The sequence below is a fragment of the Erinaceus europaeus genome, chromosome 8, assembly GCF_950295315.1.
Source record: "Erinaceus europaeus chromosome 8, mEriEur2.1, whole genome shotgun sequence".
NCBI classification, from domain to species: Eukaryota; Metazoa; Chordata; class Mammalia; order Eulipotyphla; family Erinaceidae; genus Erinaceus; species Erinaceus europaeus.
The window spans coordinates 64,050,677-64,627,392 of NC_080169.1; the positions used below are offsets into that span (position 1 = coordinate 64,050,677).

General features: G+C 36.6%; 2 protein-coding genes across 2 annotated transcripts; one reads left to right on the top strand and one right to left on the bottom strand.

Moving 5' to 3' along the window:
* The first annotated feature begins 203,385 nt into the window (after window positions 1–203,385).
* Window positions 203,386–457,824, top strand: SEMA3E (semaphorin 3E). Its single transcript, XM_007528465.3, has 17 exons — window positions 203,386–204,141; window positions 354,353–354,513; window positions 365,791–365,850; window positions 372,470–372,589; window positions 410,956–411,049; window positions 417,388–417,507; window positions 419,009–419,151; window positions 420,491–420,605; window positions 422,745–422,814; window positions 426,487–426,631; window positions 428,880–429,102; window positions 430,661–430,752; window positions 432,125–432,166; window positions 432,738–432,904; window positions 437,560–437,627; window positions 439,730–439,869; window positions 456,682–457,824. The coding sequence occupies exons 1-17, from the start codon at window positions 204,027–204,029 to the stop codon at window positions 457,132–457,134; spliced, it is 2,328 nt and encodes a 775-aa protein (XP_007528527.1). The 5' UTR covers window positions 203,386–204,026; the 3' UTR covers window positions 457,135–457,824.
* Window positions 457,825–555,566: 97,742 nt separating this feature from the next.
* LOC103118269 (platelet-activating factor acetylhydrolase-like) lies at window positions 555,567–560,499 on the bottom strand. Its single transcript, XM_060195657.1, is given in 3 exon segments — window positions 555,567–555,696; window positions 559,330–560,113; window positions 560,116–560,499. Coding segments are annotated over 3 exon segments (1,068 nt in total). The 5' UTR covers window positions 560,270–560,499.
* Between the last annotated feature and the right edge of the window lie 16,217 nt (window positions 560,500–576,716).

A 576,716-nucleotide genomic window follows, 5' to 3' on the forward strand; every position in this document is an offset into this window, starting at 1 on the left:
AAATAGACCGGTATGCAAATGAGGTATCCTTGAATAACTACTTGCCTCTGGCCAATCACAGCATCCAATAGCTGAGGAGATAACCTCCTCCTATTTAGGTCTGCCTACAGTATAAAAGTGTTTGGTGCTGGGAAGCCTGGGTTCTGTCCATGGTGTCCAGAATGAATGTGAATCTCTCCTATTTTCTTGCCTGTGAATAAATATTGTCTTGCCTGGCTCACAGGGTTTCACTAATTTTTTTGCAGCTTAGTCCTCTATTTGTTATCCTCTGTTCTGCATTGCGAGTATACAGGTTTATTTTCATTTGACTTTGCTTGTTACTGTGTTTTTCTTGTTTATTTACCACAGATAAATGAAATTTGGTGAGTGACATCTTTCATTATTTTCTCTCTATATTAGTACCTTCAATATTCCTTTGATGGCCACTATAATAGTAGTGACTCCTTTAACAACAGCCTCTGAAAAGCTCATCATTACTTTTTCAGATCTGACAGATAACTTTGCTGGATGGCATTTTCTTAAATAAATGTCTTCTATACTCAAAATAGTGAATATCCTATGCCAGAACTTTCTGTTATAGTTCATGCTGAGAATTCAGCCAGTTGCCATGTGAAAGTTCACTTATAAACTTTCTTGTTTTGCTTTTACTTTAAGATTTTTAAAAATCTTTTATTTTTACTATGTTAATTATTTTTTGTTTTGGTGTGCTTCAGTTTGGGTTAATTTACTCTTAGAGCTTCCTGGATTAAAAAAAAAACCTTAGTTTGCAGGAAACTTTCAACTATTATTTCTTCAAATAAGAAACCTGTCCTTTTTTTTTTTCTACTCCTTTTATCACCCATATGATGAAAAATATCTTTGCTCTTGATGTTTTGCCATACCTCCCTTATATTTCTTTCATAAGTTTTAGGTCTTTTTTTTAATTTGTGCTAGATTCCCTTGATAGTTTCTTCTACCCTGTCTTCCCCACTTAAATTCTGAACTTATTTCTACTGATATACCCCTATAATTTTTTTAACACATTTGCTTTATTTTATCTAGATTTATTAGTTTTTTTTCCACTGAGTTTTTATTTTGGTAAGTGTTCTTAAGATCATAATTTTTATGTTTTTTTTAAGAAGTTCACAGAATTTTTAAAGTTTAAGATACTCCTTTGGTCAAATAGTGAAGGTCATTTTCTCTATCTTCTCATTATTTTTCATGTTTTATGAGGTCCTAGACTAGAGGTATATGGTTGAGCTTGAGAAGTAACCAGAAGTGCAAGGCTTCTTCTAGTGCTTGGCAAGTCCAAAGATGTAGGTGGGGCTAAATGTCTGGTATGAGACTGAGTCCTCTCTTACGATAATGACAGCTTTGCCTACTCTGTACGTTTGTTGGGGAACAGCGTCTGGCAAATGGTTGACAAAAGAATGCTCTTCCCTGAATTTAGCCTATGATTTGTTACTGTGGAAACTGTATTCCAATATGGCATCTTCCAAAGCTGCTCTCAGTTCCAGGCAAATTACTAAGTTGACTGGGAATGTTATCATTGTGGCACTTCTCCTCTGCTTTTAGAGGTTTTAATTTCATTTTTTTATATTGTTGTAGAGTTGGAGGGAAAAGGCCAGGGTGCTGAGATTTTAGTACAGCCTGCCTCCTGCTTCTTAGGATATAGTACAGAACCATTTTGTTTGGGGATTGGTTTTTGCATGGTGGGACTTTTTGCATCTTGAAAGGACGGTGTTGTTCTGTATCTCTGACATCTGGATGCTGAACTTTTGTCCCTTGCTATGAAAGTTCTGTTTATTTCCCTCCTTCTGCTGCTATGCAAGTATTTCCTTGTATTTTTGTGACTTTGCTGCTGATGTAGACATACAGAAAAACAAGTCCTCTCTATGTGAATGCTTCATCCCCATTTCCAAGATGTTTTATTTTCTTAGTTTTACTTTATATTAGAAATAGAGAAGTAGAGAGCAAGGAGAGAAATAGAGATAGAAAGAAAAAAATGAAGACTAAAATCATAAAGGCTAATATAACTGTAGCACCCTGAATGAGGCAGAAAAATGTAAAAAAATACAGTAGATAGATTAATGAGTCAGAGAATACATTGTAGTATTGTAGGTCATGTTAAGATCTTTGACTTTATTTCTAAGTAAAGGTGGAAGATAGTTTGGACAAAAGAGTGAGTATAATAGTTTAGAAAGAATTAGATGATGATTGTATAAAAGATAGGAATAAGATGTAACTTGAAATCTTCCCTTTTTTTTCACCCCCCTTTTTTGTTGCCCTTTTTGTTGTAGCCTTGTTGTGGTTATTATTATTGTTATTGTTACTGTCGCTCGTTGTTGGATGGACAGAGAGAAATTGAGAGAGATGGGGAAGACAGAGAGGGGGAGAGAAAGATAGACACCTGCAGACCTGCTTCACCACCTGTGATGTGACTCCCCTGCAGGTGCGGAGCCAGGGGCTGGAACCTGATCCTTATGCCGATCCATGCCTTTGTGCGACATGTGCTTAACCCACTGTGCTACCGCCCAACCTCCAAAATTTTCCTCTTTAATTTTCCTTTAACTAAGAACTGAAAGGGAAAGTTCTAGAGTTACCTTACATCCAAATTTACTACATTTCAATTTATGTCTGTATAATCCGTATATATTACACCTCTTAATTTAAAAGTACCTAGTTATTTTGAAAGTACATGGTTGTCTTATGCTCAGTGAAATGAGGGATGCCATCAGGAAGCAGAATTTAGAGGGGAAATAGTAATTAAGTTTTAGAGTTATTTAGTTTATTTTCGTCCATGTGGAATATAGTTTGAGTAGACAAATATAAAAGCTTTGTGTTATTTTAGCCTCAAAACATAGATTATGTGACCATATTTATTATCAGAAAGGGGAAATATAGGTAGAAAAGGAAACGAAATCATAAACTGAATCCAGGTATAATGGTATTAACGAGTTGTCAAGAGGGCCTGGCGGTGGTGAACCTGGTTAAGAGCACAGAGTACAAATCTCAAGGACCCACACAAGGATCTCTGTTAGACACCCTGGCTCCCCAGCTGCAAAGGGAGTTGCTCACAAGAATCCCAGTCTGACATCCTGGCTCCCCACCTGCAAGGGGAGTCACTTCTCAAGTGGTGAAGTAGATCGGCAGGTGTCTTTCTCTACCCCTCTCAATATTCCCCTCCCCTCTCAATTTCTCTCCCTATCCAACAACAACAACAATGGAAAAAACGGCCTCCAGGACCAATGAATTCATAGTGCAGGCACCAAGTCCCAAAGATAACCCAGGAGGAAAAGAAAAAAGTTGAATCAGCAACGTAAAGAAAATGAGTAATTGATATAGTAGGAAGGAAATAAAGAAAATAGTTTCGTTTTAGAAATACTGTGAATAAATTATAAGAAAAGTCAGACAGTGTAATCCAGTTGTCTGTTATTGAAAGATGTTACTTGGACTGTTAGCTGGTTAAGATGGCAATTATTTAATTATCTATCACAAGATTTTTAGTGAGGAATTTTAATGTGACTCATCTGAATGATCACTTAACTCTTACTAGCACTGCTTAAGTCCTTTGGAAAGGTTTTTTTTTGTTTTTTTTTTTGGTGGAAGGCTGAGTGTAGGATTCAACACAATTTATCTAATGTTTGATTTTGTTGCAGTAGAAGGCTGAGATCATATGTAGAAGGCAGAGGTCAACTGAGATGGTCTATAAGAACAATAAAAATCACATCTCCATTTACAATTTTAATGTAGTCAGACTTATTACATGGTGATTCAGAAGGAAAATGCTTTTTGGGGGGGGGAGTTTTTTTTCTTTTTTCTTTATTTCCTTTTGTTGCCCTTGTTTTATTGTTGTAGCTATTTTTGATGTTGTTGTATAAGACAGAGAGGGCCCAGACTATTACATGGGGAAAGCAGAGTCTCTTCAACAAATGGTGTTGGAAACAATGGGTTGAAACATGCAGAAGAATGAAACTGAATCACTGTATTTCACCAAATACAAAAGTAAATTCCAAGTGGATCAAGGACTTGGATGTTAGACCAGAAACTATCAGATACTTAGAGGAAAATATTGGCAGAACTTTTTTTCGCATAAATTTTAAAGACATTTTCAATGAAACGAATCCAATTACAAGGAAGACTAAGGCAAGTATAAACCTATGGGACTACATCAAATTAAAAAGCTTCTTCACAGCAAAAGAAACCACTACCCAAACCAAGAGACCCCTCACAGAATGGGAGAAGATCTTTACATGCCATACATCAGATAAGAGTTTAATAACCAACATATATAAAGAGCTTGCCAGACTCAACAACAAGACAACAAACCCCATCCAAAAATGGGGGGAGGACTTGGACAGAATATTCACCACAGAAGAGATCCAAAAGGCTGAGAAACACATGAAAAAAATGCTCCAAGTCTCTGATTGTCAGAGAAATGCAAATAAAGACAACAATGAGATATCACTTCACTCCTGTGAGAATGTCATACATCAGAAAAGGTAACAGCAGCAAATTCTGGAGAGGGTGTGGGGTCAAAGGAACCCTCCTGCACTGCTGGTGGGAATGTAAATTGGTCCAACCTCTGTGGAGAACAGTCTGGAGAACTCTCAGAAGGCTAGAAATGGACCTACCCTATGACCCTGCAATTCCCCTCCTGGGGATATATCCTAAGGAAACCAACACATCCATCCAGAAAGATCTGTGTACACATATGTTCTTGGCAGCACAATTTGTAATAGCCAAAACCTGGAAGCAACCCAGGTGTCCAACAACAGATGAGTGGCTGAGCAAGTTGTGGTATATATACACAATGGAATACTACTCAGCTGTTAAAAATGGTGACTTCACCGTTTTCAGCCAATCTTGGATGGACCTTGAAAAAATCATGTTGAGTGAAATAAGTCAGAAACTGAAGGATGAAAATGGGATGATCTCACTCTCAGGCCGAAGTTGAAAGACAAGATTAGAAAAGAAAACACAAGTCAAACCTGAAATGGAATTGGAGTATTACACCAAAGTAAAAGACTCTGGGGTGGGTGGGTTGGTGGGGAGAATACAGGTCCATGAAAGATGATGAATGACATAGTGGGGGTTGTATTGTTAAATGGGAATCTGGGGAATGTTATGCATTTACAAACTATTGTATTTACTGTTGAATGTAAAGCATTAATTCCCCAATAAAGAAATAAATTATTTAAAAAAAAAGACAGAGAGAAATGGAGAGAGGAAGGGAAGACAGAAAGGGAGAAAGACAGACACCTGTAGACCTGCTTCACCGCTTGTGAAGTGACTCCTCTGTAGATGGGGAGCGGGGGCTTGAACGGAGATCCTTATGCTGGTCCTTGTGCTTTGCAACACCTGAGCTTAACCTGATACAATACTGCCCGACTCCCGGAAAATGCTTTTTTAAGACTAGAGCCAGCAGGGGCCAGCAGTAATGGCACACCTGCTTAAGCACATGCATTACCGTGCTCAAGGTCCAAGGTTCAAGCCCCTAGTCCCCAACTACAGTGGGACAACTTCATGAGTGGTGAAGCAGGACTGCAAATTTCTCTCTGTTTCCCTATTTCCCCCTCTCAATTTCTGTCTTTATACAATAATAATTACACATACACACACACACACACACACACACACACACGTATGCCAGGCGGTGGTGCACTAGGTTAAGCACACATAGTACAAAGTGCAAGAAACTGTACAAGGCTCCAGTTTGAGCCCCCGGCTTTTCATCTGTAGGGAGGTCACTTCACAGGTGGTGAAACAGGACTGAAATTCTCTAGCTTTCTTTCTCCCTATCTTCCTCTCTCAATTTCTCTCTCTATCCTATACAATAAAAAGTGGAGGTCGGGGTGGCTTCCAGGAGCAGTGGATTAGCAGTGCCAGCACAGAGCCCCAGCAATAATCCCAGAGACAGAGAAAAAAAAAAAATATATATATATATGTATATATATTTAGAACTAGCAACTCCTGTGTCTTGCTGAGTCCAAAAATGGGAACTGAGTGACCTCCAGATAAGGAGGGGGGCATATACCTCAATTTTCACTGAGAGAAAAGTAAAACAATTCAAGGTCACTCTTTGCACTACATTTACTAAATATCAGTTTTGGATACTATTAAAATAATATGGAAATAGACAGTTGACAACTGGACATAATAAAATGAAAGACATTAGTGTCCTGGTGTTCTGGTATTATTATGGATATAAAAACTTAGAGTAGTTTTAAAACAGAATAAAGGAGAAAAATGTATTGAATGGGTCCCCCTTTGACGCTACACATTAAAAGGACTCCCTTTTGTCCTTATTAAGATTGAACAATTTTGAAAATAACATTGCAATTTAAATCACTCAGGGGGCAGAGTGAGTAAAAATGGTAAAAGGAGTTAATTATATATTGAAGTAAATAAGTGGACTTTTAGTGGTGAACCCAATACAGTATATACAGATGTTGATTTTTAATGATGCCCACCTGAAACTTACATGTTATAATGAAGTGTGACTTTAATAAAAAAAAATTACTCAGAACATTTTCCTTGTGCAAGAAAATTAGACTTTTCAAAGAAGCAAATAATGTTCATGCTATCAAAATAAAAGTCCCCTGAAGGGTTTGTTTTTCAGTTCCTTTTTTTCAGCTTTATCACTGAAGTGACAACAGTGGAAATATTCCAATATAATCAAATATTATATTTTTTTCAGAAATTAAGTATAAGTCATCTTTTCCCACATTTTCAGTGGAATCTTGCTTAAACCAGATATTATAGAGTAAATATATTAAAACACAATCCATCATTTCCTTGTCTCATTAAAGCATAAATATTTGACAAGTTTTATTACCATTAAAATTTAATTAATATATATCTTAGAGAATCAGGGAAAAAAATCAGAACTAGAAAGAGAAAGCAAGCCATTTGGTGAAAGATAAAGGTTTGTTCAATTCAAAGAGCAACATGAGTGTTGTGTACATTGGAAAATAAACATACGTCTTAGTTTTTAAAAATTTGCATATTTGCCATTTATGAGACAGACCAGAACAACATTTGGTTATATAAGTAATGTCAGTGATTAGGCCTGGTCACCGACAAGTCTGCAAGACCTGTGCTCTAACATACTGAGCAATCTCTCCAAACGCTCATCATTACTATTCTGATACTAAAATTTCCTTTGATATTATAATTCATTCAAATATGAATACTTGACCAAAAGATGGAATATCAACCAAAACTACAGCATACTTCTCATCTTATTTTGTTTTTAATTTTCACAATAAATGTTTAATATTAAATATGAATATTAACTTCATTGATTTCCCAATGACATCATCGCAAAACTGATCTGAATTAAAAAAATTTTAATTGCTTGAGTTTTTTGAAATAAATATTTAAATAAAGAAAATGTTAATATATCCTGTAATTCAAATGAAAGCTAAATAAGGTGTTTTCTGTGGGCCAACAAAATACATTTCCAAAATTTTAAGCATTACAATGATCACTTTTAACTTCAGGTACACCTTTTTTTTTTCCTGTTATTTGTTTTTATCATTTTTATTTAGTGTATGCCTTCAACACATATGATCTATTGGGGTTAAATTATGATGTAAAATTGGTTTGAAAGCAGTTAGGCAGTTCACACTTTCCCTGCTAGTTGCATCACTGACTTCGCGAATTTGAAGTTATCCTACAGCTCTAAATATGGCTTTATTTTAAAGACAGGGATATTGAGAATATGGATTTTTATTTTCTTTTCCTGAATGTTTTATTTATTTATTTTCTTTCTTTTTGTTGACAGAGACATACATTAAGAGGGAAGGGAGTAATAGAGGGGTGGGGGGAGAGAGAGAACTTGTTCATTGCTCCAGAGGTTTCCCCAATTGCAAGTGTGCTAGAGTCAAAGTCCTTGTGCATGGTAATGTGTACACTCGACCCAGTACAGCACCACACAAACCCTCTCTAAGTATTTTCAAATAAAAAGCAGTTCTTTTATTTTTTATCATTTTCTTTTTAATGTCTCAATTCAGTTCCTTTCTTTATTCCTCTTTTTTTTCTTATGAACAGAATACTCTTTAGTCTGTTTGGAGACTCCATAATGAAAATCAAACCTATATTGTAAATATAAGCATGAAAAAAAAAATCCTATGTTAATAGCAGGTGGCTCAAAGTTCAAGGACCTGTGTAGGGATCCCGGTTGGAACCCCAAGCTCCCCACCTACAGGGGAGTCGCTTCACAGGTGGTGAAGCAGGTCTGCAGGTGTCTGTCCCTCTTTCCCCTCTCTATCTTCCTCTCCTCTCTCCATTTCTCTCTATCCTATCCAACAATGACGACATCAACAACAATGACAGTAATAGCTACAACAATTAAAAAAAAGGCAACAAAAGGGAATCAATAAATAATTTAAAAAAAAACTTTTTTAAAAAAGGTCTATTTTATGACCACCTATGCAGTGTCTTGTCTATTTAAATTTTGTTTTCTTTCCCTAAAAGCTAAATAATGAAGAGGCACTATTGAAGAGTGGTAAAGAGCATGAACTCTGAACCAAATAGTATCTGCCGGGCTAGCTTCGCAGGAGCTGGGCAGGAGACAGACGACCAGGAACTCATGGCTGAGCTGGGAATGCAGTTCAGTCTTTATTGATGAGCGGGGATGCTGTGCAATCTATCCAATCTCTAATTATTAGAAAATCCTGTCCATTATATATCTCCTGAGGTGGAAATGTCAAGAAGAGGAAGTACATAGAATAGGGGGTGGAGTGGAAAAAGAGTGCAAACCAGTGGGGATTAAATGGTGGAAAACAGGGTGTGACTAGGAGAAGGGGCGGAGCGAAAAGAGAATGTGAACCAGTGGAATTAAACCAGTACCCTGCAGGCAGGGTGGGTCTCAGGTAAAACAGTGATTATGTAAATAGACCACAGTGTTAACCTAACATGATGATCAAAACAGAAGGTTAGATTTACTCCTAGATATGTTATTGTTTTTGTTGCTATAGTAAAAGGAATTGATTTCTGGATTTCAATTTCTTCTAACTTAGTGTTTGCATAGAGGAATGCCACTGACTTTTGAATGTTAATTTTATAGCCTGACACCTTACTGTATTGCCTGATGATTTCCAAAAGCTTCTTGCTGGGTTCTTTAGTTTTTTCTGTGTATACTATCATTTCATCTGCAGATAGGGAGTTTGACTTCTTCTCTTCCAATCGGTATCCCATTAATTCCTTGCTCCTGCCTGATTGCTATGGCAAGAACTTCCAACACTATGTTGAATAGTAATGGTGATAGTGGGCAGCCCTGTCTAGTACCTTATCTGAGTGGAAATGCTTCCAGTTTTTCATCATTGAGTATGATGTTGGCTGTAGGTTTACTATATATAGACTCCACTATCTTCAGGAATTTTCCATCTATTCCCATTTTTTGTAGTGTTTTGATCATAAAGGGATGTTATATTTTGTCAAAGGCTTTCTCTGCATCTATTGATATGACCATGTGGTTTTTGGTCTTGCTTTTGTTGATGTGGTGGATCACATTGATTGATTTACATATATTAAACCAACCTTGCATGCCTGGGATAAAACTCACTTGGTCATGATGAACAATCACTTAAATATACTGCTGTATCCAGTTGGCTAGAATTTTGTTCAATATTTTAGCATCTATGTTCATCAGAGATATTGGTCTTTAGTTTTCTTTTTTGGTTTACTATAGCAACAAAAACAATAAAATATCTAGGAGTAAATCTAACCAAAGAAGTGAAAGACTTGTATACTGAAAATTATGAGTCACTACTCAAATAAATTGAAAAAGACACAAAGAAGTGGAAATATATTCCATGTTCATGGGTTGGAAGAATTAACATCATCAAAATGAATATACTACCCAGAGCCATCTACAAATTTAATGCTATCCCCATCAAGATCCCAAGCACATTTTTTTGGAGAATAGAAAAAATGCTACAAATGTTTCTCTGGAACCAGAAAAGACCTAGAATTGCCAAAACAATCTTGAGAAAAAAGAAGAGAACCAGAGGCATCACACTCCCAGATTTCAAATGGTATTATAGGGCCATTGTCATCAAAACTGCTTGGTACTGGAACATGAATAGACACACTGACCAGTGGAATAGAATTGAGAGCCCAGAAGTGAGGCCCTCACACCTATGTATATCTAATCTTTGACAAAGGTGCCCAGACTATTAAATGGGGAAAGCAGAGTCTCTTCAACAAATGGTGTTGGAAACAATGGATTGAAACATGCAGAAGAATGAAACTGAACCACTCTATTTCACCAAATACAAAAGTAAATTCCAAGTGGATCAAGGACTTGGATGTTAGACCACAAACTATCAGATACATAGAGGAAAATACTGGCAGAACTCTTTTCCACATAAATTTTAAAGACATCTTCAATGAAATGAATCCAATTACAAAGAAGACTAAGGCAAGTATAAACCTGTGGGACTACATCAAATTGAAAAGCTTCTGTACAGCAAAAGAAACCACTACCCAAACCAAGAGACCCCTCACATAATGGGAGATCTTTACATGCCATATATCAGATAAGAGTTTATTAACCAACATATATAAAGAGCTTGCCAAACTCAACAACAAGACAACAAATAACTCCATCCAAAAATGGGGGGAGGACTTAGGCAGAATATTCACCATAGAAGAGATCCAAAAGGCTGAGAAACACATGAAAAAATGCTTCAAGTCTCTGATTATCAGAGAAATGCAAATAAAGACAACAATGAGATATCACTTCACTCCTGTGAGAATGTCATACATCAGAAAAGGTAACAGCAGCAAATGCTGGAGAGGGTGTGGGGTCAAAGGACCCTCCTATACTGCTGGTGGGAATGTCAGTTGGTCCAGCCTCTGTGAAGAACAGTCTGGAGAACTCTCAGAAGGCTAGAAATGGACCTACCCTATGATCCTGCAATTCCTCTCCTGGGGATATTTCCTAAGGAACCCAACACATCCATCCAGAAAGATCTGTGTACACATATGTTCTTGGCAGCACAATTTGTAACAGCCAAAACCTGGAAGCAACCCAGGTGTCCAACAACAGATGAGTGGCTGAGCAAGTTGTGGTCTATATACACAATGGAATACTACTCAGCTGTTAAAAATGGTGACTTCACCGTTTTCAGCCGATCTTGGACGGACCTTGAAAAATTCATGTTAAGTGAAATAAGTCAGAAACAGAAGCATGAATATGGGATGGTCTCACTCTCAGGCTGAAGTTGAAAAACAAGATCAGAAAAGGAAACACAAGTAGAACTTGAAATGGAATTGGCGTATCTCACCAAAGTAAAAGACTCTGGGTTGGGGGCGGGTGGATGGGGAGAATACAGGTCCAAGGAGGATGGCAGAGGACCTAGTTGGGGTTGTATTGTTATATGGGAAACTGGGGAATATTATGCATGTTCCAACTATTGTATTTACTGTTGAATATTAGACATTAATTCCCCAATAAAGAAATTTAAAACAAACAAACAAAAAAACCCAGAAGGGGTCTCAAAAGCAGAATTGGAAGCAGACCAACAAGTATTCTCCTTCACAACCATCAGAAAACTTTTTCTGTGTTTCATCTTGGAGGTCAATATATCTATGTTCTCTGCCAAATAAAATTGATTTTTATAGGAATTAACTATACTTCATAATTAAATTTTGATGAACCTATAGCTTTACTCCATCAGAAGTAAATATTGTCACTTTAGAAATCTAATTATAAGTACATCTCAACTCCAGAAGAAATACTTAGGTTTCTTTGTTTTGTTTTTGTTTTGAGCCAGTCATTTTATTTGTTTGTTTATTTGTTTTGCAATTCAGAAACTTACAGTCTGTGCAGAGATATTCTTTCCTTTACGTAATTCTTTTTTATATTTATTTATTTATTCCCTCTTGTTGCCCTTGTTATTTTATTGTTGTAATTATCATTGTTGTTGATGCCGTCATTGTTGGATATGATAGAGAGAAATGGAGAGAGCTGGGGAAGATGGGGCGGGGGAGAGACACCTACAGACCTGCTTCACAGCTTGTGAAGTGACTCCTCTGCAGGTGGGAAGCTGGGGCCTCCAACCAGGATCCCTACACTGGTCCTTGTGCATTGTGCCATGTGTGCTTAACCTGCGGAGCTACCACTTGACTCCAGCCTTTACATAATTCTTTCAATTCTTCAACCAATCCCAGATTTCAATCATTGTTTCCACTGTTTTCTGTCAGTGTAGGGAGGGTAATCATGGATCATTGCAGATTAAAATTAAAATCTTTAACATCTTCCTATCTTCATAAGATCAGAATGTGTTATTCGGTTGGTTAATTAAAATAGTTTGCTTAAGCAGAGACTTAGGACAAATTCAAGTAAAAAAATACATCTTGTTTTAATATAAAGCATAAGCATGTGTGTTTACTCATCAGTTTTGTGATGTAGAGCCAGGCCTTGTCTTTGAATACAGGCCCATTAAATAAAAATTTTCATGGCATTTTGTATAAAGCATACCCATAATCATCTATGATTTTAACTTCAAATTTTGTTAAGGAAAATGCAAACCAAAATATATTTACAAAGCTATCTAAGTGGAAAATAATTGTAGAATTTAAAGCATTTTCTTCCAATCTTTACAAGTTTGTCTCACTCTTACTAGATATGACTTTTTTTTTATTGATTTATCCTTATGAAAATTTTCCAAAGAATTCCATTAGTGAAAATCACTTCTCTTGAAGTTCTGTTTACTGTGACTCCAGAAATGAGGTTACCAAAGGGGGAGGAAAGCTCAGTGGTTTTAAAGTGTAGATGGGATCTAACAGACGTTGGTCAAGGGTAATTGGTGCTTTGATGCTGGGTGTGATATGGTAATAAGCATCTGGAAGAGTTACGGGTCTCATCAGGAAACTTCCAGATTTGTATGGCACAGGGTATATAATTTGCACACACACTTCTCCAGTGGGTTTCATAAAGAGATCTTTTTAAGCATATAAGTTATAAAGAGATAGAAATAAATGGAGGTAAATATGAGTTAGAAACACACTCATCAAGAGCATTCTGATCTTTAAGAAGAACTGTGGAGTGGTATGTTTTACATCCACATTTTAAGGTCCATTTATCCCATACCCTCACTGATGCTAGTTGGTCAGATTATGACTATACTGGATAACTCTTTTCTGTAATTGACTTGTCTGGTCTGGTGAATTGTGGGTGGGTACTTTTTTTTTTTTTTTTTTGCTGGTGCAGAAGTTCTGGAGTTCTCAGGTGATCTTATCTTGTGACTTGTCACAAGTCATGAACTGGTGATGAATCCTGACTTCTCAAATGACACTGCCACAGGTGCATGCCAGTTACATGTCTCAATTTACATTTCTCTTCTTACTCAATACATGTGATCCCACCACCCAGTGTTCATGTCTCCATTCATTATTACCCTAACAGTATGGTACTGCACACTTAAAACAGGCAATCTTAAATCAACCGTAACTTAAGAAAAATATAAAACAAAATTATTTTGCTTTCATATTTATTGGTTTTGCATAATTACAACTGAACTCTATAATTACATTAATAAGCAAAGTTGTCATACATGAACCTGAGAAAAAAATGAACAACAGATTCCTGGTAGAAACACAGATCTACAGGTAGAAATGGTCAAGTGTTACAACAAATAGTCTAATACCCTTGGAAGTTCAATGTATTATGAAACTCAGTATAAATAAAATGCAGGATGTGTAAATATATCATATGAATTGCTAAAATGTGGTTTAAACTACAATATCTTTTACTGTAATTTTAATGGGTCATGATACTACTACTGTCTTTTTCATCTTACCAAATTTCTTCTGGTAAGGAGTTGCCATAGAAAGAAGGGACAGGATGAAATAATTTTATCCTATAACATCTAAGTTGTTTGCCTAAAGTCTTGGGATGAACTAACATATCTTTAACATAGATAAAATAATATATATATTTAAATATTTTATTTATTTATTCCCTTTTGTTGCCTGTTGGGAAATTGTGCAGACGTGGTCGAGCTTGGCAGGGCACACAAACCAACCTATTTCCATGCTAGTATGGCCCGCCCCTTTGTCTGCATTCCAGTCTTCTGCTTTGTCTTATAAGTGACTGGGGGTCTCCCTCCTGGGTCCCCGCAAGGTGTTGCTGGTTCCATCCAACTGGGTTTCTGGCCATGGTTGCTAGGGAAGCCCCTACCATTTCCAGCCCCTCCCACTTATGGTATTATAAAAGCCACTTCCGTTTATGGTTTCTGTCTCTTCTGGTCCAGACCTAGAGGAGGTCAGGCATGCAGACCACCGGGAGGGGGACACTGAGGCTGGTTCCACGTGGATTAACCTGATGCACTCACTCCGGACTCTGGGGCTCCCGCTGAATAAAGATTTGTATTGCTACCGCCACTAACTTGGTTCCTGGATCATCCCTCCCACCCCCCACAATATTATTGTAGTTATTATTGTTGTTGTTGTTGTCATTGTTGGATAGGACAGAAAAAAAATAGAGAGAGGAGGAGAAGATAGAGAGGGGGAAAGAAAGACAACTGCAGATCCACTTCACCACCTGTGAAGTGACTTCTCTGCAGATGGGGAGACAGGAGCTTGAAACTAGATCCTTACTCTGGTCCTTGCACTTAGCGCCACTTGTGCTTACCGCTGCGCTACAGCCCGACTCCCCCAAAATAATATTTTAAGCAAAATATTTTATTGCCAGAAAATAAGGTTATCGGATACAAATGGGTAGGTTGTCTGATACAGATAGATAGTAAATTACAAAAGAACTGAAGAACTATGTAATAGCAGAACGTTAATCCATATTTGTACAATCAATGGAATTTTAATTATGTACAAAAGGGAAATATTTGTCCTCAGTTTATATATGTTGTTACTTAGTTTTGTTTTGCAAATTGGTAAATATTAATTTTACTTGTTTAAATTTTACTAAACTCATCATCGCAATCTAAATCTTTTGTATATGTCTCTTCAGATGATTTTTTTTCACAAAAACATTAGCTATAGGAATTAAAATCTACCCTTACTTCATTATTTTGTTGTTTGCCTATCTATCATCTTTTTGTATTACCACTAAGATTATATCTGGGACTTAGTGGCTGAACAATGAATCCCAGTGCTCCAGGTAAACACCACACACACACAAACCCACACACACTTTTTTTTTTAAAGAGACATAGTGAAATGGAGAGGAGAGAGGGTAGAGAGACACTTGCAGCTCTGCCTCACCACTTGTGGTGCCACCCCCACCCATCCAAGGGCTTCATCTTGAGCCAAGGTGCTTGCTAATGTGTGTGTTCTGCCTGGCCCCACATCTTAACTTCATTTCAATATGACCTCAGTTTAAATAATTGCATCTGCAAAAACTCTATTTCTAAATCAGGTAATTTCCTGAAGTACTGCTGGTATAAATTTCAACATGTATTGGTAGTACATAATTCAGTCCATATGACATTGAATTTGTAGATACATTAAATAAGTGTGTAAATTGAACAAAAAGAAACTTTCATGTACTACTCTAACATCTTCATTGTAAAAGAGACAAATTTGGAAAGGATCTTAATTACTAAGACATACAAAAAGTTAAAATTGAAATATTTCCACAATCATTTTACTACAAGATCTAGACTTTTTAAAACCAACCCTCTGTTTTCATGTCTCCATTTTGATTTGTTGTTTTTTTTATTATATTTACTTATACATTTCAATGAAAATATTCTACTTTTCTTCAATGTCTTCAAGTTCCATACTCTTTAAAAATTCTACTTTTATTTTTTAAATCACTTTCTTTGCAATCTTATATTTTTTTTTTTTTTTTTTTACATTTACTAGGGGAATAAGTATGTACCAGGCTGCTGATACAGTTCTTCTTTTCTCTGCTAGGTTTCAGCACACCCCTCCTACTAGCAACTTAACACATTTTCTATAGTCCCTTCCTGTGCTGTTTCACTAGTATCCTTTGAACTTCTTCCCACCTCTCCCACCACCTTAGAATCTTTAGCTTTGCTGAAACAGACCAGACTAAGTCTATGTTTCACCCTGTTTTTCTTTTTTTTCATTGTTTCTCAAGGTCTACCTATAAATGGGATCATCTAGTATTTATCCCTCTCCTTTTGCTTCTTCTCACTTAACTTAATTCTTTCCCATTCAAGATGAGGCAAAAGGAGGTGATCTCATCAATTCTTAAATCTGTAACTGAGTAGTTATAGATATATGTGTATATATATATATATATATATATTACTCAGGAAATTAATGGTTAACAGTCAGTAGTAAATACAGTTAATGGTATGTGTGTGACTGCTCTCAGTTTTCTGCAAAACACTCTCACCTCCAGCCTACGTCCGGTTCTACTATCATGCACTAGAACTTGAAAGTCCCCTCTACCCCACCCCAGAGTCCTTTACTGTGTTGGAATATACCAAAGCCAGTTCAAGTTCTGCTTTGTGTTTCCCCTTCTGTTCTTATTTCTCAATGTATGTCTGTGAATGAGATCATCCCATATTCATCCTTCTTTTTTTCTGATTTATCTCACTTAACATGACTCCTTCAAGCCCATCCAAGATGAAATGAAGTAGATGAATTCATAATTTTTAATAGCTGAGTAGTATTCCATTTTGTATATATACCATTACTTTCTCATCCACTCATCTGTTGTTGAACACCTGGGTTGCTTCCAGAGTTTGGCTATTAAAAATTGTGCTGCTGTCAGGGATAGATAGCATGATGGTTATGCAAAGGAACTCTCATGCCTCAGGCTCTAAAGTATGAGGTTAAATCCCCTACACCACCAAAAAGCCAGAGCCCATTAGTGCTCAGGTTAAAAAAAAAAAAAAGTGCTAGCAACACAGGTATACACAAATCTTTTTGGATGGGTGTGTTTGATACCTTAGGATATTTACCCAGGAGAGGAATTGCAAGATCATAGGGTAGGTCCATTTCTAGCTTTCTGAGCACTCTCCAGACTGCTCTCCACAGGGGTTGAACCCATTTACATTTCCACCAGTAATGCAGGAAGATTCCTTTGCCCCATAACCTCTCCAACATTAGTTGTTTCTACCCTTTCTGATGTATGACAGTCTCACCTGGATGAAATGGTTATCTCATTGTCTTAATTTGCATTTCTCTGACAATTGGTAACTAGAAAAAAATTTAATATTTTTTTAGATTTTTTAAATGTATGTATTTATTCCCTTTTGTTGTCCTTGTTGTTTTATTGTTATGGTTATTGATGTCATTGTTGTTGGATAGGACAGAAAGAAATGGAGAGAGGAGGTGAAGATAGAGAGGGGAAGAGAAAGACACCTCCAGACCTGCTTCACCACCTGTGAAGTGACTCCCCTTTAGGTGGGGAGCTGGGGGCTCGAACTGGGATCCTTAAGCCAGTCCTTGAGCTTCCTGCCACCTGCGCTTAACTGACTACGCTACTGCCCAACTCCTGAAAATTTTTTTCATATGCCTGTTGGGCTTCTGAATATTCTCTCCCCTTTTTAGGAGGATTTTTTTTTCGGTTTGTTTCTTTTTTGTTACTAGCTTTGGTGACTCTTCATATAACATGGTTATTAACCTTTTGTCTTATTGCATAGCATATAAAGATCACCCATTCTGCAAGGAGTTTCTTTGTTTGGGTGGTGGTTTATTTTGCTGTGCAACTCATATGACTTTTATCCTCTCACCTGTTATTAGGCATCTGGGTTGCTTCCAAGACTGAATGGTTACCAATTGCGTTATAAGTAGAGGTATATCTTTATATAAATGTTTTTGTGTTCTTTGGATAAATCCTTAGGGGAAGAATTTCTGGGTCATAGACTAAGTCCATGTCTAATGTTCTGTGGAATCTTCAGACTGCTTTCCATAAGGGTTGAACCAACTTATATTTCCACCAGCAATGTTAATTACTCACTTTTAGAATCTTTGCTCTCTTAATATGCATATATACACAAATATTACACTACAAAATGATTGTTTTTATTATCATCTATGTTTTTTTTTCACAGAAAACTGCTCAATTATGGTTTGTGGTGGTGCTGGGGATTAAATCTGGGACCTCTAAGCATGAAGCATAAAAGTCTCTTTGCATTACCATTATACTATCTCCCCAGCCCTTAAAATTATTGTTTAATTAAATAAGTGCATCTATATTAAAAAATGTCATTTTCCCCTTTCACAATGTTACTTAAAACTGGCATTGCCATTTATAGCATTGAATACTATGGTGAACACTTTAGTTGCTTATATTTATCATCAATCATATTTTTATTGTTCTTCCATATTTTAACCTACATTCCACATTTGATTTCTTTCTCTGATATTTGCATTTCAAACTCTATAAGAGATTCATTGTACAGCTACTAATTTTGATGAATTCACTTTCTTCATCTCATCTTGAATGGAGCTTGAAGGAATCATGTTAAGTGAGATAAGCCAGGAAGAGAAAGATGAATATGGGATGATCTCACTCATGGACAAAAACTGAAAAATAAGAGCAGAAAGTAGAAACACAAAGCAGAACTTGGACTGGGTTTAGTGTATTGGACCAAAGTAAAGGACTGTAGCAGGGGAGTAGGGTTTAGAGGGAGGGCTTTCAGATCTTGGTGCATGATGGTGGAGAAGGACCTAAGCTCAGGGTGAGAATATTTTATAGAAAACTGAGAAATCTTGCACATATACCACAACTGCATTTACTGTAAAGAGTCAATCCCCCCTGATTAAAAAATAGAATAAAAAACAATTCATTTGTCATTTATTCAAGTATTGCTATGACTTTTCTACAGTTCATTTTAGAAAGTGTACATTTTTCTTACACTTCTACTAAATTATAATGTATAAGGATTTTACCTCTTAAAGTTAATCTTTTAGATTTCATGTGTAGAATTTAAAAGTAAATAGTCAATGATTAGAGGTAATATAAAAACAAAACTCATTAGATTTTATAATTTACAGTTCTATGCATGTCAATTGTATTTTTCCACAATTGCCTAAATCTAAATCATTTGATAAGTGTAATTTTAAATGTATCTTTTTAGATTAGCTGAATTATTGCTAATAATCTAAAGTCCTAAGAAGTGCTGATTTGCATCTGCAACCCCCTCCAGAGATCAGCTTGTGTCATTACAAGTCAATCAAAAATCAACTTAAGCCTCTTGACATAATTGGAAGTTTCTAAGTGATCAGCAGAGCACAATTTTCTGTTACATGTGTCAAAACTAGATGGGAAAAATACCATGGGAACAGAAAGGTCAAGGGCTAATCCACTCCAAAGTCATTAAAGATCATATTTAAATTGCTTTGGAAACTTCAAGGTATTTAAAGTCATCATCAAATTCCCCACCATAACAAGGTGCCTCTGACATGACAGCTGCTCTCTTTGGGAATGAAAGAAAGTTGCTTTTTCTAACTGAAATGTTTCTCTGGTTTTCGAAGTTTATTTTGTCATGTGCATATTTATTATAAAAAATAGGCAAATCAAAAAGTAGGGATTCGTTGTGATGCTACAGACATTTTAAAGACTAAATTAACTTATCTCAGTTAACATTTTCCAAAACCATACTTGAAAAACAAATTGTACAATGCCATTATATTAAATATTGAAAACAAAGAGCCCCCCCATGCATCCTGAGTGAATCTTAACTGTCAAACACCTAAAACATCAATATAATTACTTAGAATTAAGGTTGTAGCGTGAGCATATTTTTAATATATCAACTAGCTAAGACAATTACTTTTTCACTTTACTTTAGCAGTTGAAATCTTTTATTATTATTATATGGTGCTGAATTATAATTGTTAAAGTTCTCTATAAAACTACAGTATTAAGACAGTATTGAATATATACACATATGTGCTTATTCACATTGCTACAAATAAATTGATTAGACAAGTAAAATAGATATATGTACTCAAATATGTTTATATATATTTACTACATAAAATTACATGTAAAGTCAGGTTTATAACAAATTACTTTAGAGAAAGATAGAGGTGAAACTGAAAATTTAGAAATTTATTTACAGCATGAAAAAATGAAAATGCTGACATGACTATATACTACACTTTATCCATGAGATGGATAAATTTTAAAAAAATATTTATTTATTCATTTATTCCCTTTTTGTTGCTCTTGTTGTTTTGCTTTTTTAAAATATTTATTTATTTATTCCCTTTTGTTGTCCTTGTTGTTTTTTATTGTTGTAGTTCTTATTACTGTTGTTACTGATGTCGTTGTTTGATAGGACAGAGAGAAATGGAGAGAGGAAGGGAAAACAGAGTGGGGGTGGAAGATAGACACCTGCAGACCTGCTTCACCGCTTGTGAAACGACTCCCCTACAGGTGGGGAGCTGGGCTAGAACCAGGATCCTTATGCCCTTAACCCGCCATGTGTGCTTAACCCGCTGTGCTACCGCCCGCTCTCCGAGATGGATACATCTTATTAAAACAATTTATAACTGCAGTATCATTCATATTAACCAACAAATGGAAACAACCTTCGTGTCCATAAACAAATGAATTAATAAGAATCCAATATGTGTAGTTATGCACCACTTGAATGATGGAATATATTCTGAGAAATGTTTTATAAGTTGTTACTTCATCATAATGCTAATGTTATAGAATATAATTACACAATCCTAGGTGATACAGCCTACTAAAGAATTAGGCTATGTGCTATACTGGGATCATTGTTGTACCTGAATAGCCAAAACTTTGTTAAACAATACATAATCATACTCACCGAGATATTATTCAACCAGAAGAATTCCTGCCTTTCACACCATGGTTGAACCTTGATGATATCATGTTAAGTGAAATAAGTCCAGCAGAAAAAATAGAAATACTGAGAGGGGAATCATTAAGATGTGAAATCTGAAAAAAAAAAAAAAAAAAGATAGTTGAGTCCACAGCAAGATAAGGTAGAATGATGATTATCAGTAAGAAGGATACAGGAAAGATGAGAAAATATTGATCAAAGGGTAAAAATTTGTAATAAAAATAAATTCTGGTAATTCAACATGCACCATGGTGACTACCCAATATAACTGCATTATATAGTTGAAAATAAGTAGTACAGATTAAATGTTATTATCTCAAAAATTAATAGTACATTTATTTTGTGATATGAATGTGACATAATACTTTTGGTAATCATATTGTAATATATATGTGATGTCAATACATTGTACATCTTAAATTTATACAGTTGCCTTGCAAGTCATATCAAAACAAATATGGAAAAAAAACAAATATAATGTAACATAAATCAAAAGACTAAAAACATATTATCCTCTATAATGCAGGTAAACCTCCTCCAAATGGCTGAGAATCCCAAAAGATCAAAAATGTTGACTTCCCCTTACATAAGAAGGAATTTAATTCTACCACCCCAACCCCCAGGACCTTTATACAAGAACACTAGCTTTTACCCTTCTTTGGATTCAGACTGAAACATGGATTCTTCCTTAGTCTCAAGCTGTTAGCCTACAATTACACCATCAGCCTTTCTAGTTTTCAGGTCTTTGCACTAGACTGGAACTTTACCACCTGCTCCCCTAGGTCTCCAGCTTTCAAAATCACTCTTTGTATCTGTGAAAAAGTAAAATATTTTGAAAAATAAAGCAAGAATGGCTAAAAAGAAAATGCACTGGTCACGTCTATTAGGAAGAAAGAGAAGGAAATCTTCAGGACAGGAAATACTACTCATGACAATATTCTATTATTTCATCTGTGTGGCAACCTTCATGGCTATGCATCCTAAAATGTGTATCTATGCATATTTGTTTTATTGCTGTACTATTTGGCAGTACATTTTTTTAAATTTTAAAAGTACAATGCTGATAATGATAAAATATGTGAACAGGTTATTAGTAATATCATGTATTGGTAAGGTAGGCAAAACTGATACTCTCAAGGATTACTGGTGTAAGCATACATAAACTTTGCTAAAGTATTTTGGGAAGGTTATTTAGAAGAACTAGTAAGATGTAAAATATGTATATAATTGATACAACAATACTGAAATAAATGCAACAGTAAACAAAAGTAAATTTTAATGACACTTATTGAATCATTTAGATCGACAAAAACAAGAAATAGCAATGACCATTTGAGAAAAACTGAATAGGGGGGTCTGGTGGTGACACACCTGGTTGAGTGTACATGTCACAATGTGCAAGGATCCAGGTTCGAGCCCCCAATTCCCACCTTCAGGAGGAAAGCTTTGCGAGTGGTAAAGCAGTGTGACAAGTATCTCTCTGTATCTCTCCCTCCCTATCATCCCTGTCCCTCTCAATTTCTGACTTCTCCTGTTCAATAAGTAAGACCTGTATTATGCAGCTATTAAATTTTAAAACATCTGCAACATGATGGCAGAGGAGGATCTAGATGGAGTTTAACTGTTACGTGGAAAACTGAGAAATGTTACACATGTACAAGCTACCGTATTTCACTGTCAGCTATAAGCCATAATCCCCCAATAAAGAAATTTAAAAGAATTAAATTTGAGCGCAAGGAAAAAATTATATTTTGGAAAAAAAAACCTTAAAATATGAGTTTGAACTCTTGATAGTGATTTGAAAAGCAAGAAGTTTCTAGAGGATAAAAACTTGTATGTTTTTAAAAGACTTATTTTGTTACTTACATATGAGAATATTTTTCATGAGACAGAGTTAAAAAAAAAAAAAAAGAAAAGAAAAGGAGCCCGATCAGGCTCTTCTATAAGTGGTAATGGAGACAGAGCTGGGATCCGAAGCATACAAGCACAACTCTCTACCAGTAGAGGCCATTTCTCCAGTTGTAGTACACTGATTTTTAATGAGTATAGTGTGATGCTATATTTATAAGCTAATATTGGGGGAGGGTGATAATATATATGGTATATATGTCTAATATTTTAGACAAACAAAATAAAAAGTTGCCTCAAAATTTAGGCAACTAAAATACAAATCTAAATATCTGGATCAGTCAAAAACTCATGAGATATAATAGTATATAATGAGGTATAACTATAGTCAAATTGATAAAGAAAGATAATGTTCTGGATTGAAGTGTGTCCCCCTTCAAAATGAATATTTTGAAGTATTAAGCTTCAATATACTTGCATTTGACAATACTAATTTTGAAATGGTGGTTAATTGTAAATTAATGTATTAAGAGTTGGTTCTAAAGCAATGTAAAGGTGCTCTATAGGAAGAGAAACAGGAAGAATGTATTCTCACTGAAAAAAAAAAGCCATGTAGGGGCCGTGGTGCTAATATCCACTTTTGTAAGTGAAGGAGAGAGACCTGTGTACAAAAAAGTATCAATGCTTTTGCCCTAGGCTTCTAGCCTTCAAAACTGTGGGAAAATTAATTTCTAATGTTAAAAACTACCTATTCTGTGGTATTTTTTATGGAAATGTAGGAAAACACACACACACACAATACAAATACACATCTGCTAGGGCTGCTTAAATGTAAGTGATACAACATATGACAAAGTATATACAATAGTAATATAAATCATATAATATATGCTGATATATACCACTTATACAGAACAGAAAACTCAGAAATGGGAAAGAATACAAAAAATCATCTCATGGTCTAGTTAAGGTAAAGGTATATTGTGATGTTCAAGTACAATTTCTACCCTAACCTGTTTACATATGATTTGGAAATTCAAGTTGGGGTAAAGGCCAACACTATATAATTATACTTCCTTAAGTTCACTTCATTCTTGCTAATCCTATTCTTACTTCCACATTTAGTGTGAATAGAGAATTTCTGCTACAAATGATTATAGATTTATAGGCCTAGAAAATGTGTACCAGAAGGTCAAGTCATTTGTCCAGCTGTTCCTGGATCATGTTTTATTATTTAGGATTATACAAAATCATTAAACATATCCCTAGGTCTCTAAGGAAAGTGAAAACTTGCTTAAGCATTCATGAATCAATCATACAGATAAAGAATTTGATTGTTCTAGGAAAATCTGCTAGAAAGTTCCCACTGGAAATAGTTATGAAGAAAAAAGTCAGAGGATAAGAAAGTGTTTGTAACAGGGATATATGTCAGATCATTTCCCACAAAGAACTCTTCCTAGAAAGCAGTAATATTACCTGAAGAAAAGAAAAACTGGTTTAATAAAAAGCACATTAAACAGCAATTAAAATATGGAAATGTATCTATCTCAATCATACAAACTCAATAAGGTTGCTGTCACTCACATGGGAGCAAATTGTTTTTCTGATAAATATTTCAGTAGTTAACAGCCCTCCAAAGAGCTTCAGTATACAAGAAGAGGTGCACGTATGCTCAAGCATGAGTCTGTGTGTGTGTGTGTGTGTGTGTGTGTGTGTGTGTGTGTGTTTGAAATAGCAATGATGTTATAATTTTATAGGAAAGGGTGGGACAATTAGGAAAATATTGTGACAAAGTTTATTTAAAAAGTATGAGATAAAGTTTTGTTACATAGAACAAGACAGCAATGGTACAAAATTGTTTCCCTGAACTGTCACTAAATGAGCCCTACAAGGAAATACTACAAGGACTTATACAAAAGGAAAATACTAACTGTTATCTCTCATCTGGGGTAAAGAAGAGAAAGAGAGAGAGAGAGAGAGAAAGAGAGAGAGAGAGAGAGAGAGAGAGAGAGAGGGAGAGAGAGGAAAGAAGAAGAGGAAGGAGGAGGAGGAGGAGAAGGAGGAGAAGAAGAAAGAAGAAGAAAGAAGAAGAAAGAAGAAGAAGAAGAAGAAGAAGAAGAAGAAGAAGAAGAAGAAGAAGAAGAAGAAGAAGAAGAAGAAGAAGAAGAAGAAGAAGAAGAAGAAGAAGAAGAAGAAGAAAGGGAGGGAGGGAGAGAGGAAGGAAGGGAGGAAGGGAGGAAGGGAGGAAGAGGAAGGAAGGAAGGAAGGAAGGAAGGAAGGAAGGAAGGAAGGAAGGAAGGAAGGAAGGGAGAAGAAAGGTAAAATTGCTGAAGTGAGATTATCATGGATGACTGGGATAAGTTCCTAGGGTGGAGGAATTTGGTGGAGAGATATTGGTGCTTTGGTCAGAGGTGATTTGTAATAACACCATTTGAAGTGGTATGAAATCATGCTTCTAAAACATGGATAGGCCTCCAACGTAAATAAAACTATTAACAACTTCAAAAAAATGAAGATATTTGTACCTATCTGCTCCAAGTTTCTTCATAAAGAAATTTAAATAATATATTCTGTTGTCGTAGTGCAGCAAATTTCTTCTAACCTAAGAATCTCCAAAGCACTCCCCAAACTCCTCAAGTACTATCAAAAAATTGATAGGCTGCTTACATTCTCTTGACCTTCTCTATAGTTTTTCTTTTCCCTCTTTGACTTGAGGTATGATCTTATAAACTAAAATGTTGAGCAGGGTCTCTTCACAAGAGTCTATAAAATAATATTAATATTTCAAAGTGTGTAAAGCATAAGTGAGTCTGGTAGAGTTGACACTAGAAGTGAGCATACTAGAAAACATCACAAAGTTTAGTGGACAAGTCACATTGCAATACATGTCAGACATACATGCTTTTAAAATCCCAGTTAAGGAACTCATAGTTGAGATATCCTTCTTAATTTTTCCATCATTAAGAACCAAACCTTTATCCTCCCTCTTTTTATCACATATATGTTGAATCCCTTTCTCTCTGACCTCATTCACCAAAGTTCCCTTTCATATAAATCAAACTATTATTAAATTTATACAAGGATGCATTGATATATCAATAATTTTCTAGTGAAATTTGAGGAAAAAATTATTCAAACTTCCTCTCCCTTTCACATAAAAGCACTTAGACATCCCTAGAAAATTTTAAAATACAACATTTCATGACATTTTATCACTAATTCTTTGAATATTTTAACTCCTAGTTTATCCTCTTTTATATTTAATTTTACATGTCAATCCAACAGAGCTAAGGGATATCCAGATAGCAGCTAAAACATTACTTCTAGTTCTGTCTGTAAGATGATCTCAGAGAGAAAATAGACTGAATCATAGACTGAAGAAAGATTACATTTATTCTGTTTCTTAAAAATACAAACAAAAACACTTAGAAAAGACAAATTGTTCTCTGAGCTAGGACGTGCATCCACTTTTGGATGCCACTGTTCTTGGTTTTCAGATATTAGAGCACAAATTAGTCATTACACCTTTGGGTCCTCTTGTCCTCAGGTCTTTGGATTTGGACTGAAATGACACCACTAATTTTTCTGGATTTCCAAATTACTTGTGGTAGATTACAGAACTTTCAGTTTTCATAATGAAACAGAATTTAAAAATTAATAAAATAATTTTTAAAAATATTTAATTCCTTTTTTTTTCAGTCACTCAAAATTACTTTTTCTAAACATTACTTGTATTCTATTTGCTGTGTTTATCTGGTCGAATGCCAACACTTATACCAAAATGACTCCTGATATATTTCAACGCTTCAGTGCTTTCACAGATTGTGTTTTTAAATCTATTACTTCTTATCCCTTCACCTCGTTCCCCTTAATTATCCCTCAACATTTGATTTGCTCCAATGAAATAAGTTGAAGCTTGTTTTTCCAGTATTGATCCTTTTATAAGAATGTTCTTTCCAGATATTCAAAATACTGGCCATTTTATACTTCTCTCCTTAATACCTCAGCTTCAAAAACATGGACTACTCCCACTCTTTGAAACAGCTACCATTTTATATTACCTCATTTTCCTTTAATGCCTTCTCTAACCTTCGAATCCAGTTTGTATTCCACAGAGATTTCTGTAATTGTTCCCTTACAAATACCCTTAACTCTTTTATATCTCATGTCTTCTTTAGAACAAGAAGATTCACAAGCCTTATTAACTATAACTTTATTATTTTGCCAAGCCTTCCACAATTAAACACAACTTTAGAAAAACACATAATCAATAATGAATTATCTCATTTTACCACTCATTGGTGACCACTTATCTGAAAGAATTATTTTCCTGTCTCATACTTGAACTTTATTGTTTAACTTCAATGAAATCATCCATTTTCTTATTCTTTTTCATTCTTTTTTAAAATTTTTATTTATAAAAAGGAAACACTGACAAAAAAATATAGGATAAGAGGGGTACAACTCCACACAATTTCCACCACCAACACTCCATATCCCATCCCCTCCCCTGATAGCTTTCCTATTCTTTATATCCCTGGAGTATGGACCCAGTATCATTATGGGGTGCAGAAGGTGGAAGGTCTGGCTTCTGTTATTGCTTCCCTGCTGAACATGGGCATTGACAGATTGATACATACTTCCAGCCTGTCTCTATTTCCCTAGTGGGGCAGGGTTCTGGGGAAGCAGGGCCCCAGGATACATTCATTAGTCGGGTCATCTATCCAGGGAAGTCCGTTTGGCATCATGTTAGCATCAAGAACCTGTTGGCTGACAAAAAGAGTTAACATACAGAGCCAAACAAATTGTTGACTAATCATGGACCTAAAGGCTGGAATAGTGCAGATGAAAATAATGATCCTATTTTAGTTATATTCCAAAGAGCACACGACTATACTAGTTTTTTTTTTTTCTCTGAGTCTGATACCTGATATGCAGGTGGATCTAAGTTATTGTCTGGGGAGGTGATGTCATGGCTGGCAGAAGGACCAGAAAGCTGGATCAGGGAAGAGAGTAGCTCCCAAATATGGAAAAGTTGTATAAATATTGTTGACTGTAAACTCCACTGGACTAATGTGATCTGGGGCTCATATTCAGCTTAGGAGCCTATGTGACAGCTGCATCCCTGTAGATCTGAGCTCACATTCTGTCATCATGAGTAGGAATGTTACAAGCTGCCCCAATTAAGGCGAAACATATACATGAAAGCAAAAGTGCACAATAGCCTGCAGTGAATCAGTATATGCAGCAAGCAAGTAGAAAGGCCTAAAAAGACACCATAAAGTTCATAATGAAATAGTGTCTACATAGACTTAGATACCCTCCTCATCTACTTCCATTATACTCCCCTCACTCACTCCAAAGCTAACCTTATCAAAGCAAGGACTGTAAAAGCTGAATAAGGGCAAGAGACTGGAATACGTTAATGATAACTCTTTAGTCACTATCGGGCCACCCCATTAGCTAGGGCCCTAGTCGAGGAGTCCTGAAATTCCCAGACATGAAAGGCCTAGACCTTGAATAGATCCCTCTCTCCATTGTTACTGGTCATCTCTATTAGGAACAACACAATAGACCCCTTTGTGGGCCTCCATAAGACCTTGCCCTCAACGTGAATCAACAAGGGTAGAGAATGTTCCATCCTCTGAAAGGAAGCTGGACAGCATACTCTATCTTCCACCTGAAATAATCCATCTCTTATGTTCCATCTCTTCTGCACTTTTTTTTTTATCAGATGACAATTTTACTTCCTTCTCTGCAAAGGTTGTTATCAGGAAGTTCCATAGATCTTCACCCAAATTCATCATTTTTCTACCTTTGTGTCCTCACATTTTACATTTCTGACATCATTACAGAAGAAAAAAACTTATTCTCTTCCCTTTATAAGAACGTGTCTCCAATATTCTGTTCCTAAAAACCAACATTATCAATTTTCCTTTTTCTTCTGGGTCTATATTTTTTAATGGCTATAAGGGTTATTGCTAGGACCCAGTGCCTGCACTATGAATCCACTACTCTCAACATTACTTCTCTCCTTTTCTCTCCTATCTCTCTTCTCTTCTCCTATCTCCTTTTGCTACCTTTTTGGATTAAAGGAAAATCATCTATGCTTCGGAATTGTGACAATAGCCTATAAACTGTTCTTTGTTTCATACTCCCTCTTGCCTACCAATTCCTTTGCCAAGTATGTTCTCTGCCTAGCAGCCAAATTAGCATGCTAAAATGTAAATCCATCATGTCCCCTCAACAGCTTGCCAAAGCTTGCAAGGCTTGACTTGGAGTGTAAAATTAAGTATTACCAATGATGAGTTTCCTGTCTGTGCCCCGCCTTACTTCCTCAAGTTTGCCTGATTTTTTTTTTCTTTTTCCTATTTTATCCCCACTCACTGATCATTTTTATTATCCTCTCTGTCATTTACCATTTTTTCTGCCTATAATATACTTCTTTTGTTGAAAGATAACAATGAGGCTTTCTTAAAGACTTCAAAGTTTACATTCTCAGTAACATTTCTCTGATTACTGTATTTAAAACATGACTGTCTAGCACTTCCCTTATCCCTTCAAATCTTTGTTTCCTTCTTTTATAAATTTTTCTCCTTGAGATATTTTTCTATCTACCAAATCATATGCATATATGTAGCTTGGTTAACTTTTTTAACTGCCACTATTAGAGATTCACATAGTAGAACATGTAGTTCTTGTCTGTACTGTCTCCTATTAGTACCACTAAAGTCTAGAAAACAATGTAAATATTGTTTCTAAATCTAAACATACCTAAATATTAATATGTGGCATAAATATTACATATACTTCCATGTATTTAATGTACTAATAAATGCTATTAGTGCTAACCCTTTTTTGCCAGTTACCAAGACTTTTAATAATGATTAACAGGTTACTAGTTACAGTCACTATTATATGTTTCCTTTATAAGATACTTAATATATATATATATGTATGCATGTATGTATATACATATATATTTACTTTAAAATTGAATAACATTCTTTATGGTTAAATTGTAGTACCAATAATGGCAATTATCCATATATTGCCAAAATTAACTGTTTTCACCCAGGATCAGTTGACCATAAATCACATCATATGCTAAATCTGCTAATAATAGAGACCAACATAGCACACTCAATATAGTGCCATTCTCTTGGGTCATCTGTCAAGTACTTTTTGTAGTTTTACTACATTAGAAGACTTTCATCATTGAATGACTTCATTTTGTGTTTAGGGATATATATATATATATATATATATATATATATATGATTCTGAATATAGAATTCCCTAAGAATTGTAACAAAATCTTCAGTCCTGAGAGGTTTAATTCACTGGCAATTCTTTTTCTATGAGATTCTTATAGTTTTCTATCAACCTTAATCACAGAGTATGGTAATACTAGGAGATACGCTAACTATTGGCCTGTGTTGTATACGAAAATCTTTCTTAGTTGCACATAACATAGTATTCCAAATAACATCAATTCAACTGATTTTCCCTCTGGGTAGAATAGTCAGAAAACCTTAATAACTTTTTAAAGGAGAGAACCTTCATGGAAGGAGTATCACAGTTACATTGTGAGAATAGTAATGACAAGAAATAATGCTAGAATCATTTAGAGGAGCATAATTATCCATATTTGGTTGTCTAGTGCCAAGAATTTTTCCATTTTCTACTTTTTAATTGATTAATTCAATTAAGTGTTATTTTCTTTTTATAATTCAGGCGAAGGCCTGCCACATTTTAAACATTATGCCAGTCTAACAACAAACCGTGTGTGTGTGTGTGTGTATGTGTGTGTGTGTGTGTGTGTGTGTGTGCGCGCGTGTGTGTGTAGGTGTGTGTGTAGGTCTGGTAGTTCCTGACACAGGGCTCTCTTTACAACTTCCTGAATGGTGGGAGGAATTTTTTTGTTCTAATAAAGTGATTCCTGAGAGGTTCAAAGACAACTTTAGAATAGGATTTGGTGTCTAGGAAGACAGTTAGAAATCTGAAGCTTTCATCTTCATCTCCTCATACAATCTTGGGGAAGAAAGAGAACTGGGGATTGAGTTGACAGTTTATCATACCAAATGATGAAGTTTTCACAAAAGTCTATGAAAGACTGTTTGGTGAACTCCAAGTTATTAAATGTATAAAAGTGTTGGGAGGGTGGCATGATGAGAAAGATCACGAAACTTCTATACCCCTTCTTTACTTAACATCTCGTTTGTTTGATGTGTACTTGCAGTCTTTATAACAAACTTTTAACAGTAAAATGCTTTCTTGAGTTCTGTGAGTCATTATATAAAATTACTGAACCTGAGAAATGGGTCAGGGAAATATCATTTTGCAATCAGTTAATAAAATGTGCCAGTGGAGTAGGGTGGACTCTATACTGTTTCTTGATATTTTAGCAATCTTGTAAAATGTCCTTAACCCATGGAAAAATGCATTAGCTCTAGTTAGTAACCAATTTGAATTGATTATTTATATACTTAACTGTGTTTGTAGAATTGAATTTATACATTAAAAAGTATTTCAGAGTAAGAAAACACTGTCTTAGAATATATATATATATATATATATATATATATATATGTATATATATAATTTTAGGACACATTTCCAATCTACTGCTTTTGAATTATCCCTAGTGGTTAAAGCCTTACTTATGGAGCAATATTTTGAGACAGTAAGTTATTATAACAGTATTTCTCAGAATGAAGATATATTGACCAGAATTAGAAGATGCTCAAATGAAAGTTATTACATTATCTTTATGCAATTTTTAAAACTAAGATGAAGATTCCTTCTTCCCTAATTTATAACTGATATTGTATTATGATTATCCTCCATTATTTTTTCTGGAACTATACTACTTGAACTCAGAATTTTTTTCATCTCCAGGTCTTCATCTCTCAGGGTCAATTTTTTCAGATAACACAGAAAGACAGGCAAAGGGGTGGATGGGAAGATGCCACAATATCAAAGCTTACCTGATTGCAGCGGGGACCAGACTCAAAATTGGGTTGTGTACATAGCAAAGTGGGTACTTACCCAGGTGAGCACTCTTGTCAGCTTGTTTGTATTTAACCAATAGCTTTTCAAAATGTTCCAGAGGTGATTTGAGCTGAATCAGTCTGGTGACAGAATCATAGTTAAATGGATTGAATAAATGTCATGTCATGTAATCCTAGCAGTACAATTTTGGTATATTTATGGTTATCATTTTAGAAATGAAAAGTTGAACATATTAATCCTGGTACATGGTTTGATTACTAAGTGAAAGTCAAATTAACTCCCAGAAAACTCTCATTGAACTAAGATGTCTCTCTGGTGTTGTTTCTGCACATGTTCTCAGTTTTCATGACAGAAAACTAATCATTGCTCATCAATGAGACATAAGGATTCTATTTCCCTCCTGAGATAGCACTTTTTTCTTTTCTTTGTCCAGTGACACATAACCATGGACAAAACTGCTAGGATAAACATGCAAATAACCTTAGATTATGAACAGTAGGGTATGAATAAGGTCACTGTCATGTTTAGAAGCATAATATCAGTGATGGGACATAAATTTTCGTAGGAACTTAGATCATGTTGTGTTTTCAAATTGTTAAGTTTAAAGTTAGAGAATCAGGCAATATGTGACAAGAAAAAGGAAAATAATAGAACATTCCATTCAGAATTTTTTTGTTTGTTTTTAATTTTTTTTATTTAAGAAAGGATTTTTTTTATTTAAGAAAGGATTAATTAACAAAACCATAGGGTAGGAGGGGTACAACTCCACACAATTCCCACCACCCAATCTCCATATCCCACCCCCTCCCCAGTAGTTTTCCCATTCTCTATCCCACTGGGAGCATGGACTCAGGGTCATTGAGGGTTGCAGAAGGTAGAAGGTCTGGCTTCTGTAATTGCTTCCCCGCTGAACATGGGCGTTGACTGGTCGGTCCATACTCCCAGTCTGCCTCTCTCTTTCCCTAGTAGGGTGAGTCTCTGGGGAAGCTGAGCTCCAGGACACATTGGTGGGGTCTTCAATCCAGGGAAGCCTGGCTAGCATCCTGATGGCATCTGGAACCTGGTGACTGAAAAGAGAGTTAACATACAAAGCCAAACAAATTGTTGAGCAATCATGGACCCAAAGCTTGGAATAGTGGAGAGGAAGTGTTAGGGAGGGTACTCACTGCAAACTCTAGTATACTTCTGCTTTCTTACTTTGGTGCCATACTCCAAACTCAGTCAATTTCTGCTTTGCGTTTCTACTTCTTTTTTTTTTTTACATGCATAACATTGCCCAGATTCCCATTTAACAATACAACCCCCACTATTTCATTCATCACTTTTCATGAACCTGTATTCTCCTCACCCACCCACCCACCCACCCCCGAGTCTTTTACTTTGGTGTAATACTCCAATTCCTTTTCAGGTTCGACTTGTGTTTTCTTTTCTAATCTTGTTTTTCAACTTCGGCCTGAGAGTGAGATCAGAATTTTTAAAAAGAATAAATTTCCCAGCTGATTTCTAAAATTGGGCTCACACACTGAAACACGAATCAAACAAAAATCACAGTTCATGCTGTTGGAAGGGTATAAAAATGATAGACATGTTCTGGTACTTCTCTATGATTATGTTTTTTTTAAAAGAATCATTCTGTGTTTCCTTAGTTAAATTCTCCACTGAGGTAAAGTTAAGAGAAAGTATAGAGGGTTAATATTAAGTTCTAATATATATATTAATTTTAAATATTAATTCTAATATATACATATATTCCATTTTATTGAGGGTGGGGTTTAATGGTTTACAGTACAATTGTCTACATATGAGCACAATTTCCCAGCTTCACATGCCAAGTGACTGTAAATACTGTCACCCGCGACCTAGGACCCCAAGCTCCCACCAAATCTTCCTGTTCCTGTCCTTCCCTAGAGTCCTTTGTTTTGGTGCAGCATACTACTACCAGCCCAAGATTCACCCCATGCTTTCCCTTTCTAACTCTGTCTCTCAAGTCCTACCTACATGGGAAGTCATCCAGTACTCATCTGTCTCTTCTTGACTCATCCTACCCAACACTTCATATTCTATCCAAGGTGAGGAAAAGCTTGGAATTTTAGAGTTATTGGTCTAATATCTAAGTCTTTGATAGTTTCCTTAGTTCACTTGCCAGCACTGGTTATGTAGAGATATGACAGAGTGATGGTTATAACACTTAATGCTTCTCGAAAGTAAGTTCAAATAAGACAAAATGAATTACGTGCTGTAAAAGAGACATAAGTGCTGTAGAAAGTTGAAAAAAGAAAAAAAAAGTTTAATGCCAAGAAAATCACAGCATAGAAAGTAGAAGAAAATAATATAGGAGGAATGTTGTTAACCTAAGAGCAGATATTTCTTTCAGTCTCTAAAGGAATTTCTCACTGGTAGGGTGACCTTCAAGAGCCGCATAAATGCTAAACAGAACCAAGGAAAACATTAAGTGATTTTGATGGTTGTAGCATTTTTTTTATCCTAGGCCTGTAATTTAAAGTTATTATTAGGCTTTTGAGGCTAATCCCAGTTGAACAAGTCTAGAGGCTATAGGCATAAGTAGAGTGGAGATGAAGCTGCAGCAACAACTTCTGATAAAAAAAATAAAATAAAATAAAATAAAATAAAATAAAATAAAATAGCATTTAGGTAACCAAATTCCAACCATCAGAGCTACTTTATGACTGCAATATATTAAATTTCCTTTTATAAGTAACAGCACAGGTGTGTTTTCAACTATAAAAAATGAAAAACTTCTTAATAAACAAGAAAGGGTAGAAAATGCTATTTTGTTGTTAAATAATGGAAATGCATGTTAGACCCGGATACCTTTAGAAATCTGAATAAAGTAATAGCATCAACAAATTGGCCTTTATGATTTTATCTGTAGTTTACATTTTGTGAGTATGTATACTTTCTTCTGCATACAATGTACTTTATTCTACAACTAATTAAGCAACTAATCTGATCTCAGAAATATTTCACTCTATACACCTTAGTTAACTAAATATTATTTTGAGGAAGGAGACTAGTATTTAACATTTTTAAGATAGATAGACTCTTTTAGTTATAAAGTTTTAATAAATACAACCTCCATTTATTTTCCTAGTTAAGTAATAAGGTAGTCCCATCAAATTTTCTAGTCATATTGAGATTGATCCTGATTATGTTTATCTAAGAAAAGATGAAAGCCTGGTCACTCCAGGCTTATGACACTGTCGACAGCCTTTTCAGCACTTCTAATAATTTATGATTACTCAGTGGGAACTGAAAAATACTTAGGTGGTTAATGGTAGACATCCCAATGATTTACTCACAACATCTGCTATCTGACTACATAGACTCTATTCATCAGTCAGTTTCTCATAAAAATGGTGTTCCTCCTGTGTTCTTTTTCTTATACAAGTCAGTATCAAGTGACACTGCTTCTCAGATTGGTATTGAAAGAGTTTGTCTCCCAAGAGAAATATCGTGACTAATTTTACTTTTCTAAATCTTATCATATGTAGCCATGAAACTAATAAAAAAGAGGGGAAAATAATAAAAAATATCTTAAAATTGCAAGAACAGTAATGCTTAACAGTTTCATATCCTCACATACAAATCTCTAGTACATTTTAACTGTTATGAGCAGACTTCCAGGATAAATATCTGTGAGTATTTTTTTTGTGTGTGTGAGAGAGATGATTATAGAGAACTTAATGCAATTATTTAAAAAATACCTACAGGGAAATACAAAATTATACATAAGCACATGTATGTAAACTAAGTTCAGCAAGCTAATTATTATTTAATAATAAGAGAAAAACAGTCATATTTCTACCTATCATGGGATTAAAATTAAAGGTAACAGATCATAAATAAACATTTTACCAATTACTATATACTATGTACAATTAGTTACAAATACTTTTATGATCTACTTAAGTTTGTTTAATAATAAAAGCTAATATAATAGGAGGATCAGGTTTCAACTGTACATTAAAATGGAGTGTCTCTTAAAACTATGTTCAGATATGCATGTGCTTCAGACATCTCGTGAATTTCTCAGACATAGCACAATAAAGCCAAAAACAAGTTTAGAGATGTTTAGAAGAAACAATGTCTTTATTGTTTTTGAAGTTACAGCAAACCATTGGCATGGAATTAAAATTCTTAAACAAATGAAATACAAAGAGCTCCTCTATAAATCTTTCCATTGTATGATGATGCACTTGATGCCAAGGTCTACCTGGGCTGGAAGAGCAACTTTTACTCCTATAATGTTCCAAACTCTGAGAAAGACATGACAATGTTCTTCTTTTTCCAAATGAAAACACAATGCAACTTTAAGACCAGGACCACCAACTGGAGAACCTTGATTAGTATTCTGGTTTTGCAACATGTTTGCTAAGTGACATTTGCTAAATAACTTAACCTTGTAGCCTTCAGTTTCCTCATCTGCAAAATGGAAATGATTGACTCACTTCATAGATTTATCGTGACCAATCAATAATGACTAAATACATGTTGTATATGTGATATTTTTGGATTGAGTCAGGCATATAATTAATCCCATATAAACATTAGCTGTTATTATCATAATATTTGGAAATAAGAGAGAAATGTATCTTTACATAAAGCTCACACATGTATGTTTTTTCTTCTTTAAGCATCTCATAGTATCTCTCTGGACTCTTCTCTTGTATCCTTCCTTGGAGTACCCCACTACACTTTGTTCCTCTGTCCTTACTAGGTTCACAGACTCTAGCCTTTTATATTCAGAATCACACTCTTTCCCAATAACCTCTGTTCATGAGTCAATTGCTACATCACTCATTTTATTTTATATCATTGGGGCTAAGGATCTAGCACAGGAAATCACATACAGAACGTGTGCTTTCTCACTCAGCTGCATCCCCAGACCCATCCTCAATTTCTCACATAAAATAGATTAACTTTGTCTCTGCTTCCCCAAGTTTCGTTCTTCTCACTTTCATTTGTAAGAAACTATGTTTGTTGTGAATAATGAATTTGTTTTCTTTTGCCAGACAAAAAAAAAAACTTTTATAACCAGTACCTAGTATGCTAAGAAAAAAAATTAGTGAATTATTATTTTGTAGTTACACAACATGTACTACAATTCATGTGATGCATGATTTATTTTATTAAATATATTTTCCCTCAAGAGACTTAACACCAATGAGATGAAAAATCAAGTATGTTAATGCATAAATAAGTTTTTTTTAATGTAGTGATTTGGCATAAATCAGTAAATGGTATAATTTACTTGCTGAGACAGTGCAATAAAGACAACGATTATAATCCCAAATTAAGTTTTAACTATAAGTATTCATAAGTACAAATGTAGGAATAGGTATTCATTAATGAGGAATTTAGAAAACACTGATAAATATATATATATGCACAAAAATATTCATAGACTGGTCTTTGGTGTAGTTGTTTTTGTTTCTCATGTAGATAACTCTATGTGCACATATCTGAGATTTCCTGTTTCCATTAGAACTTAGAAAATGCCTGTATATATATATATTTTTTTTTTTAATTTCTAGGATAAATACAGAATGTGGTGACATAAGGAACTATCTTAAAAGTTCACTTTCTGAAAATGTGTCCTATTTTTGTTTGTGTTTACTGAAAGATTATAGGCTACACATAGGAAAATGCTTTTTTTCCCCTGAAAGATGAGAATAATACTCAAATTGAGTCAAAACTGAAAAGGCCTCTCATTGAATTTTCTGGAACCATCTGTTCCACCCCGGTTCCATGGCTGCCAGTTCTTAGCAACATCGCCCCGCCAGATATTCGTCGGGATGCGGCATCATCTAAGTTCATTTCCCACGTCTACGCTCGACCGGACCTGCCAATATATGTGGATATCTTCGCCCACCCTGTCCAACGCTTGGCATCTCGTCACCCAATCTGGTCCCCTACGCCTACACTGAACTTCTCTGTTCCAGACTCTTGGAAACAGAGCTGGCAGTCAGCTGAGGTAAAGAACAAACACCTCATCACAGACCCCTGCAAGGGTCAACCCAGCTTTGACCTAGCACGTTATGATTGGGCCCTCCTCAATCGCTATCGAACAGGCCATGGCCGGTGCGCCGCTATGTTCCATCGCTGGGGAGCCAGAGATGACCCGAACTGCCCCTGTGGCTCCAGACAGACTATGACCCACATAGTCAACGACTGTCACCTCTCCAGATTCAAAGGAGGTCTCGAAACTTTACATCAGGCTCAACCTAACGCTGTTGACTGGCTACGGAAGAAGGGCAAACGCTAGAAGAAGAATTGAATTTATAGTATTATTAAGTCATGATATATTTTTGCATAGAAAAAGACAAAAAAAGTGTGTCATGATGTTTCTGACAGCCCCATAGTTTATAACATATGCAGACACTATGCTCTTTTACTTTCAAGGTTTTAACTTGTAGTGGTCTAACTTATGGTAGGAGTCACAGCTTGGCAGACAAATCTAGCTGTCACAGGTGTCAGAGGTAGCATTCCTTAGAAGGATTATTTTAGGATTCAGTTTGCATGAAGGAATGTGGGGCTTCCATTGAAGTTCTATGTAACTCACAGGAAGGAAGTACTCTGCCCCCAACAGAGAGCCATAGATACAAGCTGATGAGGATGGGAGAATTATATATGCTGTTTATAATTTCTTATGGGCTAGCCTTTAAGCTGCATTCCATATTTGTGGTTAAACATGCATTATTTAAAAGAAAAACATTGGAAGTTTATTTACTTAATTTTCTGCATAAATATATAAAGCACAAGGTTGTGTAACTAATCTCTTGTGGTTTAATGATGGAATGTAGCAAGGATGACTCTGAGATGGTGTCTCTGGAGTTTAACTATGGCTCATGGGGACAGCTGCAGTCTCTGATGACAATATTACCACATGCAGCCAGACAGGTGGATTAGAAATTCTCAGATGTTACAATGCTTATAAGCACAAGGGAAAAGACAGGGAAAATAAAAGAAAGAACAAATACTCTCAAGAACAAGAAGGGAATATTTTGTGAAAAATCACTTAATATTGCCACTTATAAGAAGAGATTCTATTACCTTTTTAAAGGATTTTGATAGTAATTTCCTGCTACTATGTTTGCTTTTTTTTTTTTGCAATAACTTGCTCTAAAGGTTAAATATGAAAGTTACCATAAAGGAAAAAACAATAGAAATTCAAAAACCTTTTAATGTCAATTCAAAACAATGCGGCAATTCTTGCCTTTTTCCACACATTAATTAATTAATGTGTGGAAAACATTAGTTAATGTTCCTTTAAACTCACTGCTAGTTTTTGAAGGGGAAGTAAACAATAAAAATATCAGAGAAAGCTGTCTTGTTTTGCTTATTTCCTCTCTTTCCAAAAATGAATTACTGTTTTCAGGCACATTTTCCTGTGCAAGTCAGGTATCACTCTAGCCTGTATAAAAGGAGAAATTAATGACATTCCTTATGCAACAGCAATTATATTATGAATATTTGTTGTCAAAATAATTATACAAACTAATTTAGCAACCTGAAGTTCTTCCAGTTCCATTCATTCATAGCTTGATGATTTTATTTATGTATTTATTTATTTATTTAATTTTTTTTCTTTTATTTAAGAAAGGATTAATTAACAAAACCATAGGGTAGGAGGGGTACAACTCCACACAATTCCCACCACCCAATCTCCATATCCCACCGCCTCCCCTGATAGGTTTCCCACTCTCTATCCCTCTGGGAGCCTGGACCCAGGGTCATTGTGGGTTATAGAAGGTGGAAGGTCTGGCTTCTGTAATTGCTTCCTTGATAAACATGGGCGTTGACTGGTCGGTCCATACTCCCAGTCTGCCTCTCTCTTTCCCTAGTATGGTGGGTCTCTGGGGAAGTGGAGCTCCAGGACACATTGGTGGGGTCTTCAGTCCAAGGAAGCCTGGCCAGCATCCTGATGACATCTGGAACCTGGTGGCTGAAAGGAGAGTTAACATACAAAGCCAAACAAATTGTTGAGCAATCATGGACCCAAAGCTTGGAATAGTGGAGAGGAAGTGTTAGGGGAATACTCACTGCATACTCTAGTGTACTTCTGCTTTCAAGTATATATTTTGCAGTAGTTTACGGATACGTGTGAACATATGCTCTCTCTCACAGAAACTGGTCTATATCTAGGTTTTGGGACTTTGTTAGAAAGTGAACCACCTGGGATGGAATTAGAGTATACTATGAAAGGAAAGGTTTCCCCGAGTAATGAAGCTGAAGGGTTGTCATTCCACATGTGAAGTCTCTGGACATAGTCTGAAGTGAAGCATGTTGAGATGGCAATCGTTGTGTTGATTAGGTTGTGATCGGCAGATGCAATATTATTTGATATGGATTGGGAGAGGCATGCGGGAAAGTGGGCCCTATCCAAGGGTTCCAGGACTGGGGGACGTAGAGGCTCTATAGTGGAGATGTGAGATTCCTGCTGTCTTAGGGTTCAAAAGGACAATGGATAGTTAATGTTATCATCACATTAATTGGTAATTGGGTTAACTTTGAAAAGTCCTTTTGTTATGGTTTGCTGTACAGTACCCAGTATCTTGTATATAGCTGTGCTATTGGTTGCTTCTGATCTACTTGGTCTAGGCTTTTGAGAGAGTCTGCATATCAATTACACAGCCTATATATTAAAAAGATTCATTTTGTGTTTTGAAAAACTTCGAGACATACAGTTAATTTCCCCCTCTCATATTAATTAACTAGTGATTTATATGACTACATTTTACTAGGAGTGTACATAAACACCATTCCCACCACCAAAAGACTGTGACCCATCCCTCCCACCCACTCCCACCCCCCACTGGCCCAGGAAGCTGCATGTCTACCCCTCACCACAGGGTTTTTACTTTGGTGCCCTACTTACAATTTGGTCAGGTCCTGCTTTTGGTTTCCCTTTCAGATCTTCTTTCTCAACTTCTGTTGATGAGTGGGATCATCCCATACTCATCTTTATCTTTCTGACTTAGCTCACTTAACATAATTCCTTCTAGCTCTGTCCAAGATGGGTCAGAGAAGGTGGGTTCATTGTTCTTGATAGCTGCATAGTATTCCATTGTGTATATATACCACAGCTTTCTCAGCCACTCATCTGTTGTTGGGCACCTGGTTGCTTCCAGGTTTTAGCTATTATGAATTGTGCAGCTATGAACATAGGAGTATGTATTTATTTTTAACCAGATCACTGGTCAGCTCTAGCTTATGGAGGTGAGGGGGATTGAACTTGAGACTTCAGAGCCTCAGGCATGAAGTTTGCATAACTATTATGTTATCTAGCCCCACCCACTTGATGATTTTATAATCTTATTTGAATATAACTTAAATATATTGTATTTAGAAAATTCAAACAAATTCTTAAGAAGAAGGGACAAGATTAAGTACATAATTTTAAATTTACTAGATATAAAATTAAAAAACCTAAGTTATCATTTTCCTATAAATGATAATAGTATAAATTTAAAAAATCATTGCAAAATATGCATATAGCTAATTAAACTATAAAATTAGGTTCAGCATTATTCAGCAAGTAACGAAAGCTTTTTGAATAAAAAGTGTTAAATAAAAATCCATTTTACTAGTATCAAAATAAACAACTTAGATATTTTGAGTCTGATTAAGTTTTAATTTTAAGTTTAAATTTTAATATCACAGTTATTACTTAAATATGTATATAAAATTTCCTTTAATAAATTATTTACACAACAGGACAGTAGTGTATTATATATGATACCTAGAAAGTTTACTGATGAAAAGTCATATACATGGGACTTATTTTAAACATAAAGTAAAATCTCCAAAATATTTTACTTCTTTTATACTAACTCATCACTTTACAGAACAGGTGTTTTTAATTTCTTGACTGTTAATTGATTTAACATGTATTCTTAATAATAAAAATTAACTTCAGATTATAAATTAATAAGAAAATATATATAAAATAACAGTAGAGACTCATATGCACACATATAAACACATATACATGAAAGTTTATTTTTTAACTTTATTTTTCCTCATTGGAAGGATTAATGGTTTACAGTCAACAGTAAAATACAGTAGTTGGTACATATGTAACATTTCTCAGTTTTCCACATAATACTCTAACCCTCCCACCTAAATCCTCCTCCAAGTTCATTTTTTATTCACCATAGCCAACAAAAAGTTCCGGTGTTATTACACCAAAGAGATGCCTTCATTTGTCTCTTTACTTCACTCTCATTTTCTCCAATGACCACTGTAGTTTTCAGTCTAAAAGTCAAGTTAGTTAATAGTATTTCTGCAAGTTTGTTTTTTTTTTAACTTTTTAAAATATTTATTTATTTATTCCCTTTTGTTCCCCTTGTTGTTTTTTTAATTGTTATAGTTAGTATTGTTGTTGTTATTGATGTTGTAGTTGTTGGATAGGACAGAGAGAAATGGAGAGAGAAGGGGAAGACAGAGAGGGGGAGAGAAATATAGACACCTGCAGAACTGCTTCACCACTTATGAAGGGACTCCCCAGCAGGTACAGAGCCTGGGGCTCAAATCTGGATCCTTAGGCTGGTCCTTGGGCTTTGCGCCACCTGCTGAGCTACCACCCCACTCCCAAGTTTGTTTGTTTTAATTTTTTATAGTTCACATATGAATTAAACCATCTATAGATTTCCTTAAATGTTTACTTAGCATAATCACTTCTATTTGTACAATTTTATCATCTTTTTTTAAAAAATTTTTTATTTAAGAAAGGATCAATGAACAAAACCATAAGGTAGGAGGGGTACAACTCCACACAATTCCCACCACCCAATCTCCATAACCCACCCCCTCCCCTGATAGCTTTCCCATTCTCTAGCCCTCTGGGAGCATGGACCCAGGGTCATTGAGGGTTGCAGAAGGTAGAAGGTCTGGCTTCTGTAATTGCTTCCCCGCTGAACATGGGCATTGACTGGTCGGTCCACACTCCCAGTCTGCCTCTCTCTTTCCCCAGTAGGGTGGGTCTCTGGGGAAGCTGAGCTCCAGGACACATTGGTGGGGTCTTCAATCCAGGGAAGCCTGGCTAGCATCCTAGTGGCATCTGGAACCTTGGAGATGGAGTGGTACATGGAAGACTCAGAAGCTTTATCATAGAATCTTACTGAGTATACAAGCCAGTTTCTTTATTCTAGCAAATACTGAAAATATATATATACACCTCTGTTTATAGTAGCACTATTCATAATATCCAAAATATAGAACCAACTTAAGCATCCATTCACAAGTGTTCTTTTTTTTTTTTTGCTTTATTTTATTTTAATTTATTTCTTTATTGGGGAATTAATGTTTTACATTCAACAGTTAATACAACAGTTTGTACATGCATAACATTCCCCAGTTTCCCATTTAACAATACAACTCCCACTATGTCATTTATCATCCTTCATGGACCTGTATTCTCCCCACCCACCCACCCCAGAGTCTTTTACTTTGGTGCAAGTGTTCTTTTTTTTAACAATGAGAGTTGAATATCCCCTTAATTAAAGGAGTTAAGTTTGAATCCAAGCCCCACCACACTAGAGGAAACTTTGGTACAGTGGTTTTTAATTCACTTTTTCTCTATCATTCTGTCTTTTCTTTTTTTCTTTCTATCTGAAAAACACAGTCCAGCAATGAAAAAACCAAACAAATCTAATACAAATAACTTGAAGGAATGAATAGAGTCTCATTCTATGTCCTTAGGCAATATGATAAGCAGATAACCAGAGTTGTTTCACAAGTTCAGATTTGCAATGTGCCTAAACCAGGTTTTATAGAAATAGTCTTGAGAAGCATCTTTGTACTAAGGGAAGTACTATATAATACAGGGGTAAAAATACCAATATTATTAATCTCTAACAAAAATGTATGGGGGTTCCTTTCTATCACATCTTCACCAGTAACTATTGTCTCTTGTTAATAGTCATTCTAATGTGTATAAAGTAAAATCTCATTATGACTTTAAACTTCATTATTGTTTCATTATCTTTGATTGAATTTCTTTTCACCAAGCAGCTTTCTTGGATCAATATTTTTAGACTATATATTTAGAGAGAGGGAGAAAAAAACACAGAGTGAGAGGAGAAAAGAGAGACACCAACACACTACTCAAACATTCACTGAGTTATTTTGATTCTGTTTCATGGTGCTCCCATGTGGACTCAAAGATAGAAATCAGTCTTAGACATGGTAAGGCATATACTATGACAGTAAGTGTCAGCTTTCTGGCGGGGTGATCTCCAGCAGGATGGTCACCTACCGGTTCTCTCTCTCTTGCTCAAGGGACAAAATGAAACAAAGACACCGGGGAGACTGAAGTGTGCTCAGATCTCGTTTATTAGCAGGTAGGGAAGAGTTTAAATAGAAAACCAAACTAAAAACATATTTCAAACATGTCAGAAATTACAGGCTTCTTAAAGGTCAGCTTGCCCCTATGGTAGGGGGCTGGTATGACAGGAATTGATGAGATACAAGACAGTTATTCTCCATGACTGATTCAAGCAACTTAATTATCCAAAGGTATTTGAGAGAAGCATAAGGGTTAAACCAGTAGGGTGAGACAGAGAGAAGATGGATATCAAAAGCCATATAGTTTGGAATTTCTCTTGTCTGGGGTCTGAGGCGTATGATGGAGTGTGTGATAAGGTGTGCTCTCCTCTGTGATCAGAAGGTACGGTGAACTTTGAGTAAATGAATCTTAAAGTAGGCGGCCATGTGGCCTGCAGTTAATGGAAAGGGGTATTGAGGTTTCTGTGGGCTTGAGAGTTAAGAAGGGAAGAACTTAGTCTGAGAGACGGTTTCTTCCCTTTGCTCACCTCGGTTGAGAGAGACTAACAAGAGGGTATCTTCTTAGATCTCCATCCAAGGATGGTGGGAGTTCTCCCTAAGCTATATTAAGCTTACACATAGCCCCACAAGTAAGCTATCTTCCTGCTGAAGGATTCCAGTTCAAGCCCCTGGCTCCCCACATGCAGTGGGGTCACTTCACAAGCAGTGAAACAGGTCTGCAAGTGTCTATCTTTCTCTCCTCTTCTCTGTCTTCCCCTTCTCTCTCCATTTCTCTCTGTCCTATCTAGCAATGACAACATCAATAAAATAAACAATAATAACTACAACAACAACAACAAAAAAGTAAACAAAAGGGAAAATTAATAAATATTAAAAAAAGACTCAGTTCTGCTACAATTCTTGGATTGTTTTTATGCAATTGTTGTCTGTTTTTTCTGTCCCCTTTCTTTCTTTTTTTTTTAATTTCACTAAGACTAAGGTTTTCACCAGTTCCATCTGTGCCACAACAAAACGTACTATCACATCTATTCTGATACAAAAATGAGGACTTCAGGGCCACTCCTTAACACACCTGGTTAAGCACTCTTATTACATTGCACAAGGAACCAGGTTCAAGGCTCTGGTCCCCACCTGCAGGGGGGGAAAGCTTCACAAGTCTTGAAGCAGGGCTGCAGGTGTCTTTCTGTATCCCCCCTTCTCAACCTCCCCTTTTCTTCTCAATCTTTCTTTCTCTACTAAATAATAAATAAATAAAATAAAATAAAATAAAATATTAAAAATGCTGGATCTATGTACCTGTGAAATATTTAACAGAATGCATTTTGTGAAAACTGACATTCATGTTCTGAAACTCAGGAAAGAAGTCTGGGCTTGCAATAATACACCCATTTGAGAAAAATACTACATAAATGATTAGTGAAGGCCCCAAAGTGGATAAGATTGTACAAGGAATGACATAATGGCTGTATAATGCTGTATAATCATTTATTAGAACAGAAATTGACAGGGAGAATAGTGATAAGAGGCAGAAAAAAAAAAAAAAAACCAAAAACAGTTGTATTGTGAAAGTCCAGCACCAATGAGGAAATTTAGAAAAGCAAATAATATAATTCTGAAGAACCATAACAGACATGCTTAAATTCTCTACATTCTAATTAATATTACCCCCAATTTTTTATAACACAACACACATTGCAAATGACATTGTTAATGTAGCACACTTTGATAAAGAAAGCATAGGGAGTCGGGCAGTAGCACAGCAGGTTAAGTGCATACGGCACAAAGCGCAAGGACCAGAGTAAGGATCCTGGTTCAAGCCTCCGGCTCCCCACCTGCAGGGGAGTCATTTCACAAGCAGTGAAGCAGGTCTGCAGGTGTCTATCTTTCTCTCCCCGCTCTGTCTTCCCCTCCTCTCTCCATTTCTCTCTGTCCTATCCAATAACCAACGACAACAAACTGAATAGGGAAAAGGAGGCCGTAGTTAGTTCAGCAAGATGTTGTCCTTCATTGGTGAGGCATGAAAAGAAAAATAAGAAGTCTAGTAGGAGGGCTGGCAAAATAGATATTAGATATTTAGATATTGTGCTGCTTTGCCATATGTGCAACTCCGGTTCAAGCCCAATCTCCACTAAAGTAAATAAAACTTCAGATCTGAGCAGTACTCCAGAACGGGGAAAAAAACAAAGTGAAACTTGGACTGGCTGTGGTGTATTGCACCATAACAGTGAAAAAGCGGGCAGATGAGTTGGGGGGATGCTGCAGTCCTGGTGTGTGATTGTGGAAAAGGACCTGTGTTGGAAAAAGAGTGCTTTGCAGACACCTATCATAGGGAGGGAGGTGAAATTATAACTACATGTCATTAAATGTACTTGAAACTGCTAATCCCACATCAAAGTTGTAAAAACAAACAAACAAAAACTACTAGAAGTGAAATCATGAAACTCCAGTGGCAAAAAATATATTTATTATGAAGTACTCAATTAAATATACATGTCTGCACATATTGAACAGCCCTTAAATATGCCTGTGAAATATGATGTAAATTTAGGCACCAAATTGACCTAATCTGACTCTCTGCTTATGGTTCTAAAATATCTAAATTTCAGTGAAAGGCAACTGATACTCTGATATGTGTCCTTCCCCTCCCTGTAATCAGGCCAGTCTCCTTAGCCTCATTTTGGTGGTTGTTCTTCTGTCCCCTTTTACTGTCAGTTGAATATGTATGTATGTATTACTGTACTGTGGATTCCAATTACAATAAATCATATTGCAATATATGATTGGTTTAAGTTGTAAGTAAAATATGTTCAAATAGGTGGACACTATTGAGATGCAAGCACAAACACCCATAATATTACAGTTACGGATACTAAGTATCTCTGAATATTCTGAACTCCAGTAAATATGAAACTCTGTCTCACTCCTTTTTCCTTCGTCAGTCTCCATGACAACTTTCCTACAAGAACAGAAAGCCTTAAATTCAACTGTTTTCCATAATACGGAAGAATGTTTTTAAGTCCTTCAGGCTTGGTTCCTCAAATGTTAAAATACAAAAGGAAGGATTTAGAAAATCCACTCCAAAGACAGAAGTCTAACTTAAAGACTATTTTTGTCTAGTCAGAAAGGTCAAGTACCCATCAGTTCTTGCCTTAGGGAAGTAAGGATTAGAGTTTGTATTGGAGAGAATATTTGAAAAAAAAAAAACAGACTTTTTTTTGGGGGGGTTTAAATTGTATCCATTTAATCTCTCTCTCTTTCCCCCTCCCTTTCCCATTCTCTCATATGTACTCTTTGAATCTCTGTGCTACATATATTTTCAACACACTACACATGATATGTCCTTATTATCTAACAAAAAGTCATTTAAAAATTCTACAATATTAAATAATTTTCTTCTTGAATTTATACTTGAATGACTATATAGAAAGCTGCATAGCCCCCAGGGTTAGAGATCTGGGTATGGAAGAAAGCTGAAAGCTAGAGAGTGGGAGAGCAGTCGGTGAGAAATAAAGTTGAGAACCAGAAATTCAGTGATTTTGAGGTTCTGTGAGAGATCAAGGGAAAATCCAAGTCTGGAAATCAAAAAAAGGAGTTACTTTTGAATGAAAATTTGAATGCCGTAAGATTTTTTTGTGACATTAAAAATCACATGCCTGAGTAAGATTTCTTGGGATTTTGTGATCTGAACAGAGAAGAGAGTTTGAGCATCAAGAGCATGAGATGTAGGTTCTTTAAGTCTGTGGTTCTGAGAAAGGATACTTTTCATATTTTCAATAACTTTGAGCAAAGTCTCTATCTCAAGAGTCAAGTTGGTTATATACTCTTGCCCTTGCTGTTTTAATATTTCATATCAATCACCATCTGTCCGCATTTTTCAAAGGAAACTTATTATGTTATTATGTGTTCTTTTATACAGCTGTCAGAATATGCTTGCAAATTCTCCAAAGTTTTATGTATGGTCCACATAATCTACATTTTTCCAGCCTCTCACCCATAAGCCTACTTTGATATTGGATCATAATGACAGTAGTGATATATTTTGAGAATATTATTTTAAAGTATGCACATTCAGTACTATTACCTAATATTCCGAGAATGTAACTTGCTCTCAGATATTCATGATACGTCTATATGGTGGTTTTGTTCTCAGTTGAATATTTTTTAATTTCTTGATGAAATAAGGAAAGCATGGTCTTGATTATAAATTTAAAATCATAGTATAAATATGTTCCATTTCAGGATCTTGAGAAACTTTCTCTGCCAATTAGATATTAAAAAAATAATTTTCCATGTTTCTCTTTGCTACACACTTGTGAGATTTGCACAGAATTTCTAACAGAATGTATTTCTAGAATCTAGTTTATAATGTACTGAAGGAGTTTATTGATAATCCCAAATGACTCATAAGAAAAAGAGTGGTCATTGGGCTTCCGGGCACGGCAGGGGATGGGGGGTAGGGGGGTGGGGGGGATGGGTCACAATCTTTTGGTGGTGGGAGTGGTGTTTATGTACAATTCTATTAAAGTGTAAACATAAAAACCACTATTTAAAAAAAAAGAAAAAGGAAACAAGAAATAGTATCACTACATCCTTTGTTTTTAAACAAGTTAACTAAACATTACAAAAGCAGATTAGAAAAAGAAATCGCTTTACATAGTAGAGTAATTGCCCACTTGAATCCTTTGAGATCAATTATTATAACACGAACTGTAAGATGTCTAGTAAGAGTCATAAATAAGTCAATAAACGGTCATGTTTATATATGTTAAAAATACTTGAAAGAATAATATTAACATTGACTCTCAGGCCATGCCAAACTTGCCCAGTGAAAGGTATTTTTCTGCATACTATGCTACTTCTGACATTAGTATTCTTTTAAAAGTACAGCAGATGTGATTATTGAAGTTCAATTTCAAGTATCCTTTGATTTAATACTAACATTAGCCAATGTTAAGTTCATTTGTGTGGGAGAAGGTCTTATTTAATGGTATACTGTTAATAATGCTGATTTTACTACTCAACTAGTAGATATGGAAAACCTTCAAAGTCTTTAATTAATGTGTTACTCTAGCAATGACATTTTATATCTGGCAAGTTATTCAACAGATTATAATAAGATAAAGGGGTTATCCTGTTCTTTTCAGTACATATAGTATTTACAGAAAGGGCTACATATACTTTTAGTATAAAGTAATATTAATTATTAAGGAAAATTCTAGATCACTAAGTCTGTAATGATGCATAATAAAACCTGACTTATATTTTTATAGTATCAGAATGCACTTCTCATTTATTTGCACTATAAAATGATGTAATGGAATATGTCACATGAGTTAAGAGTTACAAATGTCAAAGTGGAAACATAAAAATAAAAATGAATAACTCTGATTTAAAACATGACAATAAAAGCTCTATAATATTTCACTTCTTATGAGCATCTAACCAGCTACTCAAAAATTCAGTGTGTCATCTTGGACCCAAGTTTATATGTGTTTCCTTTTTGTTTATTTATACTTCAAAGAATGATAGTAAAGAATTTAGCTATTTGAGTACAGTAAGATAGCTCACCTAAACAGTGCACCTGATTTGTCATGTTCATAACACAGTTCAAGCTTGGACCCCACTTCATTAAAGGAAGCTGCTATTCTGTGATATTGATCTCTCTGTGTCTCTTCCTATCAGAAAAAATAGTCAGCTCAAAGCAACAAAACACTAATGATGACAAAAAAAATTATAAGGAAGCATTTCACTATTTGAAATTTTTGTTTGAAGCCAAGATGGCTGCATGAAACAAGCCTAGGGAAACTGCTCAAGAAATTTCTTCAGATCCTGATTTTCTAAACAAGAAGAAGATTATAGAGAACACATGGAGTTTCCAAGAAAGAGATGCAAAGAAATCACACAGGAAACTTGCAACAGATGTGAATATACAATTTAAAGCTAAGAACAACAGAAGAGTTAAGAAATCTAAACAGGACAAAGGAAACCTGTGAATTTTTTTGTGGTGATTCAAGTCTTCAGGAGATTGCATACCAGAGCATGTACATAACCTGTTAGTCTATTTATTTCTTCTCGGTGTGTTCCTTTTACTGTTGTAGTTTTCCTTTTCTTTTTGCTTGTTTGTTTTTGTAGTTGTTCTGTTTGTTTCTTTCTACAAGTCTAACACACAAAACCTCACCTGGCTTTGTAGCAACTGCATCCACCCTAACTCTTATCTCCCAAAAGCAGGAGTCCCACCTTCCACAGTAACAGCTCTACTCACTTCTGAGACACACCACAAAGTGGCTGACTTCCAGCATCCTGGAACAAGCAGCCCAGAGGTCACCTTGCTTCATACCTGACAACAGCATCATTCTCTAAGGCCTACTACCCCTATAGAGAACCACAGTGCCCCTTTCCTGATTTTTCTGGAGTTTCACTACTAGCCTACAAGAACCTTTTGCAAGAAATTCAGCCATACCCAGCAGCTATATCCTGAAGTGGTCAACATTTTCAGTAGAAGCTAGAAGACTATTGAAGGTATGCCACAGCCATTACTCCTATATATAGATGATAAAAACCTGGACTAGGCTTTAAAGGCAACTCCCCACATGATGGGTACATTGCTGTCAGAGAAACACAAGGAGTGTGGTTTATTGTTTTGTTACTTCAGTGTCGATCCCTTGGACTGACCTACCTCTACAGAGAGACTCTGGTTTACCATACTTTTATCTCAAGTAAATCACAGTCCTAGCTAGAGTATTTCTGTTGCTTTCCTACACTTAGTTGTGTCCGCAGAGGAAACAGGCTACACACATCCTATACAATGATAAATACATTGCAGGGAATATCTGCGCAAACTTACATAGGTAAATACCTAGGCCATAAATTTTAAAACATACAAAATATAATGTTTTGACAAGAAATATATTTGTAGCAATGAAGCAGGACAGAAACCTACCACCAAAACAACAACAACAACAACAACAAAGTCAGAAGCAAATCAATAAGAATGATGAAAACATCCAAACATTAACTGATGCAATAATCACAGGAGTGAGGAAAGCCTCTAATGAAAATAATAACAGAAATAAGAAAACAACAGGTCAGAATGTGAGAAAAAGCAGGAGCAATCTTGAGGTAACTAGAGAGTTAGACAATGAAGTAGCTGAGTTAAGAGCCCAGCTAGCTGAACAAGCTAATACAATAACTGAGAAAGGTAACACAATAGTTGAACTAAATAATGGAGCTAAGAGAGTGAGAGAAGAACAACTGAAACGGAGCAAAACTGAAGATAAATTAGAGAAAACTATGAAAAAAGTAAGTGAACTAGAAATGAGATTAAAAGACACTGAAAACAACAGAGACATTTTGAGATGACCTAGAAAATTAATATATGTATCACTGGTCTGCCAGAGGAAGAAAGAGAGGGAATGAATGTATACTAGATTAGATAATAACAGAAAATTCTCCTGTATTAAACAACAAAGTCCTAAAAATTCAAGAAGCTCAGAGTCTCAAACATAATTGACCTAGATTTACATATACCAAGACACATCATAATCAAAATGCAAAGATTAAAGATATAGGATTTTGCAGGCTTCAAGAGAAAAAGAGTCACATACAGAGGAAAACTTGTAAGATTAACGGCAGATTTCTCCAAATAAACTCTAAAATCTTAGAGATTCTTCCAGTGGAGGGGATGGGATACAAAATTCTGGTGGTGAGAATTGATTTCTATGGAATCATACTCCTTCTCACTACCTTGTCAATCATTATTAAATCACCAATAAAAGAAACGTGACCTGGGGACCTGGCAGTGGCATACCTAGTTAAGCACACATAGTACAAAGCACAAGGTCCCATACAAGAATCTGGGATACTTCATGGGGGAATACTTCACAAGCAGTGAAGCAGGTCTTCTTTCCCTCTCTATCTCCCCTCTCCTCTCTCGATTTCTCTCTGTCCTATCCTCAAAATGGAAAAAATGGCCACCAGGAGCAGTGGATTTGTAGTGTTGGTACCAAATCTCAGTAACAACCCTGGAGGCAAAAAAAAAAAAAAAAAAGAGTGATCTGCCACATCAGCAAAAAGAGACAACAAAAGCCTCATCATTATTTCAATGGATGCAGAGAAAGTCTGTGACAAGATTCAGCACATATTCACAATCAAAACACTATAAAAAATGGGAAGAGATGAAAAATTCCTGGATCTAGTGGATTCCATATATAGTAAGTCTACAGCCAACTTCATTATCAATGGTGAAAAACTGAAAGCATTCCCACTCAGAACAGGTACTAGACAAGGGTGCCTACAGTTACCTTTACTATTAAACATAGAGTTGGAAATAATAGCCATAGAGATTAGATAAAAGAAAGGAATTAAATGGATACAGGTTAAAAGAGAAGTTAAACTGTCAGTATTTATGGATAACAAGATAGTTTATGGGAATCGGGCAGTAGTGCAGTGGGTTAAGCGCAGGTGGCGCAAAGTGCAAGGACCAGCCTAAGGATCCCAATTCAAGCCCCTGGCTCCCCACCTGCAGGAGAGTCACTTCACAGGCAGTAAAACAGGTCTGCAGGTGTCTATCTTTCTCTCCTCCTCTCTGTCTTCCTCTCCTCTCTCCATTTCTCTCTGTCCTATCCAACAACAATGACATGGAGAGTCTGGAGTTTTAATTCTTGCTTGGTTATAGTCAGATTCTTTGTAAGACAAGAGTTCAGTACAACTACAATTTGGACTACTTCATGTTTTCTGACCTTTATCAAAAGTGATGAACTGATGCCTGGTGATCTGCCAAGGACCTGATATTGCTACACAGACAAATACTACTAGAAAAATGTGAAATTCTTGAGAAGGGAAATCTAGGAATGTAAATATAGAACCTGAAAATTAGTAGAAGGATAAAGAAATAGAAACTGAAATGGGTTGAGCAAATTTAGAGTCAGAATGATAACTATATTTCTATGACTATATCAAGTTCTTGTACTAGAACTATTTTTACAGTCTTATGAAGATTCAAACACTATACAGGTCACTATTGCTTTCTTACGGAAATTACAAGGATTCGTTCTGGTCTCAAAGTCACAATTATGACTAATTTATTTATTATTTTTTATTTTTATTTTTTTAATATGTATTTATTCCCTTTTGTTGCCCTTTACTGTTTTATTGTTGTAGTTATTGTTGTTGTCGTTGTTGGATAGGACAGAGAGAAATGGAGAGAGAAGGGGAAGACAGAGAGGGGAGAGAAAGATAAACAACTGCAGACCTGCTTCACTGCTTATGAAGCGATTCCCCTGCAGGTGGGGAGCCAGGGGATCAAACTGGGATCCTCATTTTGATACTTTGGCTTTTCGTCACATGCGCTTAACCCACTGTCCAACTCCCAGTTACGACTTATTTAACAATTCACTCCCTTATTTCTCAGCTGCCAGAGTCCTTTAAGGATGAAGTAAAGCAAAGATTTCCCAGAATACTGCATATTCTTCAAACAAATTTGGGTCTTAAATGTACCCTAATGTTTGCTTTGGCTTTGACAAATCAGTATAGAGAAAGCCAGGGAGTCAGAATAATGATTATGCAAAGGACCTGCATGCCTGATGTCCTAGGTTTAATCCCCAGTACCACCATAAGCCAGAATTGAGAGGTGCTCTGGTCAAAAAGAAAAGAAATCTTAAAAACAAAAACAAACAAACAAAAACCTTTAATATCTCAGTATACAGATCACTGCTACCATAAAATAATGTAGTGCTGGACTGAGGTAGGTAGCATAATGGTTATGCAGAGATTCATTCCTGTGGCTCTAAAGGCCCAGGTTCAATTCCTCACACCTGGAGTCCTGCTTCACCACTTGTGAAGCTTTCTCCCTGCAGGTGGGGACCAGGGGCTTGAACATGGGTGCTCTTTTTTTTTTTTAATTTATTTATACAATGGAAACACTGACAAGATCATAGGATAAGATGGATACAGTTTCCACCACCAGAGCTCTGTATCCCCTCCCCTCCCCTGAAAGCTTTCCTATTCTTTAACCCTCTGGGAGTATGGACCCAGGGTCACCATGAGGTGCAGAAGGTGGAAAGGCTGGCTTCGGTAATTGCTTTCCCATTAAATATGGGCGTTGACAGGTCGATTCATACTCCCAGCCTGTCTCTCTCTTTCCCTAGTGGGGCAGGGTTCTGAGGAAGCAGAGCTCCAGGACACATTAGTGGGGTCATCTGCCCAGGGAAGTCCTCGCACCACCGTAAAACCAGAGCTGAGGAGTGCTCTGGTTTAAAAACAACACCAAAAAAATATGTAGTGCTCTTAATGAGGGAAAAATGACCAAGATAGTTCTACTGTTAGGAAGGTGTATTTTATCCCTGGGAAATGTCCCACTTTTAAATGCTTAAGTTTTATAGAAGGGAAAATGGTGGGATTTCCCTTTCTCAAATTCAAAGGAATGAGCTAAACAGTAAGGCCAAGTAAATATATTTATGCCAAAAGGGAGGGACAAATTAAAAATGATATTATAATAGGAAAGTTTTATTTTTAAGAAATTAGAAAAGAAGGAATCAGGTGGTAGCACAGCCAGTTAAACGCAGGTGGTGCAAAGTGCTAGGACCACCTAAGACACCTGGTTCGAGCCTCGGGCTCCTCACCTGCTGGGGAGTCACTTCACAAATGGTGAAGCAGGTCTGTTGGTATCTGTTGGAGGTAGTGCTGACATCGAGCCCCAGCAATAATCCTGGAGAAAATAAAATACAAAATAAAATAAAATAAAATAAAATGGCCTAAAAGAAAAAGACAATGCTTCTCTCCTTGGCAATCATGCCTGAATTTTATAATGTTACTTTAATATTAAATTGCATTGAAATGTTCACTTGCAAATTTGTCTTCTGTTAAAGATGTTAATGTTCTTAAACCCTGAGCAGCCAAAATCCAATAGAAGCTATTGGGTAATAGATTTGATAATTCCCTAGTGATATGCAGCATATGAGAAGCTATATACAACTGTCAACAATTGTCCGGTAAACCATTTCCTCCTCTATTCTCCCATGGTAGTGTATATATCACCAAGCCTTTAATGTCATTATTATCAAAGAGAAGGTGTATTATGAAATGGATAAAAAATAATGTTTCTGGAGCTAAAGATATCTAAATATAAATCTTAAGCCAACATCTATTAATTTTGTATTTTTGAAAATTATTAACTGTACTAATACTTGGTTTTCTGAAAAGAGATTTTTATCTTAGTGAATAAATTCACAAATTATCTTACCTGTGTTGTGCTTATTATGATGCCTAACTTTTATCAAGTGTTTCACAAAATACCAGAAATTATCAAGTGCTCAGTGAATGTTAAAATTTACTAAATGTTGTGTGCGCCTTTCAGGAAAGATTAAGGGAAATGCAGAAGTGACATAAAATAGTTCTTCAACAATCTGAAATAATTTCCCAAGGTATCATGACTACCTGGTGAAGCATGTGAAATAGTGATTCCTAACCTGTTTTCCTTTAAACTCTACTCTTCTTCATGTAGAAAAATTTAAAGGGAAACAAGTTAGGAATCATTACTTCACATTTAAGGCATCTGAAAGTCAAGAACACTATTTTAGTTATCTCTCACCTTCATAAGTAGAGAATTTTTTTTTCTGCATTAGAAAACTCTCAAAATATTTTTATGGATGTGAATTAGAAATTTTAATTTAGATCTCAATACAATTGTTCACTAAAAAACAACAAAACTAGGTTGCATGCTAATCCAAGGAACTTGCGTTTTTTTTTTGTTGTTGTTGTTGTTTTAAGAAAGATATCACTTGACTAATAAGGAAAGGTTTTCAACTGACATTCTGAAATAATGACATCCTATGAAAGAGTCTAATGGACAATGAATGGAATGTGAGCTTTTGATCACAGAGGGCAATATTTGGAGCAGCATGATTGTTCTGCATGGGTGGTAGTATTTGAAAAAAAAACATTCATGATAATTCCTGGGTCATTAGTTGGGTCAAGCCAATTCCTTCCTAGAAGCAAAGAGTAGAAAAATAACTTAATCCATTTCCTCCTGATAATTCGAAAAGTAACAACATACCCAATACTTGCATCTAAAGCTAACATCTATTACTTTAATAAAGTCACACAGGAAAAAAAAAATTCTCACAACCACCTTTTCTTTTTATTTAATGATAACCTAGTATCCAATACACAGATTGGAGAAATTGATTACTTTTTAGCAATTAGTTTCATTTCACTTTTGCTTAAAATTCACATGAAGATATCATGACCTCCTAGAGATGGTGGGAATTATTTCTCTGTTTCAAGAAAAAAATATTTCATCACCATCTTATGGTCATTTTGATGGAAAAATTAATAGAATAAAATTACTTAATATAAAATAATACTTATTTAATTTTTAAAAATAATTTACTTTACAAAGGCATATGTTTTTCATTTTAAATATTTTGGAACTTTGTATATATTTGTTTTTACTTGTATTAGTTGACTGATTACTCTGTGATTAAGCTGCCATAAATCTATCATTTTTATGCAAAATGAACCATTAAGTAGTATTTACATAATTGCATGGGTTTATTAGATGTGTCTTCCCATAATTGCTATTAATGTAAGTTACATTTGCCTTTTAATATATTGGAAGAAAAAAAAAGTATTGAGGATTGGGATAAAGGTACCAAATAACACATATAAACTACATTGGGTAATATATGAGTTTAATTAAAATATATATAATTTCAGCTCTATGTGGACCAAAATATCAATTATATTTTCAACATCACCTCATAAATCTATAAAAGCAGAATTTGTTATTTTATCCAGATGGTCTATATAAAATCACTAACAATATATTTTTGCAAGTATACATATTACAAATTTTTGACCATGTAGCTTGTCTCAAAACTAATGATGTGCATTTACTTCAACCTAAGAAAACTCAAAGCTCTACTAGAAAATATCTACTTGTGAAGATAATCAGTGTGTGTGGGAGGAGGTATTCTCCAAACTGAACTCTTAATATTGATGATGAAAATTTGATATACAGAGATTCAAATTAAGAAAATGAGAGCATATATGAAATGAAATTAATTAAGTGATAATATACCTGTATTCAAAATTTTTAATATTTATTTATTCCCTTTTGTTGCCCTTGTTGTTTTATTGTTCTAGTTATTCTTGTTGTTGTCGTTGTTGGATAGGACAGAGAGAAATGGAGAAAGGAGGGGAAGACAGAGAGGTGGAGAAAAAGAGAGACGCCTGCAGACCTGCTTCACCACCTATGAAGCGACTCCCCTGCAGGTGGGGAGCCAGGGCTTGAACCGGGATCCTTACACCGGTCCTAGGGCTTTGCACCACCTGTGCTTAACCCGTTGTGCTACCACCTGATTCCCTGTATTTAAATTTTTTATCAGTTACTAGAGTATCATATATTTAAACCATGTACACCACATGTATATTTTTTCTAAAATATAGCTTTTCCAAGAGCAAAGAATGATATTTTAATAAAACAAATGTTAGTATTTTATGAAAGAAATACTTTTTAAAAGTTAGATAAATGATTATCAGGTTGCTTTATAGAAATAACACTTTGAAATATTTTGAAGATTATATTATTCACTTCTTCCCACCCTTGACCTATTTGAACAGCATAAAGCTATAAATCATTGCTAATTTTGTAATTTAAGCACTAATTCAATGTTTCACCAATTTATGACATTCCTAATTATACTGTATCTATAAATAGTCAGAAACATGAAAAATCAAAGTAGAATACTTAACCATTTTTTCATCCCTGAAACCTCTCATATTTTGTAAGACTGAAAAACAATGGTAGAATGCTCCTCTCTATTATGGAGAAATTCAACTTCTGACCTTTCTGTCTTCTAGCGTTTGCCCTTCTTCCGTAGCCAGTCAACAGCATCAGGTTGAGCCTGATGTAAAGTTTCGAGACCTCCTTTGAATCTGGAGAGGTGGCAGTCGTTGACTATGTGGGTCATAGTCTGTCTGGAGCCGCAGGGGCAGTTCGCGTCGTCTCTGGCTCCCCAGCGATGGAACATAGCAGCGCACCAGCCATGGCCTGTTCGATAGCGATTGAGGGCCCAGTCATAACGTGCTAGGTCAAAGCCGGGTTGACGCTTGCAGGGGTCTGTGATGAGGTGTTTGTTCTTTACCTCAGCTGACTGCCAGCTCTGTTTCCAAGAGTCTGGAACAGAGAAGTTCAGTGTAGGCGTAGGGGATCAGATTGGGTGATGAGACGTCAAGCGTTGGACAGGGTGGGCGAAGATATCCGCGTATATTGGCAGGTCCGGTCGAGCGTAGACGTGGGAAATGAACTTAGATGATGCCGCATCCCGATGAATATCTGGCGGGGCGATGTTGCTAAGAACTGGCAGCCATGGAACCGGGGTGGAACGGATGGTTCCAGAAATTATCCTCATGGAGGAATATAATTTGGAATCGACCAAGTGGACATGGGGGCTACGGAACCATACTGGGGCACAGTATTCTGCAGTGGAATAGCATAATGCCAGAGATGATGATCGTAGTGTGGAAGCGCTCGCGCCCCATGAGGAGCTGGCCAGTCTTGCAATGATGTTGTTTCTCGTGCCCACCTTTGCTGCAGTTTTTTTTTTAATTTAATTTATTTATTCCCTTTTGTTGCCCTTGTTGTTTTATTGTTGTAGTTATTATTGTTGTTGTCGTTGTTGGATAGGACAGAGAGAAATGGAGAGAGGAGGGGAAGACAGAGAGGGGGAGAGAAAGATGGACATCTGCAGACCTGCTTCACCGCCTGTGAAGCGACTCCCCTGCAGGTGGGGAGCCGGGGTTCAAACCGGGATCCTTATGCCGGTCCCTGCGCTTCGCGCCACCTGCGCTTAACCTGCTGCGCTACAGCCCGACTCCCTTTGCTGCAGTTTTTATGAGATGTTCGTGAAATAACAGAGTGCGATCGAGAGTAATGCCAAGATAGACTGGCTGGGCTTCATGCCGGATTCTCATATCGCCAAGCTGCACATTAAGCTCACGCGAGGCCGAGGCTGTATTATCCTATAAATGTGTCTGCAACCTGGATCATATCCAAATTTCTTAATCTTAAGTGGCCAAAATCCCATATTAAACTGTTTTGTAATATCATATATAAGGCTTTCTATGACCAAAGTATGACCAGAATGAATAGCTGGCTGACCCAAACGGAGCAAATTAGCACTTATTTCACTGTTAATATTGGGGTTGGGTGCCAGCACTATGGATCTACTGCTCCTGGGGACATTTGCCCCTCTTTTTGACAGAGGCAGAAAGAAATTGATAGGGAAGTGGAAGCATGGAGAGAGAGAGAGACAGAGTAAGAGAGAGAGAGAGACCTTCAGCACTGCTTCACTGCTCCTAAAGTTTCACCTCTGCAGATGGAAACTGGGGTTTTGAGGCCAGGTTGCTTCACATGGCGATACATGTGTGTATTCTACTGTGTGCACCACCACCCTGTCCCCCCAGATAGTCTTATTAAATTAGCAATCACGGTTTTTGTTTGTTTTGCTGTAAGTCCAAGACTTTCTTCATTTGTCCTACTGTGAAGTCACTTCATTGCTTCACTTTTTATTTTCTATTTCCTAAAAGGAAAGGGCAAGAAAGGGAGAAACACTGCACCACCATCAATGAAATTCCACTTAATAAATTTTTTATTGAAGTGATTAAAGGTTTACAGTAAACAGTAAATACAGTTGTTGGTACATGTATAAAATTTCTCAGTTTTCTGCAAAATACTCTGGTCCCCTACCTAGGTCCTCTTCCACTATTGTGCACCAGGATTTGAAACCGCCACCCCCAGCATCCTGCCCAGAGTCCTTTACTATCATGCAATACACCAAACTCAGTTCAAATTCTGCTTTGTGTTTCCACTTTTGTTCTTATTTTTTAACTTCTGTCTACAAGAATTCTTTAGTCTTCTGACTTGATTCCAGTTTTTCATGCTTGGAAGGCACAGGCTGAATACACAGAACCAGCTCCAGGACTCCTACTATCAGTTTATATGACACAAACATTTGTTAATATAGAAGGGTAGATAAGACTACACTACAATAATAGATAAATGAAAAATTATAATTACACCATATTTTATACATTACAGGAAATTTCACTGAAAAAAGCTATACTGCATGTCTGCTACATGTGTTATTTATTTCAAGCTGACTGAGTTTCAGCCAAGCAAAGACAAAGGGGCAAATCGCTCAGAAGTTTTTAAAGTCAAAATTATTCAGTAGCTTTCCATATGCCAAAACAATGACACAGTCAATACTAATGTCTATCAAGGTTGAATAGTCTAATGCATCCTCGGAATGGGGCAGAGAATAATTACTAATCCAATTTACACTGAGTAATTCATACAGTATATGAATATGAAGTGAGATAAGTAAAACTCAGGTATGTCAGGTTTGACCTGAGGGACACCATCTTACAAAATGTAGTTAGGTTCTGAATTCTAAAATGCAGTTCTAAAGTCCTATGATTGAGGTTTTTAAATCACTGAACCAGAAAATCAAAATCAAACAAACTTCATCAATTCATTACCTGTTAACATTTCTTGTTAACTGTTCAGCAGATGTTGCCAAGGTTTGTTTTATCCATATTCAGTAACTACTGATATAGGAGTACATCTTATCAGCTTTACTATACAGGCAAAATAATACACAATTTTGAACTAATTAGAACAACTTTCACATATTAGCTTCATATCACCTGTATGAATAGTCAAGACACCTGGCTAGACACACAGCCTCTCCTGCCCAATTTAACCATCCCTTCACTTCTTCCTTTTTGGTTACAGATGCTCCCTGCTTCTTTTGGTGTGTTCTTGCCTGTATTTCAGAAGGCTACTGCCCCTGAGGTCACGGATTAAATGTTAAACAGGTTCCCTCTGTTCACTGCTAGCACTGTGTGTTGTTGCGACTACTATTACAAGTACAGAGAAAAGGTGTGATGTGTTGTCGGAGCTGTAAGTTCTTTGTGTTTGGTTTCCTGTGCCCCTTCGCACCTCAGTCATGCATGCGAGCACTCATGTGAAGCTACAGTGCTTTTGCAGATTTCTCACTCAGCTGTAGTTGGCCAGGCTTTCATTCTGTTCTGTTACTCTATGGCCACACCTCTTCTGGGAGAGGGCCTGCTTTGCTATGAACAAGACTTAGTTCCAGTGCCCAGTGTGCTACATAGGAGAACTGTAAGACTGAGGGAAGCTTGGGTAAAATACTGAGGACCTCTCCCTCCCTCTCCCCTTCTTGGACCAAAATCCTCTACCACCCGAGAAAGATGGGTCTGGCAACCGGTGCAGCCTACAATGTTCCTAGCTAGGACCACAGAAGGTGAGCTCAGACCTACAGGGATGCAGAGGTTACACAGGCTCCTGCACTGAATATAGGCCCCAGATCAAATCAATGGGGTTTAGATATTTAGATACTTTTCCCAGATTTGGGAGCTACTCTCTTCCCTGATCCAGCTTTCTAATCCTCTAACTGCAACCCTGACACAATCTCTACAGATAATACATGGGTCCACCTGTATGTTAGCTGTCAGGCTCAGCCAAAAATTAGTAAAGTCCTGGGACCCTTGGAATATACCTAAAATAGACCTACTAACTTTTTCCAAAATGGAAACCACAAATCTCATGTGCTATAGTCTTGCCTTTAAGTTCCTGATTACTAAACAATTTGTTCTTCTTTATATATTAATGCTTTTTCAGACACCAAGTTGCAGGTGCTACCATGATGCCAACCTGACTCTCCTGGGCAGAAAACCCCACCAATATAACCGGGAACCCCATCTCTCCAGAGCCCTGCCCCACTAGGGAAAGATATAAGCAGACTGGGGGTATGGATCAACCTGCCAACATCCATGTCTGCCGGGATAGCCTGAGGGTACTTCTTCCCGAGCTAGTGCTCTCTGGGTTGGAGAGAACTCAACTGGAGCTGATCTAGGCTGCTGTGTGGGAGAGGGATCAGGAACGCGTGCTGCACCAACTTCCGCAGGAGATACACTCTGGAACTCTCGGAGCCGGAAAGCAATTTCCAAGTGTCTTTAATCAGAAGAGCAGCTGTTTTTATACTCTCCAAGTAGGGTGGAAACAGGATGTGATATAGAGAGGGTGGAGAGAAAAGTGACTGGTGAAAATCAGAGTGTGACAAGGAGGGGGCGGAACAGGCGAGAATCCTATAACTGAACCACCAATGCCCTGGAGTGCTTTATGTAAAAGTGATTTATGTAAATAGACCAAACCTTTGGATCAGTAAATCCCTATATAGCCATATGGATAAGAAGAAGCCAGGGGGAGATGGCAACTACCCAACATCTCCCCCTTTCTTTTTAACTTTTTGCCATAGTATCAGGAGTGTGGGGCACTTTGTGAGGCAGGGAGACTGATAAGAGGCACACCTTTTTTGGGGTTCTACTGTCCCTCCTTGCTCAACCTCTCCGTGGAGAGAGAGACTAACAGGATTGACACACCCCTCAGGCTCAAGCCCTTCCAAGCTCAACCATATCCTCACAATTCCCCAACATCTTCCTCTTACTTAATGGCCATATATAACTGGGTCAATGTCTGTAAAAGGCTTCATCTCTGTCAGGGGAATAGCAGTGTAGGGGTGAACGGAAATCTGTTGGGAAGAAAGCAGAATGATAGTGTGTAAGTGTCTTCAAAAATAACTAGCACAAGACAGGGAGGGATAAGTAAGAGTAGCAAGAGACAGAGTGAGCCTGATGGGTGGAGGAGTGGGGGCCTGATAAGCCGAGGGGCTAGAGGGGTGATCTGGCATTGCAAAATCCCGAGTCAGCCTGCTACAGTCATTCTTCAAGAAGTCCAGGAGTATAAAAGGAGTGTCCAGCAAGTTCTATAGAAGCATCAGTCCAATGTCAACGGCCAGGAAATAAATGCCACACGTCTATCTTGATGGAGGAGGACGGCCACCGGAACTTTTCTTCTCTGTAGAGAGTGACCTGGAACCGCCAAAACATGATGGGCGAAACAGAAGCAGGAAGAGCAGACACCGATGGTTGAGAGAAAGGCAGTAGGAAAGTCTTGTCCTTCGGAGTCTGTGAATCAGGTTCTCCAGATCGTGTCAGGTCACATCATGGGTTTCTGGGGATGGCTGTAATTGTGGGTGATGTCAGAGGTCAGGGGTCCAAGATGGATTTCTAGGGATTCTATATGAGCAGATGCTTCTTTATGCGAAGGCTTGTCATAGCTGTAGTCAATTACTTATGAAAAAACTTTGTAACAAATTAGAAGTTTACTACAATTGATAACTCAATGATTATAACTGGTTTAGGTATCTTTATAATTTTGTGTAAAGGTCATCTTACGTGACCTCATGTAGCAGTCTTTATATAGCAAAGTTTTCATACTGAGTTTAAGTTACATATATTGATTCTTAACTATTTTTACATTGGGTTTTTAAGCAAACTCAGGTTACTAGAGTTAACACATTTTAGTGACAATTTTTTTTTTTTTGGTACATTTACAATATCAGATTGATGCCAAATTTGTTGTGGATTAATTTCCACAAGATAGCTTACAGGACATTTTTGGGGGCCCTCCAAAAATGTCCTGTATAGAGAATTTGTATTTTAACTTAGGAGATGATGAATTGTCACATTGAATATTTAGAGTTTTACCTTAAACACTCAGTTACTTAAATGAATTGATTTTACCTCTTCTCGTAAAAATGTAACTTCGAAGTTACGATTTAACTGTCAAGTTAATGTTTACCAAACTTGAAACATGCATATTAAACATATAGTTTATAACACACAGGAGGAGAAAAACTTGTAAATAAGATATATCATTTCAAATGTGAATTTAGAACTACTGTCATAGTTGAACCATCTTTACTCACACAGTTTAAGACTAAACATTTCATATTGATATCAAGACTTAAAAAAGAAATCAAAAGGGGGAATGAACAATTTTTGGACTGTTTCTGGACGTCTCCAGAAACCATGGCTGCGTCCAGCCGTTTGATATAAAGTCAGTTAACTTTCAGAGTACTCTCAGCACAATGGGTCATACAAAAATTTTGGTCACTCAACTCACTCAATTTTTTTTTTTTTTCACTCACTCACTCACAAAACACAACTGGCCAGTCATAGCATAAGACATTCATTCGGGGGGGGGGAGAGTTCTGTGAATCAGATTTTTTTTTTTTTGATTCTGCCATGCTGTATTATGGATCCTGGGGTGCATCCTGTAGCCAGTCCTCTTGCAGCCAGTCTTCTTGCAGTGTTTCTTGTTCTTCAGGGATATCAGCACCATCATGTGGGTATTGCCGGACATGGCGGGCAGGAACCCAAACAGGCTTGGAGTAATTTTGTGGAAAAATACATGCGAAACCCCTCCCCATAGTCAACAGGGGGTCAGGTCCTTTCCAAATTTTATCAAGTGGGTCTTTCCATTTGACTTTAATAGCTGGGAGGGTGGGTGGTGTTTGCCAATGAAGAATTATAGGAGGTTGGTCGGAGTTTTTGTAAATATTAAAGAGATTTAATGTAGTTAAGGCTTTTGCCAGCTGGATATTAGGGGGGTACATTTCCCCTTTTTCTTTATTTAATTGAGCCTTAAGAGTTTGATGGGCCCTCTCAACAATGCCTTGTCCCTGTGGATTATACGGAATGCCTGTAGTATGAGTAATGTTCCAGAGGGAACAAAAATCTTTAAATTGTTTGCTGGTAAAAGCAGGTCCATTATCCGTTTTAAGTTGAAGAGGTAAGCCCATTACAGCAAAACAGGAGAGCATATGGTTTATAAGCTTTTTTGAGTTTTCTCCAGTTTGAGCTGTAGCCCACATAAACTTAGAGAAGGTATCAATTGAGACGAACACATATTTTTGTTTGCCAAAGTTAGGTATGTGGGTAACATCAATTTGCCAAAGAGCGTTGGCTTTTAAACCTCGAGGATTAACCCCCAGAGTCTGAATAGCAGGTGTTTTGATTAGACCTGCACAGGAGGAACATGTAGCAAGAATACGTTTTAACTGTGGCAGAGGAATATCAGGAAATCGAGCTCGAAGACCTTTAAGATTAACATGGGTTAGGGAATGAAAGTCAGCAGGATTAGAGACAGAGGCTAGGAGAATTCCTGTGGAGGCAAGGCAGTCAGCTGCAGCATTCCCTTCGGACAGGGGACCAGGAAGAGGGCTGTGGGAACGTAGGTGCTGAACATACACTGGATGGGTTCGAGAACAGAGCATAGAGGCAATTTGAATTAAAAGAGGAGAAAGTGGGTTGTCATCAATTCTTACATAAGATCGAGCAAGCCATGGAAGTAAGTTAACAGTATACACACTGTCAGAAAAAAGGTTGAAGGATTCTGGTACAGCTTTTAATGCAAGGAAAACAGCATAAAGTTCTTTGTACTGAGGGGAATTATCAGGAAGTTCAGTAAAGAGAGGTTTGGGGTATTGCTGGTCTGGATAATATATAAGGGCAGCAGCTCCCTTTTTTCCACCATCAGTGAACACTGTAGGAGCAGAGGGGATGGGATCTCGAGAGAAAAGTTTAGGTACTAGTAGAGGCAACAGAGGTAAAGAAGCTATCAAATTATTAGAGGGAAAATGATTATCTAATTGTCCTGGAAAACCCATTAAACTTATGGCAAAACGAGAATGGTGGCGTATGAGCCATTCTGTATCAGTGAGAGAAAAGGGAAGAATGATTGAATCTGGTTCCCTTCCTAAGACCTGAACTGATCTGTTTCTTCCTTGGCGAACCATAAATGCTAAGGCATCAATCTCGGTAAGGAGTCTTGGAGCTCCGCCTACTGGCGTATGAAGCCATTCGAGAACGCCATGTTTCTGCCACAATGCCTCCACTACCGTGGGGGTGGAGTTAAAGATTAGAAGATTTACTGGAGAGGAGGGGGAGAATCGAATGAGGTGCATGTCCTGGAGAGCCTGGTTAACTTTTTCCAGAGCCAAGGATGCTTCGGGGGTTAACATACGCTTTGAGGAGGGCTGTTTGTTTCCTTTTAACAGATCGAACAGTGGTTGCAGGCAGCTCGTAGGCAGATAAAGATACTGCCTAAGCCAATTCAAATTTCCAAGAAAACTTTGTAAAGAAGCAAGAGTGAGATTAGAAGGAAAAGTAACACAAGGTTTTAAAGGACAAATCTGCGTTAGGGAAATCTCTGAGCCTAAGAAAGATATTGGAGGGATTAGTTGTATCTTCTCAGGAGCTACATTAAGTCCACTTCTCTTTAAGGCAGGGATTAGAAAATCACGTAGGGCGGAGAGATCTGTATCTAATTCTCCCCATATTAACACGTCATCCATATAATGAAAAACCTTAAGGCCCTTATGAATATATGGAAAAAGGGCAGATTTAACAACCTCTTGACAAATAGTAGGACTATTAGCCATGCCCTGGGGCAGTACCACCCATTCAAATCTATCGGCAGGGCTGGCATTATTAATAGAAGGAACAGAGAAAGCAAAACGTTTACAATCTTGTGGGTGTAAGGGAATAGAGAAAAAACAATCCTGTATATCAATAGCTATGATTGGAATTCCTGTGGGAATTGCGGAAGCAAGAGGCAAACCCCTTTGGGGGGAGCCCCAAACCTGCATGGTTTTATTAACTGCACGAAGATCTTGGAGGAGGCGCCATTTTCCTGAGCGCTTTTTAATTACAAAGACTGGAGTATTCCATGGGCTCCGAGAATGACGAATGTGTCCCAAAGATAACTGCTCTTGGACGAGTTTTTTAAAAATTTCTAGCTTCTCCCTAGGCAAAGGCCACTGTTCCACCCAGACAGGCTCATTAGAAAGCCAATCTAAGCGGGGAGTTCTGTTACGAACAGTGGCAGTTAGTATTGGGGGTGCTGGTTGGGTCTAGCAGTCTCACAGGAGTGAGTGTGGTGTCCTGCAGAGGTGTCTGAGGATATCACTACATCTAAAGATTCCAGCAAGTCTCTTCCCAATAAATTGGTGCTTATATCAGCTATTAAAGGCTGAAAGTGTCCGGTAGTCCCTTCTGGATCTTCCCACACAAGGGAATCTCGTGTGCGGAATGCCTGAGTCAATCCTCCAACACCATGTAAGCGTGGTCCTGGGAGGAGTTCCCAACTCTGGGGAACCTCTGCTTGTCTTAATATTGTCTTATCTGCTCCCGTGTCAATCAAACACTTAAAAGGAATATTACCAATCTTTACTGTCATAGTTGGGTGACCCCTTTCTAAAACAAGGGTGGTCCATAAAATCTCAGGCTCTGAATTCGAGCTGTTCTCTTGCTCCAGCCGGTTATTTCTATGCTGGAAGTTCCCACATACCACGGGTTCCTCCTTCTGCTCACCCTCTGTTATTGTTACTTGGCGTGGTGGGTATAGCGACGGATTGGGTCCCAAGCTGGGCTTCTGTTTGTGGAAGAAGGGCACAGCACCAAGCGGGCGACCTGCTTCCTTCCCTCTTGGGGGCGGGGCTAAGGGAAGCCCCATACCTAGTTTAAATCCCTGTTTACATTTGGCAGAGGCGTGCCGTTCCTATGGAACCTTGACCAACAATCTCTCCTCCAGTGAAATCCTTTCTGGCATCTGGGACAAGGCATTCGTGGTCTCTGATTCCCTGTCTGGAGGCGGGGTTGCCCTGATTGGAGGTGGGGTCGCCCTGACTGGAGGCGGGGTCGCGGTCTATTTTCTGGACATTGGTTACGCCAATGCCCTTGGCGACCGCACTGAAAGCAAGCTCCTTTTTGCTTATGTAAGGTAGCTGCATAGGCCTGTAACATAGGTCCTTGAAAAGAGCTTGATCTGAGATCCTGTGTAGCTAGAATCCAAGTATCTGGGTGTTCATTTTTAAGAGTGATACAGGCCTGTCGAAAATGCGGAAGCATTCCATCCCAGACTATGGATCGCAGAAGGAGAAAACGAGCGTCAGGATTATAAATCTTCCTTTCCAAACTCGACTGGACCCTGGCAATGAATTTAGCAAGGGATTCATCAGGTTCTTGTTGCAGGGAGAGAATGGGGGCTGAGGCTGCTCCCATGGGTGGTGTTAATCGCTCCCATGCTTTTAATGCACACAGGCGTACTTGATCAAAATACCCCGCTGGAAACTTGGCTTCCGCCTGTTGAATCCCTGTTTCTAATTGGCCTGTTCCAAACAATGCATCAAAATTACCCTCTGGCTGATTTTGAATATTTTTCCGCGATTGTTGTAAACATTCATCACGAAAGAATGCCTCCCATTGCAGGAAGAGGGGGCCTGGGAGCGTAGCACGAGTCACATCTCTCCAATCTTGAGGGGTATTAAGGTTCTGAAGCAGGCCTTGTAAAATGGACCTGGTCCATGGGGCATGAACACCGTCATCTTTGATAGCCTGGCGTAGTTCCTTCAGGTCTGTGGCGGAATATGGATACCAGGCCTGAGGTTTTTGTCTATTGGGGGCAACATTAACCGGAAATGTGTGGACTTCCTCTGATAAGTGTGTAGTGGTAGGAGGAGTCACTGAAGTGGAAGCTTCTGGACAAGTGGCCGAAGAAGTGGTTTTGGAGGCTACAGGAGAATTCGGACATGTGTCTATCAAAACAGGGTGGGGTGAAGAAGCAGCCGTGGAGGCAGCAGGAGGTTCCGGACACGTTTCTGCCAAAATGGGGGTGGCCGAAGAAGTGGCTGTGGAGTCCAAAGGAGAATTCGGACACGTGTCTGCCAAAATAGGGGCCTCAGGGCAAGATGCCAAAATAGGGGCCTCAGGGCAAGATGCAGAGGAATTAGGGTGGGTCAAGATCACAACAGGCCTTTGCTTCTTCTTGTTTTTAAGGTGCTGGTTAAGTTCTATGATTACTTCCTTTATCTCTTGGACCTCAGCCTCTAGTTTCTTAAGCCTTTTGAGAGGTTGCCCTATATATCCCTTAAAAGCTGCTATGATGATCAACAGGATATAAGGTGAAGCCCCGAGAAAAATGTCCCAGATATATAAAAATTGTATACTGGAAAAAGAATGCAGGATTTGGAAAAGATTTTCCATGGTGGAAAGATCTCCGGAAAACAATAAAAAAGAAAAAAAATCACAGTGCCTTAACACAATATTGCAGATACCCAAAAGGTGTGTACTTATCTAAGATGTCTTCTTGTAAATCTGCTGCTTACGGGTCCCTGTTCAGGCGCCAGATGCCGGGATAGCCTGAGGGTACTTCTTCCCGAGCTAGTGCTCTCTGGGTTGGAGAGAACTCAACTGGAGCTGATCTAGGCTGCTGTGTGGGAGAGGGATCAGGAACGCGTGCTGCACCAACTTCCGCAGGAGATACACTCTGGAACTCTCGGAGCCGGAAAGCAATTTCCAAGTGTCTTTAATCAGAAGAGCAGCTGTTTTTATACTCTCCAAGTAGGGTGGAAACAGGATGTGATATAGAGAGGGTGGAGAGAAAAGTGACTGGTGAAAATCAGAGTGTGACAAGGAGGGGGCGGAACAGGCGAGAATCCTATAACTGAACCACCAATGCCCTGGAGTGCTTTATGTAAATGTGATTTATGTAAATAGACCAAACCTTTGGATCAGTAAATCCCTATATAGCCATATGGATAAGAAGAACCCAGGGGGAGATGGCAACTACCCAACACATGTCCAGCAGAGATGCATTACAGAAGCCAGACCTTCCACCTTCTATACCTCGTAATGATCCTGGATCTATGCTCCCAGAGAGATAAAGAATAGGAAAGCTTCCATGGAGAGGATGGGATATGGAACTCTGGTGGTGGGAAATGTGTGGAATTTTACCCCTCTTATCCTATGGTTTTGTCAATATTTTCTAGTTTTTATTTTATAAATAAATTAAATTTTTTAAGAAGCCCAGAAGACAAGCACACAAAGTCATGGCTGCTGGCCCTTCTTTGCCTGGGGTGTCACATTTCATTGTGTGGTCAGCAGTGTTGAAAGTCAGGACGGGCACTCAGAAGGTAGCAGAGACCAGTGTGGTTCACCTTGACTCTGGGAAGGTCTCTGCAGAGTGGGGTCTTGAGCTGAGGATGAACTAGGATCTGGTGCAGCGACAGGATGGGTCACCACCCAGTCAGACAACAGAAGGGATTCTGCACATGTGTCTTTATGTGTGGATTCCCATTACAGACTTCTGTGCTTTCCTCCTCCGTGAAGAATATTATTGGGAAGGGGAGAGAGGACCCCCTTTATTGCTTAATAATTTTCATTTAAATCTCCTCTTTTTTCCTTCTTTGGTGTTAAAATAGATCCCATCATTATTTTTGCCACAGTTTATTTTTGCACCTACTGAAATATTCATTTGTTGCTCCCCAGTTTTAGTGATTATAGATATTTGCCACAAACACTCATGTGGAGATATTTTGGTGGTCAAATTATTTCAGCCCTTTTAGGTAAATACTACACAACATGACTGCTAAATAATATAGTAAAAGTATGTGTTTAGTCAGTAAAAATCTTCCAAACAATTGTATACTTGATACCAGGTAAATATCTAAATATAGAAAGCACTCATAAATCCCAATAATAAAAAGTCGAAAGCAAGCAACCTGATTGAAAAAGGATGGAGAGTCAGAATAGACATTTATCCAAAGAAAACTTTAGATAAGCAATAGACATATGGAAAGATGCTCAGCATATATCCTTACTAAAGAAATCTAAATCAAATCAATGACAAAATATCACTTCAAAACTGTAAGAATTGTTATTTTCTAAAAGACAAAAAAAAAGAAGTATTGGAGAAGATGTGGATGGAAGAGAAATATTACACATTGTTCATTGTATAAGTTGGTGCTGCACTGTAGAAGACAGGGTGAGAGTCCTCAAAAAAATCAGAAACAGAAATTTAATATGACCCAGTTTTCCCACTTCTTAAATAAATAAAATTCAAATAAATGCATTTACTCCCATGCTTGTTGTAGCAATGTTTACAATAGCTAAATAAAATAAGAAGAAATATGCCATTCACAGCAGCATGGATGGACCTAGAGATAATTATGCTTAATGAAATATGTCAGATGAGAAAGAGAAATGCCTTATCACTCATATACTACATATAGAGAAAAATTCAAATAAATAAAAAAAAGACAGACTTGTAGACTATTTGACAAATTAGCAGCTACCAAAAGAGAAGGAGGTGAGTAAGTTGGGATAAATGATTATTGAAAGACAGGTTGGTGACAGACAGTGGTGAATTTATTATACATGCAAGTGTTCACGTAGAGTGATGCACACCTGAAACATACACGTTGTTATAAAAGTAACCATACAATTATGGTATTTATTCTCTTACCCTTGTTTCTATTTGTTTGTATATACCTATATAAAGAATACTTTACAATATTTCTATTTTTTTAAGTTTATTATATTCTTTTCCAATAATAAATTCCCCCTTGTGACTTCATCTACTCACTTTAACGTCTTGGAATTCATAAAGATAAACTCAGTGAGTAATCTTTAATACACTATCTTTATGTAGAAGTAGCACTTTTCATTTTAATATTTGCCAGTTAGGGGAGGAAGAGTTAGCTCATCAGGCTGACCCTACGCTATGTATTGTTTAGGTACAGGTTAGATCCCTTGTACCACATGTGAGAGAGAGAGTGCCTCAGACTGTGAAAGCTCAGGTATAATGGTATCACTCCCTCTGTCTTTCTATATCTGAATGAAAAACCCTCGACATGAAATTATTTTACAAAATGTGCTAATCTTGAAAAGGTATACCTTAAACTCTATTTTGTAGCCCCAGTCTATCATTTAACACATAGCTAGTAAGTTGAGACGAAATAAATCTATATTGGTAAATTTAATAGTCCACCTTATAGTTTTTGGCTAATATTTGTAATCTCATATTCTGTGCTCATATTTAACCAGTTTTTTGATTTGTTTGTTTTTTCCTGTAAAAGTTTTCTACACTTCAGAGACATTAGGCCTATCCAATGATATCTTGATTTACTTCTAGGAGCAATTAAAACAAAAAGAACTACTTTTTCCCCCCTTAACACTGTCTTGCCTTTTCAGACATCTTGCATTATGTATAATTCAAATCCAATATTTAATTTCAGAGGACATAGATTTTCCCGCTGTATTCAAGAAAAGCTTACATGAGTATATTTTCATGTTGGGTCAATATTTGAAAGAGTTACCATTGTGAAGGATTCTGTAATAAAGAACTCCAATTCGGGAGTTGGGCGGTGGCGCAGTGGGTTAAGCGCACGTGGCGCAAAGCGCAGGGACTGGTGTAAGGATCCCGGTTCGAGCCCCCGGCTCCCCACCTGCAGGGGAGTCGCTTCACAGGCGGTGAAGCAGGTCTGCAGGTGTCTGTCTTTCTCTCCCCTTCTCTCTCTGTCTTCCCCTCCTCTCTCCATTTCTCTCTGTCCTATCCAACAACAAAGCAACGTCAACAATGGCAACAATAACCGCAACGAGGCTGCAACAACTAGGGCAACAAAAAGGGAAAAAAATGGCCTCCAGGAGCGGTGGATTCATGGTGCAGGCACCGAGCCCAGCAATAACCCTGGAGGAAAAAAAAAAAAAAAAAAAAGAACTCCAATTCCTGGCTTTTCTTGCTTCTAAAATTTTATTTTCCCCTTTCTTATAGTTGCAAAATTGCACACACACCCCTCATTAAAGAAAAAAATACTTTCAGGTTAAATACCACTTTTAAATCTACTATTAGCCTCTAGAAACCTCAATTATGTATTTTAGAGGTCTATTTTCTACTTTTTAAAGCAAGTCTTTAGACATTCTATACCATAGCATACACCTGAAAATGGTTTATTCCAAGAGGTTCTCTGGGATATTTATCTTACAGGCAAAAAATAAAAGTAAATTGTAAATTGAGTAGGTTGTACTTCTGCTGATAACTCCGAGCAGTATGAAGGAACATGGGCTCATCTGAGGTTTATGTTTTCTATAATATAGACTCAATAAATGTGTACCTCTCACAATACTGGATGGACTCTCTCTCTCAGACTATGAACAGTACCTTAGTAATTGAAATGAACTACAGATGAGGATAGTAACTGCACCAGCTGAAACTTTTTGAAAGCAGAGAAACTAGTTTGCAGTATGAACACAAACTCTGTCATATAGAGTCACTCAATACTTACACTTTAAAAAATACCAAAACTTCTTATAAAAGAACTACATTTGATTTTGAAGCATACAAGACACTATTAACAGTAGAAGAGTGTGAGTATATTTCTTTTTGTTTTCCTCTGAGTATATTTCATTAAGAGAAAAATCTATAAACCTGAATGAACATCTTATTCATGGACAAAAGCAGATGAATAGATATGGGACAGTGACAGTAGCCTCCAGGAGCAGTGGATTCATGGTGCAAGCACCCAACCCCAGTAATTTTCTCTTCCCCCCCTTCCTCCTCTCTTCCCCCTCTCTTCTCCCTGTCTTCCCCCCTCTCTCCCCTAGCTTACCTTCATTGAGGCTTACCTTTGAGTAGAGACATCTGACTCCAGGGTTTCAATCACAGGCCTCTAGTTTCAAATCCAGTGACTTAACCTCTCAACCACAGCCATTAGCCATGCCAGGGTAAGGTTCCTAGTAATCTTAGCTTCTATCCATGATCATGAAAACCTGCAAGGACCCACTTCCTGCTTCTAATCACACCTTTCAGGTGTTTTCCCTTCTTCATCTCACTCTGGCCCTCTTTCTTCCCTTTTCATGCCATATCTCCACAAACACCAAACCATCCCTACATACTCCATCATTTCTCCTCTTTTTCCTTATTAATGCATTTGCTATTTTGGGGGGGGGGGATGTGGAACTCCTGTGATGGGAATTCTGTGAAATTGTATCCCTCTTGTCTTATGGTCTAGTCGATCATTATTAAATCAATAAAAAATAAACAAAGAAAGAGAGCTAACAGGATAGCTAATATGGATTGCATCATATACCCCCCACTAAATATGATGAAATCTTATTTTCTGATGTGACTCTTAGAGGATGGTTATAATCAAATACTTTGACAAAAGTGGAGACTTAATATGCTAGGGTCAGTGACCTATTAAGAAAAGACACCTTTTTTTTCTTCTGTCTTTTCTCTTCTCTCAGAAAGAAGGTGACCTCTATAAGCAAAGAAAAGTCTCACCAGAACCCAGTCAGGCAGGCACACACATCTCAGGCTTTCTAGGCTTCAGAGATGTGTGTATGTGATGCGTGTGTGTAGTTGATAGAAGAGAGGAAAAGAAGGAATAATATTAAAAATACTGCTAATTTTTCTGAACACAATAATTGATGATTTTGTGTGGCACTGAGCCTCTATAGATGTTTGATTCTACTGCTTTTTTATCTTATTTTTTAAACTTCTGATAGAGAAATAAACAGACAGAGATAGAAAAAGAGAGAGAGAGGAGACATCACAGCAAGGTTCACCATCTATAGCTCTTCCCCACAGCCATCCATGATAATCTCATGTGATGCTGAGGCTCAAACACAGACACTCTTTCAGGTAAGGCATTGCCAGACATTCAATTAACATTTAATGTTTATAAATATAAATACATTATAAATTATCAATACACCTGAAAGGTGTGATTGGAAGCAGGAAGTGGATCCTTGCAGGTTTTTATGATTATGGATAGAAACTAAGATTACCAGAAACCTTCCCCCAGCATGGCTGACAGCTTTAGTCGAAAGGTTAAGTCACTGGTTATGAAGCTATAGACCTGTGATCAAATCCTTGTAGTTAGATGTCTTTACTCGAAGGTAAGCCTGAACCTGAGGGGGATGAGGGGGTATTCAATTTATATTTAATGTTTATAAATATCCAGTTGTTAAGAGTATTCTTACCACAGACTGAGTCACTAGCACCTAGGTTATCAAAGGGAAGTACATAACCAAAAGTGCTCATCAAAGAAATGAATCAGAAAACATCTCAGTCTTTAAAGTTTAACATATCTAATTAGAATCTAATGTTTTTAAATGTGCTAAATAGAGAGAAAGGAGGCCAAGCTCAGTGAAATAATTATGTTGCAAGCATTAGCTGTGTCCTACCTATAAGTGATTCATTTTCTCCTCTCTAATTATAGAAGAGGGAGCCCTTCCCACTATGGGATTCAAACTCCTATATGTCCTCTACAAACCCTCACATAGACTGCATTCACAACCCTTCCCACTATGGGATTCAAGACTCTATATGTCCTCTACAAATCCTCACATAGACTGCAACACTTTGATATTGGGCCCTGTACTAGCACTGGCTGCATCAAGATCCTGCCTACGTCAATCATTAACTGTTCACAAAAAACTCCAAACCAAATGATGATATATTTGGAATGGCAGGGCAAGGGTACAAACATTTGCTGACCACCAAATACCTGTTCTAATAAGGCCTTTAATTAAGTAGGTTACTCTAAAATTTCTCCTAAATGTTTTCATTATTAAGTAAGAATATACTTAAACATACATAAATACATGTATATGGACCCATAGGCACAGAAAACATCTTAGGAGCAGGTGGCACACAGGAAACAGTGTTTACATAACAGATGTTATACATACATACCACACATAACAAGAAGAAACCAGAACAGAATGTGAAGATGAAAAAAGTGGATGAAATTAATATTGTGGCACACGAGTGTCTTATATACAGAATGATACACAAGTTCATAGATTCCGAGCTAGGAGATTTAAATTAAAAGCAATTATATTGAGAAAACAAAAATGATTAGCTTATATTGCAGATAGTAAAACTAAAGATAAACCATGACTATTTCTAGGTAGTTAATTGTATGTATGTATGTATGTATGTATGTATATATATATATATTTGGAGTTATTCTGTTTCATTTCTGTCTTCTTTGGGATGTTTGGCCGTTTCTGCAACATTTCTCTTTATGCATTTATTTGCTGGTTACTGGTTACTGGTGCTATTGTTGTGGTTCACTTTGTTTATATGTTGTGTGGCAGAATTGTGGGGCGTTTTTTTTATGTTTGTTTCCTTGAGCTGTTCTGTGCTCTGTGCAGTGCATATATATGGTTTCTCTGTATGATTTCAAACTGAAACCAAATCCTCAGGGATCTGCTGCTACGCTGTGTCTGTGTTCATAGAAGCAGGGCTTTACTGTTCAGCTACCACCAGCTGTCACAAATTACCTTCTTTTTCTTCTAGCGTTTGCCCTTCTTCCGTAGCCAGTCAACAGCAAAAAGATGGAAATTCTTTTGATGGAACTTCTTTTGATCACAAATACTCCTTGCTTTTTTCTTTTTCTTTTTTTGGTGTGTCATTGCCTATAATTTAGTAGGGTAACAACCCTGACGCCATGGATTAAAAGGTCATAAATTTCCTTTTCTTGCTGCTAACATTGTGTGTTCCCTTGACTGCTTCTGTGTGTAGAGGGGAAATTGGCTTCAGTCCCACACTTCATCTCACTCCAGCCACATTCATGAGCACCCACCTGAAGTTGTGGTATTTCTTTTTTTTTTTTAATTTTTTATTTAAGAAAGGATTAATGAACAAAAACATAAGGTAGGAGGGGTACAACTCCACACAATTCCCACCACCCAATCTCCATAACCCACCCCCTCCCATGATAGCTTTCCCATTCTCTAGCCCTCTGGGAGCATGGACCCAGGGTCATTGAGGGTAGCAGAAGGTAGTAGGTCTGGCTTCTGTAATTGCTTCCCCGCTGAACATGGGCGTTGACTGGTCGGTCCATACTCCCAGTCTGCCTCTCTCTTTCCCTAGTAGGAAACGACAGCTGATCTCTTGATACTTCCGGCCTCCAGAACTTCTGCATGTACAGAGTCAGCCACTGTCTCCTGCGAGGAATCCAAACATCTTGTGACCAGCAAGAGGAAATCTGTTCTTTCAGATACTGGTTTTTAGGGTCTTGGATCTTGCTTGGCTTCAATGTGAGCTCTGTACTTTTCTATATAAAAATGTGTCTTGAGGTCAAGACAACACAGTATTTCCCTCCAGTACAGGCTCAAGTTCTATTAAATTTTAATAGCTATGGTCACTTGTAGTCCACATTTGTGGTTTTTTTCTGGCTTCAAGATCCACTAGTTTTTAAGCCCGATTCTACCTTGAGACCACTTAAAAGAATATAATTGGGTGGGAAAACAACATACTTGATCTGATCTTCACTGCTGGCTTGCCTGATATTGTCTGGCAGAGAACTATTAATGGAAAGCATTTTTAAAGGCTCCATTTTTAATAAGCATTTTTAAGGCATTTAAAAAAAAAGCATTTAAAAGCATTTTTAAAAGCCTTTAGTTTCTATCACTTCCTAAAAGTAATCTCATGATCATAATCTTAATGATCCAGAATTATTAACAATCTAGAATGTATGTTGCATCTTCTTGCCTGCCTATAGCTGTGACTCCTTAGACACATTAAGCACTTAAATTTCCAATTGAATTTATTATAGGTCATAGCCTATTCTTAGTGGTTGAAAGAAAGGGCAAGGCAAACAGGATGTGACTAGTACTGGTCAATTTCTCTGTAGGGATTTTTTTTTCCCCAGAGGACTGCCTCAGCTTTAGCATATGGTAGTGCTGGAGACTGAACCTGGGACTTTTAGTTCCTCAAGCATAAGAGGCTTTTTTCATTCTAAAAGGTTTTTAAAACATAATTTTAACTTATAAAGTGAGTCTCCCCAAAGACAAATTAGAAACTAATGGAAAATATAAATAGAAGACCACTCATGTTCTAAATATTCATGCACTTTTGTTAGTTTTCTTTTCAATAATGTCTATTTTTTATTAGTTGATAGTACAGAGGGGAATTGAGAGAGAAGTTGGATATAGAAAGGCAGAGAGGGGAGTCGGGCTGTAGCACAGCGGGTTAAGCGCAGGTGGCGCAAAGCACAAGGACTGGCATAAGGATCCCTGTTCGAACCCCGGCTCCCCACCTGCAGGGGAGTCGCTTCACAGGCGGTGAAGCGGGTCTGCAGGTGTCTATCTTTCTCTCCTCCTCTCTGTCTTCCCCTCCTCTCTCCATTTCTCTCTGTCCTATCCAACAATGACAACAACAATAGTAACTACAACAATAAAAACAACAAGGGCAATAAAAGGGAATAAATAAAATAAATATAAAAAAAAAAGAAAGGCAGAGAGACACCTGCAGCTCTGCCTCACCATCTATGAAGCTTCCGCTCTGATGGTGGAAACTGGGGCCTCAAGCCTAGGCCCTTGAGCATGAGAATGTTAGTGCTCAGCTAGCTGTACTGCAACCCAGTCCCTTCTTCACTTTTTAAAATAATTTTAATATTAAAATCTTATTTTATAACCATCTTGAGGAAAAGAAATGGAAATGGAGGCTTCACACTCCCAGATCTCAAACTATATTATAAAGCCATCATCATCAAAACAGCATGGTACTGGAACAAAAATAGGCACACAGACCAGAAGAACAGAATTGAAAGCCCAGAACTAAATCCCCACACCTATGGACATCTAATCTTTGATAATGGGGCCCAAAGCATTAAATGGAAGAAGGAGGCTCTCTTCAATAAATGGTACTGAGAAAACTGGATTGTAACATGCAGAAGAATGAAATTGAACCACTTTATCTTGCCAGGAACAAAAATCAACTCCAAATGGATCAAAGAACTGGATGTTAGACCAGAAACAGTCAAATACTTAGAGGAAAACATTTTTAAAACACTTTCCCACCTACACCTCAAGGACATCTTTGATAAAATAAGCCCAATTGCAAGAAAGACTGAAGCAGAAACAAGCCAATAGGACTACATCAAATTGAAAAGCTTTTGCACATCCAAAGAAACTATTAAACAAACAAAGAGACCCCTCACAGAATGGGAGAAGATCTTCCCATGCCATGCATGAGATAAGAAACTAATCACCAAAATATATAAAGAGCTCAGCAAACTTAGCAACAACAAAAAAAAATGATCCCATCCAAAAATGGGCAGAGGATATGAACAAAACATTCACCTCAGATGAGATCCAAAAGGCTAACAAACATATGAAAAACTGCTCTAGGTCACTGATTGTCAGAGAAATGCAAATTAAGACAACATTGAGATACCACCTCACTCCTGTAAGAATGGCATACATCAAAAAGGACAGCAGCAACAAATGCTGGAGAGGATGTGGGGACAGAAGAACCCTTTTGCATTGCTGGTGGGAATGTAAATTGGTACAGCTTCTGTGGAGAGCAGTCTGGAAAACTCTCAACAAGGCTAGACATGGACCTTCCATAGGATCCAGTAATTCCTCTCCTGGGGTTATACCCCAAGGACTCCATAACACCCAACCAAAAAGAGGTGTGTACTCCTATGTTGATAACAGCATAATTCATAATAGCTAAAACCTGGAAGCAACCCAGGTGCCCAACAACAGATGAGTGGCTGAGAAAGCTGTGGTATATATACACAATGGAATACTATGCAGCTATCAAGAACAATGAACCTACCTTCTCTGACCCATCTTGGACAGAGCTAGAAGGAATTATGTTAAGTGAGCTAAGTCAGAAAGATAAAGATGAGTATGGGATGATCCCACTCATCAACAGAAGTTGAGAAAGAAGATCTGAAAGGGAAACTAAAAGCAGGACCTCACCAAATTGTAAGTAGGGCACCAAAGTAAAAACCCTGTGGTGAGAGGTAGACATGAAGCTTCCTGGGCCAGTGGGGGGTGGGAGTGGGTGGGTGGGATGGGACACAGTCTTTTGGTGGTGGGAATGGTGTTTATGTACTCTCCTAGTAAAGTGTAGTCATATAAATCACAAGTTAATTTATATGAGAGAGGAAAAATTAATTGTATGTCTCGAAGTTTTTAAAACACAGACTGAGTCTTCTTAATATATAGGCTGTGTATATGATATGCAGACTCTCTCAAAAGCCCAGATCAAGTAGATCAGACACACAGCTATTTACAAGATACTGGGTACTATACAGCAAACCCTAACAAAAGGACTTTTCAAAGCTAACCCAATTACCAATTAATGTGATGATAACATTAACTATCCATTGTCTTTTTTAACACTAAGACAGCAGGAACCTCACATTTCCACTATAGAACCTATATCTCTCCCAGTCCTGGGACCTTAGGATAGGGCCCACTTTCCCACATGACTCTCCCAATCCATATCAAATAATATTGCATCTGCCGATTGTAACCTAATCAACGCAACGATTGCCACCTCAACATGCTTCACTTCAGACTGTGTCCAGAGACTTCACGTGTGTAATGACAACCCTTCAGCTTCATTACTCGGGTGAGACCTTTCCTTTAATAGCATTCTCTAACTCCATCCCAGGTGGATCACTTTCTAACAAAGTCCCAAAATAGATATACACCAGATTCTGTGAGAGAGAGCATATATTCACATGTATCCATAAACAAGTGCAAAATATATACCTGAAAGCAGAAGTACACTAGAGTTTGCAGTGAGTAGCTCCCAACACTTCTTCTCCACTATTCCAAGCTTTGGGTCCATGATTGCTCAACAATATGTTTGGCTTTGTATGTTAACTCTCTTTTCAGCCACCAGGTTCCAGATACCATCAGGACGCCTACCAGGCTTCCCTGGACTGAAGACCCCACTAATGTGTCCTGGAGCTCAGCTTCCCCAGAGACCCACCCTACTAGGGAAAGAGAGAGGCAGACTGGGAGTATGGACCGACCAGTCAACGTCTATGTTCAGTGGGGAAGCAATTACAGAAGCCAGACCTTCCACCTTCTGCAACCCACAACGACCCTGGGTCCATGCTCCTAAAGGGATAGAGTATGGGAAAGCTATCATCAGAGGGGATGGGATATGGAGATTGGCTTGTGGAAATTGTGTGGAGTTGTACCCCTTCTACCTTATGGTTTTGTTAATTTATCCTTTCTTAAATAAAAAATAAATTTAAAAAAATCTTATATTATTTTCAGAATTCAAAATAAATTTACTTATTTAATTCAGATAATCAACACAATAGAAAATGAAGTGGTAGAGATATCACATGCTAATTATAACTAAAGTTTTTATTAGCTTTACTGATAATTCACAGGTATTGCATATATTTAAGGTTCACGTAATATGCATATTTGATATGCATATTATCATTGTGAAATGATTACATATTATCTACATCAAATGGTTGTTGTATCTGGAGTAAATATATTTTCTAACATGCAGTACACACTAAGTGAATATTACTAATTGGATACTGCTTTATTTTTGTTGTTCTACGTGGCTCTGCTTCAGCCATTTGGAATTCTTTCAGTTGATGTTTTACTCTATTGACAGAATTTCACTGATACAGATTGTCCTGTTTTATTTTGAGAATTTTTCTTGCCTTCTGGCATTTTAAGATAGTCCATTTTCATCTTACATATTTCCTGATCTAATCCCAGAATCACTAATTTTTTCAAGAATACCTGCTCCTTTTGCTGGGAAATGGTATTGGGACATCAAACTAAAAAGCTTCTACACACATGTCGGTGTTCACACAGTGTTGCGGCATTGCATCCAGCAGGAAGGCAAAACCGACCAGCTCTCTCTCGCTCATTAAAGGGACAACACAAAGCAGAGACACCGGGGAGAAAATGATGTGTTCTCAAATCTCGTTTATTGGCAGGTAGACATAAGTTTAAATAGAAAACCAAACAAAGAACATATTTCAAACATGTCAGAAATTACAGGTTTCTTAAAGGTCAGCTTGCCCCTATGGTAGGGGGCTGGTATGACAGGAATTGATGAGATACAAGACAGTTATTCTCCATGACTGATGTAAGCAACTTTATTATCCAAAGGTATTTGAGAGAAGCATAGCAGTTAAACCAGTAGGGTGAGACAGAGAGAAGATGGATATCAAAAGGCCATATAGTTTGGAATTTCTCTTGTCTGGGGTCTGAGGTGTATGATGGAGTGTGTGATAAGGTGTGTTCTCCTCTGTGATCAGAAGGTGAGGTGAACTTTGAGTAAATGAACCTTAAGGTAGGCAGCCATGTGGCCTGCAGTTAGTGGAGAGAGGCAGTGAGGTGTCTGTGGGCTTGAGAGTCTGGAAGGAAAGAACTAAGTCTGAGAGATGTGGTTTCTCCCCTTGCTCACCTCAGCAAGGGAGACTTACAAGGGGGTGTCTTTCCCAGACCTCCATCCAAGGATGGGGGGAGTTCTCCCTAAGCTCTATCAAGCTTACACATATCCCAACACACACACACAAAGAAACCACTACCCAAACAAAAAATTCATTACAGAATGGGAGAAGATTTTCTCATGCCATACATCAGACAAAAGGCTAATAGCCAAAAAAATTCACCAAATTCAGTGGCAACGACAGCAACAAAAATAAACCGATCCAAAAATGGGAGAGGATATGAACAGGATATTCACCTAACAAAAGATCCAAAAGTCCAACAGACATGAAAAAAGGCTCCCAATCATTGATTGCCAGAGAAATACAAATAAAGACAACAATGAAATACCAATTCACCCCTTGTGAAAATGCCATATATCAGAAATGGAATACTACTCAGCTATTAAGAATGATAAAGGGGATTGAGTGGTAGCCCAGTGGATTAGGCTTACATGGCACAAAGCACAAGGACTGCATAAGGATCCCAGTTCGAGCCCAGGCTTACCACCTACAGGGGAGTCGCTTCACAATCGGAGAAGCAGGTCTGCAGGTGTCTATCTTTCTCTGTCCCTATCTTCCCCTTCTCTCTCCATTTCTTTCTGTCCTATATAACAATGACAACAATAATAATTACAACAACAATAAAAAAGGGAAAATAGGGGGTGGAGTGGTAGGGCAGCTGATTAAGAGCACATGGTGCAAAGCACAAGGACTGGCATAAGGATACCGGTTCGAGCCCCGGCTCCCCACCTGCAGGGGAGTCACTTTACAGGCAGTAAAGCAGGTCTTCAGGTGTGTATCTTTCTCTCCCCCACTCTGTCTTCCCCTCCTATCTCCATTTCTCTCTGACCTATCCAACAACGAATAACATCAACAACAACAATTATAACCACAACAAGGCTACAACAACAAGGGCAACAAAAAGGGGGAAAAGGGCCTCCAGGAGCAGTGAATTCATGGTGCAAGAACTGAGCCCCATCAATAACCCTGGAGGCAAAAAAAGAAAAAAAAGGTAAAATTAAAAAAATAAGATATGATTTTTTATAAAAAAGAATAATAAATTCACTTTCTGCACCTTATCTTGGGCGGAGCTTGAAAGAGTCATGTTATATGAGATAAGCCAGAAAGAGAAAGAGAAGGATGAATATGGAATAATCTCATAAAGAAGTTGATAAATAAGAACAGAAAGGGAAACACAAAGCAGAACTTGCACTGGGTTTGGTGTAGTTCACCAAAGTAAAGGACTCTGGGGATGGGGATCTGGTCCTGGAGCATGTGGTGGAGGGGAAGCTATAGAGTGTGATAGAGTGTTCTGCAGAAAACTTAACAATTTTACACAACCACTGTATTTACTAACCACTGTACTTACTGTATGTACCAACCACTGTATGTACCAACCTCTGTATTTACTGTTGACTCTAAACCATTAATCCTCCCAATAAAAAAGAAAAAAAGAAAACTATACCGTGTGGAAGCTGTGATCATTATTATGAGAGTATCATTTCTTTAAAGCTCAACTAACTTAAAGCAAATATATATATATTTAAATAAAAAGTGTATTTCACATATCTATGAATTTGCCTACATTTAATCATCTATATGAAGCTAAATTAGTTCTTCATGATATCTCCAACTCTAATCCATGACAATAAGAATAGTTCTAGTCTTCTACCATTTTGATTTGTAATTTTTTTATTGATTTAATAATTATTGACAAGACTGTGTGGGTCTATTAAGTTCCCACCACCAGAGTTCCAGATAGTTTCCCTCACATCAGAAGCCTTCCTATTTTTTTTTATCCCTCTGGGAATATGGACCTAGGATCATTATGGGGTGCAGAAGGTGGAAAGTCTGGCTTCTGTAATTGCTTCTCTGCTGAACATGGACATTGGCAGGTTGATCCATACTCCCAGCCTCTTTATATCTTTTCCTAGTGGGTTAGGGCTCTGGAGAGATGGGGTTCAAGGACACATTAGTGAGGTCTTCTGACTAGAAAAGTCAGTTTGGTGTGATGGTAGCAAGTGCAACTTGGTGGCAGAGTAGTGGAGCTTCTGAAGTGTTAATCTCCCATGTCTAAAATCTGGGCACAGTCTAAAGTGAAGCATGTTGAAGTGGCACTGGTTGCATTGATTTGGTTGAGATTAGCAGACACAGTATCAAATGGTATGGATTAAGAGAAGCATGAAGGAAAATAAGCCAAGCTCCAGAAGTTCCAGGACTGAGAGAAATAAAGGTTTTATAGAAAATGAAGATGGCTCTTTGGTGTCTTAGAGTTTAAGAAGGCAATAGGTAGCTATTATTATAACAAGGTTATTTGGGAATTTGCTTTACTTTGAAAATCCCATGGAGTTACCTACAGAGGAAAACCCACAAGATTAGCAGCAGACTTCTCCATATAAACAATACAGGCCAGAAGAGAATGGCAAGATATCTATCAAGTGCTCAATGAGAAAGCCTTTCAACCAAGACTACTGTATCCTGATAGACTGTCATTCAGACTACATGGAGGAATAAAAACCTTCTCAGACAAGCAACAGTTGAAAGAATCAACTATCACCAAGCTGCCCTGAAAGAAATTCTGAAAGGTCTCCTATAAACAATCAGACTACCATAAATATGCCATGTATCAGAACACTCTAAAAATCTACAAGAATGGTGTTAAAATATCTTCAGTCTATATCAGTAAATATCAGTGGTCTGAATTCACCTATTAAAAGGCACAGAGTATAAAGAAGGATCAGAAAACACAACTCAACAATATGCTGTCTACAGGAAACCCACCTAACTCAACAAGTAAACACAGACTCAAAGTGAAAGAATAGAAACAGCTATTCTCATATCTGACATGATAGATTTAAAATATATAAACTTAAAAAAGATAGGGATGTAAACTAATTAATGCTCAGAGGATCTGTCAGTCAAGAGGACTTAACAATTATTAACATCTATGTACCCTATGAGAAGTCATCTAAATACATCAAAAATCTACTGAAAGAGCTATAGCAACACAGTCATAGTAGGGGATGTCAACACCCCACTCTCTCAACTTGACAGATCATCCAGGCAGAAAATCAATAAAGACAGAGGGAGCTAAATGAGGAGACAGATAAACTAGAATTATTGGACAATTTCAAAGCCATTCACCCCAAGAAACTGATATAAACATTTTACTCAAGTCCACATGGGTCATTCCCAAGGATAGACCATATGTTAGGCCACAAAGACAGCATCAGCAAATTCAAGAGCATTGAAATCATCCCAAACAACTTCTCAGACCACAGTGGAATTAAACTAACACTTAACAATCAACAAAAGATTAGTAATAGATCCAAAATGTCGAAGCTTAACAGTACACTACTTAACAAATACCAGGTCAAAGAAAAAATCAAGGAAGAAATCAAAATGTTTCAAGAGTTCGGTGAAAATGAAGACACAAGCTATCAAAATAACTGGGACACAACTAAGGCAGTACCGAGAAGGAAGATATAATGATACAAGCACACATTAGGAAACAAGAAAAAGCACAAACAGCCTGATTGTACATCTTAAAGACCTAGAAGAAGAATAACAAAGGAACCCTAAAGCAACCAGAAGGACAGAAATCACTAAAGTTAGGGCAGAAATCATTAACATTGAAATAAGAAAACCATAAAAAAGATCAATGAAAGTAAATGTTAATTCTTCGAAAGAGTGAACAAAATTGACAAACCTTTAGCCAGACTCACAAAACAAAAAAAGGAGAAGAGTCAAATAAATCAGATCATAAATGAAAGAAGAGACATCACAACAGACACCGCAGAAATTCAACAAAGCACGCAAGTCTTCTTTTTTTAAAAAATATTTATTTATTCCTTTTTGTTGCCCTTGTTGTTTTATTGTTGTTGTAGTTATTATTGTTGTTGTTGATTTCATTGTTGTTGGATAGGACAGAGAGAAATGGAGAGAGGAGAGGAAGACAGAGAGAGGGAGAGAAATATAGACACCTGCAGACCTACTTCACCGCCTGTGAAACTACTCCCCTGCAGGTGGGGAGCCCAGGGCTCCAACCTGGATCCTTACGCAGGTCCTTGTGCTTGGTGCCACCTTGCGCTTAACCTGCTGTGCTACTGCCCGACTCCCCAAGGGAGACTTCTATCAACAACTATATGCCACCAAGCTAGAGAACCTGGAAGAAATTAACAAGATCCTAGATACCTACCAACATCCAAAACTAAGTAAAGAGGAAGTAGATAACATGGACAGGCCCATCACAGCTAAAGAAATTGAAACAGTTATCAAAAACCTTCGCAAAAAAAAAAAAAAAAAAGTCCTGGACCAGAGGGTTTTACAAATGAATTCTACAAAACCTTCAAAGAAGAACTAATACTTACTTTTAAAAGTCTTCTATAATATTGAAGACACTGGAATACTCCCTTCCAGCTCCTATGAAGCCAACATCACTAAAATATCAAAAGCAGACAGGGACACAACCAAAAAAGAAAACTACAGACAAATATCTCTGATGAACATAGATGCTAAAATATTGAACAACATTTTAGCTAACCAAATAGAGCAATATACTAAAAAGTTTATTCATCATGACCAAGTGGGGCTTATCCCAGAGATGCAAGGTTGGTTCAATATATGTAAATCAATCAATGTGATTCCCCACATCAATAAAATCAAGACCAAAAACCACATGGTCATATCAATAGATGCAAAGAAAGCCTTTGGCTAAATATAACAACACTTTATGATCACAACACTACAAAAAATGGGAATAGATGGAAAATTCCTGAAGATAGTGGACTCTATATATAGCAAACCTACAGCCAACATCATACTCAATGCTGAAAAACTGGAAGCATTTCCCCTCATATTAGGTACTAGACAGGGTTGCCCACTATCACCATTATTATTCAACATAGTGTTGGAAGTTCCTGCCATAATAATCAGGCAGGAGCAAGGAATTAATTGGATAAAGCTTGGAAGAGATGAAGTCAAACTGTCCCTATTTGCAGATGACATGATAGTATACATAGAAAAACCTAAAGGAATCCAGCAATAAGCTTTTGGAAATCATCAGGCAATAAAGTAAGGTATCAGGCTAAAAAATTAACATTCAAAAGTTAGTTGCATTCTGCAGGGAGGTTGTGGGGATGTGGTGGAGCCTGGCAGGGCTTGACCTGAGAGGTGAGTTCACCTGGTAAGTCTCTCTCTCTACAGAGGGGTTGAGCAAAAAGGGGGACACATAAACCTCAAAAGGTTGGTGGCCATGTAAGTCTTCCCACAAAAACATCCTGCATCTTCCAGCCACAGCCTGGCATTCCTTAAAGACATTAAGCCTGTTCCACCCTACATTCCCTAATAATATGACATATCTATATAATCACTGTTTTGCCTGAAAGATCCCTACCCATTCCATTCCTTTGATCTATTTTCTTTCTATCCTCAAGGCCCTCCCTGCTCCCAGGGTATTATTATTAATCCTACCAGTTAAAACCCTCCCAAGAGTTGCTAAGGAAGTTCCTACCTTTCCAGCCCCTTCCATTTTTCTCAGCCCCTTTCCTAACCATGTATGGTATTGTCAAACCACTTCCGTTTCTGTCTTGTCTCTTCCAGATCCCAAGCTGGGGGAGGGCAGGTGTGTAGACCAGGAGGCTGATGCTGGCCATGGTGGTTGGCGCCACATGGCTTAACCAGGTGTGCTATCACCAGACTCTGGGGCGTTCAAATGAAGAAAGGTTTGTATTGCTTTGCTGCCACAAGTTTCATACCTGGGTCATCTCTCACGTGCACGACGCTAGCCCAACAGCATTCCTCTATGCAAACACTAAGTTAGAAAAACATGAAATCCAGATATCAATTCGTTTTAGTATAGCAACACAAACAATAAAATATCTAGGTGTTGTTAAAATTTCGGAGGCTCTGGCTGGGTGGGTTAGCTTCACGGGCGGGCAACAGAGACGCGGAGACAACGGCTGGGCAGGGAAGCTGTATTTCTTTATTCAGGAACAACGATTCATAAACTAAACCAATCACCAAACAGAACTCTGCTGTCTCATTGCGGCAGCACAAGCACTCTCTCTTACTCTGGAACTCAAGAACTTTCCAACTCTGGAACTCTGGAACTCTCGTACTGGGGAACCCCCTGAAACTCTTCCACTGTGGAACTCTCTCTTACTCTGTAACTTGAGAACTCTCCAACTCTGGGACTCAGGAACTCTCTGACTCAGGAACCCTCTCTCGGGGTTCCTTGGGGCGGGGCCAAGCAGGCCCGCGAAATTAATAGGACTGATCTAATTCTCTTGGCGGGGGAGGGCTAGAACAAGCCAATGTAAAGCATACGACAATTCCCCCTTTTCTTTTAACTAAATGACTATAGTATCAAGGGTGTGGGGTGAACAGAAACATATATAACAAAAACCAGCATGTTGCCAAGGGAAGGCCTGAGGGGGCCATATCTGCCTCTGGGGGGCTACTTGCCTCGACAGGCATTTGCATGGGGGCGGGGAACGGCCTAGGGTCCCAAAGGCAGCTGGCTGCAACTTACTTACTATGAAACAAAACTTGTTATTAGCATATCTACTGCACGATCTAACATTTCTAATAGAGAAGGAATTTGAGACTTTTACATATCAACAACGTCTTTTAACCTTTTGTTACACCCATTCAAGATGGAGACACACCCTAGGTGTGGGCCGGAGAGGAAACCTCAGGCATGAGAATAATTAGCATAGCCATTGTGCGATCTACCATTTCTAATAGAGAAGGTAGTGTTTTACATATCAACAAGTCTATTTAACCTTTTGTTTAGACTAACTTAGTTAAAATATATTGATTGTTAACTAATTTTTACCTTAGACTTTAAATGTAAGTTAATTTTATCTTTATGAGAATTACATTGAAAACCTTTTTCATTTAACTTTGACTAGTAAGAATTTAGCCTTAAAGCTACTGTTTACCAAACTTTAAACATACACATAAACATGGTCATTAATACACAAGGAGAGAAACTTTTGTTACGAAGACATGTCATTTTAAACATGAATTTAAATCTGTACTGTCTTAGTGGTTGGGGGGGGTCACCATTCGGGGGTGGCTTTCCACGCAGCTCCATTCCCGAGCAGCTCCACTTCTAGGAATTGCAGGTTGCGATCTCTGCACAAGTCTCTGCATACTCCAGCTTGTCTGCCTTCAGACCGGACCGGCGGCTGGAGATCTCGTGTGCCCAGTTTCGGCAGGGAGCCCGGGGGTCCGGGAGGCCCGGGATGGTTCCAGAATTCATAGAAAGAGGGCAGGCAGGCCATCTTTGTAGAAGGCGTGAGCCTAGGTGCCCAGGGGTGGCTGCCATGATAGGCCACCGCGGCCCTGCCCCATGGCCCTGCCATGTCTGCTGCCCTGCTCGCAGTGGCCCAGCAGCGTGGAGGGATCACGCGTCCAGTGCCCTGCACCACGCGGTGGAGAGCCGGCTCCTGTGGGCTGGCCTACGTGCTGGCATCGGGCTCCTGCATGGTGGCATTGGGCTCCTGTGTGTTGGCATCGGGCTCCTGTGTGGTGGCATTGGGCTCCTGTGTGTTGGCATCGGGCTCCAGCGTGTTAGCATCGGGCTCCTGCGTGGTGGCGTCGGGCTCCTGTGTGGTGGCATTGGGCTCCTGTGTGGTGGCATCGGGCTCCTGCGTGCTGGCGTAGGCCTCCTGCGTGCTGGCGTCAGCCTCCTGCGGGCTGTGGGGCTGTGGGGCTGCGGGTGCGGTGCGCGGGGTTGTCTGGGCGCAGCCGGCTGGCTGGCTGTTTAACCAGGTGGAAACAGCAGCTCCCGCCTCGCCTCCCGCCCGATGGCTCTTCCCGCTGGCTGTTCTGAGTTCGCCCGAGCGAGTGGAAACCACAGAGTGGTCCAGAGATAAATGTTCCAGAAACAGCAAAACAGTCTCGTGAAGAAAGAGCAGAGGCCTTTGGAGATCTCTTCACAAGCAGAAGAGAAGGCCATAGTGCATAGGTAGCCAAATTGTCTTTACTTATCTGAGAGATGCACAGGTCAGGTCCACGTGGGCGCCATTTGTTGTTAAAATTTCGGAGGCTCTGGCTGGGTGGGTTAGCTTCACGGGCGGGCAACAGAGACGCGGAGACAACGGCTGGGCAGGGAAGCTGTATTTCTTTATTCAGGAACAACGATTCATAAACTAAACCAATCACCAAACAGAACTCTGCTGTCTCATTGCGGCGGCACAAGCACTCTCTCTTACTCTGGAACTCAGGAACTTTCCAACTCTGGAACTCTGGAACTCTCGTACTGGGGAACCCCCTGAAACTCTTCCACTGTGGAACTCTCTCTTACTCTGTAACTAGAGAACTCTCCAACTCTGGGACTCAGGAACTCTCTGACTCAGGAACCCTCTCTCGGGGTTCCTTGGGGCGGGGCCAAGCAGGCCTGCGAAATTAATAGGATTGATCCAATTCTCTTGGCGGGGGAGGGCTAGAACAAGCCAATGTAAAGCATACGACATCTAGGAATAAACCTAACCAAAGAAGTGAAAGACTTGTATACTGAACATTATGAGTCACTACTCAAGGAAATTGAAAAAGACAAAAAGAAGTAGAAAGATGTTCCACATTCATGGGTTGGAAGAATTAACATCAAAAAATGAATATACAACCCAGAGCAAATTTAATGCTATCCCCATCAACATCCCAACCACATTTTCAGGAGTATATAACAAATGTTACAAACGTTTATCTGGAACTAGAAAAGACCTAGAATTGCCAAAACAATCCTGAGAAGAAAGAACAGAACTGGAGGCATCACACTCCCATACCTCAAATTGTATTATAGAGCCATTGTCAACAAAAGTGCTTGGTACTGAAACATTAATAGACACACTGAACAGTGAAATAGAATTGAGAGCCCAGAAGTAAGCCTCCACACCTATGGACATCTAATCTTTGACAAAGGTGCCCAGAGTATTATGGGGAAAGCAGAGTCTCTTCAACAAATGGTGTTGGAAAAAATGGGTTGAAACATGCAGAAGAATGAAACTGAACCTCTATATTTCATCAAACAGAAAAGTAAATTCTAAGTGGATCAAGGACTTGGATGTTAGACCAAAAACTATCAGATATTTAGAGGAAAATATTGGCAGAACTCTTCTGCATAAATTTTAAAGACATCTTCAATGAAAAGAATCCAGTTACAAAGAAGATTTAAAGTAAGCATAAACCTATGGGACTACATAAAATTAAAAAGCTTCTCTATAACAAAAAAAACCACTACCCAAACCAAGAGTTCCCTCACAGAATGGGAGAAGATCTTTACATGCCATATATCACACAAGAGTTTAATAATCAAAATATATAAAGATCTTGCCAAACTCAACAACAAGAAAACAAATAACCACATCCAAAAATGGGGGGAAGGACATGGACAGAATATTCATCATAGAAGAGATCCAAAAGACTGAGAAACACTTGAAAAAATGCTCCAAGTCTTTTGTTGTCAGAGAAATGCAAATAAAGACAGCAATGAGATACCACTTCACTCCTGTGAGAATGTTGTACATCAGAAAAGGTAGCAGCAGCAAATGCTGGAGAGGTTGTGGGGTCAAAGGAACCCTCCTGCACTGCTGTTGGGAATGTCAATTGGTCCAGCCTCTGAGGTGAACAGTCTGGAGAACTCTCAGAAGGCTAGAAATGGACCTACCCTATGATCCTGCAATTCCTCTCCTGGGGATATATCCTAAGGAACCCAACACATCCATCCAAAAAGATCTATGTACACATATGTTCTTGGCAGTACAATTAGTAATAGCCAAAACCTGGAAGCAACCCAGGCGTCCAAGAGCACATGAGTGGCTAAGCAAGTTGTGGCATATATACACAATGGAATACTTACTCAGCTATAAAAAAAAATTTTAAAAAAAGGTGACTTTACTGTTTTTAGCCGATCTTGGATGGACCTTAAAAAATTCATGTTAAGTGAATAACATGAATAAGTCAGAAACAGAAGGATGAATATGGGATGATCTCATTCTCAAGCAGAAGTTGAAAAACAAGATCAGAAAGAAAACACAAGTAGAACCTGAACTGGAATTGAAGTATTGCACCAAAGTAAAAGACTGGGGTGGGTGGGAGGGAGAATACAGGTCCAAAAGGATGACCTAGTGGGGGTTGTATTGTTATATGGAAAACTGGTAAATGTTATGCATGTACAAACTATTGTATTTACTGTCGAATGTAAAACATTAATTATCCAATAAACAAATTTTAAAAAGAAAGAAATATAGAAAGAAAACCTATGGAAGTTGAGGAATGAAGAGTGGAGGATGCCTGCCTGCATCCACCTGAGAGCCCTCCAGGCTTTCAGGGTTGTCTTGGCTGCCTCCTCTGCTCCTCTGCTTGATAGGGTCTTCTGAGGATGCAGCTGCTTTTGATGGAGAGGATGCCTGGGAGGGGTTCTGTTGCAGGCTGCTGTTGGTCACCACGGCCACACTCCAAAGGGGCCACAGAAGGCAGGTGGGACCGCTGTACTTATGTTCCAATGCTTTGTTCGTTTCTAACTCAATGTTAAAATGTAGCTTTAGGATCAAGCATTCTGTGCCCCTGAGCAGCGTGTGGGTGGGTGTCTGCCTGCCTGGATAAGCCCAGGAGAGCCACTAGCAGAGACAGGAGGTTGCTGATTCTAAGCTGGCCCAACACCAGCCTAATGGTTACTTTCCTGTTTGTTCAAAAAAAGCAAAATTGGCATTCTTGTGTAGAGAGCTGTATCTCTCTTGCTGAGGATATGGACCAGCCTGAAACTACTACCCAGTATACCCACCCTTTCTGTACAGAGAGAAGATGGGACATGTGAGTCCTTCCATATGGAGCTGATGTCTGAGGAGACCCCAAGCAGCTGGAAAAGAGGAGGGTAGAAGTATTCTTATTGGTGAAAAAAAACCTGGAAGGCATTCCAGGATATCACCGGGAACTCCCAGCCCCTGGGAATTCTGCTAGATGAGCAGTCACACAACTGTGAGACCTTTTTCATCCTGTATCAGAGAGAGACCACCTGCAAAAGTAAATGTGCATACAGATCTAAGTGGCCCTAGTGGTTCCCTGAGGCCCAACTATGCTGGCCCTGGATGCCTCTCAGTGTCCCCCATCCATGAGGGTCCCTAGGGGTAAGGGCTCCCTCAGGACACTACAGGAGAGCAACTCCACCCTGCACTGCCCCGGTCACAATATTCTCATGGGAGTGACACTCTGGATGACATGTGATTCTGCACTGTGTCAGCTGTCTGTGATTGCTATGAAAAATGAGACCCCAGACACACTGATAGGCATATTTTCTGGAGAAGCAGCCACCTGGCCCACTCCACTCTACATTGCCAAGTGCTCCATCTACCGGGGACCTGAGATGGTGGTGCATCAGCGCTACCAGGAAGACATCTCCAGCCTACACAGTAGGGAAGATATCTGCCAGTGCTCTCCCCACATGCATATGGTCCCCAAGGTGGCCTGAGCATTGGCCCTGCTGGTGGCTCTCCATGCCTCTGAGGGTACTGAGTCCCTGCTAATCTGTAGCAGGGGCAGGGCCACCCCCAGCATGTCCCTGTATGATTTTACATGCACTGACCCATTTTTCACAAGAAGGTGCGAGTGATGAACATCATGGAGTATTTACACAAAATCCATGAAAACAAAGTCATTTACATGCCTGCTTGCATATCCCCCAAGTTGTTCTTCAGCCCTTAAATAGTATATTATTTATATCCTTGGACTGGATTTGGGGTGGGGAGTGGGGGTTGGGGGGTTGGATTCAGGTCCTGAAGCTTGATGATAGAGGAAGACCTAGTTGGGAGGTTAGAGTGTTATGCAGAAAACTGAGAAATGCTGCACATATACCAACTACTAAACTTACTGTCATCTATAATCCACTAATCCTCCCAATTAAAAAAATAAAAACTTCATTTCTCATGAAAAAAAGCAAAATACACCTGAATAAAAAATAATAAAGTTTGCCAACAAAATACCCCAAGAATATATAAAGCTGTGTACTTTATATAATGTCTAACCCTTTGATTTCAAAAAGTGAGGAAAAGTAATTATTTATACCTATAATATTAATTTGCCTCTGGTCAAGCTTCTAAAATAAAACGTCTTACTTCATGAAAGTAAAATCTACAAAAATTTAATCATTTAAAAATGAGCAGTTTTCAAAGATAAAAAAGTTTGCCACATAGGATTTTTTTTTTAATCATCCTCATGACATGGGATATGACTCTGCTATTGAAGAAGGATTTTCAAGAGTGAGTTCCTGAGATTTGATATATAGTACCACATAAGTCAGAGTTATATTCTGTCTCTTCTCTCCCTCTCTCTAGCAATGATATATAAATCATTTTAAAAAATCAACCCTAAGGCCAGGTGGCAGAGCACTCAGTTGGGCATAGACATTACCAGGCACAGTGATCAAGGTTGAGCCCCTGCACCTCACCTGTAGAGGGGACACTTCATGATCAGTAAAGCAGGTCTGAAGGTGTCTGTCTTTCCCCGTCTCTATCTCTCTCTGCCCTCTAAATTTCTGTCTGTCTGATCAACCAAAATTGAAAGGAAATAAGAAAATAAAAGTCTTCTTAGAGCAGAGTAATTGTAGTACCAGCATCAAGTCCCAGCAATAACCCATGTGATAATAAAATAACTAATTAGTAAAATAAAATCACCACTAAAGAAAATGCACAATTATGGAGGAAATTTATAAAACCATATATTTGTAAAATATTCATTTATTCACTTTATATTTTTTATTCATTCATTGAATAGAGACAGAGAAAGCAAGAGGGAAGGGGGAAATAGAAAGGGAGAGAAAAGGAGACACCTACAGCATAGCTTCACTGCTTGCAAAGCTTCCCCCGGCAGGTGGAGACTGGGGGCTGAATCTAGGTCATTACGTTTGGTAACACGTACACTCAACTGGGTGTTCACTGCCTAGTCGCTAAATCCTATATTTAGTCTATTTTCTCCTCACCGAAATTCATATTATATTTTTAAAATTTTTAAATTTTTTGTATTTATTTGTTCCCTTTTTATTGTTGTTGTAGTTGTTATTGTTGTTCTTGATGTCATTGTTGTCAGATAGGACAGAGAGAAATGGAGAGAGGAAGGGAAGACAGAGAGGGTGTGAGAAAGACACCTGCTTCACCGCCTGTGAAGCAACTCCCCTGCAGGTGGGGAGCCCTGGGCTCCAACCGGGATCCTTATGCAGGTCCTGGTGCTTGCTGCCACCCTTGCGCTTAACCCGCGGTGCTACTGCCCGACTCCCTCGAAATTCATATTATTAATGTACGCTATTCACCAACAATGAAACCTGTAGATTTCTGATAAGATGCATTATCCACGTAACATTCATTTCTAGATTTTTAGGTTGAATCAGAAAAAGCACAGACAGATCTGAAATGCATACTCCAGTTGTTTACTTAGGACAGATAAGGTGTGCTGTTTTCTAAAACAAAAATGTAGAATTTACTTTAAATGAAATGATTCGTTATTCACTTTTTAGTTTTGTCCCTCTGAATAATTTGTATGACTCAAGGATCAAGGCTGGATTTTGAAGGCTTACTATACAGTACTGTCAATTTACTATACAAGGACTATGAACAGTAAAAAGTAAGTGGGAGACTTTCTACTTACCATACACATATACATATACTTCTCATGTATACCTCCTACTCACATACCCACATATTATAAATGATGAGACTAGTCTGTATACACTTACCTTAATTGCAAAGATAGTTATTGATATTAGTTTTCTTTGAATTAAAATATGTATAGTTGCTGTTGTAATAGAACACAAACATCATTATTTAGCCTGAGCATGGAGATTCCACTAGAATGAAGTACAAGCCACCTGCCTATGATTATGTTGAACTATGATCTAAAAGCAATTAAACAAAACAGACAAAGCAAAATAAAGATTGCGTTTATATACATCCACGTGTCAAATGTCAATCATTATGCTAAAAAAACTAACTATATCAATATTTTTACCTAAATTTAAGTAGATATAGAAACAATTATAGAGTGTTATTGTTGTTGTCAGGTGTCGGGCTGCACTGCGGAGAAGAGAGAGGAAGTCCAGAGCAAGTGGGATACACGAATCTTTATTATAGGATGGGGGGGTGGCTCAGGCCACGTGGAGTCAGCCGACAATGGCCATCCCCACTACCTGACCACGGGGCGAGAGAAGGGAGAGAGATCTGAGAAAGAGCCGAAGGAGCTGAGAGAGAGAGGGGGAGCCAAGAGCCCAGAGAGAGCGAGGGGGGGTGAGGGGGCTTTTATTGGGTGACAACCAGGGGTGATGTGTGGGGCCAGGATTGGTTGAAGGGGGCACTGCTAGGATTTCGCGGGGCGTGGTAAAACCTGGGGGCGGAGACTGCATCAGAATAATTCCTCAGTGTTGAGAGCGCAGCCGGGGTGGTTGGAGAAGAAGGTAGCGCCCGGAAGGGGGAGAGAATCGAACAAGGTGCATGTCCTGGAGGGCCTGGTTAACCCTTTCCAGTGCCGAGGAGGCCTCGGGAGTTAACTTACATTTTGAGGAGGGCTGTTTGTTTCTTTTCAACAGGTCAAACAGTGGTTGGGGCCAGCTTGTAGGCAGATAGAGATACTGCCTAAGCCAATTTAAATTTTTTAGAAAACTTTGTAAGGAAGCAAGAGTAAGGTTAGAAGGAAAGGTGACATTAGGTTTTAAGGGACGAATTTGTGTTAGAGAAATCTCTGAACCTAAGAAAGATATTGGAGGAATTAGCTGTATCTTCTCAGGAGCTACATTAAGGCCGCTTTTCTTTAAAGCAGGAATGGGAAAATCACGTAAGGCATAGAGATCTTTATCTCATTTTCCCCATATTAAAATATCATCTGTATAATGAAAAACTTTAAGGCCCTTATGAATATATGGGACAAGGGCAGATTTAACAGCCTCCTGACAAATTGTAGGACTACTGGCCATACCCTGGGGTAGCACCACCCATTCAAATCTATCAGCAGGGCTGGCGTTATTAATAGACGGAACAGAGAAGGCAAAACATTTACAATCTTGTGGATGTAAGGGAATAGAGAAAAAACAATCTTGTATATCAATAGCTGTGATTGGAATTCCTGAGGGAATTGCAGAAGCAAGAGGCAAACCCCTTTGGGGGGAGCCCCAGACCTGCATGGTTTTATTTACTGCACAGAGATCTTGAAGGAGGCTCCATTTTCCTGAGCGCTTTTTAATCGCAAAGACAGGAGTATTCTATGGGCTTTGAGAATGACGAATGTGTCCCAAGGACAACTGCTCTCCGACAAGCTCTTTTAAAATTTCTAGCTTATCCCTAGGTAAAGGCAACTGTTCCACCCAGACAGGCTCAGTAAAAAACCAGCTTAAGCAGGGTGTTTGGCTACGAACAGTGGCGTTTAGTATTGGGGGTGCTGATTAGATCTAGTCTCGCGGGAGTGAGTGTTACACTCTGCAGAGGCATCTGTGGCTATCTTAACATCAAGACATTCCAGAAGATCCCTGCCCTGTAGGTTGGTGCTGATATCAGCTACCAAAGGGCGGAAGTGTCCGGTAGAGCCTTCCAGGTCTTCCCACATGAGCGAATCTCGTGTGCGAAATGATGGGGTCACCCCTCCTACTCCATGTATACTGGGTCCAGGGAGAAGTTCCCAATCTTGGGGAGAGTCTTGCCTTAAAATCGTCTTTTCTGTCCCCGTGTCGATCAAAAATTTAAAAGGAATATTGCCCATCTTCACTGTCATAGAAGGGTGACCTCGTTCTAAAACAAGAGTGGTCCACAAAATCTCAGGCCCCGAATTTGTACCACTCAGGGGCGTGCCATCTTTGTGAAAATTTGACCATCAATCTCTCTTCCAGTGAAACCCTTTATGACATCTTGGACAGACCCTATGTGGCTTCTGGCTCCCTGACTGAAGGCGGGGTTGTCCTGATTGGAGGCGTGGTCGCTTTAACTGGAGGCAAGGCTTCCCTGACTGGAGGCGTGGTGGCAGCTTATCAGGACATTGGTTACATCAATGTCCTTGGTGACCGCACTGAAAGCAGGCCCCGTTTTGATTACGTGGGGTAACTGCATAAACCTGTGTCGTAGCGGATGCCCCATAATTGCCTGATGTAAGTTCCTGTGTCGCTAAAATCCAATTATCTGGGTGTAAGTGTTTAAGATTAAGGCATGCGTGATGGAATTGTGGTATCATGCCTTCCCAGACAATAGAGCGCAGGAGTAGTGAGCGGACATCAGGATTATGAACCTTTCTCTCTAAGCTTGTCTTCACCCTTGAGATGAAGCTCGCTAATGATTCATCAGTGCCTTGGCAAAGAGAGTTAATGGGAACTGATGAATCTACATTGGGTGGGGTCACCCTTTCCCATGCTTGTGTTGCACAGATGTGTACCTGTTCAAAATAACTGGTTGGAAACCTGGCTTCTGCCTGCTGAGCTCCAGATTCATAAGCTCCTGCTACAAACAAAGGATCAAAATTCCATTCTACCTGTTTGTTACTATTTTCCTGTGATTGTCTAGAGTATTCATCGTGGAAGCACGCTTTCTACTGAAGATAGAGGGGGTCTGGGAGTGCAGCACGAGCCAGGTCTTTCCAGTCCTGGGAGGTGTTAAGATACTGGTAAAAACTCATTAAAATGGACTTAGTCCATGTCGCGTAAATTCCATCCTCTCTGACCACTTGTCTGAGTTGTCCAAACTCTTTAGAGGTGTATGGCTGCCATGTCTGAGGATTTTGTTTAGAGGGGGCCAAGTTTACCGGGAAGGTGTGGATTTGGTTCAATGGTGCGGGAGAGGGAGCTACAGAAGTGGAAGGTTCTGTGGAAACTGCTGTAGTGGCCTCAGGGGAAACTGAACACGTATCTACAGGGACAGAGCTCTCGGGGCGGACTGCACATAGTTTAAGGTCTTTAAATGGTGAAAAAATATCTTTTAACTCTCATATCTCAGCCACTAGGTCTCTTAATGATGATGTATCAGCAGGGGGAGGATTTAGGGAAGCAGGGACCAGAACCATGGGGTCAACAGAAGGCGGGCTTAGAGAGCTGGATACTGGAACCGGGCCAACAGAATCAGCTGGGGGTGGGGTCAAAGGAGGAGCCTCCGAACATGTGTGCATGTCGGTGGGAACAGGAGCTTTGGGTCTAACTGCTGATCGCTTAGGGCATCTAAATCTTAAGCACATATGATTTAACTCATGTATCTCTGCCTCAAGGTCGAGTATCTTCAAGGCAGACCATGTTGTACATATCTTGTAAGTCGCGATTATAGCTATGAGAACCCACGGTGTAGCGAAAATTAAACTGTCTCTGAGAACACGAATCTGTCCCAGGAGAGAAAGAGATAATGACTGGGACATCTCATCATAAAACAAAAAAATTACCATGGTGGAGGGAAACGCAGGGCCACAGAGGTGGGCGGATGCCAGTTACCTGTGTCTGGGCTGCTTTTGGGCACCTCAGGCCGGGCCACCCAGCAGGGATTGGGTGTGGAACACGATGGGCGCCAGATGTTGTTGTTGTTGTCAGGTGTCAGGCTGCACAGTGGAAAAGAGAGGAAGTCCAGAGCAAGTGGGGTACACAAATCTTTATTATAAGATGGGGGGTGGCTCAGGCCACGTGGAGTCAGCCGACAATGGCCGTCCCCACTACCTGACCACGGGGCGAGAGAAGGGAGAGAGATCTGAGAGAGAGCCGAAGGAGCCGAGAGAGAGGGAGAGCGAGGGGGGGGGGGTGAGGGGGCTTTTATTGGGCAACAACCAGGGGTGACGTGTGGGGCCAGGATTGGTTGAAAGGGACACTGTTAGGATTTCACAGCGTGGTAAAACCTGGGGGCGGAGACTGCATCAGAATAATTACTCAGCGTCAATAGAGGGCCTGGGTGGTAGCACAGCTGGGTGAGTACACATTACAGTATGCAAGGACCCAGTCAGATCCCCCAGGCTCCACCTGCAAGGGGAAAGCTTTGCAAGTAGTGAAGCAGTATTGTAGGCTTAAAAAATAGAAATAGATACAGTTATAATACATTTCAAAAATATGAGTTGACCAGATTCTATATCCCAGGTACAAACGTTTAAAAGTTATGTAACATAAGGAAACTATTATAACCTGAAGTGGTTTGTGCATTAATTCTTTAACCCTAAAACACAAAGAAGAGTTAAAAGATACTTAGATATTTACCCCTAGCACTTCAAAGATCAGAATCACTCTACCATAAAATCAGTATTTTATCTCTGAAACAAATTTCTCAATAGCAACAACTTTCATGTAAGTTTAGACATGAAATTATAAGGTAGAAACTGAAAGAAAATTGTTGATATTTTTGCCTTTAAAAAAAATATTACCGGAGGGAGAGGAAGATGGCGGACTGAGAAGTCGCTAACAGCGAGCGCTCTGATCGCATCGTCGGCAACTGTAGGATTTTCTGCCTTTAGCAGGCCAGTTAATAAGGGGTGACACCAAAAAGTGAGTACAATTTAATTTGGGTTAAGAATTAGAGTAAAGGTGACACGGACTAGCGGGGTTCCAGAATTCCCAGGGCGCCGGGCAAGGCGAGTGTGCCGGGCATTGTCCTCCGCGCGCCCAGGAAGGCGGCTCCTCCGCCAGTTGCAGAGCGCAGCAGGCAGAGGACCCGGAGAGAGCACTCTAGCTCAGGGGCTTTCTCTTGGGAGTCTCTAGGGTCCACCGCAACCCTGAGAGCAGATCCAAAGACTTCTTGAGTATAGCTCTCATTGGATCAAAGGATTTGGAGCTAGTTTTCATTTTTGAGAAATCCTTTAAAAAAGTCTGGGGGGGGGGGTTTCCCGGAAGATGGCGGACTGAGAAGCGGCTAGCCTTGGAGCTCCGGACACATCTCGTGTAAACAATAGGATTTTCTGCCTTTAGCAGGCCAGCCAATAAGGGGCTATAGCGGGAACACCAAGGAGGTGTCTATAACTTAATTTGGGTTAAGAATTAGAATAGGGGAAAAAAATTCTCTTTTCTTCCTTTTAATTTTCAAGCATACATCCTGCCCGCCGCCCCCCCACCCCCCATAAGCAGTGCCTGGGACCAGCTACTAGCAGGATACCACGTACCACCAAACAGGGCTTTTTTTTTTTTTTTTTTAAACTCACTGATACACATTTGGGAAGTTCCTCGCACTGCTCTTTAATTACAACCCTTCTTCTTATCTTCTCCCTTTTCTCTCTCTTATCTCTCTCTATCTCTTTTTTTTTATCTTGTCATACACTTCTTTCTTCTTTGCCTTTCTGAATTTGTGAATTACTTTGGGGAAGAAATCTGACCCAGAGTGGACTCTCTATGTGTGTATCTCTGCTCTAGTTCCCTTTACACTCTTGTTACCCCTAGAATATACACTGGATAGTAGATTTGCATAACTGTCTATTCTTGCTATCCTCTCTTTCTTTTCTCTTTCTTCACTGGGATCTGGTTACTATTTTTTCACGGACTGGAGAAATTTTTTGGCTAACTGGTAATGATTAAACTCCTTCAATACTTACTTCAGTTGCTACTGTAATTCCGGAGGTTGGTGAGTGCAGTTGTCATAAAGGTATTTAGTACAGTGTTACTTGTGCTCAAAACACAGCAACTGAGGAACAACAGAGCATTAAAAAAAAAAGAGAGAGAAACACATAAATAAAAAAAAATGGGTAGATTAAAAACAAATAAAACTGCTACCCCAATGAATGAAGACAAGAGCCCAGAAGAAACCACAAATCAGTCAGAAGTAACCATAGATAAGAAAAGTATGCAAGCAATAATAAACTTATTAATCACAGAAATGAAAACAACATTGGAGGAAAGGAATGGCAGTATTAGGGAAACAACAGTTGAGACCCCCAAGGAAAATACTGATTATCTTAAGACAATTAGAGAACTGAAAGCTGAAATAGCTGTAATGAAGAAAGAAGCTGAGGCAAGGGAAAGCAGACTAACAGAAGCAGAAAACAGAATTAGTCAGACAGAGGATGAGTTAGAGAAAACTAAGAAAGAGGTGAAAGAGCTTAAAAAGAGATTGAGAGACACTGAAAACAACAACAGAGACATATGGGATGATCTCAAAAGAAGTAACATTCATATAATTGGCCTGCCAGAGGAAGAAAGAGAGGAAGGGGAAGCAAACATTCTAGAGGAAATAATACAAGGAAATTTCCCAGACCTGAATAACAGAAAGGATATCAAGGTTCAAGAGGCCCAGAGAGTACCAAACAGAATAAACCCAGACCTGAAAACACCAAGACACATCATAGTCACAATGAGAAGAAGTAAGGATAAATAAAGGATCCTAAAGGCTGCAAGAGAGAAACAAAAAGTCACATACAGGAGAAAACCCATAAGACTTTCTGCAGATTTCTCAACTCAAACTCTAAAAGCCAGGAGTGGCAAGATATCTATCGAGCCCTGAATGAAAAAGGGTTTCAACCAAGGATAATATATCCTGCTAGACTTTCATTCAAGCTAGATGGAGGGATCAAAACCTTCTTAGACAAACAACAGTTAAAGGAGGCAACAATCATCAAGCCGGCCCTGAAAGAGGTACTAAAAGACCTCTTATAAACAAGAACATCACTATAATACTTGTAATATATCAGAGTAAACAAATCGTTTTTTAGAACAATGGCACTACAATACATTAAATCCATAATATCAATAAATGTCAATGGCTTAAACTCACCCATCAAAAGGCACAGGGTGGGGGGATGGATCAGAAAACATAACCCAACCATATGCTGCTTGCAAGAATCCCATCTGTCACAACAAGATAAACACAGACTTAAAGTGAAAGGATGGAAAACTATCATACAGGCTAACGGACCACAAAAAAGGGCAGGAACAGCCATTCTCATCTCAGACACGATAGATTTTAAATTAAATAAAGTAATAAAAGATAGGCAAGGACATTACATAATGATTAGAGGATCAATCAGCCAAGAAGACTTAACAATTATTAACATCTATGCACCCAACGAGGGACCATCTAAATACATTAAACACCTACTGAAAGAATTTCAAAAATACATCAATAGTAATACAATAATAGTGGGAGACTTCAATACCCCACTCTCACACTTAGACAGATCAACAAACCAGAGAACCAATAAAGATACAAGAGAATTGAATGAAGAGATTGACAGACTAGACCTCTTGGACATTTTCAGACTCCTCCACCCCAAAAAACTGGAATACACCTTCTTTTCAAATCCACACAACACATACTCAAGGATAGACCACATGTTAGGCCACAAAGACAGCATCAATAAATTCAAGAGCATTGAAATCATCCCAAGTATCTTCTCAGGCCACAGTGGAGTAAAACTAACTTTTAACAACAAACGGAAAATTATTAAAAGACATAGAATTTGGAAACTAAACAACATGCTCCTTAAGAACCACTGGGTCAGAGATTCACTCAAACAGGAAATTCAAATGTTCCTGGAAACTAATGAAAATGAAGACACAACCTATCAAAATATTTGGGACAGAATGAAAGCAGTACTGAGAGGGAAACTTATAGCCATACACTCACATATTAAACACCAAGAAGAAGCCCAAATGAATGACCTTACTACACACCTCAAGGACTTAGAGGAAGAGGAACAAAGGAACCCTAAAGCAACCAGAAGGACAGAAATTACTAAAGTTAGAGCAGAAATAAGCAACATCGAAAATAAAAAAACCATACAAAAGATTAATGAAGCCAAATGTTGGTTCTTTGAAAGATTAAACAAAATTGACAAACCCCTAGCCAGACTCACCAAACAAAAAAGAGAGAAGACTCAAATTAATAGAATTGTAAACGATGCAGGAGATATCACAACTGACACCACAGAAATCCAGAGAATTCTGCGAAACTTCTATAAAGAACTATATGCCACCAAGCTAGAGAATCTGGAAGAAATGGAACAATTCCTAGAAACCTATGCACTTCCAAAACTGAACCAAGAAGAACTACAAAATCTAAATGCACCAATCACAGAAAAAGAAATTGAAACCGTTATTAAGAATCTCCCCAACAACAAAAGTCCTGGACCAGATGGCTTCACAAATGAATTCTACAAAACTTTCAGGAAACAGTTAATACCCATACTTCTTAAGCTATTCCATAAGATTGAAGAAACAGGAATACTCCCTTCCACCTTTTATGAAGCCAACATCACCCTGATACCAAAAGCTGATAGGGACAGAACAAAAAAGGAAAACTACAGACCAATATCTCTGATGAACATAGATGCCAAAATATTAAACAAGATCTTGGCCAACCGGATACAGCAACACATCAAAAAGATTGTTCATCATGACCAAGTGGGATTCATCCCAGGAATGCAAGGCTGGTTCAACATCCGTAAATCAATCAATGTCATTCATCACATCAATAAAAGCAAAGCCAAAAACCACATGATTATCTCAATAGATGCAGAGAAAGCCTTTGACAAAATCCAACACCCATTCATGCTCAAAACTCTACAGAAAATGGGAATAGATGGGAAATTTCTCAAGATAGTGGAGTCTATATATAGCAAACCTACAGGCAACATCATACTCAATGGAGAGAAGCTGAAAGCATTCCCCCTCAGATCGGGGACTAGACAGGGCTGTCCACTGTCACCGTTACTCTTCAACATAGTATTGGAAGTTCTTGCCATAGCAATCAGGCAAGAGTAAGAAATCAAAGGGATACAGATTGGAAGGGAAGAAGTCAAGCTCTCACTATTTGCAGATGATATGATAGTATACATAGAAAGACCTAAAGAATCCAGTAGAAAATTACTGGAAGTTGTTAGGCAATATAGCAAGGTATCAGGCTACAAAATCAATGTACAAAAATCAGTGGCATTTCTTTATGCAAACACTAAATCTGAAGAAGACATCCAGAAATCACTCCCATTCACTGTTGCAGCAAAATCAAATACCTAGGAATAAAGTTGACCAAAGAAGTGAAAGACTTGTATACTGAAAACTATGAGTCGCTACTCAAGGAGATAGAAACTGATACCAAGAAATGGAAAGATATCCCATGCTCATGGATTGGAAGAATAAATATCATCAAAATGAATATTCTCCCCAGAGCCATATACAAATTTAATGCAATACCCATCAAAGTTCCACCAGGCTTCTTTAAGAGAATAGAACAAACACTACAATCATTTATCTGGAACCTGAAAACACCTAGAATTGCCAAAACCATCTTAAGGAAAAGAAACAGAAATGGAGGCATCACACTCCAGACCTTAAACTATATTATAAAGCCATCATCATCAAAACAGCATGGTACTGGAACAAAAATAGGCATACAGACCAGTGGAATAGAATTGAAAGCCCAGAAGTAAATCCCAACACCTATGGGCATCTAATCTTTGATAAGGGGGCCCAAAGGATTAAATGGAAAAAGGAGGCTCTCTTTAATAAATGGTGCTGGGAAAACTGGGTTGAAACATGCAGAAGAATGAAATTGAACCACTTTATCTCACCAGAAACAAAAATCAACTCCAAATGGATCAAAGACCTAGATGTCAGACCAGAAACAATCAAATACTTAGAGGAAAACATTGGTAAACCACTTTCCCACATACACCTCGAGGACATCTTTGATGAATCAAACCCAATTGCAAGGAAGACTAAAGCAGAAACAAACCAATGGGACTACATCAAATTGAAAAGCTTCTGCACATCCAAAGAAACTATTAAACAGAGAGACCCCTCACAGAATGGGAGAAGATCTTCACATGCCAGACATCAGACAAGAAACTAATCACCAAAATATATAAAGAGCTCAGCAAACTTAGCCGCAAAAAAGCAAATGACCCCATCCAAAAATGGGCAGAGGAAATGAACAAAACATTCACCATAGAGGAGATCCAAAAGGCTAACAAACATATGAAAAACTGCTCTAGGTCACTGATTATCAGAGAAATGCAAATCAAGACAACACTAAGATACCACCTCACTCCTGTAAGAATGGCATACATCAAAAAGGACAGCAGCAACAAATGCTGGAGAGGATGTGGGGACAGAGGAACCCTTTTACATTGCTGGTGGGAATGTAAATTGGTACAGCCTCTGTGGAGAGCAGTCTGGAAAACTCTCAGAAGGCTAGACATGGACCTTCCATATGACCCAATAATTTCTCTCCTGGGGTTATACCCCAAGGACTCCATAACACCCAACCAAAAAGAGGTGTGTACTCCTATGTTCATAGCAGCACAATTCATAATAGCTAAAACCTGGAAGCAACCCAGGTGCCCAACAACAGATGAGTGGCTGAGAAAGCTGTGGTATATATACACAATGGAATACTATGCAGCTATCAAGAACAATGAACCTACCTTCTCTGACCCATCTTGGACAGAGCTAGAAGGAATTATGTTAAGTGAACTAAGTCAGAAAGATAAAGATGAGTATGGGATGATCCCACTCATCAACAGAAGCTGACTAAGAAGATCTGAAAGGGAAACTAAAAGCAGGACCCGATCAAATTGTAAGTAGGGCACCAAAGTAAAAACCCAGTTATGAGGGGTAGGCATGTAGCTTCCTGGGCCAGTGGGGGGTGGGAGTGGGCGGGAGGGATGGGTCACGGTCCTTTGGTGGTGGGAATGGTGTTTATGTACACTCCTAGCAAAATGTAGACATATAAATCAGTAGCTAATTAATATGAGAGGGGGAAATCAATTGTATGTCTCAAAGTTTCTCAAAAGACAAACTGAATCTTTTTAATATATAGGCTATGTATTTGATATGCGGACTCTCTCAAAAGCCTAGACCAAGTAGATTAGAAGCTTCTAATAGCACAGCTATATACAAGATACTGGGTACTGTCCAGCAAACCATAACAAAGGGACTTTTCAAAGTTAACCCAATTAACAAATAATGTGATGATAATATTAACTATTGATTTTCTTTTTGAACCCTAAGACAGCAGGAACCTCACATCTTCACTATAGAGCCCCTACTTCCCCCAGTCCTGGAACCCTTGGATAGGGCCCACTTTCCTGTATGCATCTCCCAATCCAAACCAAATAACATTGCATCTGCCGATCACAACCTAACCAAAGCAACGATTGCTACCTCAACATGCTTCACCTCAGGATGTATCCAGAGACTTCACGTGTGGAGTGACAACCCTTCAGCTTCATTACTCAGGTGAGATCTTTCCTTTAATAATACACTCTAATTTCATCTCAGGTAGTTCACTTTCTAACAAAGTCCCATAACCTAGATATACACCAGTTTCTGTGAGAGAGAGCTTATGTGCACACGTATCCATAAACTACTGCAAAATATATACCTGAAAGCAGGACTACACTAGAGTTTGCAGTGAGTACCTCCCTAACACTTCCTCTCCACTATTCCAAGCTTGGGATCCATGATTGCTCAACAAATTGTTTGGCTTCATATGTTAACTCTCTTTTCAATCACCAGGTTCCAGATGCCACCAGGATGCTGGCTAGGCTTCCCTGGATTGAAGACCCCACCAATGTGTCCTGGAGCTCAGCTTCCCCAGAGTCACACCCTACTAGGGAAAGAGAGAGGCAGACTGGGGGTCTGGACCGACCAGTCAACGCCCATGTTCAGCGGGGAAGCAATTACAGAAGCCAGACCTTCTACCTTCTGCAACCCTCAACGACCCTGCGTCCATGCTCCCAGAGGGATAGAGAATGGGAAAGCTACCATGGGAGGGGGTGGGTTATGGGGATTGGGTGTTGGGAATTGTGTGGAGTTGTACCCCTCCTACCTTATGCTTTTGTTCACTAATCCTTTCTTAAATAAAAAATTTAAAAAAAAAATTACCTATTTTGTTACAATGGATTTCAACATTAGGAATGGCTAAAATCAATGACATTTCAAGTGAAAACATTGTTTTTAGATAGAAACTGATGTAAAATATCCAATGCCTATATATATGTGCTTTCCAGAAAAGTCATTTGTATCTAGTCATATGTATTTTTGTGCATTTTTCTATTAAAAATTATGTCATGTTTTTTTCTGACAACACAGTATATGCCAGACAGTAATAAAAAAGTAAAATTATTATTTTTCCGAAAACACAATATTCAATTATTAGCAAAAAAACTGAAATAGGTTTACAAAAACTTTACTCTTTTTGTAAACCTACTTCTATGCTGAAGCATATGCAAAAATAGAGTAATCTTTAGACAAGTTATCATTAACTGATGTTGTGCTAACAATTTATTTGTTTTAAAGGGCACCAGCAGGAAGAAGAAACTATTAATTCTCCCAAAGCTAACATTTACTTCACTCAAGAACACACAGAACAGATTTCTATGCTGCATTTCTGTGTGGACTATCAAGCACCTGCTAGTCATTCTTGGAAAAAATCACATCCTTTTTCTGTAAAACAGAAAAATTTGCTTCTAAAAAGCTACTTAATAGTGTCTTAAAATAATGATATGTAAAAGATTTTTTTTCTGATAACTGCTGTCATTCCGTAATACTTTTGTTTCTACCTTCCCTTTTTACTGAAAATGAATTTATATACATACATTTTTTTTAGAAGAGTACAGCTCAATTGTGCTTATGCTTGTGCAGAGAATCGAACCTGGGACTTTTGATATCTCAGGCATAAAATTGTCTTAGCATAAACATACTTGAGGGACAATTTAGAAAGATAAGGTATTTATAGCTGGCTACTCATATATTTTAGTACTTTGATTATGTCTTTCCACTCTTTTCTTGCCTCTAGGGTACGTGATAAGAACTCTTGTGAAAGCGTAACTATTCTACTACCCCTGCATTTTAGTTTCCTTCTTTCCCCAGCCCCTGTAATATTTGTTCCTTGTCCGTAGTTTTAGATAGTTTTACTCTGATATGTTTTGGTATGTGTTGTTTTGGATTCAGAGACTTCGGTGTTCATTCTTTCCTGAATATCTGTGCTTTAAAGATTGTCCAAATGTGCACAATTCTCAGTTATGATTTATTAAATATGTTCTCTGATACTCTTTCCACTCTCTTCTTACTCACATTCATGTTCCTAATGGAATTTGCCATTATGGAGAAGTGCTTCATTTTTCTTCTCCAACAGCTTTAAATTCAGAATGTGGTGATTGTTTGTATTCTAGCACTGATATTCTCTCCTCAAGCTGATTTAGTGGCACAGGAGTGGTGAAATCACACATGATTAGGGTAGTTAGTATAATGATTATGCAAAGAGACTTTCATGCCTGAGGCCCCAGAGTCCCAAGTTCAATTCCCATAAGACAGAGCTGACCATTGCTCTAGAACAAAACAAAATAAACAAACAAAAAATTCTTTTAAAAAAAATCAGACAAGATTCCTAGGTCTTCAAAAAAAAGTACACACACACACATATATATATATATATATATATATATATATATATATATGTGTGTATATATATATATATTTGTCCAAATTATATTACATGGAGCGGTCAAAGTCTGATAGTTTTGACCAATGAGATTTTAGACTTCCACAAAGTAGAGTATCTGAGAAGTATTTTTCTGTATGTTTCAACAAAATTATTAAATACAGCCATCTCTTTATTCAGATAAAATTGTTAGACTCCAATTGTTCTTCTGAACTGAACTCTATCAACTATGGAGTCATGAATTGGAGAGAGATACTTACGAACTTTTTGGCATTGTACCAAATAGCTAGACATCATTTCTTTTAATTTTTATTTATGAAATGGAAATATTGACAAGACCATAAGATAAGAGGGGTACAATTCCACACAATTCCCACCACCAGAACTCCATATCCCCTCCCCTTCCTTGACACTAGACATCTTTTATGTAACACATATGCACTATCAGATGTAATAAGTGTGTTATTTTATATCCAAATGTGGCTAAACCTACTAAAAATAGTATTGTATTCCTATAGTATTCCCACCCTCTTCTACAACATCTATACCCTTATCAACATTGTACATTTTTCAGAACTGTATTTGCTAAAGCATTCCATTAAACCAGATTTTTTAATTTTATGGAACAATATATCTGTCATCAGTAAATCTGGCAGTAGAAAGTCCTTATACCAAAAATGTTCCCAACATCACTTTATAAATGAAATAAGAGATATATTTTACCAATAAATGTAAGAAAAAAAGTAAAAATGATATTTTAAATGAGCCTTATGAAATGCTTCTGGCATTGCCTTCCCTGACTACCTACATTTTTTTAAAATAAGTATGCATCAATCCACAGAACATTTAGAAAAAAAAAGTCACTGCACTAGGTAACACTTTTTAGGGAAAGCCCATTAAATTAATATCCTTCACATAGAATCTGGTACTCTGTCTAGTAAATGTTAGTTGATTATACAGTCATCCAAAACATTGTCAAAAGAAAATGTTATTTTTGGGGCCAGGTGGTGGTGCACCTGGTTAAGTGCACATGTTACAGTACACAAGGACACGGGTTCGAGCCTCTGGTCCCCACTTGCAGGGAGAAAGCTTCACAAGTGGTGAAGCAGGGCTGCAGGTGTCTTTCTGTCTCCTCTCTCTGTCTCCCCTTTCCTCTCAATTTCTGGCTGTCTATCCAATAAATAGAGATTTTAAAAAGTTTAAAACAAAGAGTGTATTAAAAAAGAAAATGTTATTTTTAATGGGCTACATGAAAGTGCATGCTCTATGCTGATTAGTGCAAAAATTAAATGATGAATTGTTTGTAAAATCTTGTCACTGAGGGGGTTGGGCGGTAGCACAATGGGTTAAGCACAGGTGGTGCAAAGTGCAAGGACCAGAATAAGGATTTCCATTCAAGACCACGGCTCTCCACCTGCAGGAGGGTCCTTTCACAAGCAGGAAAGCAGGTCTGCAGGTGTCTTTCTCTCCTCCTCTCAGTCTTCCCCTCCTCTCTCCATTTCTCTCTGTCCTGTCCAACAACAACATCAATAACAACAATAATAATAACCACAACAACATTAAACAACAAGGGGAAAAAATAGCCTCCAGGAGCAGTGGATTTGTAGTGCAGACACTGAGCCCCAGCAATAACCATGGAGGCAAAAAAAAAAAAAAAAGTCTTGCCACCCATCAACAGAAAATCTAGTTAATTTCACAGACCAAGAGTTCTTAAAACACAGACTTTAAGATCTAGAACACCAGCTACATATACACATACATAGTCTTAATCCCTGAATCTCCCTCTATAGACTTGGGTTTCTGACTGTGAGAGGAATCTACTCTAGATTATTTATTTATTTATTTATTTATTTTTATATAGAGACACACAGACAGAGGCAGAAAGAGATAGAGACAGAAGGAGACCACAGCATCATAGCTTCCCCAGTATGATGGGGACCAGACTTGAACATGGTTCACTCACATGACAAAGTATACACTACTCATGTGAGCTTTTTTGCTGGCCCTCCATTAAATGAATGTTGTTTGTTTTGTTTTGGGTAGAGACAGAGTAAAATTAAAAGGGGTGGTAGAAAGATAGAAAGGGAGATATATGAAGCATTGCTTCACCACTCGTGATGCTTCCCCCCTGCAAGTGGGGACTTGGGCTTGAACCTCGGTCTTTGTGCACTTCAGTATGAGTGCTCAACCAGGTGCACCACTGCCCAACCCCCTCTAGATGTTTCTGTATACTTTTTAAAGCTGACATGTTATAGTTATTTATCTAAATCATCTTCTTAGACTGTGCTTTAAGACTCTGCTCTTGATTCCACTCTCAGTGGAGATAAAGATCGCAGCCTCTGTGTCCTTAAAAATAATTGCTAATTCACCCTTCTATATTCCTGAATTAACCTCACTTTTCTCTCTTTTTTTTCAAACATTCCCTCAGCTGCAAAGTCTAAATTGAATATAATGATTAAGAACGTATGAATAACACAGAGTAAGATGAAGCACTGTTGTACCTGTTGTGAAGCTTCCCTCTTTCAGGTGGGAAGTGGCGCTTTAACCGAGGTCCTCAGGCATTGTAAAGCCTGCCTGCTTCCTGTCATTTGCCATCACATAATTCACACAATTTTATAACAGTGTTTAATTGACAGTATGTATCTTTTCTCGTTATTTATTTCTGGAGTGGGTAATGCCACTATAATTTTTCTCTAATTTTCCTTTAGAAAAGTAGTTTATTTCAACAATTTCAGAGATTATTATCCATGAAATTTTAAACTATATAAAAAAGAGAGGAAACAGTACAAGAACAAAGTTCATCTAGTTGTTCCCTTAGAATATTTCCAACTTAAAAACAATGTACACTGTTTAAAGAGACATTTTTCTGTTTATTTTTAAACTTGTGGACAAACAGCAATAAGATCTCAAAGTATGAAGATAATTAATCCAACTAAAACTTATTAATAAATATTAGCAAAAGCAGAAAACAATACCAAACTAATCAGAATGAAGAAGATAGCTTGCACGTGAAAATATAGCTTACAGATGTATAGATAATGGTAGGTCATATCTCAGATCTAGGTAGGCAGAACAAACACTCATAATAATGAATCCAAAGTATATCAAGTGTTCCTTAAGATACATATTTCTCTAGGGCTATTTTCCATGACTGATGATGGTTCTTTCTCCTATTTGTTTATATAAACAAAGACAATGAAGGTGCTAAATTCCTATCTAGTATCTCTTTTCCCTAAGGCTCCCTACCTAGATCAAAGGATACCTTTATTCAATGTGTCCTGGAGCTCAGCTTCCCCAGAGACACACCCTACTAGGGAAAGAGAGAGGCAGACTGGGAGTATGGACCGACCAGTCAACGCCCATGTTCAGCGGGGAAGCAATTACAGAAGCCAGACCTTCTACCTTCTGCAACCCACAATGACCCTGGGTCCATGCTCCCAGAGGGATAGAGAATGGGGAAGCTATCGGGGGAGGGGGTGGGATATGGAGATTGGGCGGTGGTAATTGTGTGGAGTTGTACCCCTCCTACCCTATGGTTTTGTTAATTAATCCTTTCTTTAATAAAAAATAAAATAAATAAAATAAAAAAAAAGAAGAAGAAATCTACATCCCAGAAAAAAAAAAAAAAAGAAAAATAAGAAAAGAAATAAGGGAAGAAATCAAGACAATCATTTCAAGGCAGAGAAACTGACAGCACTGTAATATTGTTTCTCACCAGTCCAACTCTTTCCTTCACTCCTAAAACAGTATATATTCTCTCAAGAAATATCCTGATATATTGCCAACATCTAGCTCAGTGCTAAGGATCAGTATTGCTCTAATACTTATTTGTTTTGTGATTTTCAGAATTAATGGGTTTATAAAACCAGGAGAGTCCAGAAGTGGAAGAGTTCCAAAAATAGTCATATCAGTTTTCTTTTCTAGGTCCGTTTAAAATGAATAGTATTAATTTAGGTTTTTCCTACATAGGTGCTGTGAGAAATAACAGTCTAGAGCTCCCAAGTACATATCTAATGGATAGTTTAAAGAATTTAAATGAAAATTTTGAGCACATGTAGTGTGTGATATGTAGTATAAGTGTTTTGTTCCAGGAGACCAAGAAATAGTTCAACTAGTGCATCACCAAGTGAGAGGATCTGAATGTGAGTATCTTAATGTGAATATATCACCAGGGATCACCAGGAGAACTTCATGAGTGGTGGAGCAGTTCCATTTCATTCATCTCTTCCTCTTTTTTTTTTATAATCCCTTTTTAAAAATAAAAAAGGGGGAAAAATCAGCCTAGGTTGGCTACTCAATGATGCTATCATGTACAAAGAAGGCCCTGGATTCATTCTCTGCTGCTGGAAAAAACATGTATGTGTTATTCAGAAAACAATATCACTTAATAATTTTATGTATACTGAGGGAGCCTGTATTTTTACAAGCACAAATCCAAATAATTTTAACGTAAACATTCTATAAAGAATAAAGATGTATGTGGGACATTACAGGCATGCCACCAAGGTGAGCTCATACTTTGGGTTTTCTTTAGGTATATATCTTCAGAAAGAAAGGAAGTGTCCATATGTTGAATCATGTTTTTTATTATCTTTTGTATCTTTTTTTTTTTTTTTCCCTCCAGGGTTATTGCTGGGCTCGGTGCCTGCACCATGAATCCACCGCTCCTGGAAGCCATTTTTTTCCCCTTTTTGTTGCCCTAGTTGTTGCAGCCTCGTTGCGGTTATTATTGCCATTGTTGACGTTGCTTTGTTGTTGGATAGCACAGAGAGAAATGGAGAGAGGAGGGGAAGACAGAGAGAGAGGGGAGAGAAAGATAGGCACCTGCAGACCTGCTTCACCGCCTGTGAAGCGACTACCCTGCAGGTGGGGAGCCGGGGCTCGAACCGGGATTCTTCCGGGTCCCTGCGCTTTGCGCCACGTGCGCTTAACCCACTGCACCACCGCCCGACTCCCTATCTTTTGTATCTTACTGACTCCTTTTATCTTGGAAAAGCTGATACAGTTTTGAAGAAACCATATTAGCTGTATCCTAACTAAACCTGAAAAGACAATGGTAGTAGGAAAACTGTTAAGAGATTATAAACATAAACGACACAACTCTGGTAACAAGCATCCTTGCAGGTGTGTTGCCTGAGGCAAAGGAAAGAATAACCGTTTTCTCTACAAAGAGAAACATAGCTGGAATAAAGAGATGCAAGGTTAATTTCATGAAATCTGGTGTTATCCTTGATGTTACCGTATTTTTAAGCTTCTGTTACTTCTCAGAGATTTTTCTTGCTCTGAAATATACAGAAATGCATTAGGACTTCAAACCAGCCAATTATGAATGTCGCCTGGCTCGACAATCAGAAGATAGTAGTGTGAAAGATTTAAATGGGTTAGACCATCCTTGAAATCTTTGTCTGGTTCTCAAAGGTCATGTGTACTCCCGATAGCTCTTCTGTAGATAGATCAATCCCAAACATAACCAGACACAATTAGAATAATATCACACTTTTGAGTTCTTTCTTGGACATAGTGTAATAGAACTGCTAAGAAATAGAGAATCTAATCTGAAAGGAAGATTTTTTTTTCCTCCAGGGTTATTGCTGGACTCGCTGCCTGCACCATGAATCCACCGCTCCTGGAAGCCATTTTTTCCCCCTTATGTTGCCTTTGTTGTTGTAGCCTCGTTGTGGTTATTATTATTACCATTGTTGATGTTGTTCGTTGTTGGACAGGACAGAGAGAAATGGAGAGAGGAGGGGAAGACAGAGAGGGGGAGAGAAAGATAAACACCTGCAGACCTGCTTCACCGCTTGTGAGGCGACTCTGCACCACGTGCGCTTAACCCACTGCGCCACCCACCGCCCGACCCACTAAAAGGAAGATTTTTGTTGTTGTTGTTTATTTGTTTTTGTTGTCAGTACTTGGGCTTCATAGTCACAGGTTGACTTTTTCAGACATAAAGTTGAAGAAAGACAAAAAGAAAAACATTTCAGCCCTAAAACCTTCCATCAGTACTGTAGTAGCCTGGGCCATGGATAAAGCAAAACAGTTGCACAATGCAAGTGAATTATTTTGTTGGCCCAGAAATCTATATTTTAACCTTCTACTTATGGTTCCAGATTTCTACTGTGTAATTACTGCCTATCTGATACACTAAAGACAAAAAAATGTGAAGGATAACCAGAAAGTGACAATAATTTGTTAACCTAAATTCTTGGAAATTTAAGTTAAAATTTGCCATTAAGTTAAAAATCTCTTTTAAAAACTCATTTTTAGGTGTTGGGAGGTATCACAATGGTACCATACCAAACTTAAATGCCTGAAGCCCCTGGTTCAAATCGTGGTGCAAGAGCACAGCAGAGGTCAGTCTGTGTGTGTGTGTGTGTGTGTGTGTGTGTGTGTGTGTGTATCTCTATATAGCTCTGCTATTTCTCTGTCTCTCTCACTGTATCTCTTTGCACTTTTATGAAAATAAAGAAAATACAGGGATTCATCATTATAGGCTGACTTTTTTATTTTTTTTCAGATAAAAGAGGAGGGGAGTAAAAGAGAGAGAGAGAGAGAGAGAAAGGGAGAGAGAGAGAGAGAGAGAGAGAGAGAGAGAGAGAAACTACAGCATTAAATCTACCACCAATGTATTGAGGACTAAACACAAATCTGGTTGGCATGCATGACAAAGCATTGCACTATCCAAGGCAGCCCTATCTAGTATTTGAAATGTATCCTTAAAAATTACTTTGTAGCTTCCAAATATGGGAAAGGTGTATAAATATTGTTGACTGTAAATCTCATCGATTTGAGCTGATCTAGGGCCCATATTCAGTTTAGGAGCCTATGTGATCTCTGCATCCCTGTAGATCCGACCTCACATTTCTATGGTCATCAATCGAAACATTCCAAGCTGCCCCAATATCAGGATCCATCTTCCTCAGGTGTAGAAGAGTATGCTGTCCAGCCTCCCTTCAGAAGATGGAACATTCACTAATGTTGTTGATCCAAGTTGAGGACAAGGTGCTATGGGGGGTCCACAGAGGGGTCTGTTTTGTTGTTCCTGATAGAGATGACTGGTAACAATGGAGAGAGGGATTTATTTGAGGTCTAGGCCCATCATGTCTGTTTGGGAATCTCAGGACTCCCTGACTAGGGCCCCAGCTGATGGGGTGGCCTGATAGTGACTAAAGAGTCATCATTAAAGTATTCCAGTCTCCGGAGTATGGACCGACCAGTCAACGCCCATGTTCAGCGGGGAAGCAATTACAGAAGCCAGACCTTCTACCTTCTGCAACCCACAATGACCCTGGGTCCATGCTCCCAGAGGGATAGAGAATGGGAAAGCTATCAGGGGAGAGGGTGGGATATGGAGATTGGGTGGTGGGAATTGTGTGGAGTTGTACCTCTCCTACCCTATGGTTTTGTTAATTAATCCTCTCTTAAATAAAAAATAAATAAATAAAGTATTCCAGTCTCTTGCCCTTATTCAACTTTTGCAGTCCTTTTAGATAAAGATAGCTTGGGAGTGAGTGAGGGAAGTATAATAGGAAATAGGTGAGGAGGTTACCTAAGTCTAAGTAGACACTATTTTATTATGAACTTCATATTAACACACTGTAGACTATTGTGTACTTTTGTTTTCAGGTATATATTTTGCCCTAATTTATGGATACATGTGAACATATGCCCTATCTCATGGGACCTGGTCTATATCTAGGTTTTGGGACTTTGTTGGGAAGTGAACCACCTGGAATGGAATTCCCAGATGGAGTTTTCTGGTCCTTTTTCCAGACATCACATCATCTCCCCAGACAATAACTAAGATTCACCTGCATATCAGATTTCAGGCTCAGGGGGAAAAAAAATAGTATAGCCACAGGCCCTTTGGAATACAACTAAAATATTCCTACTAGTTATCTACAGAATGGAGACACCCCCTAACTCTTCATCTGCACTACTCCAGCCTTTAGGTTCATGACTACTCAACAACTTGTTTTGGCTTTATATGTTAACTCTCTTTTCAGTCACCAGGTTCCAGATGCTAGCATGATGCCAACCAGACTTCCCTGGACAGACAATCCCACCAATGTTTCCTGGATCTCTGATTCCCCAGCACTCTGCTCCACTAGGAAAAGAGAGAGACTGGCTGGGAGTATAGATTGACCTGTCAATGCCCTTGTTCAGTGGGGAAGCAATTACAGAAGCCAAACCTTCCACCTTCTGCATCCCACAATGACCTTGGGTCCATACTCCCAGAAGGTTAAAGCACAGGAAAGCTATCAGGGGGAGGAGATGGGATACAGAGTTCTGGTGGTGGGAATTGTCTGGAGTTATATCCCTCTTATCCTATGGTTTTGTCAATGTTTCCTTGTTATAAATAAATAATAATAGTTTGTAAACCCAATTAAAACTTTTATAGTTAAAAAGAAGTTAGTGAGTTTATACATCCTATTTAACTTTGTTGTGAAACATTTTAGGTGTCTGAATATAATATCAAGAAAGAAAAATACATGTAGATTTCTACAATATAGCAAATCATTATTTTGTTCTAAAGTTTCCATTTAAAATTATAAGCAATATCATATGTAATAGAACCTCCCTGGGCTACATTTCTCTTAATGACTTTAAATGAAAAGCCATAAAGTAATTCTGATACATATTAAATCCCTAAAGGATCTCTAGATAGGTGGGGCATAATTAAATTAAATGCTTTTAACCCTAAATTGCTTTTATATTTGAAATTGATGTGATATTTAAATTTAGAGAACTTGTCCAAGTTATCAGATCTCCACTTGCTGCTAGTTTTCTAACTATAAAATAACATTTAAATTGTGATGAAAATTACATTTTTCTAATACATGCACATACATGTCTGATTATGTATAGCATCATATATATCAATTTATAAAATCATTTTAAATTTTGTAATGTAAGCATACTCCACATTTTTATTATGTTTTATACATTTAAATATATTAAATATTCACATAATTTAAATATTGTTTTGCAATTTTGTTGAATATAAATGCCCATTATTAAATCTTGTAAATGCCAACCAAGGAGAGCTAGTAGTTATGCAAAAGGTATAAATGCCCCAAGCTCTGAAATCCCAGGTTCAGCCCATGGTACTATTATCAGCCACAGCTGAGAAATACCTAGTTAAAAAAAAAGTCTATTTGTTCTCTGGCATTGCATACACCAGACTGATACTCTGGTTTACTCTATTTATATTTCCTGCTCATTAACAAATTCATCTTTTAAATATCAACTATTTAAACATAAATCTTTTATAATTTAAATTTTATATATGCTTGTGTACAAATATAAATATATTTTCATTTCAAGTAAATAAAACCGCTATAAACACAGCCTCAGGGGACAAAATTTACATTAAATGTCTATAAACAATGTCTCTTAGTATTATGCAGTCCATGTCCTAGGTACCTATTATAGCTTTATTATAATTTGCTAAATGCTCATCATAGTTTCTGTTCAAAGTAATAGTTTTGTGCTGGTCTAATTTTTCTTGGACTCTTTCTTAAAAACTGAAAGTGTACAGCTCTAATTATTTTCCAGTATGAAATAAAATTGCTTTATCTTTTTCTTCAGTCTCAATTTCTATGGAAAATAGGTACATTTTTTATAGCTTTATTGACTTTCAGTAATTTCCCAGGGATAATTTTCTTTATATTTATTTAAAGTGACTTCTTTTTTAAAAATTTTATTTATAAAAAGTAAACATTGACAAAACCATAAGATAAAGGGAGCACAACTCCACACAATTCCCACCACCAGAACTCTGTATCCCACCCCCTCCCCTGATAGCTTTCCTATTCTTTAACCCTCTGAGAGTATGGACCCAAGGCCATTGTGGGATGCAGAAGGTTTCTGTAATTGCTTCCCCACTGAACAAGGGTGCTGACAGGTCCATACTCACAGCCTGCCTCTCTTTCCCTAGTGGGGTGGGGTTTTGGGGAATCAGAGCTCCATGACATATTGGTGGGGTTGTCTGTCCAAGGAAGTCTGGTTGGCATCATGCTAGCATCTGGAGCCTGGTGATTGAAAAAAGAGTTAGCAGTTAGCATATAAAGCCAAACAGATTGTTGACTAATCATGAACCTAAAGGCTAGAATAGTTCAGATGAAGAGTTGTGGGGGGTCCTCCATTTTGTAGATAGCTAGGAGGCATATTTTAGTTATTTTCCAGAGGGCTATCCTACAAATTACATATTTAATTGCATGTGACAAATGTAGTCCTTGAAGAGTATTGCTTACTTTTGAATTTTAAGTGTCTTGTTATACAGATTGGTTTTTGGCTCTTAAACTAAATACACAGGTGAAAAATTACACAAGTCTTAGTGCAAACATATTATCTTTATAAGAACACACCCAGGTAACCACAATCAAGTTTAGGAAAGCAGGGATTATATTAACTAGAACAGATTTCTTATGCACTTAATGTAATTTAATATTCTTGTGTTTTAGAAATTCCATATTTTTTCCTTTGTTATTATAAAAATGTTTCTATATTCTTGTCTTAATCTTTTTTTTTAATTTTTAAATTTATTTTATTTATTTATTCCCTTTTGTTGCCCTTGTTGTTTTATTGTTGTAATTATTGTTGTTGTCGTTGTTGGATAGGACAGAGAGAAATGGAGAGAGGGAGGGGAAGACAGTGAGGAGGAGAGAAAGATAGACACCTGCAGACCTGCTTCACCGCCTGTGAAGCGACTCCCCTGCAGGTGGGGAGCCGGGGTTCGAACCGGGATCCTTATGCTGGTCCTTGTGCTTTGCGCCATCTGCGCTTAGCCCGCTGCACTACAGCCCAACTCCCCGTCTTAATCTTTTTATATGTGACTTTTAGCTTTTCACATGTTTTAATTAATTGTATGGTTTGATGTCCTAATTTAATTTTAATTTTTCATACGGATACTAATGCCATATAGATTACCAGCTTTTATTACAGGAAAAAAAATAACTTGAATTAGACTTTCAAGAAACTACATGGATATCCCTTATCCAGGTTAAAAAAGACAAAGAGATAAAGAAAGTCCCCTTGAACTTTATTTATATTGGACACAAGATATTAAAGGAGAAGCCCTTTGCAGAAAAAAAAAAAAAAAAACGAAGTCAGGCAATAGCACAGTGGGTTAAGCGCACATGGTGCGAAGTACAAGGACTGGCATAAGGATCCTGGTTCAATCCCCTGGCTCCCCTCCTGCAGGGGAGTTGCTTCACAAGCGGTGAAGCAGGTCTGCAGGTTTCTGTCTTTCTCTCCGCCTCTCTGTCTTCCTCTCCTTTCTCCATTTCTCTCTGTTCTATCCAACAATGACGACATCAATAACAACAACAATAATAACTACAACAACAATAAAAACCAAGGGCAACAAAAGGAAAAATAAATAAATAAATAAATGTAAAAAAAAAGAAAAAAGTTCAAAAATCAAGGGAACAGGTGTGAGTCAAGCTTGCTAGACAAGAAATTGTTTACCTTTTTTATTATTATTATTTGTTTTAATCCAGCAGCTCCTGGCAGGAAGTCAAGATCAATCACCTTTTCTCAGGAAGTCCAATGTAAAGTAAAAGTTCCAGGGTTTTATTGCTCATGTTAGGTGTGACTGTCACTCTTGGCTTCTGCAGAAAAGGTGGAGTCAAAGAAACAAACAGACCCTCTCTATACTATCTGCTACTGTTTTCACACAGCATGGGAAGAACTGAGTCCTGAGCTGCCAAACCATAGGAACACAAAACAAAGATTGCCTGAGGAGCAAGAAGACCTGTTCTCTAGGTTAACTCGTGAATGGACTGAAACTTTTAAAGAGGTCTTCTTCCAATCCTAGCAGTATAAAATCTTGCTAATGCTGTCTGTGACAGAAAATAGTTAGCTAAGAACATAGTTTGAGGGTAACCTTAATTGGGACTTTTCTGACACAAAATAGACAGCTGAGGACGTTAGAGGTGAGGTCAAAGGTCTCTGACTTGAGGAGCTTGCAGGGTGAGTTAAGGAAAAGGTTTTTCAGCAGAGTGTACTGAGAACCTGCAGCCCCACGACAAGCTAGAGGACTTCAATAGAACCCTGGAGATTTCTCTGCCACACTAAAAATAACTCTTCTCTTTATTGGGGTAAAAGCTCCAGGGAATCAGGAGCCAAGAGGAAAATAGATTTGATTAAAGTAGAAGACATAACTGGGGCGCACAGGAGAATAAAGTTTTGAAACTCCTGAGAAGAGCAGCCCTGACTGATTCAAGAATAGGAGTAGAAGCTGGTTCAGGGACTGGCTTGTCTTCTTTCACTTGCTGTGCTTAATCTAGAGTAAAGTTTCTATGAGAATGGGGTCTTAAACCCAGGAAAACATTTCCTAGGCCTTAAGAGAGGCATAGTTTCCCTTATCTGGACTATGTTTTGAATATTTGTTTTTGTTTTTCTTCCTGACTCTCAATATCCAATATTCTTTTTTTTTTTTTAGTACATTTACTTGAAAAAACTTGTAGTTGTGAATTCATTTTCTGTCCCTTTGGTATGTAAGTCTTTTTAATAGCCTCTCCTCATTTTATAGCCTAGGAGTGTCTCTCTTAATACCAAGGGAACTATCCCTATGAAATATAATCATCAAGGAAGGTACTGGCCTTGTCCTCTTCATTCTGTATAAGAAGACAACAGTCTTGAGTGCTACACTCTTCCTTAAACCAGTTTTCTAGTCCTATTTCCAACTCTGACCACCATCTCTCCAGAAAATACCTTTAGCCCACCTGTATGTTAACTGTCAGGCTCAGGGAAACATTATTAAAATTATGGCCCCCTTGGAATATACCTAAAATAGACCTACTAGCTTTTTCAGAAAAAGAGACTCCAAATTTCATCTGCTATATTATTGTCTTTAGGTTCCAGATTATTAAAAAAATCATTCTGCTTTATATCTTAATGCTTATTAGCCAACCAACTCTCAGATGCTACAATGACACCAACCTGACTTCCATGGGCAGATGACCTCACCATTGTGTCCTGGAACCCCATCTCTCCAGACCCCTGCCCCACTAGGGAAAGAGAAACAGGCTGGGAGTATAGATCAATCTGCCAACACCCATGTTCAGCATAAAAGCAATTACAGAAGCTCGACTGTCCACCTTCTGCACCCCATATTGATCCTGGGTCCATGCTCCCAAAGGGATAAAGAATAAGAAAGCTTCCAATGGAGGGGGTGGGATACAGAACTCTAGTGGTGAGAATTGTATCCCTAGTACCATACAGTCTTGTTGATCATTACTAAATCAACAACAACAAAAAAAAACTTAAAGAAGACAACAGTCTATCTTTGACTGGTTGGATATATTGCACCAAAGCAAAGGACTCTTGTGGAAGGAGGATAGGAAGGGTGGTGGGATGGGACTTTCAAGCCCTGGTACATGATGGAAAAAAGACCTACAGTGGAGGTAAGACTATTTTAGACTTCTGTCATGGTGAGATGGGATATTGTACCTGTTTACCAACAACTGTACTGTAAAGCATTAATATATATATATATATATATATATATAATAGCAGTCTAACTGTAATGGATGCCTTGTTTTATGCTGCAGAATTAACTTTTGTCATGTGTATAAGGAGACATGTATTTAGAATGGGAGAAGAGAATTTGCATAGGGACTGAATTGAAATTACTGACAACTTTCTTCCTCATATTTATAGATATTCTGCATTCTATTTTGTAGATGTGTTTATTTTTATGCTTGCACTGTATTTTAAATTGTTTTTCATTCAGAAAGAAAAATAGTACACTATAAAGATATACCCTATTTTCTCCTTCTATGTTTACTGCTACTCTCTAAGAGATATCAATTCCTTAATTCAAGCAATATTCAGTACCTACTTTATTCTAGACAGCGTGAAGGGGCCAGGTGGTGTTGCACCTGGTTAAGTGCACACACTACAGTGTGCAAGGACCTGGGTTCAAGCTCCTGGTCCCCACCTGCAGGAGAAGCTTCACAAGTGGTTAAATAAGACTTCAGGTGTCTCTCTGTCTCTCTTCTTCTCTATCTCCCCTCCCCTTTCAATTTCTGTCTTTACCCAATAATAAATAAGTAAATATTCAAAAAGAATACAACTGGCAGAGTGTATAGAAAATGAATTAACAACAAAACTATGACAAACATGGTTCTTGCATTGATAACATGTATAATAGTAGATTAACTGAGTGATAACACAAATCAATTAAGTACATTTTATAAGTGCCAGAATAAGAAGAGAATGCTTCTATTAATATGTGAGAATGATGGGCATTGGGAGTCAATGTCAATCATGATTGTGAAAGGCAAGTCCCAGACAGTGGATCCTAATGCATAAAGACAGCATTGGCAGGTGCATGTAAGCCTAAATAAATAGGATCCAAGTGGCTTAGTCGTTATGAAGATTCATGCTTGCTCATGCATGGAGTTACTGAAGGATAGTCCTCTCCAATGAAGTTGAATGTGGCCTCATTGCCCAAAGACAGAAAGCTAAACACTAGCAAAGGGAACAGAAATAGTGTAGGGTGTGAGTCCCTGATCTTATCTTTCTATTTTTTTTAAATTCATTTATCAGACACCAAATAAGATATAGAGCACTAATAGTTACCATCTCCATCTAAGGCAATTTATTATAATCTCTGGTGACCTGCCAGAGCCCCCTGCTATAACCTAGGTCTGAGACTTTGTCTCTCTCTTTCTCAGGGGTCTACATGCCTACACAACTTGTACATTCTTCTCCTCCCTTTCTTTCTTAGTCTTCTCCTAATAAATGATCATCTCCCTGCAAAAAAAAAAAAAAAAGGAAAGGAAGAAAAACAACCTAGGTATCCCCTGTCCTTTTAAGACAACAGTTTCAGAGAGTTGTGTCACTTTAGCACTGCTACTATCAGTGAGATCCCTAAGATTCAAAGATACTCTTACAACTTTCTTAATTGTACCTAGGAGAATAGCTTAGGGTGCTATATAGATCTAGAATTATCTCTAGAATTAACCTTTTTATTAGATAAATTTATCCATTTGACAGGGCAAGAATATAATTACAGAGCAATTATATTTTTTCATAGTATAGATTCACCTTTTTATATAATTAAATATATTATTTTCTGCTACCGATCTGTCTGGTATTCACTTGTTTGCTTCACATATCTGAGAAGAACCTAGCTGGGGAGGGGAAATTTTCTCTTTGCCCCTATATTATACACACATCATAGTCTTGGTTAAGAATTTATTTTAGGGAGTCGGGCTGTAGCACAGCGGGTTAAGCACAGGTGGCGCAAAGCACAAGGACCGGCATAAGGATCCCGGTTCGAACCCCGGCTCCCCACCTGCAGGGGAGTCGCTTCACAGGCAGTGAAGCAGGTCTGCAGGTGTCTATCTTTCTCTCCTCCTCTCTGTCTTCCCCTCCTCTCTCCATTTCTCTCTGTCCTATCCAACAATGACGACAACAACAATAATAACTACAACAATAAGACAACAAGGGCAACAAAAGGGAATAAATAAATAAAATAAATATTTTTTTTAAATAATTTATTTTAATTGATTTAATAATGACCAACAAGACTATAGGATAAGAGGGGTACAATTCCACTCAATTACCACCGTCAGAGTTCCATATCCAATCCCCTCCATGGGAAGCTTTCTTATTCTTTATCTCTCTGGGAGTATGGATCAATGATCATTATGGGGTGCAGAAGGTGAAAGGTATGGCTTCTGTAATTGCTTCTCTGCTGGTTAATTATTTTTAAAAATCAGAACAGCTGGTGGAAGGTAGATAATGCATTACACTAATAAGCAAAAGGCAGACTTTAATCCCTGGTGTGTAAGTGTCAGAGAGATGCTCTGATTCTTCTCTGTTCTCTCCCTCTCTCATAAACAAATGAATAAAGCTAACTAATAAAATAATTCAAAAATAAAAGCATGACTGAGGAGGTAGCTCAGTAAGTAGATGACATGGTTTATAAGCAATAGATTAAAAATCATTCTCTAGAACTGTATCTGCCAGACTAGTGCTCTGCTTCTTTATCTCATTAATAAATATTAAAAATGGAATTTCTACTAAAAATGTAAATAGCTAAATTCAGTTTTGTTATATTCTATAAGACCACATTAAATGCTATCTCTTTCTCACTTTAAGTGCACTAAAAGACTAAACAGTTTTTCAGTTTAATTCTTTGACTAGATTGTTTTTTCACTCATTAAATGTACCTTATTCATACATGGATAATTAACTGTACAGAGAATCAAAATATACTAGCTCAAAATACGACTAGTGGGCATAAAGCATACGTTCAACTGGATACTTTTTTTAAAGAAGTAACAGATATAGAGAAAATTCTAAACATAAAATAGAAATTATTCTTTAAAATTTAAATTCTTTAAATTATTCTTTAAATTGTCCTTTAAATTATTCTTTTAATGTTTGTAAATATTCATTTGTAAGTATGTCTTGCTATGTGTATCAAGAAGTGGAAAATGAACCAATCTATAAAATCTCTTATCCATGTAGAAGGCAAACATAAGTCTTCATAATAACCACTTATTTTTGCACTATAATTTCCCTGACAACCCCCAATAATCCTTCCCCATCTTTTTTTTGTTGTTTATCTGAATATGATATTTAAACATGTGACTTGGTTCATTTGGGAACTTGTTCAGATTTCTTAAGTGTTTCCCATCTGTTCAGAAGGTACATATATTACTACATCACTAAGCATTTGTTTGCTTCCTGTTAGCCAGTCTTTTATTACAGAAGAGCATCTCATTCAAGAATATAGCAATTAAGAAGAAGTATTTTTTCTTCCATTATAAATGCTTATATACCTCTAGACTAGATATAGAAATTATAAAAACAAATCTTTTCATCCACTCAGTTATTAAAAGCAAATTAAACCTTTATATTAAGAAAAGTTGGGCAAAGTGGATTTTTGAAATTAACTTTAAAAAAAACTATAATATTTACTTGGAGTTTCCAAAATGTTAGTATTGGGGAAGAAAGGAAATTTCCCACTATTATCTTAAGATCTTCTCCGAATAACTGAATAATCAAAACAGCATCAGGTAGATTAGCAAAAAGAAAAGATATGTTTAAATCCATGCTTATGTAGAGATTGAAGAATCCAGTTTCATTGAGGGAGGGGATATACAGGTATATATCTACAACTAAGGAGTAGGGTAGGGCCCAGAGACTTCAAAAACAGGGAAGGGAGAATCATACAATAAAGAGAATATTATTAGTGAAAAAAATCAAGATACTTTGCAATTATATGGCTGCCCTGCTTAATAGGATGCTTTGAAAAAGCAATTATGCTGGGGAAAAAAAAAAACCTAATTCTGGATAATACTCCCACTGCCCTTTTCCCAATTTTTATTCTTTTCAGTAGTTAAAGGATGGTTAAAACTTTATCCTGAGACTGCATGGCCTCAACTGGTTTTAACTTTAAATAATTTGAATCCCAAAGTGACACATCTTTAAAACAATATTTATGAATTCATAAAAGAAAGAAAACATCACTCTGGTGCATTTAATACCTGGGACCATACTTGAAACCTCTTGCTTGAAAATTCAAAGTTTCATCCATTGCACCACCTCCTGGGCTACCAGAGTGGCACATCTTGAGGAGATCTATTCTAAGCATATTGGGAAGACCTATTCTGAAGACCATTTTTTAGGAGGAACTTAAATGCAGCTAGCAGAAAAAAATATTTTGAACTCTTTGTCCAGTGTAGTCTCACAGAATATAAACTGATCCAAATAGAAGCTTAAAAGAAACTGACAAAATTTCAGAAGCATATTTTACTTATCAGTCTTTAATTTAATTAAATGTAAATCATCTTATTAATTTTTAAATGAGTAAAAATGGTAAAGGAAGATGTCATGATTGCATATGTATCAAAGCATTACATATAAAAAATCTTTAAAGCCATTAATTCAAAAGCTTTGAAATTATCAATCTAATAGTCATTATAATTATATAGTTAAGTAAATAGCTACAGTAGTGTCAATTTTATATTTCAAAATTTTAATTCGATATACAAAGATACTTATTCACTTCTCTGAGTGAAACATTAAATTTCTGTTCTTTTCATTAAAACAGGAGATATTAAATTTTCCTGACCTCTTTCAGTCACTCCTTTTTTATATAAGAAAATATTCCAGCCCAATGGTTTTGTTTGTTTGTTTGTTTGTTTGGTGGGTTTTTCCTCCAAGGTTATTGATGGGACTTTGTTCTGGCACTGCAAATCCACTGTTCTTGGTACCCATTTTTTCCATTTTTCCTGAATAGAACAGAGAGAGAATAGAGTGGAGAGAGGTGGGGAAGACAGTGAAAGGGAGAGAAAGATAGACACATGCAGACCTGTTTCACCACTTTTGAAGTGACGCCCCTGCAGGTGGGAAGTCAGGGACTAGAACCGGGATCCTTAAGCTTGTCCTTGTAGGTCTTTGTATGGGGCTTGCAATTTGTGCTTTGTGCACTTAACCCAATGGGCCACCGCCTGTCCCCTAGCCCAGTGTTTTTCAAAGTAGTTTCTCTTAAATTTCACATAACATTTGGAATGTAAAAAAAAAAAAAAAAAGAAGAAAGAAAGAAAAGAAAAGAATACTGGTTTTATGAATGTTGCAGCAAACAAACAATACCCACAGTACCATTCCACAAAGGTATTCTAAGTAACTGTTTTTTAAAAAATATTTTTATTTATTTATTATTGGACAGAGACCGAGAGAAAGTAAGAAGGGAGGAGGCGGTGAGAGAAGGAAAAAGACAGAGAGACATTAGCAGTCCTACTTCATCAATTGTGAAGCTTTTCCCACTGCAAGTGGGGACCAGGGACTTGAACCTGCATTCTTGAGTACTATAATGTGAGCGTTTAACCAGGTGCGCCACCGTCTGGCCCCCGGTAACTTTTATTAAATAGTCACACAATAGTACAAACAAAAAAGCTTTGCGTACAACTGGGAAATTACATTTAAATGAATCCTTGAACTCTGAGCCATGTGCTTCTAGAACATTTGAGGTGTTCATACTACAGGTAGGGTAGGGAGAAAGGAAAGATATGTAAACAAAAAGAGAAAGATAAATGTAAATGTAAACACATTATGGTTTTAAAATATGTTCCTAAATTCTTTGATGGTCCTTCCATCAAGCAATAGAGGGTGAGTTAATATAAGAGCATGACTATCAGATGCCTTCTGAACTTAAGTCAGAAAAGGCTATGTCACTTATGCCAGCATATCTGAGACACTTACAATGGTAACCTTGAACTATGTGGAAAACCACATAGATTCAGTCATGTGAGAGTTCCACATAGAGCTCTGACATTTGTGAGTCGTCACAGCTTAAGTATCAAACAAATGAGTAAGAATACTAAGGTGAAACTCACTACCTGGGGGCAACCCAGAGCAAGAACTACTAATTAAGAACAATTGCCCTAGAAGGACAAACAATACATAGTTGATATTCTTTTAAGCCACTGAAGGAGAGTAGAAAACAGAGTACTATATCTCTTTGATAGATTTATTTTGAGCTGGTTGTTCTAAGAAGCTATAGACACAGGGAAAGCTCCAAAAATTAAGTAAGCATTGCCCTTTTGTAATAAGCAACTGCATTTATGTATAAATGAAGAAAACTCTCCATTTATAATAATATTTCATTCTCTGTACCAGAAGAAATAAAAGTGTCTCTAAGATGTGGCTATTTGACCAGAAACTCGGGTTTAGAAGAAAATATCAGTGGAACTTTACAGGACCTCCATCGAAAAGACATATTTGTGGAGACTCAGCCTCATAGGCATGGAGAATGAACACAAGATTAAATAAATAGAACTATATGAAAATAAAAAGCTTCTGTGGATTGAAAGAAAACTACACTGCAACAAGCAGCCAATGATGGGAAAAGACATTTGCACATAACACATCTCACAAGCAACTGACATCAAATACCTATGGAGAACTGGTACAAGAGCTCTTCCCCACTAGGGAAAGAGAGTGACAGGCTGGGAGTATGGATCGACTTGTCAACACCCAAGTTCAGTGGGGAAGCAGTTACAGAAGCTAGACCCTCCACCTTCTGCACCCCATAATGACCCTGGGTCCATCCACCTGGAGGATTAAAGAATAAGAAAGCTGTCAGGGAAGGGGATGGGATACAGAGTTCTGGTGGTGGGAATTGTATGGGATTGTACTCCTCTTATCCTATGGTCTCATCAGTGTTTCCATATTATAAATAAAATTTTAAAAAAAAACTGGTACAGCCCACCTAAAAGAAAAAAAAAACAATAAAAAGTGTGCAAAAGAACTAACCACATTTTTTTCTAAAGAAGAGATACAGATGACCCACAGAGAAAAGAAGAAATTCTCTACTTCACTTATCATTAGAGAAATGTTAAACTACATCAAGATTACATCTCACACCTGTGAGAATGTCCTACCTCCACAAATCAAGAAATGACAAGTTTTGGTGAGGTTGTGGAGAAAAAGACTGCTACACTGCTGGTATATATGAAAATTGGTGCAATGCCTTTGGAAGACAGTATGGAGAGTCTTTAAATAAATAAAAAAAACGGAAATAGGTTATGATCCAGCAATATCACTCTTGGGCATTTATCCAAAGGACATTTATACACTAATTCAAAGGGACATAATTCACTATGTTCACAGCTGCATTATTCACAATAGTCGAAGAGTAGAAACAACCTAAATGCTCAACATGTTGACTAACTAAAGAAATCATGGAATCTGTATTTCCATAAAGTACTACTCTACAGTAAAAAATGTTTAAAAAAGAGATATTATTGTGTCCTTTGGGAGAAAATGAATGGAACTGGATGTGTATGCTCAGTGAAATAAGAGATGAAAGACTACTACTGGATGGCTTTAGTCATATGCTGAGTATAGACAGCTTTTGTATAGTAACTTGCAAAAATAAATAGGAACAGAAGCAATCAAACTATCCCAAAAACTTAACTTTGGGTGATGAAGGGTGTTCAGTGTGTTGCAAAACTATACATTGTAATCTTGAAATTTTATAGCCCACTATTCATCAAAAATAAGAAATGGAAAAATATCCTTCTTTAAAAATCATGTATGTTCCCTCATTACAATCTCCATTAATGTATTCTAATCTTTATTATTTCTTTATTGATTATTTTCAAATGCTCTTACTTTTTATTTTGTTATGTTCTTTTCATGATCTTAATTTATTTTCCAAAATTAAGTGCATTGTAGAAACTGAATACTATTATATTTCCCTACATATTCACTGTTTTCTATTTAGTTTTATGTATAGAACTTTATTACTAACTTCAATAAAATACAAACATTAAAGATAGATATTATATCACATTTACTTTGTTATAATACTTTATCTCTCACTTATCTATTTGCACAATTATATCAGGGTGATGATTGTATAACACTAATAAACTGAAAAAATCTTTGAATTTTGTACATTAATTGCATAAATTATAGGGTTTACTAATTACATGTCAATAAAGTTATTTGCACCTTGTGCCATACCATTTTTGTTATACCCCCTGTTATTTCTGTTGCATATATCTTTTTTCTCTCCCTCTATGTACACACTTTTTGAATGATTTTATTGTGAATCTGCACATTGACTTCTATAATTATTATCTCCATATTAGATTTAATTGATTTTTATCCTAAATTATATGATAACATTTGAGTGTAGATCTGGCAGTTGATTTTAATATATGCCATAACCTGTATGTATAGTATATGTATATATGACTTTATATTTTTATAACCTTAACACTTACAGAGAATGACACATAATACATGTCGACCAGATTAGTTAGGTATATATAAGGAATATAAGAACATAAAATATCAGTTTTTATTTAGATATTTTTTACTTAATAGCTAAAAATAGCAAGGCAGAGTTACTATATATACTACCAAAAAGTTAGAAGCCAATTATTGAATATATTAGTAGACTTCAAGATAAATGGGTATAGATTAATTTCAACATATTCCTTATACAAATTTTATCCTGAAAGATGGCTAATAAATTTTCTGTAGAATCATTGTCCTTGAAAATGAAGACCTGGAAAAAAGTAATCTTGATCAAAATTACATTCAGAGTATTACCAACAGATTGATGGATTTCACATTTATACTAGTAATTCTTGTTTATCAGCATCCAAGCTTTAATAGAATTACTAAACAGAAGTAACATACACCTGAAAGCCCCAGAGAATAAAAAATGAAGCTATAAAATAAAGCATATGGGCTAACGTTCTGGTAAAAGTTGAAAAGTTTTCAATTTTCTTCATAATGTGACTTATCAAATGTTAATATACACTATGTGCTACAGATGCTTGGTATGTTATTAATACATTATATTCACAAAACTAATATTTGAGAACTTATTTTTTTATAATATTTATTTGTTTATTTATTCCCTTTTGTTGCCATTGTTGTTTTATTGTTGTAGTTATTATTGTTGTTGTTGTTGATGTCGTTGTTGCATAGGACAGAGAGAAATGGAGAGAGGAGGGGAAGACAGAGACAAGGAAAAGACAAGATAAAGACAAGGAAAGACAGATACCTATAGATCTGCTTCACTGCTTGTGAAGTGACTCCCTTGCAGATGGGAATCAGGGCTGGAACCTGGATCCTTATTCATGTCCTCGCGCTTTGCACCACATGCTCTTAACTCACTGCACTACTGCCTGACTCCCAAGAACTTCTAAGTGTATTAAACCACATAAGGTATTCATGCTGTATTGAAACATATAGTCCACAAAATTAACAAGATCTTACTGAAAGAAAATACCTTTTTAAATTTAGTTCTTTAAAAATCGCTGCTTTGGACTACTACAATTTCAAAAAATTCTAAAATTTGTTTATTCTATCTAATAAGCATATATTATATCTTTAAAAGAAAGTTGAACTCTTTTCCAGTTAAAATCTATGTATTTTTAAAATAAGAAGTGGAAGCTGAAGCTTTGGGGTCACTGGCTGTAAGTCTAGACTGGGATTTAGTTTTATAATAACTTGTTACTTGACAAGTTGTGCTATTCCATAACTCAAAATATTGTACAAACCATTGTTACATACATTAAAATTTGTTTTTCTTGCCTGATTATGACTATTATTAATTGTTACATAACATTACACTACTATAGCTATAGAATTATACATATCATTTACTATGTTATGATTATGTAAAGATCTCAGACTTCATCAAAATGTCTCAATCCAAACTAAGTAAAAATATTTTGTTAGAAATCATGGTAAAATTTTTAGTAAAACTCAGATAAAAAAGAGTCTCACTGCTCTCATATGGAATGGTAATTTGATAATTGCTTATCATTGATTTAGTGGACTTTAATGCTTCACTCTTTTTTTCTTTTTCTTTTTCTTTTTCTCTTTGTTATTTTATTTTATTTTTTGGCCTCCAGAGTTATTACTGGAGCTTGGTATTGGCCCTACGAATTCACTGCTCCAGGAGGCTGCTTTTTCAATTTTATTGGTTAGGAGAGAGAGGAATTGAGAGGGAGTGGGGAAATAGAAAAGGAGAGAAAGATAAGACATCTGCAGACTTTCCTCACTACTGGTGAATGGGACCTTGCTGGTGGTGAGAAGCCAGAGGCTTGAAGCTGGTTCCTGAGCGGTAACTTGCACTTCATACTATGTCACTTAACTGGGTGGGTAAGTTAACTGGCCCCTTCATAAGAATTTTTGTGTTGGCCTGGGGAGATAGCACAATGGGTATGCAAAAAAGATTTACCTGAGTTACCAATGGTGTCAGAATTAAGTAATGCTCTGGTGAAAACTAATAATGATAGATAATAATAACAATTTGTGTTAAAATACCATGCTTCTAAAATAGTCACTAATAAGTTAGATTATCAGTATTTAGATTAATGAAATTTTGAGCTCTTTTTGACCAACATTGATTACATATTTAATTAGAATATCTTTGTTCAAAACTACAATATTATCTGTAGCTTAAGACTATTTTATAGTTAAAAGTTTCTTATAAGGAAAGTTTGATGCCATTTTCTATTAGCTAGAAGTCAGTTTGAAATTAAAACTATATAAGTTAATTCTGTCTATTTAATTTTTACAGTGCGTGTGGTGATTAATATAATATCTTTGGAAGCAATGGAAATTCTAAATATAACAAAATTACTTTCACAACAACTTCTAATCTCCTGCAGCTTTGCATATGCAACAAGCAGAGAAACTATAAATAAAATTTTCAAGAACTATTTCCAAACAAATTTCACCTTGTGCTATCTGGAAACTTAACCCAAAGACTGTGTGAGTGATAACCTCCTGACTATGATGAATAATGCAGTGTGGCTCTGACATATGAATTTTACAGCACAGTTTTATTAGCACACAAGCCACAGCATAATTTCCCTGCCTGTGGTGGGGAGCATCTGTCTCTTTATTGGTACCTTGTCTGAGTGGTAGCAGGTGGTGGCACTTGGGCAGTTGCATCCCCAGCAATGGCATAGTGATACTGCAGTAATAAACACATGCCTGAACATTATTAGTCCATTGCCACTATTATGTAGATTTAAGTGGCAGAGTTAATAAAAGTTGATTTTAAATGGATATATACGAAATTTCCCATGAGGGCACTCAGAGAAAAGTGGGACACATCCTGAGGAAACAGAGGTCATCTAGAAGCAAATGGAAAAATATAAGAGAAAATGTGTTGCTTGCATATGTTGTGTGAGGCCATAATGTAAATGATGGACTTTGGGTGATTGTAATTTGTCAATGAGGTTATCGGTCATTAAAAAAAAAAAATTAGACAGTTCTGGTGGGAGACACTAATAATGAGGGAGGTTGTGAACAGGGATGATTTAGAGTATGTTTGAGAAATCTCTGCATTTTCCTTTCAATTTTGCTGTGATTGTCGATCTGATTTAAAAAGTAAAACATGAAATCTATTTCAGAAGCATGTATAACATTCTTTACATGTTTTCTTTAAAGTGCATATGTTGATATAGTTGGGAAAAAATTGTTGGCAAAAAAGTACTTCCACCTATGAAATTAATTACTTTCACTTCCTTTAAACATCTAGGAGGCAACATCTGCTATTTGCTCTTTAAAGTGCTCTTTCAGATGAAAGGAATAAATGTTAAATTCAAACGGAGAGCACAAAATTCAAGAGTAGATGTTAGAGCACTGTAAGACTTGACAGAAATCAATTTTGTTTCAAATACTACTCCTCAATCTGAAAATACGTTAGAAGATCTATCAGCTATCAAGTTGAAGAAGAAAATATGCTCCTCTCTCTTTAAAAGGGCAAGTCTCAAAGGTGAGTGGAGAAAATAAAGTGAATCTGTAACTTCTGTTTCCTCTGAATTTTCAAACCATAACACATCAAAAGAGAATCTATCTAAGATCTAGAAGATGAAAAATAAAGTGATAGTGCTGATTTTCTGATTTGATGGACTCTAGATTCATCCATTTTTATACTTACCTATGTATACCCAAAATGCCTATTTTGCGGTATTAAAGGTTTAAAATTTTTAAAAGTTTAAGTTTATTGTATAAAGTATTTCAGGTAAAATTAGCTTCAGTTTCTCACTTAGTAGTGCTAATAGAATCATTACCAAAAATGAAACAGTAATGTGCTGGCTACATGAGTCTTGGGAAAATTTTATTCATGATATAATGGACCCATGAGACAGACTCAGCACAGACCATTTGCACTGAAATTGCTGTTTTGTTTGTTTGGTTGGCTGGTTATATTTTTGTTGTTGTTTGTTTTTGTATTGTTTTGGTCTTCACCTCTCCAGGCCAACTTTTTCAGATGGAAAGGCAAAGACAGTCAGAAAGACACCATGGCACCAAACTTCTATCATTGTGGTGGGGGCTGAGTTCAAATTTCTTCATGCTCATGACAGAGCTACCTTGCCAGTCTACAATTGTTTTCAGTTAGTTAAATTCAAGTCTATTAAAGCAGTTTGTGAGGCAGACTTGTACCAAATAAGATAAGCTGCACATGTACATTAAATAATTCTTCATTAATGAGATAAGTACACATGTAGTCTTCCATGGTAGTATTCTATTTGTTCTATTATTTGATTCTACCTTTTGCCTTTCCTATCCTTTCCAGTCTCCTATGATTTATGGTAATAGTTCACATAAACAGCTTATGGCTATATATTTAAATCCTATTGCTTTTCTTTTTTGGATAGCTAAAAGTTAGATAATGTCTAACATTTCCAGGTTAAAGTTTTAAATGTAGACAGTAGTTAATCAGAAAGTCTATCAATTTAGTGAACATATTGCGTATATTTAATAGATACTGCAAAATTATTTTTTAAGAATGTGATTTACTCTTTTTCCTGAATTTTCATCTGTCACAAGTATTCTAGTTCATGTAAATATTTCCAGTCTTTTGAACCTTACACCTTACTTTTAATAAGTATGAAATTTTTATGTTTATAGGTCCTTTATATTTGCATTTTTTCAAATATCCTATTAGTAGTTTTTTTTTATTTTTTACTTATTTATTTCCTTTTTTTTGCCTTTGTTGTTTTATTGTTGTAGTCTATTAGTAGTTTTTACCCATTATTTTTCTGAGTTGACTGAGTCTTTGTGTAATATAGATGATATACATATGGAAGTGTATGAATGTTCATGACATGGGCTAAATGAAATAAGTGTAGTAAAATATGTAGTGTGATTGTATATTAATTTTAAAAATCATGTAAAAACATGTTATGCTTACATATGCTTGCATGCATTGAGTGAACAAGGAGAAAAGTATTAAACTCTAACACAGCAGGCCTTTCACATTGCCTGCATCTGAGGTATAGGTGTAAAAGCAGTGGATAATGTAGGAAAGATATATATATATATATATATATATATATATATATATATACACATATATATATCTTGCATATATATTTTTTATTGTTTTAATCACACTGAAAAAGACATTGCTTTTTGCCACTTAAAATAAAGGGAATTTTAAATATATATGGAAAAGTATTAAGTATTAATTAAGTTTACTTTTCTACTGCTTATTTGTGGTTGAGTTTATTTTACAGTAGAAATATTTTTTAAAAAGAATCTTTATAAAGTTATAAGTTTTTCCAAAACCTGTGAATAATTTTAGGTACTGTAAAACAAAAACAAAAACAAGATTAGGAGAATACTAAAGAATTCCCTGATCCATACATATTATAGTAGTTGAGAATCTTAGGGATAGGTAATTATGAACATTTCTTAAAACATACAATTCACCAAGAAAAATTATTCTTTTAATATAAAACACAAAACTGTAAGAAAGGTGTAATTTATAAATAGTTATATTTTACACTAAGAGCTAAGAGTACTGTACACCTCTGATTGACACCTTCTCTTATGAAGAATGCAGTAATTCTGCTCTAACTATACTTATAAATTTTGTAAGTATAAATCAAGTGGCTTTCTCATGTGTTTGAGCACCCATAAAAAGAGACTTTCAACTGTGAATTGCTACACTGAATACTAAGCATGTGAAAAATCAGGTTGTAAACTATAAAAGTTAAGTTATAGTGTGTTGGTATTACTAGAAAGCTTAATTCAACATAAATTTATTAAGAAATATATTCAGCGTAAAGAAAAGCAGATGTTAAATGAAATTTGAACAGAATATGATAAAGTAGCACTTCTTAGTTGGTTCAATGTGAGGGAGGTCAAAATATGCCCTCCTGCTAAGGTGCCCTGCTGAGTGGGTTGAATTCTGACATTACTGCACCTTTGAGAGCCTGTAGTTGTTACAATAAAAGTACTATTTGGCATGTCATTAGCCTAGTAGTTCAAATTTCTTGAAAACATTAATTATCCAGTCACCCAACAGTGCATTAAGGTAGTGAAACTCAAGATGGGTTGATTTTTACATTGCTGAGAACTGGAAAGAATGTAAAGGACTTGTATTGACCTGAAGCATTAAGTATGTGTGAGGCAATGTGGCATATGCCTTAGGCGAAAAGGCAGTGGTTTCCAGTGACCTGGAGACAGGATCCTGGTTGAAGTTGCTTGACAACTCTCCAGTCAGATTGCTTTTCAATCTCTGACACCTCTCTTCATAAACACTATCTTTCTTTATTTTTTTAAATTTTTTATTTAAGAAAGGATTAATGAACAAAACCATAAGGTAGGAGGGGTACAACTCCACACAATTCCCACCACCCAATCTCCATAACCTACCCCCTCCCCTGATAGCTTTCCCATTCTCTATCACTCTGGGAGCATGGACCCAGGGTCATTGAGGGTTGCAGAAGGTAGAAGGTCTGGCTTCTGTAATTGCTTCCCCACTGAATATGGGCGTTGACTGGTCAGTCCATACTCCCAGTCTGCCTCTCTCTTTCCCTAGTAGGGTGTGTCTCTGGGGAAGCTGAGCTCCAGGACATATTGGTGGGGTCTTCAATCCAGGGAAGCCTGGCCAGCATCCTGGTGGCATCTGGAACCTGGTGATTGAAAAGAGAGTTAACATACGAAGCCAAACAAATTGTTGAGCAATCATGGATCCAAAGTTTGGAATAGTGGAGAGGAAGTGTTAGGGAGGTACTCACTGCAAACTCTAGTGTACTTCTGCTTTCAGGTATATATTTTGCAGTAGTTTACGGATATGTGTGAACATATGCCCTCTCTCACAGAAACTGGTGTATATCTAGGTTATGGGACTTTGTTAGAAAGTGAACCACCTGAGATGAAATTAGAGTGTACTATAAAAGGAAAGGTCTCACCCAAGTAATGAAGCTGAAGGGTTGTCATTCCACATGTGAAGTCTCTGGACACAGTCTGAGGTGAAGCATGTTGAGGTGGCAATCGTTGCATTGGTTAGGTTGTGATCAGCGGGTGCAATATTATTTGGTATGGATTGGGAGACGCATACGGGAAAGTGGGCCCTATCCAAGGGTTCCAGGACTGGGGGAAGTAGGGGCTCTATAGTGGAGATGTGAGGTTCCTGCTGTCTTAGGGTTCAAAAAGACAATCGATAGTTAATGTTATCATCACATTATTTGGTAATTGGGTTAACTTTGAAAAGTTCTTTTGTTAGGGTTTGCTATACAGTATCCAGTATCTTGTATATAGCTGTGCTATTAGATGCTTCTAATCTACTTGGTCTAAGCTTTTGAGAGAGTCTGCATATCAATTACACAGCCTATATATTAAAAAGATTCAGTTTGTGTTTTGAAAAACTTTGAGACATAAAACTGATTTTTCCCCTCTCATATTAATTAACTACTGATTTATATGTCTACATTTTGCTAGGAGTGTACATAAACACCATTCCCACCACCAAAAGACTGTGACCCATCCCTCCCACCCACTCCCACCCCCCACTGGCCCAGGAAGCTACATGTCTACCCCTCACTACAGGGTTTTTACTTTGGTGCCCTACTTACAATTTGGTCAGGTCCTGCTTTTAGTTTCCCTTTCAGATCTTCTTAGTCAACTTCTGTTGATGAGTGGGATCATCCCATACTCATCTTTATCTTTCTGACTTAGTTCACTTAACATAATTCCTTCTAGCTCTGTCCAAGATGGGTCAGAGAAGGTAGGTTCATTGTTCTTGATAGCTGCATAGTATTCCATTGTGTATATATACCACAGCTTTCTCAGCCACTCATCTGTTGTTGGGCACCTGGGTTGCTTCCAGGTTTTAGCTATTATGAATTGTGCTGCTATGAACATAGGAGTACACACCTCTTTTTGGTTGGGTGTTATGGAGTCTTTGGGGTATAACCCCAGGAGAGGAATTACTGGATCATATGGAAGGTCCATATCTAGCCTTGTCAGAGTTTTCCAGACTGCTCTCCACAGAGGCTGTACCAATTTACATTCCCACCAGCAATGTAAAAAGGTTCCTCTGTCCCCACATCCTCTCCAGCATTTGTTGCTGCTATAACACTATCTTTCAATACCAGTGTTTTTTGAGATTCTAACTACTGTCTTTCTCTTAAATATTCCATAATGTTTAGAGTGTTTTGTTCCTGCTAAATAACCTACCGTTGTTGTTGTTTTTTCTTGTTTATGGGAGGATATAAAAACAAACAAAATATAACTAGTTTTTTCTTAATTTTTTAAAAGTCTAAGACTCCAAGCTATGGATGTAAAAGTTTTTTTTTTTAATTTTCAAGAATTTTGTATGTAAATTTGCACATATAGAACAAAGTATAATGTTTATTATGTAAATGCATTTTATATCTAGCTCTATAGTTTATATATTTAGGAACTCAAAGTTCTTTTTTTTTAAAGATTTATTTATTTATGTTTATGGGAGAACGAGTGAAAGATACCAGAGTACTGCTCATCTCTAGCTTATGGTGGTTTTATTGTCTAAGAAAAACTTTTTTCTCCACTCAGCTATTGTGAGTGCTATGTTGTTTTGTTCTCAGTAAGTCAAAGGGGAAAAAAAAAACAGAATAAGTTATTTAACAAGGAAAAAATACAAGATAAAAGTACTAAGTGAGAGGGGTCAGGTGGTAACTCATCTACATTACCATTTTAGAGGACCTGTGTTCAAATTTATAGTTCTCACCTACCAAGGGAAAGCTTCATCAGCGGTGGAACAGTGCTATAAGTTTTTCTGTTGCTTTGTGGTCAGAGTGAATGGTGGAGTCATGTAGGCACTGAGTCCCAGTGATAACAACAGTAATATAAGGAAGTGAGTATATATTGATAGATATGAATGGTAGATGAATCTAAAAAGATCATTTAAAAATATTTTTGGATCATCTGGACCAACTAAGTTATATAATTGAAAGCTCAGTGGATTATTTGTATGGCATATATTTAATATAATATCATAAAGTCATTAGAAAAAAATGAAGCAGAAATAACAGAACAATTCTCAAGAGAAATTATTAATGAAAAGAGAAGCATTTTTGCTTATCTAACCAGGGCTCCTTCTCATGGAATCTTCTCAGTGCTCTCAAAAGCAGGAAAAATATGAGTTCAAATTCTTGTGCCTCATCTAATCCTTACTTTCAATGAGATGTGACAATCATCTTTGCTAAGGTCAATTTTTTCACCAGCAAATTATTTCACCAGCAAAGTGGAACTTACTGATTCCTCACTGAATGACTGGGAAGATTCCCAAAGAAAAGCATTAGGGATTTCCAAGCATTCAAAATTATTTTGTTTTAGTTAAATTGAGACATGACAAGGTAACAGAAATCCCAGGAATAGAGAAGATGATAACATGTTTGTGGTCCACTGGCTTCCATTTCCTTCTTTTCCTTCCGATTTCCAAATGTAAAGATAGTGACAATACATGCATAAGTTTGTGTCCTGCTTTTGTTTAAAACCTCAAGTTACTTTTTCATCTATCATATAGAGTTTATAAATACTGCAAATGGTGACATAACAGCCATGTACCAATTTGATAAATAATTCCTCACTACTAGACATTTAGGTAGTTTCTGTGTTGGGTTGTGGCAACAGTCAGCATAGTAACATTTTTTAGATAAGTTTGCTTTTGAAACATCTGCAACAATAACTAAGGAACTGAACCAATCCCTATATAGGAGGTACTGGATTATGTTGATCCTCCCAGCTATAAGGATTTCTAGGTGAGCATGAACATCTGGAAATGGAATCCCTGATGTGAATCCAGTTTTTTTTTTTTTGAGAGAGGAGTACACAAGGGACCCTATTTCTTTCACTCTCCTGATACAGAGACATAGAAAATTAAGATACCAGCAGGAACAGTCTACCAGCAAATGTACCTGGAAAGTGATTTGGTAGCATCAGCAAAAGCAAGATCCTATCACCAACACAAAAAAGTAAAACAAGTCCTCAGAGAAAAGAAGCAAGTTTTCTTGGAGTAAGTAAAATAAGAGTGCTAACCACTACGCAGTTAAAGTGAAGCAGAAAGTGGGAGCAAGACTAGGCAAACCTCAGGCCAGAATTACACATCATCTAAGAACAGTGACTGAGATAGGCATAGAGCCCATTCCCGTTAGAGAAAAGTTTCTAGATAAAAGTCTAGAGTTGGGCAGGATCAGAAAAAGGATCAGAGAGTCAGAACTTGCAGACTCAGGAAACAGTAAAGATTCTTCAATGACACTGGCTGGGTACATCACCAGAAGAATAAAGCCTGTGCTGGTGGTGATGAGTCTCAGGAGTTGGTTTCTAGACATAGATGAAACAATAAAGACAAAGAGGGGGTTACTACTGAAAAGTCAAGTTTTGAACTTTCTGGAGGACTTCTTGATGTTAGTAATACTTATGGGGTATAGTCATTAAATGTTAACAATCACCAACAGGTATATATATATACACTTTCAAATCAAATGCATCTATACCCCCTTTAAAAATGTTGAGTTCCCTGTTATTTTTATGTATAGACAAAATGTTTATTTCCTAGGTTGACACTGTAGCATTATAGACATGTCAACTTGATCATCCCTTTTGTTCAAAGCAGCATGCAAGGCCATCAAGATGTTTGAATAGAAAAGCCTGACTTCCTCCATTCACAATAACAAAGTCACAGCATACATATAAACCCCACATATAAATGGCTTGTATCTTAAACAAGCACCCATAGAAAGAGACAAAAGCACAGCATTTAGGAGTCAAACATTCAGAGAGATGCCCCCATCAAAGGTAAAAAAACTACTCCGCTTAACAATGAACCACATAATCAGGAAGAGACCCATAAAATACAGACCGGCAATCAGTCAGGGACAAATTAAACTAAAATCCCTGCACTCACTCATGTTACAATTCTGTGCCTCAACTTTACAACAACTAGCTATAGGAAGTAAACGCTATAAACCTCATAGAAGCCATAGAGCAATGACTGTTTTCTTCATGACTGGCAGCTTACTCGGAACAGTCCCACTGGATGCAGGCTTTTATTCACTACTGAGGCTGACTCAACTTCTGAGTTATAGTCTCAAACAACACATGTGACTATGAACCTCTGATCACTGCCTAGGTCCACTCAAATGTACACTCACTCTTGGATCTGATCTCATGGAGCATCAAATGTAATGGGGAGACAGAAAATAACCTGTTGGGCTGATGGACCAAGATAGCAGTTTGAAGAGAATGCCAAACTTGGCAGAGCTATATTAAGTTCACAAGGAAGACTTCAAAGTTACAGTTCTAAAATTGCTCACCAAATAAGAAATTCAGGAAAAATAAAACTTCACCAATGTTAAAGTTTGAGATAAGCCATAGCAGCAATCAGTAGATAAATACAAACACCAAGATTAAAAAATGATTGTACAGTAGATGGGCATACCAGCAGAAAGAGATAGAAGCCAAAGGTCAAACTGATGAGTTTAAGAATAGAGAGGCGAAAGCCATCTAATATAACCAGCAAAAGAAACCTGAATTAAAATTAAAAAAAAAATGCTGTCGTCCAATATTGACTTGTGAAATACACCTAAGTTAATGAGACATTGGCCACAAGTATAAACATCATTAACACTACTCATGCAATGGGGCATTCATGAATAACAAGTATATGGAAGAGCAAAAATACCATGAGCTTAAGGAAAAGAGCATATTTAAATCTGGGTTCAGCTGCAGAGATATTTTGCTTTGTGAATCTTCTTAAGCTTCTAAAGTTGATAGGGAAGAGGATGCAAATGAAGAGAAGGAAATCTCAGACATTATCTAACAAATACAAAATAATTCATATTCTTAAGGGGTCTTTTCTTTCTGAGATATAATTGACTCAAAGAATATTATAGTGATCTCGGTGATGTTTTCACAACTTTGTGCATGTCTTCTGTTACTATTTTAAGAAATCTGACTTGTATTTGGTTGAACTTTTTTCCACTGCACAGCTATCACATGCGTGTGGACATTTGTTTTAAGAACAATCTCACCAACATATTGTGTTTTAGTAAAAGTACTGTTCTTAGTTGTTCTAGGAGCTGTTGCTCAGAAAACAATAAACCTTTGGTTAGAGGGAAAATATGACCATTTTCTTTGTAAAGTTATCTTATTTATGTGGTTGTTAACTTTTGTGGGTGAGGTTTTTATTTCTATTTGGAATGACAAACCCTGAATAGAGAATGTTACCAAACTTTTTTTTAAACATTTTTTTATATTTATTTTTTCCCTTTTGTTGCCCTTATTTTATTGTTGTAGTTATTCTTGTTGTCGTTGTTGTTGGATAGAACAAAGAGAAATGGAGAGAGGAGGGGAAGACAGAGAGGGGGAGAGAAAGACAGACACCTGCTGACTTGCTTCACCACCTGTGAAGCGACTCCCCTGCAGATGGGGAGCAGGGGGCTCGAACCGGGATCCTCACTCTGGCCCTTTGCACCACATGCGCTTAACCAGCTGCGCTACCGCCTGACTCCTGTTACCAAACTTTTGTTATACTGGAGCTTAGACCTGGTTGAGCTCTTGATTCATAGAAATTAATTTTTCATTTTCAAGAGGTAGGAAAATACCACATAACTTCATTATAAAATTTTGGGCTTAAATATACACTTTTATTTTTTTATTTTATTACTTATTTAATATTGATTTACAAAATTGAAAGATGTTGGTACAACTCCACACAGTTCACACCACCAGAGTTCTGAATCCCCAATCCCTCCATTGTAAACTATAGCAGTCCTAATACAGGTTAATTATTATTGCTACAACTATCTGTGTATATTTGTATATATTTGCTACTTTTTTTTTGCTATGGTCCCATCTTATCTACTTTTCCAAGTCACATATACACCTATTACTTCATCCAAATGTCCCTCTCTTTTTCCTCTTCTCTCTCCAGGTCCTGATGGAGTTGGAGTTCAGAGCCCTCTGGTCATCTTTTATCATCATTTCTCCCCTAATGGGAATATGAATGAAAATTATTTTGGGAGGGCAGAAGGTGAGAGTTCTGGCTTCTGTAATTGTTTCTCCACTCGACATGGATGTTGGCAGGCTGATACATACCCACAGCCAGATAGATACTTTTAGAGGTCTGTCCCAACATGTAGAAGACCCGGATTATTAACAGTGGGTGCTAAAGTAGTGTTACAAAAAGCCAAAATGGGCCATGAAATGGAACCTATGAATCAATGCTAACTTTTCCACTGAATATGGATTTAGAAATTTTGATCACCATAACTGTTCAACTTATTTCCATGCCCTTTCTTTTAGCTTAAACACTATCAGTTATATATCAAGGTCATTGCTATAGCTACACTAGAAAAGTATGTATATGTAAAGAAGTTTATGGGGGCCAGGCGGTGGCACACCTGTTTAAGCGCACACATCACAATGCACAAGGAACGGGGTTCAAGGCCCTGGTCCCCATCTGCAGGAGGAAAGCTTCACGAGTGGTGAAGTAGAGCTGCGGGTGTCTCTCTGTCTCTCTCCCTTTCTCCCTCTCTACCTCTCCCTCCCTTCTCAATCTCTCTGAAACTATCCAATAATAAATAAATAAAGGGAGTAGGGCTGTAGCGCAGCGGGTTAAGCGCAGGTGGCCACGCAAAGCACAAGGACCGGCATAAGGATCCCGGTTCGAACCCCGGCTCCCCACCTGCAGGGGAGTCGCTTCACAGGCGGTGAAGCAGGTCTGCAGGTGTCTATCTTTCTCTCCTCCTCTCTATCTTCCCCTCCTCTCTCCATTTCTCTCTGTCCTATCCAACAACAACAACAACAATAATAACTACAACAATAAAACAACAAGGGCAACAAAGGGAATAAATAAATAAAATATTTTAAAAAGCATAAAAAATAAATAAAAATAATTTTTAAAAGTTTATGTAGTTTACTTGTTTAATCTTCTTTTAAAATATTCAGATAAGTTCCCTAAACTGAAAAGCATGACAATTTTTCTAATTTTCACTCAGAAGAATAAGGTAGCTCAAAAATCCAGTTATTTAGACATATATAGTTATTTATATATAACATGTATATATACATATGTATATAACACTATATGTATACATATATACATATGCATATATGCTTTTACACACAGTTATGCAATTATAAAAGAGCTACATACTGATCTTCATATGATAATATTTGATAATGTAATTGCTAGAACCAAGGTCCTTTGAGAACTATAATGTGTGCTCTCAACCAGGTGCGCCACAGCCTGGCCCCCTTGATAATGTAACTGTAATGTTACTTTAATACAAATACTTCCATGAACTTTAAGAGTAGGTTTTCATTTATATAAAGTTTGGGCAGATAAAAAAATTACACATTTTGTAAATGTAAAAATTAAAGAGGGGGGTGGGATAGGTAATAGCACACCTGGTTAAGCACACAGAGTAGGAAGCACAAGGACCAGCACAAAGATCCTGGTTTGAGTCCCCAGATCCCCACCTGGAGGGGATACTTTGTAAGCAGTGATGCAGGTCTGCATCTCCCCCTCTGTATCTTCCCTTCCTCTCTCAATTTCTCTTTGTCCTATACAATAAAATGAAAAAAAAAAAAGTACACCAGAAGCTGTAGATTCATAGTGCTGGCACTGAACCCTAGCAATAACCCTGGAGGCAAAAAAAAAAAGGAAAAAAATCACAATGCATAAGGACTCTCATTTGAGCCCCAGGTCTCCACCTTCAGGGGGTAAGGCTTTGAGACTGGTGGAACACTGTTGCAAATCTCTCGCTCTTTTTTTTTTCTTACATTTTTTAAATTATGTTTATCTTCTTGATAGATACAGCCAGAAATCAAAAGGGAAGGGGAGACAGAGAGTGGGAGAGAGACAGAGAGATACCTGCAGCCCTACCTCACCACTTGTGAAGCTTCCTGCCTGCAAGTGGGGAACAGGGACTTGAACCTGGGAGCTTGTGCACTATAATGTGTGCACTTAACCAGGTGCACCACCACCTGGCCCCTGTGTCTCTCACCCTCTCTACCACACCTTCTCTCTCGATTTCTTGCTGTCATTAAATAAATAAAGGTAATATATATATATATATATATATATATATGTATATATATACATATATATATTTAAATCTTATGAGAGCTGAGTAGTGACTCTCCCAAGTAGAGTGCATACATTTTCATAAGTAAGTACACACGTTCAATTCCTTGGTCTACACTGTCTAGGGGCAAAACTTCATAATCAGTAGAGCACTTCTGCAGGTGTCTCTCCTCTCTCCCTCTCTCTTTGTCTTATCCACTATAAAAAAAAAGTAGAAGTTCATCACAAAAGATACTAGATACTGTATGATTCCAATGTTTATTAAATTTCCAATTAAGCTAATTCATAGAGATTGAAAGCATATTAGCAATTGTTCAGGGCCAAAGGAATTATGGAAAATATGGGAACTGTAATGGACACAAGGCTTCTTTAGGTTCAGAAAATTCCTAGAGTTGAGATAGGTATACAATATGAATATTTAGATCTGTAGCATACATACATTATCAAATGTGAAGAGCCAGGCTCAAGCCCTTGTCTTCACCTCCCAGGAGAAGTTTCATGAGCAATGTAGCAGTACCGCAGATATCTCTCTTCTCTGTTTCTTTCCATCTCTATCTATCTCTGTTGCTCATTCTATATTAAAAAATGCTATGAGAATAGTGAATCTACATTATATCATATGTGAATTGTATCTCAGCAAAAGTTTTTATATAAAAAGCATAGAGTATATTGTTTTTTAAAATCTTAAACTCTTAATATCTCCAAAACATTTGTTTATTTTACTGTGAAGTACTTTTATTGTTACTAGGAAAAATAGGAAAATAACCTTTGTATCTTTGGTCTTTCAGGAAATATTTTTCTTATTCTTTTCAACAAGCATTTCCAAGGCACTCATCAGATAATGATGAAAACAAAGTAGGATTAGAGATACAAATTAAGAAGGTAAAGTAGACAGTGGGTGAGAGAGATGAGTTCTGGATTAATGACACTAAATTCTATGAATTTATTCCAGATGTTGGAGTAATGGTCAGCCTAGAAGGATTCAACCAGGGAAAAAAAAATGACACCAAAATTAGGCCTTGATGATTTCATAGGAAGTTAGCCAAGTAAAAGTTTGCCATATACTTCTGAGAATCACCCTCTCTGCTCATATCCACCACCAGGGATTTACTCTTGACTTCCATATTGTTATTATCTGATCCTCTCTGCTGGCCACAATTGACTAGACCATAAATAACTTCTTAACCCAAACTACTCCAGATGTTCTCTCATAGGAATTTGGATTCAATCAGTCTAGGTGGGTGTAACTTCAACTGAATAAGATAAATTCAAAAGTTATGGGTCTGTCATTATTGTTTCTATATGTAGAAACCAAGAAAGCCAGACTGTGAAGATGGATTAAAAGTAAATGATATGTGGAGATAAGCAGAGATAAGAAGAAGAAAAAAAAACTAGGTTGCTGGCAACTGTCTCATTCCTGCTTACAAGTTTAACAGCTCTACAATTGGTAGGATATTCTAGTATCTTTATAATAAAATTACCTCTTGACAAGAATGAAAAAAAAAAACAACTAATAAAAGCTATTCTAGGGAGACAGAAAAACATCTCAGTGTGGGGAGTGGGGCATAGTTTATATGGGCAAGGTCATAGAAATGTGAGATTTAGTTAGCATTTTCTTAAAGTTTTATTTGTTGACACAAGATGGATAGAGAGTGAGAGAGAGAACTAGAATGACACCAAGCATCAAATTCATTTGGGCAACATTCATTCAACATAAACTTCTTGCTTTTTGTATTATTTATTTACTACAACTTTGGATTCTTACAATTGTTTATGAACAAACATATTGCTATTAAGGCGATCAGATCAAATCATTCAATTAATAATAAACTGTATACTATACCCTAACCTCTAAGAATTAATGTATGTTATGAGAAATCAATGCGGTAAAATGCCTTCTTCTGTTACAAAATCCACAATGTATATTGTTTTTTGTTCAAGAGACAAATTTGGAGTAAGAAAGCATATTTATTCAGGCTCTAGTAATATAAGAAGATGACATATTCAAGTCTTAAAAAGAAACATCATATTCTCTGGCTTGGGCTTGGGGTTTATAATAGTTGGTGGGTCAGTGGGCAAGAAGGGACCTTGTCATGTGGCTATTGGTTGGCATCAATGGTTTAATGAATTGCCAGAACCTGGTGACCTGTGCTTTGTTAACCTTTGAGATTACATCCATAAGCAATAAATTTGCTCAGAGGTCTACATGACTGTCTTCTAGTTTAACAGTCCTTAGTAATAGGAGACAAGGGAAAGGGCAAATGGGGGAATTTGAGGATATAAGATGTATTCATGACTAAAGCAAGGTGAAATCGTTAAAGCTTGCTCACTTACAGTCCCATTAGTAATTTTCTATTCTTATGTCCTCTCTAAAGATTCAGACTATCTCATTAAATAATGTACACTTTTCACATTTTGTATGGGATAGCTATGTTACACAAGACATATTCATTATTGTGAATTAATTAATAGCAGAATTTAATCCTTGGGCTTAGAAATGAAAACTAAAGCTTGTCTATTTTTGACATTCAGGACATATATACATATTATTCTTCTAGAATCCAAAGGAAATATATAGACTTAATACTTAACTCATGCAGATATATTAGAAACTAAAATTTAGGGGCCAGGTGGTGGCATACCTGGTTGAATACACATAACACAATGTACAAGGACCCATGTTCAAGCCTCTGTTCCCCATTTGCAGGGAGAAAGCTTTACAAACAGTGAAGCAGTGTTGCAGGTGTCTCTGTCTCTATTTCCTTCTTTATTTTCCCTTTTTCAATTTCTGGCTGTCTCTATCTAATAAATACAGATAATCAAAATAAGTAAACAAAATTTAAATATAAAAGGATTCTGGAGTGAGGACTGACTTAAAAAGCTGGATTAAAAATAACTAAAATCAGAGTGGATAAGATGTTTACATACAGTATGATACTCAGCTTTAAAGAAAAGACAAAAATCATGCCTTTGCTTCAACATGGATGAAATTGGAGGGGATAATGCTAAATGAAACAAATCAAGAGGATAAAGACAAATAACAGATTACCTTGCTTTTATGTGGAATTCCAGGTGTCATCAGGATGCCGGCCAGGCTTCCCTGGACTGAAGACCCCACCAATGTGTCCTGGAGCTCCGCTTCCCCAGAGACCCACCCTACTAGGGAAAGAGAGAGGCAGACTGGGAGTATGGACCGACCAGTCAACGCCCATGTTCAGCGGGGAAGCAATTACAGAAGCCAGACCTTCTCCTTCTGCAACCCACAATGACCCTGGGTCCATGCTCCCAGAGGGATAGAGAATGGGAAAGCTATCGGGGGAGGGGGTGGGATATAGAGATTGGGCGGTGGGAATTGTGTGGAGTTGTACCCCTCCTACACTATGGTTTTGTTAATTAATCCTTTCTTAAATAAAAAAAAAAGAAAAAGAAAAGAGGGGAAAAAAAAGAAACAAAGCAAGATAATAGAAAGAAACATATATAAACTTTAACTTACTGCAGATTTGAGGTCACTTAAAAGGGGAAGGGAAGTAGAGTATGAAGAGGTATGGGGTCCAATGCCCTGAGATGAGGGAAAACGCACTTTGGAAGGGGTGAGGTTTGTTAACATATATTTAGAAAAGGTGTGAAATTATACCCTAGACAACTAACTACAACATTCCCTCAATAAAAATAAATCTAAAAGAAAAGAAACATAGAAATATAATAAAAAAAATTATAAGGATTTCCAGTACCTCAGAGAAAGAACAAAAATTCACTAACATCTTTCTTATAATTAGGTATACATTTCTCTGTAGACTTTTGACTAAGAATGAAAGTTTAAGCTTTATTCATCTGCCACTTTCTTTTAGCATTTCTTTACCTGAATTGAACCATGTGCATTTTAATATTCAGAAATCTCTTCCTACTATCATATAGAAAATAATAATAATAATAACAATAAATAATAATAATAAAAACAGTAATATAAATTATTGTTTTCAGTATCACATCCAGCTGAAATAGCACGAAACCTTTGGTAAAAGGCAATCTCATTTCAGAACATAAAATGCTATGATAACTAATGTGGTTTACACAGTTGCATACTGCAGTTTAAAAAATGAGGATGGTATTTTAAATCTTTAAGCCAAAACATTTATACTTTACGTATACAATTCACACATAATTTTGAGTAATGTGTTAGAAGGCTTAAATATGTCAACTAAGTGATGTTTCTGAATAAGAACCTTTCATTGATTTGAACTAGGCTGGTATATACTGAAGATTTTAATTTTTTCCTTGAAATGTTGCTTCATATCATTATTATTCCAACTGAAATACTATTGTGAATTCACTTTTCTATAAAGGATTTTATTGAAAATAACTTATGTCTTCTGTGTATCTTTATGATTCTATAAGATATGATCAAAATGTTCTTGAGATTATGATGGTAGTATTGTTTACCAAAAAATGTTGTATCAAACTGGCTACCATTAGGAAAGGTTTATACATCCCAAATAATAATGGGAAACACTGAATAAAAAATAAGATCATGTAGAGTGAACCAATTTTATATAGTCCTTTCCATACTGAATGTCATTTTTTTTTAATTCCTTTACTATTCGATTCTATATGAACTTACTAGCTAATTCTATGCCTTTTTCATCATTTGGTCTTCAGTTAGGCAAACTACCTTAAAAAACACTTATTGAAGTTTATTAAGTTCATCTAATCAATATCATATTTATGAGTTCCAACCATTCATTACCATAGCTCACTCTACGTAATGTGTTATAGTAGTATACATCATAACTTGAAAACCCTATCCATATAGAACTTGATTTTTTTTTTTTATATTTTATTTATTTATTGATGAGAAAGATAGGAGGAGAGAGAGAAAGAACCAGACATCACTCTGGTACATGTGCTGCCGGGGCTTGAATTCAGGACCTCACGCCTGAGAGTCAAGGGCTTTATCCACTGCGCCACCTCCCGGACCACTAGAACTTGATTTTTAGAATAGTGATACTTATAAGGTAAACATAGATAATACAACATAGTAGATACAAATCACTGCCATAAAAAAGTAAACTTAATGAAGAAAAATAGTAAATAATGAGGTCGAGTTACAATTGTAAAATAAATGTTCACACATGTTCCTGTTAAATTTCAATTTGAGTAAAGATCCAAAGGAGTAAGGTAACTGACCATGCGGAAATATGAAGGAGAAGCATTCCGGACAATAGGCAGAGAAACTGGAAAGATCCAAAAGCAAAAGACAGTGTGGATGAGGCTGGGGATACTGAAAGCAGTAATTTTATGAATGTGAATATGGGAGATCCCAGGTTCTATTGCCTCCACCACCAAAAATCAGAGGTGAATAATGCTCTAGGAAAGAAAACAATGGCAATCAGTAAGAGACAGCAAGGACTGACAAAGCATCTGAACTGATCAGCTTAATTCTAACCCCTATTACACCAGAGAAAGTGTTGGTACTGTAGAGTGTTTCTCTGTGCCTCTCTCTCTCTCTGTGTGTCTCATCAGATATACACATTGAAAGAATAAGTAAGGTCAGCAATTTTACAGGAAGCTAGATTCCAGTGAACCTATATAACATATAGGTTATTCAAAAGACAAGAGTTTAAAAATGAGTTGGGAAGCATGGAAGTACGGAACCTCAGTATAGTACGTACTCATTAGATTTTATGAAATTTAAAATAATAATGTAGCTTTCTTATAATTTCTGAAAGATATCTCTCTGACATGGTATTCAAGTTTATCTTTTTCATCACTAGCCTGAATATCCTGCATTTTAATTACTATAATTTATGGAACATTTTTAACATTAAACATCCACCTCCTCATTTTCTCATTTAAAAAGAATTTGGGGTTATGAAAATAGCTCCCTTAGCATGCATGCATCCCAAGATCAAGCTTCAAAGCTCTTATGTCTCTGTTTCTATATGAAAAAGTTATCATGGAGTAGTGAAGTTCCGGGAAAACAATTAATTAATTAATTAATTGTATGTACATAATATTGTACATATTATGTACATAGTATGTACATAATATTGATAAAAATGTTCCTTTCTACCCTTTAACCTCCCACTGTCCTTTGAGGGTTTTATCTTTTCTAAATATATTCTGATATCTTTTGTAATTCAAATTTTGGAAAATTGTATCAGAAAAGCAGTAGGGTTATCTTACCACTAGTGAGCCAAGAGTTTATGTTTATACATGGAGGGTACAACAAATAAAATTGTATAAGATATTCAGACTCTGTATGAGAAAGAAGTAACTGTTCTGATAGGACACCACTTTCACTGGGGAACTGTCACACTGTCTTACTAAAACCATATGATAAATGGTTAGCATGTTTAATATTAAGTTACTATGTTTAAATCATAACCAAATAATTAAAACAAATGTGACAAGACTTTAAAAACTACTACTAAAATAATACTTACCTTTCCCCTTCTCTCACCTCAGAAGCAAATATACTTAGATGGTTAACAACAATTATATCAGATTTGTTTAAGAGACTTAATGTCAACCTTGTGTTTCAGGTTCCAGTGAATCCTGCATTCTTTTCATTGTTACAGTTAATAAGAACTATAGATAGTGCACCAAAATAAGAACTGCGGGAGAGGAGAAGGCTTTCATATACTGGTACATGATGGTGGAGGAGGACTGAGGCTGGGGGCTTAAGTGTTCTTCCAGAAAACTGAGAAATTTTACACATGTCAAAACTCTACTTACTGTAAACCATTAATCTTCCCAATAAGAAAAATAAAAACTCAAAAAGAAAGATTTACTGTCATGATGATGCCCCATGAACAAGATAAATATTAGAACTGTGACCTTAGCAGACCTCCAGTAGTTTGGTAATTGAAAGTAGTAACATGCTTATTTGTCTCAAAAATAATTCAATAAGTAAGAATCTGTTGGCTAGATGTAAACATGTGTTTTCATTATTGTCAGGAGAATTATCATTCTCCATATCCCTCCCAATAAAGGTAAGGAATACGATAAGAGGCTGTGCACACTATTTGCTAAACAATTAAATGGGGATGGGGATGGGGGGCTATGTGTATGCTTCTCATAATAGTTGTGACCCCATCTACTGGTGCTTTATAAACAACAGTGACAAAATGTAGGCCAGATTCAACATTTGTCTTCACGTAGTTGAAATCTTTAAATGGATTTAGCATTTCGTTAATGTGACCTTATATTTACTTATTTTTTTTTACTGATAGACTCTTTTTTAAAAAAACTATTTATAAAAAGGAAACATTGATAAAACCATAGAATAAGGAGGATACAGCGTCACACGATTCCCACCACCAGACCTCCATATACCAACCCCTCCCCTGATAGGTTTCCTACTCTTTAACCCTCTGGGAATATGGACCCAAGATCATTGTGGGATGCAGAATGTTGAAGGTCTGGCTTCTGTAATTACTTTCCTACTGAACATGGGCATTGATGGGTTGATCCATACTCCCAGCCTGTCTCTCTCTTTCTCTAGTGGGGAAGGGCTCTAGGGAAGCAGATCCAAGGCACAATGGTGGGATTGTCTGTCCAGGGAAGTCTGGTCACTTCCTGCTAGTATCAGGAACCTGGTGGCTGAAAACAGAGTTAATATACAAAGCCAAACAAACTGTTGGACAATCATGGACCTAAAGGCTGGAATAGTGCAGATGAAGCTTTGAGGGGGTCCTCCATTTTGTAGATAGCTAGTAGGCCTATTTTATTTCTATTCCAAAGGGCCTGTGGCTATACTAGTGGTTTTTTTTGTTTGTTTGTTTGGTTGTTTGTTTTTTTTTTTTTTGCCTGAACCTGAAATCTGATATGCAGGTGAATCCTAATTATTGTCTGGGGAGATGACGTCATGGCTAGGAAAAGGACCAGAAAGCTGGATCAGGGAAGACAATAGCTCCCTAATATGGGAAAGGGGTATAAATATTGTTGACTGTAAACCCCATCAGTTTGATGTGATCTGGGGCCCATAATTAGCTTAGGAGCCTGTGTGATCTCTACATCCCTCTAGATCTGAACTCACACTCTGTGGTCATGAGTAGGAACATTCCATGCTGCCCCAGTATCTGCCCATCTTCCTCAGGTCTAGCATAGAGTATGTTGTCCATGCTCCCTTCAGAGGATAGAACATTCTCTACTATTGTTGATCCAGGTTGAGGGCAAGGTCCTATGGGGGCCCACAAAGGGGTCTATTTTGTTGTTCCTGATAGAGATGACCAGAAACAATGGAGAGAGGGATTTATTTGAGGTCTAGGCCCATCAAGTCTGTTTGGGAGACTCAGGACTACCCGATTAGGGCCCCAGCTGGTGCAATTGCCTGATAGTGACTAAAGAGTCATCATTAAAGTATGCCAGTCTCTTGCCCTTATTCAGCTTTTGCAGTCCTTGCTTTGATAAGGTTAGATTTGTAGTGAGTGAGAGAACTATAATAGGAAGTAGGTGAGGAGGGTATCTAAGTCTAAGTAGACACTGTTTCATTATGAAGTTGATACTGACTCACTAAAGACTATTGTGTATTTTTGTTTTCAGGTATATATTTTGCCCTAATTTATAGATACATGTGAACATATGCTCTATCTTATAGGACCTGGCCTATATCTAGGTTTTGGGACTTTTTTAGGAAGTGAACCTCCTGGAATGGAATTAGAGAATACCATGAAAGGAATAATCTCACCTGAGTGATGAGGGTGAAGGTTGAAGGGTTGGCAATACATTCCTGATGTCTCTGTACATTCCCAACAGCAGCGCAGAAGGGTTCCTCTGCCCCCACAGCCTATCTAGCATTTATTGCTGCTGTCCTTTTTGATGTATGCCATTCTCATAGGAGTGAGATGGTATCTCAGTGTTGCCTTAATTTGCATTTCTCTGACAATCAGCAACCTGGAGCAATTTTTCATATGTTTGTTAGCCTTTTTGATCTCCTCTGTAGTGAATGTTCTGTTCATATACTTTGCCAATTTTTAATGGAGTCATTCATTTTTTCGTTGTTGTTATTGTTGCTAAGTTTGCTGAGCTCTTTGTATATTTTGGTGATTGGTCTCTTGTCTGATGTATGGCATATGAAGATCTTCTCCCATTCAGTGAGGGGGTTTCTTTGTTTGTGTGATAGTGTCTTTGGCTGTGCAGAAGCTTTTGAATTTGATGTAATCCCACTGGTTTGTTTCTACTTTAGTCTTCCTTGCAGTTGGGTTTGTTACATCAAAGATGCCCTTGAGGCATCTTTGCCTCAAAGCAAAGTGTTCCACCAATGTTTCCTTTAAGTATTGATAGTTTCTGGTCTAACACCCAGGTCCTTGATCCATTTGGAGTTGATTTTTGTTTCTGCTGCGATAAGGTGGTTCAGTTTCATTCTTCTGCATGTTTTGACCCAGTTTTCCCAGCACCATTTACTGAAGAGAGGCTCCTTCCTCCAGTTAGTACTTTGGGCCCCTTATCAGAGATTAGATGTCCATAGGTGTGGGGGGTTAGTTCTGGGCTTTCAATTCTGTTCCACTGGTCTGTGTGCCTATTTTTGTTCCAGTACCAGGCTGTTTTGATGATGATGGCCTTTTAATATAGTTTGAGATCTGGGAGTGTGATGTCTCCATTTCTTTTCCTCAAGATTGTTTTGGCAATTCTAGGTGTTTTCTGGTTCCAGATAAATGATTGTAGTTTTTGTTCTATTCTCTTAAAGAAGCTTGGTGGAACTTTGATGGGTATTGCATTAAATTTGTATATGGCTCTGGGGAGAATATTCATTTTGATGATATTTATTCTTCCAATCCATGAGCATGGGATGTCTTTCCGTTTCTTGGTATCAGTTTCTATTTCATTGAAGAGTGACTCATACTTTTCAGTATACAAGTATTTCACTTCTTTGGTCAGCATTATTCCTAGGTATTTTATTGATTTTGCTGCAACAGTGAATGGGAGTGATTTCTGGATGTCTTCTTCTTCAGATTTAGTGTTTGCATAAAGAAATGCCACTGATTTCTGTACATTGATTTTTGTAGCCTGACACCTTGCTATATTGTCTAATAACTTCAAGTAGTTTTCTACTGGATTCTTTAGGTGTTTCTATGTATACTATCATATCATCTGCAAATAGTGAGAGCTTGACTTCTTTCCTTCCAGTCTGTATTCCTTTGATTTCTTTCTCTTGCCTGATTGCTATGGCAAGAACTTCCAATACTATGTTGAAGAGTAATGGTGACAGTGGACAGCCCTGTCTAGTCCCCGATCTGAGGGGGAATGCTTTCAGATTCTGTCCATTGAGTATGATGTTGGCTGTAAGTTTACTATATATGGACTCCACTATCTTGATGAATTTCCCATCTATTCCCATTTTTTGTAGTGTTTTGAGCATGAATGGGTGTTGGATTTTGTCAAAGGCTTTCTCTGCATCTATTAAGATAATCATGTGGTTTTGATTTTGCTTTTATTGATGCGGTGAATGACATTGATTGACTAACGTATGTTAAACTAGCTTTGCATTCCTGGGATAAATCCCATTTGGTCATGATGAACAATCTTTTTGATATACTGCTGTATCCGGTTGGCCAAGATCTTGTTTAATATTTTGGCATCTATGTTCATCAGAGATATTGGTGTATAGTTTTCCTTTTTTGTTATGTCCCTATCTACTTTTGGTATCAGGGTGATGTTGGCTTCATAGAAGGTGGAAGGAGTGTTCCTGTTTCTTTAATCTTGTGGAAGAACTTTAGAAGTATAGGTATTAGCTGTTTCCTGAAAGTTTTGTAGAATTAGTTTGTAAAGCCATCTGGTCCAGGACTTTTCTTGTGGGGTGTTAAAGTTTCGCACTATTATTGTATTACTACTGATGTATTTTTGTAGTTCTATCAGTGGGTGTTTGATGTATTTAGCTGGTCCCTCATTGGGTGCATAGATGTTAATAACTGTTACATCTTCTTGGTTGATTGATCCTCTAATCATTATGTGATGGCCTTGACTATCTTTTATTACTTTATTTAATTTAAAGTCTATTGTGTCAGAGATGACATGGTTGTTGCAGCTTTTTTTAACCTGTATGATAGTTTCCATCCTTTCACTTTAAGTCTGTGTTTGTTTTGTTGGGTCAGGTGGGATTCTTGCAAGCAGCATATGGTTGGGTTGTGTTTTCTGATCTATCCTCCCACTCTGTGCTTTTTAATGGGTGAGTTTAAGTCATTGACATTTGTTGATATTATAGATTTAATGTATTGTAGTGCCAATTTTTGTTTGTTTGTTTGTTTGCTCTGCTAAGTATTTGTTTGCTAAGTATTATGGCGATGTTCTTGTTTATAAGAGGTCTTTTAGAACCTCTTTAAGGGCAGGTTTGGTGATGGTTGCCTCCTTTAACAACTGTTGTTTGTCTGAGAAGGTTTTGATGACTTCATCTAGTTTGAATGAAACTCTAGCAGGATATATTATCCTTGGTTGAAACCCTTTTTCATTCAGGGTTCAGATGATATCTTGTCATTCTTTTCTGGCTTTTAGAGTTTGAGTGGAGAAGTCTTCTGATAATCTTATGGGTTTTCCCCTGTATGTGACTTTTTGTTTACTCTTGCAGCCTATAAGAGCCTTTCTTTATCCTTACTTCTTTTCATTGTAACTATGATATGTCTTGGTGTCTTCAGGTCTGGGTTGATTCTGTTTGGGACTCTGGGCCTCTTGAATCATAATGTCCTTTCTGTTATTCAGGTATGGGAAGTTTTCTTTTATTATTTCCTCTAGGATGTTTACTTCCCCTTCCTCTCTTTCTTCCTCTGGTAGGCTAATGATACGAATGTTACTTCTTTTGAGATCATGCCATATGTCTCTGTTGTTGTTTTCATTGTTTCTCAATCTCCTTTTGTACTCTTTTACCTCTTTCTTGGTTTTCTCTTGCTCATCCTCTGTCTGGCTAATTCTGTTTTCTGCTTCTCTTAGCCTGCTTTCCCTTCCCTCAGCTTCTTTCTTCAGTTCAGTTATAGTATTAGCTTGTTCTGCTAATGACCTTTTAGTTCTGCTATTTCAACTTTCAGTTCTCTGATTACCTTAAGGTAGCTAGTATTTTCCTTGAGGGTCTCATTTATTGTTTCACTAATTCTGATATCCCTTTCCTCCATAGTTGTCTTCATTTCTGCAATTATTAAGTTAACTATTGCTTCCATACTTTTCTTATCTATGGTTACTTCTGACTGATTTGGAGTTTCTTCCTGTCTTGATTCATTGTGGTTGTAGTTTTATTTGCTCTTGATTTGACCTTTTTTTTTATTGTTGTGTTTTTTATTTTTCTGTTCTGTTGTTCTTCAGCTGTTGTGTTTTAGGTACAAGCCACGTTATGCTAAACACCTTTATGACAATTGCAATCACCAACCCCAGAAATTACAACAACAGTAACTGAAGCAAGGATTGATGCACTTTAACCAATACCAGCTAGCCAAACAACACCTCAGGTCCAAGAAAAAACAGCAACCAAATCTAAATGAATGAGAAAGAGAAAGGAAAAAAGGGAAAGCAAGAATAGACCATTATGAAAATCTGCTGTCCACTGTAAATTCTAGGGATATCAAGAGGAGAAAGGGAAGTAGAGAAGAGAGACAAACACAGAGTCCACTCTGACTCAGATTTCTTCCCCAAAATAATTCACAAGTGAGTATCAGTGAATTCAGAAAGCAGAAGAAGTAGGAGGGAAGAAAAGAAGATAAGAATAAGAGGAAAAAAAGAGCAGTGAAAGGAAAGAGGGTTTTTTTTGTTTGTTTCTTTCTTTTAATTAGCTAGGAGGAGGAAAAAAGGGTAGAGTGGATGGAAGAGGTAGAATGAGACAAGTTCCTCTCACAATAGACAGGAAAGCCAGTCACCTAGCAATGGAAAAACCATAACAGTTAATTTTGGTCAACCTGAAGAAGGAGAGGGGAGATGGACACACTTGTATATATAGTAGTAATAATAAAATAAAATAAGATAAAAATAAAACCCTAACATTCAGTCTGCAGCTTGGCGTGCTCAGGATTAGCTCAAGCCTGAGCAAAGACCTCCAATTGTAAAAAAAAAAAAACTCCAGGTAGTCTTTCCCAGGCAGGGGTGAGGCTCTGATTGGTCAGATATTTTGTTACTCAACTAGAGCACCTTCTACTTAGAAAAGAGAGAGAGAGAGAAGGAAATCAAATAGGAAAAGAACTAGAATGACACCCCTGTTGAGCCAGGAATCTTGGTAAAGAGAAAATCTCAGCAGGGAGCCTGCTTGTAGCAGCTCTCCAGTCCCTGGGGTCTGGTTTTTGGGGTGGGGGGAGAGGGCTGTGCTTCAGGAAAAATCAGAAGATTTCCTTTCTTTTTCCTCCATTTTCTAACCCAAGATTTAGGTATAGTCACCTCCTTGGTGTCAGAATTAGGACCCCTTTTTCAGCATCCTGCTGACAGTGTAATATCCTACCCTATGCAGCCGCTGTTGTCTGAGCTCACACCAGCACTGTCTCCAAGTCACCATCTTGGCTCCACTCTCTCATATTTACTTATTTTTATTAGAAAAAGGACTCTAAATACATATTTTTTTCTCATTCTACTAAGAACACAGACACTGCAAAATAATTGATACATACATCTTAACATCAAAGCATTTATATCACAGGAAATTCCATATAACTGGTATGAGATTTTTTTTTTTTACTGACAATTTATTTTTAAGACCAAGTAGGTACCTACAGTGACATTCTATTATTTATGGGAAAATGGGATAAGATTGATCATATCCTCTAGATTGAATAACATTTTGAATAATCTTTTGTCAAGATTCACAACATGGAGAATAAAGTGAGTAGGACAAATTTCAATCTCCACATTTTATCCACTTTTACATTAACTATATTATATTTATTGATAATAATTCTACTATGCCTCTTCACTCTTTTATGTCTTTGTCAGCCAATTCTAGAAATTTTTGTGACAGAATATAGAGTAGTTGATTTTGATGAGTAGTTAGAGTGAGTAGAAAAAGATTTAAGTATAAAAGCTTAAGAAAAAGGAAAGAAGGAAAGTGCAGAAGCCTTGCTGGTATAATAAACTAAACTCTGTATTCTTAAAAATATGGAAAATTAGATCCATGATTGTTCAACAATTTTTTTGGCTTTGTGTGTTAACTGTCTTTTCAGCCACCAGGTTCCGGATGCTTACTAGACTTCCCTGGACAGAGGACCCCATCAATGTGTACTGGAGTGCCACTTCCTCAGAGCCCCACCCCCCCCCCACTAGGGAAAGAGAGAGGCAGACTGGGAGTATGGATCAACCAGTCAACGCCCATGTTCAGCAGGGAAGCAATTAGAGAAGCCAGACCTTCCACCCTCTGCAACCCACAACGACCCTGGGACAGAGAGTGGGAAAGCTATCAGGGGAGGGGGTAGGCTGTGGAGATCAGGTTATGGGAATTGTGTGGAATTGTACCCCTACTATTCTATGGTTTTTTATGTCTCCTTTCTTAAATAAATTTAAAAAAACTGATTAAAACAAACAAACAAAAAAGAATATTAAAAAATATATGGAATCCATTACATAAAAAATATGCTGGTTCACTGGTTTATTTAAAAGCTAGTACATAGAGATAGCACATAAGACCTGTTGCTGTAAGAATTTTCCAGTATTACACTTAGCATATAGTGTGAGACAATTCCTTTACAGTTTCCTGAATATACTTGGTTCTCAACCATGAGATCTAAATACCATGGTTTATTACAATAAATGCTCAAAATCACCATACTATTTTCTAAATATTCAAAGGAGAATATTGATGTTTGCTTCTGTTATTCAGCTGAATATCACTATAGCTTTCTTGAACTTATATAAATTAATAAAAGATAATTTTTCTTTGAACTAAGCTTCATGTGAAAAATATTGCTGAAACACTATCATGATGTCTAAATACTAGTTCTAGAAACTGTTTAAATTTTTTTTTAATTTTGTATTATCTTTTATTTATTCATTGGATAGAGATAGCCAGAAATAGAGAGAGGGAGAAAGAGAGAGGGAGAGACTGAGAGATACACCTGCAACACTGCTTCACCACTCACAAAGCTTTCCCCCTGCAGCTCGGGAACAGAGACTCAAACCCCGGGTCCTTGTACATTGTAACATGTGTGCTCAACCAGGTGAAACACCACCAGCCCCATGTTTAGAAATTCTAAATTTTTGGGAGTTGGGCAGTAGTACAGCAGGTTAAGCGTAGGTGGTGCAAAGTGCAAGGACCAGCATCAGAATCCTTGTTTGAGCCCCTGGCTCCCCACCTGCAGGGGAGTCACTTTGCAAGCAGTGAAGTAGGTCTGCAGGTGTCTATCTTTCTCTTGCCCCCTCTGTCTCCCCCTCCTCTCTCCATTTCTCTCTGCCCTATCCAACAACGATGACATCAACAACACCAATAATAACTATAACAATAAAACAACAAGGGCAACAAAAGGGAATAAATATTTTTTAAAAATGTAAAAAAAAGAAATTCTAAATTTTTGTTTCCTCAAAAAATGTATTCTCCCATAAATTTATGAAAAAGAAATTTCTACTAATTTATACATTTTATTTCAAATGTCCTTGCCTTCAAGAAATTGTTCATTTAAAAAAAAGTTTTATTAGGAAAATAATGATCTACAAGACTGTTGTACTTACATAAGTATAATGATCTCCCAATGACAGATGTCAGCACACCACTCCCACCAACTCAAGCACCGCCCCCATCATCATTGTACACTCAATCCCCAAACATCCTCTCAACCTCTGCTCCTTCACCCCACCCTATGTCCCATCGTACCCCATCACTCATCACTTAGCCACAGTACTAGGTTTTTCTGCAACAAACCACACCTAGTCCAATTTTCACCCTGTGTTTTCTCTTTTTTTGTTTTTTTAAGTTCCACCCAAAAGGTTATGAGATCATCCTTCTTTTGGTTTATTTCAAGTAAGATGATTCCTTTAAGCTGTTATAAATGAGTTTTCACCCTCTCTTTATAGCTGAGTAGAAGTGCATTGTATTTATATACACCATAATTTTCTTAACCACTCATTTGTCATTGGACATCTGAGTTGTTCCCAAGTTTGTGTTATTTATTTATTGGATGGAGACAGACATGATTCAAGAGGGAAGAGGTGATAGGGAGAAAGACAGAGAGACACCTGCAACACTGCTTTACCACTCACAAAGCTTTACGCCTGCCAGGTGGGGACTGAAAGTTCCATCCTGAGTCCTTAAGCATTGTAACATGTTTGCTCAACCATATATGCCACCACCTAGACCCCCAGTAATATTCATTTCCATAGAGAATTTCACTTAAGTATTCCCCTACATGTTTCATACATGATGGGAACAACAATATGACAATAATAATCCAATTATTTATATCCACTTGAAAAATATAATGGACATGTGATGATGTAAAATTGTATACTTAGTGTAAATAAGTAACTATATGCTGTAGTTAGAAATAATGCTATTATTGCCAGATAAATGAAGTTTTTGTCATATGTAATTTTAATTTACAGTCAAAAGGTTTAGGAAGTTTTGTAAAATTAAGTTATTCTTTCTAAGCTATTTACTATTGTTTTCAGAGTAAACACAAAATTTTATCCATATCCCTTTGAAAAGAGTATTTTAGAGAGTAATGTTTTAGTAAATAGAACACTATCAGACCTCCCCATCAGCTCGGGCCCTATTCAGGGAGTCCTGAGATTTTTAAACAGAGACAATGGGCCAAGACCTTAAATAAATCCCTCTTTCCATTGTTACCAGTCATCTCAATCAGGAACAACAAAATAGACCCCTTTGTGGTCCTCCCATAGGACCTTGTCCTCAACTTGGATCAACAATGGTAGAGAATGTTCCCCATCCTCTGAAGGGAGGGTGGACAACATACTCTATGCTACACCTGAGGAAGATGGGTTGATATTGAGGTAGCTTGGAATGTTCCTACTCTTGACCACGGAATGTGAGCTCAGATCTACAGGGATGCAGAGGTCACATAGGCTCCTAAGCTGAATATGGGCCCCAGACCAAATCAAATTGATGGGGTTTACAGCCAACAGTATTTAAATCCCTTCCCCATATAAGGGACCTACTCTCTTCCCTGATCCAGCTTTCTCTCTCTTTTCCAGCCATGACATCACGTCTCCACAATCACTCAATAACTTGAATCCACTTGCATATCAGATTTCAGGCTCAGAGGAAAAAAAAATAGTATAGTTACAGTCCCTTTGAAATATAGCTAAAATATGCTTACTAGCTATCTACAAAATGGAGGACAACCAAACTCTTCATGCACTATTCCAGCCTTTAGGTCCATGATTGTCCAACAATTTGTTTAGCTTTGTATGTTAACTCTTTTTTTCAGCCACCAGGTTCTAGATGCTAGCATGATTCCAACCAGACTTCCCTAGACAGACAACCCCACCAATGTGCCTTTAAGTCCTGTTTCCCCAGAGCCCTTTCCCACTAGGGAAAGAGAGAGACAGGCTGGGTGTATGGATCGACCTGTCAATGCCCATGTTCAGTGGAGAAGCAATTACAGAAGCGACCTTCAACCTTCTGCATCCCACAATGACCTTGGATCCATACTCCCAGAGGGATAAAGAGTAGGAAAGCTATAAGGTATAAAAATTTAAACTGATTTTTTTTTCTAAGATTAAGTTGACTCTAAAGTTATCAAATCTGACCGAGAACTTTGAAAAATTTCCATATAAGCTGATGTGCCACTGAATTCTCCTTAACATTTAGAATTGGGAGGTATTTTTATAACCTATTTAATATAGATTTGAATACGTCTAGACACATGTAATTATTAATTTGCTTGAGAAACGTTATTTCATAACACTTTTAGAGTAAATTTTTTTATGTCTCCAGAATTCTACAGCCATAAAGTAAGTCACGGAAATCTGAGTTCGAAGATAGATTTCTTTAAAATGAATTAGGATTTATTTGGGATCATGATATACAAGTTAAAATATAGCATTTTACTATTTTTTTCTACTCAAAAACCTCAAATGCTAAGGAAAAGTATCAGTTACATGTATTGGGAATTAGAGTTAAGAATGACTTCTGTCAGTTGAGAAAGAAGATCAGAAAGGGAAACTAAAGGCAGGATCTGACTAAATTGAAAGTAGGACACCAAAGTAAAAACCCTGTGGTGAGAGAGAGGGTGGACATGCGGCTTCCTGGGCTGGCGGGGGGTGGGGGTGGGAATGGGGGTGGGTGGGTGGGAAGGGACTCAATCTTTTGGTGATGGGAATGGTGTTTATGTACATACCTATTAAACTGTAGTCATATAAATCACCATTTAATTAATATGAGAGGGGGAAAATTGATTGTATGTCTAACAAAGGGACTTTTCAAAGTTAACCCAGTTACCAAACAATGTGATGATAACAGTAACTATCCATTGTCTTCTTGAACCCTAAGACAGCAGGAACCTCACATTTCCGCTATAGAGCCTAAACTTCCCCCAGTCCTGGGACCCTGGGGTAGGCCCCACTTTTCCCGTATGCTTCTCCCAATTCTTATCAAATAATATTGCATCTGCTGATTGCAACCTAATCAATGCAACAAGTGCCACCCCAGCATGCTTCACTTCAGACTGTGTCCAGAGACTTCAGGTGTGGAACGACAACCCTTCAGCTTCATTACTCAGGTGAGACCTTTCCTCTCATAGTATTCTCTAATTCCATCTCAGGAGGTTCATTTCCTAACAAAGTCCCAAAACCTAGTTATAGACCATGTTCCAGGAGCTAGAGCATATGTTCACACATATCCATAAACTAGGGCAAATATATACCTGAAAGCAGACTAGAGTTTGCAGTGAGTACCCCCCAACACTTCATCTCCACTATTCCAACCTTTGGGTCCATGATTCTTCTACAATTTGTTTGGCTTTGTATGTTAACTCTCTTTTCAGCCACCAGGCTCCAGATGCCATCAGGATGCCGTCCAGGTTTCCCTAGACTGAAGACCCCACCAATGAGTCCTGGAGCTCCACTTCCCCAGCGACTCACCCTACTAGGGAAAGAGAGAGGCAGACTGGGAGTATGGATTGACTAGTCAACACCCATGTTCAGCAGGGAAGCAATTAGGAAAGCCAGACCTCCCACCTTCTGCAACCCACAATGACCCTGGGTCCATGCTCCCAGAGGGATAGAGAATGGGAAAGTTATTGGGGAGGGGATGGGATATGGAGATTGGGTGACAGGAATTGTGTGGAGTTGTACCCCCCTATCCTATGATTTTGTTAGTCTCCTTTCTTAAATAAATAAATTAATTAAAATAATAATAAAATAAAATTCTCACCACATACAAAAAAAAATGACTTCTGTCTTAACAAATGCCATAAAAATTTCAATAAGATTCTGTTAAAGTTGTATAAATGTGCCTAAATTTCAGTTTATGACCTGGTTTTACTTTAAGTTTTTCATATGATAACATTTCACAATTTACCTACCACTTTGCACTTTAGCATGGAGAGGTGTAGGAATTCAAGTAACAAATGCCACGCATATCTCAGACCCTAAATTTCTGTTGGATGATTTGGGTATCTTAGACTTTCAGACAGCTAAATTATTTGCTTTAATGAAGAGGGACTGAGATTATTTTTACAATCTAGGAAAAATTTTACCCTTTGAACCACATTTATGCTTAAAACAAAACACACCACTTATCATCTACCTAACTCCTTAATGGTTCTTCAAAATGTTTATTTTAGGTAAAGAAAGCTTCTTAAATATTTCTGGAACTAACAATTTAAACAAAGAGTGTCCACAATATACTTTGGAATGACTATCACCGACACAATCCTCATTACAACAACAAGCAGGCAAACACAAAGTAAAGACAGACAGTAAAAAAAAATAAAAAAAAAAAAAAAACCTAACATTAAAGCTGAGAAGTAAACTATAAGGAGATAAAGAGCAATCAAGATAAAAAAAAAAAAAAAAAAAAGACCCAAATGGCTTACTCAAGTAGAAATTTAAAAGCCTTTCTCTATTACGCTTTCTCCATAACCTTGAAGTAGACTGAGTAGATTTTAATCCCTTGTATGAATCTTATTTATCTGAGGATATATTGTGATTAAAAACTCAATGACTTTCAAGATCAGACAGATGCTTTTAGAATACCTACTTTTGATTAAAAACATAGCAATTGTTCTTTACCTATACTATATAGTTTGATTTACTCTAAGGATTATTTTGAATTTCTGTAGTTTTATTTTGTAAATACAACTGCTCTGCAATTCTGCAGTTGGTTTATTTAATGGCCTTGGGGAAAGTCATACAGTATATTTCTGTGACCCATTTATCTCAACTATTTAAAGAAAGAAAATAATCTATATGTAGATAGATTTATATATTATACAGGGTCTATAAAAAAGTGTGTTCTAAATATTGGGAGACATGTAAGAAATGTGATCTTTTCTAAAATAAGGAAAAAATTAACCTTATTTTGTAGCTCTTCCAATCTCCCACATTAACTTTATTTATCTGTAACATATACAATATATGTATACATTAAAATATACATTATGTATATACATATTTATCTTATTATTCATCAATTATATTGAACTATACTTTATGTCCATAAAGTAAAGGACTTGCATGTAAAATAGTGACTATGAGAACTACATAAATAAATATATAACAATGGGATAAGTAATATTATCAATCCATTATTTGAGAAGCCACAAAATTAGGATTGAGAAAAGTAGAGCACCATGCTCATTTCAGGTTTGATGAGGAAATAAGAACAAAAGGTAAGAAACAGAATTAGCCCAACCTTTTAGTTTTTATAAGAGCAAGAATGAGAAAAAAAATCATCACAGTGTACAAGAACAACTATCTTTACTTGTGTCTTGTAAATGGTGGGTTTCTGATGCTATTTAATTGAGATGAATTTATGATGCTCATAAACAAACTTGTAAATAAATCATGATGATTTAAGATACATAATGATATAATGAGTGGAGGAATTTCAGAGTCAGGAATAATGGTCCATTCACTTTTTTTTTTTTAACTCTAGACATGTCATTTAACAATCTTGTTAAATCTTTCAATTTCCCCATATTTGTATAAGCATGACAGCACCTAATGTGCAGCATTCTTTATTTCTTTTTGTGAATTCATGAAGTAGCATTAAGGAACAAAAGGAGGTATCTGTAGTTCAGTAGATGCTTCTAGTTGCTACTACCAAAATTAGAAAATAATTAGATATGTTCTAAAACTAAAATTCTCTAAGATCATTCACAAATACTATGTGATAAAAAATGGAGAAACAAGTTGGTGTGGATTCAAAAAGATAGCCCCTCGTGGTTCTTCATTGTTACAAGACATAATAAGGGGCCTACCCCAGCTAGTCTCTGCTATTAGCTTATCAGAAGTCCAAGCCATAATAATTGTGATTTGGGCTTTGGTTTATATTCCCTTCAAAAAAATCTATAATAGGGAAACATACTGTTACTTACAGAATATATTCTTGCAAATGTGTTTAATTTGTGCAGTTTTAGAATGTATGTTCATAGAAAAATCACTTATTGAAATTTGGAATAAATATTTACTGAAACTATCACTAAGCATATAATTCCTATACAAAGTGTGTGTGTGTGTGTGTGTGTGTGTGTGTGTGTGTGTGTGTGTTTAATATTAACTATCAGAGATAGAGAAATGTCTCACTACTGGAGCATCAGAGCATCAAACTTAAATGCTTGAGGCTCCTGGTTCCATTCCTGGTTCCATTCCTACATTTATCAGCGTTAAAGGTACTCTGGTCTCTCTCTCTCTCTCTCTCTCTCTCTCTCACTCTCACTCTCCCTCTCACTCTCTATCTCACACACACACACATACACATCTCTCTCATATGTAATATAAAAATAAATTTTAAAACCCAATAATACATAGAACCAATAATACATACTTTTGTGTAATAATTCTATTTCCTAGAGTTCAGTTCAAAAAAATATTCAAAGAAACGTATAAATATGTGTAGGTATGCCTACTCAAATAGCAACATTAGTTGAAAGAAACAATTTTAATGTTCATCAGTCATCTGTGTGGCTAAAATTATGAATATAAATTATGAAATTACATCCCTGAAATCTGGTAATTTTGTAAAACTGTTAAATCACTAATAAGAAAGGAGAAAAAAATTAAAAGAATTGAAATGGCAAATCTAAAGGTTATTAAGACATAGTACTCATTACTATTAAGGAATCTGTATCTGAATAATTGTTTATATATATATGTATATATACACATATAAAATGTACATATAATAAAACACACATCCAATAACCAATTAGGAAAACTAACATAGTCAATAAAATTATGCATAATAAGATCTAAGACAAAAAATAGATAAAAACACCAGAATATTATTTCAAGGTAATACAATTATAAATATTATAAAATGCAGATATTTTCAGACACAGACAAACTGTCAACTTATCAAAGTGATGTATGTAAAGGTTCTCTAATTTTTTTATTCTGATTTTTTTTTCATTGAACCTAAGTGATTTTATACTTGAATACATTAAAACAGTAACAACTTGTAAAGAATGAAGTGCCTATGATATTTAGAAGTGACCTACACTCATAATTTTAAAAACCAAGATTATGAAATATGAGGTAATATTTTAAATATCTTGTCTAACTTAATTTTTTTCAAATAAGGAAACAAACTCTGATAGGCAAATGGCCTGTTAAGTTATGCTGTCATTATTATTAAGAATTCAATTCATGACTATCTTCTGATTCTAGAATACCTTAAGTTAGCTTTCTTAATTCAAAATAATTAGGTGAACTCTATTCATGCTTAAATTATTTATGGTATTTAAAATTACACCAAGATTTGTGCAACACCATATTCTGAGTCATAGATCTGGCTCCTGCTAATTCTGTAGATGGCCTATTAGATAATGTTCTCTTTTTAACTTCTTTCCCTATTCCTCTATGTGTTGTTTGTTTGGTTTCATTTTAAAAATATGCATTGAAATAATGCCAGGATAATGTGATCCCTGGTGTTGTGATAGTGCAGTCATCACTTTGATTTATGTGTAGACTCTGGACCCTTTTCTCTGTGAGTTCTGAATGCCTTCCTCTGGGTGATGCCTTCAAATGGTAAGGAGCTCCCTGTGGTTTCACAGCCTAAGGTAAAGTGCAGAATCCACATTCCATCCATTCCTCCCTTGGAGAAACTTGTCAGGCTTTCAGTACCAAGCACAGCTGCTGGAACCACCAAGAAGATTCCCACAGTCCTGGACTTCATCAATCTAGAAGCATTTCCCAGGATTTCACCCCATCATCTTACCTTCCACCTGCTCTGTTCTTACATTTTTTCTTGGTGAACTCATTTATCACAGTTATTTAGGCAAACAGGTTTTTTCTCTCTGAATCTTTTATTATTTCAATAGAGTCAAACTTTCAGAAATTTGAAATTGAACACATTCAGAATTGTGACAGATCTGTTATTTTAAAAGCCCAAATAAAATTCTTGATATTTCATAAATATATTTACACAGTGGTATATTCTGAAGGGAGGATGGACAACATAATCTATGCTACACCTGAGGAAGATGGGTCCTGAAATTGGGGCATCTTGGACGTTCCTACTCATGACCACAGAATGTGAGCTCAGATCTACAGGGATGCAGAGGTCACATAGGCTCCTAAGCTGAATATGGGCCCTAGACCAAATCAAATTGATGGGGTTTAATCAACAATATTTATAGCCCTTCCCCAAATTAGGCACCTACTCCTTCCCTGATCCAGCTTTCTATTCCTTTTTCAGCCATGACATCATCTACCCAGATAATAATTTGAATCCACCTGCATATCAGATTTCAGGCTCAGGGAAAAAAAATACTAGAATATCTACAGACCCTTTGAAATATAACTAAAATATGCCTACTAGCTGTCTACAAAATGGAGGACCATCCAAATCTTCATCTGCACTATTCCAGCCTTTAGGTCCATGATTGTTCAACAATTTGTTCAAGGGATAACAGTAGACTGTTCTTGGATCTTCTTCTAAATACTTGTAAATAAAAAGAAAATGAAAATAAGATTAGTAGAAAAGTCACAGTCTATTTTTAAAATGATGGCAGAATGCTATATGTTCTTGAGATATTTTCTTAAAAAAATAGAAAAGATATTATATACTACAGTTTTCACTAAGTAACTAATTTTAAGACAAATATATTCCTGGGGTTTCTCTCAGTTTCCACAGCTAGTTCAGAGTCCCCAGGAGGCTGGATTTGAAGTAGAAGTGATTTTGTTTTTTCTGTATATTGGAAACTACAAAAACATTATTTGAAAGATATCATTCCTACCTTTTAGCCACATCTAATGCTTGCCAATAGGTGCAAATAATGGCATTTTCAAGTTGTAAAATGAAGTAGTGAAATTGAGTGAACTAGTGACAGTTACATACACTTTGTACAAATTCATAATGACTTTCTTTAAAAAAGAAATGTAAATTGCTACAGCCTCTGTGGAGAGCAGTCTGGAAAATGCTCAGAAGGCTAGACATGGACCTTCCATATGATCCAGTAATTCCTCTCCTGGGGTTATACCCCAAGGACTCCATAACACCCAACCAAAAAGAGGTGTGTACTCCTATGTTCATAGCAGCACAATTCATAATAGCTAAAACCTGGAAGCAACCCAGGTGCCCAACAACAGATGAGTGGCTGAGAAATCTGTGGTATATATACACAATGGAATAATAGACAGCTTTCAAGAACAATGAACCCACCTTCTCTGACCCATCTTGGACAGAGCTAGAAGGAATTATGTTAAGTGAGCTAAGTCAGAAAGATAAGGATGAGTATGGGATGATCCCACTCATCAACAGAAGTTGACTAAGAAGATCTGAAAGGGAAACTAAAAGCAGGACCTGACCAAATTGTAAGTAGGGCACCAAAGTAAAAAACCTGTGGTGAGGAGTAGACATGCAGCTTCCTGGGCCAGTGGGGGGTGGGAGTGGGCGGGAGGGATGGGTCACAGTCTTTTGGTGGTGGGAATGGTGTTTATGTACACTCCTAGTAAAATGTAGTCATATAAATCACTAGTTAATTAATATGAAAGGGAAAATTAATTGTATGTCTCGAAGTTTTTCAAAACACAAACTGAATCTTTTTAATATATAGGCTGTGTAATTGATATGCAGACTCTCTCAAAAGCCTAGACCAAGTAGATCAGAAGCAACCAATAGCACAGATATATACAAGATATTGGGTACTGTACAGCAAACCCTAACAAAAGGACTTTTCAAAGTTAACCCAATTAACAATTAATGTGATGATAACATTAACTATCGATTGTCTTTTTGAACCCTAAGACAGCAGGAACCTCACATCTCCACTATAGAGCCTCTACTTCCCCCAGTCCTGGAACCCTTGGATAGGGCCCACTTTCCCATATGCTTCTCCCAATCCATATCGAATAATATTGCATCTGCCGATCACAACCTAACCAACGCAAGGATTGCCACCTCAACATGCTTCACTTCAGACTGTGTCCAGAGACTTCATGTGTGGAATGATAACCCTTCAGCTTCATTACTCTGGTGAGACCTTTCCTTTCATAGTATACTCTATCTAATTCCATCTCAGGTGGTTCACTTTCTAACAAAGTCCCAAAACCTAGATATAGACCAGTTTCTGTGAGAGAGAGCATATGTTCACACGTATCCGTAAACTACTGCAAAATATATACCTGAAAGCAGAAGTACACTAGAGTTTGCAGTGAGTACCCCCCTAACACTTCCTCTCCACTATTCCAAGCTTTGGGTCCATGATTGGGCAACAATTTGTTTGGCTTCGTATGTTAACTGTCTTTTCAGTCATCATGTTCCAGATGTCATCAGGATGCCGGCCAGGCTTCCCTGGACTGAAGACCCCACCAATATCCTGGAGCTCAGCTTCCCCAGAGACACACCCTACTAGGGAAAGAGAGAGGCAGACTGGGAGTATGGATTGACCAGTCAACGCCCATGTTCAGCGGGGAAGCAATTACAGAAGCCAGACCTTCTACCTTCTGCAACCCACAATGACCCTGAGTCCATGCTCCCAGAGGGATAGAGAAAGGGAAAGCTATCAGGGGAGGGGATGGGATATGGAGATTGGGTGGTGGGAACTGTGTGGAGTTGTACCCCTCCTACCCTATGGTTTTGTTAATTAATCCTTTCTTAAATAAAAAATAAAAATAAAAAAAAGTTTAAAGAAGCAGGACCAGATGGTGGTGCACCTCATTGAGAGCACACATTATTATCAGCAATGGCCATGGTTTAAGCCCCGTTTTTCCCATTTACAAGGAGGGGAGAAGTTTCATCAGTAGTGAACCACTGCTTCACCAGTCTTTCTATCTCCTCTACTTCCTCATTTCTTCATAATTTCTCCCTGTCTGTATCCAAGATAATTAAACAAATAAAAATATAGAGGAGGCTGAGTGGGGGCACACCTGGTGGAGTGCACATCTTGCAATTCGCAAGGACCCAGTTTCAAGCCCCCAGTCCCCCACCTGCAGGGGAAGAACTTTAGGAAGCAGGACTGCAAGTATTTTTCTGACTCTCACCCTCTCTATCACCCTATTCCCTCTCAATTTTTGACAGTCTCTATGCAATAAATAAAGATAAAAAAATTTTAAATGTTAAAGATATAGAGAAAAAATTATCTTAAAATAGTAATTTTAAAGAAACAAAATCAAAAGTAAAGTCCTTATGATAGGACTAATGGAGTGATTCAATGTTATTTAATAATACATATTGTATAAAAACAATGTAGTAATTAAGTCTATATACGTCTCACAGTTTTCTCTGTAGTAGTTGAAGTTATAGAGAATTATTTCATACATTATTTTCAATTAAGCTATATCTGTTTCTAGGACTACCATAACTATGAACTGGTAAGCAATCACCACATAGCACCTGTAAGATAGCCCACCTAGATAGTGTGTTTGGTTTGTCATTTGCTTAACCCAGGTTCCATCCTGGCACCCACTGAACTAGAAGAATCTTTGCAGCTATGGTACCTTTCTTGCTTCCTCTGTCTCTCTGACTCTCTGTTTGGAAAATGTCATCTCGGAATGATGGAGTACTAGGAACAACAAAAAGAAATGACCATGTAACATTTACAACTTAAAGTTATTTATTTTGCACATTAAATTCAAAAGCTTTGATTGTCAAACTGCAAAGAATGGCAATAAATATCACAAGATTCCTGTCTTTCATCACAGAAAGCAGAAAGACTCATGCCCAGGTGAGGGTCATAAAAAGAAATGTGGGACTTGTGGGATCCTAATTCTTTTACCCCTTCTTCAAGCAATTTTGATTTCTGTGTACACTGCAAGTGGTTGCATTATGAGGAAAACTAGTGACTTCTTTTTGCCAAAACCAGACAGTCTTTTATTACTTAGTTTGTCTCTTAAGTGAATTTCTACATCCTTCTTGAAATTCCCTCTCTGTCCTTTGATCTTCTATGCTTTACTTTTGGTTTATTATCTATTTATTCCTCTCAGGCTTTCCCTTCTCTAATGGTTTAATGTCACTATTTTCTTGAGTTATTTTCTCAGTCAATTTCTTGCATTTCCTTCTGCTAAGTATTCACAAAATTAGATTCCACAGACTGGTTAATGCCAAGTAATGCTTCCCAATCCAGAAATTCTTACATATCCCATGTTCTACCTCATATCTCCATTGTATGTTTTATCGTAATGTCTGGATCAACTTACTCAAAATTTAATGCATCAGCCTGCACTTCTGTGTTTTTTATCTTGTATTTTTTCATGTCATCAGGCATATTACTGTTCAGACAAGAAACCAAAGGATGATTTTATTTACTTATGTCCAAATAATGACCAATGACTTCTGATTTTTACCTTTTATGTGTTTATCAATACCTTACTGATGTCTAACAATATTGCCACTTTCCTTTAGTCCATATATTATTTTCTTAACATCATTGCAAGAACATTCCTTAGCAAATTCCTCTTTTCAAATGTATCCTCCTCAAAACTGTCAAAGTGATTTGTATAAAACTCAATTCCAGGGAGCTGGACAGTAGCGCAGCGGGTTAAGCACACCTGCAAAGCGCAAGGACCAGATTGAGGATCCCGGTTGGAGCCCCACGCTCCTCACCTTCAGGAGGGGTTGCTTCACAGGCGGTGAAGTAGGTCTGCAGGTGTCTATCTTTCTCTCCCCTTCTCTGTCTTCCCCTCCTCTCTCCATTTCTCTCTGTCCTATCCAACGACAACAATAATAACAGTAACAATAAACAACAAGGGCAACAAAAGGGGAAAAATAGCCTCCAGGAGCAGTGGGTTCATAGTGCAGCCAGTGAGCCACAGCAATAACCCTGGAGGCAAAAAAAAAAAACAAAAAAACTCAAGTCCCAAAATACTATACTTGAGCTTCAAATAATCAAAAGCCTCCTATGACACAGAGGATAAGGTTAAAGCCCTTTTGGCAATCCAAGGCCTCCCTAATCTTATTCTTTCCTAGATATTCACCCACTCTTATTTTAGTCCCCTTTTACTCTTCTGCCTGCTTTCTTTGCTCATTTGATTCCCTCAACCCAAATTTTCTGTGACTAGTCTTTTATCTTTAGAAAAGCCCTAATGTCTTTCAAGTTCAAAAAAGGTCTTATTTCCTCTTGCAAGCCTTTTTCTGACCCCTCTCCCACTTACTCTCCTAGCAAGAATTAATATCTTAAGCAATTAATTAAATTTAATGCTGTCATCTTGTTAAAATATGTTTCCTCTCATTCTGACTTCTCATTCATGCCTTAGATAAACAATACCTGGTTTCTGTTATTCAGCCTTTCAGCAGCTATTTGGCAAAAACAGTTGACAATTTTAGATCTCTTAAAAATGAACTCATCTAGAGGCTTGTGAGCATGTTGGAACATTCACAATAAACAATAGTTGTGTCATATATGTAGAACATATTAATTTCTTTTTTATTTTTTATTTGTCAAAAAGAAACATTGACAAAACCATAGATGAGAGGGGTACAACTCCACACAATTCCTACCAACAGAACTCTGTATCCCAACCCCTCCCCTGTTAGCTTTCCTATTCTTTATCCCTCTGGGGATATGGACCCAAGGTCATTTTGGGGTGCAGAAGGTGGAAGGTCTGGCTTCTGTAATTGCTTCCCTGCTGAACATGGGCATTGACAGGTCCGGCATTCTTACGCACTGTCCTTGCCCTTCGCGCCACATGAGCTTAAGCCACTGTGCTCCCCCCCAACCCCCTACTATATTTTCTGTATACATCAGTAGGCTTCATGCTCACATTTTTGAGAAAAATAGAAGTTATGTTCCCCCTAAATATTTCTATTAAATATTTCTAGTAAAGCTAATTATAAAACAAATCTATATTTAATATTCACAGTTAAGCTAAATTTGTCCAATTATTATTGTTAATAAATTAATCCTACTGGCTGATATTGTATCTCTTTTCATACTTTTTACTTTCAAAATGATTCTGTATAGGGTAGATGATGTAGTTAACTTTGACTGTTAACTGTTTTGCCATATCTGTGGCTCAGACTTCAGTTTGCCTCACTGCATTGAGGAAAACTTTGATGCTGTAGTCTCCTCTCTCTCTCTTTCTCTCTGTGTGTGTGTGTGTGTGTGTGTCTCAAAATAGCATTAATAATGGTTTTATTTTATTTTGTTGCCTTTTTATGTATTAATGATTGAAAAACTCCATCATTCCCTATACCTTTTTAATTTTTGATTGAGGGTGAAAGAGATAGATAGATAGATAGATAGATAGATAGATAGATAGATAGATAGATATACAATAGACAGATGTGTGTTTGTATGTGTTTGAGAGAGAGAGAGAGAGAGAGAGAGAGAGAGAGAGAGAGATGGAAGTGTCAAACCTTCAGCACTGCTCCAAAATTCATGAGGCTTCCTCCTTGAAGGAGGAAGCTGGAGACTTCAGCCTGGGTCTTTGTGCATGATAATTTGTGACCTCCACCTGTTGCACCAACACCTGAACCCAGTGATAATTTAAATATCTATACCAGTTGATTTTATTTAAAATTTAATCAGCATATAATGTAAAAGAACTTATGGCCCTGATGTATTTTGATAGCTATTGTGGAACAATATATCTGTATTTGAGTCTATAAATTCCCAAATATATTCCAAATAGATCATATCATGAAATTCTTGAATATTAAGTATTGAAGATACTAATTTTTAGTTAGAAAACAATCTGTCCTTATTCCTTTTAAGCAGCACATGCTATCTAACTCTAGTTCAGAAATAAAAGATTTGGGGGTATCAAGAACTGCTTTCCATTTTTGACTCTGTGATGAGGACACTTTCTAACAACTTAAACTTGTTTTATATTGATTACATTTATTACACCTCCAGAAGTGAGTTCAACAACACTACAGCCTCACTAGGGTCTACAGTCCTTGACCTTATTATCTTTATGCTGTTCTTTCCAATTCACTTACATTTTATCAGTCAATCTTCTATTGCTTCATTACATTCAGGGATCAATCATTGTGATCAGTTCTCTCTAGAAACTCTTTTAAAATTTCTTTCTCTATTCTATTTACCTAGCAAAGCACCTAAACCTATTTTATAAATGATCTTCCATTTATACTTTTTTTTTGCCTCCAGGGTTTTGATACCTGCACTACAAATCCACTGCTCCTGGAAGCTATTTTTTTCCCCTTTGTTGCCCTTGTTGTTATTATCATTGTTATTGTTGTTATTGCTGTTGTTGTTGTTGTTGGATAGGACAGAAAGAAATCAAGAGGGGAGGGGAGATTGAGAGGGGGAGAAAAAGATAGACACCTGCAGACCTGCTTCACTGCCTGTGAAGCTACCCCCCTGCAGGCGGGGAGCCAGGGGCTCAAACCGGATCCTTATGGTCAGTCCTTGTGCTTTGTGCCATCTGAGCTTAATCTGCTGTGCTACCACCTGGCTTCCTACCATTTATAGTCTTACCTAAAAAGATAAAGTTCCTTGGTGTGCATCTCACAAAGGAGGTGAAGGACCATGAACTTCAAAAAACAAAACAGAACCAAGCAAACTGTTTCTAAGACTTGTGAGAACTACAGTGGTTTTCTTTGTTAGGTAGGGGGGTGGGTATGTAGAACTTGAATGGTGGATGTGGTGTGGAACTAAACTGTAATTTTACAATCATGTAACATACTACTAATTTCAATAAAATTTTGAAAAAATTAGTTATTTATTCAGAAAAAATGTATAGCTGATATTGTTCTTGCCATCAGGATAATTGCTGTGGCTTTGTTGCTACATGATGGCAAGAACAATTATCTCCTTTTCAACTTTTTATGTAAACAGAGAGAAATTGAGAGATAGTGGAGAAAGGGAGAGAGAAAGAGGGACACTACTGCTCATGAAGCTTACATCCTAATGAAGGTTCCCTTCGTGTGGACCTGGGACTTGAACCTGTGTCCTCCCACAAGGTAATGCTTTAACTGTACTAGGTGTTCCTATGCCTACCCCATGTACAATTTATTGTAATTTTTAAATTTTTATTATATTTATTTATTTATTGGATAGAGACAGCTAGAAATCGTGAGGTAAGGAGGTGGTAGAGAGGGAGAGAGACAGAGAGACACCTGCAACACTGCTTCGTCATTTGCAAAGCTTTCCCTCTGCAGGCAGGGACCAGAGGCTCGAACCAGGTCCTTGTGCATTGTAACATATGCACTCAACCAGATGTGCCACCACCACCCAGCCCCCTTGTTTAATGTTTGACTATACCAAGTACTGACTGCATGACCATAGGTATAATAAAGTTCTCTTTATAGAATAGTTGTAATATATTAATGAAGATCAGGAATAAAGAGTGTTTTACAGAATTCTTAGCATAAAATATTGCTCACTGCTAATCATTGTCTTTATTAGCATGCCTTACACAAGTAAGGAAGCAATACCATAAATCCTACAGGTTATATTTCATCATATTTGTTCATTAGTGTGCTAGACATAAATTTCTATTGCCTCTACAGACTCCAGAACCATTTAGCTTCCTCCAATTTTCACCACTAAAAGAAGGTATGGACAGACTGATACCTATTTCTGGATTTGTGGTATGTCAGTCAACTACTGGACATAACTTATTTTGCAATTGCTTATACTTACCAGTACTTATTGGAAATGTAAATGAAATATGGAAGAACTCTCAACAAAAACCCCAGTCAGACTTGTTACAGTGATAAGTCTTAGAGGGGATCTTAGTCTTGAAGAATCCTCTAAAATCTTAGGTTTACATTTTTTCCATCTGGGTGTGGACCTGTGACTCAGTGTGATTCACCTCCACTTAAACAGTCCAGCTGTTTCCATTTCCAAAGCTGTAAGACCTTCCTTGGCTTCCAGGTTGTCAGAGGTGCTTTTAAAATTTTATAGTGCTTTTAAAATTATTGACATGGTTTCTTCCTTAGAAAAGTAAAAAATAGACTCTATCCTGTTTTTAGATTTAGGAATAAACCTAGAAGCCCAATCCTAAACTTAAAAAAGAAAAAAGTTCCTCAGACTTTCCACTTAGAAACCATTATTTTACTAAAACTGTTTAATGGGCACATTCTGAAATGAATTAAAACATCTAAGTTTGTAAGAATGCTAAGTTTTCAGAAAGTCTTGGCTACAACTTAGGACTGGAAAAAAATTAAAATTCTTCAACTTTAGTGGTTCAGGAGGTGGCGCAGTAGATAAAGCACTGGACTCTCAAGCATGAGGTCCTGAGTTCAATCCCCGGCAGCACATGTACCAGAGTGATGTCTGGTTCTTTCTCTCCTCCTATCTTTCTCATAAATAAATTAATAAAATCTTTTTTAAAAATCTTCAACTTTAATAGATAGCTCCATGGTATTTTATCAAATATATTTAATGAGAAATAAATTTATTTAGGTGGGATATATGTTACTACTCTGTATAGAGAAGATTTTGCAAATCAATATGTAGTAAAATATTCAAAGAAGAAAGTACTGGAGATGAGTTAGATCATATTCTGGCTTGTATCCCAGAAAATAAAATATTCTGTAAAGGAGAGGATTATAATCGGTTTCTTATGCTGCCCATTCAGGTGTTTTATGTTTAGTAGGAATTTAAACCAGATCTTCAAAGAGAAGCTTACTGAACATGGAAAGGAGTAAGACTAGATATCAATAGTGAGTTAGCATTCAAATTTCATGCTATCAAATAATATCAAATAATAGCACTCAAAATTGTTGAAGTTTGATTTTATTTAACAATTTCAAACAAGGCACTTCAGTTCAATATATGAATTCTGGCCACACACTTCCCAGCACATTTTGCTTTTACTTTCTTATGTTTTGTTTTTTCCATAGACAAATGTTATGGCCTTCAAAGTAGACCCCAAGCATGGGACGAATGACTTGCAAAACAAACCAGAAAGAAAATGAAAATATTAAAAAAAAAATCCCATTGCAAATGAGCATTTAGATTTCCTATATAAATTTTGAGTTTTCTCTGGCTACTCTCTGCTTTCTGCCTGCCCTACTTCTCTGATCAGTATATTTACAATAAACTCCCCTCTGCCCCTTTCCACACTTTGTTTGCTGGGAATTCCTTCCCAAATCTTTACTATTAGCACCTGCTGCCCTATATCTCAAAAATAATACAGCCTCATCCTCCTTTCTTTCCTCCTCTTTTTCATCTCCAACAAGCAAGTTTAATTTGTTTTCTCTTGGGCAGTTACATGGAAGAAAATGCTAAGACTGTAGAAGGTTTTCAGTCAGTCTATGGGTTTGTGGTTATTCCTGCTTCTGAGCATTGCCAGCACTAGAAATTTTGCTTAAGGTATTTGGGTGTGGGGGGCACACGTGGTCACCTGTGTTAAGGGGATTTCCATTGGGTCTGTCACAGTTCAGATGAAAAAGAATTTCCAGGGACACAAGTTCAGGTGTGTGATTTTTAATTCTTTTATGAGCCGTGCAAATTAAGATTAAGAGGAAAGCTCGGAGAATAGACTACATGAGGGTCTGTGGGCCTAAAAATTTAAGTTAAAAACCAAGGTCAAAGACCAAGGCTCACAAATCCCCTCCTTGTTCAAGATCAGCTCTGTTATAGCACCGCTTACATCACACTGGAGCCCACTTTACATTGGCCAGATGGGGTAAACTCCTGCCCCTTCATATGGCGCAAAAAAAAAAAAAAAAGGAATAAGGGGAACCCATCACCATCTTCACCAACTGTATCTCCGATTCACATGTGCAAATTCAGTGAGAACAAACTATATACTAGGAATGTACTAGCGTGCATCCCAGTTCCAAATGTGCAAACCTAGAAAAATAAACAGTATGTACTCCCCAGGATCCTGTGTCCTGAATTTTCCCTCAACAGTATGACATTGGAAATATTCTAGTAACTCAGATTCTGCTGCTTTAATCACTAGGTGAATCATTAATCCACCATAATGTATCAATGGTTAGGTTGGTTAGCTGAGGTGTTATTTCCAGAATTCCACATGGGATTATCTCATGACAACTCATTGTGGACAACTGATTAGTGGAAATAGGACTATTTAGCACAGCTGGCAATGTCAAGGTTATCAGCACATCCTATGGGACTAGGGGTTTCTCTCAACTTTAGATTTGCTATTTGAGAGTCACCTTGTGCCTCCTATAGGCAGGATTCATCTCAAGATTCTTGTGTGGGTTTGCTGTTCAAATATTTAAGCACTGGATCCATCCTGCTGCTAGTATATCTGTAGTACTAAGTCTGTATAGAAGATCTAACTAAACCAGTCAATACAGTCCTACTAGACCTGTATATTTGCTAAATTTGCTTTAGCTTGGGGCTCTGCAACAGAAGTAGATGGTGTTTTCAGGTGAGGTTCAGCTCAGTGACTATTCTGTTGATGTTTAAGGTTGGTTCCAAGGTTTCTATTTTCATCTACTATTTCTTCTGGCATTAGGCCATCTACAGATTGGGTTCACTCAGCTTCTCAGTTCCTATCTGGAGTATCTACTTGCCTCAGGCAGTTGCTTCATTTCTTTCCAGAGTGTTTGATTGAGTGTCAGGTCTCTTTTTTCTGTCCTCATTATAAACAAACAAACAAACAAACAAATAAAAACTTCAGGTACTGACCGGAGTGCAATTGAAATTAAATTCCTCAAAAAAAAAACATTTTTGTGTGACAGTAAATCTATTTTTATTACTGCTTGAAACTGCAATCCCATACTGAAGTCCATTAACTCAAATCAAGCTTTAGTTTTCCCAGGAGAGTAAATCTTTTATGCAAATAGAGGTGGAGGAGGGTAGGTAAGAGCTAAATTGAAGGGTAATTAGGGAGAGCAAGACAAAGACACCAGAATCTTGTTCCCACAACTCTGTCTGCCTCTAAGACCATAGCAGCTCCTAAAACAAGTTCATAACATAACCAAGCAAGATAGTCTGTAGACCTGGAAACTGGCATTTCCAGTTACAAAACTTGTAAAACAGTGAAAATCCATTTACATAAAATGAGCCATCCCGCAGATCTGGAAATTGCTGCTCTCAATCCCACTTATGCACCTGAAAAAACAATAGGTGATTCACATGAAAGCAGCCCTTCCAGGAAATTGACACTAACAAGAATGAATAAAAAAGACCTGCAGGCTTAGAAGTGGATACTTACAAGAAAGAGTTAAAAGGACTTCTAACTTTGGTGGCCTAGAGCTTCCAACCCCAATTTCCACACAGGAAAACATGAAGTCATTTGCATAGGGACATAGAATGGATTTGTCTGATTTGCTAAACTAGATTATCTTTAAAGGGGGATTTAAAAAAGGATATTGGGAAGAGCACATGGGGGAAGGAGGGGTTAGATTTGGGAGGAAATACTTCCACCCCCACATTGTTCAAAGTTCTTTTTAATTTTTTTTTTTTTTAGTAAAACATCTTTCCTAGTACAAATGAGGTTATGGGGCTCATAAAAGCAGGAGGTGAGTGGTGAGTGGACCCAATGATGTCTTATAATTTGGCTCTATTTTAATAATAGGTCTCAATTAATTTTCATTGTATTACAAAGGTAAGAAGCAGGGTTTAGTTCCTAAGAATGTGTTGTTTTAAGACTCAGTCTAGCATAGTAACTGCTGGAGTTAAATCAATCCAATTTATCAGTTTCTGATCATCTCTTCTATGATCCTCTAAAGCACTGCCAGATAATCCAGGCACAATCTTTCTTGGTGTGTGTGTGGGGGGGGGAAAGGGGGTTTAGTCTTTTGGGCACCTAACTTCATATTCAGTGTAAAATAGTACATTAGTTATGTTTTTGTAGTTATGTGAACAAGAAACATAAGTATCTGAGAAAAAGTCATTGTTAGAGAAATTAAAAATAAAGGTCTTGTATCCCAAAGACCCATTGTCGTTATTAGTACTATTATAGCTGATTACTCTGATCTGTGTGTTCTATAGGTTAAGTTTTTAATGCTTTATTATTGTTTTGTACCATCAGAGGACATTCTGATGTTTATGAGGACATTTTGGTTTTCAACAGTGATTGAGAGACACTACAACTTTTAGTGGTTGATAGCCAGAAGCAATAACCACAATGCAATACAAGAACAGTTTTGTACATGGAACACTTATGCACCTGGCTTTCATATAACATTCATATAATTGAAATACTTATTTAAAATTAATTAATTATCTGTACTTAGAATCTCATTCTATTTTATAAATAAGCAAATAGACATTTGGAAATATATCTTTACTATCGCTTAACCTGGTGCATCACCACCTGGCCCTTTGGAAATATATATTTAAATAAATATAAGAGATTTCCCAGGACTGAAACAACAATGTAAATAAAAGTGTAAATATAATTGCATTCACATGCCTGTTTCATTAACAGGGCTTTAATCCCAAAGGGCTCAGAGTATTGCACTATGCTTCTAGTTTTAGAGTATAGACTGAAATTAGATTTGGCACCTTTTTTTTTTCTGATGCTCTTCAGAACACCATTGTTAATAAGAGGTAAGTCATCTTGACCTAAGCAAAAGAGTGTTTCTCTGTAAGGTTTAGAGAAGAGCTGTTATAAGCTGGCTACCAAAGGCCTTCTTTCCTTGGCTTTGCTTAATATTACAAAGACAATGGGACCTCCCAAGAAGAAGTAATCACAAACACAACCTTTATCATACCAGCCTAAGGGGAAAGGAAGCAATTTAGAAAAAGGGTAGAATCCAAACAGAGAACACTCCACACAATGGAGCTAGTAACCCATTGGTTCCTTCCTGGGAAAACTCTTCCAACACAGTGGTCTACATTGTCCTTCTGTCAATGGAGAGAAAGAGGTTTAGAAGCTTCTACTATGTTGTATAGTTAACACTTAAAAATTATTCACCAGTGTATTGCACCAAAGTAAAGGACTCTGGGTGGCATTGGGGGTGGGGGTGACTTTCAGGTCCTGGTGCAGGATCCTGGAGACCTAGGCTGAGCATTACAGTATTTTGCAGGAAACTGAAAACTTCTACACATATACCAACAACTGTATTTACTGTTGACTCTAAACCATTAATCCCTAGGTAAGTTTTATTATTATTGTTGTTGTTGCCATTGCTGTTGTTGTTGTTGGATAGGACAGAGAAATTGAGAGGAGAGGAGAAGCTAGAGAGTGAGAGAGAAAGATAAACATCTGCAGACCTGCTTCACCACTTGTGAATTGAGAGGAGAGGAGAAGCTAGAGAGTGAGAGAGAAAGATAAACATCTGCAGACCTGCTTCACCACTTGTGAACTGAGAGGAGAGGAGAAGCTAGAGAGTGAGAGAGAAAGATAAACATCTGCAGACCTGCTTCACCACTTGTGAAGCTTCCCCTTCCCTGCAGGTGGGGAGCCGGGGGCTCAAACCAGCATCATTGCGCCAATCCTTGTGCTTCCTGCCATGTGCGCTTAACCCACTACACTACCGCCCAGCTCCCACCAGGACTATTTTCTTAGTTATTTAAAAAGGATTCTAGTTATTTTTCTCAAATAGGGGAAAGAACTAAGTCTTTATAACTTAATCATTATTCCAAACTTTGTATGCATATTTATTATATTATTATAATTAAGCATTTAAATATCTAAGGCATATATTTAATTCTTGCTACTACATGTTACTATGTTAAACACAATCTGCTGGTATATCAGTTTATTAGTTATCATAGATGGTGAAACATTTATGAATTTTCCACAAAAATTACTATATATTAATGCTTGCTACTAAGTTGTTTATTATTTTCTCTATTCATACTGAAAATCTAAATCCACTACCTTTGACTCTCAGTGAAATGGTTATCTGAGATTACACACATATATGTACACACCAAACAGGTACTTTTGTTTGTTTAACTTTTTAAAAATTTTTATTTATAAAAAGGAAAATACTGACAAAAAACATTGGATAAGAGGGGTACAACTCCACACAATTCCCACCACCAGAACTCTGTATCCTATCCCCTCCCCTGATAGCTTTCCTATTCCTTATCCCTCTGGGAACATGGACCAAAGGACATTTTGGGGTGCAGAAGGTGAAAGGTCTGGCTTCTGTAATTGCTTCCCTGCTGAACATGGGCGTTGACAGGTTGATCCATACTCACAGCCTGTCTCTCTCTTTCTCTAGTGGGGCAGGGCTCTGGGGAAGCTGAACTCCAGGACACATTGGTGTTCAACTTTTAATGGCTAATTCATTACTCATAATCTATTAAAATAATAAACCCAAACTTTACTATTTAAATTGAGGGTCCTGGGCAGATAGTATTGCTATCATCTGCAGATTTTTCAAAATGATGAATTCAGGCCTCCAAATCAGAAGCTACATTTTAAGACTTCAATGTGACGTAAATTTTGAGAAGTCAAAGTGTTGATGAAGGGTAGACAAAATATAAATTGGTATAACTGGAAAGACTGGGCTTTGTAGGTCATTTGCTTTACATGGCAACTACTTACCACTGCAATTATAGTAGAAAGCAGGTAATATGTAAACAAGTGCATTATGGCTGTGATCTAATAATACATTGTGAACACTGTTTGAGTTTAACTTAGTTTTTACATGCCATAGATTACTCTTGATTTGTTTCTTACTATTTAAAAATGTGAAACTCTTGGGGCCAGGTGGTGGAGCACCTGGTTGAGCATACATGTTTCAATGCACAAGCACTGCAGGGGGAAAGCTTCAGGAGTTGTAAAGCAATGCTGCAGGTGTCTCTCTTCCTCTCTATCTCCCCCTTCTTTCTCGACTTCTGGTTATCACTATCCAATAAATAAATAAAGATTATAAAAATATTTAAAAATAAAACGTAAAACTCTTCTCAAGTCACTATGGATTTCTAACTTTAGCCTGTGCGCAATAATTTGATAACTTTTAACTATTTCATAACGATCTTCTATAAGGTGACATGTTACGTGGAAGTGATGAAATGGTTGAGAAAAAAGAAAGTAAGAGTTAAAATAGAATAACCAGTCTCAAACACATGTGTTACAACATTTTTGCAACTTTATTCTCCTTCTTTTGCTGAAAAATAAAATTGAGACGAATTCTTTGAGATTAAGAAAAGCAAAATCAGGTTTGAGATCTATAATTTGGAAGCTATGAAAACTCTCCCATAAGAACAGCATTATTATTACATTTATTTGATTGGGATTTTGCTAAAATATACACTTGCTGATAAAGGCAACAAACCTTTGATGAGCAAGGCTGATCATTGGCAGATTTGTAATGATCTCCTAGGCCTAACAATATTTTTTCCACCATTTTCTTTGTATGTGTTACATGATCATTACCTCTACTGAGCATGCTCACATTTTCCTCTCATAAATGAGTGAATTTTTCCAAAAAAACTTATGTTTGTGTAGATTATTGTGTGACTCTAGTCGTAATTTGTATAAACCAGACCCACACTGCCTCTTTGAAGGTTACTTTGATAAGTTTCCCAACCTGAGTTTCTTTCAAGCTTGTAAATGTCTGTTCACCTATACAGCTATTCTTATAATTTATTTGATAGCACTTACAATTTGTGCTATTTAGAATTTTATTCTTTTAGAAAAAAAAATAAAGCATTTAAATCTTTGATTTTAGTATTTTCATTGACATTTCACTTTATTTATTTAATTAATTTTTTATTTAAGAAAAGATAAATTAACAAAACCATAGGGTAGGAGAGGTACAACTCCACACAATTCCCACCACCCAATCTCCATATCGCACCCCCTCCCCTGATAGCTTTCCCATTCTCTATCCCTCTGGGAGCATGGACCCATGGTCGTTGTGGGTTTCACTTTATTTTTTATCTTTTTGCACTTCTGAATCTTAAATTAAGCAGGATTTTAATAATAATATGAGTCAATCATGAGAATAAAATCTTTTGATATATGCATATATGGCATATACTTATGAAAACTACAATGCAAATAAATTAATTATGCTGTTAATCATTCTCTGTAGAGACACTATCAAATTCTCAATTTCACAAAACATTACTCATTACTATATATATTTATATTTTATTTTTCTCCTGACACTATTTCATAGACTTTTTACATATTTTTAAATAATGTTCTCCAAAATTGACTTAAGATGACAACCTACCTTTTGAGTATAAAGATATGTCACTCTGTCTTTGAGAAATATACCCTCATGATAACAGTCCTACAAAACAGTAATTCCTCAGTAAAGTGATACTGAATTTTGGGGAGAAAAGGTGTTAGATCCTTGAATCTTTGTATGTTTAGAGATTAGTGAACAAAGCAATAAATAAGGATGAATGTAAGTTTATAAAATGAGTAATAATTACTCATTTTGACATGTTTAACCTTGAAAAGAGATTGTTGCAGGCATACCTAATTACAGATTTAAGAAGATGAATAAAAGTATCAGTTGAAAATACCTTCTATGTGGCTGAGCACTTAGTAACATGAAAGGACTGTACCTGGGTAATTTCCTTTGTATTGTAATGTATTGTATGTTAATGTAATGTATTGTATTATATGTTAATGGATATTTAGGAGAAAATTTTGCTTTAGATAACCATAAGGTATTGTAAAAGTTTTAATTCTACTAGATATGTTTCAGAAATACCTAATAGAACTTTCACACAAAATAGAAGCTTTACAAGAAGTTATATACAAATGAAAGTAAACCCAAACTTACAGTAATACTAACTTAAGACTACAACATGAGGAACCAAGTGGGTGTACTTCATTAAGCGCATACATTATTATGCACAAGAACCCTGTGTATGGGAAAATCTCAAAAGTGGTGAAGCAGTGCTGCAGGTGTTTTTCTACTTCTTTTCTGTCTCCTCCTTACTTCTCAGTTTCTTTCTCTATCCAAAAAACAGATAAGTAAATGGCCTATAATCAATAAATACATAATTTTAAAAAGACAACAAAATGTATTGTGATCGCCATGAAGAATTGCTGATATGTCCATTCTACCTTGTTTCCAGGAGAATATGGCAGCGTGTACAGTAATATGACCTCTCCTGTTTGAAAATATGAAATTTCTTTAGAGTAATGTAATAACAAAAAAGGTCAAATGACAAAATGATTAAATACTAAGGCACTGAAATTAATTCTGCGGTTATAATGTCTTTACACATGACATGATATTAACCAATGGAATATATAAAGAGTATTAACATGCATTTTTATGTGTATTGATTGTAACTGTCTTAAATAAGATTGTAGTATTTATCTTATGGGTGTATCTTTCTTCCCTTTTGAGGAAGGAAATGATTGTGTTGGGGAATCCCACATAATAAGAATGTAGGGTAAAATCTAGCACTGAGGACAGTCTTCAGGTGAGTTACCAGAAACTATTATCTGCCAACAACCTAAGTGACTTTGGAAGTGAGTTACCTCCTTCCTTCACTTTTTCCTTCCTTCCTTCCTTCCTTCCTTCCTTCCTTCCTCATTCCCTCCCTCCTTCCCTCCCTCCTTCCCTTCCTTCCTTCCTTCCTTCCTTCCTTCCTTTCTTCCTTCCTTTCTTCTTCATTCCCTCCCTCCTTCCCTCCCTTCTTTCCTTCCTTCCTCCCTCCCTTCTTTTCTTCTTTCCTCCCTTTTTCCCTCACTTTCTGTTATCCTTCTAGCTCTCCCGCTTTCTTTCTTTTTGTAAGAGTCTGAAATAAGATCTCAACTCTAGTAAAAATTATGAATGCATTTTTGTAAACCCCTAAGCAGAGAGTCTAATTTAGTTAAACCACCCCATACTACTCCATAAAATAATAAATGTTTTCATCTCATTTAAAAGTTCAAATGTATTTATTTTGAAAAAGACACCAAAGTACTGCTATTGAGCTCTGGTATATTTTGTACCAGGAATACAATAAATGTGTTGTATTAAAATACTTGTGTTTGTGTAATAATATAATTATTTTTTAAAATAGTATATTATGAACATATTTAGACATTTACTGTAAGCATAAAATTGAAAGAGAGAAAAGTGAATGATTGATACAAAGTTCAGAAGAGGCTGACAGAAATAAATATACAGTTGGTGATACTGATGGCAAATGAAGGAAGGACACAATATGTAATTTGACCATACAGAATGGAAGAGTAGAAGCCGTGAACTTTTAGCAATTTCTCTGAAGCAGGCTGAAAGATCGTTGATAGCACTGAGGAGATATTTAAAGGTGGAAAAGAAAAACTTTGGAAGCTAGTTCCAAGAAGAATAGGACCATGAGTTTTGCAGCAAAACTTCTGAGGTTGCTGATGAGTATAGAAAGTCAAATTGAATTATTTTTTGTATTCCCCCACCCTTCTTCTTCTTCTAGCGTTTGCCTCCCCCACCCTTTATCTGGGGTATGAATAGTTTACAGTTGACAGTAAAATATAGTAATTGGTGCATGTATAACATTTCTCAGTTTTCCACATAACACTCTAGCTCCCCACCTACATCCTCCCTATCCCAGAGCCCTTTGCTTTGGTGCATAACACAAAATCCAGTCCAAGTTCTGCTTTGTGTTTTTGTCTCTTCAGTGTAGTGTTTTTCCTTTCTGTCATGCTTTCTCTAGTAGTTCCTAACTAATTGGTTCAGATTCAGTCATCTAGAGAAAAGAATTTAAGCAGGTTAATCCAGAGTTTTGTCAGATGGCTAAAGAATGAAAGAGGAATTTGGTAATGGCATTATTAAAGGCGATGTAGAATAAAGTCAGAATTAAAAGGGAAACAAAGACAAGAAAGAGCTGATGAAGTGTGAGAAAGCCCAAAGCCGAGTAATCTGAAAGTTCTGATAGGTCATAAACCATATCTGGTCCTGCATCAAAAAGAAAAAAATATATATTGTTGAGTAGTTGACAAAATATCAAGTGCCTATAATAATTTGATATACAAAAAATAATGAGATTCACATTTCATTTCTGCACAGAGAAAGAACCTCAGCCAAACAAAAAGGCATCCTACTGAAGAGGAGAATATATTTTCACAACAGATGTCTGGAGAGGAGCTAATATTCAAGATATTTAAAGAACTCATAAGACTCAACAACCAAAGCCAAATCACCTCCATCAAATAGTGGACAGGATCATAGAGATAACTCACCAGGTGAGGTACATGTGTGATTCAGGGGTAAGCTTGGTCCCCAGTGCACAGGAAGAAGTTTTGATGTTGCAATGCTTTTCCCTCTTTTTCTCTGCTTCTTGGTCTCTGCCTCTCTTTCTATCTGAAAATGTCAACCCAGAGTGGTAAAGGCTCTGTGGCACACCCTTCCCTCCCACACACAGAAAATAGATAGATGTAATGGATAGAAACTTCTTCAAAGAAGACATACATACGGCAGTAGACGAACAAAAAAATTCTCATCACTATCAAAGAAAATGCAAATGAAAACTACAGTGAGATTTCCCAGCACAACTGTAAGAATGACCTAGCTCACAGACTTCAGGAATAGATGTTGGCAGGGTTGTGGAAAAAATATAATCCTAGTATGTTATTGGGAATGTAAACTAGCCATACATCTTTGGAAATCACTGTGGAAGTTTCCCAAGATGCTAAAAACTGACCTATCATAAGGTAAATCAAGTCCACTCATAAGTTTCTATATGAAGAGTATAAAAACACTCATTTGAGAGGTTATATGCACTTCAATGCTAATTTTAGTAGTATTAATAGTAACTAAGATCTGGTAACAGCACAGACAACCAAGGCCAGATGAGTGCATATGGGTGTATCAAATACAGTGTGGCTGGAACTGGAGTGTAATGTTAATCCAAAAAAAAAATCAGAAAGAAATATACAAACAAAACTGGATTATAGCACTCCAAGGTGAGGTGAAGAAAACCAAGAAATAGGCAAAATTAACCTTCACATTCAGAGCACAGAACTGAGACTGTCAGGGCAGAGGAAGGGGGCATAAAGATTAATAAGGATGGTGGAGGAATTTCAACACCTTGGGCTAAGTGTAAGAAGAACAATTTACTTTTGAAGAGGTATAAAAAAGAATTCTTAAGTGCACTTGGCACAAAGCGCAAGGACCAGTGTAAAGATCTCGGTTGGAGCCCCTGGCTCCCCACCTGCAGGGGGAGTCACTTTACAGGTGGTCAAGCAGGTCTGCAAGTGTCTATCTTTCTCTCCCCCTTGTCTTCCCCTCCTCTCTCCATTTTCCTCTGTCCTATGCAACAACAACGACATCATCAACAACAATAATAACTACAACAACAATAAAAATGCAAGGGCAACAAAAGGGAAAATATTGTGGCTGTGTGGGTGCATGTGGTTGAGAGCACAAGTTACTGAGTGCAAGAACTAGAGTTTAAATCACTGATCCCCACCTGCATCATGCTACTTTACTGCTAAAGCAGTGCTGCAAGTTTCTACCTTTTTCTTCCTCTCCTCCAGCCCTCTCTTTTTCTCTTTTTCTTATCAAATAAAAAGAAAGAAAGAAAAGAAGAAAGAAAGAGAAAAGAGAAATATATTCTTAATGAATATACCATGCTATAAGCCAATGTTACAAAAAAAGTAAAAATAAAAAGTAATATGACAAAAAAAGAAAAGAAAAGAAATTCAAGATTTAGTATCCATAAAAAATTTGTATTTCTAGAGTCGGAGAGAAAGCTCACTAGGCAATGTACATGCCTGGCCATGCATGAAATCCAGGCTTAAACCTTGACACCATATGGGAGGTATTAGTTGCAATAGAGACAGCTTCACTGCTGTTGTTTCTCTCCATACCTCTATCTATCTGAATTAAAAATTATATTCCTAGCAAAGATATGTCCATATGCTTTCGTATAGTCTATAACCCTGTGTTATATAGACAGAAGATTTAGCAAGTGCAAAGGCCTTCAGTACAGAATGTGCTTAGTCACGTTGAGAATTTAGTGTGACTCTGGTGGGATAAGGGAAAAGAATTATATATAAGGTGGAAGACATAGCAAAGGACTGATCAAAAAGTAAGTTTCATGGATCACTAAAAATATTTTTACTTTAGGGGAACTGTGGTGGATTGCAGTGGGGAGAGTGAAGATTCAGAACTCTGGTGGTGGAATGGTGTGGATTCAAACCCCTGTAGACATGTAAATCTGTAATATAAATATATATAAAATTAAAAAATTAAAAATTAAATTAAAAATATTTTTACTTTCATTCTAATTGATGTGGAACAGGAAAGTATTGGTGGGAATTAATCTAGACCCCTCTGTCCTTCTGAAATCTGAAAAATTGACTTATAATGGGGGAATCCTAGTGATTTAAAAAATATATATATATGTATATATACACATATATATATATTTACTTAGGTGGAGAGAGTAGGTTTACAGGGACACAAGTCAAAAAAATAAGACAAAAAGGCTGGTTTGGCTATGCTATGATAAAGATGCTTATTAGACATCTAAATTGAATCATGTAGGAATTCAATCTATATAAAATCAATTTGAACTTAGTTGAGGTAGTCCAATTTTTCATTTTAGTATTAAATATGTTTATTTATTTATACACTTATTTTATGAGAAAGAAAAAGGTCAGAGCACTGCTTCACTGTGGCATATTTGATGTTAGGTATTGAACCTGAGACCTAAGTTTGCAAGTCCAGTGGTATATTCTGATTTACTGTTCCATGCCAAAGTGGAGAATTTATTAATGTAAGTGTTGTAACTTTAACATATCAATTAGAAAAGCTGGATATTGTGAGAGATTATCAGAGGCTGTAGTAAAAGAATGCTGAGTAGGGTAAGTGGAACCTCAGCATGTATACATGGATTTGCTACAAGGACTTAACTCTACACTTTTATGTAAGCTAAATTACTGTCTCAGTTAAAGCTGTTTTCTCCATGTCAACTAATGAAATGAGAAGGATGTAAATTGAAATACACAGGAACAATAGTCCAGACAGAAAAATATAAACTGAAAGAGGATAACAAGATGGAAACCACAAGTATAACCTTGAATGCACTAAGAACAGAATAAGACCTATATCATTAGTTGCTGCCTCTAACCTTGATAGTGTGGGTGACCTGCAGAAGCCAGGACTCTTAGTCATGAACTGAAAAGCTGATGAATTTTTCTGAGACGGTGAAATAGTTGCAAATAAGTGGCAATTTACTTGTTACATTATGACTATAGTTCCCTGTGGAAATTGTAAATCTCTCAAGAGTTTTTCTCTTTCTTTTCTTTTTCTGTTTTTTTTTTTTTTTTTTTAGCTCAGACTGGATAAGTAGGGGCATTCTGGGAAAGGTACTTTGGCTCAGTCATATAGACACATTGCTGACTGATGTATTGATATAAAGAAAATTAGTAGGTCTGAATCTGGAGGCATTCAATAATCTAAGGGCTTGAAATATGAGGATTTCTGTAAAATGTCCTTACACGCAGAAGGCATGGCCCTCTTCATAAATTCATAATTATAGTTGGTTCTAAGGAGGATGTGCAGTCTAGAAGGTGGTGTGATGGCTAAAACATCAGCCTCCCAAGCATGAGGTTGAATTTGATTGCCAGCATCACATGCACTATCATGTTGCTTTGGTTTTCTCTCTCTCTCTCCCTCTCCCCCCCTCCCCTCCCCCTCTCCCTCTCCCCCTCCCCTCCCCCTCTCCCTCTCCCCCTCCCCTCCCCCTCTCCCTCTCCCCTTCCCCTCCCCCTCCCCCTCTCCCCTTAACCCTCTCCCCTCCCCCTTTCTCTCTCTCCCTCTCCCCTCCCTCTCCCCTCCCCTCCCTCTCTTTCTCTCTCTCTCCCCCTCCCTCTCCCCCTCCCCTCCCCCTCCCTCTCCCCTCCCCTTCCCCTCCCCTCCCTCTCCCCTTCCCCTCCCCCTCCCCCTCCCTCTCTCCCTTTCTCTCTCTCTCTCTCTCTCTCTCTCTCTCTCTCTCTCTCCTTGTAAACAAAAAAAGAGTGGAAAGAGTGGATGTGATGATGTGATGATTAGAATTTTGCCTGTGAGATGGAGGATACCTCTTGAAGATGAATAAATAAAAATAAAGCATTCCTATTCTTTATTCACTAGCTTGTCATTTTACCACATCAGTCTGGGACCTATTCCTGCCTGTGTTTGCAAGAGAGGAAATTAAATTTGTAAGTAAGAATGGGTATACTTCACAGATGATGGACCAGTGCTTTGACACCTTATTTTTTTCTCACTATTTCTTCTGTCTTTCATGTCAGCACATTGGTATCATGTATGCAAAGTTCCAGAATTCATTCTGTGGTATTCTGGGGGGTGAAAATATATAAGAAATGTAAACAATTTAGCCTAAGTTTACATCTGACCACTGAAATGTATGGATATATTCTTTGTTTTTATGCTGGATTGTTTACTTCACAAAAAAAGATAGATGAAGTAAGCTTTTTATTTTAAAACTGGCATTACTCAGGACATTTGATTTTTCCTTTATTTGTAATATGCATTACTGTTTCTTGTACTTAAATTTTGGATAATGTTTATCAGTATTATTGTGGGAAGATTGTAATTCAAGTAGTTTTTCATGTTTAACTATTAAAATTTGATTCAAAGTGTAATATTGTTATTTGGACTTTTACTTTCATACCTTCCCTTAAAATAATAAGCTATTTCTTCAGATCAGTAAACAATTTATTGAAATTCTCCTGCAGTCAATTTTATAGTTGTAGTTCTACATACATATACTAATTTATCCTTTGAAACATACTTATTTCCTAGTTCTATCTAATATAAAGTGAAATCTCAGTTTGAAATATTTCTTTCTGTTTAGATTACATTTTAAATTTTGTTTGTATTTATTTGCTAATATAAGCAATGGGGTTTAGATTTAGAGTATTTAATTCCCCCCCCCCGTATTTTACACTATTTCCTGCATATTACAAATATATAGCCATATATAGAAAGCATGTAGCATTTATATCGTTGTCCCACAATAGATACAATACAAGAGCTTCTTCAGGTATGGTACACAATAGTCATGAAATTAGAAATGAGGGAGTCAGGCAGTAGTGCAGCCGGTTAAGCTCACAAGGCTCAAAGCTCAAGGACCAACATAAGGATCCAGGCTCCAGCCCAGGCTCCCCACCTGCAGGGCAGCTGCTTCACAGGCAGTAAAGCAGATCTGCAGGTGTCTATCTTTTTCTGCCACTGTCTTCCCCTCCTCTCTCCATTTCTATCTGTCCTATCTAACAACAGTGACAACATCAATAACAACAACAATAACTACAACAACAATAAAAAATGACAAGGTCAACAAAATAGAAAATAAATAAATAAATAAATAAATTTAAAAAACCCTAAAACTAGAAATTAGAAATGATTACAGAGTTCTTTGAACTAACACGTTTTCAAGTTTGCTAAATTTTAATCAATGTATTTTGCAACTTTTTTTTTACTTATTACTCTTGTTCATTACATATTTTAGGGTTTTTTTTTTTTTCAAAATTAAAGGTTTTTTGTTAAATAGTTGCAGAACAAAAGGGGAATATTCTTAAAACTTAAGCTTTAGGAAGGAACATTTAAATCATTTCCCCCTTTACTGGTATGACCAATTAGATTAGATATAATAAGCAACTGTTCTTAGAATATGAAGTGTCACATTGTCATTGGGGACAGAACATGTCTTTAATACACAATAAGAAACAAATTGCAACCATGTATTCCCTTGTAATTGGTTTTCATTTACAAATTGAAAACATGTAGTACCAGACTTGGCCTCCACATGGTGCTAGTGTTATGTACTGGTACATAATAAGACAGAACTACCCAGTAATGCAAAATAGCCACTCATAACTACTCTTCAAAATTGATATCAGTAATGAAATAACATGTTCACATTAAAAGGTACTATACTTGGAATTCTGTTTCATGTAAAATGTGTCTTGTACACAATAATGGCTTGGCCAAATCATTTTGGGAAATCATAACAAAGTGAAATAAAAGATGAAATGGAACAAATGAGTTTAGACTTGTTTGATCTTTGGGATTTCACCTATAGTTTAAACATCACATCCCCCCCCAACATATTGTTTTCTTTCTTCCATGATTTGGAATAGTGTTAAGGGAAGGAGGTCCTTGGGGGGAAAAGGGTGCTTTATAGGACTTCTGCCAGGTTTTCAACTTTAGTCATTTTGATTCCTTTGAACTCTAGAAATCACTTTCATAGCCAAAATATGATTTATTTCAAATATTCCTATTTTCTGTCAGAGTCTTCACAATTTTAGTGTTTGTTTCCATTTATTTTAATGTGAAACAGGTATATTCAATGAGCTGATGGCAGCTTTATGTGATATATAAAATTTTATGTCTATCTGCCAACTATACTATATTTGATGATACTATAAAATCTTTTCTTTTAAAGTCTTTTTGCTCAGTTTCTTGCCAACTGACTAATGGATAATTGCATTGGCTTTATATTTTTCTTCATTCATAATGGGATACATTTGTTTCCTCCACTTAATGCTTATCCATTGGTCATTCTGTCAAGATGAAATTAACAATTAAAGAAATGATCCAAATAATTAACAGAAAGAAACCAATTTTGGTCTCTAATGATCTTAAACTACATGAAGTATCTTGTAAATCTTATGCACTCAATAAATATTTATGGAATAAATCACTTCTTGTCAGCTTATTTGGATCTGGTTTCAGTGTTAGTTAAACAATGTGGTAGTTAAACAATAGAGACCATACAGAAAATAAATGAGGACAGAGACTTGACATAACAAAAGTAAAAAAATAATTACAGTGCACTATCACTTATCGTTATTTCTCCTTTCTTCTTTCCCTTCTTCCTTCTTTAAAGAAGTGTTTTACTCCAGAAATGATCTTTAAAGATTATATCATTCTTGATAGATAAAGATGAATGATGTGCTCCAAAATTCTAGGATGAGATTAAGGAATTCTGTAGTTGAATAGTTTCTTAACTGCAGTTTATAGTATTTACTCTTGATCTCAAACTAAGTCCATTTTAAAGTGGACTGGATGTAAAATAGCCTTCGAAGCTTAGGTATATTCATAGTAACATTGTTTGAAAATGTTTAAATCTATTGGAAAAAAATGTAAACATTAGTAACTATTTGTAAGTGATTTATTATACATAATAAATTATCATAATAAATTATACATAAGTCCTATCTTGTGTATTTCTTTCTTTTAGCCATAACTAGAATATATGCATGTATATATTTGAATATATTTCCTCATATGAAAATCACTAATAATTCCTGAAAACAATTTTAAGATTTTATTTCTTTGTTAATGAAAGATAAGAGGAGAGAAAGAGTGGTAGAGAGAGAGAAGAGAATTAGTTGTCACTCTCTCACAAGTGCTACTGTGGATTGACTTGGGACCTCAGCTCCCTGACCGCTCCTAAAAAAAAAAAATCTAAAATATATATTTGTTACACAAGTCTTGTTCTCTTACATTGTAATAAAAATTAGTAAGAGCCAAAACAAAATCTTTAGAAATGTTCCCTTTAATAATTTTTTGGCTGACTGCATTTAGCTCTAGTGTTGTGCCTGATTACCCGTTCTCAAACCAAGCTAGTAAGATTCTAATAAAGCCTAGCACTTCCAGTGGTTGGTATCTAATAAACTAAACATATCACTAAAATGTGTGCCGCTAAACACTGTGTAGCCTAAAGTACAATTAACAGCATACCTTCTGATGTGGCACAATTTGAGATGGAAGCCTTTAAAATTTTTCTTCAGTTATATAGGCTAATTGCCAAGTGTCACTTACTTTGAAAACTTTTAATTTTTAAAATTATACCGAGTTGGCTAGTAAAATTTGAAAAAGACAAGTCTCTTGTACAGTGTAGAAATTCAGAATAGTCATTTTAAAATCTTACTTAACAAATATTATCCAGGGGGTCTGGAGGTGGCACAGTGGGTTTAGCGCATATGGCTCGAAGCACAAGAACTGGCATAAAGATTCCGGTTTGAGCCCCCGGGGCTCCCCACCTGCAAGGGGGTCACTTCACACGGGTGGTGAAACAGGTCTGCATGTGTCTTTCTCTCCCTGTCTCTGTCTTCCCCTCCGCTTTCCATTTCTCTCTGTCCTATCCAGTAACAGCGGTATCAACAACAATAATAACCACAACAACTATAAAACAACAAGGATAACAAAAAAGGGGGAAAAAATTCTCCAGAATCAGTGTGGTGCAGGCACCAAATCCCAGAAATAACCCTGGAGGCAAAAAAAAAAAAAAAAGAAAATCTCCAAAAAGACAAATATAATGGCTACAACACAAACGCTAGAACCTGGGATTTAAAATGGGGGTTCTATAGAGTTTACTTGTATTTCACCTCAAGTAACTATCTTAGTATCTCTGCCCAAGATTATCTTTTAAAAAAATGTAATCTATTACATAGGAGAGCTATCTTGGATTTTAGTTCACAGATAAACTAGATTATATGTGACTGCTTTACACAGCATGTAGAATAAGAAAACTTCAAATTAGCAGTAATTTTTTTTCTATAATTGTGGAAAGATTTAAAGATCAGTTCTAGCTGTTGAGGATGCTAGTCATGTATTATAAACATCTGGGGCCAGGTGGTGACACACCTTGTTGAAAGCGCATGTTACAATGCAGGAGGACCCAGGTCTAAGTCCATGGTCCCTGCCTGCAGGGGAAAAGCTTTTCAAATGATGAAGCAGTGCTCCAGGCATCTTTCTGTCATTCTTCCTCTCTATTTCCCCCTTCCCTTTCAATTCCTGACTGTCTCTATCCAATAAATAAATAAATAAATAAATAAGGTTTAAAAAATTAGAAAGTAAATAAAAATAAACAATTTACCATCAATGAGACTACTAATATACAAATATATGCTACAGGATTCTTAGAAATAAACAAAAAGCAATGCATTTTAATAGTGTCTATTGTATATATATATATTTTTAAAGCAATTGACTGAAATTGTTTGCTTTTAGGATTTTCTACAGCTCAAATGTTAAAAAAAAGGAAGTGTTTCAGGATTTACAAACTAAAGGATTTTTAGTATTAATGACACACACACAGTTATTTCATATTGCCACAAATGGGCATGAAAAACACAAAGATATTTAACTAAGGGGAATAAAGCTTTTCAGAATACACCTTTTACTTTTCATTATTGTCAAAGATCTAAAGAAATGAGATTAAACCTATAATAAGTCCGAAACAAAAAATGAAAATTCTAAACAATGTAATAGTACACTAAACTTTTGAAGTTTTTCTTTAGACCAGCTTGTCAAACTAAAAAAATAAAGAGTTAATTTATTGGCTTATTGATCATTTAAATTATGTCATCTGAATGGTACCGTTCACCTGTCTTTCTGTGGACTACTCAAAATAACATACAAATCAGGAGTAATTTAGTTGTGTATTTCTTAAATCACTCAATGGATGACATAGTCAATCTACACTTCCAGAACCCAAAAAAGTTCTGTCTTCTTCTAGCGTTTGCCCTTCTTCCGTAGCCAGTTAATGGCTTTGAAAGTGACTGGGATCCATGTGGATTCAGTCGGCTAGGAAAGATCGTCAGTTTCCCCAATGTATGGGTGGGTACTCACGGGATGCACCACGGGAAGGTCGATCCAATGCATCCCAAAAGTTCTGTGATACAAGGTATCTTAACTAGGTGACCAATAAAAGGATCAGCAATCTTGGTCTGTAAAAACCAGAATCAGCTATGGTGGCTAAGTCAGTAATAGCACATCACCATTGGTGAGGCATTTGAAATGCTCCAGATAGTACAGTTAATAGAGGTAGAAAAAGTGAACTTCAAAGGCCATGGCATACCATTGTAAGAAATGTTATCTTTGGTTACAGAAATGACCCTTATAACTGTCATTGTCAGTTTATTAATAATTTCAATAATAATATTTTTGAAATGTGGTACTATAATATTCACATTGTTTATGACATGTTTTTTAAGTTCTATGGTCATATGCCAGTCCATCCTAAAAGTGATATTGGAAATCCCTTTGTCTCTTATAGTCTTAAATTATCTATGTCTACATGTCATTGACTCAGGTCAAGATCTACAACATTTATTTGACCAGAACTAGTCAAATAGCAAAATAACTAACAAAGGACTGTTAATGTCTCCAACCTGTATTTTTTAATCTTCCTGGGTAGGAAGGAAAGACAAAGGAATTGTTACTTTTTTTTTTTCTTCTTCTTCTTCTTTTTATTGATGGAGTTAATGGTTTACAGTAAATACAGTTATTGACACATGGGTAACATTGTTCAATTTTCTGCAAAATACTTACACCTCTAGCCTAGGTCCTCCTCCACCATCATGCCCTAGGACCAGAAAGAACCCCCCCCCCACACACACACCCATCATGCACCAGAAAGCACCTACACACACACACACACACACACACACACACACACACACACACACACACACACACTTCCCAGAGTCCTTTCTTTTGGTACAGCACACCAAGCCTATCTTTTATCAATCCTGAACTCCCACTTACATTGTAAACTCTTATTTCTCATTTCAGGAATTGTTACTTATAAGGGCATTATTAAGTAAGACAATTTCAAGTGGTACAAAAACTTGGATATCTGAGTTTTTTAAGCTGCATTTGAAACATTTTTTTTCTGTTTGAAAACTCTCAGCAACTTATCAAATCTTTCAGATAGTGGCTTTATGTGACTTTAACCACAGATACTGTACTATTACGATAAAAAAGTGAACATGGCAAACTGACGCTTAATATTTCAGCAACACTGACTCCAAGGGATCACTATAAAATTCAAAGTTTAGTGTGTGCAATGTCAGGTAAACAAGGAATATAAGGTGATTATAGGAATTTGATCTTTTACCGAGTACCCAAAACGACTCAGAAGCAACTAGTGTTAGTCTACATTGTGGAAAGGATTGTTTCTGAAGCTTATTGCTTTGCTGTTAAAAGTAGGAACCAGTAACAGAGACTACATACAGCCTGTGAACCTGTAACTCCTAATACACATCAACACTAACACACACAGCCCTTTCTCTCTCACTATTATGTTCTGATATTAGTGAATAAGGAGGAAAGGAGAATATATCGGAATTAAATATTTGATCTGTCAAGCAACAACTTCAGAAGTGTTATTCCTCTTCTCACCTAGTTTTCAATATTCCCTAATATTTCTCAAACTGTCAATCTAGTTTATCTTGAATACAGTAATATCAGCACAACTTGTATTTAGTCCCACAGCTCTCCAGTAAAAGACTTCTTCATTCATTGTTGGTGGCAAGCCAATTTAAACAGTAATTTTTATTCATTCCTTGGACTGAGAGAGATCTCAGTTGTAGAGTGTGACTTGCATGTCTAGAGCCTCCAGAGACAAAGACCTTAGGTTCAGTCCTTAGCACTGCCATTTGCCAAAGCTGGGTGGTCTTTGGTCTTCCTTTTTCTCTCTTAGGAAAGAAATGCATAATAAAACAATTTTAAAAAGCTGGATGGAGGGAACTGGAGAGAGAGAGTTCACCAGTGTATGTCTTGTCATACAAATAGCCCAGGTTCAAACTCCAGGCACTACAGAGGAGGTATAATGGTAGCCGATCCTCTGGCTCTGCTCTCTTTTGTTCTCTCTGTGTCATGTCTGTCTGTCTGTCTGTCTGTCTGTCTATCTATATATCTGTTTATCTATCTATATATCTGTTTATCTATCTATCTATTTATCTGTCTCCCTCTGAATTAAAGAGACCCGGAGCACCAAAATTATACATGTGGAGTCCTTTAACCTACACACCCAGAAAAAAAAAATTCCCAAAGGTACCTAGAAGTGTTTCCTAAGTAGGGTAACTTTGGTGCTTTGATTTATCTATGTATCCTTGGTTTGTATGCTATTATTAATGAATAACTCTCAAAATATGTATTTTTGAGATAATACATTAAACAGTGCTGTTCCTGAGGGTTCGTCTTTCATTTTATGATGTGAATGACTGGCGTTGGGCAAAAACTCTTCATTTCATTGCTAGTTGCTAAAGCCACACGAGGAAAGTTCTTTATATTTAGTATTTTTAGTAGTCAGTAGTCATTTTTAGAAGGACAACATATATGTTTTCTATAAGCTCGAGTTAAATATAGAAACACGTATAGAGGAGTTAAAGAGAATAAGCTATGACATTGATGACTGAAGGATAAACCAAGGAGTTTTCAGAGAAACCCAGAGGAGCTCATTATTCTGGTATGCATTACAAAATGTCCATACTAGATTTGGAGGATAATACAGAAAACCAAAGATAAATAAGGGCATATAGATTGTGTGAATGTTACAGGTTTTCATAAACTTCATCCCTCACAACATTTAGTGATTTAAATTTATTTACCTTACAAAAATGATTGTAGACTTGTATATATCAGCTTCATAATGCAGTTATGACAAACACTGACAATCCTTGGTTTTTTTGTATTAAACTTTAATTGTTTTTATTGAGCAACTCTTGTTTTACAAGGATGTTGTCTCAAGAGTACAGTTTACATCTCCCCACAATATGCAGTTCAGTGCAACCATCAGTTGTATAAAAACGGTTATATATTCATTATAAAGCTACATATAATGCATTTATTTCTCTTGGACTCTTACCATAAAATAACATTTATAAAAGCAATTTGCCTTCTAGCTACTTCAGTTGTGAAAGAGAACGAAATTGGAGTCCAAAGGTACAGTATCTCACACTTAGAGTAACTATTAGGTCTGTAACTCATCACACTGGCTTTTAAAATATTCAAGCACCTACAGAGACCACCCCAGGTTAAAAATCTTTAAACACTCCATGTTGTTTTCCAGTTAAATAATGTTTAGAGTTCGTTATCTTTGTAGACTGTGGAAATCCAATTATTTATAATATCTAGTGACATTTACATTTTGCTAAATAACACTGCTTGTAATAGAACATATTTTGCTTAGGGAAATAGGTAGAGACTGCCAGACTTTATATTTGCTGCTTCCATGTAATGTAGGATTTCAGGTAACCTTTTTTGCTGTGGTTATAATTATATCATTTTAGAAACTTAATTCTCAAGAACTACTGTTTAAATAGACTGAGAAAAAAGTTATCATAGTTGAAATAATTTGTTTACCAATTAACTCTCAATTCTTAAGTCAAAAATCTTTTCAAGTTTATTGGTATCTTGAAATAATATCATTCATTTCCATGCCAGTGGCAGTGTTTGGTTTGGTTTTTGAGACTGATTGAAGGTAGATTGCAAAGTTGACCTATTGTGTTGGCTTATTTATACAAACATCGTGTCTTGGAAAATAAACTCTGAAAGTGCATAGAGTTGAATCCTCAGGTATTTCACATCCTCTGGTTCCTAATACCTGCTGTACTGGAATCTGTTGGGCAGACAATCTCAACTTTAACACAGTTACTGTACTTAGGAGGAAATTACTTTAACATTTAATTATTTTAAGTGAAACTTATCATCTAATTTCAAAAAAGAAAGACTGGTTTTTAATTGATTTAAAATTGTCATCTAGGCAAAGTAATTTGCTGGTCAAATATCTATGAAAGAGTCATAGATCACATCCTCCCCGGCCCAGGTTCTTGAAATACTTTAAGAAGTGAAAATGACATTTCTAAGATATAAGCAATATATAAAATGCAAAGAAAGAAAATAATTGTTTAATGGGGGGCATTGAATTGATCAGTCTTGTTACTGGACATTGATAATTTTAAATGGGTGTGAATTTTACAAGGCTAACTCTTGATAAGTATTAAAAAGAAAAAAAGAAAAAAAAACTCGAACGTTATACCTTCTTCTGTTATATCTCCTTTCGTTAGCAGCCCGTTACATATCATTCTCTGTGTTGATTCCACCCTTCCATCAGAAAGCGAACCTCTCTCCCAGCGCTGAGTGACGCTGAGCCACTTAAGCTGGGAGGAGGCTGAGAGCAGGGCACGTGGACCAGAAACACTTCCTAGAAACAGCAAGTAGACGCTGCTGCTCAACCCTGCCTGAACTTTCCCTGTAAACAGAGCAAGCTGACAGAACGGCATCCCTGCTGGGTGGATCCTGCAACTCATGGAGGGAATGGCACGTCTTGTTTTTAATTAGCAAGGTGAAAGGTGAATTAAAACTAGCTGTTCGGCAAGTCATAGCAAGAGACTGACTTCTGAAAGGCTTCAACGAGAGTCAGGAGAGAAGAGCTCCACGGGGAAGGTAGTGAGCTTGCCTTTTTTTTTTTTTTAATTCTTCTGAATGAACTGCTTGCAGAAGTGACTTTAAAAAACTACAGTTTCTTCACTTACCGGCATAGTTATGGAAGAAGAAAGATTTAGATAGGACATGGCTGTGAAGACTCCTTGGAATGTCCTTTTGCTCCAGGCTTATAAACAACTGTCGGGAGGAAAGGAAGGTTTTTCATATCCAAATACAGCCTGACAAATGCCACTTTGGAACTGTGCGTTCTGATGACAAGGCACTGATTTCTGACAAAGCCTTCGCTGCCCCTGGAGGGGAGTCCTAAGGCTCAAACCAGCCTTAAAGTGAGGTTTTGAGTGCGGATACAGTGAGCAGAGCAAGCAAGGCAGTATGGCATCAACTGGACTACTTATCACCTTGCTCCTATGGGGTTACCTACTGGAGCACTGGACAGCAGGTTACACAGCTGATACCACTCACCCACGGTTACGCTTGTCACATAAAGGTAGGTCACCCTCTCAGATTCTTTTGTTTAAAAGAAAAAAAAATAATCCCTTTTAACACACGTTTTGGGTTTTCACAGAGCATTGCGAAGTACCTAAAGATTTCTTGCAAAACTAACCTAAGATTCTAATTATCTCTCATTAACATGCCATACCTTCCACATTTGAAATCATTTTCCAGCTTAGAGATTTTGTTTCTGTGTTGTAAATACTAGGTTTTATGAAAGAAAAGTTTACTCACTAGCTGACACAACAGATGAAGGGTGGGTAGCAGGTTGTAAGTACTCTTGAGGGACTGAATACACCAAGTTAACAGTGGGTATTTAAATATCTTTGTATTCCTTGGGAAACTAAATCTTGGGCTAGGGCTTTAGAAATTGAGGTAGCTTTTGCTACTGTTTTGTTATCATGATATCATAATAGAAATGAAGGGAGAAAAAATTGCTGAGAAACACAGTGGCTCATTTTCTATAACAAAATCATCACCATGTGATTAAAATGACTGATGGAAATTAGCTTTGTCATTAGAATATTTATGCATAGCAAAATGTTCAGTTTATTATCAATACTTACTAGAATCTATATTTTGAATGTATTTTCAGTTGCTTTACTGAAGATCTGTCACAGAGTGTTTACATATTTTATTCTGCAACTATGTCTTATAAAGCAGCATTTGGTCATAAATTAATGATTAAAAGGTAGCTTTAGCATCAGGTCCAGTGAAGCCATTTGTAGATAGGTTTGGTAATTTTTCACAAAACCCACATTTTGAAAAAATGACTTTGCTGACTTCAAAGAAAATTGGGACAAATCATCAAGTAAGACATTCATTATCACTAATTACTGAATCAGACAATAGATGTGATCGTGAGAATTACATAAGAATGATTTTTCAAATGTGTAAGCTTTTAAATTGTCCCTCACTATAGGAAGCTTACATTTTCTCTCTCTCTCCTTTTTTTTTAAGTGCAGGTGCAATATTTCCCCTGAGAAACAGGAAAACAAAGCCTCAATTTTATGTGGCATGATTGACTTGTCTCTCTACTAGACAATCATCAGTTGATTTTGACTACAGAAATTTCTCAATTTAGAATTTCTAAAACATTTGATATTTATTAGTTTATCTAGAACACTTCCTGGTAGATAACCCAAATTTAAGAAACACAGTGACTCTGAATGTATAAAGCATTTAAAAAGTGGTACCTAGTATTAATGCAAATCACTTGATTTGGGAAGATATACCATTGTTATATCAAACTATATATTTCTAAGTAATTATCAAGTACATAAAAATGTAAAAGTTTGATATGATGGAATATAGATAAATGAGGATGTCAGAAAAAATGATTGGTTGTTTTTCTTATAAATACAAGTGAACAGTTTATGGAAGGTCTCATTTCACTATTTCTAGTATTGACTTTTTATACCTCATTATTAGGGCACTTTTTTTGATAGTTCAATATCTATGTTTTTGTTTCTTTTTAATTTAAAAAACATTTTATTTTATTATATTTTATTTTATCAGAGCACTCAGTTCTGCTCAGTTCTGGCTTAAGTTGGTTTTAGGGACTGAGTTTAGGACTTAAGAGCCGCAGGCATGAAAACCTATTTGCAGAACCATTATGCTATTTCCTTAACCTTCATCAGTATGTTTTTAAAGATATCTAATCTTAATATTTCATATGAGGAATTAAAATATGCTCAATTCATACCTAATGCAACTAAATGCAACATATTGTTATGCCCAACTTCATTATATAGTTCTTAATCAGTGGAATTACAGCAGCCAATTTCATGAGTTGTGTTAAATAGTGCAGAACTCTACTATCTATGTGTACAATATACTGAGAACTCCCACAAGATTTCTCATTAGCATTTACTAACCTTTTGATCTACTGGAACTAGCTAAAATGTGCAATATTGTTCTTCTGTACAAAAAGAGTATAGAGTTATGTGAAAATAGAATTTTCTCACTTGTGCAATTTAGTTAGCAAAGGCAATTAAGAGATGACACCTTAGAGGGACTCTGAAACAGCAAATTCCTGCTATACCACAGGTACCTCATTGTAAGAACAAGCTCAGGACTGTCAAAGCAAGAATTGTTAGTACTATCAGTACAATGTACACAGCCCATTTTCTTCTGTGTTCTCTAGTATCTTATGGAACTTTTAGAGGTATCCCAAGCTAGGTGTAGGTTATAAAGATTACAATCCTTTGCTATCTTCATTGATATAATTAGTGGTGGTAAAATTTTACTCCTGGGTACATTATATGGTTCCTATTTATAAATGACTGAATGGTCATTGAAATGAAAAGTGCTGTATATGTAATATGGAACATTGACTCTAAAAGAAATCTAGCAGGCTCTCTGGAGATTAATTAATTTAAGTACATTGTAGTAATGGCATACTGTGTGGAAAAATGACAAGCATTTTCCTTAGACCCTCTACATTCAAGATGGTATTTGAGACCACAACGAGGTATCTTTTTTTTCCTGAAGAAGAGGAGTAAATTTCAGTGTCATAAGAAAAGTGTATGTAACTATAGAAAAATGTTTTCAGAAGAAAGTGTGCCCATTATTATTATTTTCTTCTCTCTTTCATTCTTCTATATTTGTGGGTGTGGCATAGTCTTCAAAAAGAGTTTAAGAATAGGAACTCATTAGAACTGAAAGAGAAGCAAAGAGAAAGGAAGACCAGACAGAAAGCTGTCATCACATCCTTTAACTTTTCTCCCTTTGCTCTGCATGCGTAGAATGGTAATAATGAATTCCCTTTCTTTCTGAATATCTACACCATTCAATGACTATATTCACATTTTAAAGATATAAGATAAATTATATTAACAATTAAAAGTCAAGAAAGGGTTAAAAAGTTAAGATGCCAGGGCTGGACAGTGGCAAACCTCCTTAAAAGCACATTACCATGTTCACAGACCTAAGTTCAAACCCATAATTCTCACCTGTAGGAGGGAAACTTCAACAGCAGTGAAGCAAATACTGGACCTGCTTTTCTTTATCTCTCTCTCTCTCTCTTTCTACTCCTCCACCTCCTCCTCCTCCTCTCAATGTCTCTCTGTACTATAAAAAAGGAGGAGGGGGCTAAGGGGATGGTCATTGGGTCCTGTACCAAGCCCTCATGGTCATTCTCTTAGCAATTAAAGAAAAATGGTAAGATGCTGTCTCATAATCATTTTAAGGTTTTATTAGTTGAGATCAATTATATCACTCAAATATCTGGAAGAATATGAGTTTCTATATGTTAGAGCCAATTTTGCACCAGTACCTTAAAGAGGGAAATGTTTTATGTGATTAATACCAAATTATAATATTCTACTTAGAGAATTTTCTTGAAAAAGTAATTATGATTCTCACGATGGAAGTGAAAGAAAGAGATAGTGAAGCCTAACAGTCTTGGTTAGGCTTCCTATTGATATCTGGTCTTGCCTTACCTGTTAACATACAGCTCTAATGAGGGTTACAGAAGAGGCAAAAATAACTTTCTTGACAGTGGAGCTCAAATTACCAACAAAGAAGGTTCTATACCAAAGAAGAAATCACAGTGCATATGGAGAGCATATGAAACTCAATCAAGGGAGTTTGGTCAATCAAGTACGTGTTCTAGGTCCCAATAAAAAGTGGCATAATTATAGAAACCAAGAAATTATGGCTACTGAGATAGAAGATGTTCTCACAGGAAGATTGGTGGGTAGTTAAATAAGGCAAAAATACGGCAGAGGCTCATTACTAAAATATGTTGATATTATAAATGGTAGATTTGAATGTTGGATATATATCCGTACATACAGGAAGTATATCCTAAGTGTGAGTCTCTGCTTGAATATTATAACCAGTTAAATACAGATCTGTCACCTTATCTAAAGCTCATCTTCCATACATTTAACCTCTAGGTATAATTTAGATAATAACTATATCATCTGTGTATTTCTGTAGGATTCATGATCAGCACTTTTTTTTAATTTAGCTTGTCTTTATTGACGTTTTTTGGACTAATTGTTAACTTAAATTAAGAATATAATAGCACATTAACCTATCTCTGAAGGATGTGTTAATCTCTGAAGGATGTGTTAACATTGCAGAATTATCTTTTTGGTATATATTTTCATTTTACAGTTAGATTATTTTGATTAGCACTGGCGGTTTTTTTTTTTAAATATATATATATAGTTCTTTTTTTTTTATAAAAAGGAAACATTGACTAAACCATAGGATAAGAGGGGTACAACTCCACACAGTTCCCACCACCAGAACTCTGCATCCCATCCCCTCCCCTGATAGCTTTCCTGTTCTTTAACTCTCTGGGAGTATGGACCCAAGGTCACTGTGGGATGTAGATGGTGGAAGGTCTGGCTTCTATAATTGCTTCCCCTCTGAACATGGGCATTGACAGATCAATCCATACTCCCAGCCTGTCTCTCCCTTTCCCTAGTGGGGAATTGGAGCTCCAGGACACATTGGTGGGGTTGTTTGTCCAGGAAAGTCTAGTCAGCATTATGGTAGCATCTGGAACCTGGTGGTTGAAAAGAGAGTTAACATATAAAACCAAACAAATTGTTGACCAATCATGGACCTAAAGGCTGAAATAGTGCAGATGAAGAGTTGGGGGGCCCTCCATTTTATAGATAGCTAGTAGGCATATTTTAGTTAGATTCAAAAGGACCTGTGGCTATACTAGTGTTTTTTTTTCTTTGCCTGAGCCTGAAATCTGATATACAGGTGAATTCTAATTATTGTCTGGAGAGGTGATGTCGTAGCTGGCAGAAGGACAAGAGAGCTGAATCAGGGAAGAGAGTAGATCCCAAATATGGGAAAGGTGTTGATTGTAAACTCCATCAATTTGATGTGATCTGAGGCCCATATTCAGCTTAGGATCCTATGTGAACTCTGCATCCCTGTAGATTTGAGCTCACATTCTGTGGAATCATCACTTTTTAAAAATTCTTTTTTAAAAATATATTTATTTATTAATGATTGGATAGACACAAGGAGAAATCAATAAGGAAGGGAGATAGAGAGGAAGAGAGACAGAGAGACACCTACAGACTTGCTTCACTACTTGTGAAACTTTCCTCCTGCAGGTGAGGACTAGGGACTTGAACTCTAGTCCTTGCCCACTGTAATGTGAGTGCTTACTGCTGCCTGGCCTTGCACATTTTCTTTTCTTTAAACAATTTATTTATTTATTTTTGGATAGAGACATAGTAATTGAGAGAAGAGGAGGTGATTAACAGGGAGATGACAAATAGATAGATAGATAGATAGATAGATAGATAGATAGATAGATAGATAAGCAGACCAACCGACCTGCAGCACTGCTTTATCACTTCTGAAGCTTTTCCCTTGCAGGTGGGGACCAGGAGCTTGAACATGGGTTCAAGGTTAATGTGTGAGCTTAACCAGGTGGGCCACCATCTTTTCAGCCCCCTTCCCCTGCTTTTTTTTTAATTTTTATTTTTAACAGAGCCTTTAAACTCAGCTCTGGCTTACGGTGGTATGGGGACTTTTGAAGCCTCAGGCATGAGAATTGAGTTGTAATTCCAGAACACAGTGATAAATAGAAAACTTGTAACATCTTCCATGAGGTGTGGTACTTAATTTCTATCTGGTGCAAATAAAAGTGAGGCAATAACTAAGCCAGTTTTTCTTGACCCAGTTCATAGTTTAGCTCCTGAATCAGTAACCAAATATTATTGATAGTACATTGTTACACATCTCTGTATGGTTAATAAATAAGAACTAGTCATAAGGTATGACTCATCAAGAAAGTAATTAAGCAGGTCCATGAGTAAATATTCAAATTCATACCTGGATATCCATCAAGGAGAGTCTGTGGACATTAGAGGCTGGATTTATTAAGAAATAGTTTATATTAAGAAATATTCCACATGATAAAATAATGTGTTTTGCTTAATTTGGATTATGCAGAATATACTTTCTGTGGAAGAGTATTTATATGGGTTTTAAGTGGTGCATTTTTAATGTCTGTTACAAATAAAATACCAGAGCTGTGGTGATAGCATAATGATAATGCAAAAAATTCTCATGCCTGAGACTCTGAAGTCCTAGGTTCAATATTCAGCACCACCATGAACCAGAACTGGGACTCAGTTCCTAGTATATACTTTTAATTTGATAGGACAGAGAGATATTGAGAAGGGAGGGGAAATTGAGAGAGGGAGAGAAAGACACCTGCAGACTTGCTTCATCTCTTCTGAAGCAAACCCCCTTGCAGTTGGGGAGCCTGGGACTAGAACTGGGCTTCTTGAGCAGGTCCTTGTGCTTAGTACTATAGTGTGCTTACCCTGGTACGCCTCTGCCACCCCCACATTCTCTGTTTCTGTCTCTCTCTTTCATTAAAATAAATAAATAAATAAATAAATAAATAAGAATAAAAAACAAATAAAATAGTGATTGTTTCACAGAAGTACTTTTAGATATACGAAATTCACTGGATATTTGTATAAACTATTTCATTTTTATCTGAATATTAGGCATTAGAGCAAGACAAACATGTTTTAATATAGAAATAGAATGGGGGAATGTCAGAGCTAGAAAGAAATAATTATATATATATACATATATATATAATTTATAAATGAACTGGAACAATTTTGGAGTGAAAAAAAATTAGTTGCTCAAAAGTACTTTCTAGGGAGTCCGGTGGTAGTCCAGTGGGTTAAGCGCATGTGGCGCCAAGAGCAATGACCAGCATAAGGATGCCGGTTCGAGTCCCTGGCTCCCCACCTACAGGGGAGTCGCTTCACAAGTGGTGAAGCAGGTCTGCAGGTGTCTTTCTCTCTCCCTCTTTGTCTTCCCCTTCTTTCTCCATTTCTCTGTCCTATCCAACAACGATGACATCAGTAACAACAACAATAATAACTACAACACCAGTTTTAAAAAAAGGGCAACAAAAGGGAAAATAAAATAAATAAATAAATTTTTTAAAAAGTACTTTCTAAAAATTTTGTGAGTATAATGTTCTATGCATAATATAGAAAGAGCCAATACTTAACTAATAAGTATGAGCAACAGTCATATTGTGACATGAGAACTGAAAATTCTTTTAAAAAATGTGTTGTCCATTTTAGCATTTTCATTTGGTCTAAGAATGACTTATGGACAAGACTTCTCTTTCTGTCCAGGATGACATCATGTGATGACCTCAGTTCTACAGCCACACACTACAGCATCAAACCATCAAATTGGTGAAAATCATTGTTAGTACTTTGCTGTGTTAGCTTTATTTCATCAAAAATATCTACTGAAATCATTGTTGGGAGTTCTTAGTGTGAGGGCATGCACAGATTTACTCCTTTATCTTTTGTCTGTACAACTCTTCTGTGGTTTAGTGGAGGAATTTAGTCTGCAGGAATCCAGAAATGGCGCTTAGCATGCATGCTTGCCCCTTCAAACATAGCTACCACAATTTTAAGTTAGTCTTGTAAATACAGCTTCAGAGAGTTTTAACCAAATCAGAATTGAAATTATACCACATACAACATTTTACAAAAGGTAAGAGGGAATATTTTGATTATTTTATTGATTAAAATAGACTAAGATACAAAATGCATGAATAGTTATTAGCACAACAACTGACAACTTGGAATGTTCTGTAAATTTTACAAAAAGTGATGGTTATTTCAATAATGAATTTTCTTACAGTAATATTTTAATAAAACTTGAAGCATAAGATAAAAGTGTCATTGCAATTAGTTATTCCTTGGTTTTAAGCAAAAATTCTGTGGACTCATGAAAAGTATAATAATAAGACTGCCTATCTTAAAGGCTGGAATTTCTGGCCTGTGCTGGAAAAAAGGTTCAATAATATTACCTATGAACCAAGTGAATTGTTGGTGACTTTGATAAGGAAAGAACATTTTCAGTCAAAGAATATGCTGTTTTTAAGAATGAAATATCTGTAGAATTGATAACTTGACTTCATGAGGCCCTGATGGTAGACAAGGCAACTGATAATTCAGAAAATTTTCAGGAGGCTTTTTGGTGGCACATCAGATAGAGTGCTTGCCCTCTGGGTACCACCTAAAGAGTTTGAAAAGCTTAAGGAGTGATGGAGCAGTGCTGTGGGTGTCTCTCCTTTCTCTCTCCCTCCCTCTGTCCCCCACTCTCCCTTTCTATTTATCTTTGTCCTTACCAGAAAAAAAAGAAAAGGAGAAAAAAAAATTTTTGAGTTTACATTATTCCAAATGCCTATTATAGGATATTCTCATCACATAGTCCCATTTCCCTGGTAATTTTGAGTCCACAACTAATATGGAAAAAGGAAAAGAAATGCATGACTGCCTCATTCTCCTGGCTTAAAAATGTATCTCTGTTTCTATTTCTGGTAACTAAACTCTTACCCATTACTGTTCTCTGCTCAAGGACTTTTTTCAAGGGACTATGCTCAAGGATTTAGCTTCAGCACAGTGAAAATCCAATTGAATCTTGTTTTTTTGTTTGTTTGTTTGTTTTATTTACTAAGCAAGTTACTTACCTCTGTATGATTTTTTTTTCATTTTTAAAATGAAGTAATAAGTAACTTGTCACATCCTGAAAAATATATAAGATAATGCTTATTATATGATAAATAGGTTACCATTGAGAAATTCATTATAAGTTAGTCAATGAATCAGAAGAAGCTAAAAGAGAATTAATCTACCCTGGCTCCCTTTTCTTTCTAAAAACAATTAAAAGTTAATTATTAACTTACATCTTAAAATAAGAAAACCTCTTTTGTCATCAATGTCTCTTTCCATTGGGAGGTGAAGATTTTCTTTTATAAAATCCAAGTTTTATCAAATAGATAAATAGAAAAGGAATATTGGAATTTCTCATGTTGCTATAGAATTATTTTGTTGATAATGTAAGGAAAGTTGAAACTTTATCTGATGGCACCTTGGAGACAACAGACCAAAGCCACAAAATAAACAAAAGTTTCTAACAGAGGTAATTGTAGACCCAGCTTTGTAAAGTACAATAGAACTAATGTTACTAAGGATATACTACACTGTCAAAAGTTAAACTAAACAAAGTACTATCAGCAGTTATCAGCCCATCATGTACTGTTTGTTCTGAAAGTGAAAAAACAAAAGCTTTTACTCTACCTTCCTCTGGACAAACAGGTAAGATAACTGGTTTGGGCACAGTTCTAACAGTTGGTGTTCAATAAATACTCATTGAGTTAGGTATGTGAATAAAGCAAAATACATCAGGACAATGTTTGTTTTCTTTTTTAAGAAGAAACCCTGAAGGCTATGGGGGCTTACATGAGGAAAGTCAAAGAAACAAAAAAATCTTCAACAAGCATTTATGGCTCTTATGGTAAAACATGAATTAGGAAAAAGGCCCGGACTTTCTCTGCCTATTGACCTTTATTTCCCTAAGTGAAGCATTGTAGTGAAGCAGGTGGGACCTCCAGAATGACCCTCACAGACAACACAACCATATTCTCTCAAACTATATAACCCGCGTTCTTTTTCTATTTAAATCTACTGTTGTTACAGTTCTCATTCCCGCATGAACATTACAACTCTCCCTTTATTTGAACTTTTTAAACTTAATTATGAGCTACTAAATAATACTTAACTGAAACAATTCTAAGACTAAGAAATGCATGTCTTAACAAGCCCTGCAGGTGATTTATTTTCCTTTGGTTGCACAATTTTATCAATTCAGGCAACCTTTTTTTTGTTTGTTTTCTTTTCTTTTTCATTCAGAGAGACAAAGAAAGAAGGAACAACATCACATCACCTGAGCCCCCACTGGACTGTGTCTCACTCCTGTGTGTGTGTGTGTGTGTGTGTGTGTGTGTGTGTGTGTGTTTTGTTTTTTTGCTCCAATAAGGGTTATACATGCAGCTCTTTCAGATAATTTTTAATGTACACTGAGACTGTATTATTCAGTTAAGAAGATGCTCCCTCTCTTTCTCTTTGTCATTCCCTCTCAATTTCTCTGTCTCTGTAACTCAATACAATATAAAAAAGATGTAATTTTTTTAAGTGATTCCTTTACAAAGTGAGGTATCTCCTGATACCTTTTAAGGATTTTTTTTTTCATTCAGCCATTCATATATTCCAGAGGCTAGAAACAAGAACAAAAACAGTTTCCCAGATATATATGGTACCTTCTATGAGATCACTGAATTGTAAAAGCATATTAGGTAAAATCTAAAGAAATCAAATAGGTCAGGAATTTCCGTTAATAGTAATGTATGGCACTTTTGTTTAAGTATGACAAAATTACTCTGTTACTCATAAAAGAAGCCAAGTGTGTAAATATACAAAACCACTATACACACACAGGTTTCTAAGTGTAAAGTATGTTTATTAAAACAAATACACAAATAAAACCTTTACTCCAACCTAATTCCCAAGAATCAGTGGTTATAATTCCTATAATTATAATTTTCTCATGCAAGTTATATTCCATTTATTTGGCAACCAAAATCTATTAAAAATGAAGCAATGATCATTTTATGAAGATTCTATAGGCCTGAAGAAACAGTTATAGTCTTATAAGACAATCTATCAAAATATACTAATATATTTTGAAATGCTATATTCCAGAGTATTTTTTTTTTCTTTTCAGCACCATAATGCTTAGTCAAATGTAGTATAAAGACTCTGTCAAGTTTTCTCTGGTTTTGAGCCAGAGCTCTGCTTAGGTCAGGTTATTGATGTTGTCAGACATTAAACTTGGAATCTCTCCCATTTGAGTTCTGTATGCTACCACTCTGTACTTCCCCTGCCCAACATACCTACCATAAAAGAGGAAATTATTAGGTATAATGAAAATAATGCCAAAAGTAAAGTGAAATTGGTCAAACACACGTTTGTTATTGTCCCTTGCTACAATAAAGAGTAAATAAAATTAGAAGTACTTGTCTCATTATTAATGGAAACTAAAGCCAAGTTTTCAAAGTACACACACACACACACACACACACACACACACACACACACACACACAAGCACGCATGTGTGTATGTACACACATTCCAAATATATAAGATCCTTCAATCATACTGGGGACATATATGTGTGTGTGTGTGTGTGTGTGTGTGTGTGTGTGTGTGTGTGTGTGTGTGTGTGTATTTGGGAAATGTATTGAAAATAAAAGTGATTCCTTTCTAAGTGACTATGATTATCATTGAAACTAATATATCTTATTTTTTCCTACTAACACTCCCCTAAAAGGGAAAATTTTAGGCTTTCCTAACTCAATGAATAGTATGTTACATATATGTCTAGTTTAGGAATGTACAGTATTTGATGGATAATTTATTCTTATTTTTTATTTTTATAATTTTTATTTATAAAAAGGAAACACTGACAAGAGCCATAGGATAAGAGGGGTACAACTCCACACAATTCCCACCACTAGAACTCCATATCCCATCCCCTCCCCTGGTAGCTTTCCTATTCTTTATCCCTCTGGGAGTATGGACCCAGGGTCATTATGGGATGCAGAAGGTGGAAGGTCTGGCTTCTGTAATTGCTTCCCTTCTGAACACAGACATTGACAGGTCAATCCATACTCCCAGACATTCTCTCTCTTACCCTAGTGGGGCAGGGCTCCAAGATACATTGGTGGGGACAGCTGCCCAGGGAAGTCCGGTTGGCATCAGGGTAGCATCTGGAACCTAGTAACTGAAGGAAGAGTTAATATATAAAGCCAGGGGTTGGGTGGTGGCGCAGCTGGTTGAGAGCACATGTTATAGTGCTCAAGGACCCAGGTTTGAGCCCCCAGCCCCCACCTGCAGGGGGAAAGCTTCACAAGCAGTGGGTGAAGCAGGTCTGCAGGTGTCTCCCTCCTTTTCTATCTCCCGTACCCTCTCAATTTCTAGCTGTCTCCATCCAATAAATAAAGATTAAAAAATTAAAAAAAGAAAAAGAAAAGAAAAGAATTTTAAAATATATAAAGCCAAACAAATTGTTGAATAATCATTTAATTTAAGGCTAGAATAGTGCAGATGAAGATTTGGGCGTCTCCGTTTTGTAGATAGTAGGCCTATTTTAGGTATATTTCAAAGGGCCCATGAATATACTAGTTTTTCTTTTTTGTTTTGAGCCTAATATCTGATATGCAGGTGGACCCAAGTTATTGTCTAAGGAGATGATGTTATGGCTGAAAAAAGGTCCAGACATTTGGGTCAGGAAGAGAGTAGCTCCCAAATATGGGAAAGGTGTATAAATATTGTTGACTGTAAATATAATTGGTCAGAGTGGATACTAGAATACTGAGCTTGCTGACAGTTTAAGGGTTTGCATCAAACTTAGTGAAGCATATGCTATAGTATTAGAATAGCCACACCATGCTTGTTTAAATTGTAAATAAAAAAGAATAAAATTCAAAGTCAAATGTTTTAAATTCAGCTACCAGTTTACTTTATTATCCATTTATTAATAAGAGAACAGAGTATTTCCTGACAGTATTCTGAACAGAAACCAAAAGGCTGCCTAATTTTCCAAATAAGCTGCTGGATTATGAAATTCTAAGTGAATTTCAAAAGCCATAAATTTTCCATCTTACTTCTATATTGCTGCAGTTATGAAAAGTTAATATATTTAAACTTCAGCATATCAATATGTTTTGATTTACTAGTTATTCTGCCAAGTAAAAAATCCCTTGTAATAATATTTAGATAGCCATAGGAAGAACAAAAATATTGCAGCTAAGCCAAATATATTTACAATTAAAATAATGTAATTGTATCTTGTTGTATTTCTCTGAAATACAGCGAAAGTTATGTATTGGGCACTACATTTGACAGATTTTTTTTTTTGCCAAATGTTTTTCACTTGCTCCAAGATGTGTATGCCCAAACTGAATTCTGATTTATTTTAGGACTATGGAAGAGTATTTTTTTGTATATGAAAAAAAGTCTCTAGCATTTAAAATCAATAAAATGGGACAAGAATTATTGATAGTAAAGTTAAAATTAAGAAATTGATGCCAATGAGATGGTCTGCATGCAAATAAATAAGGAATAATCTCTAAGAAACATATTAGATACCTTTTTTAGTGTAGGATTCAGTGATGTATTTTATATTTATTTTATATATGTAATTTTAGAATCTTACTAAATGCAGATGTATTTTGGAATATATAGTTGTGTTTATTAGACTTCTACATTTCTATATCTGTGAGTATATGATAATGATAATACACTGTCTTAGATTAGATTAGATATCCAGTGAACTTTGAGTCTGCTAAGGCATACTCACTAGACAATTAGAACAGATCTTGGCATTGCATTATTTTGGAACCTTCAGAATAGTCATAATAAAAGAAAACTTAAATGAAATTTCATTGATAAGTTTTACTGTCTGAAGATAAACCTTGGGTATGTGAGTTTTGTACAAGCAATTTTGTTGCTGGCAGAAAGGTTGTATTTCATTTTTAAGGCTCTCCCAGTCAAGTTTCAAGCTTCCATTCATACTACTAGACTCTGAAATTTCTCTTTGTCTTCACTGACTATTTTTTTTCCTCTTACCAAATAGGCCCAGCTGCTACTGCAGCCGGTGGCCCATACTCCCCCATACTGCTCATGCTGAGGATGGCAGCCAGAGTAAAGAATAACAGCTGGGATTGGCTTACTTTGGCATCTAAATAATTCTGGGTGGGTCCCTTCCACACTTTTTCATTTCATTTCATTTTATAAGCGTTCCTTCTGCTAAACTTAAGAAAAAGAAAAAAAAAAAAAGGCAAATGATGTTTTTTTCCAAAATGTTTTCCTCATGTGGCTGAGATGACATTTTACCTGAATGTTCAAGACGAACAAATTGGTTCATTTTGCCCATTGCTACTTTTTTCCGTTTTTAAGTCCTATTTGGAAAACAAATGTAGAAGTCAAAAAATATATCAGTGTGCTCCTGGATACACCATTTAACTCCTTCTCTGACTCCAAGAGGTGAAGAATTGATAGCACCTGCCTCATTGGCTGTGATAATGATCAGATGAGATAACATTTTAATGGATTAGAACAATTTCTAGCATATGTTAAATGCTAAATAAGTACTTGGTAGAAAAATCCAAGATGGAGAGGAAGAGGGAAAGTGAGAGTGGAATAAGAAGAGAGAAAGTAGGAGAGAGGAGAACTTGAATCAGGAAGGTTAAGGAACAGAATAAAGGAGTGAGTCAGAGAGGAAGAAGACTTCCAGTATACGGAAAAACAGTTTATTGGATGTATCATAAGATCTCTGTTATGCACTTTAAATTTTAAATGTTATTAAAATATTCAGAATACCTCTCCCCCAAAGTCATCAGTTAAAGAAGGGCTGGAGTTTAAAAAACAAACACAAAAATGTGTAACTGTTTCCTAATTAGAGAATTCTTATCTGTGTTAGGAATTTTAGAGACTTACTAATGTCCATGGCAAACGCTAGAAGAAGAACTAATGTCCATGGCATCTGCTGAGGTTGGTCAAAGAATTTATCTTTTAAGTTTTGTACATTCTCATGGAAAGATAAATTACTACCAGGTAAGAAGAAATCTATTGCACTTTTGAATGTTTTAAAGAGAAAATATTTATGCAGTAAATCACAGTCTTGTGTACTCTTTCATTTTTTGTCTCAGTTTTGTTAAAGCTACAATTCATAAGTTATTCACAAATTTCCAAGTATTTATTTATTTATTTATTTATTTTCTCCCGCGTGAAATTTCCAAGTATTTAAAGATAGTTTCATGCCTTTTTGTAGTAGGTGAATAATCCATCAGCCATGGTTATCCTGACTATACTAGCACTGTTCTACTCATGATCCTCTTTGTCAGTGCACCTTTGAAAATAGAGCACCACAATCAATACACAAGAGATGCTTTCCTTGTTAACAGAATAATGGTGCTGTGAACTGAAGACTTATTTATTAAAGCCACCTGAGTTGACAGCAGTTTATTTAGCAAATAGGGCAACCTATTGGTTTATATGGAGATTATTGTCAACCATTCGAAGAGCTTTTCACATGGACTTTAAGCCAGCTCTTTATTTCACATTTGTGGTCTATTTGTTGAAGTTAAGGAAAAACTCTCTCCTACTCTCCATTCTAGAATGAGTGTCATTAGCAGCATGTGGTGCCTCACAGAAGGGCCTGAGCTCTGGAGTGAGATATTCATAAACTCAGTGATTTCTGCTACGATTGTGTGCTCTTAATTTTCTTGACATCAATTTCAACATTTGTTATCTATTGGAAACTAACTAGTTAGAAATTATAAGACTTGCATTCCTTGTTAAATTTATTTAAAAATATTTTTACAATATAAAATATATACTTTGGGGACTGTCTTTAAAATGTCAGTATTTGGGAGAAGTTTAACACACATTTAAAGACAAATTTTAAATTAGGATCTATAAATATATACTTCTGGCTTTCAGGGAAGATAGAGACCAATAAATGTCACTGCTGGCTTTCTTTATAAATATTATAAAAATTATGTAAATCTAGTAAAAGTACAGTTAATTTGTATGTCTTTAATATGGAAAATAAAACAATCTTTATTTATAGCTAAAATAAACAGAATTTTTAAATGTCTTAACAAATTTTATTTAAAAAGAAACTGAAATGGTCACCACAACAGAATGGCAGAATTAAAATATCATAGCTGTGATAGCTTGATTTTGAAACTTTAATTTGCTGTCACTTTATAGATTTGCCAGTCTCTCTGGGTATTTGTAGAAAGTTCCATGGCATATTATTTTTTCAGAATAATTGCTTTAATTAACTCATTTAAAGTCACATAGTAAGTTCTATAAAATAATTTCAGCAGAAGACTTTATGTTAAAAATATGTACCATGTGAGAATGTCATATAACAACTATGAAAGAAAAGTGCTGGCATGCATGTGGTAAGGAAGAAATACTTTTGCACTGTTGGTGGTAATATGAATTGATCTTCGTCTTATAAAACACAATTTGGAAATTGCTCAAAATATTTAAAAAGTGACATACCATAGGATCCAGTAATTCCTAGGTATTTATCCAAAAGATATAGAAATACATAATCTAAGGTATACATAATAATTATACATAGTACATATCAGCGGTTATCACAGTACCACATCTAATAGTCAGAATTTGTAAACAATACAAAGATCCAGAGGCAGATAATTGACTAAAGAAGTTATACTTGGGGCCTGGTGGTTTCTCACCCAGTAGAGCACACATGTCATATGTAAGTACGTGGGTTTTAGTTGCTGATCCCACCTGCAGAGAGAAGCTTCATAACCAGTGAAGCAGTGCTGCCAAGTATATCTTCTCTCTATTTTTCTCTATTCCCTCTCTCTCTCTCTCTTTCTCTCTCCCCCTCCCTCATACTCTATAAAAAAAAAAGGAAAGAAAGGGAGGACAGTTGGATCACTGTGAATGGTGGAATCATTCAGTCATTCAGCACAGAACCCCAGTGATAGCTCTAGAAGCAAAAAAAAAAAAAAATCAATCAATTAAAAAAAAGAAGTTATACAGATACACAATGAATGGGATACCACTGAGGTATATGAAGATAAGATGTTTCCTTGTATCACAGCAGGAAAAGAACTGGAGAGAATCACTGTAAGTAAAATAAACCAGATGGAGACAGACAAACACCAGATGATCTCACTCATAGATTAGTTAAGAAGCAAAGAAGAGAAAATATGGATGAAACCAATAAAGGATTCAAAAAGTGGACTTGAGGATGGTGCTATAGTGGTAAAATGGGGATTGAATACCATTACTCCATAGTGGAAGTAGATGGCAAATGGGTGGTGGGTGAAGTCTATTGACATTTTTAGAAGATATGAAACTATATGCCTGTGACAAAAATTATCTTGTAAAATAGAAAAGGTTTCATATTGTGCATGCTACTAATTAATTTGCCTTTATCTAGGCTATGAAGTGTTTTCTATGCCAAAGATTAAATATAAATTACTTCCTTTTCAATTATCTCTTACTATGTCCAAATACATATCGGGAGTGGGGGAGGGAGTGAGCGAGGGATAAGAGAGAGAGAGAGAGAGGTAGATGAGAGGAGAGGCACTACAGAACCACTCCCCCATCTGTAGAGACTCACCAGTATAATCCATGGTAGTGTCTGTGCTCAAACCCAGATACTTAAGTGTTGTAAGGTGTACATTGCACTGAATAAGCTATCTCTGACCCCAACAAATAATTTTTATTTAAATTTTGTATATTTCCAAATACTGTAAGGAAAACACTTAAAAGTAATTCATATTTTTATGAATATTTTCATTTCATTATTTTGGTAAATTTGACAATTGTAAGTATAATTTTTCAATATTTTGTTGAAATAACTACAAGAATATGAGGTTAGGTTCTCTACTAAAGGTTGCATTTTGAATTTAACACATAATGGATCAGAAAGAAAATGAGTTAAGTCACTCAAGAAAATTAACTCAAATATGTCTCGTGATATAAGGTACTGCTATATTAAAAGAAGAGAATGAGTCTTAACAAAGAAAGTTATGATTTTCTTTTTTAAAATTTCTTTATTGGGGAATTAATGTTTTACATTCAACAGTAAATGCAATAGTTTGCACATGCATAACATTTCCCAGTTTTCCATATAATAATACGACCTCCACTAGGTCCTCCGTCATCCTGTTTAGACCTGTATTCTCCCCCTGACCCACCCAACCCAGAATCTTTTACTTTGGTGCAATACACCAATTCCAGTTCAGGTTCTACTTGTGTTTTCTCTTCTGATCCTTTTTTTCAACTTCTGCCTGAGAGTGAGATCATCCCATATTCATCCTTCGGTTTGTGACTTATTTCACTTAACATGAATTTTTCAGTGTCCATCCAAGATCGGCTGAAAACGGTGAAGTCACTGTTTTTAATAGTAGAGTAGTATTCCATTGTATATATATATATATATATATATATATATATCACAACTTGCTCAGCCACTCATCTGTTGTTGGACACCCAGGTTGCATCCAGGTTTTGGCTATTATAAATTGTGCTGCTAGGGACATATGTGAACACAGATCTTTTTGGATGGGTGTGTTGGGTTCCTTAGGATATATCCTCAGGAGAGGAATTGCAGGATCATAGGGTAGGTCCATTTCTAGCCTTCTGAGAGTTCTCCACAGAGGCTGGACCAATTGACATTCCCACCAGCAGTGCAGGAGGGTTCCTTTGACCCCACAACCTCTCCAGCATTTGTTGCTGCTACCTGTTCTGATGTATGGCATTCTCACAGGAGTGAAGTGGTATCTCATTGTTGTCTTTATTTGCATTTCTCTGACAATCAGAGACTTGGAACATTTTTTTCATGTGTTTCTCGACTTTTTGGATCTCTTCTGTAGTGAATATTCTGTCGATGTCCTCCCTCCATTTTTGGATGGGGTTATTTCTTTTCTTGTGCTTGAGTTTGGCAAGCTCTTTATGTATTTTGCTTATTAACCTCTTGTCTGATGTATGGCTTGTAAAGATTTTCTTCCATTTGGTGAGGAGCCATTTTCCATCCTTTCACTTTAAGTCTGTATTTGTCTTGTTGAGTTAGGTGGGTTTCTTGTAGACAGCATATTGTTGGATTGTGTTTTCTGATCCATCTCCCTACTCTGTACCTTTTAATAGGTGAATTCAGGCTATTGAAATTTATTGATATCAAAGATTGAAGGTATTTTAATATATTTCTTGTAGATTTTTGAGTGTTCAGATATATGGCATATTCATGGTGGTCTGACTCTTTATAGGAGACCTTTCAGAACTTCTTTCAGGGCAGGCTTGATGATAGTTGATTCTTTCAACTGTTGCTTGACTAAGAAGGTTTTTATGCCTCCATCTAGTCTGAATGACAGTCTGCAGGATACAGTAATCTTGGTTGAAACCTTTTCTCATTGAGCACTCAATAGATATCTTGCCATTCTCTTCTGGGCTCTATTGTTTGTGTGGAGAAGTCTGTTGCTAATTTTATGGTTTTCCTCTGTAAGTGAATCTTTTTTTTCTCTTGCAGCCTTCAGGATCGTTTCTTTATCCTAATTCATTTCCATTTTAAATATAATGTGTCTTGGTGTCTTTAAGTCTGGGTTGATTCTGTTTGGGATCTCTGGGCTTCTTGAACCTTTATGTCTTTTATGCTGTCTAGACTAGAGAAGTTCTCAGCTATTATGTCCTGAAGAATGCTTTGTTCCCCTCCCTCTCTTTTTTCCTCTGCTAAGTCAATAATGTGTATATTATTTCTTTTGAAGTCATCCCATATGTCTCTGTTGTTGTTTTCAATATCTCTTAATCTCTTTTAGAGATCTCTTACTTCTTTTTTAGTTGTCTCTAACTCATCCTCGGTCTTACTAATTCTGTCTTCAGCCTCATTTATTCTATTCTCTCTCCTCTCTACTGTTTTCTGGAGTTCATCTATTTTGTTACCCTGTTCTGATACTGTTTTAGCTTGTTCAACTAGTTGTGTTCTTAGCTCAGCTATCTCAGCATTTATTTCTCTAAGGACCTTGAGATAATTAGTGTTTTCTTCCAGAATCTCATGTTTTTTCTGCATTTCTGATGACAATTCTTTCAAACTCTTTACTCACTCCTGTGATTATTTCCTTAACTAGCATTTGGATGTTGACCTCATTATTTTGTGCTTCAACCTTTAGTGGGTTTTTAGCTGGACTCTTGTCCTGGTTCATCTCTCCAATATTTGTGAGTAGCATAGAGGGAAATAAAACTCTGTTACATGTGATCCTGGGTACTGAACTTGTAAACACATGCTTGAGACTCCAACAGTTTATGCACTGTGTCACCTGCCAGGTTGCCATGTTGCTATTTTCATCTAAAACTATTTTGACAAAAGGACATACTAATTCTGTATCAAAGAATAGAGAAAAGAATGCCACAACAGAACTTCTACTAATACCTAGTAAGCACTGTCAAAGTGAGAAAAAAAAATTTTTATTTGTAGACAACAGATTTCTATCCCAAATGCAAGGCCATGGTGGTTATAATATGACAGCTGAGGATCTGGTGATTGGTGATATGTAGTATGATTTTCAAAAAAAAATATCACCATAAAGTAGTATCAGTGGAATGAAGAATTAAAAATTAGCAAGCAAACCTTTCCCTAAGGCAAAGGTAATCCAACTACTATCATGAAAGAGAAACTATAATAATCACGTGGTTTCTGAGGCACTTGAGTTTGAACCTTCACTCATTTCACTGCTGAATCCCTGAGTTCTGATAAATAAGTTAATCTCTATTAACATCAATTTACTTCAGTTAAAATGAGTAGTAGAAAGGTGTGTGTGTGTGTGTGTGTGTGTGTGTGTGTGTGTGTGGTGACACAGTATAACAGCCACCATGGATGGAAGTCCTGACACAGTGCTGTCAGCCTTGGTGACAGAGTATGCAGGGATCTGTGCAGGCACATGGTGGACTGTGGGTGGATTCAGTCTGTGCTGGTGTACAAAGCATTGTGGGTAGGCTAAATAGACAAAAGTACAGCCAGCCGTAAGTTGCTCTGTCGCTCTTTGGCTTTTGCTTCTACTCCTGTTTAGATGCATCTTGGCAGAGGTGCACCATGTATCCTGCCATGGCTACTTCTCTTGGAAACTGAATACATGTGACTCTGCTAGCTAGTAAACTTTTAGGCCTCTCTATAGCCACGAGAAACCTTTACCAGAGATGATAATTGTTTATCTTATGGGACTAAACTTTTGATAACTATACTCAGATTTTATGGACCTAGCATACTCTTAACACTTGATGATAGTTTCTTATTTTGCCTTTTACCTGTTTTACCCTAATAAACCTTGTATTTTTTAAACCAGTTCTCAGATCCCTGCTGTGAATCCTTTTACATGCCAACTAACCCCTTTTATTATTATTTTTTTATTTAAGAAAGGATTAATTAACAAAACCATAAGGTAGGAGGGGTATAAGTCCACACAATTCCCACCACCCAATCTCCATAACCCACCCCTTCCCCTGATAGCTTTCCCATTCTCTAGCCCTCTGGGAGCATGGACCCAGGGTCATTGAGGGTTGCAGAAGGTAGAAGGTCTGGCTTCTGTAATTGCTTCCCCGCTGAATATGGGCGTTGACTGGTCGGTCCATACTCCCAGTCTGCCTCTCTCTTTTCCTAGTAGGGTGTGTCTCTGGGGAAGCTGAGCTCCAGGACACATTGGTGGGATCTTAAATCCAGGGGAGCCTGGCCAGCATCCTGGTGGCATCTGGAACCTGGTGATTGAAAAGAGAGTTAACCACGAGGCCAAACAAATTGTTGAGCAATCATGGGCCCAAAGGTTGGAATAGTGGAGAGGAAGTGTTAGAGAGGTACTCACTGCAAACTCTAGTGTACTTCTGCTTTCAGGTATATATTTTGCAGTAGTTTATGGATACATGTGAACATAAGCTCTCTCTCACAGAAACTGGTGTATATCTAGGTTATGGGACTTTGTTAGAAAGTGAACCACCTGAGATGAAATTAGAGTGTACTATAAAAGGAAAGGTCTCACCCGAGTAATGAAGCTGAAGGGTTGTCATTCCACACCTGAAGTCTCTGGACACAGTCTGAGGTGAAGCATGTTGAGGTGGCAATCGTTGCGTTGGTTAGGTTGTGATCGGCGGATGCAATATTATTTGGTATGGATTGGGAGAGGCATACGGGAAAGTGGGCCCTATCCAAGGTTTCCAGGACTGGGGGAAGTAGGGGCTCTATAGTGGAGATGTGAGGTTCCTGCTGTCTTAGGGTTCAAAAAGACAATCAATAGTTAATGTTATCATCACATTATTTTAATTGGGTTAACTTTGAAAAGTCCTTTTGTTAGGGTTTGCTGTACAGTATCCAGTATCTTGTATATAGCTGTGCTATTGGATGCTTCTAATCTACTTGGTCTAGGCTTTTGAGAGAGTCTGCATATCAAATATACAGCCTATATATTAAAAAGATTCAGTTTGTGTTTTGAAAAACTTTGAGACATACAATCGATTTTCCCCCTCTCATATTGATTAACTACTGACTTATATGTCTACATTTTGCTAGGAGTGTACATAAACACCATTCCCACCACCAAAAGACTGTGACCCATCCCTCCCATCCATTCCCAACCCCCACTGTCCCAGGAAGCTGCATGTCTACCCCTCACCACAGGGTTTTTACTTTGGTGCCCTACTTACAATTTGATCAGGTTCTGCATTTAGTTTCCCTTTCACATCTTCTTAGTCAACTTCTGTTGATGAGTGGGATCATACCATACTCATCTTTATCTTTCTGACTTAGTTCACTTAACATAATTCCTTCTAGCTCTGTCCAAGATGGGTCAGAGAAGGTGGGTTCATTGTTCTTGATAGCTGCATAGTATTCCATTGTGTATATATACCACAGCTTTCTCAGCCACTCATCTGTTGTTGGGCACCTGGGTTGCTTCCAGGTTTTAGCACTTATGAATTGTACTGCTATGAACATAGGAGTACACACCTCCTTTTGGTTGGGTGTTATAGAGTTCTTGGGGTATAACCTCAGGAGAGGAATTACTGGATCATGTGGAAGGTTCATGTCTAGCCTTCTGAGAGTTTTCCAGACTGCTCTCCACATAGGCTCTACCAATTTACATTCCCACCAGCAATGTAAAAGGGTTCCTCTGTCCCCACATCCTCTCCAGCATTTGTTGTTGCTATCCTTTTTGATGTATTCCATTCTTACAGGAGTGAGGTGGTATCTTAGTGTTGTATTAATTTGCATTTCTCTGACAATCAGTGACCTAGAGCAGTTTTTCATATGTTTGTTAGTCTTTTGGATCTCCTCGGTAGTGAATGTTTTGTTCATATCCTCTGCCCATTTTTGGATGGGGTCATTTGCTTTTTTGGTGCTAAGTTTGCTGAGCTCTTTACATAGTTTGGTGATTAGTTTCTTGTCTGATGTATGGCATGTGAAAATCTTCTCCCATTCTGTGAGGGGTCTCTCTGTTTAATAGTTTCTTTGGATGTGCAGAAGCTTTTCAATTTGATGTATTCCCATTGGTTTGTTTCTGCTTTAGTCTCCTTGCAATTGGGTTTGATTCATCAAAGATGTCCTTGAGGTGTAGGTGGGAAAGTGTTTTACCAATGTTTTCCTCTAAGTATTTGATTGTTTCTGGTCTGACATCTAGGTCTTTGATCCATTTGGAGTTGATTTTTGTTTCTGGTGAGATAAAGTGGTTCAATTTCATTCTTCTGCATGTTACAACCCAGTCTTCCCAGCACCATTTATTGAAGAGAGCCTCCTTTTTCCATTTAATCCTTTGGGCCCCCTTATCAAAGATTAGATGTCCATAGGTGTAGGGATTTATTTCTGGGTTTTCAGTTCTGTTCCACTGGTCTGTGTGCCTTTTTTTGTTCCAGTACCATGCTGTTTTGATGAAACCAACCCCTTTTTAAAGTTAATTTACAACATGCGTGAGTGCGTGTGTGCGTGCTTGTGTTAGCGCGCATTTATCTGTGTGTATGTCTCTCAGACTTCATACATACTTTCACACTCTGAGTCACATTTTTCCATTTAGAGGGAGCAAAAACACAGCATCTGAGTTTCCTACCACCAGGGCTACAGTCATGGTGATGGAGGTGTTCTAACCACTGAGCTCTTTCTCTGGCCCTAGTAGCTATTTCATAGTTAAATTATTGGTTCCTAGTAGAAACTCACAAACATGTCTCCACTAGTTTTTCCTTTTTTTTTTTTTTTTCTTATAATGACCTTTCATTCTTCATGTTGGCACCATCTACTACATCTACCATATCAGCTTGATTGTTAGGGTAAATGATATATAATGCAAAAGGACAGTTAATAGATATCTCCCCCAACCCCCTACACCTGTAACTGTATTCAGACTCCCGATATCAGAGAGGGAAACAGAAAGGAATTACAAATGGAAATAACTAGGACACAGAACTCTCATTAATTTCAGACTTGAATATATAATTATTTACTGAGACTGTGCAGTAGTAATCCTTCTCATAACCTGGTCAAATTCTATGTGTTAAAATTATTTCAATATCTTTCACATTAATTCTACTCTTCCTCCTGCGTCTCCTATCTCAGTGAATTGTGTATGGATTAACACACTTGGCCCAGTCCCAAGTAGGTAAGCAAATCGATCTTGCTGTCTTATCAGACTCTCATCATTAATCCAACTACCTGCCTTGAGTCAAGTGACCATCAAGCCAACTGAACACTAAAAACAAGTTTCTGAAATCCTGGGTCCATGCTCCCAGAGGGATAGAGAATGGGAAAGCTACCATGGGAGGGGGTGGGTTATGGGGATTGGGTGTTGGGAATTGTGTGGAGTTGTACCCCTCCTACCTTATGCTTTTGTTCACTAATCCTTTCTTAAATAAAAAATTTAAAAAAAAAGAAAAAAAAAATAAAATAAAATACTAATAAAAAAAATTTTTTTAAAATATATTTATTTATTGGATAGAGACAGCCAGAAATCAAGAGGGAAGGGGGTGATAGAGAAGGAGAGAGACAGAGAAACACCTGCAGCCCTGCTTCACCATTCATGAAGCTTTCCCCCTGAAGGTGAGGACCTAGGGCTCAAACCTGGGTCCTTGTGCATTGTAATACATGTGCTCAACCAGGTGCACCATCACCCGGCCCCTGAAATCTATTTCTGTCTCTCAGTTTCATTAATAGTGTTGTTATTTGTCTAATTACTCCTCTGTAGTAAACTCCTAATTGAAATCTTACTGCCAGGTCAATCTGCTCTTTATAGTTGAAACAGAGTGATTATTAAAAGTGTAGATCTTTTTTATTTCACTCTCCACCAAAAGGTTAACACGCATCTTTTCTTGGCATGGCATGTTAGAATTTCCATAGTCTGTGCCTTGCTTGCCTTTCCACTTTTCTCTTGTTATATCTTCTATTTCTTTTGCCATTCAATTTCAAATGATACTAAATTTCAGGACTATACAAATACATGCCAAGTAGTTTTTATGCCTCTTCCTTTTAACTCCATCTCCTTACCCACTATGTTTATTACTGTTAATGTCTCTGAAATTTTAGGACTCAATTTACTAATAGTGTATACTTTGTCATCTTTTCATTATCTCTGATGCGTGTACATTTAGTAACAATAATTGTAATATATAACATTTACCTATTAAATTTACTGGGACAAGCTCCTTGTGAGTAAAGAGAATAATTTGTCAATATATCATAATCACTTATGATAATAGCCAGTAAAGAGTAAGACTCGTTTTATAACACGTGGATTAATACTATTGTCAACTGATTTGGGGGGTTATTCTAAAGTAAACAATAAATCAATGACAAAACATATTTTCTTTACTCTAGCAAAGTTCTGAATATCCTATTAATAAGAAACTAAAAATTAGTCACAGACATTATTTGAAAACTTAATCATTTTTAAATTATTAATATTTATTGTTGTAAACATTTCTTGCACAAAAATAGGAACGAGAAAAGCCTTTTTATATAACAGGTCATAAGACGATAATCGCCCTATCAAAATTAAGTTTTACAATAATCCAAACTATTTCATATTGTGCACCATAATTACAATATAGTAGGAATTCATTTTTTGCAATATATAGATATGTAGATATGTAGATTCCATCTACTAAACAAGCCAATATAAGGGACTTAACATTAGTTAACAGAAGCCCCCCCCCCGCCAAGTGAACATAACTGTTGAAATAATAAACACATACATTTGGAAGAGACTGCAATCTAGTTCATTGTCTAATTTCATAAAGGACACACATTTAAACTATTACAACACAAGTACTTACTGGTGAGTTTTTTCCCCTCTCTTCTAATCAGATTAGTCCATTTTACTAACTTTAGGAAGGATTGCATAAAATCTCTTTTGATGAAAAATTCCATTTAACAAGTAAAGCCCCCCCCCCCAAGGATTCCACGACAGTTCTAAATTGCTGAATGCAAATCTTAGTGTATAAAAAGTGTACAGAAAACAAACTTTTTAATTACAAACTGTGTCCATTTAAGACTGTTCTAGCTAGGGGCTGGATTGTGGCACACATCATAGAGGGCTCATGTTACTATGTATAAATACCTGGGTTCAAGCTCCAGGCCCTCCCCTGAATGGGGAAAATTTAAACAGTGCTCAAGATGTCTCTGCTTCTCTCTCTCTCTCGCTCTCTCTCTCTCTTGCCTTCTATCAAACTGAAACAGGAAAAAGATGAACTGACAGGAATAGTTGATTAATTAGAGCTGTTGTACAAGCACAGAGTCACAGTTATAAGCTTGGTGACAAACAAAAAAAGAAAGAAAAATAAAAGCAAAGAAAGACTGTTCTATTTAGTTTTCTGTGGTTTTATAGTTTTTTAATCTGTCTTCAGGTGGGAGAGTGGTAAATAGTAATATGTAACACATAGGATTAATGATGTTATTCTTTGATGGCTTTAAGGGTTTCACAAACATAATATATGCATCATATTTTATTAAAGAATAGACACATTCTTCTTCTCCCTCCCAGATTCTAGGAGCTGCTACATTCACCCACTGATGAATTATGTCCATGTTTTACTATTATTTTTATTTGTGGTTATAATGGGATTACAGCATGTAGTTCCAAACCACAGCCACCACAAAAATTCTGTATCATTACTCCCCTACTTCCCAAAGATAACCATAGTTTTCACAAATCTTAGAAACAGTTTGCTTCTTCTTCTTTTTTTTTTTTGCAAGTTTATATGTAGCAGTTCTTTTTAAAGTGTTATTTATTTCTTTGTTATTGTATGGAGATGGAGAGAAATTGAGAAGAGAGGGATAAATAGAGAGGGAGAGAATCAGAGACACCTGCAGCATTGTTTCACCACTTGTGAAGCTTTCCCTCTACAGGAGGAGACCAGAGGCTTGAACCTACATCCTTGCACACCGCAATGTGTACACTTAACCAGGTGTGTTACCATCTGACCCCCATAGTTCTCTAGGTTCTACATATGAGTAAAACCATCCCATAATTTTCTTTCATATCTTTGCTTATTTTGCTAAGCATAACCACCTCCAGTTACCTCCATTTTGTTCCAAAGGACACAAATTATTGTTTTTATACTTTGGGTCATAGTCCAATCTCACTTTTTTTTCTGACAATTTCTAGCTTTATTACTTTATTTTGTCTCGAGTCTCCTCATTGCCACAAAAATTCAATATTACATATAATGCAAATCAAATAAATAATAAATTTGCCTTAAAACTAGAGAAGTCAAACTTATAATTAGGTTAACAATGGTGGTAACTGTAGATTACTTGTACACATTATTAGGTATAATAACTACTCTAGAAAACTTCATAGCATCAGTGGTCACAAAGAAGGTACTCAACTGAAATTAGTTAGAATTATTAGTTGTTAAAAAGTTGGTGATAATAGTATCTTGGTTTAAATATGCTAGGGCAAGAACTTTTACTTTATCTTCATGCAACACAAAAAGACTTATTTATGTATGTGTATACATATATTAAATATGTACATAAATTCCTTTAAAAGTAGTACATAAGAAGTTACTTAAGCATTTAAGTTTCTGAAAATATATTTAAATTCTTTATGAATCTTTAAATTGTCATTGGATCCATGCTTGGCTTACACATCCCTACATTTCTGTGGGAATTATCAGTAGTATGATGTTATCAATAGTCATTTGTTATGACCAATTAAATGAGGTCAGAATTGTTCAAGCCATTTTTAGTTAGAAATTGGAAAATATAAGACCTGGAGTCTAATTCATGTTTATCTTCCCTCAGCAGTCATTATACACATGTCAAATAGAGCCTCTGTTACTCAGGGTTCTAGTTACTATGCAAAGGTACATCCCATTTGAAGACATGCCTTGGCTATATAATCAGAGCGAGAAATAAATATCTGTTAGTTTAAGGAACTTTAATTTCCAAGAATGGTTTTATAAATTGTCGCATATCCTGTCCTTTTATGACAGACAACTAGTAATATATTTATATATGAAGGAAAAAGGTACATATATTACTACTAGACATGATTAAGCAAACTATTTCCTTTGCTCACAAATTATGTTTAAGTGTCACTCTTGCCTTCCTCTCTCCATTTCTCTCTGTCTTATCCAACAACAGCAACAACAACAATAGTAATAACCACAACAACGATAAAATAAGGGCAACAAAAGGGAGAAAAGAAAATAGCCTCCAGGGGCAATAGATTCTTGGTGCAGGCACTGAGCTCCAGCAATAATCCTGGAGGCAAAAAATGATTAATGAAAAAGTTGATAATTTTTCTATATATATGTATATATTGTATTTTGTGTGGTACTTTGTTGTTGTTGTGGTGGTGGTTGTTCTAAGCACTCCTAGAAACCACTTATTTTTATTTTATTTGATAGGACAGAGACAATTTGAGAGGGGAGAGGAAGATAGGGAGAGAAATATAGAGATACCTACAACCACGTTCATTGTTCATGAAGCTTCCCACCTGCAGGTGGGAACTGACATTTTAACTGGAGTCCTTGTGTAAGGTAAAATATGCTCAATTGGGTGTCCACAACCCAGCCCCTTCTTTTCTTTTTTCTTTTTCTTTTTTTAAATTTATTTATTCCCTTTTGTTGCCCTTGTTGTTTTATTGTTGTAGTTATTATTGTTGTCATTGTTGTTGGATATGACAGAGAGAAATGGAGAGGGGAGGGGAAAGACAGAGAGAGGGAGAGAAAGATAGACACCTGCAGACCTGTTTCACCGCTTGTGAAACGACATCCCTGCAGGTGGGGAGCCGGGGCTTGAACCAGGATCCTTATGCGGGTCCTTGTGATTAGCGCTACCTGCGCTTAACCCGCTGTGCTACAGCCCAACTCCCCCCTTCTTTTCTTATTGATGGAAAGATAGTAAAAAGGACAGCATGGGTTAGATTGTTTATTTAGAAACACCAATGTGCAAACAGTTTCCTCTACTTTGAGGTTTTAGAATAGTGTTGGGATTATGGTGCTTCTTGCCATCGGAATAAAAGGTTAATATTTTTATTATTTTCTGCATTCTCAGTGCCTTATACATTTCTCCAAATATGATCATATTATTATTAATATTTCATAGTTAAACTAAACAGGATCAATTATTTAATGCCTTGCTTAAGTAAATATTTATGAAGGGAAAATGGCAAAACCAGATTAAACCCCAGTATCTTTTTGTACTCTTCGATAATGGGTTTGAGTTTTAAAGGTTATTTCCACATAAGATATTCAATTGCCTTTTCCAATACTGTAGAGATAAATCTTCAGCTTTTTATTCTACATGAAGTGTAAGTTTTTATCATGTTCAAATTTTAAGGAAAAATCTTTATGGGGACTTATATATGAATTCTACAACATAGCTTCTAAGAAACTCACACATTACAGTAATAATGCACAAAACTCAGAAAAAATGCTTATCTAAGTGATTATCTCAACTTTAGTGATAGTGAAACAGATTAGAATTAGGTAAGGAAAAAATTAGGTAAGGATTAGAATTAGGTAAGGAAGAAATAACTGAACTAATGTATAATTACATGTAACTTATCCTAGTGTTAGGGAGGCCACAGGTGATGGGCAGGTAACTGCTTTCTTTTTGTTTGTTTGTTTATCAGAAGTTGAAAACACAGACAAAGGTTGTCTGACCTTTATTATGTATCATCTGAGTCTTATTCTCTCTCTCTAACCTATCTTCATTTGTACCTATCACTGCAAGTATACCTGTCACCTCTAAGTATTCCTATCTGAGTTTCTCTTTTGATTAAATATCCTAGTTAAAATATTATCTTAGTGACTGTCATTGTTTAAATTTTGACACTATAAGTATTTTACAGGAGCATGAGAACATATATATATATATATTTATATCTATCTATATATAGATATATATGGTGGTGGTACAGTGCAATAGCTGTCAGGAGTTCTGTTTGACACTGTGTCATTATAGATATGCCTCCAACAAAGTAATAACTTATTTATTTTAAAATCAACATTTTAATTAACCATTATTTTAAATTTGACAGGACTGAAAGAAATTGACAGGGGGAAAGGGACATGGGATTGGGGCAGAGAGAGACATGTGCAGCACTACTTCACCACTTCTGAGGTCTCCTCCCTGTGGATGAGGACTAGAAACTTTAGCTTGCACATGGTAGCATGTATGATCAACTGGGTGCATCACTGCCCTGCCCCTAAAATAATAATTTAATAGAGAACCAAAGGAAATATGGAGTGACAAAGGCACTTAAATTTGTGGAGAGAAATTTGTATACTCTTAACAGTGAAACAAGCAGGTAAGAATAGTACAATATGAAATGAAGGATATAGATCGCAGATAGATCATGTGGACCTTGCTTGCTGTGACAAAATGTGGATTGAGGTTGTGTGAATAGGAAACTACTGAACATTCTATTTTTTTTCTACCATAGGTGGTCCTGGTCAATTCAACCACTACCAGTGGATTCATATTTCCTCCTTGCAATCACAGTTAAAATCAGAATAAGACGAGGGATCAGGTTAAGAGAGTTAATAGAGAGGAGAGAAACCAACTGCTTATGAAGTGTCCTCTTGTATGGGGTGTTCCCATCTGGCTCAATTCTAGGTTTTCCCACATGGTATAATGTGCTCTCTACCAGGTGAGCTCTCTTCCGGGCTCCTTACTGGAGAATTCTGTGTTGACAAATGACTTCTTCTGACTAATAGTCATTGATTATTTAATATGCAGATGATAGGCTTTAGGTGCAGTGCTTGAATGAGAAAACACAATTTAAAGGCAATTTTCACATTTCAAGTACGATGATGGTAGCTTTAACGAATGTAATAATGATGGAAACAAAGAAATGTTGTGGATATTAAAAGAACTAATAGAATTTGCCGATAGACTCTTATGGTGTGTAAGGAAAAGAGGGGAGCCAAAGTTAATTCTGAAGTTTTTGTCCTAAACACCTGACATGGTGAAGATATTCTTTGATGGGTAAAATACTAGAAGAGTATAGATACATAAAGAATTTGTATAGTAGATGGATAGAGAGTTGAGATAAACAGTTATGATTGAAATTATGTACAGTCCAGGATATTGGCATAGTGGTTATCACTATGGGTTCAATAACATGAAATCTCAAGTTTTTTTCCCTACATCTCATATGCTAAAGTGATGCTCTGCTTCTTTCTCTCATGTTAATAATAACTAAATCTTAAAAAAAATTGAGTGGATGATATATCTCATCTAGTGATAAAAGAGCTGTAATCCATATAAAAATCGATTTGGTAAGTATATCATTTCATTATTGTCATAAATTAGTTAGATATACAAGATACAAGCATTTAAAAGAAAAGGATTAAAATGATATAATTGTAAGTTGCAGAAACAGAAAAAAACTGATAATTTCCCAGTGCTTAAAGGAATTGATTATATCTAGAATAATAAAATACCAAAGTAAGTTATGGGGCTGATGAAATAGCTCACTGGATAATGTGCTGCCATGCATGTACACAGCCCAGGTTCAGTTCCAGCCTGGCCCCTGCATCTACAGAAGCTTTGGTACTATGGTCTCTCACTATCTTTGCCTTCTCTGGCTCCATAGGAGAGAGAGAGAGAGAGGGAGAGAGAGAGAGAGAGAGAGAGAGAGAGAGAGAGAGAGAGGGAGAGAGAGAGAGAGAGAGAAGAAAAGGTCTAAACACTTGTCAAAAATTGATTAGCATGATTTGTTGTACAATTCAATAAATTTATCTCAATAAAATAATTCTAAAGATAACTCTTGGGATAGAATATATATATTATTTATCTGTTCCTAGAGACAGACCAAATGGTCCCCCCCAAATGAAAACTTAATTATTATTGAGTAAAGTTATTATATTTAAAACTCTCATTGTAATTATCACTTTTGAAAACAGGAATGGTTTCAACATAAACTTTTTTGTATTATTGGTAGACCAGTTTTTGAACATCAAGGTTATACTCCATGATCAAATATACAGAAGTGATTAAAATATTATCCATTTTTTAAAAGAGAGATACATTATGTATGTAGGAAAAATTATGTATAGCATAATATTTAAATTGTCTTCCTCAATACAAAATATTTTTTTACATTTCTCTGTACTTTCTCATTACTTATAAATTGTGGCTTTACTTTGGCTTTTTGACTGGCACCTCCTGAATCTTTAAAATGAATGCAGTTTTGTGCTGCAAGTTCCACTGCAGTCTACTTTTTCCTACATAGTTCTCTCAAGCAAAGAGACTTAGAATTGTGCAACTCCGAATGCTAAAGTCCACTCCCTACATTTGTTTTACATGCTGCCAAACTAATAAATAGCATGAATTCTCTAAAATAATAAATAAACTGTATGTATACTAAAAATGATGCATCCAGTTTAAGCAGTTATTCATTGATTGGTTTAACACTACTATCAAACTTCAGGAATATTTTAAAAAACTGAATCTAAAAGACTAGAGGATTGACTCAACAGTAAATTAGATGTTTTGCATGATGAAGCTGTCTATTAACATACACACAAGAAAGATAAGAATAAATGAGTTATTTATCTTCCTTTGCCTTCCTCACAATAAAAAAGTTAATGTAAGTATAGTCTTATAAAGACTGGGGATAATTCTTCTATCTTCAAATTCCTTTTAATATTACATTGCATTCTATTTAAAAACTATAGTAAATGGGAGTCGGGCTGTAGTGCAGCAGGTTAAGCGCAGGTGGCGCAAAGCACAAGGACCGGCATAAGGATCCCGGTTCGAACCCCGGCTCCCCACCTGCAGGGGAGTCGCTTCACAAGCGGTGAAGCAGGTCTGCAGGTGTCTATCTTTCTCTCCTCCTCTCTGTCTTCCCCTCCTCTCTCCATTTCTCTCTGTTCTATCCAACAACAACGACAACAACAATAATAACTACAACAATAAAACAACAAGGGCAACAAAAGGGAATAAATAACATTTAAAAAAAAACAAACTATAGTAATATGAGGAACCCAGGAAAGAGGTATTTTATAACCTAGAAAAGAAAGATCACCTTTCATTTAATGACTTTTATTATTACCATCTTATTCTCTTGGAGAAGCTAAATTAATTTTAAAAATTTTAATCTGCTTATGGTATAATTAATTAAAGTACAAAAGCTACTAAGTACTCTTAGGATAAACTTCATGAATGTGGTCTACAAGGTTCTTTTGCATGAGATTCCTTGTGCTTATTTCCTCATCATTTAACTCAGTCCACTAGTCTTTCTCAGAAAACACCTATTCCTTCTTTCCACTCTGCATCCATACATGACTTAACTCATTGTTCCTTTACCTCTTGCTTTCACTTATAAATCTTATTCATACTATACATTTCAATCAAAGTTTAACTTCTTCATTACAAAATTACTTTGGGAAAGATATTCCCATTGCATTATTTATACAAATATTCTGATTTTTTTGTTTCATATTTTGTAGAATATGAACATTAGTTAATCTTTATAAAACATTAAAAACATGGACTTTTCCTACATAGATAAATCCCAGGATGGAGCACTAGAATGAACTATTTTAGTCAACATTTTCTTTAAGATAATGCATGTTTAAAAAGACTTCTTCAAGTTAACATAGTAATAATATTACAGAAATAAAAGAATGTTCAAAGTGGAAAAGGTATTTACAACACTTCTAATTTATTTCTTAAAATGTGGGTTGATGTCATGACCTCAAACAGTTATTTTCATATCTTAATAAAAAGTCAATTTAGTTAAAACAATGACTTAAACAGTTTATTTGTTGACATGTAGGTACAATACCTGATTGATTACAGCTACATTTTAAAAGTTATATAAAGACTACCTAAGGTCATTTTACACTGGGTGGGAGGGTGGTTCTAAAGGAAAGATAAATTAGCTTAGTGGGAGCTCATCTCAGCTTCATTTCTGTGTTTGGAATAGCACTTCCGAGTGCTCATTTAGAAGTTTAGTCCTCCTGAACTATTTCCAGTTTCATCAACAGAAAAATCTTAGTACAATTTTACATAGCATCCTTCCTGTGGACTTAACATTTAAAGAATGAAAGTATTTATCATATCCTGTATTATACTTCAAATAGCTTAATTGAACTACAAAGATGAAATTATACTATTTTTAGTTTAACAGATATTTCTTGGAAGCTTTGTTTTAGCAGCTCTCATTTTGTAATCTATTATTAGTCTCACTATAATAAGAAAATGGAGGAAATACTTAAAAATCCCATAGGTGTGCCTGGTTAAATGGACTAGTTGCTAAAATATTAAGGCTAGTTAAAGTGTCAATTAAACAGTTTTCATAGATCATGTTGACAGGGTAAACCATCCAGAAGAACACTGTTCTCTTCTGTAAATCAAAACTTTCCAAATTTTCAGGCGCATCTCAGGCTATAGACTACTCACCAAAATGTACTTGTCATCTTGATTCTGAAGTCTTTAGTAAACTATTTGTACTATTAAAACTTTTATTTCCTAAAATTATTTCTAAGTTTAGCATTGCAATTCATTACATCATAAATATATTCCCATAAGTGTCTAAATTGTAAGAGAAAAATCATGTTTAAACCAAATTTGAAAAATTATATCACTTTTGCTTAAATTTTATCTTAAAGATCCAACAGTCAGGCACTTTTCACAAAATTCATACATCCTGATTTGCAAAATCTAGGTAATTACATTCAAGTGGATTGAAATAGCTAAAGACTTACATTATTCCACTTTTACTTACTTTTTGCCTGCAGTGTTATCACTGGGGCTTGGTGCTTGCACCATAAATATATTGCTCCTGTAGCCATTTTTTCAATTGAAAGGACAGGGTAAGATAGAGAGGGAGAGAGAAAGACACCTGCAGACCTGCTTCACTGTGTGTGAAGCTTCACTGCTTGTGGGGCTAGAACCGGGATCCTTGCGCAGGTCCTTTTGCTTCGTACTATGTGCACTTAACCCAATGAGCCTCCTGATGCAGGATGATTTGGCAGGACTACGTAAATTAATCTTCCTATTCAGTTTCTTTCTTTATTTTTTATTTTATTTTATTTATTTATATTTTTTTATTTTACCGGAGCACTACTTAGCTCTGGCTTATGGTGGTGGTGCGGAGAATTTAATTTAGGACTTTGGAGCCTCAGGCATGAGTCTTTTTGCATAACCATTATGCTCTCTTCCCTCACCTCTTCAATTTCTTAGTACCTTAGTTTTTTTTCTTACACTCTTCAAAATAAACATATGCAAGAGGATTAATCAAGTCCAAAGTAAAAAAAAAAAAACAGTGTTTGTATAAATACTTGCTGTAAATATTGTTGTTATATAATAGATGATACTAAAGATTAAATGACTAGGTAAATACCCCCAGAAGAATCCAAAAGTGTGTAGTGAATTTTAATGTGGTCTAAAGGATTAGAAAATATTCACTTTTTATGAGAAAAGCAATAAGCTTTTTCTTTCTATTTTAAATAAGTGTATCTGTTGACATTTATTATTTATTTATTTGTTTATCGGCAAAGCCTGGACTGTCCATGGCTTTTACAATTAGATAGTGCAGCAAGGTTAGAGACAGAAGTGAGGCACCATAGCACCAGAATGTCTCCTGGTGCCTCAGTATCACTCCCATGTAGTGTTGTGGCTTATACCTATAGTACATACATGTCAAAGTATATGCCCTGCCTGATGATATATCTCCCCAGCCCTAGAATGATTTTTGTTTACAATCGAGTATCAATCAAACTTCAGTCAACATTATAATCACCAAATCTGCTTATCTCCCTAAAAAAACAGTCAACATCTAGTTTTCTTCTGAAAAATTTTTTTGTATGAGTAGTTAAAAATATTACCTCTTATATCTTCAGATCACAAAACTTATATAGGAAAAACAGAGTGAAACTTTAATGAACATATATTGCAGCAGATACAGAGACTCAAAGAAGGAATGAGAGAGGAGGTTAAGGGAACTGGGGAATCTGGTGTTTAAGGTGGAAGATTATAATGGTTTAGTGGATGGTAAGTAATATAAACACTTGTCAAATGGAGATGTAGAACTGCACTCCTATGACAGTTGTGCTTGTGTGAATCAACATTTCCTCAATAGTGTAATTTATAAAAAATGTAAAGTTCCTTCCTTTTATTCCCTCTACTTGATAATTTACACACAGATATTTATGGTTTAAATAAAAAGGGATCTGTCTCAAGATTTCATAATTTACAAATATTTTTATTTGTTATTAATAGTATGCTACAGGATTGTAAGAATACAATGTCTAGTTCTATACTACACCTACCACCAAAATTCTGTATACTCACCCCCCCAAAAGATAACCACCATAGTTTTCACAAGTCTTACATTTTGCTTGCTTCTGTTTGTTGTTGTTGTTTGGCAAGTTCATGTGAATCAAATCTCTAGATTCCACATTTGAGTGGAACCATCTGATAGTTGTCTTTCATCTCTACTTATTTCACTAAGCATAATCACCTCCAGCTCCATCCATTTTATCCCAAAGGATACTATCATTTTTTGATTGCAGAGTTGTATTCCATGGAATATATATATGTGTGTGTGTGTGTGTGTGTGTGTGTGTGTGTGTGTGTGTGTGTGTATCCATAAGTTCTTTAGCAAGTTAAGGATGGGCATTTAGGCAGCTTCCACTCTTTGACTATTGTGAATAATACTGCTATGAACATAGGGGTGCGTATGTCCCTTCTAATTAGTGTTTGAGTGTCCACTGGATAGGTTCGCCAGAGTGATATTGCTGGATCATAATGTAATTCCATTTTTACTTGTCTAAGGACTGGCAGGACAGTCTTCTGAAGGGACTGTACCAGTTTGCATTTACACCAGCAATGTAGCAGAGTTCCTCTTTCTCCACAACCTTTCCAACACCTGTCATTTCCTGATTTGTTGATATAAGCCATTCTCTCAGGTGTGAGATGGTATCTCAGTGTAGTCCAATTTGCATTTACTTAATGATAAATGAAATGGAGCATTTCTTCATGTGTCTGTGGGCCATGTGTATCTCCTCTTTGGAAAGCTGTTTAGTTCTTTGTCCCACTTTCTTAACTGAGTTATTTTTGTTTCTTTTGTAGATCTGTTACAATTCTGTATACATGTTTGATATCAGTTATTTGTCTGATATGAGATGTGAAAATATCTTCTTCCATTTACTGGGTTATCCTTGTGTAGTTTGCTTTTTATGTGAAGAAGATTTTAGTTTCATATATATATATATAGATATATATTCTTGTTTTTGTTTCCTATGCTCAGGGTGTTGAGTCTCCAAACACATCTTTGACATGAAGATCCTGCAAAGTTTCACTGACATTATCTTCAATAAATTTTAGAGTTTCAGGTCTAATATATAATATCTTTTATCTATTTTGGTTTGACTTCAGTGTATGGTTTTAGTTGGTGGTCTAGTTTCACTTTATCTAAAGTTTGATAATTAGTACTGGATTCCTATTCTAGTCTCATGGGTGAGACATACAATTGCCATTTTTGTTTCATAGTTGTAAACAAAGTTTTTGATATGCAGAAGAACTTGAAGCTTTGATATACAAATGAATTTTCATATCTGACTATGTAGCACAATTTATAAACAGATCTGAGTGGCATTGGGGTACTTTTTTTGGACCAGATATCCAAATTCACATCTTCCTGTTCATCTGGGTGGAAATCCTCTTATTCTCTATTGCAACACAGAACAAAGAGACCAGTATGATTCACAAAGTCATATTAGAGGGAAGAGGAAATACCTCATTTGGATAGTGTGCAGCTTTGGCAAATGAGTGACCCAGGATTGAGCCCAGCTTCCTCCAAACTGATGGAAGCTTAATACTGTGGTTGCTTTTCTGGTAACTCAACAGAGAGATATCAGTCTCATGTTTTTTTATTTGTGGATATTATACCTTCTCATACATAGTCATGGTCCAGTATTAATCTTCCAGGTAGTACATAAAAAAAGATAGAAGTGAAGAGAAAGCATTGAATTTTGAAGGATTTATATGAACAAAGGGCCAAGAAATACTCACATGGTGTAGACATAGAAAACTGTTAATCTGTAGAGAAGTAGTTGCACACCTGGTTGCGCACATATGTTACAATGAACATGGACTCATGTTTGAGCCCCCAGTCCTCACCTGCAGGAGGAAAGCTTTGCAAGTGGTGAAGCAATACTACAGGTGTCTGTCTCTCTTTCTCTACCTCCCATTTTCCTATCAATTTCTAACTATCTCTATCCAATAAATAAATAAAGATAATAAAGTTAATTTAAAAAGAAGTTTTGATGGAAATTGGGGAGAGTTATATTCCAGAAATTTTCAAATGAATCATTAGTGTAGTTATGCAACTTGATACATAGAAAATTTATTTGTTCATAGTAAATTTTCTGCAAAATCCACAAAATTATAGATGTGTTTATTGTGTGGGGAGATGATCTTCTCTAATATTCTGTAAATATGCATAAATTCTCTCTTCAAAATTCAGTTACTTGATTTCTTTTGTTTCTTTTTTAAAATTTATTTTAAAAAGGAGGCATTAAAAAAACCATAGGATAAGAGAGGTACAACTCCACTCAATTCCCACCACCAGATCTCTGTATCCCATCCCCTCCCCTGATAGCTTTCCTATTCTTTATCCCTCTGGGAGTATGGACCCAATGTCATTGTGGTATGCAGAAGGTGGAAGGTATGGCTTCTGTAATTGCTTCCCAGCTGAACATGGGCATTGAATACTTGTTGATCCATACTCCTAGCCTGCTTCTCTCTTTCTCTAGTTGGGTGGGGTTCTGGGGAAGTAGAGCTCCAGGACACACTGATGGGGTCACCTGTCCAGTGAAGTCTGGTGAGCATCATGCTAGCATCTGAAACCTGGTGGCTGAAAAGTGAGTTAACATACAAAGCCAAACAAATTATTGAACAATCATGGGCCTAAAGGCTGGAATAGTGCAGATGAAGAGTTGGGGGGGTCCTCCATTTTGTAGATAGCTAGTAGACATATTTTAGTTATATTTCAAAGGGCCTGTAGCTATACTAGTTTTTTTTTTTTCCTCTGAGCCTGAAATCTAAGATGCAGGTGGATCCAAGTTATTGTCTGGGGAGGTGATGTCATGGCTGGAAAGGGGACAGAAAGCTGGATCAGGGAAGAGAGTAGCTCCCTAATATGGGGAAGGCGTATAAATATTGTTGACTGTAAACCCCATCGATTTGATTTGATCTGGGGCCCATATTCAGCTTAGGAGCCTATGTGACCTCTGCATGCCTGTAGATCTGAGCTCACATTCTGTGATCATGAGTAGGAACATTCCAAGCTGCCCCAATATCAATCCATCTTCCTCAGGTGTAGCATAGAGTATGTTGTCCATCTTCCCTTTTGAGGATGGAACATTCTCTCACGTTGTTGATCCAAGTTGAGGGCAAGGTCCTATGGGGTACCCACAAAGGGATCTGTTTTGTTGTTCCTGATAGAGAAGACCGGTAACAATGGAGAGAGGGATTTATTTGAGGTCTAGGCCCATCATGTCTGTTTGGGAATCTCAGGACTCCCTGAATAGGGCTCCAGCTGATGGGGTGGCCCAATAGTGACTAAAGAGTCATAATTAAAGTATGCCAGTCTCTTGCCCTTATTCAGCTTTTGCAGCCCTTGCTTTGCTAAGGTTAACTTTGGAGTGAGTGAGAGAACTGTAATACGAAGTAGGTGAGGAGGGTATCTAAATCTAATTAGATACTATTTCATTAGGAACTTTATACTGACTCACTGCAGACTATTGTGTACTTTTGCTTTCAGGTATATATTTTGCCCTAGTTTATGGATAAGTGTGAACATATGCTCTATCTCACGGGACCTGGTCTATATCTAGGTTTAGGGACTTTGTTAGGAAGTGAATCTCCTAGAATGGAATTATAGAATACTATAAAATGAAAGGTCTTACCCGAGTAATGAAGCTGAAGGGTTGTCATTCCACACCTGAAGTCTCTGGACACAGTCTGAAGTGAAGCATGCTGAGGTAGTACTTGTGTTGATTAGGTTGGGATCGGCGGATGCAATATTATATGGTATGAATTGAGAGAAGCATGCAGGAATGTACACCCTACCTTAAGGTTCTAGGACTGGAGGAAATATAGGCTCTTATAGTGGAAATGTGAGGTTCCTGCTGTCTTAAGGTTCAAGAAGACAATAGATACTTATTGTTATAATCACATTATTTGGTAATTGGGTTAACTTTGAAAAATCCCTTTGTTAGGATTTGCTGTATAATATCCAACATCACCATAATTTATGTCCTTTGACATTATTTGTATATAGCTGTCCCACCAGTTGCTTCTGTCCTCCTTGGTCTAGGCTTTTGAGAGAGTCAACATATCAAAGGCCAAGCCTATGTATTAAAAAGACTCAGTCTGTGCTTTAAAAAGTTGGAGACATACAATCAATTTTCCCCTCTCATATTAACTAAATAGTGATTTATATGACTACAGTTCAATAGGAGTGAGGTTACTTGATTTCTATAGATTTACTTAATTGTTTAAATTACTTGTGAGAGAGAATTATATGACAAGAAGAATAGAGGGAGAGAAACCAAGAAAATTCGGAACACTGCTCTGGGCATATTCAGTGACAGAAATCTAACCAGGAACTTCAGTAATGTAAGTTCTTTGTTCTACCAGCTGAGCTATTGCTCTTGTATCCTCCTTCAAAGGAATAAAAATAATATTTTTAATCAAGAGTTGATTGTTGTTTATTACTTAAATTTTTTTCACATATCACAAAAATTAACAGAACCTCAGACAATTTTTCCTACAACAAATAATAAAAACATGAAAGAGATAAACCTTTGATCAAGGGCTTGTTTATTCTATGTATCTGATGCTGAAGTTCTAATATTTAATAGCAGGGAGTGGTTTCCTGACTATGGACATTTATCTGTATATCATTCTTAGGGGTTAGTGCCTTATGGCTCATATATATATACTATTTCTAATGTATTCATCTTGGTTAAAGTGCTCATATTTTCACTAACAAGATTACCTTTATTTTATAGTTAATAAGGACCATGCTGAAAGTATTCAATAACTGTAAATCAACCTTTGAGCAACAGTGGGTTACTTGAATTTAAGTTCACAAAATGAGTGAGATATTTCAGCATCCATTAAATTAAAATGGCTACATTGCTTGTATTCTGTGTTTCATATTCACATAGGAAGTTCTGTACTTTTGTTTAACCACAGAATACTTTACTTTCTAGAAGGAAAAGAGAAAGTAATTTCATAGCTTTTAAATGAAAGGGTCATTGTGTTATATGCAACTTAATGTTTCCTCTAGGCTTGCTATTTTAGAAGGACTAGAAATGGAAAGTATGAGACATTAGTGACTTACAATGACATCATTCTTTATTAATTAAAATGTGACTTTAATACTTCACTGAGGTTTTGGAACCCACCAAGATTTATTTAATTTCATTTTGGTTTTAAAAGTGGGAGTCCTTAGAATTATCATATTTGACATTGATTTTATAAAGCATGATAAAAGATAAATCTAAACATTTCAGTAATTTTAACATAGAATTCTTTTGCTTCAAAATGTTTTTGAGTAATTGGGCTTATAAGTGGAAAGTCCTGTAATACTGATTGCTTATTAATTTCACTGAGGCTTACCGATTACCGTCCATTTAGGGATATCTTATAAAGATGTAGTCTTAAAATATATAAAACTATGTAGCAGAAAGACTTTTTTCTAAGAAGAAAAACAACAATTTTGACTATAGGACTAGTTAAGTGACACTTTTATTATTAAAGGGACTGCTTTATTTTGTATAAATTTATTTTAAAAATATTAACTAATTAATTTGTTTATTGGATACAGTCAGGCAAATTTACAAGGAAGGGGGTAGAGAGAAGAATATCCCCACGGCACTGTTTCTCTATTTGTGAAGCTTCCCCCATTGTATGTGGAGACAGGGGTGTGAACCTGGGTACTTGCATACTGCAACATGTGTTCTCTATAGGTACACCACCATGAGGCCCCCTAGAACTAGTTAAGTATGGTGGCAGAGATTCAGAGATTCCTAAGAGCATTAAAGGATATTGCACAGGTCTTCTGGTGGTAAAATTGTGTTGTATTTAAACCTTAAGAGTCATATTGATCCAGTGCAATTGGGCCCTTTAAGAAGAGATTGGAATTCTCCCAGATTAAGCTCTCCAAATGCTCAGAGAAACAAAGTGCAATCATTATTAACACAGCATATTGTCAAAGGAATAACTGTAGTTTGTATAAGAGCATCAACTCACCATTGATTTTCATATATAAACACTTTGTTTTCTGTATAGGCAGCAAGAAAAGATGAATAAAAGCCAAGATAATGTTATAAAAGGCACTAGTATTTATACTTCATTCTTTTTAGTTATTTCAACACTTCCCCTCACTGACTCACTAAAATTGATCAATAAAATAAATGGCCTCAGTTATCATGGTGGCATTCATGAAATATTTTAAAGTATCTCTGGAAAATCATATTTTAAAACTTTGAAGACTTAAAGTATACAGAAGACTCTGGAGAAACACTAAATCAAGAATCTCATTGCATTTAAAATTTGACTTAATTCTTGTGCCACCTAGATTTTCATTGTATGAAGATCTAGTTCACTTTGCCTCATCATTGTCAACTTCAGTGGGGCCAACAACTACAAATGAAATGTTTTATTTTTACTTAGTTTCTCCTATTTCATTTTTTCTCTACACAGAGCTATATCCTCATGCTGGTGATAGTTATAAATTAGCTACTGGAATTCTAGGTCAATCACTAGTTTGCAGAATAAGAAGTCTGCTAGTTGCAGTAACTATCTTCATAAAAGTGAAGGACGATTTTTATCAGAAGCTCCAGAAAACTTTGTTGCCATCACTCTCCCAAAAAACCTTATCAGACTGGATGTTTGGACTACATGTTGTAGGTTTGGTTTATAAAAACAACCACTGGCCAATTTATTTATTTATTTATTTATTTATTTTTTTTACTATTTTGCCTACACTAGCAGTGAAGATGGAATGCTAAACTGTATGGAGCTGATTTATATGGAGAAGAACCAGGTTCTTAGAAAAGTACAAGGACTTAGCAAAATAGTGTAATACAAAAATTTTTTTTGGTCTATTGCATCAGAGTAAAAGACTCTGGGGTCAGGGGTGAGGTGGTGGTGGTGGTGGTTCAGGTCCTGGAACATGATGGCAGAGGAGGCCCTAGAAGGGGCTGAACTGCTATGTGGAAAACTGAGAAATGTTACAAATGTACAAACTACTGTATTTCATTATTGACTGTAAACCATAATCCCCTAATAAAGAAAAAAAAGATGCTTTTCAAAATGAAAATAATATACATGGTGTGCTATAGATAACAAAAATCTCTCTAATTCATAGCCTTTCTGGAAAAAAATGTATGGTCTGAACTTATCTTCTCTAAAACTATGTTGTAATTATTTTAGCAATTTGGTGAGACACAATAGGTTAACTTATTAGTCCTTTAAATTCCATCACTGATTAGTCTGATCCGTTTCCACTTGTTTTAGGCAGCATCCTTGGAAATGATTCCTTTGTTTATACACATTTGGCACATTTCCCATCCCTAATTTGATCACCTGCACCTGGAAAAACTAGTAATTTCATTTGAAGTTTCAGGTGCCCTCATTAAGGAACCAAGTGTTATGTAAGCTTCCTGCTGGTTGAACAAATTTAAATTGTTCTCACTTAAGCTCCTCACCTTCTCTCAAATGAAATGTTTTAATATGAAAGCAAAACAAAAGAGTGTCTTTTGACACAGAGAAGAAAAATATTCCATGATCTTTAGAGAGAAATGAACTTTAATTTGAATAAGCTGTCAAGAGTCTGTCTTGACACCATTCATTAAATGGAAAAATCCTTAGCTACTAAGACTAGTGAGTGTGTTAGAAAGGATAGGACTGGTCTGTGCATCTTCAAACACAATGTAACTTTGAAAAAGTGTAAAATATTTTTAAAGATGATTTCATTTATGGCAAATGATATTGAGAATGTTTCATATTAGAGAGAGAGAGAAATCAGAGCACCACTCTGGTATATCCAATTGGGAACCTCACACATGGTATACTGTAGCAGTTGATGTTTCCCAGCTGCCAAAACAAAATATTTTAACTTTTTTTTGGTGTTCAAATTTTTATCTATAAGTTGTGTATAAGTCCATGTCATCAATAGAACCACTATAACATGATATATATATTAACACACATATATAAATATATATAACATATTTTATATATGTCCAATAGTGTAATATAATTGGAACATAAAATATCTGTCTACAACCCATATACTTACAGAATAAAATTGAGATGGTTTGCACAAATTCTTTCATACTGCAAATAATTTTAGGAATTTGGTGAGCAATGCTGTAATTATTAAATGTAATTTGTCATGTAGAATATGTATGGAGTCCGCAAGACATTTAGCTCACCTGGGAGGGTCCCTGCTTTGCTATGCACTTGACCCAGGTTTAAGCCTGACTCCCATCACACTCAGGAAAGCTTTGTTGCTGTAGTGTCATTCTTTCCCTCTCGTCTTTTCCTGTGTGAAAAAAAGTTGGTCTAGAGTGGTGAAGCTCTTTCAGTGGTAAACACACACACACACACACACACACACACACACACACACACACACACACACACACACACACACACCCCTTTGCATTGAGGATTATTTCAACACATATCTGTAGATCTAAACTGTCTTTCATCTCTGGACTTGGAATGTAATGCTAATACTTGCTTACTTTCTTCATGTGTGTAAATCTTGACTGCTCAAACTAAGTCAGCTCAAAATAAAATTTATTATATGGTACATTTTTTTGTAATTACTTCCAAATTCAGCAATTTCAGTAGACATTTCAGAATCCCAATCCTGTATATCAATATCATACTCCTTAATATGTCTTCCTAGATACCACTTATGCCTATCACTTATCCTCCCCATCATAATGCCCCTCTATACTCAAGGAATCACAATGCCCCTCTATACTCAAGGATTCATTATTAATAATGCCATCACCTAAGTGTCACTGTTAGGTTAAAAAAACGAAGAAGCCTTTATGGCTTAACCTAGATATTGACCGCTATTTGTAGGGGTGATAAAGTAAAGACCATGTATTTTTCCATGCTACTTTAAAAGTATAAGAGTGAAATAAAATGCTAAAAATACATAATAGAGACCAAGCCAAAAACATTTTAAATAAAGGAAATAAAGCATTACCCCAACATACCCCTTAGACTTAACTCTAAGCTTGTATTTACTAATTTTATCTACCATAATAGTTAGCATGGCTATTTAACATAAGTATCAATGCAATAGTAATCAAAATAATTACTTGCAAAGTAATTCAGAAATTATAATTTCATTCTTTTTCATGTGAATGATACTATTTAAAAAACATACCCTATATATATATATATATATATAATATTTCTAAAGATTATGTTGTAGATTTTTTATGATGGTCTCTATAAATGTGCTAAAATATACTTGAGCATGTTAATGCCATTCTGCATTGATGTCCAAACACTTATAAATATTTTATTTCCATAATTAGAACAAAGTGCTATACTTATAAAGAAGTACATGGTAGAATTGTTTATATGACTATATCTGAAAGACATAGCATAATTGGCAGGTCAAGATAGTCTATTTAAAAGTCTTGAAGAGCTCAGAATTTATATTTCAGAGGCCCTGAAACCACATAATTAGACTTGAGTAGGCCCTCAGTCTCTCTCACAAACAAATAAATCTTTTAAAATACTTTATTTAGAATTATAGAGACTAGGGGCTGGTGAGACAGCTTACCTGTGAGTATTCTTGCTTTGCCCTGTATGGCCCAGGTTAGAGCCCCTGGTACATTATTGAGAGTATTATGATACTACAGGAAACTTTGTTGCTGTTGTTTCACTTCTTTGATATCTGTATACATATTCCCCCAAAGTGATGAAGCCCAAGTGACGAGGAAAAAAAAGAATAAATTGATGCATATGAGTAAAATATAATCCTCACTTAATTAATGTCCTACTTGTTATGTGAAAGTTATTATATAAAGTGTAACACTAATTCTGACTGCTTGGGATTAATGATAAGCATTTTGAATTTATTTAATCATCATAAAAATAATATGTTTGGGAGGGGAGCCTCTGGGGCCCTGGTGCGTGATGGTGGAGTGACCAAAGTGGGGGGTGAGATTGTTTAGCAGATACCTATCACAGGGAGATGATAAATTGTACCCATGTATCAACCAACTGTACTGTAAACTATTAATTGCTCAATAAGATGATTACAAATTATATGCAAAACATTAGCAAATTTATAGCTTCTGAAAAAGTCAAGAATTTTTTACTTGATCTAAGTGATGTGAAACTGGCAATATATGATCATTTTGCCTACGAAAATGATAATAGTTTCAATGTGATTTGTTACATGATTTGATTCCACGTCATACATCTATTCAACCTATTGCTTGTATCATGCTTTAAAACTATTTTTTACAAATGTACTGGTGATATTTAAATGAAAATCTACCAAAAAGTAGTAAAACATTTTTGTTGATATCAATCATATATATGATAAATATAGGTCGAATAATAAATATGCATATTTTAATATTTTGCTTCCTTCATACTTGGTATATAGAAAGCTAAGCAAAATCCTTACTCCTTGCACAATGCCATAATTAACCAGAAGAAAATCACAACAATATACAAACAAATATTGATAATTATAACTGGCTACTTACTGGTGGCAGGTCCCATGATATCCTATAGCCCTGTAGAAGTTTACAGGCATACAAAAATTAAATAAGCAACTCTAATGCTGTGTTTACATCTTACATATCAAACTGTATCAATTTAAAATTTTTTCTTGCAGTAAAAATAAACACTTTCCTATTCGTTGGAGAATTCCTTTCTAATAATTAAATTAAGGTTATGATGTCTTGACACATGAAAATAACTTAATAAAATGAGTAATTTCCTCAACAAAAAGTGGTAGCTTAATTTCACTTTACTAATGAAGGCAGCTATTCATTATATATAAAGTATTCGCAAGTGGCAAACCAAACTTTGATTTTGAATTCTCATTATGTTTGGTTCACCATGAGGACCATAGCTAGCACTCTGTATAAGTAATGGTTGTAGTGGGCAGTTACGGTTAACTTGCTGAGCTGGTACATGGCAGGTTCCTAACCAGACTCCAGAGATGACCAAAGCAAGAGGAGGCTGCCATGTTAATGGTGAGAGCAGGTAGTACTCACTGGATAATATAGCACCTGGATGTCTGCATTATAGGAAGTTCCAGGACAATGGCTGAGAATACTGCTGTAAAGATTGTGTTTGCTGTGACTACAGTGTAGAATGTGAGGATCTTTTACTTCTAACGTGGAAGTCTCTGTTCTCACTACCTGGTTTCTGAAGTTTTCCTTGTCAGTTTATTTGCACTCCAAACCCATTTTAATGCTGGATTTTCCATGAATGTTGTAATTTATATTGTGGTAGTAAAGGCAAGAGGAAACGAGATTTGCTAGTCCAAATCACATGGTTGGAAGTTTCAAAAAGTGGTTTCTTAATGTCCACTTACCAAGCATTCAACTACAGAGGTTTTCATAATTTTAAAAAAAAGTCAGCTTTTCACTTCTTGAAACACATGACAATCTAATATCAAAATATCCAGCACTAAAATTGAGAGCCTTAACATAAAAAGTAAGAAAAGCACTATAAGTATAAATACCAGTGTGTAGTCTAATAAAATAATTTGCATATATAAATATAGTTGAGTGATAACTGAAGGATGAAATGAAGTTTCTGCATAGCAAGCAGCAGCACATAAATATTTGTCTTATGTGAATAATCAAATAGCTAGGTAACAAAAAATCATCCTGCCACACAGATGCCTATTTTGTACGCCAAATCCATTTGCATTCCTTCCATGGACTTACCATCATTACATGTTTATAGTATGCTTTCAAACATTTTTATACAAAAGTTAGGTATTTATTAAAATTTTGCTTATAATTATGAGCACATATATTCCTATCCCATGAATATATATATAATTTGCCTCCATTGTTATTGCTGGGGCTCACTGCTTGCACCATGAATCCACTGTTCCTGGAGGACATTTATCCCCATTTGTTGCCCTTGTTGTTGTAGACTTCTTGTGGTCATTATTGTTATTGTTGATGTCATTGTTGTTGGATAGGACAGAGAGAAATAGAGAGATGATGGGGAAGACAGAGAGGGGGAGAGAAAGACAGACACCTGCAGACCTGTTTCACTGCCAGAGAAGCGACTCTCCGGCAGGTGGGGAGCCGGGGGATCCTTATGCCGGTCTTTGCGCTTTGCGCCACGTGCGCTTAACCTATGCGCTACTGCCTGACACCCCGATCATGTATATTTTAAGTCTTTGTTATTTCTGTCTATATGAAGTTCAAGTGTTCTGTATGTAATTGGGATCATCTATAATGTATTGTTTGGGAGCTTGATTTTTAGTTATCCATGTATCCAGTATTCTCATATCATGATATCTAGATATGTCTTATTTTTTAAAGGACTTCTTGGCTTTTCAAAATATAAACAAAACAGTAAATAAATCCAAATAAATTCCATTGAAATTGAGGAAAGTAAATTGCTTAACGAATGAGATAATGAACTATTTTTTTAAAGAGAGGGAATCTTTTTTTTAGTTAATTAATGTATTTGTTATTAGATAGAGACAGAGAGAATTGAGAGAGAAAGGGGAGATAGACGCCTGCAGACCTGCTTCACTGCCTGTGAAACGACTCCCCTCCAGGTGGGGAGCCGGGGGTTTGAACCTTGATCCTAGCCAGTCCTCGTGCTTTGTGCCAAGTGCACTCAACCCGCTGTGTTACCGCCCGACTCCCTAATATTTTGTTTATTTATTTATTTATTTATTATTTACTAGCTAGAGACAGAAATTGGGAAGGGAGGAGGAAGATAGAGAGGGAGAAAGACACCTGCAGCATTGCTTCACCACTAATGAAGCTTTCCCCCTGCAGGCGGGGACCAGGTGCTTGAACCTCCGACCTTGTGCACTGTAATATGAGAGTTTAACCAGATGTGCCACCCCCTGGCCCCGATAATGAACTAATTTTTAAATCTAGTTATATGTGAGTTTTCAAGGGTTTCATATTTGAGAGCTTAGCATTATTATCTTGTCCATTTCCATATTAAAAAATTGTATCCATATAACAGAAGACACTTACCCCAGTTCAAACAGTAAGTTATGAGGTTATTTTTTACTATAATTTCCAGCAACATCTGAATAAATTTTACTGAATAACATAAAAAGACACATTCCAGAATTGGATATATAGTTGTGATAAGGCATTATTTTTAATTACAAAAAATTCATGTAACCTCTCAATACATATTACCAAATAAAGGTTGTGACTGATTTAAAATTAACTTGAATTATAAATCACTGAATGACTATAACTGCATGGCAGCAACTATCCACCATATGTGCATATACATTGCTTAGTATAACTGGCATTTTAGTGATATTTAAAGGATCTACATTCCTTTTACAATCTAAGAGATCTGAATACCTTTTCCAAAGTATTAAACCCAACAAATGTATCCTAATAATTATGTTTTCTTCTTAATTCCCTATTATTAATATCCAAACACACATTTTAGAACTATGCAACTACCCTACTTCACAAAGAAAAAAAAAAAACAGAGCTTGCATATCCACAAGTCTTTCTTCCCTCTCTGCCTGCTAAACTAAATTCTCCTTGCCAGTTTGGCTCCTGGTCCTGTGCTAAGCTTAATCAGGGTAGTGGGCAGGAAAAAAAAATAGATGTCAGGAGTGTTCGGTTGAATTGGAAAGACAGTTTTAATCCTTGAAGAGAAAATTTTTGTTGTTTTTCTTTTTTTTTTTTTTTTGCTATATATTAGGAATAAAATACTTTGTTAGCAAAGATTTTAATAAAGATTGGTAAAATACTTATGCCTTTTCACACATTACATTGATATGATTAAAAAGGAACTAAAGTATATTTAATTAGACAAACAGACTTAGCATGCTCTATGAGGGTGCTATTCATATATATAATATATATAATTGAATAAAATAGGGGGTTGGGTCTTAGCACAGTGGGTTAAGTGGACATGGTGCCAAGAGCAAAGATAGCTTAAGGATCCCGGTTCGAGCCCCTGGCTCCCCATCTGTAGGGGTGTAGCTTCACAAGTGGTGAAGCAGGTCTACAGCTGTCTATCTTTCTCTTCCCCTCTCTGTCTTCCCCTCCTCTCTCCATTTCTCTCTGTTCTATTCAACAATAATGACATCAATAACAACAATAATAATCACAACAATGATAAAACAAGGGCAACAAAAGAGAAAAAAATTAAAATAAAATAAGCTAAATAATAAAAAGTCTTAATGACTTTCTTAAAAAATAATTGAATAAAATAACTGAGAGACACAAAAATACTAAATATAGATGTACAGGTGTCAGAAGGAGAAATACAAATACATCACATGGTTGTAAGTTGAAATGCATATTATGCTAAGAAGTGTCAGTTGGAAGCAATGGTTTCTTAAAATATTTCAGCATGAAAGAAAGAGACTACAGGATAAAGATTGCATTTTAAGAAATGGAATACTTTAGCAAGGTGCAGACTAGATGTAGTCAAAGAGAGAGAGGACATTATCAGAATATGTTAACATAAAAGGACATTATAATTTAACTAAAGTTAAGTAATTTTCTACAGGCACTGAAAATACAACATTTTCAGATAATCAACAACTGCATCATACATTTCTGTCCTAACCTAGATTTACTCCTATGATAAGTGCTAAATGTAACATGGATTTTGAAATATTGTATATGCAATAAAAGCATATTCTATATGTAATTTTAATCAAATACTCCAAATGTTTACAAGTTAAATAAAAGAATGAATTATAAAGGGCAGACAGGATAGCTGACTTCAATATTGTGATTGTTTTGCTGTGGGCTTGGCCCAGGTTTGAGACTGGTTCCCCCTTGCACTGAAGGAGAGTTTGGTGTTGTGATATCTTTCTATATGAAAAGGTTAGCCTAAAGCAGTAAAGCCCCAGTAATAATTCAAAATAAATATATAAGCAAATAAAATAAATAAAATCATTCACCTGCGGGGGGGGAAGTTTCACAAATGATGAAACAGGTCTGCAGGTATGTCTCTTTATCTCTCCTTCTCTGTCTCCTCTCCCCTCTTGGTTTCTCTCTGTCTCTATCCATAATAAATAAAGAACATAAAATATTAATCTTTCAATCAATAAATAAAATCATCACAGTTCACAATGGGAATATATTTCCTATAACCTCAATTCTATTATATTAACTTAAAATAACTGTTTAGCCTTCACCTTGGGAAGCTGACGTGAATAAAACATTTTTTCCTAATATCAGGATCAAAATTATAGCTAACACTTATCACTTAATTTATTTCAGAAATTCACTAAACACCAAGTACAACAGACTATAAATTCATTTAATCCTATAGTTTCTATTATCTGTATTTTAGAGAAAAGAGAACCAAGATGTGCTTAAGCTTCTGAAGTCAGTTTTTAAGATGTGAAGTCACCATTTGAATCTAGAAATCTACTGCATAAGCTTGGACTCCTAATTGTCACTTACCATTGCCTCACTTAGCAGTTAATTCAAGCTATTTTTAAAAGCCACAGAAAAGTTCATTTTGGGGTGGTGGAAATAACCATGCTTTAAAGGCACAGTTTTTGAAATGAATCTAGTGATGCTTAAGTGAAACTTTCATCTATAGTTATTCCTGGGCTTTTCAAATAATAAAAGGACACTTACTGATCACATTCCATATAAAAGAAACTTACATGCCAGATTCACAATTACTTGTCATATATATATGACACTGACAAAACCATAGGATAAGAGGGGTACAACTCCACAAGTTCCCACCACCGGAACTCCATATCCCATCCCATCCCTTGATAACTTTCCTATTCTTTACCCCTCTGGGAGTATGGATCCAAGGTCATTGTGGGATGCAGAAGGTGGAACATCTGGCTTCTGTAACTGCTTCCCTGCTGAACATGGGCATTGACAGGTACATCCATACTCAAAGCCTATCTCTCTCTTTCCCTAGTGGGGTGGGGAATCGGAGCTCCAGGACACATTGGTGAGGTTGTCTGTCCAGGGATGTCCTGTTGGCATCATGTTAGCATCTGAAATCTGGTGGCTGAAAAGAGAGTTATATAAAGCCAAACAAATTGTTGACAAATCATGAGCCTAAAGGCTGGAATAGTGCAGATGAGGAGTTGGGGGGGGGATTCTGTTTTGTAGACAGCTAGTAGGCATATTTAGTTATTGTCCAAAGGGCCTGTGGCTATAGGTTCTTTTCCTTCCTTTCCTTTCCTTTCCTTTCCTTTCCTTTCCTTTCCTTTCCTTTCCTTTCCTTTCCTTTCCTTTCCTTTCCTTTCCTTTCCTTTCCTTTCCTTTCCTTTCCTTTCCTTTCCTTCTTTTCTTTTCTTTTCTTTTCTTTTTTTTTCCCCCTGAGCCTGAAATCTGATATGCAGGTGGATCCAAGTTACTGTCTGGGGAGATGATGTCATGACTGGAAAAAGGGCCAGAAAGCTGGATCAAGGAAGAGAGCAGCTCCCTAATATGGGAAAGGTGTATAAATATTGTTGACTGTAAGCCTCATCAATTTGATGTGATCTGAGGCCCATATTTAGCTTAGGATCCTATGTGATCTCTGCATCCCTGTAGATCTGAGCTCACATTCTGTTGTCAGGAGTAGGAACATTTCAAGTTGCCCAAATATCAGGAACCATCTTCCTCAGGTATGTTGTCCATCCTCCTTTTGGAGGATGGAACATTCTCTAATGTTGTTGATCCAAGTTGAGAGCAAAGTCCTACGGGGGTCCACAAAGGAGTCTATTTTGTTATTCCTGATAGAGATGACCAGTAACAATGGAGAGAGGGATTTATTCGAGGTCTAGGCCCAATACTTGTTCTAATGTAATAAATCATTTAACACCCCTATTCTTCACACATATGCTTAGTAAATAAATTGGCATTACTGTTCAGGAGACATCTGATAATTCACAATGTGATTTTCTAAGCTACTACAACATAAAATTCTGTTAGCATGAATTAATAATCAGGCATAATCTTTACAGAAATCCTTGAGATGATACTTCCTGTATGTTTACAGTGCTGTTATTTCCTTCATTTGGTTGTAGTCTGCAAAAATTACTTAGTTTCTGTGTATCAAATTTGAAGAAGTAATAGAAAAAGAAACTGAATTTTAAAAACCTCTTTAAAACCCAATATAAAAAATAAAAACATATGACCATTCCAGTAAGATTAAACTTGACATTTACTATTCTAAAAGAAATAAGAGAACTGTCTTTTTTTTTTCCCGCATCTTCATGAATTCCATGCTCCTTTCACTTCAATATAGCAATTTCAGAGCTCAAGGAAGCCTAGAGTCTGTATTTATACTGTTGACTATGGAGATTATTTCCTTCTCTGGGGGATGGTGGGTAATGACAGACTGCACATAAGGAAACGGAAACCTGTAGATTTTTATTATAATGTTTGGGAGAAGGATAAGTTTACTTAAAAGAACTTACATTATAGTCTCTTCTTTGGCTTGTTCTTTATCTTGAAAGAAGGGATCTTGCTGATTAAAATAGAATGCCAAATGATTTTTAAAGTGTCCTTAAAGTGATATAACCTGAAACATATTAAATAGAAAGCATATGCAAATTTTTGTAAATTTGTAAGCTTTACTCTCTTGACGGTCCTAAGCTCATTTGAAATCTTGAAGGAAGTTTTGCACATTTTTTTTATAAGAAAGACACATTTTGACATAAATCCAAGACATACTTGGAAGACAAGGATTCAGGACTCTTCAGGTGGTCTACAATGCCCACTAATACCAGATTATTATCACCTAATCATTGTCTAGATAATAACAATGATATGACAAAATGGAGATGATGACATGGGCTATATGTTCAAATTATTTCATGAAAGCATATATTTATCTGTTTATGCATGAACAGTGATGTGCTTGCAATTTGTACCATGCAGATTGAGTTCAGTTTATCCAGTCTGTGCCTGCATTTTCACATGACTGTCTCATGTGTGTATGCATGTGTGTATGTGTGTGTGTTTGTGTATGCACATGCATACATGCCCAGCTTTAAATGCGGCATTTATCTTTGGTCTTTTGGTTTACTAGAGTAATCTGGACTTTTCTAATTACCATGTGCAAAGATCTTTTTTTTCTCCAAAGAAACTTTATGACTACATTCACTTGTTCTAGGATGTGACAATATATTATTTGAGAACACAGCTGTATATACTTTAGTGATATTTTTAATTCACCATATTATTTAATATTAGCTGTTACATCTACTTAGATAGAAATGTTTGTGATATAGATGGGGCTGAAGCTCACAGAAGTTAAATAACATTCCTGAATATTACATAGACTAGTTGTAGTGTTGCCCCTGCTTTACCTGTATTGTCAGGGCTCAGTACATAATATGTTGAACAAAATTAGTTGCCTGTGTAAGACAAAATAAAATGCTTAAATTCCTTTTGGATTTTTTTCCATATCTTATTTATTTATTTATTTATTTATTCCCTTTTGTTGCCCTTGTTGTTTTATTGTTGTAGTTATCATTGCTGTCATTGTTGTTGGGTAGAACAGAGAGAAATGGAGAGGGGAGGGGAAGACAGAGAGGGAGAGAGAAAGATAGACACCTGCAGACCTGCTTCACCGCTTGTGAAGCGACTCCCCTGCAGGTGGGGAGTTGGGGCTCGAACCGGGATCCTTATGCTGGTGCTTGTGCTTTGCGCCACCTGCGCTTAACCCGCTGCGCTACAGCCCAACTCCCAATTCCTTTTGGATTTTAAGATATAATAAAGTAGAAAGATATGTGAACTAAACAGCTGTGCAACAAAATACAAGGTACATTTAGTGGATGTATATAAATATATGAACTGATTTACCCAACTTTTTGTTGATTTGTGGTATCTTTAAGCCCTAACATGATGAGGCTGATTACAAAGTCCATATGCAATGTCTGTTTCACTACTTAAATACTCATGCATGCAAAGGAATATTCAACCATTCATTGAATCAACAATAGAAGAGTTCGAGACAGTTGTGTTACATACTCATCATTTAATAGTTCAAACAAAGATGAATTCTGTCCTTCTTCACGTGTATGTGCTGGTGGAAAAAAATGGAATGAGGATACAAATATGTAAAATGGTTGCTATTTTAGTGAGTGCAGTGAAAAGAGTGGAAGACTGCTGTGAGAGGAATGGAGAGGATTTTAGCTTATATGGGATGGTTATAGGAGAACTCTCTATGAATGGACACAGTTGCTGAAGTGTAAGCACTGAGACAGATATCCTTTCATAGAGCAAAGAAAGGGGCAAGGTGGTGGTACACCAGGTAGCACACTTCACCATGCTAAGGGCCCAGTTCAAGCCCCCAACCCTCAGCTGCAGGTGGAATGCTTCGCAAGTAGTAAAGCAGTGACACAGGTGTTTCTCTTTATCTCTCCTTCTTTACGTGTCCCTTCCTTCTCAATTTCTATATGTCTCTGTCCAACACACTGAGAAAAGAAAAAAGTCCATGGGAGAGGTGGATATTTGTGTAAGCACTTCTTCTTCTTCTAGCGTTTGCCGTGTAAGCACTGAGCAGCAGCCATAATTCTAGTGGCAATGAAATAGAAAAAAAGCACCAAGAAATAACATTTCTCAATGAGAGAAAATCATAAATCAAATCACATTAAGATCAGAGATTACTTGTTATCTTCAGTCACTACTGAAAAAGGTGATTAGAATGAAAGTGTCATACCCCGTGAAACAGCAGGGTCAGAGGATATAAACAACTGTACAACAGGTGGAATGGAAATTTTTTTCTCAAGTGTAATGAGAACACACTGTAGGATTATGCAGAGATATGATTTGACAAGTTCCTTTTGGGAAAACTCATTTTCTGTTCAATGGAGAATGGATCAGAGAATAAAAATAAATGAGGGATGTCCTTGAGGTCTTACATTATCTGTCAGTATTTGAGATTCACTAAAATGAAATCTTTTTCTTAAGCATTTATAAATCAGTAGCTAATTAATATGAGAGGGGGAAATCAATTGTATGTCTCAAAGTTTCTCAAAAGACAAACTGAATCTTTTTAATATATAGGCTATGTATTTGATATGCGGACTCTCTCAAAAGCCTAGACCAAGTAGATTAGAAGCTTCCAATAGCACAGCTATATACAAGATACTGGGTACTGTCCAGCAAACCATAACAAAGGGACTTTTCAAAGTTAACCCAATTAACAAATAATGTGATGATAATATTAACTATTGAGTGTCTTTTTGAACCCTAAGACAGCAGGAACCTCACATCTTCACTATAGAGCCCCTACTTCCCCCAGTCCTGGAACCCTTGGATAGGGCCCACTTTCCCGTATGCATCTCCCAATCCAAACCAAATAACATTGCATCTGCCGATCACAACCTAACCAAAGCAACGATTGCTACCTCAACATGCTTCACCTCAGAATGTATCCAGAGACTTCACGTGTGGAATGACAACCCTTCAGCTTCATTACTCGGGTGAGACCTTTCCTTTAATAGTACACTCTAATTTCATCTCAGGTAGTTCACTTTCTAACAAAGTCCCATAACCTAGATATACACCAGTTTCTGTGAGAGAGAGCTTATGTGCACACGTATCCATAAACTACTGCAAAATATATACCTGAAAGCAGGACTACACTAGAGTTTGCAGTGAGTACCTCCCCAACACTTCCTCTCCACTATTCCAAGCTTGGGATCCATGATTGCTCAACAAATTGTTTGGCTTCATATGTTAACTCTCTTTTCAATCACCAGGTTCCAGATGCCACCAGGATGCTGGCTAGGCTTCCCTGGATTGAAGACCCCACCAATGTGTCCTGGAGCTCAGCTTCCCCAGAGTCACACCCTACTAGGGAAAGAGAGAGGCAGACTGGGGGTATGGACCGACCAGTCAACGCCCATGTTCAGCGGGGAAGCAATTACAGAAGCCAGACCTTCTACCTTCTGCATCCCTCAACGACCCTGGGTCCATGCTCCCAGAGGGATAGAGAATGGGAAAGCTATCAGGGGAGGGGGTGGGTTATGGGGATTGGGTGTTGGGAATTGTGTGGAGTTGTACCCCTCCTACCTTATGCTTTTGTTCACTAATCCTTTCTTAAATAAAAAATTAAAAAAAAAAAAAAAGAAAAATTCACTGCTGTTTTTTTTAATTTATCTTTAAATTTTTAAATTTAAATTTATCTTTAATTTTTTAAATTTAAATTTATCTAAATTTATTATATTTACTTATTTATTGGATAGAATCAGCCAGAAATCGAGAAGGAAGGGGGAGATAGAGAGGGTGAGAGATAGAGAAACACCTGCAGCCCTGCTTCACCATTTGTGAAGCTTTCCCCATGCAGGTGGGGACTGGGGGCTTGAACCCAAGTCCTTGTGCATTGTAACATGTGCGCTCAACCAGGTGTGTCACCACCCGGCCCCGAGAAATTCACTGCTTTAAAAGAGTTTATATACAAATATATGTATATATATTCAATAGTAGCCATATATACAGATATAATTTTAAATTATAATTACATGTGTGTAGTGGTAGAATGGACAAATCCTTTGTTATAAAAAGTAAAATTTATCTAAAACATTTTATCTCATGGAAAGATTAAAAGTTTTTTTAAAAATATATTAATTTATTTATTCCCTTTTGTTGCTCTTATTTTATTGTTGTAGTTATTATTATTGTTGTTATTGATGTCATGATTATTGGGTAGGACAGAGAGAAATGGAGAGAGGAGGGGAAGACAGAGAGGGAGAGAGAAAGACAGACACCTACAGACCTGCTTTACCTCTTGTGAAGCGACTCCTCTGTAGGTGAGGAGCCGGGGTCTCGAACCAGGATCCTTAGGCCAGTCCTTGTGCTTTGCGCCACCTGTGCTTAACCTGCTGTGCTACTTCCCGACTCCTCCCAAAGTTTTTTTTTGTTTGTTTGTTTTTTAAATATTCAGCCCCATCTGTCTAGCAAACGTTTATTCCAAGTATGGAGAACCTTTTTTTTTTCTGTCAAGTCATTTGCATATTTATAACATTATTTGTGGGCCATAAAATATTATCAGCTTCAAAGTTAGCACTCAGTGTTTCACTGGAAAAAGCTCCTAACTCTATTAAATTTTAAATCTTCCCTGTGGTTGTCTCAGCAGAATCAGACCAAATGATCTCAAGGTTTACATGCAGACTACTGGTCAAATATGCCCTCCTCTGCACGATCTCAACAGAATGAATTTATCATTACTTAACATTGGTCATTATCTACTTGGTCTCTGCTGCTGTAAAACTATTCTCTCAATAACTTTTTTGTCCCAGAGTTGTTAGTTTTCCAGCATGGAAACTTGATAGAGATGTGACAATTTAAGGAGCAGGATGACTGTTGGTTGTCAGAATTTATTTCAGCAAGAAGGAAAGGTATATTATAGTATGTGTTATTTTATTTGACTCAACAGTTTAAAAATAGAGTTGAATTTTGTATTTCTGGAAAACTCTAATTCAATTGATTTTAAATTCTATTTATATTGTAAGTATCGGCTTATAATAATGTTATATCTTAAGACTGAGCTTATACTACTACTTCCTCTTACATATAAGAAACATATTTTCATTTATGACTGCAAGAGGAAGCAGTATAATATCTATGACTCAAGAGTTAAAGGTTAATGTAGACTTATGAGAACTCATTAGACTGGTCTTAAACACACCAATGTACTTATGATGTACGAATCTTTTATTCTCACAGGACATGAAGAGACTATGATGTTAGGGTTTTGCAGCTAATTACCTTCTGTTGGGGGCTGGGTGGTGGTGCACGGGGTTAAAAGCACATAGTACAAAAGGAAAAGACCACACAAGGATCCCAGTTGGAGCCCCTGGCTCCCCACATGCAGGGGAGTGGCTTCACAAGTAGTGAAGCAAGTCTTCAGGCGTCTTACTCTCTGTCTCACTTTTCCTCTCAGTTTATCTGTGTCCTATCAACAACAACAACAAAAAAAATCGAAAAATGGCCTTAGGAGCAGTGGATTCATAGTGCAAGCACCAAACCCAGAAATAATCCTGGAGGCAAAAAAAAGAAAAAAAGAAATTTTACATCTGCTAGTGAAAATGATAACAGGGTTTTCTATAGGAACGTAAAGTCACACAATCATTACTCTAAATTGACAGTGGAGATAAAACTACCTGAGGGGAGTCGGGCGGTAGCGCAGCGGGTTAAGCACATGTGGCGTGAAGTGCAAGGATCAACTTAAGGATCCCAGTTCAAGCCTCCGGCTTCCGACCTGCAGGGAAGTCGCTTCACAGGCAGTAAAGCAGGTCTATACATGTTTATCTTTCTTCCCCCCCTTTCTTTCTTCCCTTAGTCTCTCCACTTCTCTTCTTAACAAAGACAACATCAATAACAACAACAGTAATAGCTACAAAAAAAAGGCAACAAAAGGGGAAAAAAAAAAAAAAAAAATATATATATATATGTATATATATATATATATATATATATATACACTACTGGAGAATGACCTGATAATAGTCCCAAATCAATTCTTCTTATATAATCTGATAGTTTACTTCATAAGGAATTTTAGTCCTTTTTCTAATCTGTCATTGGTAGCAATTTAATGAGCAGTTTGCCAGTTAATAACTTATCAAAGCCCAGGTTTTTATTGTCACATGCAATGATTTAAGTTATCTGATATCATTTTATAGCATATTTGTTTTTAAATTTTTTGGCAGAACTGGGGCCTTGTGTATGTGTAATGTTACTACTTCATGCCACTTTTTCATGATAGGTAGAGATACAGAGAAGAGAGAATATAGCACTGCAGCTTACACTGATGCCAAAGCCCCTTTTGTTATTCATGATATTGTCATATTATACCATTCATGATATAAAACTCAAGTCATTAAATTTAAAACATTTGAATAGATTTTTAAAAATATTTTTAAGGATGCTACCTATATAAATCAGATAAAAGAGCACTTTTACATACAAAAGCTACAAAAAATTATCTGGAACCAAAAAAATTCCTAGGATTACCAAAGCAATACTAAGAAAAAGGAACAAGACTGGAGGTATCACATTATCTGACCTCAAACTCTCCTACAGGACAACTGTAATCAAAACTTCCTGGTACTGGAACCAAAATATACACACAGTGGAATAAAATTAAAGACCTAGAAATAAATCCCTACATCTTTGCCAACTAATATTTGATAAGGGGGCCCAAACCATTAAGTGGTGAGAGTCTCTTCAACAAATGGTGGTGAGAAAACTGGACTGAAATTTGCAAACAGATGAAATTTAGCCATCGCTTAAAACAATGCACAAAAGTTTACCTCAAGCAGACCAAGGACATGGTTGTTATGCCATAAACCATCAAATTCATAGAAGAAAACATTGGCAGGCTACTTCATGGCCTATGCTTCAAAAAAAACTTCAAGGATTCAAATCCAACAGCAAAGGAAACAAAAACAAGAACAAATCCATTGGACTACCTTAAACTGAAAAGTTCTGCGCAGCAAAGGGTACCACCCCCCCCCCCAAAGAAAAAGACATCCTACAGTATGAGAGAAGATCCGTCACAGAACACAGCTCAGACAACGGGCAAATAAAATACTTAAAGAGCCCAGTAAGCTTAGCACCATAAAAACAAGCAACCGGGAGTCCAGCAGTAGTGCAGCGGGTTAAGTGCACATGGTGCAAAGCTCAAGGACCGGTAAAGATCACAGTTCAAGCCCCCAGCTCCCCACCTGTGGGGGGGGGGGGTCGCTTCACAGGCGGTGAAGCAGGCCTGCAGGTGTCTTTCTCTTCCCCTCCTCTCTCCATTTCTCTCTTTCCTATCCAACAACGCCAATATCAAAAACAACAATACTAACTACAACAATAAAATAACAAGGGGGACAAAAGGGAATAAGTAAATGTTTTTTTTTAAGTTAAAAAAAATAAACAAGCAACCCCACTATAAAATGGAGATAGGACTTGGACAGATACTTTACTAAGGAAGAGATCTAGAGGTCCAACAGATACATGAGACGGTGCTAAAAGTCACTGATTATCTAAGGAATAGGAATAAAAACAGCAATGAGATATCACTTTACACCTGTAAGAATATGACATCAGAAAAACAAAAATGACAAATGGAGAGGATGTTGAAACAAAAGGACTTTCCTGCACTGCTGGTAGGAGTGTAAAATAGTCCAACTATTGTGGAAAGCAATCTGGAGATTTCTCAGAACACTAGATATGGACCTACTCTACTCTGTGACCTAGCAATTTCTCTCCTGAGGACTTACCTCAGGAGAGGAAACAAAGACATCTATAGGAAGAGATCTTTGTATATCTATATTCATAACTGCACAATTTTTAATTGTCAGAACCTGGGAGGAACCCAGACTTCCAACATCAGATGACTGGCTAAAAAAAACTGTGATGTACATATGCCCTTTGGCATGAAGGCTTTTTGCATAACAATTATTTTGTATTTTAAAAACCTGGTTTTATACAACAGGTGAAAGAAATTCAGAGTCTTATTCATGTAGAATACCACTTCCATGTAGAATACCATTTTTTTTATTTTAGGGTCCATTTTTATCTTATTTTATTGTTCATAAAGAAAGGGAGAGAAGCAGAGAGCGAGGGAAAATAAGACCAGAAGAATGTCATTTTTAACATTAATTCAATCTACTAATAGGTATAAATTTGGGGGATTTAAATAAAATTTCTTAATAATTATATTAACTAAAAATTCACAGCATTTATTTTCTTTCTTTCTTCCTTCCTTTCTTTCTTTCACCTCCAGATCTGTCGCTGGGACTCTGTGCCTACACTAGGAGTCCTCTGCTCCTGGAGGCTATTTTTCCCTTTTGTTGCCCTTGTTTATCATTGTTGTCATTATTATTGGTGTTGTTATTGCTGTCTTTGTTAGATAGGACAGAGAAATTGAGAAAGGAGGGGAACACAGAGAGGGGAAGAGAAAGATAGACACCTGCAGACCTGCTTCAACTCTTGCCAAGTGCCACCCCTGCAGGTGGGAAGCCTGGGGCTTGAACAGGGATCCTTTGGCCTGTCCTTATGCTTTGTGCCATGTGCGCTTAACCCAGTGTGCTACCGCCTGACCCCCAGCATTTAGTTTCTTATGCTTGCTTATGAGTTAAAAAATTAAAATACTATTGACTGTGCCTCAAGGCATAGAGAATATTATGTAATTTGACAATAATAAAATCAGCGGTATAAATATTATCATTGAATAACTAAAAAAGCAGAGAAATTTAACAGACTGAAAAATTAAGGAAGGCTTCCAAGAGATGACTGATGTACGGCATTTGATGAAAGAGTTATAACTAATATTTGAAGAATTCAAAAGTACATTCCAAATGGAAAAACATTCATTTAGTATGACATAACAAATAATCATAGTCTAAATAGATTAAGGCTCAGTGACAGTACAGTGGACAGGGTGCATATAACTGACAGTAAATAGGATATATAGTACTTGGTCAGAGAGCAGAAATGAGATAGTTTATTAAAAGTAAGGTATCTAGAATACCTTGACTTGATTATGTGATTTAAGTTAAGATGAAGGTGGTTGTAAGGGTAGTTTCATTTTTTATTACCACATTATATAGTTTGCAGTGTTAGTGATTAGTATAAGGAGAATTAATTTTTACTTGGACGGTATGCTTGCTTTATCTTGTGCACCACCAAGACTCTCATTACATGGGAGGAAACTTCAATGATGTGATCTCTTTGTCTCAGTACATTTGTCTATGTATTTCTTTTTCTTTTTTTTAAATATTTATTTTATTTATTTATTTATTCCCTTTTGTTGCCCTTGTTGTTTTATTGTTGTAGTTATTATTGTTGTTGTCGTGTTGGATAGGACAGAGAGAAATGGAGAGAGGAGGGGAAGACAGAGAGGAGGAGAGAAAGATAGACACCTGCAGACCTGCTTCACCGCCTGTGAAGCAACTCCCCTGCAGGTGGGGAGCCGGGGTTCGAACTGGGATCGTCCTTGTGCTTTGCGCCACCTGCGCTTAACCCACTGCGCTACAGCCCGACTCCCGTATTTCTTTTTTTTTTTTTTAAAGGATTTTATTTATTTATTGATGAGAAAGATAGGAGGAGAGAAAGAACCAGACATCACTGGTACATGTGCTGCCGGGGCTTGAACTCAGGACCTCATGCTTGAGAGTCCAACGCTTTATCCTCTGCGCCACCTCCCAGACCACTGTCTATGTATTTCTATCTGGAAAAAAAAGTTGGCCTGAAGAAGAGAAGAGAGAGAGAGAGAGTTCTTCTTCATCTAGCGTTTGCCCTTCTTCCGTAGCCAGGGAGAGAGTGACAGAGACAGAGAAGACGGAAGAAAGGGGGGAGGGAGGAAGAAAGAAACATTTCTAGAATAATACATCATACATTTTATTGGGAATTGGGCAGTAGCGCAGCGGGTTAAGCGCAGGTGGCGCAAAGCGCAAGGACCAGCATAAGGATGGTGCCAAGTGCAAGGACTCATTTAAGGTTCCCAGTTGGAGCCCCCAGCTCCCCACCTGCAGGGAAGTCGCTTCACAGGCAGTGGAGCAGGTGTGCAGGTGTCTGTCTTTCTCTCCTCTTCCCCCCTCCATTTCTCTCTGTCCTATCCAACAACAGTGACATCAATAATAACTATAACAATAAAACAAGGACAACAAAAGGGAATAATAAATATAAAAAATAACTAAAAATTATTGAACAATCAAGAGAGTAGTCCTTAAAAATTTAGAAGTAAAGCTTCCTGTTTGTCATCATTATTCTCATGTTTTAGGAAGAATTGTGGACAAAGAAAACTAAGACACAACCAAGTTCATTCTCTTACCAATGTGAACAAATATTGTTGTTGGACATTTTTTAAATGGAATTGAGTTGCATAAGTAAAATATTATATGAGGTTGTTTTAGCACAGAGTAGTGCTTTGGTTGATAAAAAATGAGCAGAGCCAGGAATTTTTATTATGTTACTAAGAATTACTGACTCCATTAGTGAGTTCCTTCTTATTAGTCTTCCAAATAACAAAATTAACAAGTTAACTTCATGGACTAGTGCTAACTACTCTTTTAGCTAGCCTACCTTAAATTTGACATGGTAAATATAGATGATAAAGGGGAAAATAATAGTAGAAAGTTAAACTTGTCTCTTCAGGTAGATTTGTTTTTTGGTGTTTGGATTTTCCTTGAGGGTTACTGATACAGTTCGGTGCTAGCACTATGAATTCACTACTTTCAGCAGTCGCTCTCCCCTTTTTTTCTCCCTTCCTTCTTTCTTTCTCTCCCCCTTCTTCTGTTTCTGTCTTGTTTGATAGGACAGAGTAATTGAGAGAAGAAGGGGAAAGACAGGAGAGAGAAGAATTCCTCCAGACACATTTCACTGCTTATAAAGTGTCCTCCCTACAGGTGGGGAGCAGAGGTCTTGAACCTCAGTTTTTGCACGGGTAACATATGCACTACTGGCTGCACCATTGCTGGACCCTGTGCCTTGAGTTTTTATTCAAATTTACATTGTGTTAATCAACTGGAATTTGATACAAAAACACTTTACATAGCCTTGTTTTCCTTTTATGTCTGTACTTGTTATCCTTTTATGTCTATCTTAGCTTATATTAATGGCTACATTGCTAAAGTGATATGTAGAAATATTTGCAAGACCAGTGGACCGGTTATAATCATAATTTCAAATACACAAGTATTTGAAAATATGTTGGGTATTCACACACCCTTAAATTTTTGTATTTGTCTTTTATCACAAGTGATATGCTTATATTATAAGCATTTTCTAAGATTTCTTTCAAATTTCAAGTTTACAATTTGAATTCAAACACTGTGTGTGTGCACGCACGTGTGTGTGTGTGTATGTGTGTGTGTGTGTGTGTGTGTGTGTGTGTGTGTGTGTGTGTGGTTTATCTCTGGGGCTTGGTGTCAGCACTGGTCCTGGAAGACATTTTTTTTCATTGTATTGGATAGAATAGAGAGAAATTAAGAGAGGAGAGGGTGATAAAAAGGGAAAGGGAAAGATAGACACCTACAGAACTGCTTCACCATTTGTGAAGTGTCTCCTCTGCAGGTGGGGAGCTGGAGGGTTTGCACCTGGATCCTTGTGCTTAGTACTATGTCTGCTTAACCAGGTGTGCCAGTGCCCAGCCCTTGCATTATTAATATTATCATTATTCATTTTATCACCCAAGGGATTGGTAATATAGCATCACAGTGCACCAGACTCATATATATACTCAGAGTCCCAAAAGTCCCAGAATAATCCCTACTAGAATGGAGTATTTCCCTATATACTGTCTCTTTCATGGAAATAAATGTTTTTAAGAAGTGAATTAAAAATACTCCCCAAGTATTCTTCTAATCAAAAGTGAGATAATCAAACTAAAGCAATTAAAATACACAAGTAGATTAAGCTTTCATGATTTTTATATAATACCCAGTATATGAATAATAAATAACCAATCGCTTGCAATTTTTTAAAAGCTCTGTTCTAATAGACTTAGTTAGAGTGAGAGGAATGGTAGGAAAGAGGGCACAAGGAAAGGAAAGAAGGATCAAATACGAGAGGGAGTGAGAGAGAGTGGGACAGATAGACTCCATGATAATGGCATATTACCCTGTTGTAGTAGCACTCTCTTGTGATGCTGGGGTTTGAACCTGGGCTATGTGCTTGGCAAGGCAAATAACCTATTTGGTGAGCTATCTTTCCTGTCTGTTCTTACAGATTTATTTATAATTAAATATCATATTGTTATATCATGAAAAGCAAGATTTAACAAAACTTCTATCCAATCTAATATACATATATATGGTTATGCTTATGGTGGTTGAATTCTAAAATATAAATGTCATAACAAAGCTTTACTAAACTTGGCTTGTCATATAGTAAATACTACAATAATAATAGTTATTAACTGAATTCCTATATTTTTATCAGTTTAAAATAAAACTGATTTCACAACTTCTGTAACTTTTATTATTCACAGACTTAACAAAGTTTCAGAAAACTAAAGGGCTGATATTTGAATAAGATGTCTTTTGTTATGTCTACATTCAGTCAAATTTAGGCATAATACATTTCTATTCTCAAGCCATCTGCTTTTTATTAGAACAAATCCTTTTGCTTATAGATTTCTCTCCTCTTAGAATTAATCACAACTGATTCCACTGAGAAAGAATTCGTTTTGGAAGAAGATGTGCTATATGTTTATATATATTATTGGATACTTCATTTATTTTATGAACTATAAAAATTATTTAGTATTTCTCTTTATTATGGAATATCTTCTAACAGTCCAAACTATAGTAAATATACACAACAAATTTATACTGTAATTTTGTAATATGATAAATATAATAATCATATTACAATGTATAAATGTACTAAAGACATGCACCATGTTTACACAATGTTATTAATATGTAAAATTCAATTTCAATCTAATTCTACAAATTCTGTTTTTAATAGCTAAAACAGTAAACCAAATTATCAGAAGCCTAAAAACTTTTTTTGTAGGATATGTGAAACATTTCTATTATTATATTGTAATTCTTTCTTATGAGGAAAGTGTCACAATCATTGCTAAGTACAAATAATGTGCTTTTATAAAATCTTAGAAAGTTGGAAGATATGAGACAATGTCCTCCTCTTCCTTATAAATACTAGTATTATGAATTATATTTTGATATTTTAAAAATTTTGAGAGCTATTCAGATTACAGATGTTCTTTAAAGTTATTGGAATTTAGGTCTCTTATTCTTAAATTTAAAGTGTTAATGTTGAAATTGAGATAAATTTTATTTAGAGACATCTTTACTACTTCTTGTGGTTTGGTAGAAGCATTGATATTGGGACCAGGCACTAACACATTTGGTAGAGTAGACATATTACAATATTCATGAACTCAGGTTCAAGACCTGGGTCCCCACCTGTAGGGGAGTACAATTTCTTACACCCCACTGATAGGTGCCTACAAAACACTTTTACTCTCAATGTAAGTTACCATCCCACCATCATGTACCAGGATCTCAACACCCATATGCCCTTCCTTACCCATCATCCCCAGAGTCTTTTGCTTTGGTGGAATATACCACCAAACCCAGACCAAGTTTTACTTGATGCTTACCATTTCTGTTCTTATTTCTTAAGTTCCATCTGTGAGTGAGATCATCCAGTATTTGGCCTTCTCTTTTTGACTAATCTTTGCTGTGCTGTAGTCTTATTCATATCAATTGACTGTTGACTAAAAGACTCCTCACTTCCCCACAAAGCTTCTTACTCTCCAATAGGTTAGCTCTGTTTACTTGGTGAGTTGAATTTTAAGTGCCACTGTAGATAAATGGAAAATAGGAAATTTTTAAGATATTTTAATTCTATGGGAAAAGAATAAGAAACAAATCAATGAATTTTATTTAGCTTAAAAACAGAAAAAATAAATGTGGATAAGAAATTCATTTTACTAAACAGTTATATATTCATATTTTTACCATTACCAAATATTGAGAACAAATTTAACAGGTAACTCACTGAAAAAAAAAAAAAAGAAAGCAGATAGAATTTCAGTAAGTTGAAACAACGGGTTGAAGATACAGAGCAATGATTCTCTACTTGGAACACTTAACAAATCACAAAAACTGAGTACTAGGCTTCATTCATGAGTTTCTGGTTAAACTGCTTTGGTAGGAACATGGCATTCTCTTTTTTTATTTTTATTTCTTTATTAAATAATTAATGTTTTACATTCAACAGTAAAAACAATAGTTTGTACATGCATGACATTCCCCAGTTTCCCATTTAACAATACAACCCCCACTATGTCATTTATCATCCTTCATGGATCTGTATTCTCCCCACCCATCCAACCCAGAGTCTTTTACTTTGGTGCAATATGCCAATTCCATTTCAGGTTCTACTTGTGTTTTCTTTTATGATCTTGTTTTTCAAGTTCTGCCTGAGAGTGAGATCATCCCATATTCATCCTTCTGTTTCTGACTTATTTCATTCAACGTGATTTTTTTCAAGGTCCATCCAAGATCAGCTGGAAACGGTGAAGTCACCATTTTTTACAGCTGAGTAGTATTCCATTGTGTATATATACCACAACTTGCTCAGCCACTCATCTGTTGTTGGACACCTGGGTTGCTTCCAGGTTTTGGCTATTACAAATTGTTCTGCCAAGAACATATGTGTACACAGATCTTTTTGGATGGATGTATTGGGTTCCTTAGGATATATCCCCAGGAGAGGAATTGCAGGATCATAGGGTAGGTCCATTTCTAGCCTTCTGAGAGTTCTCCAGACTGTTCTCCACAGAGGTTGGACCAATTGACATTCCCACCATTAGTGCAGGAAGGTTCCTTTGACCCCACACCCTCTCCAGCATTTGCTGCTGTTACCTTTTCTGATGTATGACATTCTCACAGGAGTGAAGTGATATCTCATTGTTGTCGTCTTTATTTGCATTTCTCTGACAGAGACTTGGAGCATTTTTTCATGTGTTTCTTGGCCTTTTGGATCTCTTCTGTGGTGAATATTCTGTCCAAGTCCTCCCCCCATTTTTGGATGGGGTTATTTGTTGTCTTGTTGTTGAGTTTGGCAAGCTCTTTATATATGCTGGTTATTCAACTCTTGTCTGATGTATGGCATGTAAAGATCTTCTCCCATTCTGTGAGGGGTCTCTTGGTTTGGGTAGTGGTTTCTTTTGCTGTGAAGAAGCTTTTTAATTTGATGTAGTCCCATAGATTTATACTTGCTTTAGTCTTCTTTGTAATTGGATTCGTTTCATTGAAAATGTCTTTAAAATTTATGTGGAAAAGAGTTCTGCCAATATTTTCCTCTAAGTATTTGATAGTTTGTGGTCTAACATCCAAGTCCTTGATCCACTTGGAATTTACTTTTGTATTTGGTGAAATACAGTGGTTCAGTTTCATTCTTCTGCATGTTTCAACCCATTGTTTCCAACACCATTTGTTGAAGAAACTCTGCTTTCCCCATGTAATAGTCTGGGCCCCTTTGTCAAAGATTAGATGTCCATAGGTGTGGGGATTGAGAGCCTCATTTCTGGGATCTCAATTCTATTCCACTGGTCAGTGTGTCTATTCATGTTCCAGTACCAAGCAGTTTTCATGACAATGGCCCTATAACACAGTTTGAGATCTGGGAGTGTGATGCCTCCGGTTCTGTTCTTTTTTCTCAGGATTGTTTTGGCAATTCTAGGTCTTTTCTGGTTCCAGATAAACATTTGTAGCATTTTTTCTATTCTCCTAAAAATGTGCTTGGGATCTTGATGGGGATAGCATTAAATTTTTAGATGGCTCTGGGTAATATATTCCTTTTGATGATGTTAATTCTTCCAACCCATGAACATGGAATATCTATCCACTTTGTGTCTTTTTCAATTTCTTTGAGTACTGACTCATAATTTTCAGTATACAAGTCTTTCACTTCCTTGGTTAGATTTACTCCTAGATATTTTATTGTTTTTGTTGCTATAGTAAAAGGAATTGATTTCTGGATTTCAATTTCTTCTAACTTAGTGTTTGCATAGAGGAATGCCACTGACTTTTGAATGTTAATTTTATAGCCTGACACCTTACTGTATTTCCTGATGATTTCCAAAAGCTTCTTGCTGGATTCCTTAGGTTTTTCCATGTATACTATCATGTCATGTTGTTTCCGCCGGGCTATGTTGTTTTCGCCGGGCTGGCTTCATGGGCGGGTAACAGATGACCAGGGACTCATGGTTAAGCTGTAGGCAGTATCTCTTTATTCATGCAGGACACAGCACAATCTAAGCCGAGCTAAGCTAAAACTAAACTAAAGTACCCTAAAACTCACAATGCTGTCTTTATATATACTTGCCAAGTAGGGTGGAAACAGAATGTGACATAGAGAGGGTGGAGAGAAAAGTGACTGGTGAAAATCAGAGTGTGACAAGGAGAGGATCAGGGTGTGACAAGGAGAGGGGGTGGAGCAGGTGAGAATTCTACCACTAAACCACCAATGCCCTGGAGGGAAGGTGGTGCTTGTTAACAGAGGTTATGTAAATAGACTGAAGTGGTTATGTAAATAGAATAGTGTTAAGCAGGGGGGATTTAAACCAAATGAAACAGAAGGGGTTTTTAAAAGCATACCAACAATGTCATCTGCAAATAAGGAGAGTTTGACTTCTTCTCTTCCAATCTGTATCCCTTTAATTCCTTGCTCCTGCCTGATTGCTATGGCAAGAACTTCCAACACTATGTTGAATAGTAATGGTGATAGTGGGCAGCCCTGTCTAGTAATTGATCTGAGTGGAAATGCTTCCACTTTTTCACCATTGAGTATGATGTTGGCTGTAGGTTTGCTATATATAGACTCCACTATCTTCAGGAATTTTCCATCTATTCCCATTTTTTGTAGTGTTTTGATCATAAAGGGATGTTGTATTTTGTCAAAGGCTTTCTCTGCATCTATTGATATGACCATGTGATTTTTGGTCTTGCTTTTGTTGATGTGGTGGATCACATTGAGTGATTTACATATATTAAACCAACCTTGCATGCCTGGGATAAACCCCACTTGGTCATGATGGACAATCTTTTTGATATACTGCTGTATCCGGCTGGCTAGAATTTTGTTCAATATTTTAGCATCTATGTTCATCAGAGATATTGGCCTGTAGTTTTCTTTTTTGGTTGTGTCCCTGTCTGCTTTTGGTATCAGGGTGATGTTGGCTTCATAGAAGCTGGCAGGGAGTATTCCAGTGTCTTCAATCTTCTGGAAGACTTTTAAAAGTAGAGGTATTAGTTCTTCTTTGAAGGTTTTGTAGAATTCTTTTGTAAAGCCATCTTGTCCAGGACTTTTATTTTGGGGGAGATTTTTGATAACTGTTTCAATTTCATTAGCTGTGATGGGCCTGTTCATGTTATCTACTTCCTCTTTACTTAGTTTTGGAAGTTGGTAGGTATCTAGGAAATCGTCCATTTCTTCCAGGTTCTCTAGTTTGGTGGCATATAGTTGTTCATAGAAGCCTCACATGATATGTTGAATTTCTGCGGTGTCTGTTGTGATATCTCCTCTTTCATTTACTATCTGATTTATTTGGGTCTTCTCCCTTTTTTGTTTTTTGAGTCTGGCTAAAGTTTTGTCGATTTTGTTTACTCTTTTGAAGAACCAACATTTACTTTCGTTGATCTTTTGTATGGTTTTCCTATTCTCAATGTTATTTATTTCTGCCCTAACTTTAGTGATTTTTGACCTTCTCATTGCTTTAGGGTTCCTTTGTTGTTCTTCTAGGTCTTTAAGGTGTGCAATCAGGCTGTTTATTTGTGCTTTTTCTTGTTTCCTAATGTGTGCTTATATAGCTATGAACTTCCCTCTTAGGACTGCTTTAGCTTTGGCATTTTCTATTTTGAGCAGATTCCCAGTATTTACTATGGAAATCACTGGTATAAAATATGTCAGTTTAAGAGTACTTGTCTTTGCATATAAGTTACTCTATTTTGCCTGATGATGTCGCGGGGATTGAACCTAGGACCTTGAAGCATCAGGCATGAAATCTATTTGCATAATCATTATGCTGTCTCCCCAGCCTTTGTTTCTGCATATAAATGTTATCAAAACAACAAAAGCAAAAATAGCAGTAATAATGGCAGAAAAAGAGATAGCTAATAAAATAGGTACACAGTGCCACAGGAATTTATTGCATTGCTTACTGTGCTTTATTTATAGTCATTAGCAAAAGCACTCTTTCTTAGTCCTGTCATGTTCAAATAATCACCTTTTACTACAAGTGATAATTATAACACTATTAAGTTCTATGACACCAGAGGCTTGGACTGCCATGTTCACTGTTGTCATTATATTGCTGTCCTCGAATGCACAGACTACTCAGTCTGTCTAATGACCAGATTTTACCTCTGAGCAACTTAAACTGAAAAACAGAAGATGCTAAATCTGTGTAATAAACTGAATCTACCAATATCACAGGAAAGGAGAACACGTGAGTCAATAAGGAAATGAGTTAGGTGAGAGGGGAATTCAGAAAGTATTCATACCATTCTTAAATATGACTTAATAGTTTACTGTGATTTATTTAAGAAATCTATATGATGGGGGTGTTTACAAGAAAAAAATCATCCATCATCCTTAAGAACAATTAATCTGTTTCAGGATATACTCCTGTCATTTCAAAGTTAATCCTGTTGTCCTATTTTTCCACTCCTATACACAAACTCTCCTTTTAATCTCCCATTTTTGGAGAAAAATTTGTCTTCATATATATTTTTTAAACCAGAGCAGTACTCAATTTTGGTTTATGAGGATGCTGGGATTGAACCTGAGACCTTAAACCTCAGATATGAAATCAATTTGCATAGCCATTATGCTGTCTGCCCAGTCCTTGTTTTTGCATATAAATGTCATCAAACAAAAGCACTAACAGCAATAATAATGATAGACAACATAATGGTTTAAGAGAAATGTGTAAACTGCCACAGGAATTTATTTGGATTTGACATTGCTTACTGGATGTGTCTTTTTTGCTTCATGCCAAGACATTCAGGTTAATTTTTCTGAAATCAGTTGGAAGCAGTAGCTGCCTTTGGGGTCGGGCAGTGCTGAGTCGGGTTAACAGAAGTTCAAGAACCCCAGTAAATATACTAGTTTCAGCCCTGGGCTCCCCACCTGCAAGGAGGTCACTTCACAAGTGATGGAGCAGGTTTGTTGGTGTCTCCCTGTATCTCTCCCTGTCAATCTCCCCCTTCCTCTGTCTTAGCCAATAAAAATGAAAAATGGCTTTCAGGAGCAGTGGATTTATAGTGCTGGCACCAAACCCCAGTGATAACCCTGGAGGCAAAAAAAAAAAAAAAAATAGAAAAGAAAAAAGAGCCATTAGAAGGCTCAGAAGGCATTTTGAAAACTGAAACCTAATTCCCTTTACTATAAAGTGAACTAGATGCTATGAGGAAAATAATCTAGAAAAATATTTTTAACTGTCAATTTTTGCCAGTCTTTTTTTTTTTTAAATTTTTTTTTAATTTATTTATTCCCTTTTGTTGCCCTTGTTGTTTTATTGTTGTAGTTATTATTGATGTCGTTTTTGTTGGATAGGACAGAGAGAAATGGAGAGAGGAGGGGAAGACAGAGAGGGGGAGAGAAAGATAGACACCTGCAGACCTGCTTCACCGCCTGTGAAGGGACCTGCCTGCAGGAATTTTTGCCAGTCTTAAGGAATAGTTTGGTAAGACACATCTCTCTAAGACAATGTTATTCTTATAGTAGTTATTTTATATACTCACTGGGTTTTTCCATTCAACCATCCATCCATCCATCCATCCATCCATCCATTCACCTTCCTTTCTCTCTCTCTCTCTCTGTCTCTCTTTACCTTTTTCTTCTTTTTTTCTTTCTTTCTGAAAGAGAATATAGCACTAAAGTCTCCTTCAGTGCAGTGGGGCCAGGCTCGAAACTGGGTAATGACTGTCACAAAGGAGAACACTATGTATGCAGTGAGCTATTTCATCAGCCTGAGTTGTAAGTTGTTTTTAGTACTTTTATAAGGTGCAGCAAAAAGAAACAGCCACTGTTATGTCATAGATAATAAATCTATTTGAGTTTTAGATTAATAAACTATAGTATATCAAATAAGTTTACCATGTCTTTACTCCAAGTTCTTAAAACAATAGCAATAACCTATCATGAGATGAAAAGATGTATCAATGTGTTAACAACTGTAGTGTAAAGCGTTAAGGTCCCATAAAGTCATTAAAAAAGAAAAGCATTAAATAATACTTTGGGAAGCAGTATTATAAAATTGACAGGTTTAATTATTGCAAACCATATGTTTGAAACTAGTAAAACAGAGCTCATCTTTTTATTTTTTTATTTATAAAAAAGATGCATTGACAAAACCATAGGATAAGAAGGGTACAACTCCACAAATTGCCACCACCAGATCTCCCTATCCCATCCCTTTCTCTGATAGCTTTCCTATTCTTTAACACTCTGGGAGGATGGACCCAAGGTCATTGTGGGACGCAGAAGGCATGTTGTATGCTTACATTGGGTTGTTCTAGTTCTCCCCTGCCAAGAGAATTGGATCAGTCCAGTTAGTTTCGCTGGCCCGCTTGGCCCCGCCCCAAGGAACCCCAACAGGGTTTAAGAGTTCCAGAGTTCCAGAGTTGGAGAGGGTTCCTGAGTTCGAGAGTGAGAGAGAGTGCTTGCGCCGCCGCAAGGAGACAGCAGAGTTCTGTTTGGTGATTAGTTTGGTTTAGTTTATGAATCGTTGTTCCTGAATAAAGAAATACAGCTTCCCTGCCCAGCCGTATGTCTCTGGTCGTCTCTGTTACCCGCCCGTGAAGCTAGCCCGGCCAGCTGGAGCCTCCGAATTTTAACAACAAAGGCAGAAGGTCTGGCTTCTGTAATTGCTTCCCCACTGAACATGGGCATTGACAGGTCAATCCATACTCCCATCCTTCCTCTCTCTTTCCCTAGTAGGGTGGGTCACTGGGGAAGCAGAGCTCCAGGACACACTGGTGGGGTTGTCTGTCCAGGAAGTCTGGTTGGCATCATGCTAGCATCTGGAACCTGGTGGCTGAAAAGAGAGTTAACATATAAAGCCAAACAAATTGTTGAACAATAATGAACCTAAAGGTTGGAATAGTGCAGATGAAGAGTTGGGGGGTCTTCCATTTGGTAGATAGTTAGTAGGCATATTTTTAGTTATATTTCAAAGGACCTGTGGCTATACTAGTTTTTATTTTTATTTTTATTTTTTCCCCTGAGCCTGAAATCTGATATGCAGGTAGGTGGATCCAAGTTATTGTCTGGGGAGATGATATCATGGCTGGAAAAGGAACAGAAAGCTGGATCAAGGAAGAGAATACCTCCCTAATTAATATTCTTGACTGTAAACCCCACTGATTTGACTGGGTCTGGGGCCCATATTCAGTTTAGGAGCCTATGTGACCTCTGCATCCCTATAGATCTGAGCTCACATTCTGTGGTCATGAGTAGGAACATTCCAAGCTGCCCCAATATTGACCCATCTTCCTCAGGTGTAGTGTAGAGTATGTTGTCCAGCCTCCCTTCGGAGGATGAAACATTCCCTACCTTTGTTGATCCAAGTTGAGGGCAAGGTGCTATAGGGGGCCCACAAAGGGGTCTGTTTTTTTGTTCCCAATAGAGATGACCGGAAGCAATGGAGAGAGAGATTTAAGGTCTAGTCCCATCATGTCTGTTTGGGAATCTCAGGACTCCCTGAATAGAGCCCCAGCTGATGGGGTGGTCTGATAGTGACTGAATAGCTCATCTTTTTATTGAGAAAAATTTAACAGATATGACACCAAAAACTTTACTCAAAGTAGTCTTCTGAATAGTTCCTTTCTACTGTGCAAATTCTATTGATACCTATCTTATGCAGTTGTTTATTAGAAATGGAAAGCAGTTTTGGAGGCTGGGTGGTGGCATACCCTGTAGAGCACACAGGCTCTATAGTGCCTAAGGACCCAGGTTCAAGCTCCCTGTCTCCACCTACAGGAGGGGAAGCTTCACAAGTGGTGAAGCCATGCTGCAGGTCTCTCTATCTCTTTCTTTATCTCTCTCCCTCCCCTCTCAATTTCTCTATACCAAACATAAATAATTAATAAGGAAAAGAATAAAAAGCATTGTTAAAATATATTTTAAAAGTTAAAATATTTATTTAATATGTACATATATGTATATATATCATACATACATATGTCAAATATGTATTAATATTTTATTTCTATAATGGATTGTGCTGGGGTTCAGTACCTGAACACTCCTGATGACTATTTTTTCTTTAAAAATGTCTGTGTGTGTGTGAAATTTTCCTTTTACTTGGAAGAACAGAGAGAACTTGAAAGGGGAGAAAGAGATATATATTGAGAAGAAGAGAAACACCTGTAGCCCTGCTACACTGTTCCTGAGATGACTTACCTGAAGGTGGGATCTAGGGGTTTACTTACACTCAGGTCCTTGAATATGTTAATGTGTGTGCTCAACCAACTGCACCACCGCCTGACCCCCTAATTTAATTAATTATTAAAGTGATCACTAATAAGGTGTTATAATCAGTTAAAAGAATTCTAATAGCCACACCCATATATGTAAGGAATAAATAATTTTGAAGTGAATTTACAAACAAATAAAACATATATTCACAGGCATGCATACAATTTATTCATGGAAAACCATCATTTGAACTATTATTTTTCTGTGTTCAATGAAGTTCCCTGTTTATAAGGTCTTCCTTATGAGCTGTTACTTATGACAGTAATGATGTCTAGAATATGAAAAGAATAGCAGCTATAATTAAACAATTAGATTAGAATTTTTCTTAGCAACTACTTTTTATTTTGACTCCACTCTGGAGATTTATGTATAACCCTCCACGTTATTGTCACATATTATTAGGAGAGGAATTTTACAACAAAGGACACTGAGGCTTAAGAAAATAACTGTCCGCCAGCCCGGCTAGCTCAGTCGGTAGAGCATGAGACTCTTAATCTCAGGGTCGTGGGTTCGTGCCCCACGTTGGGCGGGTACTAACTTTGGGGAGTCGGGCTGTAGCGCAGCGGGTTAAGCGCAGGTGGCGCAAAGCACAAGGACCGGCATAAGGATCCCGGTTCGAACCCCAGCTCCCCACCTGCAGGGGAGTCACTTCACAGGCGGTGAAGCAGGTCTGCAGGTGTCTATCTTTCTCTCCTCCTCTCTGTCTTCCCCTCCTCTCTCCATTTCTCTTTGTCCTAGCCAACAATGACAACAACAATAATAACTACAACAATAAAACAACAAGGGCAACAAAAGGGAATAAATAAATAAAATAAATATTTAAAAAAATAAAATAAAATAACTGTCAGGTAGTCTGGCGGTAGTGCAGCTGGTTAAGCGCACATGACACAAAGCATAAGGACCAGTTTAAGGATCTCTATTCAAGCCCCCAGCTCCCCACTTGCAGGGGAGTCGCTTCACAGGCGGTGAAGCAGATCTGCAGGTGTCTATCTTTCTCTCCCCCTCTCTGTCTTCCCCTCCTCTCTCCATCTCTCTCTGTCCTATCCAACAATGATGATATCGATAACAATAATAATAACTACAATAAAAAAAAGAAAAGAACTGTCTTGAATTCCTACAGATATGTAAAGGTCTCAGCAAGAATTCAAACTTAACGTGGCACAAAGCACAATGACCGGCACAGGGATCCTGGTTCAAGCCCCTGGCTCCCCACCTGCAGGGGAGTCGCTTCACAAGTGATGAAGTGAGTCTGCAGGTGTCTTTCTCTCCCCCTCTCTGTCTTCCCCTCCTCTCTCCATTTCTCTCTGTCTTATCCAACAATGACATCTATAACAACAATAACTACAACAATAAAACAACAAGGGCAACAAATGGAAATAAATATAAAAAAAGAATTCAAATTTATTTTCTAGCTCCAAGTCCTATAGTGATTTTATTATTTAAAAATTGGTACAAAGAATTAACAACAAATATTGGTGCTTTATTTATGATTATTATCGGAACAGGTTTCAATCATCAGCTAAACATTTAGTGGGTTAAATTTGTGTTTTAACTGAAATGGTAGAATAAAGTATAATAAAGTAGAATAGATGTCACTGGGGCTTGGTGTCTGCACTATGAATCCCACTACTCATGGAGGCCATTTTTCCCATTTTTGTTGCCCTTGTTGCTATTATTGTTATTGTTATTATTATTGCTGTTGGATAGGAAAGTGAAAATTCAAAAGAGAAGGGGAGACAAAAGGAAGGAGATAGACACCTGCAGAGCTGCTTCATTGCTTGTGAAGCAACCCTCCTGCAGGTGGGGAGCCGGGGGCTAGAACTATTCTGTCTTTTTTATGTTGTCATTTCTGGGACTTCACTGCTCAGGTCTTGCATTTTCAGATAAATGACAGGCACACAGACAGACGGACAGACACAACACAGCATAAACCTTCCACCAGTTTGGTGGGGGCTGAATTTGAATTGGGTCATGTGCATGGCACAGCAGGCTCACTATCCAAGAAGCTATTTTGCTGGCTCTATTACTCTTACTTTAAAATTTATCATTCTCAATTTTTTGTCCTAAAGTAACAGTTAACTTTGTTTTGCATTTTAATAAATCCACTGATGCAGATTTCTGCCATAGTAAATATTTTATTTTCATTTTGTCAAAAAATAATAATAGATGTTAAAATTAGTTATTTTCTATAATACATAACATGAAAAATGTTCATTTGATAAGTGAATAGAAGATCAGGTGCTAACTTCTTGCTCACATGTCAAATGTATTAACAAATGCATTACTATGTATTTTGAACATTTTGTAATGCAACTTTTTAAAAAAATATTTATTTGTTTGTTTATTCCCTTTTGTTGCCCTTGTGTTTTTTTTTTATTGTTGTTATTAATGTCATCATTGTTGGTTAGGGCAGAGAGAAATGGAGAGAGGAGAGGAGAGAGAGAGGGGGAGAGAAAGATAGACAACTACAGACCTGCTTCATGGCCTGTGAAGTGACTCCCCTGCAGGTGGGGAGCTGGTGGCTGGAACTAGCATCCTTGCGCTTTGCGCCATGTGTACTTAACTCTCTGGCTACCTCCCAACTGCCATTACACAACTTTTGAGAAAATCAACAAATAAAGCAAAATTTCTGTTTTCCTGTTTGTAGAACATAAATAAGAAATGCTGAAACGAATATTATATATATTATAGCCCACTGAAATAGTGTTGCAGGTATGCACAGGTATAGAGAAGTTAACCTACTAAGTATGAATAGAATAATCATTTTAACAAAATAAGAGTTCAATCAGTTCTTCAAAGAAAGAATTTCAGATCAACATAAGCTAAAATCTTAAACAATTATGAATACAGGTGTTAACATTCTCCTAATAATTCACTTGCATATTTACTCCCACACATGTTCAATGTTGAAGAGGAATTCGATGCATGACCACAATTGATTTTCTTGATGCTTTCTTCTTTGGCCTTCAGGGTTATCACTGAGCCTCGATGCCAGCACTAGGAATCCACTGCTCTTAAAGCCATTTTTCAATTTTATTGCATAAGACAGAGAGAAATTGAGAGGGTAGGAGTTAGAGAGGGAGAGAAACAGAAAAACCTGGAGACCTACTTCATTACTTATGAAGCAACTCCCCTGCAGGTGGGCAAACTGGGGGCTCAAAGCAGGATCCTTATGCTGGTCCTTGGGCTTCTTACTATGTGCACTTAACCTGGTACACCACCGCCCAGCCTCTCTGCTTGATGCTTCTTAAATATATTTTCTGTGGATTGATTTACAAGAACTGCAATGACATGTGATCTTTATTCTGTAAAACAGTGAAACAGAGTAAATTTAGTGTGTGTGGGGGGGGTGTTCCGACATGACAATACTTACAGTGTGGCTGACTAAAGTTTTTTGCATTAATTAGAAAAACTCCTTGACTTTAAAAGTGAATGTCCCTACATGCGATTGTCATTTATTGCTGAGTAGGGCAAGAACTACTGAGATGAAAGGAAGAGAAACAATTGTATTTTACCCCACAAAGATCATATCACATTGTTGACTCTAGAGCTTGTAATACAGCTGGGTTTTTAACAGAAGATAAGAACATGTATATAAGCTCTTTTTAAAGTTGCTGCTTTATCTGGGTGGTATATGAGTTGAAATGTCCGGTGTATACACATTTTAAAGAAAGACAAATTCGACTATATACAGAACCAATGATTCAATGGACTTGGAATAAAAACAGTCAAATCAGAACAAAGCCACCATTAATTTCTAACAGGCATGTAATAAATATAAGATAAACACAACTGGGTAAACCATAGGTGCTAACTTTTGTTCACCAGATATTCTTTGTGAATATGAAAGCCTCCCTGAATCTTCTCTAGAATCTATATGAAAGGAAGATATTTATGCATTAAATCAAAACTCTGCTTCTGCTAAATGGGGTCTCAGAGGCATATATAACTGCTTAAACATAAAGATACACTAACAAGAATGCTACACTATAAATTATTTCTATAAGAAAGATAATTCTAGGGTCCCAGGAAGTAGTGCAGTGGTTAAGCACACATGGTAGAGGAGTGCAAGGACCAGCATAAGGATCCCGGTTCAAGCCCTCAGCTCCCTACCTGTAGGTGGGTCACTTCACAAGAAGTAAAGCAGGTCTACAGGTGTCTTTCTCGCCCCTCTCTATCTTCCCCTCCTATCTCGATTTCTCTCTGTCCTATCCAACAACAACAGCAGCAATAGAAACAGTAACAATGATGACAACAACAACAAGGGCAACAAAATGGGAAAAATAATCTCCAGGAGTAGTAGATTTGTAGTGCAGGCACCTAGCCCAGCAATAACCCTGGAAGCAAAAAAAAAAAAAAGATAATTCCTGGATAAGGAACAATTCACAAACTTTTTACCTCAACTTGTTTCTAGCAAGCAGTAATACAGTGGTATAAATATTAATAGCTAAATATTTTTAATTACCAACATAATTATAATGTCAGTGTGGGTGTGAAATATGTCCAAGTTCATCCAAGTTCTCTGTTCATCTAGAAGCTCTTAAACATAGGTATGAAATGGAGATAGAAAATACCTGGGGCTAGATACAGTACATTAAAAGAGCTGTAGGAGATTAACCCTGAAATAGAGACAGGAAGTAAAGAAGACCAAAATTCTGGTTCATGAGCCCACCCTGGATTCACTGCAGCCAAATTATAGAAAAGGAGATTCTACTAAGTTCATCTGTCTGGGCCTGGTAGTCTCATCCAGACTAGGAAATGTTACCAATTCTTCAGAAAATAATTTTATTTTCTGCTGAAAGATTGATGGTTACTTGAGTATCATGTATTTGTTTTAGTAAGTCTACTGGAATCTGGCAGCTTGCCTCACCTGGCAGCTGAAAGGCAGGCTATATACCCTTCTAAAGCTCTGTGGGTGGAAGAAAATTTGCCTTGACCTGTGTTTGCATTTGAGAAGCCTACTTGCAGCAATCAAGAGGTCTTGGCAAGAATCCCATTTTCTAAGTTTAAACAAAAATCTTTAAGTATGATTTGATAAGAATATAATAATACTATATATTATTCATTTAGGGTATATTCACCTAGAATATATATAGCAAAGTGAACCTACTCTCAGCAGACCAGTCAGATTGAACTACAATTGGTTACCATCTTGATTTAGGATTTGAAAATGTCAGAACTGTGCTCTCATTAAGCAAAGATACCTACCCCCCAAAAGTTGTAATTGATGGTATTTTTGCACAGATCCTGGAATTTCTACTAAAAATTTTAGTAACAATTTTATAAATCAAGGAAAGCTAAAGGGAAGCTATTGATTAATTAGCCTATTGGTGGCATCCTGATGAACTGTTTCTGAGCAATAGATATTATTTGCCTAGGGGAAATCTGTGCAAATGCATAGAATGGTACCTAACTTTTATTAAATGGTAATTTAAAAACCAATATAACCAGGCCTGGGGAGACAGAATAATGGTTCTGTGAAGTCTCTTATGCCTGAGATCCCAGTTTCAATACCCAGAACCACCATAAACCAGAGCTGAGCAGTGCTCTGGGCTTTCTCTCTCTCTCTCTCTCTCTCTCTCTCTCTCTCTCTCTCTCCCTCTCTGTCTGTCTTTCTCTCTCTGTTTTTTAAGTTTTTTTATATTTATTTATTTTCCCTTTTGTTGCTCTTGTTGTAGTTATTGTTGTTGTTATTGATGTCATCGTTGTTGGATAGGACAGAGAGAGAAATGGAAAGAGGAAGGGAAGACAGAGGGGGAGAGAAAGATAGACACCTGCAGACCTACTTCACCACTTGTGAAGCAACTCCCCTGCAGGTGGGGAGCCGGGGGCTCAAACCAGGATCCTTATGCTGGTACTTGCGCTTTGCACCACGTGCACTTAACCTGCTGCCCTACCGCCTGACTCCCATCTCTTTATCTTTTATTAAAATAAAACAAAAAATGTAACATAAGATATTTTAAAAAGTAATGTGAGCATACATAAAATATCTGTAAAGCTCACAAAATAATAAAGTTAATATTTTTATAAGAATAATTATCATTTTATAGTTATCTTTGATTTATAGTAGAATTATGCTGACACTAGAAGTTATTTATTCATAACTATGTGATAAATGTATAAGTCTCATTCAGTATTCTAACAAGATAATTTGCTTCCAGCTAACTTTTAGTAGCACATTAGAACTCTTATGGTAGACTCACTGGTGTTTGCAGTACTAGGAAGAACAGTTACTTCATTTTCAACCTTATGCTGCAACTGCTTTACTTTTGTTCTGTGATCATACATTGTGTTCATTTTTTTGTTTAAGTACTGTTGGGAATGATAAATAGCTCCATCAATAGAACTTTGACCAGTGATTTGGTAAAATTTACTTTCTCAAGTTTACTTTGCGCTTTAGATGCAAATCCTCCATATATTTATTATTAAGGAGCTATTTACTGTATTATTTACCATTAATTCATTCTTTGAAAATTTAAGACTTGGTAAGATAGTGAACATGAGATTTTTTTCTAGGTCTTGGTGTGTAGAATTAAAACCTTTGAGAGAGACACTGATAAACCATGATTTCCAAATACAAAATTGGATAGTGATACAACTCTAAACTTTACTCTAAAGTGAAATGTAAACAAGTTAATGGAGGAAAAATACATAATATAAAAATTATCATGAGTAAAATAGTAACACAGGTTATGTTGATCTTTTATGTGTTAGGGGTCTGTGTTTGCCTGTTCTCATTGAAATTATATAGACATAGACTTAGACATATCACTGGAAAATGAGATTAATAAATACTTTTCCATTAGTCTATCATTAGTGTAGGAAATAAAGTGTATACTCATAGTGACTGGAGACTTACATTACATAATTTTTATCTCTATTTGACTCTTGTTGACAAATCTGCTTATGTTTATGGTTATGTTGCAGTACCTTACTTTCTGTCATTTTTAAAATAATTCTCTTAAGCATTTTTGACCCATAACAACCTAATTTGCCAAGTTATACTACAATAAATATAAAATTATGAGTTTAATAAAGATTTTAAAAACTTTCAATAATATGTTTTGGGGGCTGGAAGAATATTTTTGTCATTATGGAGACACAATAAATCACCTCAGCCTGAGAGGACTGACCCAGCACAGCTATGACTGGGAACTGGGTAAATCCATGACTCCAGGGGTTTATCTTGATTTGGGGAGTTCTGACAAAAGACGGAAGAACATTTTTTCTCTATGAGCATACAAATACAGTTTCAAATGGCTCTACTCCCTGTAAAGCGTTCTCCATTATGTCTGCTCTCATTTTTTGAGCATCCTACACTAACTGCGGTCTACAATGTAAAATGAAATTACAGCTTCCAATATTAATTTCAAGAGGCCCAATCTGAATTACAAATGATAAGTAGATTGTCATTTTCTTATTTATGAGTGTTTGCTGTTAGTTCATTCATCATTTTTCAACTGATAGCGTTTATTAGCTAACACCTAAGGTTTAAGAATGCGTTTATCCAGAAGCTTAATTTTTCCTCTGAATTAAAAAAGGAAATAAGATGTTAGGTTTTAACTGGAAATGTCCTGTCCAAATATTGAAAACCATTTATGCTCTTAAGTAAGTAAACCTTATGAAGTTACAAACCAATATCAAATAACTCATAATAAAAAGTAAGAAAGATATAATCAGTCCAAGGGGCTATAAATAAGTGAGATAATTAGTCCCACATAGATGAGATTTAACTGTTACCAATTATACAGCAAACCTTATTATTTTAGTAAGTTATAAAAATCACCTTCACTAGAAAGTGCAAGGACCAGGGTTCAAGCCTCCTATCTCCACCTGTAGGGGGAAAGCTTCACAAGTGGTGAAGCAAGGCTACAGGTGTCTCTTTCCCTCTCTGTCTCCCACTTCCCTCTCAATGTCTCTCTGTCTCTGTCCAGTAAATAAATACAAATAATTTTTTAATTAAAAAATCAAAATCACCTTCAGTTTGGACACACTTGTCTTGGAATACTGCTTCTCTGCCTGTATATAGGCAATATGTCCTTTTAGAATCTACTTATACTCCAAATCTCAATTTTCACAAACATAAGATGAAAAATAATTTTATTCACCATACTAAATTGTTGTGATAAGGTAGTGCATGTAAAGTACTTAGGACAAAGTGCACATGTTGGCACTTACTATCTAGCACTTTTGTTAACTGAGACTTTTCACTATAGTACAGCAAAAGCTTTATCTCTCATCAATCTTGCTTTCATGCCTATGCAAGGGGAACACCATAATCTCCTATAAATCCTTAAACCCATAAATAGTCTTCATCCAGGGCTTAGAACTGACTATTATTTATGCATGTAGCTGCTCAACTGAAGAATTAACACCACTTTTAATCAATTTTATTATTTGAAATGATATATACTGGATTTGTTCTAGCAAATGGTTCTTAATCATCTACAATTAACATTTGAAATAAATGGTGAGATAAGAAAGGGAATAATCTAAAGAATTTACAGAATATATGTATATGTATATGTACCAATCTATTATTAGAGGCCAGTAAAATGTTAGTATATTCTACTAGGCAATATCCAAGTGTCTATGTCCAAGATCCTTTATAGCATCTTAGGAAATAATTTAATTGCTATTTTTTTAATTTGCTGGTTAATATCTTTATCATAAAAGGAACATATGAAAAATGAAAGAAAAAGAAAAATTTAAAGAGGACCTTTTAGATTATTGCAACTAAAATATAACTATTTGAAACTATGGATATAACTAATGTTCAAAGGCTAAGATAAACTGGGCAGATGACCCCACCAATGTGTCCTGGAGTCCCGCTTCCCCAGAACTCTGCCCCACTAGGGAAAGAGAGAGACATACTGGGAGTATGGATTGACTTGCCAATGCCTATATTCAGCGGGAAAGCCATTACAGAAGCCATTTTCCACCTTCTGCACCCCATAATGACCCTGGGCCCATACTCCCAGAGGGTAAAGAATAAGAAAGCTATCAGGAGAGGGAATGAGACATGAAGTTCTGGTGATGGGAATTGTGTGGAATTGTACCCCTCTTATCCTATGGTCTTGTTAGTGTTTCCATTTAAAAATTAAAAAAGAGAAAAGAGAAAAAAATACAAAAAAATGATCAAGAAGTCTGACCTTAGAATGGTATATAAATATCAACCTAAAATTGAAGTTTGAGCTTATAGTCCTTCTTGTCCTTACAAATCTGAAAACTAGGAGAACTCACAATTCTAAAGTCAATATTGTTTAGTTTATTTTGTAGATATGTAGGGCAAGTCTAGGGAAATATGTTATTCTGATGCTTAGGAAAAGAGCCATATTTAACCAATTTACCCTACCTCTTTCCATTTATGTCATCTTCTGTCAGGGGGAATTCATTGTACTGTTTTGATCAAAATAGAACTGTCTTTGCTCGTTGATTCCTCACAAGCATTTATATATATAACCTTTAATTTCTAAAGCCATTAAATCACAAGCTTGCCATTACCAAAGAGGTTGTTAACCGGATGATATCAGTTGGAACTTAGCCACATTGAGTAACCAGAAACATAAAGTTGAGTTTATATGAGTCTTGACACATATGTAGGCTCCCTGAAGTCATATAAGAAGTATTTCAGTACTTGTAACCCATAGTACATTTGGCTTATTATCTTGCCTAAGTAACAAAAAATCAGTTTAGTTCTGTATCATCATTGCTTTGTTTCTTATTTATTCATTTATAACCAGAATATTGCTCAGCTCTGACTTATGGGGGATTGAATCAGGGACATCAGAACCTCAGACATTAGAGTCTGTTTGCATAATTATGCTATCTCCCCCACCCCATTGAGTTTGGAAGTATACACTCAACATTTCACAGTATCTGTGGAAATTAACTGTGGTTTCCAATATAGGGATTTTTGTGAAGAGAGAGTTATTTAGCTTATGTGTCCAAAATAATTTCCAACCCAGAATCCTATATTTAGCTAAATTATCAACTAGATGAGAGGTTAAAATGAAGTCCCATAAATTTTCTTACCATGTTCAGTTTCTCAGGAAGTTAATGAAGGTACCTTCTACCAAGACAAAATAGTAAACCAAGAAACTGAATGTTGTGGGGGTCCAATAAACCAAATATTTTACATAAGAGGGAAAGTAATTCCTCAATTACTGTGAAGAAAGATAGCCAAATAAATATCTTTAGTTGACCTAGAGCTGATCAATTGACTCTATATAAGATATATTTTATTTTACTTTGATATCCTGAGAGGAATTTCATATAACTGAGGACACATTCTGAGACAGTAAGAAATACACACATGCAAAAACAAGATAATTCCTGAGGGGGGAACTTCACAAAATAATTTTGTCCTATATGAGACAGCTGTCAAAAATACTTAGTCATAATAACCAAATATTGATTTAACAAAAGTAAAATTTCAACATATTGGAAGCATAATGAGACATATGTACATTCTGTGGAAAGATGACAGCTAGATGTAAGTTTGATTAGACACTTCTCCAAAGAAGACGTAAAAATGGTCAATATGTAAATGAAGAATGTGTGATAGTATCAGTCATCAGGGAAATGTAAATTAAAGTGACAACTAGATACCACTTTATACTTACTAGAGTGGCTAGAATAAGTAAGTCAGGTAAGTGTTGAATAGAGAAACTAGAGCTATTTTACTATACTACTAGGACTTAAAATGGTGCAGCCACTTTAGAAAATAGCTGATAGTTTTTCAAATGATTGAACATAGAGTAATTGTATGACACAGCAAATCTTATAGGTATATCCATAAGAGAAATGAAAATATATAGCCACACAGAAATCAGAACATCCCTTCATAGAAAAACTCATGTACAAATCTTCATAAAAATGTTATTCAAAATAGTCCAGAAGTGGAAACATCTCAAATGTCTATCAAATAGTCATCATATGCAAATGTATATGCAAAATGCAGCACATTTATACAATATACTGACAACATGAAGTCATTTGAATAAACTTTGAAAATAGGTGCAGATAAAACCGTCAGTCCAAAAGGCCATATATTTCTGATTCAATTAGTCAGAAAGCCTAGAATATGGAAACTGATGGAGATGACAGGTTGCTTAGCGGTGTGAAGGTAGAAAGCAAGAGATGGGAGTGAGTAGTGGCAGAGGAATGATAACTAAAATGTTTAGGGATTCTTTTTCTTTAATGAGAGAGAGAGAGAGATAGGAGAACAGAACAATGTTCAACTCAGTTCTGGCTGATAGTGGTGCTGAGAGCTGAACTTGGAACCTTGGAGTCTCAAGCAGAAAGTCCTTTCCATAACTATTATACTATTTCCCCAGCTCCAGAGATTTTTCTTTTTGAAGCGGGAAATGTTACAAAATTCACAGTGGTGGTAGTTATACATATCTGTAAATATACTAACAACATTTAATTATATACTTAGAATGAGCTAATTATATAGCGTGTGAATTACCCCTTAGCCCAATTGTCTTTAAAAGGAAAATGAAGAAGTAAGAAAGCAGATTATTTAAAGATTTGAAAGGGGTTGGGTGACAGCATAATGCTTATGCAAAAGATTTTCATGCCTAAGGCTACAGGCTCCCAGGTTGAATCCCTAGCAGCACCATCAGCCAGAGCTGAGCAGGGCTCTGGTCTGTATCTCTCTCACTGAAAAATAATAATAATAATAAAATAAATATTTGAAAGTAAACAAGTGAAAAGTAACAGTATAAAAATGAATACATTTAGGGCAAAGTTTTCAACCTTGACATTACTGATATTTGTGGATTAGTCTTTTTTTTCTTGCATAGAGCTTCCTTATAACTGTACAATTGTTAAAAGCATTGCTATCTACCTAAGTTATGCCAGCAGCAAGTTCTGTTCTTTCCCTATTTGTGATAATCCAAAATGTGCCTAAACTTTGACAGATGTCTTCCAAGGTGGGTGTAGGTAGGGGGTTGGTTATTCTTATTATGAGAACATTTCTTTGAGAGATTGGGGATTGGAGGAGAAGAGAGCTGCACTGTGGAGGGAAGGTTATATTTCATAACAAATATTGCAGAACTCTCTGATTATTTAAACTGTGAACATGTATGTCTGTCTTAACTTGATCTTCCATAAAAAGAAACCACAAATTGTATAGATTATAAACCAGAAATCTCTTTTTATTTATATTTTTACAAGCCATTTTAATTTGTGACTAATAATTATTTACAAGATTTTAAGATTATAGGGTACAGTCCCACACTGCACCCAGCACCAAAGATCTATGCCCTCATATTCCCAACAATAACCACAACAGATTTAGCTTCTAATAAGCACTCTTAGCTTTCAGTTGGTTGTTTTTCTTTTTAATAAAAAATATTATCTTTATTTATTGCACAGAGACAGCAAAAAATCAAGAAGGAAGGGGGAGATAGAGAGGGAGAGAGATAGAGAGGCACCTACTGCCCTGCTTCATCACTTTTCACAAAGCAGGTGAGGACCCTGGGCTCAAACTAGGGTCCTTACTACATTGTAACATGTGTGCTCAACCCAGGTGCACCAACACCCAGGCTCCAGTTGGTTGCTTTTTATTGTCTTTATTTATTTATTTATTTATTTAGAAAAAGGAAACATTGACAAAACTATAGGATAAGAGGGGTACATTTTCACACAATTCCCACCACCAGACCTCCGTATCCCATTCCCTCCCCTGATAGCTTTCCTATTCTTTAACCCTTTGGGAATATGGACCCAAGATAATTGTGGGATGCAGAAGGTAGAAGGTCTGGCTTCTGTAATTGCTTCCCCACTGAATATGGGCGTTGACAGGTCGATCCATACTCCCAGCCTGCCTCTCTCTTTCTTTAGTGGGGAAGGGCTATGGGGAAGCAGAGCTCCAAGGCACATTGGTGAGGTGTCTGTCCAGAGAAGTCTGGTTGGCATCATCATGCTAGCATCTGGAACCTGGTGGCCTATCCAGCCGCCGTTGTCTGAGCTCATGCCAGCAGCTGCCTCCAAGATGCCATCTTGGCTCTGCCCCCTATTTATTGTGTCTTTATATGAAGGAGGAAGTGGGAGATATCCCTTCTTCCTCTTCTTATAAGATCATCAGTGCCACTGATCATGACCCATCCGTGTGGGCCTATTTAGCCTTGATTATATTCCAAAAGCTCTATCACTAAATTACATTTTATACGATTCCAACATAAGGATGTAGAGGAAGGGGCAAGACAAAATTTATCTTTTGATAATATATACCTCTGAATAAACCAAGTACTAAATGCTGGATATTTTCTTATACACACACACACACACACACCCCTATGATAAAATTAGCCATGATAGTTATTATCATTATTATTTTTAGTGGATTAATGGTTTACAGTATACACAGTTGTAGGTATGTGTGTTAAAAGTTCTCAGTTTTCTAAAATACACTCTCAACTCCAGCCTAGGTCATCCTCCACCATGGTGAACCAAGTCCTGAAGGTCTTCCCCCAAACGCCCACCCAGCCATAGTCATTTACTGTCATATCCAGCCCTAGTTCTACTTTGTGTTTCCCCTTTCTGTTCTTATTTCTCAATTTCTGTCTATGACTGAGATCATCCTATATTAATTTTCCTTTTTTTTGGCTTATCTTACTTGACATGATTCTTTCAAGCTCTATCCAAGGTGAAGTGAAGAAGTTGAGTGATCATTCTTAATAGCTGAGAAGTATTCCATTGTGCATATATACCACAACTTTCATGACAACTTCTCTGATTTTGGACACCTAGCTTGCTACCAGGTTTTGGAGGTTGCTAGTAAGATCACAGTCACTGAGGATGTTATTAACTATACTAGACATAATGTTTATGTTTTATTCTTGTTTATGATTATTTCATGAGAGAAAATGAAAGAAGCCAGAGTAGTACTCCAGTTTATAATGTGCCAGGGATTTTATTTGTGACATCATGAGTCCTGTGCTCTACCAACTAAGTCATCTCCCCAACCATGGAACACTGTTTATCTCTGTTGTTTTGTTCTTTTTTTTTTTTTTAATTTTTTATTTAAGAAAGGATTAGTGAACAAAAGCATAAGGTAGAAGGGGTACAACTCCACACAATTCTCAACACCCAATCCCCATAACCCACCCCCTCCCATGGTAGCTTTCCCATTCTCTATCCCTCTGGGAGCATGGACCCAGGGTCGTTGAGAGTTGCAGAAGGTAGAAGGTCTGGCTTCTGTAATTGCTTCCCCGCTGAACATAGGCGTTGACTGGTCGGTCCATACCCCCAGTCTGCCTCTCTCTTTCCCTAGTAGGGTGTGACTCTGGGGAAGCTGATTTCCAGGACACATTGGTGGGGTCTTCAATCCAGGGAAGCCTAGCCAGCATCCTGGTGGCATCTGGAACCTGGTGATTGAAAAGAGAGTTAACATATGAAGCCAAACAATTTGTTGAGCAATCATGGATCCCAAGCTAGGAATAGTAGAGAGGAAGTGTTAGGGAGGTACTCACTGCAAACTCTAGTGTAGTCCTGCTTTCAGGTATATATTTTGCAGTAGTTTATGGATACGTGTGCACATAAGCTCTCTGTCACAGAAACTGGTGTATATCTAGGTTATGGGACTTTGTTGGAAAGTGAACTACCTGAGATGAAATTAGAGTGTACTATTAAAGGAAAGGTCTCACCCGAGTAATGAAGCTGAAGGGTTGTCATTCCACACGTGAAGTCTCTGGATACATTCTGAGGTGAAGCATGTTGAGGTAGCAATCGTTGCTTTGGTAAGGTTGTGATCGGCAGATGCAATGTTATTTGGTTTGGATTGGGAGATGCATACGGGAAAGTGGGCCCTATCCAAGGTTTCCAGGACTGGGGGAAGTAGGGGCTCTATAGTGAAGATGTGAGGTTCCTGCTGTCTTAGGGTTCAAAAAGACAATCAATAGTTAATATTATCATCACATTATTTGTTAATTGGGTTAACTTTGAAAAGTCCCTTTGTTATGGTTTGCTGGACAGTACCCAGTATCTTGTATATAGCTGTGCTATTGGAAGCTTCTAATCTACTTGGTCTAGGCTTTTGAAAGAGTCCGCATATCAAATACATAGCCTATATATTAAAAAGATTCAGTTTGTCTTTTGAGAAACTTTGAGACATACAATTGATTTCCCCCTCTCATATTAATTAGCTACTGATTTATATATCTACATTTTGCTAGGAGTGTACATAAACACCATTCCCACCACCAAAGGACTGTGACCCATCCCTCCCGCCCACTCCCACCCCCCACTGGCCCAGGAAGCTACATGCCTACCCCTCACCACTGGGTTTTTACTTTGGTGCCCTACTTACAATTTGATCAGGTCCTGCTTTTAGTTTCCCTTTCAGATCTTCTTAGTCAGCTTCTGTTGATGAGTGGGATCATCCCATACTCATCTTTATCTTTCTGACTTAGTTCACTTAACATAATTCCTTCTAGCTCTGTCCAAGATGGGTCAGAGAAGGTGGGTTCATTGTTCTTGATAGCTGCATAGTATTCCATTGTGTATATATACCACAGCTTTCTCAGCCACTCATCTGTTGTTGGGCACCTGGGTTGCTTCCAGGTTTTAGCTATTATGTGCTGCTATGAACATAGGAGTACACACCTCTTTGTGGCTTAGTGTTATGGAGTCCTTGGGGTATAACCCCAGGAGAGGAATTACTGGATCATATGGAAGGTCCATGTCTAGCCTTCTGAGAGTTTTCCAGACTGCTCTCCACAGAGGCTGGACCAATTTACATTCCCACCAGCAATGTAAAAGGGTTCCTCTGTCCCCACATCCTCTCCAGCATTTGTTGCTGCTGTCCTTTTTGATGTATGCCATTCTTACAGGAGTGAGGTGGTATCTTAGTGTTGTCTTAATTTGCATTTCTCTGACAATCAGTGACCTAGAGCAGTTTTTCATATGTTTGTTAGCCTTTTGGATCTCCTCTGTGGTGAATGTTTTGTTAATTTCCTCTGCCCATTTTTGGATGGGGTCATTTGCTTTTTTGTGGCTAAGTTTGCTGAGCTCTTTATATATTTTGGTGATTAGTTTCTTGTCAGATGTCTGGCATGTGAAGATCTTCTCCCATTCTGTGAGGGGTCTCTCTGTTTGTTTAATAGTTTCTTTGGATGTGCAGAAGCTTTTCAATTTGATGTAGTCCCATTGGTTTGTTTCTGCTTTGGTCTTCCTTGCAATTGGGTTTGATTCATCAAAGATGTCCTTGAGGTGTAGGTGGGAAAGTGTTTTACCAATGTTTTCCTCTAAGTATTTGATTGTTTCTGGTCTGACATCTAGGTCTTTGATCCATTTGGAGTTGATTTTTGTTTCTGGTGAGATAAAGTGGTTCAATTTCATTCTTCTGCATGTTTCAACCCAGTTTTCCCAGCACCATTTATTAAAGAGAGCCTCCTTTTTCCATTTAATCCTTTGGGCCCCCTTATCAAAGATTAGATGCCCATAGGTGTTGGGATTTACTTCTGGGCTTTCAATTCTGTTCCACTGGTCTGTATGCCTATTTTTGTTCCAGTACCATGCTGTTTTGATGATGGCTTTATAATATAGTTTAAGGTCTGGGAGTGTGATGCCTCCATTTCTGCTTCTTTTCCTTATGATGGTTTTGGCAATTCTAGGTGTTTTCACGTTCCAGATAAATGATTGTAGTGTTTGTTCTATTCTCTTACAGAAGCCTGGTGGAACTTTGATGGGTATTGCATTAAATTTGTATATGGCTCTGGGGAGAATATTCATTTTGATGATATTTATTCTTCCAATCCATGAGCATGGGATATCTTTCCATTTCTTGGTATCAGTTTCTAACTCCTTGAGTAGCGACTCATAGTTTTCAGTATACAAGTCTTTCACTTCTTTGGTCAACTTTATTCCTAGGTATTTGATTGATTTTGCTGCAACAGTGAATGGGAGTGATTTCTGGATGTCTTCTTCTTCAGATTTAGTGTTTGCATAAAGAAATGCCACTGACTTTTGTACGTTGATTTTGTAGCCTGATACCTTGCTATATTGCCTAACAACTTCCAGTAATTTTCTACTGGATTCTTTAGGTCTTTCTATGTATACTATCATATCATCTGCAAATAGTGAGAGCTTGACTTCTTCCCTTCCAATCTGTATCCCTTTGATTTCTTTCTCTTGCCTGATTGCTATGGCAAGAACTTCCAATACTATGTTGAAGAGTAACGGTGACAGTGGACAGCCCTGTCTAGTCCCCGATCTGAGGGGGAATGCTTTCAGCTTCTCTCCATTGAGTATGATGTTGGCTGTAGGTTTGCTATATATAGACTCCACTATCTTGAGAAATTTCCCATCTATTCCCATTTTCTGTAGAGTTTTGAGCATGAATGGGTGTTGGATTTTGTCAAAGGCTTTCTCTGCATCTATTGAGATAATCATGTGGTTTTTGGCTTTGCTTTTATTGATGTGATGAATGACATTGATTGATTTACGGATGTTGAACCAGCCTTGCATTCCTGGGATGAATCCCACTTGGTCATGATGAACAATCTTTTTGATGTGTTGCTGTATCCGGTTGGCCAAGATCTTGTTTAATATTTTGGCATCTATGTTCATCAGAGATATTGGTCTGTAGTTTTCCTTTTTTGTTCTGTCCCTATCAGCTTTTGGTATCACGGTGATGTTGGCTTCATAAAAGGTGGAAGGGAGTATTCCTGTTTCTTCAATCTTATGGAATAGCTTAAGAAGTATGGGTATTAACTGTTTCCTGAAAGTTTTGTAGAATTCATTTGTGAAGCCATCTGGTCCAGGACTTTTGTTGTTGGGGAGATTCTTAATAACGGTTTCAATTTCTTTGTCTGTGATTGGTGCATTTAGATTTTGTAGTTCTTCTTGGTTCAGTTTTGGAAGTGCATAGGTTTCTAGGAATTGTTCCATTTCTTCCAGATTCTCTAGCTTGGTGGCATATAGTTCTTTATAGAAGTTTCGCAGAATTCTCTGGATTTCTGTGGTGTCAGTTGTGATATCTCCTGCATCGTTTACAATTCTATTAATTTGAGTCTTCTCTCTTTTTTGTTTGGTGAGTCTGGCTAAGGGTTTGTCAATTTTGTTTAATCTTTCAAAGAACCAACATTTGGCTTCATTGATCTTTTGTATGGTTCTTTTATTTTCGATGTTGTTTATTTCTGCTCTAACTTTAGTGATTTCTGTCCTTCTGGTTGCTTTAGGGTTCCTTTGTTCCTCTTCCTCTAAGTCCTTGAGGTGTGTAGTAAGGTCGTTCATTTGGGCTTCTTCTTGGTGTTTAATATGTGACTGTATGGCTATAAGTTTCCCTCTCAGTACTGCTTTCGCTGTGTCCCAAATATTTTGATAGGTTGTTTCTTCATTTTCATTAGTTTCCAGGAACATTTGAATTTCCTGTTTGAGTGAGTCTCAGACCCAGTGGTTCTTAAGGAGCATGTTGTTTAGTTTCCAAATTCTATGTCTTATAATAATTTTCCGTTTGTTGTTAAAAGTTAGTTTTACTCCACTGTGGTCTGAGAAGATACTTGGGATGATTTCAATGCTCTTGAATTTATTGATGCTGTCTTTGTGGCCTAACATGTGGTCTATCCTTGAGTATGTGTTGTGTGGATTTGAAAAGAAGGTGTATTCCAGTTTTTTGTGGTGGAGGAGTCTGAAAATGTCCAAGAGGTCTAGTCTGTCAATCTCTTCATTCAATTCTCTTGTATCTTTATTGGTTCTCTGCTTTGTTGATCTGTCTAAGTGTGAGAGTGGGGTATTGAAGTCTCCCACTATTATTGTATTACTATTGATGTATTTTTGAAATTCTTTCAGTAGGTGTTTAATGTATTTAGATGGTCCCTCGTTGGGTGCATAGATGTTAATAATTGTTAAGTCTTCTTGGCTGATTGATCCTCTAATCATTATGTAATGTCCTTGCCTATCTTTTATTACTTTATTTAATTTAAAATCTATCGTGTCTGAGATGAGAATGGGTGTTCCTGCCCTTTTTTGTGGACCGTTAGCCTGTATGATAGTTTTCCATCCTTTCACTTTAAGTCTGTGTTTATCTTGTTGTGACAGATGTTGTTTTGTTCTTATTCTTCTTGTTCTTCTAGTCCTCCTACTTCTCCTTCTTCTTTTCTTGCTTTTTTTTTTTAAATAATGATTTTGGGATTTGAATCGGGGAACTCCAGTGTCTCAGGCTGTTATTGGTCTTATTCCTGTCTAGTGCTTTTGTTTTAAGTACTTATATTCACTTAGCAGTACCCACCCCAAATTATTAAAGTTAAATTAGTGGCTTTAACATTCCTCAACCAAACTTATTATTCAAAAATTCAACCAAACTGCTTTATAGGCAAAATTCTATTTACTTTTCTTGTTTTACTTTAGTAGAAGTAGACATAAATCTTTTACTACATTTTCAAGTGATTTCTGAAAATACTGCATAAAGGAAACATTAACCTACTATTCTTCAAGCACTTTAACATACAATCTGAAATATATAGACTATTATATTTTTTATTAAGCGTTAGTGATCATTCAGCATCTTAAATGTTATACAAGTGGTAAATACTAGTTTTAGTTGATATAAGATGTTCTGGCAAACTGAAATTACGAATTGCTGTTTTTCCCCTGTATGTCCAGTCCTTTAAACAGAAATTCAGTTTAAAGTTTTTTGTTTTGTTAATTTATTTAAGAATATTCAAATCTTAATTAAGATTATCAGGACTTTTTTTTTTTTAGTAAATAATCATAGCTTTGCTATGTACATTCATCAGTATCAAGAAATAACACAGTAGGCACTTTTAAGAGAGTGACCCCATTTATCAAGGTGGCATTTTGGCTACTTCACAAAATAAGCAGATCCCATCACTGGAGTAGATATAGTTAAAATAAAATGATTCATTTTATTTGGGGTTGTTTGATAATGTGATGCTGCTCTGTTTCTTTTTTAAATTATTAATCTTTCTATGTTTAATACATCTCATTTTTTTTTTCACTGCTTCACCACTCCCAAAGCTTTCCCCCTGCAGGTGAGTGGGGACCAGGGGCTCGAACCCAGGTCCTTGAGCAATGTAATATGTGCACTCAACCAGATACGCCACCACCCGGGCAGTACATCTCATTTTTGACATGTAACAATTTTTTTTGAAAAGTATTTTTATTTTATGCACAGAACAGATTTCATTAACTTGTAGGTTTGGAAATTTTTACTTAGAAGTCGTTACATGGACAATTTATACAGCCTTATTTCAAAGGCAAATATATTTACTCTACATCATATTGTGAATATCATTCTATTTTTAACTTCTTTTAATAAAACCCACTGCCAAATAAAATAGAACATTACAATAATTAATTGAGAATGTTTATTCAGGCATATTTTACCATAGATTCTAGAATATGAAAAGCTATAAAAATTCAGTTTTAGATTATTGCATATGAACAATATAGCTTTCATGATTACCCTCAAGGTTAATGGCATAGTCTTTAATACGGTCTTTGAAGCAAGTGTGGTTATAATTTAAAATGCCATTAAAAACGATATGACTACAGTGGTTACTTAAAACATGCTTAATATATAGATAAACAGTGCAACTGTTTACCATTTCAGTTTAATAAGTGAGTGGAGCAACACCTGCTTGAAAAAATGTTTTGTTTTGTTTTTTATTGGTCTCTTGGTCACCTTTAATTTAGTGGACCTGTATCTTGTTTTATATGCTGTGAAAACCATAGCAGCTTCAGTAAAGAAGCCTAATTAATCTCAAATGCCACCCATCTGAAGGGAAGAGGAGAAAAAACACAAGTGGAATCCACTGAACACAGTTCAGAATTAGGAAAATCTGTGAGGAGACTTGGCTATAAATCTTTATTTAAAAGTAGGAAGGATTAACTACTTGGATGTCAGACCAAAAATTACCAGATACTTAGAGGAAAATATTGGCAGAACTCTTTTTCATCTAAGTTTTTTGTTTGTTGGTTTTTTTTTTTTTATTTATTTGCTTGTTTTTACCAGCACTGCTCAGCTCTGGCTTATGGAGGACCATGGAAGGTTGATCCATAGCTCCAATTTTATTCTATCTTTCCTTTGTAAGGTAGGCCTCTAGAGAGATTGGGATCCAGGACACATTAGCGAGATCATCTGCTCAGGGAGATCAGGATGGAGTCATAGTATTATCTGCAAATTAGTGGCAGGAAGGCAGTAAAATATTAGGCAGGATAAAATGTTTAATAAACAGGAACCAAAGAATAAAGTAGAACAGATGAGAATAGAGAAAAAAAAATCTAGGATGTCTATTTTAGATATGTTCCTAGGGGCCCATGACTCTAGTAATCATTGCCTAACATGGACGTGGACTAGAATATCCATCTGAAGTGATTCAGGTTCATTCTTCTGCATGTTTCAACCCAAATTTCCCAGTACCACTTACTGAAGAGACTCTTCACTGATTTAATATATTGGACCCCTTGTCAAAAATTAGATGACCACAGGTATGCAGCCTTAATTTTATTCCACTGGTCAGCATGTTTCTTTTTGTTTAAGTCTCTTTATAAGACAAAAGTATTATTTTATCATATTTGCATCTGCTCACCATAAAAATAAAATTTTATTTGAGCAGTTAGTTTTGATCAAATTATTAAAAGATTATATAGTAGTACAAAATGGCCATTTTGGAATGAAATAAAGAAAGAAAATCACATGAAAATATAACGTATGTCAGCAGGTTTTAGACCCAAAACTTTTTCTCCAATATTTTTATAATTCATAAAATATTTATAATATTTGCAGTAGAAAAGAAATTATAAATTCCAGGAATCCTATAGTCAAAGTGAAGCAGATGCCATATAACATTGTGATTGCACAAGAAACATTGACTAGTAAGTAAGAAATGCTAAAAAAAATAAGGTATCATGGGTCGGGCGGTAGTGCAGCAGGTTAAACACGCATGGCACTAGGCGCAAGGACCCCCGGGTAGTGATCCCATCAGTTCTAGCTTCCAGCTCCCCACCTGCAGTGGGGGCAGCGCAGCAGGTCTGCAGGTATGTCTATTCCTCTCTCCCTTTCTGTTTCCCCTCCTCTCTTGATTTCTCTCTGTCCTATCCAACATCAACAACAGCAGTGACAACAATAATAACAACGACAACAACAAAGGTAACAACAAGGTCAACAAAATGGCCTCCAGGAGCAGTGGACTCACACTATTTTAAGGGCTTCAGAATCCAGCTGAAATCTGTTGATTAGAAAAGGATTTAAATACTGCATAAAAATGGTTATTGCCCGTGTAATAAGAGCTAGTCTTGAGTCTAAAATACAAAACTATTTAAGACACTACACCTCTCTGCCTCTTTGCCATCTGCATTGATTCTTACAGAGTGGGGGGAAAAAAGGCTTTAAATTAGAGGTAGATACGTTTTCCACATGATCAAATAACAAATGACTTAATTTTTTTGAACCTCTGAGTTTGTGTCTCTCTGATAACTATTTAACTTGCCACTGTTGTTAGAAATAAACCATAGATAATATATTAAACAGAGGATTTGACAAAGATGGCCAAATAGGTCAGACATTTGTTTATCTCCTTCCTTAAACACAGCAAAACTACCACTGTGGACCGATTACGTGGAAATGGGCAAGTGACCCTAATAATCAAGATTCCAGAGCAAAAGACTAATGGTCAGTATCTAGGTGATGAAGATATAGAGATAAGTATTCATGAATGAAGAACCTCATTAGGTGATAACAAGCTGTAGTGAGGAAAAAATCTTAAAAGTGCAGAAATCTACTCTACAGTGGTGTGGGGGAAAAATGGAATGATGCACCAAGTTCCTGTCACCCAATCCCATTATGATCCTATACTTTCACCACTGAAATAGAAGACAACAAAGTATAGATTATCAACCAGGTGGGAATTATAGCAGATGTCATTTAAATAGCCTCTGTAAATTTACTGAGAGCAGGACGAATGAGTTTCATATTGTAATTAAGTTTTAATAGTGACTAAGCATGGTGGCACATTACAGATCTCTATCTCCTCCTAGCACATGAATGATTCTGTAGTGCACCAAAAGACACGTATCAAAGGCATTAAATTTTAGTAGAAAAACTGATCCATATTGTCCCAAATTTCACTGCTAGCAGACAGGTCACATCTTCTAGTCATCAAGAAAAGAATCCTGCAGCTTTTCTGAGTATTGATATATACAGCTGAAGAAGGGCCCCAGTGGCCATTGTGCTACCTTTCCTTTTCACAGAGTTTGCTCCCTGCTAGCCCTGAAGTTTATGTTCTTTATTACCTGAGAACCAGACCATGATTCCTTTCAGAACCAAGTCTGGCAGCCTAATGGCTAAAGAGCACCTGGAACTGCAAGCCATCAATTTTGTCTAGGGCCAGTTAAACAGTGATCTCTGCTGTAGGTCTTTATAGTGTACCAAACATAATGAGAATGTAGATGATATCACCTCCAGTGGTGAATCAAGACAAAAATCTGGGGGTGAGGGAAACTAGAGCTATGTAAACCTCCTTAAGACTTCAAAGTAACATTCCAGTCAGTTCACTGAAATAAGATCAATAGAAGAAATCTTCAACAAAGGAGGAAGTATGAGAAAAAGCCCTAATAGAAATGATAGAACTAAAGGTAATAGTAATTGAGCTAAAAAAAATGTAGACACAATAAATTTTATAGTTGTCTTTCTCAAAAGCAGAAAGAGAGAAACCAAAAGTCTTATCAGTAAGTTTGAGCATAGGAAATTATAAAAATACCAGCAAATAAAAAAAAACTAAAGCAAATAAAGATAGCAGAGTTATGGGATTACATCAAGAACAACATTCATATCATAAGGGTGCCAATAAGAGAGGAGAGATATGTACAGAATTCTTATTTGAAGAAACAATAGCCAAGAATTCTCCAAAACTAAAAAAAGACAAACAACAAATTCAGCAAACTCTAAGAATTACAAACAAAACAAACACAAAGAGATGGACACTAAGATACATTATATTTAAAATAGTAAAGATAAAAGTTAGACCCCCCCACCTGCAGGAGGAAAGCTTCACAAGTGGTGGAGCAGGGCTGCAGGTGTCTCTCTCCCTCTCTATCACCCCCTTCCCTCTCAATTTCTGGCTGTCTCTATCCAAATAAATAAAGATAATTAAAAAATCAAAATTAGAGTAAAATTTAAAAACAGCAAGAGACAGATAGATTCACATGTACAGGAAAACTCTCTTAAGACTGCCAGCTGATTTCTCAACTGAAATTCTGTAGGCTAAAAAGATATGACATGGACTATTCAAAGGTTTGAATGGCATAAACCTCCATCCAAGAATCTTTTATCCATTCAAACTATTTCTCAGATTTGCAGACGAGATCAGTTGCTTTTCAGACAACTAACAGTTGTAGGAATTTATTGCCACAAAACCAGCCTTACAAGAAGTACAACTGGGATTTACATAAAAGGAAAATGATCACATTTATTATATTGGTTATATACAAAAAGAAAGTAAGGATATAACTAGTTAAATTAAAAAAAAATCCTTTACACTGAACTAGAGAACTGTGGCTTAGAGTAGGAAATGGGTTGCAGGATGGAGAGTATTCAGTAGACTTGGGTCTCTTTCTATCTTAAAATATGCTTAACATTTCAGAATAATGAAACAGAATATTATAAGTATGTCAATAATGGCATTTTATTCTAGTCATACTAATTTGAACTTTTTTCTATAATTTTACTCTAACATGTAACAATAAGTGTTACATGTTATTCAATAAGGTATGTAGCACTATTTACTTATAATATCTGTTATTGTTTTCTTTCATCAAATCTGGGTTGCTCTTTTGGCTTTTATTCATCTATCTGTTTATTTTTATGAGAAAAATAAATCAGAGCACTACTCCCCTATATCATATGTCTATATCATATGTAATGCTGGGTCATGAACTCAAGGCCTCATGCAAGAAAGTCCTGCATTCTACCCCACTGAGCCACCTCCACAGACACATACCTTTCTTTCTTCTCCTCCTCCTCCTTCATTTTCTTTTTGGAGGAGGGTGAGAAATCCAGGACTTCATGCTTGCAAGATTCCACTGCTCCTAAGCAGGCTCTCTTACTCCTTTCAGTATCATATAGAGACAGAGAATAGCTAGAAGAAGGATCACTTTAGCACTGTCCCTCCTTTCATGAAGCCTCCTCTGGTGCAGTGTATACTGCTCCTGTGTGGTGTCAGAGTTTCCACATCAAATCCTTGTGGTGGGTGTAGTATGGTACTATAGTTTGAGTAGGTATGAAATTGTACTCTAAAATATTTATAGTCTTATAAACTGATGCTAAGTGTATACTCTGTTGGGCGAGATATCTCCCAATCCTTTGTTCATGTTAAAAATATTTAACTGGTATCCAATTTTAAATGCTCTTCTTTCATTTGCCTCTTGGGAAACTTTACCTAGAATAGAACATCTGATGATTAATTATACTTGATGAAAAGTTGCTGATTTGTTGAGTACCTACCCCCCATTATCCACTATGAAACTCACTACAGGAAATAAAAAGAGTGACAAATATTCTACTTGTCTAAGAGACTGTGACTTAGGAGGTGATAGTCTCTTAACTAGGAAGTCATAGCAAGGAGATGCCAAGAATGGACTAATCATGGAACTAGTCAACATAAATTGGTATAGTGCTCTGAGAAAACTATAATTTGATAGTTGTTCCCACACTTCTCTTGGCTGAAACCTCCTTTTCTTTAGGGAGCTATTCTCAATGCATATAATAATGGTTAACTATAGTATTCTATGCTCCTGAATATATTATTAGATTTAAAATATGGATATGAGATACATGTAAGTATAATCAGAGTTATAATTCATCATCTTCTGAGATGCTGGTTGAAGGGTAGCTGTTCCTGCCTATGGGTACCAAGATACTGTATGAGAACAATTTCTAAGTTGTTGACAACTGTTACTTTTTTTTAATATTTATTTTATTTATTCCCTTTTGTTGCCCTTGTTGTTTTATTGTTGTAGTTATTATTGTTGTTGTTGGATAGGACAGAGAGAAATGGAGAGAGGAGGGGAAGACAGAGAGGAGGAGAGAAAGATTGACACCTGCAGACCTGCTTCACCGCCTGTGAAGCGACTCCCCCCTGCAGGTGGGGAGCCGGGGTTCGAACCGGGACCCTTATGCCAGTCCTCATGCTTTGCGCCACCTGCGCTTAACCCGCTGCGCTACAGCCCGACTCCCCCTGTTACTTTTTTTTTTTAATTTCACTGAACTGACTTGAATATAGATGGAGAAAGGAAATACACAGAGATATTAGAGTGGGATGGAGAAGAGAGGAGGAGGAAGAAGAAGAGGGAGAAGAGGAGGAGTGGGTCACAAGTATTAACTATCCAATTTATATACTTGAAACTGATTATTTGACTCTGAAAATGACCTGGTATACTTTTCTGTGAGGTGAAATATTTTTTTAAATTATTGATTCAATTTAGAGTTGAATTTCCATCACTAAGAGAAATTTAATACTCATTTTCTGCTATAGTAACTCTACCTGGAATTTCTGTTCATGGCTTCCAGACATGTTGGTGAGGTTTTCATCACGTAATACAAGTACACCTTGGTCTCTTGCCAGCTAACAGTAGAGCCTAGCCTTGCAATCTAGAGTCTAATAGTGGATATTCTGAGCTACTAAAACATTCATTAATCTAAATATAACATATTCTGGCATTTATATTTTATTTATTCTGTTTCTCTTTAAGACTTATTTATTTGTTTAATTAATTTTATTGGGTATTAATGGCTTACAGTATAATCTTTAACACCTGTATGTAGCCTCTCCCCTTGAGTGTCTAGGAGACAAACCAGACCCCAGTGTCCCCCTCTCTCCTTCCCCAGAGTCCTTTTTTCAATTTAATACATCATACCCAGTCCAGGTTTCACCTTATGTCCTCCCTTACTGTCCTTTACTCTTAAATTCCACCTTGAAGTGAGACTATTTTGTATTGATCTTTATCTTTCTGGCTTGTCCCACTCAACATGATGCCTTCAAGTTCTGACCACAAAATTTCAAAGGAGATGACATTTTTTTTTTGCCTCCAGGGTTATCATTGGGGCTTGGTGCCAGCACTATGAATCTACTGCTCCTGCCAGCCATTTCTCCCCTCCCCATTTTTTGTTAGATAGGACAGAGAGAAATTGAGAAGGGAGGGGAAGATAGTGAGAGAGAAAAATAAACATCTGCAGACCTGCTTCACCACTTTTGAAGCCTCCCTCCACCCCACAGGTGGAGAGCCAGGCATTCGAACCAGGATCTTTGTATGGATCCTTGCACTTTGTACTGTGTGCTTAACCCACTACCAGGCCTCTGACCAATCATTTTTAACAACCACATAGCACTCCACCCTGTATATATGTATCACAACTTTCTTAGCTTTTCATCTGTCATAGGACATCTGGGTTTCTCCAACATTTGGCCTATCATAAACTGTGCTGATAGGAACACTGGTGTGCATAAATAATTTAAAATAGGTGTTTTAGTTTTCCCTGGGTAAATTCTTAGGGAGTTGCTGGATCAGACGGTAGGTATTCTGTTTTATTTTATTTTATCTTATCTTATTTCTACCAGATTTTTCATTGGGGATTCAAACTTGCACAATTCCACTACTCCAGGCAGAGTTGTTGTTGTTGTTAGAGGGTATGGTATAATATAGAAAAGAACATAAAAAAGGGAATAAGCAACAAATTATGCCTCGCTGTTTATGAACCTATGCAGGTGCTCTTATGTGGTATTCATGGGCTTGAACACCAATTCTTGTGTATGGTAAATTGATGGTAAATTATTTCTTGGCTCCCATATAGATAATATTTTTAAAATTTTGTATTTCCAGACTACTTGAATTGACAAAATGTTTTAACTATTTTGAAGGCAGGTTCTGGTTTTGTCATGAAGAAATTCAATCTTTTAAACATACATATATTTATATATTATTTTATAAAATATTTTTGTTAATTTTAAACATTTAAGTTTTCCATCAGTTGGCTAGTTTATACAAAGATAACTATGTAGTATTGTATATCTTAATTAATGTCTTTCTGAATCAGTTGTCCTTAGCAGGAAAGCAAAGAATCATCAACAGACTAAAGCAAATACATTTACAGTTTAGATCATAATGTTATCAGTAAAAAATATGTCAAGTTGCACCTCTCTGAGGTCAAATAATTAACCTCTTTCATCAAGAATGCAATTTTTTAGACATTTGAAGAGCTGCTTCTTTTGACAGTTAAAAAATTCTTTAGTTACTATTTAAAATACTTATACTACATTCCAATGAGTACTATGTGAGTGACTTTAAATACTTTAGCAAGAATATAATCTTTAATAAGGGTGGAATAAGCAACTTGAATACTCTTCTAATCTCAGACTTTATCTAGAAGGTTTTTGTAAAGATATAGCACTCTCATTGTCTAAAATGTATTTACTTCTCCACTTGGGTATACTTTCACATATATAGGAACTTTACAGTATAGTTCAGTGTAAAAGCCTCCGACAAGACAGAGAAGACTAATCACTGCAATTTCATTTGAATTTTCTTATAGTAGTCTTTCTGAAAACACATTCATTTTAATGACAAGAAGAAATAAACTGGGGGCTCAATCATGTTAAGTGGATCATATGTAATTCATCACATGATGCAAGTGAAGATAGCAAATAAAAGTGTTAAAAATTAATGGCTTTTCTGATTCTATACCTGCTGTTCTGGGTGTTTTTAAAGGAAGAGGTAGAGGGGTTTTAAAAGTTAAGAACAACATAATGTACTACAGAGAGACTGGCACTGCATGGAAGTAGAAGGTGAGGTATAATAGCATATGTTTTGAGATTTAAAATTGTTCCCCAGAAATGACACAGTGTAGTCAGACAGTATTTCTAAACAAAAAAAGATAAAAAACAGTGAAGATTTGGATAGGAATAGATTTTACTTTTGATTTACTTATCAATTCTCTTATTGCCTATATAGATAATTGAGCACTTAAAGTGAACATACTAGTGATGTTACTATACAAAAATGTAGCAATGCTGTATCAAACTGAACACCCTTGACAGTATTGTAGTTTACATTTAGCAGTTTATTATTTCAGCCATGTTTGCTGCCAAATCTAGGACACACGTATTCCAGTTAGTCTTAAATCATGCCATCAATTTCAACAAAACTTTTATTCAAGCTTTGGTAGTATGCTATTGTAATTCTAACTTCAGTAAGTGTGAAAATATTCAGTGCTAAATGTATAGTATTTGGTATTTAGTATTTCATTCTTTTCTTTTCTTTCTTTATTTATTTACTTTAGTGGTGTCAGGGCACACATTCCTATGATCATATGGTTTCCACCATTCCTATGATCAGCTTTCACCCCCCTTTCTTTTTCAGAGAAAGAGAGAAAAACAGACATTGGAGGAAAGGCACCATAGCAATCATAGTGTACATACTCATACGCACAGTACTCATAGTACTTCCCATAGTATAAAGGTGTAACCTTGTGGTGATAGGATTTGAACCCATGTCTCTCCCATGGTAAGGAGAACACTATAATAGGCAAAGTGTTATTTGGATCCAGCACTTATTTTACTTTATTTTATTTTATTTTATTTTATTTTATTTTACTGTTTTTCCAGAGCACTGCTCAGTTCTAGTTTACCGTGATTGAACTTGGGACCTGGGAGCCTCACCCCATATATATTTTATTTATTTATTTATTTATTTATTTATTTATTTATTTATTTATAAAAAAGAAACATTGACAAAACCATAGGATAAGAGGAGTACAAATCCACACCGTTCCCACCATCAGAACTCTGTATGCCACCCTCTCCCCTGATAGCTTTCCTATTCTTTATCCCTCTGGGAGTATGGACCCAATGTCATTGTGGGATGCAGAAGGTGGAAGGTCTGGCTTCTGTAATTGCTTCCCCACTGAACATGGACGTTGAGAGGTCGATCCATACTCCCAGCCTGCCTCTCTCTTTCCCTAATACGGTGGGGCACTGGGGAAGAGGAGCTCCAGGACACACTGGTGGGATTGTCTGTCCAAGAAAGTCTGGTTGGCATCCTACTAACATCTGGAACCTGGTGGCTGAATAGAGAGTTAACATATAAAGCCAATAAAAAAGCCAAACAAACTGTTGATCAATCATGAACTTAAAGGCTGGAATAGTGCTGATGAAGAGTTGGGAGGTACACCATTTTGTAGATAGCTAGTAGGCATATTTTAGTTATTGTCCAAAGGGCCTGTGGCTATACTATACTTTTTTCCCCTTTTTGCCCTGAGCCTGAAATCTGATATGCAGGTGGATCTAAGTTATTGTCTGGGGAGATGATGTCATGGCTGGAGAAGGAACAGAAAGCTGGATCAGGGAAGACAGTAGCACCCTAATATGGGAAAGGTGTATAAATATTGTTGACTGTAAACCCCATCTATTTGATTTGGTCTGGGGCCCATATTCAGCTTAGGAGCCTATGTGACCACTGCATCCCTATAGATCTGAGCTCACATTCTGTGGTCATGAGTAGGAACATTCCAATCTGCCCCAATATCGACCCATCTTCCTCAAGTGTAGCATAGATTATGTTGTCCATCTTCCACTGTTGTTGATCCAAGTTGAGGGCCAGGTCTTTTGGGGGGGCCACAAAGGGTTCTATTGTGTTGTTCCTGATAGAGATGACGGGTAACAAGGCGAGAGGGATTTATTTCAGGTCTAGGCCCATCATGGCTGTTTGGGAATCTCGGAACTCTCTGACTAGGGCCCCAGCTGATGGTCTCCCCATATTTATTTTAATCTTTACTTGAGAAACTCAAGTTAGATTGCATAATATTTTATTTATTAAATAACAGTTTTATGTTAAATGTATAGAAGCTCTTTTTTTTTACTTTATCTTCTGTATCTTCATTATGTTTAGTGAACAACAATAATTAACAGTAACTATATGTAATTGTATGACTACATATGCTCAGCAATATAGAATATTTTCTATTGTATACAAGTGTAAGTTATAAATTGATTTTGTTTTATTGTGTCTTTCTTTCTTTCTCCATTTCTTCCTCCCTCTCCCCCCTCTCCTTCTCCTTCTTTTTCTTCTTCTTATTCATCTTCTTTTTGTTGCCAGTGCTCTGCTCAGCTCTCTGGCTGCTAGTAGTTCTGGGCAATGGAATCTTGTTTCTAAGCATGTCAGACATGAGTGTTGTTGCATAAGCATTATTCTATCTCCCTGACTTCTTGTTTACTTTTAACTATTCAATTACTCAGTTGTTTTACCAGAACATTTAAATTCTCAATATTATCACTTTATAAATATTTTTTAAAATCTGTATTTATATATGGGAAAGAGAAAGACCCCAGAGCATCACTGTGGTGCATGCAATACTGGTGACCAAACTTAGCATCTCATTCATGCTGGAGTGTTAAACACTCTATCCACTGCACCACCTTCTCAGTTGCTATTCTTTTTTGTAACATTTATTGATTCCCTTTTTTTGCCCCTGTTTTATTGTTGTACTTATTATTGTTGTTATTGATGTTGTCATTGTTGGATAGGACAGAGAGAAATGGAAAGAGTAGGGGAAGACAAAGAGGGGGAGAGAAAGACCTGCTTCACCGCCTGTGAAGTGACTCCCCTGCAGGTGGAGAGCCGGGGGCTTGAACCGGGATCCTTATGCCAGTCCTTGCACTTCACGCCATATGCGCTTAACCCTCTGCACTACCGCCTGACTCCCCTTCATTTGCTATTCTATAAATATACTAGGGGCCAGGTTGTGGCCAAGCACCTGGTTGAGTGCACATGTTACAATGCACAAGAGCACAGGTTCAAGGCCCCAGTCCCTACCTGCAGGGGCATAGCTTCACAAGTGGTGAAGCAGGGCTAAAAGTGTCTCTCTGTTTCTCTCCCTCTCTATCTCCCTCTTCCCTCTCAATTTCTGGTTGTCTGTATACCATAAAAAAAGATAATAAAATTATTTTTTAAAAACAAATAAATAAATATATTATAATAATTTCTAAAATGATATAGTTTGTTCCTCTAAAAATTACTGATAACCAAAAGATAAAATATATTCTCATTGAAAGTCTTATATAAATATTGGTAATAAAGATATCTCATTTAGTAGGGTATCTTTCTGTTTTGGTGATGGTTCCCTTTGCTATGCAGAAGCTTTTCAATTTGTGATAACCTCAATGAGTTATTTTTGTTTTTGTTTTTCTTGCATTTAGTCTCCAGTCTTTGTAGTCATTTACAGAACATAGATCTTTTTTATTTTTTAAATTATCTTTATTTATTTACTGAATAGAGATGGCCAGAAGTCAAGAGGGAATGGAATGATAGAGAGTGAGAGAGACAGAGACCATCTGTCCTTGCCTATCTTTTATTACTTTTTTTAATTTAAAATCTATTGTGTCTGAGATGAGAATGGCTGTTCCTGCCCTTTTTCTGTGGTCTGTTAGCCTGTATGATAGTTTTCCATCCTTTCACTTTTAAGTCTGTGTTTATCTTGTTGTGACAGATGGGATTCTTGCAAGCAGCATATGGTTGGGTTATGTTTTCTGATCCATCCCCAACTCTGTGCCTTTTGATGGGTGAGTTTAAGCCATTGACGTTTATTGATATTATGGATTTAATGTATTGTAGTGACATTGTTCAAAAAAAAATTTTGTTTGCTCTGATATATTGCCAGTATTATAGTGATGTTCTTGTTTATAAGAGGTCTTTTAGTACCTCTTTCAGGGCCGGCTTGGTGATGGTTGCCTCCTTTAACTGTTGTTTGTCTAAGAAGGTTTTGATCCCTCCATCTAGTTTGAATGAAAATCTAGCAGGATATATTATCCTTGGTTGAAACCCTTTTTCATTCAGTGTTTGATAGATATCTTGCCATTCTCTTCTGGCTTTTAGAGTTTGAATGGAGAAGTCTGCAGATAATCTTATGGGTTTTCCCTTGTATGTGACTTTTTGTTTCTCTCTTGCAGCCTTTAGGATCCTTTCTTTATCCTTACTTCTTCTCATTGTGACTATGATGTGTCTTGGTGTCTTCAGGTCTGGGTTGCTTCTGTTTGGTACTCTCTGGGCCTCTTGAATCTTGATGTCCTTTATGTTATTTAGGTCTGGGAAGTTTTCTTCTATTATGTCCTCTAGAATGTTTCCTTCCCCTTCCTCTCTTTCTTCCTCTGGCAGGCCAATTATATGAATGTTACTTCTTTTGAGATCATCCCATATGTCTCTGTTGTTGTTTTCAGTGTCTCTCAATCTCTTTTTAAGCTCTTTCACCTCTTTCTTAGTTTTCTCTAACTCATCCTCTGTCTGACTAATTATGTTTTCTGCTTCTGTTAGTCTGCTTTCCCTTGCCTCAGCTTCTTTCTTCATTTCAGCTATTTCAGCTTTCAGTTCTCTAATTGCCTCAAGATAATCACTATTTTCCTTGGGGGTCTCAACTGTTGTTTCCCTAATACTGCCATTCCTTTCCTCCAATGTTGTTTTCATTTCTGTGATTAATAAGTTTATTATTGCTTGCATACTTTTCTTCTCTATGGTTACTTCTGGCTGATTTGTAGTTTCTCCTGTGCTCCTGTCTTCATTCATTGGAGTAGCAGTTTTATTTGTTTTTAATCTACCCTTTTTTTTATTTATGTGTTTCTTTTTTTTTTATGCTCTGTTTTTCCTCAGTTGTTGTGTCTTGAGTACAAGTAACACTGTACTAAATACCTTTATGACAATTGCACTCACCAACCTCTGGAATTACAATAGCAACTGACGTATGTATTGAAGCAGTTTAATCGTTACCAGTTAGCCAAACAATTTCTCCAGTCCGTGAATAAATAGTAACCAAATCCCAGTGAAGAAGAAAGAGAAAAGAAAGAAATGACAGCAAGAATAGACAGTTATGCAAATCTACTATCCACTGTATATTCTAGGGGTAACAAGAGGGGAAAGGGAACTAGAGCAGAGATACACACATAGAGAGTCCACTCTGAGTCAGATTTCTTCCCCAAAATAATTCACAAATTCAGAAAGGCAAAGAAGAAGGAAGAAGTGTATGACAAGATAAAAAAAAAAAAAAAGAGGTAAGAGAGAGAAAAGGGAAAAGATAAGAAAAAGAGCTGTAATTAAAGAGCAGTGAAAGGAAATTCCCAAATGTTTATCAGTGAATTCAAAAAAGCACACTGTTTGGATTGACCTTCTCGTGGTGCATCCCGTGAATACCCATTCATTGGGGAAACTGATGATCCTTCCTAGCCGACTGAATCCACATGGATCCCAGTCACTTTCAAAGCCAGCAACAAGCAGCTCCTGACAGCTTTAAACCTGACGCTGTTGACTGGCTACGGAAGAAGGGCAAATGCTAGAAGAAGAAGAAGAAGAAGTGTGGGGCCTGGGGGCTGTGACTTTGGAAGCTGTAGGATTAAGGAAGAAAGGATGACAATAATGAGAAAAAGAAAAAAAAATAGAGAGAGAAAAAAAGAAAAAGATAAGAAAAAGAACAGTCATAAAAAAGCAGTGAAAGGAAAGTGTTTTTTATGTATTTATTTTTAATTATTTAATTAGCTATGCGGGGTGATGTGGGGGGTGTTGGCTACTTAGAAAGAAAAAAGGCGGGAGTCGGGCGGTAGCGCAGCGAGCTAAGTGCACATGGCACAAAGCACAAGGACCGGCATAAGGAGCCCGGTTCGAGCCCCTGGCCCCCCACTTGCAGGGGAGTCTCTTCACAAGTGGTGAAGCAGGTCTGCAGGTGTCTGTCTTTCTCTCCCCCTCTCTGTCTACCCCTTCCTCTCTCCATTTCTCTCTGTCCTATCCAACAACGACAACAACAATGACATCAATAACAATAATAATAACTACAACAATAAAACAACAAGGGCAACAAAAGGAAATAAATAAATATAAAAAAAGAGAAATAAAAAATGCCAGAGGTTTCAGAAGGGTATAGACTTAGAATTAATGATACTCCCTGGTGGGACAGGAATTTGGTAAAGAAAAGGAGCTCCTAGCAGGGGATGGTTATGGGGGGGGGGGAAGGAGGTATGCTTAGAAATTAAAAGGAAGAAAAAAAATTTTTTCCCCTTTTCTCCTACTCTAATTCTTAACCCAAATTAAGTTATAGTCACCTCCTTGGTGTCACTGCTAGGACCCCTTATTGGCTGGCCTACTAAAGGCAGAAAATCCTACCGTTTCCAGGAGATGTGGTCAGAGCTCAGCCACTAGCAGCTTCTCAGTCCGCCATCTTCCAGGAACCCCCTATTTAGTTTCTAATAAGGGATAAGAGAAGAGAGAGGAAGGGAACCAAATATTACTCTGGTACAGGTGCTACCAGAGATCAAACTCAAGACCTTATCAATCCAACACTGTATCTACTGCACCACCTCTTGGCTACTAAACATTAAATTGTAAGTAACTTGCAAAAGAATACTATTTTGATGGTAATTCTGGAGTACCCATTCAGGAAACTGACGATCCTTCCTAGCCGACTGAATCCACATGGATCCCAGTCACTTTCAAAGCCAGCAACAAGCAGCTCCTGACAGCTTTCAACCTGACCTGTTGAGTGGCTACGGAAGAAGGGCAAACGCTAGAAGAAGAAGAAGCTGAGGTAGAATGGCAGATATAGATAGAAAAGGGGAGCTGAATGTATCTTCTGTGGAATTAGGACTGAATGAAAGAGGGTTATGATTGCTTCATTTTTCATTCTCCCTCTTAGTTCACCCCACTCCAAGGAAGGAACAAAGACTATCCTTCAGAAGTTGATGATTCAAGGCTGTTTTAATTTTGTAGTTTCTTAACAAAGCATCACAAACAAGCTATCACAGTTCTTGAGGTTAAAAGTCCAGAATCAAGATATTGGCAGAGTCATGCTCCCTCTGAAGGATCTAGAAAAGAATCTTTCTTTGCCTTTTCCTGTGGTTGCTGGCTGTTGACTGTCCTTGGTTTGTGACTGCATCACACTACTTTTTTTTTTTTTGGTCTAAACTGTCACATGATATTTTCTGTGTCTTTGTAGCCAAAATTCTTGGCACTTATAAGAATATTAATTAATAGAGAACACACCACATTCAGTACGACCCTGTCTTACCATGATTACATATGTGAAAAATTATTTACAAACAAGATTAAATTTATAGGTATTTGAGGTCTGGACTTAACATTATCTTTCAGAGAATCACATTTAACCCATAGAAGGAATACAAAAATAAGTAGACCTGATTGACTGTCAGCAGTGATATAATGCAACAAATACTCTTCCATATTTTAACCCTGAGAAATTAACTGTAAATAATTTCGAGTTCTGGAGGTATATCTCAGTGGAAGAATACAAAACATATGGACAAAGCCCCAAATTTGATCCTTGGAACCAAATAGTTCCAAGTTTAGCAGTGGTCTGGTGTCTTTCTTTCTCTCACATAAAAAAATCAGTTGGAGCATGAAAAATAGCTCAGTAGAGCACATGTCTTCCATGTATGAGGCCTTAGGTTTGATATGTGGAATTGCATGAGAGTAACAAGGACAGAAACGTGAATTTCCATGGGTGATGGAACAGTGCTTTGGTGTCTCCCTTTTACTGTCCTCACATTAGAAAAAATCAACTAGAATTAGACATATAGCAACACATGTGCATTTGTTTTCAGACTCTCCTTAATCCTGCCTAAAGCCACAATAAAGGGATTTGGAAACAAACATTTAAAAAAAATAAAGATAGAAAATAGTAACAGCAACTTTTGGGAAATGGATAGCACATGAATGAGTGTAATTGACTTGAAAGGACCAAGAGTTGAGTCCTAGAACCATAGAGACACAAATCAAGATACAAACTTATTTATCATAAAGGCATCTCCATAGTTCAAAAATTGGAAGGATCAAGTACCTAAGAAAGTGAGAGTTAAAGTTGTATCCAAAATTTTTTAGAGGAAATCTTTTAAATAGCTATTACATCCACAGACTGCCTCATAATTCTGCAGTTCTCATGTTCCTATTCCTGTAAAGTCTAAAGTGTTTTCCTTGGAGTAAGTAAAACAGAACTTTCTGCACTGAATTAAGTTAAATACAGAGAGATCAGGTGAAAAATTAAATAAAACATATTGAAAGCAAAATGTGCAGGTATATGTTTTATACAGTTTAGAAACAAATCATTTTCTTGGAACAGGAAAAAAATGAATCAAAAGGAATATCTTTGCTGTGTTTACTGATTTCCATTACCAACATGCCCAGTTTCAAGTTATCAACAATGTTATCCAGAAGTAACAACAACAGTTAGAAAAGAAGGATTTTGTTGGCAAGAAGACAACTTGTATGATAGGAGACAAGTCTGACTAGCACAGGCTGTAGAGAAAAACATTCGGAACAAGTGAGGGAAACTGACTTGATGCTGTGTAGAGCTAGGGTGATGCAACAATATGTGTACATTTAGGAATTATCTAAAAATGATGCATACTTATGCGGAGGGAACTGTAAGCATGCACACTTGAGGAACAGATTGTGATAAACATATATAGTCAAATTGTGTGGATAGAAGAGGAGCAAGAAACTCATCAGGGGTGTTTTTTTTTTTAAGTTTGGTAATGAAGAAATGGATGATGTTGGTAAAGAAGACTTCTAGAATTGAAGTCTGTGTTGACCAGTTCTATCTGGTCAGTGATCTGGGAACCTTATCAGAATAAAAGCATTTAAAAATTATTTATTTATAAAATAGAAAATATCAACAAAACCATAGGTTAAAGGGGGTAAAATTCCACATACTTCCTGCCACTAGAGTTCTGTATCCCATCCTCTCCACTGGAACAGAAAATAGATACACAGATCAGTGGAACAGAATTAAAAGCCCAGAAATAAACCCCCACAACTATGGACATCTAATCTTTGATAAAGTGGCCCAAATTGTTAAATGGAGAAAGGAGAGTCTCTTCAACAAATGGCTCTGGAAAAACTCGGTTGAAACATGAAGAAGAATGAGAGTGAACCAGTGTTACCTCACCAGAAACAAAAGTCAACTCCAAATGGATCAACGACCTGGATGTTAGACCAGAAACTATCAAATATTTAGATGAGAATATTAGATGGAACACTTTCCCATCTAAATATCAAGGGCATCTTTGATGACACAAACCTAATTGCAAGGAAGACTAAATCAAAAACAAAACAATGGGACTATATCAAGTTGAAAAGCTTCTGCACAGCAAAAGAAACCATCACCCAAATGAAGAGACCCCTCACAGAATGGGAGGAGATACTTACATGCCATACATCAGACAAGAGGCTAGTAACAAAAATATATAAAGAACTCACCAAACTTGGCATCAAAAAGCAAATGACCCAATCCAAAAGTGGACAGAGTATATGAACAGAACAAAAGCATTTTTAAGATTTAGATTTATTCAATTCAGAGTTCAAAGAAAATAGCAAGCTAGGGGCTGGGTGGTGGCATACCTGGTTGAGTGCACACATGCTATAGTACAAAAGGATCCAGGTTCGAGCCCCCGGTCCCCACCTGCAGGGAGAAAGCTTCACAAGTGGTGAAGCAGGGCTGCAGGTGTCTCTCTGTCTCTCTCCTCCTCTGCCACCCACTTCCCTCTCCATTTCTGGCTGTCTCTATAAATAAATATTTTTTAAAAATGAAAAAAAAAAGAATATAGCAAGCTGTTCCAGGGAGTTGCCACATTGTCCAAACCAGTGTTAAGGCTCTAGTTACAGTGGCTTTTTTGTTTGTGTGCTTGCCTGTTTGTTTTTAACTTTAGTCCTAGTAAGTTTTTTTCAGTTTTGACAAGAAGAAAAAACACAAATTTTTTATTATTTGGTAACAGTGTGATGTAATGCATATAAATTTGAGAAGATCTGCACTCAGTAAATTCTTATAATTGAGTTCATTTCAACTCCTAGGACTATTTAAAAACTCTCCAGCCTTCTTTTTCTAAAGCTTTAAAGTGCTACAAACTCTCCAGAGATGCAACAGGAATACTCTCCTCAGTGGAATATGACATGTATAAGGGAAAAATCTTGGACTTCTCATAGTAATACCCTATCAACCATCTCTAACAAATCTCTACGTTGTCTAGGCTTTTTATGATTCATGGCTTCCATGCTTGTCACTTCTCAATGTATGCATACAACCTCAAGCCACTGTACAGCTGAGAAAATCTTCTGAAAGAAACAGTAGAGACTGAATACATAAGTAGAGAGAGTATATATGTTCTGAAAGGAAGAAGAATATATCTACCTGAAGATTAGAGAAGATATATCCATGAAATATACTTAAATGATATTTAAAAGAAGACCAAAAAATCAAAACAACACTAGATTTAAAATTTAAAAAAGAAGATAAAAACACGAAAGTGATGTTAACAGTTAAATTTGAGGCCATATTACAGAAATGGAAAAAAATAATTAAGGAAGAAAATTTAATATAATTTAGAGTCAACATGAAAGTTCAAATTTTTCATTGAAGAAAAGATTGGCAATGTATGAGAGAAACCATCAATAAAGTCAATGAAAAAATTATAATTAAATTAATTTCCATATTGCCTATAAAGTGACTAGAACCAAGTTTATACTAAAGAAAGTCATCATAACATAGCATAGCATTTAAGAATGAAAAACATGCCAATTCTTTTCTCTTGAGTCTACATAATTTTTAGAGATTAGAATTGCATTATTCTTGACTTGGAGAAATAGCACAGCAGATGTGCACTAGACTTTGTATCATTAAGCCCAGAGGTCCATGTTTAATCCCTGGTACCACCTTAAGCCAGAGATGAGTGGTATTCTATTTTTCCTTTCTCTCTCTCTCTCTAAAATGAAATAATTTTTCAAATAATTGGTATGCTTTTCATAGCTTCAGACCTATAATCTAGGATGCAACAGAAAAAAAATCTTCAGTTACTAGAGGGAAATAATTTACAATATAAAATTCTATATCTACCCAAATTATCAGTTAATTTAAAAAGTTTAACACATGCATTAAAGCCAAGCAACTTCTTAAACGATTAACTTTGATATACCATTTAATAGGAATCTATTAAAGGATGTACTCATCAGAACAGAGATTAAAACTGCAGAGTTAGAAAGAAGGGATTCACATCATAAAGGAGTAATAGGACTCCCATGTAAGTGTGATAAGCTACCTCACAATGAAAGTACACACATCAGATAATCAATGTATCTGGCTTCAGGGTTCTAAGCAGAGATTTCTTCAGGGAAATGGACCTATTTGATGGACACCCAATGCATCTTAAAGTATTGTAAGATGATTTGCACAATTGCTGGAGAGTTGGAGATTCATGTCATATATAGATATAGAGATAGAGATAGAGACAGAGATAGAGATATATAGATATATAGATATATACAGATAGAGAGATAGGGAGAGAGAGAACAAAGCAGATGCAAAATCAGGTTGATCCATAACCCCAGCCTGTTTCTATCTTTCCACAGTGTGGTATAGCTCTTGGGAGGTAGAGTTCCAGGAAACATTGGTGAGGTCATCTGCCCAGGGAAGTCAGGTTGCCGTTGGTAGCATCTGCAATTTGGTGGCTGAAAAGCATTAAGATATAAAGCAGAATAATTTGTTTAATAATCAAGAACCTAAAGGTAAGACTATAGCAGATGAAATTTGAGTCTTCATATTGGAAGAAGCAGGAAGTCTATTTTAGGCATATTCCAAGCAGCCTATGAGTTTACTAGTAAAAAATAATTTGCCCACAACGAGGACCTTGCCCTCAACGTGGATTAAAAATGGTAGGGATTTTTCCATTCTCCAAAGGGAGGCTGGGCAACATACTCTACCACTTCAGGAAGATGGGTCCAGAAATCAGTGCAGCCTGGAATGTTCCTAGCTGTGACCACAGAATGCAAGCTCAGATCTACAGGGATGCAGAGGTTACATAGGCTCCTGTGCTGAATATGGGACCCAGATCAAATTAATGGGGTTTACAATTAACAATATTTATATACTTTTCCCATATTTGGGAGCTACACTCTTCCCTGATACAGTTTTCTAGTCCTTTTTCCAACTATGACGCCATCTCCCCAGACAATATATTGGGTCCACCTGCATGTTAGCTGTCAGACTTTGGCAAAAACTAGTAAAGTCATGGGCCCCTAGGAATATACCTAATGTAGACCTACTAGCTTTTTCCAAAATGGAGACCCCCCAACTCTTCATCAGTAATATTCTTTCCTTTATGTTCATGATTAGTCAACAACAAGAAGGAAGGAAGGAATAACAATTGAAGGGGCCAGGCAGTGGTGCATCTAGTTAAGTGCATACACTACAGTGTGCAAAGGCCCTGGGCCCCACCTTCAGGGGGAAAGCTTCATGAGTGGTGAAGCAGGGCTGCAGATATATCTCTGTTTCTCTTCCTCTCTATCTCCCCCACCCCTCTCAATTCCTCCTTCTTTATCCAATAATAAATAAAATGAAATAAAATAAAAATTGTTCAAGATAATAGAATGAATAAAACATATGACTGAGACAGAAGATAACGACAAGAGATTTAGCAGTAAATTCAATAGTACAGATTTGTGTTATTGCTTTCCTAAATAATTATATTAGTAAGGATGAAACGATTGTGATGACTTGTCTATTTATATGAATTTGATTTTTTTATTTTAGTGATTTTATTAATAGTAATGTAATATTTATTTATAGAACTATACAATTTCACAGTACAGTTGTGTGTATGTGTGTGTGTGTTTAGCTCATCACACTCACCCTCAAAGTTCTTCTGGTCCTCCCCTCCTTCACTCTGTAGTTTTCACAAAGTCTAAGAGACAGTTTTGTTAAAACATTTTTTGTAATTTTACTTGCTTTAGTTATTTATATTTTACTTATGAGTAAAAAGAACAAGCAGTTGTCTTTTACCTCTCTACTTATAAAACACTACTCCACTCCTCCAACCCTTCTTCCCAATATCTTTGACCTTTTTGCTGAATACTCTCTCCATGACTTAACTACAGTTTACTTCTGTCACTGGATCACTTTTATCAGTGAAAATCATAAGCAGAACTATTCAGTCTCAGCTCACTAAAATCGGGGTCTTAAAGAAAAAAGTTAAAATTATTAGTGCATACTATAGACTACATCCATTTCCTTTGGCAAAAATCCCTTTTTGTTTGTTTGTTTGTTTTATTTTGTTGTTGTTGTTGTTTTGCAACACCTTGCTGCCAACATCCTCTCTATTTCTTTGGATGCACCCTCTCTTTATTCTGCTGTTGCTATTAGCCTGTGTTGTTCTAGTCTCTGTAATTAGTTAATCAACACTACAGCCTATGCTTCTGAACTTACCCAACTGTATCCACATTGATTTGAGATCATATTTTGCTGTCAAGTAAGGGGGGGATGGAGAGGGAGGAGGCAGAAAAGAAGTAAATGGAAGAGAAAAAATAAACAGAAACTAGGAGAAGCTAAGTATCCCATGGAGGCTAAGCAAAGCACCTATGTATTTAAGGAAAAAAAATGAACTAAATAATGATGGTTAAGTTTGAATGTGTAACAGAGAGACAGCTAGAAGTCTGTCATATGAAAAGATGGCCAACACTTAACATTTGCTTATTTGCATTATATCTCTTGGTAATGTCACAGATGTGATCTCAAGTGCTGTGTTAGATTGCAATTCCAATAACACTCTAAAGCCCCAAGGTGCATAAGTGATTTATTTAGAAAGAGCTTCCTGGAGAGGCTAGAAAGGTTAGTTAGGAGCAGCTTAGAATAAGGAAGTAGACATAAAGTCAAATGATAGGTGTTGTTTTAGTCTAATCCCACAGGGAGAATTGAGTTTGTAAATTTAACTCCTAGAGATGCCCTGACTGAATCATGATGCTGGATTTTTATTTTCTTACCTCTGTCATACATTGATCCAAGACACTTGGGCTCTCTGTTGTGTTGGATTTCAATTTCTCTCTGTCCTATCCAACAACAACGACAGCAATAACAACAATAATAATAACGATAAACAATTAGGGCAACAAAATTGAAAAAATAGCTGCTAGGAGCAGTGAATTTGTGGTGCAGGCACCGAGCCCCAAAAATGACCCTGGAGACATTTAAAAAAAAGGTAAAAAAAATTTTTAAAAAATTTGACTTAAGAACCATATGTTTTTTTTTTTTATTTTATTTTTTTGAGAGATGCAGAGAGAGACACACACAGAGAGAAACACCAGAGCACTTGCTCAGCTCTGGTTTATGGTGGTGCTGGGGACTGAACCTGGGATTTAGGAGCCTCAGGCATGAGAGTCTGTTTGCATAACCATTATGCTGTCTACCCAGCAAGAAGCTTATCTTAATAGCATAAGTGGTAGAGCAAACTTGAAACAGAAGTGATGGTTGGTTTCATTCAATGTAGAGTTAGAGTGATGTACATATTTAGGGATTTTCCAGGAAAAACTTGTCAGCACATATGAGAGGTGAGGGTGAGCATGCGCAGTGGAGAAATGTATAATGGTCAGACATCACATTATATGTTCAGCAATACCTTTGGAATCTCATCAGAAATGTATTTTTGTATGACAATGAAGAGAAAGGATGCTGTAGATAAAGAACTCTACTGCACAGCACAGTTTTCTCTGAACAGTCCAGCCCAGTTTGGGAACTGGGGTCCTGAACAGTAGAAAGGGTCCTGTCAAAAGCCAAAAAGAATAGAGCAGTTTCTGCTTTCAGGGAAAGGTTGTCACATCATATAAACTATAAGTATATATGTGTATTTTGTTTCCTTAATACTAGCAAGTCCAACTCAGTTTTGACCAACAAGAAATAGCAGAGAGTTGCACAAAGTTTTGACTGTTTGATTTCTGAGCTATAAGACTAAATTGTGACACCCTATCCTCAGAATGTTAAAACTTACCTAATCCCTAACATGACCGTATCTGGGATAAGGAAATAATAATTTTAAATGGGATTAGATGGATGGTATCCAGATAGAATCAGTTGCCAACAAGTTCATTCACTCTGTATCTTCCCTGTGAAAACAAACCATGAAGGGAAAGTTAAGAAGGGAGTCCACACCAGGAAATTATTTGGCCAGAACCTTTTTTCTTACTCTTTGTAGCTGCTGGAACAGTGATGAATTTCTATGTTTTTTGTATAATTTTTTTATTTATAAAATTGAAATATTGACAAGAACATAGGATAAGAGGAGTACAATTCCACGTAATTCCCACCATCAGAACTCAGTATCCAATCCCCTCCCTTGATAGCTTTCCTAGTCTTCATCCTTCTGGGAGTATGGACCCAGAGTCATTATGTGGGGATTTTTTTTTTAAGTTAGGTGTTTTTTTTTTAAATAATTATTTATTTATTCCCTTTTGTTGCCCTTATTTTATTGTTGTAGTTATTATTATTTCTGCCATCATTGTTGGATAGGACAAAGAGAAATGGAGAGAGATGAGGGAAGACAGAGAGGGGGAAAGATAGACCTGCTTCACCGCTTGTGAAGCAACTCCCCTTCGGGTGGGGATCCAGGGCTTGAACCAGGATCCTTACGCTGGTCCTTGCACTTTGCACCACCTGCTCTTAACCTGCTATGCTACAGCCCAACTCCTGGGAATTTCTGTTTTGTAAGTCACCCAGTCTTTGGTATTTCCTTATAGCAGCTAAAGAACACTAATAGAGTACTTCATATTAGTACTCACCTTTAAACAATTTGTTTTCTTTTCTGCAGGAAAATCTAAACCAAACTCTAAAATATTTTCTCCTTGAAGCACCTTCTTTTCCCTAAGTCATAAGCAATAATGCAAGTCCCTAGTCATATATTAGTGTTTGTATATTCATTGTTATGAACTGTATAAGACTGTACCTAAATTCACACATAGACCTTTCCAGGATGAACTTAACTGCTGCCTATTTGTCCTGGTAAAGTTTTATTTTTATGCTTAGAAAACCAGACGTCACACTGTTAGAATCTGGTCTCTAATATACTATAGAAAGAACTGGATTTGAAAAGAAAGTGTTCATTGGCAAGAGTTGTTGCCATAGTCCTTATAAAACTTCCACTGGCATTTTATGCATCTGTACACAGGTTCTAAAAAAAAAAACGTCTGTAGAAGTCTAGGTCCTTCTGAGAGCAACTACCAAGGTATCTATTAACTGCAATGAAAATATTCTATTTATAGGCAAGTTGCAACAGAGAGAGTTAGCCATGTGGCTGACATCTCAGTCACCCTGTACCTTAAAACCCCACTGTCATGGAGCCCCAACAGAGCAATACAAGTTGTTATTGGGAGCCAGCCAGCAAGACCTGGATGCAGTCCAGCTTACTCTCTAGTGCAGGTGCCTGTAACTGGCACGTTGCAAAGTATTAGAACTTGTCAATTTTCTGTAATCAACAGGATAAATTGGGCTTAAACATGGTTTTGGCTGGCTATGCCTTTGATTGATTTAGTAATTACCATCTTACCTACCCTTTAAACAGTAATTGAATAGAAAATGTTCCATTTGCATTGCTTTATTAAATGAAAGTAGAGCTTCATAAATTAGGGACTTTTTACCCCCTTATTGCTACAGATCTAGTCTTCAGTTTATTCTCCGTGGTCCTCACCAGTCCGCCTTTGTGTCTGTACTCTACATAATTTCCTACTTACCACTTGCAAATTGGTGGTGGGGACAGAATTGGTAGGCATAGGAGATTGAATGAAGTTATGTGTTTGTTGATTAGGAGAGAGTAAATTATTAAAGAAGAAAACTGACAATAATTGTGCTACGAAATATTTCTTTTCAAGGTTGTTTCTTTGATGAAGGAGCTTGGAAGTTAAGACTAGAGTGCTTGCGTTGCTAAATCTGTTTCTGAGGCTCCCAAGTCTCTTAACTAATGTAAGATTCTTTTTTTAAAAAAATTATTATTTATAAAAAAGAAACATTGACTAAACCATAGGATAAGAGGAGTACAGCTTTGCATAATTCCCACCACCAGAACTCCATATCCCATCCCCTCCGCTGATAGCTTTCCTATTCTTTAACCCTCTGGGAGTATGGACCCAAGGTCCTTGTGGGATGCAGAAGGTTGAAGGTCTGGCTTCTGTAATTGCTTTCACGCTGAACATAGGCATTGACAGGTTGATCGATATTCCCAGCCTGTCTTTCTCTTTCCCTATTGGGGAAGGGCTCTGGGGAAGCAAAGCTCCAGGACACATTGGTGAGGTTGTCTGTCCAGAGAAGTCTGGTCAGCATCCTGCTAACATCTAGAACCTGGTGGCTGAAAAGAGAGTTAACATACAAAGCCAAACAAATTGTTAACCAGTCATGGACCTAAAGGCTGGAATAGTGCAGGTGAAGAGTTGGGGTGGGGGGGGTCTCTGTTTTGTAGATAGTTAGTAGGCATATTTTAGTTCTATTCCAAAGGGCCTGTGGCTATACTAGTGTGTGTGTGTGTGTGTGTGTGTGTGTGTGTGTGTGTGTGTGTGTGTGTGTGTGTGTGTGTGTGTGTGTGTGATTTTATTTTTTTTTGCCTGAGCCTGAAATTTGATATGCAGGTGGACCCTAATTATTGTCTGAGGATATGATGTCATGGCTGGAAGAAAGACCAGACAGCTGGATCAGGGAAGAGAGTAGGTCCCTAGTATGGGAAAGTTGTATAAATATTGTTGATTGTAAACCCCATCAATTTGATGTGATCTGGGCCCATATCCAGCTTAGGAGCCTATGTGACCACTGAATCCCTGTAGATCTGAGCTCACATTCTGTGGTCATAAGTAGGAACATTCCAAGCTGCCCCAATATCAGGACCCATCTTCTTTAGGTGTAGCATAGAGTAAATTGTCCAGCCTCCCTTTGGAAGATGGAACATTGTCTACCGTTGTTGATCCAAGTTGAGGGCAAGGTCCTATGGGGGACCCATAAAGGGTTTTTTTGTTGTTCCTGATAGAGATGACTGGTAACAATGGAGAGAGGCATTTATTCAAGGTCTAGGCCCATCAGGTCTGTTTGGGAATCTCAGGACTCCCTGATTAGGGCCCCAGCTGATGGGGTGGCCTGATAGTGACTAAAGAGTCATCATTAAAATATGACAGTCTCTTGCCCTTATTCAGCTTTTGCAGTCCTTGCTTTGATGAGGTTAGGTATGGGGTGAGTGAGAGAACTATAATAGGAAGTGAGGAGGGTATCTAAGTCTAAGTAGACACTATTGTGTATAGACTATTGTGTATTTTTTATTTCAGGTATATATTTTTCCCTAATTTATGGATACATGTGAACATATGCTCTATCTTACAAGACTTGGTCTATATCTAGGTTTTGGGACTTTGTTAGGAAGTGAACCTCCTGGAATGGAATTAGAGAATATTATGAAAGGAAAGGCCTCACCTGAGTAATGAGGGTGAAAGGTTGACATTCCATGCCTGTTGTCTCTGGACATAGTCTGAATTGAAGCATGCTGAGGTGGTACTCCTTGTGTTGATTAGGTTGGTGTCAGTGGATGCAATATTATTTGGTATGAATTGAGAGAAGCATGCAGGAAAGTGAGTCCCACCCCAGAGGTTCCAGGACTGGGGGAAATAGAGGAAGCAGGAGGTTCCTGCTGTCTTAGGATTTAAGAAGACAATAGCTAGTTATTGCTATAATAACATTATTGGGCAATCAGGTTAACTTTGAAATATCCCTTTGTTAGGATTTGCTGTATCATACACAACATCACCATAATTTATGTCCTTTGACATTATTTGTATATAACTGTGCCACGGGTTGCTCCTGTTCTCCCTGGTCTAAGCTTATAAGAGAGTCAACATATCAAAGACTGAGCCTATGTATTAAGAAGAATCAGTTTGTGGTTTAAAAAGTTTGAGATATTCACATTTTCCCCTCTCATATTAATAAGCAAATTCTCTGACTACAAATTGATAGAGAGTGTACATAAACACTATTCCCACCACCAAAAGACTGTTCCCATCCCATCTCCCGCCCCCTACACCCCATGAAGCTGAACATGTACCCTCACTCTCAACCCAGGGTTTTTACTTTGGTGCCCTACTTCAAATTCAGACAAATCCTGCTTTGAGTTTCCCTTTCTGTTATTCCTTAAGTGTATTCTCTTAGACATAGTTTAAAAGAATAGTTGTAAGTGGTACTCAGTAAATATTTAAATGAATAATATCCTAGCAGTACTAATGCAAATTAAATGTCAAAGCTGATTTTATTGTAAATCTTCCTCTGCTGTAGCTTACATATTCATTCATCTTTCATCTATCTTTTGAACACCTATTACCAGACAAGTTTGGAGAGTAAGAGACTAATGTGTCTAGGTAAAGATCAGTAACCTGGCTCATGGCCTCATTCTAAACCTGAAGAGTTTGTGAACCTGGAAAGTCATTTATTTCACTTGTATATGCTTTGAGTTTCCCTTCTAACAGTGATAAGCAAAACATATCCCCTGGGCTGTGAAGATTGTTTCTCGCACATAGTAATAAACCTCCTATGTAATTTATGTTATCACTGTTCATGCCAGGTTCTAGCAATACATAAATCAGTAAGATGAAGCTTCCAAGATTCTCATAGCCTTGTGGGATCTAAAGATAAGAAAATTAATTATTGAAACTTCCAGTAAAATAAATGTTATAATGAAGAAAAAGTCCAGAGTTGGTACTCATAGGAGAAGTTAGTCGGAAGGGAGGGAGATGATGTTGGTGATTGGTATGAGTCTTGAAAGATTTTATCAAAGAGATAAGGCAAGAAGACTACCGAAAAAACAAAGCAGAATGAGAAAATGTGGTGTTTCCTAGGAATGCAAAATATTTTGGTGTTTCTGCTAAAAGATAGCCTGGGGGATATGGTAAAAATGAAGCTGGAATGAGGTTCAGGTAACTGCTAACGAGTCTTTTTTTTTTTTATTGCAGGATATTAGCAAAGTTAGAATCCAGGTATAGTGTTGAAGGTATATTTGAGTCAATTACTCTGAAGATTTAGACAACATGGGTATTCATGAGAAGAAAGAAGAAAAAAATTATTTACTATGCTGTAAAGTAGGCAAATAGACCCAAGTAGAAATAGTGAGTAGATCCAGAAGCCGAGAAGCAAAAGAAAGGGGGAAGAAATGAGGCATGGCGGGAAAGTATTACCATTAGCATTCCTTGACTTCTATTGTACTTCCATCTTCCCTCCTTATTAATAAACTTGATATTTGGCTATTTTGCTACTTTACATAAATTGTTTAATCTAACCCTTCCTTACAGTAATATTAATAAGTAATATCCAAACTGTCTCTTAGACTTTGTGAAAACTATGGAGATTATAGAAGGGGGAGCAAAGAAACTTTAGAAGCAGGTCTGCAGGTGTCTTTCGCTCCCCCTCTCTGTTTTCCCCTCCGCTCTCAATTCCTCTCTGTCCTGTCCAAAAACAGCAGCAATAGAAACAACAATAATAACAACAGCAAACAAAAAGGGCAACAAAAGGGGGGGAAGTCTCCAGGAGCAATAGATTCGTAGTGCAGGCACCGAGCCCCAATGATAACCCCGGAGAACAAAAAAAAAAAAAAAGAGACATTAAGTGCAGTGGGTCAAATGCACAAACATATGAATATAAGTGTGAAACTCTAGCAATGGAATCTTGTAATTTTGTAGATTAAGTGATTAATATTAAAACTAAAACATTAATAATTCTACTAGGTGAGTGTCATTATCATTGTATGGGTAAAGGAGCTAGCACAAAAATTAACATACTTGATTTATCTTAGTTCAGATGACTACTAAGATAGACTAAAACCCAGTTAGACAGAAACCAAAATTTCTGTATAGTTTTTCTAGTCTATGAGTCTGACTCTTCCTTGTTTATATGTCATTTTTCCTTTCTCTTTTTTAAATCTTTATTCATTTCATTATTTACTTATTAGATAGAGATAGAAACTGAGAAGGGAGGTGGATATAGAGAGAGGGAAAAAGAGAAACACCTGCAACACTGCTTCACCACTTGTGAAGCTTTCCACCCTGCAGGTGGTGGAGACCTGGGGTTTGAACCTGGGTCATTGTGTGTTGTACCATGTACCTCATCTTTCCTTTCTCGGATCTCCAGTTTCAGTCAATAATATTATTATCACTATAGATTTCCTCATGCCTTTCCCTTTTTTTACATACAAATTGTGAATACTCGTGTTTCTAAGCTAATGAACATACTGAGTAAAAACAAAAAAATAAAAATCATATACTTAGAGTATACTGTCCACTCTGCCTTTTCTGTGACTGTTCCCTACATAGACCTATCGAACTAAAACTATAGTCTAACTATAAATCTACCCCTCCATTAACAGATGCCCTATTTTTAAAAAATATTTATTTTATTTATTTATTTATTCCCTTTTGTTGACTTTGTTGTTTTATTGTTGTAGTTATTATTGACGTCATTGTTGTTGGATAGGACAGAGAGAAATGGAGAGAGGAGGGGAAGACAGAGAGCAGAGAGAAAGATAGACACCTGCAGACCCTCTTCACCACTTGTGAAGCGACTCCCCTGCAGGTGGGGAGCCAGGGCTCGAACATGGATTCTTATGCGGGTACTTGTGTTTTGTGCCACCTGTGCTTAACCCGCTGCGCTACAGCCCGACTCCCTAGATGCCCTATTTTTATCTTTTATGGAGACCAATGTTTTAACCTGCATTTCTTCAGATTTCAATTAATTACAGATTCTCTGTGTCCTGTCCCTAAAACTCTACACTTTAATGTGCTTCTAGTGGAAACAATAGATTTGGGATTTCCAAACTCCTAGTGGAATTAACTCTAGTAATTACTTTTTGTGATCTAGTATCCCTAAAGCATTCTTCCTGCCATGCTTCTCACAACGGTATATAAACACACTATCATTTACCTGATATGTACCAAAATTTTAGCTATGTCTCTTTACTCCCAAATTACCATAGCCTCAGAGCCCAGTAGTGGACAAAAATTGTAAAATCATATTTTTATTATATAATAGGCATTTAGGGTATGTTGCTTGTACCTGAAATTTATCGGATGCTCTGAAGCTACTTTCTTTTTTTTTTAAGTTTTTTAAAAATATTTATTTATTCTCTTTTGTTGCCCTTGTTGTTTTATTGTTGTAGTTATTATTGACGTTGTTGTTGTTGGATAGGATGGAGAGAAATGGAGAGAGGAAAGGAAGACAGAGAAGGGGAGAGAAAGACACATGCAGAGACCTGCTTCACCACCCGTGAAGTGACACCCCTGCAGGTGGGGAGCCATGGCTCAAGCCTGGATCCTCACGCTGGTCCTTGAGCTTTGCGCGCCACATGCGCTTAACCTGCTGCGTTACTGCCCAACTCCCTGAAGCTACTTTCTTGACAAGTTCTCTTTTTTCCTCATGCCCTACTTTTGTATTTTCTCTCTTCTGTTTGTTCTTCTAAGCTTCCATTACCCTTTTCCCCAAGCCCTTTAAAAAAAAAATGCAGTTCAAGGAATTGAACTCAGGGCCTCAAGGAATGCTGACTTACAGTTAAGTCACCTGTTTGGGCTTCTGGACTTCTAACTCTCCTTCATTTGATACTGCAGGATAAGACAATGGATAATAAAGAAAAATATTTCATCTCCTTAGGAGGAACTATAATGATGATGAGGAAGCTAGTGAACTGTAAATTCTTTACTAAACAATTATTGTTTTCTTTTAATTCAATCAAATTTTACAGAAAGAGTTGCAAAAGTATTTCTTTCTGCAGTATACCGACCATCAATGTCTAAATATGAACACTTTTTACTTCTTAAACTTTTGGGTATAAAAAGTCTGCAGAACTGCCCATGTATTAGAACAAACTCTGGAAGTGCCTGTGTTTCATTGCTCATTCTTCCTTCGACCCTACAAAGCCAACTTGTTATTTAGAGAATGGAGTGTGTAAAGGCCACAGAGCAAAGCCTTTCATGCTCTGTCTAGCATAAGACAGCTGCAAAAACACATAATTTGGAGCATCAAGGCCATTGCTAAAGTCTTTGCTTGTCAATGCAGATGTTCAGCTTAAATGCTTATGCTTGTAAACCCTGAAAGGAATAGGGTTGATCTACTGTAGGAACACAGAAGTTGTCTAGTGTGTCTTTCATTTTGGTAGTCACAAGAGTACATTGAATTTAAAATTGTATTCCAGGAAGTAGAGTATTTTGTGGAACAGATGCACTATTCTAGTTATAGAAATTTCTTTTATATATACTACATATTATTTACAATTTGCCATATGTACTCAAAACATGCACACATGTACTTTGAAGGCACACCGCTACTTTCCTTGTTAAAATTTATTAATGCAGTTTTAGTAGAGGATGTTGTTAATTCTTGAACATGTCTGACTCCTGTAATACAATAAAATTAAATGATTTGTAAAGAAGAAACAATTCCCTATGCCAGCTTAAACATACCCTTTTTTGTTCCACTGATATTGGATATGAAAATCAGGTGCTAAAAAGCATCAGAATAGATTTACTTTAATGATAATCAATCCCTTGTTTCCTCTAAGCATTTTTGTAATTTGTAATTATTGCCTCTGCATAATATTGACGTATCTTCTTTAGTTACTTAAGCAAATATTATTTTTCAGCAATGCCAAGATCAAATGTTAGAACATCTTCTTTGTGTTAACATGTGTTAAGTACTTTGTGTGCCAAGTACCATTTATATTATGAATCATTTTGAATTTGCATTATTTTTATTTGTAATGGAAGCATATTTTCCTCTAAATAATTCAGCTTTGTAATGAACTTTTGCAGCAAAATTAAAGTTGAAAAACTTAAATAAATTTCATTTGTATTTCTGTCAAGCAGTATTTCCTAATGTAATTATCTAAATTTAGAAGGAAAATATTTTCTCTTTAAAGAAGGAAATATGTTTCATCTCAAAGAAGGAAATTGGGGGGGACTGGGTGGTAGTGCAGCGGGTTAAGCACACGTGGTGCAAAGAGCAAGGACCTGCTTAAAGATCCCGGTTCCTCATCTCCAGGGGGATCGCTTCACAAGTGGTGAAGCAGATCTACAGGTGTCTGTCTTTCTTTCCCCCTCTCTGTCTTCCCTTCCTCTCTCCATTTCTCTGTCTTATCCAGCAACGACGACATCAATAACAACAATAACAACTACAACAAGGGCAACAAAAGGGAATAAATAAATAAATAAATAAATAAGAAGGAAATTTGAGGGCTGGGTGGTGGCACACCTGGTTTAGCGCATATGTTACAATGCACAAGGACCCAGGTTCAAGTCCCTGGTCCCCACCTGCAGGGCAAAAGCTTCAGGAGTGGTGAAGCAGTGCTGCAAGTGTCTCTGTCTCTCTTCCTCTCTATTCCCTACCCCCCTTCCCTCTTGATTTCTGGCTGTCTCTATCCAATAAATAAATAAAGATAATAAAAAATTAAAAATATAAAGATTAAAAAAGAAGGAAATTGGGAAGTCAGGAATGATGACTTTTAAAAAAATAATGTATCTGGAAATCAACCATATGCATAAAGGTATTCACTAAATTGGGTTACAATTATATTTTAACAGAACAAAATTAATTTATGTTTAGTTGTGGCAGCCTATCTGAAAAAGTAAATTAATGACCAAAGAAATCACTGGCAGTCAGCTTATACACATAAACTCAGTTATTTGGAAAAGATAAATAAGCTATTTTTAATTATCTATTGGTCTTGACAATTTTTGATAAAAGTAGTCTGTTCTAGACACTGGAAATAATTGTTTCTGTTGTAAACTCTATAGATTCATCAGTGATGATGATATGAAAAACTTGGACTTTTTGCAATGTAGGATGGTTTGCATGTGGACCATCTCTAATTTGTCCTTCTTCCAAGCCACATGGGAAAGATGCACATTGAAGCCATAGACTAAGGAAATGAGTGCCATTTTCAACTATTTTTTTTTTATAATTTATACTTACATTTCATAGTATTCAATTCAAAGAAACAGATCTTACTTTATACTTCAAGTACTTCATAGTAGTATTTGCTTGGGACTGTGGGCATTTCTTCTTTAATGTAAAGCAATTTATTGAGCTCTGTAAGTGCTGCACAAAAGAAAGTGCTTTCAGGGCAGAAGGTTGCCTTACCCTGCAAGAGTAGTGAAGATGAAAGGCAAGGAGGTGAAAGATGGAAAGAGGCACTGAACTAGGAAAGTTCTGGTGGATCTCATTATTCCTCCACTTACCCATCTGACCTGGAATGCTGCTTAGTTTAATTTAATCTCTCTATTTGCCTTGGCAAGGACAAGTCACGGTTCCATTAGTCAGGCTTCTGCTGACAGCAGTAGTTGTCATTTCAAGGAGAATATATGTAAGAAAAAGAATTTTTTTTCTTTTTTTCTTTACTTACCATGCATATGCATATGTAAGACTATATATGTGTCAGAGGGGAGGTGAAATATCTAATAAGATATTAAATATCTTTCCAAAGTAAGATTCATTTTTGTCTCTTCCTTTCCCGAATTGTTTTAGTTAAAAAAAAAAAAAAGAAAAGAAAACCTTACTGCAGGTGAAAGTAACATATCTCTATTTAACTGTGTTACAGAATTATCTAGTTAGCAGTGAGATCATATAAATCTAATTTTACTTCTTAGACTGTGTACAATTTTTTTTCTTCTTTTGCAGCTGAGTTGTTTCAATTAAAGAAAAAACAAAACCTTAACTGTGCATTAACTATGATTATTTCATAGTTATTATTCATAGTATTCATATTCATAATATTATTCATATTATTTCATAGTTATGATTATTTCATATCAAAGTTCTGCTTTTCATTTAAAGTTTGGCATGTAGTTATATTGAACAATAAAAACACTTTGTTACCTCAATTCTAAAGACAACAGTCTTTAAGAAAAAGAATGTAGAGAGATAAGAAATTTGTTTATGATCCTATATTTGAACCTTTTGTACATTTTTATCCAAATCATCAAAGAGATTTTGAGAGCTGATCAAAATCTTTGGCATTTCATTTAAACATAAATATTTGAATAATTATATTTGAAAGCCTAACTTAATAAGTTCTGAAAACACAATGTAATCATCAGCTTACTAAGTGCTCCAAATAAAATGAGCCAGGTAAATTAATTCTCTTGTAATATGACTATGTAGTCTATGAGTATTTTAAAGGCAGTAGTATTGCATTTAATGATAAACAAGTAACTTGGATAAGGTCTCACAGGCTCTCAATTTGTAGTAATTTCACTTTCACTATAAATTATGTAATTAGCATTATAAAATTTAAAGATAGGTGCAATCAACACTGGGCAGTGAATGTATTCATTAATATTCTGGGTTTAGAAAATATGCACATTTTTACTTCTAATTTAAAGCATTTATAGAACCTTAGTGCTGATTGGCCTGGGAATTCTTCTCAGAGCATTTCGAAGTGTTATGGGAAGGAGTGATTATGTTATTCAGGAAATTTTTCTTAGAACAGAACTGTGAGAGATTAAAGGAGATGTCATGGATGTAGGAGTCACGCTCTTGATTTTGAGCCAAGACTCACTATCACTTTTTTAATTGAGTCTGAAAACTAGAAAGCTGTGATGTGGTAGACAGTTATTGCCAGGGAGGACATATCTAACTAATTGGAAATGAGTGAACATAGGACTTAACAACTTCAAAACAACAACAACAAACACACACAAAGAATAACCAAATATGAATGGCAAAGCATTAAGACAAATGCTTAAGCTGAGCTTTTGTATTATAATTGAAATGATACCCTCCCTTTGACATTTTAAAATGTAAACTCTCCACTAACTATTTCAAAGACTATGAATAGGTTAGCTTTTGCTTTATTCTAGCAATTGTCTTTATGTCAAAAACTAAAAAAAAAAAAAAAGAAAAAGCTTATTATTAGTGCTGAAACTTTGGATTAAGATCAAGTTTATTGTAATATTGAATAAGATTTTAAAATCCCATTAATGGTGTATAAGCATGTCATATTATCTATATTTATATATTTATATCAAATTAAATTGTAGACACAAATTTATATTATAGTTGTATTTGGAATACAGAGATAATCTTTAATAAGATTTTTAAAACACGTTATTTACCCAATTCAGTGTAATTATCTTTATTATGATGCCAAGTCCTTTTCAGTACAAATCCATTCAGTCACACCTCAGATAATAAACTATTGACTTCAGATACTGTGTAAGAAGACTTAATAATTGAAAAATAATTTTCAGATTAAGGAAACCTGACAAATATTTTTATTCCTAGTTGTTAATATTGAAAACAACTATTTCTACAACAATCTAAACTTTTTGTTTCTTTCTTTTAGAAATATAATTTTGGAGCAAAAATAATGCATTTTTGGAATGCAGTGTTCACTTCTTTACCTTGTGTGTATGATGTTTACTTACATAATGAAAAAAAAATGTGGCAAATCTAGTCTGTATTTCAAGAGTTCCCAAGTCTGTGAGTCACAGTAGATGAAGAATCAGTCCAAAAGTTTAAGTTGCAAGGCATTCATCAATGTACACACCTTCTTTGCAGTTGCCAGCTGAGAGATCTGCTATGTAACCTATCCAAAGCTTTTTTTTTTTTTCTCATTCTTTCTGTGAACTCTTTTCCCCAAGCTTGCAATTTCAAGAGGGCAGGCAGTATAAGGATAGGTTTGGAAGGACAGGAGACATAGCTGCTTATATAATCATTACATTTAGGTAACTGTGAGCATTAAAATGAAAAGGGTGAAATTGTCCACCTAGTAGATTCTCTTAAAAATTGCCTTTATGCATCGAAAAGTAGCATTTACCTTGCTATCAGTCACCAATTTTTTTCACTTCTTTGTGGCAAACAAATGAAATAAGCAAATAGTTATGGTTGTTCCTTGCACTGAGGTATCATATCATATTCTCTTTCACAGAAAAAAAAAAAGTGTTCATATATTGCAATGACTAGAACAGGGAATGGTTTTACTGTAACTTTAGAGAGTAGAGAAGGGCCTTTCCCTTGACTTTGACCTTAGCGGTTTAATCCAAACTTTTACTCCAAAGAAGCATCCTACAATGATGGGCAAGGATAATATCTGCTCAGACCATTTCAAAATTCTCTTAAGTATTTTCAAATATCTACTTAGTAGAGGATAGCAACCTGTAAGACTAGGCATGAGTGTGTATGTATGTGTCTGTGTGTGTGTGTGTGTGTGTGTGTGTGAGCGTGTGCGTGTGCGTGTGTGTGTGTGTTATTAGAGCACTGTTTAGGACCATCTTACTTGGATAGTGTACTGTTTCACCACATACAAAACCTAGGTTTGATTCTGACCCCCCACCATACTGAAGGAGGCTTTGGTGCTGTAGTAGTTTCTTTCACTCACTCTAACTTACTGCTTCTTTCACATCATGAAATACTTAACATTGACAATGCTTTCATTATTTATACATTGAAATATTAAAGTAAGATTTGTGTCCTCATCTCTTCTTGATTTTCTGTGTAATGTCAAGTGGTGATTAATTTCATTTCTCTCACATATTGACTATATTGGATAATGACTTAAATAAATAAATAACTCCCATGAGATTTCATTGAGCAACCAGTGTAGAGAATCATCTTTTTAGAACAGAAATAAGAATCAAAATCAGCATAAATAAAATACCCCACACTGATACTAAGTCCATTATAAGATTATTGTTTTACTGTTGAATTGTAAAGTACCAAGATGAATCTTTGACCAGATTACTCAGGCTTTTGTAATAACACCTCTGTGATTTTAAGTATACAGTATCTACACCGTAAAGGATATCTGATTGCCTCCAGAAAACTAGGATAAGAATTTAGTATTTGGCTGGCTCTAAATTCCCTATTTTAGCAACAGCACAAAAGATGTGTGTCTGATCTTAGGAACGTGTCTCATTGTCTCATTAGGGAAACACTGTGAACAGTATGTTGATATCAAACACTGTACCCCACAGTGCCCCCCAGATACCATTAACTTAATATTACTTTTTACGTATTAGAAACCTCCTCTTTTAATTTCATATGATGCTACTATTATTACTAAAACTAGATCAACCATTCATACAAAGCAAAATTATTAGTTAATAAAGATTTAAAGTATAATACTTTCCAGAAGCCCCAAAATTTTAATGATGCCTATTGAAAGAAAGAAGCAGCTGTAAAACTTTTCATGACAGGATTAACCATGGAAAGATAAATTAAAATGAATCACAGAGACCTATGTTTTGCACATCTTCAAATAATACTACATAGAATCTTCTTCATTAGATCATCTCCTATAGAAAATACTAAGTTTCTGATCATAGAAAATTTAAACTACTGTCCAATCAAAACAAAATTCTTTTTTTGTCTTATGGTATCAAACATATTACCACCTTGATTATATAAACAATCAAGTTAATTGTGTTAAAATTAATATTTTAGCCATGTTACTTTTCCATTAATGCATTAAAATACATTTATTTGCTAAAGGGATTATCTGAAACTTTTTATTTAAACTCTAGACAATTTGTTATTTATAAAATACCTTATAAGATGAGGCTTATCCTTTTTTAAAAAAATTTTAAGTATATATTTGTTTATTGGATAGAGACAGCCCCACATTGAGGGGGAAGGGCTGATAGAGAGGAAGAGACAGAGACACTTACTTCACCACTCGCAAAGCTTTTGGGACCAGAGTCCTTGCATTTTGTAACATGTGCATTCAACCAGGTGTGTCTCCACCCGGCCCTGCTTATACTTTTCTATACCAATGAATATTAAATACATCAGTCAAGTAACTGTTTAATTTTAAATATTATAATTGAATTTAGTAGTCATAACTTTTGTTAGTTATCTTGCCTTTGTCATTGACAATTATGTGTCCAATAAGTCATCTAGTTATCTTTTATGTTCTTGAGCTATACTTAATATTTTGGCAATTGGAAATGATTTAGTAAATTGTTGTCTTTTACGTAGGAAACCAAGAGACTCTGTGTGCTGAAAAATGATTAAGTTCCTGAACAGAAGACTCAATAGCTTTAAATTTCTCAGTATCTTATTAGTAATTTAAATTATTTTAATATTATTTATATCATTTTAGCAATATCAAATAAAATGATAATTTCTTTATATCTGTATGACTTTTAGATACTGTTTGTTTATTTATTTTTTTATTTTCTTGTTGCAGAGCAAAAGAAAATGTGAAAGTGAAAACTTACACATCCTGTTAGCCTCTACTTGCCACCTGCCCACCCACTTCACATTCTTTAAGTGTCCTTTCTATTTCTCTTTTTTATTGGGGGAGGAGCAAAAGACACTAAGAACTGCCTGAAGGCAATAAATCCTAGCAATCACTAGCTATAAGCATTCTTAAAAAGTGTGTCATCACTTTGAAGGGTGTCTGCCAATCCGGGAGGTTAATGCATTTGCTCCCTTCCAGTAGCTGAAGGAAGCTATCTCTTGGTTGTGGCAGGAAAAGAATATTGACCTCCTGTTCCCAATTTCATGTGGAATTTTTTTCCCCCTTAGATAGGGGTACTGACCTTGCCAGAAGGATCCAAGTAAATATAAAATCACATTTGACTCAATGATGGATGGCCAGTTTACCTGGCTACTGGCATCTGTTCTGATACAGTTGGGACTAGAGACAGGGCAACTCCATATTAATACATTTTACTCTTGCCTCCAGCTGGGAAAAGTGATATTTTCAGAAATCCAATTGATTCTCAAAAGAGAGAGCTGGCAGTTCCATCAAAAAAATAAAGAACAAGGACCAGATCTTGAATTTCATAACAGAACTTGGGTTTCATTCTTTAAACTTGCTCTACCACTAAATTGCTTGTCTATAACTACTTTTATTTTTTAAAGGTCTCCTGTGAGTTCTAAAAAACAAATATTAATTTGTCCCATAGAATATCTTCAATATTGAAAATATACAGTTATAGTCATGTTCTCAGTATGTGAAAAGAAGTTCACATTTGCCAAGTTAACATTTCTTGACTAATAATGTTTTGGCTTAGGAAATTGCATTAAAATTCATGTAGGTTTTGTCATATCTTTAAGTTCTTATAATTTTAATATTGCTTATTTCATATTTTCTCAAGGATATTATTACAAATATTAAATGATGTTTTATTTTGAATTAACATAGAATATACTAAATATATTTGACTTCTATAAGAAAGGATAGGAAAATAATAATATAGTGATAAACTTTTTGATAAAAGAACTTAACAGAAATAAGCTCAGCTTTGATTATTATTTTTTCATGAAGTTAAAATTAATCTGAAGTCTCATGTTTGGAAAAAAATCACAGATTAGAAAATCTAGAGTGTACATTTTAGACAATTCCAGTATATCGTTCAGTTTATATTATCTTCAACTAGAGACTGCCTCATTTGCACTAGAGACTGTTATATATTAAGTTTATGAAACAAGAAGAAATCTTAGTGATGATATCATCTTATAGTAGCTAATCTAATGGAGATAATGCATATAGTGGAAAGTTGGAAGTAAAATACAATATCATGACTTAGTTTTTATTCATTTTTGTGTTTATAGACATTCCTTTGCCTTACCTATTTTAGATTAATGTGTATATGTTTTTATTCTGTTTGTTTCTCATCTCTGTATTGTCTCAAACTGAGTCCTGTTTTTCCCTCTTTGTTTTTATTGGATTATGTAACATGAATACACGAATATAGCTGCCATGAAATGACTTTAAAATGCAAGAGGCCAAGTTACAAAAAAAGTCTGAGGTACAGATTGAAAAACTGCCTACATCCAAATGTGTTTATGACCATTGCTATAGGTGCTAACTTGATAAGTACAAGAAAAATAGGAAACATGTGTAAGCTACTCCTGAGGTGTACTTTACTGAAAACCTGTGAGAAATCTTAATCAATGAAGTAACTATTTACTTGTATGAACTATTGTGTAATAGTCAAATAATAAAATAAAATAGAGTGCTAAACATAGGGGTATTAACATGCAAATGACATCTGACTGTAAAGCATTTTTTAAATTTCCTTGTACACTTATCTTACCTAATTTGCAAACTGAGGAAGGGTATTATAAATCCATCATTAAAAGATATGAAGGGCAAATGAAATTATATAATAAAATGGTTCATACAGTACTTATCACACAAAAGCCTCTGTGAATGTGAGTTCCCTTCGCTTCTTTTTCTAGAGAAAACACAGGTGGTCTTTTTAGGTACTATTTGCCTTGTGTCAAGTTATAAACAGGGTTTTCTGTAATTGAATAAATGCTTATTGAAGAGCACCAGAAAAGGAAAAACAAGAATTTGTTAGCAGATTAGTCACTAAGGCAACATTTTGTGAAAGAAAATCATCAGTGAATTGTATACATAGCAGTGTTTTTTTCTTTTCTTCATGAGTCTTAGTGAGCCACATCTGAGGAGAATCCACCTACCCAGGGGGCCTTTTACCTATTAAGAGTCATCCGGTTCACATGGCAGAAGCTACAACTATTGAAGCATGTAATTTAAGAACAAATGAACTTTTAGTGGTTGTCTGGCATTTTGAACCCTGTCAAATGATGGCAAATAGCATGCAGTCTCATTTCTATACACTGATGTACATCTACCAGCATTACTATTATTATTTTGTTATTACAATGTTAAAGAGTTGACACAGCTCCTTTCTTCTTCTTCTTCTCCTCCACCTCCTTCTTTTTCTTCTTTTCTTCTTTTTTTTTCCTGCCAGAGAACCACTAAATTGTGGTTTATGGAGGTGATGAGGGTTGAACCTGGGACATTTGGTGCCTCAGATGTGAAAGTATTTTTGCATAACCATTATGCTTATCTCCCCAGTCCAGTACATCTCCCTAGCTCAATACAATTTCCTTTCTTCAATTAATGGAATATCTAAAGATTATGAAGCTGCCTTCATTCTACCTGCATTGGCAATTTAGTTATTGTTATATCAGTATTTAACCTACTTGGAAAATTTGATGTTAATAGAGAAGACATTAAATCACACAATAGCTATTTCTTTACCACTATACACGAGTACAGAAACTATTTCTAAGGTGCAAATGGTGGGTATATAAAATCCCATACTTCTGGTACATTTGGAGGTCATTTTTTTTCTTTGAAAGGAAGTTTTGTGGGATTAAGTTATATGAGCTGAGAAGAAAGGTTTATTTCTGTAAAGATGAGACCAGAGATCTTTACTAGAGGTTAAAGCAGAAAATTCAGAGGCTGTTTAGCTGTGAGGGCATAACATCACATCAGCCCTTGCACTTCACTAGAAATTTATAACTTTGTTCTTCTTTTTTTTTTTTAAAGAAGTCTGGAGCATGATGGTGGAGGAGGACATAGGTGGGGGGTAACAGTGTTATGCAGAAAACTGAGAAATTTTATACATGTAGCAACTACTGTATTTACTATTGACTGTAAAGCATTAATTCATCAATCTAATTTTTTAAAATAAAAAATCCAAGTAATAATAATAATAATAATAAATCTACCAAATTAAATAATGGAAAAGTCATAAAGATTCAAGGTTTAATAGTCATTGCAAACATGTTGGGAGAACTTTCACTTGCTCTGATATATGAGACTTAAATTACAAAGGTGAAGAATAGTTTTATGTGATATATTTTATATTGGGTTTATAATTAAATAGATGCTAAAAATAAAGCAGATTTTCTTAGAAAATAAAAATGTTTTTTTTTGAAAACCGAGAGAGATCTAAATTTAAAGAAGGAATAAAATAATTCAAAACTACAGTTGATAGGAATACAAGGCTTCTAATTTAATATACAGACTACACTAATCAAAGAATCAAGCACTTGCAAAATTTCCTATTATTGCTTTAAGTTTATATAACAAGTCTGAAACTAACTTTGTTCAGTTGACAAAATGTAATTAAAAGAAACCTCTTTCTACAGGGAAATTTTTCATTCAATTCCTTTGGCCAACAATTTATCATTATCAAAAACATGGAGAAACTCACACATGCTTGCCATCCAATAGGCAATATGAATCATTTGATTGCTATTGCAGCCCACAAATTAATTATCATCATCCCCAATTAACACCTAAGGAGGGTTAGATTCAACCTTGTTTCATACATCTTTTGATTTTCTACTAAACAGATGGATAGAGCTGGTCTAGGCACAGAGAATATCACAGAGATCGAGATGGAAAACATCACTCCAGAGGAAAAAGGAAATACAAAAGTAAAGAAAAAAAAAAAAAACACTAAGTAGCATCCGAACTTTTTTTTTTTTTTTTTACATATTAAGAGAGTGACACAATGGTGTACTGGTGTACTTAACTGGATATTTTAGATTCCTTTGATTAAGAAAATTTCACAGAAGATAGAAGTAACAGGAGTTGCCAAATGTGTAAACATCAGAAGGCATGGGGGCCAGGTGGTGGCCCATCTGGTTAAGTGCATGTATTATTATGCATAAGGACCCAGGTCCAAGCCCCAGGTCCTCACCTGCAGAGGGAAAGCTTCATGAGTGGTAAAGCAATGCTGCAGATCCCCCCCCTCCCTTTCAAACTCCCTTCCCTCTCAATTTCTCCCTGTTCTATCAAATTAAGTTAAAAAAAAAAAAAGGAAGAAAAAGGAAAAGAAAAATCAGAAGATAATGCATCAGGAAGAAGAGTCAGAGAAACATTTGAAATCCAGTCTCTTCATGTTCTTGCATTTCTTGAGCAAAGGAGAAACTGGAGTAATAATATGTGCAGTAAGATAAACAACTGCCAGATGATTGCATATTTTTAGTCAGTATTTTAATCTAAGAATATTGGGAAATAAAGGAAAATTTTATGAAGGAAAAGAAAACCATGGAGCTGAGACATAGTTTGTCTAATAGGGCCCTTGCTAGAAGCCCCAGGTTAAAATATCTTTTTTTTTTTTTTTTGGTATTTATAAAAAGGAAACATCGACAAAACCATAGGATAAGAGGGGTACAACTTCACACAATTCCCACCACCAGAACTCTGTATCCCATCCCCTCCCCTGATAGCTTTCCTGTTCTTTAACCCTCTGGGAGTATGGACCCAAGGTCATTGTGAGTTGCAGAAGGTGGAAGGTCTGGCTTCTTTAGTTGCTTCCCTGCTGAACATGGGCATTGACAGGTCAGTCCATACTCCTAGCCTGTCACTCTCTTTCCCTAGTGGGGAAGGGTTCTGGGGAAGCGGAGCTCCAAGATACACTGGTGGGGTTGTCCGTCTAGGGAAGTCTGGTCTCATCCTGCTAGCATCTGGAACCTGGTGGAAAGTTAACATACAAAGCTAAACAAATTTTTGAATAATCATGGACCTCAAGACTGGAATAGTGAATGTGAGCTCAGATCTAGAGGGATGCAGAGGTCACACAGACTCCTAAGCTAAATATGGGCCCCAGATCACATCAAATCGATGGGGTTTACAGTCAACAATATTTATGCCCCTGTCCCATATTAGGGAGCTACTCTCTTCCTTGATCCAGCTTTCTGTCCCTTTTCCAGCCATGACATCACCTCCCCAGACAATAATTAGGATCCACCTGCATATCAGATTTCAGGCTCAGGCAAAAACAAAACAAAACAAACAAACACTAGTATAGCTACAGGCCCTATGAAATATAACTAAAATATGCCTACTGGCTATCTACAAAATGGACGACCTCCCAACACTTCATCTGCACTATTCCAGGTTAAAATTTCTAACACACCATGAGGTCATCACAACACCTGGGGGAAACTCCATAGGTGATAGAACTTTGCTGTGGTGACTTTCTCTCTCTCCATCTCTGTCTCTACATAAAGTTAAAAGAATAAAGAAAATCAGTCAAACACAAACAAAAACACTGGATTCATACATGTGTAAGCTTGTTATTATGTGTGTGTGGAGAATGTATATGTATGTATAGTCAGAGTATTCTCAGCACTGGCTTCTGATGGACCTCGAATCTCTATATAAAAATCTGTACTATCTCCTCAGCCTCCAACTTATAATTTTAAATAGTAAGTCATTCTGGCTAACGTGAAATAAACCAATTGAGAGAAGGCAAATGATGGGAGAAAACAAAAGTAGAGAAATATATATTGCTATATTGATTATAAGTGCACAGATTATTAAGAAAATATGATCATCATGCCATTAATAAAATTATTAATTACTCTTTAGAGAATGGGAGTGGATTTAGAAGACATATAAAATTGACAATTATTGTTGAAAATACAGATTGCTAAAAAATGGATTCAACAGGGAACTTTATCGGGTCAACAAGTGTACCATAAACCAATAACCTCCTAAATAATGTGATTTGGAAAAATATAAATAAGTAAAAATCAATAAACTAAAATAGTAAAAAGAATGGAGGTTGTAGGAAAAGCCCAGAGGGCATTTGAAGAGGCAAATAGAAAACACCACCCTGAATGGAGGAAAGATGTTTGAAAGAAAAGTTTGAATTAACAACAATTTTCTTCAGGAGAAAATATATCACCAAGACTTCTTGGTGACCCAACATGGCACCTCTGCTGTAGACTAAACAGTACCTTTCTTATTCTCACAAAGATGTGTTGCTGACCCAAGTCAAATTCAGCTCTGAGAAGACTTGAGTGGTTTTCTTGCCAACTTCTGATTCATGGCTTATTTTGTGAGATATTAACAACTAGACTGGTTAATTATATTGAATAATCAAACGTTGGTTCTACTAAAACAAAAAAGTAACACATTAAAACATTTTTCTCACATGACTGAAGCACACAGTGTATATTTAATAGCGTAGTGTCCTTGCCTTCTCAACCAAGACTTCATACAAAGCTTAGCAATTTGAGAATTCCTTAAGTTGTAGTGTAGGCAGAGCAAACTTAAATCCTCTGAGAAAATAGACAATGGACAGAAAGAGAAAAATGAACAGAAAAATAAAGCCAAAGAATTTTAAGGTATATTTAAAAAAAGTTTTACCCAGGAGAGGAGAAATGGAAATGTAATTTTTATATCCCCATTCAAATCATCAAAAAATCTGAATTTTAATATTTATTTATATTCCCTTTTGTTGCCCTTTTTTATTGTTGTTGTAGTTATTATTGCTGTTGTTATTGATGTCATCATTGTTAGATAGGACAGATAGAAATGGAAAGAGGAGGGGAAGACAGAGATGGAGAGACAAAGATAGACACCTGCAGACCTGCTTCACCGCCTGTGAACCGACTCCCCTGCAGGTGGGGAGCCCGGGGCTTGAACCGGGATCCTTACCTTGGTCCTTGTTTTGCGCCACGTGAGCTTAACCCGCTGCGCTACTGCCTGGCTCCCCAAAAATCTGAATTTTAAAAATACTACTGTGGAAATTATAGAGAAACAGAAACTTTCACATATAATAGATGAATTTTAAATTGATATAATCTCTATGGAGTCAAATTGGCTGTACTTATAAAAGTTAAATTTAATATACTTCCACTCCTAAAAATCTATCTTAAAACATTTCCATATATAAAAATTCATATTTACTAATATATATTGTAATGTCATTCTAATAGCAGAAAAATTATAGGATTCAAATGGCTGGTAATATTTGATTCATAAAACACAAATAATAGAATTGTATTCATTTTATTTTAACATAAAAGAAGATGTCGCAAAATTTTTAAATAAAGAAAATCAAGGTACAGAGCAATTTTTGTATTAATAGTTCTTTTTGTGTACACAAACAATAAACTTGATAAAGTCATAAAGGTCTATCTACCTTATTTATTATATATCCATTACAAACTGGGATATCCAGGAGATATGACTAGATTAAGCTATTGGGAGAAAAATAATCGAGTACTGGGTCAAGGAAGAGGGTACAGGGCAGGGAGAAGGCAAAACTACTGGGCAGGGAAATTGAAGTTGACCATTATTAACCTTTTTTTTTAAAAAAAAAAATAACGTTTTGTTTTAATTTTTTATTATCTTTATTTACTTATTGGATAGAAACAGCCAGGAATGGAGAGGAAGGGGGAGATAGGGAGGGAAAAAGAGAGAGAAACAAACATCACAGCCCTAACTTACAACTTGCAAAGCTTTTCCCCTGCAGGTGGGGACCTAGGGCTTTAAATGGGTCCTTCCTTGCACATTGTAACATGTGTGCTTAACCAGGTGCGCCATCACCAGGACCCCACTATTAAAAATCTTTATAGCCTTTCTGCTTTCCAACTTATAAAGTACATTCTCTCCGAGAAATAAGTGAGTAGTCCCAATTATATCAAGTGCAAAAGTCTGAATAGCCTTACATCAAAAATTCACTTATAGAAATAAAACAAAGGATACTAAAATCAGATTTGTATTGTTTTCATAGTATTAAATTGATTATTAATATCCCTTGAAATTCTCTGCTTTCACAGTGTACCTTGATTTGCGACTACCTTTCTTTTCATATAGTTATAAAAATTAGTTTTCAAAATTCTTTTCATCTAGCTGTTGCCTCATTCTTGCAGACTAAAACTAACTATTCATATAAAAATCAATTTAAAAAACAAATTTGACAATGTGATTGTTCTTAAAACTTTTAACAGCATTCCTGTTATGCAACATGTCCTGGCTTATGAGTCTCTAAAGAAATGGTGAATAAATGATATACCAGAGTAATCCAACTAGCAGTTTTAGTTTAGAAAGCTACTTCTCTTAGTTACCATGTGGAAGAACTGGCATTCAAGACCCCTTTCCCCACATGCAGGGAAGAAGCAACGCTGCAGGTGTCTCTCTTCCTCTTTCCCTGTCTCCCCTTTCTGTTGTCTTTTCTTTCTGTCTCTATACAATAAGTAAATAAATACAGTATTTAAAAAAGAAAAATAATTTCAAAATTAATGTCCCCACTTGTAAAAAATATTTTATGAAACAATTAAAAATGTTAAATTATTAACTCTTGGAGAACAGTACTTAATATTCTGTGGTATTATTCAGCTTTATAATTTAAATATATGTACACAAACTCACATGATTTCCACGTGGATAGACAATGGTTCTGTTGTGATCTTGACTCTTAATGACCTTGTGCTCATAGAGAAGTTCAGAGACGTAAAAGCCAGAGAGATCTTTATGTATCCTACTAGAAAATAATATTTTACATATAACAGGAAATTGACAAAGGTTAATATCTGCTATTCATGTATTCATTTGAACTATTTTTATCTTTGTTATAAGTGGTTTTTGTACTAAAACTTGTAACACAATAATGCCTGTTTGACCTGTGAAAGGTTAAAATTTAATAAAAATAAGTGAATGCAATAAAGGCCAGCCACTATGATTTCAATAAAAAGCAATTGGTAAAACCATTGAGCTGCCCATATTGACACTTAGCAAAAAGTTAACTATTACTTCTATATCAATCTCTCTAAACATATGGAAAGCTATTTGTGATCATAGATCACATTTATCAAATCGTCAAAGTACATCATAAGAAATCTTTTTGGCCCAGAATGTGGCGCAGTGCATAAAACACTGAATTTTCAGGCATGCTGTCCCAAGTTTGACTTCTAGCATCCTAATATGCCAGAGTGGTGCTCTGGTTCTCTCTCTACCTTTTCTCTATCTACCACAAATAAGTAAATCTGGAAAAAAAATTTCATTTTTAATTGTTGAAGAAATGAAAACAATTCCTAATGGTTATTTCTATCTTTTTTTTACTATTAACAATGCTTACTATGTATACAAATCAACTTTATTTTTTAAGTTAATTTTAAACTATGCCTTGCAAAAAGCAGTTGGTTGAGAATGTGTTAAAATTTGGGGTGTCAGATAACCACTGCTATGCAGGGGATAGTGGAAGAAATATGAGCTTAAGAAGGAAGCACTCCTCCCCTGAAAAATCTACTTCTCTATAAGAATTGAGAATTGTGTACTCCTTCCTTTCCATCTTGTACATAGACATGTGGAATTTAAATATATTTTCATGAAATGAAGAGAACTGTCTCTGGTATATATTGATGCCAATGAGTTTTAATGTTATTTCCCTTGCAGTTAAAAAGGAAGGCCATGAGAGGAAATGACTAAATCTTCATTGGCAGCTGATAATTAGCATGCAGCTTAGCAATAATAATTAGTTCCCTCTTGAGAAAATTTCCGGATGAACTCTTGAGTTGGTGCATCTCAGTTTAGTCTTGCCTTTTTGTCCACTCCCTCTCCTAAGTAATTCTTGTTATTTTTAGAGTAGGAAGAAGTCAAGATGAGCTCCCTCCTCTTAACTGTGTTTTTTTAACTGTGTCAGCACTGTCCATTATTTGCAGTGTGCTTTCTGGAGATTACTTGAGATTAGTGTTTCTTTTGTTCACACCTTCCTGTATGTTTTCTGATTCTTTCATCTAGGTAGTTTGAAGCAGTACAAAGGGATAAAGAATTTAAGCATAGCTTGGTAAATATGCCCAGTCCATCCATGGACTATAATTTGGAGTTAAGTTCCATTAATATAATTTAATATACTGGCTCTAAAATTAAAAAGAAAAAAGGTATCGTAGAGATAGAAGAACATCTTGCTTAAATCTCTTTTACCTTTAATACACACACACACACACACACACACACACACACACAATCCTTCCAATATACTTAGAAATACTTGTAAGTTCAGTAGAAGCTTTTTAATTTTCTTAAGACATATGAAATTGAAAATGTCACTAGATAAGTCCAATCAATGTAAACATGTATTGCTTATGTGCATTCATATACACACATTGTAAGTGTAATAGTAATGTATATTGACTTGAATTTTACTCTTAATGTTCTTGTTGATTTTTTTAATTATCTTTCCTAGTTACTGAATATTAAAACAATATTTCCATGTTATCTATGTCATGCTCAAGAAAAAATGTATTAAATCTGGGCTACAGTTAAAAATCTCTTAATAGAACAATTTGCTTCTATATATAATTTTATAATCTTTTTGCTCTTTGGATCTGGGAACCAGGCTGGAGGTAACTAAGCTTTAAGAGTTCACATGGTGGGAGTCCAGCAGTAGCACAGCGGATTAAGCGCACGTGGCACAAAGCTCAAGGACCTGCTTAAGGATCCCGGTTTGAGCCCCCGGCTCCCCACCTACAGGGGAGTCGCTTCACAGGCAGTCAAGCAGGTCTGCAGGTGTCTATCTTTCTCTCCCCCTCTCTGTCTTTCCCTCCTCTCTCCATTTCTCTCTCTGTCCTATCCAACAACGACAACATCAACATCAACAACAATATTAATAACTACAACAATGACAATAAAAAAGCAACAAGGGCAACAAAAGGGAAAATAAATAAATATAAAGAAAAAAAGTTCACATGGTGATAGATAACCGATCTTGCATCATAGTTGATAGCAAAGTTCTTCATTCCACATCTTTTCAAATGTTGGTGCTAACACTGACCAAAAACAATGGAAGTTATTCTTCAGATCTTGAAAGACCTCTTTTTTTAGGGACCTAGAGAATGATGATAGTAGTAGCCCCTGCCTTAAGAAAGCACCACATTAATTAAATGAAATAATAAATAGCAATACGTAAGGTAGTATATGACACAATATGGTTCAATTGATACTAATTAACTGTTATTACCACCTTGAGAGTAAGGTTGGGAGGAGTAGTATCTGTATCTATGAGGATATTTGATTGCATAAATAAACACAGGAGCATTTCATCACCCATTTCACTTTCGTATATAAAATATAACTGTGTCATACTAATAAAGTAACCTTTCACTGGGAAAACTTCAATATTGTAGAAATGTCATACTCTAGAGGAGTCTTAATAATAATCCACTATAACTCATTTTCACTTTTTCACTGGTTAGTACAATTTTAAAAATATCTTTTAAGATGACATTTACTTTCTTTGAATAATGGAGTTGAATTATTATTTTTTTTTAGCCAGAGCACTTCTCAACACTGGCTTGTGGTGGTGCTGGGGAGATTGAACCTGAGATTTTGGACCCTTAGGCACCAGCGTCTCTTTGTATAACCATTATGTTATCTACTCCCTGCGCTTTAAGTTTGTTTTTTTTTTTTTCTTTTCTTAGCTCATTTTGGTCTGTTTTCTTTTGTGGCCTGTTTATCAACCAGAGGTGATTTTTTTTCCCTCCTTTTTTTTTTAGAATAGTTTTTTCGTATGTTAAAAGCATAGCAATTAACATTTACAAATCCATGCAGTAAAAAGGTACTTTACCCTCAGGGTTTTCTTTTTTTTTTTTTTTTAATTTTTTATTAAGAAAGGATTAATGAACAAAAACATAAGGTAGGAGGGGTACAACTCCACACAATTCCCACCACCCAATCCCCATAACCCACCCCCTCCCATGATAGCTTTCCCATTCTCTAGCCCTCTGGGAGCATGGACCCAGGGTCCTTGAGGGTTGCAGAAGGTAGAAAGTCTGGCTTCTGTAATTGCTTCCCCGCTGAACATGGGCGTTGACTGGTCGGTCCATACTCCCAGTCTGCCTCTCTCTTTCCCTAGTAATGTGTGCCTCTGGGGAAGCTGAGCTCCAGGACACATTGGTGGGGTCTTCAATCCAGGAAAGCCTGGCCAGCATCCTGGTGGCATCTGGAACCTGGTGATTGAAAAGAGAGTTAACATATGAAGCCAAACAATTTGTTGAGCAATCATGGATCCCAAGCTTGGAATAGTGGAGAGGAAGTGTTAGGGGGATACTCACTGCAAACTCTAGTGTACTTCTGCTTTCAGGTATATATTTTGCAGTAGTTTATGGATATGTGTGAACATATGCTCTCTCTCACAGAAACTGGTGTATATCTAGGTTATGGGACTTTGTTAGAAAGTGAGCTACCTGAGATGAAATTAGAGTGTACTATAAAAGGAAAGGTCTCACCCTAGTAATGAAGCTGAAGGGTTGTCATTCCACACGTGAAGTCTCTGGATACAGTCTGAGGTGAAAATGGGAATAGATGGGAAATTCCTCAAGATAGTGGAGTCTATATATAGCAAACCTACAGCCAACATCATACTCAATGGACAGAAGCTGAAAGCATTCCCCCTCAGAGCGGGGACTAGACAGGGCTGTCCACTGTCACCGTTACTCTTCAACATAGTATTGGAAGGGTTTTCTAAGTGATTGTTTCTCCTCCTTTTTAAGCTTGGTAATTCTATGGTTTGTCACTTTTTACTACTCCTCCTCCTTCTTCATTTTGTTTTTAGATAAAAACAAAGACAGAGAGAGAGAGAGAAAGTAGATCACAGTAGAATGTTTCCTTCAGTATGGTGGAGGCCTGCCTCAATCCTAGGTCACACGCAAGACAAAGCAGTGATCCAAGTGATTGATTTCACCAGCCCACTTTTTTTTTGAATCCCATTATTTGATTTTACATTTTAAATGACCTTTTTACTCCAGTAAAAACATAAGGCATACACCAATTTCAGAAATTTCATACAAATGAGACAGATAAATATCTCACCATCCCAACAGAGACCAGAAAAGGAACTAATCCATTCTTTGCCTATGGTAAGTTTATTCTTTAGTAGTGTGACTTTCACAAGTCATTTATTATCAGGTAGTATGACTCATTATCAGCAACTGATCTTGAAATTTTCTTATTTTTGGATGATTCTCTTTAACAAGCAAAAGATTATATTGAGTATCTATAAAGATCATGTCCATTTGAATAGATTGAGAATAAAGATTTAAATAACTCTATATTATTGAATACTTTATTTATTCATGGATAAAGAGTCAGGATAGGTTTGTCTATGGGAATGATAAATAAACTTCATTGTGACCTCTCTGACCTTACCTAATTATAGGAACCACATTATTTACCACACTTCTTTTTTTAAAAAAATTCTTTATTTATAAAAAGGAAACATTGACAAAACCATAGGATAAGAGGAGTACAACTACACACAGTTCCCACCACCAGAACTCCATATCCCATCCCCTCCCCTGATAGCTTTCCTATTCTTTAGCCCTCTGGGAGTATGGACCCAAGGTCATTTGGGGGTGCAGAAGGTGGAAGGTCTAGCTTCTGTAATTGCTTCCCCACTGAACATGGGCATTGAAAGGTTGATCAATACTCCCAGTCTGCTTCTCTATTTCCCTAGTGGGGAAGGGCTTATAGATATATGCCTATTCTTTTCTATTTTTTTATTATCTTTTATTTACTTACTGGATAGAGACAGTCAGAAATTGAGAGGGTGAGAGACAGAGAGACACCTGCAGCACTGCTTCACCACTTGTGAAGCTTTACTCCTACAGGTGGGGACTAGGGGCTTGAACCTGGGTCCTTGTGCAGTGTAACATATGCACTCAACCAGGTGCACCACCACCCAGCCCCAGGATATGCTTTTTTCTATGTACTAGTGGATATATATTTTGTATGCATCTGTGTATATATGAATGTATGTATGTATCTACTTACCTTTCTCCTATAATTTATTGTCCATAATAGGAAAAAAAATAAATAAACAGTAAAGTTGGTTGTGTACTTTATGCAAGTTAATATGTTTTGGCTAGTACTGTGATTCTTTAAACAATGTAACTATTGCCAGGGCCAAATTCTTAGAAATTTATCACAGGTACTGTTTGTGTATGGTGATGATTGAAATAGAGAGTGTTGGAAGCAATTAATGCACTACTCTCATATTGTGAAAGTGTATTTAAAACCTACAGCCTAGTCCCTGTACTTTAAAAATCCATATAGGAATTAAATTAGGAACTAACTTCATTCATGAAATGAAATTTCTTGGCTTATAATTTAATAAATATATGTGGCATTAGTGTATCCAAGTGTATCTTGGCATCAGTTTGTCCAAGGGCAATATGAATGAGCAAGATAAATATACAAACATTTTTATAACTAAAACTTGCAGGCCCGGTAAACATACAAATAAATAAGAAGTCATAAATGATTATTTAAAGTACTTCTCTTTAGGTGTATTTAAGTAGGGGTATGAGACATCGAGATTCTCATTGGCCAAGTCCTTCATTTTGCGAAACATTCAGAAATATTCAACACTATTTTAAGAGTCTTAAAATCTCCATATTTGTTTCATATTTTTACAGTGCTTCATAATTTCAGTTTTAGATATACAGTCTAGTCAAAACTTTTGAAAGTGTGACTCACATCTGAAGAAAGAACCTAGTTAGGTACTACTAAGTGTTACTGCGTAATTAATGGTAAAGTTGAGAGGAGAGCCTGATTGTCCTAGTTGTCAATCTCTAGGATTTTCTGTTTTGATACATATTCTGCTGTTATTTTGTTCTTATGATTTTATAAGAAATTTGGCTAGAATGTTATAGAGTCATTAGTGTTTAATATTTCTTCTTTTTTTTTTTTTCCATTTTTAGAGCTCTTGGATCTAAACAGAACTTCCATCTTTCAAAGTCCTTTTGGATTTCTTGATCTCCGTACAATGCTGCTGGATGAATATCAAGAGAGGCTCTTCATTGGTGGCAAAGACCTTGTATATTCCCTCAGTTTGGAACAAATAAACAATGGCTATAGAGAGGTATGGAAACATTAAAATGTATTTCATAAGTCATTTAAAAAAAGTGGGAGGGGAGCTATCTCCTTGCATAGGTATTGCTTAGGTTTTTTTTTTTTCTCATAATCTTGACCACTAACATTTTGAGTGAAAAATCTATTGAAAGAAATAAAAAAATCCATTAAAAATTAATTCATTATGAGAAAAGTTTATAATCATTGTGAATGAACTTTTGTAGACTATCCACTGATCTTTGTATTCCCTGGAGACTTGTATGATGGCCCTGTTACTACACCCAATATCCTAAGACCTAGAGTTGGAGCATGTTGATTTACTTACAGTACCTCTGTGCTTTATTAATCCAATATCTCAGTCTGAAAGAATATGAGAAAGAGGTCTTAGTATATAAATAATTAATGCATTTCTATTGATTATAACACTAATTCAGGGGAAACCTAAAATCTGGTGCCTTAAATATTATAATTTTTAAAATTTATTTAAAATAGTTTGTTTTATTTCATTTACTTGTTTATTTATGTTTTTATGCACTTATTTGTTTATTTTAGATAGAGAAAGAGAAGACTTGAGAGGGAGAGAGAGAAGGAGAGAAATACCGGCTATACTATTTCACTAATTATAAAGACTCCTCACTTCAGGTGGGGACCAGGTGCTTGTACCTTGCTCTTTGCACACTATAAGATATGCTCTCAACAAGTTGTGCCAATGCCCAGCCCTTAAGTATACAATTTTAAAATAGGCAAATGCCTGAAAATTTTAAGATGTTAACTCTAATAAGAAAAATAGTTCTTATAATCTATGCTTATACAGAATAGAATTAAATTCATGTTTTTTTCACACTAGAAAACTGACCTAAGTCAACTTTATATAAAACATGCACAAATACTTAGACTATAGTATTTTTGGCATAAATGTATTTGTTAGTACATAATACATTTCATTAGAATTATTTATTTATGTTTTTCAAAAAAAGATCAAAATCCATATTTTAAAAGTCACTTATAATTCATGACTTTTAGTGTATTGCACCAAAATAAAAGACTCAAGGGTGAGGAGGAGGGTTCAGGTCCTGGAACACATTGGTAGAGGAGGACCTAGTAGAGGTTGAATTGCTTTCTGGAAAACTGAGAACTGTTTTCGTGTACAAACTACTGCATTTTACTGTTGACTTTAAGCCATTAATCCCCAATAAAGAAAATTGCAAAAAAAAAAAAAAAAGTCATTATTCCATCCCCACCAATTCATAATCCCTAGAAAAATCATTTTAAATTCATTCATGGTTTCTTTTTCTGTTTCTTTGCTCCATATTTCTAAATAACATTTCTTAATCTCGATGTCATTGATTTTGGATAGTATTAATTGACTCTTTTTAATGAGGGTTCTAATTTTCTTTTCTTGCAATACTACATGTATCTGTAGTGCCAATGATTCGCTACTCCTTCATCTTTCAGTATAGTGATACCAGATTTTTGTTATGTACTAGCTCTAAGTAATAGTTACTATATTATTATGATTAGGAAAATAGATCATAATTCTTTTATTTTGAAATTTTCTTTATTTTTTCCAGAATTTAGCTTCATCCCATAAGACCATATGCTTGGTTTCTATGTTACAGTTACAAAATTTTCACCAAACTAAATGCCAGTGTTTCTTTCTTTTTTTTTTCCCTTTTCAATATAGTAAGACACATTGGTTTTACATCACTTCCAACAGTTTAATTTAGAAATCCAAGTTATTCTTTCTAGTTATCTTTTCATCCTGGATTTCAGCTTCACTATTAGCCTTTCATGTATTAAAACCCATAGATTTTTCTTCTATCTTGCAGTAGCTTCTTGAAGAAGCATCAAAAGTCAACACTTTGAATTTGGTATGTTTTAAATTAATGTTATTGAAGTTTCACACATAACTAACTGTTGGTAAACTTTGGAATGAAAATATTTTGTGTTAGAATTTTGAACCTTTGAATTGTTCTTAAACTTCAGTGTAACTACTGAGAAATCTGGTGTAATTCACGTTTCAAAGTTTTAAATATTATCTGTTTCCTTGTTACCAGATTACCTATCCTAAACCCATGTATCTCTCTATTTAAATTTTTCTCAAATCTCACTTAATTTTGATGTTTTTCACCTAAATTGCTGAAACAAAATTGTATCCATTCTAGTAAAGGCCCCAAGGACTTCAACTCCTGAAAATATTCATTAGATATTTGATAATTTTTCTTTTTGCCTTTCTTTTTGGCATTCTGAAACTTATTTAAATCATATTTTTTCTCAATTAATTATTTTTATTAGAGATTATGTAGACTTTGAAACAATCTCCTGAATTTCCCCACAGTCATCTCTCTTTTCATTCTCAAAAATACTATAGACTCAGGTTCAACTCGCTAGTCCCCACCTGTAGGGGGGAAACTTCATGAGTGGTGAAGGGCTGCAGGTGTTTCTCTCTATTTCTACGCCCCCCAGTTTCTCTTTGTCTCTATCTAATAACTATATAAATAAAGAAAATATTAAAAATTACTGCAGACTCCAAACTCCTGAGAGTTTCATGAATTTTCATGAGTCATCTTGTTCATTGGCCCCATTAATCTTGCACCTGTTTAGACTCAAGCCTGGGAAGTAACCTGAAAGAAAGTGTATTGGGTTGAGTCAGGAGAGAGATGAAACTGGATGATCACACATGTAAGTGGAACTCAGAAGACAGTCAGAAAAGTGAATCTTGGACGTTAGGGTGGGTGTGTTGGAATCCTACGTTGGGAGTAAAAATATTTTATACATATCCATCATACAGAAGAGGAGCACAGAATTTGTGCCCATGTATGTACTTCTGTGCTATAAACCATTAACCCACAACATAATTTAGAAAGAAAGAGAAAAAAAGAATCTGTGTTGTGGAATTGGTTCTTAAATTGTTTCCTTAGGTCAGGATCACTTGACTCTCAGAGAGCAGGTGAAAAAAGATTTACTTATTTTTCAAGTTGTGGGGCTGAGGTTTATTTATTATTGTTTATTTTATTGGTGTGGAATCTGCATGCAGAACAATTATCCTATGTAAATCCTATGTATATAAAAAAAATCTCATAACAATTTTTCCAAGCTTTTATTTTCCTGTATGGAACTAAGACCAAGATATAGCAGTTTCTCATTCTCTTGTGATTCCACTTTAGAGTAGAGGAAATTGAATCACCTACTCATCTTCCTTTATAGTTTTGGCCTAATTGTACCCTCAGGTCTTTAGTGATGAAAACAGTGGTTTTATAAAGGAAATGACCCTTGAAAACTATATAAAGGCCTGGAGGGTGGTGAGGTTTTATGAACTGCATCTTAGAGTAGCATGTGCCCTTTGAAGCTTCAGGGTACCATTTAGCTATAATGTCAAGGGAAGTAGCTACTGAAATGATTACATTAAATGATTTTTCAAGCATCCATCATGCATTCACCATTAAATCTTCATTTTGTGAGATCTGAATTATATACAGTTTGGTGGGTCTCTTAAGAAACTCTAATTAATTGTTTCAAAAATATATGTAAAAATTGCTAAGGCCCCTGCTGAGGTTCCAGAAGGTCCAGGTGCCTTGCAGGAGTCCTGAAATTTACATTTCACTAACTCTAAAATGAATGTGTTCTCCTTGAATTTGTCATTTTGTACTTTTCCTGCTTGTCTCAACAGAAAAAAAATTTTTAACAAACAACATTCTAGATATTATATTTATGTTTTAATAACCTTAAAATTAGAGTGAGGTCTCTGGTTGGCATTCTGTTTAAAAGAAATGTGAGAAGATTGCTAAGAAGAGTCTGTTACATAGATATGATGCTAGAACTTTTGTATTGTCTATAGTAAGTCTTCTTCACACATAGAAGTGTAAGACTGTACCCTAAATTTGATAGTATTATAAACCAATCATAAATCAATAGGGAAAAAAAAAGAAAAAGACAGATAAGTGCCTGGATACTCTCCAAATTCTGAAAGTGTGATGTGCCTGCTATGAACCAAACATTCCTTCTTTGTTTCTGAACCCTGATCTCTCAGTTATTTACTTGTTACTATATTTTAATCTCTCCTTGTTTGCTTTATCTGTCTTCATGTTCTCAATCTCAGTAATATTGAATTTTTTAATAGATAAAAGTTGACACAGTGTGTCTTCTGTGTTGTAGGATAGTGCATTTGCCTAGTTTCTACATGATAACTCTGATGACAATCAAAAAGTCTCTATACACTGCCAGAGAACCACTGGAAAGCAAAATTAACGAAAGCCAAATAGTATGATCCGTCATTTTTTTAGTATAGCCACACCCTTTCATATGAAAAAGAACCCCCCACATATGGATTAATGTGAATTCTTTTTTTTTTTTTTTTGGCCTTTATTAACAATTTTTGCTCCATCATTTCCATCTAGAAGTGTCCCAAAGGTTTTGAGTAAAATAAAGTCACTTTTTTCAGATTAAAAACTGTTTCCCCCCATGAATTAATTTTATTTATCCTTTTAGTTTAATCTTTGTCCCCATCTACCTCACCATATATATATATATATGTGTGTGTGTGTGTGTGTGTTTATCAAGAATCAAAAAAGAAACATGTTGATATTTTCTTATTATAAAAGACCCAACCCAGTACTTCCACAATTACTCAGTAATTCAAACTGAATAATTCTCTCCCCCACCCCCTTTGCCTCCAGGGTTATTACTGGGGCTCAGTGCCAGTGCTACAAATCCACTGCTCCCTAGGCCTTTTTTTTTCAATTTTATTGAATAGGACAGAGAGAAATTGAGAAGAGAGAAGAAGATAGAGAAAGACAGAGAAAGAGAGACATCTGCAGACCAGCTTCACTGTTGTGAAGTGACCCTCCTTGCAGGTAGGGATCCATAGGCTCAAAGTGGAATCTTTCCACGGGTCCTTGTGCTTAGTACTGTATGTGCTTAACCCAGTGCACCACTGCTCAGCCCCCTAACAATTTTCTCTCTCTCTCTCTCTCTCTCTCTCTCTCTCTCTCTATCTCTCTCTCTCTCTCTTTTAGCCAGAGCACTGTTCAGCTCTGGCTTATGGTGGTGCAGGGGATTGAACCTAGGAACTTGAACATGGGTACTTGTACATAGTAACGTGCACTTAACCATGTACACCACTGCTCAGCTACCACTAAGGTAGTTTTTTTTTAATATGGTATCTAAGAATTATTGAAAACACTATAGAAATTGTGTGCTGTTTTCTGTATTCTATGAGATAGACTTACTCATATTTACCACACTTACTTGTATTTAACATAAGAAGCATTCCTGAAAAAAAGGAAAAATATAAGAATTTTATTAAAAACTCTAAAGCAAAATCAAAAGATATGCATGTGACAGCACAGGTGAATGAAGAGAATCCTTCATTATCTTGGCAAAATGTTGATTCTGACAATTTAAATATAACTTGTCATTTCTGGTGAGGCCTTACTCTGTTTTTTTTTCTAACTTTAATAAATATTTCATTGCAGCCCTGCACCTGTTAAATTTGGTTCCTAAGACAAGCCAAACTAACAAGAATAAAACTTAAGTACAACTATAATTATATTGCTCCTTTAGAAATTTCCATTCGTTGATTTTCTTCCTCTACCTCTTCCATCTACTTATAGTAATCTGGCTTAGATCCTTTTCTCTGTCCTCAGCAAATTTGTCAAACTTTCACAACCTAGATTATTGATAACATTTATGAGAATTTCCTACCAGCTTATACTGAAAATTGTTACTTTTCTCATTCATTATTTAATTTTTATAGTATTTCCATATCAGTCAAGCTTACATCTCAAACTTGCTGTCAATTTCTTGGTGGATTAACTCTACAAAAAATGAATATGAAAAAGGCCTTTTGAGTGATACATATGTCAGGTAGCAAGCACTAAATAAGTTTTAATTCCTTGTTTAAGGCATTGTGTCATGTGTCACAGTAGGGATATAATAATCACAGATTGGCTCTCTGTGGCTAAAAGTCTAATGATGAAAATAGAGTTAAGTACACAAATAAATATAGTCATAGGTTAACAAAGTAAAAACAATATAGACAAGTCAAAAGAGAAATAAAGACTATTTTTTAAAAGATGCAATGGGTGGGGGAGATTGCATAACTGTTAAACAAAAGACTTTCATGCCTGAGGCACCAGAGGTCCCAAGCTTAATTCCTTCTACCATCAAAAACCAGAGCTAAGCAGTGCTCTAGTAAAAGTAAATCAATAAATTAATAAATAAAAAATAAGTAGAGAAAAAATATGAAGAAAGTTTTGTTATAAAATGTGTGTACCTCATAATGATTTTGTCTAGAGCAATTGACATTACTGAGTTTGTCGGTAGAAATGCCATATATTCTAATAATCCTAGAATTTTTTTTTTACTGGAAATGTTTTTTATTGTTTTAACTATCACATGACATTTTTTGTTTGTATACAGAACTGTGAATAGGACTATTTTTTTTTCTCATTTTCAAAAGAAAAGTTAAATAGAAACTGTAACAGTTTCTTAGATGCCAACAGAAGACAAGAATCTTGAGTCAGAGACAAAGCAGTCTACTACTTGCAACACAACTCAAGAACCAGCATATGCTTCATGTTTGCCTTAGCTGTCTTGCTCCCTCAGGTCTCACAAGGGACCAGTCCTAACAGCCTAAATAGATACTACACACATAGGGGCTATATAACATGCCTGATTAACCTCAAGTTTAAAAATCTCCTAATCTTACAGGTGTCTATATGCAAATATTTGCTCAGTGGGACTTAATTTGTCAACTTCATATGTAAGTTAAAAGACAATCCTCTCCTTTAAACTTATAAATAGCTAACCTGATTTTTTTTTCTTAATGGGGCACAGGGTTTTTAAAAAATTTTAGTCTTGATCATATTTAAGATCCAAACATATGTACCAGATTTCAAAAACTAAAAATGCCTATAGGGGCCTATCAGGTAAACACACACACACACACACACACACACACACACACACACACACAGTCAGAGAGTGCCTGTCCAATGGAAAGAGCACTTCAAACATTCCACTCCCTAGGAATGTTGCCACGCAGGAATGCAGGAGCACTTCTTGTCTTCAAGGTTTTTCTAGAAAAGTAAGAAATTTGGATTGTATGCAAAATTTTTGACATTTGAATGTTGCCTGTAGTTAAACTGTATGCTTTTAAAGTAAGAAAACACACACACACAAGACAAAAGCCTTTAGTAAACAAATCTACATTTATTTCACTAATCAAAATATGTTTCTAGTCTAGCAGATAATAGGATGGGCTATCAGTGGGCAGAGGGAGGGAATTATCAGGGAGAGATAATATGGACCTTAAACAAACAATTTGCCATAGATAGTAAACTATTCTGACTTACTGGCATGGGTGTAGCAAAAGTCCAGTAACTATGAGCACTCACACTGTAATGGAAACTTACCCAAACTCTTCTTAACCTAGATCCTGAGGATTCTTAAGTATCTTGGGGGAGAAAAGGGTATTTGTAGAGATATTATTTTACCTTGAGAGACCCAAACTACTATGCTGGAAAATTTCCAAAATATTAACTTGAAAAATAGAAGATGACTCTTAAAGAAGAAGGAAAAGAAAGAAGAGGAGGAGGAGGCATTATCAAGACATTGCTATAACTTGAATAAAATCATCATAGAGGGGACCAGTTGATAGCACCCCTGAGTTAAGCGCACATATTACCAAGGACAAGGATTCCGTTGGAGCTCACCACCTGCAGGGGGTCTGCTTCATTGACAGTAAAGCAGAGCTGTAGGCATCTCTTTCTCCCTCTCTCTATCTCCCCATCTTCTCTCAATTTCTCTCTGCCCTAGCTAATAAAAATTGGGGAGAAGAAAAAGAAAAAAAAATGGCCACCGGTAACCATGGATTCATAGTGTCAGCACAGAAGCCCAGCAATAACCCTGGTTGCAATAATAATAATAATAAACAATAAAGTTAGGAGTGGAGAGAAGGAACATTCTTTTTCTGTTAGGTGAAGAAAATTGATCCAGCATATGTGGGCATAAACTATTATCCAAGATTATTAAGGTTCTGAGGTATGGGAAATATTGAGAAATTATTCATTATGAGTTTATTTATTTATGTTTTTTCATTATGGGGTCCTTATGCATGCTGGTGTAGTTTAATGATGCAGTTTTATGGTCAGACACTCAAAGGTTCTGAATGAATAAGTCAAGAGTCATCAGACAAAGTTATAGAAAATATTAAATTTGGGGGTCAGGTGATGGCATACATGGTTGAGTGCACCTGTTACAATGCACAAGTACTCAGGTCCAAGTCCCCTGGGCCCCAAATGTGATGGGTCAGGGGGAAGCTTCATATATAGTAAAGCACTGTTGTAGGTGTCTCTTTCTTTCTCCCCCTCTGTCTCCCATCTTTTTTCAGTTCTTTTGTTTCTCTATCCAATAAATAAATAAAAACAATTTTAAAATAAAGGTTACAATTTATTATAACAGTCACCAAGGAGGGTGAAGGACAGTCAGTAAAGGACCAACTGCGCACTGAGTAGTGTAAAGTGCCAGTATGTCTGTAATTTTCAGGACATGATTGTTTTGGAGTTGCTCAAGAAAACCACTTTTTCCCTGCCTTAACCTCATGAATGGAAGCATGGTTCTCTCTATCAAATGCCTCATTGGTAGTGGTCCCCAGCCTCAGGAAGATGACTAGAAACTATCAAAGCTCTCTGTCTAGGTGAGCTTCAGTTCTCATTGTTGTGGGAATCACATAACTGCTTACTGGTCCTGAGGATTTAAATTACTTATCTTCTTATAGGTACAAATGACACTTACTACATGATCCTAAGACTTCATTTTTTGCTCAGATTTGTTTCTTAGTCAGCCGACCTGGCAAAAATCACAGTTATGAATTTCAGCCACACTGCATGCAACCCAGGTTCAACCCTGGCTCCTACTGCACTGGTAAAATTTTTATGTTATGATATCTGCCTATCATCTATCTTTCTGTCTGTCTGTCTGTCTGTCTATCTTTTATCTATCTATCAGAAAAAAAATCAGCCCAGAGTGTTGAAACCTTGGAAACGATGTAAAAAGGAAGAAAAGAAAAAAGGAAACAAGGAAGGGAGGACTGACTGAGGGAGAGAGAAAGACACAACATTAGAGTTTCCCCCAGTATGGTGAGCTTTGAGCTTGAACCTGGACCCTGTACGTACGCTGTTTTGCTATTCCTCACCTGCTAGCTTAACTCAAATGGATGATGTATCTTTCTTCTCACTCATGGATCTACTGGATTTGGGGGTTGATCAGTGAAATGTTCACTTTGAAAGAAGTTCTCCAAATAATACTGTGACTTAGACTATGACACGGAAATGGTTAAATGACATCATTGAAAGCAAACTGTTCAGTGGGAAAAAAAAATCAGAAAACTGATGGTATTCCTGGTGGAGTATAAACATGTTACTGTTCTGAGGAGCAATCTGGAACATTATCAGATTATATGGCTGCCTAAGACCTAGTAAACCTATTGCTGGTTACACATGCTATTGATAGTCTTTTTAAAATTAATTAATTTATTTTATGATGATAGAGACAGATAGAAATGTGGGGGGGAGAGAGACACCTGTAGCCTGATTCACTGATTGTGAAACTCCTCCTCCATCCCCAGCCCTTCACTCCTGCAGGAGGGGACTGTGGGCTCATTGGTTGTACTACTGTCCATCCTTTTTACCAATAATTTTTATACCCTAAAAGTCATGTACAAAGATTTTTCAGTGTTTGATAGGGTGGATATTTGCTAACAAGATTTTCTAAACATCACTGGGAGAATAGGTAAGAGTATGAGTGTGGTGACTATACCCTGAATATTATAAAACAACTAGAATCAACTTATTGTCTGTATTACTACGATCGTGTATAAGACTCATACAAACATTTGTAGGAAAAAAGATGACAAATGCTTTATATAAGTTTTAAAGTATCATTCACATAAACTTTTAAATGTTCACAGAAAATTAGATAATGATAAGCAAGCAAATAAAAAAGTGTTCAGTAAAAATCTATAAAATGACTGCTCTCTGGAGAAATGTAACTAGAACATGGAGGAAAAAAATATAATAAATAATCCAGGTACAAATGAGTCTTTTCAAGACCAGTGATATTAAATGAGCCATAAATTGAATCATAACCAAAATTAAGCCCCTGTAAATGAGTTTATAAAGCAAAAGAAAGAAAAAATAAAATGAAGTTCTTAACCATGAGGCAAACAAGGGTTACTTTTAAAGATAAAAACAAGAGTTAACTTCTTAGTGAAAGAAAAATGAAGTTGACTGAATCTTCCCCCTCCTTCAGCATAAACAGAGCTTTATACTGCTGTAATGAAAGTGACCTTCGTCCATGGCCTTAGAATCTCCTACTTCTGTCTTGAGTGTCTGCTGATAATGCAAAACAAGTTGTGCTCTCTGTATAAACAAGGGAAAACCTGTTAAGCTTGTTGCTATGAGTTACTATGATAAAGTTGATAACTATAAAAGGACAAGGACCATTGTTTTTGGGCTCCAGTCTTTTGTGGAGTCTGCCTGTGTTTGCTGGCATAATAATCACTGCTTCCTACAGTAAAGCCTCAGTGTGTCCTGTCTCTCTACCTAAGGATCCAATAATTACACTTTCAGTTACATAGTATGATTAATTCTATAACTTAAGCAAATGGAGGAACAGAAGCAGTCTGAGAAAAGGAAAAATAAGTGCCAGGTGCTAACTGGAGGTGTAAAAGAAATATTTGATGCATCCTCTGTTTTTCAAGGAAGAAACCAATACTCTTGGAATACAGTGAAAATTTTCTGCAGTGGAGAATTGATAGAGTGAAAAAAAAAGTTTTAAAAATAACGAAAGACTCCTGTGGCTTAATATCAGGCAATACACTGCTAATAAGCACTTGGAGTCATTCACCTTACAAATTTTTTGCATCAAATAGTAGAATCCCATACACTAAGTTTTGTGCTAAGCAGAAAAAAATGCAAAGATATTGTGTAGGTGCTCACAATGAGGAGCAGAAAGTTAGGTCCAAGAGAAGACATGATGTTTGGGAGATCTCTGAAAATTGAGATATAAGGGAGGTCTTCAAGGTGATTTTTAATTAGCTTAACATGAAATAGAAATTCAACGATAACACTCTTAGGTGTTCAAATAGACGTAAGAAAAATAACTCTGTTTCTTCTTTAAAAATGATGGCAAAATAAAAATATATTGAAATACAGAAAGAATAGGTCTTCAGCATTGTTTAGCTCTTAGTGCAGTTGGTATAATAATACATTATTTTCTATTTCAGATACACTGGCCTACTACAACACTAAAAACTGAAGATTGTATAATGAAAGGAAAAGATGCAGTAAGTATTGCTACAGTAAATTAAATAAATTAGAGTTATACCCCAAATTAATTACAAAGGACTTAATCCCTTTTATTTGTTGTTAAAATCAGATATGTAACTCCTTTCAAATATATATACATGTTGTATATATAATTATATATTGCAAATATACACCGCATTTTGTTCATTTTTAACTTATTTCAATGTAGAATTAGAATCAAAATGCCATCCAGATCTTAGTTTTTATTTTGTTTTATAATATTTTTGTGACCTCAAATTTTAAAGTTCCTTATGGTAATGTTTATTTTCCGCTCATTTGGGAGAAAAACAATTAAACAGTTGTGGGTCATTGTTCTGTTTTTCTTTTTTTTTTAATATTTATTTTATTTATTTATTCCCTTTTGTTGCCCTTGTTGTATTATTGTTGTTGTCGTTGTTGGATAGGACAGAGAGAAATGGAGAGAGGAAGGGAAGACAGAGAGGAGGAGAGAAAGACAGACACCTGCAGACCTGCTTCACCGCCTGTGAAGCGACTCCCCTACAGGTGGGGAGCTGGGGTTCGAACCGGGATCCTTATGCCGGTCCTTGTGCTTTGCACCACCTGCGCTTAACCCGCTGCGCTACAGCCCGACTCCCCATTGTTCTGTTTTTCATTTGAGGAAAATCTAAGCACATTCCTTGTGATATTTACCTTAATTTAATCATGAGATTTTTAAAAATAAATTAGAGACAAGTAAGGTATCAAAAGGAGAAAAAGGGAGATGTGCCGTAGCTCGTGAAGCAGGTCTGCAGGTGTCTGTCTTTCTCTCCCCCTCTCTGTCTTCCCCTCCTCGCTCCATTTCTCTCTATCCTGTCCAACAACAATGACAATAATAACCACAACAATAAAACAACAAGGGCAACAAAAGGGAATAAATAAATATTTTACAAAAGAAGAAGAAAGGTGAAAAAAGTGACAAAAAGGTAAAGGCAACAAGCACACTTTACCTATTCCACAATATTTTAGGGTCTCTCTAGTTAGAAATTAAATATTCTATTTTTCTGTTGCTACCCTGGATGTATGAGTGGGCAAAAGTTGTGCATCAGCAAAAGTTGTGACAAACTTGCACTGAAGTATGAGTCAGAGAAGGATTTTCCCATGCTACCTGTTGCTGGATGATGGTGCCAAGCTTGTCTTTGGAGGAACGCATTTGCGTTTTGAAATCAAACATTTTTTTTCTTCTTTTTTAGTATGAGGACAAATGCAAGACAAGCAGTTAACATACATTATACCAACTCCTGATTTCTTTGTTGCAATTGGGTTGTAGCCAAGGAATGAGTCAAGACATTCCTGCTGTCTTAGTCCTCAGCACGATGCTGAGTAATTAAGCACACTGTTAGACTATGTCAATCTTAGCCCAGCAGAGGCAAAATATGGTCTAATTGGCTCATTCAAGATATGGCAGCATTTCAGGAGATGAAAACTTTGTGCTTATGGCTATATGAGAATAGATTTTTTTTCATGCCTGAATGATTTGGTTTTTCAACTACATGAACTATTCATGTATCCTATCAATAAATGGGAGTACAAGACTGAAGAAGTAAACCTATCTTTGTGTTTTAGATAATTAATTAGTTCAGTAGTACATTCCTCATTCTTACTATAGGAATGCCATATTCTGAAATTTTATGAGGTGGTTCCAGCTTTTTCATCCTAATGCTCTCACATGAGAGATTTGAAAGTTGCAATATGATCTTATAAAACAACATATGGAATGCAATGATATGATAGTAATATCTTGCATTCAAAAATTTGCTCCTAATTAATTTCTTATTTATCTATTCATTCTCTCATTTATTCATTTTTATTAATTTATTTTCATTTGTTTACTTATTTAATGAGAATGAGTGAGGAAAAATAACCTGGTCTCTTTTTCAAATAAATAGGGAAATCAATAGAAAACAATAAAAAAAGAATGACCTGAAGACATCAACTAAAAGAAATAAGTAGGCCTGGTGAAATAACTCACTTAGATAGTATGCTGCTTTGTTATGTGTGCCATCCAGATTTGAGCCCTGCCCCCACACCCTACCCTACCTCATTGAATAAGCTTTGGTACTCTGGCCTCTTTCACTCTGTCTCTGTGCATCTCTGTATTTCTAAAGGAGAAGCAGAAGGAGGCAGATGAGGAGAATCAGCACAATTTTTTTTCTCAAATGCATTCAATATATTTTTTGTATTCTTTTATGGAAAATGATATCATAGCTATCTAGTAAATCTTTAAATCAAGTAACTTGTCAATTTTCTCCTCCTTTTCTAAATTAACGTATTTACTAGTTTGAAGTATTTACTTACACTGTTATATGGGATAGAGGAACATTCTTAAGTCTTTACTTAGTTAATTGCCACCAGAGTTCTCACTGGAGCTCAGTGCTGGCACTACAAATCTACCACTCCCAGTGGCCACTTTTTTTTATTTGAAAGGACAGAAAGAAATTGAGAGGGGTGGGGGTGCACTATCACATGGCCCCCTCACAATTTATTTTAAATGACCAACAGTACCAAGTTTGCTAAAAAATATTTGCAAGAGTGATTCAACCAACTGGTTAGCAGCAATTTCCAGATCTTTTTTTTTTTTTTTTTCGTTCATCATAAAACACAGTTAGGCAGTTAACATGTAACAACTTTATAAAGTTCCTAGTAAAACAGTCATTCATGCAAGAGACATTGGATAAACCAGGTTCAATCCCCAACACCACTATGAACCAATGCTGAGTAATGAGTAAATGAGTACCATACTCTGTCTTCAAAATGCTCATGATTAGTGGCCTGGTGGTGACTCATCTGGTTGAGTGTACATGTTACAATGTACAAGGATCCAGGTTCAAGCCCCCAGTCCCTACCTGCAGAGGGAAAGCTTTGCCAATGGTGAAGGAATGCTGCAGCTGTTTCTCTGTCTCTCTTCTTCTCTATCTTTCCCTTCCCTCTGAATTTCTGGTTGTCTTTATCCAATAAATAAACAAAGCTAGTAAAAAAAAATTTTAAAACCGTGTTGAAAAAGCTTAACAAGCTTCTTATATGTGTCACTTTTCATTTGTTTTTGTAAAGTTTTATTGGTACATAGTCATACATTTGTTTCACTTATGATTTTGTGTTAGATCTACGAAGATAAATATTTGCACAGAAACTGGGATGCCCTTAAAACTGAATTTTATCTCTATTTTTTATAATTGTTGTTATTTTATTTATAAAATAAAAGATATTGGCAAGGCCATAGGATAAGAGGTTCCACACAATTTGTACCACCAGATTTTGTTTTTTTTTAATATAACACTTAAAAAAATTTTTTTAGTATTTGTTTATTTTTTCCTTGTTGTTGTCCTTGTTTTTCATTGTTGTAGTTATTATTGTTGTTGTCATTGTTGGATAGGACAGAGAGAAATGGAGAGAGGAGGGGAAGACAGAGAGGGGGAGAGAAAGATAGATACCTGCAGACCTGCTTCACCGCCTGTGAAGTGACTCCTCTGCAAGTGGGGAGCCGGGGCTGGAACCAGGATCCTTGCTCAGGTCCTTGTGCTTCGTACCACGTGCACTTAACCTGCTGCTCTACCGCCCTGATTCCCTACCACCAGCGTTCTGTATCCCATCCCCTCTTTTCAAGGCTTTTCTATTCCTTATCCCTCTAGGAGCAAAGACCCAGAGTCATTATGAGGTGTAGGAAGTGGAAGGTCTGGCTTCTGTAATAGCTTCTCCGCTGAACCATGGGCATTGGCTGGTGGATCCATACTCCCAGCCTGTTTCTATCTTTACCTAGTGGGGCAGGGCTCTGGAGAGCTGGGGGTCCTGGTTACATTGGTGAGGTCCTCTATCCAGGGAAGTCAGGTTGGCATCATGATAGCATCTGCAACTTGGTGGCTGAAAAAGCATTAAGATATAAAGCAGAACAAATAGTTTAATAGTCAGGAACCTAAAGGCAAGAATATAGCAGAAGAGTTTTGGGGTCTCTGTTTTGGAAAAAGCTAGTAGGTCTATTTTAGGTATATTCCAAGGTATCCATGACTTTAGTAATTTTTACCTGAGCATGTCAGCTAACATGACTCAAGTTATAGTCTAGGGGAGATGGTGTCAGTATTGGAAATAAGACTAGAAAGCTGGATCAGGGCAGAGAGTAGCTCCCAAATATGGGAAAAGTATGTAAGTATCATTTTATGGTTTTTTTTTTTTTTAGGTCTTTCTACTTGCTGTTTTGGATCACCGCAAACTGTTGTGCACTTCTGCTTTACAGTGTATATTTTTCCCTAGCTTATGGGTACATGTGCACATGTGTCTGTATCATATGCCCTGATCTATATCTAGGTTCTGTGGTTTTGTTACCGCCCGATATGGAATTGAGAAGCCCTATGAGCTAGGAACGTTTCACCTGAGCATTGGCGCTAAAGGGCTGACATTCCATGCCTGGTTTCCCTGGACACAATATGAAGTGAAGTGTGTCAGGTGGTACTGGTTTCATTGATTTGGTTGAGCAGAGAGACACCTACAGCTCTGCTTCACTACTTGTGAAGCTTTCCCCCTACAGGTGGGGACCAAGGGCTTGAACTTAGGTCTTGAGCATTGTAATGTGTGTGCTTTAACCAGGTGTGCCACTGCCTGACCCCTAGTTCCATACATTTTGTCCGTAATGATCCAATATCAACTTTAAAATTTCCAGAGTAGCATTACATCTAAGTTTAGCTTTTTGTTTTCTTAAAAATCTCTTAAGTGCTCTATGTGAATTTATAAGTTTGAAGATATGCCTATTTTCTCAAATACCAGTGTTCTATATTGCCTGAAAATATGCACATTTCCTTATGAGTAAGAAAATTTTTACTAATTACTAGACTTCTAACTTTATGATGAGTAACCATTTTTATGTACTTTTGAGGGAGAAAATGGCTGTATTGGAAATAATTACTTAGCAGACCATGCTGCCATGCAAATACACATTGAATAAATTTATGAAAAGTGATTTCTTTTCAGTTGTCTACCAGAATACATGGAAAATTAATCGACCTCATAATTAAATGTAATCCATCCATTCCTGCTAGCTAAAACATGCATTGATCATCCCAGCCTTCTCTGTTGGCCCTACACTTCTCTTCTTTTGCACTCTTGCCTCCTCTAACCAAAGGAAACTTAAACCTGAAGTTGTTTTTTCTTTTTCTTTTTTTTCATATCCACCTATGTTTGGTGAGCTTCACATCCACTACCAAAGCCCTGTGCTCCGCTACTCTTTCTTTTTAAAAAAAAAAAAATATATATATATATATATATATATATTTATAAAAAGGAAACATTAACTAAACCATAGGATAAGAGGGGTACAGCTTCGCACAATTTCCACCACCAGACCTCGGTATACCATCCCCTCCACTGATAGCTTTCCTATTCTTTAACCCTCTGGGAGTATGGACCCAAGATTATTGTGGGATGCAGAAGGTTGAAGGTCTGGCTTCTATAATTGCTTCCCTGCTGAACATGGGCATTGACTGGTCGATCCATACACCCAGCCTTTCTCTCTCTTTCCCTAGTGGGGAAGGGCTCTGAGGAAGTGGAGCTCCAAGAACATTGGTGGTGTTGTCTGTCCAGGGAAGTCTGGTCTCGTCCTGCTAGTATCTGGAACTTGGTGGCTGAAAAGAGAGTTAACATACAAAGCCAAACAAATTGTTGACCAATCATGGACCTAAAGGCTAGAATAGTGCAGATGAAGTGTTGGGGGGTCCTCCATTCTGTAGATAGCTAGTAGGCATATTTTAGTTATATTCCAAAGGGCCTATAGCTATAGTCACCATAGGACTCATCAAGTCTATGAGCTAGTTTAGGTCCTATTTATTTCCATTCTCTACATATGAGTGAAACCATCTGGTAGTTCTCTTTCACTGGTAGGTCTAGAAAAACATTTTTTTTACAAAGATTATTCATTAATTTTTTTTCTGTATTGTGACACATTTAATGTAACCAATCCCAGGCTTTTCTCTTTTTTTCATTTTCAGATAAACAAAGAAAGAGAAAGCCCCCTCTCACTCTCCCCTATTAATAGCCCTTTCCTCTTTCTCTCCATCTTCTGTCTCCTTTATTATTATTATTATTATTTTATTATTATTATTGACACCAGGCTTATCAATAAAGCTTGGTGCCTACAAGATGATGATTCCAGATGCTCCAGGCAGCCATTTTTCCTTTTTTTCCTTTCTATTTTATATGATTGGAGAGAGAGGATCTGATAGGGGAGGGATAGAGAGCAGAGAGAAAGCTACCTGCAGACCTGTATCACTGCTAATGAACTATCCTTCCTGAAGATGGGGCGTAGTGGCGGCTCCAACTTGTATCCTTGTACATGGTAGTGTGTGTCCTCACTGGAAGTTGCAGAGTCATGTATTCATGAACATCATCAATTAATTAGTTAATTAATTAGAATGAAAACTAGGGAGAGAGAGATGCCAGTGCACCATTTTATCATCCAAAGAGCTTTGCAGTGGTGTTTATATATGATGCTGAGGCTCAAATCTAGCACCTCAGGCAAGCTAAAGCACAGTCAGTACCAAATTAGCGTCTTCCAAGCCCATGTGCTATATAATTTTTGCCATGTCTACTAATTTCTTCTCTCTTGTTCTGTTTCAGAGTGAATGTGCAAATTATGTTCGGGTTCTCCATCACTATAATAGGACACACCTTTTGACCTGTGGTACTGGAGCTTTTGACCCACATTGTACCTTCATCAGAGTGGGACACCATTTGGGGGTAAGATGATTTCACTCATTGCTGTCAATAAAACTAAAGTTTAGACATTTTTTTTTTGAGACAGAAGCAAAATTACAGAATGAAAGATAAAGCAGATAGCATCCTTCAATGTAGTTGCGGTGGCCAAACTTAACCTTTGTGGCATGCATGACAAAGCAGCACACTCTCTAAGTGAGCTATTTCACCAGCCCAGAAGAACTTTGTTTTCAAAGACAGGCCAAATAGGGGTCAGGCTGTAACACAGTGGGTTAAGAGCATATGGCAACAGTGTACGGATCCTGGTTGGAGCACCCGGCTCCCCACCTGCAGGAAGTTCCCTTCACAAGCGGTGAAGCAGGTATGCAGGTGTCTTTCTCTCCCCCTCTGTCTTTCCCTCCTCTCTTGACTTCTCTCTGTCCTATCCAACAATGACAACAACAGCAATGACAACAATAACAGCAACAAGGGCAAAAAGGGGGGGGTGGCCTCCAGGAGTAGTGGATTTGTAGTGCAGCCACTGAGCCCCAGGGATAACTCTGGAGGTAAAAATAAATAAATAAACAAACAAATAAGTAAATGACAAGCTGTGGCTCAATATTTGTAATACATTGGTTCACTATGCTTGAGACAGAGAATTGGCTTCTCTGACTCTAAAGTTCTTGTTAGAATATGTACACATTAGAATACATGCATACATATATAAGTAATAAATATTTATAAATAAAATTACTATATATAAATTTTATATGATAGGACTTCTTGACGCTTTTTTATCTCAAATAAAGTTTTAGGTGGAATTGTTAGTGGGGAGAAGTTGCAGGCTGATTTAAGATAAATATTAGCAGATGAATGCTGTATGTCTATTTTCCCAAGACCTTACAACCAGATGGCATGGTATAACAGAAGCAAATCTCAGATCATTTCTGTCACATGTATTTGTAAGCAGTCGGGCTGCAAGGTCGGTTGTTTGTCCTACAAGATCAATTGAACAAAAACTCTCAACTCATATTTTTGAGCCATCATTAAATAACACTCTTATTCTGAAGTATATTAAACTATATTGTAACATCAGGATGTGTGAGGTTCCATTTGGCTCAGAAGGCTGAATCCTACTTTAAAACAGAGCAAAGATAAAGAACTCCAGATAATCTACAGTTAAACAACTAGAATGTTTTCTTATACTACTTCTAACAAAGGGTAACACCAAGTATAAAATTCTTTCAGCCACAACATATAATGAATAGTACTCATTTTACTAGTAGACAATTATTTCTGATATTCCTTGAACTAGTTAACACTCAGGTGCAAATATTTACTTGGCAGTGTTTGAAGTGCTTACAATAGTTGCCTCTAAAGAATTTCCTCTGTTAAGGTACATTGGCTGTTAAGTATCCATACATACAGAAATTTTTAGGATATTTTAAATGCTAACTTAACTAAGTCTAGTGTATATTGATATTAAGTAACACACACAAATACATCACAGTGTACTAAATTATTTATGGAATATTGCTTATACATGATTTAGTGAGAGAACATAAGTGATGCTTATAAGATGATAGAAAGGGAGAACTTTAGTCAAAATGTAAAAAAGCAAATCAGACCAGTTTAGAGGAAGAATATGTGCACATATTTATAGTAAATACAATATTAGAAATTATACATATGTGTGCATATATACATACATCTAAACAAAGATACGTGTGTGTGTGCGTGTGTTGTGTGTTTCTTGAGGTGCAGATCTATTGGTAACATTTATTCAGCTTCTTTAAAAAATACCTTTATTTCATATTTATTTGTGAAAAAATTCATAGTACCCAGGGTATTGAATTCTAGATTTTAAAGTTCTGTTGTTTTTATTGCTTGTTTTTCTTACAGCGTCTCAAACTTGCTTTATTGATTGTCAGTCTCTTACTGCTATGAATTCATATTTTGTCTATATTGATAGTACCCTGTTTATAATTGTTTTATATTTTAGGATTTTATCTTTTTTTTAGTAATGTATGTATATGTATGTTTTTGTGATAGATACACACATACATATTTGTTATGGTATTAAGATTTCTAAATGCAAATGTTTATATTTTGTATTTGATTTATCACTTTTGAATCATATAATTACTTCAAATAATCCTGCCTCATTCCCTTACTTCACTCTTCACTACATCAGGGATTTATTTGTTGTTATTAGACTATTGGGCACTGTCATCTCATTGAGACTCTGTCCAATTATTATTCAATCTTTTTTCCTCTTTCTCAGATTAGTTAAATTCTTAATTATTTCAAGTTCCATTTGTCTGTTGACATCACTAATATACTAATAATGATCCACACTGATATTTTACTTTCCAGTTCGAGAACTTTTCCATAGGCTCTCTTTCTGTATGAAGTCTGATTTAATTATTATATTCATACTTTTATATTAGTGTAATGACATATTTATATATTATTCTCAGATTTTATGTTATTATATTTATATATTAATTCCTTATGGATAAATTTTCCATTAAACCTTTGAATATATTTCTAAAAGCCATTTTAAAACCCTAGCATGCTAATTTTAACACCTGAGTCAACTTAGGATGTATTTACACTGACTGCTTTTTCTCTTGACTATGGGTCATATTTTCCTTTTTCTTTTACTGTCTAGTAATGTTATTGTGCACTTACTGTTACAGATTATATGTTTTCAAGATTCTGGATTATAAAATCATTTGAAAACAGATTACATTTACCTACCTAGCAGTTTATTTGACTGGAGTTAAACTCAAAATTTTCTTGTAATAGGTAACAAATATCTTTCTCAAGTTTGCATTCACTATTTTCCGGAGTTCCCTTGTGTATACTATTAGGGTGTCAGCTAAGAGTTTAAGCTACCCACCTTCAGCAGAGTAGGACATAAGGAGAGTGAGAGAAAAGCCTTGAGGCTTTTTTTATCTGAGGGAATGAAAACTTACAAATTGTTACAGGCAAGGAAAATACTTTTAAAAACTCAAGAGGCAGGCATATAGGGGAGAGGCTTGCCAAGATTAGTCTGCTTGCTTGGGGGAACAACAGAAGAAAAATTCTGGAACAAATTGGTGGAACATTTTAATGCTAGACAGTGGTGTTCTATAGTTATTTCTAAATACAGAGTGGAGAACATGGAGTTTAGGCATAATGTTTGATTGACATGACATTAGCAATACTTAGGATTGATTCAAGCAGAGAGAGATGAAAGACAAATTAAAAGCGGCTATTGCAAGAGTCTTTGTGAGACATCACGAGGGTATTTAAAGTGTTGCTACAATAGCAAAGGAAAGGAAGTGTGGAGCTCAAGTGAGAAACAGCTCAGCAGGAAAATTTATATAGCTTAACAACTTACTGGATGCTGCTGATGGAAGGGAATTAAAAAAACTATTCAATTTTTATTTTTTGATAATTGGAAAGAAAACAGAAAGAGTGAGCCAAGGAGGCAGGGTAGGCTTTCAAAAAAAAATAAATAAAAATACGCAGTATTCTTAGTTATAAAATTTCAATTTCCATTTACAGTTATTTGAAAAACAGATCCTTGAGTCAGGAGAGTGTGTTATCTAAATAGGTCAAATTATTGAACCTTACAAGGTTAATGGACCCTATAGGGATCTCAAGTTCCCCTTTCATCCTTCCACCGTCCTCCTACCCCTCCCTCTCTCCCTTTGCCCTCCTTCATTTCCTCTTCTCTCCACCCCTTCTCTTGCTTTTATCTCACTTTTCTCTAGTTATTTAAGTAACTTGGAAAATGTCATTATTTAAATGAAATCAAAGTGTCTAGGGAGCATCTAGGAGTGAAAACAGAAATTGAGCAGACCTTAGTATAGGACAAATTAGATTACTGAGAACTGAGAGTCACACTTGGAAAAGGAAAGATATAAAAATGGTCCATTAATGCTACACAGAGGGTAGTTTGGTAAAGTGGGGAATGACTCAGATATAGGACAGGAAGGAATGACTGATTTGTGACAAAATAAAAAATACAATAGAAAAATGAATTTTGTTTTAAAATCGGAAGTAGAATTATTAAAGAAAAGAAATATGTGGAAGAATACAGGGTTTCTCTGGTCTGTACACATAGACTATTCCTATTTTGGTATGGTTTGGTGGGTTACTTTTGTTTCATTGAAGTATAAAAATAACTTTAGGAAGTATACAGAATATGAATGTATTGCTAGATAATCTTCATAAACAGAATACTCCCATATAGAAAGCTCCCAGACAGAAACATTTATTTACATTTTTCTTCTGAGTTCACATTTTTTTATCCTTACCAAGCATTTTTTTCCACCTGTAGGCTCATTCTAGTTTAATCTCCCTTTCAAAATGATGTTTTCTTTTTATTTCTAATTTCTTCCTGCTTTCTAGAATTTTTCCTTATGAGCTTTTCTAATTTTGATTGATATACCTTTAGTTTTTCCATTTCTTCTTAATTTATGTTAACTTCTATTGAAATATGAGATCAAGCCTCACAGTTCTCATCTGTTTTTTGCCATATCTTTTTAAGGAGTTTGCAAACGTCCACTGTCTGTGATAATCTGCTTCACTTGATTCTCTTTTTTTAAATGATTTAATAACAGTTTGAAAGATTATAAGATTATATGGGTATAGTTCCACACCACACCATCACCAAAATTCTCTGTCTCCCCCTTACATTACCATGCACATAGTCTCCATAATAATCTCACAATCTTAAATGTAGTTTCTCTAGTCTTTTTTTTTTCAAATTCATGTGTTTCAGTTATCACATTTTTGTCTTTTAAAAACATTGTACTGAATTCAGCTGGATCTTTCTATTGATTCTTTTATTTTTTCAAATCTTTTACTTACTGGGTAAAGATGGAGAGAAATAGAGAGAGAAGGTGGAGATAGGGAGAAAGAGAAATACCTTCATCATTGCTTCACTGCTCATGAAGCTTTACCCTTTCAGGTGGGGGCTGGGGGCTTGAATCCAGGTCTTTAGGCACAGTAACATATTCTATTCCTCATTTTAAAATGATATTGATTCATAACACTGTAAAAAATTTGGGGAGTAAGGACCATGAAATGACTCATTTAGTAAATTGGAAGTCTTGCATGCATAAGGTTTCTGGTTTGAATGCACACTGCAGTTCTTTAACTTCTCTCTCTCTCTCTCTCTATCTCTCTATCCCTCTCTATCTCCCTCTCTCTCTCATATGAAACATTCTGTCTCATGTGAAAGAAAGATAACTAATCCTTAGTAAAATAAATACATTTTGGTAGTACATATTCACACCTTTATATGTGTGCATATCTCAGCCACACCAATGAAGTGTTTATGCCGTTCACACTATTCCAGACCCCCAACAACTTCTCTTCCCAAATCCTTTCTTTACCTGTAGCAATCACCGTATTTTTCTAAGTACTTAAAATCCATTTGCTGTTTTGCTAGCTAATTTGTTTTGACTATTTATATCTCAAATGTGAGAAAAATCACTCAATTTTTTCACTGTCTGACTTAATTCAAGTAGACTTAAGTTCTATACATTTAGACACAATAGGCAAATTTTCATCTTTTAATTGATAAGTAGTATTCCATTGAGTTTATATATGGCAACTTCTTTATCAGATCATCCAGGGATCATCCTATCTATTGTCTTGTCTATAGTCTTTGTCTTATCTATTGTGAATAATGCTGCTATGCATAAAGGGGTACATTTATCTTTTCAAATTAATTTTTCATGGTCTTCAAATGTAAAACTGAGGGGTGGTATTGCAGTGTCATGTGGTATTTCTATTTTCAGGCTTTTGGGGAATATATATAATTTTCTGTGGAGGCTGTCCCAATCCAACAAACAATATTCAAGAGTTTAATTTTTTTCTTCATACCTTCACCAGTACTATTTAATCTAGTCTTTTTGATATAAACCATTCACACAAGTCTAAGTGATAGCTCATTGTCGTTGTGACTTTTATTATGTAATAAGCTGAATACTTTTCTATGTACCTTCTAGTCATCTGCATTTTTCCTTTGAAGGAATTCTTTTTAAATGGTCTGTCCTATTTTTTTAATTAGGTGTTTTTATGGTTGAAATCCATGACATGTTTTTAAGTTCACCTCTTTTTTAATGTATGGTGTGCAAATGTCCTTTTCCACTCAGTAGGTTTTTGTTTGTTTGTTTTAAGGTGATTTCCTTGACATTGCTGTTTGGTGAGATCCCATTTATTTGTTTTTGCTTTAATTTTCCTTTACATAGTCAAAACTCCAAAGGCATCTGAGTTGATGCCCGTAAGACTATATCATCTTTTTTTTTTTTAATTTCAGATCTTATACCCAGGTTCTTTTAAATATCTTTTTATCTGTGTTTTACAATATTTTTACAATATTTTGTGATTTTACAATATTTTTGTGATTTTACAATATTTTTTCAAGTTCATGAGTTTCAATTTTCTATATTCTACCTGCAAGTAGAATCATACCATAGGTGTCCTTCTTTTTCTTCTTTCTTCTCAAATAAGTGAACAGCTCCTGACTTCCTTGGTTGTTCTCCAGAATTTCTTTACTCCTAATGATGGTGCAAAAACAAAGGTTCCTTCTCACGAAAGTTCCAAGTTCCAGTGGAACAAAAGTTCAGAGCCATCGTGTCATCTTCCCCTAACAGTTCCTTCTCTGGGAGAATAAACTAAATTCTTTTTTGGGGTGCAGAAAGAAGGCATTCTGACTTCTATGATTGCTTCTTTGCTGTGCATATATGCTGTCCAGACAATCCATACCCCCAGCTTGTCTCTATCTTTCCCTAGTGGGGTAGGACTCTGGAGAGATGAAGTCCTGGAAGGCATTGGTGAAGCCATCTGTTATACCCAATCATTAATCAATTTAAAATAAATTTTGAGTATGATTTTAATAATAACCTAGAGTACTTTTTCTTTCTGCATGCAATTGTTCAGGTTTCCCAACACGATTTGTTAATGAGAACATTGTGAAATATTCTCCATTTAAGGTTATGACTCCTTTTCTATAAATTAAAAGCCGATCTTGAATATTTCTGGGATATCAGTTCTATTCTATTGATCCACATATCTTTTATAATTTGAAAACTATATTTTTCAACTACTTGATTGCATCCACTTTGTGGAATAGGTTGAAGTCAAGATACATTGCTCATTTGTGCATACAATTAATTTTCCCTAAACCTTTTTTTTCATTTTCCCTTTTGTTGCCCTTGTGGTTTTATTGTTGTAGTTCTTATTGTTGTTATTATTGTCGTTGCTGGATAGGAAAGAGAAAAATGGAGAAAGGAGGGGAAGACTGAGAGGAAGAGAGACAGACACCTGTAGACCTGCTTCACTGCCTGTGAAGCTACTCCCCTGCAGGTGGGGAGCTAGGAGCTCGAACCCTGCACTTAACCTGCTGTGCTACCACCCAACTCCCTCCCCAAATATTTATAAGGAAAATATGCATCAAAATAGAAATCTGGTTTCATACTCTAGAATTCACCATTCTCTTTTTTCGATGTTGAAAAAATATATATATATTTAATTGTAGATGCACATAAATGTGCCAATAATTTACATACTCATAAGAGTATTTACATATAAGTATATGCATGTACTTATACATATTTCTCCTGATTATGATTTCTTTTTCCTTAATCTAATTTGTCAGTTTATCCCTTTCATAGGCACTCTGTATCCTACCCTATAAGTTTCCTACTTTGGAGTTTTTTGTTTTTTTTTAAGATTCATATATAACTTCAGTCTTCCTATAGAGCCATTGCAATGATCTGCAAATTGAACCAGCAACAGTTCTTCACACTTTCAGCTGTTATGAAGCACTTATTGGCATTTTGATAAGCTTTTCTTTTTAATACAAAAGTTGGCTGCTGCCCTGCTTCCTCCTGCAAGATTCCTATACTTTGTGTATTCTGGTTCATGTAATTCATACACACCTGCTTATACTTTGGTACTCATGGAGATGTCTATAACAGCCAGTTTTGCTGTTGGCACTGTTGACAAGTTTTTGGTTTTGCATTCCTAGTTGATCCATCTGTTTTTCTGAGAAAATTTCCAAGGGATAGAAAGCATCTCTCTAGAAGAGAAATAAAGAAAGTACATTCAGAAGTAGTAACAAGTGTAGGTATGAGTTAGAAAGCAGGACCATAGGATAAATGGGAAAATATATATTAACATATATTGTTATGAAAATAGTAGTCAATCCATATCTGTGACCTTGAGAGAACTACTGCAGTTTCCAGTGGAGGGATTGGGGACACAGAACTCTAGTAGTGGGAACAGTGTGGAATTATACTCCTGTTATCTGATAATTTTGTAAATAAATATTAAATCAATAAAAAAGCATCTCTCGTACTATCTTCTCAGAAGTTTTAGAATAACTTTAACTAGTACTATGTACAATATCAAGTACCACACAAGATACTACAAGATTATCTGTCTAGAAATTAACTTTCCTGTTAAAAAAGTGGAAATCATCTGTTCAATATAAACATAAAAAGAAAAAAATCAAAGAGGTTCAAGTACAAAATACATATTTTCAGAGAATTAGTAAAGACCTTAAGCTCCTATTAAATTAAAAATGTTTTTATTGTTTAACAAAGCTTCTCTTAGAACTAAGTGACTTTAACTTGTTATTATTTGTATTCCTCTTATCTGTTGCAAAATAAATTACCAAAACTTTGCCAACTTAAATCAACAAACATCTACTGAAATATCATCTCAGTTTCTGTGACTCTGGTGTATAGGCACTGTGTCTGCTATCTGCACTGCTCAATCATTGCTCTCAAGTCCCAAATCGGGATTTTGCTTTGTATATAATTTTCTGGTGTTTTGCTTTGTATGAAGTCTTACAGTCATTGAGAAGTTAATGACAAGTTAATCTTACAGTCATTGACAAGAATAAGTTCATAGGGAGACGGGTGGTAGCACAGCGGGTTAAGCGCCTGTGGCGCAAAGCGCAGGGACTGGCATAAGGATTCAGGTTCCAACCCCTGTCTCCCCACCTGTAGGGGAGTCGCTTCACAGGCAGTGAAGCAGGTCTGCAGGTGTCTATCTTTCTCTCCCCCCTCTGTCTTCCCCTCCTCTCTCCATTTCTCTCTCTGTCCTATCCAACAACATCAACATCAACAACAATAAAAAACAACAAGGAAGTACATAGCACCTTTTCATTATCAACTGCACTGAAATATATGAAAATGTGTGTTAAAAGGTGCTAAGTACTTCCTTCAGGAGTTTGCAGCCTATTGCTTTTGTGATTTTGTAAAATCCCTATGGTATTTAAAATTTTCTCAGGATGGAGAGAGTGTTCCTCTCGGCCTTTCTTTGCTGTCAGTCTAAATAGTGCAAGTTGGTTACATGATTTTCTGGCTCGAAGGAAAATAGAATTTGTGGTAGTAGATTTTGTCTAAAGGTGATTATATGAAAGCTTATGGAAAATCAGACTGCTGGACACTATCTTCTTACTGCTTTCTTTTGCACTCTCTCTGTATTTGAGGAGGTTAATACAAAACTTCATCCTCTAGCATATGAGGAGGCACAAAAAAAAAAGTTGATTCTGTATTGTGAAGACACTTTCTACTGGCTTCAGGGGAATGAAAGACCAGGAGAGGGTATCTTCAGTTAACTCAAGAAGTAGTAGGAAAGATCCACAGGAGCAGTGAGCTCTGGTATGAGGGCTTTATTTCCATTTAAAAACATAATATAAGGGAGATGTCAACAAAATAAACAGCAATGAAAGAATATCAGTGATTTGCCTACTTCTTCTATGATTGTCTTCTAATATATTGATGTTTATTTTTGTATGCATGTGCATGCATAATAAAAATGTGAATAGTTGTATTACATAGCTTTCACTAAAATATTTCATGGATAGAATATATATTAGGTGATTCTCAATAATAGTATCTAATTAATTTTAGTGACTATATAGTATTTCATAATAAGAATGAACATATGTATTTTTTAAGGGATTTATTTCTAAACTAAATCTTGAGGTTAAAGTAAGTGGAGAATGGGTTCAGCATTTGGACAGTTGGGTTCCTAACAGGAAAATGAACTCCTCATGGCTCTTGCCCAGTGAGCATTCATGTCTCTTTAGATTACTCAGACATTACTAACTGGCAACCATCTGCCTGATTCAGCTCACAGATGTACTTTGTTTGTCACAAACAGTGTTTCTTGTTTGTTTTCTTTTAAGGAGCCTACATTTGAAAACCGGTTGGTTTCACATAGTAAATTGTGATTTCCATTGAACTGACATGAAAAGAATCAGTTGGTGTTAAGTGGTTGCTGTTGTTCCACTCACGACTTAAAAGCATATGCCTAACAATATTCCATAGACACCAGGACTCACACAAAGCACACTTAGACCCAGTCTCTTTGCTACTTTGCCTTGTCCATCTGGCTTTGATAGACATTTGCTTAATTACTCAAACATGAGAAAGATTATGAACTTCCTCAAAACCCTAAGTGTTTAGAATCTAGTAGTTAGTCAGAAGCCATGAAATCAGTGAACTAATGAGTGAATGAATGGATGGCTTTAGTTGCATAAAATATTTTTATATAAAATTCAATTCAAAATTCTAGAGAAGTCCATATTACAAAACTGGTGAAAGTGTCTAGAATATAGAATTTGCAGTTTTCCTCCAACATATTTTTTTTCTTTCAGTTATATAGATTACAACTCAAAATAGTTTGGTGATAACATAGTAATATATATTTTTCTTTTGAATTTTAAGCATAAACTAAACACAATAAAGGAGCCCATAATTATTCTTTAAGTACATTTTAAAAAAAATTTTATTTGTTATTGGATAGAGACAGAGAGAAATTGAGAGAGAAGGGGGAGATAGAGAGGAAGAGAGACAGAGAGACACCTGCAGACCTGCTTTACTGCCTGTGAATCGACTTTCCTACAGGTGGGGAGCTGGGGGCTTAACTGGGATCCTAACCAGTCCTTGCTCTTTGTGCCAGGTGCACTTAACCCGTTGTGCTACAGCCCAACTCCCTTTTTTTTTAAAGTTTTTATTTTATTTTATTTATTTATTTATTTTAAATATTTATTTATTCCCTTTTGTTATCCTTGTTGTTTTATTGTTGTAGTTATTGATGTTGTCATTGTTGGATAGGACAGAGAGGAAAGGAGAGAGAAGGGGAAGAGAGAGAGGGGAGAGAGAAAGATAGACACCTGCAGACCTGCTTCACCACCTGTGAAGTGACTCCTCTGTAGGTGAGGAGCCAGGGGCTCAAACTGGGATCCTTATGCTGGTCCTTGTGCTTTGCGCCACCTGCGCCTAACATGCTGAGCTACAGCCCAACTCCCCCGACTCCCTTTTTCAAGTACATTTTTTTTTTGGACTTGCAAAATGAATTAAGAAAACTGTTGATTTTTAAACAAATGTGCTTATTATTTGTTTGCACAAATTGAACACATCTCTTTAATGAACATCTAAATGAAGAAGTAGATCACAACCAGTTCCTCAGAATCTCTACCTGATCACTTTCCAGTCACTGTACCACCTAAATAAACATTATTCAGTTTTGCCTCCTTTAAAATATTGTGTAAATGGAACTACTGAGCATGTGTTTTTTAAACGTGTAGTCTCTTTGAATTAAAAATCTGGTGAAAATAGTCATGGTTATGCATGTATTCTCATGTATTCTCATTGTGGAGCATTTCTGTGTGGATATGCATTAATCTGCTTACACATTCTTTTGCTACTCACTTGGTTTTTTATTATATATTTTGTGATGCTATTATATTGTAAGAAAATTTTTGTGCATGTGCTTCTGATATCCATGCTTATGTTCTGATTTTTCATGTCCTAGGAACGGTATTGCTCAGGGAGTGCCTATGTCCAGCTTTAGTAAATACTTCTAGTTTTCTAGTTATTGTGCTAGTTTCATGCTCACCAGCAAAATATGAGTGTGCAATTTAATCCACAAATAATATTTGGTATTATATGTCTTTGTAAAGCCATTTTGGTGACTGTAATGGTTTTACATATTTATTGAGCTTTATGGTTTTTTTGAGTTTTTGAAAGTCTTCAAGTCATCATTTAAAAGCTATCAATACTTAGAAACTCAGCTGCCAGGATGGCCAAAGAGGGAAGGACTCTGCCTCTTCTAGAAGTCAGGACAGATTCACAGAAAATTTGAAATAAATGTATGCTGAAAATGTTCTGCAGCATGGACAAGGATTACCCCAACAGCAAGACCAATACAGAATACCATTCAGGGGTGAAAGAGATGGAGTAACAATAACCAGGCAGTAATGAGACATCTTTGTGGTTCTACCAAGAGATCCTGGGAGACAACTTTCCCCTGGAGAATAGGGACATTTTTTGTTTTTTATTTGTTTGCTTGCTTTACCAAGCTCAGGGTACCACAGTCCTGCAAGACTATCCTTACAAGCCTAAAGCAATCAGCAAGTAACAGGAGATTTTAAGATATTAATTGAGATTGGAATGGACAGCAAATGCCATCAAGATAGTTACTAGCAACCTTGCTGACAGCTGCATTGAGAAAAACCACATAAATCTCAAGATCTGTAGTATAAGAAATATACCTTGGGGAGGTTCTGCCTGTTATAGTAAAATGAGGCTTTATATTTTCGAATGAGATAAGTTATGCTTTCCCAGTCACAGTTTCATTTCAGCAGATTTGCATTTGCTAGCCTCACCCTATATCTCATCATCTTGCATTTGTGACTACCCACATCTGCTGGTTTCTGGTGGCATTCCTGCACTTATGGAGGGGACCTGTTGTCTAACTTAATCTGATGATCACAGCTTCACCCCTGAAAAGAAAGCTGTACTCCTGCTGGGATTCCCACCCATCAGGGGAGGTCAGAACCCTGCCTCAACTTTGTGTATCTACATCTGTAACAGATATCAGTAGGTAGGGGACTCTGAGTCATAAATTGCCCACCATCCTCCACAAAGTATTTGCCTGCACAAGAGACTTTAGCCTGAAGCTTCCACTGCTCCTACAGAGGAGCTATAAGAATTGAACGGACTAACATGAAGATGGGCTAATGATACTGTCTGGGAATATGTAGTCAGAGTTGAGAAGAAGGCTATAAAGCTGGATTAAAGCAGAGAGTAGCTACCAAATTTGGAGAAAGCATATAAATACAAATATCTGTTTACCTTATCAATCTGGCCCAGGGTATGTATAATATATTTCAGATTTAGCACAGGAGCCTGTGTAACCTGCAAGTCTGTCAGTCTGATTTCGTTATCCATGGTCATAGCTAGGAACATTCTTTTTTTTTAATTTATTTAAGAAAGGAGACATTAACAAAACCATAGAATAAGGGGTACAATTCCACACAATTCCCATAACCTGATCTCCATATCCCACCCCCTCCCCTGATAGCCTTCCCATTCTCTATCTCTCTGGGAGTATGGATCCAGGGTCGTTCTGGGTTGCAGAGGGTGGAAGGTCTGGCTTCTGTAATTGCTTCCCCGCTGAACATGGGCGTTGACTGGTCTATCCATACTCCCAGTCTGTCTCTCTCTTTCCCTAGTAGGGTGGGCTCTGAAGCTAGGAACATTCTTGACTGCACTCATCCCAGGACCAGTCTTCCTCGAGTGGCAGAGTAGGATAACTCAGCCTCCCTTCAGATTGTGAGGAAGTCCCTACCCTTGCACTTTATTATTTATTTATTTATTTATTTAGCCTCCATGGTTATATCTGGAGCTCAGTGCCAGCACTACAAAGCCACTGGTCCTAGTGGTCATTTTTTCCCTTTTATATTGGATAGTATAGAGAGAAATTGAGAGGGGTTGGGAGATATAAAGGGCAAAAGAGACACACCTGCAGACCTACTTCAGTGCTTGTGAAGTTATTCTCAAGGATAGACCATATGTAAGGCCACAAAGACAGTATTTTTTTAAATAATTTTTTAAATATTTTATTTTATTTATTTATTCCCTTTTGTTGCCCTTGTTGTTTTATTGTTGTAGTTATTATTGTTGTTGTCGTTGTTGGATAGGACAGAGAGAAACGGAGAGAGGAGGGGAAGACAGAGAGGGGGAGAGAAAGATAGATACCTGCAGACCTGCTTCACCGCCTGTGAAGCGACTACCCTGCAGGTGGGGAGCCGGGGTTCGAACCAGGATCCTTATGCCGGTCCTTGTGCTTTGCGCCACCTGCGCTTAACCTGCTGCGCTACAGCCCGACTCCCCACAAAGACAGTATTAACAAATTCAAGAGCATTGAAATCATCCCAAGCATCTTCTCAGACCACAGTGAAATTAAACTGACACTTAACAATCAACAAAAGATTAGTAACAGTCCCAAAATGTGGAAGCTCAGCAGTAAACTACTTAACAACTACTGGGTCAAAGATGAAATCAAGGAAGAAATCAAAATGTTTTGAGAGTTCAATAAACATGAAGACACAAGCTATCAAAATATTTGGGACACAACTAAGGCAGTACTGAGAGGGAAGTTCATAGCCATACATATTGGGAAACAAGAAAAAGCACAAATAAACAGCCTGATTGCACATCTTAAAGACGAAGAAGAAGAAGAAGGAGAAGGAGAAGGAGAAGGAGAAGGAGAAGGAGAAGGAGAAGGAGAAGGAGAAGGAGAAGGAGAAGAAGAAGAAGAAGAAGAAGAAGAAGAAGAAGAAGAAGAAGAAGAAGAAGAAAAAGAAGAAGAAAAAGAAGAAGAAGAAGAAAGGAACCCTAAAGCAACCAGGACAGAAATAACTAAAGTTAGGGCAGAAATAAATAATATTGAAAATAAGGAAAAACATTCAAAAGATCAATGAAAGTAAATGTTGGTTCTTAAAAAGAGTGAACAAAATCGACAAACCTTTAGCCAGACACAAAATAAAAAAAAAAAGAGAAGACCCAAATAAATCAGATCATAAATGCAAGAGGAGATATCACAACAGGCACCACAGAAATTCAAAATATCATGCGAGGCTTCTATGAACAACTATATGCCACCAATCTAGAGAACCTGGAAGAAATGAATGATTTCCTAGATACCTACGAACTTCCAAAATTAAATAAAGAGGAACTGGATAACATGAACAGGCCCATCACAGCTAATGAATTGAAACAGTTATCAAAAACCTTCCAAAAAAATAAAACTCCTGGACCAGATGATTTACAAATGAATTCTACAAAACCTTCAAAGAAGAACTAATACCTCTACTTTTAAAAGTCTTGCAGAAAATTTAAGACACTGGAATATTCCCTTCTAGCTTCTATGAAGCCAACATCACTTTGATACCAAAAGCAGACAAGGACACAACCAAAAAAGAAAACTACAGAGCAATATCTCTGATGAACATAGATGCTAAAATATTGAATAAAATTCTAGCCAACCGGATACAGCAGTCTATTAAAGATTGTTCATCATGACCAAGTGGGGTTTATCCCATGGATTCAAGGTATACGTAAATCAATCAACGTGATCCACCACATCAACAATAGCAAGACCAAAAACCACAGGGTCATATCAGTAGATGCAGACAAAATGCAACATCTCTTCATGATCTAAACGCTACAAAAAATGGGAATAGATGTAAAATTCCTCAAGATATAGCAAACTTAGAGCCAACATCATACTCAGTGGTGAAAACTGGAAGCATTTCCCCTCAGATCAGGCACTAGACAGGGCTGCCTACTATCACCATTATTATTCAACATAGTGTTGGAAGTTCTGGCCATAGCAATCAGGCAGAAGCAAGGAATTAAAGGCATACAGATTGGAAGAGAAAAAGTCAAATTCTCCCTATTTGCAGATGACATGAGAGTATACATAGAAAAACCTAAGGAATCCAGCAAGAAGCATTTGGAAATCATCAGGCTATAATACAGTAAGGTGTCAGGTTACAAAGTTAACATTCAAAAGTCAGTGGCATTCCTCTATGCAAACTAAGTTACAAGACATTGAAATCCAGAAATCAATTCCTTTTACTATAGCAGCAAAAACAATAAAATATCTACGAATAAACCTAACCAAAGAAGTGAAAAACTTGTATACTGAAAGTTATGAGTCACTACTCAAGGAAATTGAAAAAAACACAAAGAAGTGGAAAGATATTCCATGTTCATGGGTTGGAAGAATTAACATCATCAAGATGAATATACTACCCAGAGCCATCTACAAATTTAATGCTATCCCCATCAAGATCCCAAGCACATTTTTTAGGGGAATAGAACAAATGCTACAAATGTTTCTCTGGAACTAGAAAAGACCTAGAATTGCCAAAACAATCTTGAGAAGAAAGAACAGAACTAGAGGCATCACACACTCAGGTCTCAAATTGTATTATAGTGCCATGTCATCAAAACTGCTTGGTACTGGAACATGAGTAGACACACTGATCAGTGGAATAGAATTGAGAGCCCAGAAGTAGGCCCCCACACCAATGGACATTTAATCTTTGACAAAGGTGCCCAGACTATTAGATGGGGAAAGTAAAATATATAAAGAGTTTATCAAACTCAACAACAAGAAAACAAATAGCCCCATCCAAAAATGGAGAGAGGACATGGTCAGAATATTCACCACAGAAGAGATCCAAAAGGCTGGGAAACACATGAAAAAATGCTCCAAGTCTGATTATCAGAGAAATGCCAATATGCCATTTTTCTCCTGACCTGGTCTCCTAAACTAAGTAGTGCTAAAAATATCTCTCTCTACCCCCTTCTTCTCAGTTTGTCACAATCAGAGAGAAAGAGGGAGGGAGAGAGAAAGAGAAAGAAAGAGATGGAGAGAAAAATAAGGGCTCTGGGCAGTGGCGAAGCGGGTTAAGCACACATGATGCAAAGCGCAGGAACCGGCATAAGGAAACTGGTTCGAGCCCCTGGCTCCCCACCTGCATGGGGGTCGCCTCACAGGCAGTGAAACAGGTCTGCAGATGTCTATATTTTTCTCCCCCTCTCTGTTTTCCCCTCCTCTCTCGATTTCTCTGTCCCATCCACCAACAATAACAATAATAATAATAACAGCAATGATAAACAACAGGGCAATAAAAAGGAAAAAATAGCCTCCAGGAGCAGTGGATTCATAGTGCAAGCACCAAGCTCCAGCGATAACCATGGAGGAAAAAAAAAAAAAGAGAGAGAGAGAGAGAGAAATAAAAAAGAAAAAAGGTGAAAGAAAGAAAACATACACTGGGTTTGGTAGAGTCACCATGGTGGCAATTAAAAAAAAAAAAAAAAGAATATTTGAGGATTTTTTTTTTAACTGTCATTTAACCAAACATCTTACAGAAATTCAATAATACTGTCTTTATTGAATCAGTACTGGAGATTAAATGTTTATATATGATATGTATGTATATTTAGTTAGACATAAAATATTCTAAATCTAAAACTGTAATAAAAGCGATAGCAAAATAACTCACTTTTTTAGTGTGATTATTTGCCAGGTGCATGACCCAAGTTTCTTCTGGTGCCCACCACATTGAAGAAAAAATTTGACTTTTATTTGTTTGTTTGGTTTTTTGATAAAGACAGAGAAGCAAAGAATGAAAAAGACCACAGCACTGAATCTTCCTTCATTGCTGTGGGAGCCAGACTCAAATCTATGCTGTGCACACAAAAAAGCAGCACATTATCCAAATGAGCTACTTCATTGACCAAAAATTTGATTTCTTCTCTCCTCACTCTCTCTGGCTCTCTTGTTTCACTCTTTTTTTTTACTTTGAAAAAGTAAAAAAATAAAGTTAATTTTAACATATTTAATAAAAATCATATATAAATATTAGTTGTGTAGTAATTGCTCAGTAAAAATTAACTATTTTTATATACTTTTCCATCTTTGACCTTTCCCTCTCCTTATGGCTAAGGCTTTGTTGGGGCTTAACACTTATGCAATCTACTACTCCCAGTGGACCCTTTTCTTCACCCTCCATATAATGGTGAGAGAAAGACTGGGATAGAAACATAGAGATAAAAGAGACATCAACAGCACCACTCCACTACTTGTGAAATGTTGTAATTTAACTTAAAAAGACAATGGGGTTAGGTTGGGGGCTGCTGCTAAGTCACATAGAAGGAATCACAGTGTGGAGTTGGGAACTGGTTTAAACTGTTGGGCATTACGCCAGCTCCCCTGCATTGCTTGATACTATGGCCTATTTACATAATCATTGTTTTTCCTGAATGAACCCCACACATGCCTACAGGGTACATAAGTCCCGCCAGCATTCTACCTTTCCAGAGTGCCTTGTTTTCTCCACCCCCTTTCCTAGTCAATCCCGTTCCCAACTTGCCACTTCTGTTTTTACCCTATAAAGCCCGCGTTCCTGGTTTCCTTCTTTTTTCTCTTCTGCGTCCTGATCTGGAGAAAACCTGGAGAAGGGATGACATGCATAGCAGGAGGCAGCCATTTTGCTAGCACCAAGTGGCCTAAACCCACTGGGTTCACACAGGACTCTGGGACGTCTGCATCAACAAAGAATTGTATTACCATGCTGCCACGAGTTCCTGGTCTCTCTCTCCAGCGAAGTTAGCCCGGCATTAAACAATACACCATTTATTAGGGTGAAACAGGTAAAGGCAAAATAAGCACTTATTATCAAGGGTTAAGCATACACTAGGTCTATAAAGTCTGAATATGGTTATCAAAGTTTAGTCCCATAAGATAAACAATTATAAGCTCTGGTATAGGTTGCTCATGGCTATAGAGGGCTCTAAAAGTTTACCAGCTAGCAGAGTCACATGTGTTCAGTTCCCAGAAGTAGCTATGGTGCACTTGACCAGAAGAAGCTTCTGACCAGGAGAAGAAGCAGCAGCCAAAGAGAGATCGAGAGTTCTGGCTGGCTGTCCTTTTAAGTTTACTCAGCCTACCCATAATGCTTTGCACACCAACACAGTCTGTATCCACCCACATTCCCCCGTGCGCCTGCACAGACCATTGCATACTGTCACCAAATCTGATGTCAGCACTGTGTCTAGGCTTCCATCCATGGTCACCGGCATAGTGTGTCACCACAGTGAAACTTCTACTGTCCCATCTCTTGGGAAACTTCTCCTCCTCTCCATGATGTTGGTTGATATTGCATGATGTTGGTTGTATGATGTTGCATGATGTGATAGTTGGAGGCTCAAACCAGGGTCCTTATACATGGTAAAAGGACCTTACACCTGTTCATTCTAACAGGTAAAATATTTAGGTCCTACATCTTTTGAGAATTGAAATAGAATCTTGGGAACTTTTTTTTAAATCAGAATCATTATCTGCATAATAGACAGCATTGACAATATTGATTTATTATGTTAGAAAAGCAGGATTTCCACCTAGAGATCTTTGAACTTCAGTTCAATAGCTTACTGTTATTGTAATTTATCACTTTTCACATTTACAATGTTGTGACAACCAGATGCTTTATTTCCCTTGATGTCTGCTGAGTAAAATTGGTGGTGGTGACCTTAGCATGTTTGAGGGTACAAATATTAGATGGGTTCAGTTATAAACATTGCCTTAGAAATGTCTAGTGGGCCAGATGGTTTCTCATGGGTAAAGCACACATAATATGAAGTGCAAGGACCCTCACCTGCATCCAGATTTGAGCCCCAGCTCCCCACCTGCAGGGGGGAAGCTTCTCAAGTGGGGAAGGTTCACAAATGGTGAAGTGCGTCTGCAGGTATCTGTCTCCCTCTCCTCTATTTTCCCCTTCCTTCTCAATTTTTTTCTGCCCTTCCAATAAAAAATAGAAAAAATAGCCTTCAGGAGCAGTGGATTGTAGTGGAGGCACCAAGACCCAGTGATAACCTTGAAGGCAAAAAAGAAATGCCTGCACTGAAAGTTATTGATAAAGTAATTTAAGTTATTAGTAAAGTTTTAGGACTCTAAACATTAGACATTCATTGAAACTTAATGACTATGAAGAGAGGAAAATGCTGCTTTCTTGGTATTTTCTTGGTTTCAGGAATATTTTCAGGACTGGGGAGATAGTTCATTGGTTAGGGCACATGCTTTGCCATGTGTGAATCCCAGTCAAACTAAAGAACCATATGGGAAGTGCTCTGGTACTAGAAGAAGCTCCATGTTGAAGTCTCTCTCTCTCTCTCTCTCTGCTTTTCTCTATCGGAATGAAAAAGCAGCTTAATTACAATGAGACTTTAGCTCTATAAGAAGAAAAAAGAGAATATTTTCACCAAGATATTTGAGTCATGTTAGGTGATTAAGTAATTTGTTGGCTTATTATAATAACTTGAATTTTATTAGTGTAGTTAAGTTAAATTAATTATAAATTCAATCACATGCTAATTCTTAGACAAGATATAGAACAGATGTACCTAAAGTTAAATTTGGTGGTCTAATTAAAATATTGGCTTAATTAAAATAACTTGCTATTCCAGTCTGGCAAATTAAATTTTTCTTGTTTTACTTTCCAAAGGGAAACGAAAGCATATTTTAAAGTAAGTAAGTAAATTCTATTTTTACTCACTTACTGGGTTAACTTTATAAAATTTTTCAATGTCATAGTAATAGTTTCTAAAAACTTTACTTTAAATATTTGCATAAATTAGCATTCTGAGACTTTAAAACAGCTGTGCAGAGAAAAGTAACAAAGAGTTATGGAGAAATTCAATAGGGCTACAATTTTTGAGAAGTTCTGTTTATCACTATCATTATTCTACATGGAAATGAAGGATGTAATCAGAATTTAAAATATAACACTTAAAAATTTTTGATGTTTTAAAAAAAATCTTTTGATAGGACATGTTGCTTGCTCACTCTGTATTGTTATTGTTATTTACTCCTTGCCTTTCCAGCTCTGTCTTATTCTATATGAGAAAGTTAGCCAGGCATGGTGAAATTTCAGTGATGACAATAAAAGAGAGAGAGAGAGAGAGAGAATTTGAAAGTAGGTCTGTTTGCTACTTGTGAAATTGAATGAGTTTCTTAATATAGCTGAGCTTCAGAACTTTATTTGTAAAATGGGGACAAAATTATTTTTCTCACAGAGGTTTGAATAATAGTAGAGTACACATTCAATGTTCTTACATAATAATTGAAACAAAAAGTGTTCCTAATATAAATCTTAATCAACTGTTTTCTTGGGAAAAGCATCCTAGAATATCATCACTTCTTTTATATGCCCGGACTACTGCCCTCAGGACTAAAATTACATTGTACCAATTCTTTATTATCATAATAGTTTGCATTGTATAGGGCTTTTCACACTGATACAATGATTACACTGCTTATATTGAATATTTCTTTTTCTGGAGTCCATAAAATATAGTTCCTTTTCTGTTCTTTAAAGGGTCACTATGTGTGTAACTATCTTAAAGATATGTATTAAGCAATAAAAGAGAACATATAGGCCAAAACATTTTGTGACTTGTTAAGTAGAAAAAGTTGTTTTTATCCTTGTATTACCTAGCACCGTGCTATACAGGGAATAGTAATGTCCATATTGAATTAAAAGATTATTGTATTCTATTTCTATTCTCCTCTATTCTACACAGTTCTATAGCTTCAGACAAGAATGTCCAGAATATCCATGCACAAAAATAAAACATGTTAAGAGTATGATATTCACTTTTTTATTATTTGCAATAGGCTGTTCTGGAGATGATAAAGAATGAAATTAAATGCATTAAAAAAAAGAGAACCACACTTGAGACTATGTCATGAAGGAGGGGTTCCCATTAAAATAGACAGCAGATAAAACTGTGACAGGGAAATTAAAAAATAAGACAGTAATTATTATCATTTTTGCAAATAATCTTAGGATATCATTCTCATCATAACACAATAACATAATTTAAATATATATTTCAAATTTGCATATATCCTCTTTGCCTCAGAAAAAAATGTATGGAGTCCTTTGCATAACGTCTTCTTAAATGAGGTTCCTCAAACAGTCATGAAACAGTGCCTGTCAAGCCTGTTTTCCAAAATCTTTTGTTGACACTATTAACTTCAAGATCTGTATGATTCAAATCAGGACTGAATGACAAGTCAGCTGTTACAGAAAACATCTTTTCCCTTACAGCTGTCCAGTTCTTACTATGCAGATGATTGATTTATTTTTCCTTTTTCCAGCAATTCCTTCCTTTCTTCTACACATAGTACTGTAATCCTTTGTGATCTTGTATGACTCAGTCAGCAGTGGTAACACCCATCGAACTGAGAGATTTCCAAATGTGTCCAAGTAGAAGGGAACTGAGATTCAGAAAGGAGAAATTGCTCTGAATACTGCATATTAAAAAGAGACAGTGATTTCCTTCCCATGAAAAGCTGATATTCATAATGTCATGAAAAGGATCTTTGTCCTTGAAAAAGAATTTTGAATCTTGCTTCATTGTGTGTGGTCAGAATAGCAGTAAAAACAGTCAAATCCAGAGAAGGTAGACAGGAAAATCAGTGCTGAAGAGAAATCTGGAATTTAAAGTCAATTTGTGTTAAGATCATTCTTTTCTTCACTTGTCTGAAGCCTCAAAGTAGTTATCGCAATCCTTTTGTTAATATCTATATAGATATTTACTCATGAATAAATTAACATATAAATGAATAAATAATAGATAAAAAAATAAAATCTAACATTTTCCTACTATTTATACTATATTGAGAGTTTAGTTTTAATATCAATATCTCCTATTTAAATTGTTACATAATAAATATATAAATACTTATTTTACTATCTTGAATGTAGATAATTATATTGCATAATCATATATTATCATACATTTATCTATGAAACAGATATACTTTAATCCAATGGCATTTTGGATATGCTTGATTGGTTATTCAAAAGGCAGTGAGTGTGTGTGTGTGTGTGTGTGTATAATATCACAGGTTAAATGCTTAATCACAATGAAAAGAGTATTTACTACCAGTATGTTTTCTACAGAATTCATTATAAACTATCTATATATAAAGTAGCATGTTCATAACTAACTAAAAATAGTCAACAATCATTATATTCACTAAAGTTCTTTGCATTTTATTAAACAGCTAAATGACATTATCTAGACTAGGGTGCCAGTTAATAGAAGAACATATTTTCTTCAGTCATTTTGCATGTATACCTCCTTTGACTATTCGTAAAAGTTTCTATTAAGAAATCCCAATAAGTAAAAGACTCTGGGGTGGATGGGAGGAGAGTACAGGTCTTGGAAAAGGATGACGGAAGACCTAGTGAGGGTTGTATTATTATGTGGAAAACTGAGAGATGTTATGCATATACAAACTATTGTATTTACTGTCAACTGTAAAACATTAATCCCCTAATAAAGAAAATTTTAAAAAAAGAAGATTTATAAACTTTAATATGAAAAAGAGAGATGGAGAGACAGAACTGTTTCCTAATATGTATAATATATTTTCCAATAAGTAACTGGGCAATTTGTGTGGAATAATACTTGGCCTTAATATGAGTTATAAATTTAAAGTCAGATCATCAGGGTAATCCATTCATGTATCAACTAGATGTAACACAATGGATTTTCAATCACATTATATACAACTTTTTGAAAAATTATACAAATAATCATAATGTAAATGAGTTAAGTCAACCCATGATAATAATGCTGTAATCATACAAAGGCTGGCTATGCTCATCTTCTTTTCTTTCTTTCTTTCTTTTTTTTTTTTTTGCCTCCAGTTGCTAGAGCTGGGTACCAGCATTAGGAATCCACTGATACTAGCAGGTATTTTTTCGTTTTTTTTCAGTTTTATTCAATAGGACAGAGAGATGAGAGAGATAGAGACAAGGAGAGATAGACATGTACAGACCTACTTCACTGCTTGTGAAGTGTCCCTGCTGCAGGTGAGGAGTGGGGGGCTTAAACCCAGGTTATTGCACCAGTCCTTGCCTTAGGACTATGTGCACTTAACTAGGTGTCCCACCACCTGGCCCCCACTATGCTCATCTTTCAAATAATGAAAAGACCAAAAACTTTATCTCAAAACTATGTACTTAATTACAATAAAATTAATTACAATTAAAATCTTCATTAATTACAATTAAAATCTTAATTAATTACAATAAAAATCTTTATCTCAAAACTGTATACTTAATTACAATATAACCATTAAGTATATTTTCAGATAATATTTTTCTCTTGATACTAACTTTTACTTATTTTTCTTTTATTACTTTATTGGGGTTTAGTGGCATATAATACAGTGTTGACACATGGGTACAATTTCTCATCTCCCCATAACAGGTGTCTGTAAAACATTCTTACCCTCAACTTAGGTTATTTTTCTCTGTCATGCACCAGAACCCCAAAGACACCACTCACCCCCAAAGCCCCTTAGTGCCCTTCTTCTTCAAAGTCCATCAAATCCAATTCAAGCTTTCTTTTCTGTCCTTGTTTCTTAAGTTCTGCCTATAAGTGATAAGCATTCAGTATTCATCTTTCTATTTTTTTATTTCTTTATGGGGGATTAATGTTTTACATTCGACAGCAAATACAATAGTTTGTACATGTATAACATTTCTCAGTTTTACACATAACAATACAACTCCCAACATCTTTCTATTTTTGGCTTATGTCACTTACCACAATTCCTTTAAGTTCCATCACAGCTAATATTGCCAAGATTTAGCTGTTTATATCTTATGACTTGTTTAGGTTAATTTCATTCTGCTGCAACTATTAGCTTTATTAATGAGTAGATTGCCTCATCTTTGTCCAGATAGAGTTTCAAGTTTACCTAAATGTCTTCATAATTTAATAGATATTATTTTCTTTCTAGAATGGAAATATAATTCAGGATTATTCTGTATATTTACACCAGGATCATTTAACGTTTATGTCATATTATTGATTTTTTAGTTCATTATATAAAATATAATTAAATATAAAGAATTTTACATTTGAAGGTACAAATGGTTCTAGTTTTGAATATAAGATTTTTTCTTTAAATATTTAAATCAAGTTTTTTCTTCAATATTTCTTTTTTTTTCTTTTTTTTTTAATTGGGGAATTAATGTTTTACTTTCAACAGTAAGTACATTGGTTTGTACATGCATAACATTCTTTTCTTCAATATTTCTGTTTCATATCCAGATTTTTTTAATAAGGCATTCTCATGCCCAAGATTACATTCAGAATTCTTGCATTTAAGTTGTTTATCAGACTGAAATTTTAATAATTTATGTAATAAATATATGTGGTTTATCTTCAGATTAGTGAATGCCACCAAAAATGTGGGACAGAATAGTAATTAGCATGAAGAGAGCTGAAAGTACTTTTATTTTTGTATGCTCATTTTTCCTAGAGTATATAGAGCACATTTCATTTGATAACAAGACATTATTAGTATTGAAAATAAAGTGGGATGAGATGCAATTCAGTTCCTCTGTGTTAATTTATTGATGCATTGAGAGCAATTGGAATGAATAATATGGTAATCTAGAGAAGGTGGCTTTAAGGTTACACATTATGTATTAATACTTTAATTACTTAAACTTTATATATTTGTGGTGTATTAGAAGAAGCTTGCATTAGAGAGAATTCCAAAACAAAAGTATTCAAGTCTATATAATTGTATTAATAATATTATATAGTGCCCTCTTTGTAAAAGAAAGAAATTTTGGTTAATATAAATAGATTTTTTTTCCAGGAAGGTAGTTTGAAGTTTGTATTAACTGATAGCCTTGTTTTATACATTAGAAAAATTGTCCAAATTTGGAAGCAATCCAAATAGCCAGTGACAGAAGAGTAAAGAAAGTTGTGGTATACAGACACAAAGGAATACTAATCAGCTTTAAGAAATGATAAAATCTGATCTTTTACAATATCTTAGATGGAACATAAAGGAATGATGTTAAGTGAAATAAGCCAGGAGAAAAATATAGGGTGAAGCTTAGACTAGATAGATTTATCAGAGTTGAACAAAGACTCGAAATGGGAGAGGTAGAAAGGAATCAAATTAGTGTTGGAAACCATGTATACCATAGTGGAGAAATACATCATGGAAAGATAAGAAACTAATATGACAACAGCCATCTTGTATGTCAATACTTGCCCCAAATAAAGTGATTTGATAAAAAAAAAAAACTCAAGTAGTTCTAAAACTCCAATTGAAATAAAGCACATTATTTAATATATACATAACAAAAATTGTCAAATAAGTATTTTCTTCTTTAAAAATCTTAATATAAATGAAATACCTTATTAAAGATAGTCTACAACTTCCAACAACAGAAGCATATATACTTGTCTGTGATTACTGTGATAGAATGAGCAATACTGTAAAATTAATGTGAAACTAGAAATTAGGATTTTCATTTTGAGATTTGCAGAATCTTGGTCATCATCATCTGAGTCCTCCTTTATCTGTGGAAACAATATTTGTGAGAAATGTTATTGATGGGGCTGGGTGGTGGAGCAACTGTTTAAGCACACATAGCACTATGCCCAAGGGCACATCCATGTCCCAGGTTCCAGCGCCTGCTCCCCACCTACAGCAGGGACACTTCATAAGCAGTGAAGCAGTTCTGAATATGTCTTTACATTTCCCTCCTCTCTATTTCCCCCTCCCCTCTCAATTTCTCTCTGTCCTATATAATAAAATAGAAAAAGGGGGGGGAGTCAGGCGGTAGCGCAACAGGTTAAGAGCAGATGGCGCAAAATTCAAGGACCCGCATAAGGATCCCGGTTTGAGCCCCCAGTTCCCCACTTTCAGGGGAGTCGCTTCATAAGCGATCAAGCAGGTCTGCAGGTGTCTTTCTCTCTCCCTCTCTGTCTTCTCCTCCTCTCTCCATTTCTCTCTGCCCTAGCCAACAACAAGGACATCAATAACAACAACAATAAATACAACAATAAGACAACAAAGGCAACAAAAGGTAATAAATTTAAAAAATAGAAAAAAATTCTTACTGCTGGCACCCAACCCAGCAATAACTCTGGAGCAAAGATAAAAAAAAGAAAAGAAAGAAAAAGAGAAAAGTTATGTTATTGCCCTTATCTTACTACACAGATTTACTTTGAGGATGAATCAAAATAGTAATTGCAATAGTATCTCATTAATTCTGAATTGATATATATATATATATATATATATATACTAAAAAATGCTAGTTTAAAAGAAATAATATAATAGCAATTAAAGAGTGTTAGGTGGTGACTCACATGGTAAAGCATACATGTTAATATGAGTGATAACCTGGGGTCAAAACCCCATCCTCATATACAGGGGAAATGTTTTATGAACAATGAAGAGCTGCAGGTGTCTCTCCTTTCATTATCTCTGTCCACCTTTGTCTGTAGCTCATCTTCTATCAAAAAACAATATATATGCACACATATATTGGGGAACATGGAATCATTCAACACTGAGTCCTAGCAATAAACCTGGTGGTAAAAAAAAAGTCAAAATGGAAAAATTTATTAACTTTAAAGTCAATATATTTGCTTATAATTTCAATCCCTTCTAGTATTTTTCTACCTATTTTTTTTAAGTTTTAGGGAAATTTTTGAGTGTTTTTTAACAAGTGCTTTTATCATTTGATAGAAGAAAGCAAAATCATGTAGTGAACCACATTCAAACTTAATTCTTAATACAGATTATTAAATATTTATGTGAAATATTAATGTACATATAGTTTGTTTGTTCTAGAAATTTTTATATGTAAACTGAAACTTCACTTCTCAACACTGATGTGGATGTATTTCACTATTTTTCTCTAACATTTTAGTCTAGTTAACAGGATAGGTGACTATATGATTTATTCTATGGTATTTTAATGTTCTAATTTCTTTTGATATCTTTGAGAATATCTTATTACCATTGAGGGAAATATTAGTATTAATTCATCATGCTGATTTTTTTTACTGATATTTTTCCCATTTAATTGAGATCTCATTTAAAATCTGTTATGCAATGACATAGCTACTGAAAATGTCTTGCACAGATTTGCTGGAGTCTAGGGGCTCCTCTCAAGGTCAAATGGGGGGAAAAAATCTCCTGGAAATGTCTGCCATTTTTTTACAAATATTTTTTCTGAACTGCACATGGAGTTGCCTACAGCTGTTAATTAAATGACCTGCTTTCTCTCAAGCACATGAGGGCCTGTTGAAAAGCTTCTTTATTACACACTGAAACAAAGAGTGCAACCTAGACTGCTAATACCAGTGATGTCTTGTAAATTCAAGTCACATTACTCAGGCAGAAATTCCAGCTGTTAAAACATAGATAAAGAAAAGCCAGTATAAGTACTGACCAACATTCTCAATAAGGTTAAATGCCAACATTACACATTACTTGAACCTTAAACACAATTGCTATGGGGTCATTGACAATGTCATCATGCCCCAAGTTTGCTGGTTGATTTGAGTTTTGAATTCCATTTCATGGGAGAAAATCTATTACTCACTTTTTAGTATTTTATTGGATTGCTCACTAAACTAAATACTACATTTAAGACCACAGCAAAAATGCAAAATCAATATGAGAAATTCATTCTTGAATTTGTAGTTAATTTTGAAATTACCTTGGCCTGTATAAAAAAAAAAGCTATAAAAGGTGGAATTTGCCTGCTTTCTTTTTTTTAATTTTTTTTAATTTTTTATTTTTTATTTAAGAAAGGATTAATGAACAAAAACATAAGGTAGGAGGGGTACAACTCCACACAATTCCCACCACCCAATCCCCATAACCCACCCCCTCCCCTGATAGCTTTCCCATTCTCTAGCCCTCTGGGAGCATGGACCCAGGGTCCTTGAGGGTTGCAGAAGGTAGAAGGACTGGCTTCTGTAATTGCTTCCCCGCTGAACATGGGCGTTGACTGGTCGGTCCATACTCCCAGTCTGCCTCTCTTTTTCCCTAGTAGGGTGTGTCTCTGGGGAAGCTGAGCTCCAGGACTATTGGTGGGGTCTTCAATCCAGTGAAGCCTGGCCAGCATCCTGGTGAATTTGCCTGCTTTCTATCACATTATCAGCACTATTTGGTCCATCGTGAATGCTCTTCCTCTTCTTTTAAGAAATTTCCACATCTCAGTTGTATGAAGTTACAAAAATATGATATTGAGTTCTGCAGAATTAAGTGTTGTTGGACCAATATATTTCTCTGTCATATGTAAGTTCACAAATAAAGTGAAACCTCTTCTAAAAATCACTCAACAGGGCTGGAGAGATAGCATAATGATTATGCAAAAGACTTTCATGCTTGAGGCTCTAAAATCCTAGGTTCCACAAACCAGAGTTGGGCAGTACTCTGATAAAAAAAAATTACATACATATATTAAATTAAAACAATCATGAAACAAAAAAATCTATATTTTTTATTTTGCTGGAAGATTAATGGCTTAAAATACTGTTATTGACAAATGGGTACAATTTCTCATCTCCCTGAGATAGCTGCCTACAAAACACTCTCATCTCCAACTCAGACCACTATCAAATTATCTACTTGGTAAAAAATAAAAGTCACTCTTACTTTCAATTCATTATTTTAAGTTAAGGATTGTTCCAAGAGATTGTATTTTAATTAGAAAAATCATTTATGCTGGGGTCACGCTGTGGTGCTCACTAACATGGGGGGAAGTTGCACAACTATGTGCTACAAGTATCTCTTTATCTCACCTTTCCCTTTCAATTTCTATCTGTCCTATCAAATAAAAAAATAAAGAAAGAAAAGAAGAGGAAAAGAAATGACTGTCAGGAGCAGTGGATTTATTGTGCAGACACTGAGCCCCATCAATAACCCTGGTGATAATATATATATTATATATGTTAAACACCATATATATATATGTTAAACACTACAGACTCCATCGATCTGACCGAGGGCCCTCTACTCACATTTAGCATGGGAGTCTGTGTAACCTCTGCAACCCTGTCAGTGTGAGCTCACAGTCCATAGTCAGAGCTAGGAACATTTTGAGCTGTGGTTATTTCATGACCAGGAATAATAGGTTAACCCAGTCTCCCTTTGGAGAGTGGGGCAGTCCCTACCACTGTTGTTCTGTATTAAGGGCAAGGTTCTATAGAAGCCCACAAGAGAAGAATGGGAAGGCTGTCAGGAGAGGGCATAGGATATGGAGATCTGGTGGTAGGAATTGTGTGGAGTTGTACCCCTCTTATCCTATGGTTTTGTCAATGTTTCCTCTTTATAAATGAAAAAAATTTTAAAAAGAAGCCCACAAGAAGGCTTATGATGATGTTCCTGATGAAATTGACTAGTGATAGTTGAGAGAGGGTTCTATTAGACATCCAGGTACATCATAACTATGTGGGAATCCAGTGATTTCCTGACTAGAGCTCCAGATGATGTCTTGGCCTGGTAGTGATCAAAAAGGTCAGAAATATTGAGTGTCACAATCATGAAATTACCATGTGAATGGATTTTGATAGGTAGCAATATACATATTCATTGAGACTGCTTTAGGTTTTTATGACTACTGTAAAAAATGAGCACAAACCTACTGTCTTAAATAACATATTTTTCTTACAGTTTTTTTTTAAAATATTTATTTTATTTATTCCCTTTTGTTGTCCCTGTTGTTTTATTGTTGTAGTTATTATTGTTGTTGTCGTTGTTGGATAGGACAGAGAGAAATGGAGAGAGGAGGGGAAGACAGAGAGGAGGAGAGAAAGATAGACACTTGCAGACCTGCTTCACTGCCTGTGAAGCGACTCCCCTGCAGGTGGGGAGCCAAGGTTCGAACCGGTATCCTTATGCCGGTCCTTGTGCTTTGCGCCACCTGCGCTTAACCCGCTGCGCTACAGCCCGACTCCCTACATATTTATGAAGCTGAGAAATTTGAGATAATTGTCACTGAGCTAAAATCCAGCTGTTGATAAGGATGCATTCCTTCCAGAAAGGATAGGAGAATAATTTTGTTATTTCTAGCTTGTAAACATGACACACATTTGTTAGTTTATAGTCCCATCAATCCATCTTGAGTCCCAGTTATGAGTGACAAGTGTAGACTTCGTCACTATGCATCACTTTGGTGCGTTCTCTTCTGTAGTTATAATATTTTCTAGGAAACTGAAGAACTCATAGTTACAGTGGACTTATCTGTGTAATTCAGGGTAATCATGCCATCTAGAGGTCTTTCATTTATCTGCAATGTACCTTTTGCCATATATGGTAAAACAGTTTGTGAGTTCCAAAACTCAGGACATAGATGTTTTTAAAAGCCCCAAAATTGCACCATCTGTTAAGACAAACAGGTTTTGAGGTATGTTGTAAATTGAATATGATCCCAGGAATTCACTTAATCAGGATAATGATATTTTAGAAGGCATGGTACAAAAATTTGGGTGGGAAATTAAATGGAGACAGTTACTATTTTAGTACCGTATTTTCTTCAGCAGCAATTACCTTTCTGAATGTGTTTCTGTTTCATAATTTAGTCATGGAAATCTTAAACTTGTTTTCAGCCAAAAATAGATGAATTAAAATAGGAATTTTCAAAATTCTTATTAAAAAGGCAAACCAATTCCATCCAGATTGATTAGTTTTAGCTACAGACAGACGCATTTCTTTTTTTCATAATGGCATTACACATTGATTTCATAAGTGAAAGTGTTTTAAATCAGCCTAGCACTGACTTCTTTTGTTTAGCTGCTCTTACATATCATCTAGATATTTTCAGAATTAATTTATTGAGTCTACTCACTCAATATTTGGTCACAGATACCTGAACAGTCATGATGAACCTATTACATGTGTCAACAAGCAAAGCTTGACTCAAATCCTAACAATGAAAAAAGTCGCATATGTTCAAAGCCATCCTGACTGTCAAGTTACACATATGAAAAATGTCAACCTTTTATTAACTTTCACTATTTAATGTTATTTTAGTGTAACAGCACAATAGCTCATATTTTAGAAGAACCCTAGACAACATATTATCACTTAATTTAACTCAGTAACTCAAAATAAAAGAAAAAGCAGGGAGGTAGTATTACTGTTTTTAAGGCATACATTGATTCAGTTCAAAGAAATTGACCGTACCTTTATTGCATTCCTGCAAAAAGACATTAAAGAAAAAGCAAAAAAAAAAAAAAGAAGGTGGAGAATTCAGTGTTATATAGCAACAACTTCTTCATTTACAAATTAAAACATTAATCTAAAAAAAAAATTAAGGGGGCTGAGCAGTAGTGCAGCGGGTTAAGCATACACGGAGTGAGCACAAGGATCCACTTAAGAATTCCTGTTGGAGCCCCAGCTCCCCATCTACAGGGGGGGTTCCTTCACAAGTAGTGAAGCAGGTCTGCAGGTATCTACCTTTCTTTCCCCCTCTCTGTCTTCCCCTCCTCTCCTGGATTTCTCTCTGTCCTATCCAACAACAACAACAATAATAACAACAAGGATAAACAAGGGCAACAAAAGGGAAAAAAATAGCCTCCAGGAGGAGTGGATTAGTAGTGCAGGCTAAGAGCCCCAGCAACAACCCTGGAGGCAAAAAAAAAAAAAAAATCAATAAGATTTGTGACAAATTTGAAGAAGCTCCTTATGCCAGATCATAAAACAGAGAAATTGTACAACTCTCACAGAAATTCCTCATTATTTTTTCTAGAAATAGAAGTTTAAAGCATATTACAGTAATCTTCAAAGCTAAGAAATATCATGACATAAGCTAATTTGTTATTTTCTTCTATATTTCTATTATTTGATTCTTGGAAAATTGATGAAAAATTATGTATTCTCCTTTCTTAAATTAAAAAAAAGGAATAAAAAAAGGAAAATTATGTATTCTGACTCAATGTTATGTATAAGTAAAATTACTGTATCCTCTTTTAATTACTATATCTTTTTTTTTTTAATCATTATGGGACTAAACAAGTAGGAGACATCAGACACATGCATTTTTAATTAAATAATTTTCATGTTTCTACATGGAAATATGTTTCTGGTACTGATAGAAAAACAGACAAAAGTCTTTGTTCATTGGGGGCAGGGGTAGATAGCATAATGGTTATGCAAAGAGACTCTTATGCCTGAGGTTCCAATATCCCAGGTTCAATCCCCCACACCACCATAAACCCATAAGCCAGAGCTGAGCATTGCTCTGGTAAAAAAAAAAAAAAGTTTGTTCATTATGATGAATGATTATTTGCTTAGTAGCTTTATTCACTAGCCAAATAAGGGTACATGTCTGGAAAAAGGGAAGAATTCAAAGTACATCTAAGTTTAGAATTTAGACATAAATCTTAGAAAATGTATGAGTATTCAATATTCATATATTCTCAGTATCAACTTTGAAGTTTCATAGGAGAGTAATTTTATACAGACTCAAAAAGGTTTATAGATTACACAGCATTGCACCTCATACATAACTAAAATCTCCAGGATGATTTTGGTTCTACTTAACTGTTTTCAGGTGTTAGGATTATAGACTTCTTTGTGAATATAGTTTCTTCACAAGTCAATCAACCTCTTTTCAAAGTGAAGACACTGCTATGACAGATACTTGATTCCTCAGACAACATGCTGAAATTCACAAATCAACAATAACCTCAGGAGCATATGATTATGATTTAGACAAGAAAACCTGAATTTTTCTACAAAATTATGACTTCCTGTTATCATCTAACTCACTAGTTCTTCAAAATCTGAAACTACCTTTATCTTAGAGTCTTTACAGTTTACAACTCACAGTTTAATTTGAATAACAATATACTGTGTATGTCCTTCATGGTTTTCCCCATATATCCTATAATGCGGCAGTTATTAAAAGGAAAAGCAAGTTTCAGATTCATAGATTTGGTCACATCTGCCTACATCAAATACTCTGATTATGCTTTGAATTTTTTTGTAAGTTTCATTTTATTGAGAGGTTCATGGTTTACACTGTTGTTATTGACACACAGCACTAGTCTCTCATCTAATCATGATGTGTCCCCAAAACATTCTCACCCCCAACTTAGGTCCTTTTCCACCATCATGCACCAGGACACCATCATGCACCATTAGACAGCCTCTAATACCCTTCTTCCCCCTGGCACCCAGATCCTTTTGCTTTGGTATAATGCACCAAACCCAGTCTACTTTTTGCTTTGTGTTTATCTTTTCTGTCTTTGTTCCTTAAATTCTGGCTATGGGTGAAATCATCCAGTATTCATTCTTCTTTTATCTTATCTCAACATGATTCCTTCAAGCACCATCCAATCTGAAGCAATTTGATTCCTTCAGAATAATTATCTTGGTTGACTAATAATTCTCTCTTACTTGAATATTTTTTGCTCCCGTCATTGCAATTTTATATTCTATGAAAAATAATACAGAACTGTACCAAATTATAAATAAATGAATACTGCTTAAAATAGTTCAGTTTTGGGGCCCAGGCAGTAGCTCAGTGGGTTAAGTGCACATGGCACAAAACTCAAGGACTGGCATAAGGATCCGGGTTTGATCCCCAGGCTCCTGACCTGCAGGGGGTCGCTTCACAAGCGGTGAAGCAGGTCTGCAGGTGTTTATCTTTCTCTCCCCCTCTCTGTCTTCCCCTCCTCTCTTGATTTCTCTCTGTCCTATTCAGCAACAATGACGGCAATAATAATAACAACAATAAACAACAAGGGCAACAAAAGGGTTTTAAAAAATAGCCTCCTGGAGCAGTGCATTCGTAGTGCAGGGACTGACCCCCCAGTGATAACCCTGGAGGCAAAAAAAAAGAATGTTCAGTTTTTGGAACAGGAGTTGGTGGGCCATGTGCTGGATCCCTAGTATTATAGGATAGCAACACAGAAAGCACTAAGGTAATTCCATGGATGTATGATAGAGCAGAACTTAGTGTTGTTACCTTTTTGTTCCCTTCTATAAGTTTTTCTCAAAATATTATACTATTGCTCTATAACCACACTATAGAGCAATACTATAATATTTATAGAGTTATAATCATACTGTTTGATATGGGAACACACACACACACACACACACACACGTTAGCCATATTTCTGAGTCACTAGGCTACAGTAGTTCATCAGGCTATGGATCAACTGGAGAGAAAACTAAGAGTATGAACTCTACATTTGAAGGACAGGTTTTGAAATGGTAGGATGTATATAGTAACTTTAAATTGTCATAAAAAAAGAGAGGAATGTTCCTTAAATAAGAATGTCAAAATATGGTCAGATTTCATGGCTTCGAGCAAACTGAATGACTAGGAAGGTCTATGTCAACTTTAAGAATGCATAGTTCAGACCTTCCACATTCTGCATTCCATAATGACCCTGGGCCCGTGCTCCCAGAGGGTTAAAGAATAGGAAAGCTATAAGGAGAGGGAATGGGGTATGGCGTTCTGGTGGTGGGAATTGTGTGGAATCATATTCCTCTTATCCTATGGTCTTGTCAGTGTTTTCCATTTCATAAATAAAAATTTAAAAATTAGCTTCGAAAAAAAAGAATGCGTGAAGATCTCCAAGGTTGCACAAGACTTTATGATTGCTTATAGGTTTGTGATTCACAGATGGACATGACTGTGATTCACAGATGGACATGACTGTTTACAGATACCACAGTGAGCAATATCAGTAATGTATTACAAAGTAGTTTTTGTTACAGCATTTTAATATTCCTTTTTACTGATACTTTCCCAATTTGACTTTATAAAAATTCTTTATAATACATTTAATGATGAATAATTATGAAAATAATTATTAATGAAAATTTAGAGATCTGAGAGCATTCTAGGAAAGTATTTGTGGTCACGTACTTGCTCTAGGAACCAGTAAAAAGTAGTGGCTTTTTGTTGGTTTTTCAAAGCCAGAACCTCTGTTCATGTACTATTTCATCACTTAGAGCCACCTTTTCTTTTTTTTTTTTTTTAATTTTTTATTTAAGAAAGGATTAATGAACAAAAACATAAGGTAGGAGGGGTACAACTCCACACAATTCCCACCACCCAATCCCCATAACCCACCCCCTCCCATGATAGCTTTCCCATTCTCTAGCCCTCTGGGAGCATGGACCCAGGGTCATTGAGGGTTGCAGAAGGTAGAAGGTCTTGCTTCTGTAATTGCTTCCCCGCTGAACATGGGCATTGACTGGTCAGTCCATACTCCCAGTCTGCCTCTCTCTTTCCCTAGTAAGGTGTGTCTCTGGGGAAGCTGAGCTCCAGGACACATTGGTGGGGTCTTCATTCCAGGGAAGCCTAGCCAGAAATCAAAGGGATACAGATTGGAAGGGAAGAAGTCAAGCTCTCACTATTTGCAGATGATATGATAGTATACATAGAAAGACCTAAAGAATCCAGTAGAAAATTACTGGAAGTTATTAGGCAATATAGCAAGGTATCAGGCTACAAAATCAATGTACAAAAATCAGTGGCATTTCTTTATGCAAACACTAAATCTGAAGAAGAAGACATCCAGAAATCACTCCCATTTACTGTTTCAGCAAAATCAATCAAATACCTAGGAATAAAGTTGACCAAAGAAGTAAAAGACTTGTATACTGAAAACTATGAGTTGCTACTCAAGGAGATAGAAACTGATACCAAGAAATGGAAAGATATCCCATGCTCATAGATTGGAAGGATAAATATCATCAAAATGAATATTCTCCCCAGAGCCATATACAAATTTAATGCAATACCCATCAAAGTTCCACCAAGCTTCTTTAAGAGAATAGAACAAACACTACAATCATTTATCTGGAACATGAAAACACCTAGAATTGCCAAAACCATCTTAAGGAAAAGAAACATAAATGGAGGCATCACACTCCCAGACCTTAAACAATATTATAAAGCCATCATCATCAAAACAGCATGGTACTGGAACAAAAATAGGCACACAGACCAGTGAAACAGAATTGAAAGCCCAGAAGTAAATCCCAACACCTATGGGCATCTAATCTTTGATAAGGGGGCCCAAAGGATTAAATGGAAAAAGGAGGCTCTCTTCAATAAATGGTGCTGGGAAAACTGGGTTAAAACATGCAGAAGAATGAAATTGAACCACTTTATCTTACCAGAAACAAAAATCAACTCCAAATGGATCAAAGACCTAGATGACAGACCAGAAACAATCAAATACTTAGAGGAAAACATTGGTAAAACACTTTCCCACATACACCTCAAGGACATCTTTGATGAATCAAACCCAATTGCAAGGAAGACTAAAGCAGAAACAAACCAATGGGACTACATCAAATTGAGCCACTTTTTCAGTCAAGTAAAGAGATAGAGTATGAGAGAGGCATAAAGGGAGAGACACTGCAGATTCAGAGATTCACCCAGTGCCATGTCACTCCCATGTAGTGCTATGGCTCAAATTTGGTCTGTTCACATGGCAAGGCACACTCCCTACCCAGTGACATATCCATTCCAAAGTAGTAGTTTATAAGTGAAATAGTTATTCAATTAATTATGGGGATCCAGACTGAAATATGGCTATGTACTAAGTATGTACACAAAAAAATGCAATAAAGAATAAAATGGTTGACTTTCGTGAATCATTGATAGAAAAAATCATTTTGCTTTACAAAGCATGAAAAGAGTCAATAATGAACTTCATGGGATAAATAAAAACACGTATTTCTATGTTTGTCATTGAATCTCCATTTTTTTTTTCCTCCAGGGTTATTGCTGGGCTCGGTGCTTGCACCATGAATCCACCGCTCCTAGAGGCCATTTTTCCCCCTTTTTGTTGCCCTAGTTGTTGCAGCCTCATTGCAGTTATTATTGCCATTGTTGACGTTGCTTTGTTGTTGGATAGGACAGAGAGAAATGGAGAGAGGAGGGGGAGACAGAGAAAGAGGGGAGAGAAAGATAGACACCTGCAGACCTGCTTCACCGCCCGTGAAACGACTCCCCTGCAGGTGGGGAGCCGGGCTCGACCGGGATCCTTACGACGGTCCCTGTGCTTTGCACCACGTGCGCTTAACCCACTGTGCCACCACCTGACTCCCGAATCTCCATTTTTAAAAAGATTTTATTTATTTATGAGAAAGATAGGAGGAGAGAGAAAGAACCAGACATTACTCTGGTACATTTGCTGCCAGGGATTGAACTCGGGACCTCATGCTTGAGAATCCAATGCTTTATCCACTGCATCACCTCTTCTTTTAGTCACTTTTTTTTTGCAAGTTTTCATCCATTTGCAATATTTAATTGATACATCTCAGAATAATAAATACTGACTCAAGATAGGTGATAGTGCACCTGATTTAGTGCAAAGATTGCTAAGCACAAGGACTTGCAATCAAATCCTTGGTCCAGGGCCAGCAGTGTCACACCTCGTTGAGCATACATTACAATGCACAAGGACCAGGTTCGAGCCTCCACTTCTCACATGCAGGAGGAAAGCTTTCTCTCTCTCTCTCTCTCTCTCTCTCTCTCTCTCTCCCTCTCTCCCTCTCCCCCTCTCCCCCTCTCCCCCTCTCCCCCCCCTCTCTCTTGTATTACCTAAGAAATCAAGCAATTTTTTGTGTGTATTACCCAAGCAATTAAATTCTTATGAGAGTTGGAAAATACATAATGGTTTTTCTGGCTTTCTTCCCAGGAACCCCTGTTTCATCTGGAATCACACAGATCTGAGAGAGGAAGGGGCAGATGTCCTTTTGATCCCAGCTCTTCCTTCATCTCTACATTACTTGGTAATTATCCTTGTCACAGACATCAGGTGATAGTCATGCGAATTTTGAGCCTTCAGTTAGATACCTTCTGTATTTTTTTTATGTCTTCTGTTTCCATGTATTTATTGGTGCTGATAACTATGATATTAAATTTCAGTAAGGCTTTCCTGAGCCAGTTATTGCAATAATTGCAGATACTATTATGTGACTTATTGTGAAAGAACAAACTGTCATTTAGTGTCTGATGGGAGATATTTTTATTATCCCATTTATTGTTTACAAAAACAATTGTGTGCATATATTGTAAAAATTTAGCCAGTGAAACTAAATGATGTTAACATATTTATACTGCATATTTTAACTACACTGTGATGTTACAGAAATGTTCAATATTCTCTTCTTAGTAACTTTCTCTGTGTCTGTAGAATTCAGCATAAATTTGTCTTCACTGACTATTTGAAAGGAATTTCTGTTTATCTAAAATATAAACTATAGAGGCTAGCTGACTTAAAATATCATCAAATGTCTTCATTGGAATGATAGTATAAACTAGTCATCTTAATCTCAATTTCAATTTTAGTCAATTTAACTAGATAAAGTACATAAGAACATCACTTAAGAAACCATAGCACACATTTTCCTCTTTGTACTATTTGATATTCAAAATGACATACTAGTAAAGTTTCTCAAACACTGTGGTATTATATACAGATGAAATAATAATCTTTTGAGACATAAGCTGATGTCCTATTAGGAAATGTTCTCTTTGGAATAAGAAGTTATGATGTAGGTATACTACATATATACAGATTCCTATTACTGCATTTGAAAATCTCCGTGTTCTATACAAATATTAGGTTGTTCTAACTTTCAGAGAAATAGAAAATGTAAAAAAGAAATGTAAAGACTTCCTATTATAAATAAACAATTAAGATTTAAAACTCCCACATGTAGAGTGGTACTACAGTTTCTTTTTAATGTGAATCTTTCTCTTTCTCATGTGAACTGTATAAAACACAAGTAAAACTCTTGACTGGTGATATATCAAAATACATGGTGCCTAATTTAAAGCTAATTCAAATGTTTCTGTATATTTTAGAAACTATACAGAACCTGACTTTATGCCAAGACAGTTTATTTTAATAGACCATGTATAGTCTAAAATCTGGTATCATCCATCTCAGTCATAGCACCCAGGATCAAATAAGTAAAGCCTCTGTGTGTGTGTGTATGTATGTATGTATGGTTATGTAGAAATTCGTGTGAATATATATGTACATGTGTGAATCTTAAACTAGCTATTTATTAGGAAAAGTTTGATTTAATTTTCCTTCATTTAAAAGTGTAGTAAGTTGAGAATTTCAAATAGTTTCTCATAGTAATTCAGTTCTCCAAGGACTTGAATATAGAGATATGATAGCTTTAAAGGCAACAACTATAAAGAAAAATAGTATCTTAAAATAGCTTAAGTTCTGTCACCCCATGAGAGTGAGAGAAAGTATGCTTATGGGAAAATGTGAAAACAAAATATGAAGGAGTATCTTAGATATAAGAATTGAGTTGCCTAAGTCAGTGTAGAATTTACAGGAATAAAAAAATATAAGAATTTCAGTGGATGAGAGATCCACAGATGCCAAAAATGTCCAGTAAATTGGTAGCTTATGAATTAAGATACATGAATTCAGTTGGTTTAAATACTTTTTCTTAACGTTTTTAGTTATTTTTATAACTGTATAGGTTAAATTTTTAATATTTCTGGGAGATATTTCCTTTCTACCTTCTTTTACCATGAAATATTTTGCACAGAATATAAACACTGATAAGAGTAGAATACCCATTTTTATTCCTAAACAAACAAATAAAAATGTTTGGGGATTTTATTTGTGATGATATTATGTCACATTGAAAGTATAATATTACACAGCAAAATATTTCTAGAATTAAATACTAATATTAAGAGAGAATGTCAATTATCCTTTTAAGTTATCTTTAACATTTCATTTAAATGTCTAAAAGTAATAGTTTGGGGGCCATGGAAATTTCAGAAGTGTTATGCAAAAGATCCATGCCTTCAGTCCTTAGCCTCACTATAAACCAGAGCTGAATTGTGCTCTGGTTATTTTTTTTTTAAAGTTTTAATTAAATTTTTAAAGAGAGGTAATAGATTTAGCCACCCTGCCACTCAGCTTCCCTAGAGCTTGTTTATGCATGAATAGGAATTTAAAACTGAATTTTTAAAAGAAGAGAAATATTACTGGAGGGGCATTTCCAAGTGAGTTTCATTGAACTTCCAAATCAAATTACATTATACTGAAATGTGAATTGCTTGCCATCTGGGTGGCTGCTTCTCTTATTCAAAAGAGAAATCAAATCTTAAGAGTGCTCCAAGCTAAACATAAGAGTTATAGAATAATCCCTCCAAAGAGAAGAAATGAAAATATAATTCTACACATTTACCCACTAGCTTTCATCCCCAAAGTACCTTTGAGAGATCATTCACTAGCTGTAAATATGCAGCTACCACTGGGATGGAAACTTGATAACTTACATGAGCCAACAACTCTTTAAAAGAGGAAATAGAAATAATTCACCCAATTGAAAAGCAACAGGAATTTGGGTTGGAAAAATGGAGCTACCAGAAGTGAAATTTGACAAGTATGGTTTAGTTTACTCTGAACAAGAAAAGAATGCATTAATATTGTGTTTTATGGCCACACATGTACTCTGCTGACAAGACATCAGCAAAAAGATGATGATCATCAAATCATTGTTCCTGCCTTATTTCCACATTAATTGTAAAGACACCTAATTTTAAGGCCTCTTCACTCTGAGATGCAATTTCATGCTTAAAGAAAACACCTGATTTTAAGTTTACTGAAAACATGAATAAAGTTTATATACCAGGTGACAAGGGAAGTTAGCAAAGACTTTTTTTTACCTAATTTAGTGATGAAAAGTTAGGAAGGTATAGTAGCAATTCTATGTGAAGTAGAATTTGAAGAGTAAGGCAAACTCCTTACAGAACTGTTTTGTATGTTTAGAAACAAAACTATATATTCATTAGAATTGATCCTTAAATGCCAATTTTCATCTACACAATTTATCTTGATGACCTATAAGTCCATTTTACAGGTACAATACTATAATGTGTAGACATATTTTCCCCGTCATATGGTTACTAAGAATGTTTTTCCCCTTTTGTTGCCCTTGTTGTTTTATCATCATTGTGGTTATTAATGTTGTTGTTATTGATGTCATTGTTGTTAGATAGGACAGAGAGAAATGGAGAGAGGAGGGGAAGGCAGAGGGGGAGAGAAAGATAGACACCTGCAGACCTGCTTCACCACCTGTGAAGCTCAACCTGCAGCTAGAGAGCCAGGGGCTCGAACCAGGATCCTAACGCCAGACCTTGCACTTCCAGCCATGTGCGCTGAACCCACTGCACTACCACTGACCCTTGTCACTAATAATGATTTTAGAGTGATCTTAAGTAACTGCCTGAAGAACATGTCATTACAACTTGCTGATTTGTTGTGACATTTACTGATTCAACAAATGTTTATTGAGTTTTTATTTTTCTAGTCTAGATACTTTGTAAATGAAAAGGTAGAAAAGACATGAAATACTTCAAGAAGGCTATATCCTATTAATGCATAATGTCAGACACACAAGAATAAATTGAATTATGTAGTTGGATGAGCAATATAATAGAAAAAAATATAGGGGTTACATGGTATTATTTTCTTAGAGCATTTGTATAGTAGCTAGTTATATGGAAAGTGAAATGGGTAAGTAGGTACAGAATTGTACTTAAGTAGATACTAGAAGGAACATAAAAGTTTGGGAAATTCCAGCCATACATTTAATTTTCTGACTTTCCAAGCAACTGAAACTTTGATGTATTTAACAGTTTTTCTTGGTCAAATAGCAAATTTTGGGCTCAGGGCTTAGTCTTTCTAGATTTCTAACACAGAGCTATGTTAACGTTTTTAGAAAGATTTATTTTATATGCCAGAGAGAGAAAGAGATCAAAGAACTGATTACTCAGAGAACAGCTGTTCGAAGAACAGTTCTGAGGGCAATGCCAGGAATCAAACCTGGGCCCTCATGCATACAAGTCCTGCATTCTGTTATGCTGAACAACCTTCTGGACCTAACCGCAATGTTTTTATCTTTACATATGGTCTATAAATGTGGGTTTTCTTAGCTTTACTTCACTTGAACATCTAAATTAAAATAAATTTGTTACCAGAAGCTAGGGCTGGCAATGGAAAGTAATATATTGCATAACATAACATGTATTGCCTTTATATTAAGAATATAAAAATAGATTAAATATCTAAAACATTTATTAGATATTGTATCTATAAATAGGAAGCTTTGAATTATTCTCTACTTAACACTAAAAATCTCAGTCATATTTTAAAATTTACATAAAATTTTCTTTTTAGTTCATCTTAAAATGATTTGGCTAGGGAGCTGAGTGGCGGTGCACCAGGTTGAGCACACATGTTACAATTCACAAGGACCCAGGTTCGAGTCCCCAGGTCCCCACCTGCAGGGGGAAAGCTTCACAAGTGGTGAAGAAGGGCTACAGGTGTCTCTCTGTCACTCTCCCTCTCTGTCAACCCCTTCTCTCTCAGTTTCTGGCTGTCTCTATCCAGTAAACAAATAAAGACAATAATTTTTAAAAATTATTTGGCTAGGTCCTATTCCAATCTGCAAAATACCAAAATAAAAATTGATGAATTTTTTCTGACTAAACCTTATTACAATTCTAAAGGTTTCAGTTAAAAATTATCTATTTTCTGTAAATAATGTCAATTATAATAATGCTGAGTAGGTTTTGCTCATGCAGAAACTGAGATAGCTTTGTGCTAAATTTTAATTTATTAATTTCATTAATGTTTACTTTTCCTAAGGAAAATATTTCACTAGACATTATTTTATCTGTAAATATGAATTTATTTTGTCCTTTGCACTGATAATAAGATACATACTAAAAGGAGAGTTTATCCTTTCAAAAGGAAATTCTGTCATTTCTAGTAGAAACACATTTGGTTCAGTTTATATTGCTTATAGTTTTTAACATCTGTCTAGCTTCTTTGAAGTTTAAATCATAGAGTTCACATTATATTATTGGACTTGTTCACAAACTGTTTTCTTTTATCTGGGTACAGAAAAGGAAATTGGGTAAAATTGGCTATATATCATGTTTTCCTCTGTGCAGGTACCCTGCTCTTGATATTGTAATATTTGGTATAATAGGGTTGCCATCTAGTGGCTCTAAGAGGTACTTACTTGTCTATTAAGTGCATAGCAAACCGTTGATTGAAATAAAGTTTGAGTGCATTAAAATACTTGTGAATTATTTTTTCTGTGATAATATTTTCAGATATCATAGCTCTAGAATTTTTAAGGAAATTAAGTTAAATAAAATATTAATATGTATAATCTTGATGTTAAAATATCTATTCTTTGTATTTATTATGTATTAAATATTCAGCTAAGTTTGTATTAGAAAAACAATAGGTTTAGAATAATCTTACAAATGGTATTTATATTTATGTTGCAAATATAATCAAGTATAAAAACTCAAAACAAAAGTTTGTCATAAATCTGACTTTAATGTTTTAGTAGTCATTAACACTTTTATGGGTCAATTTGTGAATTTTTGCCGTAAAACTGGTGATTCCCAAGACCTTTTAATGCATTCAAACTTGAACTGAGCATAAGATAAAGAAGCACACTATCCAAGTGAGCTATTTTGCCAACCATTTCTTGAAATTGCATAATTTGTGCATTTCTCACTGTTATTTAAGTCTGTCACCTTCACTACATGTTACAACTAAGTTCTTTCCACTGACTGCCTGGTAAAGTATTTTTATATCTTCCTTTCTAAGCCAAAATTTCAAAATACAACTTAATTGATTATATATGGCTTTGTTAGATTATGTGCCTCTCTTTCTAAGATCATGCAAATGGAAGCATTTTCCTGGTACATGATGGGTTTGAAGAAGTTGACTCACAGGATATATATAATAGAATTACAATAATGAACTAATAACATGATAACAATACCCTGGTGATATAATAGTTCAAATTAGTGCTATTTCTATTAATGAATAAACAGAAACACAGAGATGCTGAACAACTTGGCCTAACTTCATACCACCACTATATACTTGACTCTGGATTGAAATCCAGAGCTGACTAATAACCATGCCCACAGCAATAGCATTTTTATAAAGTCACGTAGATATACAGTAAACAGATATATATTTAGGGTGATCTTAGTTGATAAATTATCTTCACATCCAGAAGCAAATTTTAAATTAATATTAAATGTTTACATGTAGGTAGTGAATTGTTTACTGGCCTCTATAGCGACTACTGGGGCCGAGATGCTGCGATCTTCCGAAGCATGGGACGCCTGCCTCATATTCGCACAGAGCATGACGATGAGCGTCTTTTGAAAGGTAGGGGTGAGAAGAAAACTTATTTAAGTATGGAGTAAAACAAGCCTAGAACTCATGGAAAAGTTGTGTTTTTTTTATATTTATTTATTTTCCCTTTTGTTACCCTTGTTTTTTATTGCTGTTGTAGTTATTGTTGTTATTGATGTCGCTGTTGAATAGGACAGAGAGAAATGGAGAGAGGAGGGGAAGATAGAGAGGGGGAGAGAAAGACACCTGTAGACATGCTTCACCTCCTGTGAAGCGACTCCCCTGCAGGTGTGAAGCCAGGGGGCTAGAACCGGGATCCTTATGCCAGTCCTTGCACTTAACCCGCTGTGCTACCGCCCAACTCCCAAATTGGCTTAATTTTTAAACAAAATCATAGTTTAAATGAAGTAAATAAAGTATAAAAATGGGAAAACTCCTTTTTATAGTATAAGTTATAATGTCTTTTAGTAGCTGTTATAATTTTGGGTCTACTAGTTGTTTTGCTTTTCTTATTTCAATAGAACCACATTACATCAAAGACATAAAACTCTAGGAAAAAAAATCACAAGTCGTGCATTTACACGAACTTATATAAGGAATAATGTTCCTGTTTTGTTATACTGTTGTATCTAGTTACTAAAAGAACATTGTACAACGAGTATCTTTAGATTAATTATTAATAGTTAAGGTCCATAGTGATATTGGCAGCAGGATTGTCGTTCAAATATATGACAAACGACACAAGTCAGAGGTCATTCAATCATATCCCTTCAACTATAAACAAAAAACTTTAAACAGATTAATGTCCTGCCTTAAAGGTAAAATGGTCTTCCATGAAGTAATTGGTAGATAATTTATGTATCAAAGTAGACTGTTCCATGCTTAAATATATACATATGTAATGAGTTTTACTATTATGGAAAAAAAACATATGGTGTCTTCTACCTGTTTTTTGCTGATTAGAGAGTAAGAGAGAGACCAAAGCACTGGTTCCTTATATGAGGGTCTCATACTAGCAAGGAATATGTTCGACCCACTTAGCCACCTTGCTGGACTTATCATTCTTCTCCTGAATTACTTTCAAGTCTGTTGTATGTATTACACAAAGCTAGTTTTGTCTCCCTAGATCTTTTGTTGTTGAATTAGTTTTTCCTAGTGAGTCTTTTAAAAATATATATAGATACTTAATATGAGAGAGGTAGACTGAAAGAGAGAGAAAGTGGGGTAGGCAGACAGAGCGCAGCTCAATTCTGGCTTAAAGGATTGGACCTGTGACTTTTGGGCTTTCAGGCACACAAGCAGGTGCTTTAACAGGTTGAGCTATCTCTCCAGCCCCCTCTAACTAATTTTTAAGTATTGTTGATTTACAAAGAAAGTGGACATATTGAATAATCATCACTGTATACTATAAAATTTCAAGAAAATATTTTCTCATAAAATGATGAAACATAGACATTCATATGATATATGATTTAGTAGAATAATTTACCTTAGTGTAGTAACTTTGCTCCTTTCTTTTATTTTCCCCCCATAGAACCAAAATTTGTTGTTTCATATATGATTCCTGACAATGAAGACCGAGATGACAACAAGCTATATTTCTTTTTTACTGAGAAGGCCCTGGAGGCAGAAAATAATGCCCATGCAATTTACACCAGAGTTGGGAGACTTTGTATGGTAAGGATTACATTTACCTCTCACTAAACTTATTTATTTTACAATTTATGAACAGAAGTTTGTTAATTTTTAGTATGTCTCTTCTTTTTAAAAATTTTATTTATTTATTCAGTAGATACAGAGAGAAATTTAGAGGGGAGGGGGGATTAAGAGGGCAAGAGAAAGACATCTGCAGCCCTACTTCACCACTTATGAAGCTGCAGGTGGGGACCAGAAGCTTGAACCTGAGTCCATGTGCACTGTAACGTGTGAACTTAACCAAGTGTGACACAGCCTAGCCCTGTAGTCTATCACTTCTTTAAAAATACTTTAAGTATGCTAAAGGATGCCCAAAATTTGCATTTACAATCTAATATATATTTGTGAAATTTCCACCTTAAAAGAGTGCTGTGTTTTGTATTTTAAAACCATACCGAGAAAAAATAGTTTTTAGCTAGGATATATATATATATATATATATATATATATATATATATATATATATATATATATATATGGCATAGGGATATAAGATCTTAAAATAATTAATACGGCCAAAATATTTTTTTCTTGTAAATGTTTTATTTCTTAGTTCATACTCTGAGTAATTTGCTTCATATCATTTAACTGTTTTGTTGGTCTATTCTGTAAGAAAATGCTATTCTGTTGGGGTTATTTAATACTTAAAAGTATATTTAATGAATCATAATTCAGATAGTTTCTCTAGGAACATTTAAAACCAGCTATGGTATACTATAGTGCAGTGTAGTGTAATGTAATATAGTAATGTAGTATAGTACTATACATTGAGATGATTGTTAATAATATTGCAAATGTAAAGTTAATTTGATATTTAAGAATATATTTTAAAAGATGTATATATGACCACGCCTACATGTGTATACAAATTGTGTGCATTAGCACATATGTGTATGTGTGCAGATTCATATTATATGTATTTTGTGTGTCGATTTCAGCATCTTTTTTCTAAAAGAATAAAAAGAAAACAATTTGTAAAATTTCCTAGAAAAACATTATTTATAAATTAACAATAATAGAGACTGTATCCTAAAAGGCATTACTTTAATAAATGCTATCCTATTGAGGTTATTTAATACTTGAAAGTATATTTAATGAATCATAATGATGAAAGTGCATTGACAAGGCAGGAGGCACATATCTAAAAAAGATTTCATAAGAAATTGTTTCTATAGTATATCATGTAAGAATTATGTCAAGTTTTTCATTATAAAAGAAAAAAATCATCTACAGCTCTTGTCACCTGCACATTTAATTGCAGAATGTGTCTTTGGTAAATGTTCATCAGGTATGCATTTACCCTATCTTTTGTCTTGCACAGAATGATGTAGGTGGACAGAGAGTACTAGTGAATAAGTGGAGCACTTTTCTGAAAGCAAGACTGGTTTGCTCAGTACCAGGAATGAATGGAATTGATACATATTTTGATGAATTAGGTAAATATTATTTGGAAAATTAAAATGTGTGTTTAATGTGCATGCCTTTCCATTACACATGCAAAACTTCCTTTTTGCAATATTTGGCTACTTTCTGACTTACAACAGCTTCTGTTCTTTTGCTTTTGACCTGGCCCATATGGTAGGAGCAAAAGAGATACAGGAACAAAAGGTCCATTTAGAAGCACTTAGAGTCAGTGCTTCTGAGTCCTTCCTTGGAGCATACACTGAACAGTCAAGTTTATTTTTTTATCTTTATTTCTTTATTGGATAGAAAAAGCCAGAAATTGAGAGGGAAGGGGGACTGGAGAGATGATGGTTGGCCCATGTCTACAACCTTAGGGGAACTGTGGGGATTTCAGTGGGGAGACTGAAGATTCAGAACTCTGGTGATGGGAACAGTGTGGATTCAAACCCCTGTCAACATGTAATTCTGAAATATAAAAATAAACACATAAGTTAATTTTAAAAAGAGAGGGAGAGAGACAGAGAGGCACCTACAACACTGCTTCACCACTGTCAAAGCTTTCCCACTGCAGGTGGGGATCAAGGGGCTTGAAGCTGAGTCCTAACATGTGTGCTCAACCAGGTGCACCACCACCCAGCTCCTCAAGTGTTTAGTTCTGTTATAACTTGGTCATGGCTGTGCTATTTCACATTGGAAATTAGTATCTTTTTTTTTTTTTTTATTGGTGGTGCACCTGGCTGGGTACACATGGTACGAACCACAAGGACCCAAGTTCAAGCTCCTAGTCCCCACCTGTGGGGGGAAAGCTTTGTTAAGTGGTGAAGTGGGTCTGCAAGTGTCTCTCTCCCTCTCTGTCTCCTCTTACCCTTCAGTTTCTGGCTTTCTCTACCCAATTAATAAAGATTTAAAAAAAAATTAGAAAAAAAATTTTTTTAAATAAAGGAGCCTTGTATGGGTCCCTCATGATTTATGGTTCTTTCTCACTCTCTTTTATAAGAAATTTATTTATTAGTGAGAGAGAGGAAAAGGAGGAAAAAGAGAGAGAACTAGACCATTACTCTAGCATATGCAATGCCAGGAATTGAACTCAGGATCTTGTGTTTGAGGGTCCAGTGCTTTATCCAAAGCAATACCTCCCAGGCTACTAGAACTATCTTCATAACAACAACAACAAAACCTCCCTTAATTTCATCAGTGCCATATTATATTTCCTTATCTATTTTACTTTATCCCTAAAATAAACACTTTTACAGTGTCAAGAATAAAATTGCATATTTTTTTCACTTTTGCTTTCTACCATCTGATTTACCTTCTGTAGTTTATTTTATTTCCCTCTGTTTGCTTGTTTATTCATTTGTTCAACAAGAATTTTATTTTATTTTATTTATTTTTTTTTTTAATTAAAGAAAGGATTAATTAACAAAACCATAGGGTAGGAGGGGTACAACTCCACAGAATTCCCGCCACCCAATCTCCATAACCCACCCCCTCCCCTGATAGCTTTCCCATTCTCTATCTCTCTGGGAGCATGGACCCAGGGTCATTGAGGGTTGCAGAAGGTAGAAGGTCTGGCTTCTGTAATTGCTTCCTCGCTGAACATGGGCGTTGACTGGTCGGTCCATACTCCCAGTCTGCCTCTCTCTTTCCCTAGTAGGATGGGTCTCTGGGGAAGCTGAGCTCCAGGACACATTGGTGGTGTCTTCAATCCAGGGAAGTCTGGCCGGCATCCTGATGACACCTGGAACCTGGTGACTGAAAAGAGAGTTAACATACAAAGCCAAACAAATTGTTGAGCAATCATGGACCCAAAGCTTGGAAAAGTGGAGAGGAAGTATTAGGGAGGTACTCACTGCAAACTCTAGTATACTTCTGCTTTCTTACTTTGGTGCCATACTCCAAACTCAGTCAATTTCTGCTTTGCGTTTCTACTTCTTTTTTTTTTTTTTTTTTACATGCATAACATTCCCCAGAATGTTACGGGTCCATGAAAAATGATGAATGAAATAGTGGGGGTTGTATTGCTAAATGGGAATCTGGGGAATGTTATGCATGGAAATTAGTATCTTTAGATATAATGGATTCTAAGCCATTTTATGTCAGTATAGTCTCTTTATCTGCAAAAATAGCTAAAAATAATAATGCAATGACATTTTTCGTTTTTTTGTTTTTAGAGGATATTTTTTTGTTACATACCAGAGACAACAAGAACCCAGTGATATTTGGACTCTTTAATACTACTAGGTGAGAAACTTTTATGTTCGATAGAAACATTAGATGTATCACTCTTTCACTGTGTATGTTGTTTGGAAATACCATTATTTCTCATTCTCATTTTCCTACACATTTAATAAATATTTAATTTCTCTTCATTTTCAATGTTTGAAATTATATATATATTTTTTTAAGATTTTTATTTATTTATTTATTTATTCCCTTTTGTTGCCCTTGTTGTTTTATTGTTGTAGTTATTGTCGTTGTTGTTGGATAGGACAGAGAGAAATGGAGAGAGGAGGGGAAGTCAGAGAGGGGGAGAGAGAGACAGACACCTGCAGACCTGATTCCCCGCCTGTGAAGCGACTCCCCTGCAGGTGGGGATCCGGGGGCTCGAACTGGGATCCTTGAGCCGGTCCTTGCGCTTTGCGCCACGTGCGCTTAACCCGCTGCGCTACCGCCCGACTCCCTCTGAAATTATATTTTTATTTTAGAGTCACTATCCACTCCAGACCCTTGTTTTATCTCTCTTTCTATTTTTTTAATTTATAGGATACAGAAATTGAAAGGGGATGAAGGAATTTAAAAAGGAGAAAGAAGGGAGTCGGGCAGTAGTGCAACAGATTAAGCGCACATGGCGCAAAGCGCAAGGACCAGTGTAAGGATCTGGTTCTAACCCCGGCTCCCCACCTGCAGAGGAGTCGCTTCACAAGCGGTGAAGCAGGTCTGCAGGTGTCTATCTTTTCCTCCCCCTCTTTGTCTTCCCCTCCTTTCTCCATTTCTCTCTGTCCTAACAATGACGACATCAATAACTACAACAACAATAAAAAAACAAGGGCAACACAAAGGAAAATAAATAAATAAATATAAAAAAAATTTTAAAGGAGAAAGAGAGGCATGCAGCACTGCTTCAACACTCATGAAGTTTTTCCCCTGCAGGTGAGGAGAGAGTGAGCTCAAACTGAGTCCTTAAACATTTTTTTATTTTATATATATTATTGGATAGACACAGAGAAATTGAGGGAGGGGTTAAGGCAGACATCTGCAGTACAACTCATGAAACTTTTCCCCTGCAGGTAGGAACCAGAGGCTTGAGCCCCAGTCCTTTTGCACTGTATTGTGTGTGCTTAACAAGGTGCACTACCACCTGGCCCCAAGGTCATTATACATCTTAATATGTGTGCTCAATCTGGTGTGTCACCACCCGCTCCCCTCCCTCCATTTGTTTTCATTTGAAGTTTGTCAGGTTCTTCCTCTGTCCTTAATCTCTTCCTCTTATCATCCAAAACAAAATTTTTTCTCATATAGTTCATTCCAAACTACAGAGCTCAGTATCATTCTTTTTATATTGTAGAATTATCCAAGTCAGACTTTCAAGGCTTTCTGTTAACTGTCACCCATTCACCTCTGGAAGGAAATTTTTCCTACAAGCTCTGTTATGCTGTGCTTTTGACAAAGATAATACCTTGACATAAAGCCACTGTGAGCTAATTAACATAACTATGATTTTATTTAATCATTTTTAACTTGAAATAATTTTTTCTTCCAACACTGATTTATATCAACTTTCCAAGTATAATTTGCCCTCTTTAGGAAATACTCCTTATTCCTTAATTGCAAAGTACTTTGCTCAGTCCTTTTCTCCGAATTTTCTGTCCCAATGCAGATTAATAGTGAAGACACATTTATAATTTGCCCACCAAGTTTTCAATTTAAACAAATTGATCAGGTTTATGCTTCTGATAGGTTTTTCTCTTTTATAGTCAGTTGTAACCATAATGAGTCAAACTGTATTTCCTATATGTTAATAGTGAATAGGTTTTTTCTTTATTTATAATTTTTCTAGGGAGAGGGAGAGATTGGAGCTTCCTTCAGTTGTATTTCACAGCTCTTGGCAACTTTTTTTTAAATCTACATTAGAGAAAGGAGTAAATACCACTGCAACATAACACAAAGCTCACCTTGGTGCCATGACATTTCCTTTGAAATCCTGGGCTAAACCTTGGGTGGTGCAAATGGTGCTGTAGACACCCTACATAGTGAGCTAGCTCTCTGACCCAGGAGAGCTTTTCTTGAACAGAGAAAAAAGAAAAACATATATTGCTATCAATTATCATTCAATGCAAGCAAAAGTACTAAGTGTAGATAGTTACTTATTACAACGCATGGAAAATTAACTTTTTTGTTTTTTTTTTCCTTTGACAGTGAAGAATTCATTTGTTACTTAATAACTCTGTGTCATGATATGATAAAAACATCTGTGGGATAATCAGTATAGGTTCCTTATGGGTTAGTATGATCAGTTTAACTGCCATTTGTCTAAATGATAATATAATGGATCTATCTAAGACTTCAAGGACATTATTTTCTTTTAATATTCAATTTATATCTGAAAAAAAAGGTTTCTCATCTGTCATCTGACATAAAGGTTGATATTTTTAGCATGGTGATCAAAGGTTTACTGCTGCTTTAGTTAGGAGAAATCTCTGTTTTTCTCACTATCACAGGCATTTCCAATTGCTTCAAGGTGTGTAATAAAGTGTGTGAACTGATGTCCTAAGACAGTAACATAACTGCTGTTCTACAGGTGTCTTGGAGTATAAGAAATATTACAGCTATTAAGACCTTTGCATTTGGCATAGAAGTTTCATAGACATTATTTGGTTCTTGAATTAAAAACTTTGGAGAAATGTTAGAATTCACCAAGAACATGCCAAATTCAGAAATATGACTGGATTTTTTTTGTTAATTTTTAAGTGTTACTACTATCTTTATTTATTAGATAGAGATAACCAGAAATCAAGAGGGAAGGAAGAGGTAGACATGGACAGAGACATGGAGATAACCTGCAGCACTGCTTCACCACTCACTTGCAAAGCTTTCCCCCTTCAGGTGGGAACCAAGGGCTTTAACCCGGTCCTTGCACATTGTAACGTGCACTCAACCAGGTGTGCCACCATCCATCCCCATGACTGGATCTTTATAATTAAATATTTTACCATTCATGTCTACAAATCTAATTACAAATGCAACCAATATATTTTCAACAGTCCAACTCCTGCCTTTAAAACTAAATAAAATTAATTGTTACTAGTTTGGAGATGAAAAAATAATCTGAGTTTTATATAGTATAAGACATTTTCCCCAAATCATTTCAGTTCAGTTTAGTTCCTCCACTGCACAATTCTAATGATCTTGAAGAAATTTAATTAATATATTAGGCCTCCCAACCTAATGATTAAAATAATGCTGCACATTTACTTGGGACTTTACTTATTCTTCAGATAATATACATTGATAAATCTAATAAATGTTGGTAGAATTTCTTGTGATATTAACAATGTGGTGGTTAGGAAAATGCTTTTTTGTAGATGAAACATACAAGGGTATGAAATCTCAGATAACTCTTTCAATATGGGTGTATGAAACACAAATAATCAATTTCACAATGATAAGGTGGCAAACTACTTTTATGATTCCAGCAACTTTATATTTTTATAGTAAATAGAAAATAAATTATAGGGTTTGATATTCCAACATTGAAATATTACTGTGGTAAGTAGTGAGTTCTAGAATACCTCATGCTTAAGTGAGTGCAAGTTTTTATCCAAGAACTTTGTGATTATCTATATAAATTTGAGGGTTTAACAGGTATCCATTCCAGTTCCAGAGCTATAATTACTTTTCTTTTCTTTTTTTCAGTAACATATTTAGAGGGCATGCTATATGTGTCTATCATATGTCTAGCATCCGAGCAGCCTTTAATGGGCCATATGCACATAAAGAAGGACCCGAATACCATTGGTCACTCTATGAAGGAAAAGTTCCTTATCCACGACCTGGTTCTGTAAGTTTAGGCATTTAACAAAGTATTCTTGCTTCTTAGAGACTTTAAAATAATTTTTATTCAACCGTTATAGCTGCTTTACAAAGCTTTGCATCAATGAAGAAATTCTAAAATCTGGCTACTCACATGACAAAATCATTTCTCATATCTAGTGTTAATGCTTGCTACTAAATGCAAATAACATGCATGATATTAGTATTATAAGTATTTGTTATCTTTGACACTTTAGTTAAGTAGCCCCAACTAAAATTTTATTTTCAAGAGCATAGAAATATCCTATAGGAGAAGCATCATGTTCCTCTGAGTCTCTTCAGAAGAATAGTACCTTGTGTAATTTCCAAGAAAGAGAATGTTTCTAAATTTTGTATTTTATTATTTGGGTCACCCTCTCTTAAGTTCTCTGACCCAGACTGTCTCCATACTTCGCACTCTATTATATTTAGAAGAAGCTTTTCCTCTGCCTGCTTTAAGTAAGAAGCACTTCATTTAATATCCTTGCTGTCTCCTAAAAGAAAAAATGCCAATACTAAAGTGTTGCTGTGGTACTGTGAGACCCTCTGTTTACCTCGGAACTAGTGCTGCTGAGATTTTCCTCAACTAACCATCAAACGTTTACAAATTTAATTGTCATGCATTTTTAAATGATGACAGTGATGATTCTGGGTCATGTGTACAATTAAGTCAAGAAAAAGTAGAATCTTTGTACATGTTATGTGGACCATGGGGAATGAACATTTAACTTGTCATTCAAGTCAGTCTATAATTTTATGAGTAGCTGGAGAATTCATCACTATGCTGATTCCATAAGTATTTACAAGTCAAGTAGGAGCTTTTTCTGCAGGGCCAAATTCCAAAGTGGAAGCAAGCCTTACCTCTATTAACAAGTGCAAGGCTTACCATTTCAATCATTCTCTCACTAGCTTAAAATTATTGCTTCCAGTAAGACATAAAGTATATTTTATTTCACTCTATTGATTTAACTTATGACTTAAATGGAGAAAACCCACTCCTGTGGCTTTGCTGGAATTGCTTCCTAAAACCACATGGTCTTAAAGGATATTTGGAGGAAGTGACTGGTTATTGAACTGCTTCCATGCTGGCCCAAAATGTTTCCAATTATATAGCATGCAAGTACAAAGTGAAAAAATTATGCCAAATTAAGAAATATAAACTTATTTTTTAAAAAATCATTATAAATGGTGTTTTTGCAGTCTGATTACTAAACAACTATACTTACACTGTAAGTGGGAAATATTTATCAAAATAATCATAAAAACACACATTGGCCTTAGAGGAGAATACACAAAAGAGGGAGCATTTAATAATAATCATAGAGTTATTCCAAGAAACCACTTAGGTACTGTTGAACATTTATTTTTGTATTACTGTTATGCTATCTCCTCAGACACTGAACATTTATTTTTAAAGCTATTGTTTTAAGAATTGAAATATATGTATAATGAAAATGTCGGCTTCTTTGAATTTACTATTTCTAACTCATATGAAAGTAATACAAATTTGTGGTCTGGGAGGTGGCACAGTGGCTAAATCATTGGATTCTCAAGCATGAGGTCTCGAGTTCAATTCCCGGCAGCACATGTACCAGAATTATGTCTGTTTTTTTTTTCTCTCCTCCTATCTTTCTCATTAATAAATAAATTCTCTAAAAAAAAAGAAAGTAATACAAATTCATACAAATTTCATTAAAGATTTTTTTAAATAGAAATTAGCAATGTTGAAAGTTGAATGGATTTCTGCTACAAAATTTTAATTCTATAGCCAATGAGCCCATTGAAACCATCTCCTTTCATCTTGTCATAGTCTCAATACTAAGGAAGTTATTTTGTGCATTTGTGATCATTTATTGGATGTAGATTTAGAACAAGAAAGAAGCTTTTTGTTTTGTTATGAACAGTATGTTATTGGTTTTTATATTTTAGCTTACAAATAATTTTTTGAAAGGTTAGAATATTGTGGCATTAAATATTTTTACCATCTCCAAACTTTGCAGTAATATATAGGTGCCACTTTTTCAGAATTTCACTACTTTCCTACTGCTGCATTTTTGAAATAGCTTAGTCTGTCTCTGCAATTTCAAATGAAGAATTCATAAGAATAAATATTTCTAAGTCCAACTTGATTAACTGAACACATCCACTGTTTTTAATTTTTCTCATATTTTATGAGAAACATGCTGCTTAGATTTAAGTAAAGAATATAAATATGAACTAATCCACTTTTATTTCAGTGTGCCAGCAAAGTGAATGGAGGGAGGTATGGAACTACCAGAGACTACCCCGATGATGCCATCCGATTTGCGAGAAACCATCCACTTATGTACCAGCCCATAAAACCTGCCCATAAAAAACCTATACTTGTAAGAACAGATGGAAAATATAATCTGAAACAAATAGCAGTGGATAGAGTAGAAGCTGAGGATGGCCAATATGATGTCTTGTTTATTGGGACAGGTAAGAGATAAGAAAGCACTGAGATATTTACTTGAAACTTAGAACCAATTATTTTAATGGTTTTATAAATACTTATCAATAAATCTTCCATTGATCCACTAGCTTATTTACTTACTGTTTATCCACTACAATACAAGAGATCTGGGGCACTCAAAACACATATTTCTATATTGTCATATCAACCATTTATTAACTAAAATATTACTATATTGAACCATAGATTTTTTGCAGCACAAATAAGCATACTTCTTGAATGTGTGATGTGCACAGCATTACAACCAGAGGGATAAAGAGTAAGGAGCAGGGGTTGGCTGTAGCGCAGCAGGTTAAGCACACGTGGCACAAAGCCTGCTTAGGGATCCTGGTTGGAGCCTCTGGTTCCTCACCTTCAGGGGAGTCGCTTCACAGGCGGTGATGCTGGTCTGCAGGTGTCTTTCTCTCCCCCTCTCTGTCTTCCCCTTCTCTCTCCATTTCTCTCTGTCCTATCCAACAATGAACGACATCATCAACAACAGTAATAACCAAAATAAGGCTACAACAACAAGGGCAACAAAAGTGGGGGGAAAATGGTTTCCAGGAGCAGTGGATTTCTGGTGCAGACACTGAGCCCCAGCAATAATCCTGGAGGCAAAAAAAAAAAAAAAAAAAGTAGGGAACCTTCCCATGGAGGTGATGGGATACAGAATTCTGGTGGTAGGAATTGTATGGAATTGTGCCCCTACAATCTTTCTCATAGTTATTGGATCAATAATGAAAAAAAGAAAAGAAAAAGAGAAAATCCTACAAATGATGTTTTCACCAAAATTACCATACACCTGGTGTTCAAATTTATGATAATTTTTCTTCCTTTCAGTGTAGAATACAGGCAGTTGTTAGTTTAATTTATTATGTGAACCACAATATTTGATAATTTTGAAACAAATTGTTAAAACAACATAGAAATTATTGTGTCAGTACCACAAAGAACCACATTTTTTTCTGAGTTGTAATATTATACATTATACCAAATAATTCTTATAGGAAAAGTATGCCTTATTAAATATTAATTGGAGGGAACATGTTCATAAAATCAAGAATGATAATATTTAATTTAGACAATTGATATAAATTCTTTAAATTTTTGATAATTATAAACTTAAGTGGTCAGCACAGCAGAATTCAATGTATTATTCTCTTAAAAGTGTAGATTGTAATTTTTTAAAAGTAAAATTTATAGAGATAATTACATATAATTTATATATACACATGCTTATAAAATATATATATTTATATAGGTGTGCCATACATATACACATATATATACATATATTTATATATACACACACAATACAAATTCTGTGTCTTTCTTGGAATTTTTTCTAAGAGTAATGGTAATAGAAATCATAATAATGATCTTATAACAGGAAAGTTTAAGCTATTTGACATCTTGTCATATTATATAAATTCTGAAAAGTACTGACTGTTGAACCTTACATGATTGACAATCCTAACATAATTTTTATTGTTTGGAAATCAGATTCTGATAAATCTTCTAGTTCATTTTTTTGTTTTCTTACAGATAATGGAATTGTGTTAAAAGTAATCACAATTTATAATCAAGAAACAGAAGCAATGGAAGAAGTAATTCTAGAAGAATTACAGATATTCAAGGTACTTTATGCAGAAATTATAGTCAGTCAACAATTATTTAAGCTAAGTTTAAGAGTTGTAAATAGGAAAAACATCTTGTCCTTTTTTTTCTAAAATATATGTTATGAATTCAAAGTAAATTGAAGGAATTATTTGATATATTTGATTGTCAGAGATCACTTAAATTAATTGCCAACATTTCCCTAACATGAAAGAAATTTCAATATATGGACTGTGACTAATAAGAATACTCATACCACATATGAATTTCATAATCAATGCAAAGTTCTGTCTTGTTCAAATGTACTATCAATGTAGACAGTTTTTTAAAAAGGTCATTATGCTTCATAAAATAAGAAGTAAAGGAAAACTACCAAAAGGCTTAGCTCATATGTGGAATATAGTTGACTAAAACATCTAAACTTGCAAAACCTGTGGTTATCAAACTCTTCGGAACCTTGTGAAAGCTATAATGGTTGTGGAGAGCTGGCTAGGGGAAAGGGAACAAAAACTTTCACGGAGGGTGTGGTGACTTATATTGACTATATATGGCTGTGAAATTCCATCCGAGAAATGTTATAACTTTGTAAAACTCTTAAATCACTAATATAAAAAAGGAGGGGAAAAAAGGTTGTGGATATATACCAGTTTTTCTTATGATATTCTAGCTGCTAGGAGAATTTCATAAAATAGGGAAAATACAAAATAATATGGTATAGCGAGTCGGGTGGCAGCGCAGTGGGTTAAGTGCACGTGGCGTGAAGCTTAAGGACCAGCATAAGGATCCAGGTTCAATCCCCAGGCTCCCCACCTGCAGGGGAGTCGCTTCACAAGCGGTGAAGCAGGTCGGCAGGTGTCTTATCTTTCTCTCCCCCTCTCTGTCTTCCCCTCCTCTCTCCATTTCTCTCTGTCCTATCCAACAACAATGACAACAATAATAACTACAATAAAAAAACAAGGGAATCAAAAGAGGATAAATAAATATTTAAAAAATAATAATAATATAGCTTGTTAGCAATAACAATTGTTCGAGTATATTCAGTTGATTTTATTACTTTATTTAAAGATAATTGAATTTTCGAAGCAGGTACAATATTCAAGTTCAAATAAAAAAATCCAGAAACAAGTGATATTATGATTATATTATGTTTTGCCTCACTTTATTAGAAAATAATTTTGAAAAGAATAAGATAATGATTTTATTGAGGATGAAATGTAATAATACCTATGTTGAGGAAATGTAGAAATGTACCCGTGTGGCAATAAAAATTCTACTGGGGGGGAAAGAAAACTATAGACATACATTATATAATCTCCTGTGATTTCTGACCATATTAAGATATGTTCCTATGTTTTTTTTAGTCAAAATAAAACACCTTGTTTTAATTTTCAGGATCCACTTCCTATAATTTCTATGGAGATTTCTTCAAAGAGAGTAAGTCATATGTGTATATTATTATTAATGTGAACTAAGGGCAAAGGAGTAACAGCATAAGTACATATGTTACATATATTTTATCATTTTTATTCTGTCAAAAATGTGTAGTAACTTTCCTGTAATTGTATTTACTTTTATTAGGAAAATAGATGAGTAGATTTACAGTTACAATCACAATATATTATTCCATAGCTATACATTCTAGTGAAGTAATTTTGCAAATGTATTGGTAATAGTGATAATATTTTTTAAAGTTCAATGAAACAAAAACATCCTTTCTATTTTAAAGGTACCAACCTTTAAAAAAAATAAAGCAAAAAAAAAATTCTTGTGTTCTTATCAAACTCACTCTACAAACTTGGTACTTTCACCTCTAAGTTTTTGAAAGTATTTCAAATCTTAGAAAAATTAAAATATCAGTGCTCATTATCTATCCCAAACTACTGTGGTGAATTAGGTGAATATGTACAGAGGTGATTGTATTTAGAAGTGAAATTTTAGATGTACGAGCTGAGTAGGATTTTTCTCCGGTTCTAAGAGTTGTCTGTCTCTTTTTCCACTTCAACAGCAACAGCTGTATATTGGCTCTGCTTCTGCTGTGGCCCAAGTCAGGTTTCATCAGTGTGATATGTATGGAAGTGCTTGTGCTGATTGCTGCCTGGCTCGAGATCCTTACTGTGCCTGGGATGGCATATCATGTTCTCGATACTACCCAACAGGCACACATGCAAAAAGGTGAGACAGAGTTATCAGTGAAATGCTTATGTCTCTTTAAAAAAAATGCAAATACTTCTTTTGTTGTTGCTATTCTTTTACTTTCTATACCCATTCAATGTAAATAAATAAATAAGTAACCGTGTTATCTTTCTTCAAATAAGCCAGTATACTCATATCTTACTTACAAGTTTTGAATCTTAAACTTGACCTGGAACTAGCTTCCATGAATTATTGTATAAAGAGACTGGAGCCTAACATGCTGTTAGGGTTTGATTTTTCCACAGAGTTTTCAATCAGCTATTCTTTCCTCCTGAAACTTTCTACAAGGCATGAAGCCATTCTAGATAAACTTAAAATGGGGAAACAGCAAGCCACCACACATGAAGGAGTCAAAGACTTAAAAGAAAAATAAATAAATAAATTCTAAAATACATCCTGCATTTACCCCATGTCCTCTTCACCAGCTGGCCTTGATTTATTTCATTTTGAAAGTAAATATTTTAACTCCTAGGCAAATGCATGACCTGTATAATTAATGAAATGTGTGATTTAATTCAGCACAAATGAAAGATACTTAAAAACCTCCATATCCTAATATATATAATCAAGCAAGGTCATTGCCACTTATTGGAGATCATGAGTAAAAGAATATTTTGAAGAATAGCGATATGCCTTCATTAAACTTTGTGAAATTGTACATTCTTTAGCAGGGAATCATATGGAAAAATATTTTCATTTATTACAGAATGATTACTATTCAGTAATATTTTCTTTTACTAAGGAAATGATTATTTTCTCACAGTAAAGTCATCCAAGACAATATAAAACAACAAAAAAAATTCATTACTGAAAAGCATTTTTATTAAGTTCACCTAGACTCTTTCTTGGGTTAATTTTCTTTTAAAAATTTAACTCAATTTCATATAGTTATTGTTTTGTAGGCTCATGTATATAGAATCTCATAAAAACTTAATTACTAACTCAAACTTATGTTAATCTGTCCATAGCTAAATTAACATTCAAAAGGTATCTAAAGAAAAATTGTAGTAATAAGATAGGAAAATGCTTTTAAAGGACAACAATAAATTAAATAATGTAGTAACTTAATTTATTGTATGAACTGAGTTTTGTAGAAATGTTTATTGTATTTGAAAACAATTCTTGAATAACAATAAAGCCATATTATTGTTTGAATATACTGTTTATAAAAAAGAAGGCCTCATTTAATGATTTATTCATCCATTAAGCCAACCTGTACATGCAAAAGATATGAAAAGTCACTCATAAAAAACAAACAACAGCAAAGAAAGAAAAAAAAAAACAGAAAAGTTAATCACCACCCTTTACCAAATAAGTCAGTCAGTACCTAAACTGAGCAGTTACCTTGTATAAGATATACAGTGTAGAGAAAGTGCACTATAAATAGTACATTATTGGAAATCGGATGGTAGCACAGCAGGTTAAGCGCATGTGGTGCAAAGCGCAAGGACCATAGTAAGGATCTAGATTTTAGCCCTCAGCTCCCCACCTACAGGGGAGTTGCTTCACAGGTGGTGAAGCAGATCTGCAGGTGTCTATCTTTCTCTTCCCCTCCTCTCTCCATTTCTCTCTGTCCTATCCAACAATGATGACATCAATAACAACAACAATAACTACAACAATAAAAAAGGCAACAAAAGGAAATAAATAAATATAAAAATAAATAGTACATTATTTAATTATCAGCAGTTAAACTCAGCTTTGAAGATGGAGATATAAGTAGTCCTCTCAAAGGCATGGGAAATCATGCAGCAATAACTTAGGAAGAAAGTAGCAAGACTGAGAGTAGAAAGGGTTTTTTTTCCAAATATAATAAAATTATTTCATTATCAGTAGCAACAACAAAAATGTTTATAGGCCTTACTTCAAATTATTATTATCAAGAAGGCTTTATAATAGGCTGCAGTGGTGATGATGAATTTTTAAAAGGCAGTTTCAAAATCTAAATATTTCTTGGTATATAGCTTATGTAAGAATATGCAGTCACAAACTTGGCAATATATTTAAAATGGATGAATCCCCCCCAAAAAAAAGTAAATAAACCGGTAAAATTGTAGACAGGAAAGAGTAAAATTCAGGAGTCAGAAGCCATACTCTAAATGAATTAGTTCAGTTCAGCGACATGTAATGGAGATATTTCAGTGGTGTCAGATTCTTTTGAACCATCACCCACCCCTGGAGGAGAACATTTTGGATAAGTTCCAGCACATGAAGGGAAAATAATTTGCTTTCATAGCAGATCATGTTTGCTGTAGACCTGACTAGAAGTAGAAATGGAAATCTGCAAATTAAAATAAATACTTTTCTGGTGAGGGAGTGAAAATGAGTTAACAGAGGTAAACATTAATTCACAATTCAAACCACTTGTTTAAAATGGTTTTCCAAAGCACGCTGTAATTTATAGAGTTAGGTCTTTTGGCTTCTTTTTAGCCTGGCATTTTGGCACTTCAGTCATGAAAGGTTTTTTTGCATAACAATTATGCTATCTCCCTTGCCCTAGCTTTCTATTTTGTTATATTTCCAAGATGTCTTTAAAAGTTTTAGACACAGGAGCCTGGATGTGTTTCACCTGGTTAAGTGCACCCATTACCATGCTATAGGATCCAGAGGGGGAAGCCTCACCAGTGGAGAAGCAGGGCTTCAGATGTCTCCATATCTCCTCTTCCCCTCTCAATTTCTTTCCGTCCTATATAATAAAAAGAAGAGGAGCCGGCTAGTAGCGTACCTGGTTGGGCATGCATGATCCAATAAGCAAGGACCCGGGTTTAAGCCCCTTGTCCCCACTTGCAGGGAGAAAGCTTTGCAGGTGTCTCTCTGTCTCTCTCCCTCTCATCATTGCCTTCCCCTCTCGATTTCTGGCTGACTCTACCCAATAAAGATAATAATATATATTAAAAAAATTAGGGAGTCAGGAGTTAGCACAGCGGGTTAAGCGCACATGGCAGGAAGTGCAAAGACCTGCATATGGGTCCCAATTGGAGCCCCGGCGCCCCACCTGCAGGGGAGTCACTTCACAAGCAGTGAAGCAGGTCAGTCTATCTTTCTCTCCTCTCTCTGTCTTCCCCTCCACTCTCCATTTCTCTCTGTTCTATCCAACAACAATGACATTAATAACAACAATAATAACTACAACAACAATAAAACAAGGGTAACAAAAGGGAAAATAAATTTTAAAAATATTTTTTTAATTAGTAAACAAAGAAAGAAAAGTAACCAGCAGGAAAGGTGATTTCATCATGCAAGAACTAATCCCTGGAGATACCTTCAGTGACAAAAGCTAGAAATAAAAGAAATTATGCAACTATTAATAAAGGCTTTTTACCCTTTCTAAGATTCTTAATCTTAATATAGGTAGCCCTCACTTAGTGATCAGGTTTTAATTCTAAAATCAGGTCAATAAAAGAGTTTATCAATAAAGGAAGAGTTTTACTGTACTGCTATTTCTTATGCAGTGTACAGTACTAGTAGTAGGTTTGTCAACCATCTTTATATAGCTTATTGCTGTTTTTGCAATGTCTCCAGAACTTAAAATATATCATAAATATTTATACATTAGTGTAGTGTATATTTCACCATAATAAAAATAAAAGAAATAGGAGTCAGGTGACAGTGTTCTTGGTAGAGTTCATGTTAAAATGTACCAGGACATGGGTTGAGGCCCTCAGTCCCTACCTGGAGGAGGGAACTTCAAAATTAGTCTTTCTCACTCCCTAACTCCCTCTCTCCTCTCAGTTTCTCTCTGCCCATAAATAAATTAATAAATATTTAATTAAGGGAAATAAAATTATACTATGAGGCAGCTAGAATGAGAGCATAATGCTTATGCAAAAAAAAAAAAAACCTCTTTATGCCAGATGTCCCAAACTTCTAGGTTCAACCCCCCTACACCACCATAAATCAGATCTTGGTAATACCCTGCTAAATAAAGAAATAAATAAAACTATGGTATGCACAATACGGACCAAACATATAGATGAACAATACTGCACAGTATATACCTACCTATTGAGAGGAGAGGAGACTTTAAGAGGCAATGCAAAATAGGTATAGAAAAGTATAGAAAATTCACACTGAATGAAGGCAGGTGATCTATAAATTTACATCTCTCTAAAAAAATAAATTTAATTTAGTATTAGTTTACTTCTTTTTATTATTCACTGTATTTCTGCTTTTTAATCATGATAGCTATAAAGCAACTATTTGAATTGAATAACTTATTTTAACACATATTTTACTGTATTGGAGCTCTATGCACTTTTATTCAAATAATTTCAGATCATATTTTGGCTTCACATATCCATTATCATACCAGCCATCTATTTCAAGTAGCCAAAAAAAAAAAAAGCTCTTCAACCAAATTCTTAAACTATAAAGAAAACTTTCTTAAATTAGTGTTTCACAATTCAGGCTTATGTGACTATTTAAAGAACAACTTTATGTAGATCTTATCTATTAAAGAACACTCAATGGAAATATAGAAAACTGTGAAACTTGAATTTTATCCTTATTTAGTATGACTGATCAATTTTTTTCAGTAGCAGAATAACACTTGAATACTTAATGCATTTGGCCATATTTTAAAGTCTGGAAAATTGAAATCTGAACATCTCCTAAATACATTTACTTTCTTTCAGGCGGTTCCGCAGACAAGATGTTCGGCATGGAAATGCAGCTCAGCAATGCCTTGGACAGCAGTTTGTTGGTAATCCATAGAAAATTGATTCCCATGGTTTACTTGGAGTATACATGGAAGATTATTGCAAACTTCTTTAAAGGGGTCCTTATTTCCTTTATGATTGATATATACTAAAACATTGTGATTGAAATTATTTATTTTTTGTAGTTGCACTCCTATGGCTTTGGCATATAATTTTTATTTAATGAGAAAAATAAATATTACATATCAGCACTAAAATGTACACTAAACTTCAAAACAGGGAAATCATAGACAAGGACACTATTATTTGTGCGGATGACGCCACAGTGATTGCAGGACTAACTTCTGTATCTCATCTCTGGGGATATATATTGATCATATACTAAAACTTGTTCAAGCAACCTATTTTTATAACCTTTGTTATAAAAAATACTGACTCACTGGAGTAGAGTAAGACAAGTTCTGTAGTTGTTAATGCAGATGTCAGTTTCTGAGGAAAGGTGATAGGTGGTCTGATAGGCATGGAATGAGGTGAAATTTTTGTTTTATGCTTATGTTAAGAGGTCAGATAAAAAGAAAAAATTATTTTCCTGACTTTTCACAATGTAGTTAAGGGTCTGGGTGGTGGCTCATGGGTTTAAGCAAACATATTATAATGTGCAAATTCAAGCCCCCATTGCCCACCTACAAAGGAGAAGCTTCATGGGCAGTGAAACAATGCTGTGGATGTCTCTCTCCCCTTTCTATCTCCTCTTTCTTTCAATGTCTCTCTGTTTCTATCCAATAAATAATAATTAAATAAAATTTAAAAAGTTATAGAAACTCTTTTTTTTCCAGAATAGAACTTTATTTGAGAGAGAGAGAGAGAGAGAGAGAGGAAGAAAGAGGGAGGGAGAGAGAAGTAAATAGATAGATTGTGGTTAATGCCTCTGATTGTATCAGAAAATAACTGGGAAGAGGGTCTATAGTTGGGAGACCAACGGCATTTACTCATAGGTCCAGAGATTGTAATACATCATCAGTCTTTTTTTGTTTTTAATCCTGATGTCTCAGTATTTGGTGCAGGGTTCTGGTCTCTGACTATTAACTAGAGAAGAACAAAAGGATCTTAATCTTAGAGTGGTTTAGGGTTCAGTCTTGAAGGTAAAAAAGACTTGGTATTGGGAATAGTATGGTAAGGTCTAATTATTAATTTTGATATTGATTAAGGCAATAAAAATAAGTTTACCTGCTCTCATTCCCCTTGCATTGATGTGCTTAACTGAGTGTAAATATGGTTTCAAGTCCAGTGAGAGCCATTACAAAAATACGGATTATAGGAGCTAGGCAATGGAGCACGTGGTAGAGCACACACTTTACAATGTGCCAGGTTCAAGACCCCATACCTATTTGCAGGGAGGGAGGGGAAGCTTCACAAGTGATAAAGCAATGCAGCAGGTCTCTCTCTCTCTCTCTCTCCCCATCTCCTTCTTCCCTATCAATTTCTTTCTGCCTGTCTTAACAAGTGTGTGTACGTGTGTGTGTGTGTGTGGTGTGTGTGTGTGTGTGTGGTGTGTGTGTGTGTGTGTGTGTGTGTGTGTGTGTGTGTGTGTGTGTACAGACAGATGGACAGGGATTCTAATCAAATGCTCTGCTTCATTAAATCATCGATCCAGTGTTCAACTCATTTCTAGCTGCAGAAGTACAGTATGTGGATAAGTGTAATCCTTGGTCAAGATATCATTCACATTTGTGTTTATGTTTGCCATTTTGCCAGTTTTCTGTTTTTGTTTGTATCTATAGATTTGCTCCTGCTGCTTAAATGTTTACTTCTTGCCTTTGCTTGTCTGCTTTACCAATGGATGTTTCAATTGATTTACCATAAATATAACAGCGATGCACCTTCTTACTGTCTTGACTGTCCCATCCTTTGGAAAGAAGCTCTAACTTCCTTTAGCCCTAACCCTTTTCATAGTTTTGATTATTTAATACCTAAGTTGGGTACATCACTCCAAATAATTCCCTTAAATGACCTTGGATAGAAATTAGCCTTAAGTAATGAATGTCATCTTCTTTGTTGCTGGGATATGAATAAAAAATTCCCATCTAAATTATTATTTACCAGTAAAATTGAAGTATCAAGACTAATCTTAATATGCATATTGTAGGGGATGCTTTGGATAAGACTGAAGAACACATAGCCTATGGCATAGAAAATAACAGTACGTTACTGGAATGTACTCCACGGTCTTTGCAAGCAAAAGTTATCTGGTTTGTGCAGAAAGGACGTGACACGAGAAAAGAGGAGGTAATTGTTTGACATTATGCATAGTACTTCTATAGAGTACATGATTACTAAATAACAGTGACTTGTGTTCTTAAACACAAAAGTGAAATAATCTGTGTTCTATGCATGCTTTTGTTTTGTGTTTGTTTTTATAAGAGCACTGGCTTTTGGTGGTATTAGGGATTGAACCTGAAACATTGGAGCCTCAGTCAATAAATTCTTTTTGCTTAAACCTTTTACTATATTCCAAACCCTATATACTATATTTTTAAAGTGAATTTAGTTACTATATGATTTATTTACATTTAGTTCTTTTAAATACACTTGAATTTATATATACCTCAATATATTCTTATGCATATGTATATATGTTATATACATGTATATAATAAAGATCCTAAAATTGATTTTTATTTATGATGTACATATAACTTCGTGATTTTATTATTATTTTCAAGTTTTATTAATTTATTTATGATAGAGCAAGAAGAGAGAACCACAGTATCATTCTGGCACATGGAATGCCAGAGGTAAAACTAGAGACCTCATACTCATAAGTCCAGCAAAATAGTCACTGTACTGTCTCTGTGGTCACAACTTTAGTGTAATTTTATAAAAATGATTATCTTGAACTTTATCACACAAGAGAGAGTTCTAACAAAATAACAAACTTTAATAGCATTAGCACATATATATTTTTAGATGTATGGATAATCAAATAAAAAAACACTAGCAACTTTAAGCCAATTATTGGTAAAATAAAATAAATAAATCATGTATAAGACATAGAAGTTCTACCATTGGGAGTTGGGCAGTAGCCCAGTGGGTTAAGCGCATGTGGTGCAAAGCGCAAGGACAGGCTTAAGAATCCTGGTTCGAGCCCCCTTCTCCCCACCTGCAGGGTAGTCGCTTCACAGGCAGTGAAGCAGGTCTGCAGGTGTCTCTCTTTCTCTCCTCCTATCTGTCTTCCCCTCCTATCTTGATTTCTGTCTGTTCTATCCAACAACAACGACAGCAGTAACAACAACAATAAACAACAAGGGCAACAAAAGGGAATAAATAAATATTAAAAAAAGAAGTTCTACCATTGCCCACTATGAATAAAGAAAAGTCATCAACTCTAGCATCCTTTTAAGCAGGCTGAAGGGTGATTGTATTTCTAAAAATGAAAGAGGAATGAGTTGGATTCTTCTCTCTTTTTTAAACTTTTTAAAATTTCTTTATCGGGGAATTAATTTTTTACATTTGGCAGTAAATACAATATTTTCTATATGCATAGCATTTCCCAGTTTTCCATATAACAATACAACCCGCACTAGGTCTATCATCCTTTTTGGGCCTGTATTCTCCCCCACACCCATCCCAGAGTCTTTTACTTTGGTGCAATACGTCAATTCCAGTTCAGGTTTTACTTGTGTTTTCTCTTCTGATCTTGTTTTTCAACTTCTTTTTTCTTTAAATGTTTATTTATTTATCCCCTTTTTGTTGTCATTGTTTTATTGTTGTAGTTGTTATTGATATTGTTGTTGTTGGATAGGACAGACAGAAATGGAGAGAGGAGGGGAAGACAGAGAGGGGGAGGAAGGGCTCGAACCGAGATCCTTATGCCAGACTTTGCACCATGTTGCTTAACCCGCTATGCTACCGTCCGACTCTGTTATTCAACTTCTGCCAGAGAGTGAGATCATCCCATATTCATCTTTCTGTTCACTTAACATGATGTTTTCAAGGTCCATCCAAATTTGGCTGAAAATGGTGAAGTCACCGTTTTTAATAACTGAGTAGTATTTAATTGTGTATATATAGCACAATTTGCTCAGCCACTCATCTGTTGTTGGACACCTGGGTTGTTTCCAGGTTTTGGCTATTACAAATTGTGCTGCTAAGAACATATGTGTACACAGATCTTTTTGGATGGGTGTGTTGGGTTCCTTAGGATATATACCCAGGAGAGGAATTGCAGGATCATAGGGTAGGTCCATTTCTAATCTTCTGAGAGTTCTCCAGACTGTTCTCCACAAAGGTGGGACCAATTGACATTCCCACCAGCAGTGCAGGAGGGTAACTTGGACCCCACAACTTCTCCAGCATTTGCTGCTGCTACCTTTTCTGATGTATGACATTCTCACAGGAGTGAAGGGGTATCTCATTGTTGTCTTTATTTGCATTTCTCTGACAAAGACTATGAGCATTTTTTTTCATGTGTTTGTCAGCCTTTTGGATCTCTTCTATGGTGAATATTCTGTCCCATGTCCTCCCCCCATTTTTGGATGGGGTTATTTGTTTTCTTGTGGTTCAGTTTGGCAAGCTCTTTATATATTTTGTTTATTAGCCTCTTCTTTGATGTATGGAATATAAAGATCTTCTCCCATTCTGTGTGGGATCCCTTGGTTAGGGTAGTGTTTTTTTATTTTTGTGCAGAAGCTTTTCAATTTGATGTAGTCCCATAGGTTTATACTTGCCTTAGTCTTTATAATTGGATTCGTTTCATTGAAGATGTCTTTAAAATTTATGTGGAAAAGTATTCTGCCAATATTTTTCTCTATGTATCTGATAGTTTGTTGTCTAACATCCAAGTCCTTGATCCACTTGGAACTTACTTTTGTATTTGGTGAAATATAGTGGTTCAGTTTCATCCTTCTGCATGTTTCAATCCATTTATTTCCAACACTATTTGTTGAAGAGACTCTGCATCCCCCATTTAATATTTTGGGCACCTTTGTCAAAGATTAGATGTCCATAGGTGTGGGGGCTTCATTCCAGGCTCTCATTTCTATTCCACTGCTCAGTGTGTCTACTCATGTTCCAGTACCAAGCACTTTTGATGACACTGGCCCTATAGTACACTTTGAGATCTGGGAGCGTGATGCCTCCTGTTCTGTTCTTTCTTCACAAGATTGTTTTGGCAATTCTAGGTCTTTTCTGGTTCCAGAGAAACATTTGTAGCATTTGTTCTATTCTCCTAAAAAATGTGCTTGGGATCTTGATGGGGATAGCATTAAATTTGTATATGGCTCTGGGTAGTATACTCATATTGATGATATTAATTCTTCCCACCCATGAACATGGAATATATTTCCACTTCTTTGTGTCTTTTTCAATTTCCTTGAGTAGTGACTCACAACTTTCAGTATACAAGTCAATCACTTATTTGGTTAGGTTTATTCGTAGATATTTTATTGTTTTTGTTGCTATAGTAAAAGGAATTGATTTCTGGATTTCAACTTCTACAAACTTAGTGTTTACATAGAGGAATGCCACTGACTTTTGAATGTTAATTTTGTAACCTAATACCTTACTGTATTATAGCCTGATGATTTCCAAAAGCTTCTTGCTGGATTCCTTAGGTTTTTCTATGTATATTATCATGTCATCTGCAAATAGGGAGAGTTTGACTTCTTCTCTTCCAATCTGTATGCCCTTAATTATTTGCTCCTGCCTGATTGTTATGGCAAGAATTTCCAACACTATGTTGAATAATAATAATGATTGTAGCAGCCCTGTGTAGTACCTGATCTGAGAGGAATTGCTTCCAGGTTTTCACCATTGAATATGATGTTGGCTGTAGGTTTGCTATATATAGACTCCACTATCTTCAGGAACTTTCCATCTATTCTCACTTTTTGTACTGTAGTGATCATGAAGGGATTTTGTATTTTGTCTAAGGCTTTCTCTGCATCTATTGATATGACCATGTGATTTTTGGTCTTGCTTTATTGATGTGGGAGATCACATTGATTGATTTATGTATATTAAATCAATGTTGCATCCCTGGGATAAACCCCACTTGGTCATGATGAACAGTCTTTTTAATATACTGCTGTATCCAGTAGGCTAGAATTTTATTCAATATTTTGCCATCTATGTTATAAGAGATATTGGTCTGTAGTTTTCTTTTTTGGTTGTGTCCCTGTCTGCTTTTGGTATCAGAGTGATCCTGGCTTCATCGAAGCTGGAAGGGAGTATTTTGGTGTCTTCAAACTTTGGAAGACTTTTAAAAGTAGAGGTATTAGTTCTTCTTTGAAGGTTTTGTAGAATTCATTTGTAAAACCATCTTGTCCAGGACTTTTATTTTTGGGAAGATTTTTTATAACAGTTTCAGTTCATTAGCTGTGATGGACCTGTTCATGTTATCCAGTTCCTCTTTACTTAATTTTGGAAGTTCGCAGGTATCTAGGAAATCGTCCATTTCTTCGAGGTTCTCTAGCTTGGTGGCATATATTTGTTCATAGAAGCCTCGCATGATATGTTGAATTTCTGTGGTGTCTGTTGTGATATCTCCTCTTGCATTTATGGTCCAATTTATTTGAGTCTTCCCTTTTTTGTTTTGTGAGTCTAGCTAAAGATTTGTCTATTTTGTTCACTCTTTCGAAGAACTAACATTTACTTTCGTTGATCTTTTGTATGGTTTTCTTATTTTCAATGTGATTTATTTCTACCCTAACTTTAGTGATTTCTGTCCTTCTGGTTGCTTTAGGGTTCCTTTGTTCTTCTTCTAGGTCTTTAAGATGTGTAATCAGGGTGTTTGTTTGTGCTTTTTCTTGTTTCCTAATGTGTGTTTGTATGGCTATGAACTTCCCTCTCAGTACTGCCTTAGCTGTGCCCCAAATATTTTGATAGCTTGTGTACTCATTTTCATTGAACTCATGAAACATTTTGATTTCTTCCTTGATTTCCTCTTTGACCCAGTAGTTTTTAAGGAGTGTACTATTGAGCTTTCACATTTTGGGACTATTACTTATCTTTTGTTGATTGTTAAGTGTTAGTTTAATTCCACTGTGGTCTGAGAAGATGATTGGGATGATTTCAATGCTCTTGAATTTGTTAATGCTGTCTTTGTGGCCTAACATATGGTCTATCCTTGAGACTGACTCATGTGGACTTGAGTAGTATGTGTATTCCAGTTTCTTGGGATGAGTGACACTGAAAATGTCCAATAGTTATAGTTTATCTAACTCCTCATTTAGCTTTCTCATTTCTTTATTTATTTTCTGCCTGGATTGTCTGGCTGTGATGCAGAGCAGAGAGAGAGGGGATATCCAGAGCGGAGAGGGAACACAATTCTTTATTCACACAGGCACCTCAGAGTTGGGTGAGAGTGCAGCAGTTCGGGCCACGTGGAGCTAGCCAAAATGGTCGTCTCCTGCTACGCGCTGCACTCTTCCCTGCGTCTAATCACCGAAGTGAAAAGCGGGCAAGAGAGCAAGGGGCAGAAGAAGAAGGGCTTTATAGAGCAAAAACAGGGAGTGAAGAGCCGGGACAGGATTGGTTGAGAAAGGCACTCTGAGAATGTCCCAACTTTCACGGGGAATGGCAGTAGCCTGAGGGGACAACATGTTACTGCATTTGCACACTTTCCCAGCATCTCCCCTTTCTTGTTGTTTAATATGTGATTGTATGGCTATGAGTTTCCCTCTCAATATTGTTTTAATTGTGTCCCAAATATTTTGATAGGTTGTGTCTTCATTTTCATTTGTTTCCAGGAACATTTGAATTTCTTGTTTGAGTGACTCTCTGACCCAGTGGTTCTTAAGCAGTATGTTGTTTAGTTTCCAAATTCTGTGTCTTTTAATAATTTTCTCTTTGTTGTTTAATGTTAGTTTTACTCCACTGTGGTCTGAGAAGATACTTGGGATGATTTCGATGCTCTTGAATTTATTGATGCTGTCTTTGTGGCCTAAGATGTGGTCTATCCTTGAGTATGTGTTATGTGGATTTGAGAAGAATGTGTATTCTAGTTTATTGGGGTGAAGGGCTCTGAAAATGTCCAGGATGTCTAGTATGACCATCTCTTCATTTAATTCTCTTGTTTCTTTGTTGATTCTCTGCTTTGTTGATCTGTCCAAGTGTGAGAGTGGGGTATTGAAGTCTCCCACTATTATTGTATTACTATTGATGTAATTTTGAAGTTCTTTCAGTAGATGTTTGATATATTTAGTTGGTCCCTCATGGATGCATAGATTTTAATAATTGTTAAGTCTTCTTGGCTGATTGATACTCTAATCATTATGTGATATCCTTGCCTATGTTTTATTACTTCATTTAACTTAAAATCTATTGTGTCAGAAATGAGAATGGCTGTTCCAGCTTTTTATTTATGTGGTCCATTAGCCTGTATAACAGTTTTCCATCCTTTCACTTTAAGTCTGTGTTTATCTTGTTGTGTCAGATGGGATTCTTGCAAGCAGCATATTGTTAGGTTATGTTTTCTGATCCATCCTCCCACTCTGTGCCTTTTGATGGGTGAGTTTAAGGCATTGACATTTATTGATATTATGGATTTAATGTATTGTAGTGCCATTGTTCAATGAATTTTTATTTGCTCTGATATATGGCAAGTATTATGGTGAAATTCTTGTTTATAAGAGGTCTTTTAGAACCTCTTTCAGGGCTGGTTTGGTGATGGTTGCCTCCTTTAACTGTTGTTTGTCTAAGAAGGTTTTGATCCCTCCATCTAGTTTGAAAGTTGAAAGTCTAGCAGCATATATTATCCTTGGTTGAAACCCTTTTTCATTCAGGGCTCGATAGATATCTTGCCATTCTCTTCTGGCTTTTAGAGTTTGAGTGGAGAAGTATGCTGATAGTCTTATGGGTTTTCTCCTGTATGTGACTTTTTGTTTCTCTCTTGCAGACTTTAGGATACTTTCTTTATCCTTGCTTCTTCTCATTGTGACTATGATGTGTCTTGGTGTCTTCAGGTCTGGGTTGATTCTGTTTGGTACTCTATGGGCCTCTTGAATCTTGGTGTCCCTTCTGTTATTCAGGTCTGGGAAGCTTTCTTCTATTATTTCCTCTAGAATGTCTCCTTCCCCTTCCTCTCTTTCTTCCTCTGGCAGGCCAATTATACGAATGTTACTTCTTCTGAGATCATCACATATGTCTCTGTTGTTGTTTTCAGTGTCTCTCAATCTCTTTTTGAGCTCTTTCACCTCTTTCTTAGTTTTCTCTAGCTCATCCTCTGACTAATTCTGTTTTCTACTTCTGTTAGTCTGCTTGCCCTTCCCTCAGCTGCTTTCTTCAGTTCAGCTATTTCAGCTTTCAGTTCTCTAATTGCCTGAAGGTAATCAGTATTTTCCTTGAGGGTCTCAACTGTTGTTTCCTTAATACTGCCATTCGTTCCCTCCAAAGTTGTTTTCATTTCTGTGATTAATAAGTTTATTATTGCTTGCATACTTTTCTTATCTATGGTTACTTCTGGCTGATTTGTAGTTTCTTCTGGGCTCTTGACTTCATTCATTGTAGTAGCAGTTTTATTTGCTCTTTATCTACCCATTTTTTTTATTAATGTGTTTTTTATTTTTTATGTTCTGTTGTTCCTCAGTTGTTGTGTTTTGAGTACAAGCAACACTGTACTAACTACCTTTATGACAAATGCAATCATCAACCTCAGAAATTACAATAGCAACTGAATCAAGGATTGAAGCAGTTTAACCACTACCAGTTAGCCAAAAATGTCTCCAGGCAGTGAAAAAATAGCAACCAAGTCCAAGTGAAGAAGAAAGAGAAAGGAAAAAAGGGATAGCAAGAATAGACAATTATGCAAATCTACTATCCACTGTATATTCTAGGGGTAGCAAGAGGAGAAAGGGAAGTAGAGCAGAGATACACACATAGAGAGTCCACTCTGAGTCAGATTTCTTCCCTAAAATAATTCACAAATGAATATCAGTGAATTATGAAAGCCAAAGAAAAAGGAAGAAAGAAAGGAAGACAAGAAGAAAAAAAATGAAGGAAAACAAGAGAGAGAAAAGAAAATAAGAAAAAGCACTTTAGTAAAAGAGCAGTGAAAGGAAAGTTTTTTAATTAATTAATTTATTTTTTATTTTATTTTATTTTTTAATTAGCTAGGAAGAGGGAAAAGGGGAGAGTGGGTAGAGGAGGTAGGAGTAGTGAATCAAGTTCCTCTCAAAATGGATAAGCTGCCCAGTCCCCTAGCAATGGAAAATACACTAAAAGTTAATTCTGGTCAACCTTAAGGAGGGGGGCAAAGAGATACGCCTTTATATAATATTAATAATAAAATAGAGCAGGGTAAGAAACCTTACCCAGATTGCCTCAAGCTGCCTGAGCAGAGGCAGGTGATTGTTAAGAAAGTAAAACAAAACAAACAAAAAAAACACCTCAGGGCAGTCTTTCCCTTTTTTAGATCCAATTGGCCACTTAGACAGAAAGAAAAAGTGCCTAGGGTTTCAGAAAAGAATAGGATTGGAATGAAACCCCTGTTGGGCCAGGAATCTTGGTAAAGAAAGAAGCACAGCAGGGGAGCAGCTCTTTGGCACCCAGGGTCTGGTTATTGGGGGTGGTGGTGGGGGTGCTCTTCGGGAATAATAATAAAAAATTCCTTTCTTTTTTCCTCTATATTCTAACCCAAACTGGGCTATATTCACCCCCTTGGTGTCATAGCTAGGACACCGAATTCATTGTCCTGCTGAAGGCAAAAAATCCTACCGTTTCCAGCAATTGTTGTTGGAACTCAGTCCAGTAGCTACTTCTCAGTCGTAGTCTTGGCTCCGCCTCCAGTTATTTAGTTTCTAAACTAGATTACTGCAATTGTCTTGAATATACTCTTTTTTTTTTCTTTTATTTTTTTTTTTTTGCCTCCAGGGCTATTGCTAGGGTTTGATAACTACACTACGAATCCACTGCTCTGGAAACCATTTTTCCCATTTTGTTGCCCTTGTTGTTATCACTATTATTATTGTTGTTGTTGGATAGGAAAGAGAGAAAAATTGAGAGAGGTGGGGAGACAGAAAAGGGGAGAGAAGATAGACACCTACAGACCTGTTTCACTGCCTGGCAGGGAGCCAGGGGCTAGAACTGGGATCTTTGCGCTTCATACCATGAGTGCTTGACCCACTGCACTACCACCCGACCCCCTTGAATACACTCTTTATAATCAGTCTCTTTATTTATTAAATGTCACATATGAAAATCTCTATAAATCTCATTAGTTCTATAAATTTTGAATATATTATTTGTATAAACTAATAAGGAACATTTTACCTTAACATTCTAGTTAATTATGTGTTGAAAGCAAAGACTTAGAAAAGACTTAAAGATGAGGTTATTCCTTAATGTATATCTACCTCACACAGAAATTGTGGCCAGTGTCTTGTGCATATCAGATGTAATTATTATCTTTTTGCAATTATTTTTATTTTTTTTATTTAAGAAAGGAGACATTAATAAAACCATAGGATAAGAGGGGTACAGTTCCACACAATTCCCACCACCAGAACTCTGTATCCCATCCCCTCCCCTGATAGCTTTCCTGTTCTTTAACTCTCTTGGAGTATGGGCCCAAGATCATTGTGGTTCAGAAGGTTAAGGTCTGGCTTCTTTAATTGCTTCCCCGCTGAACATGGGCATTGAGAGGTCGATCCATACTCGCAGTCTGCTTCTCTCTTTCCCTAGTAGGGTGAGTCTTTGGGGGAAGTGGAGCTCCAGTACACATTGGTGGGGTCATCTGTCCAGGGAAGTCTGGTCAGCATCTTGCTTGCATTCGGAACCTGGTGGCTGAAAAGAGAGTTAACATACAAAGCCAAACAAATTGTTGAACGACCATGGACCTCAGGACTGGAATAGTGCAGATGAAGTGTTGGGGGGTATTCCCTGCAGACTCTTGTGTATTTCTGCTTTCAGGTATATATTTTCCCTAGTTTATGGGCACGTGTGAACATATGCTCTATCTCAGGGGACCTGGACTATGTCTAGGTTTGGGGACTTTATTGGGGAGTGGAACACCTGGAATGGAATTAGAGAATACTATAAAAGGGAAAGGTCTCACCCAAGTGATGAAGCTGAAGGGTTGTAATTCCACACCTGAAGTCTCTGGACACAGTCTGAAGTGAAGCATGCTGGGGTGGCACTCATTGCATTGGTCAGATGTAATTATGCTTTTCTTAGAAGTATAGAAACTAAAATGCATATAAGTTTATAACTCATAAATTAAGCAATGGCCCTATAGATTCAATCACAAAAATTCTGTGTGTACCTGTTATTATTTCTGATAGCACTTAACATCCCATAGCATGAGTTCAATGCTCTTAATTGATCTGTTTCCCTGAGAATGAACCAATTGTTTCTTTGATTATTTACTACCACATCTTTAGTGATCATATATGCAAATAGCTCCTTCAGATCTAAGTGCAAATTTCTATATTGTTATCTATAAAAATCCTTCATTTCTGTAATTACTGCCAGCTTGCTTTCTAAAATTCCTACACCATCTGTACTCTCCAGGAATTTCATGTAGGTTCCTACCTCTTCACATTCTAAGAAATATTTCACTTTTTTTTTAATCTTCTCCTTTTCTTCCAGAAATAAGGTAATGATAGTTTCTAAAGTAACTTCTAAGGTTGAACATTAACTTGCATAATTAGCTAAATATTTAGGTTTCTCTTCAGAATTGCATTTTTCTATTCTACCATTTTGCTATCTTCCCAGCCCTTATCAATTAGTTCTTAAATGTAAATATCTGAAGTATTTTCTTTGAAATAGTTAATCTGTTTTAATGTAACATTTTTTACTCTATGGTTTTGAATTGTTTCTAGTTCAATTTCTTTCATGTCTCATAGTTGTGTCTTTGACTAATCTGTGGCATAAATATGACTTTATTTATTGTTCATGTAATATGAAATACTTCCCCAAATGAGCTATTAAGTATTTTACTGTCTCTATCTGCTAATTGTTCTCCATCCTATATTAAGTTCACAGTGGAAAGTCTTTTTAATGAAAATAATTTCATTCTGTCTTATTTTGTATATTTCCTTTGAAACAACTGTTTTTCAGCTTTTCAAATGAATACACAAATATCTATAAAAGTCTAATCATTTTTCTTGGCTAAACTGACTTCATTGTTAAGTATACTCTGAGTTAAAGCTATTCAATTCCTATCCCTTTCCTTTTCCTATGAAAAGTGTAGAACCATATGGTTGAGACACATGGAAAATCACTGCCTTTTTTTGACCAGCTACCAGATGTGTAAGGTCTTTGTTCAGTTACTTACTTTATTTGATATTATGAAACATACTGAATCAATCTTTACATTTAAGAATATTAAAGCCTTTTTCAGTAAGACTATGTATTTTTGTAGATTGCTATAAGAATATCTGATAAAGCGATGTGTTGTATACTATCTTTCTGACCATGAAAATCTGATCTGCAGATAGAGAAAAAGCACAGCTGGATGAAAATATTTTGTAATCAATATTGCATGTTGAAGGTACTATGTTAACTAAAATGTAAAGACTAAATTGTGGAAAGACTTTAAATACATATTTCTCAGTCATATTTTTTTCTTTTTAATTGCTCATAGTACATAGACGATACATTTAATTTTTAACATGATTTAACTTGCCTAGTGTCCAGCTGTCCAGAATTAGTAGTGAAAACATTTTTTATTCTGGAATTTATGTTTGGTTATAACTAGGATGGAATGCCATAATTGTGAAACAGGCACTATCTCTAACATGAAAATGAACTATGTAAGGCAAAATCCCTAGTAATTGTCATGTCACTACATTTTTTAAACTCTGAACTTTATGTGTATGATGCAATGTATCTCAAGCCTGAGTTCATAATTATGAAAGAAACCCCTCCTTTTTGTAACTATCTTTGAGTTTCTTTTCTTAAAATAGCATATCTAATCCAATGGTCAAGAATTTATATCTGTTTTTGCTTTTTTTATATTTTAAGACACTTCTTTAAGTGATTATATGCTAGAAAATGTACTAGATGAATTTAATATTTCCTCATGTATTTTTAAACTTCAGTGCAGATGATATTCATATAATGGAAGAGAACAAAGCATCAGACTCTATGAGAACATTTTTTACAGATTCTTTTTAAGTAATGGCTAGGTTTAGAACTATTTTCTCCATGTATACTTAAAGAAAAACCTCTTTAATTAGCTACTGACTGATCCTGAAATCATGCTTTTTTCCTCTATATGCAGACTATTATTAAACTTACTAGAATATAACATTTACATATGTCCTGATTAGTATTCACCAGTGCCTTGCATATTTGCACATTGTGAACAAATTAATATGTTCACATTTTTCAGTATGTTCTGAACATTCTAAACATTATGGAATATTCAGAAGAATTAAGATATAGGCTTTAGCCTTTGTCAAACTTGTAATTTAGTTAATTATATAATACCTACATAGAAAATAATTTAAAGAAGAGTATACAGACGAGCTTTTGTTCTACAAAAAGAAATGCTATTGAGTCACAAAAAACCAAGATGTAGTTGTGAGATGTAAAGAAAAAAAGCTATTAAAAATAAAATTTTAGGGGGCTGGGCGGTAGTGCAGCAGGTTAAGCACACATGGCACAAAGTGCAAGGGCCAGAGTAAGGATTCAGGTACCAGCTCCCAGCTCCCCACCTGCAGGGGTCACTTCACAAGTGGTGAAGCAGGTCTGCAGGTGTTTATCTTTCTATTAATTGAGACAGCTTATCATTAGAATAATATAAGCATACTAATCTAATAAATGCCTGTGGAAATTTTATTGATCTAGAAAGTGGCGCAGCAATAGCATGTAGAGTTTGTAAGCATGAGGGCATCAGCTCCATCCCTGGTACTAGATATTCTATGATGATGTTCTGATATTCTCTCCCTCTCTTTTTCTCTTTCCCTCTCCCTCTCTCTCTCCTCATCTCTCTTTCCATCTCTCTCTCTCTCTCTCCCTCCACACACACAGGAACAGATGAATAAACATTAAAAAAAATTCACTGATCTCCAGAAAGCATAATTTATTAGCCCCAATTTAGGATGCTTTTAAATTGTTTGAGGATTTAGATTTTAAAATCTAATTATCCAGACAATTATCCAGACAATTATCCAGACAAAATCTGGATAATTAAGCAGTCCTCATTTACTTAGGCAATCTATACACTCGGAATAATTTCTGAATCAGAAGCATGACAAAGTGAACTTAGAATATTAAAGCTGTACAATTTCAGTGAAATAAAGGGGAAAGAAGAAAGGTTATTAAAGAACTGTTGGTTCAGATGGTGTTGCTCATTCAGGTCTATGAGGGTGATAGGTAAAATGATGTGATAAGCAAGAAGGACACTTTCACAGGGATATGAGCAAGACTTATTTGATGAGATAGCTTTCATTTCAGCCTTTTTTTACAGAAGTTGCTAACCGTAGGGAAGTCCCTATGGGAAGAAACAAGAGTCTAAAGTCCTGAAATAGCAACAAACTGAGCAGAAAAGCAGAAAAAGAAAGATTTAGAAAAGGGTTTAAAAAACAGTTATTTATATATGACAGTTTAATATTGTGTCAGTAAGTGGGGGGGTGCTGTGTAGCTTGAATAAAAAAGATACTGAGTTCAAATAATGACAGATCTTGTAACTATCAGTGTTTTTTTTTAATTAACATGGAACAATATTATTCATGTGTGAAGTACACAGTCTTAAAATACTTGGTTTAAACAGCAATATAAAAGTAATATCTTATAAAAAATATAAAAAGCAAATGAGAGGCCTGGGTAGTGGAACACCAGTTGAATACACACATTACTATGCTCAAGGACTTGGGTTCAAGCACTCACACTTCACCTGCAGTGGAGAAAACTTCATGAGCAATGAAACATGACTGCAGGTATCTTTCTCTTTCCTGCTCTATACTTTCTTTCTCAATCACCCTCTGTCCTATTAAATAAAAATAGAAAAAAAAATAACATGACCATCAAAAGCTATAGTTCTCTAGAGTCAGCACCAAGACCCAGTGATAACCCTGGTAGGAAAGAGAGGAAGGGAGAGAGGGAGGGAGGCAGGGATGGAGAGAGAGGGAGAGGGAGAGGGAGAGAGAGAGGGAGAGAGAGAGAGAAGGATAACATGGTTGCAAATCAAATAAGGTAAAAAAAAAGCATAGAGAACTGGTAATTAAAGGGAATGAGTAATCTTTAGAAGAAATAAAAAATTAAGAATGAATAAAGAAGAAACCAGGGCAGTATTAATTGTGTGAGTATTAATGATGTTACTACACAGTAGAAAAAAAAAAAGACTTGAGGAGACAAACTCATCAATGTTATTCAGTAACAAATCTAAAAACACTAGAGGCAGTACAGTACTTCAGAGTCTGACTCATCAAAGGCGTAATGGCACCACAGTTAGTGATAATACATAGTGACAGATAATGGTGAGAGACATGAACTAAAGGCCTAGTGAAGGCCAGCAGTGTAACTTTAAAAGTTCTTTAAAAGTCATTAGTGGGGGAGTTGGGCTGTAGCGCAGCGGGTTAAGTGCAGGTGGCGCTAAGCACAAGGACCCGCATAAGGATCCTGGTTCAAGCCCTGGCTCCCCAGCTGCAGGGGTGTCGCTTCACAAGCGGTGAATCAGGTCTGCAGGTGTCTATCTTTCTCTCCCTCTCTCTGTCTTCCCCCTCCCCTCTCCATTTCTCTCTGTCCTATCCAACAACAATGACAACAATAATAACTACAACAATAAAACAACAAGGGCAACAAAAGGGAATAAATAAATATAAATAAATATTTTTTTTTAAAAAAAGTCATTAGTGGGGCCAGGTGGTGGCACACCTGGTTGAGCACACAAGTTACAATGTACAAGGACAAGAGTTTGTTTGAGCCCCTGGTCCCCACCTGCAGTAGGAAAGCTTTGTGAGTGGTGAAGCAGTGTTGCAGGTGTATCTCTGTCTCTCTCCCTCTTTATCAACCCCTTCCCTCTTGATTTCTGGCTGTCCTTATCCAATAAATAAAATAAAGATAAAAATTTAAAGTCATTAACTATGTAGGTGCTAAGGATACATTCTCAGGGAAAAAAAACTGTCAATAATTATCAGGGTGTTTCCATGTCATGAAGATGGTTTTGATTTTTGTTCTTCCTGCTTTTTATTGGAAAACTTAACGCCTGTATCATTCTGCTTGCTTAAACATAAGAAGTCCCTGTGAATGATACGTGAAGGCCTTTTATTACTCAACTATAGCTGCTGAGCAATTTTCCTTACACAACTGAAAAATTATACTTTCTGAGAGACTTGTGATTTGCTATTAACATCTATGATAGAGTACAATTTTTTACTATACAATCAATGTATAGTAAGAAATACTATACATTTTGTCAATTTATTCTCAAATTATATGTAACTATGCATGAATAACCACATTGCACGTCAGATATGCCTAAACTTATTAGGGCTTGCAAGTGCTCAACATTGTAAGCCCAGACCTACCACTGGGACAAAAGCAGGTTTGTCATCAATGATTTTTTTTTAAATATTTATTTTACTTATTACCTTTTGTTGCCCCTATTGTTTTATTGTTGTAGTTGTTATTGTTGTCATTGTTGGATAGGACAGAGAGAAATGCAGAGAGGAGGGGAAGATAGGGGGAGAGAAAGACAGACACCTGCAGATCTGCTTCACCACTTGTGAAGCGACTCCCCTGCAGGTGGGGAGCCAAGGCTTGAACCTGGATCCTTATGCCAGTCCTTGTGCTATGCGCCCCCTGTGCTTAACCCGCTGCGCTACAGCCTGACTCCCCTGTCATCAATGATTTTTACTGACAAAATATTATAGTTATTGTTGTCACTTTCATGACCTTTTCATGTAAGCACTGCTTACATTATTCTCAAAACAGAAGTCAACCAGTATAGTTCAAGTTGCTTTATTTTATTATCATATGAACTTGACCCTCATGAAAATGCATAGCACTTTGTTTATAGCTAGAGGAAAGTATTTAGAAAAACCAGAGGTACTACTGATAACATTGCACCAAATATTCTCATCTATAACATTTTTTTAATCTTCACATCAGTGTCTCAGATTACATTAGGGTTATAATGAAGAAGACTAATGCAGACTTTATACATACATGTTTCAGATCATACAACTTGTAGACAATGATGCTATTATTCGAGTGTGATTCTATCTAATGCTAAACTATGTAGTCTAAACTATGTAGTCACTACTATAATTGGTGGTAAAAATAACTTGTACTCTTTTATCCTGAATTGTAATTCCTGTGTATACAGCTGGTACACATAATCTATGATGTTATAAAACATTAAAGAGCACTAAATGCATACATAAAGCTACTATATACCGGCTGTGAGGTCTCTCAGCGGAATCTGGATTTAACTTTTTTTAATCTCTGTTAAATAAAAGTATCAGTATTCAATTAATAGGTAATAATAATTGGTGATTTTTTTGTTTGGGTTCTGGGGAGATGGTAAAGGTAATCCAGTTCTCTAAACAGAAGTCCTTATAGAAATGTTGGTTACTGTAATCTGGGAAGCAGAACAGCCACTGAACTGTGAGAAATGGCATCTGTTCATTACAAAAAAAAAAAAAAAGAAGTTAGACAATAAGTTTAAGTGGTCATGGAGATAGTTTAGTGGGTAGAACACATGTTTTACAAGCATAGGGTTCTGAGTTTGATTCCCTGTAACAAACACCACTGAATGATGCACTCATCTCTATCTCACACACAAAATAAATAAATTTTAATTAACAAAAAACTTGTAAATTTTCATAATCTTCATTGTACTCCGATTTTGAATGCTGCATTGAAGTGATCAAGTAAAATTATAGGACGAAGCACTATGACTATTTTCCTCATGATATTAATGAGAAATGACCTCAAAAATCACTGATAGGAGGAATTCTCAAATGTAAATAATTTCAGGGCACATGCAGGTGCTCTGATTTTTTTCTTTCTTCTCATCTACCTACCATTTGTTTATTTGCCTAAATCTTTCAGGGTTTCACTATGTAAAAATAAAACTAACTCAAGCTAAGGACTGCAGCTTCTTTTCTCTAAGATAATACTCCACTGCCACTGGTTTTCTTGTTCTTACAGGTGAAGACAGATGACAGAGTGGTTAAGATGGACCTTGGTTTACTCTTCCTAAGGGTACGCAAAATAGATGCTGGAACCTATTATTGCCAGACAGTGGAACATAGTTTTGTCCACACTGTACGTAAAATCACCTTGGAGATCGTGGAAGAAGAGAGAGTAGAGGAAATGTTTCACAAAGACTATGAAGAGGATGGGCCTCATAAGGTGCCTTGTCCTGCACAGAGCAGTATCTCACAAGCAGCAAAGCCATGGTTCAAAGAGTTTTTGCAGCTTATTGGCTATAGTAACTTCCAGAGAGTAGAAGAATACTGTGAAAAGGTATGGTGCACAGATAAGAAGAGGAAAAAACTTAAAATGTCACCCTCCAAATGGAAGTACACCAACCCACAAGAAAAGAAGCTCCGCTCCAAAGCTGAGCACTATCGTCCACCCAGGCACACACTGGATTCCTGATAAGATGAAACCATTTATTGGCTTCTCAAAAAATTATACTTAGAATCTGAAGAAGAGAAACGAGAAAGAGAAGCCATTCAACTTGTGTTACTTAAAAACAGATTTCTGTAATACAGAAGTAACTATTAAGGAGTTACAGTAAATTATTCTCTGTACTTATTTGACTGGTTACATATGCCATGAAATTAACTAATTTTTAAAATAAGTGTGTTGTTTAATGATTTCACATTATATTTATCAAAAGTGACCATCACTGTAGTTTTGAGTGCTTGATGGCTTTTCCATGACGATTATTAGTTCACCTTTTTAAGAGAAGGTTATGGCAATATTGAAGAAAAGGGAATGACTTCAATGATCATAGAAAATAAACTTAAGGCTGTTTTATATTCTCAGAGTTTTGCCATTTTACAACAATATAAAGTATGCAGAATATCAGATACTTTAACATTATCAAGGGAACTGTCTGTACATTTAAAGAATTACTGTACTATCATTGTCTAAGTTATGAGTTTTACAAAGCATATCTTGTAATGATTGTAAACCATGAAAGAAAAGTTGTATTCATCTTAAGGCTTGTGCCTTCATAAATTATTAAATCACATCCACAATATTTAATTATTTCTCATGATAAAAACACATTCTTCCGATTTCATTGCAGGGTGAAAAGAATAAAGTTAAGGTAAAAATGTTGCTGCCCTCTTGTGGTCTTAAATAAATGTTCTCATAAGTTTTCTCCTCTGTTTTACCTTTCTAGAAAAATTTAAAAGCGTCTTTCACTAAATATGCTTAGTCTGTATGTAGTAAAAAAAATACTGGAATACAGCTATGTTAAATACTTAGATATGCTCTAAGATGGAGATATATTTATGGATAATTTATTGCTTCACAAGCTGAAAAGATGTTGTTGCATTAAAATTTAAATCTTATACCTTCTAAATAATTTTCACTGAAAACTGAAAGGAAAAATTTAGTATTTTACTTGTGAAAAATATATTAAAATATTTTCTTTCAAATATCAAAATTTCTTGATATTTTAAAAAGGAAAATTGTTTCACTAATTTACTTAAATATAAAATGTTTAGAATAATTTTGACTTTTCTTTTATAAATATAATTCAAGTTTTTATTTTTGAGAATATATATTCCCTCCTTATATTTCATTTAGTAGTCAACTTTCTAAAGCGTGAAATTTTAGATTGTTCATTTAAGTAAAAGCTAGAAGAAAATACATGGCATCAAACCAATTATGCATATTTATTTAAATTTTTGCTATTGTTATTTTTGTCCAGAGTAAAATTTTCAGAGACAGAAAAAGACAGATGTAGACAAGGAAAGCCACCACATCACAAAGTTTCTCCTAGTGAAATGGGGGCTAGTGTACTCTACCTGGGTCATGCACAAGACAAAATATTCAACCTCCTAAGAGATCTTGGTAGACCTATGATATTAATTTTAAATAGTGTCCATTTAAGTTTTCCAAGTTAACTTATACATTATATGAGAAAATTAGAGTACTGGTACCTTGCAGTTATTTTCAATGTCTTTCAAATGTTAACTAGTACATAAATAATATCAGAAAGTTTAAAAAGTTTATTCAATGAGCTGCCAAGCTCCAAAAGATCTAAAGGAAGCAAATATACTGAAAATGCAATTTCTCTGAAAAACCCACATGCTATTACCTAAGGATCCACAAGAGGTCATTGCTGCTCACCAATATTAACTAAAATCTTCATTATAAACAGCTATATTTCAGTAACAGGTTGCTCCAATTTGGAATATAAAAGTATAACCACATAACATAGGCCCCTTCACAGAGTTTGTGTGAGGAGTATTCAAAGTGAATATCTGAGTCAATAAATCATAAATTATTGAAAATATTCTCATTACTACTAGAGAAAGAAAAACAGTATTTCCTCTTGCATCTGAGTATTTTTATCTCAATAATACATACTGCAAATAATAATGATAAAAGTGATGTGACTTGAAACTGAAATGATACTGAAGTAAAAGCAAGACTGAGGGAAGTAACATTTAAGCACAAGCTGTTCAACTGAAAAAAGATGACCATTAAATAAGAAAATGAATATAGTAAATGCTAAATATCACTGTGGAAATAATGATTCCAAAACAAACAAAACTTTATGAAATGATAATCTGAACACGTGTGTGAACACACACACACTCATACACTATGACATATTCATTGCTCTTTCAGAAGAAAAACAATCCAATGAATTATACTGTTCAGTCTATGAAAATCTAAATTATTCAACAAAAAAACATATTCTAGTTTTTGTGGGGGTTTTTTAATATTAGAATCATCAGCAGAATCTCCTTTGAGAAATAATCAGGGTTGGAAAATCACAAATGAACTGACCCTTTTTATCCCCTTCTGCTTGAACTCAGAAAGAGAACCTTCTTTAGCCACTTATAAGAGCTAGAAGAATTAGACTTCCCCCCCAACCCCAGTACATTTTTTCCATAAGTAAAGCTTGTAAAGGCGAGAGATCAGAGAACACACGGTGAGAAGAAATCCTATGTTCTAGTTTTAAAGGGACATACCTTACATAAAGTCAGTCTTCTGGTTCCTTGGATGTCTTCTGCTAGATTCTGTACAGAGAGAGGACCTGTGAATAGAATACCTCGATGTAAATTACTGTCCAATCTTCTTTTCCAGTACTGTCTCACCAAGTTGAACCAGTGATCCTTTATCACGAAGATTATAACTTGAAAGGATTTTACATGATGATGGTTTATGAAGTCTCTTCCATATCTACCAGTCTACATAGCTAATTTTTCTTTTATATTCACTACTGAATATTTTAGTGCAAAACTATGTACCTTTAAAAGTAGGAATTCAAAGAAGAAACAAACACTAACAATTCCTGAAAAAGGAAATGAAAAAGCTTTTCCTATTTATTAAATGTCCATTCCATATATACTATAGTTTTTTTTCTTTCCCAAAATTAAATACCTAGGATGTTTTTGAGTGAATGTTCTGTGTTTCCTATAGGCTGTAGAGTTTTGTAAATCTTCATAGTGAATATGAGTATTTGTAAACTATGATAAATAATTATGACTGTTGTTTTTAAACATTAAACAAACACAATAGCTGTTGGCCTTAAAAATGAATTGCCCTCTGACATCCTTAGTCTGTTAAATATACTAAGAAAGTTATCGAGCGTGTTATAGATATTTGAGATCCCAGGAGAAAGTGCCACAGTTACAACAGTAAGGAGTTAATGTTCTTTTTCTTAACACAGAGCATTCCACTTAATTATTTTTCTTTTTCAAAATCAATACTCATTATCCAGGCCAAGAACTATTGCATTTGAATCAGATGTAAATAATATAATTTCCACAAAGATTGTTTTGATTGCAGTAAGTTATTTAAGCTGTTATGTTTATTTTACATTATTGTTTAGAGCAACAACATATTTGGGCTTTTATTTTTAAATTAAATAATTCTGCTTATGTTCTAAGGCTTAGTTTTAAGATAATTTACTATAGTGGGGAATTCTTGTCTGTATAACTTCCATTTATTTGCTTGCCTAGGTTCATAACTGCATTGCCATATATATATATATATATATATATATATATATATATATATATATACATATATATATATATAAAAATATATATATAAATATATATAAATATATATGTATATATATATACATATACATATACATATACATATATATATATTTTACTAATTATGTGTCATGAAACTTATTATCATCTGGTACAAAACTATCATTGACGATGTATCACTTTGATTATTACCTGGATCTGCCACTATGTACTACATACTTTGTATCACTATGTATAATTTTTACTGGGTTAGGTGAGCAAGAAATAAATATTTACTAAATCATTAAGTGATATCCAAGGGGTGTGTTCTAAATGTTTGCCAGTTGAACTCAAGTTTTATAATTAGTCAATCCTAAATGTAAATATATAATACTAGATAAGCACTAGTTTTAGAAGTGAGCCAAGAATTTAGCTCTTTTTCTCCTGGAAATTAATAAGTCAACCTGTTTAAAGAGGAAAAAGTTCCTTAATATCAGTATTAGGCAGTGTATAGGTTTGCTTTTCTTTTTAATTTTTCACTTATATCAGCTTATTTAATTTTAGGTTTCTTTTTTAATTTTGTTTTATTAGTGATTTAATAATAATCGACAAGGTTGTAGGATAAGAGGGGTACAAGTCCATACAATTCTCACTACCAGAGTTCCGTATTCAATCCCCTCCACTGGAAGGTTCTCTTTTCTTTATCTCTCTGGGAGTATAGACCAAAGATCCTTCTGTAATTGCGTCTCTGCTGGACATGGGCATTAACAAGCCAATCCATACCCCTAGCCTGTTTCTATTGTTCCCTAGTGGGGTAAGGCTCTGGGGAGGTGGGGTTCTAGAACACGAGTGAGGTCCCCTATGCAGGGATGTCAGGAAGGCATTCTGGTAGCATCTGCAACTTGGTGGCATTAAGCTATACAGCAGAACAAATTGTTTAATAATCAGGAACCTAAAGATTAGAGCGGGTGAGATTTGGGGTTTTCATGTTGTAAGAGACTAGAATCTATTTTAAGTATATTCCGAGAAGCCTATGACTTTACTAAGTTTTGCCTTGGCCTGACAGCTAACATGCAGAAGACGGTGTCATAGAGTTGGGAATAAGACTAGAAAGTGGGATCAGGATAAGTGGCTAGGTTTATTTCCTTTTTTAAAAATTTCTTTATTGGGGAATTAATGTTTTACATTCCACAGTAAATACAATAGTTTGTACATGCATAATATTTCCCAGTTTTACATATAACAATAGGTCCTCTGTCATCCTTCTTGGATCTGTATTCTCCCCACCCATGTACCCCAGAGTCTTTTACTTTGTTGCAATAGGCTAGGTTTATTTTCATCACATCATGTATCTAGAAACAGCACTCAATAATCTTTTCAAAGCTGGATATGTAGATGAAATATATAGAAAATAGAGAAAAATGAATGCTTTTAAAGTTGTAGAATACAGATTTTTTAGATTTTGATTCTGCTTATCTAACCTACTATCTCTGGACTATTTTTATAATACTGTGGAAAAGTCATTTAAATGAAATTTGATATTATATGGATCTCTCTTTGAGGAGTTTTTTTTTTCAAGTCATATTTTATTGGTAAATAATTGGCTGTAACACTTAAAGGAAAAAATGGACCTGCCTTCAGAAAGGTGTTTTTGGAAACTTTGTGAAGTGACAGTGCTATTATACATTGTTACCTGTTTATACATCTTTTAAAATTGCACTGATTTATATACTGGAAAATTTTCTATCAATGTTTGGTTAACCCATTAAAACTGGTGGCTCTTTAATACATGCTCAGTCATAAGTCAAGGGAATGTAGAGAAACAGTTTTCATGACTAAGAGAATTCTGTTACCTATTATCCAGAGGGAAAAAAGAAAGTACCCATCTTTTTATTAACAAATTACTGGATCAAGTGCTTCACGAAGTGTAGAAATTTCAATAATACTCATAAGTTGTATGGATAAATAAAACTTGAATTTTACTTGTTCAAAGAATGCTAATTTTCATTGAAAAAAATACCAAAACTTTTATTTTACCTCATGCAACATGAAACACAATAAAGTTTATTTTCAGTAGTTGAATGTTATGAAAAATGGGGAAAATGGCCTCCAGGAGCAGTGGATTCATAGTGCAGGCACCAAGCCCTAGAGATAACCCTGGAGGCAGAAAAAAATAAAATAAGGTAGGGAAACAGAGAAGCTTTGTCAGCAAAAGATAGAAAGCCTCCAGTAATTTCTTTGAACTGAAGGATTTAACAGGAACCACATATGGCCAAGAAATAATGTAAATCTCTGTATGTCCTCACAAGCATATTAAAATTCACTCTCAGGTGTGCCATGAGAATTCACAATCTCCATAAGGATGACAGGAAATGATTATACCTGGTTACAGGAAAAGAAAGAACCTGGGTTCTGAGAAGTCACTACTCCTTTTTTAGATGAGTTAGGAATATTGCTTAGCATATTCCTATATATATTATGCTATTCCTTAGCATAATGATATACAAATGCATAAGAATTAGAAATAGCAGAGCATAAAGTCACCTCTATCTGTATAGTAGCCTGCTTTTGGTTGCTACAATTATTACAAATAAAAAAAGACATGCTTCACTTTTATTTTCTATTGTGGCTCCATGCCTAGTTTCTATCTTTTATAGAAGTCTAGAACCCTCCTGGCTGGTATTCTTGTTCCTTTTTGAAGGTTGTGAGTCCCCAGCATCAGCAAATCTGACATCATTGTGTCAACATCTGGATTCAGGAGAACAATCTACTCTCAAGCTCATTTAGGCAACTGGAAAAATTCTGTTCTTTGTGGTTCTAGGTCTGGGATCCTTATATATATTTATATAATTTATATATATACAATTATATATATAATTTTTAAGTTCTTTTAAAAAATTTTTTGTTAACTTTATTTATTCGATAGAGACAGCCAGAAGGCTAGAGGGAAGGGGGTTTTAGAGAAGGAAAGTGACAGAGACACCTGCAACACTGTTTCACCACTCACAAAGCTTTCCTCCTGCAGGTGAGGACCAGGGGCTCCAAGCCTTGTCCTTGCACATTGTAACATCTGCACTTAACCAGGTCCTCTACCACCTTGCCTGCAAAATCTGAGATCTTCATCCCTCTTTATACTAAATGTCAGCCATGTATTATTAAAATCGAAAGTTTGGTTTCTCTAATAACCTCCTTTTATACTACATTTCTGAAACTGGAGAAATTTTAAAGGGTTTGTGTGATTAGACAGTATCTACCTAGATAATTCAAGCTAAATCTCACTATTTAAATATTTGCATCCATGATTACATTAGTACCACCAAGTTGTTTTTGTTTGTTTTTTTTCCCAACAAGCAACATGTTTTCAGGTTATGGAATTAGGTAGTAGAAATACCCTAGAAATTAAAGTTCATACTCTACCTTCCAAAAATGAATGTCCTTCCCAAATGCAGAATATAGCAATTACTCATCTTTGGGTCCTCCATGTCCAATCCTATGAAAGCATCAGCTCAAAGTCTCAAATATTATAATCTGCCTTTGAAATCAGGTGGGGTTCGTGGTTTTGCTACAGTTTCCACCAGTCTGTGACACTGTAAAATTAAGGGGAACAACTCAGAAGCTTCAACTATACAAAGACTGGTTAGGCACAAGGCAGTGGTGAAATCATGCAAAAAAAAAATTGCTGTTCAGGAGTGGGGTGGTAGCACAGTGAGTTAAGTGCAGGTGGTGCAAAGCACAAGAACCAGCATAAAGATCCTGGTTCCAGCCCCCGGCTCCCCACCTGCAGGGGAGTCATTTCACAAGTGATGAAGCAGGTCTGCAAGTGTCTATCTTTCTCTCCCCCTCTCTGTCTTCCCCTCCTCCATTTCTCTCCTTTCCAACAACGACAACATTAATAACAATAATAATAACCACAACAACAATAGAATAATAAAATACCTAGATCTCTTGCTTTTTGCCAACCTTTCTACCCAGTTCCCTTTCTCCCTCGCTTATCCTAAAAAATTGAATTATCTGATGTTCAGTTTCACTAGTTTATAGATATCCTGGTACACATATGAGGAAAATGGCAGATAATGTGCATTCATCAATAAAAAGTTTCAAAATTTAACCAGGCCACCTCTACTGGGTTTCAGGGCTTGGAAGCATTTTTTGACTCTCAATTTTACCCTCTAGAATCTTCATTTTGTCCTATGGGCTTACTATCTCTATTCTGCATGTCTTATTTTTTTTTTAAGTATATCAAAGTCAAAGACTGTTTGAAACACTTATGTGAAGTCATTTTTAATTAATATGAAATCAACTACACAGATAATTATCTTGGCTCTGAATTGTAAATATATTTTCTTTCTTATTAAAATGAGATTGGTATGTTATTGGCCTAAAGCATTGAATGACATTAAACATAATTCATTCAGTTTAATGAATGAAAACTCTATCCACATATGTGAAAGTATTATGGAAAGACAAAGTCAATTTTTGAGGACAATAAGTATTATTATTTTATTTTCATAACCACACTTTGAAGTTAAGTAGTAAAAATTTCCAAGCAGTATCTCAACACATAAAAGCAAAATAAAACCTTGCTGAGGTAGGTATCTTGACTAAAAAGGAAGAGACAGAAACAATTTATATATTTTTAGATAAAAGAGGTTAAACAATGATATGTATGCAAAAGTTAAAGCACTGAACCTCTAGGATAACTAATAAGGTAAGAATGTTTCTCTGGACTGATAATGTAAATTTATCATTACATTTTAAATTACTTTTAATTAAGAGATCCATTTATCTCTCCTGATCCTTTTTTTAAATTTTTATATTCATTTATTTATTCCCTTTTGTTGCCCTTGTTTTTTTTTTTTTTTTAAGAAAGTATTAATTAACAAAACCATAGGGTAGGAGGGGTACAATTCCACACAATTCCCACCACTCAATCTCCATATCCCACCCCCTCCCCTGATAGATTTCCCATTCTCTATCCCTCTGGGAGCATGGACCCAGGGTCATTGTGGGTTGCAGAAGGTAGAAGGTCTGGCTTCTGTAATTGCTTCCCTGCTGAACATGGGCATTGACTGGTCGGTCCATACTCCCAGTCTGCCTCTCTCTTTCCCTAGTAGGGTGTGTCTCTGGAGAAGCGGAGCTCCAGGACACATTGGTGGGGTCTTCAGTCCAGGGAAGCCTGGCCAGCATCCTGATGACATCTGGAACCTGGTGACTGAAAAGAGAGTTAACATACGAAGCCAAACAAGTTGTTGAGCAATCATGGACCCAAAGCTTGGAATAGTGGAGAGGAAGTGTTAGGGGGGTACTCACTGCAAACTCTAGTGTACTTCTGCTTTCAGGTATATATTTTGCAGTAGTTTATGGATACCTGTGAACATATGCTCTCTCTCACAAAAACTGGTGTATATCTAGGTTTTGGGACTTTGTTAGAAAGTGAACCACCTGAGATGGAATTAGAGTATACTATAAAAGGAAAGGTCTCACCTGAGTAATGAAGCTGAAGGGTTGTCATTCCACACGTGTAGTCTCTGGACACAGTCTGAAGTGAAGCATGCTGAGGTGGCAATCGTTGTGTTGGTTAGGTTGTGATCGGCAGATGCAATATTATTTGATATGGATTGGGAGAGGCATATGGGAAAGTGGGCCCTATCCAATGGTTCCAGGACTGGGGGACGTAGAGGCTCTATAGTGGAGATGTGAGGTTCCTGCTGTCTTAGGGTTCAAAAAGACAATCGATAGTTAATGTTATCGCATTATTTGGTAATTGGGTTAACTTTGAAAGGTCCTTTTGTTAGGGTTTGCTGTACAGTACCCAGTATCTTGTATATAGCTGTGCTATTGGTTGCTTCTGATCTACTTGGTATAGGCTTTTAAGAGAGTCTGCATATCAATTACACTGCATATATTGAGAAAAGATTCAGTTTGTGTTTTGAAAAAATTCGAGACATACAATTAATTTTCCCCCTCTCGTATTAATTAACTAGTGATTTATGTGACTACATTTTGCTAGGAGTGTACATAAACACCATTCCCACCACCAAAGGACTGTGACCCATCCCTCCCACCCACTCCCACCTCCCACTGGCCCAGGAAGCTGCATGTCTACCCCTCATCTCAAGGTTATTACTTTGGTGCCCTACTTACAATTTGGTCATGTCCTGCTTTTAGTTTCCCTTTCAGATCTTCTTCCTCAACTTCTGTTGATGAGTGGGATCATCCCATACTCATCTTTATCTTTCTGACTTAGCTCACTTAACATAATTCCTTCTAGCTCTGTCCAAGATGGGTCAGAGAAGGTGGGTTCATTGTTCTTGATAGCTGCATAGTATTCCATTGTGTATATATACCACAGCTTTCTCAGCCACTCATCTGTTGTTGGGCACCTGGGTTGCTTCCAGGTTTTAGCTATTATGAATTGTGCTGCTATGAACATAGGAGTACACACCTCTTTTTGGTTGGGTGTTATGGAGTCCTTGGGGTATAAGGCCAGGAGAGGAATTACTGGATCATATGGAAGGTCCATGTCTAGCCTTCTGAGAGTTTTCCAGACTGCTCTCCACAGAGGCTGTACCAATTTACATTCCCACCAGCAATGCAAAAGGGTTCCTCTATCCCCACAATCTCTCCAGCATTTGTTGCTGCTGTCCTTTTTGATGTATGCCATTCTTACAGGAGTGAGGTGGTATCTTAGTGTTGTTTTAATTTGCATTTCTCTGACAATCAGTGACCTAGAGCAGTTTTTCATATGTTTGTTAGCCTTTTGGATCTCCTCTGTAGTGAATGTTTTATTCATATCCTCTGCCCATTTTTGGATGGGGTCTTTTTTTTTTTTTTTGGTGCTAAGTTTGCTGAGCTCTTTATATATTTAGGTGATTAGTTTCTTGTCTGATATATGGCATGTGAAGATCTTCTCCCATTCTGTGAGGGGTCTTCTTTGTTTGTTTAATAGTTTCCTTGGATGTGCAGAAGCATTTCAGTTTGATGTAGTCCCATTGGTTTGTTTCTGCTTTAGTCTTCCTTGCAATTGGGTTTGATTCATCAAAGATGTCCTTGAGGTGTAGGTGGGAAAGTGTTTTACCAATGTTTTCCTCTAAGTATTTGATTGTTTCTGGTCTGACATCTGGGTCTTTGATCCATTTGGAGTTGATTTTTGTTTCTGGTGAGATAAAGTGCTTCAATTTCATTCTTCTGCATGTTACAACCCAGTTTTCCCAGCACCATTTATTGAAGAGAGCCTCCTTCTTCCATTTAATCCTTTGGGCCCCCTTATCAAAGATTAGATGTCCATAGATGTGGGGATTTATTTCTGGGCTTTCAATTCTGTTTCACTGGTCTGTGTGCCTATTTTTGTTCTAGTACCATGCTGTTTTGATGATGATGGCTTTATAATATAGTTTAAGGTCTGGGAGTGTGATGCCTCCATTTCTGTTTCTTTTCCTTAAGATGGTTTTGGCAATTCTAGGTGTTTTCATGTTCCAGATAAATGATTGTAGTGTTTGTTCTATTCTCTTAAAGAAGCTTGGTGGAACTTTGATGGGTATTGCATTAAATTTGTATATGGCTCTGGGGAGAATATTCATTTTGATGATATTTATTCTTCCAATCCATGAGCATGGGATATCTTTCCATTTCTTGGTATCAGTTTCTATTTCCTTGAGTAACGACTCATAGTTTTCAGTATATAAGTCTTTCACTTCTTTGGTCAACTTTATTCCAAGGTATTTGATTGATTTTGGTGAAACAGTAAAGGGGAGTTATTTCTGGATGTCTTCTTCTTGTTCAGATTTAGTGTTTTCATAAAGAAATGCCACTTATTTGTGTACATTGATTTTGTAGCCTGATACCTTGCTATATTGCCTAATAACTTCCAGTAGTTTTCTGCAGGATTCTTTAGGTTTTTCTATGTATACTATCATATCATCTGCAAATAGTGAAAGCTGGACGTCTTCCCTTCCAATCTGTATTCCTATGATTTCTTTCTCTTGCCTGATAGCTATGGCAAGAACTTCCAATACTATGTTGAAGAGTAACGGTGACAGTGGACAGCCCTGTCTAGTCCCCGATCTGAGGGGGAATGCTTTCAGCTTCTGTCCATTGAGTATGATGTTGGCTGTAGGTCTGCTATATATAGACTCCACTATCTTGAGGAATTTTCCATCTATTCCCATGTTTTGTAGAGTTTTGAGCATGAATGGGTGTTGGGTTTTCTCAAAGGCTTTCTCTGCATCTATTGAGATAATCATGTGGTCTTTGGCTTTGCTTTTATTGATGTGGTGAATGACATTGATTGACTTATGGATGTTGAACCAGCCTTGCATTCCTGGGATGAATCCCACTTGGTCATGATGAACAATCTTTTTGATATGCTGCTGTATTCCGTTGGCCAAGATCTTGTTTAATATTTTGGCATCTATGTTCATCAGAGATATTGGTCTGTAGTTTTCCTTTTTTGTTCTGTCCCTATCAGCTTTTGGTATCAGGGTGATGTTGGCTTCATAGAAGGTGGGAGGGAGTATTCCTGTTTCTTCAGTCTTATGGAAAAGCTTAAGAAGTATGGGTACTAACTGTTTCCTGAAAGTTTTGTAGAATTTGTTTGTGAAGCCATCTGGTCCAGGACTTTTGTTGTTGGGGAGATTCTTAATAACGGTTTCAATTTCTTTGTCTGTGATTGGTGCATTTAGATTTTGTAGTTCTTCTTGGTTCAGTTTTGGAAGGGCATATACTTCTAGGAATTGTTCCATTTCTTCCAGATTCTCTAGCTTGGTGGCGTATAGTTCTTCATAGAAGTTTCGCAGGATTCTCTGGATTTCTGTGGTGTCAGTTGTGATAACTCCTCCATCGTTTACAATTCTATTAATTTGAGTCTTCTCTTTTTTGTTTGGTGAGTCTGGCTAGGGGTTTATCAGTTTTGTTTAATCTTTCAAAGAACCAACATTTGGCTCCATTGATCTTTTGTATGGTTCTTTTATTTTCGATGTTGTTTATTTCTGCTCTAACTTTAGTGATTTCTGTCCTTCTTGTTGCTTTAGGGTTCCTTTGTTCCTCTTCCTCTAAGTCCTTGAGGTGTTCAGTAGGTCATTCATTTGAGCTTCTTCTTGTTGTTTAATATGTGATTGTATGGCCATAAGTTTCCCTCTCAGTACTGCTTTAGCTGTGTCCCAAATATTTTGATAGGTTGTGTCTTCATTTTCATTAGTTTCCAGGAACATTTGAATTTCCTGCTTGAGTGAATCTCTGACACAGTGGTTCTTAAGGAGTATGTTGTTTAGTTTCCAAATTCTGTGACTTTTAATAATTGTCTGTCTGTTGTTAAATGTTAGTTTTTACTCCCCTGTGGTCTGAGAAGATACTTGGGATGATTTCAATGCTCTTGAATTTATTGATGCTGTCTTTGTGGCCTAAGATGTGGTCTATCCTTGAGTATGTGTTACGTGGATTTGAAAAGAAGATGTAATTCAGTTTTTTGGGGTGAAGGACTCTGAAAATGTCCAAGAGGTCTTGTCTGTCAATCTCTTCATTCAATTCTCTTGTATCTTTGTTGGTTCTTTGCTTTGTTGATCTGTCTAAGTGTGAGAGTGGGGTATTGAAGTCTCCCACTATTATTGTATTACTATTGATGTATTTTTGAAATTCTTTCCGTAAGTGCTTGACGTATTTAGATGTTCTCTCATTGGGTGCATAGATGTTAATGATTGTTAAGTCTTCTTGGCTGATTGATCCTCTAATCATTATGTAATGTCCTTGCCTATCTTATATTACTTCTAATCATATTACCTCTAATCATTATGTAATGTCCTTGCCTATCTTATATTACTTTATTTAATTTAAAATCTATCGTGTCTGAGATGAGAATGGCTGTTCCTGCCCTTTTTTGTGGTCCGTTAGCCTGTATGATAGTTTTCCATCCTTTCACTTTAAGTCTGTTTATCTTCTTGGAACAGATTGGATTCTTGCAAGCAGCGTATGGTTGGATTATGTTTTCTGATCCATCCCCCAACTCTGTGCCTTTTGATGGGTGAGTTTAAGCCATTGACATTTATTGATATTATGGATTTAATGTATTGTAGTGCCATTGTTCAAAAAAAAAATTTTTTTGTTTGCTCTGATATATTGCCAGTATTGTAGTGATGTTCTCATTTATAAGAGGTCTTTTAGAACCTCTTTCAGGGCCGGTTTGGTGATGGTTGCCTCCTTTAACTGTTGTTTGTCTAAGAAGGTTTTGATCCCTCCATCTAGTTTGAATGAAAGTATAGCAGAATGTATTATCCTTGGTTGAAATCCTTTTTCATTCAGGGATCGATAGATATCTTGCCATTCCCTTCTGGCTTTTAGAGTTTGAGTGGAGAAGTCTTCAGATAATCTTATGAGTTTTCCCTTGTATGTTACTTTTTGTTTCTCTCTTGCGGCCTTTAGGATCCTTTATCCTTACTTCTTCTCATTGTGACTATGATGTGTCTTGGTGCTGTGTCTTCAGGTCTGGGTTGATTCTGTTTGTAACTCTCTGGGCCTATTGAATCTTGATGTCCTTTCTGTTATTCAGGTCTGGGAAGTTTTCTTCTATTATTTCCTCTAGAATGTTTGCTTCCCCTTCCTCTCTTTCTTTCTCTGGCAGGCCAATTATGCGAATGTTACTTCTTTTGAGATCATCCCATATGTCTCTGTTGTTGTTTTCAGTGTCTCTCAATCTCTTTTTAAGCTCTTTCACCTCTTTCTTTGTTTTCTCTAACTCATCCTTTGTCTGGCTAATTCTTTTTTCTGCTTCTGTTAGTCTGCTTTCCCTTGCCTCAGCTTCTTTCTTCATTACAGCTATTTCAGCTTTCAGTTCTCTAATTGCCTCAAGATAATCACTATTTTCCTTGGGGGGTCTCAACTGTTGTTTCCCTAATACTGCCATTCCTTTCCTCCAATGTGGTTTTCATTTCTGTGATTAATAAGTTTATTATTGCTTGCATACTTTTCTTATCTATAGTTACTTCTGGCTGATTTGTAGTTTCTTCTGGGCTCTTGTCTTCATTCATTGGAGTAGCAGTTTTATTTGTTTTTGATCTACCCATTTTTTTGATTTATGTGTTTCTTTTTTTTATGCTCTGTTGTTCCTCAGTTGTTGTGTCTTGAGCACAAGCAACACTGTACTAAATACCTTTATGAATATTGCACTCACCAACCTCAGGAATTACAGTAGCAACTGAAGCAAGTATTGAAGCAGTTTAATCACTACCAGTTAGCCAAACAATTTCTCCAGTCCGTGGAAGAATAGTAACCAAATCCCAGTGAAGAAGAAAGAGAAAAAAAAAAAAAGAAGGGATAGCAAGAATAGACAGTTATGCAAGTCTACTATCCACTGTATTCTAGGGGTGACAAGAGGGGAAAGGGAACTAGAGCAGAGATACACACATAGAGAGTCCACTCTGAGTCAGAATCTTCCCCAAAATAATTCCCAAATGTGTATCAGTGAATTCAAAAAAGCACACTGTTTGGTGGTGTGGGGGCTGGGGCCTGTGGCTTTGGAAGCTGTAGGATTAAGGAAGAAAGGATGACAAGAATGAGAAAAAGAATAAAAGAAAGAGAGAGAGAAAAAAGAAAAAGATAAGAAAAAGAACAGTCATAAAAGAGCGGTGAAAGGAAAGACTTTTTTTAATTAATTAATTTATTTTTAATTATTTAATTAGCTATGGGGGGTGATGTGGGGGGGGGGTTGGCTACTTAGAAAGAAAAAAGGCCAGAGGTTTCAGAAGGGTATAGACTTAGAATGAATGATACTCCCTGGTGGCACAGGAATTTGGTAAAGACAGAAGCTCAGCAGTGGATTCTGCTAGGAGCTGGTCCCAGGGATTGGTTAGGGGCGGGGGGGGGGGGGGGGAGGGAGGCGGTGTGCTTAATAATTAAAAGGAAAAAAAAATTTTTGTTCCCTTTTTTTCTACTCTAATTCTTAACCCAAATTAAGTTATAGTCACCTCCTTGGTGTTACCGCTAGTACCCCTTATTGACTGGCCTACTAAAGGCAGAAAATCCTGCCGTTTCCAGAAGATGTGATCAGAGCTCAAGCCACTAGCAGAATGGACTCTCTATGTGTGTATCTCTGCTCTAGTTCCCTTTCCCCTCTTGTCACCCCTAGAATACAGTGGATAGTAGACTTGCATAGCTGTGTATTCTTGCTATCCCTTCATTTTTTTTTTTTTTTCCTTTTTTCTCTTTATTCTTCACTGGGATTTGGTTACTATTCCACCATCTTCTGGGAACCTAGTCCGCCATCTTCTGGGAACCACCCTTGTTTTATTGTTGTAGTTATTATCGATGTCATTGTTGTTGGATAGGACAGAGAGAAATGGAGAGAGGAGGGGAAGACAGGAGGAGAGAAAGAGAGACACCTGCAGACCTGCTTCACCGCCTGTGAAGCAACTACCGTGCAGGTGGGAAGCCGGGGGCTCAAACCGGGATTCTTACCCTGGTCCTTGCACTTGGTGCCACCTGTGCTTAACCTGCTGTGCTACTGACTGACTCCCCTCTACTGATTCTTTATCACACTTCTCAGTGGTTTCATTGTCTCCAGTGTTGCCTCCTTCTCATCCATTCTTTACTTAACAGCCAAAGTAATCTTTCTAAAGTAGGCTAGATCTGTCTGACCTCTACTTGAAAACCATTCTATGCCTCCATATCATAACTTTTTAAAAATTTATGGTGGACTTTTTTGTTTTGAGGGAGTATTCATTCTTGTTATCTTCAACACAGAGACTAAAGCTTGGTATAAAGTAGGCACTGGGAAAACATGTGCTGAAAGAATATGAAGTCACTGAGATTTTTATTTGCATAGATATGTCCTAGGGCTTGTAATGTAATTGGTAGGCATTACAGTGCAAGACTTGATATTTTTTGAACACCCCAAAGATTGATTTCATGAGAATTTAGGATCACAAACCATCACTTGTTTTTCTTCATCTTGGGATTTTGCCTCTGCAACATATGATGCAGTGTCCTTCAGAAATGCATTAGTCTAAAATTCCAATTGCAGTGGTATTTTAATGAAATTTGTGCTGTGTATAAAAGCATATTTTGGTTTTCATTAGAGTATCTCTTTAGACAGAGTGTAGAGGATTTTTGTCCCTTTGTGACCTTGGCTAAACTTGACTGGGCAGGCACTGTCCCCATGCTAGAGAGTCAAGTGTTTTCCTGGTGAATTTCCCCCTTATGCATCAGACTTCTCTTTTTTTTTTTTTTAAATTTCTAGGGTGTTCTTTTTAGGTTTTTGAGGGGGGATTTTGATGTAGTTTAACTTCCCTTTCTACAAAGTATATATACATTTATTTCACACCCCTTATTCACCTGACCTCTGCCAAGTTCTATCCATCTCTGTAGAACCAGGGTGAATCTCATTCTTTTTAAAGAGTGCCTCCCACACACACCCTCTGGCTGACAGCCTGCTAGGATGTCTGGCACACACACATTTCTTGGCACCATCCATGGCATTTAGTACAGGCTGCTTTGGTTGATGAGCCATTTGGTAAAATTCTTTCCCACCCTTTCTGTGTCTCTCTCCCTTCCCCCTTTTTTCTCTGTGTGTTATTAGTGACTTAGTAATGATTTACAAAAGCAGAACATTATGTCTTGTATGCAGTTCTTAAGAACACATAGCAGAAGTTGAAACACTTTTAAACCTTGATGTGTCTGTTCCTATTCAGTCTAATCACCTCTTAGTCTTATGGATTATGGTGCAAACGCTCCAAAAGTATTGATGCTTGAAAGGCATACTTTCTCATTTTGACAAATAACTTGAAAATATTGAAATATTTCAGAAAAGGGATTGTCTGCCTGATGTTGACTCCACACTTCAAGCCTTTCTGTGGAAGGGAAAGCTTTATTTAGTAATAATTAACTAGTTCAAAGAATGCAAATTTTCATTGAAAAAAATATCAAAACTTTTATTTTACCTTATGAAACACAATAAATTACTTTAAAGTTTATATTAAATAGTTGAATGTTAGATGGAGAAAATGGCCTCTGGGAGCAGTGGATTCCTATCCATCCTTATGGAGATTATTATTATTATTTATGGATTTTTGTTTGTTGCCTCTGCCTCTCACAATGTTTTATTCCATCTTCTTTCCTCCACCTGGGAGAGATGGGCAATGCTTTTATGTTCTGGCTTCTCTTTAATAACTTGAACCCCAATGTTAGTTTCAATAGCAGTTATTTACACTGCTTCCAAATCTGTAGACTGTGTTTCCTTCTCCAAGTACAAAATGAAAGCATGTGGACCAGAATATCTTGAAATGCTTGCCAATTACAATATTGTCTAGTTCTATAAATTGAAATTTAAGGGGAAGAGCATGTTAAATACCTTCTAGAGAAAGGTCAAACTTCTCAGGATGGAAGTCAATCTACCTTGAAATGTATGAACTTTTATTGGTTAGCATACAGTTAGGATAAACTATATTTTATCTGTATATCAGCCTACTCTGACTCAATATATAAAAAAATAAAAAGGGAAAATATTTATAATAAAGGAAAGAATAGTTTTGGTTGAAGAAGAAGAAAGACTTATGCTCTATGGAAATCCTTCTTTCCAATGTAGTGGAGAAGAAGATAGTTCAAGGTACTAATAATCAGTAGATTAAAATAGAAGAGTGAGATAATTTCTGAGAGTGCTGAGGGTGCCTCAGTAAAATCACACTTTTGAGAAGGTAGGAATGGAGGGATTTTGTCTACCTGACAGTTATAAGCTGTGTACACTTACTCAGAATGTTTGAAAAGTTCAAAAGAATCTCAGAAACTTATTGATAGGTGTCTGGTTCTTAAGATATAGGTGGGATCCTAGACGGAGTGCTCATTTTACCATTGCTGAGAATATAGGTTTAGGCCCATGCCACAATGTAGGAGCAAGATGCAGAGAGAAGTTTCAGGAGTGACGGATCAGTGCTATGATGTTTCTTCTCCCTATGTCATTCTCTCCCTTACTCTAGCCCACTATATAAACAATAGAAAAGGGAAGACTTCCAGGAGGCGTGGTTTATGGAGTAGCTGCAGTCAGACCTTTGCTTTCCTGATACAACTATTAAACACAACAAGAGACCAAAGTGGACACATAATCTACAGCTGAAAAAAATCAGTAGCTTCAGGTGAGTGCTGGTGCGTAGCTGGGGAAATGGGAGTGGGTTGGAAGACGTGGTCAGTCAAAACAAGAGCTCTAGTCTAATGGCGCTCAGCACCACCCCACCCCATCTTGGACAGTAATGCAGTTAGCAGACTCCTCCAAAGAAAAGAAATTGGAGCTTAAAACCTCTCAATCTTTGACTGAGATTTCTGTTCGCTTTTGTTTTTTCTCGGTCTGAGTTTAAGACAAAGACAAAACTCAGCCCACAAGGTAACCCAAAACACCCCTCCCCCCACCCACCACCACAGATTCAGATAAATGGAAAGCAAAGACCACAACAGCACGACCTGCTGGCCAACATAACTGAAACCATACATGTGAAAGCAGAGGCAGAAAGTTAAATAGCATGTCACATTAAACAGAGAAAAGTAAATCAGTAGAAATCCACAAAATTCCAGATACAGAGAGTCTACGAGAGACAGACTATAGAAATCTTATGAGAACTTTCCAAGAATATAAGCAAGAGTTGAAAGAGCATGTTTCTTTGGAATTTGATAAGAAGCTAAAAGTGTGAAAGAAGAACTCAAAGCAGAGTTTACTAAGCAGTTAAACAGCATGGAGGAAAATTTTCAAACAGAACTGCAAGAACTGAAATACATCTTTAGTGCAGTTCAACCCCAGGTAGAAAGCTTGGGTAATAGACTCACACATGCAGAAGGAAGGATTTACAATCTAGAAGATACAATTACCCCGCTCTTTCAATTCAAAGATGAGAGAGATGAAAAGTTTTGGAAGAATGAAGCTACTCTCTGTCAAACTGCAGACTCCATAATAAGGTCGAATATATGAGTTATAGGAATACCCGAGGAAGTAGACTGGGTGAAAGGTCCAGAGGTAATTTTCAGAGAAATTTTAGATGAAAATTTCCCTCACCTAGGCAATCCTCAGAACATACCTATTTTGGAGCATATTGGTCATCCAGATTCACAAATACAGAACGATCAACATCAAGGTACATTATTGTAAAATTATTAAAACTCAATGAAAGGAGAAAATTTTGCAGGCATATAAATGGAGAAATATCATACTTTCATCATATTTTTCTTTACAAACCCTAGAAGAAAGGAGAGAGTGGAATGACATATTCAAGGCACTAAAGGAGATGAAATTTCAGTCACAAATTTTGTATCCTGCAAAATTATCTTTCAAGTATGAGGGAGAAATAAAGGTATTCCCAAATACTCAAAAACTAAAGGAATTTGTCACAATCAACACCATCTTAAAAGAAATACTGGATGGAATCTTACAGGAAAGGAGGAAACAAAGGAACACACATTCTCAGTGAGGTGAAGAGCAGTAGATTAGAAATAAAAACACAGTAAAATAGGAAAGAACAAAAAGCAAATAAGGGAGGGAATTAAAAGACAAAGAAACCTTATCAAATGTTTGTTAATCAAGATCAACTTAAAAAAGACTTTTTAAGATACACAATGCTAGTTATTACACACAGGGTAACCAACCACAAAACAAAACAGGGAACTTCCAGAGATTTGCAGAGAACACAAGAAAAATTAGAGAGGAATTCACTACAGAAACTCATCCACACAATAGGTTTGATAGAAACAAATGGGCAAAGACTCAACAATTTAAAATAAACTTAAAACAAAAATTAGAATGGACATAAGTAAACCACATATGTCAGTAATCACAGGAAAGGTGAATGGCCTTAATTCACCTTTCAAAAGATTCAGAGTAGCTAAATGGATTAAAGAACAGGATCCATCCATTATATGTTTTCAGGAAACACACATCCAAAGAAAAGACAAATGGAAACTGAATATAAGAGGTTGGAGCAAGATGTTCCAAGCTAATAACTCAAAAAAAAAAGGCAGGGACAGCTATCCTATTCTGATAAAATAGACTTTCAAGCAAAGAAAATAATGAAAGATATAAAAGGACATTACATAATGGTTAAAGGTTCAATCCAACAAGAAGATATAACCATCATTAATATATATGCCCCCAATTTAAGAGCACCCAAATATATAAAACAAACACTTACTGAATTAAAGGGAGACATTGATAGCAACACAATAATAGTAGGAGATTTCAACACATCATTCACAGCAAGAGACAGAACATCTGGACAAAAAAATCAGTAGATGCTGGTGTTCATGTGGGTGGCCTCAAAACATAGGTAAGCCACTGGCCTTCTTGTCACCAATTCTAGTAGTCACGTGATGCAGAAAGAAATGCTAGGGGAAAATCAGGTATGAACTTCCAATTTTATTCTGAGAAGTACAAGGCTTATATAGCAAGGTGGGACAAAGAATATTTTCACATGTCAGTAAACAGGTTTTCAAAGGGTCAGTGCCCCTATGGTGGGGAGAACTAAGGAATGACCAGAAATGATGAGATACAAAAAGGTCAAAACAATTAGTTTCCATGAGGCAAGAAATGTTAATTATCTAAAGGTGTTAGGAAGGACATGGTTGTTAAAACAGCAGAGTGAAATAAAGCAGAGAATGGTAGAGTATTGATGTAAGCCATGATGATCAAAGAACTGGGAAGCAGGGTGTGTGGAAGTCTCGTTATTACTGACAAGGCAGTGTGAGGAGTATTCAAGCAGGCAACCATTTGGTTTGCTGTTGGTATGCTTCTAATTCTGCTTCTAAAACCTGTTCTGTTTCATTGGTTTAATACCCCCTGCTTAACACTGTATTCTATTTACATAACCACTGTTAACTAAGCACTACCCTGCCTGCAGGGCATTTGGTTTAATCCCCACTAGTTCATGATGTCTTTTTGCTCCACCCCCTCTCCTAGTACACCTTGATTTCCACCAGTCTTTTTTCGCTCCACCCTCTCTATGTCACATCCTGTTTCCGCCCTACTTGGCGAGTATATATAAGGACAGGATTGTGATTAGAGATAGCTTAGGTTGTGCTGCATTCCACATGAATAAAGAGATACTGCTTCCCAGCTCAGCCATGAGTCCCTGGTCGTCTGTCTCCTGCCCGCGAAGGTAGCCCAGCAGTTTGCAACAGAGGAATGAGTTAAGTGTTAGAAGTTGCAGGTCTCTGTGAAGCCTAGGAGGCTGATAAGTGCCGGGCTAGCATTGTGGGAGGGAGAGATGGATCCAGGACCCAAGCTCGTGGTGGTAGGAACACAAATCTTTATTCACATGGGATCCCCCCAGAGTTGGGTGTGAGCACATTGGGTTAAGCTACATGGCACCAAACCACAATGGCTACCTCCTTCTCTGCACACCAGCACTTCTCCAGGTCGGGACTCAGGAGAGAAAGAGAGCAAAACCAGGAACGGAAGTGGGTTTTATGGGTTAAAACCTGAAGTGGCCTTGACAATACCATAAGTGGGAGGGGCTGGAAATGGTTGCTTCCCTAGCAACCATTGCCAGGGATTCAGTTGGCAGGAATTAGCAATACCCTGCAGGGACTTTAGGAAGGAAACCTTTGGATGTGAGGGAGATTTGGCTGCGACATCTGTCACCCCATTGATCGCCAGGGTTGATTCAGCTGATCTGGCTGGCTAGGCGGGTGTCCCCTTCTTCCCTCACCACTCCAAGTGCATCCCTCCCAAAGCTGCATGCTCAGTTAAAGAGGACAGCTTTCCCTGAATAGAGACGGACCAGTCTTCGGTTGAGGTTATATGAGTAGCTGTGCTCCCCTGCTAGAACCTCCAAACAAGCTCTCAAGGAAGGAAACCTTTAGTCATATGTAAGACAAAGCAGAAGATTGGTGTGTAGATAATGATACTAGCATGGAATAGGGTGGTTTGTGGACCCTGCCAAGCTTGACAAATCTGCACAATTTTCCAACATCTCCCCCTGTCCTTTTATCTAATGGCCAGTATCAGTAAATTTAGGGTGAAGAAGGTTTAGCAAAGCTGTCGGCCTGGCAGGAAGATGTATTTTTGTGGGACAGGGAAGACTCACATGGCTGCCAACCTTGTGAGATTTATGTGTCTCTCCTTTTGCTCAACCCCTTGTACAGAGAGAGACTCATCTCTCAGATTAAGCTCTGGCAGGCTTCACCACTTGCCCACAAATTTTCTGCATCTTCTCCTATCTTCTTATCTAGTTGTCATATTTAAATGGGGCAATGTCTGTAAAAGACTCTGTCTCTGACAGAGGAATAGCAGTGCAGGGATGAACAGAAGCTTTTTGGGCAGAAACCTGAATGATACCATGCAGGCATTTTTAAAAGAACTGGAATAAGACAGGGAGTGATAAGTAAGAATAACAAGGGACAGTGTGAGACTGAAGAGAGGCCTTGTAGGTGGAGAGGGGCTGACTCATGGGCAGATAGGGTGGGGCCTAAGGGTAAAGGGGTCTCTCCAGCTGACAAAGGGCAGGGCCTAATGGCCAGGGGGCATTTCCTGCCCCTGAGGGCAGGGTCTGGCAGCGAGAGGGTGTCTTCTGCCTCTGAGGGCAGGGCCTGGCAGCGAGGGGGCATTTCCTGCCTCTGATGGGCATGTGGCTTGCCAGGCGAAGGGGCTTGTGGCCTGCCAGGCGAAGGGGTATTCAGCACTGTAGAGTCCCAAGACAGCTGGATGCAAAGTCCATAGACTGCTGCAGTCAGTCCCTGAGAAGTCCAGCAGTGTAAAGGGAGTGTCCAAAGGTGTACCAGCAAGTCCAATAGAAGTGTCAGTCCAATGCCAATGACCAGGGGAAGAAATGCCACATGTCCATCTCGATGGGGAAGGACAGCCACTGGAACTTTGCTTCTCTGTAGAGAGTGAGCTGGAACCACCAAAACATGACAGGTGAAGCAGAAGCAAGAAAAGCAGACAGCGATGGGAGAGAGAAAGACAGTAAGAAAGTTCTGTCCTTGGAGTCTGTGAATCAGGTTCTTCAGATCGTGTCAGGTCACATCATAGGTTTCAGGGGGGGTGCTGTAGTTGTGCCATCTTGTGGGCAATGTCAGAGGACAGGGGTCCAAATGGATTTCCAGGAATTCCTGTGAAAGAAACACATACATATCTACTTCCCATGGTTAGCAGGGCTTCAGGTTCTAATTTTTATAGATATTAAAGGAGGTTTAATGTAGTTAGTGCATTAGCTAACTGAATATTGGGGGGATGTATCCCATTTTTTTCTTTACATAATTGGGCCTAGGTGTTTGGCTGGCCTTCTCAACAACTGTTTGGGGGTTGTAAGGGATATCTGTGGCATGGGTGATGTTATAAAGGAAAAAACCTTTAAATTGTTGGCTGACAAAGGCAGGCCTATAGTGGCAAAATGAGATACACCAGTTAAGTGTAGAAAAATATGTGAATGTTGTTGTTAATTCACATAAGTTGTATATGGGGGAACTTCTTATATAGTTTAATATCTTACCATATGAGCAGATACTTTTTCATGTGAAGACTTGACAGCTGTAATTCACTTACTTGTGGAAAAAAAAAGTTAGAAGTTTACTATAATTGATAACTCGATGATTATAATTGGTTTAAGTATCTTTATAATTTTGGAAGGTTTTTCTAGTACGATTTTAAGGCTGTTTAAACAATTTAAGCACAATAAAATGTGGTCAGTTAAAGAGAAGAACCATTGTTAGAAGCCTCAAGCATGAGAATTATTAGCATAACTACTGTATGATCTATCATTCACCTGGGCTGGTTCTACCTCTTTAATTGAGAAGGTGTATGAGAGCTTTACAGATCAATAGCATCTTTTCTACCTTTTGTTACACCCATTTAAGATGGAGACACACCCTAGGGTGTGCACAGGATCTTCAGACCAGATTTAGTTAAAATATATTGATTTTTAAATAATTTTTATCTTACACTTTAAACAAACTCAGGTTACATAGAGAGTTAACCCATGTTAATGACAATGTGTTTTTGCTTTGTTTTGTTTTGTTTTTTAGAACATTTACAATGTAAGATTGATGCCAGATTTGTTGTGGATTAATTTCCACAAGATAGTTCACAGGGCACTTTTGGGGCCCTCCAAAAATGTCCTGTATAGACTTTGTATTTTAATTTTGGAGCTGATGAATTGTCATGTTAAATATTTAGACTTTTACCTTAAATACTCAGTTACTTTAGCAAATTAATTTTACCTTTATAACAATCGTGTTGAAAACTCCTTCATTTAACTTTGCCTGGTAAGAATGTAGCTTCAAAGTTACACATTTAAGTGTAAAGTTAATGCTTACCAAACTTGAAACACACACATAAACATGTAGTCTATAACACAGAGGAGGAGAAAAACTTTTGTTATGAAGACATATCATTTCAAACACGAATTTAGATCTGTACTGTCTTAGTTGAACCATCTTTACTAACACAGTTTAAGACTAAACATTTCACATTTATACCAAGACTAAAAAAAAAAAAATCAAATGAGGAAGAGAAAGAAGAGAAAAAAAATTAGAATTGTTTCTGGAAGTCTCTATAAATCATGGCTGCTTCCAGCATTTTTATATAAAGTCAATTAAGTTTCAGACTACTCTGAGCAAAATGGGTCATACTGAAAATTCATTCAACTCACTCACACAAAACACAACTGGCCAGTCATAGCATAAGATATTCAGAGAAGGGGGGTGGAGGAAGAGAGGGCTCTGTGAACCAGATTTTTCAGATCCCACCATGTTGTATTATGGGTCCTGGGGTGTGTCCTGCAACCAGTCCTTTTGCAGTGTTTCTTGTTCCTCAGGGATAACAGTGCCATCATGTGGTTATTGCTGGACATGGCGGGCAGGAAGCTAGACAGGTTTTGAGTAATCCTATGGAAACACTCATACAAAAAAAAAAAAAAAAAAAAAAAACCTATCCCATGGTCAATAGGGGGCTAGGCCACTTCCAAATTTTATCAAGGGGATCTCACCATATAATTTTAATACCTGGGAGGGTTAATGATGTTTACCAATGAATAATAATAGGAGGTTGGTTCAAATTTTTGCAAATATTAGAGGTTTAATGTAGTTAAGGCTTTTGCCAGCTGGATATTGGGGCATATATTCCCCCCTTTTTCTTTATTTAATTGAACCTTAAGGGTTTGATGTGCTCTATCGACAATGCCTTGCCCCTGTGGATTATAGGGAATGCCTGTAGTGTGAGTAATGTTCCAGAGGGAACAAAAATCTTTAAATAGTTTGGTGGTAAAAGCAGTCGCATTATCCTTTTTACATTGAAGATGTATGCCCATTACAACAAATCAGGAGAACATATGGCTTATAAGCTTTTTTGAGCTTTCTCCAGTTTGAGCTGTCGCCCACATACATTTAGAAAAGGTATCAATTGAGAAAAATATATATTTTTGCTTACCAACGTTGGGTAAGTGGGTGACATCAATTTGCCAAAGAGTGTTGGCTTTTAAGCCTCAGGGGTTAACCCCAAGAGTTTGAACTGGAGATGTCTTGATTAGACCTGCACAGGAGGAGCATGTAGCAAGAATACCTTTCAACTTTGCCAAAGGAATATCAGGAAATCAAGCTCAAAGGCCTTTAAGATTAACATGGGTTAAGGAATGAAATCCAGCAGGATTAGAGACAGAGGCTAGGAGAATTCCTGTGGAGGCGAGGCAGTCAGCTGCAGCATTCCCTTTGGACAAGGAACCAAGAAGAGGCCTGTGGGAATGAAGGTGTTGAAGATACAGTGGTTGAGTTCGAGAACAGAGCATAGAGGCAATTTGAATTAAGAAAGAAGAATGTGGGTTGTCATCAATTCTCACATAAGAACGAGTAAGCCATGGAAGTAAGTTAAAAGTATACACACTGTCAGAAAAAAGGTTGAAGGGTTCTGGTACAGCTTTTAAGGCTAGGAAAACTGCATAGAGTTCTTTGTACTGAGGGGCGTTATCAGGAAGCTCAGTAAAGAGAGATGTGGGACATTGTTTATCTGGATAATATATAGGGGCAACAGCTCCCTTCTTGCCACCATCAGTAAAAATTGTGGGAGTAGATGGGATGGGACCTCGAGAGAAAAGTTTAGGTACTAATAGAGGCAAAAGAGGTAAAGAGGCTGTCAATTTATTAGAAGGAAAATGATTATCTAATTGTCCTGGAAAACCCATTAAACTTATGGCAAAATGAGAATGGTGGCATATGAGCCACTCTGTATCTGTGAGAGAAAAAGGAACAATAATTGAATTTGGTTCCCTTCCTAAGACCTGAATTGATCTGCTTCTTCCTTGGCAAATCATAGACACTAAGGTGTCAATCTCAGTAAGAAGTCTTTGAGCTCCCCCTACTGGGGTATGAAGCCATTTGAGAACACCATGATTCTGGTATATAGCCTCCACCACAATAGGGGAGGAGTTAAAGATCAAAAGATTTATGGGAGAGGAGGGGGAGAACCTAATGAGGTGCATTTTTCTTTAAGGCAGAGATAAGAAAATCACGTAAGGAAGAGAGATCTGTATTTAATTTTCCCCATATTAAGATATCATCCATATAATGAAAACCCTTAAGGCCCTTATAAATATATGGGAAAAGGGCAGATTTAATAGCCTCATGACAAATAGTAGGACTATTGGCCATGCCCTAGGGTAGTATCACTCACTCAAATCTATTGGCAGGGCTGGCGTTATTAATAGAAGGAACAGAGAAGGCAAAATGTTTACAATCTTGTGGTTGCAAGGGAATAGATAAAAAACAGTCCTGTATATCAATAGCTATGATTGGAATTCCCGTGGGAATTGCAGAAGCAAGAGGCAAACGTCTTTGGGGTGAGCCCCAAACCTGCATGGTTTTATTAACCGCATGGAAATCTTAAGGAGGTGCCATTTTCCTAAGCGCTTTTTAATCACAAAGACAGGAGTATTCCATGGGCTCTGGGAATGGCCAAGTTAGACCACATCTGCACAATTTCCCAACAGATAAGGGGAAGCTGAGTCAAGAAAAGCATTTCCAAGCCAAGCTCTATCCCTGAAAGGGAGAGACTGACAGGTGAGAGTGTCTTTTCAGACCTCCATCTCAAGGATGGGGGAGTTCCCTTATGCTCTACCACGCTTCCACATAATCCCAAAAATAGAAAAATAGTGAACTTAAATGAAAGCATGAAAGAAATGGAGCAAATAGATACATACAGAGCTTTCCATCCAAAAAGTAGTGAATACACATTCTTCTCAAGTCCATATGGGACATTTACAAAGATTGACAATATGCTGGACCACAAAGACAGTCTAAACAGATATGTAAATATTAAAATTATAAAATGCATCCTCCCCTTCCCCACTAAGGAAAGAGAGAGACAGGCTGGGAGTATGGACTGACCTGTCAACACCCATGTTCAGTGCAGAAGCAATTAAAGAAGCCAGACCTTCAACCTTCTACATCCCACAATCTTGGGTCCATACTCCCAGAGGAATAAAGAATAGAAAAGCTATCAGGGGAGGAGATGGGATATGGAGGTCTGGTGGTGGGAATTGTACGAAGTTGTACCCCTCTCATCTTATGGTTTTGACAATGTTTTCTTTTTATAAATAAAAAATAAATAGAAACAAATTTAAAAAAGAATAAAATGTATCCTCTCAGAACATGAAGGCAAGAAACTAGAAATCAACCAAAAAAGGAAAAGAAATCTCCCCAAAACCTGGAGACTAAACAATAAGTTGCTGAACAATAAATGGGTCATTGAAGAGATCAAAAAAGAAATGAATAAATATCTTGATATCAATGTAAATGAAGAAACCAGTTAACAGACCCTATGAGATGCAGCAAAAGCAGTGCTGAGAAGGAAGTTCATATCAATACAGGCCCACATTAATAAATAGGAGAAATTACTAATAAACTATCTAAAAACCCACCTCAGTCAACTAGCAGTGGTGAAACAAAATGATCCAACAGTCAGCAGAAGACAGGAAATAGTCAAAATCAGAGCAGAAATAAACAAAAAGAAAACAAGAAGACCATTAGGAAGATTAATGAAACCAAGAGTTGGTTCCTTGAAAGGATAAATAAAATAGACAAGCCACTAGCTACACTCAACAAGAAAAAAAAGAGAGAATGCTATGGTAAAATCACTCAAAAATGGAAGAGGAGATATTATAACAGATGAGATAGAGATAAGATTATGCAAGAATATTATGGACACCTCTATGGAACCAAATTTGACAACTTAGAAGAAACAGACACATTCCTAGAGTCATACCCACTACCAACCTTGACAGAAGAGGAAGTAGATAAACTTAGCAGGCCAATCAAAGCAGTAGTAATCAAAACAGTGTGATACTGGAACAAAAAATGGTCACATGGACCAATGAAATAGTATAGAGAGCCCAGAACTCAATCCATACATATGCAGATACCATATATATGACAAAGGGGCCAAATCTGCCCATTGGAGAAAAAGAAAGTCTCTTTAACAGATGGTGTTGGCAGAATTGGACAGCCACATGTAGAAAAATGAAACTAGACCACCAATTAACACTATACACCAAAATTAACTCAAAATGGATCAAAGATCTGGATATCAGAACTGAAAGTATAAAATACGTAGAAGGATATTTTGGTGAAACATTTCATGACATTAACACTAAAGACATATTTGGATACTTCATCCCATGGACAAAGGAAACAAAAGTAAGTTTGAACAAGGGGGACTATACCAAATTAAAAAACTTACATACATCAAAAGAAAATTCCATAAAGTTAAACAAGAAACCCAGAAAATGGGAAAACATATTTGCACATCATACTTCAGAAAGACACTTGATATCAAACATCTATATAGAACTCACTCAGCTCAACAAAAAGAAAAAGAACAACCCAATAAGAAAGTGGGCAGAGGATATGCATAGACAGTTCTCTAAAGAAGAGATATACATGGCCCACAGACATATGCAGAAATGCTCTAATTTGTGAGTCGGGTGGTAGCACAGCGGGTTAAGCCCACTTGGCGCAAAGCACAAGGACCAGCTTAAGGATCCCGGTTCAAGCCCCCAGCTCCAAGCAGGGGAGTCGCTTCACAGGTCTGCTGGTGTCTATCTTTCTCTCCCTCCTCTGTCTTCCCCTCCTCTCTCTATTTTTCTCTGTCCTATCCAACAACAACGACATCAATAATAACTAGAACAATAAAACAAGAACAACAAAAGGGAATAAATATTAAATAAATAAATAAATAAAAATGCTCTAATTCATGCATCACCAGAGAAATACAAATTAAAACCACACAGAGATACCACCTCACACCTGTAAGTGTGGCCTTCATCAACAAAACAGGAGAAGATAAATGTTGGAAAGGATGTGGAGAGAAAGTAACTCTAACACACTGCTGGTGGGAATGCAAAATGGTACAACCATTATAGAGAACAATATGGAGAATCCTTAAGCAAATACAGATAGAAATACCTTAGGACTCAGCAATCCTACTCCTAGGCATTTATCCAAAAGAGATGATATCACTAAGTCAAAGGGATATATGCACCCCCATGTTCATAGCTGCATTATCTACAATAGAAAAAATGTGGAAGCAACCAAAATGTTCCTCCGTAGATGATTGGTTGAAAAAGTTATGGGACATATACTCAATGGAATATTACTCAGCAATAAAAAAGATGATTTTATCCTTTGGGATAAAATGGATGAAACTTGAGACCATTATGCTTAGTGAAATAAACAAAGGGGTAAAGAAAAACTATAGGATGATATCATTCATATGTGGAATTTAGAGAACTGAACACACATACATAAAATAAACAACCAGACACAACACAACACAACCCATATTTAAAATGGGAAAAATATTGTGGTTACTTAGTGGGGGAAGGAGAGGGCACAGACTTTCAGTGGTGGGGAAGATGTGAAACTCTAGTCTTATCACTATTTAGTCCTATCAATAGCAATACGACATGTGGGAGGGGTGGATAGATTTAATATCTCAAGTTCCCCAACTGCCTAGACTATAGCTCTAAGCACAAATACTAGTTCTTGCTAATATTTATCTTAGATTTGCAAAATGATCATACTCTGATAAGGTGATTAATTATTTATGGATCTCTAAAAATATATTGGCAAATAAACCTCTGCAAACATCTAAATCAATTACAACTTTGGGCCAGATAGGTCACGACCTTTTGACCTTGTAAGTATTTAAAATACAAGGAGGTTCAGATACCACTAGAAGTGTTCAGATCATAGTGAAGTTAAGTATATTAACACAGATACTTAGCCCCCCAACTAACCTGGCTATAATAATTAATTATTGATATTTTAACTTTCTCTAAGACTATAAGAAACCCCTTGCATCCTCTTTAAGACTTGCATTTCTCCTAGTCCTGGTACCTCTAGGATATGCCCATACTTCTTGAAATCCCTTTTCTGTAATTCCTTATCACCATATCAACCCTGTCTACTTTAATCAAATCACTACTGGTGCTGCCACCCCACATTATGCTGCTATTGAAATCTTACTGTGGACTGTAACATGAGATACCAGTCTGAGAGGTCAACTTTGAAACTCTTCAAATCTGGTGCTCCACTCTGACACCATTTTCTCAGACAATATTCTCATCCAACCTCAGGTTACCAAACTCAAGCAAAACTATTATAGTTGTATGCCCCCAGGAACAAGCCTAACATGGTTTCCCTAGCTTTCTTCTACCCTAAAATCCCTAATCTCATCTGCTCTGATCCTACTTTCTGGTTCCTGTTCATTAACCATCTTGTCTCAACTTAGGTCATGCCACCTTCCAGATATCAGGCTGCAGATGCTACCATGACTCCATCCCAACTTCTCTGGGCAGATGATCTCACCAATGTGTCCTGGACCCTTGCATCTCCAGTGGTCTGGTCCACTAGGGAAAGATAGAAACAGGCTGGGGGTATGGTATGCCAATGCTCAGTGGAGAAGCAGCTACAGAAGCTAGAACTCCTCTACCTTTTGCTCCCCATAAACAACCTTGATCCATGCTCCCAGCGGGGAGAAGTGATAGGATGAAGATAAGAGGACTCTGCACTCCAGCTCCATCAGCACCCAGAGAGAGAGAGAAGGAAAAGGAGAGGGACATATGGAGGTAGCTTTGATGTCATGAGTGGTTTAGAGAAAAATAGAGGATTGAATCAGGAAAAGAAGGGGTAACTTTGTATAAATGCGGACAGATAGTTGTAGAGAAGATGGTTGGCCTGTGTCTACAACTGTAGGGGAACTGTGGTGGATTGCAGTGGGGAGAGTGAAGATTCAGAACTCTGGTGGTGGGAATGGTGTGGATTCAAACACCTGTAGACATGTAAATCTGTAATTTAAAAATACCAAAAAATGGAAAAAAAAAACAATAGAAAAGGGAGAAAAGTAAAGTAAATAAAGGGAAGGGGAGGGAAGGGAAGGACAGAGGATGGGAGAGGAGGGGAGAGCAAGAGAGAGGAGAAGGGAGGGGAGTGAAAGGATGGGAAGGGAAGGGATTGGAGGGGAAGGGTTAAGGAAGGGAAGGGAAGGGAAGGGAAGGGAAGGGAAGGGAAGGGAAGGGAAGGGAAGGGAAGGGAAGGGAAGGGAAGGGAAGGGAGGGGAGGGGAGGGGAGGGGAGGGGAGGGGAGGGGAGGGGAGGGGAGGGGAGGGGAGGGGAGGGGAGGGGAGGGGAAGGGAAGGGAAGGGAAGGGAAGGGAAGGGAAGGGAAGGGAAGGGAAGGGAAGGTTCCACTGTAATAATAGAATCTTATAGATGTGAATTCCTGGTGGCAAAAAATGAAAAGACATGAATGATGTGTGTGTGGGGTGTGTGTGTGTATGTGTGTGTTTATGTGTTTAATTATACAATATTAAGGGACCAGATAGTGCTTCACCTGATGAGCACATGTTACCACACAAAAAGACCCAGTTTCAAGTTGTGGGTCCCTATCTGCAAGGGTTAGAGGGGAAGGGAATATCACAAGCAGTGGAGAAGTTCAGCAGGTGTCTCTTTGCTATATTTCTTTCTTTTTCACCCTCTATCAAAACAGAAAAAGAAAAAAAAACAGCAGCCACCAAGAGCAGTTGAATTATGTATGCACTGAGGCCCAATAATAAGCTCAGTGTAAATTTAAAAAAATAATAATACAATATGAATTTTCACATATGTACACATCTACAAAATCCTACAATTAAAATAATACAATATGAATTTTCACATATGTACACATCTACAAAATCCTACAATCCCAAATTTTCCTCATCTTTTAAAAATATATTTCTCCCTCCCTACCTCTGCCCAGTCATTTATGTGTTGTTCTTTGATAGGTGGATTCATTTAATTTTCTATAACTGCATATAAGTGGAAATATAGGGATGCATTGGATCGACCTTCTCGTGGTGCATCCCATGAGTACCCATTCATTGGGGAAACTGACGATCCTTCCTAGCCGACTGAATCCACATGGATCCCAGTCACTTTCAAAGCCAGCAACAAGCAGCTCCTGACAGCTTTCAACCTGACCTGTTGACTGGCTACGGAAGAAAGGCAAACGCTAGAAGAAGAAGAAGTGGAAATATAGAATTTGTTCTCTATTTCTCTGATTTCTTTCATTCAGTATAATTAGTTTCAGGATCATATAAGTTGTTTACATATTGATAACTTGTTCCTTTTTTCGACTAAATGCAATCACAAGTAAATGGATATATAGTAATTTTATGGCCATATTAACCATTTTATTTTTTTTCTAATACAAGTTAGGTAGCTTTGAACACTCAAACACTAGTTTGTATATACATGTATTTATTTATCTTACATAACTAAGAATGGAATTTTCAGATTGTATAATGTATATTTGATTTTTAAAGACTCTGCAAAGTTCTTCAAAGTGATAGCATCATTTTATATTACCACAAAGAGTATACGAAATTTTCCTCCAGTATTTTAAATTATAATTAGTCTAATAGCTGTGTAGTGATATCTCTTCATACTGATGATACTCAAAATGTTTCTGGTATTTTCTGAATGAACTGGCATTTTTAAGATACAGTTATTTGATACATGGATTATTTTAAGTCAAAAATACTATTCAAAATCAGAGGAGAGTCATTATCTCTGCCTTATCTAAATGAGCATCACTTTAACAAGTTGTCATCTTCTTTTTGACCAAAAGGAAATGATTTTGGTGGTTGGGTAGTGGTGTGCCTTGCACAGGATCTGGGTTTAAAGATCCACCTACAAGGCTCTCTCTCTCTCTCTCTCTCTCTCTCCCATCTTCTCTCCCTCCCCCATCCCATCTTCTCTCCTTCCATCTCTCTTTTCCACCTTCCTGCCTTTCCCCTCTCTCCCACCCTCCCTTCCTCCCTCTCTACTTCACCCTCCCTGCTCAATTATTTCTGTCCTATAGAATAAAAGAAAAGAAAAATAATTAAAAAGAAAGTCATTGTGAATTCCTTTTTCCTTCTTTGTCTATTATTTCCAGACTTCTCAGTCTTTTTTATTTTTTTAAATTATTTTTATTTACTCCTTTTGTTGCCCTTGTTTTATTGTTGTAGTTATTGATGTCATCGTTGTTGGATAGGACAGAGAAATGGAGAGATGGGGGGAAGACAGAGAGGGGTAAAGAAAGATAGACACCTGCAGACTTGATTCACCATTTGTGAAGCAACTTCCCTGCAGGTGGGGAGCCGGGGGCTTGAACCGGGATCCTTACCGGACCTTGGGCTTTGCACCATGTGTGCTTAACCCGCTGTGCTACTGACCGACTCCCCTGACTTCTCACTGTTAAAACTTCCTGAAAGCAAAATTTAAATCCAATATGTAGTTCATCACATAAAAAAATAATTTCAAATGTAACCTATGATTAGCAATATGCGATGAACTCAGGACCTTGAATATGCACAATATTGCTTATCCAATTTTATGGCCCAAGTTTTTAAATTTTTATTTATTTATTTATTTATTTGTTTATTACTGTAGTTGAGAGAGATATAGCAGTGCTCTTCCATCATACATGGAGCTCCCTCTGTGCCTTCCAAGGTTTTTCGATGTAGTTTTAGGGCTTTAAGTTGTAAACACCCTCACTTCTCTAGAAATATAGTGATTTACACTTTACCACCTCCCAAGCTCTGTACACATTATTATTACAAATTTTGGGGGGGGTCTTAGAGATAGCTCACGAGAAACATTATCTGCATTACCATGTCCAAGACCTTAAGTGTAAGTCCTAACATAGGCAAGCACCTTAGAAGGTTCTGAGGGAACTAATAGAAAGTAGGTCAGTAATGGAGTATCTATCATCTATCTATCTATCTATCTATCTATCTATCTATCCTCTCTATCTACCTCTTTCTCTTTACAGTAAGAAAAATAAATAAATACATAAAATTAAAAAAAAATTGGGCCGGAGAGTCAACTTAGCAGTATAATATGTAATCATGGTTTTGAGTTCATCTCCAGTGTTAATTACAAATAAATATTTGAAGTGAATTTTGTTTATGTTTATGCAGTGAACTACATGTCAGATTTATACTTTGCATATGACTACACAATGCTATCAGTACCATTTGCTAAAGTAATTATTCTGTCCATTACATTGTCTTATCACCTTTTATGAAGGTAATTAATGGCAAAAAAAAAAAATTAGGTGTTTTTTTTTAAACCAGACTAAACTACCAAACTTAATGGCATAATCCTGTTCCAAAAATGTATGTATATGTTTTAAATACACCGTCAAGAAAAAGTGTCTTAAGGTTATCAAGCGCTTTTCTTTAAAAATGTTTGTAACTTTTGGTTGACTCGATTGGATTAGAATCCACACATACATTATCAACCAGCCAGCTAACAGCCATCTTGGATCACTCGATTGTTAAAATGGCATTTTGAAAAATAATTTTATCTTTATTTATTGGATAGAGACATCCAGAAATTGAGGCTGTTGGGGAGATAGAGAGAGAGAAAGAGAGACACCTGCAGTACTGCTTCACCACTTGCAAAGCTTTCTCCCTGCAGGTGGGGACCGGGGTCTCAAACCTGGGTCCTTGAGCACTGTAACATATGCACTCAACCAGGTGTGCCACTACCTGGTCCCAAAGTGACATTTTTAATGAGGGACTGAGTAACTGATTTACCAAAACAGTTTGCAAAGAATATAGCTTGCATATTGGGCAGAGTTTTCTGTCAGGTCATCATAAAATCTTCACAAATTTATTTATATGCAAAATAATCTTAGTGACAGTACATTTTATTGTACTGTCATCTTCTACATTTTTAAATGCATATATGGTTAAAATATTTTTTACTAATCACACTGTAATAACTAGAGTTATAATTCAAGTATAAAATACTTCTTAAAATATATGCATAAGTAGAGGTCTACTGTAATAATTTTACTCTATTAACAGTGATATTGCAGACACACTCTTGGTAGCAATCTGCAAATTAGTTTGGAGTTTATTTTAAAATGTGAGAATGTCTCATTTCTCCAACTAATTAATTCCATTTAAAGAGGAATCACATTGGAACCCTGCAAATTTATTTATTCCGGTTTGTCACATCTATATGTAGACTGGAAGTCAAAGCATTTCTAAACAAGAAACTTTAAAACTGCTTTCCTTTTTGTCACATCTTATTTCAGCATAGCAGAATACTACTACAGAATGTTTTTAGAAAATCTGTTCTAAAAGATGAAGACTCTTAACTGAGATGACTACTTTGTATGCTACACATATCTCTTCATCTTTCTGTGAGACATTGTAGGGCATTGTACTTGGTTACAGTGCAACATTCTTTGTGTTTCATGTAAAAAAAAAAAACCTCAATACCAATGGATATTCTCATTTCAAGCTTATAACACCATTTCCCTGCCTCAAGTAATTATTCTTCCAATTTCAGATATATGATAAATAGATGATAGACTGCCCATTTGTTGAAGCAAGCTCTTCAAAGTACATAACTACCTTATTAACTTCCTAATAAAACACTTCCTAGAATTCATATATTCATCCTTTCAACAGAATAAACCTGATGTTTCTCAGCATATTTAAGTATATATCTCTATATGTTCTATGCTACAAATACTCTGAGAAAGCTCACCAAACACACCTAATATTTTTCATACCTTTACCTTGCTGCTGCATCTTGTTGCTATGTTATAGGACAGGGGTCTCAAGTCACTCACAATATAAATTGAATAGCTGGAGAAACATGGTTTCTCTAGTATCAATCATCAATATCTGGCTCTCTGAATCTCCATATCAGCAAAAACAATTTAGCACTTTTGATTACAATTTGACCTAATGAAATGACTTAGGTAGTTCATGATCATTTGTAGACCCTAAGCCTCAATCTCTCTATGGCAATATGTTGTCTTCTGCTCAAGTTTTCTCAGGAGAAAATTACCCAGGGCTATGTGAGAGGGAATATTTATGCTGTTTTTGTGTTGTGTCATTGTAAATTTTTCTGCCTTAATAGTCAAACTATACCTCAGAGTATCCTGAGGGCTCCCAAATCTTCAATAAAATCATGATCCCATTACAACACCTTTCTTTTCTCCTAAGGACTTGATGATGTGACCTCTCTCCCCAAATCTCTGGAACTAATTTAGTCTTTTCTCTAACTATGTCACTGTTGAAATACTTAACCCTGATAGTCCATGTGCCAGGAAGACTAATTAAACTCTAATTAGCTAATTTGTGTGCACCCTTAACTATCTTTTACTTCTTTTCACAAAAAGTGCAAAACTTTCTGGTAATTATGTTTGACTCATAGAGATGTATGTGCGCTTAATGTCTCAGCCTCTTTCCTTGTGTCATGCCACCTGTGCCATCAGGTATTTTTGATGACACCTAGTCCCAAGTTTGTGGCAAGTTGGTTTCAGGATCATTGATAAGAAAGTCTCTTTGCACTCGTCCAAGCAGTATAATATATGGGCTCTTCTACCCACCATGACCCTTTATTGTGGCAAATTTCCCCATATTTTAGAACTTTAAAGCAACTGAAATGTGACTAGTATGTAAGCCTAAGGTTTTACTTTGCTAACAAGTTAACCGGGTAGTCTATTACTGCTTTTTAGTTTCTAGCAAAAGAGAGGGCAGGATGGTGGCACAATTGGTTAAGTGCACATAGTACAAAGCTCAAGGACCTGTGCAAGGAGCCCCAGGCTCTCCACCTGCAGGAGGGACACTTCACAAGTGGTGAAGCAGGCCTGCAGGTATCTTTCTCTGTTCCTCTCTGTCTCCTCCTCCCCTCTCAATTTCTCTCTGTCCCATCCAATAAAAAATTAAAAAAAAAAAAAAGATTCTAGCAGAAGACAGAAAACCCCAAGTTCAGAAACAAAAGACTTTTTTTTACTTTAAAAAATGTATTTTATTTGAGGGCAGGGCATTGATGCACCCAGTTAAGTATACACAGTACCTTACACAAGGACCCAGGTTCAACTTGCAGAATGAAGTGATATAGCAAGCACTGTGAAGCGGTGAAGATTCACATGAACAATGAAGCAGGTGCTACAGGTATGTCTCTGTCTCTCTCCCTCCCTATCTCCCCTCCACTCTAAATCTTTATTTATTAGTGATTTAATAACAAAGTTGCAAGATAATGAGGGTATAATTACATACGGTTCCCACCACCAGACGTTTGCGTCCCATCCCCTCCATTGGAAACTGCAGTAGTTCTCTATTTATATTTATCACCCCCCCCCCATTTTTTCAAAGGTTCTGCCTTCACTTCCTTTCTAGTTCACCCCTACATCTATTAATACTTCCTAGCATCTATCTATTTTTCCTCTTCTCTCAGATAAGCAAAACCATGCCTGGTGTCTATTGGTGTGTTTTCTGGATTTGCTTCCCTTTCACTGATGTTATAAAAAACAAGACTCCTGGTGACAAACTCTTCTGGTTCTGATGAAATGGGGGTACAGAGGCCTCTGATTTACTTCCTTCATTATTTAACCCTCTGGGAGCATGAACCAAAATTCTTTTTGAAGATGGAAGTTCTGCCTTCTGTAATTGCTTCTCTGCTGGGCCTGGGCTTTTGGAAGGTCTATCCTTACACCCAGACTAAAACAAAGGACTTTATTACTCATGACCTGGCAAGCATCATGGAAGGATAGCATCGAGCATGATGTTGTCACTGGTTCCCCTTGACATCTCAAGAGTTATGGAGATGGCACAAAAGGATTTAGTTGAATACTGAGCACAAAAGGATTTAGTTGAATACTGAGAACATATGGCTCTGATTCATAGCTAAAGAACAGACATCTATTGCCTTTATTTAAACCTTCTCTTTGTCCTAAAAGAATCAACTCTATTAAGACTCACAATTCTTGCTACCAATATAACTGTGATAAATGGCCCAACCAAGTACAGTTAAGACTTTGTATTTTTCAGGGGCCAGGCTGTAATGCAGTAGGTTAAGCGCACATGGAGGGAAGCTCAAGGACCTGCGGAAGTATCTAGGTGCAAGCCACTGACACCCCACCTGCAGGGAGGTCGCTTCACGAGCAATAAAGCAGGTCTACAGGTGTCTCTTTCTCTCCCCCTCTCTGTCTTCTCGTTCTCTCTCGATTTCTATCTGTCCTATCCACAACAACGACAGCAATAACAACAATAATAAAAGCAATGATAAAGAACAAGGTCAATAAAACAGGAAAAATAGCCTCCAGGAGCAGTGGATTCGTAGTGCAGGCACCGAAAGAAAAAAAAAAGACTTTGTATTTCTCTTACATTTATAAACAACGGTTAACATTTCATGCCATAGTGCCTCTTCATAGGAATTGTCTCCACTTGAACTCTCTTACATTTTCCTCCCATCTGCAGCCCCTAGCCAGAGGGGGTATTTGTTTCTTTATTTGTTTTACCAGTCCAAAAGTTTCACCACCCTGGGTGGATACATTCCGGTAGAATGAGGGAGACAGACATAGACCAGTGCTATGAGAGTTGGGCTTAAAACTCTATAGATGACAACCACCAGTACATATCATGCTATGAACAGATCCTAAGAGAAGAACTATATTAGAACCTTTATCTCATTTTCTTTTAGGCCTAAAATCAGGTCCCTTCTCCCCATACGGAATCTGTGTCACAGATGCAGTCTATACACCATGGCATTTTTTTTTTTTAGCCATTGTCTCCTCCGGATCTCTTTTTGCATATAATCGTTCCCCAAATCCTTTAAGATAGGGTTGGTCCGATTATTGATATAATGTAGTACAATTCCACAGCATAATATTTTATTTGAAAATTAAAAGTATAAGAAAACACAGATGCACTGCTATGTCTCAGGGGAAAAAAAAACAGTAAAATTGATAGTGCCCAGTAGAAGTAATTAGATGAAATCAGCTATTACTAGAAATAGCTGGGTAGGTAGTCAGACTATAGCACAGTGGGTTAAGCGCACACGGCATGAAGCACAAGGACTGGCAAAAGGATCCCGTTTGAGCTCCTGGCTCCCCACCTGCAGGGGGTTCGCCTCATAAGCAGTGAAACAGGTCTGCAGGTGTCTATCTTTCTCTCCTCCTCTCTGTCTTCCCCTCCTCTCTCCATTTCTCTCTGTCCTATCCAACAACGACGACATCAATGACAACAATAATAACTACAACAATAAAACAACAAGTGCAAAAAAAGGAGGAAATAAATAAAATATGTAAAAAAGAAGTAGCTGGGCAAAAGCATTTCTTACAAGATGGGCCTGATCCTGAGATATAATATTCATTGAGGTGGGAAGGAAGATGTAAAGGGTGATTTCATAGGAAAGGGTGTGAATGATATCTAAAGAGAACTCTCAGAAGCTTTGTTAGTGGCCAGTACTTAGAATGGACAAGTTCTAGGCTGGTAAATAGCTTAAATAGTGTACTGCTTTACTATGTACAGGATCCAAGTTTTGAGTCCAGCCCCCACTGCACTGATGGAAGCTTTGATACGAATCTCTATTTCTCTCTTTGTCTCTATAAAGAACAAACAAACAAAAAAAAGGGTAAGTTTCCTGTGGAATTACTATCTCATTATTCCCAACAATCCTGACTGAAAAGACCCATTTTACAGATGAAGGGCTTATTTAGCAAGACTTAGGAACTTGACAACCTCACAGCAAGTAGTGGAGTCAGAGTTCAAACCCAGTAATACTTTCAGCTGTCCATGTCACTTACCGATTTACCTATCTCTAGATAATTCATACCTCACATGTGATGTCAAGGCTTTATCCTTACCCACTGTGTGTCAGCTTTAAAACTAATACTTATTTTTTTCAATTTATGTAATTCTTATTGTGATTTAATAGTGATTTACAAGATTATCAAGGTATATTTCCATATTGTACCTCCTACCAGAGTTCTATGTGTTCCCTCCCCCTGCCCCACCAAACTTGATTTTCACGGTTGAAGCCATTGGTTATTAATCATCATCAGTAAGAAGTTGGTTTTATGTGACAGAGCAATAATTAATTTTCTGGGAAGGCAATGATGAGAAGAAAATGCGTGCATAGTATGATAGATGTTTCTGAGGCAAAAGGTATGTGCAATGTATAAAATCATGAGAATCTAGGGAGTTGGGCGGTAGCACAGCAGGTTAAGCACAGGTGGTGCAAAGAGCAAGGGCCTCCTTAAGGATCCCAGTTCGAGCCCTGGCTCCCCACCTGCAGGGGAGTCGATTCACAAGCGGTGAAGCAGGTCTGCAGGTGTCTATCTTTCTCTCCCTGTCTCTGTCTTCCCCTCCTATCTCCATTTCTCTCTGTCCTATTCAACAACAACAACATCAATAACAACAATAACTACAACAATAAAACAACAAGGGCAACAAAAAGGAATAAATAGTTTTTAAAATCATGAGAATCTATCATTTCATTAGTCAATTATAAACCAGGTTGATATCTCCTGATAAAATATGCTAAATCCAGTTTTAGGATCATTTTCTTTGCCTTTGAAAATCTATTCTTTCATAGTTCTTAAATACCTTAACTAAATATAGTATGCCACCTCTTCCACCATTTAAAGACTTTTTGAATTTAAAACATAAAGAAATTCTGAAATGACCTGAGGACAGGAGCACGAGCAGTTTTCCTTTCACTATGACTTACCCATTGGTTCTGACTGTGAATTTTTCCAGTCAGTAGGTTCTGTAATGAGCTGCTTATTTTCCCAGTTATCATAATAGAAAGGGCATGAACCAGAAACTAGTTGCAGAGGGAGTGCCTCGTGACTGTCAGATAAGAAGAGGCGCTGCTTTTAAGAAAGTGCCTGTGACTCAGCTCTGTGAAATTCACCAGCATCCTTCTCCAAGATAAAGACTAAGTGACAGGATGAAAAATCTGCTAAAATAGAACTACTGGCTATCTCTAAAACGGAGACCCCAAATCTTCATCTGCAATATTCCAGCCTTTAGGTTCATGATTAGTCAACAATTTGTTTGGCTTTTTATGTTAACTCTCTTTTCAGGCATCAAGTTCCAGATGCTACCATTATGCCAACCAGACGTCCCTGGACAGACAACCCCACCAATGTGTCCTGAAGCCCTGCTTCCCCAGAGCCCTGCCCCACTAGGGAAAGAGAGAGACAGGCTGTGAGTATGGATCCATGTTCAATACCCACGTTCAGTGGGGAAGCAATTACAGAAGCCAGACCTTCCACTTTCTGCACTCCATAGTGACCCTAGGTCCATACTCCCAGAGGGTTAAAGAACAAGAAAGCTATCAGAGGAGGGGATGGGATATGGAGTTCTGGCGGTGGGAATTGTGTGGAGTTGTACCCCTTATCTTACATTTTTTGTCAGTGTTCCCTTTTTATAAATAAAAATTTTAAAAAAGAAAAATCTGTTAAAATCTCTTAGTAGAGAAGGAGAACTATGAATATTGAATCCTTTCCTTATACTGAAGAAATATTCATTGCTGACCTAATAACCTTAGATTAAAGCATTCAACTTAAAAAAATAATATTCAAATGTCATCACTTGCTAGCCTTAGTATTTGTTTTGAGTGTGCATCATTATAAGTATGTGTGAACACTATATTAAAATCACTACTATAAGTTTTAACTGGAAGCTCTCCTTTTAAAAATAATACTAAGACTAGCACAATGATGCTGTCAATTTCTATGAGACAGCAAGTTTCTTTGACTTTGCAACTACTTCCTAATTATATCTGATTTCTCTCTTCTCAAAGAAATATGATTATGCTTTCTTCATGAGACAAACCACTCCCAGTCATGATGTGCCTTAAGACATACATTTTATGTCAGTAATTTTATGCCTCTATTGAAATTTCTCAACATTTCTTAAGTCATATTTAATATCTGCATATTTCTGATACTAGATTTATGTATAAATATAAATATGCTTATTGAATGACAATGAAGGGGAAATAATTTTCTTTTTCTTACAAATATTTTTTAAAGATCTCTACTTATTTTATGAGATAGAGTTGTACTGTTATTGCTGGGATCTCACTTCTTTAGGCTGGTTTTTTCATAGAGAATGAGAGACAGGGAAAGTGAAGGAAAAAATAACACAGCCTTGATGCTTCCCCCAGTGAAATAGAGTAAGACACAAGCATAACAAAGAGGTACTCTATATACCAGCTATCTTGCTGGCTCAAGATGTATTAAATAACATATCTGAGGAAGAGTAGCATCTAATTATTCTTTTTTGCTCCTTGTTTTCCAGTGGGTTTTATTTTAAAAAAAAATCCTCAAAGTGCTCATGTTTTCAGAGTAACCAGAGAATTGACCCCTTCCATATATTTGTCAACTAAGTTAAAATCACCTTGTTCTATAAAAATTCAAAAATATAGAAATAATCTTAGGGTCTGGGTCATGGTACACCATGTTAAATACATATATTACAATAGGCAAGGACCCAGGATTAAGCCCCCAGTTCTCACCTGCGGGGGGGGAGGTGTTGGAGAAGGACTTTGCAAACAGTAAAACAATGCTGCAGGTGTTTCTCTGTCTCTCCTCACCTTTGTTTCTCCCTTCCTTCTCAATTTCTCTCTGTCTGTATCCAATAAATAAAGGGTTTTTTGTTTGTTTGTTTTTTAAAGAGAGAAATAATTTTGGCCACAAGAGATTGTAAAATTCAAGATGTGAACTTCTGGGAGGCATAACCATGGAGTAACAATGAACAGAACAGATCCTCCAAAACAACAACAACAAAAATCTACGACTATCAAACTTACCAGAACTTACCAACTATAGCTGAGACACCCACAGAAGTACTGCAACCTCAGATGGGTGCTTGTAGGCGTGATTGGGGTGAGAATGGGTGTGGGGACTGAAACTAAACACAAAGATTTAAGAGAACTGGCAAAGGGCTGTGCCATTTTCCCCCTACACACAGTAGTATTCAAAAGTAACACACAATGCTGGATTTGAGAGAAGGGAACCTATGACCTTTTAATAGAAGTCTAACACCTACTGAATTACAGGCAAGGACAAACCAAAAAATCAGGGAATATTTGTAACCAGAAGTCTGGTCAGTTGACAAAACATAAAGGCAATTTGCAGCAGCTGGTGGCTAAATGGTAAACTCAACCCTGCTTTTCTGAACATAGCTACAGACCAGAAGCAAACCCCTGAGGCTTGGTTCAGGACTGAAATCATACAGAAAAACCATATGTACACACACCACAAGGAGTACAGAAAATGCTCAAGAAAACAGCAAGAAACCTAATTCTAGTCCCTATCCTCCTACTACACAATACATAAACAAAGTGAAGCCCAGAGACCACAACAATAACACCTTCTGCTGGCCAGAAATTACCAGCACAATAAATTTGTACACAGAAATATTACAGAAATCAACACCCAAATATATCAAATCAGACAAATAGAATTGAAACTGAAGGACTCTAAGAAATTATAGATATAGAGGAACTATTAGAGAAGGACTATATAAGGCTCATTATGAGAACTCTCCAAAAATTTACACATAGTATGGGGAAGCATATTTAAGAGTTGAAAGGATATTTCACTAAGGAGTTAGGATACACAAAAAAAGAGTAAACAGAGTTCTTGAAAAAATTAGGAAACATGAAAGAAAAACTTTAGACAGAACTGCAAGGTGTAAAAGACACTCTGAGTGCAGTACAAGCTCAGGTATAAGACTTAAGAAGTAGACTCACTCATGCAGAAGAATTAGAAGATACAAATAGTTCATACCTTCAATTTAAAGATGAAATAGAAGAAAAATCTAAAAAGAATAAAGCAACTCACTGTGAAATAGCAGATTCCATCAAAAGGTTGAATGTAAGTGTGATAGAAATTCATGAGAACAGAGTAAAGAGACCATATTCCAAGAAATTATAGCAGAAATCAATGAAATAGAAAACAAAAGACAATTAGGAAGATTAATGAAACCTAGAGCTGTTTTTTTGAATAGATAAATAAAAAGATAAAGGACTAGCTACACTTACTAAAAGAAAAAACAGAAAGCTAGTAAAATCACTTATAATGAGAGAGGAAATATTACAACATACAAGACATACAAGAGAAAGATACAAAGCATCATGCAAGACTATTATGGACACCTGTATGGAAATGAATTTGACAACTTAGGAGATATGATCTCATTCTTAGAGTCATACCAACTGCCAACGTTGACATAAAAGGTAGTAAATAAACTTATCAGACTTATCACTAGTAAAGAAATTCAGTTGTCAAAAGCCTTCCCAAGAACTAAAGCCCAGGTACAGATGACTATATGAATAAAAGCTTTGAAACTACACTTTTGTCAGTGTTTCCTTTTTATAAATAAAATAAAATAAAATCACTCAAAGAAATAATACTCATTCACCTCAAACTCTTCAAGAAAGTAGAAGAGGGAACACTTCCAAATACATTCTATGAGGCTAACATCATTCTTGACTTATGGATATTGAACCAGCCTTGCATTCCAGGGATGAATCCCACTTGGTTGTGATGAACAATCTTTTTGATATGTTACTGTATCTGGTTGGCCGAGATCTTGTTTAATATTTTGGCATCTATGTTCATCAGAGATATTGGTCTATAATATTCCTTTTTTGTTCTGTCCCTATCAGCTTTTGGTATCAGGGTGATGTTGGCTTCATAGAAAGTGGGAGGGAGTATTCCTGATTCTTCAATCTTATGGAATAGCTTCAGAAGTATGGGTACTAACTGTTTCCTGAAAGTTTTGTAGAATTTGTTTGTGAAGCCATCTGGTCCAGGACTTTTGTTGTTGGGGAGATTCTTAATAACGGTTTCAATTTCTTTGTCTGTGATTGGTGCATTTAGATTTTGTAGTTCTTCTTGGTTCAGTTTTGGAAAGGCACATGCTTCTAGGAATTGTTCCATTTCTTCCAGATTCTCTAGGTTGGTGGCGTATAGTTCTTCATAGAAGTTTCGCAGGATTCTCTGGATTTCTGTGGTGTCAGTTGTGATATCTCCTCCATCGTTTACAATTCTATTAATTTGAGTCTTCTCTCTTTTTTGTTTGGTGAGTCTGGCTAGGGGTTTGTCAATTTTGTTTAATCTTTCAAAGAACCAACATTTGGCTTCATTGATCTTTTGTATGGTTCTTTTATTTTCGATGTTGTTTATTTCTGCTCTAACTTTAGTGATTTCTGTCCTTCTGGTTGCTTTAGGGTTCCTTTGTTCCTCTTCCTCTAAGTCCTTGAGGTGTGCAGTAAGGTCATTCACTTGAGCTTCTTCTTGGTGTTTAATATGTGATTGTATGGCTATAAGTTTCCCTCTCAGTACTGCTTTAGCTGTGTCCCAAATATTTTGATAGGTTGTGTCTTCATTTTCATTTGTTTCCAGGAACATTTGAATTTCCTGCTTGAGTGAGTCTCTGACCCAGTGGTTCTTAAGGAGCATGTTGTTTAGTTTCCAAATTCTGTGACTTTTAATAATTTTCTGTTTGTTGTTAAATGTTAGTTTTATTCCACTGTGGTCTGAGAAGATACTTGGGATTATTTCAATGCTCTTGAATTTATTGATGCGGTCTTTGTGGCCTAACATGTGGTCTGTCCTTGAGTATGTGTTATGTGGATTTGAAAAGAAGGTGTATTCCAGTTTTTTGGGGTGGAGGACTCTGAAAATGTCCAAGAGGTCCAGTCTGTCGATCTCTTCATTCAATTCTCTTGTATCTTTATTGGTTCTCTGCTTTGTTGATCTGTCTAAGTGTGAGAGTGGGGTTTGAAGTCTCCCACTATTATTGTATTACTATTTATGGATTTTTGAAATTCTTTCAGCAGGTGCTTAATGTATTTAGATGGTCCCTCATTGGGTGCATAGATGTTAATAATTGTTAAGTCTTCTTGGCTGATTGATCCTCTAATCATTATGTAATGTCCTTGCCTATCTTTTACTACTTTATTTAATTTAAATTCTATCGTGTCTGAGATGAGAATGGCTGTTCCTGCCCTTTTTTGTGGACCGTTAGCCTGTATGATAGTTTTCCATCCTTTCACTTTAAGCCTATTTTTATCTTGTTGTGACATATGGGATTCTTGCAAGCAGCATATGGTTGGGTTATGTTTTCTGATCCATCCCCCCACCCTGTGCCTTTTGATGGGTGAGTTTAAGCCATTGACATTTATTGATATTATGGATTTAATGTATTGTAGTGCCATTGTTCAAAAAAAAAAATTGTTTCCTCTGATATACTGCAAGTATTATAGTGATGTTCTTGTTTATAAGAGGTCTTTTAGAACCTCTTTCAGGGCCGGCTTGGTGATGGTTGCCTTCTTTAACTGTTGTTTTTCTAAGAAGGTTTTGATCCCTCCATCTAGTTTGAATGAAAGTCTAGCAGGATATATTATCCTTGGTTGAAACCCTTTTTCATTCAGGGATTGATAGATATCTTTCCATTCCCTTCTGGCTTTTAGAGTTTGAGTGGAGAAGTCTTCAGATAATCTTATGGGTTTTCCCTTGTCTGTGACTTTTTGTTTCTCTCTTGCAGCCTTTAGGATCCTTTCTTTATCCTTACTTCTTCTCATTGTGACTATGATGTGTCTTGGTGTCTTCAGGTCTGGGTTGATTCTGTTTGGTACTCTCTGGGCCTCTTGAATCTTGATATCCTTTCTGTTATTCAGGTCTGGGAAGTTTTCTTGTATTATTTCCTCTAGAATGTTTGCTTCTCCTTCCTCTCTTTCTTCCTCTGGCAGGCCAATTATATGAATGTTACTTCTTTTGAGATCATCCCATATGTCTCTGTTGTTGTTTTCAGTGTCTCTCAATCTCTTTTTGAGCTCTTTCACCTCTTTCTTCGTTTTCTCTAACTCATCCTCTGTCTGACTAATTCTGTTTTCTGCTTCTGTTAGTCTGCTTTCCCTTGCCTCAGCTTCTTTCTTCATTACAGCTATTTCAGCTTTCAGTTCTCTAATTGCCTCAAGATAATCAGTATTTTCCTTGGGAGTCTCAACTGTTGTTTCCCTAATACTGCCATTCCTTTCCTCCAATGTTGTTTTCATTTCTGTGATTAATAAGTTTATTATTGCTTGCATACTTTTCTTATCTGTGGTTACTTCTGGCTGATTTGTAGTTTCTTCTGGGCTCTTGTCTTCATTCTTTGGAGTAGCAGTTTTATTTGTTTTTGATCTACCCATTTTTTTGATTTATGTGTTTCTTTTTTTTATGCTCTGTTGTTCTTCAGTTGTTGTGTCTTGAGTACAAGTAACACTGTACTAAATACCTTTATGACAATTGCACTCACCAACCTCAGGAATTACAGTAGCAACTGAAGCAAGTATTGAAGTAGTTTAATCGTTACCAGTTAGCCAAACAATTTCTCCAATCCGTGAAAAACTAGTAATCAAATCCCAGTGAAGAAAGAGAAAAGAAAGAAAGAATAGCAAGAATAGACAGTTATGCAAATCTACTGTTGGGTAGTATGCCACCTCCCCCTGGCTTCTGCTTAACCATATGCCTATATAGGGATTTACTGATCCAAAGCTTTGGTCTATTTACATAAATCACTTTTACATTTACATAAAGCACTCCCTCCAGGGCATTGGTGGTTCAGTGATAGGATTCTCGCCTGTTCCGCCCCCTCCTTGTCACACTCTGATTTTCACCAGTCACTTTTCTCTCCACCCTCTCTATATCACATCCTGTTTCCACCCTACTTGGAGAGTATAAAAACAGCTGCTCTTCTGATTAAAGACACTTGGAAATTGCTTTCCGGCTCCGAGAGTTCCAGAGTGTATCTCCTGTGGAAGTTAGTGCGGCACGAGTTCCTGATCCCTCTCCCACGCAGCAGCCTAGATCGGCTCCAGTTGAGTTCTCTCCAAGCCAGAGTGCACTAGCTCAGGAAGAAGTACCCTCAGGCTATCCCGGCATCTGGCACCCGGAACAGGGACACGTAAGCAGCAGATTTACAAGAAGACATCTTAGATAAGTACACACCTTTTGGGTATCTGCAATATTGTGTTAAGGCACTGTGATTTTTTTTTCTTTCTTATTGTTTTCCTGAGATCTCTCCACCATGGAAAATCTTTTCCAAATTCTGCATTCTTTTTCCAGTATACAATTTTTATATATCTGGGACATTTTTCTCGGGGCTTCACCTTATATCCTGTTGATCATCATAGCAGCTTTTAAGGGATATATAGGGCAACCTCTCAAAAGGCTTAAGGACCTAGAGGCTGAGGTCCAAGAGATAAAGGAAGTGATCATAGAACTTAACCAGCACCTTAAAAACAAGAAGAAGCAAAGGCCTGTCGTGATCTTGACCCACCCTAATTCCTCTGCATCTTGCCCTGAGGCCCCTATTTTGGCATCTTGCCCTGAGGCCCCTATTTTGGCAGACACGTGTCCGAATTCACCTTTGGACTCCACAGCCACTTCTTCGGCCACCCCCATTTTGGCAGACACGTGTCCGGATCCTCCTGCTGCCTCAACGGCTGCTTCTTCACCCACCCCTGTTTTGACAGACACATGTCCGAATTCTCCTGTAGCCTCCAAAACCACTTCTTCGGCCACTTGTCCAGAAGCTTCCACTTCAGTGACTCCTCCTACCGCTACACACTTATCAGAGCAAGTCCACACATTTCCGGACAATGTTGCCCCCAATAGACAAAAACCTCAGGCCTGGTATCCATATTCCGCCACAGACCTGAAGGAACTACGCCAGGCTATCAAGGATGACGGTGTTCATGCCCCATGGACCAGGTCCATTTTTCAAGGCCTGCTTCAGAACCTTAATACCCCCCAAGATTGGAGGGATGTGACTCGTGCTACGCTCCCAGGCCCCCTCTTTCTGCAATGGGAGGCATTCTTTCGCAACGAATGTTTACAACAATCACGGAAAAATATTCAAAATCAGCCAGAGGGTAATTCTGATGCATTGTTTGGAACAGGCCAATTAGAAACAGGGATTCAACAGGCGGAAGCCAAGTTTCCACCGGGGTATTTTGATCAAGTACGCCTGTGTGCATTAAAAGCATGGGAGCGATTAGCACCACCCATGGGAGCAGCCTCAGCCCCCATTCTCTCCCTGCAACAAGAACCTGATGAATCCCTCGCTAAATTCATTGCCAGGGTTCAGTCGAGTTTGGAAAGGAAGATTTATAATCCTGACGCTCGTTTTCTCCTCCTGCGATCCATAGTCTGGGATGGAATGCTTCCGCATTTTCGACAGGCCTGTATCACTCTTAAAAACGAACACCCTGATACTTGGATTCTAGCTACACAGGATCTCAGATCAAGCTCTTTTCAAGGACCCATGTTACAGGCCTATGCAGCTACCTTACATAAGCAAAAAGGGGCTTGCTTTCAGTGCGGTTGCCAAGGGCATTGGCGTAACCAATGTCCAGAAAATAGACCGCGACCCCGCCTCCAGTCAGGGCGACCCCACCTCCAGTCAGGGCAATCCCGCCTCCAGACAGGGAATCAGAGACCACGAATGCCTTGTCCCAGATGCCAGAAAGGATTTCACTAGAGGAGAGATTGTTGGTCAAGGTTCCATAGGAACGGCACGCCTCTGCCAAATGTAAACAGGGATTTAAACTAGGTATGGGGCTTCCCTTAGCCCCGCCCCCAAGAGGGAAGGAAGCAGGTCGCCTGCTTGGTGCTGTGCCCTTCTTCCACAAACAGAAGCCCAGCTTGGGACCCAATCCATCGCTACACCCACCACGCCAAGTAACAATAACAGAGGGTGAGCAGAAGGAGGAACCCAGCATAGAAATAACCGGCTAGAGCAAGAGAACAGCTTGAATTCGGAGCCTGAGATTTTATGGACCACCCCTGTTTTAGAAAGGGGTCACCCAACTATGACAGTAAAGATTGATAATATTCCTTTTAAGTGTTTGATTGACACGGGAGCAGATAAGACAATATTAAGACAAGCAGAGGTTTCCCAGAGTTGGGAACTCCTCCCAGGACCATGCTTACATGGTGTTGGAGGATTGACTCAGGCATTCCGCACACGAGATTCCCTTATGTGGGAAGATCCAGAAGGGACTACTGGACGCTTTCAGCCTTTAATAGTGGATATAAGCACAAATTTATTGGGAAGAGACTTGCTGGAATCTTTAGATGTAGTGATATCCTCAGACACCTCTGCAGGACACCACACTCACTCCTGTGAGAGTGCTAGACCCAACCAGCACCCCCAATACTAACTGCCACTGTTCGTAACAGAACTCCCCACTTAGATTGGCTTTCTAATGAGCCTGTCTGGATGGAACAGTGGCCTTTGCCTAGGGAGAAGCTAGAAATTTTAAAAGAACTCGTCCAAGAGCAGTTATCTTTGGGACACATTTGTCATTCTCAGAGCCCATGGAATACTCCAGTCTTTGTGATTAAAAAGCACTCAGGAAAATGGCGCCTCCTCCAAGATGTTCGTGCAGTTAATAAAACCATGCAGGTTTGGGGCTCCCCCCAAAGGGGTTTGCCTCTTGCTTCCGCAATTCCCACAGGAATTCCAATCATAGCTATTGATATACAGGATTGTTTTTTCTCTATTCCCTTACACCCACAAGATTGTAAACGTTTTGCTTTCTCTGTTCCTTCTATTAATAATGCCAGCCCTGCCGATAGATTTGAATGGGTGGTACTGCCCCAGGGCATGGCTAATAGTCCTACTATTTGCCAAGAGGTTGTTAAATCTGCCCTTTTTCCATATATTCATAAGGGCCTTAAGGTTTTTCATTATATGGATGACGTGTTAATATGGGGAGAATTAGATACAGATCTCTCCGCCCTACGTGATTTTCTAATCCCTGCCTTAAAGAGAAGTGGACTTAATGTAGCTCCTGAGAAGATACAGCTAATCCCTCCAATATCTTTCTTAGGCTCAGAGATTTCCCTAACGCAGATTCATCCTTTAAAACCTTGTGTTACTTTTCCTTCTAATCTCACTCTTGCTTCTTTACAAAGTTTTCTTGGAAATTTGAATTGGTTTCTCTCACTGATACAGAATGGCTCATACGCCACCATTCTCGGTGCCAGATGCCGGGATAGCCTGAGGGTACTTCTTCCCAAGCTAGTGCTCTCTGGCTTGGAGAGAACTCAACTGGAGCCGATCTAGGCTGCTGCGTGGGAGAGGGATCAGGAACTCATCCCACACTAACTTCCACAGGAGATACACTCTGGAACTCTCGGAGCTGGAAAGCAATTTCCAAGTGTCTTTAATCAGAAGAGCAGCTGTTTTTATACTCTCCAAGTAGGGTGGAAACAGGATGTGATATAGATAGGGTGGAGAGAAAAGTGACTGGTGAAAATCAGAGTGTGACAAGGAGGGGGTGGAACAGGCGAGAATCCTATCACTGAACCACCAATGCCCTGGAGGGAGTGCTTTATGTAAATGTAAAAGTGATTTATGTAAATAGACCAAAGCTTTGGATCAGTAAATCCCTATATAGGCATATGGTTAAGCAGAAGCCAGGGGGAGGTGGCATACTACCCAACAATCTACTATCCACTGTATATTCTAGGGGTAACAAGAGGGGAAAGTGAACTAGAGCAGAGATACACACATAGAGAGTCCACTCTGAGTCAGATTTCTTCCCCAAAATAATTCACAAATTCAGAAAGTCAAAGAAAGAAGAAGTGTATGACAAGATTAAAAAAAAAAAAGAAGAGAGAGAGAAAAGGGAAAAGATAAGAAAAAGAGCTGTAATTAAAGAGCAGTGAAAGGAAATTCCCAAATGTGTATCAGTGAATTCAAAAAAGCACACTGTGGTGTGGGGGCTGGGGGCTGTAACTTTGGAAGCTGTAGGATTAAGGAAGAGGGATGACAAGAATGAGAAAAAGAAAAAAAAAGAAAGAGAGAGAGAGAGAGAAAAAAGAAAAAGATAAGAAAAAGAACAGTCATAAAAGGGCAGTGAAAGGAAAGGTTTTTTTTTTTGGTATTTATTTTTAATTATTTAATTAGCTATGCGGGGTGAGGTGGGGGGGGCTTGGCTACTTAGAAAGAAAAAAGGCCATAGGTTTCAGAAGGGTATAGACTTAGAATTAATGATACTCCCTGGTGGGAATTTGGTAAAGAAAAGGAGCTCCCCTCCCCTGCTAGGAGCTGGTCCCCAGGGACTGATTATGGGGGGGGGGGGAAGGAGGTATGCTTGAAAATTAAAAGGAAGAAAAAAAATTTTTTCCCCTTTTTCCCTACTCTAATTCTTAACCCAAATTAAGTTATAGTCACCTCCTTGGTGTACCCGCTAGGATCCCTTATTGGCTGGCCTACTAAAGGCAGAAAATCCTACCGTTTCCAGGAGATGTGGTCAGAGCTCAGCCACTAGCAGCTTCTCAGTCCACCATCTTCTGGGAAAACGCTAACATCATTCTTATCCCCAAGGCAGGAAAGGATCCCAGTAAAAAAGAAAACTATAGACCTATACCTCAACAAAAATCTAGGCTAGTTGAGTCCCAAGAACTAATTAAAAGAACATACGTCAAGACCAAGTAGGATTTATTACTGGGAAATAGGTTTGGTTCAACATCTGCAAGTCAATCAATATAATCCATCATATCAACAAAAAGAAAGATAAAAATGACAAGATTTTATGAACTGATTTTGAATAAGCTTTTGACAAAGTCCAACACCATTTTATAATAAAGGTCCTCAAGAAATTGGGAATGGAAGGAAAATTCCTTAACATAATAAAGGTTATATATGACAAACCCACAGCTAACATCATACTCTATGGGAAAAAATTAAAAGTTTGCCCCTAAAATCAGGAACTAGGCACTGATGTCTACTCTCACCACTTCTATCCAGCATAGACCTAGAAGTCCTCACCATTACAATCAGGCAAGAAAGAGATATCAAAGGGATCCAAACTGAAAAGGGTGAGGTTAAATTTTCATTATTTGCAGATGATACACTGTTATACCTAGAGGGCCCCAAAAATACTACCAAAAAAAAAACTACTTTAAATCATCAATAAATTTAGTAAAATGGCAGGTTACAAAATCAATACCCATACAGCTGTGGCATTTTTTTACACAAAAGATGAACCAGAGGAAAGGGAACTAAAAGAAGAGATAGATGACCCATCCTCCTTAGGAAGACTAGTCCTGAAATAAGTGCACCTAGAATATCCTCATCTATGACTATGGACTGTGAGCTCAGACCAACAGGGACTAAGAGGTTACTCAGGCTCCTATGCTAAATATGAGCCCTAGGTCAGGTTCATGGGGTAAACAATTAATTTTATTCATAGATTTTCTTCATGTTTGGGAGCTATTCTCTGGACTAATCTAACTCACAAGCCTATTTTCAACTCTGACACCACCTTTCCAGACAATATTTTTAGCCCACTTACACATTAGCCATCAAGCTCAAGAAAACATCGTTATAGTTATAGGCCCCTAGGAACATACTTAAAATATACTTCCTAGTGTCACTCCACCCTCAAGTCCCTATTTTCATCTGCTTTATTCCTACCTTTTGGCTAGTGTCTATTGATCATATTATCCTGCTTTATATCTTATCACCTTCAAGCCACCAAGTTGCAGATACTACTATGTTTCCATGTTGACTTCCCTGGGCAGATTATCTCACCAATATGTCCAGAACCTCAGTTCTCTGGAGCCCTACCCAACTAGGGAAAGATAAAAACAGACTTCAGGCATGGATCAAACTGCAAGCATTCATGTCCAGCAGAAAAGCAATTACAGAAGCCAGGACTCCCACCTTTTGCACCCCAAAAAAATTTGGTCCATAATCCCAGAGGGAGAGAAGTGATAGGAGAAGTTGACCAGTGGACTCTAAACCCCAATTCCATCAGGACCCTGAGAGAGAAGAAGAAAAAAGAAAGACAGTTGGAAGTAGTAATAGGTTTAAGTGTGATTTGGAAAGGAAGAGAAGGCAGAACCATAAAAAATGGGCAAATATATATAAGTATAGATAGGTATATATAGTAATAGAAATAATATTTTTTCTTTTATTTAAGAAAGGATTAATTAACAAAACCATAGGGTAGGAGGGGTACAACTCCACACAATTCCCACCACCCAATCTCCATATCCCACCCCCTCCCCCGATAGATTTCCCACTCTCTATCCCTGTGGGATCATGGACCCAGGGTCACTGTGGGTTGTAGAAGGTGGAAGGTCTGGCTTCTGTAATTGCTTCCCCGCTGAACATGGGCATTGACTGGTCAGTCCATACTCCCAGTCTGCCTCTCTCTTTCCCTAGTAGGGTGGGTCTCTGGGAAAGCTGAGTTCCAGGACATATTGGTGGGGTCTTCAGTCCAGGGAAGCCTGGCCGGCATCCTGATGACATCTGGAACCTGGTGACTGAAAAGAGAGTTAACATACAAAGCCAAACAAATTGTTGAGCAATCATGGGCCCAAAACTGGAATAGTGGAGAGGAAATGTTAGGGGGATACTCACTGCATACTCTAGTGTACTTCTGCTTTCAGGTATATATTTTGCAGTAGTTTATGGATACGTGTGAACATATGCTCTCTCTCACAGAACCTGGTCTATATCTAGGTTTTGGGACTTTGTTAGAAAGTGAACCACCTGGGATGGAATTAGAGTATACTATGAAAGGAAAGGTCTCACCCGAGTAATGAAGCTGAAGGGTTGTCATTCCACACGTGAAGTCTCTGGACACAGTCTGAAGTGAAGCATGTTGAGGTGGCAATCGTTGTGTTGATTAGGTTGTGATCGGCAGGTGCAATATTATTTGATATGGATTGGGAGAGGCATATGGGAAAGTGGGCCCTATCCAAGGGTTCTAGGACTGGGGGAAGTAGAGGCTCTATAGTGGAGATGTGAGGTTCCTGCTGTCTTAGGGTTCCAAAAGACAATCAATAGTTAATGTTATCATCACATTATTTGGTAATTGGGTTAACTTTGAAAAGTCCTTTTGTTAGGGTTTGCTGTACAGTACCCAGTATCTTGTATATAGCTGTGCTATTGGTTGCTTCTGATCTACTTGGTATAGGCTTTTGAGTCTGCATATCAATTATACAGCCTATATATTAAGAAGTAATAGAAATAATAGTCAACCCATATCGTGACCTTGGGATAACTACTACCATTTCCAGTGGAGGGACTGGGAAGACAAAACTGTTGGCTTGGGTGGTGTGGAATTATATTCCTGTTATCTAATAACTTTATAAGTGCACATTAATTCAATAATAAAATTTAAAAAATAGAAAAAGAAAAATTCAAGATGATGTCAACTTTTGACATTCCATTTTCCCAATATATATCATTATTTTTTGTATCTCTTGCTGAATACAATGAGAAAGATGAGGAGCAGTGGTCTTTGAGTGATAGGGTCACTATATAGAAAAAATATCATACAAAACATATTAATTTATCTATTGGATAAGTTCTTGGCAGTAACAAGACTGGTAATTTTATTATGAAAGGTGCTTAGGTTATTTATCTTGGTATTCATATCTTACTTGAACTTTGTTTAATTTTAAACTAGTTCTGTACTTCCAACTGTTAAACAGAATTATAGTATTTTTTCATTAAGAATTGCTGTGTAACTGATAAAAATATATACAAACATGGAAGAAACATAGCCCATTATTCTAAACTACTTGCATTAAAGCTGAGCCTGAAAAATTCTCATCATTTTAACTCAGAATCTGACAAGCAGCATATTTTAACCACCATATTTTATCGTGAGTCATGTTTCTAGAACTGAGACTAGACAAGCCAGAAATGGCCACTACTAGTGACTGAGAATAGGAATTAAATGGAAGTAACTGGCCCATCAATCATATTTAAAAAGAACTCTGCTGCTATTACTGAACTATAGTTTATCATTCTACCTTTTTTCACCATAGCACTATCCATCTCTAGTTTATGGTGGTATGGGTGATTGAACATGGTACTTTGGAGCCTCAGACATGAAATTCTATTTGCATAACCATTATGCTATATACCTTTGCCTTGAGCTATATTTATTGTCCTCCAATGGCCTGAGAGATGCACATTGTATAAAGCACTGGACTTTTAAGTATAAGGTCCTGAGTTTGATTTCCATCCATCACATGTGCCAAAGTGATTCTGTAGTTTTTCCCCTGGTTTATAAAAAAAATTAAAAATAAAGAACTCAAAAAAAAATACTTCCTCAAAAGTATTGAAAAAGAGCATTCTGAGTCAAAGTGAAATTTATTCAAATGAACAAATCACTACCAAGTAATATATCTTTCATTAAAAAGGAATATTTGAGGTACAAAACAAAATGACAGAGGAGAGGAAGGCCATGTAAAGAACAGCAATAGGGGCAGAGCCAAGATGGCGACTTGGAACAACACCTGGTGTGAGCTCCCAAAAATAACAGCTTACAACCTGGGATTCTCTGGAAGGGGTAGGAAAACTGGCACATCCTTGAAAGGGTGAATAAGGGTTGGTCAGTGTGACACCAAATAAAGAGTCCTATAACCCACTCTTGGGCTGGCAAACAGAGGCCAAACAGACAAAGAAAACAAAATCTTTGTCTTCATTATTTTTGAACTCACCCTTCCCCCCCACACACCCAGAAGCAGCCCCAGGAGCTGACCAGTTCCTCCTAGCAGGCTTCCTGCAGAGTTATTTTCTTTATCAAGATTCCTGGCTCAGCAGGGGTGTCATCCCAAGCCTTTTTTCTTTTTCTTTTTCTTCTCTTTTTAATTTTTTTTTTTAGGTGGCTGGAGCTCTATGTTAGTGACAAAATATCTGACCAATCAGAGATTCAGCCCTGCCTCGGAAAGACTACCAGGAGTTTATTTTATTTTGCTTTATTTATTTGTTTATTTATTTGATACTTCTTATAATTGGTTGTCTTTGCTCAGGAAGCATGCAGTCAATCTGGAGCAGTCCAAACTCCAGACTGACTGTTAGGGTTTTTTACTCTGTTTTATTTTATTATTACTATTATTATATACGTGTGTCCCCTTTCCATCATCTTCAGGTTGACCAAAATTAACTGCTGTTGCTTTCTTACATTGATAGGTGACTGGGTGTCCTATTGATTAGGAGAGGAACTTATTTCTCTCTCCCTCTTCCCTCCACCCTCCTTTTTCTCTCCTCTTAGCTAATTTAAAAAAAAAAAAAACTCTTTCCTCTCACTGCTCTTTCACTGCTCTTTTAGTTCTTTCTTTTTCTTTTCTTCCTTCTTTTGCTTTCTGAATTCACTGACACTTGTAAATTATTTTGTGGAATAAATCTGACTCAGAGTGAACTCTGTGTGTGTGTGTGTGTGTGTGTGTGTGTGTGTGTGTCTTTTCTACTTTCCTTTCTCCTCTTGTTATCCCTAGAACTTTTAGTGGACAGTAGATTTGCATAATTGTCTACTCTTGATTACCATTTTATCCTTTCTCTTTCTTTTTCTTTTGGTTTTGATTGATTTTTTTCTTCTTGGACTGGAGGTGTTTTTTGGCTAACTGGTATTGTTTGAAATGCATCAATCCTTGCTTCAATTGGATTGTTATAATTTCTGAGGTTGGTGACTGGATTTGTGAAGTCTTTAGTATAGTGTGGCTAAGTACTCAAGATACAACAACTAAAGAACAACAGAACAGAAGAATACAAACCACATCAATAAAAAAATGTTAAATAAAGAGCAAATAAAACTGCTACCACAATGAATCAGGAATTTGGAGCCCAGAAGAAACTCCAAATCAGTGAGAAGTAACCATAGATAAGAAAATCATGCAAGCAATAGTAAACCTAATAATCACAGAAATGAAGACAACTATGGAGGAAAGGGCTATCAGAATTAAGGAAACAACATATGAGACACTCAAAGAAAATACAAGCTACCTCAATGTAATTAGAGAACTGAAAGCTGAAATAGTTGAGAGTGGCATAATTTAACAATGACTCGTTAGTCACTTCAGACCACCCCATCAGGTGGGGCCCTATTCGGGGAGTTCTGAGATTCCCAAACAGACATGATGGGCCTAGACCTATCATCTCTATCAGGAACAATACAATAGAACCCTACATGGGTCCCCATAGGACCCTGCCCTCAACTTGGATCAACAATGGTAGAGAATGTTCCATCCTCTGAAAGGAGGATGGACAACATACTCTGCTCCACCCTACGAAGATGGGTCCTGAAATTGGGGGAGCTTGGAATGTTCCTACTCATGACCACAGAATGTGAGCTCAGATATACAGGGATACAGAGATCATATTGGCTCCTGAGCTGAATATGGGTCCCAGATAAGATCAGATCTATGGGGTTCTCATATTCGGGAGCTACTCTCTTCCTTGATCCAACTTTCTTGTCCTTTTTTTATCCATAACATCATCTCCCCAGACAATAACTTGGATCCACCTGCATATCAGATTTCAGGCTCAAGGGAAAAAAAAAAAAAAAAAAAACCCTAGCATAGTCATTGGCCCTTTGCAATATAACTAAAATAGACCTAGTAGCTATTTACAAAAAGGAGACACCTCCCCCCAACTCTTCATCTGAACTATTCCAGCCTTTAGTTTCATGATTAGTCAACAATTAATTTGGCTTTATATGTTAACTCTCTTTTCAGCCACCAGGTTCCAGATGCTACCATGATGCTAACCAGACTTCCCTGGACAGACAACCCCACCAATGTGTCCTGGAGTCCCGTTTCTCCAGAGCCCCATCCTACTAAGGAAAGAGAGAGAAAGCCTGAGAGTATGGATCAACATGGCAACACCCATGTTCAGCAGGGAAGCAATTACAGAAGCCAGACCTTCCACCTTCTGCATCCCACAGTGACCTTGGGTCCATACTTCCAGAGAGTTAAAGAATAGGAAAGCTATCAGGGAAGGAGAGGGAATGGGATACGGGGTTCTGATGGTGGGAATTGTGTGGAGTTGTACTCCCCTTATCCTATGGTTTTGTCAATGTTTCCTTTTTATAAATATATTTAAAAAGTTGAAATGGTATAAATGGCAAGAAAGCTGAAATGGTATAAAGATTTTAATTACATCATTCATTTATTACATTTATTTACAGAAAACATGAGTGAGATATCTAGAGTCAGAACATCATTCCATCATATCAGTACTAGGAATAAAACTTACTTTAGCACTTCAAATCCTATGCTTTACCTTGGAGCCATTTTCCTATATACAGGGGAAATATTTGAAAGAACAACTTTGGTTAAAACAATTCTGTGAGAAAATTATTTGTATAGTTTAATACTTTAGTTATAGATTTTACAGGGAAATAATCAGTCATTTTATTTTATTATTATTATGATGATGATTAATTACCACTCAAGGGTTTAGTTGTAATGTAATACCAATGGAATTACTGCTAGGGATTTTATCCAAGACACACTAAACTCCTATTGTGTGCTAGGAATTCTTAGAGGTGAGGGCACCAAAGAGAGCAGTAGTCTATAGAGATAATTCAAATATACAGACTCTCTTGCTTGTGGCAAGTCACCTGTATAAAGTCAGCTTTTTGTTAATGTCCTAGAGAGCTTAAAATGTGGCCATGTTTTAGCTTAAGTGCTTCCCCAGAGAGAGCTTTCTTGGCTGAACAACCTTCTTAGAACAGGAATTCACTTACTTATTATGTCAGTTCTCTGTTTTCCTCCTGAATGGTAGCAATATTTTCAAGTACATGTCAATTTATAATGATACATCATGGGAAAATATAGCTCAGCATGACAAGTGTGTGCTTGCCACAGTACTTGCCACAGGCTTATATAACCCATGGCCTGGTTACTCTGCATGGTCAGCAAAAATCACTCCTCAAACACAATGGAGCCAAAGCTCCAGAAGCCAAGCATGTGGCCACAGCTAACTTGATACCTGATGTGAATGATGAGCTATGTAACTTGCTAGCTGTTTCAGCCATACATCTTTTGCGATTCATTAGTGCTAATTAAGAGAGATCTTGAAAAAAAGAATGTTAGAAAATACTTCTGACTTTATTTCCCCTTATTAGTGTCACTGCTCTGTGCAGATTCCCCTGCTTCAATCACCTTATCAAACTGTTCTGCTCTATGCTTATATAAGATGTCTGATAAATTCCTTCAATTTATCTTGAAAGGAATTCATAAATAGCAAGAAACACAGAAACCACTGCTGCACCACACATAGCCCTCCTTCAGGTTGTAGGTCTCTATTAGACCCTCCAAACTTCTTAGTACCAGACTTGATACTTAAGTAATTATTCACTGTTCCTGCATCAGAGACTTTGAGTCAATACTAATATTACAATGTACACATGAAACTCATATACTACTATAGTGTAATTTAATAAAAGCATTTAGTCTCAAATGGTATAGGTATGAGAGAAATAAAATAGAACTATCAATATAGGATACTTGAATAGTGTGCTGCTTTGTCATGGGACCACCCAGGTTTGAGCCCAGCCCCTACCCTATTAGAGGAAGTTTCAGTGCTGTGATCTCTTTCATTCTTTGCCTCTATGTCTCTGTTTATCTGAAAAAAATTATCCTGGATCAGTGAAGTCTTAGTGATGAAAAAAGAAAAAAGTAAATGAAGGAAGAAGGAAAGAAATGAGGGAAGGAGAGAGGAAAGAAGAAAGAAATGTGAAATAATATGGAAATAAAATTTAAATAACCTATATTTGATCATTTTTCATAGTTTATATTTGTAGTTTAATTAGCCTAACTGGTATATCTGTTAACTTCATGATTACTGAGACATGTATGCTTCTCTTGAATTGTGGACAAAAATTTCTATGAGTAATAATGTAGTTTATTGCATTTGAAGGTAGTAATATGGGCCATAATATCATTATGAGTGCATCATATTTCTTTTGCTCTATGTATTCTTTTCTTCTAATTTTTTTTTGCCTCCAGGGTTATTGTTGGGGCTCCATGCCTGAGCTAGAAGTTCACTGCTCCTGGAGGGCATTTTTTTCCCATTTTTTGTCTCCCTTACTGTTATTATTATAATTGCTGCCATTGCTGGATATAAGAGAGAGAAATCAAGAGGAGGGGAAGACAAAGAGGGGAAGAAAAAGACAGATACCTGCAGACCTGCTTCACCACTTGTGAGGCAACCCCCTTGCAGATGAGAAGCCAGGGGGGCTGGAATCAGGATCTTGCACTTACTTGTGTGCTTACTTGTTGCACTGCCACCCGGCATCCTGTTCTATGTCTTCTTTTCTGCTAAATATCAAATACGTTTACAAAGTACATATTATATATAATTGTAATTATTTATAGCTTAGTCTCAGAAAAGCAGTGATTACTATTCTACATTCTTAGAGCTTATTAAATTTTAAATATTGTGAGACTCAAACTACTCTTGACATAATTAGATATACAACAAAATCAGAGTTAAGAAACTATATATAGATTCTAATGATTTCTGTCTGTTATAATCTGCTATATATTTAAAACATTCATCTTGAGAAATATCTTCTGAGACTTGTGTTACATATATCAAAATGAAAAAAAAAAGTGATAGGTAGAAGTGCAAACTTCCTACCAGACTCTTAAGTGAGTCATATACACACATTACAAAATCTGCAACTCAAGCAATTCTGTTTTCATCTGGTCCTTGGACTGATGATAATCTTAGAACACAGCCCTTCTTAAGTGATTCTGAAATAGTTATATAATCAATCAAAGAACCTAATGGCATAACATATACTAGAAATTGGCAAGGAAAATGGTCATGATGCTACAAGAAGAAAATCATTCCTGGGGCAGAGCCAAAATGGCAACTTTGTAGCAGCAGCTGCTGTGAGCTCCAGTAAGCAACAGCTTATGATCTGAGAGTCTCTGGATAGGGTAGGATACTGGGCTGTCTGTAGGAGGGTGAACACAGGCTGGTCAGAGAGACAAATACAGTACCATAACTCACTCTTGGGCTGACAAACGGAGGCCAGGGGGGAAAAGGAAAATCTTTTGATTATTTCTGAACTCATCCCCCACACCCCAGAACTAGCCCCCAGGAGCTGGACAGTTTCCTCTAGCAGGCTTCCCGCTGATCTATTTTCTTTACCAAGATTCCTGACTCACAAGGAGTGTCATTCCAAGCCTTTACCTTTTGTTTAACTTTTCTCTCTCTCTTTTTTTTTTTTTTTTTTTAAGTGGTTGGAGCTCTCTTTGAGTGTCAAAATACCTGATCAATCAGAGCCTTATTCCTGCCTGGGAAAGACTACCTGGAGGGTTGTTTTTTTTTTTTTTTTTTTTTGGATACTTCTTACAATTGGCTGTCTTTGCTAAGGCTGCCTGCAGCCAATCCAGAGTGGTCCAAGCTGCAGACTGACTGTTAAGGTTTTTTTTTTTTTTTAACTCTATTTAATTTTATTATTACTATTATTATCTATATGTGTCCCTTTTCCATCCTCCTTCTTCATGTTGACTAAAATTAACTGTTGTTCTTTTTCTATTGCTAGGTGACTGGATGTCCTATCCATTGTGAGAGGAACTTGTTTCTCTCTACCTCTTCCCTCCACTCTCCTTTTTCCCTCCTCCTAGCTAATTTTTAAAAAAAACTTTTTTTTTTTTTTTTTTTAGTGAAACTGCTCTTCCTTTTTTCTTTCTTTTTTTCATTCCTTTCTTCTTCTGTTTTCTGAATTCACTGATATTCGCTTGTGAATTATTTTGGGGAAGAAATCTGACTTGGAGTAGACAGTGTGTGTGTGTGTGTGTGTGTGTGTGTGTGTGTGTGTGTGTGTGTGTTCTCTACTCCCCTTTCTCCTCTTTCTCAGCCTAGAATTTATAGTAGAGAGTAGATTTTCATAACTTTCTATTCTTGCTTTCCCTTTTTTCCTTTACTTTCTTTTTCTCTTCTTTAATTGCTATTTTTTCTTGGAGTGGAGGTATTGTTTGGCTAAATAGTATTGGGTGAACTGCATTAATCCTTGCTTCAGTTACTCTTGTTGTAACTTCTGAGATTGGTAACTGCATTTGTCATACAGGTCTTTAGTATAGTGTGGCTTATACTCAAAACAAAATAACTGAAAAACAACAATAGAAGAATAAAAACCACATCAATTTAAAGAAAGTTAGAGAGCAAATAAAACTGCTACCACAATGAATCAGGACAGGAGTCCAGAAGAAACACCAAATCAGTCAGAAGTAACCATAGATAAGAAGAGCATGCAAGCAATAATAAACCTAATAATCACAGAAATAAAGACAACTATGGAGGAAAGGGCTATCATAATTAAGGAAACAATAGATGAGACCCTCAAAGAAAATACAAGCTACCTTGAGGTAATTGGAGAGCTGAAAGCTGATACAGTTGAGCTAAAACGCCAATTAGCAGAACAAGCTAATACTATAACTGAACTGAAGAAAGAAGCTGAGGGAAGGAAAGCAGGCTAAGAAAAGCAGAAAATAGAATTATCCAGACAGAGGATGAGCTAGAGAAAACTAAGAAAGAGGTAAAAAAAAAAAAAAAGCTCAAGAAGAGATTGAGAGACACTGAAAACAACAACAGAGACATATGGGATGATCTAAAAAAAAATAACATTCCTATAATTGGCCTATCAGAGGAAGAAAGAGAGGAAGGGGAAGTAAACATTCTAGAGTAAATAATAGAAGAAAACTTCCCAGACCTAAACAACAGAAAGGACATTAACATTCAAAGGCCCAGAGAGTCCCAAACTGAATCAACCGAGACCTGAAGACACAAAGACACATCAGAAGTACAATGAAAAGAAGTAAGAATAAAGAAAGGATCCTAAAGGCTGCAAAAGACAAACAGAAAGTCACCTACAGGGAAAAACCCATAAGACTATCAGCAGACTTCTCCACTCAAACTCTAAAAGCCAGAAGAGAATAGCAAGATATCTATCGAGCCCTGAATGAAAAAGGGTTTCAACCAAGGATAATATATTCTGCTAGACTTTCATTCAAACTAGATGGAGGTATCAAAGCCTTCTCAGACAGACAACAGTTAAAGGAGGCAACTGTCATCAAGCCTGCCTTGAAAGAGGAACTTACTAAAAGACCTCTTATAAATAAGAACATCACTATAATATTTGCCATATATCAGAACAAATAAAGAATTGTTGAATAATGGCAATACCCGTTAAAAGGCACAGAGTGGGAGGATGTATCAGAAAACACAACCCAGCCATATGCTGCTTGCAAGAATCCCACCTGACCCAACAAGACAAACACGGACTTAAAGTGAAAGGGTGGAAAGCTATCATACAGACTAATGAACCACAAAAAAAGGCAGAACAGCCATTCTGATCTACGACACAATAGACTTTAAATTAAATAAAGTAACAAAAGATAGGCAAGGCCATTACATAATGTTTAGAGGATCGATCAACAAAGAAGATTTAACAATTATTAACATCTATTCACCCAATGATGGACCATCTAAGTACATCAAACAACTACTGAAAGAACAACAAAAATACAATGATAGTGGGAGACTTCAACACCACACTCTCACACTTAGATCAACAAAGCAGAGAATCAACAAAGAAACAAGAGAATTAAATGAAGAGATGGACAGACTACACTTCCTGGACATTTTCAGAGTTCTTCACCCCCAAAAATGGAATACACATTTTTTTTCAAATCCACACAGCATATCCTCAAGGATAGACCACATGTTAGGCCTCAAAGACAGTACCAACAAATTCAATATAATTGAAACCATCCCAAGTATCTTCTCAAATGTTCCTGGAAATGAAAATGAAGACAAAAACTATCAAAATATTTGGGACACAGCTAAAGCAGTACTGAGAAGGAAACTCATAGCATTACAATCCCACATTAGAGAACAAGAAAAAGCTAAAATAAATGACCTTACTGCAAGCCTTATGGACTTAGGGGAAGAGGGACAAAGGAACCAAACTGCAACCAGATGGATGGAAATCACTAAAATTAGAGCAGAAATAAACAACATTGAAAATAAGAGAACCATACAAAAGATCAATGAAGACAGATGTTGGTTATTTGAAAAATTAAAGAAGATTGACAAACCCATACCCAGACTCACTAAAAAAAAGGTGGGAAGGAAGAAGTTTCAAATAAACATAATTGTAAATGATACAGGAGATATCAACTGACACCATATAAATCCAGAAAATCATGCAAAACTTTATGAAGAAATAAACGCCACTGAGCTAGAGAATCTGGAAGAAATGGAAGAACTCCTAGAAACATATAAGCTTCCAAAACTGAACCAAGAAGAACTACAAAACCTAAATGCGCCAATCACAGACAAAGAAATCAAAACAGTTCTTAAGAAGCTTCCCAACAACAAAAGTCCTGGACCAGATGACCTTACAAACAAATTCTACAAAACCTTCAAGAAACAGCTAATACCTATACTTTTAAGATTCTTCCACAAGATCGAGGAAACAGGAACACTCCTTTCACCTTTTATGAAGCCAACATCACCCTGATACCAAAAGCAGATAGGGACACAACAAAAAAGGCAAACTATAGACCAATATCTCTGTTGAAAATAGATGTCGAAATATTGAACAAGATCCTGGCTAACTGGATACAGAAGTATATAAAAAGGACTGTTCTTTATGACCAAGTAGGATTTATCCCGGGAATGCAAGGCTGGTTCAACATTCGTAAGTCAATCAATGTCATTCACCACTAACGTGAATAAGAGCAACACCAAACACCACATGATTATCTCAATAGATGCAGAGACTTTGACAAAATCCAACAACCATTCATGCTCAAAACACTACAAAAAATGGGAATAGATGGGAAATTCCTCAAGATAGTGGAGTCCATATACAGCAAACCTAGAGCAAATATCATTCTTAATGGACAAAAGCTGAATGCATTCTCCCTCAGGTCTTGGACTAGACAGGGTTGTCCACTATCACCATTACTCTTCACCATAGTATTGGAGTTCTTAGCATAAAAATAAGGCAAGATAAAGAAATTAAAGGAATACAGATTGTAAGGGAAGAAGAGAAGCTTGCACTATTTGCAAATGATATGATAGTATACATAGAAAAACCTAAAGAATCCAGCAGAAAACTACTGGAAGTTATTAGGCAATATAGCAAGGTGTCAGGCTACAAAATCAATGTACAAAAATCAGTGGCATTTCTTTATGCAAACACTAAATCTGAAGAAGAAGACATCCAGAAGTCACTCCCATTCACTATTGCAGCAAAATCAATAAAATACCTAGGAATAAACCTGACCAAAGGAGTAAAAGACCTGTGTACTGAAAACTATGAGTCACTATTCAAGGAAATAGAAAATGATACCAAGAAATGGAAAGACATCCCATGCTCACAGATTGGAAGAATTAATAACATAAAAATGAATATTCTCCCCAGAGCCATATACAAATTTAACGCAATACCCATCAAAGTTTCACCAAGGACCCAGATGTTAGACCAGAAGCTATCAAATACTTAGAGGAAAACATTGGTGGAACACATTCAAACCTAAATTTTTGATGATACAAACCCAAATGCAAGGAAGACTAAAGCAGAAACAAATCAATGGAACTATATCAAATTGAAAAGCTTCCGCACAGCCAAAGAGACTGTCACACAAACAAATTGAAAAGCTTCTACACATCCAAAGAAACTATTAAACAAACAAAGAGACCCCTCACAGAATGGGAGAAGATCTTCACATGCTATACATCAGACAAGAAACTAATCGCCAAAATATATAAAGAGTTCAGCAAACTTAGCACCAAAAAAGCAAATGACCCCATCCAAAAATGGGCAGAGGATAGGAACAGGGAGATCCAAAAGGCTAACAAACATATGAAAAACTGCTCTAGATCACTGATTGTCAGAGAAATGCAAATTAAGACAACACTAAGATACCATCTCACTCCTTCTTCTTCTAGCATTTGCCCTTCTTCCGTAGCCAGTTAACAGCGTCAGGTTGAGCCTGATGTAAAGTTTCAAGACCTCTTTTGAATCTGGAGAGGTGGCAGTCATTGACTATGTGGGTCATAGTCTGTCTGTAGCCGCAGGAGCAGTTCGGGTCGTCTCTGGTTCCCCAGCGGTGGAACATAGCGGCGCACCGGCCATGGCCTGTTCGATAGCGATTGAGGAGGGCCCAATCATAACATGCTAGGTCAAAGCCGGGTTGATGCTTGCAGGGGTCTGTGATGAGGTGTTTGTTCTTTACCTCAGCTGACTGCCAACTCTGTTTCCAAGAGACTGGAACAGAGAAGTTCAGTGTAGGCGTAAGAGACCAGATTGGATGATGAGACGTCAAGCGTTGGACAGGGTGGGTGAAGATATCCGCATATATTGGCAGGTCCGGTAGAGCGTAGGCGTGGGAAATGAACTTAGATGATGCCGCATCCTGACAAATATCTGGCAGGGCACACTCATATAAGAATGGCATACATCAAAAAGGACAGCAGCAACAAATGCTGGAGAGGCTGTGGGGACAGAGGAACCCTTTTGCATTGCTGGTGGGAATGTAAATTGGTCCAATCTCTGTGGAGAGCAGTCTGGAGAACTCTCACAAGGCTAGACTTGAACTTTCCATATGATCTAGTAATTTCTCTCCTTGGGATATACCCCAAGGTCTCCATAAGACACAACAAAAAAAGATATGTGTACACCTATGTTCATAGCAGCACAATTCATAATAGCTAAAACCTGGTGCAAGCAACCCAGATGCCCAACAACAGATGAGTGCTGAGAACACTGTGGTATATATGCACAATGGAATACTACGCAGCTATTAATAACGATGAACCCACCTTCTCTGACCCATCTTGGATGGATGTAGAAGGAATTATGTTAAGTGGGCTAAGTCATTCTGGATCAGTTTGGCCTCATTTAAATATACATAGACATTAATGCTTATTTTCAGTGAATAAATTATAGGAAATAATAGTTAAAATAAAGACTGGACAGTGGTGCACTTGGTTAGTGCATGCATTACTTTGAGCAAAAACCCAGATTTATGCCCCAGTCCCCACCTGCAGGGGGAGAACTTCATGAGCTGTAAAGTAGTGCTACAGCTGTTTTACCTTCTCTCTTCATCATCATCTCTCCTCCCTCTCTCAATTTCTTTCTGTCCTATCACTCAAATAAACAAATATTTAATAACAGTTCTTCTTCTTCTAGCATTTGCCCTTCTTCCGTAGCCATTCAACAGCATCGGTAATAATTAGAAACTTCAAATTTTACTGTTCAGATTGCTGAAAATTAGTTCCTCTTAAACTGTTGGCATATTTTTCCTTATGAGTATTTAGAAGTGTTTCTCTTGTTCATCTGCAGCCAGTCTTTCAACTGTGATCACTCTGTAGTGCTCCCCACTTTTTTTTTCCTTTTCTGACTCTCATTTGTCTATCTTTCCTGGTATAAATACACATCTCCTCCTTTAAATGCTTTCCTATTCTTTATCCCTCTGGGAGCATGGACTCTTGATCATTATGGGATGCAGAAGGTGGAAGGTCTAGCTTCTGTAATTGCTTCCCCGCTGAACATGAGCATTGACAGGTCGGTCCATAATCCCAGCCTGTTTCTATCATTTCCTAGTGGGGCAGGGCTCTGAAGAGGAAGGGTTCCAGAGTACATTGATGAGGTCATCTGGCCAGGGAAGTTAGGTTAGCATCTACAACTTGGTGGCTGAAGAGCATTAAGACATAAAGCAAAACATATTGCTTAATAATCAGTAACTTAAAGGCAAGACTAGAGCAGGTGAGATTTGGGGTCTCCATTTTGGAAAAAGCTGGTGGGTTTAAGTATATTGCAAGGGAAGCACCAGGATTTTTATATCACTAGTCTTAACATTTTTGTCTCAAGGACACTAACAGTTATTTTTAGATTGACAGTCTCACAGACTTTTTCAGGCAGTTTTTGACCATTTAGTCCTTTAATGCTTGACAAGACTCTTCTAAAAAACAAGGAAAGAAAAAACAGTGAATTTTAGTTCTTGTATTACTGGGCTTCTCTCTTCTAAAAACAGAAAGTTAATTTCAGCTCAAGGTCCAGAATTTGACAAAAATCATAACCATATCAGTTTCTCCACTTGGTTATAAATATCTGGATTGCTATTCATATAATTGCATTTAAAATCTATGAAACTTTAGTTTCTCAGTTACAAAATCCTCCCCAATGCAAATACATAGACAGTACTATATTTATTGTAATGATCTGGCTAGTTTGTAGTAAAATATTAACTTTAAAAGAGGAAGGTAAAACCAAGCCTTGGGAGATTAGAGGTGAGTCAGAAATCCCAAAGTCACATCTTTGCCCCATAAACATTCACTTTAATATACAATATTTACATTGATGGCAAATTTCAATGGATAAGAAACTTCTCAACAACATGGTCTTTATTTAAATTTCCTTTGTTTTCCTGAAGTCAGAAGTTCTATGAAAATCAATATAAGAAATTAGATAAACTAAAATTTTATTCAAATTGATTATTGTAATTTGTATTAAAATTATTGGTGAAGTTAAAAATTATCCAAAAGGTCCAGAAAAATAGCTCACTTAGATAGTGTGCTGCTTTGCCGTGTACTGGAACCTACTTCAAACCCAATTCCCACACACTGAAGGAAGTTTCAGTGCTGTGGTCTCTTTTACTCTCTCTCTGTATCTCTATCTCTTTCTATAAAAAAGATTAACAAAAAATAATAGTTATTGAATTTTTTGGCATTTAAAATGATAACACACTTCTAAAAGTGCTCATTTCTTAGTAACTGATGAAATTTAAATATTTTACATGATATATTTCAGTCTACTAGTTTCTTTTTCAGACTTGTTTTTGAAGACTAGTACTACAAAATAATGTCTTTCACAAAGGGACTTATATAGTGAAACCATATTCATCAAGCACATAAAATTGGTCGAAGTCACAATTGCATTTTTTAAAAACTTTCCTTCATTGTTTTATTTGAATGCCACACTTTCCGTCCTGGAGAAAATTGATGTTTCCATAAATAGTTTTAGACTATCATGTTCTTACTAACATTAGCAATTTCCTACACTTTCCATTACTCCTCATCCCTGAATACACAAGCACACACATTATTCACTGTTCACTTGCATATATATATTTTTTTCTTTTGTAATTCTTTATTTTATTTTATTTTGTTTTTATTTAAGAAAAGATTAATGAACAAAAACATAAGGTAGGAGGGGTACAACTCCACACAATTCCCACCACCCAATCTCCATATCCCACCCCCTCCCATGATAGCTTTCCCATTCTCTAGCCCTCTGGGAGCATGGACCCAGGGTCATTGAGGGTTACAGAAGGTAGGTCTGGCTTCTGTAATTGCTTCCCCGCTGAACATGGGCGTTGACTGGTCGGTCCATACTCCCAGTCTGCCTCTCTCTTTCCCTAGTAGGGTGGGTATCTGGGGAAGCGGAGCTCCAGGACACATTGGTGGGGTCTTCAGTCCAGGGAAGCCTGGCCTGATAGCATCTGGAACCTGGTGACTGAAAAGAGAGTTAACATACGAAGCCAAACAAATTGTTGAGCAATCATGGACCCAAAGCTTGGAATAGTGGAGAGGAAGTTAGGGAGGTACTTACTTCAAACTCTAGTGTACTTCTGCTTTCAGGTATATATTTTGCAGTAGTTTATAGATACGTGTGAAGATATGCTCTCTCTCACAGAAACTGGTGTATATCTAGGTTTTGGGACTTTGTTAGAAAGTGAACCACCTGAGATGGAATTAGAGTATACTATGAAAGGAAAGGTCTCACCCGAGTAATGAAGCTGAAGGGTTGTCATTCCACATGTAAAGTCTCTGGACACAGTCTGAAGTGAAGTATGTTGAGGTGGCAATCGTTGCGTTGGTTAGGTTGTGATCGGCGGATGCAATATTATTTGGTTTGGATTGGGAGAGGCATACGGGAAAGTGGGCCCTATCCAAGGGTTCCAGGACTGGGGGAAGTAGGGGCTCTATAGTGGAGATGTGAGGTTCCTGCTGTCTTAGGGTTCAAAAAGACAATCGATAGTTAATGTTATCATCACATTATTTGGTAATTGGGTTAACTTTGAAAAGTCCTTTTGTTATGGTTTGCTGTACAGTATCCAGTATCTTGTATATAGCTGTGCTATTGGATGCTTCTAATCTACTTGGTCTAGGCTTTTGAGAGAGTCTGCATATCAAATACACAGCCCATATATTAAAAAGATTCAGTTTGTGTTTTGAGAAACTTTGAGACATACAATTGATTTTCCCCCTCTCATATTAATTAACTAGTGATTTATATGTCTACATTTTGCTAGGAGTGTACATAAACACCATTCCCACCACCAAAACACTGTGACCCATCCCTCCCGCCCACTCCCACCCCCCACTGGCCCAGGAAGCTGCATGTCTACCCCTCACCACTGGGTTTTTACTTTGGTGCCCTACTTACAATTTGATCAGGTCCTGCTTTTAGTTTCCCTTTCAGATCTTCTTAGTCAACTTCTGTTGATGAGTGGGATCATCCCATACTCATCTTTATCTTTCTGACTTAGTTCACTTAACATAATTCCTTCTAGCTCTGTCCAAGATGGGTCAGAGAAGGTGGGTTCATTGTTCTTGATAGCTGCAGAGTCTTCCATTGTGTATATATACCACAGCTTTCTCAGCCACTCATCTGTTGTTGGGCACCTGGGTTGCTTCCAGGTTTTAGCTATTATGAATTGTGCTGCTATGAACATAGGAGTACACACCTCTTTTTCGTTGGGTGTTATGGAGTCCTTGGGGTATAACCCCAGGAGAGGAATTACTGGATCATATGGAAGGTCCATGTCTAGCCTTCTGAGAGTTTTCCAGACTGCTCTCCACAGAGGCTGTACCAATATACATTCCCACCAGCAATGTAAAAGGGTTCCTCTGTCCCCACATCCTCTCCAGCATTTGTTGCTGCTGTCCTTTTTGATGTATGCCATTCTTAAAGGAGTGAGGTGGTATCTTAGTGTTGTCTTAATTTGCATTTCTCTGACAATCAGTGACCTAGAGCAGTTTTTCATATGTTTGTTAGCCTTTTGGATCTCCTCTGAGGTGAATGTTTTGTTCATATCCTCTGCCCATTTTTGGATGGGGTCATTTGCTTTTTTGGTGCTACTTGCATATATATTAAGCAACCTAAATAAATTTCAAATGTTTCATTCTTCTGAATTTATTACTTTATTGGAAAAAGACAGAGAAAAATCAAAAGAGAACAGGGAGATAGATTAATAGACAGACAGATAGATACCTGCTGCACTGTTTGATCACTCATGAAACTTCCCCCTGCAGATGGAGACCAAGGGGCTTGAACCTGGGTCCTTGCACACTGTAACATGTGTAGTAACTAGTCCTTGAAGGTTATGTAGAATTCATTCTTAAAGCCATCTGATCCTGGACTTTTATTGTTTGGAAGATTCTTGATAATTGTTTTAATTTCTTTGGCTTTGATTGGTCTGTTTATATTTTGTCGTTCCTCCTGGTAAGTTTTGGAAGATTCTATGTTTCTAGGAACTCTTCCATTTTTCCAGGTTCTTTAGCTTGGTGGCATATAGTTCATAGGAGCTTTGCATGATATTTTGGATATTTGTGGTGTCTGTTGTGATATCTCTGGTATCATTTATAGTTCTATTTATTTGAGCCTTCTCCTTCCCCCCACCCTTTTTAAAAATTTCTTTATTGAGGCATTAATGTTTTACATTAAATAGTAAATATCCCTTTTTAAAAAATAGCTAAGGGTTTGTCAATTTTATTCTCTTTCAAAGAACCAACATTTAATTTTGTTGATTTCCTATATGGTTATTTTATTTTATTTTATTGGTTCTTTTATTTTCTATGTTACTTATTTCTGGCCTAATTTTAATCGTTTCAGTCCTTTTGGTTGCTTTATGGTTCTTTCTTTATTTTTTATTTAAGAAAGGATTGATTAATAAAACGATAGGGTGGGAGAGGTACAATTCCACACAATTCCCACCACCCAATCTCCGTATCCTATCCCCTCCCCTGATAGCTTTCCCATTCTCTATCCCTCTGGGAGTATGGACCCAGGGTCGTGGTTTGCAGAAGGTGGAAGGTTGGCTTCTGTAATTGCTTCCCCGCTGAACATGGACGTTGACTGGTCTGGCCCATACTCCCAGTCTGCCTCTCTCCTTCCCTAGTAGGATGGGTCTCTGGGGAAGCAGAGCTCCAGGACACATTGGTGGGGTCTTCAGTCCGGGGAAGCCTGGCTGGCATCCTGATGGCATCTGGAGCCTGGTGGCTGAAAAGAGAGTTAACATACAAAGCCAAACAAATTGTTGAGCAATCATGGACCCAAAACTGGAATAGTGGAGAGGAAGTGTTGGGGGGTACTCACTGCAAACTCTAGTGTACTTCTGCTTTCAGGTATATATTTTGCACTAGTTTATGGATACATGTGAACATATGCTCTCTCTCACCTGGCGTATATCTAGGTTTTGGGACTTTGTTAGAAAGTGATCCACCTGGGATGGAATTAGAGAATGCTATGAAAGGAAAGGTCTCACCCGAGTAATGATGCTGAAGGGTTGTCATTTCACACCTGAAGTCTCTGGACACAGTCTGAGCTGAAGCACGTTGAGGTGGCAATCGTTGCATTGATTAGGTTGTGATCAGCTGATGCAATATTATTTGATATGGATTGGGAGAAGCATGCAGGAAAGTGGGCCCTAACCTAAGGTTCCAGGACTAGGAGAAATATAGGCTCTATAATGGAGATGTGAGGTTCCTGTGGTATATATACACAATGGAATACTATACAACTATCAAGAACAATGAACCCACCTTCCCTGACCCATCTTGGACAGAGCTAGAAGGAATTATGTTAAGTGAGCTAAGTCAGAAAGATAAAGATGAGTATGGAATGATCCCACTCATCAACAGAAGTTGAGAAAGAAGATCTGAAAGGGAAACTAAAAGCAGGATCTGACTAAATTGAAAGTAGAGCACCAAACTAAAAACCCTGTGGTGAGGGGTAGACATGCAGCTTCCTGGGCCGGTGCGGGGTGAGGTGGGTGGGTGGGATGGGACATAGTCTTTTGGTGGTGGGAATGGTATTTATGTATACTCCTAGTAATGTGTAGTCATATAAATCACTAGTTAATTAATATGAGGGGGGAATTAATTGTATGTCTCGAAGTTTTTAAAACACATACTGAGTCTTCTTAATATATAGGCTGTGTATTTGACATGGGACTCTCTCAAAAGCCTAGACCAAGTAGATCAGAGGCAACCAGTGGCACAACTATTTACAAGATACTGGGTACTATACAGCAAACCCTAACAAAAGGACTTTTCAAAGTTAACCCAATTACCAAATAATGTGATGATAACATTAACTATCCATTGTCTTTTTGAACCCTAAGACAGCAGGAACCTCACATCTCCGCTTTATGGTTCTTTTGTTCCTCTTCCTCTAAGTCTTTAAAGTGTGGAGTCAGATTGTTTACTTAAGCTCTTTCTTGTTTCCTAAAGTGTGCTTCTATGAATTTCCCTCTTAATACTGCTTTTTCAGTGTCCCAACAACCTGTCTTAATTTTCTTTGGATTCTAAGAACATATCAGTTTCTTCCTTGAGTTCCGCTTTGACTCAGTAGTTGTTAAGTGGTGTGCTATTCTATTGAGTTTCCATATTTGGGGACTTTTACTACTTTTCTGTTTGTTATTAAGTATTAGCTTAATTCCACTGTGGTCTGAGAAGATGCTTAGGAATTTCAGTGCTCTTGAATTTGTTGACATTGTCTTTATGGCCTAATATATGATCTATTGATCATCTTAGGAATGTCCCGTGTAGACTGAAAAATCATATGCATTCCAGTTTCTTGAAGTGAATGTCTCTGAAAATATCCAGTAGATCTAGTTTATTTACCTCCTCACTTAATTTTCTTATTTCTTTATTGACTGTCTGCCTAGAAGATTTCTCTGAGAATGGGGTGTTGAAGTTTCCTACTATTACTGTATTACTATTGATGTATTTTTGTAGCTCTTTCAGAAGATGTTTGATGCACAAATGTGCCTCTGAACCTCACCTTTACAGAGCTCCACCCCATTAGGGAAAGATAGAAAGAGGTTGAGGGTATGGATCAATGGGACAATGTCTGTGTCCAGAGGAGAAGCAATTACAGAAGCCAGACCTTCCATCTTCTGTACCCTATTAGGAATTTTAGTCCATATTCGCAGAGAGGGATAAAGAAATAAGGAAGCTTCCAATGGAGGGTATAGGATACAGAAATCTGATGGCGGGAACTGTGTGAAAGTATATCCCTGTATTCTTACAATCTTGTTAATCATTGTTAAATTACTAATAAAATTTTTAAGCTTAAAAATGCTAGAAATTATGATCTCCTCAACAATTATTTGGAAACAAAACCATTAACAAACTAGAAACCATGGGGAGAGCCTCCTTGGTCTCTTCTCTGCAACCCTGCCCCCTTTCTCTACCCTGCCACCCCTCACCCCCATTCACAGTCCCCAACAGTTACCTTCAAGAAAAACAGAGATATTCCTTTGAGACCTTTACTCTTTGGAAAAATATGCTAGTTTTATAGAACTTCTATCAGTGGAATTTTCTACATGCACTACATAGACATATTTATTCTTAGTCACTCCCCTCCCTCATAATGTTACATACAACCTGATGTTCTAAAATTTTTCTCTCCTATATATGATTTAAAGATGTCTGAATCAAAAGATGCCATCTATATAGATGTAAATGAGTCTCTACTTTGTTCCAATCCTAATACCTTAGAATTACTAAAAACCAGTCTTCTGTAATCTATTCTGTGTACTTACATGCTTTTTTACAAATGGGAAGAACTTACTTATGCCCAAAACTTAATGCCATTGTCTCTTTTCAGACTATATTTTAGAAGCAAAAAATATTTCCCTATTAAAGAAATATGAAACTAATCTTCAAGTAAGACTAAACAAAATGTAGTTCCTGCCCCAAATCTAGAACACAATCTCATAAAACAGATCCACAAATATAATTATAATTTAAAAAATTATGATGGTAAAATCAAGACTTAAAAATAAAATCTTATTTGGATTTCAGTATATGGAGTATTACTGAATTATCCTTAGGGAACTGATTTATAGGCAGTAAATAAAATTGGTTAATTCAGCAACAAATTAAATCATTCAGAACAAGTTGAACTCTGTCTTCTTAATATTGGATCATTTCTGTAAGATTGTATTCACTTCTTCATATGAGTCAGAGGAGAGTTAAATTCAGGTGAATTAGTAATATTTATAATGTTATATAATATAAAGTCTTCACAGTGGAAGGAAATGATTTATGAGGCACACATCTGGGTATCAGGCATTGTGCTAGACATTGAAGTACAGAGGTGAAAGATGGCATTTACTGCTCTCGCACTCATTAGCTCTAATCATAGGAGATGAGAACTAGAGTGACTAAGTGATATTATAAGCTGTCAGCAGAGGACACTACAACACACAAATCTTTATAATGCATAAAACTCTTCTCTATTGCTTCACATAATGACTGAATCAAATATTTGTTCTAAACATTCTTCTTTTTGGTGGGAATGTAGGGTACTTATTTACACCTAGATGAATGAAGCCAACACTCAGTGTTTGTCATGATATATATAGAAAAAAACTGCTAGACATAATAGATATAATTATATGAGTCACATTAATAACATTTGCCACTAGAAATAAACTGAATTTATTGATATCAAAACCAAATAACTTGATAAAGCAGTGATGTGGTTTTATTTGGTCACTGTGAGAAAATTGCATTTCTTTCAGTGTAAAAATGACTAGCTATGTGTCATGGATCATGCTATTTTTAAAAAGACATGATCATTTTAAGGTATCTTAAATCAGGAAAAGTAGGAAAAAAATCAAGTAATTTTTCAATATGGGAAACTCACTTTGCTAAGGAAGAGACTAATTTGGTAAATTGGGCATTCATGAGGACACTGAGTATATGACTTCCTGATGACTGGAGAAGTTTTTAATTAATTAAAACTAGTGAAATAGTGAGACAATGGGCATTTTCTATTTATAATGGACAGGCATTAGAACAAAACCATTCAGGGATCTGAGATCCACATCAGAAACTTAGCAGAGACTATTAAATGGGGAAAGCGGAGTCTCTTCAACAAACGATGTTGGAAAAAATGGATTGAAGCATGCAGAAGAGTGAAACTGAACCATTATATTCCACCAAATGCAAAAGTAAATTCCAAGTGGATCAAGGACTTGGATGTTTGACTAGAAACTATCAGGCAGCAGCAACAAATGCTAGAGAGGTTGTGGGGTCAGCAGAACCCTCCTGCACTGCTGGTGGGAATGTAAATTGGTCCAACCTCTGTGGAGAACAGTCTGTAGAACTCTCAGAAGGCTAGAAATGCACCTACCCTATCCCCATGATCCTGCAATTCCTCTCCTGGGGATATATCTTAAGGAACCCAACACACCCATCCAAAAAGATCTGTATGCACATATGTTCTTAGCAGCACCATTTGTAATAGTCAAAACCTGGAAGCAACCCACGTGTCCAACAACAGATGAGTGGCTGAGCAAGTTGTGGTATATATACACAATAAATACTACTCAGCTATTAAAAAACAATGTCTTCACTTTTTTCAGCTGATCTTGGATGGACCTTGAAAAAAATCATGTTAAGTGAAATAAATTAGAAACAGGATGAATATGGGATGAGCTCACTCTCAGGGAGAAGTTGAAAAACAAGTTCAGAAGAGAAAACACAAGTAGAACCTGAACTGGAATTGGCATATTGAACCAAAGTAAAAGACTCTGGGGTGGGTGGGGGGAGAATACAGATCCCAAAAGGATGACAAAGGACCTAGTGGGGAATGTTATGCATGTACAAGCTATTGTGTTTACTGTTGAATGTAAAACATTAATTCCCTAATAAAGAAATTTTTTAAAAAAGTAAACTTAGCAGATTAGGGTTGACTGAGTCTCTGTTGTGAAGCAGATTAACTAATTATGATCAAAGTTTAAGGGCAAGTGAAAACTGTGTCAGAAATAGTTCAATAAATGACCATCAGTCAGAAAAGCAATGGTTTGGAGGTTTACAGTCACTGGAGACATAGGTTAAAAATAATAATATTGGGGGTGGAGTCAAGATGGCCGCATGAAGACAGCACCTAGGTTGACTTTCCTCAAAAAAAAAAAAAAAAAAAAAAAAGCTTCAAATCCTGGCAATTCTAGTGAAAGCAGGATTTCCAGGCCAGTAAGAGAGATATTACAGAGTACGGGACATAGAGGAACCATGGTGGAAAAGTATAACTCATCTATGGATAGGCAAAAGGGTGCTGAAAAGGACAAAGAGCTTAGCAAAGTTTCAGACACTATCATAACACCATCTTGACTTCCTGGGCAGATGAACTCACCAGTTTGTCCAAAAACCTCACGTCTCCAAAACTCTACTCCACTAGGGAAAGATAGAAACAGGTTGGAGGTATGGATCAAGCTGCCAGTGACCATATTCAGTGGAGAAGCAATTACAGAAGCCAGACCTTCCACTTTCTGTACACCATAAAGAATTCTGGTTCATACTCCCAGAGGGATAAAGAATAGGGAAGCTTCCAATGGAGAGGATGGAACAAACACTGGTTGTGGGAACTGTGTGGAATTATACCCCTTACAATCTTGCTAATCAATATTAAATTACTACTAAACATTTTAAAGTATTAATTACTTATGAATAGTTGTTAGTGTAAAATGTTTCTCAAAATATAGACTCAGGACAAATATTTGGTCTTTTTCCTTGACTCAACTCTGCTCTCGTCTGAGCTTAACCATAGTATCTTTAAATCGGGAGCAATTAACATGTGTTTACACACATGAAGTTTGAGAAGTAAATACTTATATATACAGACATAGAGTCATCAAATTACATGTTTTAATAGTTTAAATCATATTTTATATCTTGAATACAGATACTTAGTAGATTCCTACATTTTGACTACTAAAGGTTGCTACTAAAGGTTGTTCTAGATTATACAAGTTACTTACCTAACACTATTTCCATCCACATTAGTTATTTTTTGGCTGATTATTTCTTATACTAAAAGTAAAAAAAAAGTCAGGGCCCAGGTGGTGGATTAAGGGCACATGGTGTAAAGCACAGTGACCAGCTCAGGGAATCCCAATTTGAGCCCTTGGTTCCCCACCGGGGGGGGGGGGGCAGTTACTTCATAGGCTGTGAAGCAGGTCTGCAGGTTTCTGTCTTTCTCACCCATATCTATCTCTGTCTCCCCCTCCTCTGTCAATTTCTCTTTTTCCTATCCAATAACAATAACAACAGCAACAACAATAATAGCAACAACAACAATATCAACAACAATGGAAAAAAGATGACCTCCAGGAGCAGTGGATTTAGGGTGCAATGCAGGCACCCAGCCCCAGTGACAACCCTGAAGGAGAAAAACAAAAAAAAGTTGAAAAAAGTTAGGGATGCATTTTCTCTATTTTTAGCTTGACTTGAAAAAGCTTATATAATATAAAGTCATTCATGTGACATATAGAGAACACTCGTTCTTTCCAGAGTTCTATGAAAGTCTTGGACGTGATAGTGTTTAACACTTTGATAGTCATGTTATAAACAACAAATTAGTTTTCAGTAAAGTCAAGTCAGGGGATTGATATCCATGATTTTTGGAATCATATACTCTGGATTTTTCATTATGCCATTTACTAAACTTTCATTATTTAATTCAATTTAAATCAGAAATGCTATATTTATCCCAAAAGCACCGTAATGATCCATTTTCAAATCACTATGAAGAAATGTAGATTCCTGGCCAGAATTGTGAATCAATACTTTTGTTCTCTATTTAGTTGCTTCCAGAAAAATAAATAGCCTTTCAATATTACTTACTCCTATTTCACAGAACCAGTCATTTACCATGACCATAGATGTACAACATAATGTAAAATTGAATATTGTTGAAACTTATATAATAATAGAAAAATCAAAAACTGATCTATGTTTGCTATAAAAGATGTAAGGATCCCAGAGCCTTCTCTGAACAAGTAGTAAATCAAATATAATTCTAACCACAACATAACAAATTATTCTATTACATTTTTATTATTCCTTTTATCTTAATATATAATGACACATAAAATGATGTCTTCTTTTAGGGTAGCTAGTAGGCAAAATGTTAACATGTGCAGATAAACTAGAAAAGCTTGCTCCTCTTTTTTTTTAAATTATTTATTTTCCTTTTGTTGCCCTAGGTATTTTTTTTAATTGTTGTAGTAGTTATTATTATTGTTGTTGTTGATGTCATTGTTGTTGGATAGGACAGAGAGAAATGGAAAGAGGATGGGAAGACAGAGAGGGGGAGAGAAAGATAGACACATACAGACCAGGCTTCATCACCTGTGAAACGATCCCCCTTGCAGGTGGGGAACCGGGAGCTCAAACTAGGATCCTCCTTATACCGGTCCGCTTCATGCCCAGTGTGCTTAACCTGCTGCACTACTGCTCAACTCCCAGCTTGCTCCTTTTTAAACTGCTTTATCATCCACTCCGCACAAGAGTTAGATGCACTAATAAACTTCCTTACAAATAATAAATCTTCTAGTTCACAGTGCTACCTGCCCACTAAAACCTCCTGGAGAGCTTTGAAAAATGCAAATCCCCACTTAAAACAGATTCATTCTGGTTTGGTTGAAGGTAGGAACAGTGGCTATTTTCTAAAAGTAGCTCCTGTTGACTTTAATGAGCAGCCAGTGAACAACCACCATAAAGAAGCTACTAGACAGTCCAGGCAATAAGTATTGCAGAAGAACTTGATGATAGTACCCAAGCTAACATTTGTCGCTAGCAGTAAAAACCTAGTTAATGATTGGACATAGCTTTAGAAAATTGACTCAACTACCAAAGAAAGTGGCAAGAGTTCCATGTTGTCTTGGTTGTTTGTCTCTGAATAATCTGGAGAGAAGAACAGATAGCATAAGATACCTTGGTTAATAAAATACCTTAGATATAACAATACTCATTGTTAGCATATGTGACTTAATATGGAAAGGACTAAGTGAGATGTCAGTATTAGCCAGAAGCCTAGAATGGAATTAATTAACAATACTGCACAATCTGGATGAATGAAATTTACCAACTATGTTCTTAGCAATACCCATAGTGCTAATAAAAGCAATAAACCCAAAAGGAAAATGAATATTGCTAGGCTGAATCACTTTGCCTTTTAAAATCTTTTCACTAGGTTCAGCAAGATTGTTCACCTGTATAATATGCCTGCTTTGTTAGGCACATGACCCTAACTCCATGGAGGAAGCTCTGGGTACTGTGGTGTATCTTCCTTCTCATCCCTCTAGGTCTGTATTTCAGCATCTCTCTTTCTAGCTAACAACAACAAAAAAAAATAGACTTGAAGAGGTAAAAAGTCAGTGATTACAAAAAAAAAAAAATTTTCTTGTAAGACACATATACAGAAAACACTACCAAGGAGGACAGTGAATATGTAGCTTAATAAGTCCTCATAAAGCATCATGTTACTACTAACCAGGTCAAACAAATAAAATAAAATGTTCCAGTAAGTCTAGCCTTGTGAACCAACAAGGTGACAAGTACTTTCTCCCTCTAGAGGAAGCCACTAGACTGTTTTTTTATTATATTTACTTGCTTGCTTTCTTACAGACCTATCTCTAGACATTACATTTAGTGTTTTTAATTTTGAAAAAAAATGTTTACTTTCTTAGTATTAGTTTCCCTTGACATTCTTTTCATTTACTCATAATTAGTCTGCTGAAAAATAATGATCCCATTAGTTGTAGAATTTCAGACTATATTTTACAAACTGGAAATTCATCAGATATCAACAGTTTAATAAGTTGGATTTCCTAACCACTGGCAGCTGGATACACTCACTTAACTGGATAATTTTAATCCCTTTGACTATGTGTGTTATAAATTTTTTGTCAGTAGCACTGTCTAGATGTGTCTGTTTTCCTGATAGCAGGTGTTGGTACTCATTGTATAAATCATTAAGTGATTGTAAAATGGTTATTTTTATTCTATTAATGATTTAATAGTACTTTAATGATAGACTTTACTCATTTACCAATTTTCAAATAAAGTTTTCCATATCTTCTTCCTTCTAGGACTAGTTATTATATACTACAATTATCCCATGTGTTTAAACACATTTCCTACTTTTATCCATTTCAATTATCATTAAAATTCAACATGTTCTATCTTTGTAGTGAGATGTCTTGAAACTGGACCTTAATATTCTTTCTTAAGCATGACCCTGGAGATCTGATAACTTCCTTGTTACCTAGAGTAACATCATGTACATTTTTCAGTTTTCCATTTCTGAGTAACAAGTTGCCACAATTTTCAGGTCTTAAGACAAAATCCATAGTTATTAGCTCATGATATATAGTATAAAAGTCCAGCACTGCCTGAGTGAATTATCTGTTTTTGAGTTTTACAAAGAAAAATCGGAATCAGTTTTCAAGCTTATTCCGATTGTCCATAGAGCCTATTCTTCAGGTTGTGAGATTACGTATAGGATCAGGTGGCGGTGCACCCAGCTGAGCACACACACTACTATTCACAAGGACCTGGGTTTTTTTTTTTTGTCTTTGTTTTTTTTGCCTCTAGGCTTATTGCTGGGGCTCTGTGTCTGCACCATGAATCCACTGCTCCTGAAGGCCTTTTTTTTTTTTCCTCTTTTGTTGCCATTGTTGTTGTAGCCTTGTTGTGGTTATTATTGATGTTGATGTCGTTCATTGTTGGATAGGACAGAGAGAAATGGAGAGAGGAGGAGGAGCCAGAGGACCTGGGTTTTTTAAAGCTCCTGGTGCTCACTTGCAAGGGGACATGCGTTTTCACACAAGTAATGAAGAAGAGCTATAGGTATCTCTCTTTCACTCCCCCTATCCTCTTAATTTTTCTCTGTATTGACAAATAAAAGAAAGGAGAAAGAAAAAAATGGGGAAAAATAGTCACTGGGAGTGGTGGATTATTAGTGCAGGCACCAAATTCCAATGATAGCCCTAGGGGCAATAGAATAATAATATAGTGTATACAACAGTTTCCAAACATCACTGTTTATACTATAACCACTGATTGGCATACTAACAAACTTAGTTTTGAAATTTACTATCTTTCATATATTCAAGTCGCAAAAATCGTGACATTTCCCCTGAACTTTCTAATCATATAGCCATTATAATATTCCTTCTTTTCTAACAATATAAAGAAATCATGCTACTTAGAAGATTCATTCTTCAAGTGACTGTATTTTAATATTAGTTCTCCTTGAAATTACTCTCTAAAAAAATGCCTCAAAGTGGTTCCCGGAAGATGGCAGACTGAGAAGCTGCTAGTGGCTTGAGCTCTGACCACATCTTTTGGAAACGGTAGGATTTTCTGCCTCTAGTAGGCCAGTCAATAAGGGGTCCTAGCGGTGACACCAAGGAGGTGACTATAACTTAATTTGGGTTAAAATATAGAGTAGGAAAAAAGGGGAAAAAAATTTTTTTCTTTCTTTTAAATTATTAAGCACACCTCCTCCCCCCCATAACCAATCCCTGGGGACCAGCTCCTAACAGGCTCCCCTGCTGAGCCACTTTCTTTACCAAAATTCCTGTCCCACCAGGGAGTATCATTCATTCTAAGCCTATACCCTTCTGAAACCTCTGGCCTTTTTTCTTTCTAAGTAGCCAAACCCCCCCCCACATCACCCTGCAGAGTTAATTAAATAATTTAAAAAAATAAATTTAAAAAAACTCTTTACATTCACCGCTCTTTTATAACTGTTCTTTCTCTTATCTTTTTTCTCTCTCTCTTTCTTTTTCTTTTTCTCATTCTTGCCATCCTTTCTTCCTTAATCCTACAGCTTCCAAAGCCACAGGCCCCATCCCCCACACCACCAAACAGTGTGCTTTTTTGAATTCACTGATACACATTTGGGAATTATTTTGAGAAAGAATTCTGACTCAGAGTTGGACTCTCACTGTGAGTATCTCTGCTCAATATCCCTTCCTCCTTTAGCTACCCCTAGAATATACAGTGGATAGTAGATCTACATAACTGTCTATTTCAGCTATCCTAGTCTAGTCCTGAGGTTTCTTTTTTTTTTTTCTCTTTCGTAACAATCAGCTGCCTCTGATCACAAGATTTGAGGTAATCTGGGACAGGGTTTTTTTTTTTTACCCTGCTCTATTTTATCATTAATATTATATAAAGGCATATATCTTCCCCCCCTTTACGTTGATTAGAATTAACTTTTAGGGTATCTTTCATTGCTAGGGTAGTGGGCATCTTATCTATTGTGGGAGGAACTTGTCTCCTACATCCTCTACAGACTCTCCCCTCCCTCCTCCTTGTAGCTAATTAAAAAAATTAAATTAAATTAAAAATAAAGTAATAAAAAAACCTTTCCTTTCCTGCTTTTTAATTACAGCTCTTTTTCTTTTCTTTTCTCTTTTCTCTCTCTTGTCTCTTTTTTCTTTTTTTTCTTTATTTTTTATTTTATTTTTTTTATCTTGTCATACACTTCTTCCTTCTTCTTTGCCTTTCTGAATTTTTGAATTATTTTGGAGAAGAAATCTGACTCAGAGTGGACTCTCTATGTGTGTATCTCTGCTCTACTTCCTTTTCCCCTCTTGTTACTCCTAGAATATACAGTGGATAGTAGATTCGCATAACTGTCTATTCTTGCTATCCCTTCTTTCTTTTCTCTTTCTTCTTCACAGGGATTTGGTTACTATTTTTTCAGAGACTGGAAAAATTGTTTGACTAACTGTTAGTGATTAAACTGTTTCAATACTTGCTTCAGTTGCTACTGTAATTCCTGAGGTTGGTGAGTGCAATTGTCATAAAGGTTTTTAGTACAGTGTTGTTTGTACTCAGGACACAACAATTGAGGAACAACAGAGCATAAAAAAGGAAACACATAAATCAAAAAAATGGAAAGATAAAAAAACAAATAAAAATGCTACTCCAATGAATGAAGACAATAGCCCAGAAGAAACTACAAATCAGCCAGAAGTAACCATAGATAAGAAAAGTATGCAAGCAATAATAAACTTATTAATCACAGAAATGAAAACAACATTGAAGGAAAGGAATGGCAGTATTAGGGAAACAACAGTTGAGACCCCCCCAAGGAAAATACTGATTATATTGAGGCATATAGAGACCTGAAAGCTTCTTCTTCTAGCTTTGTCCTTCTTCCGTAGCCAGTCAACAGCGTCAGGTTGAGCCTGATGTAAAGTTTCAAGACCTCCTTTGAATCTGGAGAGGTGGCAGTCATTGACTATGTGGGTCATAGTCTGTCTGTAGCCGCAGGGGCAGTTCGGGTCGTCTCTGGCTCCCCAGCGATGGAACATAGCGATGCACTGGCCATGGCCTGTTTGATAGCGATTGAGGAGGGCCCAATCATAACATGCTAGGTCAAAGCGGGGTTGACGCTTGCAGGGGTCTGTGATGAGGTGTTTGTTCTTTACCTCAGCTGACTGCCAACTCTGTTTCCAAGAGACTGGAACAGAGAAGTTCAGTGTAGGCGTAGGAGACCAGATTGGATGACGAGACGTCAAGCGTTGGACAGGGTGGGCGAAGATATCCGTGTATATTGGCAGGTCCGGTCGAGCGTAGGCATGAGAAATGAACTTAGATGATGCCGCATCCTGACAAATATCTGGCTGGGCACACTCCTGTAAGAATGGCATACATCAAAAAGGACAGCAGCAACAAATGCTGGAGAGGATGTGGGGACAGAGGAACCCTTTTACATAGTTGGTGGGAATGTAAATTGGTCCAGCCTCTGTGGAGAGCAGTCTGGAAAACTCTCAAAAGGCTAGACATGGACCTTCCATATGATCCAGTAATTCCTCTCCTGGGGTTATACCCCAAGGACTCCATAACACCCAACGAAAAAGAGGTATGTACTCCTATATTCATAGCAGCACAATTCATAATAGCTAAAACCTGGAAGCAACCCAGGTGCCCAACAACAGATGAGTGGCTGAGAAAGCTGTGGTATATATACACAATGGAATACTATGCAGTTATCAAGAACAATGAACCCACCTTCTCTGACCCATCTTGGACAGAGCTAGAAGGAATTATGTTAAGTGAGCTAAGTCAGAAAGATAAAGAGTATGGGATGATCCCACTCATTAACAGAAGTTGAGGAAGAAGATCAGAAAGGGAAACTAAAAGCAGGACCTGACCAAATTGTAAGTAGGGCACCAAAGTAAAAATCCTGTGGTGAGGGGTAGACATGTAGCTTCCTCAACCAGTGGGGGGTGGGAGTGGGTGGGAGGAAAGGCTCACAGTCTTTTGGTGGTGGGAATGGTGTTTATGTACACTCCTAGTAAAATGTATTCATATAAATCACTATTTAATTAATAAGAGAGGGGGAAAATTAATTGTATGTCTCGAAGTTTTCAAAACACAAACTTTTTAATATATAGGCTGTGTATATGATATGCAGACTCTCTCAAAAGCCTATACCAAGTAGATCAGAAGCAACCAATACCACAGCTATATACAAATACTAGGTACTATACAGCAAACCCTAACAAAAGGACTTTTCAAAGTTAACCCGATTACCAAATAATGTGATGATGAAATTAACTATTGATTGTCTTTTTTTTTTAATTTTTTATTTAAGAAAGGATTAATGAACAAAAGCATAAGGTAGGAGGGGTACAACTCCACACAATTCCAGGCTTCCCTGGATTGATTGTCTTTTTTGAACCCTAAGACAGAAGGAACCTCACATCTCCACTATAGAGCGTCTACTTCCCCCAGTCCTAGAACCATTGTATAGGGCCCACTTTCCTGTATGCCTCTCCCAATCCATATCAAATAATATTGCATCTGCCAATCACAACCTAACCAACACAATGATTGCCACCTCAACATGCTTCACTTCAGATTGTGTCCAGATACTTCACGTGTGGAACGACAACCCTTCAGCTTCATTACTCAGGTGAGACCTTTCCTTTTATAGTATACTCTAATTCCATCTCAGGCGGTTCACTTTCTAACAAAGTCCCAAAACCTAGATATACACCAGTTTCTGTAAGAGAGTGCATATTTTCACACGTATCCATAAACTACTGAAAAATATATACCTGAAAGCAGAAGTACACTAGAGTTTGCAGTGAGTACCCCCCTAACACTTCCTCTCCACTATTCCAAGCTTTGGGTCCATGATTGCTCAACATATTGTTTGGCTTTGTATGTTAACTCTCTTTTCAGTCACCGGGTTCCAGATGTCATCAGGATGCCGGCCAGGCTTCCCTGGACTGAAGACCCCACCAATGTGTCCTGGAGCTCTGCTTCCCCAGAGACCCATCCTACTAGGGAAGGAGAGAGGCAGACTGGGAGTATGGACTGACCAGTCAACGCCCATGTTCAGCGGGAAAGCAATTACAGAAGCCAGACCTTCTACCTTCTGCAACCCACAATGACCCTGGGTCCATGCTCCCAGAGGGATAGAGAATTGGAAAGGTATGAGGGGAGGGGGTGGGATATGGAGATTGGGTGGTGGGAATTGTGTGGAATTGTACCCCTCCTACCCTATGATTTTGTTAATTAATCCTTTCTTAAATAAAAAATAAAAAATGTACATATTTTGTAAAGTAAAAAAAAATGCCTCAAGAGGTTCCTTTAAAATATTACTTGAGTTTCAGTATGATGATGGCAAACGCTAGAAGAAGAAGAAAGTATGATGATAAAAGTTTATCAGTATTCTTTTATGTTAAACATCAGTTTTACTAGATATAAAATACTTGATCCACATTTTTCTCATAACTATAATAGGATTAGGTAATTACTCTTTCTTATTATTAGTTTCCCTAAACTTATTATTATTTTAGTCATTTTGTTCTTTGTTTGTTGGATAGAGACAAAGAAATTGAGAGGGATGGGAGAGAATGGAGAGGAAGAGAGATGGGCCTACAGCACTGCTTCAACACTTGGGAAGCTTTTTAAGAAGTGGGGACCAAGGGCTTGAGTCTGGTTCTTTGCACTTTGTAACATCTGCACTCAACCAGAGGTATCCCTGCCTAGAAAGCCCTGACTTTCATTATTTTTTTCAGACTATTTTATGAGAGAGGAAAAGGGAGAGGGGAACTCAGGTGGAAAAGGAGAGGGAGAAGGAGAGAAGGAAAGAGAAGGAGAGACAGGAAGACTAAGGCACTGATCAGCTTTAATTTATTGTGGTGTTGGGGACTGAACCTTGGGATTTTGATATCTCAGTTATGCAAACACTATTCTTTTACATATTGAGCTAACTCCCCCAGCCTACTTTTAGAAGATTTAATTCAGGATAACTTTCCTAACCTCATAGTGTTCCTCTTCTTCCATGTTCTTAACATACTAAAATATGAGCCTGCCTTGACTATAAGATAGTCTATCTTGATAGAATAGAGTACATACTTCACTATGTGCAAGGACCTGGGTTTGAGCCTTGGCAAAACATTGGAAGATCATGGATGGATCTAGAAGTGGGTTAAAGAGGAAACTCTACAGTGGAGTGCTGATATCTCTGTTTTCCTTTCTCTAAATAAAAAGAAAAGAGAAGGGAAGGGAAGATATGATCCTACCTCTTCATATCAATGGATACATTCCCCCTTGCTAGATCGGGCTCACCTAATAGCCAACTGTTTTTACTAAACACCAAACTAGATTCAAACATTTCATCTGTAATGACAGCAAATGCCACAAACACTCTTACTGACTCTGTAATAGTTATTAGAGGACTTACAAACCAATGTGGGGTTAGCTGCTGGCTGGCCTATAAAGGACACATTTTACAATGTGAAGGACCCAGGTTCAAGCCCCTGGGTTGTGGGGGAAAGCTTTATGAGTGGTGGAGGAGTCCTGCAGATGTATCTCCTCTTTGTACTATTTCTTTCTGTCAAAGGAAAAAGAATGGCTTCTGAAGTTGTGAAGTCACATAGGCACCGAGCCCCACTATGAATCCACTGCCCCTGGAGGCTAGTTTTCATTTTTATTGGATAGGACAGAAAGAAATTGAGAGAAGAGAGGGAGATAGAAAGGAAGAGAGACAGAGAAACACCTGCAGACCTGCTTCACCGCTTGCCTTTGTCAGCCAACAATTTAAAGATGTTTCCCTTTATAACATCACCCATGCCACAGACATCCTTTACTACCCCCAAAGACAAATGGCTGTTCCCCTGGACATCACATCCACTGACTGCTTCCCTTAGACTTGTATGTTTAAAGTTTGGTAAACAGTAACTTTAAGGCTAAATTCTTACTAGTAAAAGTTAAATGAAAAAGGTTTTCAAAGTAATTCTCATAAAGATAAAATTAACTTATATTTAAAGTCTGAGGTAAAAATTAGTTAACAATCAATATATTTTAACTAAGTTGGTCTAAACAAAAGGTTAAATAGACTTGTTAATATGTAAAACTCTTCATTACCTTCTCTATTAGAAATGGTAGATCACACAATGGGATCTAGCAAAATATACACTGATGACTTACATTTGTTTCTCACCATGATAGTGGCACTTGGGTTCTGGTGAATAACCTCTTCTAGCCCGTGGATTGATAACTTATAATTCTCTGCTCAGATGACAGAAAATCTAGATTAAGAACAAGCTCTTATTATCTAGAGTTCATGCTTTACTGGTTTTTCTAATTTATATTATGTGGAAATGTTAATGAAAAAGTCCTTTCTGTACTGTATCTGTAGTTTTTCCCGATTGGTTTTATAAGTCTATTCCTCTTTGAAGCAACTTAAAGCCAAGGTAGTAGCTGCACTTAGTAGCCCTGTTAAAGCCATTAGCACCATGCTACTGTTTATTTCCTTTACACATACCCCAAGATAGGGGAATACCTGCCATGACCCTGGAAGTTAAGCTTAGTTGTGATTCTTGCATTTGCATTAGCTGATTCATTAAAATATTAAATTATTTAAAGATAAAAGTGTGTATCCATGCTTTACATTGTAATTGTTTTATAGCTAATTTGAATGCAAATAGAGTCAAGCTACAAACACACTAAACACAGCTGTCCAGATGTCTGAATTATCAAAAGACTTCATAAGTAAGCAATTCTTTACAAAAAATGAGCTCTTTTGTTCAATTCCTGTAGCAGAGCCCACATTTATTTGTACAGGAAAATTCCATTCTACAGATAGAGTAAGAGTCAAAATTAAGGGTGTTTTTAACACGCATATCACTTCTTTTCTAAGTCTGGAAAAAGTAATCAGAAGCAAAAAAACTTACAGAAATGATTATGTAGATCTACATTAATTTACATGTTTCTTGATGTTAAACTACAAATTCTTTTTTAAAAACCCACATCATTTCTGATGCTTCTTGTAGTGTCCCCATTAGAATTTTAGACTACTAAAGCACTCTTTATAATTATATATGCATATACATATATATAACACTTATAAAATGTTCATTATTATATATCTAGTTTTATTTGATCAAGGCTTTAATTCTATTGCATCAGGAAAGGGATGAAATGAAGAAATACTGGTCACTCCCTACTTTTGTGGTCAGTTTTGAATAAGCTGGAGATTTTTTCTTCCCATCTGGGTTGATTCACTAAAACACATAGGAATTTGGTAATGTTAACCTGTTTCATCTAGTTCTCTACAAAAGGCAAAAAGAGCTAAATTTGTTCATGCATTTCAGAATCTGACTAAAGAAGCAAAACATTGAATTCTGTATTTCATGTAATACAGTAGATCTACTATTGCATCATTCACTTTAAATGTACATATTATAGAATGTACATTTTAAAATATTTATTTATTTTCCGTTTCTGTTGCCCTTTTTTATTGTTGTTGTAGTTATCATTGTTGTTATTGCTGTCATCATTGTTAGATAGGACAGAGAGAAATGGAGAGAGGAGGGAAAGATAGAGAGGAGGAGAGAAAGCTAGATACCTGAAGACCTGTGAAGCAACTCCCCTGTGGGTGGTGAGCCTGGGGCTGGAACCAGGATCCTTATGCTGTTCCTTGTGCTTAGCGCCATGTGTACTTAACCTGCTGCACTACTGCCTGTCTCCCAAGAATGTACATTTTTCCAGCCTTTAGGTCCATGATTGCACAACAATTTGTTTGGCTTTGTATGTTAACTCTCTTTTCAGCCACCAGGTTCCAGATGCTAGCATGATGCCAACCAGACTTCCCTAGACAGACAACCCCACCAATGTGTCCTGGAGCTCTTTTTCCCTAAATCCCCACCCTACTAGGGAGAGAGAGAGGCAGGCTGGGAGTATGGATTGACCAGTCAATGCCCATGTTTAGCGGGGAAGCAATTACAGAAGCCAGTCCTTCCCCCTTCTGCATACCACAATGACCATGGGTCCATACTCCCGGAGGGATAAAGAATGGGAAAACTATCAGGGGAGGGGATAGGATTTGGAGATCTGGTGGTGGGAACTCTGTGGAGTTGTACCCCTCTTATTCTATGGTTTTGTTAATGTCTCCTTTTTTAATTAAATTTTAAAAAATTTTTAAAAGAATGTACATTTTTAAGTGAAACTGTTCAAGGTCTTCCTATTTTAGTCACAAATTCTCAAATGAACTTTAACAATCTTTCTATCCTTTTGTTGTTTTTGTGACTGATGCTTTACTGCTGCAGGCCAAATTTTTCAGATAGAAAGAGATACCACAGCATCAAAGCTTCCCTCAAAGGCATGAGTGGAACAGGGGTTGGAACCTGGATCAAGTATGTAGTAATGTAGATGCCCTTCCAACTGAACTATATCACTGGTCCTTTTTTCCTTTTTCAATATTTTCTCCAGATGAAAGTGCTAATTGGAGTAAAGACCAGGATAACAAATAAGATCATAGTTTTATATTCAAATGCATATTTTAAAAAGCATCTATCTCAATGAAATGTGCTTAGTTGAGAATAATTGTATGCAAAGATGAATTACATACTAAAAATCAAAAGAGGAGTTTCTAACTTAATGGTTAGAAGAGAGCTTTTGGAAAAACATCATTACCTCTGCTCTCTCCAGCATAAGATAATTTAATTCAATGCTGAAAACTGTTACCCTAGGTAGATGCTAAGCATTTAAGCATATCATGTAATTTCTGGCTTACATTGGCATTAACCTCACATGTTTCTGAGACCAAGCAGTCCGTTAGTTATTGTTTTAAGTTTTCTTTTATGGAAAGAATTAGTAATAAAAGACCAAAATACTCATATCTGTTACTTATTGTTTGCTGACTTTATAGAAACTTCTAAATGTTGGTGTGAATTATGCATACTCACACATTGTAATGCTTAGACTCTCTGTTCACTAAAAATGGCCACTTCCAGGGGCTGAGTAGTAGCACAGCGGGTTAAGCACATATGGCGCAAAGCATAAGGGCCAGTAAGGATCTTGGTTCGAGCCCCTAGCTCCCCAACTGCAGAGGAGTCGCTTCGCAAGCAATTTCTTTCTGTCCTATTCAACATCAAAACAGCTATGGCAACAATAACTACTGCAACAAGTGCAACAAAAAGGGCAAAAAAAAAAAAAAGGGAAAAATAGCCTCCAGGAGCAGTGGATTTGCCAAGTGATAACCCTGGAGGCAGAAAAAAAAAATCACTTCCTTTGTCACGAGTTGGCGCTGCACACAGTTTTAAATGATTCATTCTTGCATGCTGGGGGGTGGGGTGGTTACAGCATTTTAGAAAAAGAAGATAGTTTTCCCATGTTTTAATCTTTATTTATTTATTTGGGATAGAGACATAGAAATTAAGGAGGGACAGATTAAGAGGGAGAGGGACAGAGAAACACCTGCAACACTGTTTCACTACTTGTGGAGCTTCCCCCCTGCATTTGGGGACCAAGAGTTTGAACACGGTTCCTTGTTCACTGTATTGTGTGCACTCAACCAGGTGTAGCAACACCGCCTCCCCCATCCACCAGAGAAGACAGTTTTTTAACACTCATACTTTGCTGCCAAGTTATTTCAAAGTAATATAGAGTGATTAGACAGATAGAAAAGTTAGAATTATGTGGGCCAGCCCGTGGCACACCTAGTTAAGTGCACATAGTACTACGTGCAGGGACCCTGGGTTGAGCTCCTACTCTGCACCTGTGGGGGGAACTCTTTATAAGCAGTGAAGCAGGTCTACAGGTGTCTGTCATTCTCTCTCCCTCTCTATCTCCCCTCCCCTCTTAATTTCTCTCTGTCTTATCAAATAAAATGGGGAAAAAAGGAAAAAAAGGCTGACAGGAGCTGTGGATTCATAATGCCAGCACTGAGCCCAAGTGATAACTGGTGGCAAAAGGGAAGGAAGGAAGGAAGGAAGGAAGGAAGGAAGGAAGGAAGGAAGGAAGGAAGGAAGGAAGGAAGGAGAAAGGAAGGGAGGGAGGGAGGGAGGAAGGAAAGGAGGGAGGGGGAAAGTTAGAATTCATTCATCTGAACAATGTAGAGGGGAAGTTGTAACTATGACAGATTCTTCTCAAATCAGCCTAGCCATTTTAATTTTAATTAGAACAGAAGCAGTGTAAGCAAAATGGAAAGAAAAAAAATAAAACATCAGAGTATTTATGTGGCAATTGTGTACACTAGTTTTAAAATGAGGTTAGGAGGTACCAAAACTGCTGAAAAGGCAATTTCTTTTTTTTTCCCCCCTCTGGATCTAAGAACAGTCAGACTTGGCAAGAAAATCAAATGCCATTTCATTTATATACACAAAGGTAAGAATTAGACTGTAACATCCATCTTTCGTTTTTATTACATTCACAGTGAATTTGGGGAAAAGAATATCATCATGAGTATGCCTGCAGATCCTTTGTGGCTTTCCATTGCATTCAGAATGAAGTACAGGCTCCTTGAGTAATTATCTTCAGTACCAGCTTATAAGCTATTTTTTTTTAAGAATTATGCCATAGCATAATGTACTTATGACAGATGGAAAAAATCAATTATGTCATCAAGCACACTGTTTAATTGAGTTGACCTTTAATTCAGTTGTCCAGACTTTCTCAATGAAAAGAGTAGTGCATTGATTAACTATCAGTGTGGTGACTTTATCTTGGGTTTTCCTCAGCTACCTCTACCACTTTTTTTTTTCTTTCTGTCCTTCCTTGTTGCTTTGTGTGATTGATTCACCATGGTGTTAAGTACCTAGAATGAATAAAGTTAGTTTTCAGTCATCTTCCCTGCTTCTACTTCTAAAACGCCTGTCACCATCTTCTGCATGATTTCTTTTCATCCTTCATATAACATTTTTCATCTCACAGAGATAGCTCCATAGTAAGTTTTTCTGCCTCACAACACCCTATAATTTACTTCTGTGTCTGTCACCATAAATTGCAAGTATATGCATAAATGATGCATAGGTTTCATGTTTCAAATACTTGAGAAAGGCATATATGATGGTCTCCCTATAGTGAGTGAAATTACACATTAACCTATGACAGATCCTGCTAAGTCCTATTATAAAGAAACCCACTGGAACCCAATAAAGCTTTATTTAATCTAGAGCTCCCAAAAATTACTTTTTAGCATTGGCATTTTAAGAAAATATATGGAAGACTCTCTAGAAAACACTATTCAAATCTATCCAAGTCCCATAGTTTAAAGAAGAAGAAATAGGTGTGTGTGTGTGTGTGTGTGTGTGTGTGTGTGTGTGTGTGTGTGTGTGTGTGACTCACCATGATTTAAAGTTAGGTAACAAGTTAGGACAGTTTTTAATGAACACAGTAGTACTCACAGTGATTTTATTTTCATAGTGATGGGTCACACTATTATAAATTTTATTACTTCTGTTTTACTATTTATATTTGGGCTTTTTTATCAAGTTTCATTCCATTATCTCTTTTTTTTTTTCCCCCATTCCCCTCCATTATCTCTTTAAAGTAATAGCAGACTAAATTTTATCAGTATATGCAAAATATTAGTTATTACTCTATTCCTTTACACAAAATAAAATTCCATTTTTCAAGTTTCCAGTGTGAATCAAATAGAATAATAAAATTTCACTCTCCCTTTTATTATTTGAGTCCTTTATGGAAAAGAATTGCATATTATTCATTATTGTATTCCTCAGGTTTCCTCTTGTATTCTACAGATTTCTTTGGGGACCTACAAAAATAAATACTTGAAAATATAAATATTAAGACTGTTCTCTCTAGAGATCTAGAAGGAAGAATGACATAAATATAAGCAATTATTATGTGTTAGGATGCTTTCTGTTCTTTGATAAGGGTTCATTGTGATGGAGAGTTCTGAAATTATTTTCCAAAAGTGGCAGTACGTGAGTTAGATGCGACAAACAAATGTTTTCACCATGTTTCAGAGAAAGCGGTAACTCTAACACAATCTATTCTAACACAATTTTCCACCGTGAGTGTTCCTCCCTTACCTGAATGCTGCTAAGCTTCAAATAAACTGTCAGTTCCACAGGGAAGGGCTTCCAGGATTTTCACAAATCAAACCTATGCTCCAACTGAAAACCCCATTCACTTTTCTTTCCTTTGCTGTATAAGATCTCAATTTAATACTATTCATAAAACAATATAATTTTAATTGCTATTTTCAACTGAAATCCTATGACTATAACAGATAGATATTATATTGTTGTAATTGGTGTACTCTTAGTATGTAGCAAATGATTTTTGTGATAGTGACTGATAGAGCTTGTGAAAAAAAATCAGAGAAGTAAGAGAGTTGCTTACCATAAATTCACAAGTTACAGAATATGATAAGTGTAGAGGAGGAGAGAGGTATTGAAAATTATGCTGAAACGTTAAGATTTTACTGTATTACTGACATAAAGTCATCATAAGCATTTGAGAAAAATAATAAAATGACCCCCCCAAAAAGAGCACAATATTCAAGACTTTATACTTTATACTATGATTTTTGACTCCACAGTGAACTGTTTGCACCACTAAATCTGACTATAAGTGTATGTATGTATATATTAGCATCATTATATACATATGGTGTGTACTAATTTATAAATGTACCTTCATAATGTAAGCCACACTGTCAATGATCTTACTAACAATATAGTTGGAAAATAAAGCCATTAACTATATGGTCAATAACTATTAAAACATTATAAAGACATTTTTTTTCTGGATTGCATGTGTGGCAAAGCAGCCCACTATTCCAATGAGTTATTGCACTGACTCAGTCTCAACAATTTTTATGTCCTCTAGACTAACTTATATTTTAGGTTATTAGTTGTGTGTTTACAACTGTTTAAAACAGTATAAGAAAGCACCAACTAAAAGATATTTTGTGCCTTTAAACTTGTACAGCCTATTTATATTTAAGCTAATTGCAGTAAAAGTAAAATAAAACATTTTAATTTCTCATTCACTACCGCATTTTAGATTACTCCTTTGAATGCTTACATGCTTTATTTAATAGAACTCTAGCTAAGAGGACAGTAATTACAATTAAATAGCAAAAACTGTATAATGCTAGCTTCTTTTTTTTTAGTACCATACATTTCCCAAAATCTATTCTTTCTATGATATTTTACTGGGTTTTGAGAATGAGCTGTTTCAGTGTAAAGATGTAGAAGTTGTCATCACTGCCATTTCTAAAATAAGAATTGTGGGAGAGAACAACTCAGCTGATTGACCTTCACATTGGTAGCAGCAGCTAAGATTAAATAGAAGATTTGACTCAAATAGACACCTTTCTGGGTAAGTGAACAAGAAAGGAAATACCTTTTGGTTATAGATCCTGGGAAAATCACATTCTAAAATAAAAGACAATGTGGGATGAATTTTCAGTCTTACTGACATCATCCTTCCTGTCATTGCATCTAACAGTAACAGTTTCTTAACAACTTATGGTAGAGCCACGTGACAGGATAAGGTGGTAAAAGACATATGTGCATTTTAATCAAATTGAAGGAAATATAGCTAGGACACTGATCATCAGAATAATGTATAAAATCAACAGCTCAATATTCCCTAGCCACCCTGTGCAACGTTGTTTATCTGACTGGCTACAAAGAGTAGCTAATATATAGTGAAAACAGCAGCAGCTTCCTAGCAACGTCCTCAAAATCTAGCATTTCACAGTTACAATTTGTTTGGCTTCATAGGTTAACTCTCTTTTCAGTCACCAGGTTCCAGATGTCATCAGGATGCCGGCCAGGCTTCCCTGGATTGAAGACCCCACCAATGTGTCCTGGAGCTCAGCTTCCCCAGAGACACACCTTACTAGGGAAAGAGAGAGGCAGACTGGGAGTATGGACCGACCAGTCAACGCCCATGTTCAGCGGGGAAGCAATTACAGAAGCCAGACCTTCTACCTTCTGCAACCCACAATGACCCTGGGTCCATGCTCCCAGAGGGATAGAGAATGGGAAAGCTATCAGGGGAGGGGGTGGGTTATGGAGATTGGGTGGTGGGAATTGTGTAGAGTTGTACCCCTCCTACCCTATGGTTTTGTTAATTAATCCTTTCTTTAAAAAAAATACTAAAAAAAAAAAAATTTAGAACAAAGACCTTATTAAAAAAAAAAAATCCAAAGAATTCCATGTTGATGTTACTCAGCTTGCCCTCCTCTTACTTCCTCTCTTCTGCTTTTCATCCTGCCCTCATTTCCCCACCATGATTACAGTCACTCTACTGGTATTATGAGAAAGAACTAGCTTTCCACTTTAAGTGAGAAAATGTGTATATGAAAATAAGAATGCTAGCATGTCTTTTCTTGAATGCACACAAAGATTTCTAGGCATACAGATGTTGATTGTCAGGGGAACTAGGAACTCCCTGGATGTTTTTATGAAATCCAATGTTTCTTATTTTAATATCAAAGGAGGCCAGAAAAAACATAATGCACATCTGTGACAGTATACAGCTATAGAAATTAAACTCAAATTAGTAACATGAATTTATCAACTATAGAATGTTTAATATAATGTAGACTTTCCTTTTTTTTTTTTATACTCCAAAGTCCTGAATTGTATTGTGATTCTTCTCTAAAGATCAGCTATTATTCAAAGCTCTAGAAGAAGATATTGGATGTAGCTATTAGTCTTTTGCACAATTACCCTATTAAACTTTCTTTTTTATTGCGATTCTCTTTCCCTTTGTATCATATTACTATCTTTGTCTTACTAAGTGGAAATTCCAGAGGTAAGTAGATATTTCTCTTTCATTTCTCTCACATAAAGCAGTACCCAATATGTTTATTAAACAAAAAAGAATTTTTGTAAAGAAATACTGGTTTGGGTGCACACATTTCAATGTGCAAGGACCCAGGTTCAAGCCCCTGACCCCCACCTGCAGGGGGAAAGCTTCACAAGTGGTGAAGCAGGACTGCAGGTATTTCTCTGTCTCTCTCTATTCCCACCTCCCTTATCAATTTCTCTCTGTCTCTATCCAATAATAAATAAAAATAAAATTTAAAAAATACTGATTCAGTAAAAATAATCAGAAAACTTATTTTTTAATTCTTTTTTTTTTTTTTTTTTTTTACTAACACACTGTTCATCTCTTGCTTCTCTTGCTTATGGTGGTTAAGCGACTGAGCCTGGTATTTAGCCTCAGGCACAAATGTCTTTTTGCATAACCACTATGCTATCTTCCCACCCCAGAATAAATTCTTTTGTACCACTTATAAATGTTTTATTAATTATTTTATATTTAATGAGTATTTCCCCAGTTTATTACAATCATGAAAATTGTGTCTTTCTGTTTTTAGAGATCTATTTATTAATAAAAGAGAAAAAGGAGAAGAGATTGAGAAGCAGAGAATCACTCTATCACATGTGATATTGGGGGCCATTAAACTCAGAACTTCTTTCTTTAGAGTCCAACACTTTATCCACTTTATCCAATGCTTAGGTCTCATTAATGAATAAATAAAATATTTTCAAAATATAAAAAAGAGAATCAAGAAAAGCACAGCATAGCATCATATAATAGCACTCTTCTATTTATGGCCATGCATTTATTCTTCATAATTTTACAATGATACTCTAAATATTGTTTCATAAACTCCCTGAAGAGTTATAATCAATCACATACATCTTCAGTAATCATCATGCTGAGATGTCTTTTCTTGCTTTTGTTTGAAAAACTTACAAGTCATGCATTTCTGCAATTGGCAGTTTATACCATCCATTCAGTTTCAAACCATGTGAACTGATGCTGGGAAAATAGATACCATCCTACATTTGCTAGAAAATATTATATTTATTTATGGCAAGTGTCCTTGACAATCCATGTCAAATTTAGCAACATTTTCTCCCAGGTCTGTCTCAACTACTCTTCTTACATCTCTAAATAATACAGGAGGAAAGTCATTAAATCTCACCCAGACTGCTATTATATTAACTTTATAATGATTTGGACTAATATATATTATTGACTTGGATTTTTACATAGTTATGTTATATTATTATTAGCCACTACTAATTGTTGTGAGCCAATTCTCTAAGATCCTAATTATAAGCTATGTAGTATCTTGCATGTTGCAATCAGTCTCAAAGTTTGAAGTTGAAGGTCTTTTTAAATAATTTATAAATTAGATTCTTAAAATCTAATTTTAAAATGGAAGAAGTACAGGAATATAGAGTTTACAAAAATAGATTTTAATCATCTGTAATGCAATTCACTATTATTCATAAATAAAGTAAATCAAGTTGAATCAGATATGAATTATTTTTATGCACTGAATTGGAAATCAATGAAATGCTAAGTGACACAAAATAATGCCTGAGATAGTAAAGGAAAAGTATTTATAAAATACACAAATTCTTTATTAGAAAAAACTTTTTTCACGTTATTGGAGGGTTAATGACAGAGCAGAATTGCTGATAATTTTTTTTGTGATTTTAATTATAAAAATAAGGGACTATTATCAAAACAATCATCAATAGGATATTAAATAATGTATAATACATTTGCTAATTGGAAAAAATTACAACTACTAAAAAGAGTAGGGTAAATTTATATGCCCTGATAATAAAAGTCCCTAATATTTATTGTGAGATGAAAAACAAAAGTGATTGTTAGTGCCCCCTTTACTAAATGCAAGAAAATAATTATCTCTGTATCTTTAAGTGGGTAGTAAAAGTTCCTGAAAGAATATTTATGTATATCAACACAGTGCTTTTCCAAAATATTATACTGAAGTGCCTTGACAGAAATGAGAAAATAGAATAGTAGGAATTATAATATCCCACTGTCACGAATACATAGATTAATTAAAAAATCAATCAGCAGACAAGCCTTAAATGAGAAATGAAACCACTTGGGATGAATAGACTTTTAGAGGAAACTTCACCCCCTAAAAGGTGAATATACATTTTTCTCTAGTGTCCCAGTGCTCATGGGATACTCTCAAGGACTGATTACATACTCAGACACAAATCAAGCATCAATAAGTTCAAGAAGCTTTAAATTATATCAAGTATCTTTTCAGATCACTATTGAATAAAACCAGAAATCACAAAAGGGAAGCTGTGAAATTTTTCAGACAAAAGGAGGCTAAGAAACATGTTACTTACTGGACCCTCTTGTGGGCTTCTACTGGACCTTGCCCTCAATGTGGTTCAACATTGGTAGAGACTGCCCCACTCTCCAAAGAAAGGTTGGGTCAACATACTCTGCCACTTGAGGAAGACGGCTCTACAAAGAGTGCAGCCTAGAATGTTCCTAGCTATGACTACAGAATGTGAGCTCAGACCTACAGGGATGCAGAGGTTACAAAGGCTCCTGTGCTGACTATGGGCCCCAGATCAAATTGATGGGGTTTATAGTTAACAATATTTATATATTTTCCCCTATTTGGGAGCTACTCTTCCCTAATCAAGCTTTCTAGTCCTATTTCCAGCTCTGACACCATCTCCCCAGACAATACCTTTAGCCCACCTACATATCAGCTGGCAGGATCAAGGAAAAATTAATAAACTCATGGGTCCTTTGGAATAATCTAAAATAGACTTACTAGCTTTTTCCAAAATGGAGACCCCAAATCTCATCTGCTACAGTCTTACCTTTAGATTCCTGATTATTAAACATTTTTTTCTACTTTATATCTTAATGCTTTTTTAGCCACCATGTTGCAAATGTTACCATGACACCAATCTGACTTCCCTGGGCAGATAATCTCACCAATGAGTCCTGGAACCCCACCTCTCCAGAGCCCTGCCCCACTAGAGAAAGGTAGAAACAGGCCAGGAGTACAGAACGATCTACCAACACCCATGTAACATATAAAGTACAAACAAAACTACAAAGAAATTTCCTAGTATAGGCTAACATTACAAAGCAAGAACAATCTTAAATAAGGACCTAACCTCAGATCTAAAGGACATAGAAGAAGAAAAAAAAAAAGAGTATGTGAAGCCTGTTGTTGGGAACATGTGTGAGCCTGATAGAGCTTAGGGAGAACCACCCCCATCTTTGGATGGAGGTCTGAGAAGATAACCTCTTGGTAAGTCTCTCTCAACCGAGGTGAGCATAAGGGGGGAAAGAATAGCACCTTGTTCTGCTATCATCTGGTTCTTCCTGATAATACACTTGATCACCCAATGGATACATCCATGCATCCAGGGCTATCCCACACCTGAATCTCTGGTCTTCACTAAGAGTCTGCATAACTGTAGCACCACTAAAAGAATGTCCAATTATTGCTATTTTATTCCTATCAACAGAACCCTTCATTTGTTTTACATCAAACTCTACATCTAATATATTCTTCACTGACTTTCCATGATCAATGTCAAGAATGAAACTGAGAGCTTGAGAACACTCCATTGCTCCCTGTCGTACCTGAATATTTCTTTCAAGATGTCCCTCCTTTTTTTTAACATAGATCCAAGACGTGCTCCCTATTTCTACAGCAGACTCATTCTGGAAATAGTAAGTTGCTGATGCAGATTCATCTCTGTGTTCTACAGTAGCAACTATAAACCCATGAGATGCTAGGTCCATGCCAATAGCAGAATAAAGTGTCCTGAATGCTCCAAGACCATGAGAAAAAACAACCAGTGGATATTTTTCACCAGTTTGCAAAGGAGAATTCCAGGCTGCAGGAATTGTTACTGAGCCATATAATAAATTCAAAATTTTGCTTATCATCCAGTGTGATCCAAGAAATTTACTAAGACCAAAAAAATATTCTTCATTTGGAATCCAAACAGTTTCTGAGTGATCACCACCTTGGGATGGATAATGCAAACGCATGAATGTGCTCGTTTTAGTATAATCAAACATCAAATCTGTACAACCAACAGAATAGGGTCCATCTCCACTGGGGATCTTAGGCCAGAATTTTCAGCAGCGAGTACAGTCTGTATTTTATTAAACCATGCTGATGATTTAACATGGGCAACAGGATTTACATCTTGCCATTCCAAAGTATGAACCAGTATGAGGCAACTACAGAGGCAGAAAAGTGAATGGACTTTGTGTGGCAACATCTTGGAAGTTAAGCAGACATTCAACTTAACCTTCTCGGGTCCTCAATTTAGCCCCAGGGTCCCGCTTCACCCCGGCGCTGGGAGGAGCTGCTGCTGGAAGCAGGATCCCTGGGCTCAGTCAGCAGGGCAGAGCCGGGCTGCTTCTGGCCTCGGCCAGCCACACTGCTGCCACTGGCAGGCCGGACACCTCCAGCGAGCCAGTCCGTGCGGGTTTTATCTTCTGATTCTCTGTTCCCCTCCTTAGGCAACCTGGTGGTCCCCCGCTCCAGGGAGGTAACCATATTGATGCCGAACTTAGTGCGGACACCCGATCGGCATAGGGCACTGCAGCCCAGAACTCCTGAGTTCAAGCGATCCTCCAGCCTCAGCCTCCCAAGTAGCCAGTAGAAGGGGCAAAATAATAAAAATTAGAGCAAAAATAAAATAAGGTAGAAATCATGAAGACAACAAAACATCAATGCAACCAAGATCTGGTTCTTCAAAATAATAAACAAAGTAAATCATCTCTTAATTAGGTTCAGTAAGAAAAGTAAACACTTACTAATATCATCCAAAGAGATGAGCGACATTGTAAACTAAGCTACAAAAATGGATTGGGTCATAAGGAACTTCTTGCTTTTTTGTTTGTTTTGTCATACTTAGTGCTTCACCACTAAAGGCTGAAAAATTTTTTTTCAGGTAGAAAAGAGACATTGAGAGAGGAATGACTACACAGCCCTGAAGCTTCCTCCAATGCAATAAAGCTATGCTCAAAACTAGGTCACACACATTGCAAAGCAGGACAGTAAATTATTTTGCTGACTCCATCAGAAGATTTTTATGAACAAATTTATAGTAGTAATTTAGAGAACTTAAAAGAGTTGGACAAATTCTGAGAAGCATACATCTGAAGATTGAATCAAGAAAAAAAAAAACCTGAATAAACTGTTTACAGGCAAGGAAGTTGAAATAGTAATTAAAAGTTTACACCACCACCTGCCAAGAAAGAAGGCTATGACTAGATGGGTTTGGGGGGAGGATACATAAATGATGTAGTAGTACTGACACATTCTTCTCTCTTCTACCTCTCTGTTTCCATCTGAAATTAAAAGGGGGGTGGTGGTTAAAGTCTGCCAGAAAGCAGTGGAATTGAACATGCATAAAATTCAGGTGTGAGAGAAAGGAAGCAAACAAGCAAGAAAGAGAGAGAAGAAGGAAAGAAAAAAGGAAGGAGGGAAGGAAGGAAGGAAGGAAGGGAGGGAAATGAAGAAGGAAGGAAATAAGAAGGGAGGAGGGAGGAAGGAAGGAAGGAAGGAAGGAAGAAAAGAGAGAGAAGAAAAATTATGTGTTCATATCACAGTACAAATCAAGCAAGCATTGGCAAAGTCTAACATAATTTACAATAACAACTCTTAACAAAATTGGAGTAGAGGAAACTAAGAAGAGGCTGGCAGTGGCGCACCTGGTTGAACAAGTAAGTTACTATGCACAAGGACCCAAGTTCATGTTCTTGGTTCCCCACCACAGGGAGGAAGCTTTATGAGCTTTATGAAGCTTTATTATTTTTTTTATCTCATAAAAACTGCAGCAAAGGTGGGCGCGAGGAATAACATCATTGCAAGACTGGCCAGCTCCTCATGGGGCGCGAGCGCTTCCACACTACGATCATCATCTCTGGCATTATGCTATTCCACTGCAGAATACTGTGCCCCAGTATGGTTCCGTAGCCCCCATGTCCACTTGGTCGATTCCAAATTATATTCCTCCATGAGGATAATTTCTGGAACCATCCGTTCCACCCCAGTTCCATGGCTGCCAGTTCTTAGCAACATCGCCCCGCCAGATATTCGTCGGGATACGGCATCATCTAAGTTCATTTCCCACGTCTACGCTCCACCGGACCTGCCAATATACGCGGATATCTTCGCCCACCCTGTCCAACACTTAATGTCTCGTCATCCAATCTGGTCCCCTACGCCTACACTGAACTTCTCTGTTCCAGACTCTTGGAAACAGAGTTGGCAGTCAGCTGAGGTAAAGAACAAACACCTCATCACAGACCCCTGCAAGCGTCAACCCGGCTTTGACCTAGCACGTTATGACTGGGCCCTCCTCAATCGCTATCGAACAGGCCATGGCCGGTGCGCCGCTATGTTCCATCGCTGGGGAGCCAGAGACGACCCGAACTGCCCCTGCGGCTACAGACAGACTATGACCCACATAGTCAACGACTGCCACCTCTCCAGATTCAAAGGAGGTCTCGAAACTTTACATCAGGCTCAACCTGACGCTGTTGACTGAAGGGCAAACGTTAGAAGAAAAAGGAGGAAGCTAGAAGGGAGGAAGCTAGAAGAAAAAGAAGGGAGGAAGAAAAAGAAGGGCAAACGCTAGAAGAAAAAGAAGGGAGGAAGCTTCAGGAGTGGTGAAGCAGTAAGCACTTCAGTTATCTCTCTTCTCTATCTCCTACTCCCTCTTCATTTATTGTCGTCCTATGAAAGAAAGAAAGACTTAAAGAAAGGAAGGGAGTAAGGCAGGAAAGAAGGAAGGAAGGAAGGACAGAAGGAAGGAAGAAAGGAAAGAAAGAAAGAGAGAGAGAGAAAGAGTAAGAAAAAAACGACTGCCATGAGTGGTGGATTTAAACATATAGACATCGAACCCAAGCTATAACCCTGGCGGCAATTAAAGAAGAGGAGGCAAAAGAGTAGAAGGAGGAGGAACTGAAGAAAGAATGGAAGGGAAGTAATGGAGGTATACTGGGCTCCTGCCATGATGATGGAAAAGGATATAAATTGGGGTAGAAAGTGTTTTGCAGACACCTATTATGGGAAAATGAGAATTTGTACCCATGTGTCAACAAATGTACTGTACCCCCTCCCCAATAAAGTGATTTTAAAACTAAATGAAGTGTAATGTTTGGTTAAATTTTTAAATGAAGAAGGAGAAAAATGAACTTACCTCACCATAGTGAAGATCATATATGAATAACCATATCTAGCATCATATTCAATGGTGAAAAGTGAAAGGTTTCCCTCAAAGAGCAAGCGTAACACAAGGATGATCATTCTCACCACTATTATTCAAAATAATGTTGCAAGTGTTAGACTGGGAGTGGTGAACATTTTTTTCTGCTATTTATAAAAAGGAAACATTGACAAAACCATAGGATAAAAGGGGTATAACTCCACACAATGCCCACCATCAGAACTCTGCATCTCATCCCTTCCCCTGATAGCTTTCCTATTCTTTATCTCTGGGAGTATGGATCCAGGGTCGTTATGGGATGCAGAAGATGGAAGGTCTGGCTTCTGTAATTGCTTCCCCACTGAATATGGGTGTTGACAGGTGGATGGATTCATACTCCCAGCCTGTCTCTCTCTTTCCCTAGTGGGGCAGAGCTCTGGGGAAGCAGGGCTACAGGACACATTGGTGGGGTTGTCTGTCCAGGGAAGTCTGGTTGGCATCATGCTAGGATTTGGAACCTGGTGGCTGAAAAGAGAGTTAACATATAAAGCCAAATGAGATGTTGACTAATCATGAACCTAAAGGCTGGAATAGTGAGGTGAAGAGTTGGGGGGTGGGGCTTTCCGTTTTATAGATAGCTACTAGGCCTATTTTAGTTATATTCCAAAGGGCCTGTGACTATACTAGGTATTTTATAAGATCATTTGTGGGCCATATAAAATTAACATCTTAAAAATTTACACTTATTGGGCAGGGGTAGATAGCATAATGGTTATGCAAAGAAACTCTCTGGTCTGAGGCTCCAAAGTTCCAGGTTCAGTCTGCCCCCCCCCCCCCCAGCACAAGCCAGAGCTGAGCAGTGCTCTGGTAGTAAAAATAAAGAGGTAAAAAGATAAGTAAATAAATAAATACTAAGAAAAAGGAAAAAGACTAATAGTGCTAGACAACCTTAGTTTAGGAAGAAAAAAAATCATACTTTATGAATTTTGAGTTTTGCCAGATAGCTTTGGCAGAACCAGAACAGATAATTATGCAGACTGTATATAATCTGTTGGCTAGATGTTCCCCACCTCTTCCCTAGACAAAGAAAAATGAAGCTCAGGTTTTATTCCCCCAATGTGATAACGATTTTCCTAGATGTAACTTTTTTTAAAAGATACTTATTTATTTATTCCCTTTTGTTGCCCTTATAGTTTTATTATTATTGTTGTTATTGATGTTGTTGCTTGTCGGATAGGACAGAGAGAAATGGAGAGAGGAGGGGAAGATAGAGAGGGGGAGAGAAAGACAGACACCTGCAGACCTGCTTCACTGCCTGTGAAGCGACTCCTCTGCAGGTGAGGAGCCTGAGGCTCAAACTGGGATCCTTACTCAGGTCCTTGCACTTTGTGCCACTTGCACTTACCCCACTGCGCTACCGCCCAACTCCCTAGATGTAGCTTTATCTTATATTCATCTTAAATAAAACTTGCTTAGCTTCTTAAATCTTCAGAAATTTATAACAATTAATTATTCAAGAATTCTCTTTGTGTTATTTTCTGAAAGTCTAATTACAAATATATTAAATTTACTTTTTGTCATCTTACAAGTTTCTCATACTTGTGTTACTAGGCAGCATTATTATTTTCTCTTTGTAGATAATTTCAAGCAATTTCTTCTTCACTTAGAATGCTGTATTTTTTACTAAGCTTTTTATACTTCTTTTTTTTTTATTGGGGGATTAATGTTTTATATTCGACAGTAGCTGTTTGTACTTTTATACATATCCAATAAATTAATGTTCCAGTTGCTCTATCTTTCACTTTTATAGAGAAATCTTGTGATTTTTAATTTGGGGGATTATTTTTAATGTTGTATTGGAGAATGAAACTGGAGTGTCACAGATGAGCAAAGTGCTGAGCCATGAACAGTTGTTAGATTCTATATTTTTGAGAGGGAGTAAGAGGGAAAGAAAAGCAAGAGTGAAAGATCCATCAAAGCCCCCCTCCACCATCCACTGGTGTTGTCCATGATGATACTACCATATGCTGCTCCCACATAGTGCCAGAGTCAAACCCATTGCCTCATACATGGTAAGGCAAGCACCTTATATGCTTTGTTATCTCTGGGTCCCTACTATGGAAATTTTAGAGATCACCTCTTTTTTTTAATCACTCTATTGGTGAGGCTAATGGTTGTTGGCACAGTTGTTAGTACAAGGGTACAAATTTTCATCTTCCCAAGATAGGTCTATGCAGAACACTCTGAAACCCAAATTAGATCCTTCTCCACCATCATTAACCGGGACCCCTAAAGTTCCTCCACTACTTCTTCCTCAGAGTTCTTTGTTTTGATGCAACATATATGCCACACCCAGTCCAAGTTTCACTTAGTGTTTTCCCTTTCAGTTTTTGTTTCTTAAGTTTCATCTATAAGGACTACATTTATTTTCAATTTTACTACCTCATGACATATTTGTAATATAAAATATTTAACATTTAATATGAGTTTCAAAATTGCCTAGGTGCTTTATTAATTTCTGGACATTGTGTTAGGACAACCCACAGTGAATGAAGTAAATATCATCTTGCCACAGAAGTGGCACATTATTTGCCATTATTTGCACTTCCAGAAAGGAACTATTATTGGATAAATGTACCTATTCAATCAAATAAGGAATTAAGCTGAATAAGAGCTATGTTATACTGATAGTTGTATTTTTTTTTTTTTTTTTTGCCTCCAGGGTTATGGCTGGGGCTTGATACATACACTACAAATCCACTACTACTGGTGGCCTTTTTTTTTTTCCTTCAAGGTCATCACTGGAGCTCCGTACCTGCACTGCTCCTGGAGGCGATTTTTCCCATTTTGTTTTCCTTGTTATTATTGCTGTTATTGTCATTATTATTTTTGTTGGCTAGGACAGAAAGAAGTCGAGGGAGGAGGGGACGACAGAGAAGGGGAAAGGAAGGCACCTGCAGACCTGTTTCACTGCTCATGAGGTGAACCCCCTGCAGGTGGGGAGCCTGCGACTCCAACTGGGATCCTTATGCAGGTGCTTACACTTCACACCATGTGTGCTTAACCAGCTGCTACCTCCCAACCCCATCTTTTTATTTGTTTTTAAGGCTCTTTCCTGCAGAAAGTTGAAAATAGAAAAAAAGAAAAAAAAACTTGATTCTGTCTTTTCTCTTTACTAAGACCCCAAATTATTTTATGTTAAATAGATAAAAGTCACATACAGGAAAAGAAGCACAATGAAGCGAGCTAGCTCTTCAGGGTTCTTTCTATTTCCAGTCATTTTTCTGATCACATAACTTCAGAATCTCTTTTCTGTCACCTCTAGTAGTAATTCCTCCACAATTGACCCTCAAAGTGATCACAGTTATATTTTAGCCAAGATCACAGTTAAAAATGATGAGGTTATCTCCTTTGCATTAACACGGTCAAAACTTGAAGGCATCATATTGAGTGAGACAAGCCAGAAAGAGGAAGACCAATACCAAATAATTTCACTTATAAGTGGCGCTAAAGAGTAAAGGACAATATGAGAGGACATAAGGTGAAACTTAGACTGGGTGTGTGGCATATTGCACCAAAGCAAAGGCCTCTGGGAAAAGTGAGAAAGGGACAGGAAAAAATATATTTATATAAAGAAAGAAAGAAAGAGAGAGAGAGAGAGAGAGAGAAAGAAAGAAAGAAAGAAAGAAAGAAAGAAAGAAAGAAAGAAAGAAAGAAAGAAAAGGACATGATGAAGGAGCATCAGTGCTGTGGTATGTCTCCTAGAAACCAATCAAGAGGAAGAAAGAGGTTGTGTCTTTGTGTTAAATACTGTGCTTTAAACCATTAACTCCGCAAATGAAAGTTTTACAAATTAGATTCTTTCAGATTCTTTGTGTTAATTACATTACAGTGTTTTTAAAGAATACATAATTTTTGTTCAAAGCTGTTTTATTTGTGTTTGTTGCAGGAAAGAGGATTTTAAACTATGTTTCATCTAGAAGATCTCTAGATCTAGAAGATCTCTCCAAAGATTGCCTTTAGTATTAGATTTACTTGGAAATAAATTGAACAATACTGGGAACCCTAAGATATTTTTTTATCATATTTTGTTGAAACCCAAAGACATTAAAATACCATTCCCTTGTGACTATTTTGAATCTTCATTTTTCTTACTGAAGGAGAAAAATATCACACAATTCAAAGATAAAATATTATGTATATAACATTAATATATGCCAGCTTTAAAATTACTACCTTTTATTTTCACATTTAATAATTAAAATTTTTATTTTATACTATTTTTATTTGAGAAGTTCTGGGTTTGAGAATTACTTAACTCCATCTTTCTGAATGCTACATACTTTTCTTTATTTCAGAGACTATTATCTTCTCCTACATTGACTTTCAAAATTTACTACTTATCCAGCTTGGCAAAGATATTTCTCTTTTCTCCCTTTTGTTTTCTTAAAATTGCTTCCTCTTCCTTGTGAATCATTCAAACTCTCTCTACATAAAAAGAACAGATGTTTTAGGGAGATAGCATAATGGCTATGCAAAAAAAAACTTTTAATGCCTGAAGCACCAAACGTCCCAGGTTCAACCCCCAGCACCAACAAAAACCAGTTCTGATAAAAGAAAAGAAAAGAAAGAAAGAAAGAAAAAAAGAAAGAAAGAAAGAAAAGAAAGAAAGGGAGAGAGAAAAAAGAAAGAGAGAGAGAGAAAGAGAGAGAGGGGAAGGAAGGAAGGAAGGAAGGAAGGAAGGAAGGAAGAAAGAAAGAAAGAAAGAAAGAAAGGGAGAGAGAAAAAAGAAAGAGAGAGAGAGAAAGAGAGAGGGGGGGAAGGAAGGAAGGAAGGAAGGGAGGGAGGGAGGGAGGGAGGGAGGGTGGGAGGAAGGAAGGAAGGAAGGAAGGAAGAAAGAGAGAGAGAGAGAAACAGGTGGTGGCTTACCTGTAGACCAGACATGTTGTAAAGAGCAAGGACCCAGGTCCCCAGATGGGGGTGAGGAAGCTTTGCAAGTGGTAAAGCAATGCTGTTGGTGTCTCTCTGTTTCTCTCCCTCTCTACCTCCTCCTTCCCTCTCCATTTCTGGCTGTCTCTATTAAATAAATTACTAAAGAGAAAAAAAATTAAAGAACACTATAAAAAGAGCAGAAAATTCTTTTGTGAACAGAATGGCTGAACATTACAAATAAGATAATGCTTATTTAGCCCTATGTCTTGAGAAAATTTTAACTGTTTTCCTGTGAAGTTAGCTTTATTACTGAAACCTTAGGATTGATACATATTCATTCAGATTCTTTTTAGCTTATAATACAAATCTGGTATAGAAAGAAATTTCTTATAATGTAATGGCTCATATATTTCCACTTTAACTAAATGGCCCTCCATTCATTTTTCCTGATAGAGTTCTCTTTCCTTTCTGTGCATTTACATTTGGGGATATTGGTCCTTTATCTATTCACCTCAATTAATCCCATTACAAAAATACTAAAAAAAATAAATAAAAAAGCAAACAAACAACAACAAAAATAACTACTAGTTGCTGAACTGAAAAGGGTATTTCTCAGATTTTTAAATAGCTCATCCCAAGAACTTTTATAATTCCTGTAGAAACAGCTAAATTTTATTTATATATGTGCAGTTTCTTTTAATCTGAAAATAATTCTATGAGCAGGTATACTTCTATCCCTATAGTAAAGATAAAGAAACTAAGGTCTGAGGGGCCAGGTAGTGGTGTGCCTGGTTGAGCACACATGTTACAATGCACAAGGACCCAGGTTTGAGCCCTGGGATCCCATCTGCAGGGAGAAAGCTTTATGAGTGGTGCAGCAGTGCTGCAGATGTCTCTTTGTCTCTCCCCTATCTCATTTTCCCCTCTCAATTTCTGACTGTCTCTATCCAACAAATAAAGATAATTTTAAAAATTAAAAAAAAGAAACTAAGGACTTAAGAATTTAAAAAACTGCCCAATATCAGACACAAAGTTGTATGAAGAAGTCATTAACAAAATCTGAATTAAAGCTTGTCCACTCAATCACTGTAGAGTGTTGCTACATCAGATTTGAACTGTTAACTAAATTCTATCAAAGGATATTGGAAAGGATTGTTATATCCGTACATAATCCCAGAAGTTATTTCTCAACTACTATATTTATGTAATAAAGAAGGTGTAGAAAAGAAAGTTTGGGATAGAAAGGGAAGTGTTTCTTTTTAGTAACTTTGCTCTCCTAAAAGTAAAAAAGCTGCAAAAAGTTTAAATGGGTGGTCCAGGAGGTGGCACAGTAGATAAAGCATTGGACTCTCAAGCAGGATGTCTTGAGTTCAATCCCTGGCAGCATACATACCAGAGTGGTTCTGTCTCTCCTCCTCCTATCTTTCTCATTAATACATAAAATATATTTTTTAAAAAGTTTAGATGGTACCTTTGGTTGTTACTTCAAAATTCCTTTTGCAAGCACCCTGACATAGATCTCTGATCTGGATCCTCCAAATCTCCATATCCACCTCAGCAAAGGATTAATAAATTAATAAAATTTGCCCCTGAAGCTATAATAGCATTTAAGTGCATCATTGTGATAGAAAGTATCAAATTACTAAAAACTGGTGACTGTCTCTTGTTAAATGTATTGTCACATTTTATTTCAATATTGAAAAAAAACAGTATAAATTTGTATTTTTATTTCTCTCAGCTTAAGAAAAACATTCTTGTGTGTGGAGGGGGCGCTGGAATTGGTTGGTTTGTTCAGCCTAGTAGGAATGAGCTTTTTATTTTCTTAGGGATATAGTATTATGTGGAGATTTCTGACTGATTTAAAGAGGAAGGATATTTATTGGAGGGATTTTGAAAGGAAGTTAGAATGAGGTGGACAGGAATCAAGATGGTCCTGCAAGGAGTCAAGTATAGCAGACAGGAAATCTACTATTCTATTACTGCCACCAGAGTTAAATGATAAATATTCTCCAACCTATCTTTTCATTTAATGTCACCAGCTTACACCAGGATAATTACCAGGAAAGATAATCTAATAATCCAAATTTACCAATCCCTTGCCTGTCTCCTGGTTACACTAAGGCATGAGGGCACTCAAGATTTTCACTTCTTGTTTGTTGTTGTTGTCTTTGTTTTTGTTTTTGCCTCCAGGTTTTTGCTGGGGCTTGGTGCCTGCACTAGGAATCCACTGCTCCTGGAGGCTATTTTTTTCCCTTTTGTTGCCCTTGTTGTTTATCGTTGTGGTTATTATTATTGTTGTTGTCTGATAGGACAGAGAGAAACCGAGAGAGGAGGGGAAGACGGAGACAGGGATGAGAAAGTCAGACACCTGCAGACCTGCTTCACCGTTTGGGAAGTGACCACCCTCAGGTGGGGAGCCAGGGCTCAAACCAGGATCCTTCTGCCAGTAGGTGAGCTTTGTGCCTTGTGCACTAAACCCGCTGCACTACTACCCGGAGATTTCACTTCTATAGTAAAGACCCAGCACCTGGAATTTTCTTCATGTTCAATTACTCAAACCAGATAAACTTTCTTTAAAAGAAATGGGATTACGAGGAAAAATAAACAAATAACAATACATGCTAGGAGAAAACTTTTTTTTTTTTTTTGCCTCTAGGGTTATTGCTGGGGCTCGGTGCCTGCACTACGAATCTGCTGCTCCTGGAGGTTATTTTTTTCCCTTTTGATGCCCTTGTTGTCACTGATGTTGTTGGATAATACAAAGAGAAATGGAGAGAAGAGGGGAGAGAGAGGAGAGAGAGACACCTGCAGACCTGCTTCACCGCTTGTGAAGCGACCCTCCCGCCCCCACCCCCGCAGGTGGGGAGAACCAGGGACTTGAACCGGGATCCTTAAATGAGCCAGGGATCCTTTACACCCTTCCTTGCGCTTTGTGCCATGTGCACTTAACCCGCTGCCCTGCGCTGCTGCCCGACCCCCAGGGAAAAAACATTTTTGTGTTTACTCTAATGTTTATGGTTGCCTCTGATATGCTAATTGCTCAAATCCATTTATTACCATGAAGACTGGCAATTCAGTTAATATTCTTTCCAAATTCCAGGCAGTAAATCTAGGCTGAGGTTAAATGCTTAGGACTTAGAATCCCGAGTTCTGAGATAATGTCATTAGGATAATCTGATCTCTCCTACCTATCAGTTGTAGAAAGTATAATTCCTTTGGAGGTACATAGCATAATAGTCATGCAAAAACATTTTCATGCCTGAATCTCCAAAGTCCCAAATTCAGTCCCCCACATTGCCATTAACCAGTGCTTTGGTTGAGATAGAAAGAGAGAGAGAGAGAGGGAGAGAGAGATTGAGAAAGGAAGGAAAAGAAAAGAAAAAGTTTAGTTCCTCTTTTTCATCTTGATCTCTCTCAGGCACTCCAGTTTATTCCTTCCCTTTTGATGAACTAATACTGCTGTCAAACACTGTATATGCAAGAAGAAGTTGTTAAAAATCCCAAAGAACTTATGGTCTGCATCCTATTGATATTTACTCTACTAGAAATGAAAACAAAAATTTAAAGCACAAAAATATGCAAGCACACTTTTTACTGGCTGTCAGCATACTGATATCACCCGGTATTTTCAGTTAGTATTTTTTAAATAATTTTTTTAATTTATTTATTTTCCCTTTTGTTGCCTTTTTTATTGTTGTTGTAGTTATTATTGTCGTTGTTGGATTGGACAGAGAGAAATAGAGAGAGGAGGAGAAGACAGAGGGGGAAGAGAAAGATAGACACCTGCAGACCTGCTTCACTGCCTGTGAAGCGACTCCCTTACAGGTGGGGAGCCCCGGGCTCTATCAGGGACTCTCACGCAGATCCTTGTGCTTTGCACCGCGTGCACTTAACCCACTGCACTACCACCCTATTCCCTTAGTATTTTAAAAAGTGTTATAACTGGATTCCCACAAGGGCCTCAGAGATCCTTGGATATATTTTAAGCCTAGTAAAAACAACTGACACTTTCTTGGAATAAAGAGGGGAAACACTAGAAACAAAAATAATAAGCACTCTCCAAAATGTTTAAAGCAATCACAATATCACTAATTACATCAACACTTTTTAATTAAAAAAAAAAACAATCTTGGGGGCTGGGCGGTAGCGAGCTGGGTTAGGAGGTTAAGCCACGCCCCATGCCCCCACCTCCCTACCTGCAGGGGAGTTGCTTTGCAGGCACTTCTTCTTCTAGCGTTTGCCCTTCTTCTGTAGCCAGTCAACAGCATCAGGTTGAGCCTGATGTAAAGTTTTGAGACCTCCTTTGAATCTGGAGAGGTGGCAGTCGTTGACTATGAGGGTCATAGTCTGTCTGTAGCCGCAGGGGCAGTTCGGGTCATCTCTGGCTCCCCAGCGATGGAACATAGCTGCGCACCGGCCATGGCCTGTTCCATAGCGATTGAGGAGGGCCCAATCATAACGTGCTAGGTCAAAGCCGGGTTGATGCTTGCAGGGGTCTGTGATGAGGTGTTTGTTCTTTACCTCAGCTGACTGCCAACTCTGTTTCCAAGAGACTGGAACAGAGAAGTTCAGTGTAGGCATAGGGGACAAGATTGGATGACGAGTCGTCAAGAGTTGGACAGGGTGGGCGAAGATATCTGGGTGGGCGAAGATATCCCCGTATATTGGCGGGTCCGGTGGAGCGTAGACGTGGGAAATGAACTTAGATGATGCCGCATCCCGACGAATATCTGGCGGCACTAAAGCAAGTCAGCAAGTGTCTTTTTCTTCCCCTCTCTGTTTTCCCCTCCTCTTTCCATTTCTCTCTGTCCTATCCAACAACAGCAACAGCAGCAACAAAAACAATAACAGCAACAAACAGCAATGGAAAAAAGATGACCAGCAGGAGCCCTGGATTTGTAGAACAGGCACCAAGCTCCAGCGATAACAATGTAAGCAAACAAAAAAAAAAAATTTTTTTTTTCATTGCTTCATCTGCAGGAGGAAGACTAAGGACTTGAACCTAGGAACTGGGGACTTGAACTGTCCTCATGGTACATCAACATTTTTATTATTGTCAAGACTTCACTCTGAACTGCTATTTTCAGATAGAAAAAGAGATAGCGGCCAGGTGGTGGCGCGCCTGGTTGAGCGCACATATTATAGTGCACAAGGACCCGGGTTTGAGCCCCCAGCCCCCACCTGTAGCAGGAATGTTTCACAGGTGGTTAAGCTGAGCTGCAGGTATCTCTCTTTCTAGCTCTCTATCACCGCTTCCCTCTCAATTTCTGGCTGTCTTTATCAAGTAAAAAAAGATAATTTAAAAAGAGAGACAGAGAGAGAAGGAAAGAGCTAAAAAAGAAAATACTGCACTGAAGCATCCCACAGTAGGATGGGGGCCAAACTCAAAGACAAGTTATGCTCATGACAAAGCAGGCACAGTATCTAGGCGAGCTGTCTTATATTTATTTACCTTAGGAAGTATATGGTCAGACAAATGATGGTTATTATTATTTCAGACCTTAAAGAAACTTATGCCAAAGGTTAAAACCATGACATACATATCTGGGAAGGAATACTTAGATATAATGTAAAGACTATTTGTAGCTACTTTAAGCAGATTTCATCAATAAATTGCCATGAAACTGGGGGTTCCAGTATTAGTGTAAAAGAAGGTAAATAATAAACAATAGATTTTTCTAAGTCTTTTGATTCAGGGTCCAGTTTAAATCAGATATGTTAGAAAATAATTACTCCTGGTAGGAGTTCTTTCTGATCCTTTTACTTCTGTTATAAGACAGATGTAAGTAATTTTTCTATGACATATGTTCTATAAATACACTGGTGGAGTGGAATTGCTTGAAATATTCAGTTCACATTCCTCCAGAATTTTGTTTTTTATAATAACTGCTAACAGTGTTGTTTCATGTCTCTAACCTTATTGTTTTCATTTATTAAAAAGCTTTCTAAATTCTTATGGAAAACAATTTATAAGATTTTCAGGCTGTAATTTTGTGCCTGAAGATTAACAATAAATGATTCACTAACCAAGAAGTAGAGACAACTACTAAGTTCTTTTGTGGGATATATAAAAACAGAACTTTGTTTTTAATTTCTTTATTGGGAGATTAATGGTTTACAGTTGATAGTAAAATATAATAGTTTGTACATGCATAGCATACCTACATAACCATACAACCCCCACTAGGTCATCCTCTGCTACCATGTTTCAGGACCTGAACCCTTCCCCCTACCCCAGAGTCTTTTACTTTGATGCAATACACCAACTCCAGTCCAAGTTCAAAAACAGAACCTTTAAAAGTGCTTTTTAGCTTATGTCTTTCTCCTGTGACATTAATGAAGGTCTTAATGTGATGAAAAGTCTAAGCACAAGTTGAAAAATGTAAATATATTTATGAAAAAAATTGAGAAATAATAGATTTGCCAATATGCATTTCCCTACTTCAAGTTTTTAAATCTGATGTTTTATGTAATTAACAATAGTTTAATAACTTCTGCATGTTCTGTAAGATTGTGCAACACTTTTCATTGGTGAAACCAGAAAAATGAGACACAAGGGCAGAGGGTAGATAACATAATGGTTATGCAAAGAGACTCTCATACCTAAAGCTCCAAAGCCCTAGGTTCAACCCCCCCCCCCCCACTCCCCACTCCGCACCACCATAAGCCAGAGCTGAACAGAACTCTGGAGAAAAAAGAAACATAGAAAGAAAGGAGAAAAATGGGACACAATATGTCTATATATGAGCACTTAAATATTTTCAGTTATTAGTTTATCCATTAATCATGCCTTTTTCACAATCAGGATATTTAAATGACATTATATGCATTTAATATATCTATATATATATCAGGATACACATATATAAATAAATAATTATGTATATATTTGTGCATAACCCTTTTAATTGCATTTTTATTATTATGTAACCTTCTGAAGTTTAGTTTTATTTTTCTCCAGCTACCAGGTTTATAATATTCTAGATGGTTCCCAGGGTGGTGCTGATTTTGTTTTAATTAGCAAATAATCCTTACTAACTTCTTTTTCTAAAACAAGTTCTCTGTAGGAAAAAGAATATGATGGAAGCAACTTTGCTATTAAAATAAGTCATTATATCTTCCTCTAAAATAATTCTTTTTATTCCTTCTTAGGGGATAAGGATACATGAATGATACAAATATAAGAACTACAATGAAGTAGTTATCTTTAAGGGCATCAGGGATTGTGTAGGAATTTTTCTTTGAACTCTCACATGTAGTGTACTTCCAGGAGCTGGGTGGTGGCACAGCTGGCTGAGTGCATATGTTACAATGTACAAGGACACAGGTTTGAGTTCCTGGTCCCCACCTGAAGGGGGAAAGCTTTGTGAGTGGTAAAGCAGTGTTGCAGGTGTCTGTCTGTCTCTGTCCCTCTCTGTAACCCCCTTCCCTCTCAATTTCTGACTGTCTCTATCCAGTAAGTAAAGATAATAAAAAAATTTTTAAAAATAGTGTACTCCCATGTGCAAAACTAGATTAACATTATTATAAAAATAATATGGACTATAATATTCAAAGGGAACTATCTCAGTTCTCATACTTTATAACCTTATGCACATTTATGCTCTTATACATCATTGAGATCTTCAAAGAATATTTATGAAATTATATCTGTTAATACTTACCATGTTAGAAATTAAAAACTAGAATGCTAAATATAATTTGTAGCATATTATACAGTAACAATAAGAAAATAATTACATGTTTCCATGTATAATGTTTTTGGTGAAAAGATGTTTCTTTTTTTAATTTTTATTTATTTTTTGTATAGAGACAGCCAGAATTCAAGAAATAAGGGGAAGATAGAATGAGAGAGAGACAAAGATGCACCTGCAGCACTCTTCCATCACTCGAAAAGATTTCTTCCTGCAGTTGGGGACCAAAGACTTGAACCTGGGTCATTGCACATTATAACATGTGCACTCAGCTAGATGTGCAACTACCTGACTTCAAAAAGGTGTTCTTGGGAGTCGGTCAGTAGCACATTGGGTTAAGCGCACGTGGGTGAAGCGCACATAGGTGAAGCACAAGGACCAGCATAAGGATCCCTGTTCAAGTCCCTGACTCCCCACCTGCAAGGGGTTGCTTCACAGGTGGTGAAGCAGGTCTGTAGGTGTCTATCTTTCTCTCCCCCTCTCTGTCTTCCCCACCTCTCTCCATTTCTCTCTGTCCTATCCAACAACTACAATATCAGTAACAAAAGCAATAATAACTACAACAATAAAACAACAAGGGAAACAAAAGGGAATAAATAAATAAATATTTTTTAAAAAAAGATGATCTCGCTCTCAGGCAGAAGCTGAAAAACAAGATCAGAAGAGCAAATACAAGTATAGCCTGAACTGTAATTTGCGTATTGCACCAAAGTAAAAGACTCTGGGGGGTGGGGGGGCGGAGAATACAGATCCTTCAGAGGACCTAGTGGGGGTTGTATTGTTATATGGAAAACTGAGAAATGTTATGCATTTACAAACTATTGTATTTACTGTCGAATGTAAAATATTAATTCCCCAGTAAAGAAATTAAGAAAAGAGAG

Coding starts and splice junctions, on each gene's coding strand:
- SEMA3E (XM_007528465.3), top strand. CDS start 204,027: ATGGCATCAACTGGACTACTTATCACCTTGCTCCTATGGGGTTACCTA. Junction 204,142..354,352: donor GTTACGCTTGTCACATAAAG/GTAGGTCACCCT, acceptor TTCCATTTTTAG/AGCTCTTGGATCTAAACAGA. Junction 417,508..419,008: donor CGATGAGCGTCTTTTGAAAG/GTAGGGGTGAGA, acceptor TTCCCCCCATAG/AACCAAAATTTGTTGTTTCA.